This window comes from Jaculus jaculus, chromosome 13 (assembly GCF_020740685.1).
Source record: "Jaculus jaculus isolate mJacJac1 chromosome 13, mJacJac1.mat.Y.cur, whole genome shotgun sequence".
Classification (NCBI taxonomy): Eukaryota; Metazoa; Chordata; class Mammalia; order Rodentia; family Dipodidae; genus Jaculus; species Jaculus jaculus.
Window position 1 is genome coordinate 92656496 of NC_059114.1, and position 576716 is coordinate 93233211.

Here is a 576716-nt window from a genome sequence, read left to right on the forward strand (position 1 = left end):
GGTAGGGTTACAGAGAGAGATTTCTGGCTGGCCTATATCTTTATTGAAACATCCAACTTAACCACATGGTTTCTGGCAGCAAACAATTGAGAAATGAAAGAATTCTGAACCTCTATATTACAAAGTAGAGGTACTATTGACTTTTTATTACTAAAGCATCACAGGCTGTTCATACTTCCCAATATGTAATGCTTCAATATTATGGATAATTCTCATATTATCCAACAACAAATAAGGCACAAAGTCAAGAAAATTCATGAAAGTGACTTTTTGTCAGGCTTAGGACAGTGGTTTTGAAGGATAAGTTCCTTATTGGGCCCTCTGATCTATATTCTCTTTGCTATAATTATTTTCCTTGTCTGCTCAACTTTCTACTCCAATTTATTAGCAAACAAGTCATCTCTGTAAAAATTATATATATATATATCTCAACACCCTATAACCCACCTTGCTTCCAGCATACCACAATGTAACAACTATCAGGATTCTGACTGTTTTCCCTTTTAGTATGTCCCCTACACCACAAGGATTGATCCATTCTATGGATGTACCAGGACTGACACCTTCAACCCAGCTAGGACTATTACCCACTCCAGACCCTGGAAACCTGGCCCCTGTATAATCTATAGCCTTCACCCCTTTTACTTGTTTTCAGGGTCAGGAATAAAAGTCTGAATGACTCCCATTCTTATTTTTAACTTTTCGATTCTTCACCCTGATTCCATTTTCCCACCCCTTATCCCTATACAGCTGTGCCTGAGCTGCTGCAGTTTCAAAACATGTGAAGAGTCTATCAGCTCTTGATTCTTTAATAAAGAGCCATCTAGTGCCATAGAGGTCAGTTTCTCTTTCTTTTGATTTCATGTTGCCCCAGTTGGTCCTGGTCCCAGTTCTGGTCAAACAGTCTATATAGTAGGCAAGTAGGAAATGTTTCCATAAGGGGGGATTCTTTAACCAATATAAAGAATTAGGTGATTCTAAGAGGAACTAACAGCTTTCTTCATGAACTTCTGATCATTCTTCTCTTTATTTCAATCAATGCTCATAATAAGACTTTCTTTACATATTCTAATTCTCGAAGTTATTAGCAAATTGTCCTCTGAAATTAGCATTCCCATTTTTGTAACCAATAGCAAGAACTTCATTTTCTTTACAAATATATATATTTTTCTTTTTACCAACCCAAAAGGATAATGCTACCCCATTTGTCAAAGTTTGATTGCATTTATTCTTACCAAGATTGAACATATTTTCAAGTGTCTATTAGCCACTCCTAATTTCTTTCTTTTTTTAAATGTTTTTTGTTCATTTTAATTTATTTATTTGACAGTGACAGAGAGAGAAAGAGGCAGATAGGGAGAGAGAGTAAGAGAGAATGGGCACACCAGGGCTTCCAGCCACTACAAACAAACTCCAGACACGTGCGCCCCCTGGTGCATATGGCTAATGTGGATCCTAGAGAATCGAGCCTCGAACCAAGGTCCTTAGGCTTCACAGGCAAGCGCTTAACCAATAAGTCATCTTTCCAGCCCTCCTAATTTATTTCTTAAGATCAATTTCAAAGGCAGAAGTACAAACCAGCAAACATAAGGCAGATTTTCTTTTTTTTTTAAATTATAATTAGGTAATTTTATCTGTGACATGGTATTTTTGCTAATAGAGTAAAATGCCATAATTAACCCCAGAAACTGTACCAGAAAAATTCAGTATATAAATATTTAGTAATTATTATTAGCTATGTGTAATTAATTGAGGCTTGAAAAGAAAATTGTGCTAAAGCAATTTGATCTTCCTAGCTCAAATATGTAATTTTTATTTTCATAAGGAAATTAATAACAAAGACAACATCTTCAATCTCCTTTTTATTATTTTTCTTGAAACTCTAGGTTCAGGTTCTAACCCCTCTGAAGTGTGATATCACTGTGGGAGCATTAGCTACCTGATAAATCTTCTGTTTGCAATACAGAGGTAACCTTACTTCCTGTTTGTTATTACTGAAATTATGGAAGGCTCCAAGCATTGCCATAGGTAGAATTACATAAGCCAGATTTTGTCCACAGGAGTATAATGAATCACTACAGTTCAGGACATATTGAAAACCAAAATCTGCTGAAATCAAAAATAAAAACATAATTTTAATTTATCCTTCCTAATTCTAGGTGTTCACAGTCTCTAGAATAAACAGGAAAAATCCTGTGAATTTTTTTTTTCTTGGTCCCACCATGTAGCCCTAACTGACATGAAATTTGGAATGTAAGACAGACTGGCCTTGAATTTTCTCTGAGCCTTCCTTCCTCTGAATCACTGGGATTGGAAGTATGTACCATAGTAGCTACCATGAAAGATATGTTTTATAATGTAATGAAATATTACAGGGACAGATTGATTAATCATGTTAAAAATAAAACAAAAAAATTATTATATTTTACTTATGAATACATTTTATTTTAACCTGATTATTTTGTCCAAATATTTTCTTTAAAATCAACATGAATTCACTAATAATAACTTAAGTGTATTCAATTCTGTTATTTTAGATGAATTTATTGTTACATCATTCAGTGATTGCTTAAAATTACAATACTTATGGTCTTTGTCATCAGCAGAACAGGTTTGAAGTTCCCAGCAAAATTTAATTTGTCCCAGGTTTCTGATAATAACTCTAATATTCTCACCTTTAACCTAGTGACTTTTCCATACAAATAAGATCAGGAGTGATCTTAAGATGAGGAAATCACAAAGATGTGCAATAACCTACACCGCTTCACAGTTCATTCCAATCAGAAGTGACACCAGGTCTAAACAACCATACCCTGGGAACAGATGATTCATGGATGAATACCAATATTGCTCTGAGACATTTTGTACCTATCTTGCTAATCAAATTAATGGTATTAAAATCACTGGATGCTAGGAATTGTCATCTTTGAAAATATTTCATTATGAAGTAACATTTATGTGTTTAAACTGCTTATTAAAAGTGTGTGCATTTCTCAGTATTGTGATCAGTGGCAATCTGTATTTTTCAATGTATGATCTACCAAGTAGGTGTCAGCCCCACAGTAAAATTGTCAAATGCCATAAATAAGAACCTTCAACATTGGGGTCTGAATATGTTGGAACCTGTAATTGGAGCAATAGTTACTGGAGGCTGAATGGCAAATGGTTGATCAGTGCTGTTACACCCTACAGTCAGGCGTAAGAAGTTCTATGTGCGGTTACATAATACAGTGACTATAAAGGAAAATAACATGCTGTACATAAGAAAAAATTAGAAGAAAGGGGCTTATTTTTTAATATTTTTTTAAGATGAGACAGACAGCATGTGCAAGATATATGCCCCACATTGGGAAACTGGCTTTCCACGAACATTGGGGAACTGAACCTGGGGGCCGGCATGCTTTTCAATCAAGCACCTTTAACCACTGAGCCATCTCTCCAGCCCCAAAGAAGAGGTTTGTAATGTTTTACCATAAATAAATAGTACATTTTTTAGAAATGTGTTTATTCTAAACTTTACACAATGTGTACATGTATTTGCATGCTATCTTACTGAAATGTATAATTTTTATATTGCTCTGTAACCATTAAAACATAAACAAGAAAAGAGAGATTCTTCAATCTCCATCCCATGTCTTTCTCAAATGTTTTCCTTTAAAGTTATGAATCTTTAGTTAAAAGTATCAGTAGCATCTTAGGAAAAACTTATAAATCTGAACCTTTTTTGAGCAAAAACAGAAAATTTCTGAGTCACTTAATAAGCTTGTAGGATATTTTCAAATGTCATGTTGTTTCTCAGCTGTGCTAATAAAAGCTGTGCCTGATAAAGAAGAGCAGTCTACTGCAGTCAACTAGAGTTGACCATCATGGCTGAAGCATTTTCTTCCTAGAGAGTGTGTAAACGTTAAGAGAAACAAGAGGCACTGTTCACATGTTTGCTGCATATCCAAACTATTTCTTTTGGCCAATCACCTTTCTTGCACTTAAATATCAGAATATTTTTCAGCTCCAAACTATTGTGCTTGAAAGTTTTTAGTTCTTATCCAGTCCCCTAGAGTCCTACTGAAGGCTTGGAGATTGACTTGGACCCAGCTCCACTGAACCAGGGTCCTCAGGATCTTCCAGTGGAGAGTCTGGGCTAAGAAGAGCCAGCATGTTAAAAGCCCTGTGAAGAGCAGAGAAGATGGTAGGTGACCCACAATAGAGTCCAGTGTAGACCTAATTAAAAAGAGATAGACAACATCAAGTAAAAAACAAAACAAGCAAGCAAGCAAACAAAAAACAGCAACAAGACTTGAGGTATAAAGAGAACAAGTTTAAGTGAACTAAGAATTAGCTACATTTGGTTCAGGGCAATTTCCCCCAAACATTGATGGGGATCAGTGCTTCCTGATTTGGCCAGGCCCAAAGGGACTGATTCACATGTTCTAGAGACTTCCCATATTTCCCAAAAGGAAAATGCCAATGCATCTACAAGTCTTAATTATCATGACTGTTTCTTGCCAACTCTATCTTTCCTGGCATTGGCTCTAGCTTTGGAGGGATGGATCCAATTTGTCTGCCCTTGTTTCACCACGGGCGATCATTAGCATTTCAACACAGATGTGAAGACAGAAGTAAAGATGAAATCTTGCAGAGGATAGCAACAGTTTAATTCATCTCTTTGAAACAGATATTCACTATTTTTGCTGATGGAAGGTATGGTGCATTGGATGAAAATACAGCACATGCCTTTAATCTCAGTACTTGGGAGCAGAGGTAGGAGGATTGCTATGAGTTCCGTGCTAGCTTAGAACTAGAGTTACAGGTCATCCTGGGGTTAGAGTAAGACTTTACCTTGAAAAACCCAAGCAAACAAATTAAAAACAATAAAAAAGAAAATGCAAGCCGGGTGTGGTGGTGCACACCTTTAATCCCAGCACTCGGGGAGGCAGAGGAAGGAGGATCACCATAAGTTTGAGGCTACCTTGAGACTACATAGTGAATTCCAGGTCAGCCTGAGCTAGAGTGAGACCCTACCTCAAAAGAAAAGTTTTTTTAAAAAAAGGAAATTCAGGATCTACTGGGCCTGGACCTTCATAGTTTTTAATTTCTCCAACATATCCTATTACTTTTAAGTCTATCATTGCATAACATACAAAGTAGCACATGCTAACCATACAGAAACACATGTATAAACGAGCTTGATTAGGCATTCTACAACATATTCTTCAAAGTACCACATCATATATAACAATTATATTCAATTGTTTATTTATTTATTTATTTGAGAGAGAGAGAGAACATAGAAAAACCAGGGCCTCCAGCCACTATGAATAAATAAACAAATAAATAACTCCAGACGCATGTGCTATCTTATGTATCTGGATAACATGGGTCCTGGGGAACTGACCCTGGGTACTTTGGCTTTGCAGGCAAGTACCTTAACTGCTATGCCATATCTCCAAACCCAGTTACATTTAATTTTAACTGACAACTTAAAAATAAATAAATAGGCTACAGAAAAAAAAAAAAATAACAACACAGGATTTCCAGAGTGCACAAACACACTTTTCTCTCTGTATACATACATTTCCTTTGGAGATAAAGGTATGACAAATGATAGACATTACAGCATCACACAGACTTATTTACTTACCACTTGTTAAAAATAGACATGCTTTGGGATAGGGAAATCCTCTTACAGGCATTGATTTCACAGTGATACATTTTAAGAACTGTAGTGTAGGTTGGGGTTTCTGTTAATGAACTACAAATATTGTCAAGAAAAACCAACTGTATTATAAAAAGTCAAGTGGTATAGTATACAAATATACACAAGCTATCTAATGGTGCTTACTGCCTCACAGATCTCCATGACTCATCAGTATTCTGTCTTGGTTCCACTCTGCAAACAGGATCAATTACTGTGTCTGCCCCTGTTTAATGAAATGTTCTTTCAAAATTGTTTTTCTACTTTTCCTACATGACTGATTCTCTGCTGGATTTGTATTTTTCAGGCTATTGGGAAAGGGACTGGGTTTCTTATCTCCCACTTGCTATGTAGCTGAGGATGACCATGAGCTTCTGATCCTTCTGCCTTTACTTATCAACTGCTAGGGTTACATGTGACATGTGTCAGAATGGCTGATTTTATGTGCTCACTGCTGGAGATCAAACCCAGCGTGTTGCCATTACCTTCATGTTGCTGGGAAACACTGCACCAATGGCAGCTGGTGGGAGGGAAGGGCTTATTTCAGGATTAAAGTGTTCAGTGGAGGCTTCATCATGGCAGAGGAAGCTAGCTCACTTCAGTATATACCCATAATACAGAGGAAAAAGAAGAGCCAGGCTTGAAAAAATAACATGGGGATGAGAACTGTGGCTGCACAATGCTATCTTCTGCATGCGACCTTTCAGCTGCATTTAAGGACTCCCAGCAGATGGCATTTCCTGTCGACATCCCAGCACAGGTGAGGGAGGGGTCTGTGAGATCCACATCCCTCAGAGTGATCAGTGGGAACGATGGTTTCTAGGGAGGGGAAGTCATGCACAAGAGTGATGAGGCCCCTGGAGCACTGTCTGTTCTCTAGAAAGTGACTTCCTACTCACAATCATGCAAAGAACCCCGATTTAAATCAGTGAGCTCCAAAAAAGGGTGGCATGGCAAGATGGGAATCTAGTGGACAGAAGAAGGGTTTTAATTAAGGAAAAGGGGAAGAGAGAGTACATGTGAAGGGGCTAAAATACATTGTGTATGTGTATGCTGTTGTCAGGAACCCAGTGAAAATAGAGCTAAATTTCACTCTTTAGGTAAAGTACAATTTATAGATATTAGAAAATTATAAATTTTGTAAATAATAATTATTTTAAAGCATCCTGTATATTGTAAACTATTTTTTGTATTCCACTTTCTAAAGCATTAAAGTTTCAGTTGCTAATCCTGTGGGAAATAGAAGCAGTTTAAGGTTGACAGTTCCTATCTGTTTAGTGTCCCAGCCTGTCAAGAATAAGAAAAATATACGAGTATTAGAAGTAGAATATACCAAATAAAAAAAATACTTCATTATCCCTAAAGTTTCACTGGCACTTCTTCAGCAAGCTTTCTTGAAATTTGGTCATCATTTTTTGAGGAAAAACAAAACAATTCTTCATTTATCAATTGCATAGCTCAGTGCCTGAATCATTATGCATAATGATTCTTTTATAAAGAAAGTAGATGGTAAAAATCACATCTCAGGGGTTCAGTTAAATGTGTGCTTTTAAAAATTTATACAAATAGCCAGACATGGTGGCACACGCCTTTAATCCCAGCACTCGGGAGGCAGAGGTAGGAGAATCACCGTGAGTTCAAGGCCACCCTGAGACTACAGAGTTAATTCCAGGTCAGCCTGGACCAGAGTGAGACCCTACCTCGAAAAACCAATACTGACACAGAGAAATTCTATAGGCTTCTTTCAGTCAGAGAATGGTAAAGAATTTTTTTAGAAGTAATGAAGCATTCAGCTCAAAGTAAAGAAAGAACATTGTAAGTGCCCTTAGTTTCATACAGTTTAAAAAATGCACAGAGACTTCCAGTATTTAGATCTGCTGCTCCTATAAGCCGCACAGTATGTGTGACAGATTACACTGGCCAAAGCCTGCACCGTGAGAAGTGACTGGATTCAATACCATACATGTCAAGAATTAAGAACAGTAGTGTAAAGTAGTGGAACATCCCAATGGTGTCTTTTCCTGATTGAGCAGAGAAACATGGACACAGTTAACAAAACATGCACACAGAAACTGAAAATGTTCCCTTCTTATCCCCCACAATTCCATGAGTAATCACTGTATCAGTCCTGCGACCAATTCTTCAAGAGTAAGAAGGAGCACACCATCCCATGCTTCCTAACGATGCCTTCACTGTGTTCTTGCGCTGGCTATGTGCTGGTCTTCACTGTTTGTGAGGGAACGTTGCCTACATTAGGCAGACACTGACTGTGATACAAAAACCTGCCAGCTGTCAGACCGCTTATTCTTATGTTAATTTATGATGTTTATTTATCTATTTATTTATATTTCCACTGAACTCTACCTTAACACTAGGGATACAACTCTCCCTAAGACAACAGGTCCTTTCTAATTAATAATCAATGATCCACCTTTCCTATAAATGTGCTAGTTAATAATTCCATCAGCCACAGGCACTCACCCTCCCTCTTTCTCATGTGAACTAATCTCGGGCATTTTCCTCAGCTCCTTTGGGTGAAGACATAATTTCTTTTCCTCTCAGTACCCACTAAGCCCAGGTATATCTGTGGTTCTGCACAGTCCAGAATACTTAAATCATTCTTTGGCATGTTTGCCAAACTGATAAGCTTTAAATCTGTATTCTGAAGCACAATCTCATCTGAAGCAGATGAGGTCATGTTTTGAATTCATAGTAGTGTACCTGTCCTTTTTGAAAACACACATCAAATTACGTGGGTCTATTTAAGCTCAATATTCATGGGAAACATTACCTGTAAACGTAACAGGGGGAAAGCAGTTCCATGTAAAGAAGACAGACTCCCCCATCCCCTTAAGAGTTTTTGTTATTTGGGACTACGTAAAAGGCTAGCAGCCTGTACATATTATACCTCCTCTCTATACAGCTCACAGCAGGGGTGTCCCTTGGCAATCTCTAAACTTCACTGGAACCCCTAACATATTCTTACTTTCTTGAGTAATTACAGAAGAACAAAGCTGTGAGACAAATTTCACATATCATAGATGCTTGTATGAACCTCTATTTAACTAGGAATTCTGAGTGATTGACAAAAAGGAGCTCTCACAATCTGTGTTCAGGACTGTGAACACTCTCAGGCCTCTGTGCTCTGTCTCTACCCCTCTCCAGAGGCTTCAGGATCATCTGTTACCTAACAGTAAGAGAAGAAGGACTGGGCACTGAGCTCCATACAGCCTTCTGCTTCTGCTCTGAGGCATTGTGGAGCCTTGCTGACAGGTTCATAGAACTGCTGAGGGCTCAGGAATCGCCAGTGTTTCTTATACACTTTTAGTTCACTAGAGTCAACCAAATCCAAGAACTCATAAATCCCAGGATCAAGTGACACAGTTCATTTTTCTGAAAAGCCCTAGGGGCTTCTGACTTGCACATTTTCCTGACATGAGTTTATCAGGATACAGGCCACCTCCTTTCATTGTAGCCATGGGTATCTAATGACCCGCTTACTTGTGCTGTTTTTCAGTGAGCAGCTCTCTTCAGTAGGGTACTGTTAATACCTACGTTGACTTTTAATGTACCCATTCTTCAAGAAATCTTCTAATATTTTCATTTCCTTAAGGTAAATCATGAGGTAAACTACATCTCTGCTGTTTTATTCATTCACTTTCCTTAGTTCTACTTAAAGCTAGACCAGATATATTTTCTTATGCTATTTAGAAATATTTATAACAAACCATCTTAACATGTTTTTCAGTTGGTTTCCAAGAGGACAAACAACTTCTCTGTCAATGCTTATGAGAGAAAGTTTCACAGCAATAATCTAAACCAGTCCACCAGTTTCAAGAATTTCCTCCAAATCCTTTTATGTGTATATCAAGTCCCTTCCCTTGACAAAATAGCAAAAGTGTGGCCTGGTGCTTAAAAACAAGAAGCCATTTTTCTTTTCCTTAAGAATTATCCTTGGGGGCTGGAGAGATGGCTTAGTGGTTAAGCGCTTACCTGTGAAGCCTAAAGACCCTGGTTCGAGGCTCGATTCCCCAGGACCCACGTTACCAGATGCACAAGGGGACGCATGTGTCTGGAGTTCATCTGCAGTGGCTGGAAGCCCTGACACACCCATTCTCTCTCTCTCTGCCTCTTTCTCTCTCTGTCTGTCAGTCTCAAATAAATAAATAAAAATAAACAAAAAATTTAAAAAAAAAGAATTATCCTTGTTTTCAGAATGCCATGACTATATATTTTTTTAATTTTTTTTGTTTATTTATTTATTTGAGAGTGACAGAGAGGAGGAGGAGAGAGAGACAGAGAGAGAGAGAGAGAGAGAAATAATGGGCACGCCAGGGCTTCCAGCCACTGCAAACGAATTCCAGATGCGCGCGCCCCCTTGTGCATCTGGCTAACGTGGGACCTGGGGAACCGAGCCTTGAACCGGGGTCCTTAGGCTTCACAAGCAAGCGCTTAACCGCTAAGCCATCTCTCCAGCCCCCATGACTATATTAAAATGAATGAAAACTAGCTTTCACATGGGGCTCCTTATGACCAGCTATAGCCATGTGGAAGAGTATACAAATAATGTTACCTAGGTCTTAGATGGAAGACTATGTTCCCATATGACTGCATCCCATAATTATGTGTAACAATGATAGGAGGAGGAGATCTGTATCCCTATTCTTATGGTAGAAAACCATAGACAAATAGCCAATCTTAATTTAAATTGAACATGTTAATAAATGTATATATTTCCCATGAAGCAAACCCTCCCAATAAAATATTTTCAGCTTTTTAAAAAAAATTTTGTTCATTTTTATTTATTTGTTTGAGAGTGACAAACACAGAGAGAAAGGCAGAGAGAGAGAGAGAGAGGGAGGGAGAGAGAAAGAGAGAGAATGGGCATGCCATAGCCTCCAGCCACTGCAAACAAACTCCAGACACATACGCCCCCTTGTGCATCTGGCAAACATGGGTCCTGGAGAATCAAGCCTCGAACCAGGATCCTTAGGCTTCACAGGCAAGCGTTTAACCACTAAGCCATCTCTCCAGCCCTATTTTCAGCTTTTGAAAACCCTCTGTTCTCTATTCTGACAGCAAGAGCCACAAGAGTTACTGTGACACAACACATAATGCTTGGTTTATGGATCATTCTGTGATTCTGGGCACTGGGCCCCTGCCTAGGAAACCAAGCATTTTGCTCTGTTGTATTCCTTACACTTGTAGATTATAAAAATCAGCTTTTAATGTGCTAGACTGACCCTGACTCCCTATTATAACAGAAAAGAATATGGTTTTAAGTTATATCACTCTTCTAAGGTTGCTCTTACAAAGCCAGATAATACACATGCAGGGCCCTTTATAATAAACATAATCTTAGGGATGAATGAAATGGTCCTTGGCACAAGTGACTTTCCCCAATAGGTACAATAAAAGCAATAAAAATAAAAAGCACTTGCATTTTTTAAGTAACACTAAATTGAATTCTATTTGAAAATAAGCATTAAGGAAAGCCATGGGCATTGCAGAAAGGAGACATATTGAGAGGAAACGACTTTCAAATTATACTGGTGAAAGGAAGGCCTGAGCTAGTTAGAGCTTTCAAATAAGTTCATTACCAACTGATTCCAACTGGTACCATGCTTCCTCCAGGTCATGAGGGAGTAGTGGCATATTGTCCTTCAGATTTTGCAACCATATACTGATGTGGTGTGTGTGTGTGTGTGTGTGTGTGTGTGTGTGTAACATACTTTATGAACAGCCCTAGCAAAGATTCCATTTGCATGACAAGTGAATCTAAGATTCTTTTAAGAAATAAGGAGAGATGAAATATTTGAAGAAGGAAGTAAATTTTGGCATTAATTTTTGTTTTGTTTGAGGGTACTCTTATTTTTGTTTTCGCCATCTTAATTTTTACAATTTTTGTCTATCTTTATCTATCTATGTATCTATCTATATAACATCAATATGCCTATCACTTGTCTATGTACCTACTGGAACAAAGTTTCACTATGTAACACTTGCTAGCCTTGAATTCTTTTCTTGTTTCTTTTCTTTCTTTTTATTTTCCGAGGTAGAGTCTCACTCCAGCCCAGGCTGACCTGGAATTCACTATGTTATCTCAGGGTGTCCATGATCTCACAGAGGTCCACCTACCGCTGCCTCCAAATGCTGGGACTAAAGGTGTGCGCCACCTCGCCCAGCTAGCCTTGAATTCTTAATTCCCCCATCTCATTCAGTCTTTTGTCTGCTGGGATTACAAACACAAGTAAACAATACCTAACTAAAATTTACTTTTAACCAATTAAATCTATCTATCTATATATGCACACCCAAATTTACTTTTAACCAATTAAATCTATGCATACACACTCTCACACATGTATGTATTGTGTGTGTGTGTGTGTGTGTGTGTGTGTGTGTGTGTGTGTGTGTGGTTGTGCAATATGAAAAACACCATGGGGTGGAAAAATTGATCTGAATTCCATGTGTACTTTAATTCCACATGCTCATCACTTTCTGCACTGAAAATATTTAAAGTCTGACCTTGGGAATTTTCAAGAATATATTTTTATTCATTATGTTTCAACTCATGCCACCTACCTAACAGAAAATTTGTGTCATTTGTCCAACAGCTTCTTAGACCCATCAACTCCTCACTCTACCCAAACCATCCCAGCCTCTGATAATTCTACTCTCCACTTCCCTATTAGTTCCTTTTGCCATTTCTATGGCAAGTATCTGACAAGAAACAACTTAAGGTAGAAAGGTTTTATTGTGGATGATGTTCTGGGACACAACCTATCATGGCTAATAAGGCTTGGTGCCTGGAGCAGGAAGCAACTGATTTCATTGCATCCATTTAGAAATCAGAGAGAAGAAAAGGAAGTGATGTCAAGCTATAAAACCTCAAGGCCTGCACCTAGTGACACACATTCTGAAGAAAGGTTCCACTTTCTAAAACTTCCATCACTTTTTTTTTTGTAATTATTTTGTATGTGAGAGAGAATGAGGAGAGAGAGGAAATTGATGTACCAGGGCCTCTAGTCACTCAAATCTAACTCCAGACACATGTGCATATTATGTGGGTCATGGAGAATCAAACATGGGTCCTTAGGCTTTGCAGGCAAGTGCCTTAACCACTAAACCATCTCTCCAGCCCTCCATCACGTCCTTAATTAGCGCTGCCAGGTAAAGACTCAGTGTTCAAACATATAAGCCCACTAGAGACATTTCTCAATCAAACTACATCCTGCTCCTGACCCTCATAGGCCCATGGCCATTTCATGGTACAAAATACATACATTCCAACTTTAAGAATCAACATAGTTTGCAACAGTGCCTACACTGTTCAAAAGTCCACAGTCTTTCATGAAATTCAAAGTAATTGCTTACCCGACAGCCTCTGTAAAATCAATAAACAAGTTACCTTCCAAATACAATTGTACCAAATAAGCATTCTCATTTCAAAAGCAGAAATTGATACACAGAAAGGAAATATAAGATGAGAGCAAGACTGATGCACAGCAAGGCAAACACCAAATCTTATAACTCCATTGTTCACATCTGGACTCATGGTGGAATCATCCCAGCTCCAAAGGGCTTGGGCAGCCTCACCTTCACAACTCGGCTGCCTGGAGCATAAAGTTCAAAGTTTCCATTGTTAAATTCCAATATACCATTGTTTAATATTCTTGTTCATTTTTTTCATGTATTCATTCCTATTCAAAACTGTCCATATTTTATGGCTGAATTCCTAATACTTAATGAGGACCAGTAACAGCTTATTTCAATTAATCATATGAACTAAAGCAATTCACAAATTAATTCAAAAAAGTCAAGTTGGCTAAGGATATAACTTTAAAATCACATACATATAATCAACGCCAGGCTCCTTTGGTGGGAAATGTTCATAGCTCTTGCCCTTCTGTACCTTCTCCCACTGGTAGCCACAGAGATCTAGAAAACAACGACTGTATGTCCCCATGTAGTACTACATACTTAACATACTAAACATAAAATGATCATAGAATGGAAATGTCAGCATTCACGAAGGTTTATAATACTAAATTTTCTGTTTCTATACCCATATGGTATATATTCAAGGCATTTTTTTGGCAAAGTATCAATGACTTTTTCATAAAAATAGGAAAAGTATTGAAACCACAAAAACATTAGATAACCAAATGATACTAAACACAAAGAGCAAAGCTGCTCCAGAAGGTATTACAACATCACGGTTATCAAAACACCCTCATTCACCACTTCAGAAAATTCAAAATGGATAAAATACTTAAACATAAGACCTGGGTCTAGGGAAAATAGCTAAGTCAATAACGTGCTTGCCTTGTAAGCATGAGTTGGATAATCAGTATCCATGTAAAAATGTCATGAGTGATGGCCTGTACCTATAATCTCAGCACTGGAGAGGCAGAGACTCATAAGTTCTAGGCCAATGAGAGATCCTGTTTTTAAAAAAGGTGAGTGATGTTCCTAAGGAACAATGCCCTTGGCTGTCCTCTGATCTCCACATGTGCAGGTGCACATACACACACAACATACACACCACACACACATAAACATGCATCCATACACATGAATATGTACATATACACAAAGGTCTGAGAATAATAAAGTAAAAGAGGACATGAGAGAGATGTTTGTGACACTGGAATAGGGAGGTATTTTAAAAAATAAACTTCAAAGTATAGGCAACAAAAGGAAAAAATAGTCCACTTGGATTTTACCAAACTAATAAGCACTGAACAGCAAAGAAATGCATCAAGAAAGGGAAGATACAGGCTGGAGACATGGCTTAACAGTTAAGGTATTGCCTGCAACCTGAGGATTCATGTTCGACTCTTCAGATTCTGCCTAAACCAGATGTACAAAGGTGAGGCAAGCACAAAGTCGCATATGATCACTCGGTGTCACAAGTGTCTGGAGTTGGATTTCAGTGGCTGAAACCCTGGTGTACCAATTCTCTCTCTTTCTGTCTCTCTCGATAATGTAAAATAAATAAATAAATAAATACAGATAGATAGATAGATAGATAGATAGATAGATAGATAGATAGATAGATAGATAGATAGATAGATACAAAATAAAGAAGAGGAGATGCATTTTCAGACTGTCTGATAAGAAATTAACTTCCAGAATATATAAAGAATTCAAGTAATTAAATAACAACAAAATGTAACAAGATACTTAAGATAGGCAGAAGACCTGAAGCAACATTTCTCAGTAGAAGGCATGCAAATTATCAGCTGCTGTTTGAAAAATTTGAGTTCACTAATTATTAGAGAAAGATAATCAATGGAACAATGTCCTTGTATTTATGAGTTAGAAAAACTAATATTATTAAAATATCTACTCTCAGCTCATAACTATTCTGGAAGCTTTTAGACTGTGTTCAGCAGTCAGGCTGAGCAGAGTTCAAAAGGAAAATATTGCATTTTCATGAAAGGCTCAGCGTTTAAAATGTTTCCTGTGAGAGAAATACCCAGTATTAAAATGAGTGCTCTTTATAAGTTAGTATGATATTCACTTCTTGATGCAACTAAATACATCCTTGTAGCAGACAGCTTCAGGTTCACTGAAATGAACTTTCAGACCAGGCACAGTTATGGAGGAAGGGATTTATTGAAGCTTATAGATCCAGGGGAAGATCCATAAATGGCAGAAGAAGCTGGCCTGCCTTCACAGGTCCAAGCAGAGAGAGAAGTAAGCACAAGCTAAAAGCCACACAGCACAGCACACTTCAGGAACTCCAGCTAGGTACACTTTGCATATTTTTAGATTGAAATCTGAAACCCACCACCACAATTTAAGATCCACCCAGTGACACTGCCTCCAGTCAGGTGGCTACAGATGCACACTACAAACAATCAACTGAATATATTTGGGGGCATCTATTCTATCCAAACCACCACATTCCTCATCACAAAATGCCTCTGCTCTATGGAGAAGATAGCTTGCACTTGGCGAACAGGTGGAGAAAAGAAAGTCTAAACACAATCAACATTGAGTTGGAACACACAACATCAAAAGTAGCATGGAAGTTCCTAAAGTGTCAAAAATAGCACCAATTTGTAAAGAGATCTTTTAGTTTAGTTGTTTAGTTTGGTTAAGTTTGAGACAGGTCTAGCTATGTGGCTCAAACTGGGCTGGAAGTCACTATGTCACCCAGGCTGGCCTTCTTTAACTTATAATGCTCCTGTCTCAGTCACCCAAATTCTATGACTTGATGCATACCCCAACATAACCAGCATTTCTACCACTGATGTTAACATGGAAAAAGAAATGAAAACAATATTTCACATATATCTCCTATGTTTTTTGTCAAATTATTCATAATAGTCAAAATATGCCATCATTCCAACTGTCTATCATTGAATGAACCGGACAGCAATATGGTTAAGGTGGGCCATAGAATACTGTGTAGCCTCAAGAAAACTAAAACTTCCCCTCATTTGTGAAAATATGGGTAAATCTAAAAGGTAGTATGTTAAATGAAATCCTACAAACAGAAAGATGACCCAGAGTAACTTACTGAACCTCCTGTGTTCATCAGAGTATTTTTATTTACTAAGACTGTATAATCATTCATTACCTCTTAACACTGCAAGGTTCTCGTGAGTTTGAACATGAGCAACGCCTATTACGCCATGGGTGAAGCTATCCATGGTTGGTCTGATATAGTTATTTCAAGATCAAATAGCAGATATTAAGAAGATACTTGAATTACTCATATCTACTTGTAGTTTATTTAAATAAAATAAAATAAATTATATATCAATTCAAAAAGTTAACCATTAACACAATACTTAAAAATAGCACTTTGACTAATGTGACTTAAATGACATCATAATCTGAAAATTTTTATTTATGTAAAATTTATGGTAGATTTTTATGATAGCTGAGTAAATGTATAATCAAAGGAAATCCAAGATCTTAAACCATCTTTAACAGGTAAAACACGAATTACCTTTCATAAAAATAAAATTAAAATAAAGGGAATCTAATCTGTTGACTGATTAATACTGCTGAATTTTGATTATTCCAAAAATAGGCATATTATACTAGTAAATATATTTTCAGAATCTAGACTCAAAGTCAAAATGTGATTATTTATTAGTATGATTGATTTCACAGTAAGATTTCCCTAAATGTTCTTAGTTTAATAATCTTCGATTAAAAATTAAAGCAGTCTTCTATAGAAATAGCTGCTTTAAATTATCAGTATGCCCTGTATATTTAGATAATACATATTTTATTTCTAATAATAGAAAAAATGTATTTTTCATAATTGATGTTTTAACAATATACTTGGCTCTTGAAGTAAAGCTTACTGAATATATCTATATAAATCTTCATATACAGAGACACACTGCTTTCACATGTATTAGATAAAAGTAGAAACTGAAAGCCTTGGTTTTGGTTATGCAAGTCACCATGGCCAATATGAAGAACAAGCTAAACCTATCTTAGCTGTCCATGTCGACATTAAGCAGTGTAGAGCTGCACCATAACTCAATGTGCATAAACAGTCTAGTACACACATGCAGCTGCCAGGTTTTCATTTCCTACTGTCTAGACAGCCAGTCTAAACACTCTTCAGAGACTCCCATGCTGCATAATGCCCCCAAAGACTGCTTATGGCTTCTGGGAAAGCAAAATGCAATAGGCACTCCCATTTTATTACCTTCCCATGCTATATCTTATGTCCAGAAAAAACAGAATGTAGACTTCCCTGAGAAAGGAAAAACTAAAAAGAAGACACAGTCATTTTTTTAGCTTGTAAAATCAATAAGGTCTTAATAACCAACCACCCACTCTCAGTTCACAGTCCTCCTGGTGGGTTTTAAACTGTCTTCAGCAGTCAGGCTAAGCAGGGCTCAGAAAGAAAAAAAGAAAAATGCAGTTCATGAAATGTACAGCATGTAAAAGGTTTTCTGAAAAAGGAAGTCCTGGCATTGAAAGGAGTGCTCTTTATATGTTATTATAATATTCAATTTATTGGTACAAAAAATATTTTGTATATATTAATTTATTTGAGAGTGACAGAGAAAGAGGCAGAGAGAGAGAGAGAGACAGACAGAGACAGAGACAGAGAGAGAATGGTTCACCTCAGGGCCTCCAGCCACTACAAATGAACTCCATATGCATGCGCCACTTTGTGCACCTGGCTTACATGGGTACGGGAGAATCCAGCCTCGAACCGGGGTCCTAAGCTTCACAGGCAAGCACTTAATCACTAAGCCATCTCTCTACCCCCCCCCCCAAATATTTTAATAATAGAGTGAAATACCTTGTCTTTAGTTTTAACACCGTAGGTGGCATTGAGTCATGAGCAGTGAGTCCTGTGTTTGTGTGTGAGTATGTGCACACATGCATGTGTGTAATAACTGCATGGCACACATCCCACTGTGCACACATAGAGGTCAGAGGATAACATGGAGGGCTCAGGCTTTGTCGTCCACATTGTTTGAGTCACAGTTTCTCTTGTTTTGCTGCTGTGAGTGCCAGATTAGCCTTCCCACCTGTGGGGCTCTGCTAACTCTGCCTCCCATGGCTTTCTGCGGGCTGAGACCGCAGAACTAGCACTATGAGTCTGGCTTTACACGGGTTCTGAGGCTCCGAACTTCAGTCAGGTTCATGCAGGAAGCACTTTAAACAATGTGAGCCATCTCCCTGATCATGAGCAGTGAATTCTCATCAATTTGACGTCAAACTATTAGGCATAGGTCAAAATATGTAAATACCATTGATAACCCAAAGAAGCCAGCCAAATTCAAGCACAGGTTTAGATGAATATAATTTCAAAGATGCTTTAGAGCTGGAGAGCTGGCTTAGCAGTTAAGTGCCTGCCTGTGAAGCCTAAGGAGCCCGGTTCAAGGTTCAATTCTCCAGGACCCATGTTAGCCAGATGCACAAGGGGGTGCATGAATTTGGAGTTTCTTTGCAATGGCTGGAGGCTCTGGTGCACCTATTTCTCTCTCTCTCTCTCTCTCTCTCTCTCTCTCTCTCTCTCCCTCTCTCTCTTTCTCTCTCTCTCTCTCTCTCTCTCTCTCTCTCTCTCTCTCTCTCTCTCTCTCTGCCTCTTTCTCTCTCTCTGTCCATCACTTTCAAGTAAATAAATAATAATTTTTTAAAATGATACTTTAAATGAGAGTATAAATTAGCAATCAAGTGCAGACACTAGAATCTGAGGAGATAACTAGATGTCTAGGTAGCTAACGCAGACATAAAATATAATTGTAAACATCACTGGAAAATTTTGACAGTCTTCTTTATGTACAACTACAAGAAAGCACCTGCAGCTAACTTTACAAATCTACCATGTATCCTTTTGGGTAGTTTAACTCCTTACAAGCTCTTCCTATTGAAAAATGCACTAGTTTGATAATGCTTGCTTAATTTTACACTGAATTCACTATCTTTGTGAAATATAAGCACAACAACATGCTCTAGACATGAAATCACCTTATGTTTTCTAACAAATTATCTGCACCACACACTTTCATTTCTAGTGGGGAAAAAATGAGGAAAATCATTGCATTATAACTATAATGATGTTTAGAAATATTTCTAGCTTAATTTTCTTGAAATTTACTTCATTGTGGTAGAACTTAAATTTAATCAAAAATTTAGGTGCACAGTGAGAGCTAAATATGTTCAGTGGCCATTCAATTATGTAATTACATAAGCAATCAAAAACTTTTTGTAGTTTTCAGTATATGTCTTGAATATTTCATTTCAAACTTGTCCCAAAGTATTGTATGCAACAACTGGAAACTTTTCTTAATTTCATTTTGGATAATACTTTACAGGTTTGAAGTAATTTCTTATTTCAGTCTTTTGGATGTACAAAGACTTATATCTAATAGCCTGTTATGGGGAATGTTCCATGTATGCTATTGCTAAGTGGATGCCTTAAATATGTCTATTAAATTATGTTGGTTGACAGGATTATTCAAATAATGTATTCATTTTTGGATTATTTTTCTATCTGTTGAAAACATGAATGTTAATCCTGTAATTGTGTGTTTACTTCTCATTTTGCTTTTGTCAATAGTTGCATTATATGTTTTGAAAAACATATGTTAGGTACATATACATTGAGATAATAAATGAAGATTTCTGTCACTGTGCAATGCCTTTTTTAAATCTCTGGTAATACTTTCCCCCCAAATCTCCTTTGCAGATTCTCTAAAGGTTGCTGTCTGCACAGTATGTGAACTCCCACATCCTGTTTCTTAACTCTTGTGTGTTTTTCCATCTAAATATGCCATGAAGCAGTGATGGAGAGACAGACTTTGCAGAAAGATACCATAATCATGAAAAGGTCACACAACAGTTGCTTCAGAGGTAAATTTACACATTTGGTGTTTTCTTGAGTTTCTATACTTCGATTCTAAATATTTGCAACTTAGTTATCCTGGAAAGCAAGCAGTATTTTGTCCACAAAATAAGATATTTTATCTTAAATTTAAATATTGTATTTAGGTGCAGGGGATAGTGTGTCAGTTAGTAGACACATGCCACACAAGTCTGCAGATATGAATTCGAATCTGAGAACCTATGTAAATGCTGGGCATGGTGGTGGCTAACTAGTCTAACAGAATTGGTGAGCTCTGAGTTAAAGAAAATATTTTATTTGCATAGGCTTCTCATAGTTAAAATTCAATATTTCACAAATAAGTGTCAATATGCATACTGGACAACCTCTTTTTAAAAAACTACATGATTTTAAGATTTTACAGTAGGTAATATATATTTGGAAAGGTTGAAAAACATATAAAACATGTATTTCTATAGATCAAAAATATTCAAAAGTGTTGCATCTATTGTCATCTTTAGGGTAAATGTGATAACAATATTTTATGCACAGATGTTTTTGCTATATATTGTAACTACTTAGAAACCAATGCCATAAGAGGATCTATTTTTATGATAATTAACTGTGATGTAAAAGGGAAATAGATAAAATAGATATACTGTAAAAATTTTAAGAATTAAACAGTCAACTTTTGTAGGTAGTTTCTATAAAAGGGTAGTATTTAGTCATATAGCTAAGGTAGAAGAAAAGGCAATATATTAAAGACATGGGGAATGCATTCAAAATTGCAAAAGAATCAGTGAAAAGTTAATATAAGTTAATTATTTTTAAGTAGTAAACATGATCCAGGGACATAAAATATGCCCAGGGACATAATTGGCAATGTGTCACACTATTCCTTAGAGAAAAATGTAGGAGAGGAAAAATAGCAGATTAAGGAATGCATGTGTCTTCCTCATTCAGTAAAGAATCTAGGTGTTTCCTGGAGAGTGACGGCATTACCGGGAATAGGTTAGCAGTAAGGGGATGGACAGAGATGTGAGACAAAGGCGGGTTCCTGCCATCGTCTACTTGCGCGTCAGTGTGAATCATCCAGGAGAGCACGAAAGACAAGAAGAGGTAACCAAACATTCAAACGGTTTTAGAATTCAAGTTGTAATTATGGTAGGTATATTTATTTAAGTGCTAAAAATAAGATGTTAGTTGTTTAAAGTGGTGCAAAAATTTATCCAGATCATCATGTTTTAATTCATTAAAGCAAATATTTCCCACATTCCATGTTATGTGCTATCTGCTGAGAATGTAAATATAAAAATATGTAAATCTTGACATCTGTGAAATTATGTTTCAGTTACTACTTACCTTCTGTGAAAATATTGGATTATCTCATATTCTTTCTGTTTTATTTTAACAAAGAGAAGTAAGATGTTCAATTTAGCAACAATTCTGACTTTTCCTTGTCTTCTTCATCTTCTCCCCCTTCTGGAATAATTCACTTGCCAATCCACTAAGTGAAGTGGTGAAGAGTGTGTGTGTGTGTGTCGGGGTAGGACATCTACACAGGAGCATGGGTGGCCACACAGAAAAAATAACTGGCTCGTGCAAGAAAGGCTGATGTCCACACAGGCCAGCACAGCATAGAGTGTGTTGAAGCAAGGTGAGATAGGCTTGGGGAGGCACTCTGACCTGAAAGATCAAAACCTCCGAAGAATGAAGAAGAAACCACTGAGCCACAGCTGGAAAGATGGTCTGGACCTAATACAGTTTAGAGGAAATGGACATGAGAGAAGTGGGTGTGGCAGACTGGTTACTTGAAAACAAGCTGACTAAAAGTTTATCAAATGTTATGGGATATAGAACCCTCACTATCTGAAAAGAAATTGAAAAGAAAAATACTGGAGTAAACCATGCAGTATTAAAGTAGAATTTCAAAAATGATTGTTGGGCTAAAGAGATGGCTTAGCAGCTAATGTGCTTGCTGCAAAGCCAAAGGACCCAGGTTCAATTCCCCAGGATCCATGTAAAGCCAGGTTTTTAAGTTGGCACATGCTTCTGGAGATCTTTTGCAGTGTCTAGATGCACTGGCATGAAGATATTTTTCCTCTCTCTCTCTCTATTTCTCCCTCCCTTTCTTTCTTTCAAATATATGTATACACATGCACCACACCAATTTTATATGCACCACGTTTCTATCAACAATGATTATATATAGATTAACACTGATTTAAGTATATATATAATTTATTTATATATATTTATTATACATATATATAATTTATTATATATATATTTTTAATCAGTGCTGATTTATATATAATTGTTGTTGATAGAAATGTGGTGCATATAAAGTTGCTGCGTGCATTTGCATGCTGTGATTTCCTTTGTTCTCACTGCTAAGACAGCCCAAGATCTCCCCATGAAGGTGGGCACAGTTAGTACCTAGAAGCGGCTTCTGAGTACATCTTCCCACAAGAGAAGCTATGATTCACTGGAGAACACTAGTTCCACTGATGATAAGGCCAAAAACATACAAAGGAACTTAGAGCCCACTGCTGGGTTAGAAAGCAAAGAAAATATTAAGACAAAGGCATTGTAAAAGGACCCAAAGCCAGTTTCAAGCAGCTCTACTTTTCAGATTAGCAACCACCTGTGTATCAGGTAAAACAAAAGTGAAATGAGGGTGTGTTGAGTGGGGGACATAGTCTGAAGAGCTATGCTTGGAACAGGAAAGGAGGTTTATGCAGTTTGCAATTACCTCCTCACAAATATTCATATAATTTTAAAAGTAGAACAGAAATTCCGAAACAGAAGTCAGGCGGGTACTCCCTTAGTCAATGGTCAAATACTATTACATTAAAGTCTGGATATGAAATGCTTCTGACAGCCTTGTTTTGAATGTTGGCCCCAGCTACTAAAGCTATCTTGGTATATCATGGAAACTTTAGGAGGTGGGACTGGCCAGAGGGAGGAGGTTGTGTGAAATACAGTGATCGTTCCTTTCACTCTCTCTGCGCATCCTATGCACCGTGAGGTGATGAACCCCTGCTATATGTTCTTACTGTCCTAATATACTGCCTCACCATGAGCCCAGCATCCAGGCAGCCAAGGACTGAACCTACAGATAAAAGAGATGTCTATAGGGCTGGAGAGATGGCTTAGCGGTTCAGTGCTTGCCTGTGAAGCCTAAGGAATCCAGTTCAAGGCTAAATTCCCCAGGACACACGTAAGACAGATGTACAAGGTGGCACATGCATCTGGAATTCATTTGCAATGGCTGGAGGCCCTGGCGTGCCCATTTTCTCTATCTGCCTCTTTATTTCTCTGTCTGTTGCTCTCAAGTAAATAAATAAAAATTTAAAAAAATATTTTAAAGAGAGATGTCTCTAGACTGAAACATTTGAATCCATGAGCTACAGTGAATCCTCTTCTTCTGTTACATTTGTAAGATATTTTGTCCAGGTAACAAAAAGTAATCATATAAATGAAAATTATGTACCACCTATTAATGTATAATTCAATCTTCATTTAAGAACAAATCCTCTGTTTTATAACGTTCCAGGCAAAGGTACATACCCTGAATCTAATATTAAAAAAAAACATAAAAAATAAAATTGGAGGACATTCTAAAAAGAACAAATGCCAAACAATTAACAAACTGCTCAGCAATATTTTTTAAAACATAAAAATCATGTAAGTAAAATAAATGATGAAAAATGCTTCAAAACTGAATAAGAATAAAGGAAGAGTAGAACTAAAGGTCATGCTTTAGTCTGAATTGGAACCTTCCGTGGTAAGGTTTCCATAGAAACAACTGAAGAAAGTTGAATAGGGTCTGTGGATTAAATTGTAGTAATGTAAATTGTATTTATTTATAGAGTTGTATCTGGTTACATGGACATGTTCTGGAATGGTGAACCATCTGGTCAGCAGTTGCTTTCAAGTGCTTCAGAATCCAAGTGTTCTTGTAAATGATTTTATATATTTTCTGCACATTTGTAAACTGATTCAGAGTGTAAAAATAAAATAGTACCCAACAGGGAATACTAAAGTACTAAAGTGGTATGATGGTATAATGACCCTCAGCAATGAATTTGCACTATATTTTTGATTTTAAAATAAAAGTCTACTTCGGTTTAATAATATTGCTGTGGTCATTCATTGAGAGAGTTCATTTATTCATAGACTCATACTTACCCATGCATTAACATGTTAAAATTGCACAATGCATAATGTAGAGGATGGGACATTTTAAATACATTTTGAATTTAAACACTATGCATGCTCAATAAAATTATTAATTTTTATGGTACTATGTATATAAAAAATCAGCAAGTAGTTATTTAAAGTTATATCCAATACAGAGTAGTCTCATATGAAGTCAAAATGCTATCAACTCTACTTAGCAGATTATACTCGTTTAATCAAAGACATCTACAAGTCACTTATTCTTTTTCTTAGGCTGCAGTCCATTAACAACTATGGCATTATAACATTGCAAACCAAAGCATTTTAACTAGAGATAGTAGTTTCTCAACTTCTGATAGAGAAAGAGAGAGATCATCACTAGAATGAGGCATGGGGGAAACTTAAATGCATACTACTAAGTGGAAAGCAGTGATGAGTAAAGTTACCAACTGTATGATTGCAAATACAGAAAAAAAAAACTTTAATAGTAGCAAGATGAAATTAATGAATAAAAATATTTTACCATGGCAACCACTTGAACAAATAGTTATTTTGTTACAATTTGGCATTTCATATCAAGTACTATAAAAAAAACTCTGACTTAAAGAAGTTTTTATTTATATTTGTTGAGAAATAAATTAAAAAGAAGGAAGTAAAAGGAAAAGCAGAAGCCAGGCACGGTGGCACATGCCTTTAATCCCAGCAGTCGGGAGGCAGAGGTAGGAGGATTGCCATGAGTTCGAGGCCACTGGGAGACTCCATTGTGAATTCCAGGTCAGCCTGGGCTAGAGTGAGATCCTTCCTCAAAAAGACCAAAAAAAAAAAAAAAAAAAAAAAAAAAAAAAAAAAAAAAAAAACCAAACAGGAAAAGCAGAAAATAAACTAAGGCAAAGAAGTTCTATTTTTACACTAAATCAACACGATACCTCAAATCTGCAGTATAACATAAATTACCCTGGGCTACAAGGTCATGGAATGTTTCTTACTGAGGTAAAGTACAAGCTTTGTAGGCTCTGTGAGGCATTAGTAGAATTTAAATATCTGGAAGAGCAACACTGGAATGTTGAGATTACAGACAATGAGCCACGTAAGACTGCCTTCAGTATATGACTTCCGAATTGATAAAATTCATTGTGAAAACTGTGTGTGTGTGTGATACTGTACACATTCTGCAGTTTTGCTGATTGGAAAAATAGATCTTTGATTTCAAACTATAGAAATAAAAATCGTATTTTGTGACAGAAAACAGACTTAAAAATTGAAATGCTTTCTGAAATTCATTCCATTTAACTTTCCTTCTCCTGCAGATCCACAGAGCAATTATTTCCACAGCAGCTCCACTACTGATGCCTACTGTGGCAGCTAGTGACATTACAGGCACATAGAAATTCTCCTTAGCGCAGATGGACAGTCATCAAATCACTGCTGGGTCACATCTATGTTATGACCAGTAACTGTATATGAATCACTTGCTCTGATTCAGTAATTCATGGAAGTCAGCCCATCCTTATTTTTGTTTTTGTTTTTAAAGAGAACCACAAGGTGATCATCTGCAGCAAGCACACACACACAGGTACCATCTAATGTAAGTGGGCATCTCTCTAGATTTTCAGTGCCAAGCAAGATTGCTATGCAAAATAACTTAAGCCTCACCATGGTGGTTCAATTCAGATGTCCTCCATAAACTCAGGTGTTCTGAATGCTAGGTTCCCAGGTGATGGTGATTTGGGAATTAATGCCTTCTGGGGGAAGAGCCTTATTGGAGGTAGGCTTATGGGTGTTACGGCCAGTGTCCTCTTATCAGTTTTTGGCAAGTTCTCCTGCTGCTGCTGTCCACCTGATGTTGGCCAGGAAGTGATGTCCACCCTCTGCTCATGCCATCATGGAGCTTCCCCTCATGTCTATAAGCCAAAATAAATATTTTTTTCCTACAAGCTGCTCTTGGTTGGGTGATTTCTGCCAGCAATGAGAACCTGACTGCAACACTCATCCATTTCTGCTATGCCTTGAGTATCCCCCACTGTCTGCAATTTCTATAATGTTAGAGGTTTTACTCTTTTAATTTAGTTTCTCTTTTATTCATAACAAATATTGGTATTCATGAATCTCTTAGAAAGCATGTAGTGAATTTTGGTAAATTTTGCCAGCATTAGAAAAATACTGATAAATTGTCCATCTAAATTATAAATATTCCACTCTCATCTCTTATTCTTTACCTCTGGCACTCACTATTCAAAATAAAAACATTCATCACCCACAGAAATTTCATTTTCTATGTGATAGCCAATCTCTCATATCCATTTGATTGGGTTTAGACCATGGAAACAAATCTCTGGGCATGTCTGAGAGGAATTTTCTAGATTAGGTTAATTGAGAAGGGACAAAATAGCCTAACTGTGAACTGTACCATTCCATGGGCTGGGGATTACATAAAAGGAGAAAGTAAGGTGAGGAGAAATATTCCTATCTTTGTGCATCTTGATGTTGGACTGAATGTGACCACTTGCTTCAAATTCCTGTGGCCATGTCTTTAGTACCTTAATGAACTAGAGCTATAAACTTAAATAAACCCTCTTTCCTTAAATTTCTTCTTGTCAACTATTTGTCCCAGCAATGAGGAAATAACTAATGTACCTTAGATGTCAATATTATTTGACACAGGGTTATTTGATCTTTTATGAACTTACAAATAAATCACCCCCCAATACAGTACAAATTATAGAAAGAATTCACGTGAAAAGAGTGGTTCCAACCTCACCACCTGTGAAACATATAAATGAAAAATGCAGAATCTATATGAAAATACATACATAAGGTTTAACCACTTTATGGAAACTGAGGGGTGTGACAAGGGATTGAGATAAAGAAGATAAATTAGGTCTAGTGATGAAGCTCAGAAGTACAGCATTTGCCTAGTATTTGTGTAGCCCTGGGATAGATCTCTAGCACAGGGAAAGAGTAACTCATGTTTTCTTTCCCCAAAGACAGTTTACTGACATGTTGATAGAATTAGCCTCACTCTTGTTCCTCTGCTTTTCAAGATGGTAAAGGAAAGCTGATAATTACTATAATGTGCAGATCCTCACTTATATTTATGTCTGTGTACATTAAGCTTCTAAGCTGTCTTCTGGTTCAAGGACTGCCTCGAATGTAGTCATGACCACAAGATAGAATGGCTGTAATGACACTAGGCACACTTCCTTACCATGTCATCATTTGTGGTGGTTTGATATAGGTGTCCCCATAAAGTTAGGTGTTCTGAATGCTAGGTCCCCAGCTGATGGAAATTTGAGAATTGAATCCTCCTGGAGGCAGTGTATTGTTGGGCATCGGCATATGGTTATTATAGTCAGTTTCCCCTTGCCAGTGTGTGGCACATTCCCCTATTGCTATTATCCATCTGATGTTAACCAGCAGGTGATGACCACCCTCTGCTCATGCCATTGTTTTCCCATGACATCATCAAGCTTCCCTTCAAGTCTGTAAGCCAAAATAAACCTTTTTTCCCCATAATCTGCTCTTGGTCTGATTTCTCATAACAATGCAAACCTGACTGCAACATCATTCTTTTATTGAAATTTTTTCTGGAATCATACTACTTGCTTTTCATGTCTTACATTCTGTATTCTGCACAAGGTTTTTGTGGTCAGAGGAGAGAATTTAGTATAGGCTGAATGCAACTGACATCCCTAAGAAGCCATCATTTCAGACATTTTTTTTTTGGACTAACAGATGCTTTCAATTTTCTCTCACCTATATAGTATAAGTAGACTGATCATCACAGCACAGATTATATTATTCAGCCATGCTATTATTTGAATATTCTTAGAAAAATGGAGAACTTGCTACTACTGGACATCAAAAACTACACTTTACAACTAGCTTTGTGTGTATAAGGTGGAAAAATCTTACTTGTGTGTCTGCCTCATAATAATATATTCAAATCCCTTGATACAAAGGTAAAGTATAAACATATGTTAGTTACTGCTCTTTCCAATATTTCATCATGATGTAATGAAAGACATCTGACTAGCTATGAATACAAACTCATCAGTGAAATCATTATTATTTTGAAGCTGTTTTGAAGTTCCTAAGACCACAGATGTGTAAAACATCCTTTTATTACATTCTAGTTCTACATACGTTTCCATTTTAAACTCTTCATCTAAGAGTATAGTTGTTATGTTCTAGATAGTTCAAAACTGAATATAGCTGGGTATGGTGGCACACTCCTTTAATCCCAGAATTTGAGAGACAGAAGTAGGAGGATCACTGTGAGTTAAAGTCTACCCTAGAACAACATAGTGAATTCCAGGTTAGCCTGGGCTACAGAGACCCTATATCATAAAAAAAAAAAATGAGGCTGGAGAGATGGCTTAGAGGTTAAGCACTTGCCTGTGAAGCCTAAGGACCTGGGTTCAAGGCTTAATTTCCCCAGGACCTACATTAGCCAGATGCACAAGAGGGCGCACGCATCTGGAGTTCATTTGCAGTGGCTGGAGGCCCTGCACACCCATTCCCTCTCTTTCTATTTGCCTTTCTCTCTGTGTCTGTCACTCTCAAATAAATTAATAAAAATAAACAAAAAATACTTTTAAAAAAGAATGAAAATGATGTGTTTTCTCTTGAGAGAATTCTTTAATTTCTAACCTGGATTGCGAGGCTCTGCTGTGATGAACCCGTACTGCCAGCACCTGAGCCTGGCTCCTTAATCCTCTGGAAATTGTTTAATCTTATAATGCCCTTTGCATGTTTCTTGCTAGTTTCAGGGCAATGGATTCAATTAAATGCAGTTAAAACCTTCAAAAACTCCTCTGAACATCTTCTAGGAGAAGTTAACCAGAACCACTACTTTTATCCCTCACTCTTGCAGGTTAAATGACCTTTACTAACCTGTGGAATTTCTCCTTAGTAGGTCATTAAGTTCAAGAGATGAGACCTGAGCAAAAGTTTAATGTACATTAAGTGTACTTGTATATTTCAAATCTTGTATTTTTTCATACATTAAAAAACTTTCCCTAAATATAACATATAAATAAATATAAATATAAATAATCTTTCTTCTTTGAACACTGAAAATACAAACTGCCAAGACAATGAAATTGTGCTCCTAAATGGAATGCTTTTCAAGGGGACAGAAAGAACTAACCTTATTAACACGTATAATGGCCAATGAACTAAGATAAATGTGTTGCCTCCATTATGCCTTAACTTTTCTGTTCTGATGATAAAAGCAAGTTGAGTTTTCTATTTTTACATTACAAATGAAGAGTGCAAAGCTCACAGAAATTATGGAACTAGCTCAGAATCACAAATCCAGGACTCACATATGTCTAAATAATTCTAGTTCTTCTCTTTCACTACACTATGACACAGAGATATCATTTTAAGTTTGACTTGTAAAATATTTAAGGTCATGTCAGGTAGAATATGCTGTGTTTCAGCAAAATGTCTCAGGACATGGAAACATGAGACAGCAAAAGAAGAGAGATTAAAGCTAGAACGGGCTCACATCCTAGGGCAAGATGGATCTTGTTGGGAAGTCCTTAATGGATGGCTCCAAATGAACTATTCAGTGTGCTGTGGTCCCATTCAATAGCATGAAAGGGTTTACAGTATTTTAGAGATGACCAGTAGAGGAATTTCTGTAGTAGAAAGGAATAAGAAACCAAGATTGTAGTCATTGTTTAGCTATAAATGGACCAGCACTGTTAGTTTATTGAGCAATTTTTGAGTAACTATTCATATTAGTCATTACTAGGTATTGAGAACCTGAATAAAATTTGATACTATGAAAACCTGTCCAACAATACCAAGGCCTAGTGACTCATCCCTTTGATCATAAAATATGTGATATTCATAAAAGGATGGGGAATCTAAGGAATAGGAAAGAGAAACAAGTTATATTTTACAAGAAGGATCTAAGCCATTATAGAGGAGAGAAATAGAGATATGTGGAATGAGTCCTAGAAACACATCACTAAGAGCCAGTGGTTTCCATATAATTGCAGCTTTTAGGTGTAAATATGTCAATTTAAAATTTCAATAGTGGACACTCTTCACTTAGATTTATGTATTAGACATTTAAATTAACACTGAATTAGCTTAAAAAATAATAGGTTTCATTGAAGCATGTTGATATATGTATATCATTGGACATTGCTCATACCTTTTTTTTTAATTTTTATTAACATTTTCCATGATTATAAAATATATCCCATTTTTTTTTTTATTTCTGTAGTAGAAAAGAGTAAGAATCCAAGATTGTAGTCATTGGTGAGTTTATGAGATTTCAAAATCTCAAATTCAAGAGGAAGGATCTTAAATCTTGTCTGTCTTATAACTTTTCACTGACCTCATTATCATTGTAGAAACATACTATGAGCCATATTGCTGTTTTATCTTCCACTTAACTTTGTGTTTACATAAGATGAGGGTTTTTTTTTTTTTATTTTAGTTTTATTTGAGAGAGAGAGAGAGGCAGATAGAGAGAATGGGCATGCCAAGGCCTCTAGCCACTGAAACAAACTCCAGACTCATGCCCCACTTTGAGCATCTGGCTTATGTGGAACCTGGAGAATTGAACCTGTGTCCTTAGGCTTCACAGGCAAGCATCTTAACCACTCAGCCATCTCTCTAACCCTACATAAGCCAAGGATTTTATTAAGCTATGCGTTACAACCTTATTTTATGAAGGCCTTGTATCTGACCTGTTTGCTAGTGGGTATGATGGTTTATAGGGATTGTCAGCTGACCAGGGCCTAGAACTACCTTTGAGGGTTTCCAGAGATGAGGTTATATTCTTAGCATGCTTGTCAGAGATTATCTTGATGCAGAAACTGTAAGTGGAATGCTGACCTTAGCTGTCTTACTCCATGGGCTGGGGTCCTGGGTTACATAAGAGGGATGGATCTGCCTGACCCCCAGAGTCCATTGTTGCACCCTGTTTCCTCAACTCTGGACTGAGTGTTATCACTAGCCCCTGTGGCCATGCTTTCCCTGACATTTTGAACTGTAAGTTGAAATAAACCCTTCTTTCCTTAAACTGATTTTTGTCAGGTATTTTGTCTCAGCAGCAAGAAGGGAACTGATACAGAAAACTTGTATTAGTGAGGTCACTGCTGTGACAAACCTGAGCATATACTTACTAGTCTTTTGTAAGTGGTTTTAGGAGTATAATGGAAGGACATGGAACATTGGAATAGAAAGGCTTACAGTGCTGTAAACAAATCGTAATGGATCATTCTGTTGGGAGTTTAAAAGAACAGAAGACAGAGAAAAAAATGCAAACTGTGGTGACTTAACTCATGAGGTTGCATAGGCCTTTATGACATTATTAGAGACTGAGATAGTGGTATTTCATGTGACTCTTTGGCAAAAAGACTGGCTACATTTTTCCCATGTCCTGAGAAATTGAATGAAGGTAAACTTAAAACTAATGCACTAATGTATTTGACAGAGGAAATTTCAAGGCAGAATAGCATTGAGTCTGTATTATGTGTCTGCTTTTAGCATCTCTGACTGAAATCTATAGTGAAAGAGAAGAAAATGAAGAACAGAAATAAGTGAAAAATGTGAACGAGTTTAAAATCTCAGGCACAGAGAGGACAGCCACTTTGGCTGTAATTGTTAAAGAGATGACCACCAGTAATTACCAGATAAGCTAACTGCTCTACACTAGGAAATAAGAAAGATTCCTTGAGGATAAAATCCAACATACTGAAGGCTCAAAATAGGAAGAATACAGACTCTTGACAGAAAAAGACCTAAAGGAGGCCTGTGCTCTCCAAGATCAGTATTACACAGGCTGCTACGGTTTCATTCTAAGGATTCCAGTCTTTATCCCAATCTGATAGCACAATGTGGTGGCATCACCCATGTGGTACTAGTGTTGGAAAAAAGAGAAATACAAGATTAAGGAGGTCATGAAGTATTTCACCACGGTTCCAGAGAGCCACCGAGTGTAAGTAATGTGAGGCAGGGTCAAAGTTCCTACAAGAAAAAGCTGTGAATCTTCTGTGTGAGCTGTGAAAATGCACCATATGTTGTAATGGACACTCATGATGTTAGAAAATGCTAGGATCATGGAAAATCTGACCAGGTAAGTTTGGAGCCCTAGGATTTGGTTTTCCCCTGCAGGGAACCCATCTTGCTTTGCTTCTATCCTTCCTTTTTCTGGTCCCATTCCTCCCTTTTGGATTGGGAATATTTTACTCTGTGAATTAGGTGTTGGAAATACATAACTGTGTTTTGATTTTGCAGGGTTAAAAAATCTGCCTTGAATCTCAGATGAGACTTTAGTATTATTTATTTATTTGTGAGTTTTTGAGGTAGAGCCTTGCTTTGGCCCAGGTTGACCTGGAATTGACTACGTATTCTCAGGGTAGCCTTGAGTTTGCAGCAATACTCCTACCTCTGCCTCCTGAGTGTTGGGATTAAAGGCATGCACCACCACCACGCCTACCTTGAGAGTTCAGAATTTTAAATAGTGTTGGGACTTTTAAAAACTAAACCATTAAAGGTAGCTGATTCAGTGAGAAAGAATATTTCATTTTAAATGCTTTTGAATCTGAATTTCACATTTTAGTTTATTTCCTTACTGTCAGCATAATGATCAGCTGCCATAAAACTAGTAACCATTTTAAATAAAGACAATTTTATGTTCTAAAGCAATCACATACCTACGATATTGTTGTGTGTGTACTTGAAAGGCTTGCGGAACTCCTAACAGGTAAGTGTTTGAGTGCATTTTTCTGACCTTTACATTTTTTGAAGCATACATCAAATTTCCATGCAGCCATAATGTCAATTCCATTAGGAATTAAACTGAATGCTCCATAACAGACTATCAAATGACAGAGGTATAATGTAAAATAAGTATTTTTTTCCTATCTCATCCTCCTTGTGGCAGTTTGAATAGATGGTCCCCAATGTATTCATTGTGTTATTAGTTCATAGTCTGGATCTGTAGCTAGCTGGCTGAAGGAGGTTTCACTGGGGACAACTTAGCGTGCAGTCCCAAGGTGTGGGGGTAGATTTGCAATTCCAGTCTAAAAATATGCAAGGTTCCTGGAGTTCCTGAAGTGTATTTGTTTGTCGTGTGGCCTTTGGGTTTTGGCATGTGAAATACAACACCTGCAATGTCAGGTTGCATGTCTAATTAAAGCTAACTATTGAAAGGTTTCCTCAGTATTGGAAAGGAATTCTATAAAACTTAAAACTCATCCCAAAGAATCATACATATTGCCCACACCAAAATGTGCTGTCAGTGCTGGGTTCTATCAGCATAAGAAGGACTAAGGTTTGCTGTGCTTCCACATAACCAATGCAAGTTTATTTTATCTGCAACTGCAAGAGCAGACAGCTACAACTCTGTTAATAGCTAAAATCACTGTATATATCTTTATTATGATTGACCATGTGCTCATTGTTTAGTGAAATCAAAACTACAAACCAGCCTATAATGTGGAAGAGGAAGAGCTTACATTCAAATTTAGTGTGAGACTGAAGTTTAAAAATTTTGTCCATTTAATAATAATTGAAGGTGTGGATACTTGACAACATTTTTAAGAGATGTGAAAGCACTACTTTCCCATAGTACCTGAAAACCACAAAATTAAATATTTTCATATTTAGAATAAATATAAAAATCATTATATAGCCACTGTAATTATGGTCAGTTTACACAGAAAATTCAAACCAATGGTATGATAATTTAAGGAATGTTGTTTCATGAATAGGAAATAATCCATTGTTTTGTGGAAACTTGTATATATATTATACATATATGTATAAATTATATATATGTACATTCTACATAAGTCCATCAAAATTATTCTAATTATATCACCTTAGTATGTACCTTCAACAAAGAAAGAAAATGGTGGTTAAATTTCTATTATAACTGTTATGAATTTTAGAATAACCAGGAGAAAACCCTCTGAAATAATTCCTTAAGTAAGGGTCAAGGAGCAATCTTTGTCATCTGGGCTTGATGAAATTGGTATTTGCATTCTGAAGCATACTTTCAGTTTTATCTGTAGGCAAGTAATAAATGTTACTATTAGTAGCTACAAATAAGATTACTACATTAGAGCCAATCAGATATTCAGTCTGTGCTAATTTACAATGAAACCTTCCCTACTACTATGGAAGCAGTTATCAAATATGGAAAATTTCAGTGTTCTCTCTTTATTAAAAACTTTATCTCATAAAATTGTTTAACTTAGTGATATTAGTTTCACAAACAATACATTTACAAACACTGAAAGTCATCGCCCCTGAAAATGACATTCAAATTACATATTGTAAGGTTTCAAAATTTTTCTATTAGTCAAGAAGAGAATTTTACCAAAAAAGTGTTATTATGGGGGTATCTAGAGAAACAAATAAAGACTCAGAATTACATGGAAATAAAGATATCTTATTTTCCAACATAGCTATATATTGTACAATGCTAAGATAAAAATGAATATAATGGAGATTTCTGAGCAGATATATAAACAAGTTGCTAGTCCATGAGTACAAAACATTAATGTGTTCTGTGACAATAACTGTCTTCTGAATAATTATCACGGACATAACACAGAGCATGATAAAAGTACACAAGAAAACCTTTTCACTATAAATGTGCACACTGATATGTTCCTACACAACACTGACAATCACTAAGTAGACATGAGTGTATAGCAGTGTTACATACAAACACTGATAATTGATTATGATAAAATGATGATAGTTAAGTAGATACTAGTCATTAACAGGAGTCTTTCAATTAAATGTGACAGACTCAAAATATGCTATTTCTATTTTTCCCTAATAGTTCTAGAATATAAAGCAATATAAGTAAATACACTAGAAAAGAAGATAAGATGATAGCAATTTCATGACTACATCTATCAAAATATCAGACACCATCCCTGCTCTGAAGGATGCCCACACAGTGTAAGCAGGCCAGAGCTCCCTGTTCTCCACCCCCTCCTCCCAGCTCCCGGGTTCTGAATGCAGAGAGACCAGACAAGATAAACTCCCCTCCCACTTCAGCCAAGCCACTGCTGAAACCACAGAGGAATGGGGAAAAGAGCATGAGTGCTATTTCCATGCTGAACCTGATAGTCACCACTAGGGTGAAGGAGACAGACACTGAGAATACTCAACACCTTTTAAAGCAGAAATCCCGAGGTTCCTAAAAACTCATTACTGAAGTAGACTTAAAACTCACCCACACAGCTCAAGTAAAATTGTAAAGAGGGGGCAGAAATATTGTAAGACCCACAGGTTGAAACATCATACCCAGAGGCATTCCCTCCCCCCGCCCAAAAAAAATAATGGACTGCTATTCCCACAATGCATAAACCACAATCCCATGGGGAATACTTGCAACCCTACTGAGGAGGGTCCCCAGCAGAATGGGGGCGGGGTAAGGGAAAAGAGGATACAAATACATAATGCATACATACAAAATAAGTTCTTAATAATAAACATAAAAATCAGATATAATAATATTGTTATAAGAGAGGCAACTAAAGTTGAACTGCTTAAAGAAAAGTCACTTGATCAGAACCAAATTCTTGGCCACAGGATAAGTTAAGGATGAAGATCCAGGGCCTCTAAAGAAAATGATGCTGACTCTTTCAGGGAATGACAGAATTTTCTGAAAATATATACACATAAAAGTTTTATATGATCCTAATCCCAAATCTAACCAGCCAAGGGCTACTTCTTACCTATGCTGGAAGAATCTGAGAATTTTTCAGCTAGATTTAGAAATTGTGTGGATAGTGACACCAGTTACAACTGCTTAGGAGGCTCCTGCATAAAAACATGACAATTCTGTGTAATTCTAGACTGTAAGGACTGAAACTTCCTAGGAATGTACTCTTTTGGCTGGAAGAGAAAAGATGCATTTCTAAAACACTTGGTCCAAAACCAAATAGAAGTACAAAAGTCATGTGATCATAACTGAGACCTAGTGTCTCGAGTTGGAGTGGTATGTTAGGAGCATTACTCTTCAGTCTGGATGGTTTGTGGAAACTCTGGCTAGTAATTGCCAGAATTAGAATGCATTTCACTAGCTGGTGTTAAAGCACAGGGAATCAAGAAAACAGAATAGCCTCTAGAGGAGTAAAAGAAAATTGCAAGTGTGGTTGGTGAGGTAGTATCACAGTCTTCTAGAATTACACAGGAATGTTCAACATAAGCAATATAATGCAAAAAATAATATAAATGATAGCATATTTCTAATTGAGTTTTAGCCAGTAACCCTTCTTTATATACATTCATAGTTCTGTCATGAAATTAAGCATTAAAATTTCAAATTATAAAGAAATTAATAGTTATATGTACTGTTAGTAAGGTTTTAATACCACATTAGTGTTTTTTCATAAAAATTTTTTAAGATTTTGAAAATTTAGTTGTGAATCTTGATTTTGCTTCCTCTTTGAGACTTCTGTTTGGAAAAAAATATTTATATGTCATCATTTATTAGTAAATTATATCTATTTTTAAAAGGCAAGTAGAATGAAAGCTGGGTATGGTCACGCACACCTTTAATCTCAGTACTTGGGAGGCCGAGACAGGATGATCACCATGAGTTCAAGGCCACCCTGAGACTACATAGTGAATTCCAGGTCAGCCTGGGTTAGAGTGTCTCACTTACCTGGAAAACCAAAAAAAAAAAAAAAAAAAAAAAAAAGTCAAGTAGAATGAAACCATGGTGCAATTAGAAAAATTTGAAGGTGGCCTGACTGGTAATTTTCAGATAAACATGCTGGCAGGGTTTTATTTATTGCTGGTAAGCAAATGAAATTATAAAAAAGGTAAATGTTTGAGGTTCTGAAGCCTTAATGTTGAAAGATCCTGAAAATGAGTGCCTGGGGAGCTTTCCTGGTCAGCAATACTCCGCAGGTGCCACACACTATTCCTAAAACAAGTTTTTGCCATAACTCTGCATTGGCAAAACCATCCAGACCTCATCTTATGTGTTATTACCGCTAGACATATTCTATTTATGCAGGGTTTGGGTCTTCAGGATCAGGATCTCCCAAGTTATGAACCCCAATTTTGAGTCCTGTCCTGTTTTTAACAAAGAATTCATGAATTCGGACTCAAGAAGCACAAATTACAAATGATTGAGTTTATCTAGGGAAAAGTCACAAATTGTGGAGTTGACTTAAGGGAAATTGGCATGTGGGGAGAAGCCTAGAGCAGAGTCACAAGCACGTGGGAAGCAGGAAACATGCGCTCCTGTGGAAGGCACAGCCTAGTTCATGAGTGTCAGTTAAGAGAAATGGAGGTCTCCTTGGAAGGAGGGCGGAGCACAGCCACATGCACATGGGAGATGAGACCTATGTAGAGAGATTTAGAAGACAACACAGCATCTTCCACATCAATGAAAGTTAAGAGGGCAAATAGTGGTGGCTTATGAAAGGACAGCAGAGGGAAAATAATGTAGAGACCAAGAAATTCAGACATGAAATCAGTAGTAAAGAGAGTTACACCCATAATTATTCCAAGTTTAGAGAAATTACACAGCCAGTGAAGGAAAATAGGAGAAAACTAGTTTGTTTTAGGGAGTTTCAGTTAGAAATTGAGGCCCAGAGAGAGCCCGGAGATATCAGCCCACATGCCAACCCTTGCTGGCAGGAATGTAATGTGTGCCTGATCAAGACTCACCTACAACTGGCTGCAGTGCCCTGCTATGCACATGGTCTAGCATGCTACCTAGGTGGGCCTCATGAGTTCCATTTTCCAAATCTGCAAGCCAATAGAATCATCCCCTTACATACCTAAATCTGATGAAAGAATACATTTTCTTTCTTTCTTTCTTTCTTTCTTTCTTTCTTTCTTTCTTTTTTTTTTTTTTTTTTTTAAGGGAGAAGGCTTTATTTCAGTTTACGTTTCCAGATTACAGTCCATCCTGGTGGGAAGGAACCGCAGCAGGAGTTTGAGGCAACTGGTCACATTCAGTCCACAGGAACAGGCAGAGAGCCATGAATGCTGTATTTTAGCCAGCTCTCTCTTTGTATGCCCAGGATTCTTGAACATGAATGGGGTTGCCCACAGTAAAGGTGGGTCTGTCTTCCCATCTCACTTAACCTCATCAAGAAAATACCTCGCAGGCCCAGAAGTTCACCTGCTATAGGTAATGTCTCACAGACAATTCTAGGTAGGTTCTGTAAAGGTAATATCAATTCAAACCATCACAGGGACCAAGAATGTTCCCACCACAATCTCAAATATCTTCACAAACTTTATTTTTATTTATTTTAGAGAGAGACAGAGAGAGAATTGGCACACCAGGGCCTCAACCACTGCAATTGAACTCCAGACACTTGTTCCACCTAGGGCATGTACGACTTTGCACTTGCATCACCTTGTGCATCTGGCTTACATGGGATCTGGGGAGTCGAACATGGGTCTTAGGCTTCACAGGCAAGCACCTTAACTGCTAAGCCATCTCTCCAGCCCTCTTCACAAGCTGTTTAATCTCTCAGCAATCTAGGCAATAAAATAAGGACCCTGATGAGTAAAGACAGATTTTAGATAGTGAGAGAGAAGCCAAGCTTATTTACAACTGATACTAGTCTTTGAAATAAAAGGAGAGGTGCTGGGGAGATGACTCAGCAGCAAAAGCACTTCCTGCCAAGCCTGCTGGCCAGGGTTCAGTTCCCCAGACACCCACGCAAAGCCAGATGCACAAAGAGGCACAAGCATCTAGAGTTCCACTGCTGTAGCAGTTGTCTCCCCTACACATGTGTGCAGATAAATAAAATAAATAAATAAATTTAAAATAAATAAAAAGAGAAAAGTCTTTAAATTAAAATGTTTTCCAGAGAAACATAAGCTAAGAATCAACAGAACAAGTTACACAGATGTAAATGAAAGCAGTGTTCAGGCACTGGTCAGCCAGAAACAGGTCAGCCAGAAATAGGGGACAAAGAAAGGTAAAAGGAAACAAGGAAAACAAGTGTTAAGTAAAGTATTCATCTAATGATGGTGTCAAAGCTCTTGAACCACCTTGAGACACAGTAAGTTATTAGTATATAAATTATGATGTTTAATTAACAGCTTGTGTAACACAATAGTATATGTACTGACCAATGGGGAGTGTGTGCATAGAAGTCACTTATTAAGATGCAAACTCTGCTTTATAAGGAGATTTAACATTAGCATTAAGGAATGGAGGGATGGCTTGGCAGTGAAGGTGCTAGACTGCAAAGCTAAAGGACCCAGGTTCGATTCCCCAGGACCCATGTAAGCCAGATGCACAAGGTAGTGCATGCTTCTGGAGTTTGTTTGCAGCAGCCAAAGGCCCTGGCATGCCCATTCTCTCTCTCTCTCTCTCTCTCTCTCTCTCAGATAAATGTAAATATAAATATAAATATAAATATAAATATAAATATAAATAACCCAGTAGAATGAGACATATAAAGCAAGTCAGACTGCACAGGCATGAGTGGAACTCCACCTTCACAGAAGATGTTGAAGATGTAAACTATCAAGAAAAAGCCAAGACCATCCCCTCTCACCTAAGGAACACCCAAGAACATCAAAAACCTTTGTTGACCTTTCTCTTTTTTCTTTTTTTTTTTTCCCAAATTTTTTCTGACACTCTTACAACCTGCCTCTCCTCAATCTGGCCATAGGAATGCCTGTGAGTCTGGCCGCTCCCCCCAACCAACCTGGTTTGGTGGATGGGAGAGCACAACACTATTGTCTGGGAGAATTTTCTGCTTGCATCTGCTTTGTAGTTTGGGGTAATGTATCACTTGAATTACATGCATGGTTTTTCTCTGGCCTCTGAATCTACCACGCGTGTATTCCCTTACACTCCAGGTCACCATGTGGTTGCTTTCTCTGACTCTAGGCCTGTTACGTGTGTTCCTCTGGTCTCTGAATCTACCACGTGTGTATTCCCTTACACTCCAGGTCCACCGTGTGGTTGCTTTCTCTGACTCTAGGCCTGTTACGTGTGTTCCTCTGGTCTCTGAATCTACCACGTGTGTATTCCCTTACACTCCAGGTCACCATGTGGTTGCTTTCTCTGACTCTAGGCCTGTTACGTGTGTTCCTCTGGTCTCTGAATCTACCACGTATGCATTCCCTTACACTCCAGGTCACCATGTGGTTGCTTTCTCTGACTCTAGGCCTGTTACGTGTGTTCCTCTGGCCTCTGAATCTACCACGCGTGTATTCCCTTACACTCCAGGTCACCATGTGGTTGCTTTCTCTGACTCTAGGCCTGTTACGTGTGTTCCTCTGGTCTCTGAATCTACCACGTGTGTATTCCCTTACACTCCAGGTCCACCGTGTGGTTGCTTTCTCTGACTCTAGGCCTGTTACGTGTGTTCCTCTGGTCTCTGAATCTACCACGTATGCATTCCCTTACACTCCAGGTCACCATGTGGTTGCTTTCTCTGACTCTAGGCCTGTTACGTGTGTTCCTCTGGTCTCTCAATCTACCACGTATGTATTCCCTTACACTCCAGGTCACCATGTGGTTGCTTTCTCTGACTCTAGGCCTGTTACATGTGTAAGTTACCTAAACTTGGGGTAGTCATGGGCACAACTCTCTTTACTCTTCATTTCTCATCTGAGTTTCTTGGTCTCTGCTTGGATACTTTCCCTCTGTTATTCTTCCCTATGGTCCCATCCTTTGCCCTCTTAATTTCCTTCCTTAGAGAAGCACAAGGTGGATGCTATGTGTGTTTCTTCTAACCCTCCTTACATAGACACCTAAGTTCTTTCTTCCATGTTCTTGGGTTTTACTTCAGTCTTTCCTTGAAAGCCTCAATTTATCTTGAATGAGCTTAATGGTCTATCTTCCACATTCTCTGGCTCTACTCCAGCCTTTCCCTAAAAGTTGACTTCTCATAAATGAACCTTGTGAACTCTGCAGTGTTTCCACATGAGTGCATGTTTCCCACTTCCCATGTGCTTATGGCTCTTCTCTAGCCTGCTTCCTAGATCCCAGTTTCCCTTAAGTAAGTCCAAGAATTTGTGATTTTTTCACACAAACTTAATTTATAATTTATCCTTCTTGAGTTCATTTTTATGAATTTTTTGTTAAAATAGAACAGTACCCAATATTGGAATTTATAAACTTGGGAGACCCCTCTTGAACCCCAAAATCCTGCATCAGATAATTGGCCCAGGGTTTACATAAGGCACCCATGTGGTAAATCTAGAGTGTTAGAGAAGTATATATGTGTAGATTCAGAGACCAGAGGCAAATCATACATGTAATTAAAGTAGAGAAGATACCCCAAGCATAAAACAGAAACAAACAGAAAATAACCCAGGCCAAGAAACAGCATGTTGCCCTTCCCTTACCCAGCTAGGCTGGCATGGGGGGAGGCCAAACTCACTAGTATCCAGAGATCACAGGGCTGAGTGAGGAGAGACAGAGAGTGCAGAGAAAGAGGGCTGGAAACAGCAGACAAGCCTTTGCAGTTAATTGAAAATGGATTCTTTCACCAGAATCAGGTATGTAGGGGGGAAAACCAATTGGTTTGTAGATTTGAATGGCCGGCTCCAGGGCCAGTCCCCCGGGTGAAGGCAAGACTGTGGTCAGCAGGGTGCACCGCAGCTGTCATGGATAGTCTCAGTCAGACACAAATTCTATTCTTGCCAAGGTGGGGTGGAGTTTTGTTTGTTTATTCCTTCTTTGGGCTTTTGTCCCTAACTGAAACTGCCTAAAAGAAGCTGACTTTCTCCTGCGTCTCCTACACTTTCCCCATCATAAACTGCTACCTGCAGTATGAGCCTGCATCTTGTGCCCTTCCCCCCACAAAGAAATCATTGAGTCTGAGGGTGGTCTCACATTCCCTGCCCCTAAACTACTTATCTGTGCATGTGTTTCTGCTACCAGAACACTAGATTACTAGGGCTTCTGTTCTTTTTTATTAAAGATGCTGGCTGCTTGTTCCCTTATTTAATATAATTTTCCTTTAACTTTAGAGCCTACATGTACATAAAAAAATTGCACATTTTTTACTATTTGCCTAGTTTTTGTGTAAAGCTCTGTCACTGGGGCCTCAGTCAATGACAACTGCTTAATGCTCTGATACCTTTTGTACAGATCTATGGCTTCACCAGAGTTGAGATAAAATTTAATCCTGACTTTCATTTTGAGCACTAATAAGTAGCATGTATCATACAGGAAAAGCTATTAAGATTTTGGCTGCTTCCTGTTAGGTCAGGACAAAACAGAAAAAAAAAAAAAAAAACTTGCCGGGCATGGTGGCACACACCTTTAATCCCAGCACTCTGGAGGCAGAGGTAGGAGGATCACCCTGAGTTCAAGGCCACCCTGAGACTACATAGTGAATTCCAGGTCAGCCTGGACCAGAGTGAGACCCTACCTTAAAAAAAAAAAAAAATAAAATAAAAAATTGGAGTCACTGAGGACAGCCGGAGGGCAACAGAGACACAAGGAAGTGGGTCATCCACATTCCTCAAGGAACCACCCATCCAGTATCCCTTCCTTACTTAACAATGCCCCAGGTCTAGGTTTCCTGTCCCCTTATTACCTATCTCCCACCTGGTCACTTCTGGTCTCACACCCTATGGCTAATGTAAAGAACAAAGGAGTTCCATCCCTTCCTCACCTTCCCCCAACTGAAGAGCTCTATACTGCACACTATCTGTAATCCCAAATTGACTGCTGTGCTCCTGAAAGTCAGTCCTGGCAGCTCATGTTTTTCCCAGATAAAAGCTTCCATCTTTGCCTCAGAGTGGGCTCCGTAGTCTTGTCACTTCTGAACCTTACACCTCCAAGTGGCCAAACCAGCCAAATTCGTTTGTGTAACAAGCAATGCAAATTGCTGGTAAACCAGTACCCAAACAGTACTTCATCTAACTCCCAGTGCTTCCTAGGAGACTAACAGAGACAAGGCGCATGAGCAGGGCTTTCTGAGCTCTCAGGACGCTTGTTGTTGCCACTTTGATGCATTTGCAGACTAAGCAGTCACTAGCTTGCTCAATGGCGGGCTCCTTGAGAAGAAGAAATCTGCTGAGGTTGTTCGTATCTGGACGCATCTTAATGAGAGGGAAAGGTATTCCCTGCCTAACAAGACAACTGCGAACCTTTATCCAAGTCAGGTTCCATAAATTCCTCTTGAGCTGTGTGTTATAGATAACTGGAATCGACCACATTCCAAACTAGTTTTTAATTTGAAGAATAATTAGAGTAGTTTTTCTCTGATTAATGAACCTGTGTTTTCAAAGGTGAGCATACTGTTGGGAGACTGAAATTTTTGTGTAAACATAACTGCATCTTCTGAAATCATTAACTGAACCCTTTGGTCTAATCCATAATTGATGTTTTGTGTTTCCTGTCTTGAGGCTGTAGCCTCTGCCCAACATGGCCTGCCCCTTATTGTGCTGCCTGGTCCGCCTGCCTCTATTACAGAAACGAGAAGCCATCCTGCCAGCAGAGTATCAAGTCTGCTCTCTTGCTGTGCTTTCAAATGACAGTTTCTATGAAAATGTGTATCACCAAGGGCACCAAAATTCTACTGTCACCAATGGAAAAGAAACACCTTGAAAGTTATTTTCTAAGTGTGCATGTTTTATTTTCCTAATGAAAAGGAAACACTGTCTTGTATTTGTGAAGTTCTCTGCTTTCAACAGAGCTTCTACTCCTTTTCTTTAACTGTGTCACGCATCCAGAAGTTACCAGACAGAAAGAACGGACAGACCTCACCCCATGTCTCCCAGGAAGGTGTCTGAAGGCACCCCTTGTAAAGACAGTGAAGAAAGTACTGGAATACCTGGCATTATAGAAAGCACTAGATGATGAGTCCAATTTTCTTCCTAGGCCCTTTTTTATTTTCTCCTTATCCTTTTCAGCTACTTTTTATACCTCAGGATTTAATTTTTAAACATGAAGTTATGAATGTGAAAAGACATAGAGAATATTGCCAATGTAAATTAAGGGAATAAACATGATCATAGTCATCAAGAAAAATAGATTGAGACACACAAATTAAGCAAATTCAGCAAATTTTAATAGCATCACAGATAAGTAAAGGTCAATATTAGAAAAAAAAATCTTCATTGACTTATCCTATGCCAATACTCTGCATAATAAAATGTAAGGTCTCATTTTGCTTCCAAAATAAATGGCTTTTTCTTTGTATCATATGGGTATAGAGAACATTAACCAATCATCACATTGACTATGAACCAAACACTCTTGTAGGCACGAAGCATACAGCACAGAATAAAACTGATGACAGTATCATAACTTATATTCTAATGGCAGGGAACTTCATAATTTTCCTGAAAGTGATCAGTGTTTTGGAGAGAAAGAAAGCAGGTTTGTCCAGCTGGGCAGGACAAAACAAGGAGAAGAGCAGTGGGGTGTGGGGTGGGGGTATGTCAAGGAGGGGTAGCACTGGGCCGTGCAGGTCATTGAGTTGGCTGTAGTTTTTTGGCTGACAGAAATAGGAGGCTTTGGGTTGTTAGAAACATGTGTAACATTGTCTCCATTAAACATTCTTAAAAGATTATTATAGCATGAAGTCACAGAAACAAAGAAAGTCATTTGTAACCTCATTATTTTTTCTTCTGGAAGCCTGGGGAATTGCACGGCTTATGTTGTTAAATAGAAAATTATGGAGTGGGCTAGAAGACAGGATTTAAAATCAACAGAAACAAAGAATAGGTTCAAATATGAAAAGGTTGAGGCAAGTCAATCAGGCAGAAAAGGATCTAAGCTTGAGGACAGAAACCTTGGTGAAAAATTCTGTCACCTTTTATCCCTAAAGAGTTTGGTTATGCTGTTAACTCCTGGCCCCATTTCACTCATCACTTGAGGGACTATCATTCAGTCAGGCCTGAGATGAACACACTGTTCTTCAGGAACATTCTATGATGAGGCTATTTCACACATATTTCATCGTCTCCCCTCTGATTCAGTCCAACTCATTCATTTATTACAGTGATCATTACTGTAAAGTTTCTAAACTGGTTTCATAGGCTTTGCTCGCATTTAAACAAGTACTCTGAGGTTCATGGCATGCAGATGTTCTTCAAAGCAGAAAGGTCTTATGTGTCCCAATTAGGAGAAAATGAGAAGGTAATGTCCGCCAGCCAAGAAAAGAGGGCTGTGGAGAAATTAAACTTGCTAGCATCTTGACTTCAGATTTCTAGAATCTAGAAAAGCAGGGGAAAAGATCTTTGTTTTTCACCCCAGAAACAAGTGTGCAACAATTTATTATAGCAACCAAAACTGAGTACAGGCATATTGAACATGGCAAGGACTTCATTGAACACTGTATCACAGAATGTACAGAGGTCTGGAAATTGGACGTGGGCTGGTTCTAACTATGGAAAGACTGGCAATGGAAAGAGTCTGTAAGCATAAGCAGGCACCATAGAGAGGTTTCAACAGGTTTAGAAGACACCCAAGTTACTTTCAACATATGAACTTGTGTTTATGTATCCTCAAAAGTCTTATGTTGAACCAGACATATAAAAGGATGCAATGAGATGGTGGGAATTTGGGAGGTAATTCAGATTAATGGGATAATAAGTGGGAAATTCCACAATGCTTTTCTTTCCTACTAGGAAGAGAAAAAGGTCTATAATTTGTGCTGTGGCCATATAGGGAAAAGGAAAAGGAAACTGCCTCAGGGCACAGAAAGTGAATTTGGAGACCTTGGATTCGCTACAGCCTTGACCTTATACTTTGCCTCTCACAACTTAGTTGTTTAAGATGCCCAGTGTATGGTATTTCTGTAACAGCAGCCCAAAATAAGGCAGGACTATTTCCAAAAATTATCTATAAATTCATTTTTTAAGATGACAGTTTATCATGAGATGTGCTCCAGTATAGAAGACAGTAAATTCTAGTGAAAGTTTACCTTGTATGATATAGATTCTTTTCTGAATTATGAAATAAGAATAACTTCATATTATACAGACATAAAGAACATTCATATCAGAAAGGAACCTTGGCATCATTTGGTCCAGCTCTCTCAGTTTTACAAATAATAGAAGTAAGATCAATTAATGGAAAAGGAAAAGACTCATGGAGGTGGCATGGCAGGGCAGTGATTAGAACCCAGAGCTGCTGCTCCATGTTTCTGCTTACTAAAACACACACATCATCAATTCTTATGGCTAAATGCATCCTAGTCGTCTTTATTTTGAAGATAAGGGAATTCAGATCCAGATGCTTAAGTATTTCAGTAGTGAGATAAATATAAAAGATGATCCTGTATATGTGCTACAAATATCAGGAGAGAGAAGAGAGAGAGAGAGAGAGAGAGAGCACTGACATCTGTGATTCACTACTAGCTGACACACTGCCTTGTGTTAAACCAGTGTTGGCATGCCATGGGCAAGGCAGTCAGAGCAGGCAATAAGAGAATGCATTCTCTTAAGATAGAATGGACAACCACTTGGTCTGTTTTTGAATATCTTAGTGGTCCAATAATTTGAAACAATTTCAAAAAAACTCATCAAAATATGATGATGTTGTTTATAGGTTACTTTTCTTGTTACTTTGATTATACACCTGGCAAAACCAGTTTACGGAAGGAAGGACTTCTTGTGGCTCACAGTTTAAAGGCATGGTGGCCGGAGCATCTGGCACTGTGGTGGCAGGAACGTGTCCCTGCACAATTAGGAAGCAGGAAAGGAGTGCTGGTATTCAGTCCACCTTCTCCTTTTGTTCCCACAAGACTCCTCCCATGCTATGGTATTGTCCATGTTCCGGGTAGTCTTCCCTTTCACTGAAACAGCTCTGAAAATGCCATTAAAGACACCTTTCCAGAAGTGTGTCTCCTAGCTGATTTTTTGTTGTTTGCTTTATTTTATGTTATATGTGTGTTTGTGCATGTGGTATGTATGTGTGTGGTGAATGTGTGTACGTGTGCATATGTGTACACGTGCATGCATACATGTGGAGGCAAGAGTTCAACAGCAGGCATCTCTTCAATCCCTTTCCACCTTATTTTTTTAAGTATTTCATTTGTTTGAGAAAGAGAACCAATAGTTGTACACCAGGACCTTTTGAAGCTGTACATGAACTCTAGATGCATGGGTCACTTTGTGCATCTGGCTTTACCTGCGCTAGCATGCTTTTTCAAGCAAGTGTCTTAAACCACTGAGCAATATCCCCAGCCCTCCACTATATTTTTTGAGAGATGGTCTCTCTCTAAGACTGGAACTTACTGATTTGGCAAGACTAAATCAGCAAGTAAGCAAGCCCAGTGAGTTCTCTGTCTCTGCTTCCCCAGTGCCAGCATTAGAGGTGAAAGAGAATGGGCATGTCAGGGCCTCCAGCAACTGCAAACTCCACATGCATACACCACTACATCTTGCTCTACATACTTGGGAGTTGAATTTGGCTTGTTAGGCTTTGCAGGTATATGGTTTGAATGGCTGCCCCTCAATACATTCAGGAGTTTTATTCAAGTTCTTAACTTGGTTGGAAGAAGTGTTACTGGGGACTATCTAAAATTTCCAGTGAAAATAGACAAAGTGCCTGAGTTCTGCTTGGGGTCCCTGGAGTTTTTGATGTTGGTAGCAGTAGCTTTTGGTTATTCTTTTTGTTTAAATCTATCAAAGTGGGCCAGTTTCTTCTGCCATTATGGAACATTCCCTCTATCTGTAAGCTTCAATAACTCCCTTCCTCCATAACTGTGCCTAGTCTGGATACAGCTCTCTGAATGGGCAAAGGATATAAAGATACTTGTGTCCCATGTTAATGCTCATCAAAAGGTGACCTCATCAAAGGATGACTTTATAATCAAATAGATAAGCTAACCCATTATGTGGATAGTGGCTTTCCTCAGCCACCCCCATCATTGCCCAATCGGCCCAAGAACAAAGTGGCCATGGTGGCAGAGGTACAGGTTATGCATGGGCCCAACAACATGGACTTCCACAAACTGAGGCTTCCCTGGCTATGGCTGCTGCTGAGTGAAAATCTGTCAGCAGGAGAGACCAACTCTGAGTATGCAATATGGTAGCATTCCTCAGGATGAGAATCCAGCAACTTGGTGGCAAATTGACTATACTGGGCCACTTCCATCATGGAAAGGGCAGCATTTTGTTCTTACTGGAATAGACATTTATTCTAGGTATGCATTTGCTTTTCTTGCACATAATGATTCTGCCAAAACTACCATCTGTGGTCTTACAGAGTGCCTCCCATATGTGGTGCTGTTTCTCCTAGACCTGGATTCATGGGTCCAGGAATCAAGGAGCAAAAATGGGAATGATACACTTACCATCACCCCAAGTGATCTATCAGCCAAATTGTTGCTTCTTGCTCCTTACACTTTGCTTGCCTAGAGGTCTTGGTTTCAGAGTGGGGAGAGCTTTTGCCAGGAGGCATAAAGAACATTCCATTGAACTGGAAGCTAAGACTTCCCCCTGACCACTTTGGGCTCCTGTTGCCCTTGAGTGAATAGGCTAAGAAAGGAGTTACAGCGGTAACAGAAGTGATTGATCCTGACTACCAGGGGGAAATGAGACTGCTCCTCCACAATGGAGGTAAGGAAGAGTATGTCTGGAGTGCAAGAGATCCTTTAGGGTGCTTCTTGGTGTTACCATGCCCTGTTATCAAAGTTAATGGACAACTGCAACAACCCAATCAAGGTAGTGTGATAAACGGCCCAAATCTTTCAGGAATAAAGGTATGGGCCACCTCTCCAGGTAAAGAACCAAAATCTGCTGAGGTGCTTGCTGAAGGTGGAGGAAATATAGAATGGGTAGTAGAAGAAAGCAGTTATAAGTACCAGCTAAGGCCACATGACCAGTTACAAAAATGACTGTGATTTCCACGAGTGTTTCTGTCTGGCCTTTTTAAGAGTGTACATATGTATGCCAATACTGAGAAGCTTTTGTTCCTCCTTTATTTCTCTATTAGGTAAGTTATACTGATTAAGATCATAACGCTAGTTAACAACTGTTGAATTTATATTTGACTTATTATGTTAGAGACTGAGTATTCCTCAAAGAACCCTTCTTTGTATGGGGGAGGGAGGAAGATTGTGTGTTCCCGGTTGTATGAGGGATAGTTATATCATGTTAGGTGGAGTTATGACATTGTTACTGTCTTTATTTGGAAATTCAGTATGATTTAAGGAGATGTGGTCTGATGTCAAGTTGTCAAGGAATGGACTTATAATGGTTAAGTTTGTGTCAACTTGATCTGTTAAGGAATCCACAGACATTCCTCATAAGTGGGTCTCTGAGGTTGCTTCCAGGAAGGATTAACTAAATGAGGAATCCTTCCCCCAGAGTGGGCAGCCCCTCTCAGAGGGGCTTTATCTAAAGAAGATCCGGGAAGGAAAGGATCACCTCCTCCCACCTGGCAGCTGGTGCTGCTTGCAACTTGCTGCTTTCTGCTTTCTCACATGGACTGAAGACCAGCATGGACTGAAGAGCAGGGTCTCTCCAGGACACTTCCAGGCCTTCAGTGCTGGATTGGGACTGCTGAGGTATCTAGTCAAGTGAACTGAGCAGCTACCAGGTTCCTTGACTCTCAGGCTGCAGCCTGCTGTTATTGGATTGCTGTAAACTAATCCAATAAATCCCCTTTTAATACAATTCATTCTATTGGTTTTTTTCCTCTAGAGAACCTTGACTAATACAACTACATTGAACTGAATTGAAAGTGTGCTAATGACATAATGGCTGCCTGCATTCTGCTGTCATGTCCAGAGAGGTTGATCAAGGTTAAATTTCTAATAATCTGATGTTCTTAGCTAAAGATATGGGACTAAAGTTTGTTTTTTTCTTTTCTCTAGATTTAAATTTAAAAAACTCAAACAAGTTTAAAGTTATGGACAGAGACTGCTTTCTCAAGCTGCTGTTATTTAATCACTACCGTTTAAAAGAAAGATAGCCCGACTACTTTACATTAAAACAATAAAAAAGATAAAGTGGTGAAAATACAAACTCTTAAAAAGGAAATCTAACAAAAATAACCTTGCTGTCATAGTCAGCTTCATGTTGCTGGGATGAACTTCCAGACCAGACACAGTTTATGGGGGGTGCGGGGGAGTGAATTGTTTGAACCTTATAGAGCCAGAGGAAGTTCCATAATGGCAGAAGAAGCCAGCAGACCCCTTTCACAGGTCCATGCAGAGAGAAGTACTACCAACATCACCACAAGCAAGCACACTCTAGGAACCCCAGTGAGAACTCAAGCACTTTGCATATCTTTAGACTGGAATTCAAATCCACCTCCACACTTTAGGTCTGGATCATAGGATCACCCACAGTGACACCAAATTACAAGCAAGTTACAAACTTCTGAATCTATTAGGAGATATCCATTCAAACTACCACACCTACTCTTCAGTCATGATTTATTTCATTGCTGAATTAAAAATATGACTGTGTCCTACACACCTGGCATTGGTTTTAAAAGTATAAGACCGGGCATGGTGGTGCACATCTTTAATTCAAGCCCTTGGAAGGCAGAGGAGGAGGATTGCTCTGAGTTTGAGGCACCTTGAGATTACACAGTGAATTCTAGGTCACCCTGGAAAAAAAAAAAAAAAAGCATATAAAATACATGGAGCGGGTGACCCTGATAAAGAGCCTGATAAAGCCATTGAAAGATGGACTGTGGCTTACATGGAGATCCAAAAATATTTTGGATATAACAAGTCTGTATATGGAATACTGTTGGCTTGAGATAAATGTTTTTGTTCATTTTTATTTATTTATTTGAGAGTGACAGAGAGAGAGAGAAAGAGGCAGATAGAGAGGGAGAGAGAATGGGCGCATCAGGGCCTCCAGCCACTGCAAACAAACTCCAGATGTGTGAGACTCCTTGTGCATCTGGCTAATGTGGGTCCTTGGGAATCGAGCCTCGAATTGGGGACCTTAGGCTTCACAGGCAAGCGCTTAACCACTAAGCCATCTCTCCAGCCCTCAAGATAAATGTTTTTGCTAGCTAGGTAGCCTAAACGAAGGGGCAGAATTGGAAAATTCAGGAGACTTGTCACTGGTCACTGGTTATGGATACTGGACTTGAACTACAGATGTTTGCCTAATCATTATTGAGCTTACATTATTCCAATTTCTCCCTGTTATGATTTATAAGAGTTTGCTCTCTGCTTTATATGTTTCAGATATATACTTGTTTTGATCTTACAAAACTCATGTTATGGCCAGTTCTCGGCATCCCCAGTGACCACCAAGGAGAACCAAACACGTATGCAAGGACAAGGAGCTTTAATTCGGGCTTAAGCTCAGTCTCTTGACTTCACCAACGCAGTGGGTCCGTACAAGAGCCCCGAGTAGTGGGAGGGTAGGGTTTTTATAGGGATTTGAACATAGAAGAAAGGGATGGGTACATGATTCATTGATTTAAACAGTATACTCTTCTGGTTGGCTTAGGATTTTGGTGGGCAAAGTTGGTGGGCTGGAGCTAGGGGAATTGAGCTCATCCATGACTACAGGAATGTCTCATGGGTTCAGGACTGTATGGCATAATGTATGGCATAACTGGTTTAACTGTTAAGCCTACCCTATTGCAAGGTCGGCGGGCTGGAGCTAGGGGAATTGAACTTTATGACTTCAGGAATGTATGGAGTGATCAGTTTCCATTGTCTGTTAAGCCCATCCTTACCAGAAGATAAAAAATCTTAGATCTTGCTGGGAAACAGAAACTTAGGCCTACTGAGGACTCTGAAGCCTGTCATGGTGTCCATCTGGTTCCTGAGTCCATCACTCAAACTAACAAATAATCTTAAATCTCAGAGAAGACTTGGAACTTTAAAACTATCTTTAGTTGGTAAAGACTATTTAGACTAAAACAATATACAATATAAGATGTTATGAATATATTGGGTGCAAAGTGCAGAAAGTGGTAGTGAGAATAGGTGACCCTCAATACATTCAGGAATTTTATTCAAGCTTGCAATTTGGCAGGAGGAGGTGTTACTGGGGGGTGGATCGTAAACTTCCTGCCAAGATATGCAACATGTCTGAGTTCTGCTTTGGGTCCCTGGAGTGTGCTTGCTTGTGATGTTGGTGGCAGTAGCATTTGGTTTTTCTTTCTGCACAAACCTGCTAAAAGTGGGACAGTTTCTTCTGCCTTTATAACTCTTCTCTATCTGTAAGCTTCAATAAATCCCTTCTTCCTTAACTGTGCCTAGTTCAAAAGTTCATCCCAACAACATTGTGCCTGACTTGTACAGCAGGCCAGCATATTAACCAGTGAGCCATCTGTCTAGCCCTAAGTCTAGATTTTTCTTATTTAGCCAAGTCCCTTGTGTTGCTGCAGAGTTATTTGTTATCTTTTATGTATCTATGTCAGTGGAAACTATAGTCCATTCATAGTAGATAACACAGTTGTGTTTTCTGTTTACAGTAAAAATTCTTAACTTAAAGTTTGGAGATTTCATTGATTTTCTCACAGTGCACACATAACTCCGCACATTTGAAAATTGTTCAGGGTGAGAACATATAGCTTTCACAAATCTCTCAAAGAGACTGGTAATGGAGGTTAGATGAGGAAGTCAAGACATCTTCTATCATCAATGCCTAGATTCTGAGTAAAGAAAGTTCAACTTATTGACTCTAACTGATAGACCTATGAGCGCTTAAATGAGTATTTTCTCCAAATGTCTGACAGTTTATCATAGCTCATAGCCAAGGGTAACATATTTACACAAAGTGAATTTCTTAAAGCCAAAAGCAGCAAAAATAGTTGTAACTCAAAACATTCTGCCAGTGTTTCATTATTAAGAGGTATGAATATAGAGAGATAACTAGACTGATTGGCATGACTGTAAGTTAGTTCTAAAATAAGTCCAGATTTGTAGCTAACCCCTCACAGGATACTGCAGAGAAGTGAAGAAGCTTGAACTATTTTTGTCCTGCAAGAGCTGTCATTAAACCCCTGGGACGTTCACTTGTGACTGTTAGGAACTTGGTGAAGTCATCCTCCCACAACAGGGTAAGCTATGTGCGCCCCAAGAAAGGCTGGCTGAGAGACACTGCTGTGCTGTGGGAATTAAGGATGTCATTTCCACTATTTTTAAAATTTAAATTATTCTCCTTGTTTTGATAAGTATGCTATTAAACAGGCACATACAAGCTGCCTTTGCTTAACAAGGAGGGTAAAATCCTATAATCATCTTCTGAGAACTACCTCAAGCCATGCCTTCTTCAGAGCAGCTTGCCGAACTAGAGCTTAAACAATGGCAGGACGATAACTAGACCAGCAGCTTGCTATGCAGCCTCTTGCCCCAGTTAGTTCTTACGTTAGTACCCTAAGCATGAACCTGGATCCCCTTATTCCTTATATGTATGGCCACTCTGAGTACATCTCTGTCCTCCCCCTTACCATTTTTACCACACTGGCGACTTTGCCCAGCCTGATAGGGGCTTGCTAGAACCACAGCTTTGGTTAAAACCTCCACTTACATTACTCCCTTTTAGGCTGTGGACAACTTTGTTTAGTTTCTATCTTCCATTGGAAATCTTGAGTTGGGGAGAAGGAGGAAAGAGGAGGGAAGGGGCTGAGAAAGCTGAAGGAGAACAAGAGCACTATCACTTGCATTGTTAACTAAATCAGCAAAACTGAATAATAATAGTGATGCGTTTAAGATAACCAGCATACTTTATCAAACAGCAGATTCATTCCAGTGATAAAATCTTTAAAAGGTGTTCTAAATACCAATTTTACTTGGATTACATTATAATAAATCCTAATTCTAAAACTTAATCAGTGGAATATGGAGCTACAAACATCTGTTAATTTGCAAATCATTATGTTAAAGAAGGATAACAGGAAAAAATTAAGGTATCATCTATTCTGTCATAAATATAGCACGAGTGAAGAAAATAGCTAAGAAATTCATCATAATTTTAACAAAAATAAACTTAGAAATGGCAATTAAGTTTCATCGTCAGTAATTTAAAATATATTATATATTATGACTATCAGCCTCAATCTTTAATTCTTCCAATTCAACCATCCATTAACACCACCCTAAAATTGGCTATAACCTTCTATAAAACACAATGACAGCATTGCATTATGAACTTTAAAGATACTCAATTACAGGTATAATCCTACTTAAATTTTTAGAGAAAATAGTTTAGCTTATTTCTTCTATGACCATGTATCAATTGTTACTACTATAATCTTTGTTGTTTCCATTTGGAAACCAGTAAATCTTCATTATCTATGAATGTTATACATGAAAGATAATCCACATAAAATGAGTAAGAACCTACAAAGCTGGGCATGGTGGCTCATGCTTTAATCTCAGCATTCGGGAGGCAGAGCTATGAGGATTGCTGTGAGTTCAAGGCCACCCTGAGACTACACATTGAATTCTAGGACAGCCTGAGCTAAAGTGAGACCCTACCTAAAAAACAAACAAACAAAACAAAGCACAAAAAAGTATCCTATGAAATAATAAACAAAACATTGATTATGCCTTTAGTCTGAAAAACTCTGATCTAATAACAAAATACTCATGTAATACAAATAATATTTATAATTGTGTCATACTTTTATAAACTGCTTATGTTCAATTTTCTGTATCTGTATATTTTTTTCTGAAAGGTTATGTGACAACACAAATCAGTACTAATAATTTTTCATACATATGTAATACAAATGTATACACTTAAATATGCAGCTATTTGACATCTTATTTTCTTTGTATATTCAGATATTTAGTACACCTGGATATTGACAGAAGACATATTAAGGTAGAAGTGATGTGTGAAATCAGATACCCTTTGTGATTATTCACTCATTAGCAAAGAATTGTAAGAAATTTTATGCTACCAAGTAGCAAGATAATTGAATGTTTGAACCTTTCCTTTGAGTAAAGCCCACACAGGTTTCTCACTACCATGATGGCCACGATTTTAAGGTATTTACTTCAGAAAACTTGTTTTAAACTCTTAATCTGGTTTTTTGAAATGAATGACCTCTTTAACATCTCCATGCTATCTCTGAGACTCAGTCTTTCTCTCTGAAATCTAATTATCCAGGAAGATAGGGCTTTTGTATTCTACAGTCTTTGAGAGCATGAGAGTCTAACTTTGTGAGTACTTTATTCTTGCTATCATGAAGATTCCAGAAAGTTTATTTTCCTTTGGGTACAGCTGTTTAATAAACACCAGTGGTCAATGTTCCCTCTACTCAGCCAGAACTCAGAAACTTTCAGCCCTGTGTTTCAAGAGGTCCATTCATCTTCTTGCTGTGATAATCTTGAGTAAAGACTTCTATGATTAGCTTTGCCCAGTGTAAATTTTGATAATATTTTCTCTTATATATGCTCATAATTGCTAGAACACTCAGCTAATATTATTTTCTTGTATTTCAAAATTTGACAGCATGTAAGGGTATCTTTACTTTTTCTTTTATTTTTAAATTTTATTTTTATTTGACAGAGAAAGAGAGAGAGAGAGAGAATGGATGTTCCAGGGCCTCCAGCCACTGCAGATGAACTCCAGATGTGTGTGGCCCCTTGTGCATCTGGCAAACGTGGGTCCTGGAGAACTGAACCTGGGTCCTTTGGCTTTGCAGGCAAATGCCCTAACCATTAAGCAATCCCTCCAGCCCTATTTTTTCTTTTATTATAAGTAGGCAACCAACACTTAACATTTAAATTTACTTTTATATATGAATTATTTTGATGTAATCAAATCAACTTTGTCTATAAGAAAATATAGTAAAATTCCAAATAATGAATATAGAATGATGAAAATTTGTTAAATTCCTATTTAAAGGTTAGTGAAAAACATTGATTTAAGCAGCATTCATAAATAGATTAAACCATGAGATTAACTACTGGCTGATGAAACTGCAAGGAAGGAATGAGGTTGCCACCACCTGGACACAGTTGCATCTATCATTGTATGACAAGCAGAAATTCTAGACCATATGACCACAGGTTGTATAAAACTAAGACTCAGCCATGCAAAAGCAATATTTCTCCCAAATGCACTCAAGACTCTAGAACTAGACATTATTACAACAAATATAAAGTAAGAGTAAAAGACAACAGATACCACATGGAACAACAAACACAAATTGGCATATTCTGTAAGTCAACTGAATATGGATTTTCTAGGACCGGCATACCACATTAGAAAGATCTGACATGACTCACCCTGAGCTAAAACCAAGGTAGGAAAAGCACCGCATCTCTTTGGGATGTTCTGCTAGAAAACCTAAATCCTCCTCTGTGTTATCAATGGGATCCACACCTCTTGGTTCTCTGGGCCTCTTCTCCCTCAAAGTTAATCTTGTTGAGTCTCTGGGGTTTTTCCTCTGCAATCATATTCTCCACCTCTCTTCATCCTTTTCTTTCCACTTTTAAACTATGGTTATATTAAGTCCTTTTGAATCAGGCTGTACAATCTCCATGCCTCACAGACTTTGAATAATTCTTTTCTCCTTGTAATATGACACTCATGGGTTCTAGGTCTTAGCATATGAACTTCTTCAGGTGATTATTCTGCCTATATCAACAACTGACAAATGGTCTTAAAACTTGAGAGTACAGATTACTGAATTATAATTAAATATATGTAATACATATAACACATGTGGTCATTTTAGTAAGTAATTCAAAGTTTATTTAAAAGACAACTTTATTAGATGTGAGGATTTCCTGTGGACATAGAAAATACCTCTCTATTTTGGAGTTGCATACTGAGGCACATAGTAAATAGACTACATGATTTTTGGAATGCCCCTAGATTACTTCATCAAAAAGTAATATAAAAAGATGTAGGGAATAAATGAATCAAAATGTAGCTAAAACCTAAACAATAGCTACAGAAATATGAGTGTACATTATATTTATATTTATAAATACTTTGGATTTTATGAGGAATATTATTTATATACAACTTCACTGAAGATCAACTAAAATCCTACATGCAAGGAAAGTATATTCCTACTTTTTTTTTTTAAATTTTTTTGGTTTTTCGAGGTAGGGTCTTACTCTGGCTCAGGATGACCTGGAATTCACTATGGAGTCTCAGGGTGTCCTCGAACTCATGGTGATTTTCCTACCTCTGCCTCCCAAGTGCTGGGATTAAAGGCGTGCGCCACCATGCCCAGCTTTATTTCTGCTTTTTAATAGATATATGTGCCATTAGTATTTAGAAAAACTGTGGCTATCTCCTACTGAAGGAATTATGAGTATTTCTTCTGGTTATTCTCTTTACTTCTCTGTGATTTATAGTGACTCTAACATGAGAATGCATTATTAGAATGAATAGTTTATGAGGGATAAAATAGCATAGATTTATAACTTCAAATGACCAGAAGAAGATGAAATAAATAACACCCAGTAAGCACATATTTTTAACCAAGGTGGCCTTGGATACATTTCTTAGGTTCATTATGGAAATTTCTTTAAATTTGTATAATTCTTTTCTTTTCTTTCTTTCTTTTTTTTTTTTTTTTTTTTTTGAGGTAGGGTCTCACTCTAGCTCAGGCTGACCTGGAACTCACTATGTAGTCTCAGGGTGGCCTTGAACTCACTGTGATCCTCCTACCTCTGCCTCCCAAGGGCTGGGATTAAAGGCATGTGCCACCACGCCCGGCTTTGTACAATTATTTTCATAAGCTAAAATCTTCAGTGGTATGTGAATATGGCATGAAGAATTAATGAGTTGGGATTTTAATCCATATCTCTCATTGTTAAATCTGACTGATTCTGCAATATTGTAGGTAACCCTCCTCTTCTTGCCTTAGCATTAAAGTCTCATGAAGAAATTTAACAGAAAAAGCTCAAGTGACTGGCTTCAGCTACTTGTTGATCTGGAAAACTGGGTCACTTCCCCTCCCACCAGCTTGTGCTGTGGTTCTCAGAGAGAAAACTGTCACTCACCTAAATAAGATTTTAATAGCATTCCTATATTTGATTTCACTGTTCTAGAACATCTTGTTCTTGGGACTGTTTTTCTTTTTATTTTTTTCCCATGTAGCTCCAGGCTCCAAATGAGGTGATTTGTGAAAATCCCTGCCCTTCCCCCAAGATGCCACACCTTGTTCACGAATGCACTGTACACCAATCTTTTGGATTCAGGACACCTGGTTTGTTTCATTTATCATTGTGATGCTAAGGAGGTTAAGTCATATGTATTTCACCTAACCAAAAGAAGAGAGATGATTATTGAGCTAAATATTAATGGATTTTTGTAAAGAGAAGCACTGCTTCTGCTATTTTCAATGTAGCTGGCCACTGCCTAATAAGAACAGTATCCTTTCTCTGCTATTGCACCCTTTTCATGCTTTTGTAATCACATACATGACTCTAGTCTTCACCATAAGGGGAGCATCTTGAAGTCAGAGCCATTTTTATATCCAATACTGTGTAAGTAGTTTTTAATTACTCTGACAAAATACCAGAGAGAAACAATTTAAAAGAGGAAAGAACTATTTTGGTTTACAGGTTGCATACCTGTTCACTTGGCTCCATTATTTATAGACCATGATAAAGCACAAGGTCAAGGAGGGAAGAATGGACAAAAGGGAGGAAGAGAGGGAAGGAGGGAGGGAGGGCCAGGGCTAGGGCAAACACTAGTGACCTACTTCCTCCAAACAAGCTTATCTCCGACATTAACACACCTTTCAAAATAGCATTACCATCTGGGGTCCAAGCTTTGAATGCATGAGTATGTAGGGAACATTTCAAATATAAACCATATCATTCTGCCTCCCCCCACCACCACAAAAGCTCATCCTTTTATTGTAATCTAAAAATCTATTTAGCACATCTCCAAGAGTATCCAAATTCTCATCATTTCTAAAAGTATTCAAAAGTCCAACACCTTCTCTTAGATACAAGAAAACTCTTAGCTGGGCATTCCTGTAAAATCTAAAGCAAATATTACATACTCTCAACATATCTTGATCCATAGCAAACATTTTCATTTGCAAAGGGAGTAGTGGAGACATAGAAAGAAGAGGTGGGAGCAAAGAATGACCAAGACCAAACCTGACAAACATTAATTCATTTATCTCTGTACCCAGCATTAGGGAAACTTGGTGGCATGATGTACACTCCAGTGTTTGTTATCTCTGAGCCTTATCAATTAAAGCAGATCCTTTGTCAGGGGGAAAAAAAAAAAAAGCATTTAGGAAAAGAACTTGAAGGGCTAATGACTTTCCCTGAAAACCAGAGGGAACTAAAGAGTTAATGACTGTCCCTACCACTAGATCTCAAAGAAACATCAGAGGCATTCAGTCAGACAACCCTGACAACTCTCCTGATTGATAAACATCCTTAATTCAGAAAGCCTTGAAGGATCAGAAACCATCTGGGATATCCTCTTTAGACAATCTTGCTGACAATTTTATTCTGAGCAAGGAAAAAAAAAACAGCTACAGTTCCTTATCTACTCCCCTTGGACCAGCACCTAGTCCAGTCTGTTTTTCTTAGGATCCTCCTTAGAAGCTCGAACCCTAGTCTAGCTCAGAACTTCAGCCTCCATCCTGCAGGTTTTAGGTTTTAGCCCCTCACTGTGCTTCAATAACTGGTCTCTATTGAGATCAAGTCCAACGTTTTCCTTTGCTTTCTTCTTTTACTATCCTTACAGAAATATCAAAGGAGAACTCATCATAGAGGTGGAGAGTTTAGAGATACCAATGCCTCTATCACTACGTTGTTTGTAGTGTTTTGTATTCTACACAGAGCAATATAGACGTTATCTATATCCTGTAACGTAGTGGCTTACCTCAGGACTCCAATACTAGCGTTAGATTTAATATAACCAATGATTTCTGAATTACCAATAGCTAGACAACTTGGCTGAATTGTTTAAAAGTTTCCCATATGGGGCTGGAGAGATAGTTTAGCGGTTAAGTGCTTGCCTATGAAACCTAAGGACCCCAGTTCGATGCTCAGTTCCCCAGGTCCCACGTTAGCCAGATGCACAAGGGGGCACACGCGTCTGGAATTTGTTTGCAGAGGCTGGCGCGCCCATTCTCTCTCTCTCTCCCTCTATCTGTCTTTCTCTCTGTGTCTGTCGCTCTCAAATAAAAAAATTTTAAAAAAAAGTTTCCCATATGTTTGATGTCTCAACATTTATTATTTCTTCCTTTTTCTCTTTTGGTAAAAGCATAAAGTTGACTTTATAAATATACATGTGATAATGATCCAACTTAATATTTCTACTCAGTACTATATTCAAACTCACCCAGGCCTCTTTACCTCATTTCTTTTCATTATTATGCTGCTTGGGTATAGTTTAACACACATATTGGTCAGCAAACAATTTAAGAGCACAGGTATTTTCTCCTAGGACACCAGATAAAAATATATACATTCTCTTCCCCACTCACACACATAGTAAATTATGCAGGTTTTTAGTTTTGAAAATAAGTGCCAGGGACCAGAAAGAACAAACAATTCTAAATGAATAACTTATTTCAAACGTAGGTTTTATTTTTCATCATTTAAAAACAGGTCAATTATAAGCCAGGTGTGGTGGCACATGCCTTTAATCCCAGCACTTGGAAGGCAGAGATAGAAAAATCACTGAGTTCGGGGTTACCCTGAGACTACATAGTGAATTCCAGGTCAGCCTGGGGTAGAGTAAGACTCTACCTCGAAAAACAAACAAACAAACAAACAAAAAAATTCTATATAGACCTTGATTTTGTGTGTGGTTGTATTGAGGTTTAAGAGGTATACTGGGCTAGAGAGGTGGATTAGCCATTAAGGTGCTTGCCTGTAAAGCCCAAGGACCCAGGTTCAGTTCCTCAGTACCTATGTAAGGCACATGTGCAAGGTGGCACATTCATCTGGCATTTGTTTGTACTAACTGGAGGCCCTGGCATGACCATTCTCTCTCTTTCTCTATCTGCCCCCAACTCTCTCACTCTCTCCATCCCTCTCATCTCTCAAATAAACACATAAAATTTTTTTTTAAAAAGAAAAGAGGTATATTGTGTAGATTTTTACAATTTGTTCTAAAATTAGATGACTCAAAACCAAAATAATACTTTTTGTATGATTGTCTGGAAGAAAGAAATATTGGGCTGGAGAGATGGCTTAGCAGTTAAGTGCTTGCCTGTGAAGCCTAAGGACTCTGGTTCAAGGCTTGATTCCTTGAGACCCATGTTAGCCAGATGCAGAAGGGGGAGCACACATCTGGAATTCATTTGCAGTGGCTGGAGGCCCTGGCATGCCCATCGTCTCTCTCTCTTTGCATCTTTTTCTCTGTCACTTTCAAATAAATAAATAAATAAAAATAAACAAAAAATTTTAAAAAAGAAATATTGCTGCTGTATTTTAGAGGGCTTTCAAAAAACTGGCAGCTCAGTCTAATGTATAACAAAAATCATTTTTGATAGGCTACTTTGGAAATAGAAGTTATAAAGTATTTTCTGAGACACACTAGTATGTTGGTTAATAATTTTACTAAAAGCATACTTACTTATTTAATAATGCATCACGTTAGTTAAATAAATTTAAGTGTTTCTGTTAAAATAAGAATAGCTTATAGCAAAAATAATACCACCTGCAAATAGCTAGAAAATATTTTTAAGACCACTAGGACTGGAGAAGTAAGATCTAGAGTGTCCATTGACCTGAGTCTCACATAAATGCGAGGAATCATTTTCCCACAAGCCATGTGCTAATTCCAAAAGCACACATAATGAAGCAGCTAAAAAAAATCAAAGTAAAAAGCATGGTAATGAGAGATGAGACTGTGAGACTGGCTTCCTGCAATCAGATTTGGATTATCCAGCCAGAAGTGCAGAGTGTACAATTACTGAAAGAGAGACGCTAAAGGAACACACAGACTTTGTTTTCTCAAGAAGGCATCTAAGAATTTCTATATAATTTCATGTCAAAGATGCCAAGGAACTAAGTAGAATGCTTGTAAACACAGAACTTTTTAAAAATGATTTTATTTATTTATTTATTTATTTATTTATTTATTTATTTTTATTTATTTATTAGAGAAAAGAGGGAGAAAGAGAGAGAGAATGGGCACAACAGACTGTTTGCCTCCACACAGTGCAAACGAACTCCAGATGCATGTGCCCCATGGTGCATCTATCTGGCTTACATGGGACCTGGAGAATCAAACTGGGATCCTTCAGCTTTGCAGTCAAATACCTTAACCGCTAAGCCATCCCTCCAGCTCCTAATGCTTATTTAGCTTTAACAAAAGTTAGTCTTCAGAGTTTTCCAAGGAAGAATGCTCTTATTAAACACTCTTGATTTTCCAGACCCAGCACTCTGGAATCATTGCAATTTAGGAATAAGAGAGGTCTGACTTCACATCTCTCCTAGTCAAAATCTTTAATCCAACTTGGTGTGAATTCAGTTATCAGCCTGAGTTGAGGTCATTTGTCCCTAGATTGGCAACATGGAATTCCTTCCTATTAAAGTAAGGAATATCAATACTAACATTTTCTGGAGTTTTAAATGAGATGAGCAAGATTTCATAAGCAATCTATTGTAATCAATGGAAGAACAGCCACTAAAGTATTTTTAAAAAGTCAAAACTACAAACGGTTTTAAAATCAGGATAGGCATTAATTCCAGGTAGGATGGATTATTAGAAAAGATATCATTAAAAGTTTAGGTTAGTAATGTTTTATATTTTGATCTACATCTGACCTTGTAATATTTTATTGAAAATTTACTAAGTGATAGAGTCATGATTTGTGCTACTACACACGAATAAATAAATTCATTTGTTAAGGTAAATAGTTGTGATTTTTTTCAATAGAAAGTGATTCTTTTAGATATGGTGTTTTAGAAATCAAATTAATTAATTATAAAAGATTTTAGCTAATAAAAACTTTATTATTATGAAATAATATTTTCTTTCTTGTCATCAAAATAATAAAAAGCATTTTCAGTCTTATTTTTCAATATACCCTTCATCCAGCAAATGAATGTATAAGTAACTATTGTAATCTGTTCTTGTAGCAAATACTATCTGTTTTATATATTACTTAGGTGCTTCAGTGACTACAAAAATAAAAGGTCATAGTTACACACCAATTTAAGTGAAATATTCATGAGAGAAAATAATGTTTCTGGTTTAATGCTCTGCTCAAGCTAAAATTAGCCCCTTATCAAGCATTTCATCCAAGGATGACAAATTCTATTATTCTAGACAATGATGTACAAAGTTGTCAGCAAATTTTATGTCAGTTTTTATTCCGTTATAAAATCACTTTAGATGTACAAAATGTAAAATTACAATTTAATTTTTATAGTTTAAATGCAGTTTCTTGGAAACCATCAATCAAGAGTCATCATGTTAATAATATTTGTGAATAACAAATGAAACCTCAACCATGTTGTTACACCACAGCTCTCTGGAGAAATATTCTAGAAGGCTATTCTTGAATGGCTTTAATCAGATTTTTTCCTCAAACACTATGGGCTAATGTCCATTTAAGTTCAAGGTTCACATGTGTATGATTGTTTGATGACAGCCTGAATGCTCTCCTTAAATGAATTGGAAGAAGCAAGATTACACTTACACGTTCACAGCACATTTTAATTCAGAGCATGGAAATGTTGTTGCATGTTCCACCATTGACTAGTAAAGAGGAAAGGCATACATATTCCTTCTCTCTCTTTCTCTTTCTCTCTCTCTTTCTCACTTTTTTGAGATAGGGTCTCACTCTAGCTCAGGCTGACCTGGAATCCACTATGCAGTCTCAGGGTGGTCTCAAACTCATGGTAATCCTCCTACCTCTGGAGTGCTAGGATTAAAGATGTGAGCCACCATTCTGGGCTTCATGTTCCTTCTCTTAATGATATCCTTTCTATATTTTACGATCATCTTTTTGCCCTTTCTGAGTCTAAAACTGCTGCTATATCTGCTATGAAGCCCCCAGAGCGTATATGAGAAAGTGTGCTGTAAGGGCTGTTAGTACCTATCAGAAATGACTGAAGATTCTTGCTACATAGATCAATAAGAAATATCAAAGGGTTAGAAAGCAGAGAGAATACAAAAATCTTAATATAGGACTTTAATTGAGAGAAATTATTTTAAGAGATGCATTTCATATAACTAGTGAGAATATAAAATATCCTCCTAAAACAATAATACAGAAGAACAAGGAATATTTATGTGCCACTCATTGTGCTAAACATTTAAATAAGTCATTTTGTCATCACAAAATTTCTGTTATATAAAATCTGTAATTTTTTACTGTAGTATAGGTTATAAAATAGAGATGAAGAAAGATCATAAAGTCTGCCACTGTCATTAAGTTACTACACGGCAAACCCAGAAAGACAACCAGACCTGTCTATGGACGAAACTGTGCTATTAAGATACACACACTTCATAAAACAACCTTGCATAATCTCCACTTGGTGCTGTTGAAAGTTGAATGTTAGGATATCTGACTTTAAACTGGTTTGTCAATAACTGATTCTGTGACAATGAGCAAGTAAATCAATCAATAACCTATACAAGAAAATGAGTCCATTAGAGTATTCTGATGAAACAATACAATGATATTATTGACACTTACTATAAAACTAAGTCTACAGAGATGCAAACTGTATACTTTGGTATTCCTATTCATAGAAATAACTCCGTGTTTGTCTGTATAGTCATAGGTTTAAGAATGGTGGCTGCTTGCAATCTTAACTATTAATTATTGCAGCTTTGCAGTTGGTAGTAAATGCTTATTGTTTTTGAACTACATTATTTTTCCTGCTCTCTGTGCTTGCTTTATTTTATCCTAGATTATATTACATAGATGAGCTTTTTTTCTCTTGACTATACTATAAGTGTTATTTCTTTGAAAGAAATGCATATAAATGAACCCTAGTATTGGCAAGTAGACTTTATCCAATAGCTATTACTAAAGTGAGACATTAAATATACCACTATTCATCAATTCTAAATATAGTATCTTAAGGAAAAAGTTATAATAGTAGTATTATTATAATCATGGCACTGATACTTTTTTAGGTAACTGAAAATTTTAAGCTCTGTATGAAAAATGTATGTTGTAGGAACTTCATACAAATATAATTAAATGTATATATGTGTAAATATATATAAATCTTTTTTTTTTTAATTTATTAGTTTTCTTTTCAGTAAATACAGGCAGTTTGGTACCATTATTTAGGCTCATCTGTGATCTACCCCCTCCCATTAGACCCTCCTTGTTATTGAAAATGGGTCGTGCATTGTGGAGTTAGCCCCCAGTTATTAGTATGATAAATGTCTCTGAAAATCATGACCCAGAGGTTTGTCAATCTTATTTATTTTTTCAAAGAACCAGCTCTTTGTTTTGTCAATTGCCTTAATTGTTTCCTTGGTTTCCAATGCATTAATTTCTGCTCTAATTTTAATTATTTCTTTCCTTCTGGAGCTCTTTGGGTTGGATTTTTCTTGTTTTTCCAATGCCTTTAGGTGGATGGTTAAGCTATTGATTTGGGATTTTTCTGTCTTTTTTATGAAGGCATTGAGTGCTATGCATTTTCCCCTGAGGACTGCCTTCATTGTGTCCCACAAGTTTTGGTATGATGTGTTCTCATTGTCATTCAATTCCAGGAATTTTGCAATTTCATTTTTTATTTCATCCACTATCCATTTATTGTTTAAGAGTGTGCTATTCAGTTTCCAGTTGCCGTTGGGGCTCTTGTTGGTTTTTTTGTTGTTGATTTCTAGGAATATAGCGTTGTGATCTGATATCATGCAGGGAATTATGTCGATTTTCCTAAATATGTGGAGGCTATCTTTGTGACCCAGTATATGGTCTATTTTAGAGAATGTTCCATGGGCTGCTGAGAAGAATGTGTAGTCTGTGGATTTGGGGTGGAAAGTTCTGTAGATGTCTGTTAGGTCTAAGTGCTCTGTGGTTTTGTTGAGCTCTCTTACTTCCCTGTTGAGCTTCTGTTTGGATGATCTGTCTATTACTGATAATGGTGTGTTAAAGTCCCCAGCTATGATGGTGTTGGTGGTTATTTCTGTTTTATTGTCAAGTAGGTTTTGTTTTATGAACTGTGGTGCCCCTGTGTTTGGTGCATACAGATTTATGATTGTAATATCCTCTTGATGGATTGTTCCCTTTACAAGTAGGAAGTAGCCTTCTTTGTCTTTTTTGATTGTTTTTGGTTTGAAGTCAACTTTATCTGATATTAATATAGCTACACCTGCTTGTTTCTTATTCCCATTTGCTTGGAATATTGTTTTCCACCCTCTCACCCTGAGGAGGTTTCTGTCTTTCGTGGTAAGGTGGGTTTCTTGAAGGCAGCAGATTGAGGGGTCTAATTTTTTGATCCACCCTGTTAGCCTGTGTCTCTTGATGGGTGAATTAAGGCCATTAATGTTTAGGGTGATGACTGTGAGATTTAATTTGATCCCTGTCATTTTGTGGTGGTAGAGGTGTGTTGGCATTTCCATGGAATTTTTTTTTTTTTTTGTATCTACTCTGGGTTTGGTTGCTGTGATCTTCTTCTTGTAGGCATTTGTGTTTGGTTATTTGTTTCTTCTCTGTGGAGAATTTTCTGGAGTACTTTCTGTAGGTTTGGTTTTGTGTTCATATAATTGTAAAGCTGAGTTTTATCATGGAAAGTTTTCCTTTCACCATCTATTATAAGGGAGACTTTTGCTGGGTAGAGTAGTTTAGGTTGAAAGCCATAGTTTCTTAGAGTTTGGAGAGTATCATTCCAGGCCCTTCTAGCTTTCAGGGTTTCCATTGAGAAGTCTGAAGTAATTCTGATGGGGTTTCCTTTGAAAGTGGTGTGCTGTTTTTCCCTAGCTGCTTTTAGGATTTTTTCCTTGGTGTCAATGTTTAGAGTCTTAATGATAATATGCCTTGGGGAGTTTCTCCTTTGGTCTAGTCGGTTAGGAGTTCTGTTTGCTTCTTGAATCTTGATGGGCCTTTCTTTTAAGAGACGGGGGAAGTTTTCTTCAATTATTGTGTTAAATAAGTTCTCCATGCCTTTGGTCTGAAATTCTTCTCCTTCTGGTATTCCAATGATTCTGATATTAGGACGTTTAAGTGTATCCCACAATTCTCTCATGTTCTGTTCACAGGAACTTTTGAACTTACTGAAATTTTTGGACTCTCGAACTGTTTCTTCCATCCTGTCTTCCAGATCAGAATTTCTATCTTCCACTTCGCTGACTCTATTCTTGAGAGCCTCTAGTGAGTTTTGGACTTGTTCAATTAAGTTTGCATTTTCTACTACTTTCCTATGTATCACTTCCATCGCTTTGTCCAGCTCCCTTTTTGTCTCATTTTCTGATTTTCTTGATGATTCTTGGAAATCATCCTTGCATTTCTTTATGTTTTCATTTAGTGTGGCCAGCTGATTTTTAAGGTCCTCTTTTTTTTCATTCTCCCTCAACTCTCTTAGCTCTCTTTGAATTCCTTCCAGTGTCTTATCATATTGCTCTAGCTTAGTGATGGTAGCATCCATACGATTATCTATCCTTTGTAGCTTTCCTGTCAGATCTAGCAGTAGTTTGGTCAGGGTTGCATTGTTCATTTCTTCCACTTGATGTTCTGATCCTAAACACTCTTCTATGTTTTGGTTTGTTGTGATCCTTGTTGGACTGGGTGATCTGTCTGGATTTCCTTCCATTTTATTTTTCGTGTTATTTCTTTTGCGCTGTGGTCTACCCATGTCAGTGTATGGGCAGGTAGGTGGGTGGAGCAGCCTGGGATCTAGCTTAATGCAAATCCAAGGCAGCCTGGGGCAGTTGTAAGCAGCCTGGGTTTTTGCTCACTCTTGCCAAAGCCGCCTACCTATAGCCTGACAGGGGCACCAAAGTTGCCTGAATTCTCACCCAGTAATGCACCTAAGCTGCCTGCCTTTGAGCTTGAAAAGGGACTGAGGTAGCAAGCCTTGAAGGTGCCTAGATTCTGGCTGGGTACACTGGGGTCTGTAAACAGTCTGTGCTCTTCCGCCTCAGGGGAGTGGGGGATGGGTGGCGATGTACAGGTAGGGGATGGCACCTGCGCTGGCGCTAGTGACTCAGTGTGGACTTATGTGGCTCTTGCTGTGGGACTGGGCCCACTGCACGTGCAATTGTAGTGCAGAGGCAGATGATGTGGGTACGGAATCAGGACACAGCAGAAACTGACCTGCGGCAAGTGATGTGAGAACAGCAGGGCGTGAGGGGAGGGGGGGCAGCTAGGAGCGTGGGGCGCTGTGGGATACCTTGGGGTGCTCTGGACTCGCGGGGGGGGAGGGGGCGGATCGCGCGGGGGAGGGGGGGAGGGGGTCCAGGGGGTCGTGGGTAGCGCAGGGGGCGGGGAGCACGCTGAGGTAAGATGGAGTGCTGGATGCTGCGGGACACTGTGGGGCAGTCTGGACGCGCGGCGGGGGTGGGGTGCGCGGGGGGGGGCTCGAGGAGCGCGGGGGTGTGGTGCAGGGAGTCTCAGGGCACGCAGGGGGCGCGGGGCACACCTGGGCGCCCGGGCGCTGGATGCTGCAGGGCGCTTTGAGCGCCCCTGTCGCGAGTGGGTAGGGAGCGTTGGGCGCGCTGGGGGGGGAGGCGGGGGCGGGGTGCGCGGGGGGGGCTCGAGGCGCGTGGGGGTGGGGCGTGGGGTTCTCAGGGTGCTCGGGGGGCGCGGGGGTGCGGGGCACGCCTGGGCGCCCGGGGCGCGGGGCGCTTGGGGCGTGCCTGCTGTGTGTGGATAGAGAGCACGGAACGCGCGGGGGTTGGGGCGCGCGGGAGGGTGGGGCGGGCGTGGGGTGGTCTTGAGGCACGCAGGGGTGGGGCGCAGGGGTCTTGGGCACGCGGGGGCGCGGGGCAGGCCTGGGTGCCCGGGGCGCGGGAAGCCTTGGTTGGCTTGGGCCGCGTCTGCCGTGTGTGGATAGGGAGCGTGGGGCGCGCTGGGGGGGAGGGGCGTGCTGGGGGGGTGCGGGGGGTGCGGCGGGTGTGGGGCACGGGGGTTGTGGGGTGCACTGGGCCGCCGGGGCGCGTGGGGCTTGGTGTGCACGGGGCGCCGGGCCGCTGGGCGCGGGGACGCGCCCGATGCAGTTATTTGCGGCGGGCGGGGTGGCGGGGCGTGGGTCGCGGGGGTGTGTGCTTCCCTCTTTTATCCCAATCTGTGCCCTCCCTCTTCAGAAAGTTCCTAATTTCCCTTGAATACTTGCCTTTTTTTCCCTCGTTGTTTGTAGTGCAGCTAGGCGGTCGCCATCTTGACCGGAAGCCTCAATATATATAAATCTTAATATATAAATCAGTCTGTATAAATAAAGTAATATAGTCTATATAAGCAAAGTGATAAAAGTCCCTCTCTTTAAAATTAGAATAGGCCCATGATGAGTTTTTCAAATAAGACATAGATATATTATCCTCTGCACAGACTGTTTGACAGAGAAATTGCCTACAGTAAGTGTCCAGTGTACCAGTATCTCTTTCTACCACAGGGGGAAATATCTGAAGGAAGTATTAAATATTTTCAACACTCCTGGTCTTAAGGATTTTGAGTGAACAGTTTAGAGAGGAAAGAAATTCAAATTGATTTGGAAGAGAACACAATAATGAAAAAAAAACCCATATTTTGCATCTGCACTCATTTGCGAGCTAATGATCTAATGGCCCAGATTTAAAGTGGCAGAACATAAACATAAGTGTAGGGATCTGAGGCCTCACAAAGCTCTATTAAAACACAGGTACAACTCTATATGTTTGGCCATTAGTGCATGGCAAGTTTTCAGTTTTTCTCATAAACTTTAACTTTTCTTTTTAAAATAGTTTGGACAAACTGGAAGCCAGAACTGTTCTCTCTCTCTCTCTCTCTCTCTCTCTCTCTCTCTCTCTCTCTCTCTCTCTCTCTCTCTCTCAGACAGCACCCTTGAAAGAGCATGAGCTCAAGAGCACACAGCACCGGTTACACACTGAGCAACCACTTCAGTTGGTGTATATAGGAAAGTCTCTGCATTAGTTCTGTGTTTAAAGATGCTTTGGTAAGTCAAAAATGTCTACTCAACTTTGGGAGAAAGTGCTTTCTTGCAATACATGAAATTCTACAAAATGAAAATAACCAATTTATATCCTGTACAGCAAACAGTAAGAACTAAGTGAATAACATTGCACCCATGATGATTTCACCATTGTACCATTTGAAACCCATGTTTAAAACAGCAAAAAGCAACATGGAGTTCAACATGAGCTCCCAACATTTCTTGAGTACTTGAATCAAATGGATTTAATATTTAACATTTGATGTTTGTTCTCTTCCCCATTAGTTTCCTAAAGACTAAAGAAAAATGAGTGTGATGCTATGTAAATGCATATAGTCCATTCTCTCAGTACTAGTTTCATTCTTGTGTTCTTACAACTTATTGGCAATCTCTTAAATTTTTGTATGGTTTAGTTAAAGAATAACAGATAGCTAGAATTTCATGTTTGCTGTTGTTTCAGGCTAACATTGCTTCTGTAAAAGAGTAGACAATATACTTTGCACTCAGAAAAGAAGAATGCAAAAGTTTAAACACAAAATAAAACAATCTTGATTTTATTTTTTTATGTAACAGATATGAAATGGACAAATATTATAGACAAAGGACAGGACAGGCCTTCCTGAACAGAACTTCTGCCTGAGGACTGCCTTTAATGAGGCATGTTCAGCTATACAGGGAAAAGACTTTAGCACATAGATTAAGAACATATGAGAGATAGCCTGCCTGGCCCAGGAGCAGACTAACGCCAGAAACAGGACATCATAGTCAATGCTGCAAGAAGAAAATATCACAGAGAATTGCTGAAGTAATCCCCAAATAGGCAGCGATAAGAGAAGAGATAATTTGTAGAGAGGGTGAAGTACAGCTCAGAAATATCTTTATTATTTTACAATACTGTGTTCATGTTTGTGCATACATCTGTTTGCATGTATGCTTAATTTATGTGAGGTGTGTGTCAGGTATGTGTTAAGTATGTTTTCTCTGAAGTATATATCCTACTCTTGAAACATAATTGTAATATATGAATATAGGCTATGCTGTATTCTGTTACTATCAAATATACTTTATTACTTAAACATGTATGTTTGAGGTATTCCTGTGACAACATCACCTGGAAACATTTCTTTGAGTACATAGAGGCTACTCTCTGCTTCCTGTAGTCAATGCATGTGTTTGTTGACATTTTTTTCTTTCATAATCTGCATTATTTATATGATCACAAGTATCTGGGGTATTCTTCATTTTCTTTAATTTCTATTTAAAATAAACTTTTTGAATCTTTTCAAGGATGACATTCTCTCAGAGAAGATGTAAATATTGTTCACTTAAATTAAATTATGTTCAAATAACCCATGTTCCACTCTCCAGATCCCATGTTAGCCAAGGCAAGTGCAAGGTGGCACATACTCAGTAGGTGGTGCAAGCATTTGGAGTTCTATTTTAATGGCTGAGGCTCTGGCATGCCAATTATCTCTCTGTCTCTCTCTCTCTTCTATCTCTCTCTCAATCTTGCTAATAAATAAAAGAAGTATGCTCAAATAAGACAACTGATAGATATTATTTTAAAAAGTTGTTTTAATTATTTGAGAGAGGTGAAATAATAGCCAGGGGCAGAGAGAGAGAGAGAGAGAGAGAGAGAGAGAGAGAGAGAGAATGGGCATGCCAGGGCCTCCAACCACTACAAATGAACTCCAGATGCATGCACACTGGTACATCTGACTTCCCTGGGTCTGGGGACATAGAACCTTGGTCCTTTGGCTTTACAGACAAGTGCCTTAACTGCTAAGTCATCTCTCCTGCCCTCACAGATATCTTTTAATAAAGAAAAGAGAAATAGAATTTTATGTGCTTGTGTACTTTGGAAGGCAAGAATTGAATCAGAACTAAGACAAGAGAGGTGGTTTAGAGATGTCATTTGGAAAGATCTGGAAATAGAACAGTTACCTGGGCACTACATAGAAAAACAGCTAAGAAAATGAAATGCCTGGATTTGAAAGGACAAAAAGGGACTTAGCAAAGGTTAAAAAACAGGCTCATACTATCTTATGTTTATTTATATGTATGTGTATGTGTGTGTAATGTAAGACATTTCATGTCTGTGGCTCTCATGTGTAAATGTGTTTCTCCCTAGTTCCTCTGTGAAATCATCAATAAAACTGAACACAGCACTCCAATACTTTGAGGGCGACATTTATTGGGGAAAGTTTAACTGATCTTAGGTTAGGAATATGGCTTTATAGGGTATAGAAAGATAAGAAAAAAACTAAGGCAAGAGATACCCAGCATATACAAGTTTCACAATCATGTTTAGGACACTGTGTTCTAAATTAAACTGAATTTACTCTAGTAAACCAGATGGACTATAAAAATTGAGAGTGGATTACATTAAAGCCTTGTCAATGCTTCTCAGTAAATGTGTGTTTGGGGTCAGTTATGTGAGTGGGATGGCACAGACAATTTCCAGATTTGATCAAGTTGTTTCATTAACTTACACCTACCATTAATCATTATAAAACCCATGTAAGAAATGTGTATATTTAACCTAGGCTTTAAGGGAAAATAAGGCTCAAACTTTATGAGAATTCATTGCATTAAAATGTATACACCTAAAGAGCTAGGATTTGAAAAATGTGAAGAATGTTTTACAAGTATAAAAAGGTTTTTTCTATTGTGGCATAATTTGGATTTGGGGTTCTATTCACTGTTAAATGGTGGCCCATGTTAAGGAAGGCTTCTCTGTGCATTTTCAGATAGACACATGCTCATTCTCCACCTACTAGAAGTTAGTAACATTCCCAAGTCATGACAACCAGAATGCCTGCATGAGGGAGGTGCTACATTTCCTCTGCGTATGAACAAGATCAAGCCTTTGCATGTATATTTTAAAATAGTATTTTACCGCAAAAATACTATATTTTAAATATTTCCAATGCTTTCAAATTTCCAAGTGTACAATTATATTTGGGGCATTTTCATAACCTTTAATATAACATGTATACATGGATGCTCATGCAGTCCCTCTTGGGAGTAACTTAAAAACTGAGTAATGGTTATGTTGGATTCTGAGTTAGATGTGACCATCTGTTATCCATACTCTCAATATATTAATTTATATGTTCAAAATACATAGTGACAGTAAAGTAGAAAAATAATGAAAAACAAATGTAAGATTAAATATAAGATAAAATACATCTGTAATTTCCAAAGACAGAAGGTCAAAGCAGAGAGCAGAGCTGTTCTCATGGGGCTCTACTAGATATAACTTGTTGGAATCCAGGTGCTGGATATGGAAAGAGTAGCTGTAAGGTGAAAATGCTAAGGGAGATGGGGACTTGGCTCACACAAAGAAATCAACACTTACAATCCTTCCCTCCTGTTCAACAGAGGTTAAAAAAAAAATAGCTGTTTTGAAACTGCGCCGGGGGCTTTCATTTGTATATAGAAAGGAGTTGCTTCCCTTTGCAATCAGACATTCCTTATGACTATTTCAGTTTTTCATGAAGTTTGTTCCTTCTAAAAGTACCTCTTGTTAAGGTACCATGAATCACAGATGTATATCTGTAAGCCCTCAGCTCTTCAAGTGGCAGATGGAGACCAGAATGGCTAGTCTCTGAACTGATTTCTGGCCCACTGCACCTTCATTTACCCATGCCAGCACAGTAAAATGGTTTCATAGTCAAAGTATTAGTACTTTCCTTTATAAGAATATATACCAGTTTTCTAGGGATAGCACAACAAAATACCTCACAGTGGAGAAATAATGAAACAAAATAAGGCTGAAATTTCAAGAGCAGGTGTCAACAGGATTGACTCAGCTAAGGCTCCTGATGTGTAGCAATTTACTCTGAACTGAAACATGCCCTTCTGGAGGGAGGCTCCTGAGACTAGGGAAGTCAAAGCTGAAACTTATAAGATCACAAGGCTCACCTCAAAGGTTATAGCAGCAGTAAACAACTTGGGGGAGGGAAAGACCTCTGAAATGCTAAGCTGTTTGATTGTCTTACAATATGAGGTGTCACCAGAGCTGGTGTAGGCTTTAAGTCATCCATGCCCCTATAAATAACTCCTCACTTATCCTCTATAACTAACCCAAATAAAGTTGATGGTTCAACAAAAATGGACTGTGGTGCAATCATGATTTGGTCTCTTGTGTGTGCCCTTTCTAGGATGAATAGATGTGCTTATGTCCTCAGAGGGAAAGTTTCATGCAACACTTTCTTTCCTTGACACAGAGATGGTCACTTCTTCTGTGTCATCACATAGCTTTTAATGATGGTGCACAACCCTGGCATCTGTTCCTTTGTGTGTCCAAAGTTTCATTGCTTATAAGAAAACCAGTCAGACTACTGGGAGCATTCCATCAACCTGCTTTTAACCTAATCATATCTTTTAAAGCCCCATTTCCAAAGACAGCAGTCAGCATAAAAATTTTTGGGACAGCACATTCAGCTCTTACAGGACCAATTTTTTTTACGAGATCAATATTTTGCTTAAAAATATCTTCATTTAGGACTGGGTAGATGGCATAGTGGTTAAGATGCTTGCATGCAAAGCCAAAGGACCCACGTTCAATTCCCCAGGACCCACATAAGCCAGTTCTCACTGTAAAGATTTGATAATTCTAAAGGAAGGAGCAGAGATGAGCAATAGCCAATTGTTGGATCAAAAGACTTATAGGAAAGTGAGATGACAATTTAAACAGATGTTCATGTGATACAGCTTTTCTAGGGTTGAGTTAGAAACATACAGATGTAATTAAGATGTGGCCTTTGAAGGCCAATCAGATCATTTTCCTCCATTGTGAGGTTATAATAATCTGATTCATGACACAGGTACTTTGTTCAAGGAAATAACAAAATGACTACTAATAAAAATGTTAAATTTGCATATATTATACTCACAGATTAAAGTTCCCAATAAGGATTATTTTTAAAAAATTAAGAAAGATGAAAAAGAAATCTGATTGACCTGTAGAGAATGAATTAGAAAGAGCAGATCACAAAAGATGAATATGGGTCTTGCCAGCATCTAATCAAAGGACAATCTTGGCATTCAATGCCATCATAATTTTCTGATATTTATGGTTTGACCTTGAAAAGAATATGCATGTGTATGTATGGCTTGCTACATGTTCATGTTTTATAGTGACTTGGATTTCCTCAGCATTTTAAATGATGCTTGTAATGCAAAATAGTGTACTGTACTAAAAACAATTGTTCCTTATTTTCTCCAAAAGGCACATAGAACAAATGCTAATATGAATATACAAATCTAATTCCTAGGAGAGAGGGGAGAGAAAAGAGAGAATATGGGGGGGAAGAGAGAGGAGAAGAAGAGTAATGGGATTGAAGAAGGGGAAAGATTTTTTTTTTAATTTTTTTTTTGTTGTTTATTTAGTTGAGAGTGACAGAGAGAGAAAGAGTGAGAGAGAGAGAGAACGGGTGCGCCAGGGCCTCCAGCCACTGCAAACAAACTCCAGACACCTGCGTCCCCTTGTGGATCTGGCTAACGTGGGTCCTGGGGAATTGAGCCTCGAACCGGGGTCCTTACGCTTCATAGGCAAGTGCTTAACCACTACGCCATCTCTCCAGCCCGGAAAGATTTTTTTTTTTTTCAGGCAGTTTGTAATGGACAGAAATCCAAAGAGAGAGAGCCAGGAGTTGCCATCCTGTCCACCCTGGCAAATCCAGGCTCAGGTCTCACCCAGTCTCATCCACTATTCTTCAGCAACAGCAGCCCTTAGTACTTCTCCGGTTGAACACACCAGAGTCACTGGCTCCTCCTGAGCCCCTTGACTCCACCAACCAATCAGCTCTCTCTCTCTTGCCCACCTGAGTCTGACTATAAAGTCCATCCTAGTGAACTATCAAAAAGGCTTGCAATATGGGCAAGGAGCTGGGGTGCTAACATCATCTCTTCCTAACATCAGAAGCTCCTGGCTTCTGCTCTGATGAGCCGGCAGGGATGGGGGAAGGAGAATTGTTTCCCTTTATTTGCCTTTAGATTCTGCCACTTGCCTGAAAATCTCCATCTCACATCTTCTCTCCCCTCCCTAGATTCCCTATCCACCAAGCAAGAAGTTCCCTTCTGGCCTCAATCTTCTTAGCCATCCCTGAGTACCACTGTCCTCAATAAATGTCATAATCCATATTCAATTTTCTTGCAGTCGGTTTCCTTAGTTATTTGTTTAAATACACAAGAATCTAAAAGTTGGGAATCATAGGCTGGGAGTACAACCCCTGTACCCTCAGAATCTTGTAACAGGTTTCTGCTCCTAAGAGCTCAGTACAGAAGTACTGCAATTATTTCAGACGAGTAGAACTTCTCCCTTAAGAATGAACATATTACTCCCAAGTCACAAAATGTCTCTCTTAAGATAGGAAAGTGGAAAATGGATGTTACTTAGAAGCAAGAATGACTACAGTTGGATTTTTTTCTCCAGTGTTTTGAAAATGAAGAGTGATTTCAGACAGAATTTGTCTACATTATTGTGGACAAATCCATACCTTATGATATGGATTAAATAATGGGTTTGTTGGGACAAGAGAAACTTATGGAGACATCAGTTGCTAAAAAAAGAGAAGGTAAACATCATTCAACTCCTCAATATATGCTGTGGCCTTCAAAATTTTTCTGAAACACATTTCAGTTCAGGAGTTCCATTGTTCTCTTCCTCTCGGATCTTATACCTAGTTGATACAGAGAACAGAATCGATGGATAGCAGAATTTTGTTGCCCAATTATGAGAATAGGAGCTGGCAGTACATAAAATTATCAGACCTAATATGTTATAGTCTTGTCACCAAAAAGATGAGGCCACTGCTCCCATGGAGCTTGGTTTGGAAACAGACTTTGTGCTAAAATAAAGAGGGAAACTCTTTGATGTGATTCATTTCTCCTGCCAATAAAAAGCAAAACAAATAATCATTTTCAGATCATCATTCTTCAAGCTTAAGTTTTCCTTTTATTTTTCATAAAAAAGGTTCTTCTTACTCTGTTGTCCAAGCCTAGAACTCACTATGTAGCACAGGCTAGCCTCAAGATCTTGCAGGTCTATTTGCTTTAGGCTTCAAAGTGTAAGTACTACAGCTGTGACCCACCAAACACAAGTAGACATAATTGTTTTTCAACATGAGAACTGGCTTGTCCAGAAGAGAAGCCTAATCTCACATTCTGTTTGACTTTGAGATTTCATTTAAGATTAAGGTTATTTAAGTCAGTTCAGGCTACTATTGAGAGTACTCCATTGGTGACTTAAATAGAAAATATTTAACCTCACAGTCCTGCAGTCTAGAAAATTCAAGATCAAGTGCCAATCAAAGAGGTTTATGATTAAAGAAAAAAAGAGGTTTATGATGAGGGCCATGCATCCTGATTTACAGACAATTTGTCCTCACATGGAGAAAAGAGAACGCATTTGTTGTCTGTCTCCTTACAGCAGCGGTAATGCCATAAGTGACCCCTTACAGCAGTGGTGATGCCATAAGTGACCCATTACAGCAGCGATGCCATAAGTGACCCCTTACAGCAGTGATGATGCCATAAGTGACACCTTATAGCAGTGATGATGTCATAAGTGACCCCTTACAGCAGCAGTGATGCCATAAGTGACTCCTTACAGCAGTGATGATGCCATAAGTGACCCCTTACAGCAGTGATGATGCCATAAGTGACTCCTTATAGCAGTGATGATGCCATAAGTGACCCCTTACAGCAGCAGTGATGCCATAAGTGACTCCTTACAGCAGTGATGATGCCATAAGTGACTCCTTACAGCAGTGATGCCATAAGTGACTCCTTACAGCAGTGATGATGCCATAAGTGACTCCTTACAGCAGTGATGCCATAAGTGACTCCTTACAGCAGTGATGATGCCATAAGTGACTCCTTACAGCAGTGATGATGTCATAAGTGACCCCTTACAGCAGCAGTGATGCCATAAGTGACTCCTTACAGCAGTGATGATGCCATAAGTGACCCCTTACAGCAGTGATGATGCCATAAGTGACTCCTTACAGCAGTGATGATGCCATAAGTGACCCCTTACAGCAGTGATGATGCCATAAGTGACCCCTTACAGCAGTGATGCCATAAGTGACCCCTTACAGCAGTGATGATGCCATAAGTGACCCCTTACAGCAGTGATGCCATAAGTGACCCCTTACAGCAGTGATGATGCCATAAGTGACCCCTTACAGCAGTGATGCCATAAGTGACCCCTTACAGCAGCAGTGATGCCATAAGTGACCCCTTACAGCAGTGATGATGCCATAAGTGACTCCTTACAGCAGCAGTGATGCCATAAGTGACCCCTTACAGCAGTGATGCCATAAGTGACCCCTTACAGCAGTGATGCCATAAGTGACCCCTTACAGCAGTGATGCCATAAGTGACCCCTTACAGCAGTGATGCCATAAGTGACCCCTTACAGCAGCGATGATGCCATAAGTGACCCCTTACGGCAGTGATGATGCCATAAGTGACCCCTTACAGCAGTGATGATGCCATAAGTGACCCCTTACAGCAGTGATGATGCCATAAGTGACCCCTTACAGCAGCGATGATGCCATAAGTGACCCCTTACAGCAGTGATGCCATAAGTGACCCCTTACAGCAGTGATGCCATAAGTGACCCCTTACAGCAGTGATGCCATAAGTGACCCCTTACAGCAGTGATGATGCCATAAGTGACACCTTACAGCAGTGATGCCATAAGTGACCCCTTACAGCAGTGATGATGCCATAAGTGACCCCTTACAGCAGTGATGCCATAAGTGACCCCTTACAGCAGTGATGATGCCATAAGTGACCCCTTACAGCAGTGATGATGCCATAAGTGACTCCTTACAGCAGTGATGATGCCATAAGTGACCCCTTACAGCAGTGATGATGCCATAAGTGACCCCTTACAGCAGTGATGCCATAAGTGACCCCTTACAGCAGTGATGATGCCATAAGTGACACCTTACAGCAGTGATGCCATAAGTGACCCCTTACAGCAGTGATGCCATAAGTGACCCCTTACAGCAGCGGTGATGCTATAAGTGACCCCTTACAGCAGTGATGCCATAAGTGACCCCTACAGCAGCAGTGATGCCATAAGTGACCACTAGTTACTTTGGCTGCACAAACGTCCATCTCCTACTCACACTCCCTGAGGTAATAAGCCTTTAACATCTTGCAGATATTCAGCACATAGCAGGAGCCATCATTCTTCTTAAGGATGAGTTGGATTATCTACTTTTTTTGCTTTGTTTTATTGTTTTGTGGAGATAACAAAGCCTAAACAAGGGTAGGAAGTGAGCCAATCCAGTGTTTCTTTTCTCCCACAGCATTATCATTTGCCATTTTCCCACAAAGATCCAACCAGTGAAAGCTCCAAGACTTGCAGTTCCTTCCTACCCTTAGGAATTTCAAGGATCTAGAGATCTTTCTGCAACAGAGGGGCTCAGAGCCATAGCAGCCCCCTGGAACTCCTGCACTTCAGTGTGTTAACCAGGAGGAATAACTGCTTTCCTCCACCTAAAAGCAACAGCTGAGGTTAATCTCAGATCCCGCAGCTGCAAATGCAGAGAAGGTTTCTAAAGTCCTAGTTAGTGCTGGTGGTGTCAAGCATGGGTTACTCTTTTGGCTGTGAAGATCAATGCAATGCTCACCTCTTCTACACCCTAGGGCACTATTGATGCTCATGGGGACATTTCCTGTCCTCACATGGGATCTTAGACATATTTGTGTTGTGTTACAGAGTATCCTACATTGGTTAATGTAGAATGAAAAAAAAATATTTGTTTTTCAAACAAGTTGGATGTCTAGAAAGACCTGGGTTCACAGTACTTGGGTCAGGCTGCATCACACTGATGGGTGGTGGCACATGGTGAGCAAAAGAGGTAAGTGGCAATGTGGTAATGGAGAGAGCAGGAGAGGTAAGTGGCAGTATGGTAATGGAGAAAGCAGGAGAAGTAAGGGGCAGTATGGTCATGGAGAGAACAGGAGAAGTAAGGGGCAGTGTGGTCCTGGAGAGAGCAGGAGAAGTAAGGGGCAGTGTGGTAAAGAAACTGCAAGAGCCAACCTCATTTTACAACTCATACCTGTGCCCAAACTGGTCCTGGGAGACAATGCCTATGCCGAGATAGACCTTCATTTCTTCAGAACCAGAATGGAAGGCCCCCAGTCTAATTGCCTCTCTTCATACCCCACCGCTCCAATAGTACTTCAGGAGGAAGCCTCCAGCACGTGAAGCTTTGAGAAACAAACTATGTTCTGTAGCAGATACTGATGGCCACAGTACGATTATGAATATCAAAGTTCAAGGGCTTCTCTCTATACAACGGCCAATGACTCCATATGGATTTTGGATTTTGCAGACAAATTCAACACAGTCTTTTCTTTTCTTTTTACTTGATTTTTTGAGGTAGAGTCTCACTTTAGTCTAGGTTGACTTGAAATTCACTATGTAGTCTCTGGCTTGCCTCGAAATTACATCAATCCTCCTACCTCTACCAGAGTGCTTTTTAGCTCCTTTTACCCACAACAATTCCCCCATTTTAGGATTTTTTTAATATTGAGATAATTTATCACATAACTTTACCATGATTATAAAGTACTCTGCAACAATGATGTAACTATTTCAGTTAACTTGTTTTATAATTAATTCTTTTTTAAACATATTTATTTATTTGTTTAAGAGAGAGAGAGAAGCAGATAGAGGGAGAGATAATGGTGCTCTAGGGTATCTGACCATTGCTAATGAACTCCAGAGAGGAATGTACCACAATTTACATCAGGCTTCTGTGGGTATTGGGGCATCAAACCTGGATCATTAGACTTCACAGGCCATAACCATTGACCATTTCTCCAGCCCTATAATTATTCTTTATTATAAGTGCACTTAAGGTTTTATAAATAAGGAAGGCCCTTACCATAAATTAGCAGTTCATGGGATGAATATTGTGTAGGCTCAACCTGGTAAAGTCTTTCCCTCTACTGCTAGCATTAGTATCTGGAATTTTTATCCTTTTCCAGTATTTATTACATTAGTGTGATTTTTAATAGTATTTTTTTTAGCAAAAATGTTTCAAAATTACAAATCACCAGTGATAATTTTTTTAAAGTCAACTAAGAATGATAACTTTAATACTTTCTCATGCATTTTCTGCATTGCTTCTAGTTTTAAAGTGCTAAAGAACTCTTCCAGATTTTAGCCTATTTGAAGACAGCTACTGCAAGGAAACCAAGGAAGCTAACATCTATAACTAAACCTAGGGATTTTTGTGGGATTTTCAAAGAGATTTTTGACAAATTGGTAGACATTATGAGTCCCAAAGTTCTGTACACTGTGCATTCACCAGCAAATCCCTTCTACCTACCATGGCCGCTTCACTTAGATGACACACAGGTACCTACAAATATATATTTAGGCCTTTCATTCTTTTCCCTGTGTTCTGTCTCAACAGAGACTTGGGTCTGTCTGGACTCAGACTGTATTTACCATGAGAACATACTATCCCAACCACACTGTCATGTGACCTTCTGGAACAGTACATTCAAGGAGGGCAAGATGAACGCACATAATCACCACCAAATGGCAAACTGACCTGAGTTTTCTGTTCTCCTCTAAAACCTGGTTTGCCCCAGGCAATTTGAAAAGTATTAAGAAAGAAAATGAGGAAAAAAACCTGTGCCAGGAAAATGTAAATTGGATGAAAAATCACACTGGGGAGAGTGAAAAAGAATCTTAGCACTTTAAGTACACTCCATTAATATTCTGAACTCTTCTTCAAGATATTCTGCATTCTATGCCTTGAAGTTCCTTCTCCCATAAAGAAAACAAAAGATAATTGATTTTCCTTTCCTTCCAGGTTACTCAGCTTGGTTAAAAGGACTGTTGACCAAAGTGACATGATTAAGACATCGAGATCTTTTTCTATGGTGTGTACTGTTTTTCCAAATCTCAAAGAAGAGAAGAGATCAGAGTACCTGGGCTGGGCGAAGAGGGTACACAGAACATATGGAAGAACAGTGCACACAGAAAAGTCTCTTGGAGATGAATTGGAGGTGCTGAGCTACTCTGCACAGTGGAGAGCTGGGGACAGCCGTGTTACTATGTGCCACTGAGATGCGGTAGTAGATGAGCACACGCCTCTCCTTATGGACACAAATTAGATAAGGTGGAACCAACAACTTTCAAATATTTCAGAAGAAAGTTGGTCCTATAAAATGTTTATCTACCGATTAATAAGGGGGAATTGTTTCCTCAACAACAGATGATTATGAATGTGGGCAATCTGAGTCAGAGCCAGGCTCCAGATACATTTAAAGAATGAGCAAATTGAGGCTAAAGGAACTGAAGTAACTACTGAGGTAGCTGAACTCCACAGTGCTTGTCGTTTTAATAATCAGTAAGTAGCCTACTGATGATTGCTAAGGGCAATGGTTAACCATTGCTAAACAAACAAGTTTCTGCTATTGGTCACCTAGTAATACACCACAAAGTAATTCAGCATCAATTGCCTGGTTTAGATCTTTTTTTTTTTTTTTCTGTTTTTTTTAAAGTTTTTTTTAAATTATTTATTTATTTATTTGAGAGTGACAGACATAGAGAGAAAGACAGATAGAGGGAGAGAGAGAATGGGCGCGCCAGGGCTTCCAGCCTCTGCAAACAAACTCCAGACACGTGCGCCCCCTTGTGCATCTGGCTAACGTGGGACCTGGAGAACCGAGCCTCGAACCGGGGTCCTTAGGCTTCACAGGCAAGCGCTTAACCTCTAAGCAATCTCTCCAGCCCTAGATCTTGTTTTTATGTGTGTGTACACCTGTCTGTCTATATGGTACACATGTTCAAGTGTGTTGGAGTGTGGGTGTACAGGTGCTTGTGCACATGCGTGTGCATGAGCATGGAGGCAAGAGGACAGCACAGGGCGCCTTTCTTAATGCACTCCTCCTTACGTTATATTTTAGACATGAGCATTACATTTTACACATGAGTATTACATTTTACACATGAGCATTATATTTTACACGAGTATTACATTTTACACACGAGCATTATATTTTACACGAGCAGAGCATTGCATTTTACACACGAGCATTATATTTTACACGAGTATTACATTTTACACACGAGCATTGCATTTTACACATGAGTATTATATTTTAGACATGAGCATTACATTTTACACATGAGTATTATGTTTTACACACAAGTATTATATTTTACACACGAGCATTATATTTTACACACGAGCATTATATTTTACACATGAGCATTATATTTTAGACATGAGTATTATATTTTACACACGAGTATTACATTTTACACATGAGTGCTATATTTTACACATGAGCATTATATTTTAGACATAAGTATTACATTTTACACATGAGTATTACATTTTACACATGAGTATTATATTTTAGACATGAGTATTACATTTTACACATGAGTACTACATTTTACACATGAGTATTACATTTTACACATGAGCATGGAGGCAAGAGGACAACACAGGGAGGCTTCCTTAATGCACTCCTCCTTATACTTTAGACGAGGTCTCTCAAAAACCTAGAGCTCCTTTATCCAATTAGCTAGAACAGCTCTTCAGTAATACCCAGTGAGCCCCTGTCTATACATCCCAAGATTAGGATTATAGGCACACCTGGCACTAAAATTTTGGTCTTTATAGGAATTTCAGCTATCCAAGCTGTCATGCTTATGTGGCAAGTAAGCATTTCACTGAGTGACCCATCTCCCTAACCCACTTGATATCTTTTTATTTGAGGTTTTTATTAGAAATTTATTATCTAAGGTATATCAGTATGTACCCTATGCCACCTGTGATTAGCAGACACTAAGCCATCTTGCGCTGTATTTGCAAGTTCATTCTCCCAATTTTGAAAGGTGACTAGTTCTCTTAATTAAGTGTTCTCAAAGGTACAGCACAAATGTGCCATATCATCTGTATTTTGACTCAAACTAGCAAGCCTATCTTCTAAACTCATTAGAAATATATGTATTTAGGCTTCTCCAAATTAGTACTGCTTACTTTGTAAGTATTCCCATAAGACCTTTCAAAATAAAATGCATAATGGTATATATTACATGAAATGTTGGGGGAACCCATAAAGGTTTTTACTTTTTGAATGAGTATCACTTGAAAAAAACTGGGTCAGTTCTTCAAATTACAGTAAATGTTTATTTGCGATACAGAATCTTGGCTTGAATGAGTCTTAAGAGAAGACTACAAAACACTTGCAATTGTATCAGTGCACATCAGCTCTCATCTCACCTCAGCTTCTAGAATATTAAGTTAAATTGGAAATACTCCCTTGCCTCCTACTTGCTGTAGCTCTGTATATGAGAAGACTTATTTCTGAGATGAAATCTCATGCAATTTCTTTAGGTCTTCAGGCATTTTAGTTAATCCAGATTAAAGTAAATCAATCAGAATTTGATAAGGTTAAATAGTATACTTTTATTCTACTTCAAAATTTCTTTTTCCAAGAAAATACATTTGACAGATTCTATTAGAAGGTTTCAAAGTTTGTAATATTGCAAAGATGATGACAGCCAATGCTGGAGGGAGATACTGGTGTTCTGACAAATGTTGTAATGATTTGCTCCTCAGCTAGGTTTCACTCCAATTATTTGCCTTGGAGTGGGTTATAATTTTCAGGACAAAAGAAATGGAGAAGCAAGTTGTAAGGATTTTCTTTTCAACATAGTAAAGCACGGTAAGCCTTCACCATTTATTTTTAATAAAAAACTCTTAGCTATTAATTTATAAACAAAAATAAGACTTAAAAAAGAACTTAGCAAATGTTTCATCTTTTTCTTTTGTTAAAACTGTGTAATTCATGATTTGAACTGAAGCATGCATTTGGCGTTTCTTAGATTAACTGCTTGATGGTTTTGGTTAGCTGTCTTAAACATTAGCAAACTGCTTTAGAGTAAGCACACGAAGTGGTGGGATAACCGTCCATGGAGAAGGGAATACTAGCTTGAAGGCCTTGATTAACAAGCAATCATACAATATTTTTGGTAGAACAATGTTGATGTGTACTGTGGAAGGCAAACATTGTTTCTGAGTTTATCCTAACTATTCTATCTAAGGTCAGCCCTGAGGGAGGGCTTGTATGTCAACAATACTTAGCAGAACTTGGTCAGATTTATTTACTGTTTATGTGAGTGAATGCATGCATGTACAATGTGTGTATGGGCATGGTTATGTGTATGAGTGCACATTAACTATTCCCAGGGAGACACGGAGAAATGTCAGTTCGCTCTCAGATAGGGCACTGGCAACAGACCAAAGACATGACTCCAATGAAGTCTAGCTTAGTCAAAGTGAACAGTGAGTTTACAGGAGTATGGATGATTGGTTACTTATAGGATCCCAAGCAATTTAAAGCCATTCTGCCACTGGAAAGCTCATGGCAGCATGGTGACAACTCATGGGACATGCATCTTATGGAACTCACTGCCTGACTTTCAGCAGCTCGTCTGGAGAATCTCTTTTCCTAAACAGTTCTGACATTTTATACAACCTTGGGGAAGGGCTTTGTGCACACTGTAAGTTTCAGGAGCTTCTGGAAACTTGTGAGATACTGAGTGTTATGAGATTCCTGAGTAAATGGGCTTCCCTCCAGGAAGAAAAGTTTCAGGTGAGAAGAAATTGCTATCTAACAGTGTGTGTGAGTATGTTTGTGTGTGCAGGTAACATGCACATGTATGGACGTCAATGGACAACATTATAGTGTCAGTCTTTACCTTTCATGCTGTTTTAGTCAGGGTCTTCCACTGTTCATTGCTCCATTTTCCAGGCAAGCCGACCTTGGTGTATCTGGCATAGTCTCCTGTCTCTACCTCCCTCTCACCAGAGGCAGGCTGGGAATACACATATCCACTTGAGTTTAGCCTTATGTGGCTTCTTGGGCTCCAGACTAAGGTCCTCATGCTTACATGACAAACACTTATCCATGGAGCCATTTTCCCAGTTCCTGATATTATAATTAGGATTACACATACAAATGTTGTTGAAAAATTATTTCCAATAAAACTAAACCATATGTAATAAAGTAAAATCTCTGTTTAGTTTTGATCCCTACCCAAATCCATTTCATTTTTTATTTGAAAGAAAAATGGCTGAAGCATGGTTTTCTTATCTTCCAAGTAGGCTTCTGTATAAAAATAACAAAGAGGGCTGGAGAGATGGCTTAGCGGTTAAGCGCTTGCCTGTGAAGCTTAAGGACCCCAGTTCGAGGCTTGGTTCCCCAGGTCCCACATTAGCCAGATGCACAAGGGGGCACACGCGTCTGGAGTTCGTTTGCAGAGGCTGGAAGCCCTGGCGTGCCCATTCTCTCTCTCTCCCTCTATCTGTCTTTCTCTCTGTGTCTGTCGCTCTCAAATAAATAAATAAATAAATAAATAAATAAATAAATAAAAATTTAACAAAAAAATAAAAATAACAAAGAATACAATCTATACCAAAACATCTCCAGTAGACAAAGTGCTTATATTTATACATTGATATGATGTTTTGAAATATCAGCAGATGTTCTCTTAATTTTCCTGGAAGAATTTGCTTTTCCTTCTACTTAAACACCTGAACAGAAGGATATTTATTGCTTAAAGGAAATAATTTTGTAAATGCAATAGAAAAGAGCAATATCATATTCTAAAGAAAAAGTAATCCAGAGGTAGAGTGGATTTGAATGAATGCGAGCAAACCTTCTTAAATTCCCACCTTCTGTTCTGAGAGGTGAACATTCATGGGGTCTGACTCAAGGAGAAGGGCAGAGGAGAGGAGGAGGATAAGTAGAAGGATAAGAGTAGAAGTATGAGGATAAGGATAAGAGAGAGAGAATGGGCACATCAGGATCTCCAGCCACTGCAAACAAACTCCAGACTTGTGCACCACCTTGTGCATCTGGCTTATGAGGGTACTGGAGAATCAAGCCTTGAACTGGGGCCCTTAGGCTTCACAGGCAAGTGCTCAATGACTAAGCCATCTCTCCACCCAACAGGAATATTTCTTCTGGATCTTACAAATAACTTTTCTGAGATGTGAACTTTGTGAGGTGCTACATTCCTTACTGTAATTTTACTAAAGTTAACCTTACAACTATGTAACCCACCCACTTAAAGCAATGTGACTAGGTTTCCTCTGCTTCTGTGGACCTTTTGCCTGAATAGCATAGATGACAAAAATTGACCATCAATGTGTAGAGATGCTAACTGATCTGAAGCTGCATTCTTTGTCCAATTTCCATAGTAACCTGATTGGACTCTTTAGATTTAGATACATGCATAAGAAGTTTTGACCATAACAATGAAAATGAGGTCAGTAACTAAGGGCCCACAGATCTGTTGAATTTGTGATGATTGGAGAGTATGTGTGTTCTGGGTTAGCAGAGTCCAGCAAGTCATAGCCCTAAATACTGCCCTTTGACAAATGTTTAAGGGTTCTCCAAAGTTGAAATGTCCTTACCCTTTGCTCAGTGTACTCCTTGTTCAGGTATTGCTGGGGTTTGGCTATTCAATAAAAGGACCAACGAGTGAGTGTCTGTAAACAGAAGCCAGAGCTACAGTAACATCAGTGGTTGACTAATGGCTTAAACTAAACTTCCCTTCCATTTTTTCCTCCCTAGGCTGCTGCTTGAGATAGCTAGCCCACTTTTGGGCTGGGAATATCAGGATCTAGCTCTTCCACTTATTAGGCTCTGTTGCTAGAAGCAGTTTGCCCATTTCTGGATAGGAAAATCCCAGAAGTTTTCTCCAAATTTAGGGCTGTGAACCCCCAAATAGGGCAAAAATTAGCCTTCTGCAGCTCTGATCTGGCTTCCTGGGAACTGGTCTGCAATCCAAGGAGCTCTCTCTCCATCGCAGTGAAGAGATATTTAATGCAAAAGGAGAAGCAGTCATGAGTGTTCAAACATTAAAGGGAGATTTGCATTTTAATGTGATTGGCACACAGCTAAAATACCAGGAAGCAGTACTAGGCAGGTCTGTGTGATGCCTCCCTGGAGGGTGCTATGGAGGTATAACTGTGCCCTTCAACCAGGAATGCGCTTGTTTTAGTTATGTTAATTGTGGGCCAGAGCACTCGGTCGCTGCTCTAGAGAAGATCCTGGATCAATATGGTTGGTTGCCTCTCATAAAGCACAGCTGTGTGACTTGACCTGCAGAACTTAATAAAAGTTTGGAAAACTAAAAGAAACAACTTTCTACTCTTCTGTCTATAATTTGCACATATAGTTCTCTTCTTTATCTGCTTGGGATGGTTGCATGAATCCAAGAAGAATACCAAAATGTGAATATTACAATATAAGACAATACAGTGTCACAGTGGCCCTCTGAAGCCAGTCTTAAATGAAATCAGGGTAAGTAGTAAACAACTCCTGCCTCAGTCTGTTGAGTAGATTTGGTAGTCAAGATGCCTGCTAAGGAACTACTCACTGTTTCAGCTACTATCTGTGGTGTGGGTGTAGAGAAGGCATGGGTGTTTTACTTATGTCCAGGTGAGATGGAACAGAACAGCTGGGGTTTAATCACATTACTCAGGTTGACATGAAGTTTAAAACTTATGAAATGCGTATTTCAAGAGTTTTTCATTGAACATTTTTGACACTGATTGTGGAAAAGGGGGAATACTAAAGTGCTTTTGTATTTAAAAATGAAAGAATCCACATGACTAAGCATATTTTAATGGTCAAACTGACCCAGGATTTTCTAAATATTAGATGGCCTACCTTATTTCTATTATAGACACAAAGTAGAACAGGAGGTGTAGAAAATGGTCAAAGTTTAAAAGCTCAAAACAACCTTATTTAGGGATGATATTTGAAGCACACATTAAGAAGTGTTTGCCAATAGATTTTTTTGCCTAGAAGTTGGAAGCATGTTACTGTCAGAGAAAAACTGTATTGACTGAGGAATGAAAAAGTCTTTACCTGTGGCCACTGCAATAAATGGGAGAAGAAAGCTCATCTCTTCTTTATAAAAAGATAAAGAAATAAAACTTTGAAGAGTCTGGAATGAATTCGTAGAAGGGATCAGAGGGCCTTAGTGTCTGTGTGATTAAGTCACCAGTGTTTGCTAACGGGTGTTTGTGGAAGTTAAGATTCTTGATCTCTCTCTCTCTCTCTCTTTTTTTAAGGAAGGTCTTGCTCTAGCCCTGGACAACATGGAATTAACTATGCAGTCTCAGAGTGGCCTTGAACTCATGGTGATCCATATACCTTTGCCTCCTCAGTGCTGGGATTAAAGGTGTGTGCCACCACATCTGGCTAGGATTTTCTCTTTTTGACTGCTTTTCAAAGGGATACCATCTAAAGTCTGTGTTGTAGGACTTTCAAGAGAATGGGAAATTGATATCCCACAAAGGGGGAGAAAGTATCCCAGTGAGTCTCCTAAATTAAATGCGTTAGAAAAGGGAAAAGTGTGTGTGTGGGGAGGGGACGGCTCATAGTCAAAAACATACCTGTCTAGACTTTAGTGAGGCTGAAAATGACAATGAATCTGTGTGGGTCAGAGGATAGGTCTGGAAGAGTGTAAAGTATCCCAGTGAGTCTTCTGAAGAAGCTTTAGAAAATGGACAAGGTGTGTGTGTGTGTGTGTGTGTGTGTGTGTGTGTGTGTGTGTGTGTGTGTGGTGGGGGTGGCTTCATAGTCAGAAAAATACCTGTCTAGACGTTAGTGTGGCTGAAAGTGACATTCAGGGTCTGAGGATAGGTCTGGAAGACTGTAAAGATAGGCTGCCCTCCCAGCAAAAGGGCACAGCCAGAGGCTGCTGGAACTCGGAATCTACACTACTTGCTCACTCTGTTACTTGAGAATATTGGCAAGAGGCTTGTTTTAGTTCCTGCCTGGGACCTGTTCAGCCAGGTATACTCATAGAACTTGCACAGCTTTGCCTCCATGAAAACTCAAAGCCTTATTTTCTAAGGTTTACTGATTTCCACAGAGTAAAGACTACTACCATGCCTGATGTCAAGGTACCTAATGGATCACCCTGAAATATGAGGTATGGAAGGAACGTTCAGAATTGTCTCTTCCAGGGTGGAATCAGTCAAATCAAGCATACACCTACTATTTAGCTATGCATTTTAGCAAGAAGGTGAGAACAGTGGATTACCAGAACTAAAACAACTTTTAAATATTCAGCTCCTAATTATAGAGACATTAGAGACCTTCACAAACAGAAGTCTCAAGCATGAGTAGCTTAGGAATCATCACACAAGCACTTTTGTGTATGTGTGGTGAGGACTTGCTATGTAGTGTAAGCTGGTCTCCCAATCCTCTTGCTATAGCCTCTTAGGTGTTAGGGTTACTAACCTGCACTGCCACATATCTGCATACAGCAGCCTTAATGAGTTTTTTTTCTTAATGACTTTTAAAATTTACAAATTGTAGCTTGCTTAATTCTCATTATTATGGTCAAATGAGGAATCCCAGAGTCACAACTCCACATAGCTGGTAAATTTCATAATTGGCATAGCCCTTTTGCTGTGTTAGTCAGAGACCCATGTACTGTTAAGACCCACCTATTTGTCCACATGTGCCCAATTTAAAACAGCACTTGGTAATCCTTCCTAAGCCTTTAGTCCTAGAGAATATCCTTCATCGCAAGAGCTCACATCTCCTTCAGTTCCTTACTTTGTTAAGGGTAAACATTTGACTCAGCAAGTTGAAGATAGAACATTTGCCTGTGAGGGATATCATTAGTCCTTTTACAACCAACAAGTAGAATGTGTTTTGATATGAAGCAATGCTATAGGAACCAGTATACATATTTCTTAATTTGGAAGAGGTGAGGGACTGAAGTATGGCTCAGTGGTAGAATATGTTCTTAGCATGAGTGGTGTTGTGTACAACCTCCAAACACCCCAAAATTAATTAAAATAAGAAATTTGATTTGAAAGGTATAGGAAATTCAACAATTTTAGTCTGTTATAATAGGTAGAGGAAAATTTGAATGTAAAATAGGAAGAGAACCAACACAGTTCAGCATAGCTCTGAATTTATGGCAGGTTCTTGTTACTAGTTTGAAGGGGATTTAAGAGAAGGGAAATGACAAGAGGGAAAATGGGAACAAGGCAGGATGTGTTCCGGAAATACTGACGAGGGTCTGAAAGACAAATGCAAGGCCCATTGCAGTAAGGAGATGTGGCTTACTCTGACACTGACCTAACTGCTGGCTTCTACATACCCAAGGGCATTAAGTGAGCTTTCTTTACAACATCTACTATGTCCAAACATCAAATTTATGTGCCCATTCATTAGGCACCCTTGTTACTTAATGTATAGACAAAGTGAGGTCTAAAATGTCTATATTCTTTTACATTTAATAAAAATTACAATGGCATATTCATATATGTTTGTATTTTCAATTTCAAGCATATTGTATGTTAGATAACTGAATTCTCTTCCAAAGCATAGTGTTGAAAGCACTCTATTCACCCAATTAAGCCTACGAACTCCCCACCTGGAGGTGAAGTTCTGTTTGTCATCATATTTGTATACACATATATAGCATGCAACCGTTGACATGAGGATAATCATTTCTTTTTTTAATATTTTATTTATTTGAGAAAGAGAGAGAGAGTGAATGGGAGCACCAGGGCCTCCAGCCACTGCACACAATTTCCATATGTGTGTGCCACCTTGTACAACTGGCTTACGTGGGTCCTGGGGAATAGAACCAAGATCCTTTGGCTTTGCAGGCAAACACCTTCACCACTAAGCTATCTCTGCAATCCATTTCTTTTTTAAATTTTTTTTTAATAAAATGCTGTTTCATGAGTGATGCTATAATGTCCTCATTTAGTTCTTTTGTAGAATAGTTTGTTGTCTACCATTTGCACAACTTTATTATTCAGCAAATAATGCCCTTGTAAGTACTTAAAAGCACTAGTGAAAACAAGATCAGTAATGCACTGTTGTCATAGTTACTCTAAGGATTTTTTAGATTGCTAAGCATTCATTTAAAACTAAATCTTTATTTGTTAACGAACACTTATTGAACCGAGGTCTCCCAAATAATCTGTATAGCATAGTGTTACTAGTAGGCTGGTCCACTCAGTAAGCAAAGCTTGCTCAACTTCAGTTGGAATATAAGGTTCAGATGCTCATCAAATTTGAAAAAAATGTTTACAGAAGAAGATTCTGATTTTAATTCTCAACATGCTGTAATTGATTTCCTTGGTTTAAAATCAATAACACAATTTCTATTGTTATGTGGTTTTTTTTTTCCTTTCCTTTTTAGCTCTTTTTATCCATTTAGAAGGAAAATGATCATTGTCAGTAGGAATTAGTAATGAGAATATCTTGGCAAGAAGTGCTTTTCCAGACAAAGGAAGATGAGAGACAAAAGTCACTTTAGGGTGAAGTTTTAGACACATAATAGAGATAGATACCCAAGGTCTATTGGCTGAGGGAGTGTGAAGTCAGCCTGAGCTTTAGGAGAATGAAACCTTGTAGAAGCAGGCAGTAGAATTTAGTGATTGGCCTTGGAACCCCAAATATACTGATGCAATTTTTAACCATTTTCTGATTATCTTCACACGGAATGATAATTGTGAGGTCTCAGCTTCTCTGTACCTAACCCACTAGGTTCTGGATCATGGAGACCTGGGAGGTCCCTGGTAGAGGTATGTCTTCATCTATTTGGGTTCCTGTGAGGTCTCAGCTGCTCTGTATTTAACCTGCTAGGTTCTGGATCATGGAGACCTTGGAGGTCTCTGGTAGACATATGTCTTCATCTATTTGGGCTCCTAAGGTAAAGTACAATACACTGGGTGTCTCATAGGCAAAAGGAATTATTTCTCAGTGTTAGAGGCAGAAGAGTCTAGCTTTAATGTGCCAGAAGATTCCATTCCTGGTAAGAGCTTACCTCCTGGTTCAGATAACATGCCTTTTTGCTGTGTTCTCATGTGGAAGGGAATGCAAGTCAGCTTCCTGAGTCCTATTTCATGAGGTTATTAATCCCATTTTTGAGGACCAAAACACCCTCCAAAACTCTATATCTAAATAACATATTCACAATTGGACTTTGAAATAGGGGCGTCTAGGAAACACAAATTGTATAGCAATATCTACAAAATTCAGCATCATATTAGCAGTGCTGTAGTTGAACAGGAGCTCCTTGACATGTTTAATTATATGGGTATTTGCTCCTTCCAACAGATAGAGATTGGTCAGTCATTTAATTAACAGCTATTCCTCACTAGCCTCTAAATCCTGCACATTTTACCCTAGTAAGTATTTCCTTGTTTTTTAAATACCATTCCCTGTTTCCCTCTCATGTTATATTTTGTTAGTTCATTTCACCATGAACAGTATCATGTGATTAAAAAGTAGTCTTTTTGTATTTTTCCTAATTTCATGTTCTTAATTTAATAGGTATTTCTGCCTTTTCCAAATAATCATTACTATATTTCATAGTGCAGTCAGTCATGGATGGGTATAACCCAATATACAGTTGGGTCAGAAGTTTTAATAAAATTTAATTTTTTTTTTCCACTTACAGGTGCTTATTACATACATTCTAGTGATTCACTATTTTAACTCTTTCTCAAGGGATTGTAGAAGATATAGAAAGTTATAAGGAATGAAATATTACTGATGATGTGAATAACTAAAGATGTTTTATATAGATAAGTAGAAGAACAGATTAATGGGGGTGAAAAGGCCTAAATGAAGTCAGGGGAAGGGACTAAGTAAAGGAAAGGTGGAGGGAGGGCTGAACAAAGTCTAAGAGAATACAAATAAGTCATACAGACTTCTAATATTTTGGACAATGGAACACTCAGAAACAATAGATTGTTACTAGAAAACTTTCAGTGCCAGGAATAGGATACCATCCTGTGGGGTATTGGCCAGGGAGGTCCTCAATATCCTGAAAACATTACAGGCATTGCAAAGATCCTTAGTTTCCCACCAGGAATAGATGGTAAGACCCTATTGTTGCAGATTCCACATACTTGGGCTGCAAGGTCACTGAGGAATCCTGCTTGAGCTGAGCTGAAAACCTACTCATGTAGACCAGATGACAGGAAGCTGGAAAAAGCAACACTACATGCAATTCAATGGGAGAGAGAGAAATCACCAGTGAAGATACTCAGCAGTGGACATTGCAAGTCTTGCCAGCCAGGCCAAATGAGCCAATGGGTAAAATAGTGGCATGTCTGTTATGGGGGAGACCAACTACTCTTTAATTGAACTGAGGCCCACTCCATGGGAGGGAATACATCCCTGATACTACAAACCTAAACAGGGGTAGTCATGATCCCTAGAAGTGTAACATCTGCTGGTGCCTGGTTAAATGTATACACTATGCTCACCAAACTGCCCATGAAGCACTTCTCTAGATGTTCATGCCCATATATTAATGCTACTGTCACTTTTGCTTAGAGAAGCTCCTCTTTTAAGATGGCAGTGACCTTGGGATGACTCAGAAGGCACCATGGTGCTAAGAATTGACAGAGGAGTGCTCAGCACTGAAATGTCTCTATCACACCTTCCAAGGCTCAGGGTCCATTGCAGAAGAGGTGATGGAAAGAATGTAATAGCCAAAGGAAGAGTAGGACTCCTTACAACATGCTCCCCCATATACAAAATGGCCTTGATATCCATGACCTCACAGTGCTAACCCTAACCCTAACCTGCACAAGGCCATCATAATAGGAGGAAAAGACCATGACATCAAAATAAAAGACTGATTGAGAGGGGATATGATGGAGAGTGGAGTTTCAAAAGGAAAAGTGGGGGGAGGGAGGGAATTATCATGGAATATTGTTTACAATTATGGAAGTGGTCAATAATGATAAATAAATAAAAGATGTTTTGATACTTAGTATGTGCTAATATTATGTCTTAAGATTATTTTATCATATAAGAACATGAATACACCTTAAACATGCTCTAAATTTTAGAAATTTTCAGGACATTGAGAAAGCTAGGTAAGCAAACAAGCATATAATGTAATACTACATGTTGTGTTATGGACATGGTCATGTCTTAGTGATGCTTGCAGCATTAGCTGAATGATAAACTCAGATTATAGTCCACAGCTCCTCAAAGGTTGTCCAGGTTTTGACTGATTAGCATCTGAGGAAGGCAAAAGCTCTACAATGATACATGAATCAGCATGGTGTAATCTGAGCTCAATAGATTTATATCTGTAAATCCGAAGCACAAAGGTCTTGTAAGAACCTACTTATTTATAGTGTAGAATATGAGTTAATAAGAAAGTGCTTTGAAGGGCTGGAGAGATGGCTTAGTGGTTAAGCACTTGCCTGTGAAGCCTAAGGACCCCGGTTCGAGGCTCGGTTCCCCAGGTCCCACGTTAGCCAGATGCACAAGGGAGCGCACGCGTCTGGAGTTCGTTTGCAGAGGCTGGAAGCCCTGGCGCGCCCATTCTCTCTCTCTTCCTCTATCTGTCTTTCTCTCTGTGTCTGTTGCTCTCAAATAAATAAATTAATTAATTAAAAAAAAAAAAGAAAGTGCTTTGAAGTACCCAGTGGGAGTGGAAAATGCTGTGCTCAGAAGCTATACAATGTTACAGAAAAAATTCAGTGCCAGGGAAGGATACCTTTCAGTGAGTAGTTGGTCAGAGAGGCCTTTGATGCAACCAAAACAATATAGGCTATTACCAAGATTCTTGATTGTCCACCTGCACTATATAGATGGTAAGACCGTAGTGCTGAGGACACCATATGATTGGGTTTTAGAACAGGGAGAAATCACGAAGGAACTGATGCTTCCTTTCTCTTGACTAATAGTCATAGTGCTGGAAAATGCTATACAGCATCCTGGGGGAGAAAAGTCATCAATGGGGCTGGAGAGATGGCTTAGCGGTTAAACGCTTGCCTGTGAAGCCTAAGGACCCCCGTTCAAGGTTCGGTTCCCCAGGTCCCACATTAGCCAGATGCACAAGAGGGTGCATGCATCTGGAGTTCGTTTGCAGTGGCTGGAAGCCCTGGCGCGCCCATTCTATCTCTCTCCCTCTATCTGTCTTTCTCCCTGTGTCTGTTGCTCTCAAATAAATAAATAAATAATGAACAAAAAAATATTTTAAAAATAAAAAAAAGAAAAGAAAAGTCATCAATGGTGTTAAACAGCAGTGGACCCTGCAAGCTACACAGCTGGAAAACCAGGCAAAACGTGCTAACTGGCATAATAGTGACATGTCTGTTATAGGGTAAACCAGCTGCTCCACTCCATGGGAAGATATCCATGCCTAGTATTAAAAACCCAGTCAAAAGCCTACAGTTTGGGAGACCATGAGCCCTAGGGTGGGAGAAAGCTACTACTGATTTTTTGTTGTTGTTTTGTTTTTTGCTAAATGGGAATTTAATGCCTATTATGTTACCTTCTAAATATTTAAGTTTATGACCATATCTTTTGTTTAGAGAAGCTTCTCTTTTTAGATAGATGGTGGTGACTACTGGGAATAACCAAAACTCATCAAAGTGCTGAGAAGTAATATTGGAGTGCTGGAAACTGACAGTCTGTCAGAACTTCTAAGGCTCAGGCACCATTGTAGAGGAGGTGGCAGAAAGGATAGAAGAGCAAAGGATGGGAGGAGTGCTTGGAATGTTGTCTCCCAGACTCTGTGGTATCCTTGACCTCACAGTAGCTTTTGCTACTTACACAACACTTGCACAATGAAGGTAAAAATAATGATGACCTAAGAATAGATTAGTGACTAGAAGAAAAGGGCCTCAGTTTGTGGGGGGTACAAAGCAGGTAGTGATTGGCCATTATAATCAGAGTATATTATGTATATGTATGGTGGTTTTTCATATGTTTGAAAAAAGAGAAAGCACTTTGAAACATGTAGGGACTTAATAAATTGTATTTTCTCTATAAAATTATACTGCTACTCCCAGCGCAAGTTAGCTGTTTCTGTTTATGATAAAAAATTTAGTTAGGTGATGAATATTAAGGCTTAAAATAAATATCAGAATAATATAAATTTTTGTGAGAATTTCTGAAAACAAAACTAAATAGAAGAATAGAAAAGAGGACTACCTAGTAGAGATTACTATCTGGGGACGGAGAGATGGCTTAGTGGTTAAGGCACTTACCTGCAAAGCCTCAGGACCTAGGTCTGATTCCTCAGTAACCATATAAGCCAGATGCACAAGGTGGTGCATATGTCTGGAGTTCATTTGCAGTGGCTAAGGGCCCTGGTGTATCCATTCACTCTCTGTGTCTCTGTCCCTTGTTTTTTGTCTCTCTCAAATAAATAAATGAGTAGATAAAATAAAATTTTTAAAAAAATTATAAAAAGTGATTTCTGGGAGCAGACACACTGATTGTTATGTGAGTGGTTTATGTGGGGATCAAAGTCTGTTACACGGAACAGAATAAAGGATAGAATAAAACACTGGCCAGAGAGGCAGATGTGACAGAGCCTTAGCCTGTACTTACTACAGGAAGTACATCCTTACTGCATGCTCCAAAATGGCCTGTATGCTCTCATTCTCAAGATAGGGGCTGTCTCAAGAAAGTCATGACTTGGAACACGCAAGCCCCCCACAGCTGAGATGTACTGCTGGAATCTACTGGCCAACTCCAGGAAGCTGGGCAGAAGGGGTGATGAGATTCCTTGCATCACTTTGCATGTTCCACTAGGGTTTGTCCATAGAATGAGCTCATGTCCTTTGGCAGAAGACATATTTCTCAGCTCTCCTGCACTTCATCTAACCCATAACAACCATCTGAAAATACCTTAGTGACAATCTAGACAATGATAGTGTGAATTTTCCATGTTTTATAATGAGAAACGGTTATAAAGCAGGATATTAAGAAAGACAGGAAAAGACACAATTTAACTCTAGATGGATCAATTTTGCAAAATTATGTGAATTTTTTGAAAGCACATGAGTATGGAGATAGATTGTTAATTAATTGTATGTCAACAAGAAACACATAGTTTAGAAAGAAAGAAAGAAAAAGAGAGAGAGAGAAAGGAAAAGAAAGAGAAGAAAGGAAGGAAGGAAAGAAAGAAAGAGAACAAGAAGAAGCATGCTTACCCTGGTTTTGGAAACTACCTTTGAGGTCCCAGCAAGGAGCTCCTGTACATTATTTTCAAAATTTAAATTAGGTAATTATTGTAGTCAGGTTCGGATTCCTGGTAGAAATCGCACAACCAATAGCAGCTTGTGGGACAAAAAAGGTTAATTTTGGTTTACATGCTTGAGGGGAAGCTCCACTGTGACAGGGAAAATGATGGCATGAGCAAAGGGTGGGCATCATCCCCTGGCCCACATCAGGTAGACAATAGGAACAGGTGAGTGTGCCAAACACTAGCAAAGGGACACTGGCTATAATACCAACAAACTCACCCCACAATACACTGCTTCCTGTAGGTGTTAATTACCAAACCTTCATCAGCTGGGAACCTCACATTCAGAACACCTAAATTTATTTGGGACACCTGAATCAAACCACCACATTCCACTCCAGGGCCCCATATACTGATAACCATACATTATAACCAGCAACCAGTCTCTGGAGTTCCAATTCCACCCCTCCAGCTAGGCTACTCACAGTCCTGGCAAACTTCCTCAGGGCTGGCAGCTTTCTTTAGCAGCCTCCTAGTGGTCCTGGAATCTCCAATGGGTCTCCACTGCAATCCAGGGTCCATCCTCATTGCTCAATATGGTCTCCATGTGGGCATCCAGCAAACCTGCTTCACACTATCTATGGCCATTTCCAAAACACAAGACTGTGTTGCAAACTTAATTACCCTTTCTTTCCTGCATTTCTTATACTCCCCAATACCAGATGGGGTGCCAATTTGTTACTCCAGGGAGGAATAAAGCAGTCTTTGAAGAACAGTGCCCTCCTTGAGCACTCAGGCCCCTTCAAACGAGTCTACATTCTTCCTGTTGCCCCAGTGCAGGTTAGCTGACCCAATCTCAATGGTTGTAATCTCTCAAACCATTTTCAGGTGAATAGGCAGCAGTTTAGGCCCAAAGATTTCATTTTTTTTCTGTGCCATATCCCTGTGCTCGCACCAGTTCATTTCTATGCAGTGCAACCCTGAACAACTTCTCAGGACACAGTCGTAACAGCAAACCTCTCAAACTGCTTCTAGCCCAGTCCAAGCAAAGCTCTTTCTCACCCTCATAAGCCAAACCTCACAGTGCATAGTTCTTACTGCATTCAGTCCTTTCAACTCTGACCAGAATAGTCCATCAAGCTGTACTTACAGCACTGCAAGGAGTCTTTTAGGCCCAGGTTTCACTATTGAAGCCCAATTCAGTTCTTTTAGTTGCTTCAAGGTAAAAATATTCTCATATGGCTAACATTATGAGTTACCTGGGTGTGAAAGGTACAGAATAAGGACTAAGGGAGAATCTCGAGTACCCTTATACTCAGGGAATGTAGAAGTTCTTCTTAAAGAGTAGAAAGTCATGTCACTAGCTAGTAAGCCCTAGGTGACCTCCTTGCTAGCTGCACACACCCTGGGACTACAGTCGTATACCACCATGCCCAGCTTGTAAAACAGAATGAACCCAAACAAAATATAGAACAGTATTAGGAAAAAAAAAGATGGGAGTATTTTAAGAAGAAAGGTGATGAACTGCACTGGAGGAAATAGAAAGTCCTGTTGAAAATAAGGAAAAAAGAATGACACTGAACAAAGTACTTGGTAACTTGCAAGATTAGACTCAAAACCCCATGGAAGCCGGGTGTGGTGGTGCACACCTTTAATCCCAGCACTCGGGAGGTAGAGGTAGGAGGATCGCAGTGAGTTCAGGGCCACCCTGAGACTCCGTGGTGAATTCCAGGTCAGCCTGGGCTGGAGTGAGCCCCTAATTCAAAAAACCATAAAAGAAAAAAAAAGCCACTGAAATAAATACAGAATATGTGATGGGGTCTTAGGTTTGGTAAAAATGAAAACTATTAATTATTAGGGGAAACATGGGGCAATGGTGAGATGATAACGTAGAGGTCAAGGGAGCTTTAATTTGTTTTAGTATAAGAGAAAAAAAGCAGTATTTGTAGGCTGGTGGTAATATCCAATAAAGACTGGAAAAATTAATTATGTGGGAAAAAGAGGGAAGGTTGAGTAAATTCTTGGAGAAGGTAAGAAGACAAGGGATCCAAATCCCAAGTGAAGAAATTGGCATGTTCTCTATTCTATAGTGCTAGATACAGAAAGTAAGATTTGTTTAACATTTGTAACATTTTCAACATTTTCTGCTTCCCTTTAATAATACATGTATATATATTAGTATGCTACACAACACAAGATTTTTCTCATTTTATTTACCCATCAGGATCAGCTGGCCTTAATTAGACAACTACAGTAATATGTCATGGAAAATTAACTAATTGAAGATATATTTATAAAGGAGGAAAACATTTGAGAGGTTTGATCCTGATGAAGAGTTTCACCTGAGCCACTAATGAGACTGCAGGAACTCAAAGACAACATTTGAGAATCTGGTCTTAGAGTCTGATCAAAAGAATACAGTCATTGAAATGTCTGTAGCTACAAAAAGCCACCCCCAGTCCTTTGATCCACAGAGGAGAGGACCCTGTTGGATGTCATAAAATTGCATACCAGTCACTAATGAAAGGTTGAATTTCTTTCAATTATTTCACAAGCCAGTAACCACCATTCAGAACTAATGGTATTTTTCATTTACTGTGGTAATGGGGGCCAGAGGAATATGTAATGATTATAATGAGAGTGGTAAAATGCTACGATTCTGAAATCTCATGCACCAAAAAGATGTCTTGTATGGTAGAAGAAAACTTCAGATCAGTAAAGCCTAAGTTATATTTCACACTATGAAACACTGAAAAAATAGCAAACTATTTTTGTATATACTTGAGACATCATTGGTATAACAGTTATTGACATTTAAGATTTAAATATTTGATGTGATGTTCCATCTACTTGATTTAGAAATTTTAAATAAATATTATAGTCTACCCAATTATCATAGTTGTTTTTATGTTTACTGTTTGGCTATGTGGTTTCCTTTGTCCTATAGCTTTCTTGTTCTTTCTCCACTAAAATCCCAACTACTTAGGTTTCATCACTCAATTTTTCTCTACTTTGGAATTACTATCAATAACTCTTAAATTTTATGCCATAGGAATTATAGGATTTTCAACATGCAACTTTACTTATTCTATCTTCAAATAATATTGTGCTAGTTCATAAATAAGGTAGAAAACGTTCAGCCATACACCTCTGTATTATCCTTTGTACTATTATAATAACATAATCTGAATCATCTTTTGACAAACATACAATATCCATTTTCTATAAATTGTGATTATGCTTTAAAGAAACTGAAAAGTAAAGACATAGAACTTTTTATGCATCACATAGGTCATATAACAACATTCTTCAATCCTAACTGAAACACTGTTTGAATTTAAGCTTTTTTTTTTTTTTTTTTGCAAAGCAGAAGCATTTTGATAATAAATTTTCACAGTTTTGTTTTACAATTGATTTTACATCCTTCCCCTTTGAGTGAAATAGTTTTGCTAGATATGGAATTTTTGTGTGATAGACTTTTTTTTACTGTGCTTTAAAGATACCATTCTAATATGCTATGGTTTATTTTTATTTTCTGTTGACCTTTCTTATAGTTATAATAATGCCATTGTTAATAACAATTGTCATTCTTTACTCCCCTAGACTAAATATCTTCTTTTTTAAAAAATATTTTATTTACTTACTTATTTATTTATTATTATTATTTATTTACAGAAAGACAGAGAGAGAGGGAAAGAGAGAGAGAGAATGGGCATGCCATGGCCTCCAGCCACTGCAAACAAACTCCAGATGTATGCTCCCCCTTGTGCATCTGGCTTATGTGGGACCTGGAGAATTGAACCTGGGTCCTTAGGCTTTACAGGCATGTTCCTTAACTGCTAAGCCATCTCTCTAGCCCCTAAATATGTTCCTTACTTTTTCACTGCTTTTAAAATTCTCTCCATACCAAAAATGTTATAAAATTTGAATGTCATGCCTTAACTTCCCTTTACCCCCACAGTCCTGTTAAAGATTTGCTGAAATTCTAAATTGATGTGACCTACAACATGAGAGAAAGTTTAGAAAATGGTGGTCCTTAATTTTCTCAGAAATTTTTAACCCTTTTATAGTAACTCCAATAAAATTCATGTTTAGTGCTGGAAAGATTGCTTAGTGGTTAAGGCACTTGCCTGCGAAGCCTAAGGACCCATGTTCTACTCTGACATCAGCTAGATGCACAAGGTGATGCAAGCATGCAAGATTGTGCGTGTGCACAAGGTCTGGAGTTTAATTACAGTGGCTGGAGGCCCTGGTGGGACAATCCTCTCTCTTTTTCTCTGTCTCTTTCTTGCTCTCTTCAGTCTATTGGGCTTGCCTAAAAAGAAAAATCATGTTTAACATATTAGACTCACCCTATAATTCATCACATATATTTAAGAGAAAGATGTGCTTATTTTATTATATAATGTATTTAATAAATAATATATATATAATGTTATTTAGTACTAGAAGGTTAAATTATTTCTTTTCAAATAGTTTTAATTTTTCTACTTACAATATTCTATGGAAAAACCTAAATGTTTGACTTCTCCATTCTCCCAGTGTTCTAGTTTTCTTTAAAAAAAAAAAAAGAAAGAAAGAAAGAGAGAGAGAAAGAGAGAAAGAAAGAAAAAAAATCTTCAAGCAGGTGTGGTGGCTCACACCTTTAAGTCCAATACTTGGGAGGAAGAGGTAGGAGGATTGCCATGAGTTTGAGGCCACCCTGAGACTACACAGTGAATTCCAGGTCAGCCTGGGCTAGAGTGAGACCCTACCTCGAAAAAACAAAATCAGGGGGGAAAAAAAACACAACAAACTTTAGTCACTTTAAAGAAATACTGAATAACTAGTGTACTATTGTGTGGTCACCACAGCCTAGAGGAACCTAATGATGTTTTGTTACAGCAGCTCACACTGAGGCAGTTGGTGTACCCTGAGATCAAGGCTATGTGGGCTGGCTGCACATGAGAGTTTCAGACAAGCCTGTGCTAATATCAGACTTGTCTAAAAATAAATAAATAAAAACCTTTCCCCCAGAGTACATGTCTTATCATTTCTCAGAGTTTAAGCAGTGTCATTTCCCAGGTGGTTTAAATAACAAAAATTGATCCTTCACAGTTCTGAAGACCAGGAGTTATCGATCAGGGTACCAGCAAGATCAGATTATGGTGCGAGCACTTTTCCTGGACTGCAGACAGCCATGCTCTTCCTCCGAGCCCACTGGTAGACATATGCAGAGAAGTTCTCTGACTTCTTTTCCTGAGAAGGATCCAATTCTTTGACCATGTCACACACATGATCACATCCCATCTAACCTATTTATTTCCCAAAAGTCCCTCTGCAAGTAACCATAAAGTTGGGAGTTAAGGCTTGCATGTGTAAATTGGGAAGGAGTGTACAGTCTAGTCCAGGGCATACCTGACTTTGTGGAGACACTCAGTGCATTGAGTCAATGTAAGTAGTAAAGGTGAAACTTCTCTTTAACTATGAGGTTCTGGAAAGGAGCAACAATCTCATTTCATTTCCAGTGGCCAGTACAGACTGCTACAGTGATATGCCAACTGCTTATTTGCCAATTTTAAAAAAAATTTATTTTATTTATTTATTTGACAGAGGGAGAGAGAGAGGAAGAGAGAGAGCCAGAGAGAGAGAAAGGCAGATAGAGAGACAAAGAATGGGCATGCCTGGCCTGCAGCCACTGCAAACGAACTCCAAACGCATGTGCCAACTTGTACATCTGGCTTATGTGGGTACCAGGGAATTGAATCTGGGTCCTTAGGCTGTGCAGGCAAGCACCTTAACCATTAAACAATCTCTCCAGCCCTATTTGCTAAATTTGAAAGAGTAATTCTTATATAGTTCCTATATTTGAAATAAAATAGCAAGTTTTAATGTTCTAATACTATTTTTTAAATATATATATTTTTTATTTATTTGAAAGAGAAAGAGGGAGAGAGAGAGAACGGGCACACCAGGGTCTCCAGCAACTGCAAACGAACTCCAGATGCATGTGCCCCTTATGCATCTACATGGGTCCTAGAGAATCGAACTGGGATCTTTTGGCATTGCAGACAAGTGCCTTAATCACTAAGCCATCTCTCCAGACCCTAATCCTGTTTTCAGGATATTAATAAGTTTTTGATACCAAAATGGTAATGATGATCAATTGCTTTTGCATGGGCAATAGACTCTATTTCCCTCTAATAGAAGTACTTATTTACAACCAATAGCACTTTCCACAAACATGAGTTAGGTGTTTATTTTACTCCTTAGATGTCATTTTACTCTACTTCCACCAGGGCAGATTATGTATGTATTGCTTATGTACATATCTTATACCCAGAGCAAAGCATTACATTGAGAAGGCTCTTAAAAAGGAATCAAATTTGGTGGTGATTTTCTGGCCCAAACTGAATAAAAAGACAGACCCTGTGAGGAATAGCACAGAACACATATGTGGTTAATGTAATTCATGATATGCTTACTAACTAAAGAATGAATTAGGAAGATGTGAACTAGTCTGTGAGGAAGCACATGACATACATTATCACTTTTATTAATATGTTGTGATAAATATTTAACATATTTTCTGTTACATGCATTGAAAACTTCATTTTAAAATATTTATTTGAGAGAGATAGAGGGAAAGAGAGGGAGAGAGAGAGAAAGAGAATAGGCATGCTAGAGACTCTAGCTACTGTAAAAGAACTCCAGATACTTGCACCATCTTGTGCATCTGGCTCTATGTAGGTATTGGGGAATTGAACCTGCTTCCTTTGGCTTTGCAGGCAAATGCCTTATCCACTAAGCTATCTCTCTAACCCTGTTACATTCATTTAAATATAAATAATATATAGTTACATATTCATACATTTTATAATATGAATTTATTTAAAAAATAAAATACTAATAAATATCCAATACATATATAACTAACGTAGTAAAAATAAATTAGCATCGAGGACTTTCTTCTCAGTAGTAATAGTAACGTATTGAACAAAAAATTCCATCTCTGTTGGAATTTCTCTGAGTTGATTCCAACTCTATTAAAACTTCTTGACAGAACCTCTCCTTCTGTCATTATAATTCTGCTCCCTGTGAAGAGCACATTTGGTAGAAGAAATGGGGTCTTACAAATAAAAATTGATGTTTAGCTTAAACTATGCTATGAACCCAAATCTCTATTAGTCAAAAGACAGTGATAAATACAAGAAGCATATTAGAGCCCTTGAAAATGAATGACTCAATAGTACATTTAAGTCAGGATGACTCACACTCCAGTAAATCTTCATCATTCTTAACCATCAGGATGCAACCCTTCTGTAGTCTTGGAAGAAATTGCTTATTGATCACAAACAACATCATCAGGTTTGATACAAATGCATAAAATGAGAAACTGGAGGACATCTTTCATCTTAACGGCAGTTAACACTACTATGGACCCTATTTTGAAGTAGTTCAAATATACTTTAATGGGATTTTCTCCCACAAGAACTATTTTCCAACCCTTGTAATTTACTTTGTTCATTCCCAGTAATGTATGCAAGGATTTATTTTCCAGAGTGATGGCAGTAAGCCCACAGAGCTTTCTACAATTTTAGACTTATAACCTCATTGCTTAAATTTCTTTCTTAGTTTGTGATTAAATGAAATAGCACATATATAATTACACAATTAATCATTAATTCCTCGTAGTTATTTGTAGGGAAATTTACATGCACCATCTACTTTTCTTTTTAAAAAATCATAGAATAATATGTCCCATAAATTATCTCTAACCTTGTGGATTTGTTTCTTTTCCTCTTCTTATTCTATTCATTTTACATTAAATATTCTTTACTAATAATGGTAAATATTTCAGGATGACACAAAAAGTTTGAAGAGACATTGTATGCTAGTTTTAAAAATAATTGCTATATAAATGATTTAATTCAATTTGAGCTGTTGGTGGAATTCACTGTTTCACTAATTCAAAATACAGGGATTATGGATAAAAGAAAAGTTTAAAATGTAGTAGTTGGAAAGGTGTGAAGTCTATTGTTACAAAGATGTAAAGAACCATGAAATCAGAGCAGTTTTTTTTTTTTCTTTTGGTTTTAACTTCTCTAGACAAAGGAGTAAATCAGCAGGTTTAGTTCATTTTTATATATTCTAAAAAGCAGAGTTATACTTCCTAAGTGCCAAACTCACAAAACTATTCATAACTAAAGGCAAGATTTATTCCCATAGCTTTATGACTCACATATTTACTAAATGTTGAAAGAATAGGAACACATTGTACTGGTCTTAGTTGTATTCCATTTTTACATGTTAAAGCTCATCCAGAGAATGTTGAAATCCAGGATAATGAAATGAGAAGATAAAGTTCTATTTCAGTTCTTAGCCTTTGTACATTTATCATATTTTAAAATTTGTGAGGAAAAATATCTCTTTAAAGGATTAGATCAAATTTTATTTTATTATATTTTTATTTTTTTCTATTAATTAGTTTTGCACTCAGGGAATACAGTCAAACTGGATCCATTGTTAGCCTCCCCCCTGTCCTTGCCCCTCTCCCTGACCCCTCCTTGTTGAGGTATATGGGTCTTGCATTATGGAGTTAGCCCTCAGTTATGAGTAGGAGGAAATGTCTCTGTGTATCATGACCCAACGTGTGGTATTGATACTCTTTCAGGCCCCTCTTACACAAATTTCCCTGAGCCATGTTCGGTTCATTTTAGGTCTGCTGCAGTGAATGAGGTCTTGGGAGCCTCTGTGTCTCTGGATATCTAATTTGGTAGGAGTTGATTGTTCTCTGTGTCGATCTCATTCACCATTGTGCTGGTACCAGGTTCACCAAGAAAACAGCACCCTTGCTTGTTTTGCCAATTATTCTTAGTTTCAGCTGGGGCTTTTTTGAGGTGTGATGGGGTGGTTCTCGCCTTAGGATCTGCGTCTATCTGAAAAAGAGAAGATTATCTGATGGAGAGTAAAGTTAGCACCAGATAAATGGGATAACCCTTATTTTTTTAGAGATAATTTAATATGTGTAGGCCCTCTTTTAGTCCATGATTGGTGGTAGCTTGATAATGGAAAGCAGACTCATTTTTGAATATGGTTCTGACTTGTTTCCTAGCTTCAGCTATGGTTTCAGTTCCACTGAGCAGATCAGTGAGCCAACTCAAGAGCAATTGGTTTCCTACCCTGGCTGTGTGCCACTATCGCACTTGTGTGAGCATCACGACAGGTTATTTGCTGCTAAGTAGGTTAGACCATGAGTTGCTTGGACAGATATTGGTCATTTTCCCCCAGTTTCCCATGTAGCACCTTCTGGCACTCGATGTGCTGACTGTCTGGGGACTGACTCTCTTCCAGCTTCTAGCCATGTCACTCCATGTCATGTGTCAACTGCATATGGTGTCTTCAGCAATAGGGTCTTACCACTAACTTTTGGTGGGTCATCAAGTACTCTGACAGAAATCTGTCTTTCTTTTAGAAAACCTTGTGGGTCACTCTGATCAAAAGCTCATTGTTGATGAAAGCTACCTGCTGGTACTGGGAGTTACAGGTCAGTGCCCATGGAGAGAAGGAAGAAAAAGATAAGTAATATGAAAGAGTTAGAGAGGAGAGAGAGAGAGAGAGAGAGAGAGAGAGAGAGAGAGAGAGAGAGAGAGAGAGAGAAGCTGTAGAAGATTAAGATCACTCTTCATCATACCCTCTCCAGTGCCTTGTGACTCAGGTGTTCCCTCTAAGGGTCTGGTGAAGGTTCAACCATTTGGTCTGCATTTTAGGATATAGAATTTTATAATACCATTGCCATCTAGATTTGTGTTCCCCACCCCTCCCTTGCTCTCCCCTTCCTCCCCATCCCCCCTATTGTCCAGTCCTAGAGATGCTTGCTAGGTATGTTGGCATCTTGGGTAGATTCAGGTTAGGTGCTGTAGATGAGTGAGACCATGCAGTGATTATCTTTCTGTGATTGGGTAAGTTCACTGAGAATGATCTGTTCCAGGTTTAGCCATCTTTTTTCAAATTTCATTGTGTTGGTTTTTGTTACTGCTATGTAGAAAGATGCCCATCACTAGAAGAATGGATAACTAAGATGTCTAAGATGTGGTATATCTAGATCAAATAATTCACTCATTTTTAACTTTTACTTATAGTTAGTAGATGAAAATAGAGACTCAACTTCAAGAACAGATACATAATGAATATTTTTGACAATAGCAGTGTTACCTAAACCATCCCTTGTTTGTGTCTATAGCAAGTATACAAGCATAAATCTCACCAAAGTAACTCCATTAATGGCTCCTTATGGAGCAAGGACATAGAGAAGTCAATTACTTGGAAGGCCATTATTGGAAAAGAGCATGTTCTGATTCTCATACCTTCATCTTTGCCTTTGGAATATTAGGATGATGAGTGGATCAAACATTATTTTAAACAACAGCCAGATGGACACTCAAATTGTATGTTTTGGCACCAAGCTGTTGATTTTGTAATATTCCCCACACTTAGCAGATGTCTTATTGCCCCTCTATCAAATTCAAATTCATGAGCAGCAAATCTATGGTAATCAGACAAAGCACACTTTGCCCTAAAACCAATATTTCCTATCAATTAAATATTAGTTTGCAAATATAGTTAATTATGAAATTAATGTCTGATTTTGAAACTTTGAAATTTGATTAGGGTTTTTTTTTTTGGTCTTTTATCAGATTTTATTTCTCCTTGTGATGGCTTGTCATTAATTTCATTTCTCTGAGCAGGAATGGGCCATAAATGTCCAACATTCTATCAACCCTTTTAGGAAGAGATAAACCAGACCAAAGAAAAATCACTATGGTAATATTAATTACAGTACATGACACTGTCATGATTTTCTTCTTAAATTCATTTTTAAAATCAATGTAACAAGCCTTAATCATGTCAACTTTCTCTTTCATTTTGCTCTTATGTGAACTAACTATTCACACATTTGAAAAGTATTTCTCAATTTTCCCAAATAGTCACTTCTCCTGGTTAAATCATGTCCAGTTGTTTTTCTATTGCTTTTATTAATACTGCATGTTTTGCCATGTGATAGGCAAGATATATAATATCCTCAGTATGAGAGTATAACTGTAAAACTTAAAAATTTTAAATAAAAACTAAGTAGAATTTGAGAAATGCATAAACCTTTTCTAGTATCTGTTCTCTACGGATGCTCCCAGGATGATCTTCCAGCTCTTAAAATGAAATCGATGCCAGATGCTCTTTCCATATGGATATAGTTTGCTTGCAACTCAAAATTCAGAGTTTGCTTTGTGGTTTACCACTGCGGATGGAAAAGTTAAATAAAACTGTTACTTACTGTTTGCCTTGAGATCAGTAATATGTTGCTAAGAGAGATGGAAGAACACTGAAACCGTGGATACCTCCCTGGTGAAATGTCTTCTTCACCTCAGCTGACCTGCAGGTGTTCTGTTGTTCACTCACAGGTGCTTGGTCCTCTATAGAACTGAGAAGAGCAGGATGACGGAGTCCTTACAATCTCACTCAGAGCAGGAAGCCTGCATGAAGAATCACCACACCTGAGCCAGCTAAAGATGATGCAAATCAACCTGACACCTGGGAGCTTTGACATAAAAGTGGAACTAACGGAGGTTGAGAGCTATAATAATGGAAAATGACATTGTACAAGAAGCATGAAAGGATAAAGAACAACAAGTCAACATGGTTGAGTTCTTCAACCTCATTTTGACAAGAGGTCTTACTGTTTCTACGTTGGCATCATCCTTCCAAATGAATGCTAATCACCTATCCCATGCATGGAGCATTTCCAAATTTCAATGCAAGTCAATAATACTGCCTTTCATTAGGAACCCCAAGCAATAAACCTAACATTCCACACAACTTTATAAATGCTTCATTATATGCTTTGGCCACTTACAGCAAGCATCATACCTTAATCTATTAATGTAAGCAGAATAAAAGATAGGTCTATAAATATACAGATTTGTTTTCTGATGCAATACATAGTGAAAAAATACTCCCTTGTTTAATAATCAAGTTTGTCATTTTATAATAGGACATATGTTTACTCATAGAATTTTAGAATAACACTGAAATATTTGAAATAATACAAACATAAAGGGAAAAAAAGCACCCACAACAAATCATGACACAACTGTAATCCTCTGTATCTCACTTTAAAGATGGAAAATAAGTATTTCTATGATTATCCCACTGTTTTCCAAAAATGTAATTGATTCAATAACCATTTGCTAATTTCAAAGTTTTAGTGAAAGTCATAGTTGTCACAGGACATATCTCAAAGAGTTTCTTGGTTTTATAAAAGGAAGCCATCATGCCTAACTACTGTATATAAAAAGGGACAGTAATTGGGGATCTAAAGAGAAGGGAATGGCCTTATGATGGATTGTCTGAGTAGAAGGTTGCATGTTAGTTAGAGAAGAAGAAAGTAAGATATAGAATAAATAGGAAAATAACATAGTGCAACACAAAGTGAATTTTTAGCCACTAGCTTCTCATGAACAAATTAAAATTGGTGGTGGTACTTGAGCTGGGCTACGAGCCTCCCCTCCACTGAACTATATAGAGAAGCTTGTGCTACATGGGCTTTGGTGAAGGTATCCTAGGGGTGCTGTTCAGTCTGGGAGAGTCATAGAGGAGGAGAGTGGCTGAGGCTGAGATGCAGAGACGAGAGAACACTGGGAACTGGCAAGTGGGTCAACAGAGGATGGGCACAGGCAGTACTGCAACAATAGTGGAAAGGCAGCATTTGCTCTGGCTTGTGAATAGGACATAGTGAGTTCCCTTAGGTTAAAGCAATATGAAGAATTTTATGGGCTTCTAACCATGTGACAATAAGTGCTGGTGAGGATGTGGGGAAAGTGGAACCATTATGCATTACTCTTGGGACTGTAAACTGGCAGAGCTTCTATGGAAATGGGTATGGAGAGCTTTCAAAACCTAAAAAATAAAACAATCCTAATTTTCTTGGTAAAATTTCATTGTTTTATTCAAGAAAGCATGTTGGTTTTTACATTTATGTAAGACATCATGTTTTATTCTACAAAACAAATCTACTGAAAATGCACTGACAAAGGATGACAGATGATTAGTATGCCTCTCCACTCATTGTCTTCTTCACATAATTGTTAGGTTAGCTAAGTTGTCATTTCCAGTTGTCCTACGCTGTTATACACATTCTCCTGTTGTAATGACAAACCAGTGCTTACATGAGGAACACATCTCACATTTTATAACCATTGCTTGCTTTCAAAAGCATGATTTCATGCAGATAAGAGATGCAATGGCACCTTTACATACAAGCTTCATCATTTACATAACCACAGTAGTGTTATTTCAATGTGGTCCGGTGGTTTGTGAGCAGGTTTGGTTTTTTTAAAAATATGTTTAACATCACTCCTCTTATTTCCTAAACCAATGGCTATATCTCACTTTTGGTGAACTACAATTACTCTATCCATAGACACTTAGCCTTACCGGTGAAGCCTCATATTAACACTTAAATGCAGGTTTCTTTTATTTCCTAGTTCAGGGCAGAATTTTTCAAATGAGAAAAGAGATTATCACATACATTACCACTAAAATCAGGTAACCAAAAGAAAATTTCAAGATATGAAAATGGCCTTATGTGTTTTTAAAGAAAGAGTTTTCATACTGTAATGTGCACTAGCAGGGGTATTCTATACCAGTGGTCCTGTCAGCATTGACGGTAAGAGCTAAAAGTAACTTAAACTTTCTATAGCTGAGCTAAAATAATTAAATTCTGGAAAATATAATCATGAGATGCAGTTAACTACAGATGAGTGTTTATCTAATTCCCTGGCCATTTGAACCTTGACTAATACAGGGTCTTATTCAGAAAGTCTTTGTTACACTTGTGTCTCAGAGTGTTCTTTTCTTTTTTCTTCTAGTCATTTTAAGAGCTTCAGGTCTTTTATTGAGGTCCTAGATTCACTTGAAATTGTCTTTTGTGTAGGGTGAGAGAAGAAGTGAGAATACTGTGATTATTTCTGGAGAAAAGTTGTGAAAATGGGGATAAATGGAGGCTTTTATCTTATATGTATTAAGTTTATTTCATAACAATAAATATAAATATTTTGGAAAAGATTCAAGTAGAATTTAAAGAAATATAAGATACTTCATACCCGTTTTGTTTTCTGTCATTTTATTTATATTTTAACTCAAGGTTTTAGAATACTTCTTTGGGCTGTGGTAAAATATTACATTTTCCCTGCTGCTAATCTTCCAAAGGAAATGATGCTAATGCATTATTAATTTTATAGTCTGGCTCTTATGTCTTACAAAAAATATATTGCATTTATATCCAACTATATAAATGGAAATTATTTAGACAAACTATACCATGTCATAATATTGTAAATTCAGTCTGAACAGTGGATAACTTAAATACAAGTGAAATGTTTAGACATTTTCCTACATACACCATATAGCATCCAAAGAACCTCTAATATGGGGTTTCACCAAATTTGTTCATATGATTACAGAGCTTCCCATGGTCATAGTGACTTGTTAGGCTTTCATTCCTAAGCTTTAATTTGTATTTTAAGATGTCAGTGTTTTGATTTATGTGGACTTTCTTCTTTTTTGTAGACCACATGCAGTAATGTGTACTGTTTGTACCTATAAGTCTCAGATAATTTTATGTTCACATAGCTGCTATAGGCATCTGTTAACTGGCACAAGACTTAAGAGTATGGCTAGATAAATGCATATAATTCTGAGGAAGATAGTTTGTAATTCACAAATCTCATTGCTTTCATAGTTACCTTTAGTGTTGTGTGTATATTCATTAAAAATCTTTAACATACCTGAACAACAATACTCCCTGTAGTTGAGCATAATAGAAGTGTGACTGATGCATTCATAGACTACCATGAAATGTGTCCCAGCTTAAGTACTTACTTAATAAAAAGATGCTAAACAACTGCAATGGCTTTGTGTCTGAAAGGAGGTTATTTGTAAAGACTACATTCAAATGTAAAGAAGTAATTTATGAATGGCTATATTTATCAATATGTTAGAATATCATAGTAATGGAGTTTTAAAGACTATACAGTCACATTGACCCTAGATAACCCCTTTGATCATATGTAAAGTAGAGTGGTGTACATGACAAGAACCACAGTCACTGTGATATGAAGGCAGGAGACACAAAGTTGGCTTCAATCTACTCAAGTGCAGATGCCCAGACAGGAAGAGATAAGACCAGAAAGAATGCATTACCAGTTCATGTCTGTATGATCCCATTGCCTGGAACTATCTTACTTTTGAGGTTCTATTCCCTGATGTTTGCAGATAATTGAATATCTGAAATCCTCTATTTGCTCATAGAGCATTATGGGTCAGTGCTATATTTTCATACTCATATTGTTATGCACACCACCATTAACTCTCTAACTTCTTTATTATCAAAATGTCAAGTGTATCCACTATGGCCCTGTGTTCAAATACTACTTTTTCTGTTCATGGTATTGAACAAGAAGCTAGGCAATTGCCCTATGATTGAACTACAGCCCTAACCCCAAATGGATGTATCATAGTCCTCCTAATTAGACCAACCTAATTAATTTGAGAGTGAACCATGACAAATGTAACAAAACACTATCTGAATATGTTTAGTAATTTCGTTATAAAAGCAAAAATAATGCCTCTTTACACTATGTTGCTTTGAAAGTACATGTGGAATCTGAGGGTCTAGAAACCATTTTGCACCAAGAGAATACTTTGTATTCTAAGTATATTGGAGCAGAAAAATGGTATAAAACCTGACTGCTGATGAGTTTATGGATTTTCAGTGCCAGAGTTCTAGGGGTCATAGATTAGTACCTGCTATTTGGGATTTTCTGATCCACCTAGGAGAATGTAATTTAATATAAATTTGTTTAAATATTTTGTTTTGTTTTTCTCAGGCAAACCAAATAGACTGGACTTTTTTTTTTTTAATGTGAGAGAGCAAGAGAGAAAGAGAAGGACAGAGAGAGAAAGAGAGAGAGAGAACTGGCACATCAGAGCATCCAGCCACTGCTATCAAACTCCAAATGCATGTGCCCCCTTGTGTACATGTGTGACCTTGTGCACATGCATCACTTTGTGTGTCTGGCTTACATGGGACCTGTTGAGTTGAATGTGAGTCCTTAGGCTTTTCAGGCAAGTGCCTTAGCCACTAAACCATCTCTCCAGACCTAAATATGTTTTTATATATGTTTATTAGTAGTCAATCCATAGTTTTTCATGTCTGCAATTCATACCTACTGAATGACTTTGTATTTTTCATTAACAATTTTGTAATATAATATTCCAAAAGCCAGTATTAATTTTCAGTTGCTATCCTCCTTAATGTTCCTTTTGAGTCCCCTTTCTTGTGGCTTGCATTCAATAAGGTAATTTTAACTTGCTCTTTTATTGGATAATTTTCTGATTTAGTTTGCTTTGTGAATTGAGGTCAGGAGTTTTTTACCAGACAGACTTGATGTTGTTTATTCATTTGTCTTAGTTGCTGTTTGTTTTGTTATCTTTACTGACTTCATAAAAAGTAGGATTGAGCGTGTATCTAACCAGCTCTTTCTCTCTCTCTGCAACACAATTGCTTCCCTTTGCTGCAACCATTTATCATATTTCAGGTCTTAGAATACTACATTTTTGTTCTATTTTCTCTTCACTCCAGAAAGTTTCTGGTTTTGTGTTATTTTGCTTACAGCCAGTCATTCTTCAGATATCAGCTCAAAACTCACTTCTCTCAGTGGATATAGTCTCTGCCATGTGTACTTTTTTTCTGTAGAACTGAACATAGTTGTGATTTCTTTTGTTAACTAATGTAATTCCATGTTTAACATAGTTCTTTCCATCTAAATTTTAAATTCCATGAAAATAGGATTGATGTATTTTTTTTTCTTTTCCTTATATTTCTAAAGCTCAGCATACTTTCATATGGGCACTCAACAATAACAATAAAAGTATCAGGACTCAAAGAGCTAAAATCTGTATTTCACCAGAATAAAGGGAGTTGTGTTATATACATAGTGGAGTTGCATTGTCAGAGCCAGAGGGTGGGGCAGTGAGCAAAAATTAACTATTTTGGCATTTCACTTTGAAACAAATCTGTTATTAGTACTTCCCAATAGAAACTAAAGATTGTTCCATTTATCTTACAAAAGTTATCCGAATTTTGACACCAACAAATTTGCTTTATAAGTTTCCTGCCAGATTCACCCTATGAATGTGTAAAAATGACAAATTCAGATCTTTACAAAACATCTTAGGAACTCTCCTCTGAAAATAGTGGACACAATACTACTGATGACTGAGTATATCCACAAAATAGCTATAATTTTAATTATTTATGATGGGTGGAATTAATTGTTAAATGAGGAAAATTGACTTTCTGTCTGTAATTTCACATAATTTACAGTTTGAAATAATCACTATATATTTTAGAGGATTAGAAACATCCAGTATATACATATATATAAAATCAGTAGTTAAGGTTCCACAGGAACTAACAATTTGTCTTCTGGCTATATGATTTTCAGGTACTATGTCTTAATTTTTGAAGGTTAAGCCATGCATGGCCAACACAATTTCTTCATTACATTGCAGGATACTCTAAATATCAAGAGTAATTATAGAAAATAAACCAATTTATTTGCATAGAACAGAATGAAAGGAATTTTGTTTCAGATCATAGTTAATTTTTTAACTGTTTAAATAATATAATGCAACTTCATGCAATAGTCACAAATGTTGTGCCCAGTTCATGAGCCATAATGAAGATGAACATTTTCTGGGTAATAAATAATCTCTTGTTGATTGAAAGTTTCATTTATCTTCCATGCAGATTGCCAAGTCAACTTTAAGTATAATTATGGAGGTTGTAAACAGACCTCTTGTTGGGAATAATGAGGGCTCATTAGGTATGATTAACAGCCTAATTTTTCACCTAATTTTGTTCTTTTTCTGGAGAGAACTCCAGGAAGAAAACTCAAGGCAAATCCTTACTGTTATAATAATTAATCTTTCTGTTTTCCAGTAAACATTTCCCTATATGAATAAAAATTCCTGATACTTTAATATTAATATTAAAATATCCCTTGACAAGAAAATGATTATGAAAAATATATGATTTTTTTCAGAATTTAAAAAATAGAAAGCTTAATTTTACACCATAAAATTATTGTAAATCACAGCTTCCATATAGTTTTGAAGTAACAGAATAAAAGCTTCCCAGTAAACCATACAGGACAACTTCATATAATGAAGAACCAAACTGAATTAGCAACTACAACTAATACAAACCACACATTTATTTATAAAAATAAACTGAAAATGTTGTTTGTTTTTCTGGTACATTTTACATGAAACATACATAAATGGTTATAAAAAACTGTTATATGTCAAATACAAATTACAACTGAAATTTTGACACAAATGTTTAATGTACAGTTCATGGTACTTGACTTCTTGCTATTAGTGATATAAAATAATCTTCAATTAAAATTTTTTGAATGATCTTTCATTTATTCAACCAAACTGATGTCTTCTTTATTGTTCTTCAACTTAAAAAAATTTAAAACAAGTCCATTTCTTTAGATAATTGACTTTTTACCAGAGAAAGATAAAGCATTGTCATGAGAATTCTCAAGAGTTTGTGTTTTTTGGATGTCTACAAGAAATTGCTTGTTGTGGTCTCAAAGCTCATGGGACCATCTGTGCAAATAACAGAACACATCATTACCCTGAATGAAAGTGGCAGTGCGAACATCAGAAGTGCATTGAGAAGTGGCCAGTGTGAAATGACGTTCCCTCTCTCAACCAATGAGGAATGAAAGTGGCAGTGCAAACATCAGAAGTGCATTGAGAAGTGGCCAGTGTGAACTGACCTTCCCTCTCTCAACCAATGAAGGGGAAGCATTGAGGGTGGAAACTTTTCAAGCAAGTGGTGACCATGTGATTGATTCCATTATGGCTTTAGGGTGTTATGACACCACACATCTGTCTACAAATAGCAATGTGCTGTCTTAATTGTGATCATTGTTGCAGTGTTCCTGCTTTTCCAGTTTTGTTTTTGTCTACATGTTTTCAAATAATGAGCAATGCTGACAGAAGACACCTTCTATCTCTGTATTTCTACCTTCCCAAATGATGAATTAATTTATAACTTAATGACTTAACTGATGGATTTTAATTTTCCTGGGCAGGTTTACATCTGGGAACATTATTTTTCCATCGTGAAATCGATGAGCTATGTTTGGTTTCATTTGCTGGCTGTTTTACTTATTCCATTTCATCTGTGTATTTTATCTTCTTCATAGTTTCTGAGTGAAGAGATTTAAGGCTGTGGCTTTTTCGCCCTGTACTCTGCTCATGGCTGTCAGCCTTCAGGCAGATAAACTGATGGAGATCACCTCAGTGATCGTTTGTGCTACTGTTCGGGATTTTTCTCCGCTGAGAAGGTTATGTTTCTGGCTACATTAAAATTTGATCTGGACTCAAGAAGTCAAGGATGAAGTTGATGTAACAAAATAAATTAAATGCCTCCAAATAAAAGTATTTTGTCCAACCTAAAGGAAGAAAACAAAAGGAAAATATCAGTCTAAACTGTAAGTATAATTTTTAAAAATACATAATGCACATATTATAAATTGGAAAATAATTTAATAAAATGTATAACTTTGGAGTTTTTGAATTATCAAACATTTATATGGTTAAGCATATTTTGTGTACATATGACATTTGTATTTTATTTATAAAAGGATTAAATTAATAGTAGAATGCTTATCTTTCAAATAAAAGACTATTTTCCCTTTTAGAACCTTTAGAACTTTAGATAACTTTATCCATGTAAAAATGTATCCATTTCTTAAGATATTTCTGCAAGTCCCAGAATATAAACACTGGGCTTTTTTTTCAGTTTTTTGATTTTTCCAGGTAATGTCTCACTCTAGCTCAGGATGACTTGGAATATGTAGTCTCAGGGTGGCCTTGAACTAACAGTGAACCTCCTACCTCTGTCTCCCAAGTGCTGGGATTAAAGGTGTGCATCACCACACCTGGCTGAAGAGAATCATTTTTACATACATTTTTACATACATACATATAAAAACATTTTAAAAATCTATTTCTATTAAGATAAGTTCTCAATTTTAAATAATGTGTGTAAAATAAATACTTTAAAATACTTTATAACATAAGTAATGGAATCTTGCTGGTAGTGGTGGCACACTTCTCTAATCCCTGCACTTGGGAGGCAGAGGTAGGAAGAACACTATGAGTTTGAGGACACCCTGAGACTACATACTGAATTCCAGGTAGCCTGAGCGAGAGTGAGACCCTACTTCAAAAAAAATAATAATGATGGAGTCTTTCATTACAATCTATGTATTTTAAATAGATAGGTTTGGTTCCAGGATAGCTTTTTCATCATTTAAGCAGAGCTACTTAAGAACTAATTTTGTCTCTCTTCAAATATATACAGTATTTTCAAATTAACACTTTAAAAGTATTTATACTTACATTTCTAATTAATGAATATATATTTCAGGGAAAAAGAGAAAGTAAATTTAGCCATAACTCTATCTGCTCACCCACAAACACATTTCATACTACTTAATGTGGAAGTGTCTATGGTTTTTTGTAGTTATGTTGCAATAAAGACACTATATGCTGCCAACACAGAAGAGAGACCTGGATGGAATGTGGAAGAGAGCCAATCTCCCCACAGTTAGCTGGTCTAGTGCTGGAAAGAGCTATATGAGCTACTGGGGGAAAATGGCCAAAAAGATTATTTGCATCAGGGGCCTAAGCTACTCAGAAACAAACATCTTACAGGCCAGTGTAATGGTAGAACATAGCCATGGTGGTTATCCAAGTAGCTTTCTGATTGAGTAAGAGGTCCGCTCTGTGGAAAGGAACCCATACCTGGAACCAGGTATCGGATCAGAATTCTATGGAGTCAAAGATGATGCCCTTGAATAGCAAGCTCCCCTAATCTTTAGCTCAAAGAGGGGCTACATCCATGGAACAATTTCCAAATTTATATTGCTTATTCCATTTAACCTATGTTGATTTCACTCTCCATTGGAGAATCTGTTTTTCTTTTGAGAAGGTAGTGAGACCTGAGGATAAACCACCTGTTGCATGTCAGCCAAGACTCAGGTGAAACCACAGAGGAAATGGGGAGATGAGCAAGAATGCTGCTTCCATGGTGAGCCTGGCATTCAGTGCCAGAGTGAAGAAGACAGACCCTGAGGATGCTCAACACTTACCAAAGCACAGATACAGAAGCTCCTAAGAGCTCATCACTGAAGAAGGCTTAAAACATACCCACTATGGCTCAGAGCATTTAGCTATTTTATTTGGGATTAGGCCAATTTCCCCAAACCATGTTGCCCTCACTCACTTAGAAATATGCACCCCAAAACATAGTCATCTATAATTTGAAAAACATTTTATATCCTACACTGTGAGAATAATAAGACATCATTTTCCTGTTTCTACTATCTCTGTGGCCAGGATAAAAATCTGCCTATTAAAATTTGAATGAATAAGAAAATAAAAAGAAAAAATGCCGGGCGTGGTGGTGCATGGCTTTAATCCCGACACTTGGGAGGCAGAGGTATGAGGATTGCCCAGAGTTTGAGGCCAGCCTGAGACTACATAGTGAATTTCAGGTCAGCCTGAGCTAGAGTGAGAGAGATCCTACCTAAGCAAACAAACAACAACAATAGCAATAACAACACAACTGAATAACCTTTTCTTCCAACTTTAAGATTAAAACTTAAAAGTCATAAAACAATGTGAAAATATGTATTGTGCTCTAGGGTCATCGTTAAAGATATTCTAAAAAAGGTATAAAGTTGCTGAAAAAATTACCAGAGCATATCTCAGTAGAAGACTGGAGGATGCTCTTGAATATCATTTTAGTCTGTCTCTCTTGATCATTTTTATGTCACCTGGAAAGTTAAGCTTCAGTGTATCTAAAGCAAGCCAATAATCTGTTGAAAAGAGTAAACAGTCTTGCAACAATTAATATTTGATTATTGTGAAATTAGAAAAATATGAAACATACACAATGAAAATATTCTATTAAATATGGGTACATAATTCATTTAAAAAATTTATTTAAAAATGAAACAGATGCACCAGTTGTATGTTCATAGAACTATAATTATGATTATTTGGCCCCTGTTAAAATTATTCATTTATTTACTCATTCAAAATGTGGATCACATACCATATGACAGATGATGATTTAGAAATCATGGATATAGGAAAATAATTTCTCCTCAAAGCATATTACTATTTGGATGCAAACGATGCACAACATTTGCAGTATAAAAATATATGCCCTATGTTATATATAAATGTGAACTCAAATGTGAGAGTAAAATAAATATGTCTATGGAAGGCATTTGAGTTGAAATTTGACAGATGGATTAGAATTTATAAAAATAATAAGCTGTTACTAGCTATGAAAGAAAGATATTTCAAGCAGATGGAATATAATGTTCAAAGACACAGGAGTAAGGTAAGGTTTGGTTCTTTCAATATGTGCAATAAAACATTTATAGGAGAAAGGAACAAAGGTTTTGAAGACATTAGTGGAAGTGATCCTTTACATAGAAAGTTACACCTCTAGCAAGGGAAAATACTGATGAACCCCCATAAGAGAGTACCTAGAGGGAATGTAGAAAGTGATGACAGAGAGGGGAGTGTGCACAACAGACGTTTTATGTAAATAAATGGCAAAGACACCTGCTAAAAGCAAGAGATAATTATTAGAGTTGCAAATGTTTTTCATCTTGTTTTCTAGTGTATGTTATTTTGATTTGTTTTTGACATTTTCATATGCATGTCTTACATATTAATCAAATATATCCCATATTACCACGTCTTGCTACCCTTTATCTTCCTGAATTCATCATTTGTCTTATCTTTTACTGGGGGCTATGTCACAGAAGAGAATGATTCCCCCCACAATCTTTAACTGTCATTAGATCATTATGGAAGGGAGTGGTCTCCCAAACCTCTCCCATATCAATAGCAGAATGCTACATGACCTCATGCTTAGTCATCAGAGAAATGCAAATTAAAACTACTTTGAGAGTCTATCCCACTCCCGTCAGAATGGCTGAATGTCAAGAAACAAACAACAATGTTGGTCGGTATGTGAGGAAAAGGAAACCCTTATTCACTGCTGGTGGGAGTGTAAATTGGTGCATCCACTATGGAAATTAGTGGGGAAGTTACACCAAAAACTACAAGCGGAACTACCATATGACACAACTATACACTTCTCACCTTCTACCCTAAGAACTCAATAGCTCACTACAGAGATACTTACAAATCCACGTTTCTTGCTTCTCTATCCACAATAGCTAGGAAATTGTATCAGCTCAGTTGTCTATCAACTGATGAATGGAAAATAAAAATGCAGAACATACACACAATGAAATTTTATACAATTATAAAGAAAATAGAAATTATGAAATTTGTAGTGAAATGGATGGAACTGGACAAAAATCATCTTGAGTGAGGTATCTCAGTCTCAAAAAGACGCCACATAGTCTCGCTCCTAGCTGATCATAGCTTGCAATCTCCAAAACCATGTCTACCACTTGGAATGTATCCAGAGACTAAGGAGTTAAGAAAGGGCTAGGCAGATGGGGAAGAAGTGTTAAGAGGAAAAGATAGTGGAACACAAGTAATACATGAAAATAGTGAGGATGAGATTGGAAGTAGTTAAGCAGGAAAGAGAGTGGGGACTGGTGAGAAGGGGGAAGAGAGATAACTAAAGCCTAGGAGGTATAAAAATGCCATACAAAGAGCTACTATGTACTAAACAGAACTGAAATGACATATAAATAAGAAAAATAATCATAGAATGAACAAATATTTGCTTAATGCCAAGCTATAGAGAGCAAAATAGTTTATTCCTTCTCACTAAATTAAGATACTTCACTGAATTGTAGTCTATTTAAGAAAAAGCTTTAACTGCTAAGCCATCTCTCCAGCCCTAGCTAATAAACTTTTGTCTTAAAGGTTGTTAATTGCTGGATCAACTAAGCCAACAAAATTATTGTTTCTGCACAGTGAGAATTTCCTCATTTCTCAGAATTGGACCTTTTCACCTATGTCTTATTTCAATCTTTTGTGCCCATAATACATATTGAACCAAATCAATGATTTAAAAAGTGCCCTATAAAATTGCCTCATCATGATGACTTAAATTAGCGGGAAAGTTTTGACTAAATTTCATTTCATTGGTTTCATACTTGCAGTTTTTTTCTTAAAACAAAGAGAAAATTTTAATATTTTCATATTAACCAGTTTATCTACACTGAAATTCAGGGTCTATTCTATATTACCTTTTTCTGATTTCCAAAGTTATCCATTATGTTTGCAGTTATTTTCTTAATTTTCTATGTCAAAAAACTAAAAAAACTTTTCAAAATAAATTATTTTAGAAATTTAACTTCCATTTATAGATTTGTATTACACCAGTGGTTTTTCCTTTGCTAACATTTATTATCTATTTCCTTTAGGAACAACGTACTACTGTGTGTGTGTGTGTGTGTATGTGTGTGTGTGTGTGCTTGTCTCAGCTCAATAATACAGTGGTATTATTTTGAAATTATTTTATAAGTGAGGAAGTTTGGCATATTTTATAATATAATTTTCCATATTTTGTGTTTTCTAATGAAAATAAAGGCATAACAAAATATTTTTCTTTGAGAAAATAGAAATGACCTTCAGTTAATTTTCAAGATTTGTTTCCATGGAAGCATGATACTGTTACCAAGTCAGATAGACATATTCCTAAGTAACAATGCTTATGATAAAAAATATATATATACTGATTGGAGAGATGAGCTGCTCTGGGATTATAATGAATGATCATAAATTCTCATAAAAATTCTTGAGTATAGGGGTTCTTATAATTGGTAATACTCTTTGATCATGGGCTGTTGCAATGGAAATTTATTCTGACTCGATAGTAGAAAGTATAAGTCAGGGCAGCTCTCACAACTCCCCATTGTCTCCATCTCTCACAGCTTTTGTTTTGTGCTGAGTTAGGGAACATTATGAGTCATACACCCTTGTGTGGTCCTCTATGGGAGAGGAAGTCCCAGTACTTTTTTACCTGCATGCTTTGTTTACTGAGCTGTATGCTTTTAAAGAAGTCATTGCAAACTGTGGCAACTGTACTCATTTGCCTTCAGTCGTTCATTTCAGAATACATCTTACCAGAATGGGTGTCATATCTAAGGCATTTATTTTCCACGTACATATGTATTCAAATGTAGCTGGTTTTGTATTCTTTTCTTGTGCAAAGGATGGTTGAGGGACGTGCATGGAGCAGAATGTATACTACTTAAACTCAATAAGTAGCTTGAAATTACAGTTCACTCCTGTGTACCTCAAGATGCTAACCAGGGATTCAGCAATATGACCATGGTATGCTTGTGATATGGAGGTTTGATAAAAGAGAGAAATTTAAATAATTGTCCCAATACCACTTATTTAGAAAGAATTAATAACAATAAGCCAATACTTGATTTGGGGGAGTAGGACAGCATCTCCTTGATTTCTGGGCAAAATGTTTGAAAGGGCTTCCTGTGATGAAAAGTATGATAATCTGGAACTTAAATATTGGCAATTTGTTTGAAAAGCACTTTAGGTAGAGAGATGAAGATTCAGGTGCATTTTAATATATGGTATGCTATTTTTTCACACATTTAATGTATTCTATATTCAGTCCTTTCCATGAACTAATCCTAAACTGTAAAAATTTATGTATGTGTCTCTGTGTGTATGTATAAGTATATAAATTATCTAGCTGCTTTAGAAAAGCACTTCATACATGCTTCACAAACTATGCAGACAAGAACACCTTGAAATTGTTTACTGAAAAATGTGGGAAACTAGCTTGCTAATTCTAGCATCTTGTTACAAGTTGGCACAATCTCTTGTCAGTAATCAAGATTGTCATTTCAGTAAAATGAGTCTTTGACGGCTCCCTCTTGTACCCAGGAGCAATGCTTGTAGTGTCTAAGACTATATATCCAACAGCAAGTCTGAAGGACCTTTGAGTAAACACTTGATGTATTGAGGGTATTTCATAACTTGCAAAATAAAAATTTAGAGATATTTAAGGTCTAAGATGAGATCATCATCTTATAAAAAAAAGGAAACACTTAAAACTCTGAAATACCGTGTACCTCAAAATTGCCCTTTTCACTAGAATTGATGCATCAGACAGCAATACTGAAGAACATTAGTTACAAATTAGCAGGACCACCAACTGCAAGGTTTTCAAGACCCAGTGGAAAGTTAGGAAGCTTGTTGGATGACAGGAAGACACATTTCTCTTTTTTCATCTCAGTGCTCTGTTTTCCAGTTCCATCTAACGCTCTGCCCATTCCAGCACTGGGTATTTACAGCATGTATTCGGGCACCACAAGCCCTCGAGCCTGGCTTCATACAATGGGCCCCTAAGAGAGAGGGCAACAATGGTCTGTGTGTGGGAGGGAGTAGGAAGACAGAATCTCATCAAAAGTGGTAAAGGTGGAACCATGTCCCCAGGAGACACTACTCTCCCAGAGCACTGTTCATGATATCATTACAGAAATTAAAGGGGAAAACTAATAAATATATGAAACAGTGATGCAGTTTGTAAACCCAAGTGAAGGAGGCTGAGTATGGAGGGATTGTACTCCAAAGGACATAGTCCTATAAGACAGTGGACACATGCCTAGTGAGTTGATCCTGTAATTCTGGCCAATTTCATTATTTCATCTGTTCTACTCCAGATTGTTACATTGACATCCAAAGCAACACCTTACTGGGTTTGAGTTTCCATTCAAGCACAACTATAGAAAACAGCATAAAAGATGGGAAAAGGCATATATTAATACATTTGTTTTACAAGCCATTTCTCTCTTTCTCTCTCTCTCTCTCTCTCTCTCTCTCTCTCTCTCTCTCTCTCTATATATATATATATATATATATATATATATATATATATATATATATACACACACACACACACACACATACATATATACATGTACATATACATGTATATATGTATGTATATATATATACATGTATATATATAATGCCCAAATGCCCAAATAAAGTATGTATCCTTTACACTATACACTCTACAAGCAATAAGGTCATTACTGACTGTCTTTGACATAGAAATACCCAGGCAAAAAAAAAAATGGTAAAATCCTTAAGAAGAATAGATATAGACATAAGAGAAGTCATAGGAGTTCTTTTATTTTATGAAAAAATGCCCCCTACACTTTTATTTCTATCTGAAATTTTTTTTAAGCACATGTGTATTACTGGGGCACAACATGCTACTCCAAATCATGGTATCAGGGAATTTTGCAGAAGAGGGGCAGAAAGATTGTTAGAGCTACAAACTGAGATATTATGTACAGAGACATTGCCTCTCCCTATAACTGACCACTGCCCCCACAATCCAAATCAGGATGACCTGCATCCCCAGTGAGGAAGGGAAAGGGGCATGGATGAGGGAAAGGGCAGGGATAAGGAAAAGGATGGTACCAATATATGCTACTAACATACTAAATATGTCATAACTAATACAAATAAAATATAAAATATTGGATAATATTACATCTAAGCTATATCCCTAAGGAGTATATAAAATATAAATAAATTTTATGTTAAGACTTTAAAAAACTATGGTGCCATGGGCAACTGAGTATTTTAATATGAAGAAAGTTGAGAGAATTGAGAAATAGGAAATTACTACCATGTTCTCCTCTGATAGGCATGGAACATAAATCCTTACAGGCAGAGATTGCCCTCATGGACACATAAGAGAAGGACATTTATTTCTGAAGACAAAGATCCACAGAGACAAATCTGAAAACAGTGGGTCACGAATGGGCTTCCACGAGTTTATCACCATCATATGAAACCTGTTTATTCACACATATTTTGTAATTACAAATTCTTCATTGAACATAGCATAAATAGTAGTTTTACCAAGTATTAATTTCCTAATGAAAGATTCCATTACTAAGTAAATGTACTTTTCTTGTGTGGATTTGCTGTTTTGTGTTATTGTTGTTGTTTTACAGAAGCCACAGCCCTAAGCCATGAAAGGACAGACATTTTCCCTGTTCTGTAATGTGTCCTGTAGAGTATCAGTAGTTGCAAAAGGAATTTTAAAAAGCATTTGTCAGCTGGTTTGATTGTAAACTTAACTTAGTTGAAATTAATTTGATGTTTTAATAATCATAGAAAATTATATTTTCTGAATGTTTCCATTTGTAAAAGCTTTCAAGGTGTTAATTATTTCCCTATAATTGTTTCTATGTGTCTATTGTTTAAAAGAAGACAATTCAAAAGCACGTGTGAGGCTGGGATACAGCTCATCCACAGAGGAGTATTTGCCGAGCACCTGTGAGTCACTGGGATCGGCTGCAAGAAATACAAAAAACAAAATCTCTTTAAAGGCTATCTCTGACCTACTTGGAGATATGTTGTCAACCACTTGGAAACAATATGGTTGTTTACAAATTTTGATATAGTATTGCTTTGCATAATCTTCTCCCTCTCCTTTTTGATTTCTAGTGGAAAATGTCACTCTAAGTGACAGGTGATTAATTTCTTGTCTGTATTACTTACTATGAACACCAGATACCATTAAATAAGGCAATGACTTAATGACTTGTGATAATTAAGAACAAATGTCTTTCACATGATCCTCTTTCTGTGGGATATATGGAATGTTTGCTTGTTTGAATTTTGTACAATTCTGATGTATTTTGTTCGTTGGGGCTAATACTGAACAGATTATATGTATTGATTCACTAGCAAATACTTCATTTCTTTTTATATATATATATTTTTTGGTTTATTTTTATTTATTTATTTGAGAGCGACAGACAGAGAAAGAGGCAAAGAGAGAGAGAGAATGGGCGCGCCAGGGCTTCCAGCCACTGCAGACGAATTCCAGATGCGTGTGCCCCCTTGTGCATCTGGCTAATGTGGGTCCTGAGGAATCGAGCCTCAAACTGGGGTCCTTAGGCTTCACAGGCAAGAGCTTAACTGCTAAGCCATCTCTCCAGCCCAAATACTTCATTTCTAAATCCAGGACTTGGTGTTATATAATGGTGCTGGAGTCTAGGAATCAATTAAATTCCATCCCAAAGTAATGCTACGAGTCTACATAGTTCATTTGAGTTTCTATTTTCTCCTCTGGAAAACAAACAAACAAACCAAAAAGAAAAAAACAAAACATGTGACAGACACTGATTTCTACCTCCAAGACTTGATAGAGAAATTGAGAACATAGGTATAAATGAATTTGCAGTGTTCAAAACATTTCATTGATATCCAGGGACACAGAGGCTCCTAAGACTTCATCACTGAAGCAGAACTAAAATGAACCCAACATGGCCCACGGAAATTTGCAGAAGAGGGGGTGGAAAGAATGTCAGAGCCACATGTTGGCTCATGATACACAGAGATATTGCCTTCTACCCATAATTGATGGCTAACCCCACAATGCAAGCCCCTTATTCCCCAATGAGGAAGGTCCTTGCGGAGAGGGGAGGACAGGGAAGAGGCTAACAATGGTACCACTTGACTGTATACACTGAGTACAAAACTAATTTAAAAAAAAAAGAAAGAAATACTGAGCAAGCCACCTGAGAATTTGATTCTGCCACCAGCCCCGGATCCCCTGGTGCCTCCCACAGGTGCTGCAAGGCCCTGCATCCCACCGCTGCCACTGCAGGAGGCCACAGTAGCAGCTCTCCAAGGAGTCACTGGAATCAAAACTACCACCTGGCCAGCTTCCTCCTAAAGTTATCAAAAGGTATTGACATATGCCATGTTTTTGCAGCAAGCAATATAAACCTCCTAATGTTTAATTACTCTAGAAAAAAATAGTTTGAAAAGTACTGAAATGTGGGTGCTTAAGAACCTGACTGAGAAGTAGACCCCTCTGATGTTTTATGATTATCTCCACGAACACAGAAAAGCACATAGAACCAGGGACACTTCCTCATTGTTTCAGGAAGTAGAATTCTGCTCTGTAGCATCCAGTGCTCAGTCTTGCTTTTTCCCTGGGCTTCAGAAAGCATATTTTTCTGTGTGTTTCTTTTCTCCTAGAAAATTCATTTCAGAATGTTTGCATTGACATAGGTTAAGCAGGAATGTTACTCATACTGTGAATTTTTCTCAAATGCAACATTTTTGAAAATCCCTTCTTTCTAAATCTTCCCCTCTGTGACATTCCTTTTAAGCTCTTTTTTTTTTTTTTTTTAACTCAGCCCTGTCTTGCTTAAGAAAACAGTTGCAGCCAGATTAGTGCACTGTGAAATGAATGGCTGATAACTCTCCTTTTGGCAATACTTCTTTGTGTAACTCCATTAAGTCCTGGTGAATCTAATGTTTACATACTGTATTCAGCTCTCACCAGAATTAAGTGAAGCATGCTTTTAAAAGCCAGTATTTTCTTCTGGAGAGTAACATCAATCAGAACAAAATTAAAATGCTAACCATCTTGTTTAAACATTTATGCCAAATTATGTCCATTTCTGTTTTACTTTATTGCATAAAGTATGTAATAACTATACTCTAATATCCACTCATTTGCTAGCCATAAAATGTGTTTAGACAAGCAATACAAGCAATCATTTGATTGCTTTCATTTTTACAAAAGACATTTTCCCCAACCTTCAGGGAACCCTCTGGCTCTTCAGCACATGGAAGGATACTGGAGGTGAATCTTCAATCTGGATTTTCATGGGTTGAAAATACAGTCAGGTTAAGTAGTCTCCCTTCCCTGGATACACACGGGACAGAGGTCAAGAACAATAGGGTCATCTACTTTCAGCTGCTGAAGAAGGGTAGTCATTGAGTGGAGAAGGAATGGAACATTCCTGGGCTATTAGGGTATCTGATGCTGTTTGATATAGAAAAGCATCTAAATCTCTTTACCAGATAGATGTCTTATGTGTATTCCTTCTTGTCTTCTGAAAGCATGGTTGAAAAGGAATATGAATTGAAGGAGAATGGGATAAAGCTAGCTCTTTCTAGGCAGTTTCAGTTAGAGATCAAGGTTCAAAGAGGTGCCACCTCTCAAGTTACCTAGCCCTGGCACAAGAACAAAACTCTTAGCAAAAATGGAGCTCATGTCTGATTGAGATTGATGATCCAGAGCACAGTCAAGAATACTTTCTGGAGCTGGAGAGATGGCTTAGTGGTTAAGCGCTTGCCTGTGAAGCCTTATGATCCCGGTTAGCCAGATGTACAAGGGGGCGCACGCCTCTGGAGTTCGTTTGCGGTGGCTGGAGGCCCTGGTGCACCCATTCTCTCTCTCTCTCTGCCTCTTTCTATCTGTCTGACGCTCTCTAATAATAAAAATAATAAACTAAAAAAAGGTTTAAGGGCTGGAGATATGGCTTAGTGGTTAAGCACTTGCCTGTGAAGCCTAAGGACCCCAGTTCGATGCTCAGTTCCCCAGGTCCCATGTTAGCCAGATGCACAAGGGGGCGCACGCATCTGGAGTTCGTTTGCAGAGGCTGGAAGCCCTGGTGGGCTAATTCTCTCCCTCTATCTGTCTTTCTCTCTGTGTCTGTCGCTCTCAAATAAATAAATAAATAAATAAATTTTAAAAAAAGAAGGTTTAAAAAAGAAAGAATACTTTCTGAATAAAATGGTCCAGATGGGCTGGCTCTGAAAACCACCTACCAAATTTACTAGACAATCAGGACCTCCCCTTATATACCTAAATCTGATGCTATAAAGGTTGTGGCATTTTAGCTCCTCCCTCTCTTCTGATACAACCCAACAGTGTGTGTATGGGTGTCTCCAACTCTTTACCTGTACTGCTTGAACACATATAAGACTTGCCTCTTCTTCCACCCAGCCAGGGGAGTATAACATTGTTTCTTTTTTTTTTTTCTTCTTCTTCTTTTTCTTAATTTTTATTAACATTTTACATGATTATAAAAAAAATGCCATGGTAATTCCCTCCCTCCCCCCCCACACTTTCCCCTTTGAAATTCCATTCTCCATCATATTACCTCCCCAACTCAATCATTGTACTTACATATATACAATATCAACCTATTAAGTATCCTCGCTTTCGTTCTTTTCCCTTTATATCTCCTTTTTAGCTTTCTAGCCTCTGCTACTAAGTATTTTCTGTCTCACGCAGAAGCCCAATCTTCTGTAGCTAGGATCCACATATGAGAGAGAACATGCAACGCTTGGATTTCTGGGCCTGGGTTACCTCACTTAGTATAATCCTTTCCAGATCCATCCATTTTTCTGAAATTGCATAACTTCATTTTTCTTTACTGCTGAGTAGAACTCCATTGTATAAATGTGCCACATCTTCATTATCCATTCATCAGTTGAGGGACATCTAGGCTGGTTCCATTTCCAAGCTATTAGAAATTGAGCAGCAATAAACATGGCTGAGCACATACTTCTAAGGAAATGAGATGATTCCTTTGGATATATGCGTAGGAGTGCTACAGCTGGGTCATATGGTAGATCAGTGTTTAGCTGTTTTAGGAACCTCCACACTGACTTCCACAATGGCTGGACCAGATTACATTCCCACCAGCAGTGTAGACGGGTTCCTCTTTTTCCACACTGATGCCGGAGCTGCTGATGTTGCTACCGGACTCTGCTCCTGCTTTGGTCCCACTGTTCGCTCAAGTTGGCATGGCCAGTCCTGGGACCGCTGCTTTGTTTTCTGGAGCTAGGCTCAGGCAGTGGGGGAGGGGAGGGAGCCACAGCTGCTCTGGTTCTCTCGCTGTTCCATGTGTTCTTCTACCTCATGGTCTGCTCCTTCCTTGCTCACTGCCACTCTCCCTTCACGTTTCCCGAGTTGTGGAGAGTGCCTGTGTGAGTGGAAGCTCCCCGCACCTGGCTTTTCCTGCGGCTGTAGCCGTGCCTGGAAGCTTTCTGGTATGCCGCTGCCCCCAAGGTTGGCGGAGCTGCCGGGGCTGCTTTTCCAGCCTTTGCGGGCTCTGGATGCTCTGGATCTCTTCTACATCTTTGCTGCTGCTTCAATTTCCTATAAACCTCACTTTTTAGTAGAAGTGTGTATTTTGCTGAGTTTTTTTGGTCTTTTTCCCCCTAGGCTGCTTTGGCATGGTACCTATGCTGCCATCTTAACCAGAAGTTTTATAACATTGTTTCTTGATCTAAATTCTTCTGCTTGCCTCTACTTCATAGTTTGGAGTAACTTCTCACTTTGATCTGATAAATGATTTTCCTCTTGTCTCTGAATGTACCACGTGGGTGCTTTCACCAACTCTAGACTTGCTACCTGAATAGTTACTCTAAACTCAGTGCAAGCATGAGGGTGACCCTCTTTATCACTCATTTCTCCTCTGAATTTCTTTTTAAAATTTAATTTATTTATTTGTGTATTTATTTATGAGTGAGAGTGGTAAAGAAAGGTGGGTAAGGACAGGGGTGGGCGTGCCAGAGCCTCCAGCCACTGCAAGTGAACTCCAGAGGCATGTGCCACCTTGTGCATCTGGCTTACATGGGTCCTGGGGAATTGAACGGAGTCCTTTGCCTTTGTACACAAACACCTTAACCACAAAGACATATCTCCATCTCTCTCCTCTGAATTTCTTGGTGTCTGTCTGCTCTGATACTTTCCCTCTTCAGGAAAGCACGTGGTGGACACCATATTATAATTCACTAATGAATTTCACAACTAAGACAAGTTTAAGGTTTATTAAAAAAGTAAATGTAGTAAGTTTTTACCAGTTACTTTTTATAGCAAATAATGTCTGGAAAATGTTTTCTTAAATTAAAAAACAAGTGAAAGACAGAACTTTAAAACTCTATAAAATTCCCTAGAATTAGATTATTTTCTCAGTTTATATAATGCAGTCTTCATAGGCTGATCTGTTCCTAACAGCCTTTCACCACTATAACAGTCCAAAAGCAGCAAGTCTTATTTATCTACATAAATTCTCCAGGGGACATTTTAAGCATCAAAGGCAGATAGCATGCGGTCCCTTTGTTTAAGTCTCTGTGGTTACATTTTCACTCTAGGTGCATCTGTGGAGCTGAATGTGATATCTAAATGAAAACAGTCCACAGATTAATTGCTAAATCATACAAGAGTACACGGGCTATGCTTCTTTTTTTTTTTTGAAAGTACTGTCCTGGGAGTTTAAGGAGTGTTTTTTATTTTATGGAATCAAATATATTTTAGTTCAGAATATAGTCATGACTAGCCATAAAAATAAAAGCAGGATGAGAGACAGAGGAGAACAAAGTTACATACTTATAAAAGGAAATAAGAAGACGTTCAAAACAGGTTGCTCTGCTTGGTGTGGTGGTGCACACCTTTAATCCCAGCACTCTGGAGAAAGAGGTAGGAGGATCGTGGAGAGTTGGAGGCCAGCCTGAGACTATATAGTGAAGCCCAGGTCAGCCTGAGCTACAGCAAGATCGTATCTGGAAAAACAATAAATAAAAAGGTAGCTCTGGTTACCTGCTAACTCTGGTTACCTTGTAATGGAGAGTGCACCTTCTTTACTGGTATACACATATGTGACGAAACACCCACAACAATATCTACAAATAGTGAAAATTTAAAAAAATAAAAGGGCTAGAAAGATGGCCCAATATTTAAGGAGCTTGCCTGCAAAGTCTAAGGACCCAGGTTTGATTTCCCAGTAACCTTGTGACAGATGCACAAGTAAGCACATGCACCAGGATTTGTTTGCACGGGCTAGAGACCCTTGTGAGCCCTTTCTCTCTCTTTCTCTCTCTCTATATGTGTGTGTGTCTATCTATATTTATATCATCTATATCAATCTGCCCCTTTTTCTCACTCTCTCTCAAATAAATGATGTTTACAATATTCACAGAAGGCACTATGTGAATAGAATACCTCCAAATATTGAAAGTGATACCAAAAGGTAATCAATGAGTTAGTGTTAATGTATTTGAAAAGACACAGAAGACTGGAAAACAACTCTAAAATATATGAAAATTTGAAAATTACTTTGAAAAAAGGAAAATGAATGTACATATTCAAAAATATGTGGAAGGAATAGTAAGAAAAGTGAGATTGTTTAAATTTACCTTAATTTTAAAATGTACTTTGAACTTGGAATTATTGCAAAATGCTAAAATAAATATCATAGTAATTACTTAAGTTAATGATTAATAAGAATACATTTCAATTGCCTGTAGCATAATTGTTTTAGTGTGTTTATTGAAATATACTCCAAAGACAAAATCTGTTACACAATTTCAGTTTTGAGTATTTTTTTGTAGCAAAATATCCTAATATTTTCAGTCTTAAAAAATCTAAAATAATGCTAAACTGTAGAAAACATAAGGCAAACTTTTCTTTTCAAATACCATTTCTCACTAGAAGAAATCTGAGTTTCTTTGGAAATGGATGATCCAGATCTGAAATAGATAACATGTACCTGGGACATCTTGGTTGGTGGCATGTGCAGAGCGACACTTGAGGTTGTCCTCTGGTGTACACATCCCCCCCACATGTTTACACACACATGTATACACACATGCAAATTCAAACAAATTGATTTTAAGTAATTACATAATATATTCTAGTTTATGTTTTTTGAATATAATTAAGAGTTGAACAAGAAAATATGTGGGCTAGAGCCACAAGTTCAATATTTTTTTTTTCTCATGGACTAAGTAGAAAGATAAGATTCAGGAAAGTAAAACAATTATAAGTAATATTGAAATGAGTAAAAAAGTAAAATATTTAAATGGTCCTTTCTCATTTAATGTCTTGATATCCTTTCTCTGTTGTCTCTGAAGAAATACAAGGGACATTGCATGTATAAGCCACATGGGTTTTGCTTTATAGAAATTCATCCAAGCAAGTTATTCTTTGTTGTGCCCCTCCCGCCAGCAGGAAGAACAACAACAACAGGATTCTTCTCAAGCACACTTTATTGGGAGCTCCAGACTGAAAGAGAGAAGGACCCTGACCCTACAGAGCCCCAAGCTTATATACTAGTGGTCAGATGATTGTGCAGTGTCGTCTGATTGGCTTAAGTCTCAACAGCTGACTATGCATCACCCAATCGGGATAGGTGAGCAGCCATGTTAGGATAACATCATGTGCTCATGCACAGACAATTAGGATACAAAAGCAGTAAACAAGCTGACACAGCAAAGCCTGATAAAGCCAGCATGGCTTCCCACAATTCTTATACCATGTTAAACTGACAATAAATCACATACACAACCACAGTACTCTGGAAACCCCTTACCATCTCATTGGCTTCCAGAGATGAAATCTATTGGGTTCCAAGAACAGGATTATTGCGGTAATATACGAATAGAATTCCTGGAAGGACAGACTGCAAAACCCTGATCACCCTAGAGGCACTCTGGGGGAACATCTGTGATATTCTAGAACACAAGAGTTTTGACCTTAAATCATATAAGCCATCAAACTGTAGAAGACAGGGATTATTGAATAACACAGATCCAGTTTCTTCTTCGTGCATATAAATATTACTTAGTGCCTACTCAAACATAGCAGACAAACCCAAATTAAAGAATGAGCTTATTTATCCCCCCTGTGTAAAAATCAAGTTTTGAACCACTACAAGTTTAAGCATTTTCCCATGAAATGTCTTCTAAACCACAAAATATATTTTATGATGAATCTAAAAGCATTCCAAAGATCAGTAAACAGCATAAGTATGTCACACACAAAATTTTCAGCAGTATAAATATTTGTATATAAAGATTAGCATTTTAATATTGAATGATCTGAAAACTGAAATTCTATTTATCTGAACTTAATTCATTATCACAATCAGATATTCTTATGAATGTTAAACTATAACTAAAAGATGAAATGCATGAAGTAAGATCAAAATAAGATATATTTTATACAACTGGGGTGATTGAAGTAAAATCATAAATAAACATAATGAGCAACATGTGGCAGACATTTCAAATATCAGCATTTTAAAAATAGTTTTAAAATGATGATCTTTCTTAAAATATATGTTTGGACTTAATGTTTCCTCAAGCCAAAGTGTACCTACATGCTAACAGATTGGTCCACATATAAAATTCTCTAGTTGTTTGGAATTTCTGATATACTCAATATCTTTTCCTTGCAGCTGACATAAAAAATAATCAGTCCACATTCAAATATTATGCTCATAGATACAAGTTAATATCCACTGGCATTATATATAATCATATACAATTTGACAAAAAGAAATATCTTTTAATGATGTTTTATACATACATACATATATACATATACATATATACATATATATATATACATATATATATATATATATATATATTTTTTTTTTTTTTCCTGAGAGTGACAGACAGAGAGAGAAAGAGGCAGAGAGATAGAGAGAGAATGGGCGTGCCAGGACTTCCAGCCACTGCAAAGAAACTCCTGACGCATGCGCCCCCTTGTGCATCTGGCTAACATGGGTCCTGGGGAATCGAACCTTGAACTGGGGTCCTTAGGCTTCATAGGCAAGCGCTTAACCACTAAGCCATTTCTCCAGCCCTAATGATATTTTTTCCCTGCCATATTTTTCTTTATACACTAAGGTCAGCATATAAAAATAAAAATCATAGCTGGGTGTGGTGGCGCACGCCTTTAGTCCCAGCACTCAGGAGGCAGAGGCAGGAGGATCACCATGAGTTCAAGGCCACCCAGAGACTGCATAGTGAATTCCAGGCCAGCCTTTGCTAGAAAGAGACCCTACCTCAAAAAAACCAAAAAAAAAAAATCATAAAGCATCAAATTAGACTTTATATAATTATGGGTTTGGCTGAAGTCTTGAAGTAAATTGTCTGAGACAAAATTTTAAAAATGAGTATAAATGAGAAAGATATTTTCAATTAACAAGGATCTGCACATACTAAATTCTACTTTAATTTCTCTGTAAAGTGAACATGATACAGAAATGCTTTCATTGCATGAAACCCCAGGTGGAATGAGTACTTTTCTTCCTGTTGAGTAGTTTCAAAATTAGTCAGTAATTGGTTCTGGCTGTGATAAAGGAACACATAAGGATATTTCATTTTCACTCTAAAGAAGAAGCATGAAACATTTGCTTAAATGCCACATATCTTTATATTTCTAAGCTGTAGGTCATAAAAACAGCACTACTCATGGATCCCTGAAAAGAATGATATATACAATATGTCATACTGCAATAAATTTTCAACATTACATATACATTCTCTTCATAGACTATAAGTGGAAGAAAATTACCATCTGAAATTGTGTGCTTTTGAGGTCATTGCCTCTAGTAATGTCTTAAAGGGTTTGCTTATGTGATATCTTTTTCTAATAGTTTCAGAGTTTCAGTTCTTATTTTTAGTTATTTGATCTACTTTCAATTGAGTTTTGTATAGGGTGTGAGATCAAGATTGTTCCAATTTTCTGTATGTGGATATATCACTTTCCCAACACCAATTATATCAACAGAATGAAGAAATATAAGTTATATGATAGTCTCAATAAACACAGAAAAAGCATGTGATAAAACTCTTTTTTTTTTTTTTTAGTGTTTTTTTTTTAATTGAAACCTAACAAATTGTCTAGTTACATTTCTCCACAAAACCACAGACTGGGTAATAACTAAGTCTCTAGGCAACATATTCAAAGCTGTGATTAAAAATTAAAAAAAATCCACCCCCCAAAAAATAATAAGGAAAGAAAAACCAAACCCCAGTCCTCGGGTTCAACGAAGAGAACCCAGCTACACACGAGCTAATCAAGAACAGTGTTCTGCTTGGCTCAGGAGGCTGGAGACATCCTAACAACTCCAGTCAGAGCATTAACTTCAAGTTGCCTGCTTCCAGTTTCCAACTCTTGAATAAAGATCCTAGTTTTTCTATTACAAAACCCCTCTCATAAGTTGTTTTATTTACAATGGCAACTCTGAAAAGTTCACTGAAGTTAACTGGACAATAAACCAGGCAGAAATCGCTTTACAAAAAACAGAAAAAGCCCAAGATGCCACTCTCTCCAGAGAACCCATAGCTCAGTTTTATTGAGAGTAAAGAAAGAAAACTTTCGCTCACACTTGAAGGAACTCCGCCTTTAACTTGGAATCTGTACTCAGACTCCACATGCAAGGAGGACACTATTATGCTAATACAATTGATTTGCTGCTGCATTTCCCTACTTTTTGTCTAATATTAACATCATAAACAGAGCAGTGCAACTAGTATTTGGAACAATCCTTATAGTGTTACAGTGTCAGGCACAACCTTTTATTTCTCTTTGCACCACTGGTTCTCTTTGCGCACCTGGGCCTCTTCCTCTTCGGTAAAGTCATTTTTGATATTGAAGGTCTTGCGGATCTCCTCAGGAGTCTTCCCCTTAATCATATTGACAACAGTCTTGCATGTAAAGTCCAGCAAACCCTTGATGTCTAAGTAGTTTGCAGCCAGAATAAGTTCAAAAAGTGTTCCTTGGTCAACTTTCAGGAATTCTTGGTCCCACACAGGGATGTCATCCGTCCGCTTCTCTTTGTTCTCATCATCCTCAGGAGGAGGAGGGTCGTCCTTAGGGTGGGTGCACCACTGAACGACCTTTCTTAGTATTGCTGCATTAACATTTGGTAGGGGAACTGGGTCATCATCTCCTTCATCATCCATTCCCAAATCTTCCAACATGGTTTTGATGGTCACAGACTGCTTGGCAATTTCTACATCAACTTCAAATCTCTCTCCATCAGAACTTTGCAACTTAATTGAAGGCATCGTGTCGGTGGTCAGCACCGCGGGCCGGAGGCCGACGGGACAGCAAGTCGTCCGCGCACGGGAGGAAAAGACGGACAACAAGGCCCAAACTCAACATTCTTTAAGGACAATTAAAAAGTAACTTAACAAATTATTTAGGAAAATTGTACCTTTGCATGATATTTCTTAAGACACACCTACTGAATTGAATGAGAAAAGCTGAAAGTGCTTCTTCTAAGACCTGGAATAAGACAAGGGTGTTCTCTTGTGACACTCTTCTTAAAAATATTTCATGTTTATTTGTTTATTTAATTGACACACACAGAGAAAATGGGTGTGCTAGGGCTTCTAGCCACTGTAAACAAACTCTAGACATGTGTACCCCCTTGTGCATCTGGCTAACATCGGTCCTTTGGCTTTGCAGGCAAACAACTTAACCACTAAGCTATCCCTCCAACCCATGACAGGCCCTCTTATTCAGATAAAACTGGAAGCTTTAGAAAGCATAATTTGGCAAGAGACAAAATAAAAGGCATGCTATATGAAGGTGGAAAGTCAAATTATCCTTGTTTATAAATAATATTGTTAGGAGAAACCTTTTCCTTGGAGAGGTGTCTGCTCCCTCCAGATAGGGCATTTATGGAAGAACAAAGTATAATTCCATCCAAGTTTAAGTTGAGGAACCAAAAGGTTTAACTGGCCTACTGGCAGAACGTGAGGGAGGAGTTACTCACAGGAGCATGAGTGATTGCAAAGAAGCCACATTAGAAGAAAATCTCATCCCAGCCTGAGTAATGACTACCCCATTACAGCACAAAAGGTGACCTACAGTTAACTTTACAAACACTGTATATTCTAGCACCTCCCCAAATCACAAGACCATATGGAGCAAGGGCAGAATTACATATAGCTGGCAGGAAGGTTCAGAAGGGAGTGACCAAGATCTCAGGGAGGAGTGCAGTGTGTGTGCACAAACACTCCTTCGATGATGGAAAGTCCCTCGGTCCGCTCTCGGGGACCTCCTGCTAGCACCTGTCACAGACTTTAAGGATAAAGCAAGCGCTGGATGTGACCCTTGAAGGGCAGAGCTCTACGGTCCATGCAGACTTCCGTGTCTCATTCCTTAATGAAGCACCCTACTATAAAGCTGCCCTATGACGCTTAGTCATCGTGTCTCCTCATGCTGCTCTCGACTTGCCTCGGAGCTTTGACTTTCCTGGCTTTGTTTTATGCTTTGTGTTCAGTGTGACAACAGAACTATGAGTCTTGCACATGCTACACAACTGTTCCACTACTGAATGCCAGCCTTAGATTCCGTCTGTGCCAGCCCCAAAGTTGGGCATCATCATGGTCATGTATTCCTGGGATGGTCCACTGCCAGCATTTGTCATGCATTTTCTTCTCGAAACTGGACTGACTGCATTTATGAGATTTGGGGCGGAAAAGTAGCACTGTAATTTGTCAAAGAGGTTGCAAATGAAAGGTGATGAATATTAGATAATGAGCTAGTGAGCCTGTGGCACAAAACTCAGCTCTAGGAAGCATTGATAAATATTTATTATTATTATTATTATTATTCATTATTGAAACAAGTTATCTAAGTGAAAATAATCTGAAGATACAAAATTTAAAATTAGCATATTTTATAAACAGTGTGCATCACTCCCATTATGTTGCATCAAATTTATTTCCAAATAATGATTTACTCTTAGCATGTTCATTTGTATAAAATTTTCATTTGTATAAAAACATATTAGAGTAAAATGAAGCTAGAAAAAAGTGACTATTTTAAAATATGCTTTCATATTTTAGCCTTACATGTAATTATGCCTATTTTACTTAATAAACTTGAATATTAATTTTAAAATATTTTCATTTATTTTAAGACAGTGAGGCAGAGGGAGAGAGAGAGTGAGAATGAGAATGGTTACACCATGCCTCCAGCCACTGCAAGTGAACTCCAGACACATATGCCCCCTTGTGAATCTGGCTTATGTGGACCATGGAGAATCAAATGGGGGGGGGGGGGGGTTCCTTTGGCTTTGCAGGCAAATGTGTTAATGGCTAAGCTATCTTTCCAGCCCCTTGAATGCTAAACTTTCATTCTAAAAAAGTTCCCCAAAGCCTAATGGAATGGTTCTTAAGAAGACTGGAAATATTTCAATTTTGTATCTATGAGTTACCAAAATTTCTCAAAATTACAGCAGCTAGAGGCTTGTATTTGTTATTAGACATAATCAACTCATCAAACTTAATTTCCTAAAGATCATTCTACTATTAATACTATATTATTTAACCTTAAAGGAGAACTTCCATGGCTCCATTTTAAGAATATTTATGTAAAGCAGTTTGTGCCAGGATTCATGATCAAACCAACAGAATTAATTATTAAGTACACAATTCCAAATACAACTATTTCTTTTTTTTTTTTACTATGCAACAAAAGAATTAAAAATTAATTAAATTTCAATCAGAGCTATCATTTTTAAAATATTCATTTATTTATGTATAGTGAGCTGAAAGGAAACTGAACTTCTACAAGCATTACTAATGTCTTTTTATATTTTATATTACTTATTTTTTTATATTTTAATTATATTTATATTTTATATTACTAATGTCTATTTATAGAATTAATAACTTCTTTTAAGCTCATAATGAGACACAGTTCAGCAATACGTAGTTGACATAGATTAACTGCAAATTGTACTAGAAATGTAACAGAAATTAGATAAAAAGAGAAATTTTTCATTTTTGTTTCTTCTTGTTTCAAAGTAAAAATAACGCTGATGTAAATATAAATTAAAAAATTAAATTTCATGAAAAAAGTTATGATATTTTCTTTTATATCATCTCATTTAAGGTCTTAGAGAAAGCTTTCATCCCATTATGCAAAAACTTCTCCAGTCTTGAAACCAAATGTGGAAATAGGGACCATGGCCCATGGAACACACCTGGGAAATGAAAGCCTCAGAAATTCAACCTAAGCAACTTCTCTCCTGTTTGTGCTCCCTCATGTATTCAGTTTTTATTCACAATATTGCCAATTTTTTTTCTTCCTTATAATGCATGATAATAACAACTCGTAATATTTTTATGACTTGTTCTTGTCCATAAAACAAAAATGTAAGTTTTTTTTTGTTTTTTGTTTTTGTTTTGTTTTTTTTGATTTTCGAGGTAGGGTCTTACTCCAGCCCAGGCTGACCTGGAATTCACTCTGGAGTCTCAGGGTGGCCTCAAACTCACGGCAATCCTCCTACCTCTGCCTCCCGAGTGCTGGGATTAAAGGCGTGTGCTACCACGCCCGGCTCAAAAATGTAAATTGATTTCTTAAAATTCAAAAGTCATTCCTGCTGGGCGTGGTGGCGCACGCCTTTAATCCCAGCACTCGAGAAGCAGAGGTAGGAGCATCACCGTGAGTTCGAGGCCACCCTGTGACTACATAGTTAATTCCAGGTCAGCCTGAGCTAGAGTGAGACTCTACCTTGAAAAACCAAAAAAAAAAAAAAAAAAAAAAAGTCATTCCTAAAACTATTCTAATCAACATAAACCTCATAGTATGTACGTGTGGGTATGTGTGGGTGTATAACTATCATTTCTATTAAAATGTATAAATGTGAACAATGATGGAATACTGGAGGAAGTAACTGGAAAAGTTAAACAAAGAAATTCCTGTAAAAGTACTTGACATAAAGCACTAAGTATGTTTTACAATTCTTCATCATTACCGTCATCAGCCAGCCTTAGGGTAGTCTAGATTCTGAAGCAAATAATTTTTTTTATATCATTCACATGTTCAATATATCACTCACCAGCCTTTACTCATATTTATGACTCCACTATTTAACTAAAGAGATGTAAATTTTCTAAATAAAGCTGGTATCCTTCTGGTCTAACTCAGTACATGAGGATATTTTAGGGACTTAGTTAAAAATCTATGATTTCTCCTACTTTAATGTTAATGCTTCACCTTAGGTCTAAATGAGAAATTTTAACCTGTCAGAGATTTGTTTCCAACCATAGCTTTTCCGAAATTATAGCTTCACAGGCGAATGGCTGATTAATTGCCAAATTAAAGGTCATTTCTTATTCTCTACCAGTCTAAGCCTTAGAGATTTTATTCATTTGACTTACTTTTTCCAGAAGTTCTTGGTTTAAACTCTCTACAAACTCACCCTGAACACTAGACTGAAGCCTTAAAAATGCCCTTTTAACATATTATTTGTCTGCTGAAAACTGTTAGTACTTCCTCTTTTATTCATGGGAAAAATGTAGATGGGAGAAATTCGGTATTCAATTTTTTTCAGTGATCTTCTTTGCATTTATCTTTATGCCATTCTTTGAGAAGAGATTAAAAGTTTTACAGTATGATATGGACATTTTACTTACATTTTGCCTTTTCTCTCTGGAAAATGATTACCCATTATTCTAATTTGCACTTTATCTTTCTTTTCTTTTCCTTGAAGTTTGCCATTGACTTTTGAGCCGAGCTTGGTAAGTATATAACGGCTACTTCCCATACTCAAGAGGACTTCTACCTCTAAAATCACAAAAACAAAGACTGGAAACCAAATACTGATTTTTAGTCTTTTGAAGTTGATGTTCACGGTGTCACATATCTGACTCAGTTCTATCCTAGTTGGGAAACAGTGAGGGTCGATAGCTACAGGAATTTCTCAGTAATGATTTTTCTGTAAAGAGTTTACATATGTCTGTAGAAGAAAATTTGTTTGAAACTAGGCTTTAGAACATTTTGGCATAAACAGACTCTCTATTACTCTGTAACCATTCATTTAAAACAAGTTTAACATTCAGAAGAGAAATAGGGCATATACAGGTTTCTTCCCATGAACAATTTTTGGTAGTGTCATACAGAACCTTTTTTCTACTCTTACTGCTTAAAAATGAAATTTCATTGCAACATGTTTTTGTATTCAGTATTTTTCTGGTGAAATCAGTAGTAGTCCTAACTTCCAATGCTAAGGTATGTGTTTATAACCACACATGGCCATGTCATCCACTTTATCAATGAGTGTGGGGATCCCTCCTGGTCATTTCTTACATACTGGAGCTGCATAGATTTTGCCTGTTCTCTGAGAAACTAGAAAGGAATTACCCTATCACCAAGAGGAGTTCAAAAATTAAGAAAAGCCCCAGAACCAGAAGGTACACTTGGGAGGTTGGTTTGGAAAAATCACTGTCAGTCCTCTCAACTAGGGAATTCACAACCTTGGAATTGAGTGATGGTTCAACTGTGTGAGATGCTATGGTCCTAACTACTCCCTGAGAACCTTCAGGCTTAACACCAAGGCAGCCAATATTTCTTTACCTATAAGCAAGACAGACTCTCTAGGCCCCTGGACTCCTGCCCATCAGCCCAGTCCTAATGCTTATCAACATCTTAAGTACCCTGAACCCTCATTAATAGAAATGATAGCTTTAACTAACACTAGCCATGCATTCCACAAACAAGCTGATTCAGAATAAGGAAGTGACTGCTTGATCTGTCTTAGGGTGGGAAAAATTTCTTACTTAGGAATAGAATTCCCCAGCCTCACATTCCCTAACAACACCCACACAAAAAATAATGTTTGCCTAGGTGGGACCCCTGTTCCAGTCACTGGTGAACCACAATGCATCACCTCACACCCCCATCCCAATTGCATCCATTTATTCATTATTTCCCTGGCCCTAGGGGTCATATATTTTACCTGTCACAATGGGATCCACACCTGTTATCCAGGGAGCAAATGCAATATGATTATCCTTGCCCTAGATCTAGCCATTATTCACTCAGGAACAAAATAAACCTCATTTGACTCCCAGTACTACTGAAAATTGTTATTGTTGGGACCACAGCCAGGGGTCACAGGCATAGGCCTCCAACAAATTGAAAACGGCCAACTTACATACCATATCAAGAAGGACCTCTCCCTGATCCAACAGAGTATAGCCACCCTCCAAAACCAATCTGACTCCTGAGCTTAAATGGTATTACAGAACAGGAGGGAAACGTGTGCTTTTCTTAATGAGGAATGTTTTCTCTACACCAATCAATCAGGCATAATCAGAGAGAATGCTAGACAACTTTTACAAGAATATAAAATCCAAATATGACTCCAATGAAGAATCCCAACAGAAGGACACCTACACCTGGGTCTCCTGGAGCCTATGATTGGCTACCCTGTGGGACTATCATCATAATCCTGCTCATTGTTTCCTTCCATCCTTGTTTGTTCAGATATCTCTTCAGTTTTCTCCAGCAAAGAATTCATGGGTTCACCTCACAAAGAGTGACAGAATTCTTTATGGCTGGCCAACACCAGCACTTGGAAGACTTTAGCCCCCATTCCTCATCTGACCATACCTATCTCTCTCCCTAGGAGACCCCTCTCAGGAGGAAGTCACCTCCACGACCTTTACCCTTTTCTCTTTTGCTCTAGTTTCTTATATCCTTTCACAGTCTGAATATGAAGGACTCTATTCTGATCCCAAAGGAAAAACAGGGTCTCTTTAAATTCATGACCCATGAACTAACATTGACTTAAGTAACCCATAACAGAGAAACAATCAACCTATATCCTGACCCACAAACAACACCTAATTCCATTGAAATTTCTAGGGTGTTACAACCTCACAATCCATATTCAATGAACCACTTCTCAGAAAATAGCCTCAATAGCCCCTAGACTTCAAATGTTACCTGCTCATTTGATCTGTACGTTTATGCTTTGGTGACATGCAGACAACCTCTGGCCCATACAGAGGTCTTTGCCCCTCACCCTTTATCTTATTCTCAATAAATGGTTTCCTTCTGTTGCAGTTTGAGTCCACTGTCTTTCTCCTCAACTTTCTGGAAATTCTCCAGAGACAAAATACATTGCATGATCTAAAATAAAACTTATGCTTAGAAAATAAAATTGAACAAATCTTGATAAATATCATCCAAAGATAATACAAATATTTCAAAACTCAAACTTCTACTGCGTGTATGAGTATTTTAAAGCACAAGTTGAATACAAATGTAGCAAACTGTTAAGTCTTACATAGAAGACTGATTTATTTCCATTAATCCCTCACAGACTGATTTGAAGCAAGGAATAAAATGATTAGATAAATATACTTAATATTTCAAGCTAGCAACCATGGTTAGAAAGAGAATAATGGAAAATCATAAAGGCTAGATAAAGGTAACTTTTCAACTGTTCAAATAAAGGAAAATTTCAAAGACAAATGCCGAGTCTCTAAGGTTTTGCATTCAAATCAAATGTGATGTTTGAGACCTTGGTGTATTCTGGAAGGTGCATGCTGGCTTATTGAACATTTAGCAAGCAAAACACAATTTACACTTTCTATCAAGGTTTGTGCTTAGTCCCAGAATATTCCCATACCACCTTCATTAGCAATCACCTTCCTTTGAATATCGGAGATCAGACAAAGAGGGAGATTAAAGTTTTGGAGGGAAAAGTAATAAAAGTCAATATATGTGAAAAAGCAAGCATCTATACCAAAGTTAAACAAATAACAGTTATGCAAATAGAAAGTATGCTATGTCTTCTCTCTTAAAAATACTCACTTGGGGCACATATTATCAAAGATCTATTTTGAAAGAAAATGAATGTGCAATTGATATATAAAATGTGATTCTAATGTATCTAAAAACTACAGTCATAAAATAACAGGGAAAGGTTAATAAGGAAAATTTAGTAGTAAAAGCACAAATACAGAATAATGTGACACTATTATTAAATTAGTAAATACATAAGATATAGACAAGAGAAAAATTATTCCTGACAAGTAGGAAAAATAATATTCTTAGAAATGGAACAAAGAGTAATGGGGCACAGTGTCTAAAGTACATAAATACTATGGGAATGAATGTTAAGGCAAACTGAAAAACCTGAGGATAGTCAGAGTCCCTGAAGGTATAGAACCAATTAATTAGAATTAAATACCCTCAGAACATAGAGGAAATTCCTGAAATATAAAATTGATAATAAGCATGAAAGGTTTAAAGTACCAAAAACGTGATACATCTTGATTAAGTAATTAAAGCTCTATAATACAGTTTGCAAGGTCATTCACAACTGGAAAATGTCAGATTGTCTCCTGAGAGCTCAACTTCAATACTTAAACATAAAAGGCAATAAAGCAATGTCCCTGAGAATCTGGAGGAAAAGACTGTTAGACCCACTCTGTTCTACCAGCTAAGTTGACATTCACAAAAGTAGCTATAACTCATAGCCTCACATCTTAAAGTATAAACCCCAACTTCAAACAGACAAACAGACCCTGGAAAGATGGCAATGGGGAGTCATTCTTAGAAAAAAAAATGTAATCAAATGGAACTTCCCAAAGTTGAATTTTTCAAACTAAGGTTCACTAGAAATCTCAAATTAATTTAAATACATTTGCAATAATGGGAATAGGATTGTAAGAGATAAATATCTGAAAGTAAACCATATAAAATATATGATAAGAGAAGAAAAAGAGGAATGAGATATTATAGACAATAATGATCCCCAAAGACGGAGATGCTCTAATCTTAGGAAACTGTAAATTTGCTTCATGACAAGACAATCAATAGAACAGTGCCTTTTATCTGAGTTTCAGTCAAGGTTCCTGAGATGGGAGAATGTCTGAGATATCCAGATGGGTTTAATGTAATCACAAGGACACTTAGCAAATGAAGGACAGTTCAAAGGAGAAGTGCTGGGGGTGCAAGAATTCATGAGCTCAGGAATGTAAGCAACATCTATAAAGCAAAAAAAAAAAAAAAGAAAAAAGGAAAGAAGATAGTTTCCTCTAGTGTTAACAGGGAATTAGGCTTGTTGACATCTTGAGTTGAGCTCAAGGAAACTGTGGATATCTCCACCCACAAGCAGTAGAATTGTAAATTTATCTTGTTTTCAACCTCTATGCTTATGGTAAACTGGTGTCACTAATGCATACAGATGAAGAACAGTTTAGGTGCATTGTTTTTAAACTTTCTTTGAAAAAAAATATGGCATGAAGTACATTGTTTCAATCTACTTCATCAAATTAAAATTATTTTATTTAAGATCAAAAGTAATCTAAGTTATAAAGATAACTAACAAATTTAGAGATTAAGTGGCAGATGGCATTAAAATGTTTAATCAAGATTACTAGTCAAAGCCAGGACTGATGGTGCATACCTTTAATCCCAGAACTCAGCAGACAGAGGTAGGAGGATTGCCGTGAGTTCAAGGCCACCCTGAGTCTACATAGTGAATTCCAGGTCAACCTGGGCTACAGCGAGACCATACCTCAAAAAACCAATAAATAAATAAAGGTTACTAGTCAAGGATATCATATGCAATATTTTAAACCAAAAATTCAAATGTAAAAATTATATATATATATATATATATACACATATATGTATTTCATACAAATTTTCTAAATGAAATGTAAAACTGTAGACAAACAAATCTAAACTACAAAGGAAGGTGAGGAATAAGAAAAAAATATAACAACAGTAAGAAAATTCTGAAAATACAAGAACCAATAAAAGAAAGTAGATAATAGTTGCAAATTAATAAGTCCACTGTATCAATAAAAGTCCTTATCTTGGCGACTAAATTAAGAAAATACCAATGTTTCACATAAATGAACAACCAAACTTGATATAATGTATGAAAGAAATTTACTCAGAACACTTGACGGGCTGGGGATGTTCCTTTGAGGTGGAGAGGGCTTTATATTTAACAGTAAACACAGAGAAAAAATAAAGTAACTAAATTTTCAAGATAAATTGTAGCAATTAATGAAACTTAAGTAAAAATAAGTGGAGACAAATGCTAATATTAGGGATTTAAACATCAAAATAAATGCATTAGAAAAATCCTTAACACATATTCATGATCAAAAACAAAGACAGGCTCCCACAAAGAGAGATACCTTCTGTATTTGATAATTAGCCAGGAAAATTGCACAGAAAATGTTTCATATGATGGTTAATTATTGAATGTTCTTTCTGGGATTTGGAGAAAAACATCACTAGCTTTTATCACTGCTATTAACAGTGCCCTGAAGTGCCAACAATTTGTAACAACAGAAGAAGAAATAAAAGTTTTGAAGATGGAAAAGAAAAAAAATTGTTTTTCACAGACAATGCAATTTCATATATATAATATATGAAAAAATCTATGCATATGCTTTTAAAATAATTAAATTTAATCATGAAGTTTAAGGCCACTATACAAAACTGATTATATTTCTTCCATCCCAGTACTAATCAGGCCAGGTCATGAATAACTTCCCATATCTGATCAGATCAGGCACATTCAGTGTGGTATGAAAATAGACTGGTTGCATTTCTAAATATGATAAATATACATGAAAATATAGCATTATCTCATCACATAACAAAGACATGAAGAAATATAGCTAAAACAATGTCTTCAAAGTTTTTGTATAAAATATTACAAAACCTAATCAATGAAAATACCCACATTTTGTTTTAAATTAGAATACTTAGAATATTGCAAAACAAAAAAGTCACTATTCTAAATTGATCTATCTCTGAAAGAGTCTCTCAAAAATCTCAGTAATCTATGTTTTTATGAAATTAGTAAAAAAAAATTAAGTTTACAAAGAAATGGAAAAATTATGAAATCCAAGACAAAAGAACAAAAACTGAAGAAATGCATATTCAACATTCGTTTTACAGTGTGGCATCAGAACAGGGTTAAAAACACAGGCCAAAGGAGCAGAACAGAGAGGGAAGTGTGGCAGAAGAAATTTAACAAAGAAATCGGGCCCAGATGATACTGTAAAACAGTAACTTATTGTACAAGCTTTACCAGGGAGACACATGGCCCTGAGTCAACTCCCTGTCTGTGCAGCTGCAACCTGTTATATGTCATCTGCTTAGTGCAGCATCAGCACAAACACCCCTCAACAAACAGCTCTATGTTTTGAACTTTCTTATCACTGATTTATTGCTACGAAATTTTTTGTTTGTGCCCCCAAATCATGTAACCTTAGAAATTTGTAACCCAACCAATAGTGTAAAGAATTCAAGCTGATGTCAGACTGCCTTCCATACTGTCTATGAAAACTCTGACCTATCAGAGCTTGGAACTCAGGCTCTGGAAGTTACTCCCCGGGGTCCATGTTGACATGCATAAATTTTATGACTCTTCACTCTGTATCTGGTGTCATCTCTGTGTGTCTCAGTTTCCTGTAATATGAGTGCCGATGCTAGACTCTCAAAGTGAACTAACTTAGGAAAACAGTGGCAAGCAGTGCAAAAAGAAGACTTTGGTATTTTCCAGTACTTTATTGAAACCAAAAATTTAAATGACAAACTGCATAAAATGTCCAGAAGAAGGTCTATAAGACTATGTGACTTTATTTATGATTTTCATTTAGATAAAGTCTTTTTTAACCAAGAAACAAAATACAAAGGACCAAAATAAAAATTTAGGTAAATTTGGCTATAAAAGTTTTACAAAATTTCAAAGAGAAAAATTGTGACTTTACAATAGTAACCTGTCCGATGACACTGGGTCACTAAGACATGGAAAATAATCAAGTCCCAGTTTCTGCTACACCCAAATAACATCTCCATTGAAGATGCTGAGGCCCTAAGTGCTAGGTGACATTTTCATTATGTAAGGTTTAATAACTCCTGAACATGAGGCTAAGTTCAATAAACCACAGCATATTAAATAATATTCTAAAGCCCCTAAAGTAATAGTGTCTATTTAACAAGTGGTCATAGTTGTCATGAAGCATTTCATTACAATACTGGTCTGTCATTCTAAAATTAATTTTTACTGAAGAAATCATTTCTAGAGCTATATTCCAATTGACAAAGATTGCAAGATTTTCAGAAGACTAAAAAACATAAATAGTCAATATACCTTTGTGCATATTTAAGATACAAATGACTTATTAAACTTATAATTCCTTATAATGAATAACTTATTCTAATGAGAAGTAAATCAATAAAATGTTTATAGCCGAAAAAATACATAAATAACTTCACAGAAAGCAGTTCTACTTTCTGGTAAGCTTAAAATTATGGTAGAGCTCTCTGGTGAAATAGTCTAAGTTGATTCTCAATTACCTGTTAAGTGCTTTTGTCTCCAACTTTACCATTAAGTGTATTATTCATATAAAATGTTAATATTAATATATAATCACATATGGTGATTACCATTTTATAAAAAATAATTGACCCATATTAACTGTATATGTTTATAAGGTACCATTTGACAATCTTTAAGTTTGTTTGTATACTTTGTTTTGCATTGTTTTATTTTGTTACAAGATATCAGGATAGCATACTAAGCCTAGCTTTGAACTCATTATGTAGTTGATGATAATTTTCTATCTTCTACTTCCAAAATGTGGAGTTTATAAGCATGTACCTATGTCAAGTTTATTATTAGTTTGTTTGTTTTCCAAGGCTCACTCTAACTCAGTCTGATCTGGAATTCACTATGTAGTCTTAGGGTGGCCTCAAACTCACAGCAATCCTCTTACCTCTGACTCCATATGCTGGGATTAAAGACGTGTACCACCATGCCCAGCCAAAATGTGGAGTTTATAGGCACGTATCCCATCTCAAGTTTATGGGTTTGTTTTTTGTGACAATTTTATCATGAAGTTTGGACTAGTTTGGAACCTAATATGTAACTGAAGCAGACCCTAAGCTTATGATCCTCCTGTCTCTTCCTCTCAAGTTCTGAGGTTATAGACCTATGCCACCAGCCTAGCATGAATTTTTAATGAATATATTTAAAAATATTTAGTTATTTGCACATGTGTGTGTTAGTGTCAGCAGTGACAAGGTATCTGGCAATGCCAAACAAATACCCATGTAGCTTTACATGGAGGACTGGGGAATTGAACCCTGGGGTGGAAGGCCTTGCAAGCAAATAATTTTGACTGCTGAGCCATCTCCCCAGACCACTATACTTAAGTGATACATGCAAACATAAAAATTCTATCTACTTATCAATGATATGTATTTACATGTATGCAATTTAGTATATATATTTTTTTTAAAGTTTTTTAAAAAATTTTTATTTATTTATTTGAGAGCAGCAGACACAGAGAGAAAGACAGATAGAGGGAGAGAGAGGAATGGGCGCGCCAGGGCTTCCAGCCTCTGCAAACGAACTCCAGACGCGTGCACCCCCTTGTGCATCTGGCTAACGTGGGACCTGGGGAACCGAGCCTCGAACCGGGGTCTTTAGGCTTCACAGGCAAGCGCTTAACTGCTAAGCCCTCTCTCCAGCCCAATTTAGTATATTTTTATGCTCATTTCAATACTACAAGTTTATTTAGAGATAGCCAATGTAACATATAGAAAGTATATTTCACATAAGCATTCTAGTAAAGTATTGCTTTTGTCACATACTCCAAATAAAAATTTTAGTTTTCAGTGTGTCGTTAATTTCCTCATAAAGTGGCCTCCAGAACTATATTTGTCTACCTATATTGATTTATCGCTAACTTTTCATTTCCTTATTAGGCTTTCTATTTTTTGCCAATGTTAGTAGAGTGTTCTGTCTAGTACATAAACAACAGCATTAAGTGTACGAATTATTAAAATTGTAGAAAAATCCCAGGAACCAGTTCTCCTTGTAAAAAAGTAGTCTTTGAGTGGAGAGTGTCTTTTGCTTGATCTTGGATGGTCTCAGTGGGTGGGCCTGACTCTCAGCTCTCTACTTGCCAAATCTCCTAGCTTAAAAGCAGCATCTGTTAAAAGCTGTAATTACTGACACTGAACACAGATCAGTCACTCACCCTCTGATGAGGTCAAGACAAGTTGGTGCACATATGCAGCTACAAAAATAACAGCTTAACATTGCTATATGCTTAAGAAGTGAAGTCTAAAAATCAACTGTCGCTTTATGAATGTTTAAGGTGTTTTAGTTTACCTTCATATGCAAAAGGTCACTACTAACTTAAAAAAATTCTCTCTACTATGCTTAAAACCACCCCCTCACTTTTATTCATAAAACTAGCATGACTCTACTTTGTTTTATCTTGGGAAAATTTGACTTAAGTATGATTGAAAGGAATTGAATAAATTATTTCTAAATAAAATAAAATTCTGAAATGTGGTTAAGATATAACATATAGACTTTGGAAAGCATAGAAATTCAGTTGAACAGTTTGTCCTTATTTTTATATTCACCCTCTAACTTAATGGAAGTATTAAACTTTAGTGTATTTCTGGAAAATGCTATGCAAGCTGCTGGGATATAAAAGCCATCAGCAATATGAACAAGCAGTGGATCTTGCAAGATTAACCAACCTGGCAAGATGTACCCTCCTTTGCAATAGGGACACATAAGTTATGGAATAACCATGTTTTCTGATTGAATATGAGGTCTGTTCAGTGGAAGAGAATTGATACTTGGTACTGAGAACCAAGTTAAAGCCTATGGCATGGAAGGTCATACACCCATTCTTCTTTGCTCAAAGCCTCAACTCTACCTTAATATCCAATTATTGTATATTTTGTCCAAATGTGTATTTTCTTAGGCCTTCTATCATATAGTTCCTAAACCAATTTCTGATAATTTGTTTTCATTTTATTTCCCTCAAATCACACACCACTTTATATCAGCTTTGAGGCAGCATTCTAAGAATAATTAAGATGACAGAAGGTTATAAATTATCAAGATGAATATTGTGGATGAAATGGATAAATGTTAGTAGACATACACATGAATTAGCAAATAAAATTCCTGAACAGATACAGTAAATTAAGAATGGATGATTTCTTAATTGATAGCTTACAAATAAAGAATAGACCAGTGCCAGATGGCTGTGCAGATAATTCTACTACACTGTACGTTGGTATCAGCACCAATTTCCCCTCTCTCCACCACAGTCAAAAATCTTGATCAGAAAAGAGCATTTTAAAAACTAATTCTGTGTAGAGAGCATTATATTGATACCAAAATCAGATAAAGGCATGAGCAAAAGAAAAAAAAAAACTTGTAAGCAAGTATTTTTAGAAATTTTGGTACAAAATAACTCAACAAAGAAACTCATTAAAAAATTCAATAACACATGAAATTTTCTAAACCATGGCCAAATAGGTATTTTTCTGCAAGGACAGTTATGCCAGAGAATCTTCCAGGGATTGGTTCTAGGAAACTAGAAATAAAATCTGTGAATGCTGAAGTCCCATAGAGAACTGAGTATGAGTGTGCATTGGTGAGTATAGTGTAAGCAAACCTGCCTGCCATAAAAATGGCATATTATTTTCATAGAACGCATGCCTTCTCCAATATACTTGAAATCATCTTTGGATTACTTTCATACTTATGTGCCGTGTAACTACTTGGTACTCTTAATGACTTAGAAAATAATGTCAAGGATAAAATACTGCATATACTTAGTACTGGTACAGTTTTTAGAAATATATTCTGTCTGTGGTTGACTGAATATGCATATTGGAAACCATAAATACAGAGGATCAACTGTTTAATTTAACATATAAAAATCAATCAATCCAAGGTAAGGTGCTACCTTAACAATGACAGACAAACAATTTATCTCAACCAATGCAGAAATAACAACTAAATTCATCAATTTCATCATCATCATCATCATAATGATAATAAACAATCTAGGAACAGAAAGTATCTACCTCAACACAGTAGAGGCTACATACATGATAGTAATAGCAACCAGCAAAGAACAAGAGCAAATAATCTGAAAAATGGTCATAGACTAAATTAGATATTTTTTCCATGAAGACATGCAAATGGCCAACAAGTCTGAGAAGATATTTCTTATGATTGATGAATCAAGAAAAGAAATAAAACCATAGTGTGATTCTACTTTGTACCCAACAATATAGTAACTATATGAAATAAAAAATTTTAAAATCTCACTCACTCCAAAAACTCCTGTAAGAATGGGAAGGAACTATACTGTCTACTTAATATTGGTAAGAATATAAAATGGTGCATCTTTGATGGAAAACAGTATAAACTACTCCTGAAATAATTGAAGGTATCATTAGCATTGTCAAGTAAAACCTTTTCCTTGTGGTGACTGGAAAGTACCTTTACTCCTCAAATAGGGCACAGATGTCAGGACGATTATACAAAAATCAGTTTGGTAAAGCAACAAGTTGATTGTGGCTGCTTACAGAGAGCCGGGGGTGAGGCGTTATGCAGAGGAGTCCTGGAGAGCCCAGTGCAGCTACACGCCCGAGGAGAACCATCCCACCGCTGGTGACCACCTCGCGTTGCTGCTTTCACTTACCCACGCTGCACCTCTCGAGCTGCTGGTCAGTCTGGAGCCCCCTACAGGATTTACAGGCAAGTGCAGGCAGCTCTGCGGAAGTCTCCTCAAGCAGTTACTTCCCCTTTATACATCCTTAGGGTTGGGCCTTACAACTCCTTCCCAGACTTGTTGACATCCTGAGTCTCTGGAACTTCCTTGCTGTAGCTCCTAGGATGGAATATTTTATTTTCTAATTCACATAACCTTTGGGAGCGGTTGATTTAAGTTTCAGGTCTCAGGACTTGCTTTCATCCATTCTTCAGTTCAGAGCAATCTGCTACACAACAACCATATTCTGACAATTCGATCAGTGGAAATACTACTTTAGATGTTTTCAAGAGAACAAAGTCCCAGACATGCTGTTATTACTACATTTAATGTTCAACAACAGCTGCTGTAAAACAAAAACAAGAACAACAACAACAACAAAAAAAAAAACCCAAAATCAAAATTTTCCCTTAAATTCTGGGCATGATCATAATTATTGTGCTCCAGGACTTTCTCAGTGAAAGGAACAGCTTTTAAAAGTCTGAAACTATCAAAAAACTGGGAAAAAATATCCAGATACACATGCAAAAGAGTTCAAAAATGAGTCTCTCTCTCACTGTGTGTGTGTATTAAGCCCCCTTGCCCCTCTCTCACTTAAGACATAAGTGATGCTCTTACAGTCTAGGTCAGCACAAGAAGTTTGAAAAGCCTCATATAAGGAGGTAAGGAGCTTCTGATCTCTATTAATGCCTCTATTTCCGTTAGGACAGTTTAAAAAATAAAGGATAAATTTATATGTAGTTGAATACCTTGAACTCATTCGTTGTCCATAAAAAAGAACATATATCACTTTGTGCTAGCCATGATGTAATTAGTTTGTGTTTATTAGTCATAACATAAAAATGCACCAATAAATTGCTGAAAGATCACTTAGTATGGAGAGGAGTCATTAGGAGTCTATGCCTCACTTGATTTGTTAAGTAGAATTTTGGATAAAGAAGTAATACTAGTTAAAAATTCTACCATCTCTTGATCCTACCCTCTCCAGATCAAGATCTAGATCAAGACTGACCTAAATCTCCTACATCTTCCTTCCCTCCCTCTCCCCCTCTCCCCTCTATCTCTCTCCTCTCTAACTCTTGTATATTAGTTATCTTTTTCCTTAATTTCTTAGTGGACACTGACCTGTAACCCCCACTTCCAGCTTGGGCCTACAATCCACAATGAGCTTTTGATCAGAGAAACCTACAAGGTTTCCCAAAACAATGACAGACTTCTGTCAGAGTACTTGATGACCCACCAAAGGCCAGTGGTAAGACCCTATTGCTGAAGACTCCATACGCAGCTGACACGTAAAATGGAATGACATGGCTGGAAGCCAGGAGAGAGTCAGTCCCCAGACAGTCAGCGTGTCTAGTGCCAGAAGGCGCTACATAGGCGACTGGGGGAAGTGACCAAGATCTGTCCAAGCAACACATTGTTTAACCTAAGTAGCAACAATTAACCGGATGTGATACCCACACAAGTGCAATAGTGGTACACAGCCATGGTGAGGAATCAATTGCTCTTGATTTGGCTACTGATCCACTCAGTGGTACTAGACCCTTAGCTGGAGCTGGGAAACAAGTCAGAACCATACCCAAACACAAGCCCACTCTACAATATCAAGCTACCATCAATCACGGGGTATAAGAGGGCCTACACCTATCAAACTGTCTATCAAAAAAGTAAGTGTTATCTCAATTTTCTGGGTGCTAACTTACTCTCCGTTGGAGAATCTGCTTCTCTTTTCCAGATAGATGCAGATCCTAAGAAGAGATCTGCCCCAACATACCTCAGAAGGGGCCCAACTGAAACTAAGGACAACTGGCGAAATAAGCAAGGGTGATGTTTTCCTGTGAACTGGATACCAGCACAAAGGGGAAGGAGATCAATGCAGAGAAAAATCAAGTCTTACCAAATCAGAGAGCCAGAGCCTCAGAGGCCCCCAACACCTCAGCACTGAAGCAGACCAAAAATGAACCCAACATGGCTCAGGGAAATCTTGCGGAAGAGGGGGCGGAAAGAATGTCAGAGTTACATGTTGGGTCATGATTTTCAGAGACATTTATCATACTAATAACTGGGGGCTAACTCCACAATGCACGACCCATTTTCAATAACAAGGAGGGTCTAATGGGAGGTGGTAGATCACAGATGAGCCTAAATAATGGTACCAAAATGCCTGTATTTACTGAAAAGAAAACTAATAAATTAAATTTAAAAAAAAAAAAAGAAAAATTCTACCATCTCTGAAAATAGTGTAAAATGTACATGCAATTTGTCTTCTTACTAGAGTGTGGAGCAAAGAAATGCAAATACAGAACAAATTATTGAATAAAAACATAAAGCTGTCATGTGAACTTATACTTTGTTTAAATTTATTCTTACCACTTGGTTGAACCATGATCATTATTCTTGATATCCAGAATGACCACCACTAAGTTATTCATTATTAATTAACAACCCAATGAAGGGATTCTCATTTAATTTTATATTTGCATTATGCTGGCTTCATGTTGCCTACTCAGCTGCAAAAATTTTTTAAAGAATGTTTCCAGTTTGACAAAAAAAAACCAAAAAAAAAAAAACCCTTGGGTATGCATAGGTATAAAGACCTTTGCATGGTTTTTTGAACATAGATAAGGTTTGGAGATGTGATGTTTTAAGCATGATGACTTAAGGAAAGGTGGGCTTCTCATCTAGAATCAAAGATGAATACCTGTAGCTACACCAGCTTGAGGATAAGTAGTATGGGAGTTTAAGCCCAGGAATTCAAAGCCAGCCTTAGCCAGAGGGTGGCAGCCATCTTTAAAAAAATAAAAGAAGAAGCCCTCTAATGCCCCCCACCCCAAATAGCCATACCTTCATTTAACTTTATGTTTCTTTTGTGGTGCCAGGAATTGAACCCCAGACAATCATTTTAACAGGTACAACTCTTGTTCCTGTGCACCAATAGATTTAACTATTAAAATAATGCTTTTGAATTTTTTTTTTTTTGGTGGTGGTGGGGTTTTTGAGGTAGGGTCTGGCTCTAGCCCAGGCAGACCTGGAATTTACTATGTAGTCTCAGGATGGCCACAAACTCTTGGCAATCCTACTTCTGCTTCCCAAATGCTGGGATTAAAGGTGTGCACCACCATGCCTGATTTTTTTTTTTTTTTTTTTTTAGATAGAGTCTTATGAAGGAACTCTAGCATGCATGTGAAGCCACATTTCCATATGCTACTTATGCAGAATTGAGTCCTGAATCATTCTATGCTAGGCTTTTTCTGTAGCTCCAGAGCATTTAAGGAGCATGCATAAAAGCCACCAAACCACTTATCTTGGCCTTTGTATTACAGAATAGACAGTAGAGTCTAGTCTACTATAAATTTAGATACATATTTTAAACTTCTAAATACTTTTATTAGCATTTACTAAAACACCCATATACATCCATATATTTCTTTCATCTTTTTCTCCTTTCCTTCCTTCTCTTCTTCCTTCCTTCCTTCATCTTGCTATCTCTCATAATGTAATGAGTTTTAACTCAACTCACCTGCCTTTACTTCACCAAAACCCTATATGCTTAAGATAAATGCGCTAGAAGAGCCATTCCAATGTTTTTCATTAAGTTCCAAGATCTGTTAAATTATAAGGTACTTATTTTAGCTCAACTTTCTTGTAAATGGTGTGAAAGCTAAGTGCAACCCTTTAAGCATGCAGTTAAAGTACCATGATATGTGGTTTGGTATGCAATTTACACTTTAATCATAACCCTAAACACCCATAGAAAACATAAACATTAACTCTAATCCTCATATAAACAATTTTCACCATGAGTAAAGACATGCAGTGGTGAGTGTGGAAGCAATAGAAAGAGTGAAGTATTCTCAGATAAGCATGATGAGAAGTCAAGTTTAGATGATGAGTTAGTACTTAAAAGAATCTCCTTCCTTTGTGGACAGTGCCCTTTAGTCTCTCAAGTCAGTGTCTACCATTTGATGATGTACAAGGCTGGTTTACTATACTATACACACAATTCATTTGTTCTGACACTTGTGAATAAACAAAATAAATAAAATGCTTTCCTTCATGTTCTTTGGGGGAATCAGAGAGAAAATAAACAAATATTAAAAAATACCAGTAAAAAAAGAATTACCTAACTCATCTCTGAATGGCATGTTAACCATGAAATGGACACTCAAAAGTTATTAAGTAATCACATATGGCAACACCAGGTACAGTGTTAGGTGCTTCCATATATCTCCTCACTGATTACCCCCACATGATGACATTTTGATTCTCAAAGATATGGAAATTATTAAACATTGTTCTGCCACTATATACCTAAGTAAAAAAGGTTAAGGGAAACTGACAAGTTTAACTATAATCAAACTGGTGGAGAGCACCAGAATCTGAGTAAAAATCAAGTTATGTCCAATGTCATATGTCAGCCATGTTCATGAGAGTGCTGCATGTTTGGAGCTGAAACAAAATTTGCTCCTGAGCAGTGTGGGAAACACCAATAAATCCCAGCATCCTGGAGACAGAAGTAATAGGAAGACTAATCTGAAGGCCACACATATGGTTTAATTGGCTTTGTCTAAATAGATTCTACTAAGATCTAACAAACTTAAAGAAATCTTATAGTATAGGACTTCAGAAATTCAAAGGGATTACATGAAAAGTGAATCTGAAAAACACTCCATCCAATGCCCACTGGTTTTAGCAATGGGAAGGAATGGTCTCCTGCCACAGTTGTATGAGAAAGTGGTTTTATGAGTGGAGAGGGAGAGCATAGGTGGCATCTTAAGCAAGTGGAGGTGAAGGCATTCATTAAATTATAAGCACCAAATTAAATCGTGAGCTATTCATTTTAAAATTGATTACAGCTGTGTGATAAGAGTCTTTGGGATAAGAGTCTCAAATAGCAGATGTGACTTTCAAATATAATCACCACTAATATACACTTAGATAGAAATATGTTCTGACTACAGCAATATATGAGAATAGAGGTGAATAATGACAACAAAAAATTCTGGATATTTAAGATCCTAAATGGAAGGTTATTGCTGCCTAAATGTAAAGAAGCATTCCAGGGCTGGAGAGATGGCTTAGCAGTTAAGCGCTTACCTATGAAGCCTAAGGACTCCGGTTCAAGGCTCCATTCCCCAGAACCCACGTTAGCCAGATGCACAAGGGGGCACATGCATCTGGAGTTCATTCTCTCTCTCTCTCTCTCTCTCTCTCTCTCTCTCTCTATCTGCCTCTTTCTCTCTCTGTCTGTTGCTCTTAAATAAATAAATAAAAATGAACAACAATAAAAATAGCAGCATTCCATCCCTTTCTCAGATGGAAAGCCATTTCTCTAGACAGTCCAAATAAATGCTCTCCTTGAAGCTGCCAACATAAATTTCCAGGATAAGACAAAGGCATCAGAGCTCAGGCTTATATTTGATTCCCTATCATCTCCTTGAATTTATTACTAAACTACTAAAGACATATGGAGATTTACCATGATTTAGGCAGGAACAATTTTCTATCAAAAGGGAAATATCCCTTTAAGATCACTTGTGAGTCCATTAAAACTTAATTAAAAAGTGCCTCTTTGTTAAAAATAGAGGAAAAAATCACTTTGTGTCTCATATTTGATTTAAATGGCTTTTCATGTCTTAATTTTAATATGTAAAACGCTTTCAAGGTCCCATGTAAAGTTTTTACTTTGTAAAAATAAAGTTATTATTCTTTCTATAATAAGCTTATTCATAGTATGTTAGAAAAAAAAACTTAAAAAAAAAAACATAAGAGGGCTGGAGTGATGGCTTACTGGTTAAGATGTTTGCCAGCAAAGACAAAGGACCCAGGTTCAATTCCCCAGGACCTATGTTAGCCAGATGCAAAAGGGGGTACATGCATCTGGAGTTTGTTTGCAGTGGCTGGAGGCCTTTGCATGCCCATTCTCTCTCCCTCTATTTCTCTGTCAAATAAATAAATAAATAAGAGGAAAATATTTAAAAAGAACATACTAATACTGTTTCACCAGTTTAACTTAATTTTCTAAATTATAAGAGCAAATTACAAGAAACTATTTTATAAATACATTTTAAATTTTAATTTATTTATTTGCAAGCAGAGAGAGAGATAGAGAGATTAGAGACAGATGGAGAGAGGAATGGGCACACCTGGGTCTCTAACCGCTGCAAATGAACTCTAGACACATTTGCCCCTTGTGCATCTGGCTTACATGGATCCTGGGGAATTGAAACTGGGTCCTTTGGCTTCGCAGGCAAACACCTTAATTGCTAAATTATCTCTCCATTCCTATAATAAACTACTTTAAAAAATATACACAAAACTGCATATAAATTTTGAATATTTTTGAATGCATAGTTTAATGTAAAATACATATAATAATATAGCATAATTTTTCATGTGATATATTATTAATGTTACTTCATCATTGCAATAGCTAATACTCTTTTTAATAGATATTGTATAATTATATAAAGTAACTTTCAGATATTTAAAGTATCTTCAGGATTTCTTTTGTATTATATCATTTTTGCCTAATTTTAAGAGACATTAGCATGTTATGAGTTTTAAGTTTTCTTCATGATTTTTCACATAGAAAATTCTTACAATAACAAAACATACACTTCTCTCTCTTAAAGGTGTGGGCAACCATACCACCTTCTTCACTTTTATACCTCCATATTCTAAATTTCGTGAATTTGTGAACTCACAGTTTCATTTCATTCCATTAAACCATGATCACAGTTTTTCAAACAAGTAATTTTTTTTCACTTAATGTGCAATTTTGCAACAAAAATATTATTCTTGTATTGTAATCAGTGTTAAAATTGGTATATTAAGGATGGTATTGATCTAGATCTTTTAGCAGAAGGACAGGCTTGTGGGAGGAGACTGATCTCTGCCTGGAGGACATGGGTCTGATGTTGCTTGCAGGATACCCAGTAGGAAAAAAAAAAAAAAAAAAAAAATTGTCACTTGGAATTAAGGAGTCTGAAGTTACTGTCTGGAGAGTCTGGAGTTATATATGGATTTGAAGCAATGGAATTTAAAAAGATTACCTCAGTAAAATACACCACACGTGAGGCAAAAGCAGGCAAGGACAGAAACCTGGCGGGACAGATGCACTTGGCAGGAAGAAGAAAGCGTATTCAAAGAACAAAGAACAAAATGAAGACAATGTGGGTGGAAAGTTAGAACTCAAGGAAAGAGTCAGTTTGAAGGCCAGGTCATCAATCACTCAGCAATATGGTTGCCATTAGGATCTTGGCTAAGGGAGGTTTGGTCATGATCTGTGTTGAAGGGGGACTTCAGTGAGTTGACAGTGGATTTGACTTAAAGAAAGAACTGTCTGGGAGAACAAAGGTGGAAAACAGTAAGCACAAGTCTGCTGTTCTCTTATGAAGGATAGCAAACAACAGAGCTCCTGCATTGGTAGATAGATAGAGCCAGGTAGTCCTGTCAGATGCCCAAATGGACCTTTTCAGAAAGTGCAGCCCTAGAGTCAAACCAGGTGCATGGAATCCTGTTTCCTCCCCATCACAGGTCAGATTATGTTAAAAAAAAAAAAAAAAAAGATATGACCTGCCCATTATCCTACATCACAAATGCATAAAATCAAGAAGTTAACTTTGATGTCTAAAAACGAAAGCATAGTTCACACTGGCAATACACTAGATAATGAACTATTTAATAAATTAAACAAATACATTCTAAAATACAAGAATGAAAATTGTAAATTATAATGATTACGGCTGCCTTTCCTATACTGTCATGCCATTTCTGTTTGCCAAGACACTGGGGAAAGAAACAGACTCTGGGTCTTGATTAGTATGCAGTTTATTAGCATATTACTCTTTGTTAAAGCAAAAGAAAACAAAGTATAGGGGAAAGTCATGCAGATGTTACCATCTTCACACTTCCCACAGGTCTGACCTGTAAGAAGCTCAGCCCTGGTGTTCATCCCCAGCTGCATTACCGCAGAAGGCTTGCTGAGGAAAAGAGCGATGGTGCTCTCCCCACATCCACAGATAATTACTACTGCTGCTATTTGAATCTGAAGGAGATAATTCTTTATTCTGGCTTGCTTTCGTTTGGTATAAAAGGTCTCTTCACATCTCTACATTCCATATTTCACACTGTCAAAGTAGTATCAAAACTACCAAAGTCACACTAAACTCGTGACATTTTCTTATTAATTATACTTAATATTGAGCTCTGCAAAATATAGCAATAATTGCACATGTTGAAAAAATTTAGTGTCAAATACAAAGATGTGTTTAGCATAGTAATGTCTTTTTCTCAAGACATTTACAAAAAATAGCATTACTAAATCCTCCCCATAACTAGAGTCTCAGAAAAGATGAGTTCAGGGTAAGCTGTAGGTGGAGTTGGTTGACTTCAACCCCTGGATAATAAGGGTTTCTCTGTGGCTTAAATATGATATTCATTCAATTAAAATTAAAAAATGCTCAATATTTATTTTTTAAGTATATTGAGTATTTAGAAAAATATAAGTACCAAATAGGTTCGTAGTACTTCATGGAAAGTATGAAGACAGTCAGTAAGTACAGCCCGAGTGTCCCAGCAAGAAGAGGAAGTGTGAGCGACCAGGAGTCCTGGAGTTGCATGTGGGTAAACTGAGGCTCTCAAGAGGCAGCAGAGAGGCTGGTGCTATAGGCTGAGTAATAGCATGAAGATATAACTCTGGCTGTAGTGCACTTGGATATTTTTGAATGAACTGTGCATTTTTCTGCCATTAAGGCCTAAGTCTAGCCCAATAGGGAAAGATTTTAAAAAAGACATATACCCCAAGCCACAAAATGTCACTGGGTGGATCTTTAGGTGTGGTGGTGGATTTCAGATTTCAATCTAAAGATATGCAAAGTGTGCCTAGCAGGAGTTCCTGAAGTGTGGCTTTTGGCTTTTGGCTTGTGCTTCTGTCTCTGCCTGGTCCTGTGAAGGCAGGCCAGCTTCTTCTGCCATTTATGGAACTTCCCCTGGATCTGTAAGCTTCAATAAATATCCCTTTCTCCATAATTGTGCCTGGTCTGGTAGCTCATCTCAGTGAACCTGAAGCTGTCTGCTACAGTCACCTAATAGCCTATAGAAACCAATGAGGAGAAACAGTGCATATACCTATGTATAGACTTAGAACTATGTAAGGACATCAATGATATTAAAATAAAATGATCCTAAAATATTAATTGAAATATTACACATCTAAGTCACAGGAAAAGTTTTAAACTAATCTGAATCAGTCCTGTCTTAAAACTCATGGGCTTGGTGGAGTGAGTAGAAGTTTCAGTCAATAAAATGTTTTGCGTTTTGTATGCCAACAAACATCCAAAATACTGTATAATTGCTTTAATTAAAAGATGGAAGAGGCAGGCATGGTCGTGCAAGCCTTTAATCCCAGCACTTGGGAGGCAGAGATAGGTGGATTGCTGTGAGTTCGAGGCCACTCTGAGACTACATAGTGAGTTCCAGGTCAGCCTGGACTAGAGCAAGACCCTACCTTGAAAAGCACCCCCCACAAAATAAAAGATGGAAGAGAATTACCAAATACCTTGCCATTATTTTGAGCAATATAATATATGTACTCATTAGTTACATGATGTTATGAAACATAATTTTGGCTAGTTTAATTTAATTAACTACTTGTTTTGACTTGAGAGCAATGTGAGATAGGGCATAGTAATATCGTAACATTAGAGAGATGACCCAGAATTTAAGACAAATTTCCCAGAAGGGAGGCGTTTGGCACAAGCAGAAGGAATTTATTTAACAAAGTAGTCAGATAAGTGAAACAAAATGCTCATTAGATAATAAACTAGCATAGGGAATCAAGGGTGTTTTAACAGGAGTTATTGATTGTAAAGCACCCTCCATGGCAAAATAAAAATTTTGATCCATTCTACATACTTTAAAAGTTTATTTTTTAAGGATTATATATGTTGATACAACAAGATCATGATTGAACTTAGGCTTTTAAAAATATCTTGTTTCACAGACACTATGGCAAGCAATAGTTCATTTCATCTGAGATTTTGTGCAAAGATATTTCACTATTAACATGTGTTTAATCCCACAAAAAATCTAAGACAAAATTAGATATCATTTCAATCATATAAGGTTTTCCCCTGACTTTAAATTTACAACATTTTCCTAATAAAATGAGCTGATGTGTAAAATCCTAAAAATATTTTTAAATGAAGAATTGTATTTTTGAGTCATCTTTTAATACAACAGGCAACAGACAACAAAGTAAAAGTAAGGAACTACATAATCATTTTCCTATGTGGGAATGCAACTTATTCACCTTTTTAAAAACAGAATTACAAAAATTAATGCAAATAGTAAATGGTATTGTTCTAAACCCATAAAAATCAGATCTCTATGCTCTGATTTCCCTGCAAGGCAGTGGTCTCACTACCACCCAGTCATGATCAAAAACCTTGATAGTGCCATCAAAACTACTTTCTCTCTTTAGTCCCAGAATAGATTTCTAAAGAAATTCCTTAGGTCAATCTGTTCTAACAGGCTTCTTATTTCTGATTTCTCCTTTATTTATAGCCTAATTTTCACCTTTTGTTTTACTCACAGACTGATGTTTATCCTTCCAAATTAAACCCAACCCCATCATAAAGCCTGGTCTTGCTAACAGCTACATGTACCAAAAAGCATGAACTTCAGGCTATGTTATGAACAAATCTTATTTTTTTGGTACAACATCATTGTAAATAACTTGTAGTGATAGACACACTACAACATTTACTTTACTGAATATATAAGAAATCATTTGCAATCAGTACATAATTCCTTTGCTAATTATGCTGTTAAGGTTATTAAAATATTTATATTTGTAATTATACTATTAAAATCCTGTTGAACTATTAACTCACTTAAATTATTAATTCATAGAGAGTACATGACTTCTCAATTTTTTTACTTATTAGATTTACTAATAAGAGGGACATGATTTTGTGTTTCCTAAAATATTTCACTGATAAGTCATCATGCAATGCAACATGCAATGAGATGAGAAAGAATAATCAAGTACCTAGTATGCCACGGACTAAGTGGTTCCTAGGCACTATAGTCCAATTTTGGTTGTGAAATAAGCCAGTCCATTCAAAATTACAGATCACTTTCAGATTCTGTGCCCTTAGATATGATTGTGCAAGAACATTTACAGAATGCACTGTAATGTTGGAACTTGTATCAGCCAGCGTTTCTAAGAATAGAACCTATAGAAGCCACTTATAATATAAAGGGGACATATTGTAGTAGTTTATAGAATATAGACTGGCCAATCCTACATTAGCTGCCTGTAGGCTTGAGTGCCTAGGAACCCAGTGGCTGCTCAGTCCACAAGCTGGATGCTTCAGCAGTCCTATCTGGCACTGAAGGCCTGGAGGATTTCCAAGAGCCACTGTTCTTCAGTCTACATTGGAAGGCTGATGAAATTCAGTACAAATGTCTATGAAGGATAGTGAAAACAGGGTAGATACATGTAGGAGTGCCTAAGGAGGGCAGCCAGGTAAAAAGCATTCAACAGTGTATGGTATGGGCAATCAGGTGAAAAGGGTCTGTGTTTCTTCAAAGCTACTTCTTAGTATAGCCCACTACTGGAAGAGCAGCCCACTGTGGCGAAGGACTTCCTCTGTTAATCCTTCCATAAAATAACCTCACAGACCTGCCCAACAGGCAAGAGGCATGTCTCTTAACTCCTCATCTGATTAAGTTGACAACAGAATTTAGCCATCAAAGGACTGTTTCAAGACAATGACAATTTCAAATGTTTTACATAAAATGTTAACTAAATCCACCTTTTAAATTTGATAATATTATGCATTTGAGTGCAGTTTTAAATGTTGGTTAGTAAAACTTCATAGCTGGCAAGAACAATACCAGACATCAGGCCCTATTCTCAGTGGTACATTCATTATATACAACATAATATGCAGGCATTATCTTAGTGATACATGTGTGTCCATATATATTGATATGATCACATGTATCACTAAGGACAAATTTTAAAAATTTAGATAAAATATAGGTATACATATATAAACTTGTATATCACTAAGAATTTATGCATAGCTATGTATAAAGTGTAGTTATAGATATTCCTTGTTGGAAAGTCTATATTTAATATTAGGAAAAAAATTTCTACAACTGTTGATATCCTTAGTTTATAGATTAAAAATAATATAGTGAAAGTATGGTTGCACATGACACACATTCAGACAACTTGTACTTGGTAGAGACTAGAAGGGTGAGACCTGTTTGGCAATAGTGTGTATGATGTTAACCATCATGAAATGATGCATGGAGCAGTAAAACATTTGCATATCTAACTAGTCTAGATATCTGGACATTTCTTTCACTCACCAGAATTTTAAGTGATTTCATATTTCTTTGTGTTAGAATTCTCTGTTAGCTTCATTTAAGAAGAAACTGGATCCCTCAAATGTTTCAAGATACTGAAAGACATAATGTACACAAGAGTGTTTTCTATCAGGCTTGTACACTGGCAAACATTCAGTAAATGTTATTTATTTATTCATTATTATATAGTATTACTTGGGCCACTAATGTTTTACTTTGAAGATTTGTCACATTAAAACATGGGGTTATGGACATGGCTCACTGGATGCAATCTCTTGCTGTACAAGGTGAAAACCTGAGCTCAGATCCCCAGGACACACAGAAAAGCTATGAGAGGTCATGAGCATCTGTCATGCCAGCCTGCCAGAGGTGGAGACAAGAGGATACCCTGAAGGTCCCAGTCAAGCTAGGCTTGTATACATAGCAGTGGATAAAAACACTTACCTCAAATATGGTGGAATTCAAGGAATGACATCATGTGAGTTGTCTTCTGACACTGATTCCCCACAAGAGGATGCACACATGCATGCACACATACATACAAATTCTAACATGATATATCTTGTTAGACACTCCAGTTTAAATCCCTGTACAGACCAATAGTGTTAGTTCTCCCCCCCCCCCCACCGCCGTCTCTCTATCTCTCTCTCTCTTTCAACCTAGGAGTCCAGGCTCTATACGAATACTAAGACTTGACCTCATTTCTAAAGATGCTACTCTTTTTTTTTTTTTTGTCTGAGCGATTTTTAAATTTTTTATTTTATGTATATATTATAACAGGTTATAAATTTTTATCCCCTTGAGCCAACTACTGTTAGCCTGGGGGCCCTCCTTGGTGGAGTTATAGTAATCATTGTGGAGTTAATGAAGGCCTCAGTCAGTCCCTGTGGAGTAGTGAGGGACCATGCCTTAGGGTATTCCCACCCACTCTGTGGCTCTTATAATCTTTCTGCTCCCTCTTTTCTTACCACTAGCCTGGCAAATAGCTCCAGGGTGATGGTAATAGGTAAATTAATCAAATTCTTTAAGGCAGAAATCCAGAGGCTACAAAGAACTCCACACCAAATTAGTCTGCCAATAAGGCTGCCATGGCTCCAAGAACATTGTTTGAGCTATTTTAACAGTCATATAATTAATTGCCCCTCCATTTTGTGTTTTTACTCTGTACAGGATGTTCCAACACAGCAGCCAGAGAAAGCTTTACAGTGCAAGTCAGTCCATATCAGTCCTCTGCTCAAATAAGAGCCTAGAAAGTCTCACATCGCGGTGCTATGGACATGCCTTGAGCACTACTGCTTTCTGGAAACTTCTTCCTTCAGCTTAGCAGGTGCCTCTTCTTTAGGAAAGCTACACTGTGTTCTTTCTCCCTCTTACTCACAAGTCCTCAATACATCCATCGTACCTCAATTTCTTAGCTACATGCACACTTTGGCTTTAAAATATTATCTTTTCACTGAGGTGAAACATGGAAATCCTATTGAAAAATACAAACCAGATTCTCATTCTATATCTGTCATTCTAGGTTCCTCGTCACAATACCCATTTGCCATTTTTTGTTTGAGGCACTAGCAATTGAATCTAGAACTCCAATGCATGTTAGGCAAGCACAGAAACACTCAGCTATATCTTCAGCCCTTATATCATCTTATAACATGCATTTTAACTATATAATGTGTTTGTTATATGTTTATGTTTGTTTCCCCTCAGAAATATAAGCTACATTTATTAAAAATTCTGGAGAGGCTCTTAGTGGTTAAGGCTCTTGCCTGCAAAGCCAAAGGACCCAGAATCGATTCCCCAGGACCCATATAAGCCAAATGCACAGGGTGGCACATACATCTGGACTTTGTTTGCAGTGGCCCTGGTGTATCCATTATCTCTTATATATATGCCTCTCTCTCTCTCTCTCTCATAAATATAAATAAATAAATAAAATTTAAGATTTCTTTGTATTCCTTGATCTACCTTCAGATGTCTGCAAAACTCTGTAGTATATGTAGTTTCTCATTAGATCTCATTTAGTAAACAGACAGATCAGTTAATTCCCTAAATTTAAATCTTCTGCTTTCTGAAAATCTACTTTCATACATAATTATGAAAATAAATTAGGATTTTATGGAGAAACCCATATAGAACAACATGTTTCAATATGGTTATAATAATTACAAACATAAACTTTCTCAGTGAATTTTGGAATAATGAAATCAGTTACCACATAAATACTGCTATTTTCTGTGAGATATGGGAGATATACTTTCCATTTTGATGCAGTTAGAATACTAGAGTATTTGACTATCTCATTTCTTTAGGCTACCAAAGATCAATTACAATTGACTTAAATTAAAACAACATAATGGGGAAACTCTTTTTCAATCTATCACAATTGTTCAAAGTATTGTTTGAGAACAAATTTTCTTAATATACAAGAACAAATATAAAATATAATAAAATTGTGCAAAATGCAGGCATTATTGCCACTTGGACTCAATTATTTCAAAACTTTTGTTTTCATTTTAAAATTTGTATTACTTGATAACTACCTGATCAGAAACAAATAAGAATAGAAATAAGAAAAAATGTGGTGAAACCAAAAAAAAAAAAAAAATCCCTACCATAAGTTGTTAAATCCAGAGACAGACTGGCAGAGATTGAGACTCATGAGCAGTAGAACTATTGCCAATTGGCCCAGATGTGAGAACCAGATTACCCTTGCCTGAACCCCTGCAGAAATTTGGAGAGCATGGAGAATGTAATGTAATTTCTCATCAGTGCACAAGAATCAGGCATATGTTCTTCATATGGAACCAGTGAAAATGATGGCCAAATGGGTCAAGAAATATTTTAAAAAGCACATTGTTTTGCTCAGAAAGTACAGAAGAATTGTGAGAATCACAAGAGAAGATGTAGTTCACACAGGTAACCAGAGCATGCAGGATCCTGAGTTAAATGGGAAATATTAGAATCTAAAGCCCCCAGAATTAGACTGGGGAAAAGAAGACAAGAGTATTATTCTTAAAGCTATGTATGATTATTTTTGGCCCACTTGCCAAACATAATTACTGACAAGTAAAAGAAAATTTTAATAAATGTGTTTCCACATTTGTGCCTGTAGGATATGATTGATAAAAATTCATAACATAAACAGGACTTTGTGAAAGTCTTTTCTACTTTTTAGACAATGTATGACATAACTTTTACCAAATAAAAAGTAAATTTAGTGAATATTTCATTTTACAAGAATGTTATGCATGTAATTTAAAGTCAGAAAGCATGTATGGCATTCTCATTTAACATTAGAGAGATCATATTAAAGATGAAGTAAATTTGTAAGTGAGCTTAATTGAATCTAAAATATCCTGAAGACAAGGTTAATAAAATATGTATTATTAATCTCTTATTAGATCATTTCTAGAAACAAAATGAAGATATTTAAGCTTATTGTATTCTATCTAACATAATATGTTTTTAGACTCATCTGTAGCTGGGAACTTATATTTCATAAGATAATAACCTGATGTTTTGGTTGTTGCACCATGTTTCAAATCACAGTGCTACTTACAAGTGGATTGAAATATCATAAAAAAATCCCCATCAATCAGAAATCCAAAACTTCTGTCTTCTTCTGTGATTATAATTATAATAGAAAAATTGAAAATGACAACTTAATTTCTGCTATTTTTACAGTATAATTGAAAATTACCTTGATAGAATTAATTTATTGTATAATGTTTTAATAATATTTGCATACTGATAAAAAAGCTCCAAGTAAAATATATCCACCCCTCTGCTGGGCATCACTTGCACTAAAAGCATCAGTGCAGAATCAACAATCTGTGATGTGGAATCATATATTGTCATTGTCATCATAACTCTATTGTTCCACACTCACTAGGTATGCAAAAACAAATTCTCAAATTATAATGAGCCTTTAGAATAACTTACTTTAAATACCTTTCCTCAGATAAGTATATTCTAGTGATAAGTCACTTCAAACTTAAATTGTGATATACTAAGCAACAGCTCAAATTTTTAATTTACACAATTTTATCAAAACTAGCACTGAAAATTGATATGATATATTACTTACATTGTTATAATCCTACAACACTAATATATCTACCCTCTGATCTCATCTTCAGCTCCAGTGTCTCTGATTGATATGATATATTCCTTATGTTATAACCCTACAGCACTAATATCTGCCCTCTGGTCCATCTTCAGCTCCAGTGTCTCTAATTGCTACTTTTCTTTTAAAATTTTCTGCTTCTCTGTGCTTCTCTTCAGAAAATCATTATGACCTCAAACACATGTCCATTAGTGCTACACATTGTGGAATTATTTCCTATTCCTTATCATCTTACCAGTTTTCCATACTACATTAATAAAATCCTTCAGAGTTGGACTTAATTCATGAGGTAGAATGTACCATCAGAAAAAGATGAAATATAATAGCATAAAAGAAGGTTCTGATTATATTCTTTGTCCACCCTCCTCATATATTATGTAATTCATAGTAAGTGTCATTTTCCTTGGCCCAGTGAAAGATATAGATTCTAAGTAGACATCAAACTTCCCTTCTATTTATTTAATTGGATTAGATATAGGTGTTTGATATGATACTGCTCAAGGAGAAGTAAGGAGGCTTCCATGTGGTGGTGTCTAGAAATTTCTACTAAGTCTTGAAAAGTAGGACATGAGAACAAATGACGGATCTCCCCATTTGAAGACATTTGGACCTCCATGGAACATCTGTAATGATCACAAAAAAGAAGTAAGCAGGAGGTATGTTACCAGAGACAATAAGGATAGAAAAAGAAGCTGTACCTTCCTTATATTACTTAGCTGCTCAATTATGGAGAATAATCCATTATATTTAATCATAATTTGTTTGGGTTTTCTGATATTTGATATCCAAAGTATCTTGAATAGTAAATGACTTTCCACCATGTCAAGCATGCATTCAAATAGGCTAAATGAATTATAAAATTTGAGTTTTATAACAGAAAGTAAACATCAAACAGTAAAATTCTGCAAAAAATATTATTTTATGCATCAGAGAAGAAAATTATAGGATTTCAGAAATAGCACTGCCAGTGTGAATGCCCAAGAATCAAAGTTCTAGCATGTAAACTATCTTATAAAGACGATGGGGTTGACTCCACAAAGTGTTTACAAAGTTTTCTTATGAGGGATGAGTTTATAAATTGAGAGGGAAAGAACTCGAATATTCGGTGGCTATTTTTTTTAAATTTGCAGTGTTGAGTGGAAGACATATTCAATGCATTGGCAAACCTCGTGCAGTTATGTCTAGTCTATTTCATGTAATTTGAATATTAAATGATAAAAGCTTGAGTTGTTCATAAAGTTTCCTTTCTGACATTCAGATTTAATTAATAGGCTTGATTCTGACCAGTTTATTCCATTTTCCAAAACTTGTTCATGAAGAGCAGAATCATGGAAAGCACCAGGTGGATATTATTGAGTTTCTCACAAAGGAAATACAACACAGTGCTCATATCTGGTCTCTTTCCTTGTAAGTCAAATGTCATTCCCTCTCTTGATTATTACCAGGCTGCAAGAGAGAGCTGATATATGTGACAGACAGCCTTGAAATTTTGTTTGTAGGCAATAGCTAAGCAGAAAATTGAAAATACACAGGTGTAGGAACAACTTTGTAATTTCTATGCAAATTTTTTCCTGCATATTTATTAATACAATCATTATTTTCATCAGAATATTTATGAGATTCTGCAATAGTTTTCAAAATAAATAAAGATAACTAGTAAAAAAAACTCAGGAAAGTGACTTCCCCAGAAATAAAATATATACAACTATACTCCATTTCAGAAATATTTTTCCTCTGGCATATATATATATATATATTGCTGTCAACAGTTTCAGCTCCTAATACTACAAGAAAATTGGAGGATTTAAGTAAAGCCTCCAGTGTTCATACCTTTTGAATCATTGATTGTATGACTAGACTGGTGTTATTATTAGTCTTGAAAACTCAGTAACATGTTCATCACATTATAATAAAATATTTGAACATAAAAGTAATTGTCAGATAATGGGTAAATGGTCACAGTTAGTCGATTGCAAATCTGTGGACATAATATCTATTTCCATCTCCTTAACCTTTAGCTGTCAACGCACTGCCTAGTGCAAAGTTAATGCTCAGCATTTTTGAATCATCCATTAATTTGTGAAACTTTCTTATTCCTTGAACATCTGCTTAGTAAGTTCTACATCCACACTAATATTTATGGTAGCCACTGATGGGATAGGAAAAAGAAGATGCACTTCTGTCTTCAGGGGCTTTAATCTCATTATATAGTTTGTGATATAATTGGGTAGAGAAGCAAGAAAAACCTGTCCCTAGGAGGATGCAATACAAATGCTTTGCAGGTGTCTGATAATTACTATTGAATAGATAGTAGAAACCAGGATTAGTACCAGGGGAATGTACTGAAAAGTAAGGAGTAATAGAGAAATAAAATATAGAATTGACTCAATTACAAAAAAAGAGGAAATTGAGACACAGAAAAAATCAGTCACACAAATATGAAGATAGATTTTTGCTGGTCACAGTCAATGAAGAGGAGAGTTTGAAAAATAAACTAAATACAGAAGAAAATAAGGACCTGATAAGTGAATATATCAAGGACTTGGAAGAATATAATTAGGAAAAAGATGCTAGACTTCTGGTGATACATTTTTCTCATATGGTAACAATTTTGGAGATGTTTTTGACTGGGCTATGCTTTTTATTTTATTTTTTCTTTAATTAGAGACAAAGATCCAAGTGAGACATGTTGTAGGAGAGCTACCTCTCTCTGATACTAGCTCAAGAGCCAGGCTGATGTTTACAATCTCATGCTTGCCAGAGAGAGTGTCTTCTGGTGCCCAGCCAGCTGGAAGGCGCAAAAGAACTGGCTTCTGCTGCCACAACCTAGAGAAGACCTGTATGAATAAGGCATACAGTACCTCCCTGTACGTTTCCCACTTACTCTTCACCTGAGAAGAGATCTGAGGGAGGAATAAGAGCTAGGTGCAAAACAGGATAGGGCTGGAGAGATTGCTCAGTGGTTAAAGGAACTTGCTTACAAAGCCTAACAACCCAGGTTTGATTCCTCAACAATCATGTAAAGCCAGATTCACAAGGTGACTCATGAGGGTAGACATTTTTTGGAGTAGCACTATGCCCTGGCATGCTCATTCTTTTCCATTCTCTCTCTGATTGCAAACAAACAAATAAAAATAACTTTCTTTTTCTTTAAAAAGACAGGGCACAACAGTCTGTGGTATTTGAAGGGTTTGGAAGAGGGAAAAAATTAAAAGAAACAAAAAAAGAAAGGGCACCTCCTGAGATTTCCAAGCATAAGGATTAACAAAAGAAAACTAACAAGTAGTTAGTTATTCTGACTTTTACTTACAGTACTGCTTTAAAAAAAATTTTTGGTTTATTTTTATTTATTTGTTTGAGAGTGACAGAGAAAGAGGGAGAAAGAGAGAAAGAGAGGGAAAGAGAGAGAGAGAGAATGGGCGTGCCAGGGCTTCCAGCCACTGTAAATGAATTCCAGATGCATGCGCTCCCTTGTGCATCTGGCTAAGGTGGGTCCTGGGGAATCGAGCCTCGAACTGGGGTCCTTAGACTTCACAGACAAGCACTTAACCACTAAGCCAGCCCCAATACTGCTTTTATACTTGCGTTGGCTTGATTCTTTTTTATCATGCTAACTAGAATACTATAGGACAAAATGATGCAGAATTAACTTAGAAATTAAATTATATTAATGAGAGATTTGTTAACATATGGATCTCCTAAGAAGTAATATGTAAAAATTTACAATAAATAAAAATATTTTATTGCCTGGAGAGACGGCCTAGTGGTTAAAGGCTCTTGATTGCAAAGCCTGAAGGCCTAGGTTTGATTCCTCACTACCCATATGAAGCCAGATGTACAAATACACCTGAAGTTTGTTTGTAGTAACAGCAGGAGGCCCCGGTATGCCCATTCTTATATAGATATATATACACACACACACTCACATACATACATATACATACATACATATATATATATATACATATATATATATATATATATATATATATATATATATATATATATATAATTTAGTGAATAATAATCAAATTTAGTGTGAAACACAAACATAAAAAAACTTCCATGGACTTCTTCATATTCTTTTTGTTGTTGTTGTTTTTGTTTATTTGAGGTAGGGTCTTACTCTACCTCAGGCTGACCTGGAATTCACTCTGTATTCACTCAGGGTGGCCTCTCCCTTCCAAGTGCTAGGACTAAAGAGTGTGCCACCACACCTGGCCTTCTTCACACTCTTATGCCACTCATGGCCAAGCCTTATTCATTATAAAACATCACATGGAAAGCTCAAAATAACATGTACTGTGCCCTCCAATCTTATGTCCAGCCAAGCAAAAAGTAATTTCAATTGTAACACTTTCTTAGAACACAAGAATCTGTTTTACATTGTGTACTTCTATGCTTTATTTTAATAAAAATCAACATGTTACTCAATACTAATCTATGTATATTCAATATACTTCTATAGTCAATTACTTATTGCCTTTAAGAAAATTATTACTTCTATAGTCAATATACTACTATACTCAATATACTTCTATAGTCAATTATTTATTGTATTTAAGAAAATAAGGTAAGCAGAATTTTCCTTTATAATTCTTTTTCTATCTATAAACTACCAATAGTATAAATAAATCTAGTCTTACTAGGAAAATTCATGGATCTTGGAAATGCACCAAAACTCTGACCAAAGAGTTTGATCTTATCACGTAGGCTTTTGATTAGAAGGCATGTTGTCAAATGACTGCTTATTAAAGTGGAGTGTCTTAAAATTCTTCCATATCACTCTTTGCTCATTCATACTATATTAACAATAGCATTATAAGCTAAACTCCCAACTTTTTATAAAATTCACATTCTATCTATGCAAATGATTATTGATTTCAAAATCATATAACAAGAGAATATGACACACAAAAGAACAACAGCAATAGGCAGAAAAATGAAGATAAAAGCTCAAGAGATGACTTCATGGTTAAGAGCATTACCTGCAAATCCTAAGGACCAAGGTTTGATACCCTAGCACCCTCTTAAAGCCAGATGCCCAAAGTAGCACATGCAGTAAGCAGCTTATCCAGGTTCCCAGAGCTACTTGGCAGTTCAGTGGGTATGGTACCCAGGGCATTCTTTTTATTTTCATGTTTATTTATCTATTTATTTTATATATTCATGAGAGATAAAGGAAGGGAAGAAGAGAGGGAAAGAGTAAGGGAGGGAGAGAAGAAGAGACAGAGAGAGAGAGAGAAAAAGAAAGAGAGAGAGATTAGGCGTGCCAGGGCCTCAGATGGAGTTTCTCAGGAATCACCCACTTTTTTTGAGACAAGGGCTGGAATTTGCCAACTAAGCAATGAGAATTTTCCTACAATTTGCCTACAAAGCCCTAGGGATCCTCTTTCCTGAGCCCACTCCCTTCTAGGCACTGGGATTGCATGCTTTTCATTTTTTGGTTGTTTGTTTGTTTTGTTAACATGGTTTCTGGCAATAAACTCAAGTTCTCAAGGTTATAAGTCAAAAATTTTACCAACTTAGTGAGCTATTTGTCCAGCTCTAACAAAACAACTTCTAAACTGATGTCTACAAATTTATACCAGATTCTCTATCTAAGGTACTTTCTGCCTTTGATATAACTGGGAAAATTTGTTATAGTACAACAGGATACTGGGCTAGAATTAAGCATCCTGGATTCCTGAGACTTTAAATATCTGAACTCTGAGGGAAAATTCTCAATGTTTCTCAACTCTTCATGTTTAAGGAAGAATTTGGTCCAAATAATCTTTAATTTCCAAAACATCTACTTGTGTGCTTTACTAGAGTTGTAGCACTGAATCTTGCTTGAAATTTGAACCTAGCAAAAGATACTCATCTGTAAGACTTCCTATAATTGAAGTTGTTTGCCAGAACAAATCAACATTATCTTCATTTTAAGGAGGGATGGGCCAGTGAGCCTACACAAAGCTAGGAAGCCAGATAAGTGGTATTTTACTGTCTTGTCTTCCACAATTCATAAACATGTAGTGTATTTGCTTTTAATTTAAATTTCTTTATTTTGCAAGCAGAGAGATAGAAGAGAGGAAGAGAGAATGGGTGTTCCACATGGCCTCCAGCCACTACCACTGAACTTGAGATGCATGTGCCACATTGCACATCCAGCTTTATGTGGATACCGGGGAATCAAACCTGGGTCATTAGACTTTGAAAGCCACTACCTTAACAGCTGAGCCATCTCTCCAGCCCTGGTGTCCTTATTTTTATGAAGTTCATTTTCTTGAAAAATTTAAAAAAGTGCTATAATGTATTTGAAGAACATCATAAAAATGCTAAATCAGGAAATTGTATTGTAAGCATTCTTTTCAAAATATAAATTAGAAGAACCTCTTCACCAAGACCACATCATTTTGAGCCTGAGTCTGCAGGGACCTGCAATTCAGGCTCTATGGTTTTCTCTGATGAGTGTGTATAATACTGGAAACAGCTGTGCTGTTTCAAGTTGATAATGCTTCTAGAGGTCCAAAAATTTAATTTCATGTGTGAAACGTATTTTATATGGGGCAATGTGAATTTAAAGACAGACCATCACAAAAACTGAAGCTGTGTATATGAGGCTCATCTTGTTTAAGATACCATGCTAGGATTTAAGGTTTGTCTGGAGTTCATAAGACTGGCTCTTTGCAGTATATTTTCCTCAGAGTGAGTTTATCACTTATAAGATTATATATAATCATGTATAATAATAAGGATATTTTATAAAGTGCTAAGGATTGAAAATAAATTCAGAAGCTATTTTGAAAAGATAGCGAAAAGTTTCTGCCCTACCGAATCTCCCTCACAGCACGGGCATAATCAAAGATAATCAGGTATATAAACAGCCTTAAAATAACAATCTAACCACATGCCAATTTAAGTTAAATATGATTGATAATGCTCAGGTAACTTTTTAAATTCTACTATTTCCTCAAAATCTTGAAAACATGAAGCTTCTCATGTGCATTTACTTGAATTCTGGTCTCTTTTGTCTCTAGGCCTGGGTTCCAAAACACAGAGCCTTAATTTTCTACAAACTACAACAATCATTATAATAAAGCTGAAAAAGTATTAGAAAATCTCTCCTCCGACCCCATTAAAACATAGATGTCTCCTTTTCCCCTTTCTTTGTATTTCTCCAGTAATAGTAACAATTTTAGCTCTTTTGGCTGAAGTATGCTACAAAATTGGCTTATTCAAGTAATGACATTTTGAAATAATTTCATGTCAGGTATCCTAAGGACATCATTTACTGACAATTAAAATCCAACCAGGAGCTCATTATAGCTATTCTAAAATAGAGTTATCCCTTCAATAGGAGAAGCATCAGTAATCACCATTGCATTGAAAAGTTGAAATATATAACTGATAACCATGTCTAAAGCTTTTGATTACAAATTTCTAAGCTTTTGATAAACTCATTATCAAATGCAGGAGCTTTCTGCCTTTCATGCATCTCAAGGTTAAGATAATGAACACCACTTAATACCTCTTTTTTAAATAGTGAATGCATGACTAGGAAACAAAAAGCTATAAATCTTATGGTTACTAACTTCAAAAGGAGAGTTTATTGAGTTGTAAAGGCAGGTTTTATAACTGAAATTCTAAAACATTAAATAATTAACATTTCATAAATTTAAAGTCATGATTTTATTAAGGTGAAAAATATCAAACATGTTCACTATCACTGATTCTATACAGAGAAGATAAAATCTGAAAGGAGGCTAGTTAGGAAGGAGACCCCGTGGCCTAGGGCACAGGTTGAGAGCTTCCTGGAGGGACTTGAGTCAGGGAAGGCTTTCCCAGCTGCCTAGCCTGATTTCACGTTCAGCACAACTGCCTTTCTCATGTAGATTCAGGAGTAACTTTTTTTTTTAGCTTTATTTCTCTTATAGTTTAAATCAAATAAGTTGTTTTTATGAAATGTTGATTTCTTTATCTTTCTGACATTTGTTCCTCTTCTTATAAAAATAATACCTGGGCTGGAGAGATGGCTTAGCTGTTAAGGTGTTTGCCTACAAAGCCAAAGAATCTAGGTTCAATTCCCCAGTGCCAATATAAGCCAGATGCAGAGGGTGGTGCATGTTCCTGGAGTTCATTTGCAGTGGCTGGATGTCTGTCACACCCATTCTCTCTGTGTACCTGCCTCTTCTCTCTTTCTCTTTCTCAAATAGTACACACACACACGCACACACAAACACACACACACACACATAATTTACCTAACTCATGAGCCCTGCAAAACATATTTTCATTGTAAAGGGTAAGTGGAAATTTCCTAGCTCTACTTCACAATTCTTCTTTTTTTTTGTTCATTTTTATTTATTTATTTGAGAGTGACAGAGAGAAAGAGGCAGATAGAGAGAGAGAGAGAGAATGGGCACACCAGGGCTTCCAGCTACTGCAAATGAACTCCAGATGAGTGTGCCCCCTTGTGCATCTGGCTAACGTGGGTCCTGGAGAATCGAGCCTCGAACTGGGGTCTTTAGGTTTCATAGGCAAGTGCTTAACCACTAAACCATCTCTCCAGCCCACACAATTATTCTTAGAGAAATTTTATAGTCCTTAAAAATTGATGAGAAACAGAAAATAATAGGTAAGATAGATGGCTCTTCTCACCCTAAAATTTGTCCATTTTACTAGCTTCTCTTGGCATGAGAACCCTGCTTACCTTTTAAGCAGAGTTGAATTAAATTTATCTCCCTTATTGAAATAATCTTAACCTTTTAAGATATAACCTTGATTAAAGTCTTCTTTACCTGTTCTAAGAAAATTATTTAATAATGGTTGTCCTAAAAAATCTAAAGTAGGGAGCTGGAGAGATGGCTCAGTGATTAAGGCACTTGTTTGCAAAACCTAATGGCCAGAGTTCAATTCCCCAGTACCCATGTAAAGCTAGAAACACAAAGTGGCACATGTGTTTGGATTTCTTTTGCAGTAGAAGGAGGCCTTGGCATGCCCATACTAACTCTCCCTGTGTGCCCCATCTTTTATTCTATCTTTCTCAAATTAAAAAAAAAATGTTTAACTAAAGTAGCATATGTCAATTACAGCATACAATGGTTTCTTAGAAAAAAAATGCTAGTTTTTAAATTCCAGACTTATCTCTTTCAAAGCACCGATTTTCTGATGTTCCCTTATAAGTCCAAATTCATCTTTGCAAAAATTAGATACTGGGGTGGGGGGTGAAGAAATTATTCAACCATAAAGTTGCTTGTTTGCAAAGGCTGCTGGCCTTGGTTCAATTTCCCCATAACCACATTAAGCCAGATATACAAAGTGGTGCATGCATCTGAAGTTCATTTGCAGGGGCAAAGATACCCTGGCATGCCCATTCTTTCTGTCTCTCTCTCTCATTCTCTCTCCCACTCTATCACTCTCATTCTTTCTTTATCTCTGCTTGCAAATAAATAAGGAGAGAAATAAATAATATATATGAGGTATTGTGGTCTGATATAACAATATTTGAAAAAAATAAAAACCCTTGTGTTCTCTTTCTTCTTATCTTTTAGGTATTTTATGGATAAACAGAACCAAGGAACAGTCAGTTCTACTTTTAGCAGCCCCTGAGCTTGCCTGAATTGTTTGCCCATTCATACCAATAACTGGCCAGAAGGCTAATAAAGACTCTATTCTCAAATGTACTGCCATCAACCTAGATTCCAAAAACTATGTCTCCAAAGCTGAACTACAATTTTCCTTCTTGGAATGTATAAAGTTATGAAACAAGAATATCTGAGTTTCACCTCCTCAGTGGCAAAGGAACTGTAACAGTTCCAGGTATGAATATTAGTCCACGTATCCCTGCTGAGATTTTCAGGTTCTGTGTCCTGGAACAAAGAACTGGATAGTGATAGAAATAGACACAGTGTACTGTGAAAGAAAAAGGCACTCTTGAGGGTTGTAAGTGGGCCAGAGAACTGGAACTGCTCTCATGCTCAAAAACCTGACCCTTCAGAAGCCTGAGAGTCTTTCCATAATCTAGTATCCTCTTTGGTTGCTCTTCCAGTGTCTCAAAACTTCCATTGTAGAGGAGTTTCAAATCCTTGGTTAGGTTTATTCCTATGCACGTTTATCCTTTTGAGGTATCATGCATGGGAGTTTTTGTTTACTTGCTTGTTTTCTTTCTCTACGAGTTCATTATTGGTGTATATGAAAGCTACTAGGTTTTGTATGTTTGTTTTATAACTAGAAAAGTTATTTAAAACATTTAACAGATCCAGGTGTTTTCTAGTAGATTCTATAGGATATTTTAAGCATAAAATTATATCATCAGCAAACAGGGTTACTTATGTTTCTCACTTTCCTATCTGTGTCCCTTTTATGTTTCATTGCCTGCTTGCTCTAGCAGAACTTTGAGAAATACATAAATGGAAATAATATGAGTGGAAATCTTATCTTGTTCCCATTTCTAAAGAAGGTGGCAGATTTTCTTCATTTAGCACACTGTTGGCTATGGGTTTGACCTATATTATTTTTTGGCATGCTCCATCTATTCCTAATGTTCTCCAGGACTTTCATCACAAAGGCATGCTGAACCTTGTCAATTATTCCTTCTATATCAATTGATTTTGTTTGTTGTTCTTAGTCTTATTTACATGCCATGTCATACTTACTGATTTATGTATGTAGACAAAACTTGTATTCCTGGTATTAAGCCCCTTTTGTCATGATAGATGATCGTCCTAATTTATGATTGAGAATTTTTGGTCTGTGATATTTTCTGGTTGTGCTTGTATCCATTTTTGGACTCATGGTAATAATGGCCTCATATAATGAATTTGGTAGAACTCCTTTCTACTTTGTGGAACAATTTGGAATCTTTCTTAAAACTTGTATAAACTTTAGCAGTGAATCCATTTGATTCTAAGCTTTTCTTTGTGGGGAGACTTAACTACAATATCAATCTTGTTGCTGATAATGGGTTTTTACATTAGTGATATCTTCCCATTTATAAATTTGTATAAATTAAAGATATTTAGAAATATAATTATTTCTTCTAAGCTTTTGAGTATAGATATTCAAAGTATTCTCTGATAATATTCTGGATTTCACTTGGATCTGTCATCACAATTCCTTTTTCCTCTCCAGTTTTTTTTTTTTTTTTAATCTGAGTCTTCCCTCTCTTTTTGTTAGTTAATTTAGATAAAAGCGTTTGCCATTCTACGGACTTCTTCACCGAACCAACTCCACTTGATTGGTTCTATGTACTGTTATTTTATCATCTATTTCATCTGTCATAATCTTCAACATTTCTTGCTGTTATTAGCCTTGAAATTGGCTTCTTATTGTTTTTCTAGAACCTTGAAGTAGATCATTAGGTTAGTTATGGGAGATCACTCCAATTTGTTCATATTAGAACATGTAGCAATAAACTTTCCATGTAGGACTGCCTCATCTGGGTCCCAGAAAACCTGGTAAATTGTACTATTTTTTTCTAGGAATTTTTACATTTCCTTCCTAATTTTTTTGATGACCCATTGTTTATTCAAAAGTGTGCTGTGGGCTGAGAAGTGGCTTAGTGGATAAAGTCCTTGCTTACAAAGCCTGCTGACCTTCATTTGATTTCTCAGTTCCCACATAAAGCCAGATCCACAAAGTGGTGCATGAGTCTGCAGTTTGTTTGTAGTAATAGGAGGCCTTACAGCCTTGGAGAATCCATGCCCTTCTCTCACACATACATGCACATACACATAAAAACCTAAATAAATTATATATATAAACATTTTGTGTAGTTCCTCTATTGTCTCTTGGTAATTTCTACCTTTATCCCATTGTTTTCTGATAGGAAACAAAGATTTAGGTCATTTAAAAAAAATGGTAAAGTTTGATTTTTGGACAAATAAATGAATGATTTTGAAGAAAGTTTAGTGCACCACTGCGTAGCCCCTAGTTGTTAGGTAGGATAGTCTGTATATACCTGTTAAGCCTAGTTGATCTGTCATCTAATTTAGCTCTAAAATTATTTACTGAGTTTTAGTTTGGAGCACCTATCTAAATATGTTAGTGGGCATTCCAACTGGCTACTATTATTGTGTCGGGACTTGTGTGATTTTTTTTGTCTTTAAGTTTGTTTTATGAAATTTGAAAGAATTAACATAGTGAAAATGGACTTAATATGATTTCCATCAAAATTCTAATGGTGTTCCTCATCCAATGAAAAAGAAAATATCCAAGAATTCACATGAAACACATGCAAAAAAAAAAAATAGCCAAAGCTATCCTATGGAGAAAGAACTGGAGGTATCACCATACCTGATCTTATATTATAGGCTGATGGTTACAAAGACAGCAAGACACACACACACACATGCACACACACACACACACACACACACACACACACACACAGGCACAACACACTCAGGCACTCTCACACCATGCCATATGTATAGGACAACAGAACAGAGCAGAGGATGCAGAAATGAATCCATATAGCTTTGGCCAATTTATATATATGTATATATTGGTTTTTCAAGGTAGGGTCTCACTCTTGCCAAGGCTGGCCTGGAATTCACTATGGAGTCTCAGGGTGGCCTTGAACTCATGGCAATCCTCCTTCCTCTGCCTCCCGAGTGTTGAGATTAAAGGCATGTGCCACCACACCTAACTCTGGTCAACTAATTTTTGACTAAAAATCCAAAAATAGCCTTTTCAAAAAATAGTGTTGGCAAAACTGGATATCCACCTGCAAAAGAATGCAATTAGATACATAGTTTTCATATGTATATTATTAACCTAAATTCTGAAACTGAAGGAGAAAACTTAAAGAGCACATTTCAAGGTAGAGGAATAAGTATTAACTCTGAGAACTCCTATAGCAGAGGAATAGCTCCAGAACTAACAAATGTTCTATGTGAAGTTAAAACACTTCTGTATAGCAAAAGAAACCACCAAAAGTAAAAACAAATAGACAGCCTGAAGAATGGGCATAAGCTTTGCCATCTATATATCAGACAGGGCGCTAATAACCAAACTCACAAAGATCTGCAAGAATTAAACAACAACAAAAACAAAAAAACAACAATTAGCAAATGGACTGATAAAATGATTGGACATTTCACAAAAGAAGAAATACAAGGGACTACTAAGTATTTTAATAAAGAGTTCAATATCCCTTGTCATAGGGAAATGCAAATTAAAACCACCAGAGTGAGATAACATCTTATCCTAGTAGGAATGGCCATCATCATGAAAACTGACAACAAAAGCTGGTGAGGATAGGAAGAAAGAGGAGCTCTTATTCACAGCTGGTTGAAATTAAAACTAGTACAACCATTACCAAAATCAGTACAGAGGTTTTCAAAAGTCATAAATAGAACCGCCACATGATCCAACCATATGATACCTGGGCATACACCCAAAGGGCTCCCCACTCTATTGCATATATAGTGGTTTATTAATATTTATTATTACTGTATTAATGATAGCAAGGAAATATAACTAACCTAGATGTCTATCAACAGATGAATGGATACAGAACAAGATATATATATACACACAATGGAATTTTACTCAGCAGTAAAAAAATGAAATTTTGAAATTGACAGTAAAATTTAAGAACCTGCAAAAATTATATTAAGTGAGGTGACACAAACACAGGAAGCACAAAATTGTATATACTACATTATATGTAGATCCTGTTTATAATGTATGTATGCATGAATTTATAAGTTTCCAGGAGAAGGTAATAAAAGACAACTGTGAAGGGAAATTGGGGAAGAACAAAAATACACATGTGACAAATAAACAGAGAGGCACATGGAAGGATACAAATGGATTCAATTTCTGCTTCTTATAACTATTCAATATTTAATATTTAATTATTTTCATAATAAATAGCCAATTTATCTCTTTTGAGCTCAAGACCTCAGTAAATAAAAAAGAACTTAAAAACCACCTAAACCTTTTATTATAGAAAACTAAGTCACTTGTCCTTTTCAGGAGTACTTGTCCTTTTTACATAAAGGGAAATAAGGTGTCAACTATATTTCATGCCATTCCATTTAACATAAAGTTTTATCACATATTCCATTCTATGAGTAGTATTATTCTATGATTCTCAATCCTGTTCATACTAGATTCATATGATTAGTAATAAACCCACTGATAGCTAAGCCCACTCTTAAAGAGGTTATGATTTAATTGATCAAAAATGAGGCTCAGAGCACAGCTCCTTACATGATTCTGATGTTTAGGAAGACATAAGAACCATATTGGAGTCCACTGGGAAGGAAAGGAATATGAAATGTCTAATCTTCCTAAGTATGGTGAGATGCTATCGTTGACCAAAAATTTGAAGACCTTTTAGAACCTATTTCCTCAGATTTGCTCATCTCTCGATCTGGAAAATAAACTTATGTTCTCATTGGTGCAATGAGAAGCACACTTTTATAGAAACTCCACATTCTTACAGATTTTAACACATCTCTTACCATTGTACCAGTTCCCCACTCTCATAAAAACCCTGGCCCTTCTTTGACTTCCAAGGTGAAGAAGGCTTCACAGACGACTCCTCCCCATAATGCCACCTGCTCAGAATCAAAGTGTCCTAACCCTTTTCTACCACCTTCAAGTTCATTTTTGTCACACCCCTCCTTTAAGAAGCCATTTCTCTATGGAATATGGAATGGAATCTAAGAGCCTATATTCTCTTTAAGAGACAAGCTGTTCATATTAGCTTCTGTACTTGGGCCTTGAAAGCTGGAAAATAAAACCATATTTTCTTAACCTAAGGTTAAATGCATCATCTGGCCCTAAGCAGAAAAGCCCTAAAATATCTGTAGGAAATTTGGCCAAATCCAAATCCCTCTCCCTGCTCTTGGGATGATTCATGTTTATCAAGTAAGCAGAACTGTTTGTATCTATCTTGGGTTAGAAAAATCCAGAACAAACTTGCTTATTTTATGGATTAGGAAATGTATAAAGACTAACCTTTATAACAGCTGCTTGGTAAATGTCACAACTTTAAACTATTAATAAGAAAACTCTCATGCAGGAAACTACAGATATAAAAAGTCTTTTCAGATTAAACTCAAATCTCTCCAAACATTGCAAGGAACAATACATTCAAAGAACATCAATAGAAAAACCTCTGAGAGCAGGAGATGACAATCTGTAAGGCATTTTGCCCCTGACTGTTCATGCCATGGAGTCAGTCAGTGGGAATGTCACAGAGAGATGGCTTCCATCTCCTCACCAAGTGATTCCACTAAGAATAGTGGGAAAATGTCTGGACTTAGTCCACCCAAGAGCATGAGGGATAAAACAGGATTTGACATATAAATTTGGGAGTTGACATAAAGGTTTACTGTAAAATGTCAATAATTTTCTCAAAGGGTTGCAAACATAATTTTTAAAGTTTTTAATTATTTATTTTTAATGGGGGAGGGCAGAGAGAGAAAGAGAGAGAGAAAGAGAGGACAGAAGTGCCAGGGTCTCCAGCTACTACAAAGGAACTCCAGACGCGTGCGCCCACTTATGTGCATGGATCACATTATGTCCTCTATCACTGTGCATATGGTTATGTGAGACCTGGAGTTTCAAACCTTGAGTTCTTAGGCTTTGCAGGCAAGCACCTTAACTGCTAAGCCATCTCTCCAGCCCTGTTTTGTTTTTTTTTTTTCAATAAATGGAAAAATTCAATAAGGCTTAGGAATTCCAGTTGCAAATTTTACCAACCTGTTTATTTTTACATTTTAATCTTACACCAAGAATACTGACTGTTGGCCCCTCTAAATTACCACAGATATTTAAATAAAGGGGAGGATGAGATGGGTCTTAAAAACATTCAATATAAATTAATGAATAAAACCCTATCTAAAACTTCATTTTTTATAGCAGACCTATCTCTGAGACTGTGCTTATCAGCTAAGTTCATCCTTGGGAGGAACAAAGCTATTATTTTTAACACTATGTCAGTCAAAGTAGAGTGCATCTTCAATTTTTTTTAAAAAAGGTAAATTGAATGTTTTTATCAAAATCTAAATGGTAAAAGTATAACTAAACCTTCATACATTAACTTATGGGTATGACATTCATTTTACTACATTGTGTTCTAGATTATTTCAAGTAAATTAATTATTTATTTCTTTTTAAAAATACTTTGCCTTTTTAAAACTACTAAGATAAATGTTAAATGGTGGCACAAGCCTTTAAACCCAGATATCAGGAGGCTGAGATAGAAGAATCACAGTGAGTTCAAGGCCAGCCATAGAGTACATAGTGAATTCTAGGTAAGCGTGAGGTAGAGTGAGACCCTACCTGGAAAAACTAGAAGCAAAATATTTTTAATTATTTATTTTTAATTTGTAAATAAAATGGTATGTATTTTGGAATATGTGTAAGTTATGAAAGGCTAAGTAGAGCTAGGTAGCATATATATTAGCCAATGTGCTTTTCGAATCTTTGCTTAACATCTTAGTTTTAATTTTAGCTAATTTAATTTCTCTTACTGCTGCTAAGCACTTTTTGCATATAAGATCATATTTTCATCAGCTCAATTTTTCTCTCATTTCTTTTTAAAACATATTTATTTTTTATTGACACATGAACCACTTTATGCACCTCACTTTATGTGTGTACTGGGGAACTGAACCCTGGCTACAAGGCTTTGCAAGTAAGCACCTTTAGCCTCTGAGGCAACTTTACAGGCCTGCATGCTTATTTCTTATGTCAAGATTTTGTGCCTAACTCTTCAACATGTAGGAATCTGTCTTCTGTAGACAATTGCTTATGCTAGGCTAAAAGAATCATATTTTATGTTAAATGAGAAACCTAACATTTCAGGGCATAAATTTGCCCAAGTTTATTGAATCTTCAGGTATGGAAATTTACAACCTTTGAGATCAAGGGGCTAGATTTAATCACACTCAGTTCCTTCAACTCTCATACCTGATGATGGGCATTGCCATACTATCATCATTACATTAAGAGAATAAATGCATTTTATATTTATTTATTTGATTTTTCCATAGGCTTTTTCATTTTTTATGTTTGTCATACCTGTATCTACTCATTTTTATAGCTACGATTTTTTTAAGTTAGTAAGATATTCAGATAAATGTTAGAATGTACACAGTAAGATTTACAAAACAATAATAATACTTTATGTTAGGCTACGTTCAAGGCATGGAAGAGAAGGCAGAAATTACACTGTTCAGCAGCCCTATTGTCAGCAAAACCCAACTAGATAGCGTTTTCATTAGAACTGCCCATCTAGGTTAAGTAGTTTAAATAGCAGACATTCTTAAACCATTAAAAATTTATGGATTGTTGGCCTTTAATGCCAGCACTCAGGAGGTAAAGGTAGAAGGATCACCTTGAGTTTGAGGCCACCCCGAGACTCCATAGTGAATTCTCGGTTACCCTAGAATAGAGCTGCAGTAAGACCCTACCTGAAAAATCAAAAAGAAAAAAAATCCGAATCATGATTAAATGGCAAAATAAAACCTTCCCTATGTTTTCTTTCTCTTCTTCCATTCTCCAAGTGGACATGCAGCAAGAGGTCATATGACCAGGAAGCCCATGGTCATAAGGGACTAGATTGAAGCTTCTCCAAGAGTACAAATACACAACTTGGGAAAAGAGAGAAGCTAAATGCAGCTGGAATTTCAAATGCGTGATCAGAAGATGTACTGGAAAATGATGAAAGGCAATCTTCTAAAACAACAGATCTTCCTAGCACTGGGGAGGTAGAGGCAGGAGGACTGAAGATGGAGGCCAGCCTGGGCTTCATAGTGAGACTTTGTGTCAGCCCTCAGTCTCCATCATACAAAACACTTTGGTTTCATGTGGTAAATGCTAAACAAGTACAGTCATCATGTAATACAAGTATGAAGTTTTGTAAAAGAGACAGCATAGATTGCAGTGATCTTTTTGTTATGAAGGATGATTTGAAGTAGTAGAAAATGAGAAGAATAGATGATGCTTTGGGTCATTCCTGGCATTGTACAGTCACTCAAAAGACATCTCATAGAAACACAGGTTCACATCCATGAAAACCTAGGGTCAAAGCAAAACAATCCCTAGTGATTTATCAGATTTGTTTTATATACTATGAGAAATAGTGGTTTTTCTCTTAAACAAAAGCTGGATAGTTTCATCTCTTTGAAAAGTTTTAGAGCATATATAGATGCCTACTTATACTTTACTTAGTTTAACAAATTATATTCTAAATGAACTTACTTATGCTAGCATTGCATATTAGCATAAACAATTTAAATGTGCCAGTCTTGTGAAACCAGTTTAATAAATCCTGCTTCTTGTTGCAGTCACCTCAGATTTCTATCTGGCTCATTTTCTGACTTGCTAACTCATAAAAGTAATAAATTAAAATTAGACTTCTACACCTGATCTGGCAAGATTGAAAGACAATCATTAGGCTTACTTGATAATGGCAATTGCAAAAGCATGCAAAATATTTTACGCAAAATAAATTACTTCATAAATGAAATGAATAAAATATGATTAGCATCAATTTAGGTGAACACTAAAGTTCCATCACATTAACAAGAAACATCAGTAATTTGACAAGAAATATCATAAATCAACCTGAAGGTCTTGTGTTTGTTTGTTGTTTAATGCTAATAAAGTGCTTTTCCATTCACTGAGTAGTCAGGGTCTCATGAAGCCATGTTTGTAAGCGGTACCTTCAGAAGAAAAATATAGAGTCCTGGGTAGTAGTGAAGGAAGTGTGACTGTTTTTAACAGAAATGAAAGGTGTAGCACCAGGCAATTTGAGGAACATACACAGCATTAAGATCATATGCAGGAATAAATAAAGAATGATGAATATCTTTTATGTCACAGTGACCATGAGAGACAGGAGCTGAACACGAATGAGGTTTAAGTAAGGAAAACAGATCTGGTTGAGCTAAACTGTGTGTGTAACCCCTTGTCTCAACCATGAGCTTTCAATCCATTCACATAACCTGATGCCATTCTAGATGAAACATACATCATGTAAATATTAATTAGCTATGTTGCCCTATATACTTGAGTTATCTCTAATTGAGAAAATGCCGTAACCATTTGGGAGGGGTTGAGGGTATAGCTCAGTGGCAGAATCCTTGTGTAGCATGGTTGAGGCCTTGAGTTCCATCCCCAATGCCCTTCCCGAAGGGTTTGGGAGATGTTCCTGGTATAAGTATATCAAGAGTAGCATAATTTCGTGATTCTGTTTAGTTAATAACACTGAGCTTTTCATACCTTTGGAGTGTGAAGCTGCAAGTCCACGCTGCTTTATCCATCTTACATGTTAGCATTAGTGCCTACAGAAGAATTGAAGATTGCAGTCCTGGCACAAAAGCTGTTTGGGGTTTATGGGATTATGGCATCTTTGTACTTAAATGTTCTTCTTGCTGTACAATACAGGATTAGATGAGACCAAAATAGATACATAAAAACTTATTAGCACAAATAGGTAGTAAATCTCCCACTATTACCATTATTTAAATTTTACATTTATTTTTTAATTTTTTTCTGGGTGTCCAATGAAAGGCCCTGAGTATGTTAGGCAAACATTTTTCTTTTGTTTTTGTTGCAAAGCAATCCTCAGACCTAGTTAAATAATTTGATCAGGAACACCTAGCTTTTGAGAAAATTGTGTTAAACCTAGGATTTCTAGTTTTAAATTCATGTTTTAGGTTAATGTATTACTTTTCATATTAATATTATAGATATACATGTCATAATTTATACCATCAGTGATTCAGTGACCTAAATTACTATAGTCAGGCAACATTTTTAACTACTCTAGATGCATGATTATATATCTTCACATTGTATTTATACATCCATTGATGTAAAGTTATTCACATCTATTGAAAAATTCTTTACTTAAACATTGAAAGCAAGGCATGGTGGCACGTACATATAAACCTGACACTTGAGAAGCTGAGGCCTGAAAATTGCTGCAAATTTGCAGTCAGCTTGGGCTCTATAGTGAGTTTCAGGCCAGCCTGTGCTACTGAGAATCTTTAAATTAAAAAAGGAAAGAATAAATAAGAAAAATTAATTTGAAAAAGGAAAATTCAGTGTGCGATTCTGAAGAGTTCAACTAAGAGTTGCATGTTTGGCAATTAAAATTCAAATGTGTTTAGAAGCAAAATCAAATACAAGCCTCATTACAATAAATGTTAATCTCCCTTATGAGACTTTAACAGGACAGTTACTGGAGGTATTTCTCTCTTCTGTATCAGAAATGACATTTTAATTTATGCTGACATAAAAAAAGCAGGTACTATGGAAAGGAGGGAAGCCTATGAAAGTCCATAAAATATCACCAAACCATGATGTCTCCAGAAGTGGTGGTGGGGATGAAGGGCTCGCCCATGGGCTTGTCTCCTCCCCTGGGCATGGAAGGTTCTCAGGCAAGGCTCATGAATACTGTTGACTCAGGAAACATGCTGGGATGACATAATCTTCTCCAGTCACCCCTGCCATTATTGTTGTGGCCTGAGAGGAGAACTATGAATTCCTATTGTCAGCACAGCTTGTGTTTCTAAATGGCTGCTTGTGGTCTTTGGGTGAGCATGAGCTAACTTGGATGCTTTGCAGAGACTGGGGTTATTTGCTTCTGAAGCATGGAGATAGGCTACCTTGACTAACCTGGAAACAGTATTTTATTTTATTTCTACAGACTAGCTGTACATAATCAAGGCACTATTTTAGTTCTGGGAGGTGGTGAAGAATTTGGATCATGAAATGAATGCCTGCCTGGCAATTTTGGTCTTGTCACTTTCAGACTCTGAGATTTTGTGTATCCAGGTTCCAATGCCATACTTTTATTTTTTAAGTTTAGATATAACAGTATCTTAGACACTGATATGCTATGGAAGAAAATGGTGCTGCTATCAGGGAAAATTAACGCACACAAGAAATTTAAGAGAGTGTTTGACATAATAAAAGCATTATTCCTCATGTCGTACTGCCAGGAAACCAAATGTCAATTATGCTATCAACTTGTGAGAAATTATACCTATTGTCTCATAACAAAAAGAAAGAAAGAAAGAAAGAAAATACTATTTCACTAGAAAGCTCTATCTCACTAATACCTGTGTGTGCTGGAGTGAATTCATTACTATTTTAGTTCTACAGGTCAATGTTAAACAGATAAAATAAAATTCATAGATGAAATGTCAGCATATGATAGTGACACAGTTGGGGTCAATGAATGAATGATATGGAATCAGAATGGGTTATGAAAAACACTCAAAACAGTACTGTCTGAATTTAGAGGAAGAGCTGAGAATGGAAGCCTCTGGTACAATGTGAGGGAATAATGTTCACGTAATTCAGTGTCTCTTTCAATGTGCATGGTGGCTAAATCACTTGAAATCCCTTAGATATTCTGTAGTGATCAAACACATTAAGAATGTCAAAACAACATTAGCTAACCCTTTTTGATGCCAAAATTATTGTACAGAGTAAAGGAACATTTTTCAGGGTTCAGGTCTGTGTAGAACACAATTAACTGGTGATGTTTACAGTGGAAAATACATGGGGAATCATGCCAGCACAAAAGTGCCAGCCCACTAAAGGGCTGATTTTTGCACATTACTGAAACTTAGGAGCTCAAACTTTATACTTGTAAACAAGGTTAACAATATTTCTTTTATGTAAATGTTAGAAGTAGTAACATGAGCAATATTTCCTCATATTTCATTAATCTTTATAAAACTATCTAATGGGATTTAACTGCATTTTAATTTTCTTACATGATACAGAAAACAATTTGTATATATGTGTACTATGTGATTTTAAAAATGTTTATTTTATTTATTTGATAAAAATAGAAAGAGACAGAGAGAGAGAGACAGAGAAAGAATGGGTGTTCCAGGGCCTCTAGTTACTGCAAATGAACTCCAGACTCATGTGCCATCTTATGCATCTGGCATCTGGCTTTATGAAGATACTGAAGAATTAAACCCGGGTCCTTTGGCTTTGCTGGTAAGCACTTTAACTGCAAAGCCATCTCTCCAGCCCTAAATGTGAACTGTGCATTTTAATACTTGTAAGAACTGAATAATATTTAAATTGGAGTACATATCAATCTCCTCGATTATTTTTTAGTGTTACAAACATTGAGAAAGTCTTCCCACTTTGTAAAATGTCCAGCACACAACTGTTATCTATAATTATCACACCGTGTTATAGCACTCTGTTGCTTCATTATGTTTTAAAATAAGGGCTATGTCCAAAGCTCTTCTATGCTGTAAATTTTGTTTTAAATTCCCCACAAAAGATAACAAAATGTTTCAAATGAAATTTCACCTTCCATAATTACTGCTCCATGAAGATGTCACTAACTACCGCTAACTGTAGACCCTGCTGTGGGCCCAGGAACACCATCAGGCCTCACTGCATGTGTGACACTGCTGTGGGCCCAGGCAATATCATTGTGTCTCCCTGTGTGTGTGTGACACTGTTGAGTGACCCAGAAACATAATTGTGTCTCACTAAGTGTGTGACATTGCTGTGTGCTCCAGTGACAGCATTCTGCCTTTAGTTTTTCAGAATCATGCAACATTGATGCTTCTAAAACTCTGAAATGTTTACTCTAAAAATTTAATTGCAGTGGCATAGGTACACATTGACCCAGAAAATGTCCTGTGATTTCATAGTAATGTTTTATCATTGCCAGATTCTCCTGCAAATTACCTAACTATGTACTATAACTTTGTCTCACTTAGAATTAATTCATCAGTATTTTATCAAAATAAATTTTTGTGTAATATTTTGCTACAATTTTAACTGTGCATTACAGGAAAGTATGTTACTGACAAAATAATCTGGAGAAAGAAACTGAATTTGCAGAAAAATCATGATATTTAGCATGGCATTTACTCAGCTATTCCATGGGAAAAAAGGCAAGACAGTGATTATTGATGTGGGTACTCAATTCTCCATACAAATATATAAATATATTCATATTCCTCCAAGTCTTCTCATAGAACATCCAACATAGAGCCGTCATTGAACTTTACAAATAAACTATTGTGAATAGCTTTGGCCACTGTGGAGCAGATGCTGCAGTCATGTTCAAAACAAACACTCATCAGGTGGAAGGGAGCCATTAAATATTGCTTCTTCTTCTCCCTGTGTTCATTTGCTCTTACAAAGCAGGTATAATTCAAACTTAACAAAATTTAGGTCAGTTAAACTTCCTCTGCCAAATGACTCATTTCTTCCTAGAATATTATTAAATTAATAAAAAGTATGACCATATATCAAATGGGGGGGGCAAAGAATTTCTCATTTTGTATACATTGGCATTTTTAGAAGATATTTTTACATTTAACCACGATCTAAAAATATTATAACTACAAAACTGCTGTAAATATTGGGAGAAATCTTTGGTCAATTTTTATTTTACTCTGTAGTCATAAGGCAAAAACATTCAACAACTGGGAAAGCTTTGTCTGCAACAAAAAAGCAGAACTTTTCCAATTCAAATTTTTATTTATTTATGAGATAGAGGGAAAAAAAAGAGGCAGATAGAGAGATGGGCACTCCAGGGTCTCCAGCAACTGCAAACGAATGTTTGAGTCACCTTGTGCATTTGGCTTTCTGTGGGTAGTGGGGAATCAAATCTGGATCCTTTGGCTTTGCAGGCAAGCACCTTCACTACTAAGCCACCTCTCTAGCACCCAAGTCTAATTTAATTTAATTTACTTTAACTTAAAGGATACCATATCTATGGAAATATATTGTTCCTGCACTATAAATGGGTGTTATCATACGAGTGCTTTTAAATTTTATATTCTGTAGAACACCACCTTCAAAAGAGCATGTTCAGTGACCCTGTGAGTCACAATGTCTAGATGAGAGGAGACAGGTGCCCCCCATAAAGAGTGCTGCTCCTGAGAAATGGAGGGATGCATTTCTCTGTGGGCTTTCCCGAAAGGGGAATAACATGCACTGGATGCTCTCACATGCTCTGTTGGAGAGTGCATGCAGCTTGCAGCTCAACATCTAAAATTTTCAAGCAATGTTCGCTGATTACAAAACCTTGCACTACCATTTGTATAGTTTAATTATATGTTTCCCAGAAAATATTCTGATGCACTATGTTAATTGCTTTCCATAAGCTTTATATGTATTCAGATGTTCTAGTGAATGTGGCAACAGCATTAATCAGGTGAAAAACACATTGGCACAATATATTCTACACATTAATTAAAAATGAAAGAATCAAGAGTAAAAACACTTAAACTCCCAACATTGTTGTATTATTACATTTAATGCTTATAAATAAATAAATGATACAATTAAGTTGATAAATATTCCATTTGGAGCTGTAATTATCTCACCTTTCTAGGTCAATATTTAGATATCAATGTGATTAATGAAAAACAGGTGTAATTTTGGCATAGGTCACAATCAAAATAATAATAAAAAATAAATAAATAAAAATATAATAAAAAATGATTTTTTATGGGGGAGTTTTGTGTATGAAAATTTGGTTGCTGAGTTTTTCTATCAGCTGAGCCAATGTGCTTAATTCAACTAACTTGAATGATCCAAGTTAATTTGCTTTATTGAAATCAAATTATTTGCTATGCAGATTATTTGTGGTTGCAAGAACAGTATCCCTTGAGATCTGGCATGTATCCATCACCAAGAATGGTCAAAGTCCAAAACTCCCTGGAGACTGTTAGTTTACAATAACTGCTGAAGAAGGAGACTGGGCTCGAGGGAAAGAACATCATTTCTTCTATGTCTAAGTATGATCTTGGATGCTGTAACTCTTGATGGCCATATAAGAAACAGCAATTAATTAAATCTAGAAAGGTGATTAAATGATGGCATTATTGATTTCACAAAAAATTATCAAGTAAAATGTTAAGAACACATTACTTTGGTATTCAACAAGTAGTCATTTATTTATCTAGGTCATATCTCTCAAATACACTAATCATACAGTTAGAAAATGCCATGTTTGGCCTTTCTTGAATATTAATTTATAACTTTCCAAAATTCTTCTTACAGTACCCCCATGTACACACATAAAAAGAGGACACTTGAGTTAACTTTTAACATAACATTACATACTATTCACTCATTTGATCATTCATTGAAAACTATTTGAAAATTTGACCCCAAATACATTACCATCTTTGAATAGAAATCTGTTTAAAGCAGACTTATATAATGTAGCCAGAAAAGACAGCAAAGTAATGATTACAAACCTGCCTCCCTATGGCAGCTAAATTTAAAGTTTTGAAATCAAATATAAAATATTTGAAAAGGTCATTGCACTCAACATAATAAATTAATTTCCACCACAGATCATGGCCTGTACTCTTACTACTTAATGGTTCATTTTTTTCCAGGCATTTTTTTCGCACAGTGATTTCAGGGGAAATTAATTATATCAGTCAAAATCCGTTTTGTTGTAAACTGAGGTTGGCCCAAGAGTGGCTAAGTTTCACAAGTTGGTGAAGGCTAATTAAGAGACTTTTATTTGATGGTAAAAGAAAAAGATTCTCTCTCTTCTTTGAAACAGTGAAGAGCCATGGCATCACTTAAGTGCAAAGAAAAGAAATTTAAGGTTAATGCAATGCTGAACACAACTTGTTGCCAGAAACATTTATACTTTCTCCTACAAATGTGCTTTCTGTGAGGGAGGCCAAGAGCTTGCACACACAAGCAGGAGACAAAACATTCCAAAGTTTCAATGTACTCATTTACACTGTGTTCTGCAAGAGTATGGAGTATGATGACAGTCTACAAGGCTTGGCAATGTATGTTGCTTTCATCAGATCATTCTGTAAATACATAATGGTGGTGTATAATATGCAAATGTGTAAGGATGTATTTACTAATTGGAGTATGGAATTTAAGTTAGAAAGTTCTGACAAACACTCATTGTGATTTTTCCCAAACCATGGCAGAGTGCACTAAATGTTAACATGGGGTAAAATTAACCTCTATTTCATTTTTAATTCTCAGGAACATTTAGTTTTCTAATTATTTACTATTATTTATTTACATGCTATTTCCAAAGGTCAAAATATTTTAATACATATATAGCTGAACGTATGATTCATAACTTTATAGTATATAAAATAAACTTTTGGTATCATACTCATCATTTAATAATGCAAAACTAGTGTCAAACATCTTTAGAAAAATGTAACAAAATAATCCTTCAGTATTAAAATTTCTTATTAAAAATCATTAGATGAAAGATAAGATTTTATGACACGTTATTAATGCATAGATGAATTAGGCATAAATAAAACAAGTACCCTGGGTTTATTAACAAATATAAATAATTGAAATATCCTCCTTGGTAATAAACTGAAACATTTGAAACCTGAAGGTCACATGTTTCCTTAGGTCAATTGCAAAGACAATTCATTCACACTGTTCTGCATGTTGGATGGTGGAACATTGAATTACTGTACACCCAGGACATAAGCAATGTACTGCATACTTACCAGGTGATTTTTATACCCCTTTGTTGAATGCAGGATTAATATATTTGGGCTTTTTATTGCTTGAGTAAAAAGTGCTCATTACTTATTATTTTATCTTTATAATATAGAAAATAAAAAAATCAAAAAGTTCTTGAAAGCATACTTCACACTGTTGTAGTGGTGGACTTCCTCAAGATGGCCTTCTGTGGTTTGGGTGCAGTGGGAGGAGGCACAGCTGCAGGTCTGGCAGGGGGAAAGCTGCTACTGTGGCTAACTCCCAGTCCCCCATTTTCTAGTGGGAAAGAAGGGAGATGGGGCGGAGGAGGGAGGGGAGGGCCGTGGTGAGGAATCTTCCCTGGTGGGTGGACAGGTTCACTGTGTGAATGGACCTCTCTAGATTTAATGTTATACCGGTTATCACAGTCAGGACAATAGCCATGGTACTGTACTTTTTCACTGAACCGAACTCGCTCTCGAGGCCCTGCCTGTGGACACCTGTCCTTTCCAGGTCTGTGCGTCAAAGGCTGCACAGGAGCCGTGTCCAAGTGACTGTTAGGTATGCTGCAGATATCTCCATTTGGAATCTTGTTAGGTCGACCTTGGAAGCCTCCATGCCGTAGAAGAGTGCCATTGGTCTTGACAGGATTGGCAGTGGGAACTACCCTTTGAGGGTCTTCACCCCTCACGGGTGTTAATCGAGGAGGAGGTGGTGGAGGGTTTGGCTTTCTCAGGACAGTGAGGATGGCAGAGGGGTGGGCTGGAGGTTTAACGAGCTGGGCATTAGCCTGCACTGTGATCTTCTCTATGCTGGAGGCTGTGGTGCCGCTGGAGCTGCTATTCAGCGTGTCTGTTCTGGAGCTGTCAGTCATTTCATCCTCCAGCTGCAGGCCACAGGTCAGGGTGTCAATCTGGTCAACCACCTGGTGGAAAGCACAAGGCAATTGTGTTGAAGAGTGACCCAAAGCGAAATATACTACAAGAAGTTCAGTTTTTATGATTATATTTCACGTGCTATAGAAGCCTTTGCTGATACTGGGCTGTGTACACCATGTCCACTTAAAGTTAGTCACTATATTTATAGAATATATCCTATAATCAACCATTTGAATAAATAGTATTACCTTTTGCACATGACTTCTATTTGTGGTGACTTTAGCAGGGCCAGGAATAAAAGACAAACAAAGGTAACATTTCCTAATTATTTGATTTCTGAAGTAGGCATTGTTTTAAAATTTACATAGTTATAAAGAAAGAAATACTCTAGATTATTAACTTATCTATAAATGACCACATTTCTTTCTTTTTTTTTTTTTTTGGTTTTTCGAGGTAAGGTCTCACTCTGGCTCAGGCTGACCTGGAATTCACTCTGTAGTCTCAGGGTGGCCTCGAACTCTCAGCGATCCTCCTACCTCTGCCTCCCGAGTGCTGGGATTAAAGGCGTGCGCCACCACGCCCAGCAAATGACCACATTTCTAGGTCAGGCATATAGAAATTTCAAGTGAAGAACAACTGATGGATGAAAGAGGTTGAGGAATCATCTTAACTCATGGGTACTGTGTTTCATTTCATTTTGGCAGGTGTGATAGTTAATCTCCAGTTGTCAACTTGGCAGGATTTAGAATCACCATAAATACACATTTTTAGCACATCTATTAGGAAATTTTGTCCATATTGGTTTAACCGATATGGAAAGTCACATCCTAAGTGTGTGATGAACCACCATTCCATGGGTAGAGGACCCTAGACTGCATAGAAGGGATAGAGCTACCTGAGCACTAGAATTCATCACTGTTTCTCATAGTTAACTGCATGTGACAAGCTACCTCAAGCTCCTGCCACCATGTCTTCCACCACCAGTGATAGACTATAACCTTGAGTTATATCCACAACACCCCTTCCTCCCTACACTGACATTTGTAAGGTATTTTGTGTGAGCAATGCGGAAATAGTATAGCAGGTGACAGCCCCAAGCCTTTTATTATACTAAGTTTCCATAGTAAAGAAAGAAACATTATCTGCTCTGAGGGATGAAACTAGTTTTTAGGGATGTAAATTTGCTGTCTAGAGCCCAAAGGTTTGGTAGCTCATGAGTGCTTTCAGTCTGTACATGATGATTTCCTAAATGTCTATTAAATGCAAAGAGACTAAAATGCAAAATCCAAACACTGCATCTAGGCAAAGAGTCTAATTTTAGCAAGATCCTCTGACAAGGAACAGTGAAAGTGCCAGTACCAAATACTCTAAAGCATGTTAGAGGTTATAAGAGAATAGGACCCCATGAAAATGGAAATGAAGTCCTCCTGAGAGTTGAATCATATATAACTCCTGGAAGAGCACTGCTTCAAATATGCTTTCAGAAAATGCTCTATAAAGGTCCTTTGATAACAAGAGACCCCAAATGTGGGTTATTTAAAGAAGACCTTGTTGGTGAAGGGCACTATCAGAAAGGAGGTTTTAGAGTGAACTAGCAGCTAGATTGCGAGAGCCTTTCGAGTGCAGCAATAAAGTGCCACACATTTCAAAATGAGCTCCCAGAAGTGAGAGAAGTGGTTTTCAAAGACACAATGTATCAGTTTTGTTTTTTTTTTCAGAATCACATTCTAGCTAAAGTACACAGTTTCTAACATGGCCATTATAAATCCTTATGTGACACAACTCCAGGACACTGAAAAATAATGACAAAGCTTTGAAAACAGAAAAGGAACACAAAATACTTAAATATTAACAAATATTAGGAAGGAAGTGCAGATATTTTCAGACAGTAGCAGTCCATTGGGAGGGTAGAGTGGCAAAAGATGTTAATGGGAGGTGAATATGAACAAAAATACAATGACTGGTGTTGCAGTCAGGTTAGTATTACTGGTAGAAATCACCAACCAAGAGCGGTTTGTGGGGGAGGAAAAGGTCTATTTTGGCTTACAGGCTTGAGGGGGAAGCTCAATGATGGCAGGGAAAGTGATGGCATGAGCAGAGGGTGGGCATCACCCCCTGGCCAACATAAGGTAGAGAAAAGGAACAGGAGAGTGTGCCAAAAACTCGCATGGGGAAACTGTCTATAACACCCATAAGCTCACCCCCAACAATACACTGCCTCCAGGAGGTTTTAATTCCCAAATCTCCATCAGCTGGGAACCTAGATTTCAGAATACCTAAGTTTATGTGGTGCCACCACAATATACATGTAAGTAAATGTCAAAATCAAACCCATTATTTTGCATGCTAGCTAAAAATTAATAAATTTTAAAAGTAGGCAAATAGGAAATAAATACAGGAATTATAAATAACTAATGACAATTTAGAAATGCATTCATACTGATTGAAAACAATTGGAATTATTTCACAGCTTAATTTTATGTTAAAGTGAGAGAAATTGACTTCAATTTTCCTACAACTATAAAAATAAATAATCTTAATAGTAAATGAGAAACTACAACTAAAGTAAAAAAAAAAAAAATCTCAATTGGTAAAAATGGGGCAGTTTTATAAATCCCAGTTTGTGGTGATAAAATGATTAAGTAGGAAATTTATATATTGGCAATATAGGTATATATTCAATGAGTTTCCAAAATGTTTTTTAAGGAATCATTTACACATTGTATAATGCAAAGATCCATGGTACAGTATTTCTCTGAAAGCAACCAAACTTAACCTTGAGTAACTAACGAATGCCAACAAGGCTGGAAAAAATGCAAAAATGTTCTTGCAGGTGCCAAGAAATTTTAAGAAAAGATTGCCTTTCAAATAAATTGGTGCTGGGACAACTGATTATTCATGCATATAATACTAAAAGTGGACCCTCACATTGCAATCAACTCAAAATGAATAAACATCCTTAATATAAGAGGAAAAACTCTCTGTAATTATTAAAGAAAATGAAGGAAAAACACTTTGAAATGTTGGTATTAGCATGACTACCTCCATGAGATTCTTATGAAGATTCATGAAACTGAAGAAAAATAGATATATGCTATAATGAGGAGGTTAGCAAAACTCCTATACAGTCAAGTTGGTACCATTGTTAGGATCGTCCATGTTCTGCCCCCTCCCCCTGGCTCCTCCTGGTTGAGTTATATGGGTCATGCATTGTGGAGTTAGCCCACAGTTATGGGTAGGAGAAATGTCTCTGTGTATCATGACCCAACAAGAGGCTCTGACATTCTTTCTGCTGCTCTTCTGCAAAATTTCCCTGTATTTTAAGGGATTTTTAGAATCTCCTTAATAAAGTAGTTATTAATATTTTTATCCTTAGGGTGTTTTTTATTTTTCAGAGAAGTGAATTTTTGGAGGCAACAAATAGATAGGTGCTGCTCTGTTTAATCCAAATCTTAAAGTCTGTATCTTTTGATTGAGGATTGAAATTATTAACATTCAGAGTTATTAATTATGGTGAACATTACTTCTGTCATGTGGTATTCTTTGTATTACTTTTTTCTCCCATTTATATATTTACTGTCATAGTGTGGACTTGTTTTTGCTATAGCAGCATGGATATGTTTATTTTTATCTTCTCTGTGTATGAGCCCTTAAATTATCTCCTGTATTGTTGGTTTGATGGTCAAGAATTCCTTTCATTTGTACATTATAGTAAACTCATTTATCCTACAATTATGAAGGGTAGCCTTCATAACTTTATAGATACAGTAATCTAGACTGGCAGTTATTATCTTTTCAAGATTGAAATATATCATTCCATTCCCTTCTTAGCTTTTAGGAATTCTGTTGAGAAAACTGCTACTAACTTGATGTGTTTGCCTTTGTATGTGACTTGATGTTTTTCTCTTGTACCCTTCATTATGCTTTATTTGTTGTATATGGTGTTTCAGTTATGATGTGATGTGTGAAGGCCCTGTCAGTTGGGTATCTACAAGCCTGCTGTATTTGTATTTGTATTGCTTCCCTAATTTGGAAAATTTCTGGTATAATTTTATTGAATATATTTTCCACATATTTAACTTGAGCTCAGTGTACTTCTGTGATTATTACTGGAATACTTGGCTTTTTCATTCTATACCATAGATCTTGGGAATTTTGTTTGTACTTTCTTACTGTTTTATCCTTAACAGTTTACCTCAGTAGCCCATGGAAAAGCCTCTCAAATAGCAAACATATTTTGGAGCACATATTATAACCCATGAAGTACAATGAAAGTGGTTGTAAGAAGGAAGATTATAGCTTTCAAGTCTACAATTAAAAAAAATAATAAAGAAATGGCTACAGAGGTGGGTCAGTGACTAAAGGTGCTTGCTTGTACAACCTAATGGCCCAGGTTCTTTACTCAGTATCCATGTAAAGTTAGATGCAAAATATGGTGCAGCATCTGGAGTTTGTTTGCAGTGGCAGAGGCCTTGTTGTGCCCATCCTCTCTGTCACCCTCTCTCTCTTTATGCCACAAATAAATAAAAATACTTTTATAAAAAATTAAAATAGAGCTAGAGAGATGGCTTAGTGGCTAAGAACTTGACTGTGAAACCCAAGGATCCCAGTTCAAGGCTTGATTCCCTAGTACCCACATAAGCCAGATGCACAAGGTGGCAGATGAGTCTGGAGTTTGTTTGCAGTGGCTGGAGTCCCCGATGCACCCATTCTCTCTACCTCTTTCTCTATGTCTGTCACTCTCAAATAAATAAATTGAAAAAAAACTAAATTAACATAAAATTGCACTTCAAGCTCTTAGAAAAAACAAAAAAAAAATCAGTACTCCTAATCAGGAGGCAGGAATATATAAAACTGATCAGGGAAGAAATTAATAAAATGGAGACATAAAGAACAATGCTTAAAGGGTTGGTTGTTCAAAAAAGACAAACAAAACTGATAAAGTATTATCCAAGTAACCAAAGGAAAAAGAGAAGGTCCATATTAATAAAACATAAAGATGACATGGTGGGCATTACAACAGGTAACAATGAGATTTACAGGATCGCTGGAACATGCTTTGAAAAGGTGTACTACTCTAAATTGAAAAAAAAAAGTGACACATTTCTAGAAATGTATGATACGTCAAATTCAAACAAAGTGAATATAAACAATGTAAATAGACCTCTAACAAGCAGTGAGAGTAAACTAATAATAAATAGTAACTCATGCAACAGTAGAGATAAGTAATCTTGAACCACATGGATTCACTGTTGAATTCCTCCAGATCTTTAAAGTACTAACACCAATGTTCCTCAAATTATCTCACAAAATAAAAAGGAAAGGAATTTTACCATGCTCATTTTATAATACCAGAATTACCGTTATTAAAACCAGATAAGGTAGCCCCCCCCCCAAAAAAATAAATTATAGGTCAATCCACCTGTTGAACATAGGTACAAAAATCCTCACTAAAATCCTAGCAAATTGAATTCAACTATACATCAAAGCAACAATTTGCCATGACAAAGGTGGTTACATTTCAGGGGCAGAAGGATGGTTCAATATACACAAATCACTAAATCACATTGGTAGACCTCAGGCCACCAAATCCATGATCACTTCAATAGAAGATTACAAGGTATATAGCAAAGTTCAAGGGACTGGAGATATTTCTCAGAGGTTAAGGCGTTTGCCTGCAAAGTCCATCCACCTGGATTCAATTCCCCAGTGCTCACATAAAACTAGGTGCACAAGGTGGTACAAGCATCTGGAGTCCACTTTCAGTGGCTGAAGGCCCTAGTGTGCCCATTCTTTCTGTCCCTCTTCTCTCTGTCCCTCTCTCTCTGCTTGAAAGTAAGTAAATACATGTAAAAAATTACCTAATGCAAAATAATAATGTCTATATTTGATAAGCCAATAGACAACTTTATACTACTAAGGAAAAAAAATCATTTCAACTAAAACTATAATAAGACAAAGTTGTCCACTTTATCCATTCTTTACAAACACAACCATTGAAGTCTTAACTAGATAGTGTGGGAAAAGAAACTAAAAGAAGTGGATACAAACAGGAAAGGAAGAATTTAATTTAACCCTATTTTTAGATGATGATGCAAGAGAGCCTAAAGACTCCAACTGAAAACTCTTAGCACACTGTTAGTAAATTAGCATGCTATAAAAATCAATATACAAAATCAGTATTTTTTTCTACATACAAATAATGAATATTCAAAGAAAAATTAAGAAAATTATATTTACAGTTGTTTCCTTCTATAAAATAATATACCTAGATATAAACTCAACCCAATTCAGACTCATTGATCATTGGCATGAAAAAGAAGACACAGAAGTAAACCTACACAGATACAGCCACTTGATTATTGATAAAAATGACAAAAACATGCACAATAGAAATGACAGCTTCAGGGCCAGAGATATGGCTTAGCAGTTAAGGCACTCACCTACAAAGCCAAAGGACACAGGTTTGATTCCCAAGGACCCACCTAAGCCAGATGCACAAGGTAGCACATACATCTGCAGTTCATTTACAGTGGCTGGGGGCCATGGTGTGCCCATTCTCTCTCTCTCTCTCTCTCTCAAATAAATGAATAAATAAAAATAAATTATTTTAGAAATGAAAGCATCTTCAAAACAAGGATACTTTTAGAAATGCATATCATATAGAATGAATATAGAAGAATAAAGCTATGTCTAGCTCTCTGTACAAAATTACATTCAAAATGGATTAAAGATCTTAGTGAAACTCTGATATTGTTAAAGAAAAGCATAGGAAAAAATATTTCAATATAGGAAAATAAGGACTTGATGACTCAAATCACTTAGGAAATAATATCAAGAATGGACAAATGAAATTGCATGCAGTTAAGAAGCTTCTATATAGCAAATGAAACAATGAAGTGAAGAGATGGCATGTACAGCGAATCCATTTACTAGTTATACATATGTTAAATGATTAATTGTTAAAAAGTATGCAGATGATTTAAAAAAATTTGGTCCCTCAAGAAACAATTATTAATGGGCCCAGTGGAAAGAACAATGAAGTCTCAAAAGATGAAGGAAAAATGGCCAATAAACATGAAAGTGGTTCATCATATCCATGAGGGAAATAAATACAAATTAAAATTAGATTGAGATTACAATTCACCAAATTAGAATGACTATCATTAAGGAAACAAAATAAATATTAGTAAGGATGTGGGAATAAAGCAACCTTTATACAGTGTTCACAGGATGAAATTGGGTCCAGCTGATATAGTTTAGGAGCAAGTTAGTTTACTCCTGGTAAGGAGTTATCTGAATATTGGCCCACAGAAACATGGATGCCACCTTTTCTGCTCTGACAGGGCTAGATCTCCTGTGTGATTTAGTTTCACCTAAGATGTTAGAAAGCAACCACTTCTTACTCCATCCCCTCAGTAACACGAAAAACTTCCTGCTTCTTTATGAATGTTTCCTGGACTTGTCATCTGTGTGCTGGCACTTCTTAAATCAGCTTCATGGGCCTACCAACCAATCAGGTCCCTTTCTTACACATCTGAGCCTGATAATAAGGCTTACTCCAATTTGGGTATCTGCTTCATACAAATGAGCTTCAATCACGTTAGTGAGCTCCTCTTATTTTCTACACCCCCTTAGTCTTTGCTCTCTTTCCACATTCCAGGGGGATCTTCAGTCCTCCTTTCTGGCTGCAGGTGAATTTCTTTTGCTTGAGCATTTCTCTCCTTTGCTTGCCTTCTATTTTAACTCTTCCTAAAATAAACTCATGGTGTATCCTTCTCTTGAGGCTATGTTTTCAATTGTTCACTTAAGTGGATAAGAATCTGAGACTGAGAGCTGCTGGCGTGGAAGTTCTAATCCCACAGCTGTCTCTCCCCTGTCACATCCACTATGGAAATAAATGCATGCAAAGAAAAGCATTTCTTGCATCCTTGCTTTGCTTTGGGGGTTTACACCTCATATTTAAAGTCCTCAAATTTACAAGTCCCATATTATCCAGAAAGACAAAGGAGTGAAATATGTAGAGAAAAAAAAATGAAAACATGGGAGGCGTGTTGAACCCTTTTTCTATTACTTGGCTCTTAAAGATTTTCTTTTTTTCATAGCTTGGCCCAAAGATACTCCATCCCAATCCTGAACAATTAAGAGGATATGAGCAAACTTTTATCCTTAAAAATGTGTCTGTGTAACTTCAAACATACTTATATTTTTTCCTTTAAAAACCTGCTTGGACTGGAGAGATGGCTTAGCGGTTAAGCGCTTGCCTGTGAAGCCTAAGGACCCCGGTTTGAGGCTCGATTCCCCAGGTCCCACATTAGCCAGATGCACAAGGGGGCGCATGCGTCTGGAGTTCGTTTGCAGAGGCTGGAAGCCCTGGCGTGCCCATTCTCTCTCTCTCCCTCTATCTGTCTTTCTCTCTGTGTCTGTCGCTCTCAAATAAATAAAAAATTTTTAAAAACCTGCTTATTTCTTTTAATTAATATCACATAATATGTAATTAAATTACCTTAATAATAAACAAAACTATTCTTGACAATACCCCCATCAAGTATTCACCATCACAAGAATTACAGTTATAAAATTACTGGTGGTAAAGGAGACATTTAACTTCCACTGAAACCTTCACAAGAGGATTTATTAATACTTCAAAAATCTTGGGGTGGACAGATTGCTTAGTGGTTAAGGTACTTGCCTACAAAGCCAAAGGACCCAGGTTCAGTTTCCCAGGACCCATATAAGCCAGATGCATCTAGACTTCCTTTGTAGATGCTAGAGTCCCTGTCATGCCCATTCTCTCCTCTCACCCTCATCTCTAATAAATAAATAAAATAAATCTTTAGGATTGATTTATGAAAATAATTACCTTTTAAACAGGTGGTTCCAGTAGTTAAAAAAAAAAAAAACCCAAAAAAACTAAACTAAAAGCAGAAATGAATGTGAGAGGGTGTTTGATTAGGATAATAAAGAGTGGTAACAACACTACTTTCAGCACACTGCTTGACAATGCTCAGAAGCTGAACCCAAGCGCTGGTTGACATAATTACTTAGTTTAACCTGAAAGAGGCTGATTGTAAGCATATAGGAAAAGAAGCAGAGAGAACAGTCAGCCTTCAGGGTTTTCCAGCACCAAGATAGGACTGACAATCTTCCATGGGCTCATATTTATAATATGCATGCTTCCTTGCCACTTTTGACATCATATGTATATATATATATATATATATATATATATATATATATATATATATATATATATACACACACACACACACATTATCTACCCACTTACCTAAATGATTAGACAAGACTAAAAATAGTCCTCATTTCACAAAACACAACCTTGTATTCTGTTTCATTATGACAGAACTTGTTAGAAAGGGCATATGAGTTAGTATGCATAAATAAATACTGTAATTTAATGTGAATGGTCATAATATACTAAATTGCATTCATCTTAGAAAAATTGCAATTAATGGAAATGTAAATTATTCTACAACTTGGTGTTGCCATTACATTTATGTCTATGAAAAAATAAAATAAAATCTTTGACACATAAGGATGTCTTGGGCTCTAGTGATCACAGCAAGGGAAAGTGACTAGCATGGAAGAATTACTCCCATTCCACAGGATGACTACACGTGCCTTGGAACACATTAGTTGTCTTTGAACTTCTCGAGTAATCACATTTTCCTAATGAAAGTACTGTTAATTAGATATGAGATAATCCTCATTATGGAGGCCAATTAAGGCTGTTTCTGTTTGTGGTCTAAAACATCCCAAATATCATGACATAATGGAATTATCTTATCTTATTTGTTCATCTTTTACCCTGGTATATTTGTTAGCATGTAGGAAAGTCATGTGTAGCCATGCAGACTGTTATTTGTGACAAACGACTCTAGGCTTGGAAACAGGTACTGAACATAATACATTATGCTTGAATGACAGTCTGTAATCTGCTCACATCCAGATGTGTGCAATTACCTTCTGTGGTCTTAGAAGTGATTTTAGACCCCTTCCTCTTCTGAACCCTGTTTGTGCTCATTGCTAATAAAAGTTCAGGCACTCTTTAGCACAACACAGGGCCATAGTAATATTTCTACTGCTCCCCCAAGGGCTATGACAATTCTGGTTCACTCTGCATATGTGTACTATATAAATCCTTTCATTTCTCACTCTGAACAGATTGAAAACAAGACACTAGAGCACATAAAGTAAATAATGGAAACGCATCGGGGTGGTAAAGCAGTGAGTGACCTCACTTGTCCAGGATTCCGGCTCTTTCTAACTTTCTGTCTGCTAGACAGTGTGGTCCTCATTTCAAATCCAAGTTCATGGCTAGAGCTCTGCTTACATGTGTACATTTCAAGAGGAAGAACTGAAAGGGCAAGGAAGGTACATCTACTACTTCTTAATGGTATAGAAGTTCATGTGTTTATAACTAACTTCCATAAAACAAACCACATAAATGCAAGGAGGATTGAAAACATAGCTTTAAATTCAAGTGTGTCTTGAGAAAAGTGATGGCTCCCCCATAAAAGGAGGAGAAATGTATATTTTCAAGGAATGAGCAACCAATAGAAACGAAAAAGACACACATTCAAATACACAAACCTAAAGTATCCATGCTAGAAAGTAATTAAGTTTTACTGAAAACTTTGACAACAGTTTGATCTGAATTATGGAAGGTTATTGTGTGGTTTTGTGGTGGGTGTTTCTTTTTGCAAAATGTATATGAGTACAAATTAACCTGTGTTCTCTGAAAATGATCTATATTTAAATGTGAATTATCAACCATCATCAGTCATAGTCAAGTTTAAGAAGAAAGTTGTGGAAGGTTTATAAGGTAAAACCTTCCTGGCAAAAGTGGAATTTGGGTGTTTTATAACCCAGCATAAATTCCTATTCTTTCCCTGCTTCTTGATTGCAGGCATTCTGTGACCATTGCTCACAGTTCTGTCACCATAACTTTTCCCCTGCAATTAACAGCATCTTTTCTTAGTCTATGAGCCACAATCTACCCTCCCTGAACTGATTTTATCAGGTATTTTGCCACAGCAATTAAAAAGAAGCTAATACAAAGACAAAGCTGCCAACTTTAGTGAACAAACAAGAACTTTGCAGGAATATATTCAGAGTGGTGTGGAACTATATTGAGGCTATACAAAGAACAGTTATACAAAAATGTCAAGAGAAGATGAGTATTTGAAATGTAAAACATATATGCTAAAGCAAAACTTCGACAGAAAGGCAGAAAGGTAACAAATATCTAAGAAATGTTCTCAAAAATTGGGCAAAATAATTTTAACAGAAAAATAAAATAATAAAGAAGAAATGGAGAAAACACTTCCTACCTTGTCTTACTGATTAAGGAATTCTATAAATAAAGAAAAAGAAAATATGAGACTATAATAATCAAGGAAATAACAGAAGAAAAATTCCATAGTTGGCAATAGGAAAACAGCTTCATATGGAAATGCCCAATTGAATTGTGATCAGGATGATGGAAAAGGAAAGCAAAATGAACCACTTGCCAAATAAACACATGGCTTCCAGAAAAAAAAAAAATCAAATAAAATAATTTCAGAATACAAGTAAAAATATGTAATTAGTTTAAACTTAAATACTAAATCAGAGGTTCGATCATAAGATAGCCATGGGCTACACACAAAAGATGCTATAATTTAAAAGTTGTCACACCATAGTGATGGTGGAAGAAATGAACACTGCTTTCACTAATAACAGTATAACAAAAAATAATCCATTTGTTAATTTTGACCACCTTTTTCAGACAGGTCATGATTAGGGAAAACATTAGTTAAGAGGAATTATTTTCCTGGAAAGGCTTATGTTATAGAATGGGGATAAAAAATGAGGTGAACTGTACTTTCCCTAATATCTGCTTCCGGACATGATTTGAAGGTAAGAAGGCATATGGATACTACTAGACTGATAGTTCAAGGCGTATCCCCCAACCCAAGACAAAAGTGAAGAGGCAGAGATCTGCCTTCTGAAAGCGACCCTGCATGTTCCATGCAGTGCTGAGCAGTGCACACTCACAGAAAAGTGGAGAGGAGAAGACCCCGCTTGTGCTTTCCAGGCAGGCTAGTTGAAACACTGTTGGGGATAATTCCATAGTGCCTGAGTGCTCTCTTGAGTGATAAGATTAAATTTGAAGGAAAAAAGCATTGCTGTTTTGTGATTGCTTTGGTAGAAGCAAAGCAGCAACATGTAAAAACATGAAAGTATTCTGTTTTTTTGTTTTTGTTTTTGTTTTTGTTTTTGTTTTTCTTCCAGGCATTGATAGAGGATGACTTGTGAATGCATCAAGAAAAGGGTGGAAATGGAAATCCTCAACATTCAGTTAGTTAACTAGTACAGCTGTAGTTTTGTAGAACATCCCCTAAGGATTCTAGCATTTTTTTTTGTTTTTAATTCCAAGCAGCACAAACAGCTAGTGATCTAACACAGTATAAATGTATGGAGAAATTCAATGTTTTCACCTTTTATTAAGCCTAATCATTTCTCAGTCATGTCACATATACATGGAATAGCCAAACAACCTTCAATGTGAGTCATTCAAAAATGCTAATGGACCTCAGAAGACTGGGAAAATTGTACAAATTTCAGAAGACTTGGTTACTTTTAACATAAAATTAGCTAATAATATTCACTCTACATTTGTAAAACCAAGTGTTTAAGGTTTTTTAGACCCATAATTTAAAAGAAAAATGAATTTATTTCATTTAATTAATCTTAAAATGTGACCATAAACATTTTTGAGTTAATTCTAAAGATAGTAAGAAATCTCTGACAATCTTATTTATTTCCATTTGTCAGATGCTCAGCATCTTTTTGGTTAGCAAAAGGCAAAATAAAAGTAGTGCTAAGGTAGCCAGAGACATGAAATCACACAACTTAGTACTACAAGTTCTGATTACTTCGTAAATGTCTCATGCTTACTTTATCAGGTAAAATATTTACTTTTTTTCTTTTTCCTACATGAAACATTACCACCATTCATAATGGCTGATGTATTATTGCTACATTTAATTTGTGTTTTCATAACATTTCTTGTTATTTTAATAGGCAGTATAATTCTTCTGAGGCTTTATGTAAAATGTAGGAAAAGAGACATCCTTAATTAGAATTGCTTTAGCAGCCAAACACATGTGAAAGACTCATCTATGTGCATTTTGTGATTATATACTCAAAAGCACTCCATTATGTCACTCAGTTCAAGAACAGGTGGTCACTCAAAATAAAGGAAGTATAAACTTCAAACACTGCACTCCTCAGTCCTTTTTATCCTTACTGCATTTACACATGTGTAGATGAAGAAGCATCTAAGTCACTTAATATTCCCATATTCAACATAAAAGTAGCCAAGTAAAACAATTCTAGAAGCCTCACCTGTGTGCTATCAAGCACAAAGCTTCTCAGTTTCCAATTCCTTTCCATTCAACCTGATCTCCACACTGCACGTAGAGTAAGAGCTTTTTTAAACATGCATTTCTTACACATACTTTTACAATATGTATTCATAGGAAACTCTAAATATTTCTCCATTGATCTTAAAAGATAAAAGCCAAGAGCTTACACAGACTATTATGTCCTCAGTACAAAGTCCTTTCATCCCTAGCCAGACCAAGGACCTCTGGCCCACTAGTTCTCATTCTGTTCTTCCTGGTTATCAGGGTCTGAGATGATGTAATGCTCCTGCCTAAGGATCACTGTATGAAATGTTCGCCAACCAGGCCCACCACTTCTTACTCTCAAACCCTGCACTCTTCTGGTTCCTTCAGGATTTAGAAAAGCACCTCCCCAGCTCCTCTTCTAAACAGTCTTTCCAGTCAGCACCAATCCCATCGACTCCAGATATCCTGCATGTGTTTCTCACTAGGGACCATCTTGCGATTTGTCAAGACTCTAACCTCCTAGGAAGCAGACAATCCTGTCTTTATGGCAGGAATAGTTAGTATATTGCTTGAATAAGTAAGCATAAATATATTGCTAAAAATAATATAATAGCATATCTTTTCCATGTGATACCCATTGCTTACAATTCTGTGCATGTCCATAAATATTAGAAGTAATGAATTTGTGTATTTATCATATTAGGAATCTCTTCTTTTTCTTTTTCATACAGATAGACATGAAAAAAAACAGGTGCATTTTTAAAATGTATAATGCATTCAAAAATAGCCCTTTTGGCAGGGATAAGGGAAAGGATGGTACCATGTACTGTTTACACACTGAGTATGTCCATAACTAAAAATATATATATATATAATAAAAATTTTTAAAAGATGAAAGAAAACTAAAAACAGGAAAATTCCTTCCATTTCTAAAATATGTTAATTTATTTATTTTTCATTTTTTTTCTTTGCACTTGCTACCGTTGTGTCTGAATCACAGCTGGAATGAGATAAAATTTATTCCCCTGTTAAAAATACAGCTCTGTTGAAAGGAAGCTGCTGAAATTCTATATTAAAATAAACTGGGGCTGGAAATATGGCTTAGCTGTTAAGGCAGTTACCTGCAAAGCCTACGGACACAGGTTTGATTCTCCAGTACCCACGTAAGCCAGATGCACACAGTGGTGCATGTGTTTGGAGTTTGTTTACAATGGCTGGAGGCCCTGTTGTGCCTGGTCTCTCTCTCTCTCCCCCTCTTTCTCTCTCTCTCTTAAATAAGTAATAGAATAAAATAGTAAAAAGTAAATGAACTGTTATCATGATAAGTACAGTTCTTAATGTAAAACTATTTACATTTACATTTACATTAAAATTACATTTTGACATGTTTCAGTATGTACATGTTAGATGTTGAGATAAATGCTTAGTATAAGGAAAGAATTTTAGTAAACTACACAATTATGTGCTTGACTTATCCTAGAATCTTTGTGGAATATAAAATTCTTGTCAAAGAAATTGGAAAACTGTATTATTGATATCTTGCATACATAATTATACCATGGGAATAATAATATTTCTTAAAAATTCAAGAACTATTAGTAGAAATATTGTTGATACCATTATTTGATTTAAAGGTGACATAGGCATAGTAAAAATGTTGATTCTCAAATGTTGTGTGATGATTGAATACGTTCATTATCTAGAATTATTTTCTTATTGATTATTGATATGTGTAAAGAAGTAGAAAATATCTGTGGACTTCAAAGTCCACATCATGTAGGAAATAAAAGTGAAAGATCACTTCAGGTACAATAAAATGCAAAGTACAATTGTGCAGTTTGAAGGGGAAAATGAATAGCAGATATGGATCCAATCCAGCAAAGTACAAATTGTCTGGCCTGTGTACATGCGTACATTTTGGACTGCTAGTTAGTAAAAGGAACAGCTAAAAAAGAAGGGTTTCTGTAAAAATGGAAAGATAAAGAGATGCTGGAAAGAAAAAAATAGTAAAGAAAACTGCCTAGCAGTCTTCAACGCCATTCTAATGACTTTGGCCTTTTCTTGAAAGTTATAGGCAGCCACCAAAGGTTTAATCACTGATGTAAGCATGTAGGATTTTGCAGAGCCCTAAGGAAGTGAAATGGTATTGCCATATAGCAAGTCATTTAAAATTCTCACTCATAAGCACACCCACATTGTGGAAAATGATGCCAACAGAGAAGCTATACCATGTTCTATTTGCATTAATGAGAACATCGGCAAACCTGTAAAGATACTTTTTAGGACATTTTTTTCAACTTGAAAGTACCTGTTTTAATTCATTTCTGATGGGATGGTGCTTAGTAAAAAGACACATTCAGACATTATCCATAGTGTAATAAAGTGGTACAAGCATTAGAAAACACATTTCTGTGCTTTCATTCCAGGATTCTTAATGAAAGAAAAATATAAGTTTGTGTTAAACTTAATGAACCATAATATATGAACTGAAAGAAAAGAGGGAATTTAAAATTTGAGATATATAAAATAGGCTTTCCAAGTATCTGCCTTCACTATCTAGATAAAAATTAAGAAACGCTATTCAGGAAAAAAAACAAACAAACAATAAAATCATCACCGAAAGTCTAGAGCCATTTAAATCTGCTAAAATATAATGAAAAGTCAATGTTTCAGGACTCATATTCTTTACTAAGTCCTTTAAATACTTAAACATAGACTTTTTCCCCCTATGAGAACACAGTATACAGCAAAAGCTATCTTTCTTTTGTTTTAATGATATTATATTAGCAGTAAGTACAAATACTATCTGATGTTGATAGAAGCAAACATGTAAATATATTTCTAACACTTAATGTACTAAGTCTGTGAACACACAAAAGTTGAAAACATCTCCTATTTATAAAAGTGTATTTTTACTCATTTCTTTCCATATATTAAAACATGATATACTGTCATCAACATATAATACATTCATATTTCATACATTTGTACGTTTGCTGTATAATCTCAATAAAATTATTGTGCATATCCCATGTTATATTTCTATTGAAAATTTTGTTGTTTTACACTTAACCCTTTGATATAAGTGCCTCTGTTACACTCATAAATGTTTAGAAATATTAATGCCCCCTAGTGGCTAAAATTATACATAATTTGAATGAATTTTACCACATAGCCTTTGTGAATTATTTTTCAAAAGCAATAAGCACAATGGTTATTTTATATATATATATAACCCACATTTTTGCTTCTTTCTTACTAACAAAATTTTATCGTTTTAAACCAAGGTATAATTTGAATGAAAGGTAAAAGATATAGCACTTAATATATCATTAAGAAAGGAACTTAAAAATGCCACACAATGCAAAATTGTGAGGACAATGTTTTATTTTGTTTCTGTTTTGTTTTTGTTTTTCAAGGTAGGGACTCACTCTAGCCAAGGCTAACCTGGAATTCGCTATGTAATTTCAGGGTGGCCTCGAACTTGTAGCGATCCACTTACCTCTGCCTCCTGAATGCTGGGATTAAAGGCATGCACCATAATGCCCAGCTAAGGACAATGTTTTAAGTTTCAAAATTTCATATATGGAGGGCTGGGTATATGAATTTTGTGGATGCACAGGCAAACAAGAATATAAGAATCAGAACATTCTGAATAATTTCTAATGTTACATAATCAACATTTTTTCAGGAAGCACATGTTAGACACATAATAAATTTTATATGAAGTATTACTATAAAGCAGTAAAACATTCAAGCATATCACAAATGAGAGCTAGAAAACCTAAAAGAGAATAGTATTTGGATAATCTGGTATGAATTGAGTTGAAGAGTGGCCGATGCTGCTGAACTGAGAGAACTGGGACAAGGGTCAAGTCCTATGCTTTTGGAAAAGACTTCAAGACAAACTAGGAAAACATATTTTGAAATAGATATGTTTCACAAGTTTTCACATTTGAAAGAAATGTTTACACAAGTGCCCCAATTCTGCTTACAGGAGTGAGTCAGCCCTAGGTCACCATTCTGAAGTCTCTGGCATACTGGACCATAGCTGCATGATGATGTTGATACAAAACCTCCCCTTTTGCATATTTGAAAAGAACGCAAAATTAAAATATTCTCCTCACTGTAAGTCATTCCAATGTAATAAGTAAACACAGTATGTGCCACTTGACAGTGGGTCATTTTATTTCTTAAGACAACTTTTCTTTGTGTCATCACATGTAAAAAAAGAAATTGGGCAGTATGAGACAGATTGCATAAGGGAAGTCAGTGAAACAAATGTGAAAATGCAGATTAACAAACACAAATTCCCAGGCCACAAAGAATGGCAGGCAGAGGCAAGTCCTGCAGAGTGACAGTTGCCCACAGCCCCTCTAGTCCAAGGGCACAGTAGTGGAAAGAACTAGATGGTAAAATATACATGTTCCAAGGCCTTCATGCTTGTGAATGTAATAAGCTTAGTTTTATCCTGGGCTCACCTAAAGAGATATTAGATATGATAGGAATACATTCAGTAACAGTCACTCACAGCAGACATCACAATATACATTAAAAATGAACAAAGGGCCTGGAGAGATGTCTTAGTGGTTAAGCACTTGCCTGTGAAGCCTAAGGACCCTGGTTCGAGGCTTGAATTCCCAGGACCCACATTAGCCAGATGCACAAGGGGGCACACACATCTGGAAAATCGTTTTCAGTGGCTGGAGGCCCTGGCATGCCCATTCTCTCTCTCTCTTTCTCTGCCTCTTTCTCTCTGTCACTGTCAAATAAATACATTAAAAAAAGTGAACAAAGGATGATTTCCAGTCTTACTGGACTATGGTGAAATGACATTGTTTTAATTTGCATTTCCCTGATGTTAGGGATGTTGAACATTCTCTCAGGTGTAAGTTAGCCATTTGTTTTACTTCCTCCAAGTACTCCCTATTCAGTTCTCTGACCTATCTTAGGCATGGGTTATTTGATTTGATTTATTTTTAGTGTCTAGCTTTTTGAGTTCCATGTAAATTCTAGGTATTATTACTCTGTCAGTGAAATAGCTAGAAAATTTTTCTCCCATTCTGTGGGTGCTCTATTGGCTCTGATTATGGTATGTTTGTCAGTGTGAAAGCTTTTTAGCTTTTTTAGATCCCATTGGTTGAGTGATTATTTAATTTATTGGATTTTTGTTGAAGAAGTCCTTCCCCACTCCTACATCATAGAGTGTTCCTTCTATTTTTTTTTTTTTTAAATTCCAGTAGCAGAAAAGTTTCAGGTCTTATATTGAGTCTTCAATCTATTTGGACTTGATTTTTGTGTATAGTGAGATGTGTAGATCTAGTTTCATTTGTCTACATATGGTCATCCAGTTTGTCCTGTAACATTTGTTGAAGATGCTGTCTTTTCTCCTGTCTACTTTTTTAGCACTGTTGTTAAAGACCAAGTAGCTGTGGTAATTGACCTAAAGTCAGGGTATTGAGTTCTGTTCCATTGGCCTGTATTTCTACTTTTATGCTAGTACCGTGCTGTTTTTCTTACTATGGCTTTGTAATATAGCTTTAAATCAGGTATGATGATACCTCCAGAGGTATTTCTTGTGCTGAGGATATGTTTGTATTTCAGAAGCCTGCTTCCATTCCGTATAAAATTTGAGATAATTTTTTTCTATCTCTGTGAAGAATGATGTTGGAATTAAAAAAAAAAAAGGTGTTGGCAAAGATGTGGAGAAACTCATTCACTGTTTGTGGGACTGCAAGCTTATACAAACACTGTGGAAATCAATATGGAGATTCCTGGAAAGGATGAATATATAGCTGCTGACAGACTCAGCTATTCCCTTACTGGGCATTTACCCTAAATCCTCCATAATTCACTACACAGATATTATTTGCTTAATCATGTTTATAGCTGTTAACTCCTAATAGCTAAGAACTGTAATCAATCAGGTGTCCATCATTGGTCGAATGGCTAATGAAGTTGTAGTACGCTTACACAATGGAATTCCACTCAGCAGTAAGAAAAAAAGTCACAGAATGAAATTTGTAGAAAAATGCATGGACTTGGGACATATGATACTCAGTGAACACACACAACCACCGTATGACAAATGCCTCATGTTCTCACTCAACTGTGGTTCCTAATCTGGATCAACCAGAGTCGCTGTCATACCTGGCAGGAAACTCAAGGTTCAGACAATAGGGATGGAAGAATTTTAGGAGAGGGGAAGGCTGAGGGGGCTTGTGGTTACAAAATTAAACCCAAAATGAACTGTTAGTATAAAAACCTTTATCCCTGAAGACAGATCGAAGTATGGGGGAAGCCTCAAAAAGATGGGCCCTGGAGAGGGTGTGATGAAGCCTAATCTTAGAAAAATTTTTTTAGCTTGGGCCTGTAACTCTCACTTTCAGAATGTGGTTGTTAGCCACAATGAACTATTGATTGGAGAGACCCATGTGGTCCCCAAAACAAGACAGGCTTCTGTCAAAGCACTTGATTACTCACCTGAGGTAAAAGGCAAGACCCTATTGATATAAATGTCACACACTGTCAGCAAAGAACACGGAGTGACCTGGCTGGAATCCGGAAAGGAGTCAGTCCCCAGACAGCTCATACAGTGCAGGAAAGCCCTGCATGAGCTACTGGGGAAAGGTGCAAAACAACAGTCCAACCAACCAGGGATCTAAGCTATTCAGAAACAAACACAATGACAATATGTACACATAAGTGTAATAGTGGCACACAGCTTACAGAAAGAACCCACATCTGGAAGTAGGAACCAGGTCAAAATCCTATGGAGACAAATATTATGCTCTCCAATGTCAAGCTGTCACTTATCTCTTGCTAAAAGAGAGGCTACATCCATTACATTCTCCCTAAATTAACAAGGCTTATACCATTTTACCTGTGCTGACTTCACTCTCCATGGAGAATCTGTTTTTCTTTTTACAGAATGTAGCGAGACCCAAGGAGATAAACCACCCTTCATGCTCCAGCCAAGCCCCAGCTTAAACAACAGAGAAAAAGGGGAGATGAGCAAAGGGCTGCTTCCATGGTGAACAGTGCTGATAATCAGCACCAGGATGAAGGAGACAGACACTGAGGACACTCAACACATACCAAAAAAGAGATCCAGAGGCTCCTAAGAGCTTACCACTGAAGTAGACTTAAAACACACCCAACATGGCTCAGGGACTTCTACAGAAGAGGGGACAAAAGGATTGTAAGAGCTTCAGGTTAGGACATCATGCCCAGAGGCATTTCCTTACCCCAAAAACTGACTGCTGCTCCCACAACACATAACCCACATCCCCAAGGGGAATACCAGCAAACCCAATGAGGGTGCCCCCTAGCAGAGAAGGGCAGGGATGAGGGAAAAGATGGTACCAACTCATGATGTATCCACACTAAATATGTTCTTAATTAATTAAATTTTAAAAATGAACAAAGGAAAAGATCTGTTAAGATGATTTGATAGCCATTACTGGGGCACATGAAGAGGAAGAACAAAACAAAGAAATACATTCTACAAAGGATAGGTGAAGATTTCATTTTATTAGAAAAGAGAATATTAATTCCCTGAATGTTTTTTGCTATGGAAATATTGAGTAGGCATATGAAACAATAAAATAGAATAGGAATTGAAGAGCCAAAAAGAGGAACACAGATTTTTTTCAAAGTAGTATATCCAAACTAATTCATAAAATGACATCAGCAAGTAAATGAAGGAGTATGGTTTGAAATGCAATTGTGACCATAGAAGTGAAAAACCAAGGATTTCAGAAATGTCTGCCCGTAACATTTTCAGCCTTGGGTATGATCCAAATAAGTATGTAAGTATTAAAAGTGATTTCACAGTAACAAACTGCTTTAAAATGTTTATATTATCTATCCTGCTACTCTGAAAACCATACCTTGAGTAAATAAAAGGATCTGAAAAGTAAAGAACATTATCCAACCCCTGAGTGCCAAGATACAACCATGGCCTATCATTGCTTTCCCATACCTCTGCTCTGCCATGTCCTATGGGGGTTGGGGAGCAAGAATGCACACATGGGTATTCAGCCTATACTTCCAAGCTCCATTCACAGACTCTTCAGGAGCCAGTCATCAACCATTCCCAGGACCTAAGAGAAAAGAAGATATGATCCATCCTTGAAATCAATAGCTGGTGAATTCATCAACTCAGACACTACAGTGTGTTTAGTGTGATGTCCATGGGAAATCCCATTATGAGTGAACATGGCCCCAAATAGCAACTGGAGGCAGCAGGGGACACTCTAGAGTGTCCAAAACTGTCCTGCTTAGCTTGAAAGGTTATAGAAACAGAAGAGGAAAAGATGGTATAGAGGAAATACAAAACTGCTATATATTACTGAGTATATTGCTTTTTGTAAAACAGACCACATTGTTACATAACCAAAAAATATATTCAGGTGGTAAAGTTCTCTAAAAAGAGGATGAATCTGGCCATTTAAATTGCAGAATACATTTCAACAAAACTTTCAGTGAGCAATTGACACAAAAGACCACCTATACTCTTCAAGGGCAGGCGTACACATATGAGTTAAGCACAAGAGAGAAAAGTCAGGCTGATCTCAGACTTTCCTAGGGCAACGTCAAAGGACAAAAGATGGAACAACAGTGGACAAAAGTTCTGAGGGAAAGTGTGACCCAAGGGTGTAATGCCCAGAAGAGTTGCTGTGAAGTGGAAAAACAGCAGACTAATGGTTTCAAGATGCAAGAGTCCAAGCAGGACATCAGATTATAAATTTACCAACTGAAAAGATAAAAGAAAAAAGCTATGATAAAAAGATCAATAGACAATGCCTCATACTCCACATCCTGAAGTGCATTTTATTTTAGACAATTTTCAAATTTCCAAGTTGTCCTTCAAGTTTGGCAATGACTGATAGAAACTGACATGATCCTAGAATATTCAGACAACAAGATCTTTTGAACATTCCTTTAGAAACAGACACACAAATAAATAAAATCTGTAAGATATAGAAGAGGATTTTTGAATCCATTTTTCTCAAATCAATAAACAAAATCATAATTTACAATTAATTTAGAAATTATGCTAATTATTTGAATTTAGAAAGCAAGTTTTCATAACATATGTCTGTTTGGTAGAATTCAGGCAATAGGAAGAGCAATAACTCAAGGAGACAGAGAGATCAGATTGAGCTTTGGGGAAATATTATCTTTATGTGCATGGTTTTGAAGGAGGAAGTCTCTAGACTGACATGAAAAACAAGAATGTAGGTTAAATGTTGATCACTGGTTCAAAGTGAGTATCATATTTTCTATAGTCTCTTCTATGTTGTAAAATGTTAATAATTAAACACATTAACATATAAGGCCTGCAAATGGTCTTAGCTTGCTTTACAATATAGAAATTTTGAACATTTTAATTGGATATTATATGAAATTATTAGACGTTGGATTCTTGTTATGAAAACAAGTAGAAAGGGTAATATAACACAAATCCTTTACAGTAATGTCTGTCAATGAAAAAGTAAGAATTATAAATGTGTTGCTTATTAAAATGTATTAAAAACAACACAAACTGTTCATCAAAGTTTAGTATTACTTTAATTATAATGCTTGGTTGAGGATCAGAGACAGAAACTTTTTTAAATTTAATAAAAAGCTTGTTTGTTTATAGCTATGAATTTATGTATGTATCTATACTACCTTGTGTTAGCTTCATGACTTTAAAATGAGTTTAGTAGTAAAGCAATTGTGGTCAAAGCTCCACTTAATCTGAGGAAGCAACCTAAGACAGGAAGAGGAGAAACTTAAAACTTTGAGTGGGAGCATGTGTGCAGGGTGTTCTGAGGTGCTGGGCTGGAGGATATAGAATAAAATTCAGCAGCCAGGAGGGCGGTCAGCTGGGACATCTGCTAGCTCCAAATATGAAGTGAGTGGAGACTGTTGTCACCCATCTGTAATCCCAGCCCTTGGAAGACAGAGGTCAAATGATATCATGAATGTGAAGCTGACTTCCCTATACAGCAAGAACCTGTCTCCACACACTAAACAATGAAATATAAGGGATTTCTAACCTATCTTTTTTTTTTTTTTTTTTGGACTCAAGTATGGCAACACAATTGTCATTAGTCAATTAGTCATCAGTCAACAGAAAGGGTCTTTATAGGCTTTTATGTTTCAACACGTGGTCCCTAGCTGGTGGGCAATGCTGTCTTGGGAGGTTTTGGAAGTTTTGGAAGATGGGAACTAGCTGGACAAAGTGACTTTTAGTGAGTGGACCTTGTAGTTTATAGCTTGGGTCCATTTTTTGCCCCATTTCTGACTGTTGCACTCTGGGATATGAAGGAGCTTCTCTACCAGCTCCTGATGTTGGGGCCACCCTGGTTCCACCATGCTGGGCCATGTCTCCTGAATCGTAAGATGCAATAAAGCTTCCCTTCCTTAAGTTGCTTCTTGTCAGGCATTTGGTCATAGTGATAAGTAAAATAACCAACAAGCCAGTCAAGTCACTATTGTACAAGTACAATTGACAAGTCTGCTTCTTACCTAAGGACATAACTAACACCAGAAAATTTTACCACCCCATAATATGAACAAAAAGAAAATCTGTGTACAAATGTTTAAATAAATATTTATTGGAAAAGAACTTCTACATATTCTCTCAAAAAACATATATTACCATTTTCATATTTCAGATTACCCATCAAATATAAGACAAGCAATGAAATCCTTCAAAGATCTAAGAAAGATAGAAAATTATTTATGAAATATTCCTTTAAAAATCTACTTAATAGGAGTGTGACATACAAAGAAATAAAATCAAAATAAGGATTGGCTTTCAAAAACTCTATCATTAAGTCCTTGGATAAACTTGTTCATTTATGTGGTTTGATTTTGTGTTGCCAGTGCATCCAGTGAACTTTTTAGGTCTTTAAAAATATGACTAGGAGGGCTGGAGAGATGGCTTAGCGGTTAAGCACTTGCCTGTGAAGCCTAAGGACCCCGGTTGGAGGCTCGGTTCCCCAGGTCCCACGTTAGCCAGATGCACAAGGGGGCACACGCGTCTGGAGTTCGTTTGCAGAGGCTGGAAGCCCTGGCGCGCCCATTCTCTCTCTCTCCCTCTATCTGTCTTTCTCTCTGTGTCTGTCGCTCTCAAATAAATAAAAAGTAAAAAGTAAAAAAAAATTTAAAAAAATATGACTAAGAGTACTTAGGGAAATGAGCAATACTGCTGCTTTCTTGTTGAACCTGGTATCAGCACAAGGGTGAAGGAGATAGGCAGAAAGAACAATCAGCTCCTACCAAACCAGATATCCAGAGACACAGAGGTTCCTAAGACCTCATCACTGAAGTAGACCTAAAAGGAACATGGGTTTTATGATGACACGGTTCAGGGAAATTTGCAGAAGAGGGGGCAGAAAGATTGTTAGAGCCACATGTTGGGGCATTATGCACAGAGACATTGCCTTTTACCCATAACTTATGGCTGACCCCACAATGCATGACCCATCTTCCCCAACAAGGAGGGTCCCTGTGGAGGAGGAGGACAGGAAGGAGGGTAAGGATGGTACCAACATGGCTATTTACACACTGTATATAACTAATAAAAAAGAGAAATGATGAATACAATCAAAAAACAAAGAAATGTGACTTATGAAAAATTGTACATTAAACTAATATAACTCCTAAGACTTTAAGAAAAACTTTTCAGAAATTGATAGAGATGTGTGTGTGAGAGAGAGAAAGAGGGAGAGAGAGAGAAAGAAAAAGAGAACCTATGCTGAACATCCCAAATATACTTATTCTGAGCAGAGAAGTGTAAGAAATCAACAAGTACTATAATCTCTTCTGACTTTTAGATGGACATAGGGACATATTTTGATTTCACACTATGTATCTATATGATAATGTTCTTTTAAAAATAATTATTTTATCTTTAAATAATAAAAAACTGGAGGTTTATAAATAAATGTAGGGTATCACAAGTTGGCATTTCATCACTAGCTTTTGTACTAGGTATTTGGAGTTACATATGCATATTAGCGAAGTATCTTATTTTTGGCCAAATTGCCAAGCTTCCATGTGACAATGGATTAACAAATACAGGACAAGAAAGCTAGTAGAAAATAAATTTTCCCAATGGCATGCAGAGAGACCTTGGAATTGAGTTAATTAATGTACTGTTCTAAAAATGTTAGTGCTTTCTCATTACTTGGGATTATTGGACACAGGTATTTCCTATTTGCCTCATTTTCTCCTAGTAATGTCTCCAATTACAGGTGTGTTGATTCTGTGAAGAAATGGATTTGAGGAGATGTCTTTGATAACCCACGGTAACCTGTCCACAATTTCAGAAAGAAATTCTATGAGCCTACATGTGTCGTGAATCAATGTGAGCTGGTATATTTTTCTATATCATCTATATCTATATCATACTTACATGTTATATAGCAATGGCTTCTCAGAAAAAAATATAAGGAATGTTTTTCATTGTGGAACCATTTATCCTTATAGGAAAAAAAAAGTGCAAGAAAATTTTGGGGTTTAATCTATTGACGAATGAATGTGCTTTAATTTATAAATATTTTGTTTCCATATATGAGTCCAAGAGATAGAGCTCTCTTGGAATAAAAAGCTACTGTTTATCATTATGCACAAAGACATACCCGAAGAATACAGTTACTGGTAGGTAGCAGCCTCATGCAGGTGGGAAGAGACTGTCCTAATGGGATGTTAATATCCTTTCCATGGCGGGGAGGGGGGGTGGGCATCACACCTTTATTCGTGTCCATTGCTCACTGGCTAAATTGAATGGACAAAGGACACAAAGAAGAAAGCCGTAGCTCTTGACAAGACAAATTCATTCACACTATTAATGGTTGCTTCCAATGCAGTGTTCTATCTTACTGTTTCACACTCTTGCTCTGCCCTTGTGAAGGTGAATTATAGGAGAGTTTGAGAAGAGATACACAGAAATGCTTCTTTTTTCATCCTTCTGTGAGTAAACTACCTGCAGGAGAGAGACTTGCTTGGCTCAGGTACAGGGAGGGCTTCTTCCGGCATTCACTCTGTGGGGCTGAGTGAGGAATCCCAAGACCCAGTATTTAGACTAAAACAATGTGGTTCTGTTAAGTTTTCAACAACAAGCTCTCTAGGAGGGGAAGAACAGAGAAGTCTCTGACTTTTATTTACCAATTTCCATGGTGTGGCCCACCAAAATTTAGCTTAAGGCATCAACCAGATGATCTCACTGAACACACAGGGTTAGAATGATGCATGAAGAATTAACTCTCACAGCCCCAAAGAGCTGGCTGAGGGCCATAGGAGTCATTCCTAAAGTTTCTTGGTTTACAGAAATATAAGGTATTATTTTAGTCTCGGTATATTTATATTTTGATTGGTTTGAAACTGCATACTGGCAAGATGAGTGTTAATCATTTTTCTACATCAAGCATCAGAGTATGTGGGGACCATTTATATCACGTCCTTTATAACACTGTTACCAAAAGTCTAACAAAACCATACTACACACGCAGCAAACAAAAAATGACAAACTGTGGATTGGTAACAGTATGGGGCTAATCCAACATATGTAAAATAGTATAATGTAAAGCTACTGCTCATAAAATCTGGACACCATAATTACAGAAGTTATTTAGCTCCTTCAATTATAAATTCAGCCATTTGTTAACCAAAAGCTCCAAGGAAATATTAATATAAAATATTTCTACCCAAAATATTTTAACGAATTTCCCCCTTGAAGACGGCTTTAGCAAGAGGGACATTACTCCTCACATATAGATCGGCAATCTCATAATTATAGTTGATTAAATGAAGTAAATTCCTCCAAGGTCCTCCAAGATCCTCCAAGGTTTAATACAGCAAAATTATGAGCTATGTCTGGTATTAATTCAAAATTTGGCTATTTAAATTGTGCATATGTGTTTACAATGAAAACAAAAATATAGATATTAAATTTTAAAATTAGTAAAAAGCTGCCTTGTTATGGCATAGTTAAATAATATCAACTGAAAGGCATTTATCTTATAATTTATTCGCAGTTACACATAAATTCATTGTATTTTAGTTGTTGAAATTTTACCTGTAATGATATGCTATGATTCTTACATGTCTTGATAAGTACCTTGCAAAACTTTTCTTGAAATGTAATGGCTATCATTAGAAAGACTATGTTCTTTTAAGCTTGATTGTGACATGAGGGATTACTGGGAAGTTTTCACATGTTAGCTATTATCTTTTTGTTTCTCTATAGAACTTCATGTATGAGAAGTGAATGGACAGCTGATCAAGAGAAATCAAACATTAAATAAGAGACACAATAAAATTGCTTCAATGACTTTTTCTTCCATGATGCCTGGTAATATATTAACTGTAGAATTTTAGTTAGCAGAAAACAAAGTATTACAAAACCTCATTATAATGTATTAAGTAGGGTCTAAGAGAGCCATTTGTATAAAAGTGGTAATAACATTTTTCAGAATAAAATGACCTAAATAAGCCTCAGCAGATAGGAGATTGGAATTTATGGGTAGGTCTGGCATTGTGTTCCAAGTCACAGTACTAATGTTATATGATCTCTTGGTACCTGTTTGCTTAGTTTAAATGTAGAAGGCAAGGGCTGGAGAGATGGCTTAGCAGTTAAGGTGCTTGCCTGCAAAGCCAAAGGATCCACATTTGATTCCCCAGGACCCACGTAAGCCAGATGCACAAAGGGGCACGTGCATCTGGAGTTCGTTTGCAGCAGCTTGAGACCCTGGCATGCCCATTATCTCTCTCTTTCTCTTTCTCTCTCCCTGCCTATTCTCTCTCTCAAATAAATAAAGAAAAGTAAAATAAAATAATGTAGAGGGCAATAGTGATCCAGTCATCTGATTAGTAAGAACCCGACTTACCACTTCTATCCAGATCCAGAGATGGAAGGATCTAAACTATGACCACAAGAACCTGTTCTCCATCTTCCTGGCTTTGCAAGAAGAGGTCATTTTCTTCTCTCCACAACTACCCTTTTCATTCAACCACCTTCAGTTGAAAGTCTGAGATGAATTGAGAGTGAAAACTAGTGTTCAATCTCTGTCCTCTAAAGCTGCATATTCAAAGGCCAAGGAACTGCATAGTTGAATTCTATTTGGAACAAGGAGATTAAATGGTTCCATAAACTGTATCACAAGGCCTTGAGAAGATTAGTTAAAAGACGCTAAAGGAAATATGAAGCAGATTTGGTGCAGTGATACCTTCCTCAATTGTGGATATCCAGGCTGCTGATAAGGGAGGATTATGAGTTTGAGACTTCAGTGATGCCTTCTTCAATTGTGGATATCCAGGCAGCTGATAAGAAGGGATTATGAGTTTGAGACTTCCAGTGATGCCTTCCTCAATTGTGGATATCCAGGAAGCTGATAAGGGAGGATTATGAGTTTGAGACTTCCAGTGATGCCTTCCTCAGTTATGGATATCCAGGCAGTTTATAAGGAGGGATTATGAGTTTGAGACTTCCAGTGATGCCTTCCTCAATTGTGGATATCCAGGCAGCTGATAAGGAGGGATTATGAGTTTGAGACTTCCAGTAATGCCTTCCTCAATTGTGGCTATCCAGGCTGATGATAAGGGAGGATTATGAGTTTGAGACTTCCAGTGATGCCTTCCTCAATTGTGGATATCCAGGCGGCTGATATGGGAGGATTGAGTTTGAGACTTCCAGCAACAGTGACTCTGTTCAAACAACAGCCTAATCTTCTATCTCAAAACGTGACTCACGAAAGTGTCACGTCAAGTATCACTAAACTGTATACACTGCTGTTTATTCTGTTTCTTTTTGATTATTTACACAAATGCTTCTTCAAAACTCTGAAATGACAGACCCAGTCCCTTCCCTGCTTCCGTTCCCTTTTAGCCTGTGGTTCCAGGAAAACCTTTTTTGAGTGAACTGAAAAAGAAACATTTATTGAAAACATCTTTGAACATTACATTTTTTGTTTTGCTTTCAGAGACAGTTTAATGAGCCCAACCTAATCACAAACTCACTATGTAGCTCAGGATAGACTTGAACTTTTCCTGTCTCCACATCCAAAGTACACATAGGATCATATGTACCACCACAGCGTTTTTGTCTGCCAAGTTCTTTTGTGGCTATAAGCAAACACCCAATGCTCACACCACTTTATTTATTGATTGATCATTTATTTGATTGTGAAAGACAGAAAGAGGCAGATAGAGAGAGATTGGGCACTCCAGGACCTCTAACCACTACAAAGGAACTCCAGATGCGTGCGCCCCCTTGTGCATATGGTTTACATGGGTCCTGGAGAATCAAGCCTCAAACCACCGTCCTTAAGCTTCACAGGCAAGCACTTAACTGCAAAGCCATCTCTCCTGCTCCTTGCACCACTTTTTTGCATCAAGCATATGTCATTGGCATGGAAATTGAATCTGGTCTGGAAGACTGAAAACAAGCAGCTTTGACTACTGAAGCCCTGGCTCTGTAAATATTTAAAATGGACCTTATAGATTGAATGGCAGTGAGTCCATATACACATCCCCAAATCAGTAATATTATTAATCTGTTCATTATCATCACATTATTAAGTATTTATCATTACTCAATCTAGAGTTAATATAAGAAAAAGAAGTGAGCTTTTTTATAGGAGGAGAATGAAGTCAGAAATTTTATCTTATTTTCTTTGACACCCCAGTGACTAGCATATATTCTGGCAGGTAATTTGTAATCAATAATTATGATTGGCATTCATGAGATGAAGAATGAATATATGGGTGCTTTAAGAAATATATACTGCATGTCATTTACTTGTGCTTTGAGATTTATTCATACATTATTCTCTCCACTTCAATCTTTTTCTTTCTGATAATGTCCAAGAGTTGGGTGATGGATGTCCTGGGTTGATTCTACAGTGTTACTATCTTTGCATTTTCCTATTTTTATTTATTTTTTGCCTTTTGTTCTGCTGTCTATAGATTTATCTTCTAACCTTTTTATTGAAGTGTTAAATATGGTCATAAAATGCTTAATATATGAGGCCTCTTTTTTATTTTACTACTTATTTTCATTAGATCATATTCTCTTTTAATGGATTCAGTATATCTTCTATTGTAATCTTTCTGCCTCTGAACTTATTCATAATGTTTGAGTTACCTTTGCTCTCCACTGTATTTCTTCCTATTAATTTCTCTGTTTTTTTTTTTTCCCTTGCTGGTGACAACAGGTTGAAATTCTATTCTTAAGATCTAAAATATGATTTCTAACTTAATTTTTGCCTCAGGAAATATGTATATTCAATCAAATTCCATAATAACTTTTTTAAAACATTTTTTAAAAATTATTTATTTATTTATTTGAGAGTGACAGACACAGAGAGAAAGACCGATAGAGGGAAAGAGAGAGAATGGGCGGGCCAGGGCTAACAGCCTCTGCAAACAAACTCCAGACACGTGCGTCCCCTTGTGCATCTGGCTAACGTGGGACCTGGGGAACTGAGCCTCGAACCGGGGTCCTTAGGCTTCACAGGCAAGCACTTAACCGCTAAGCCATCTCTCCAGCCCACCATAATAACTTTTTGAGGATAAGTGATACATTGCAATAGTACATAAGAGTATGGCACAGGTAGACTATGGGATGGGTGGTGATTGGCCTAGGTAAAACCCAGGTGTTATTTCATTGAAGAGGGAAAAGAACCTTCTTAAGGAACATCACCAGATTCTCCCACATACTTGTTTAGTTTAGGTTTATTCAGGTAGTTTGGAGGGGCAAGTGAAGGCATTTAATCAAGATCATTTTCAACTCAGAAGAGACACAGTTGCAAAATGAAGGATACAGCACCCTGTGATTCAGTGTGGTCTGAGAAGGGACTCCTGAGATGTGTGCAGTTAGAACCAGACAGACAAAAAATCACCACCACGATGTAGAGGCATCTCATTCTACTCAGGCAAAGTACCTACATACAGGAGTGCACCATATATATTAATATATTTGCATAAAGATCAAGGATAGGTAAAACAAATCCATAATGGTAGAAATGTGGAAAACAATTTATTTTATGACTATAAAGAGTAAAATTGAAGTATTCTTAATATTTACATATTCAGTCCCTGTATTGATCACATGTGTGTTAACCTTGAAAAATCTAATTTTTATACTTGTGACTTATAATTATATGTATAGGCATTGGAAATATGTTGTTTTCTTAATGACGTACAAAAGAATACATTTTATGTTAAATGACTTCAATAGACGAAAGTAAGAGGCACTGTAGTACTGCCCCATAAATGTAACCCGTTAAGTATAATGTTGGTGGTATCTTTTTGTATAATTTAAATTATTGCTATGTTAATGTGTGATTATTATTATTATTATTGTTACTATTATTTTAATCATGATATCATTACAGAAATAAGACAAAAATTGAATCAGTTATAGGAAGATTTACATATAGTCAAGAGTTTTTCACATGATTTATTTGACTCATACCTAAGTTTAAGTTGGAAGTACTTCTATAAATAAAGTCAATTCTGCAACACTTCATATCAAACGCCAGATGCTTGCGCCAGCTAGTGGGCATGTGCGACCTTGTGCTTGCCTCACCTTTGTGCATCTGGCTAATGTGGGATCTGGAGAGTAGAGCATGGTCTTTAGTCTTTGAGGCAAGAACCTTAACCACTAAGCCATCTCTCTAGCCCTGCTATTCATATTTTGTATTAGGAGTCATAGTTATTGAATAACTATTGATATAGTTTTCTTTACTGAAGTTTCCTCAATTTTCCATTAATGTCTTTTTTCTATTCCAACATTATATCCACAATACCAGTTTCCATATTGTTATCATGTCTCCTGGATTTTCGTGGCTGTTGTTACAATTTCTAAGGCATTCCTAGTTTTTCATAACCTCAATATTTTTGATAAAAATTGATCAGGATATGTTATAAGGAAGACAAGTTCAGAGGCAAAATTGCAGTCTCTCTACATCGTATCAATAGGGCTTACTATCCATATGGCATTTCAAATGTTGATATTAATCTAGGCTTTAGGGGCAGACTAGTCACGTTTCTCCAATATAAAATGACTCTCTTCCCATCCTTTTGCATTCCATACTATCTAGAATAAAGTGATATATGCTGGAAAATAGGAAGCTAATATGACAACAAAATATATGCCTCTTCCTGTAGTATATAAATCCAGAAAATATATTTAGCACTGCAAATACCTTCTTTTACACAATAATAAAAATTTACTGAGTAAAGTATATTAGGATTTATGTCGACATTCATGTACAAAATAGTTTTTCACTGAATCTACACAAAGTGAAATAACTAAAAAGTATGAATGTAAATCAAGTGTGAAAATCATTGGAAAATTTGGATTAACCAGAATTTTGGTGGTTCTTTCCTCTTTACTTTACTTGTAGTGGTCTAGTTTCAGAGTGTCTAAAACAATTTACAAAAATATAAATGATATACATTTCAGGGCAGACATCAAAAATCCAGATTACTAACAGTTTATTTACAGATAATTAACATAATTAATACTAACTTATTATAGAGTAATAAACACACATGAAGACAAATGTTCAAATATATTTGAGGAGCTGGAGAGATGGCTTAGCAGTTAAGCTCTTGCCTGTGAAGCCTAAGGACCTGGGTTCAAGGGTCGATTCCCCAGAACCCATGTTAGCCAGATGCACAAGGGGACGCACATATCTGGAGTTTGTGTGCAGTGGCTGGAGGCCCTGGCTCACCCATTCTCCTGCTGTCTCTCTCTCTCTCTGCCTCTATCTCTCTGTGTCTGTTGCTTTCAGATAAATAAATAAAAATAAACAAAAAATTTTATATATATAAAATATATTTATATAAATATATAATATATATATTTGAGCACAGTAGGAAATATAACTGAAGAACATGCCTTAATTTTTTTCTCCAGTTTGACATTCAAATATTGTGTTAATATAGCAAGACCACTATAGTTTTATAGTACTCTTTTATCCCTTCACCCCTGCTCCTATTTTCATGGGGCCTTCCTCAGTAGGGTTATGGTACATGCTATGGGGTCATGAAGGCCACAGTCAGTCCCTGTTGGGTGGGGAGAGAAGAGGTGGGATCTTGCCTCAGGTTATTCCTACCCACTCTGTGGCTCTTACAATCTCCTCTCCAGTACTGTTGCCTGAACCATGGCAGGCTCCAGGGTTGTTTGGAAGAGGGGATGAGGTAACAACCACAAAGCTTCCATAGCCTCCACATCAACATTAACTGTTGCTCATCATGTGCAACTGGAGTCAGTGGTGGGGATGCTGCTGTGGGACAGAAGTGATGAGTCCACACTGTTAGTAAGTTCATGCTGATCAGGCTTTTGTAAGCTCCACTTGTATATTTTCATTGACTATTATCAGGTTAAAGCTCACTGAAGTTCCTCATAGAAGAAAACTAAATAAACATATTGAGCAGTTGTTCCTGTAACTCCTCATATTTCCTTTGATCTTCCAATTTCAATTCATTGATAACTTAGTCCCTTGAAAAATGCTAATATCTAGAGATTGGGGCAAAACTCAGTATGTAGCATGATCAAGACTCTCATTCAAGTCCTAGTATGTAAAATAAATAAGAAAAAAGAAATCGTACTTAACATACCATTAAGTACTCTCAGTTCTACTTTGTTTGTTTGTTTGCTTTTATTTTCCAGTGTAGGGTCCCACTCTAGCTCAGGCTGACCTGGAATTCACTATGTAGTCTCAGGGTGGCCTTGAACTCTCTGGAATCCTCCTACCTCTGCCTCCTGAGTGCTGAGATTAATGGTGTGTGCTGCCATGCCTGGCAGTTCTACCTTTTTTAAAAAATATATATTTCTCTATTTATTTGACAGAGAAAGAGGGAGGGAGAGGGAGAATAGGTGAGCTAGGGGTTCTGGCCACTGCAAACAAACTCCAGATGCGTGTGTCCTCTTGTGCATCTTGCTAACATGGGTCCTGGAGAATCTAACCTGGGTTCTTTGGCTTTGCAGGCAAATGCCTTAACAGCTAAGCCATCCCTCCAGCCTAGTTCTACCTTTCAAGGGTACCTAGGCATGAATTTATTGCTATTTCACTTCTCCAATAGCTCTAAATCAGGACTGAGATAACTATCCCTTCTATACCAAATCATGTAATCTGGTACATTATTCTTATGAGGTATAAAACAGTAAGGTTTTGTAAATTAGTTTAGGCAATCAAAATGAACATAATAGATGCTGTCATAGAATCATACAACATATTCCAGACTGTATGTATAGAAATATAAAACTATTATAAAACATTCAGGAGTTAGCCAAAACAATTAGATTTTAAAAAAAAAAAATTTATTTATTTATTTGAGAGCGACAGACATAGAGAGAAAGACAGATAGAGGAAGAGAGAGAATGGGCGCGCCAGGGCTTCCAGCCTCTGCAAACGAACTCCAGACACGTGCGGCCCCTACTTCCACAATGATCTCTGAGTCTTGGGAGAAATGTTAGAAATTTCTCATGTAAGCTGGTCATGGTGGTCCATGTCTTTAATTCGAGCATGTGGGAGGCACAGGAAGGAAGACTGTTGTCAGTTCAAGACCACCTGAGACTACATAGTGAATTCCAGTTCAGCCTAGCCTAGAGAGAGACCTTACCTCAAAATAAAAACTGAAAAAAATAGGTGTCATGTAGTGCTGAACTTCCAACAGGCTCTTATTTTCAGCACTTCAATAAGGTTTGAGTTTTCTCAATATCTCCAAAAAGAAGAAGTTTCCCTGGCGAGCTGTGACAAAGAAAATAAAAACGAGACAACAGAACAGAGGAGGAACTACTTGAGAAGAGCAAGGGTTTGGTAAAAGGGGATAAGAGGGCTAGATAGATGGATCAGCAGTTAATGCACTTGCCTGCAAAGTTCAACAATCAGGGTTCAGTTCCCCAGTACCAACATAAAGCCAGTTGCACAAAGTGATGCACACATCTGGAGTTCATTTGCAGTGGCATTGCCCTGGCATGCCCATTGTCTGTCTGTCTATCTGTCTCTATATTTCTCTGCTTGAAAATATATATTTACATACATACATACATACATACATACATACATACATACATACATATTATGTAAGAGAGGGAGGCAAGGGAGACTAAAGGGAGGGGTTTACAACCAACTATATTATGTTAATATATTAAATTTCTCAATACAAAATGAAACAAGGGCTGGGGACATGATTCAGTGGTTAAGGGTGCTTGTTTGCAAAGCTTGATAGGCTGGGTTCTATTCCCTAGTACCCATATAAAACGAGATGCACAAGTGGCGCTCTCTCTCTCTCTTTTCCTCTATCTTTCTCTCTTTCACTCTTTTTGTCTTGTCACAAATAAATAAATAGATTTTTTAAAATTTTTTTGTTCATTTTTATTTATATTTTAGAGTGACAGAGAGAGAAAGAGGCAGAGAGAGAGAGAGAGAATGGGCGTGCCAGGGCCTCCAGCCACTGCAAATGAACTCCAGATGCATACGCCTCCTTGTGCATCTGGCTAACGTGGGACCTGGAGAATCGGGCCTTGAACTGGGGTCCTTAGGCTTCACAGGCAAGCGCTTAACCACTAAGCCATCTCTCCAGCCCAATATTTTTAATTTTATTTTTGAGACAGAGACAGAAAGAGGGAGAGAGGGAGGGAGGGAGGGAGGGAGAGAGAGAGAGAGAGAATGGACTCACCAGGGCCTTTCAGCTACTGTGAATAAACTCCAGGCACATGTTCCCCCTTGTGTGCATGTACTACATTGTATACTCGTATCACTTTTGCATCTGGCTACATGGGACCTGGAGATTCAAACATGCACTCTTAGGATTTGCAGGAAAGTACCTTAACTAGTAAGCCATCTCTCCAGCCCTAAAAAAAAAAAAATTGTTTTTTAAAAAAATGGAACAATATACTTACTACTCCTGATTTCTACAACACCACTGTCACATTTCAGTTTGTTCTCAAATTGCTAATTCATTCTTATCATAATTATATTTAGCAGAATTCTCATCTATAATATTGATCAAAATGATTGTACTACAATTTTCTTTTTCTGCTAAACCCAAATCAGGTTCTTGATAGCTCTTCTCAAACTACTAACATAACCTTTAACCAGAAGCCTCATACCCATTCTTTTCTTATAGTCAATCTGACATAAGATTGGTAAAAGGGGATAAGAGGGCTGGAGAGATAGATCAGCAGTTAATGCATTTGCCAATTTTCAAGCAGAGCCAAATTTTTTTCTAACAAAATCAGTGTTCTCACTAGATTATCATCCAAACCTGAAGCATTCAAGTTCTCCTTAATAGCTTGCTCTAGCCCAGGCTAACCTAGAATTCGCTATATATTCTTAGGTTGGCCTTGGACTCACAACGATCCTCCATCTCTGCCTCCCAAGTGCTGGGATTAAAGGTGTGCACCATCATGCGGGCTTCAGAAGATCAATTTAATTATTCATGGTCCTCAAACAGAACAGTAAGACATAGAAGGGAGCCTGCTCTGGTTTTCCAGGACAAATGTTCTTTCATCATATGATAGGTAACAACATTATGTGCTATGCATATACTGTCTTTGTGGCACTGATATTCAACATGTACTATTTACAACTACTTTGAGTAATTATTCACTAGAGTAAATATAATAAACAACCAATAATGACATGCACATATGGGAACATAGAAATAACATATCAAATGGAGTAATAAGATACAATTAATAAGTAAATACATAAAAATAAATAATAAAACATAATAAATTAATTATAAATATATGAAGCAATAGATTCTGTGGATCCTGTATGCCTGCATATCTCTAAACTATTCATTAAATGACAATAACAATTCATGAGATGCTTGATGGGTGTGTAAGGTATCTTGGGTATTCAGGTTAGGTGCTGTAGATGAGTGAGACTATGTGGTGATTTTTTTTCTGTGATTGGGTAAGTTCACTGAGAATGATCTGTTCCAGGTTCAACCATTTTTCCTCAAATTTCTTTGTGTCATTTTTTCTTACTGCTATATAGAATTCCATTGTGTATATATACCACATCTTAGTTATCCATTCTTCTAGTAATGATTCCAGCTCTTAGCTATTATGAATTGAGCTGCTACAAACATGGTTGAGCAAATCTCTCTGGCCTGTGGTTTGAAGGTTTTAGGGTAGATGCCAAGTAAGGGAATAACTGGGTCTGTTTGTATCTCTATAGTCAGCTTTGTCAGGAATCTCCACATTGCTTTCCAAAGTGGTTGTACCGTCCTACATTCCCACCAACAGTGGATGAGTGTTCCTGCTTCTCCACATCCTCGCCAGCATTTATTTTCGTTTGATTTTTTGATGTTTGCTATCCTTATTGGGGTAAGGTGGAATCTCATAGTTGTTGTAATTTGCATTTCTCTGATGATTAGGGATGATGAACATTTTCTTAAGTGTGTGTTTGCCATTTCTATTTCTTCCTCTGTGAACTGCCTGTTCATCTCTTTGCCCCATTTTGTGAGTGGGGTGTTTGACAAGCATCTCATGGACTAGACACTAGGAGGGATGGGGAGGGAGGGAAGGGCATCGAAGGGGTGGGAAACACTAATCTAGACCCAAATGGCAATGGTACCATAAAATTCTACTTCCTAAAAGGCAGACCAAATGGCTGAACATTCACCAGGCCCTTACAGGAAACACCTGAACCACAAGACAATGGAGAGGGTAGGATCAAGTCTAACCTAAATCCTCTACATCTTCCCTCCCTCCCTCTCCCTCTCCCTCTCCTTCTCTCTCTCCTCTCTAACTTCTATATATTAGTTACCTTTTTTCCTCATTTTCTTAGGGGACACTGACCTGTAGCTCCCAGTAACAGCATGGGGCTATCACCCACAATGAGCTTTTGATCAGAGAAACCTACAAGGTTTCCTAAAAGAATGACAGATTTCTGTCAGAGTACTTGATGACCCACCAAAGGTCAGTGGTAAGACCCTATTGCTGAAGACACCATATGCAGCTGACAATAAAATGGAATGGCATGGCTGGAAGCCAGGAGAGAGTCAGTCCCCAGTCAGTGCGTCTAGTGCCAGAAGGTGCTAGATGGGCGACTGGAGGAAATGACCAATATCTGTCCAAGCAACTCATGGTTGAACCTACTTAGCAGCAAATAACCTGGTGTGATGCCCACACAATTGAAATAGTGGCACACAGCCATGGTGGGGAACCAACTGCTCTTGATTTGGCTAACTGACCCCCTCAGTGGTACGAGACCCATAGCTGGAGCTGGGAAACAATTCACAACCATATCCAAACATAAGCCCTCTCTCCAATATCAAGCTACCATCAATCATGGGCTACAAGAGGGCCTATACCTATTAAACTCTCTATAAAAAAAGTAAGGGCTATCTCATTTGTCCTGGTGCTAACTTACTCTTCATTGGAGAATCTGCTTCTCTTTTTCAGAGAGATGCAGATCCTAAGGAGAGAGCCACCCCATCATACCTCAAAAGGGCCCTGGCTGAAACTAAGGAAAATTGGTGAAACAAGCAAGGGTGCTGTTTTCTTGATGAACCAGATATCAGCACAAGGGGGAAGGAGACCAACACAGAGAAAAATCAACTCCTACCAAATCAGAGAGCCAGAGCCCCAGAGGCCCATAACACCTCATCACTGAAGCAGACCAAAAATGAACCCAACATGGCTCAGGGGAATTTTGTGGAAGAGGGGGCAGAAAGAATGTCAGAGCCACATGTTGGGTCATGATATACAGAGACATTTATTGTACCAGTAACTGTGGGCTAACTCCACAAGGCATGACCCACATACCTCAACAAGGGGGGGGGGGATTATGGGGAGGGGGTAGGCCACGGATGAGCCTAATAATGGTACCAAACTGCCTGTACTTGCAGAATAGAAAATTAATAAAAAAATAATAAAATTAAAAAAAAATTCACATTTTTTTTACAATTCACATTTTTAATTAATAGTTTTCAAAACATATCATACTACTTTATTTATGAACACTGTAAAGATGAAAGAGATCTCTATTACATCCCCATTATTTCCATTGTGTGTAGCATGAAGTTTACTTGTAGATGATTCCCAAGAAATAGTAGCTAAAAATTAATATTTCACTTGAAATTAAACAATATTTATTCTCATTCATTCTTTTTATTTACCTATCAATGTCTCCCTTCTTTCCTCCCCCTTCCTCACCTTCTTTCTCTTCTTCTATCCTTCTCTCTTCTGGCTTTTATTCATATGTAATTATAACGGGGCTGAAGGCTTCAGCTCTGTTAGACTGTGGACCTTATGAGGTTGTAGCAGAAAGGTTAAGCACTATAGATGACATAAGAAAGGAAAAAAGAAGGAGAGACTTGCTTCATTTTTCTAATTTTAATGGTTCAATACATAGAATTAAAGTCTTGTTTCCATAATACATTACAAACAAAATCAAGTAAACTACAACTTTAAGGAAAACAAAGAAGCTGAAAAATATCTATCCCTCTGCAGAAATGGAAAAACATACAAGCATCAGCAAAGTATATAATCAGAAGATAGTGACTGAGATGCCTATTAAATTTTCTCATCATCTGGCTTGCAAAGGTTAGTCTTTCTACAGCAAATAAATTTGGATTAGAAGACTTTCTATCAAAGTTCCCATTTCCAGTTTTTTTCTTAAAATTTTTTGTTCATTTTTATTTATTTATTTATTTGAGAGTGACAGAGAGCGAGCGAGAGAGAGAGAGAGAGAGAGAGAGAGAGAGAGAATGAGCATGCTAGGGCTTCCAGCTACTGCAAACGAACTCCAGACACATGCGCTCCCTTGTGCATTTGGCTAACGTGGGTCCTGGGGAATCGAGCCTCGAACCAGGGTCCTTAGGCTTCACAGGCAAGCGCTTAACCGCTAAGCCATCTCTCCAGCTCCCATTTCCAGTTTTTTTTAAATTCCAAAATAAACCATCTGAAGCACAGAAACCAACTGTCGTATTTCACTATATGAAATACCTTCAATGAAAGTGTCCTATCTAAGAAATGCATCACTGTAGAAAAGGAACTGAAATATTTTCACAAGGTTCAGGTCAAATGAAGATGACTCATGGCTATGCATTACATAAGATTAAGGTAGGCCCAGCCTTTTGCCTTCAAAAGTTTCTGAAATATTTTTTACTCCTAAGGTAAGATTAAGTGAACATAACAATATGGCTCAATTTTCTTTTGGTGCAAACATAAAGGCAATGTCTTGCTGTCAGATATGCTGGAAGCTCTGCGTTCACTCCCTGAGCACATTCAGGTGCACTATCTTTCTGTCAAATATACAGATTTAAATCCTATTGGGATTGTTTATTAAGAATATCAACAAAGCCAGCATGTTGATGCACACCTTTAATCCCAGCACTCGGGAGGCAAAGGTAAGAGGATCACTGTGAGTTCAAGGCCACCCTGAGACTACATAGTGAATTCCAGGTCATCCTGGACTAGTGTGAATCCCTACCTCAAAATAAAAATAAAAATAAAAAAAATAAAAGAATATCAACAAAATTAAACGTGTTTGTTATATCAACATCTGGCATGTCCCATGTTTCCTGTTCTTAGCATACTGGGCATTCCTTTTGCTTTTTTCTCCTTAGCAGTCAACTACAATGTCAAATTTTTAGAAGACTAATGTTCCACAAGTGGATTAAATGATAAAAATATTTCACAGTATTACCTGATTACTTGCCATATGCCTACAATTAAACTATTAACCTTAATCTTTATTATGAGGTATTTATTATCTTTCCCAATTCCCCAAAGTGGAAACTGGAGATTTGAGATGTTGAGCAACAAGCCTAAGTACAAAGTCAGCTGATTAAGATTATGAACAGGTTAGAACTGAATCTTCAGATCTATCCATGGAGTGCTACAGCCTCAGCTACAAAGCAGACATCTCCGGGCCTTCCCTGAGCCCCTTGTTCTCAGGTAGAAAAGAAACACGTGTTACTTGGTGGGGGGGGGGGATTAATTAGACGTTTTGCATGTTTAGGACACAGCATTTACCAGAAACTGAACACATATATCTACCATGTGTTTTATTATTAATATTTGGTGAACAAATGGCTGTAGACATACTTCATGAGGAACTTTAAAAAGATTTATTATTAAAAATATGAGGTTGACATTGTATATATGTAATTACAATGATTGTAATGGGGAGGTAATATGATGGAGAATGGAATTTCAAATGAGAAAGTGTGGGGGTGGGGAGGGAGGGAATTACCATGGGATATATTCTGTAATCATGGAAAATGTTAATAAAAATTTAAAAAAAAAACAGCAAAGGAATAAAAGAAAAAAAAATCTGACAAATTTCACCCAACCCAAACAAACAGTGAATCATTTTTAACCATATTTCCATTATTTTAGCACTACCTTGTCCAAATACTGGGTGACCTTATTGTCACCTGAATGCAACGCAGTTGTGGGGTGTGATTTGTATAGGGGAGCCCAGTACTCTTGTGTAGTGATCCGACAGCGAAGAGGCCAGAGAGCAAGTGTGCTCTTCTGAAATGTCTCAGATTCACTGACTATAAGCTAAAATGTGCAAAGGGAAACTCAACATCCAATGTAAGTTCCCACATCGTTTGTAGGTGCCAACTATTGACTTTAAATCACTTTATACTCTTCTTGTTTGCAGTCATTTCTTAATCAACATACTCAACATGTGAATTATAATCACATGATATAAAATACTTTGAATTAAATTTATAATTGAAACTATTTTTTTTCTAATTTTAAGAATTCTAATGTTAAACTATCCACAAATATTTGTTACCAATTACTATAGCCAGAATGACTATGCTTGGTACTGAGAAAAAAGAATGAAATCATAATATGGCTTCCACCAGCATCTCAGAGAAATAGATACGAAGACAGTTACAAAACAATATGTAAGATAGATTCAGGAAGAAATGAAGTGTGTAGAGAAGAATAGTTTCTGTGTACTGAGAGACAGAGTGAGACAGTATAACCAAGCACAGATGTGGGAATCTCTCCTGTGCAGGTAGGTGAAGCCTGGTTTAGACACAAGTAGGACATATGTCAGAATATCTGTAAAATAGTGACTGCTTAACTAGTTTGCAGTGTGATATGTAAATATACAGAGTGTATGAAATAAGCCTGCGTAGGTAAATATTAAGGATATCTATCTATCTATCTATCTATCTATCTATCTATCTATCTATCTATCATCTATCTATCTATCTATCTATCTATCTATATCTATCTATCACCCAAGAGAGTTTGTAATTCTTTGGCATAAATCAATGATTTTTCAAGCAACATTCTGTTCTAAGAGTCCACTGAACATTGATTTGATTTCAGCAAACTGATGAGTTAAAGCATACTACTCTCTTTATATTCCTATCATGTTGGACTTCACATCTAGTAAGCTATGGCTAGGTGGAGCATTTTATGTAGGAGGCTTTTTCTTATGTACAGAGAATTGGAAACCACAGTCCTATAATCCCAGCTCCATGGCAATTGAGGCAGAAAAGTTGCATGAAGGACCCTAGGCACTGTCTCAAAAATAAATTAAAAAGTTTGCTGACCACATAGCTCAGTGATAGAACATGTAGCTAACATGTATAAAACCCTACACACAGTCCACAGCACCACAAATCTAAAATAAATAAACAAGAACTAATGAATTGGTAGCCATCTAGTCATTTCTTAAGAGGGAAATGACAAAATCAAATTTACAGATAAAAATGTCAAGTGAATAAATAAGTTCTTAATGAGGTTGACATTGATAAGTAAGGACAGTGGCCCCAACATTCATGTGAGACATGGCAACAGCAAAAACAAAATATGGAATAAAGGGCTGCAGAAATAGCAGATGAGTTGGGGGTGGTGGGGCGGTGATAGGTCTTGTGTTCCTTAGATGCAGCCCATGTGGGTCAAGGGAGGTTACAGAGGCTCCTAGTAGGGCACACCTAAGGAGTGGTAGGCCTAAGGTGGCACCAAGGGTACAGAACCAACTGGACTTGATTGTTTTTTATTTTTTTAATATTTTTTATTGACAACTTTCATAATTGTAAACAATATCCCATGGTAATTTTCTCCCTCCCCCCACTGTCCCTTTTGACACTCCACTCTCCATCATGCTGGGATTAAGACCGTAGAACACTGAGATAAATATGGCCAGTTGAGAAAAGAAACCTTGAAGTCAGGGCTACAAACCCACCTTCAGGATAGGACAATGACCCTTCAGCTTAGAACTAGAGGATGCAGGTGGGTGATTCCTTCCAGCATAGCACTTTCCCTAAGAAAACAGTTTTCCTTTGAAGGGATGCAAGCCAGCTAGAACAAAAGAAAGCCCATGGTGTTCTACATAGCCCAAGCAGATGAAATGTTATCCTCTCTCCTCTCCTCAGACAGGCATAAGGCTCTCTCAAGAAGGTTGGTTTGAAAATCGCTCTTCAATCAGCCCTGCTGCAGAAAGAACACTGACAGTGTCACAGTACTACCTGGACCCTGGTTTCAATCTTCTCTAAAAAGTTGAGTACCTTGGCTATCTTTTCTTCCTTTTCCTCTACCCCTCAACTTCTTGTAAATTATGTGGTGTCCATGGGTTTGGCTGTTGCTGATGCTTATCTAACAGCATGATTGTCCCTTGTATTTATTGATTTGCCTTCATCAGCATCCTATGTGTTAGCTCCACCAAACCAGGTGTTATGATTTCTGATCTGTTGAGTCTCCAGGCCTTTTGTTTTCAGTAATATGTGCTGAAAAAGTGACCTGAGAATTGGCGGGGGGTGCGGAAAGCAGGTCATATTCTGCTCTTGGCTCAGCACAGTCTTGGAAGGAGGAGGCTAGGCTTGTTCCCTCCTCCTCAACATCCCTCTGAGCTGCTCCTCCTCCACCCCACTGGATCCCTACTCCCCTCTTCCGCTGGTGACATAGCTTAGGACTTACAATTGTGGGCTTTTCAAATCTTAGGCAGCGGCTACTCCTCTTACTTGCTGACTTGACATTCTGTGGGAAGCCATCCAAATCACTGAAACCAGTTCATAGATGGCCAATACAGAGAACTGGTAAGTGTAAACTGCCAGGTCCACAAGCCATTCAGCCTACAGGGTTAAATATTGGTTTGTGCCCAAGACGGATAAGGAGACAGGAGAGAAGTGGCTCTTCTTTTGTTCCTTTTCTTGTTTTTTGTCTCTTTGAAGTAATGAGTTCATTCATCTGCACTTAAAGATGAAAGAGGTATATAAATGATAACCTGTGAAGAAACTAGCAGCCAAATCCATGTTCCACTTTGACTCCATGTTTAAAACTCTACTCATTACCACATGCAGCCATCCAAATGTAATTCTAATTAAGGTGTAAACAAACACCATCTTTCCTAATATTGCAGCATCTTAAAGACGGCTGCTACATTAATGCTGAGTTACTGTGGGGCATCAGAATGAATGCCTTTGTAAATATAACTTTGAGGGGTGCCTATCTTAGGCTGGTCTTTTCATATTGTACCAAACATGTTATTGGTGTCAATATAAAAAATTTCTCATGAGTTTCAAATATTATAATTGAGTCATACTAACCTAAAATAAAAATAAAATTATGAATATTTTTAAAAAGTTATTTTATGGCTGATGAGATGGCTTAGCAGTTAAGGTTCTTGCCTGTGAAGCCTAAGGACCGAGGTTCCACTCTCCAGCACCCCAGTGAGCCAGATTCACAGGGTGACACAGGCACACAAGGCAGCCCATTCTTCTGGAGCTCGATTACAGTGGCTAAAGCCCTAGAGTGCCAATTCTCTCTCCCTCTCTCTCATAAAATAAATAAATAAGATGTTTTAAATTTATTTTTTATTAGCATAAAAAGTATTAGTTTTGGGGGCTGGGGAGATGGCTTAGAAGTTAAAGGCATTTGCTTGTAAAGTCTGGTGGCCCTGATTCAATTCCCCAGGACACACAAAAAGCCAGATGTACAAAGTGGCCCATGTGTCTAAAGTTCATTTGCAGAGGCAGCGGGCCTTAATGCACCCATACTCTCCTTTACTGTTTCCTTCTATGTCTCTTTCAAGTAATAAACAAATAAAAATATTTTAAAAGTATTATGTTTCATTATTTTCAGTTTCAAATCAACTTGTTTTGTTTTCCCTTCCTTTCTTCCCCTCTCTGGGCCCTCTCTCATCTCTTTTTCACTTGATTCTGTATGCTTGCTTTTCTCCTTCTGCTTTCTCATAGCCTCTCAGCTCCAGTTCCCCTGGACATGAAAGTATCTAATGACTGACAGAAGCAGAAAGACTACTTGTATTTGGAGGCATCAGATTTTAAGCAGATGAAAGTTCTTTCTAAAGAAGTTTACATATACTGATTTTAGTCAACTAAATTACCAGAAAAAAGTACCTGACTATATCATGAAAGTAAAACTAAGCTTTCCTAAAACTAATGGATTACATACATTATTTAGACAACTTTTAGATACGAGTGCATTTTAAAATATGACGGTACTAGTAACCCCATAAATGATCTTGGTAAGATGAACTGCCTATGAATCAAGTCTGATATTTGTAGAGGTTTCTATGATACCTGTCAACATGAGAATGTATAAGAAGAATTAATAGACAAGGATAAAATTTCTTAGTAGGAGGATGATATGGAATTCCTACAGTACCCCATGATTCCTCTGCTTCTGTGTGGCCATATGCAAACAGCCAAACAAAGACTTGTTCACACCATCCAAAACCACCCAGCACAGAGACTGCTGAGTCAGGCTCTGTTTTAGAGGTCTTTTCGAAAGTGTGTAGGAGAGTGAGTTGAACAGAAACAAAATATAGGAAGACACAGAAATAGAAGAAGTAGATTCATCAAAAAGAAAAAAAAAAGTATTCTAATGCTAAATTACTTTCTTTCCAATCTATTTCCTTTTATGCTCTGTAGAAAAGAAGTTTTCTAGCTTATATTGTATATTTACAATTATAATGAGGGCTCTTAATATGTCCTAGAATCATCAATTTTAAAACATCAACATATTTTACTGTGGTGATATAAAGATTTAATGTGTTTATTTTAAATTTAATAAATCCTCTCTGAAGAGTTATGTTTAAATATATCTTCCCTAGCAATTTATTTTATTGTCATGGGCTTCTTTATGGTAGGAATCAATTCCAAATGATTAAAAATGGTTTATTTGTAGGTAGGTGCTATATATTTAGAGAAAATGTATCTAAATGACTAAGGGACATGAGATACTTCTGCTTCTCAATATTTACAAGAGTGAAGTAGATAATCCAAAATTTCTCTCAAGATGTTTTCTAGGTGTGCTCAACCAGGAAACAGACTGTCCCATAGACAGTGAGGGGGTGGAGAATCCTGCAACCACACAGAGCTTGGAACATCTGTGTCTCTAAAAGCATAGGGAGAAAGCAGAATGTATCTATACCAATCTTCCTGAATTTAGGTTTTAAGGGAGAAAGTATCTCTTCCTCCATCACCCATTCTCTCTTGTAATCTTTAAAACAACTTTAAGTACTCAATATATAAAACTCAGCACCTTAGCATGCCCAACCCAGGTAATTACAAGGTTTGTGTAGTGATGGGCTGGGGATACAACAGGATAATCTGGCAAAGTGAGAGGAAATTAAAACAAAACAAAATATATATTTAAGGAATAAGATATTACATGTAAATATAAATACAGAAACAAGCAAGTTTAACAAATGAGGTACAATTGAAGAGGAAAACTGAACACAGACAAAACAAATATAGTAGGGAAATATGGAGATGGTGAAAATATTAAAAGTTGAGTATAATTGTGTGGGTCAGCTTTTTGTCACTGTAGTAAACAGCCTTAGGTCACTGAGATGAACTTCCAAACCAGGTGCAGTTATCAAGGAAGGGATATGTATTGAAGCTTACAGATCCAGGGGAAGTTCCATAATGGCAGAAGATGGTCTGCTTCCATGAGTCCAAGCAAAGAGAAAAGCCACCACCAAAAGCTAAAAGCTGAACCACACAGCACACTTCACAAACTCCAGGCAAAGCTCCAGAACCTTGCATATGTTTAGACTGGAATTTTAAATACACCCTACCCCTTAAGGTTGGACCATAGGATCCACACAGTGGCACCTCCTCCAGCCAAGTGGCTGCAGAGCTAAATTACAACTTTAACAAAATCCTGAAAATAATGGGGGCCATCCATTCAAACTACCACATATCACTATATTCAATATCAGATAAAGTCAGCTTAAAACAAGAAAAACTTCATTTTCGCCCATCATTTGGGGAGTTTCAGTCCATGGTAAATTGACCCATTGTTCTGGGCCTATGAGGTGGCAGAGCAAGCTGTTCACTTTGCGGCAGTAATGAGGGAAATAAAGGGTCAGGAAACATACATGCTGATCAAGGATGCTCTCCTGAGTGGCCTAACTTCCACCTAGAAGGGCTCATCTTTTAAAGATCCCACCACCCAGTGCTCACCAGGACTAAGAGTGATGACTAAATCTTTACACATGACCCTATCTGTTAGGGGAGACCACAGCAGAGATATAGATTGCAGAATAAGAAGCAATGACATCGAATAAAAATTGACATATATAAATAGAGAAAGAGATAATAAAAATAAGAAATGGGAATATATCAATAATTAAAGATAGTTGAAAATATTCCAGATTTAAATCTTCAATTCTTAGAAGAGGAAAAATTAAATTAAATCCATACTTGAATCATGCTACCCAATGACCAAATTAAATAAAAGTTCTTGAGGCTGGATGTGATGGTGCATGCCTTTAATACCAGCACTTGGTAGCTGAGGCAGGAGGGTGGCTGTGGCTGTGAGTTCAAGGCCAGCCTGACACTACATAGTGAATTCCAAAACAGCCTAGGATAGAATAACACCATACCTTGAAAAACCAAACGCAAAACAAAAACAAAAAAAGAAAGAAAGAGAGAAAAGAAAAAATGAATAGACAGGCTATAAATAAATCAAATGGAATCCTTCAGTTTTGGACAATGGAAGACTCAGGAGCCATAGATCCTTGCTAGGAAATTTTCAGTGCCAGGGATGGGATACCTTCCAGTGAGTTTTTGGCTAGGGAGGTCCCTGATGCCCCCAGAACATTATAGGCCATTGCCCAGGCCCTTGGTTTCCCACAAGGAGTAGATGGTAAGACCCTATTGCTGAAGACCCCACATACTTGGGCTGCAAGGCCACTGAGAAATCCTGCTAGAACTGAGCTGATAACCTCTTCCATGTAGACCAGCTGACAGAAAGATGGAAGAAGCCATTCTACATGCAGTTCAATGGGAGAAAGATACACCACAAGTGAAGATACTCAACAGTGGACACTGCAAGCCTTATAATTGGCCAACCAGGCCAAATGAGCCAATGGGTGCAATAGTGGCATGTCTGTCATGGTGGAAACCAATTGCCCTCCAATTGTACTGGAGGCCCACTCCAAGGGAGGGAATACATCCCTGATACTGTAAACTTAAAACAGGGGTAGTTATGAGCCCTAGGGTTGTAACATCTACTGATGTATGGATTAGTGTATATACTATGCTTATCAAACTGCCTAGTAAGCACTTCTCTTAATATTCATACCCTTGCATTAATGCTACTCTCACTTTGGATCTTCTTTCTTCAGATGGCAGTGACTTTGGGATGACTCAGAAGATATCATAGTGCTGGAAAGAAGTGACTGGAGTACTGAGTAAAATCTCGATCACACCTTCCAAGGCTCAGGGTCTAATGCGGAAGAGGTGGCGGAAAGAATATAAGAGCCAAAGGAAGGGTTGGACTCCTTACAACGTGCTCCCTCCAGACAAAAAATTGGCCTCGATATCCATGACCTCATAATGCCTGACACTACCTACATAAGACCATCATAAGAGGAGGGAAAGATCACGGCATCCAAATCGAGGAGAGACTTGTTGAGATTGGGAAGTGGATGTGATGGAGAAGGGAATTTCAAAAGGGAAAAGGGGGGAAGAGGGTATTACCATGGGATATTTTTTATAATCATGGAAAATTTTAATAAAATTGAGAGAAAAAAAGAATAGACAAATAAAAGATCTTGAAAATGACCAGAAAGAAAGGTTAGGTTAATTGCTAAAGAATGAAATTATCCTAGGAGCTATCTGAAAGTCACAGTAAAACTCAGAAGGTGGTGAACTAGTATTTTTAAGTGGCTGCATGTATATGTCTGATTGAAATCTTGCACTCATTCATATTCTATACTGAAAATAACATAAATATATTTGAGAAAAAAGCAAGGAGAATCTTTTTGTAGCTGATCTTTTTTTAAAAGTTTAAAGAAGTTTTATTTACTTATTTGAGAGAAAGAGGAAGAGAGAGAAAGAGAAAGAGAGAGAGAGAAAGAGAGAGAGGGAAGGAGGAAGGGAGAGAGAAAATGTGCATGCCATGGCCTTTAGCCAATACACTTTAAATCCAGACACATGTGCCACCTTGTGCATCTGGTTTATGTGGGTACTGGATTAACTAACCTAGGTTCTTAGGCTTCATAGGTGAACAGTTTAACCATTAAGCAATCTCTCCAGCCCTTCTAGCTGATCTTAACTGAGAATACTAAAGGTATAGATTAAGAAGTCCAAACTTGGGCTGGAGAAATGGCTTAGTGTTTAAAGTATTTGCTTGTGAAGCCAAAGGACCCAGGTTCAATCCCTCAGGACCCACATAAACCAGATGCTCAAGGGACACATGCATCTGGAGTTTATTTGCATTGACTAGTGGCCCTGGTGTGCTCTTTCTCTCTCTCTCTCTCTCCTTGCAAATAAATAAATATTTTTTTTTTAGTAAATAATTATTTTAAAAAAAAGAAGTCAAATCTGAGACACATAGCTGTGTAAAGTAATGATAAGCTCATCAACTGGAAACCATGTCACTAAATCTATATAAGAATTGTTAGTGTAAAACAATAATGTCATAATTTTTCTATGACATAAAATAATACAAGGATAAGACAATAGTAGCATAGTAGTGGGAATAATTAAGACTTACTAAGATTCTTTCACTATTCTACAGTCATTTAGAAATAATTAATTTGCATTTTAGAAATAGACATGTGCATAAATCAGATGAAAAATCTCTTCAGGTGGTTTGTTCATGAGGTGAATAAATTAAGGGAATTCATCAAAGAAAACTGAAAGTTTTTGCTTTTTGAATCCTTAATGTTGGATGAGCAGGACATACAACACCACTAACAACATAAAGGGTAAATAGTTGTATTCTAGAGAAATCTAGCATTTTATTGTTTCCCTTTTAATACTTTAGGAGAATAAAAATCCAAAAGAATTACATGCTTCCTATAATGCATTATATAGGGTTTTAACCCTCCCCCACATAAAATCACAAACAGAATTCATTATTTCACATATGCTAAAAGTTCTAACATGTGCCTGCAAGCTTGCCAATACATGTGCTTTACATGAATTCACCAGATCCATCTCTTAACTAAAAAACAACTGTCTTGAAAACAAAATAAATGCAACCAGAAAAATGTTTACATACTTCCCACGCATGTTGCTTTCTGAAAAAGATACCTATCTTTGTTCCCTTGCTGTTAGGACATTGATTTCTTAATACAGTAATAAAGAAAATCAAGTGAAAACAGGAGGAATGCAAGTAAAAACAAATCAAAGAATACAGGCTTGTGTTCAATGATCCAGGGAGTAATCCATCTTCACGTGTTAGGAACACAAATTTACAAGCTATCCAGAGCAATTGAAGAAGTGATTATAGGATCCGTGTTGCTGTTAACAGAAAAAATGCACATGGAAGAATAATGAAGGACAACAAAAAGGGAATGTGATCAAGAAGAATACTAATAGGCAAAATAAATTGCTTCAATTTAAACAAACACTAATATTTTTTACTATTTTCAAAACAGACTAAAATGGAGAGAAAATGAATTATAAACTTTTGATCATTAGTCTTTCTCTTTGTAAAAATTATTTATTTCAAAGAGAAAGAGAGGGAGAGAATGGGCACACTAGGGCTTCCAGCCGTTGCAAATGAACTCCAGATGCATGTGCCACTTTGTGCATCTGGCTCTATGTGGGTCCTGAGGAATGGATCCTGAGCCATTAGGCTTTGACGGCAAGTGCCTTACCTGCTGAGCCATCTCTCTAGCTCCATAGTCTTTCTTTTGCTAACAGAGTTGTTAAGTCTGTAAGAAGTGGACTGAGATCTCAAGCTTTGAAGCCATCTGTGCCATTCTGAATATTCCTGCAAAGAACTTGGAGGAACATCAGAGCCCAGTTACATCTTTGAAAATGCAACAGTGTGGCTCTTTACATCTGCTTTCATGCATGGCCAGTCCGCTCAATTGTTATGTAATCTGTCACACTTTCCTGTGTTTTTTTCATAAAGCTTGAAAGAAAGAAAGGAACAATGATTCATTGGAGAACATTATTTTCATGCAGGTATTATGTATGTGGGATCACTCTCCTCTCCAGCTGTCCACTGGTGGATGCATAATAATCACCAAAGACTATGAGAATTTATCAGTCTCAACTCATACCCGAAAACATTACTGCTGCAGTTCCTACATAATCTGTCACGGAAAAAATAGTCTCATAAGGACACAGCTCTGATAGCTATTATGGAGTTACAATATTAATAACTAGATTGGTAGATATCTCTTATTTGACTCATAAAAGCAGAATAGGCCCATATGTAAGAGTGTTCAGAAAAACTCAGTACTGGTCATGTCTCAGTATATACAAGCTACAAGATTTGGACTTTATTCCTATTTGTCTATGTTACCTAGTCTGTCTCATGAAGAAAATAATAAATTGATGTCCTGGATGCTCACAAACAGGAATTATGTGAAAAAAAAAAATCAAAGGGTAGAATGCAAGGAAACTAGGTTACTGCCTTTAAAGAGGTTTATTCATTTCCTTTGTGGGGCTCAGATGGAAATTCTTTTGTTCTACATCTTGAAGGCATTCTTGTAAAATGATGCTAATAACATAAGATCTATATAAGCAGTTTCCTTCAAGGAGACAGGCAGGCTGAATATTCTGAAAATTAATTTATTTTCAAAACAGTGTGTTCATACCCTTATGTGTAAGAGAAATAAAGATCAAATTTCAAACAAATACAATTTTCTATCACTAATTTATTTGCATATTAGGTATTAAAAACAATGTTTTATCTTTTATCAAATCATAGGAAATGCCAAATAGATTTAAATATTTGACGGAGTACAAATGTTTGAATTTGATTTTAAATCCGCTTTAGTCCCCCATAGTCTGGGTAACTTGATAGATGGGATTGTTCAGTTTCCTTGTATATTTCTTAACAGCTTTACTGAGGTATAACTTGTATAGGTAAAATCACCCATCTAAATAAAGGATTATATTCTAATAAGTAATTTCTAATACATTTGCAATAATATGTGAACATCACCACAGTCCAGTATAAGAATCTTGTCAAAATACATAGATTTCTCATGGTCATTTTTTTTTTAACTCCTATAGTACAGGCCACTGACAGTCTAATTTCTGACTCCATGGACTTACGTTTCTGGACAGTTACTATAGATAGAATTATATAGTCTGTGGATTTAATACCTGGCTTTATCTTATGATTTTATTATTATTCAGGATTGTTCATGCTTTAATATGTGTTAGCAGCTGGTTATTTTTTTTTTATATTTCCATTTTGTGGATATATCATATTTTAGCACAGATTCAGTGTTTTAATTTTTGGAAATGATGAATAAGGCTATGATAACATTATAATCCAATTTTTACTAGTATATACATGTTTATAGTCTTGGGAAAATTTGTTCAAGTTGAATACCTCTAATCTGAAAATATAAAATAAAAAAAGCTCCAAAAATCGAAAGTTTTTAGAAACAATTTATAATGTTCATATGTTTTAGTTTGTGGTAATTTTAAAATATTTTACATTTATCCATTTATTTATTTGATAGAAAAAGAGAAAGAGAGGGAGAATGGGTGCTCCAGTCACTGATAATGAACTCCAGATGCATGCACCCCCTTGTGCATCTGGCTAACATGGGTCCTGGAGAATCAGACCTGGGTCCTTTGGCTTTATGTGGGTACTGGGGAACTGAACCCAGGTGATCAGGCTTTGCAGATAAATGACTTAACTGCTGAGCCATCTTTCTAGCCTAACATTCTAAACTATGCAAACATTACATACACATTTGCAAAAATTAGAACTCCATAAGTAGATAGCACCTATCTTCACATTAATATAATTTCAGTCACAAAGTGGTGTCATATAATTGTATGCAATGTGTATGGTGATGAACTACAAAACAAATTGTGGGAATGAACTATGGGAAAGAACTGGAAATATTTCTTATGGGCATTAAAAACAGTTCTTGTGATATTATTGCTGGCAGATATTAAGTTCCTTACATGTAACTTGCTTGAAATTTAATCTTACAACTGTGTAATCCACTATGTTTTCTCTGCCTTGGTGTACCTTTGGCCTGAAAAGCATAGCTGAACAGTACTGACAAGCAATTTTTATAGATGCCACTGATCTTAAACTATGCTCCTTTCCTCAGAGGCGTACTTGGACTCTTGACTCAGAACAAACATACATGCATAAGAAGTGCTGACCATAGTGTTGAAGACAAGGTCAGTAACTATGGACCTACAGATATGTGGAATGCAACAGGTGAGCTGAATGTGATTGTATTTGTGATTCAGTGTGTGTGTGTGTTCTGGATCAGCAGAGTCCAGCAGGTCCCACCCCTAAATCCTCTCCTTTCACAAATGTTTAAGGATTATCCAAAATTGAAAGTTCCTCACCCTTTGCTTATGCAATGTGGCACTTGTTTCTACACCATTGGTTTTAAACTGTTCAATAAATGTGCCATTGAGTACCCGTTCACAGAAGAGGAAGTCACTGAGACAGCAACATCAGAGCATCAGGTAACAGCAGATACAAATAATGACTTAAACTAAACTTCTCTTCAGTCTCGTTTTTCCTCAGGTTGCTGCTAGAGGCAGCTACACCACTCCTAGATAAGAGTTATTTCTGTTTCTCAGGCACTTCTCCTAGCAGTTTGCCCAATTCTAGATAGAAAAGTTCCATAGGTTAGTCTTCCCTAAATTCAGGGTTGTGCCTACAGATAGGACATTTGGTGCCCCATGTATAGACACCATTGGTGCCCTTGTGCGATGAAAGCATTGGCACCCCCATGTAAGAACACCAAATACTGAGTTATTACATTACATTCAGTTAATTAACTTTTATTCACATTAATATAGTAAAGGCTCTGAGAATTCCTGAATTATAGAAAGCTCAGTACATGTTTTATACTCGTCTTCATCTTTTTGTTCATAACACTGTTTGCAATGCCCTGTGTGACATCTGCTTGTCAACTGTGGTGAAGACTATCCTGAATGCTTAACAGATACATACAGAATACCTCTCATTCCTCCACAATATATCATTCAGATATACTGCTCTGAGATCTATGATGTGGGAAAATACAAATATATAAAATAAAATAAAATTGTAAAAATAATAAAAATTGATTTTATATAATAGCATAGGTAAATGTAAAATATAATAAATATGGTAAAATTAACAGCAAATGTCTCAGGAAATTCTTAACACAGCAAAAAGCTTATATTTATTACAGAGAGAGAGAGAAAGAATGAGAGAGGCATGGAGAAAGAGAGACTGAACAACATGCCCAAAACATAAAGCTAATAAATACAAAGTTTAGTTTAAAAAACAAGCATTTTAGGACTGAGGAGATAGCTCAGTTGGTAAAATGCTTGCCTTGTAAATATGAGAATCTGAGTTTGATCCCCAGAACCCTTGTATCAAATCTGGTGGTAATTCCAGTTCTGGGGAGGCTAGGACAGGAGCTTTCCTGGGACTTCCTATCTAGCTATTCTCGACTGATAATCCTTAAACATTTGTTAAAGTAGAGACACATGCAGCATGTCTAATGTGAATGATGAAGAACATAGATCATAACTACATGAAACTAACAAGAATGATCTACTGGTGGCAGATATTATTTATTAGCCACATTTTCTCATGTTATAGTAATGCTTCTGCTATTCTGAGCTTCCCCAGCTTTATGTGCTGCTTTTTGTCTTCACTAAGGCATCTGATGGTTTGAATAGTTTTCTTCTTTTGCATTCTCCCAAAATGACTACAGTGACAGCACATATTCAGATGGTGTCATGTCTGTTGATAGGTGAAAACAGCAAGGTGCATCTGTAGTCAAATCACTATTTCATGGTCGCTCATTTTTGTTTAGAAAGATTGCTCATATGTTAATCCTTCATTCCAACCAATAAAGTGTGTTGTGCTCATGAGTGAACAGTACCTGTTTTATTGTTTTCTCAAAGCTGAGTACTTTTTTTAAGTGCCAACAATAAGTTTCTCCAAATCAAATTCTGTTCAGACACTTAGCTTTTGAAAGAACAAAAAAGAACTCATGAAAAAAGCACCACATTTAAATAGTGTGAGAAGTTTCTTAAATATGGAAGGCTGACTTTTAAAAATTTCCCTCTTGCAATGCTGGGCTCTCAGAAGACAATATCAGAATAATGAATGTGGCATTTCTTGTTACAGTAGATTTCTTATCTCTTGTCAACCTCTTTAAAATTTCTGTATGTGGAATAAAGAACAAACTGAGCTACAGAACCTCCTTCCTTCAATCCATGCACACTGTGTTCTTGAGAATGACAAGGACACAGGTGGTCCATGCTCTTAAGAGCGAACATTTGACAAAAGGAGACGGACAACACAGAAATAAACAGAAAAACAAACATAGCATCCCTTACCATGAAGAGAAGTGCTGTACATGGAGGGAGACAATGTGAGCAGCAAAAGCTTGGGTGAGGAGGTAGCCAAGCCACCTCTCATGCAGAAATAAAACAAATACTAGAAAGAACTACCCAATTACATACCAGGAGCAGAGGTTCCAAAGTGGAGAGAATCTGGGAAAGCTATCAACACCAACAACCAAAGAGAAAAAAAATAAAAGCCACACAATAGCTTTGCAGGGTAGTGTTGGGCATGGGCACAGAGGGCGATGCAAGATGGCTGCTGCAGCCAGATGAGCTCAGAGTGTTCTGTTCTCAATGTAGATATCAAACACAAGGAAAGTGACAGATCAATCCTGACAATGGGGAACCACAAACACTGTCCATTTAGTATGGAATGGATCCTTATATCACTCATAAACCAATTATATCTTTCTCTGAGGAAAATAAATTATAGAAAAGCTAAAGAAGGCTCAGAGTCTAGTTCAGAAGGCATCCAGCCACAATCTAATTGGAAAATGGGAAAGATTATAGTGAGGTAATGAATATGGTAAAAAGAAGGATACAGGACATATTTAAGAGGTAAAATTCACAAAAATAGATAAAGTAAGGTGTGGCAGTTTGAATATGATACTGTAAATGTATGGCCCCTTACTCGTGTGATTTATTAAAATTTAGTTTGCAACTTTAGCACATAAGGGCAGATTCCTGCTACAGGGGGTCTGTCACTGTGGGCAAATCTGAATTCCAGCACAAAGGTGTGAAGAGAGAAGTGTGAGCTCTAGTGTGTGTGTATGCTGCTTTTGCTGTTTTGTTTACAGTAGTTTCTTTTTTTACTGCTGGTTGATGGTTGGAAGTAAGCAGCTTTGCCTCGCTATTGATGGGACATCCCTTGAAATAAACTCCCTTTTCCTCCCATAAAGTGTGTCTGAAAGTACATACCAGTAACAGCATATAGGATATGAAGAATGAGGAAAAGTGAGGAAATAACAACAACAAAAACAAAAAGCCAAGTATAAGACAGTGGAGTGATTTACTGATATAGGAAAAATGAGAAGAGAAACAGGTTGTGGCTCTAGATAAGATCCTGAAGCTCGTCATTCATTCATCCACTCATATGTGTTTATGAAGGGTTGGAGTCTCACTTTTTTAGGCTGGTTTCAAACATCAGAGCCCAAGGGATTCTCCCATCTCAGCCTTTCAGTATTTAGTAGAAGCTCTTGTACTCACATAGACTTCTGATTTTGAAGTCTATTAAACAAAAATGGGGATGGTAAGTGGGTTCAAGGGAAAGGTTAAAGCTAAAGACATAAATTAAGGATTCACATATAGTTAGTATATAAAGCTAAGAGATCAAAAGATATCAGAAAGAACAGAGGAGGGAAGTGTGAAAGGAGACATCATACAGGGAGGGACTCTCAATATTTAAAGGTTAATAAAACAAAAGGGATTGGTTGAACACTGAACTCTAACTAGGGTGGCCAAGATATTAGGAGAAATGTAAATTTAACATAGTTATGTGCACAAAACCATGACAGACAGTATTCTAACAAGGACAACAACAAAGGGTAGCATTCTGGGTCTTTTTCACAGACAGGTCTGTGATGGGACAGCAGGTTCACAGAGCCTTGTTTGCTGATTAAAGTAGGGCATAAATGACACTTCTCTGATATAATTCTACTGTGGCTCTGACTTAATAACAAAGCCATGCTACTGTGCTTCACAAGCACAGTGTTTGTAGGTTATCAGTCACCCCTGCCTCTGGGGATGGCAGCATAATGGCAAAGTGGATGGGCCCCTTAACTGCTGGCCTCTCTGTCAGTAAGCTCCATCATTCTTCACTGTTATCATATTCAAGGTCACTCTGTGTGCCAAGTGATTGGAAGGTAAATTTCATCCAGTGTTTTATTGCTGGATTGGGCATTCTTGAAAATCTCTGTTATTTTCATATTCTTTGTATTTCAGTAAAGCAGCCAACAAAACCATGGTATACCAATTTTTGCCTTATTACTTTAGAAATTGGATAACTATTTAATAATGATTACTTCAGTTTTGAATCACAATAGTTTATCATCTATCTACTCTCATCATATATGTTCTTATTCCATAAAGCCAAATATATTACTTTGCATCTTCTCACTGATTCACTTCCAAATCAAACAGAAGAAAAGGTATCTTTATGTAAACATTTGTCCACTCTTCTTTGTGGTAAATTCTTCTTTTTTATTTTTACTTTATTTATTTATTTATTTACTTCTAAAGGAGAGAGAGAGAGAGAGAGAGGGACAGAGAGAGAGAGCACCAGGGCCTCTAGCCACTGCAAACAAACTCCAAATGCATGCACTTCCTTTGCACCTGGTTTATGAGTCCCAGGGAATCAAACCTGGGTTCTTTGGCTATGCAGGTAAGTGTCTTAACCACTAAGTCATCTCTCCAGCATTAAATTCTTCTTTTTACAGATATTTTCTTAATTGGTTTGCAAGCAGTGAGACAGAGAGGAGAGGGGAGAATGGGGGGATGGTGCTCCCAAGGCTCTTGCTGTTGAGAAGAAACTCTAGATGCATGCACCGTTTTGTGCATCTGACTTTATATGGGCACTGGGAAATCAAACTCAGGCCCTCAGCTTTGCAAGCAAGCAAGCACCTTTAAGCACTGAGCAGTCTCTCCAGCCCCTTTGTGGTAAAGTGTTCTACTAGACAGAGAAAATCAATTGAAGACATTTCTCCTTCAGGGTTACATCTAATTTCTATCCCAGTTTCTGGAATGAAAGTTCATGCTTAATAATATTATGTGAATTAGTAAATTCTAGAATCTTATTTGTTTAAACTATTAATTTTTATTTCACAAAATGGAAAAGGTATCAAAGGACTATTTTATTGTATTTTGAACTGGCCATTCAGGGCAACATCTATTTCTGAATTTCAAACAGTTCTTCAAATATTTTATTTTCATTTTATGCGGTTATATAATTTTCATTAGCATTCTAGCATATTTGAGTGATAACTGCTAATCAATTGAACTATGACTTTTAATACTCAGGAGCTACCAATGTGATTAAGATCAACAGGTACATTATGTGATGAGTTGCCTCCTTTGTTGCAAGCATTAAATACTTCATATGCTTAACATAATTTATATCCTCTGTAATCACTATTAAAAGACATTGAAAAAATTTTATTATTACAAATTCCTTACTGGTACAAAATGCATATTCAATATGTTTTATTAGCCAACTTCTAGTAGTGAATTTATCATTTTTATTTAGCTGAATTCAGTAGAAACAATTGAATATTTTGTTCTGGATCTTTTCTGTATAAAAGTATAATTGATTATGAGGGTTCTTTTATTATTTGATAAGTACATTAGCAACCAAGGCCATACCATATTAACTAGAGGCCATAATGTTTGTGACATCATGTCCTATCCACACCAATGTGGGTGTACCATGTTATTCTCAAAAACTGCCTTGGTGTAGACAATAAGACATCTTCCCTTAAAAAAGCTGTTCTTATACCATTTTTGCTCTGATTTTTCTATAAAAGTCATGTGAAACAGGATACATGAAAAGAGCGTCTTAAATTTTCAAGATTACTAAGTTGCCTGAACATCTTACACATTCAGTTTGAATAGTGACTTGCCAAATATTAATTGGCAAGTTAACTTCAGTGCTAAAATTTTAAATTCAGAAATCTAAATGTCTACTCATATTCTCATCAAAAGATAACATAATATTCACTATGTTTTATAACTTCACAGTGAAGTCACAATATGTATTTTAAAAGAGAAATGAAAAACAATGATTTTAAGTATTTATTCATGGGTCTTGCCTAGAAGTAACATATATGGATGGGTCTCCAAAGTAGAATTTGATTAAGAACCACAGGTAATTTCAAAGTAGTATTTCCTCTCCTTCAACAATAAACAGAAGATATTAAAATGAAATCTCTGCTCATAACATAGTACTTAATTGCCACAAGCATAAGATCTTACAAATGAACATCTGCATTATTAAAATTGTATTTATTAAATCAATAACCTCATATATTGCAAACTAATATAAGGATTTATTTAATATGAGAACAATTTAAATACTATTAATCATCAGAATTCTTCCAAGTAATGTTCTCTCAGGTATTACAAAATGGTACAACTCATTAGACAAAACTATTGATATTTTTTAGTGTATGTAGAGCATGTGTGGTGTGTTACATGGTGTGTGTGTGGTGTGTGTGTGTGTGTGTGTGTGTGTGTGTGTGTGTGTGTGTGTATAAAGATACTTGAATCCCTTAAGAATATGTACAGACAAAACCAGAGGAGAACACTGGGTGTCCTCTTCACAGCTCAGCCTATTATTTCTTTCCTTTCACCAGGTTCTCTCCCTTTACCTGAGCTGTTGTGTGTCTGTGAACCATAGCAATTCTCTGGTCATCACCTAACCCTGACCATATACTCTGTGGATTGGGGCCTGGGGTTAAAGGCATGCTTAAACAAACCACTTTTAAAAGGGCTCCAGTGAACATGCATTCTGGGTTACAAATAAACATGTATTGAGAAAATTAGCACTGATTTAATATATGATTTTTAAATGACCAAGATTTATGGAATTTTCATCATTTTAATGGAGAAATTAATTTATTTTATATAAATTATGAGAATTTGAAATAGCTTTATTCATCAAAAGTAAGAGACTTCTAAGTAAAGCAATTAATCATGGTACCTTGAAATTTAAATTCTGATATGTAATATTTATTATGCTTATTAAATATCATAATTTAAGTTTCAAGGTAGCATGATTAATCTAAGTTCCTTTAAATAAAATTTGGACTTCTGTAAACAAAATAAACAGTGAAGAAATTCATGATATTACTAGAATTATTTTACTCTGTGGAGCTCTAACATAAAATGATTAAAAATATGGCAATTTATATCATGATAATTGGTTGTGGTTATTAATCCTGTTATTCTTACTCATTACTTAGAAATTTTAATGTTCAAAGACATTTTTCTCAATTTTTATTAACATTTTCCATGATTATAAAAAATATCCCATGGTAATACCCTCTCTCCCCCACCACTTTCCCCTTTGAAAGACTTTTTTAATAGCAACTCTTGTGAATACTATGAGCAGGAAATGATATATGGTACTTGCATGTTCTTCAAATTGCTTGTGAGAAACGGTGAAATTCTTGAAACAACATTTGAAGGTGGGGCTGACCCGAAGCACTTCCTGCTGTCACTGTCTGTGTATAGCACTCTTTCCCCGATTCACCATATAGGGAGGTGATACTATGTTATGGAACTTCTGTTAAGAAAATTGGAGAGCCTTGAAAATATCAATATTACTGTAAACTTTCACAATCAAGAAGAAATGAAGAAGATGAGGTTGTGTGTGGAATAGTTGGGATACGAAGTATGAAGCACAGGGTGCATCAGAAGACTCTATGTGTGGGTGGACCACAGGAAGGGCCCACATTTGAACATATCTAAGAAGGAAGTGCATGAGAGTTGTCACATATTAAAGTGAAAACATAAGAATGATTTCATTCAACCAATCAAGTATTCAAGGACAGAGATCCTACTAGCATTCCTTCTGAGAGCTGAATACTCAGGCAAACATTGAAAAAGTTTTTATGATTAACAATGAGTTTTTATTCATTATGGTTTAAACATTTCCATTCAATGCATTATTCACATAGACAAATTAGGCTAGTAATGGGGATAATAACGAGGAAAAGGCAGAAAGGTCAGAAGGGGCTGTCATTAATGCCACAGTTGCAAATACCGCATACAGTGTCATGGTGTAGAGTAGCTTCAGGAAAGAAAAGATACCTATCCTCAAATATGTGAAGAAGTGCCTTGTCTCAAGAAACCTACACTCAGGCTCTAAATAAATTATCAATGGGTTGATCACATTCTGAGCTCATGTGAGCTGATGACTCCTTTACATCTGTGTCACAAAGTGATCACTTGGTGATGACACTTTAAGGATTTCAAGGTCTGAAGAGGAGCAGGACTCCAAGGCCTGTAATAGCCACTCAGAAGGGGGATGCTAATTGATGATCTGAAGGGCTCAGCCCCTCATTGTTATCTCATACCTTTGGTAACATGCTTCAAATACTGTTGCAGTTGCTACACTTAAGGATTATACAAGTATGAATGAAAGAATAAAAACTTAGATCACTATCATTCCTTTTTATCACGAAGTATGTTGGCAGCATTATGTAAGAAGGTAAACATGAATGAGATAGTCCATACCTCAAAGAGAAAAAGAAAACCAGCATGGAATGCTGAGAAATAACATAATTTTTTCAGATTCCTGCTGCTTCCTGTGTTGTGCTGATTTCATTTATGGAAAATATTCTAGAATACTTTGTAGAGAAAAGCAAATGTTTACATTTAAATATACACAAATGCTTTTAACTTTATTATTCATCCTTTGATGAATACTTTTAGCAAATACTAATTATAATGTGCTCTGAACTCTCATAGTTCAGAAGACCATAAGAAAAATTCCATTAATCCTTTTCAAATATTTATTATGTATATGCAGATTATAGGAAAAATTTCCGTTAATAATTCTCTCTAAAACTTAAATGTGAAGTCCTATTTGGAAATAATATCCTGGAGAATAACCTTATGCAGTTACTGTTTAATTACTCATTAATCTAATTACTCAGTATTAATTCTTTGGTATGACTGTAATAAAATCAAGAGTCAAAAATAAGAGCAATCAAGTTTTCAAATCATATTTCACATTGAATCTGGACAGTATTGATAGAAATAGATTTAGGTGCTGGAGAACTGGCTTAGCGGTTAAGGCATTTGCCTGCAAAGCCAAAGGACCCAGGTTCAATTCTCCAGGGCCCACGTTGGCCAGATGCACAAGGGGGCGCACGTATTTGGAGTTTGGAGGCCCTAGCGCGTCCATTCTCTCTCTCCCTTCCTCCCTCTTTCTCTGTCAAATTAATAAATAAAAGTTAAAAATAGAAAAAAAAAAGAAATAGATTTAAACAATTATTCTGGAGTGAAAAAGCAAAGAGGTAATTAAGTTATGCCCTGTTATTAACACTTCTGAGGGAATTTACATATGGCTGTCCTCCTCTTCCACCAACAAATATATTAATAAAAATCATCAAACATAAAGCCCTGAGTACTTACATAAAATAATATTTCTCTTGGACTCTAATGTCTCATTTGTCATAACATAACAATGGAAAATAGTAGTAGTAGAGCTATGCCTTCCCATGTTTAGATAAGTGCTAGCTTTGTAGGGTTAATATGAAAATGAAATGAGCTAATACAGGATTTAACATGTTTGAAGGCATAGTAACTGCTATTGTTTCTATTATGAATTTGGAAGAAAGATACAGTAGCAAAATGTGCCAGAATCTTACTTCCAAAGGTTCTCAAAACACTGAACAGAGAATTTTTGAACCCACCATGGAAGCCTGGCCATTCAGTTAGGGGGGGTCATATCTTCATCATGTAATACTGCATCAGATGAGAAGCGAGCCTTGGTGTCCATAAGGTCCTACTCAAGGCAAATTATAAGAGCCAAATTTTCAGTGTGCTGCCAAAATCCTCTCATTTCATAATTACCACTTTTTTTCCACTTTGACAGTATAGTTCTGTTCTGCTGCTTGGCTGAGATTGGTTTTGTACAGTGGAAAAAGTACCACCAAATCATTCCAACCATAACTTCTGACCATATTCAGTAATTAATAGGTCTTTCCTGCAAGCTGCAAGCTGAACAATTCTTTCCTTCATCCCCTCGCATCATTCAGATAAGTCTGACCAATCCAAGGCCAAAAACATTTGGAAATTATCTGCTAAATGTTTGCTGCAAATCATTAGATTATATTTCAGTTATTGAAGGATCAATATCCACTTTGGAAGTAAATCTTCTATATTATATATAGGTGTTGGCTATTAGGAAATAAAAGTGCATGATTTAAATTTGTTGGAGGGAAAAATACCAATGTAATTCTTGACAACTATGCATTTACATTTTTATTTTCTGCAGAATGAATAAACATCCTCAATCTGTTTTGATAACTCCACCCAGAGAATCTGCTTTTCTCTCCAAAACCAAGATGCCAATGAGCCAAAAGTATAATAGATTGTTGAATATACGTCTCAAGAATTATGGCAAGTTTTACACTGAGCTTGCCACATCATCTTGCTTCCTCTATGCTCAATGACACATATCAGTAAAATGTGTCACATGTACAGGGACACAAAATGATTTTAGAAGGAAAGTATGCCTCAATACTAAGCCATTAGATTTATCAAACAATGAAACATATATATCTATAACCATAAGCAATGAATAACCACCAATTGAAGCCATATGTGAAAAGATGCTTTGCTTAGGAAATCTCTTTTCTAATATTAATGATTATCCAACTGGCTATACCAAAATATCCTTCAGGGAAGAGATAACCTCTTACTCATCTTTGTAACACAGATCCCTAGAATAAAATTTCTGTTTACTGGCTAAGCTTGCTTAATGAAAGCTCAGTTCTAGGCTAACCAGAAAAGTATTACTGGAATTTCAATCTGGATGCCTCCCAATAAGCCCTGTGCCTGAACATAAGCATTAAAATACAGTGCAGTCCTATTTTTATTGGCCATCATACATTTTGTGATACTGCCTTAAAGAAGATGGATTTACCAAATATCAGTATATCACTATGTTATTGAAATGTACAAACTAGGAATTTAAACGTTAAATTTAATATGATAGAGGACATATGTAAATAAACAATATAAATTATTCTTTTATTATACATAAATTAAATAATATAACCATTAAAAACAAATTGTTTTATTTATTTTGTCCTAAATTAAAACCTAAATATTAATGATCTGATAATGTCTTTGTAGAGACTAAGCCATGAAATTTAGTAATAGGCTTAAAGAATGATTGAAAAAATGAAAAAAAACACAACATTGTAAGGAACAAAATAACATTCAAGATTTAAGAGAAGGAGGAAGGCAGAATTAAAAGGAAAATTAGAAGTTTACCATTTTAAACTAATTTCATTTAAGTACATCCAAAATTTATGATAAAGCAGGTCTGACTATAAAACAACATTCTTAATTTGTAAGGGACTATTATTAGTTTAATTGTGGATATCATGATTATTCAGAAATTCATCAATTAAACAAAAATATTTCTTGTTTAAAATGGTCAAGATCCATTATATCCACATATCCTATGGAAATTCATTGACAGATAATTGCATTGTATGTCTTGCAAATTTTAATGAATTATCAATTACATTATTTACCTGCATTCTGTATGTATGTATGGAGTACGTGTACTGTGGTATGTGATACAATGTGTATGGCATATATACACACGTAGGTGCATACCTGTGGATATGCATGTAAAGGCTGGCAGAGAACTTCAGGTGTCATTCTCTATGTCTCTTCTTTGTAGTCCTTCAGCCCAGAGTATCTGTTTTGGGTCAGCAAGCTCTAAGGATTGTTTTGTCTCTGCTTCCCACAGAGTTGGGTTGCAGATGTGTATGGCTGCACCCAACTTTTTGCATTACTGGGTAATTGAACTTGCATGATCTCAGGCCCTCATGATTAAACGAAAAGGATTCTTATATCCCCGTACCACCGCTTACTTGCACTCTTCATAAAGGATATGCAATGCTCATACATCCTTGTTCAATATAAGAGAATGACAGAAAACAGCATAGCCAGAATGCCTTCTTAACCATTCAATCACTTTAGGAAAATGTGTGTATGATTTTTTTTTTCAGGATCAATGTCTAATCATGACATTTCAGTAGTCAACTTCAAAGGAACATGTGTACTAACAGTCACTAAAGGTTATAATTTTAGTATGGGTAGAAGTAATGTTACATACATATTTCATTAAATAGTGCAATAAAAATAATTTGTTTTAGCATTTTAGAAGACAAAATGTCTTTAACAACAATAAATCAAATAATATTTATGTTCATAAGTATTTTTGCATGAAAGTATCTTTAACTTTAATATTACCTAAAAACTCACAACACATGTTGCAATATTTAGTCCACAGCATTTAGGTAGAATGTAGTTTTTACATAGATACTTCAAAGCAATACTTAATTTTCAACCACTTACTTTCATAGTGCCAGGGAAGTTATACATGTACTGCTATCAAAAAGCAATGCAGAAAACTCACCTCTGTCAAAACTGTTCATTAACTAGTGAGCAACTATTCGGCCACCTGCCTTCACCACACAGCGTTTCAAAGTGCTAAAATGGGCCTGTAAAGGGTGTGAACCTCGTTTGGGACTAGACTGGGCAGACGGGCCAAGGTAAAGTTCCTTGTGTATGTAATACAGACCAAGCAGAAGCGGCAGCCACAAGAACAAAGGGAGCCTTTCAAGAGGTCTGAGCGCTGCAAAGCTTCGTACAATGTAGGAAGTCACTCTGGAATTGTTGGAAGAGAAGTGAAACAGTGGAAGTGTCTCTCAAAGTTTAATTTATCATGATTCTAAGAACAGTCTAGGAAAATAAGTATGAAGATGAACTTAACCTTCTCAGATCATAAAAGGTATTTATATACATTACTGCCACATATCCAAATTTCACCAAAACACTTTTTAAAAAAATTATAATAGTTCATCTTGGAAAGGAAATAATTTGACATGTATTACTTTAAGCCTTCCATTTTTATCTTATTGTGTTTAAAAATATTATTTTATATTTTCTAAAATCTTACCTGAATTGGTCTACATTGTGAGGTTGTCATACTGATTTTATAATAATTCAGAAGATTTTTAGAATAATTTTGAAGAGTGAAGTCAGGTAAACTAACTAGAATAAGAATATCCATTCTAAATTATTTTTAAGAAAGTCAATTACAAGCTACCAAGTAATAGTAGGAGACATGATGAGGAATTGCTGTTTAATGATTACAGAGTTATAGCCACATTTAAAAATTTTATTCTTATTTATTTTTTTATCAGAAGGAGGGAGAGAGAATGGGTGCACCAGGGCTTCTACCTACTGCAAATGAACTCCAGACACATGAGCCACCATGTGCATTTGGCAATCATGGGTTGTATGGAATGGAACCTGGGTCCTTAGACTTCACAGGCAAGCACCATAACTGCTCAGCTATCCTTCTAGACCTATAGCCACAATTTTAGAAGGCATTATTTAATACACTAAAGCTACTAATTTGTGTAAATAAGTAAATTTTAGGATAAGAGAAGTATCCCTCAATAATGTTATTTTGAAGAGAAAATACATTCTTTTATGGGGGAAAAAAAGCCAATTTTATTAGAGAATCTTATATTTCCAGTAAAACAGACAACTCCATTTTGTATTTATTTGTTTGTGATAAGAGAAGGATAGAGACAGAGAAAGAATGGGCATACCAGGGCCTCTTGCCACTGCAAATAAACTACGAATATATAAAACACGTGGTGCATCAAGCTTTACATGGGAACTGAAGAATAAAACACAGGCTTTCAGGCTTTGCAGTTAAGCACCTTTAACCATTCATCCTTTGCCCCAGCCCAGAAACTCGTTTCTAATGTAAAGAATTTCCAGGATGAAATGTCTTTACAGGGACCTGAGACTAGCAGCAGAGGTGCTTTTGTGGTGACGCTGGAAAAAGTATAACAGAAATGAAGACCCCAGCTTACATTTTAGAAAGATACAGTAAACCTTGCTTTCTACCAGTTACACAGAAAATAAGACCTTCACCCTAGAATAAAAAATAAAAAATGAAATACTCTCTAGGGCTCTCTATAGCTATATAAGTCCTGTCATCATCAATTATGTAGATAGATAGATTAGATAAATGGATAGATAGATGATAGATAGATAGATAGATGATAGATAGATAGATAGATAGATAGATAGAGAATGAGAATAAGGGTACCAATGACATTTTCCCTGCATACAAGATCCACACACATGCATGATATTTTGCATCTAGCTTTGCATGGATCCTATGCAAGAGAAATGAACCTGAGCTGACAGGTTTTGCAAAAAAGTGTCCTTAACCACTGAAATATCTCGTCAGCCCCACAGTACATATTTAAAGAACCCTAGTTTATAATTGAAAAACTGATAATAAAGTCTGCCCAACAAATACTTCTATAACTAATAGTTTTAGTGCTAGAGTGATGGCTTAGTGGTTAAGGCATTTGCCTGCAAAGCCAAAGGACCCAGGTTCGATTCTCCAGGACCCACGTTAGCCAGATGCACAAGGTGGCACATGTGTCTAGAGTTTGTTTGCAGTGGCTAGAGGCTCTGACATTCCCATTCTCTCTCTCTCTCTCTCTCTCTCTCTCTCTCTCTGTCAAATATATAAATAAATAAAAATAAAAATAATTTTTTTAAAGGAGGAGCCACTGGGAGTGGTGGAACAAACCTAAAAAAATAGTTTTAAAGTATTTTATTAACAGTATTAAATCACCTAGCACTCTATTGTTATAAAGCTGCTTAAATGATTGAAAAATTTGGACTGTTATACAATAAAGTCACTTTGATAGCAGGTCTTTATCTTTCCTTTGTTTTTGCATTAGAGAGATATTTTTGTAATAACTATTCACCTCTTCTGTCTCACATTTTGCATATTAATGTAATCATCACACTTTCCAAGTACCAGTGCTTCAACATTACACGGCATGGCATATAGGCATCTGTCTAGCTGGAAAGGCAGGCTAGGGACCCAGACAAACCCTGCTTTGCATACTAACCTCACTGCATTTCTCAAGCAGATATTATTTGGAGCCACTAAGAGTAAGAAAACAATGATGACTATGCAAGAATATTGAATCTTACTGTACTCTTTGGTTTCCCAAGCTCTCTGCATTTTATTTCTTCACATAACTTAAATAAAAATATACCTTGGACATATTTCAAGGTAACATAAGAGGAAAAACTCAAGACATTAGGGAAAGATAAGGATAGATCAGAATATTGAAATATAAATTACTCTTTATAGTATTTAGGGAGTTTAGCTGAGTATTCATATATGTTCATAGTTAATAACCTCCAGGCAAATAGAACAGCAGTTACTGCAACAAAAAAAAAAAAACCCTAATGATGTAATTGATCTTCCTTAATATACATAGGAAGTGGGTAAGATCTGGGAAGAAATTGCTCTTTTTATAAAGAAGACTATTTAAAAAAGACTTAAACATCAAGATTGACGATAAGTACTGCTATACTGAGAGAATGTGGAAGAAGACTACATCACTCCAGTACACAGCACAGCCCCACACCAATCCCACTTACATCACACATGTACTGAGGGAATGTGGGAAAAGACTACATCACTCCGGTACACAGCACAGCCCCACACCAATTCCACTCACATCATACATCTATGCAAGTCCCACCCAGAGCTACCATTTTGTAATAAATTACCTCAGGGAAGGTAAATATTCATATCCTAAAGTTAAACACATAAGAATTGATTTTTTTTTTGCTTTCTTCCATTGTGGCTGACAAGATATAAATCATTATTAGATTCATATTTTATCACTGAACATGAATTGCAATGTAATGTGGAATTAAACACTGTGAGTGCTTCACAACTCACACAAAGATATAGAGAGTTGTTTCTCAAAATATGAATAGACTAATACACACATATATATGGTTACATACAATATATAAATGCAGTTATATATTTGTCACCATTGCCTATATTAACAATATTCTTATAAGTAATGATAGCATTTTATGGCTTCCAATGTCCTCTTGACAATTAAACCAATGACCAGTATTTGAAGCTTCTAGTGAAAAGGTAAAAACAAGAATGATTTGGTTTTGATGTGCCCTGTAATAGTCAAATAGAATAAAAGGATGCTGCTTACAAATTAGAATGTCAGGATTTCCTATGTCATGGGACTTGTTTAATTACCTTCTGGTTTGCATGGCTAAGAACCTACAAACAATAATTTATTCTCTTTTTAAAATATTTTTATTGTTATTATTTATTTATTTATTTTTATTTACTGGAGAAAGAATGGGAGAGAAACAGAGAGAGAGAGAGAATTGGCATAACAGGGTCTTCCACCGCTGCAAACAAACTGCAGACGTGTGTGCCCTTCGTGTGTGTGTGCAGCATTGCATTCATTATCTTAATTAAAAGAAATGACACAACTTGGTACAGTTTGTTCTAAGATTATTAGATTGATAATTAATGTGACTTTAGCTGAAAAATAAAAAATTAATACTTATTTGTTTTAATATTTAAAAAATCATACGTAGTTTGTGAAACCTGTCATAGGAAGGTTTTGAAGAAATATACTTAAATTTGTTAGTGACCATAAAAAGAAAGGGTTTTTAAAAGCTGGTGATAAGTTAATGTGACAAAAATACATTGAACATATAAATGACCAAAACATGACAACTATTCTAAAATCACATAATTTGCTATTAGTTTCAGCCCTGCTACATGTAACATGCTACATTTCATTACTTCACTTATTCTATATTCAATTTCAAAGCTGTAATTCTAAAGCTGTAAATATAATCCTTTTTCCTACTATAACTTGATTGGGAGAAAATGAAAACTTGGAAAAAAAGTCAAAACTTTGAGAAAAATGTATTAAATATATAGAGGTTGAGGCAGAAAGAGGGTTGTTATAAAGACAAGCTACCTCTGACTATAGTGTGATACTCTGTCTTAAGCAAAAGCCAACATAGAAAAAGAGATGTGGGGAGAAACATCATTCTAATCTGAAGCTATCTAGACCAGGATCCAGGTATCAGGCATCACTAACCACTAGTAACCACTAACCACCTGATGAGAGAAGAAAGCACCAATGAGAACAAGACAAGCAAAAATCAATCACAAAAATAATAATGTAAATTATGACTAAGTTTATCAGCCTTGAATACCCACTGGGAGTCACCACAGGCCACTACAGAAAATGAGTTGTTGCATCCCAATGAGTAAATACATTTCAAAATGAAAAGAAAAAAAATCCAGTGCTAATATAGACACCAAAATGAACTGAAATATTTAGAAGCCACACCACTACAAGTAAAGTCATGTTTGCACATTATGATACAAGTTTCAAAATGCATGTGTGGGTTTTAAAAGAGTCTAGGAAAGCTAACTTTCAGAAAAGAATAAGGAATCGCTCAACAAAAGAAAGTTTTGAATGCCAATATTTTCCATATCACAGTGAATTGCAGGGTAACTTTCAGCTTCACTAAAAGTTGCTATTTCACTTATTGTGCTTTGGATTTGAATAAATGTAGTAATATAAATAGAATCTAGAATGTTATTTGTGAGAGATGGAGGATTTTGAAGTTTAGACTCAAATATATTTTATGTACAACTTTTTAAGTGGTTTTGAATTTCCAGTAAGGGGAAAAAAGAATCTATGTTTTACAATGTAAAAGGGGGAATCACAGTAAATAAAACCTTATCTGTCTACAAGAAGGCAAAAGAAAAAAACAGCAAAAAATGCCAAGTGTATAAAACAGGACTATAGCAGTGAATCTAAGCTTCCTGTATGCAGCTACACATGTCAGCGGCTTGAAAACGTGAACTGATTATGAATCAAAAGTACTTTTGAACATTATAGCTAAAATATAAGGAGATCAAAAAACAAATATAAAGAAGTTCTAAAAGAAGAACAAATAGGGCTGGAGGGATGGTTTAGCAGTTAAAGTGTTTGTCTGCAAAGCCAAAAGACCCAGGTTCAATTCCCCAGGGCCTACGTAACCCAGATGCAAAAGGAGGTGCATGTATCTGGAGTTCATTTGCAGTGGCTGGAGCCCTTGCATGGTCATTCCCTCTCTCTCTCCCTCTCTTTCCCCCTCTTTCTTTGTGTCAAATAAATGAATAAATAAATAAATAACATTAAAGAAAAAAAGAACAAAGAAATTTCTAAACAAAAGTTAGTTGGCATAGATACATTAAAACTACTTTGATTTTAGGTCAAAAGCACTAGAAATGCTATAAAAATACTAAAAAAATAATTCCACTACTAATATATAAAGAACTCTGGGAGATATATTTTCCTTTCTGGTAGGTTTAGATATATGTGAAGATTCTGTAGTAATTTTCAGATTGTTTTTTATAGTTCTGTGGCAACAGTCATTGTTATTCTAATGGCAATAGTTATAATAAACACTAAGTTCAGCATTATGTTTCTATCCATGAGCAGAAGAAAGAGATAAAAGAAGGATATTAAGCAAAGTAGGGAATGTAAATTGTATTTTTATATTGGTCATAAATATTCTAAATCAAATATAAATATGAATAATATTGTTCTATTAAACTGGTCAATGTATATACAAATATATTGGTTACTTCCTGCTCTATTGTTTTTTATATTATGAAAATATTTCATTGTTCCACAGAGAAGAATAAATTTTTAAAAATCCTAAAAACAAAATAAATAGAATAAAGAAAAAATGCAGGCAAATATGGGCTAACATTTAAACTTTTCAGACTGGAGAGATGGTTTAGCAGTTAAGTGCTTGCCTGTGAAGCCTAAGGACCCCAGTTCGATGCTCGATTACCCAGGTCCCACATTAGCCAGATGCACAAGGGGATGCACGTGTCTGATGTTCGTTTGCAATGGCTAGAGGCCCTTGCATGCCCATTCTCTCTCTCTCTCTCTCTCTCTCTCTCTCTCTCTCTCTCTCTCTCTCTCCTTCTTTCACTGTCTGTCGCTCTTACATAAATAAATAAATAAATAAATAAATAAATAAATAAATAAATAATAAGTAAATAAATAAAATTTAAAACTTTCAATTGTAAGGCATACTGCAGGAAGAATTTCATCTCTTTTTGATAAAACCTGGCCATGTTTTATTTCTTTTTAAATTTATCCTTTGCTTTCTACCAAGTTATCAACATGGACAGGTGTTTTAGAATATTATCTTTCCTCTTCTTTTTTAATTATTAACAATATACTTTGTATGGACACATCATGCTCCCTCTTTTCTCTTGTCTTTTCTGCTGGGGACCCTCATTGGTGGGGTTGCAGGTATTCCTTATGGGGTTGTTTGTTAGGCATTGTGGGAGTAGCAGTCAATTATTTTGCCGGGGAGGGGTGGGAGGAGGAAATGCCTCTGGGCATGATGTGTCAACCTGTGGCTCTTACAATCTTTCCACTCCCACTCTTCTGCAAAATTCCCCTGATCCGTGGTGGGTGAGTTTTAAGTCTGCTTCAGTGATGAGCTCTCAGGAACATCTAGATCTCTACTTTGCAAATTAATAGATAAAATAATTTTAAAATATATTAATAAAAAAGGTTGGTGTGAATTTTTTCATTTCTGTCTAGAAAATAGAGTAACATGTTTCTAGATACAGGCATTAACATTTGAATTATATAATCACGGGAATGTCATAATATTTCCACAATATAACAAAATATAGCGACATATCCTATGGAAAATAAAATTCTATGAAAATTCAAGTTTAGGAGAGATAAAGAAGCAAAATGTCTTCATTTAACCACTGAAGTATGGCCCACCTAAGGATAGGACATAGCCATGGTCATACCAAAGAAAAAGTGTAAATAATGTGAATAACTGTTGTGTCAACTATATGTGGAAGAAAACTAGTGCAAAATATTGTGGTTCCACACTTGACAAAAGCCTGTTATTTCATTTTTGCTATTATTATATATTAATTGTACAGGATAATGAGTGCAATCATTGCACTTTCATGCATATACATAAGGCATTTCCATCTCGTGTCCCTCTTTTCCACTCCTGTGTTCTCCTTCCTGTTCTCAAATTATCACCCTTTTAGTTTCATGTATTAAAAAAAACCAAAAAACTACACACTAGGGCTGGAGAGATGGCTTAGCAGTTAAGGTGTTTGTCTGCAAAGACAAAGAATTACAATTTGATTCCCCAGGATCTATGTAAGCCAGATGTACAAGGCAGTGACTGCATCCGGAGTTCATTTGCAGTGGCTGGAGGACCTGGCACATCCATTTTCTCTCTCTCTCACTCCCTTTCTCTGTCTGTCTCTCTCTTAAATAAATAAATAAAATATATTTTAAAAACTACACACTACATATGAAAGAAATGCTATAATTCTCTTTCTAAATCTGTGTTCTTAAAATCAAAATATACAAACTTTAATTGACTATTATTCATATACATCATAAAATGTGGTTTATCACATGATGCATTCTCTACCAGAATACTTGAATTAGTATGATGTAGAGCATCTACAATATTTCAATATTTTCTAGTATTGAGCAATATTTTGATTTTATAACCATCAATGCTGGAAGCTTTGCTTTACATAAATATGTACAAAATGGCAGAAGTGTGTTCAGAACCATTAAAAAGTGGTTGGCAATTCTGTCTGAATTTTAAAATTCATTGAACAATTTATATAACTCAAGGCAGCAATTCAAACAGCAATGTTTTTTGTTGTTTTTTTGTTTTTGTTTTTGTTTTCTCGAGGTAGGGTCTCACTTGAGTCCAGGCTGACCTGGAACTTACTATGTAATCTCAGGGTGGCCTTTAACTCACAGTGATCCAGCTACCTCTGCCTCCTAAGTGCTGGGATTAAAGGTGTGCACCACCATGCCCTGCTCAAACAACAATTTTTAAAATTTATTTTTATTAGATATGGACATACTTAGTATGTAAACGACATACATTGGTACAATCGTTTCCCTCATCCCTGCCCCTTTTCTGAAGAAACCTCCTCATTGGGGATGCAAGTCCACCCCATGGGGACTGTGGGTCATGCATTGTGGGAACAGCAGTCAGTTATGGGGGAGAGGCAATGTTTCTGTGCATAATGTCCAAACTTGTGGCTCTAACAATCTTTCTGCCCCCTCTTCCACAAAATTCCCTGAGCCATTCAAAGGGCGATTTTTAAAACTCAAACATTCTAACAGGACAATACAAAGATGGATTTCTTATTACATACTGAGCAATGGTGGTGAGAAAATACCAAGACTTTTTTCCCATAACTAAATCATAATTTTTTGGTAAAACAGAAATATTTCTATTTATAGTAAAAACATTGCAACTCATTATCTCTGAAGTCTCCAGTCTGATGCGTAGTCTTTCAGACAGTGTTTTTTGGTGGCACATGGTGTGTGCAATGAGCATATGTGCACTCAAAGGCACACAGTGTGACGGTGTGCGCAATGAGCGTACTGTGTACTCAAAAGCAGGGCTGCAGTGAAGCAGTGTAATACAACACCCATAAAGGAGCCCAGAATAAATGATGGACTTTACATAAATTTTGGTATTTACATGTTCAGAAATATTTTACTATTTCTAAATTTTTCATGACATTATAAGGCCCTTATGAGATGATACCCTAGAGCTTAAAGCTGGGCTCTAGGGAACCTCCTAGTCAAAGAAGACTATTTGATAAGAGAATTCCTTGATCTTAAATGAGATTTGAATTCATAAGCTACAAGAATTAATTCTGGTTTTGCAAATTGCTAAGTGATTCATCATGGGATATCTAAAGCCCAACCAAAATACATCTTAGTACATTATAAAACGGAGACAATCTACTCTGTGCCTATTTTAAAAAAATTGCATTAGCATCAATTAGATGCTGCATGTTGAGTAAAAAGACAATAAATGAAGTATAGCAAATTTCATGCAGCATTTATAAAACACTTTTTAAAATACAAGAATAAGGGCAAGAAAAATTAGCAATTAACTTTTCAGTCTATTAATCAAGTGTGATGTACTTTCCTCCATAGGCCAATTTATTATCATGTACTTAACTACAGCTGTACAATGATGACATGACCTCTAATATTCCTTCTCACTCCTAAGATGTAGAATGTTGGATGTTCTCTTCCAAAGCCTGCTTTTTCAGATTCTAAATCAGAACTCAGGAAAATGAAGGCCTTGTCTCCGTTCAGTCCAGGCAACTTTCTTTAAGAATAAATCATCAGGGGAAGAGGAGTGGTGGTGGGGGTTATTACCATGGTATATGGTTTATATGTATGCAATTCAGCAATAAAAGAATAAATTTTCATCTATGCCTGAATTCTATTATCCCTCCAAACCCATATCTTTAGGTCATAACTTCTGACCCCAAATGAGTCCATGACACCACTGAGTCTCAAGCCTTGGAACTATGTGCCTCCTTCGTGGCTGCCACGTACTGCAGTGGAAACTTCCCCAGCTTGAGGGTAATAGGAAAGGCAGCACGAATATAGCCTTCCTTCTTTCCAATGTCACGCATACGACTTGCATGATATATGCATGTTTTAACAATTACAATGTTTAACTTACCTTTTATTAAATTGAAAATCTTTCTCTGTTCACTTAAGGGAAGTAGTTTATGGTTTCTCTTTGGCATATCGAAATTATCAACATCATTGATCCTGTGTTTTGAAGCCATTATTAAGTAAACTTAAGGGGAAAATAATAGTGAAATATCATAATGATGAAACTGATAAATACAAATGCCACTAAGTGATCATTGGATTGATAGCATATACAAGGCAGATATGCTGGACAAAGACATGATTCAGATGTAGTATGGGAAAAAAGTGAAATAACTGATGTGTAACTAAGAACCTCAAACAATTGAAAACTGTTGATTTTTTCATTTGTGAAATATTCTGCCATGGTTTGTACATGAAGTAATCACTAAAAAGTCTCATGTTAAAGGCCTGGCTGAGAGCTGAGGGACTTTGAGAAGTCATTGGATGAAATCTGTGGATTATATATTTGATGAATTCATAATATGATGGAATTTTGGGGAAGTGATGAGAAGTATTCTCTTTTTTGAACTTCCTATCCTGTTATAAAGTGGCTTATTTGCATATGAATCTGGCACATGTTTCTGGAAAGAGAGGACTACATTCAGCATTTCATTTTCATCATAACATATAGTGTCTGACATATAACATGTATATAATAACTTTTTACTCAAAGATTAATAAAAATTGATACAATCTGAAATATCTAAAATATATATAAATACTTGTGATAGCCTGGTCAACTGGCTAATTGACAATAGCTGTTGTGTTGGGCCAGGGCACTGAATCCCCCTCATAACACCAGAAAACAGGACTTAAATAAAAGCATCACTGTTAACTAAAGCATCTAGCAACACATGCCACTATTCCTGCACCAGCAAACTAAGTGTAGCCTTGGCAATGCAAAATGCCCACATGGCATGAGCTTCTGCAGTACAAATATCCACCAGTATAAGAAAAACATAATTGTCTCCCCTTGTGAGTTGGCCTAACCCCTGACATGCTTAATGAAATACCTACAGGAAATTAATGTGACTCATTGCTTCCTATCTAGATTGCCAAACACTGGTAATTTTTAGAAGTCTCAGATGGAATGGCAGATTGTATTTACCAAGCATGGAGACATATGTCACACACACATTTGCACACTCATCCCTATTCAATATTCTTATTAAAATATAATCTTGGAAATAGACCAATAAAATGTAAGGCATATGTAGATACCTTTATCTTCAATATGGGGTAGAAATTTGTAACTATCTTTCTCAAGAAAATGCAGAGAAAGTAATACTGAATGACTTCTGACATTGGATCATTGTGGTGGTTTGATTGTACAATGTCCCTGAGTAAGTTTTTACATTTGTGATTAGGCCTCATTTGGGATGTAGAGCCTTGCTGGAAAAGGTATGTCACTTGGGACAGGCCTAAGGTGGTATAGCTCATTTATTTTAACCACACATAGCTCACTCTCTCCTTCCCATGTGCTGCTGTGGTGATGTGTATCTGTTCCAGCCATGCCTTCCAGATCATGATTGAAATCCCTCTTTTTTGTTTTGTGTTTGTTTGTTTTTGTTTTTTCCAGGTAGGATTTCACTCTAGTCCAGCCTGACCTGGAACTCACTCTGTATACTCAGGGTGGCCTCAAACTCACTGTGATCCTCCTACTACTGCCCCAAGTGCTACAATTAAAGGTGTGAGCTACCATGCTCAACTCCAAACTTCCTCTTAGAACTGCAAGCCAGAAATCAACCCTTTCTTTCCATGAGCTGCTTTTGGTTATCACAGCCACAATTTCACTCTCAGAACCAATTTTCTTTGGCAATTGCCTTTTCATTGCTAAATAAATTATCATGAAGAAACTTACCATGTGAATTTTGGTCCTTTTGAACTGTTTTTGGCAGGAATGTTGATAAGAGTTGTAACTAATAAAACCCTCACAATGTTGCACACTGATTCTGGAAAGAAGTTTGAGGACTGGAATGCAGATAGAAATGTTGACAATGGAAGTTTGGCTTGTGAAGTTTAAGAGGGGAAAAGTGACAGCACTGGGAGCTGGATTATAGGCAGTTCATGTGATATTCTGAAAGAGGCTGCACAAAAACAGGGTAGACAGGGAGCCTGGTGGCTGATAGTCTGTGAGGCTGACTATATTCTGCCCATGCCCAGGAGAACTTAAGCAAAGGTAAATTTTCATGTAATGAACTAATGTGCTTAGCAAAGTAAACCTAAAATGGAAAACTTGATCCCATGGTTTTGTTTCACTATGCTGCTTGAATTCAGATCTACGATGAAACAGAACAAAATACGGAGCAGAAAGAAACTAAAGAAAATTGAAATTCTTTGGATCCAGAGACTGAAGCCACTTCAGCTATAATTTTCAAAAAGATTATCATCATTGAGGATGGGCCAGCTGCTTTGCATTGTAACAATGGCCAAAACACCTTGAGATCAAGGCCCAAGCCATTAGAAGCTCAAGCTGGTGGGAATGCTGTTTTTTTGAAAGGAGTAGCCTGAAAATAGAATGGTGAAGAAGTTTCCTGCTCTTCAAGGTCAGGCTACCTCCCTATGGGGAAAAATATCATGTGATATTTATTTAGGGAGTACAAAAAAATCAGTAACTATATGGTCATGGCTTATACTATAGTTGCAGAGAGCCATTGAGGCTGAGCACAGAGCATCACTCAGTGTCAGGAAGTGCTGATGAACTTTCAGTGAGTCCTTGTGAGGGACTGCATGAAGTTGTGACAGTTAGGCATGGGTTGAGGTGGAGAGCCCATGGCTTCTGGTGGACTCTGACCAAGCAAGCAGCACAAGTGAAGGAACAGAATGGCCCAGGTCCTTTGGAGCCCAGAGGACACCATCATCAGTACCAGGTGCTAGTCATGGAACTGCAGGGTTTGACATGCTATGCTATTTTTCAATCTTGCAGTGATCCAATCTTTCCTTACAATGCCAAAGTCCCTCATTTTTGAAATAAGAATATTTGCTCTGTGCCATTATGTGTTGGAACAATGAAACTTATGTTTCGATTTTGCAGGGTTCACAATTTTAAGAGACTGTCTTTGTTCTTTAATGATATTTTAGGTTTTAGATTTTGAACAGTGTTGGGATTGATAAAGGTGATAGGAACTTTTAAAGTTGAACTAAATGTATTTTTCTCTATGAAATAGCATTAAATCTATGGGGGACAGAGGAGAAATGTGGGACTTTGAATATAAAATGTCTTCAATAGCCTCATGTGTTCTTGATTAAACCTCATACTTGCTCCTCAGTTGGTGAAGCCTTTTGGAGGTGGAGCCTGTTTGGAGATGTGTTTCTGGAGGATGGCCTTGAGTTGTTATAGCACAGCCTCATTTGCCTCACTTAGCTTATTCCCATATTTTCCTCACTGCTAATGTGGACATGTGATGTCTGGTTATGTGCTCCTGCATGCTTTCCCTGCCATAATGAAACTCCTCATCAAAATTGTAATCTGGAAATAAACTCTTTTTTTTCTTCACCTGCTTCTGGTCAACTATTTTATCCAGCAACAACAGACTAACTTATTTAAACATAAAAAGCCAAGTAACTTGTGGTTTACTCTCACTAAATCCACTTACTGGTTATAAACCATCATGTAAGAAAGCCTAGATAAGATGCCCCAGGTAGGCATTCAAGCCAACAGCCACGTGAGGCCTCCACTTCCCAGTCTGTGATGGAATAAGACTGAATAATTCTAACCACCAATTTTTGAGTTTGCAAAAAAATAGAAGTGATGATAAATTATTATTGTTGTTATTATTCCATGAAATTTTATAATTTTTGTTAGAAAGTGATAAATAAGCAATGTAAAATATGAAAGGCTGCCAAGCCTCTGGATTATCAATTTGTAAGTAAAATTAAGGCAAACTGAGATGTCTCATATCCTCTGGGCAATGTTTGATGAACAGAAATTATCAATTCTGACCTTTATATTCCCAGAGCTAATTTTATTATCATGAAAAAAATAAAGGATTGTTCAAATATATCATTCCATTCCAAATCCCTGCTGAGTAAAGCCTCTAGATGGTTTATGAGGCCTCTATATATTTCTTCTTCTGTTTCCACTATATTTCTCTAACAAGGTTTGAAGAGTATACTTTTTCTAATTCTTCATATTTTTGTTTGTTTTGTTTTGCAAGGTAGGATCTTGTGCTATGCCAGGTTGACCTGGAATACTCTAAGGCAGCCTGAAACTCATGGCAAACCTTCTACCTCTGCCTCATGAGTGCTGGGATTAAAAGTGTATGCCACTATCCCCAGTAATATTTATATTTTGGTGTATTATGATGTGTGTATGGTGTGTGTGTGTGCGCATGTGTGTGTGTGTGTGCATGTAGAGACACCAAGGTACCATGGCATGCATATGCATGTGGAGGTCAGAAGAAAATATTATTTATTCTTCACCAACTGCCTTATTTGAAGCAGAATCTCTCATTGTTAACTGTTCCATTTGCTAGGCTAGTAAAGATGTGAGCTTCTGGAAAAATTCAACTATCTTGCTTTAGGCATAGGCTTCTGTAATCAAGAAGCCCACCATGACTTCCTGTCTTTTATGTGGATTCTGGGAATCTAAGCTTAGGAATTCACATGCATGTGAAGGAGTTTAGGGATAACAGGACTCCAAAAATATAGCTGAGGAATGTCCTTTAGACTATCCTTGCAGTCTCCGCTATGCTAGAAAGATCTAGTGTGTTCTCCTAGATCTGTTTTTCCTAAAACTGAACCTGAGTCCATCCCTTTTCCTGGAGGTTTAAGATTCCTGGGAGGATTGGACTTGGTCAACTACATAGGCATAGGGGTTAATTAGTTCCACTTTCATCCAGACCATAAAATACCCCAGTCTCTGGTCTTTTGGTGGATTTTACATTTTCTGAAACCCTCTCTTGCCAGCTCTTGGGCAAGAGCTTTGTATTCCTTCCTTCTCTTATGTTCTGGGCTTTTCCATTTCTTTCATTCACTATGAGTTCAAGGTCAGCCTAAGAATACAAAGTGAATTCCAGTTCAGCCTGGGCTAGATTGAGACCCTACCCCCAGAGAGAGAGAGAGAGAGAGAGAGAGAGAGAGAGAGAGAGAGAGAATAGTGAAATTTAAAGGATGAATACAAGTTTACCATCCAGTTTAGATTTCAGATTTGTGTTTGAGTGATGAAATGATGGAAAGTAACCTGAAGGTGCAGGGAAATTACATAAAATGAAAGGTTTATAAACATAGTGCTTACGTTGGTTGTGAAAAGTAAATCTCCATTTGAATAGTTCTAATCAGACTCATTATAAGGCTTACTTGCAAAAGATAAGGAAGAATGGGGAAAAAAATGCATGCATTATAGTTAAAGAAAAGAACCTCAAGGACATCCATGAAGGGTGAAAGATGAACTGGAATAAAAAAGGTGATGTAGACAGCTACATGCTGCTGGGATGAACTTCCAAACTCGACACATTTATGGAGTAAAAGAATTTCTTTGATGCTTACAGATCCAGGGAAAGTTCCATTGATGGCAAAGGAAGCTGACTTCCTTTCACAGATGCAAGAAGAGAGACACACCCACACAGCGAGCACCCAAAGGAAGAAAACATGAACCTGAAGGAGCAGGACCCCCAGGGCTCACATTTCTTTATAAACCTTCTGCTGGAATTCAGGTCTACACCAAGTGACAGAGCCCCATGTAGCAGGAAACTGCAGACCACTTTTTAACACCTAAGTCTATCAGAAGATATACATTCAAACTACCACAGATAAATTTAGATGTTTCTACTTTTTGTTCTGGTTTTGTGTCTGATGCTAGAGATTGAGCCCCAGGACTTGAATGTGCCAAGAAAAGTGCTGTACCACTGAACCACATCCCTAGCCCAATTTTTTACTTCTATTCATTTATACATTGATACACCATTACACCATAGAATAAAATAAAATAAAACAAAATAAAATTCTTCTAGGAAACAGCAAAGTTTCATATGACCTGGGTACTAAAAGTGCAGATGATTAATCACAGACTTACAAAGTAAATTTCTACTGATATTCATTCTTGCTTCATGTATTGCAGGATTTTACTAAATGACATCAGTGGATGTGTGACTGAGAAATTGTAGCTCATTTAACCAGGGAAATGTTGTACAATAGCAAAGCATTTACAAAGACTTATAGCACCAGGAATTTCCTAAGTATAATGTTTAGTAAAACAATAAATTGGCAACTGCAGAGGACAGAAAGACCACAATCAAACAAATATCTTAACATTAAAATAAATGGAGAAAATAAAGGATTCCTTGGAGTTGGGGCTTATAGATGACACTTTTCCTTTCACCTTCTTGCTATTCTTCCAAACGTTATTAATGGGAAGTGTATACGTATGCATGCATATATATGTGTGTGTGTGTGTGTGTGTGTGTGTGTATATATATATATATATACACACACTATATATATGTGTGTGTGTGTGTGTGTGTGTGTGTATACACACACACACACACACACACACACATATATATAGTGTCTTTACTTTCCCATTCAGAAACCATCAGAACACGTGTGAGTCATGTCTGTTCTAATTATTGTATGGTATATATTTTATAATGGCTGTTTATCACCTTTTTTCTCCTCTTTCCCATTTCTCTTCATTCTATTTTTTCAACATTTATAAGTAATTATACTAATTGAGAGTTTGAAATATCTATGATAAAAGTACTTGGGTTGGCTCACAGTTCAGACAATTTCCAACAGGATGAATTTGCATAAATAACTCATCAGTTTCTGTTATATGAAATTAGCATAATTATAATAGCGGCTTTAACTCTGATTTCTGGTAAAACTTAATGAGTAAATAGAAATGTAGCTCTTGACATTATGTCTGATGCATAATCATCACTCAATAAGTGAAATCAGCCACTGTGTACTTTCCTGTCCATCATCTGGCCCATCGTGCCTTTTAAAAATTCTTTGGGAATTGAGTATTGTACATAGAGGAAAAGGCACATCAAACATTACAAAACTATAGCAAATATTTGTGTATCCTTTCATCTTGCCCTGAATTTTACAAACTGATTTATGTGAGTGTTCCAGGAAGCAGTATTCATGAAATGTTTTCCCTTAAAGCATCCATTTTCAAAAAAAAAAAAAAAAAAAAGCAGTGAAGGAGATGAGAAAAGAGCAGAGAAGAAAGGATGCCAAGTTAGATGAGGGAAGGGAATAGATCTACTACTAGTTAACCTTAAGAAAACACTAAAACTATTTCTTCGCTGCTATTGCATTAAAACTGAACTAGACTTCCCTACAAAAAGTTGCACTCTGTAGGGATGATGTTGAGCCAAATCACCTACTACACCTCAGTGGACATTCTACTTCCTTTATTTTCTCAGCGTTTACTGCACTTACTGTCTGAAGTTTCAGCTGCTGGTGACTTCTTCATATGCACATTTCAAGGTTTTATAAGCAAGGACATTTGGAAAAAAATAGAAAACCTTCTTGCTTATATTTTTGGTAAAATTTCAAAGAATATCTTGCAACAGATTTTCCTTTTGTCTGTACACTTAGCTACATGCAGTTATGTATGAATGCTGTTTCTGTGAACTTGCATGATGATGAAATTATTCACTCATATTTCACAATTTCCTGGAAATAATTCACTCATGTTTTATTTTAAAAATGTCTCTCAGCACTCAGCACATTAAAACCTTATTTAATTACATGCTCATATATATTATGTATTTTGATAGGCAGGGTCTTCCAGAAAAACAGCACACACCCACTACAGTGTGTGCATCCATCTAAACATGATATAAGTATGGTTCCATAAAGGAATTCAACAATCGCTTTCATAACTGTGCCATTTGAATCTAAAGGCAGGAAAAGAATCCATATCAGGGAAGGTAAGACTTCCTTTTATTCACCTAAGGTTAGTCTTTATATTCTATTCAGTATTTCAGTATATAGGATGAAGGTCTTCCAAATTACAGGCAATATGCTATGCTCAGTTTACATGTTTACATATTAATCTCATCTAAAAGCACCTTCATGTACTCATGCAGGACCATGTATGTATTTGAAAATCCCATAGTTCAAAGACACATTAAAGTCTGTATCACAGTGCTATGTTCAGGTCCTAAAACAAGAGCAAATTGGGGTGATTTTTCTCTAATATATTCTTATGGCAAGTGAAAAGCATATTAATTTATGACAAAAATAAAAAAATATGCATATGTAAATGAACAATATTATGTTGTGCACATGGCAAAATGGAAGGCAAGTGTCAGTGTTTATCAACTGATTAGTGGGTAAAGTTGATACATATATACATTAAATATTATTAAACTATAAAAACAGAATGGACTTTTATAATTTACAATAATACAGATATAACTATAAGCCATTTGTTTAATGAAACAATTCAGGCACAGAAAAATAAATGCTACATGATCTTACTCATATGTAAAATCCAAAAAAGAGTTTATCTCCCAGAATTTGAGAGTGGACTAGTGGTTAGAGAAAATAGAGACAGTAGCTGGGGAAAAATTGGGAAAGAGTTGCTCATTGGGTACTATAGTAAAATTACATCATAATTCTGGGTTATTACTGTAAGATATTGTGAGCATAAAAAATCATAAAGTACATTTCAAAATGCTAGAAGAAAAAATTTACAAAGTTTCCCCAAGGACAGATGTTTGAGGAGATTAAAAGATGTTTTTGATATTGTAGAGTGGGCTTGTGTTTGGGTATGGTTCTGACTTGTTTCCCACCTCCAGCTAAGGGTCTAGTACCACTGAGTGGATCAGTTAGCCAAATCAAGAGCAATTGATTCCTCACCATGGCTGTGTACCACTATTGCACTTGTGTGGGTATCACATCCAGTTAATTGTTGCTACTTAGGTTAAACAATGTGTTGCTTGGACAGATCTTGGTCACTTCCCCCAGTCGCCTATGTAGCGCCTTCTGGCACTAGACACGCTGACTGTCTGGGGACTGACTCTCTCCTGGCTTCCAGCCATGTCATTCCATTTTACGTGCCAGCTGCGTATGGAGTCTTCAGCAATAGGGTCTTACCACTGGCCTTTGGTGGGTCATCAATTACTCTGACAGAAGTCTGTCATTGTTTTGGGAAACCTTGTAGGTTTCTCTGATCAAAAGCTCATTGTGGATTGTAGGCCCAAGCTGGAAGTGGGGGTTACAGGTCAGTGTCCACTAAGAAATTGAGGAAAAAGATAACTAATATACCAGAGTTAGAGAGGAGAGAGGGGGAGAGGGAGGGAAGGAAGATGTAGGAGATTTAGGTCAGTCTTGATCCTACCCTCTCCAGTGTCTTGTGGTTCAGGTGTTTCCTGTAAGGGACTAGTGAAGGTTCAGTCATTTGGTCTGTCTTTTAGGAAGTAGAATTTTATGGTACCATTGCCGTTTGGGTCCGGATTACTATTTTCCACCCTTTGATTCCCTCCCCGCCCACCCATCCATCTTATTGTCTAGTCCATGAGGTGCTTGCTGGGTATGTAAGGAAAATATTTTTATTTACTTATTTATTTGAGAGAAATAATGAGGCAGAGAGGGAGATAGAAAGGGTGCTCCAGGGCCTCTAGTCACTGAAAACAAACTCCAGACGTATACGCCACTTTGTGCATCTGGTTTACATGGCTACTGGGGAATCAAACCAAGGTCCTTTGGATTTGCAGACAAATGTGTCAACCACTAAGCCATCTCTCCAGCCCTAAAACATGTTTTAATTGGTTTAAATATTGCACAGTATATGAAAGTATTGAATTCTATATGACACTTAAATAACATGTACGAATTACATTCTTATGAATAAAATTTAAAAAGAGAATAAGAAGAAACATTCTCTTGATTGCATGATATTTAGTAGCATAGAAAGAAAAATCATAGCCAATAAATATTCAAATTTAATAAATAATGCTCTTGCTCTTGTAAACTAAGGTATATTTCAAAGCATTACCTTTATGGGAAACTTGGAGCAAAGTGCAATGAACATCATGCAATTATTTGTTTTTATAGTTAAAATGGAAAAGTAATATTGTTGACTACAAAAAATATATAGCAAAAAATACTTTAAAATGTGTAGAACAGAATAAAGAAAGACAGAAGCTTGATGAAAATTATGGAACACAGTAATATTATTTTGTTTTTGGTATGTTTGACCCTTCCTGTCATGCACACTTTGTACAGCTCCATCTGTTTAGCTATCATCTCAAATGAGTTCATCCAAGTAGACATAACTCCACCTGTGGAAAGACCTACTTATTTAAGTAGTTCACCTTTATTCTTCCCCTTGACTTATGAATGAATGTAGAAGGCTGTGCATTTTTAAATTTGTAAAGTTCAAAATCTAGCCATCTAAATACAGCAGCTCAATTATTATATATTAACTCACTATGTCTTAAGTATTAACAAAGCATATCACCTTTATGAGATGAAGCATTATGCTTATGGTATAGCTAAAAATAATTAGTAACAAATGAAAATGAAGAAAAGGATGTCTCCTGTGGAAAAGGCAAGGATTTTATTACAATCAGTAAATCCATAGAGCACTATGCTAAATTAATACAGATATCCCAAGAAGGCACTGTAGGGTTACCCAAATATGCTACCCCCAAAATATCTTTATTATTAAAAAATATTTTAAATTTTATTTTAGTCACTATTTTAAAATAATAATCTTCTGAAAATGTAAGGCACAAATGTAAGAATAATATAGTTCTGTGATTAAAGATTGTAGCTTGATGTAGTTTAATAACTGACAAAGGGCAGTGTATATGAGTGCATTTTCTTCTGATCATGAAGGACTTTTTAGTTAAAATGCTTTTGCCTCTTGGGAAAGTCAATCTGTGCAATATACTAACTGCACATATTTCCCCTTACTTTTTTAACCTTTAATGACATTGTGATATACTACACTTACAGAAAAAGTGGGCAAAACCACTGAATTTTTACAAAGTGAACACACCTATTGACTCTATTTCAAAGCTTTCTTAAGAGCTCTCTATTACTACTTACCTAGAAAAATTACTAGTATTTCCAATTCTTTAGAGTAGTTAACATGTTTTAAATTTTATATAAATGAATTTATATTTTGTACCTGAATATTTTTGCTCAATAACTTAGTAAAATATTATAACTTCTTAAGATTTTTCACATTTGACTATTTCTAATAATTCTACTATAAAATGTTATTTTACATAGTGTTACGTAATTATTTCTTACATATTATAACACCCTTCTGAAATGAGGAGAAAGTTAAAAAAGACGCAGGAAACTGGTGAAATCCACAAAGTAGAAGCAGGTCAGAGAGTGACAAGATTTGTAAGGCCCTTCTGTGAGCTTGTCCAGGCAGCAAAATTGGTGAGAAAGCCTTTTGACTCTCTGATGGAAATGCCTGCAAGTTGGGCAGGCGTTCAAATAATGTGGCTTTCCTGAATTATCACCCATGCTGGGGTGGGCTTTATGGTAATGGGGTTGTCTTTGAGTTACCTGTACTCCTGGAAGTCATCTCAGACTCATAACTCAATAAACAAAATGGGTAAACTCATGTGTTTAGCAAGTTGATGGGAAGCATTTGCTCACATTTCTCCATGAGAGTCACCGACACACTGTAACTGAATAAAGAAGATCTTTTGGCATTGACTCAGAAGTGGGGATTAATGGATGCATTATTTTCAAGTTTAGTAACCTCTGAAACACACTTTGCAAATCAACTATAACAATTTGAATTTGTACCAAAACTTCTTGGGTCCTACTTGTGCCACGTCTTTCCTAATATTCCCTATTTCCCATTTAAATACTGTAGAAGCTGGGAACAGTGGCTCACACCTATAATTCCATCCATTAGGAGGCTGAGGAAGGATTTCTCATATATTCAAGGCTAGCCAGGGCTAAGCAGTAAGTTTCAAGCCAACCTGTGTGACAGAGACCCTTTTTCAGAAGAGGAGAAACTAGAAGGAGAAGGAACAGGAGGAAGAAGAGAAGAAGAGGAGAGAAAAAAGCAAAGATAAAAAAAAAAGAAATTCTATAAAGTGCTTTTTATTTTCTTTTTTTTTCATGTCTTTGGCTACTGAAATTGAATAACTTCCTATATGTCTTGTTAGTGAAATAGGCATCCTCTACTTTGAAGTGGATATGGTATTGTTTGCACATTTTGGATATGGTGTTATCTTTACATGCTTTTATTTTTTATTTATTTGTTACAAATATTATATTAGAAAAAAAGTCCTTTCCCAAATATACCATGTATATTTTCTCTACCTATACCTTGCAGTTTCACTCTCTTTATTACTTTATTAAGCAGTATTTACTTTTCATTTATTCCATATGTTAACACATTTCTAGAATAAGATCTTACTAAATTTTCAAATTAGAGTCCATATACTATGAAGTTCTGAAAATGTTCTATTTTTTCCAGATAGGTTTAATTTTACCTATCACTTTTAGAATTATAATCATTCTGATGCTCGTTTTACAATAATATGAACAAAGGTTTGGGGTAGTTTGACTCTATGGCCCCCACAACCTCCTGTGTTTTCCTGAAGCTTGTCTCTTGGGTCTCTGGCCCAACGGTATATTTGAGGGTATATATGAAGGGCTGGAGCCCAGAGATGTGCAGAGAACGTGGAGCTCTGGTGTCCTGCTCACTGCAGGGTTGTGATTGCTATATATTGGTGTTCACTAGCTGGTGATGGTTTCTCTCGGTTTGGGTTCAGGATTGGGATCCAGCTTCTTCTGCCATTAGTGGAATGTCCCCTGGATCTGTAAGCTTGAAATAAATCCCTTCCTCCCTAAACTATATTTTGTTAGATCCTCATCCCAGCCACATGAAGCCATCTACAAGATGCAAAATGTACTATTTCTACTCTATATCCACTTGTAGTAGAGTACAAACTGTAGCTTGGTAATTGCATAAATGTATTACAGGAAATATTAAAGATAATTCTCCTTTAAAAAGTACTTTTGGGGCTGGAGAGATGGCTTAGCGGTTAAGTGCTTGCCTGTGAAGCCTAAGGACCCTGGTTCGAGGCTTGGTTCCCCAGGTCCCACGTTAGCCAGATGCACAAGGGGATGCATGCATCTGGAGTTCGTTTGCAGTGGCTGGAAGCCCTGGTGCGCCCATTCTCTCTCTCTCCCTCTATCTGTCTTTCTCTCTATGTCTGTCGCTCTCAAATAAATAAAAAATGAACAAAAAAAAATTTAAAAAGTACTTTTGGAGAGCTGGAGAAATGGCTTAGCAGTTAAGGCACATGCCTGTGAAGCCTAAGGACCCAGGTTCGATTTTCCAGGTCCCACATAAATCAGATGCACACAGTAGTGCATGTGTCTGGAGTTCGTTTGGAGTGGCTAGAGGGTCTGGTGTGCCCATTCTCTCTCTCTCTCTCTCTCGGACTCTAATAAATAAGAATAAGATCTTTTAATAAAAAAGTACTTTTATATGAATGGAGGGAGGGAAGGAGCATAAAGAAGAAAAAATTTTAAAAAAAATTAAAAAGTACTTTTATAGCCAAGTTGACTATATACAAATTAATATTATACTACAATTATATTCTTAATCTCAAAATTTCATTGTTTATTGATAAAATAAATAGTTTGAAATCTTGGTATTTATTATAGGTTGAACATAGTGGAGATAGTCAATCAATGTTTCTTTTTGTTCTTTTTTAATAAGGTAGGGTCTCTCTCTAGCTCAGGCTGACCTCGAATTCACAGTGATCCTTTTACCTCTTTCTACAGAGTGTGGTATTAGAGGTGTGCTCCAACACACCTGGCTCAATTAATGTTTCTTAAATGGAGTTTATTTTCAATTTTTTTCAACTAAAAATACTGAGTTATTTGTTTATGAAATTATTAAAAATAAGTTTTTGTTATTCAATATTTATATACAAATAATTATGCATGTGAAAGTGTATTGATTTGAAATGATACACATATTCTTTCAGGCACTATTTTTTTTTAATCAGAAAAGGTTTTTAAAAGTAGCAATTTCATTTTTGGAATAGTATTTATATGTATATATTAATTATACAAAATAATGTGCTGCATGATGACATTTAATACTTGAATATACATATTATCTTCTCTTTATTTGTTGGATTATTTAATTTTTAAAAATTTTATTTATTTAGCCAGGCATGATGGTGCACACCTTTAATCCCAGCACTCAGGAGGCAGAGGTAGGAGGATCACCCAGAGTTCAAGGCCACCCTGAGACTACATAGTAAATTCTAGGTCAGCCTGGACCAGAGTGAGACCCTACCTCAAAAAAAAAAAAAATTATTTATAAGTGTGTGTGTGTATTTGTATGAGCACACCAAGGTCCCTTGCCACTGGGAGTCAATGCCAAATGCAAGTGCAGCTTTTCTTCTGTCATGGGTGCTTGAAAATCTAAGCCAGGCCACAAGGCTTTGCAAGCAAACAACTTTAACCACTGAGTCATCTCCCTATTCCTTGATAACTCATTTACAAACTCCTTTTGCTATGGTTCTCTCTGGGATAGAGTTGATAAAAGCAGAAAGGTTACTTTCACCACAGTAATAGCATCAACATTTTAGAACAGCTCCATTTAGAAAATCACTACTTTGGAAATTCATGGATTTCCACTTGTAAGCATTCATCCTTGTCCTGAGATGAGGTCAGGTATATTGTATATCTGACCTATAGCTTGCTGCTTCTCATCACAAACAAACATAATTAAAAAGAATCACATAAAAAAACTAGGCAAATCAATTTTATTTACAAACTCCAACACCATTATTAGCTAATAATACATGACTTCTTTGGTAGAAAATGGAATTCATATATCATCTGGCCTTCAGTCTGAAGCTCTGAAAGACAATTCACTAAACTTCCTACTGTATTCCATTAAAATTAAACAACCAGGAACTTTAAGAACAGATCAAGGTAAAACTGAGAGAAAAGATTACATTTAAAAAGTTAATCAGAGAGCTAAACTAACATATTTCAAACTTCATTTTATATATATCGCAAATTTACACAGTGTATTGTGTGTTTAAAAGTGTGTTTATGGGGCTGGAGAGATGGCTTAGCGGTTAAGTGCTTGCCTGTGAAGCCTAAGGACCCCGGTTCGAGGCTCAGTTCCCCAGGTCCCACGTTAGCCAGATGCACAAGGGGGCGCACACATCTGGAATTCGTCTGCAGTGGCTGGAGGCCCTGGCACGCCCATTTTCTCTCTCTCTCTCTGCCTCTTTCTCTGTCTGTCGATCTCAAATAAGTAAATAAAAAAAAATTAAAAAGTGTGTTTATGGTTCTTTCTGATTGTTTCTCAAAATGTCATAAGCAGGTAAATTACTGTGAACTTTATTTCACTAAGACACAATAAAAAATAAGAGAGCTAGTATTCCCAGCTCACAAGACCTACTTCCTGCTAGCTTTTTGAACTGACTGAACACATTAGCCACGAGACACTATGCAGTCATTTTACCTGATTAAGCCCCAGCTCCTCCTCTGGATAACAACAAACCATGTTTATGTGAGTTCACAGGAAGTGTGCTGTTAACTTGTATGTGACATCACAGAGCTCCTTCTCCAAGCTGATGCCACGTTCTGCCAGCACAACCAGGGCTGGAACTTCGGTATCTCATCTGCCGGTTTAATATTCTTAAAGTTTATTGAGCTCTCTGGAAAGTGTTACTAAATTAATCCAAGAGAAGATTGGGTCATTGCAGTGATAAAATTAGCCCTGCAAATGATCAAATGCAAATGCCTTCGGAATCAAGGCAGAACATGTTAAGAGACAGAAAAATGTTGCAAATTGTGCTTAGCTGAGAAACACAAGAACAAAGGCTTTCAAATTCAATTTTCCTCTCAGGTTTAAAATTGGATCTTTTTTTTTTTTTTTTCCATTTTGCCATAACTGTAAGGGATATCCAACTAAGAATTTAGATTCAAAGTGATGGAAGCTCCTGGAGGAGGAAGGAACAAACAAAAATATATTCCAAAACCAGAAACAATTACAGTCAGCATGCTTTAATTCATAGAGATTCATGTTAGCAATGGCCCTGATGCAAGAGCAAAGACTGAGGGCTTCTTTGTGAACTTTTAGAGATGAAGCCAAGGCAGATGATGGGCCCACTGAAAGTGTATAATAAATGTTGTCCTTACTAACTTTGTGTCTTCTCTTCAAGTTTTGTTTCAGATTATTCCTCTTTTTTATGTTTTACTCTGAATCATAAAAAATAGCACTTATAAAGTCATCAATAGATTCCATGTTTCAAAATGATATTTAATTTTCAGCTTTTATCTAATGCAATCAGCAAGTATATAACCAACTTGATTTTCCCTATTCTCATATTTTCACCAGATTCCTAGATGTCATTTTCCCTTGCTCTTCAACTTCATGGCCTATGTTTTTCTTACTCTGTATTAGTTCCTGCTTGTTTCTGTAGTAACTAACACTGGAACTTCTCTTTAGGCTCAGTAATTAATTATACCTGTCATTTCATCTATAAATGGAATTTATCCAGTGTCATTGATTTAAATACAATCATCAATAAGTAACTCTCTGCTCCGACAACTTTCCTGAAATCCCATCGTGATAACCTGTGTCTCTGTCTGCTTGTGTAACAACAGGCAAATAAAACTTCACATGGAACAGGGGAATGTCTGATTTTCCTTCCTCCAGTCTTCCCTATTCTTGCAAATAAAAATAGTTTATCTAGTCATTTTGGTAGAAATATTAGACCATCCTTGAATCTTCTTCATAAAAATGCCACATAAATTGACAAAAATTATTCAAAACATATTAAGATGTTAACCACTTTCCATAGCTGGAGCAGGTTATATAGAAGCACAAGAAGAATTATATCAAGTGTGAGGCTTACCAGCTCAAAAGAATGATAAATAAAGAGATAAATTGCCTTGATATGATCATTAAACATTATATAATATTTTGACATATGATATTTGTACTTACAGTAAATATGTACAAATATCATATGTCAAAATAAAACTACACAATCAACTATTAATAATAGCAACATATATATTGCCTCATAATAATGGTTTTCTAAAATTAAACATGAAAAACACAACTATGACACAAGTGAATCCAAACTTTATACTGCACACATCATATCCCAGCCCCTTTCCTGAAGAAACATGTGTTTTGATAGAATCTTCTTTATTCTCTTCTTTTTATCTATTTTAGATATGTGTATGCTTATAATGTAGAAAACAGAAGAAAGTGACATGCTGTTGCTAAGTGGACACCCTACAGATTTAAAACAAAAAGAAAAGCTTTAAAATGGTCTGTAATTTTGCAAAACATTGTAATTTTGCTTATCTGAAGTAAAATTTAGAGGCATGAAAATGGAGATAAAAAGGTGAAAGAAGTAAAAAGTGACAAAATGGAGAACAAGGGAGTCGGTCAGAGATAGCTACATAATACAACAACAATAATAAACTATGAAACCAGTAATTTATTCCAAAAGCAGCTAACAGAACTGATTCATACGTATGTCAGACCCAGACAAATAATTTTCTATTCACTAACTCATTTAAACAGACAAAAGCCCATTAAAAATGTAGCATTTCTCAATATTTCAGGTAAGGAAAGAAATGTGTTAAAGTGCGTTCCAACAGAAAGCAAGCTGGGAGAAAGAGGAAGAGAGAGAAGAGAGTAAATGAGGGAGGGAGGGAGAGAGAGAGAAGAAAATGGGTGGGAAAATGCACTGAAGTCTCCTACCCTGAAATCTGGATGGCCTCTGATAATGAACTCACCAAAAGAACATGTTATAAGTGATGTGCCAGTTTTCAAATCCAGGCCTCAAGAGCGTGGTAGCTGCACTGTGGCTCTATTGCCCTTGGAGTTAGAAACATCCATTTATACAGAACACCATGTTGGAAAGACCTTTAGAGAGGCTCTGATACTGTTTAGAGGAAAAGAGGGTCTCATCTAAGTCATGGCTTCTGTCATTCTGACCATGTATGTATGGGAAGTGACCTGAGATACTCTGGACAAATCATCAACTGAATCCCTCAAAAGCACCTTATACTCTAACACCCTATGTGGCAGAACAGTCCAGCTAAGGGCATTGCCCATGTCCTTGAATCAAAAAGCAGAAAACATCAAAAAATAACTGTAATAATTCACCAAGTTTGGGGTAATGTTTTCTAATAGATCGTAGATCATATTCCCTCAAGGTACCATAATCCATGCTTTATATTACTGTAATGCCATGAAGTGACCTTTTAACTCCTTGATTCCACATTTAACCTTTCAATTCTTTTTATTACAAGGTCCAAAACAATCCTTTGGTCCTCTGCTCAAAACTTTCCCATAGATTTTTACATCATTGAAGTTAATAGGCAGGTCCTTATCAGAGACTCAGTGGCGGCTATACAGTGTGAACTGTCTCTAACATTATGAACTCATGTCTTATTCTTAACCATTCTTTCATGTACCCACTTCCCTGAGGAAGCAGTGGCTTAACTACAGGTCAGACCCTGGAACACACCAAGCACCACCTCCCCAGCATTTACCTCAGTGCTGATTACTCCTTCTGTTTAGAAGACATCCTTTTTTGTCATGTGCGTAGCTCACTTTTTCATGTCCATCCATTCTGTGCTTAAGCACAACTTTCAAGAGAAGGCTGTAGCGGCTATTCTACCTAAATATTTCTATTTCAGTATGTTCTGTCATCTTAAATTATTTAGTTTTCCCCAAACCATATAACATTGCCATCTAAATTCTGTTGGCTTATTACTTTTGACTCATTCCTTTTGTAAAATTATGTTGTAGTTATATTCTTATTAAAAAGCTATGCATATTTACAAATAGTTGCTTTTAAATTAATTAAAATCTATTATGATTAAAATATTTGGTTATCTATATTTTTAAGTCATTTTAATTTATTTATTTGAGATAGAAAAAGAGGTACAGTGTGAGAGAGAATTGGCATGCCAAGGCCTCCAGCCACTACCAAAGAACTCCAGACACATGTGCCACCTTATGCATCTGGCTTATGTGGGTCCTGGGAATCGAACCTGGGTTCTTTGACTTTGCAGGAAAGCACCTTAACTACTAAGCCATCCCTTCAGGAGGCCATGACACTGTGTTTTTTGTTTTCATAAGTTCAAGGACAGACTGGACTACTGGTTTACAGGGTGAGTTCAGGGCATGACTGAGTGACTTACTGAAACTTTGTTACAAAATAAAATGTAAAAATATCTGGGAACATGGCTCACTGGTACAACATCCCCTAAGATGTGAAGCCATAGGTTAAATCCGGAGTATCAGAAAATCTAAAAACAGAAAAAGAAAAGGAAAGAAACATGGAGTAAGGAAGGAAAGTAAAGAACATTAGAAAGAAAAGATTCACCCATGTTGTTGTTGTTCTACTCACAGTTCTGAGATTTTATTTGATAAGTCTACTTCATTCCCATGTTTAGTAGTTAAAGTGGTTTATAAGGATGGAAACAAGTGGCAGAGCCTCTTCATAAATCCCAGCCTCTTTGCTCACTGGGACTGATTCAGAAACAAACAATAACATCAAGATACAAGATCCCATGTTGAACAGAAACCCCCATGTGCTCACAACTGTTAAAACTTAGCCAATGACCCATTCAGCAGTTGTAGCAGACAGCTGCAGGTCCACTGAGATGAACTTCCAGACCAGGCACAGTGATGGAGGAAGAGATTTATTGAAGCTTACAGATGCAAGGGAAGTTCCATATTGGCAGAAGAAGCTGGCCTGCTTTCACAGGTCCAAACACACAGAGAGAAGCAAAGCCTAAAAGCCAAAAGCCACACAGCACAGCACACTTCAGGAACTCCAGCTAGGTACACTTTGCATATCTTTAGATTGAAATCTCAAACCCATCACTACACCTTAAGTTCTGCCCACTGACACCACCTCAGGCCAGGTGGCTGCAGATGCAAACTACAAACTAATAAAACACTAACATAGCAGTGTTCTCTATGTGGAGTATCTCTCCAGACTTTCTCAGGGTGTCCACCATTCTTGAGCTCTTAGGCAGACCTGACATGTGTCAAATTACAAAAGAACATATTTAAATAATAAAGTGTCTAAAGGCCTAGATAAGATAAGGTAAACTGACAAAAATAGTCTGTGAGTAGCCAGGCACACAGCAATTCCTGCCCCAGGAGTGAGAGTTTGATACCAGCCTGGACAACTTAGACATGTTTGCCTCAGGGAAAAAAATTTTTTTTTTTTTTTTTTTTTTTTTTTTTTTTTTTTTTTGGTTTTTCGAGGTAGGGTCTCACTCTGGTCCAGGCTGACCTGGAATTAACTCTGTCATCTCAGGGTGGCCTTGAACTCATGGCAATCCTCCTACCTCTGCCTCCCGAGTGCTGGGAGGCGTGCGCCACCATGCCTGGCGAAAACAAATATTTTATAAGTATGCAATAAATAAAGAAATAAACAACCAAATTATTATAAATGTTAATATTTATAAACAAATAAGCAAAATAACACTTAAAAGAGTTGTGATGAAAGGGAAAGGTACAATGAGGTGCATTGAATGAGTCTCGTATGACCAAGGAATAGAAAATACACAAGTTAAGATTTCAAAATGTGGACCTAATACTGAGATTTTTCAAAGACAGTTTGTTAGTTTCACATGTTTATCAGGAACTGCAATGATAGCATTCCAAAAATACTTTATGGACTTGCTAAAATGAGTTAGATTCACTTCACAAAAATTCTACTCAGACAGTTCTGAAAAGTTAATCTAGTATACCAGACAGTTAATGTCTAAGCCCTTCTGCCACAAAACAACAGAATAACAGTGTTTTTTAATCTAAATTATTCCCATTGTATATGACCTATCATTGCCAAAGGATGTATAATCCTTAAATTTATATTATCATGCTCACTACACAAGCTGAAACATGCAATAGCATATGTGTTATGGTAGATAACACTTTAAGTAGTATTTTTTGTTTAGAATTAAATTCATGGATTAAGTGGTGGAGAATGTGTGGAGGTCGAGGGTAAAGAATGAGCTTTTTACATTCTTTTCTATATGCAGAATTAAAAAGCCAATTTTCCAGATAAGTTTTATATGGTTTCCTTCAGGAAAAATATTTCCCATGATATCTCACCTCCCTTACCATAACCAATGACAGAAAGCTTATTCTTTCCCTGTGGGAGAAATTATTCAGTAATTCCCTACTAACTGTGCAACCCTGTTACCTAGGGAGATTTAAAATACATATTCTTTGGGGTTTGTTCAGCCCTCTTGATCTGGAATCTATCTGAGCGTAAACTGGAGATACATATTTCTCAAAATCAGAGTAGTAGCTTCGAGTATTAGCATTTTAGTCCATGCTGTTGCTGCAGAACTCCTATTCCATCTGCCTTTGTTTTTTCGAGTTGTAGAGACTTCCTAAATAATTGGTGATGTGCAGACAAGGAATTGCATTCTGGGAGGTGTTGGTAATTCATTAGCAAAAACTGAAACAAACAAGGGTCCCAATGTATTCAATGATGCATATGAAAACTTTTATCATCCCATATCCAAAATGCACCTGGAAACTGTAGCCTCATCTAACAGGCATGCCGGCCTCAGAATGGGTGGCAAGTAGAGTGTATCTGTATGAAATGGGGCCTTTTCTAAACTGAAAGTTCATTTTTTTTTTTTTACACAAGACTGCCTGCTAAAAGGTAATGACTTGTATTTCTTACCTCCTGTCCCCTTATGGATTCTATCCACCCCAAACAAGAATTCTGATTAAAGAAGTCAACTATGATAGCTAAAAACCAATGGCAAGATGGCAAACTGAGGAGCCAAAACAAGATCTGATACCTCAGATAAGAGGGCCTGAGAATTTAGCATGTGGAAGGACCTGAGCAAGCTGATCTTGCTTCAGGATAAAGAAGCAAAGCCACAAACTGGGCAGCATAGGCTAATCATGCCCTTTCCATGAAGGTCCCAAACTGTCCATCAATACACATGCAAGTTTACAACAGTACAGGTTTAATTGACATATGCAAGATACTGAGCTATGACAATGAATTTATTCCTCTATGCCAATGTATAAGATATGATAATAAAAGATGGGTGGGGGGGGCACACCCTTAATCCTAACACTTGGGAAGCAGAGGTAGGAGGATTGCCATGAGTTTGAGGCCACCCTGAGACATCATAGTGAATTCCAGGTCAGCCTGGGCCAGAGTGAGACACTACCTCAAAAACTAAAACAACAACAACAAAAAAAGATATGGATATATGTGTAACACAATGTATTTAGTGAAAAGGAAAGGCAAAACATGAACTACAGAGTAGCTGTTTACCCAAAACGCAGCAGCAGAGTATGCCTTGGGACCAGAAAGAGCTCAATTGAGAAAATTTCGGTAGTATTTAAGAAAATAACTTTTTTTTTTGTCAATTTATGAGCATGATAGCAAAGATCAGAGCAAAACCTAAAGTAGTACACTACTAGGTATGTTAAAGAAAAGTGTTTTCAGACTGAATTTATAGAAAATTATTTCTATAATATTTAGAAACCATCAAGTCTCTACTTCCCAGAGGAGAAGAGTCATGAACATAAAGATAGAAGAGTTATACTAAAATATTCACTTCTGGGCTGGAGAGATGGCTTAGTGGTTAAGCGCTTACCTGTGAAGCCTAAGGACCCCGGTTCGAGGCTTGATTCCCCAGGACCCATGTTAGCCAGCTGCAGAAGGGGCTGCATGCATCTGGAATTTGTTTGCAGTGGCTTGGAAGCCCTGGCACGCCCATTCTCTCTCTCTCTCTCTGCTTCGTTCTCTGTCTGTTGCTCTCAAATAAATAAATAAAAATTTAAAAAAAATTTAAAAATATAATAAAATATTCACTTCTGCCTGGCATGGTGGCACACACCTTTAATCCCAGCACCTAGGAGGTAGTAGTAGGCGGACCACCATGAGGTCAAGGCCACCCTGAGACTACACCGTGAATTCCAGGTCAGGCTAGGCTAGAGTGAGACCCTACCTTGAAAAAAAAATGCACTTCTTTTAAAATTTATAATTTGAAACATGCATGTATACACTATTTAAAATGAATCAGCTTTAAGAAATGAACGCTTAATATTTTACATAAATATGCATATGAACAACTATATTCTAACCTTGTACAGAAGACATTACAAAACACTGTAAAATCAAAAGTTCTAGAATTTTTGAAAACAAACACCAAACTAATATAAGTAAAGCTCAGCACAACATGGCACTTGAGTTGTTTTGATAGCATCCTGGACTAAGCAAGAGGCAATGCACCCTAGTCAACCATGCTGTGTTTTAATGATAAAATATATCATAGTCTATATGTGATTTGCAAAATCAGTTCAGTGAAAATTTGGGAGGAGAACTATTTGAAATAAATTGAGATGTTAAAATACTGTGAAATAAATCCATACATGATATAATTGTAAAGATAATTTCACTTATCACAAGTCTAATGCTCAAATCATTGAAATAGAATGAGATTTTACCAGTTTTGAAAATGTTATAGTTATTATAATGTACTTTAGGATTAACCAAGATATTTTATAGAAAATATTTTTCCATTCTGCATCTGATAATTCCTTGAACATTAAGCATTACTTTTAGTTATTTTTCAAAAAAGATATGGATTAGTTATTATTGAAGATAGAAAGGGAAAAAGTGCAGGCATAGGCACACAAGGGACTTTTGCCACTGCACATGAACTCCAGATGTATGTGCCACTTCATGCCACTTCACATCTTACCATGGTGACCTAGCCTTCATACTCTTAAAAATAATTTTGTTCCCATTAACTTTTAATATGAAGTTCCTGAAAAAAGTCACAAAATTTGTCATTATTAGTGTAAAACACACACAAAATAATGGATCATCAGTGTATGCGCTCAAGGTCTTGTACATGTTTGATATTCATTTCTATCCTATAATTGCATAATCCTAAATTTTCCAAAATAATAATACAAAATGAAGTTATGGGCTGGAGAGATGGCTTAGCAGTTAAATGCTTGCCTGTGAAGCCTAAGGACCCCGGTTGGAGGCTCAATTCCCCAGGACCCACATTAGCCAGATGCATAAGGGGGCACATGTGTATGGAGTTCATTTGCAGTGGCTGGAAGCCCTGGCATGCCCATTCTCTCTATCTGTCTCTCTCTCTGTCTCTCCCTCTTTCTCTGTCACTCTCAAATAAATAAATAAAAAATAAACAAAAAAACTTTTAAATGAACTTACACATTATATTATGATATGAGTATATTAATATAAAGTCAAAAGTTCCTTATAAACATTGGCAACATAGAAAAATTGGAAGATATGATATTTAATATTTGTAAGGAGTTGTGGTATACAATTAAATAATAATTACCCAATTATTTCTGCATGAAAATAATTAATCTTTACTTATTTTTTAGAAATCATATTCAAAGTTACATATACACAGCATTAGTATTGATGATAAGAATTCAAATTTTATTTCAAATTCTTCTACATCAAAAACAAAGTAGAGTGTGAATTCTACTTGTTATACTTCCAAGGGTGATTTACTCTCCATGACTACAAAGCGTTCAAAAATAAATATTTTTTTACTAACAGTCTTTATTTTGAACACTTTGGTTTGTTAGGGACAGGGTCCTACTTCATAGCATCAAATTCATGATCCCCCTGCCCCAGTCCCCCATGTGCTGGAGTTTTAGACCCTAGTCACCACACTGGGCCATAAACAAGACTTAAATGGAGAACACCTTAGTAACATTAGTATTATTTTTTGAAAAATTAGATTATTCAAGCAACAGTTCCTTAATATTATGGATTATATACTTATAAAAATAGAAAAATATGATTTATATAAATTTAAGGTCATATATGTATTTATATTTCTATCTGCATGTATACATGTTTGTATATGCACAAAATGAACAATTTCTAATGAAATGAAGCTATTATTTGTGATAAGAACTCTAAATCTCTATCCAACACTTGCATTCTCTCCTCCATAAGTCTGAAAACATTTCTAGATTCTAAATATTTTCAGGTTCCAAGTAGAATAAATTCTGAAATGATTATATAGATTTATCAATATACAAAGAAAAAACTTGAAAAGATACATTATAGCAAAAGATGCAAGCCCAGCATGTGGCACAACTGTAATCTCTGCATTCAAGAGGAGGCATAGGAGGATCACCATAAGCTCAAGGCTACTCTGAAACTGCATCATTAATTTCAGGTCAGTGTGGGCTAAATAAAGACTGTACCTTGAAAAAAGATGCTAAATAATGGCAAATAATCATAAATTCATTTTTAAGTATTAGTAATATTTCTTATGTTAAGTATTCAGAGAATTCAGATATAATGAAAAAATTTAAACCATATTTAAGAATGAAAATAAATCCCAAGAATTATAATTATATAAATTTAATTTTTCATTTTGTGCAAGGAAATGAATATCTGGAAGTACCAGGGGTGTTTCCAAAGACACAAAGCTGACAGTCAGTTATTTAAACTTGACTCTTGTGGTGGTTTGAATAGATGGCCCCAAATATATTCAGTTGTTTGTTTGTAGTTTGCATCTGCAGCCACCTTGCTTGAGGCAGTGTCACTGGGTGGATCTTAAGGTGTGGTGGTAGGTTTCAGATTTCAATCTAAAGATATGCAAAGTGTGCCTAGCTGGAGTTCCTGAAGTGTGCTGGGTGGCTTTTGGCTTGTGCTTCTTTCTTTCTCTGCTTGGTCCTGGGAAGGCAGGCCAGTTTCTTCTGCCATAATGGAACTTCCCCTGGATCTGTAAGCTTCAATAAATATCCCTTCCTCCATATCTGTGTCTGGTCTGAAAGTTCATCTCAGCGACCTGAAGCTGTCTGCTACATCTCTCTTGAAATCTACCACATATATATTTGCAGCTCATTTAATTGTATCAGTAGAGATAATTTGAAATAGTTGCAAAGAGAACAGAGATATTATTGAAGCAAAATAAAAATATCTGGAGAGAAAGGGGGATGAAATATGGCTCAGAGGTTTTAGGTTCTTACTTGCAAAACCTGCCAGACTGAGTTTAATTACCCTGTGCTCTGATACATTCATTCTCATGAAAGAGAGAGAGAGAGAGAGAGAGAGAGAGGGAGAGAGAGAGGTTTATTTTGGCTCACAGACTTGAGGGGGAGCTCCATCTTGGCAGGGGCAAATGATGGCATGAGCAGACTGTGTACATCATCCCTGGCCAACATAAGGTGGACAATAGGAACAGGAAGGTGTGCCAAACACTGGCATGTGGAAACTAGCTATAATACCCATAGACCTAGCCAGGAGACATTAATTCCCAAATCTCCATCACCTTTGAACCTAGCATCATAACACCTAAGTTTATGGGGGGCATCTGAATCAAACCACCACATTCTGCCCCTAGCCCCCATTAACTGACAACCATACATGATAGGAAATGTAATGTATTCCATCCAACTTTCAAAGTACTCACATATTTCTCAATTCCACTTATGTTCAAACAGCCCCATAATTCAAGGTCTTTTAACTAAACCATAATACCAAAAAATCCCCCCTCAAAAAACCCATAATGTCTCAGAATAAACATCTACACTGCAAAAGATGGCATCAGGCAAAGCAAAGAACTATTCAACCAATATAAGATTTAAACAGGGCAGACATGAAATTTTGTAACTACAAGTCCAACAACTCTAATCAGTGACAAATCTCCAAGTCTGATAATTCTAACCAGCAACAAGTCTCTGAAACTCCAATTCCGCCCTCCAGTTAGGCTTCTCACAGTCCTGCAAACTTCATCAGGTGCTGGAAGCTCTCTCTGGCAGCCATCTTGTGGTCCCAGCATCTTCACTGGGTCTCCACTGAAAGCCTGGTTCATCCTCAGGGCTCCATTTGGGTCTCCATGCAGGCATCCATTAATCCTGCTTCACACTGCCCATGGCCATTTCCAAAACACAACACTGCATTGAAACTCAATGACTCCCTCTTTCCTGCATTTCTTATATTCCATAATACCAGGTAGGGTGGCAATTTGTTAAACAGGGGGCTGGGGGACGGGGGAGGGAGTGTAAAGCAGACTGAAGAGCAGGACACTCCTTCAGTATTCAGGCCCCTTCAAAAGAGTCTACATTCTTTCTGTTGTCCCAGTGCAGGTCAGCTAGCCAAATCTCAAAGGTTGCAATCTCTCAATTGCAGCTGAACAGGCAGCCCTGAACAACTACTCAGGATGTGGGCATAACGGCAAGCCTCACACACAAACTGCTTGAAGCCCAGTCCAGACAAAGCTCCTTTTCACCCTCATAAGGCAAACCTCATAGTCCATAGATCTTAGTGCATTCAGGTCTTGCAACTCTGACCAGTATAATCCATGAAGATGTACTTATAGCACTGCAAGTCTTCTCTAAGGCTGAGATTTCAAACCCTTCCACATTCCTCTTGAAAATCAGCTCCAAAAGGCCAAAAGCCATACAATCAGGTGTCTAGCAGCAATCTTACTCCTCCATAACACTTTTTTGTTGCAGTCAGGTTTGCATTGCTGGGAGAAATCACCTGACCAAGAGCCAGTTGTAGGAAAAAAAAAAAAAAAAAGAGGTTTATTTTGGCTTACAGACTTGAGGGGAAGCTCCATCATTCAGAACACCTAAGTTTGTGGGGACACCTAAATCAAACCACCACATTCCCTTTCTGTATCTTAAGTAAATAATAAAATATTTTTAAACTAAACAGTGAAAGTTTAAAATTCTATATTCTCTATATAATATGTGTACAATTAGGCACACATATATGTATACATCTAGAACTATAAATACACAGACTGGCTGAACAAACTAGAACAACAAACTAAACAAAACATTGGGATTCTGAACATTCTTGCATGTGTTACTTCACTTACCCCTGTGATCAAACACTTGATGGAAGGAATGTAAGGGAAGAGGGATTTATTTTGACTAACAATATGAAGGGCATGGGACTACTTGCTACATTGCATCTGCAGTCAAGAAGCAGAGGGAATCCTTGCTCAAACCCTGACAGAGTTATAGTCCAGAAGCCCTGCCCCAAGCAACAGATTCCCTCCTGCCCAGCCCTACCTCCTAAAGTTTCAAGAGCTTTGCAAAACCTCACCAAAAACTGGTGACCAATTCATCAAACAAATAAGCCTAAGGGGAAGGGCGTGAAGGGTGGGCATTTCAAATCAAAAACATAACCCCTGCCAAATAAAAAGAAGGGCAAACGTACTAATATACAGAATTCAATTGTAGAATACAGAAGTACTTCTTTCTAATTGACTTTTTTTTATTTAAACAAGGCATATCAATATCTCAAAAAAAAAAATCCCAGCTATTTCTTGGTTCTAAGAGCTAATAGGATAATATGTTTTATTTTATTTATTTTATTTTTAAGTTTTGGAAAGATTTTAGTAGAATATAGATATGATTTAACATTCTTAAGAAGGAAAGAGAAGAATGTTCCTCCCCAAAAGAAGGTAGGACCAGGGTAAAAGCCCAACAGGTGTGCAGTAAAACTCTCTTATTTAAAAAAAAAATATCATTATGAACATCATTTATAAAATTATTCATGTATATATACATACACATATATCACATACATTACTATAGACTATAATAATAGTCAGTAAGTAATCAGGGTCATGGGTAATTGTGGCCTACAAAGATAATTCTAATTATAAAAGAAGGTTGCAAAAACTTTTAAAAGACGTATGCTATAAGACTTTTGTTTATGTAGGAATTGAGTCTATGAGCTATCAGACAACAATCAACTACAACTTAATGTTTTTCCTACAAGGAACCAAGTGTATAGGCATTACATATGCATGGGATTGCATGGATTCTCCTGCAAAAAGGATCAACTAATGAAGGAATGGGGAAATCTAGCCAGCTCCTCCATTTCCAAGATGTACAATTAACTGATTGGTAGGGAAGAAGAGAGGTTTTACAATTCACCTACTCCAAGGTACTTCTTTTCCCTAAATTTAACAACAGCAACAAAACATAGAACTCATAATAGCTTCTGATTGTGACAGTCAATGGTGAAATTTTAGTTTAAAATCAAGGCTATCACCTTTGTTCCCAGCTTGGTGGATGATAGCAGCTATGAGTATCTAAGCTATCCCACAACCTTTCTTGAAAAATTACTATAAACTTAATCTAAAAAGCAGCTTCAGTTAGTTCAAGGGCCATCAATGAAAGAGATCTCATTACAGAAATAGCCAGTACAAGAGTTTTCATCGGTTAACAGAATAAAATTGATTACAGCCCACTTAGCATTAAATTTTCTATTTGTACTTAGCATGGAGGTAAATTATTTACTAAAGTTTCCCTTTCAACACTTACTTTCTACATTCCAGCAAGACCTGGAAAACATGGAGTTAACATAGAGCTCCATTTTATGCCACTTATCCCGAAAACAGTCCTTTTCATCTGCGATTGGCATTGAAGAAAATCTGATGAATATATCCAAGAAACATAATTTGATTGATATACCATTTCTATACATGGTAACAAGGTCCACCAGTTCTAAAATATTACTTTTATTGCTACATGGGAAAACAAATATGACAATGATTTAAAACTTTTTTTTCAAACCAAAACTTTGCTAACATTCATACAAAAAATAACTGAGAAACTCCAACCAATAAAACTTTAGAAGATCATCTAGCAGTTTCCATCTGAGATAAAGAAAAACAAAGTGGTATGAGCCCTGTTCTAGATGGGTAGTTCTATCCCCCCATATTCTTTTCTAAATTTTATTTTTATTTATTTATTTGACAGAGGCAAAAAGAGAGAGAGAGAGAGAATGGGTATGCCAAGACTCCAGCCACTGCAAACAAACTCCAGATGTGTGCATCCCCTTGTGTGTATGGCTTACATGGGTCCTGGTGAATAGAACCTGGGTCCTTCGGCTTTACAGGCAAACACCTTCACTGCTAAGCAATCCCTCCATCCCCTCTCCCCCATTTTCTTATGTTGGAGCTTTAGCTAAAAATGTAATGCTTTTGTAAATGTGGCTTGGGAGAATTCATTAGGCTCAGATAAAATAATGACAGTAGAACACTGAGAATGGAACATTTATCCTTTTATTGAAGAAGAAGAGACCTGAGCTCCATTACTGTATCATGCAATATTCAACAAGGTGGTAGTCTTCTATAAGCCAAGAAGCAGGCATGCACTGGGAGCAGAATTGGCAAGCACATTTATTTTGAACTTTCATGTTCCAGAAGTGTGAGAAATAAATGCCTGTGGTTTAAACCACCAGTTTATAGAACTTTGCCATGGAGCCTTAGCTGACTAATAGTGTTTTTCAAAGCTGACTTATTTTAAACAGCCATCAGCCAAATGTTTAAATCTTATGCAACTGTAACACTTCTAAGACAAAGGCCTATTAGAAGTGGGGACATTGTGAAGTGAGAACTCATTTTATGTGAGTGAACATACTCTGCTATCTCCAGAAATGAAGATGCTATTCTCAATCAACACTGTCTGTTTTAAAGATTCTCTAGTAAGAATGCACAGAAAGGACTTCCAGTTAAGATGGTGGCATGGGTACCACGCCAAAGTAGCCTAGGGGGGAAAAAGACCAAAATCCTCAGCAAAATACAACCTTTTACTAAAAAGTGAGGTGTATAGGAAATTGAAAAGGCAGCAGAGAAGTAGGAGAGATCCCGAGCATCCAGAGCCTGCACAGGTTGGCAAAAGTGGCCCTGGCAGGTCCGCTGACCATGGAGGTGGCAGCGCACCAGTAAGCCACCAGGATCAGCTCGAGCCGCAGGAAAAGCCATGTGAGGGGAGTTGCCACTCAAACAGGAGCTCTCCACAACACAAGAAATACAAAGTGAGAGCAGCAGTGAGCAACGGAGGAGTAGACCACAAGGTAGAAGAACACGTGGAACAGCGAGAGAACCAGAGCAGCTGCAGCTCCCTCCCCTCCCCCATCGCCTGTACCCAGCTCCAGTGAACAGAACAGTTGTCCTAGGCCCCTCTATGCCAACTTGAGCCGACATCAGGACCCAAGCAGGAGCAGAGTCCCACAGCAACATCAGCAACTCCGGCACTGGCAACAGTGGCCCCAGCAGCAGCAGATCCAGTAGTGGCAGCTTCAGCAGCAGCTTCAGCGGCAGCAGCGGCAACTCCAGCAGTGGCAGCTACAAAGTAGCAGCAGTGGCAGAAGCAGCGGTACATTCAGTGGAAGCAGCTTGAGCAGCAGCGGCAACAGACCCAGCAGTGACAGGTTCAGCAGTAGCAGTAGTGGTTCCAGCAGTGGGGGTGCCAATCTGCAGGGCCAGAGTTACCAGGCTTGGTTTACCCTGCAGGAAAAGCCAGAGCCCAACTCCAGAAATCAGAACAGCAGCCCAACAACCCAGCTAGCAACTTGACTGAGACCAAAATCATCCAAGGTAACTGGGATTGCATTAGGGAAGGGTCTCACTTGGTCACAAGCTGACCTGGATTCCTAAACAAACCAGAAATCTTAACCTCTTTGTTGACAGAGGATCTGGTTGTTATAATAACTACTCTTGCATAAATACTTGGTGCTGTTGTTGGTTGAATGTGTACAGTGTTTAGTTAAATTTTGGAATCTACCTGTATTTTATTCCACTGAGCCTACTTGAATACTCCCATAGCAGGGAAACTTGATCCCTAGGAATACCTTTATAGATACTCTGAGAGCCTTAAGAGCCACACCTAACACCTTACGCTCCAACCCTGAAGATATATAACATCAAATCAATTGATACAGCTAAGAATACCCAACTAGCTAGAAAATCCAAGCATTAACATAATCCAAGACACAAAAATATATACATTATAACACAAGAAACACTAAAAAGCAAGACAATATAAATCCACTTAAATGTATTAATGCATCGGAAATGACTGCCAGTGAGAACATGTTAGAAGAAATGCCTGAGAAAGATTTCAAAAGAATGATTGTAAATATGTTCAAAGAAGTCAAAGAACAAATCAAAGGAATCAAAGAATAAATCAAAGAGGAAATCAAAAAAGATGCAGGATAACAATCTAATGAAAGAAACAAGGCAATAAAAGACATAAATAAGGAAATAGAAATAATAAAGAAAAGACAGTCAGAATTAATAGCAATGAAGAACACAGTTAATGAAATAAAAAACTGTGTAGAAAATCTAACCAGTAGAATGGATGAAAGAGAGGACAGAATATCTAAGCTAGAAGACCAGGTGGTAAATCTAATACAGTCCAACAATGAGAAAGACAAAATTATAGAAAGGTATGAGTGGGAATTTCAAGATATTCGGGACACTATGAAAAGATCAAATATAAGAATTCAGGGCATAATAGAAGGAGAAGAATTCCACTCCAAAGGCATAATAGGCATCTTCAACAAAATCATAGAAGAAAACTCCCAAATTGGGAAAGAGGTGCCAATGCAGATACAGGAAGCCTTTAGAACCCCAGCCAGACTAAACATGGAAAGAACCTCTCCTCGCCATATTATAATCAAACTTCCAAACACACAAACCAAAGAAAAAATACTGAAAGCAGTTAGAGAGAAAAATCAAGTTATATACGAAGCCAAACCCATCAGTATTACAACAGATTATTCAACACAAACTTTAAAAGCCGGAAGAGCTTGGAGTGATATATTCCAAGCTCTGAAAGATATCAACTGTCAACCAAGGTTACTTTATCCTGCAAAGCTATCCATTCAAATAGACGGAGAAATAAGGACATTCCATGACAAAAGCAGGTTAAAGAAGTATTTGAAGACAAAACCAGCTCTACAGAAAATACTTGATAGAATCCTCCATGCTGAAGAAAAAGAAAAGCACACATATAAGGAACCTGGAAAAAACAAGGAATATTCAAATACTACTTAACACAAGAGAGCAAAGGTAGAACTGGAACCACACACACACAAAAAAAAGGCAAACATAAATACACACCCTTCAATAATATCTCTTACTATCAACGGCCTCAATGCCCCAACCAAAAGACATAGGTTTGCAGACTGAGTTAAAAAGCAGGATCCTACAATTTGTTGTCTCCAAGAAACTCATCTTTCTACAAAGGATACACGTTATCTTAGGGTGAAATGTTGGAAAACGGTGTTTCAAGCAATGGGGCCTAGAAAACAAGCAGTGTTTGCTATCCTAATATCTGCCAAAGTAGACTTAAGTCCAATGTTAGTCAAGAAAGATAAGGAAGGTCACTTTATATTGATTAAGGGCATACTTCAACAGGAGGACATTATAATCCTAAACATATGTGCACCTAAAATGGGGGCGCCCAAATTTGACAAACAAACATTATTAGAACTAAGGTCACAGATAACACCAAACACAGTGGTAGTGGGTGACTTTAACACCTCACTCTCATCAATTGACAGGTCATCCTGGGAAAAAATAAAGAGGCATCTGCACTAAATGAGGTCATAGAAGGGGGGATCTAACAGATATATACAGGACATTTCATCCAAATGCTGCAGAATATACATTCTATTCAGCAGCACATGGAACAGTCTCTAAAATAGACCATATATTAGGACACAAAACAAGTCTTAACAAATTCAGAAAGATCGAAATAATTCCTTGCATTCTATCTGACCACAATGGAATTAAACTACAAATCAGTAGCAAGAAAGCCTATAGAACATACACAAAATCATGAAAACTAAACAATACACTACTAAATGATGAATGGATCATTGAAGAAATCAAGAAGGAAATCAAAAAATTTATAGAGTCAAATGATAATAAGAACACAACATACCAAAATCTCTGGGACACAATGAAGGCAGTTCTTAGAGTTAAATTTAGAGCCTTAAGTGGAACTTACCCAAGCACAGAAAAAAAATCGACACATAGTCTCACTCATCTGCAACACCTAACCTGAATCTGCCCAAGATGCCTTACATACCCAGCAAGCAACTCATGTACTAGACAATAAGATGGATGGGAGGGTGGGGAGGGAATCAAAGGGTGGAAAACAGTAATGCAGACACAAACGACAATGATACCATAAAATTCTACTTCCTAAAAGACAGACCAAATGGCTGAACATTCACTAGACCCTTACAGGAAACACCTGAACTACAAGGCACTGGAGAGGGTAGGATCAAGACTGACCTAAATCTCCTACATCTTCCCTCCCTTCCTCTCCCCCTCTCCCCCTCTCCCCTCTATCTCTAATCTCTATAACCCTTGTATATTAGTTATCTTTTTCCTCAATTTCTTAGTGGACACTGACCTGTAACCCCCACTTCCAGCTTGGGCCTACAATCCACAATGAGCTTTTGATCAGAGAAACCTACAAGGTTTCCCAAAACAATGACAGACTTCTGTCAGAGTACTTGATGACCCACCAAAGGCCAGTTATAAGACCCTATTGCTGAAGACTCCATACACAGCTGACGCATAAAATGGAATGACATGGCTGGAAGCCAGGAGAGAGTCAGTCCCCAGACAGTCAGCGTGTCTAGTGCCAGAAGGCGCTACATAGGCGACTGGGGGAAATGACCAAGATCTGTCCAAGCAACACATTGTTTAACCTAATTAGCAACAAATAACTGGATGTGATGCCCACACAAGTGCAATAGTGGTACACAGCCATGGTGAGGAATCAATTGCTCTTGATTTGACTAACTGATCCACTCAGTGGTACCAGACCCATAGCTGGAGCTGGGAAACAAGTCAGAACCATACCCAAACACAAGCCCACTCTACAATATTAAGCTACCATCAATCACGGGGTATAAGAGGGCCTAAACCTACCATACTGTCTATCAAAAAAGTAAGTCTTATCTCAATTTTCCAGTTGCTAACTTACTCTCCATTGGAGAATCTGCTTCTCTTTTCCAGATAGATGCAGATCCTAAGAAGAGAGCTTCCCCAACATACCTCAAAAGGGGCCCAACTGAAACTAAAGACAACTGGTGAAATAAGCAAGGGTGATGTTTTCCTGTGAACCGGATACCAGCACAAAGGGGAAGGAGATCAACGCAGAGAAAAATCAACTCCTACCAAATCAGAGAGCCAGAGCCTCAGAGGCCCCCAACACCTCAGCACTGAAGCAGACCAAAAATGAACCCAACATGGCTCAGGGAAATTTTGCGGAAGAGGGGGCGGAAAGAATGTCAGAGTCACATGTTGGGTCATGATTTGCAGAGACATTTATCGTACCAATAACTGGGGGCTAACGCCACAATGCACGACCCATTTTCATTAACAAGGAGGGTCTAATGGGAAGGGGTAGATCACAGATGAGCCTAAATAATGGTACCAAACTGCCTGTATTTACTGAAAAGAAAACTAATAAATTAATTTAAAAAAAAAAAAAAGAAAATAGAAAGGTCACACTTAAACGACCTACTGCTTCACCTTAAAGCCTTGGAAAAAGAAGAACAAGGTAAACCAAAAATCAGTAGACGAGAAGAAATAATAAAGATTAGGGCAGAAATTAATGAAATAGAAACAAAAAAAAATAATCCAAAGAATTAATGAAACAAAGAGTTGGTTCTTTGAAAGGATAAACAAGATTGATAAGCCCCTAGCAAATCTGACCAAAAGAAAGAGAGAAGAGACACAAATTAATAAAATCAGAGATGAAAAAGGTAACATCACAACAGATTCCAGAGAATTCAAAAAATCGTAGGGACATACTATAAAAGCATATACAAACCCAAAGTATGAAAATCTGAAAGAAATGGATGATTTCCTTGATTTATATGACCTACCTAAATTAAATCAAGATGAGATTAATCACTTAAATAGACCTATAAATAGCATGAAGATCCGAACAGGCACAGATGGATTCACTGCTGAATTTTACCAGACCTTCAAGGAAGAGCTAACACCATTGCTTCTTAAGCTTTTCCAGGAAATAGAAAAAGAAGGAATTCTACCAAACTCCTTCTATGAAGCCAGCATCACCCTGATACCAAAACCAGGCAACAATAGAACAAAAAAAGAAAATTACAGACCAATCTCCCACATAAACATACATGCAAAAATTCTCAACAAAATATTGGCAAACAGAATACAAAAATATATCAGAAAGATCATTCACAATGACCAAGTAGGCTTTATCCCAGAGAAGCAGGGATGGTTCAATATATGCAAATCTATAAATGTAATACATTATATAAATGGGTTGAAGGACAAAAATCACATGATCATCTCATTAGACACAGAAAAAACGTACAACCAAATCCAATATCCATTCATGATAAAAGTCCTACAGAGACTGGGAATAGAAGGAACATATCTCAATATAATAAAAGGGATATCAGCAGCCTTCATATATGCTAACAACAAACACACAGAGGAGGAAATCAGAGAATCACTCCCATTCACAAATGCATCAAAAAAAAATAATAAAGTACCTTGGAGTAATCCTAACCAAGGAAGTAAAGAATCTCTACAATGAGAACTTTAAAACACTCAAGCGAGAAATTGCACTAGACACTAGACAGTGGAGAAACATCCCTTGTTCATGGATTGGAAGAATCAATATTGTGAAAATGACAATCTTACCAAAAGCAATCTACACCTTTAATGCAATCCCTATCAAAATTCCAAAGGCATTCTTCATGGAAATAGAAAAAAAAATCCAAAAATTCATTTGGAATCACAAACAAACCTCGAATATCTAAAATAATACTGAGCAACAAAAATAAGGCTGGTGGTATCACCATACCTGATTTTAACCTATACTACAGAGCCATAGTAACAAAAACAGTGTGGTACTGGCACAAAAACAGACATGTAGATCAGTGCAACAGAATAAAGGACCTGGATGTAAGTCCAAGTAGCTATAGCCACCTGAAATTTGATAAAAATGCCAAAAATACTCATTGGAGGAAAGACAGCCTCTTCAGCAAATAGTTTTGGGAAAACTGGATATATATCTTTAGAAGGATGAAAATAGATTCTCTCTCTCTCCATGCACAAGAATTAAGTCCAAATGGATTAAAGACCTTAACATCAGACCTGAAACTCTGAAACTGCTAGAGGAAAAAGTAGGGGAAACCCTTCAACATATTGGTCTTGGCAAAGACTTTCTGACAACCCCAATTGCTCAGGCAATAAAACCACAGATTAATCACTGGGACCTCATGAAATTATAAAGATTTTGCACTGTAAAGGACACTGTGAAAAAACCAAAGTGGCAACCTACAGAATGGGAAAAAATCTTCACCAGCTATATATCTGATAGAGTTTTAATATCTAGGATATACAAAGAACTCAAAAAGTTAAATAATAAGGAATCAAACAAGCCAATCAAAAAATGGGCTATGGTGCTAACTAGAGCATTCTCAAAGGAAGAAATACGAATGGCATATAAGCATCTAAAAAATGTTCTACGTCACTAGTCATCAGGGAAATGCAGATTAAAACTACATTGAGATTTCTTCTCACTCCTATCAGATTGGCCACCATCATGAAAAAAACATGATCATAAATGTTGGGGGGATGTGGAAAAAGAGGAACCCTTCTACACTGCTGGTGGGAATGCAATCTAGTCCATCCATTGTGGAAATCAGTGTGGAGGTTCCTAAAACAGCTAAAGATTAATCTACCATATTACCCAGCGATAGCACTCCTAAGCATATATCCTAAGGACTCATCTCATTTCCTTAGAAGTATGTGCTCAACCATGTTTATTGCTGCTCAATTTATAATAGCTTGGAAATGGAACCAGCCTAGATGTCCCTCAACTGATGAGCGGATAATGACGATGTGGCACATTTATACAGTGGAGTTCTACTCAGCGTTAAAGAAAAATGAAGTTATGAAATTTGCAGAAAAATGGATGGATCTGGAAAGGATTATACTAAGTGAGGTAACTCAGGCCCAGGAAGCCAAGCACCACATGTTCTCCTTCATATGTAGATCCTAGCTACAGATGATTGGGCTTCTGCGTGAGAAGGAAAATACTTAGTAGCAGAAGCCAGTAAATTAAAAAGGAGATATAAAGGGAAGAGAAAGGAAGGGAGGGAGAGTACTTAATAGGTTGGTATTGTATATATGTAAGTACAATGATTGAGATGTGGAGGTAATATTATGGAGAATGGAATTTCAAAGGGGAAAGTGAGGGGGGTAGAGGGAGGGTATTACCATGGGATGATTTTTTTATAATCATGGAAAATGTTAATAATAATTGTGAAAAATAAAGAATGCACAGAAAGCATTAGTATAAATCCTCTCAGACTGACATTATGCAATTGCATAATAAAATAATAAATGGACGGTGATATAGCAAGCATGTGGCTTCCTCCTCAATGGAAGACGCCTTCTGACATGGAGTATCAGTGTTATGCCTTCCTTTTGGCACAATGTGAAGGTCAGGGACTAAAGGAAGATGTCTTCAAGGTTCTTGGCCATGGTTCCTATGTTCAGTCATATCCGGAAGTAGATGATAAGTACCTGTGGTAAACTCTTTCCCTGTGATCCCAACCTAACTTCCAATGCCTCAGAATATCTCTTGTCAAACATACCAGATACTGCTCCACTGAGGAGATCAGAGAAGACTGCCATCTGGGAAGATGTGAGGCTTAAAAGATGAAGCATATGGAAAAAGAATTAATAAGTAACTGAGACCATCAACTGAGATAAGAGCCAAATTTCAATTTCAATTTTATTATCAACTTTTTTTTCCTATCCTTGAATTTGTATATTCTATAACAGTAGCTCATGTTCAACTATTAATGAAGCAATCCAAAATGTATGTATATCCTATTTTTATTTTTCACTACACATAAAAACTGATAACCTTCTTGGTATTCTGTAATTTTTTTCAAATGTTGTAGAATCTGAAGGATATGAAAATAAGACTCAAACCAAGGTCAGACAATCTGGATTATATTTTCAGGTCTATTTCCTGGACAATTTTTTGTTTTGAACAAGCTAGTTAAAATCTCTATAACATCTATTTAATGGCAGAAATAGTCAGGGTTCAGAGCTTCTGGTGTGTTCTTTGAACTGTGACAGCAGGAAGATAAAAGCAGTCAGTCAGTCAGTCAGGCTGAAGAAACTAGCTCTGTAGGATAGGCTCAGGCCTCGGGTCTCCTCATTTGTATTCTAACCTTTATTACAGTATCAATATGTCTTGAATAATTTTACAAATCAGTAAGAAATGAAGGCTAAAGAAGTTACTAAGGAGTGACATGCTATCAATATATAAAAAAAGGTCCATGATGTTTTTAAAGATTTTCAACTGCAAGTTTACACTGCTACAAATATAGTATGTCTAAGCTTAGAACATTACAGAAGACAGCTGCACATTATATATCCAAAATCAGTAAACATAGCTTATGTTATATAAAATAAATATTCATTTTTAAATGACAAAAATTTTACAAAATTACTTTTGGCTAAAACAAACCACAGACTGAATTCACTTTTAGAACAAGCAAAGAAATTTCATATGTAATCCAAAAACATATTGCTTATTGGTAAGATGATCAATATAAATGGAATAAATGTGGATGGTGAAAAGGATGAATACAGTGACTCACTAAGAGCCTCACAATATTTGATTCTATTACATGTCAACACTATAGCCCCCAATACATGGCTTATTCTATTGTTTTACTCTATTTATAGTGACTTTCAGGATTACATCATATTAATATAAGTCCATATTAATATAAGTTCAATAAGAAAAATAAACAGTGCATAGTTCCTAATGGAATGACCTAAAGTGATAAAAAGGGACTAATAAAAGGAATGTTTACTAAAAAAAGAAAAAAAATACTATTAACAATACTGCTAGTATTGGAACCAGATTTTAAGAGTCACAAATTGAATTTTGATTTAGTATTAACTTCAGTGGTTCACTAAGGCTTATCAAACAAGTATATGTGAATTTTCACAATGCTGTACACTTCTACAATTCCAGCACTTAGGGGACTAAGGCAGGAGGACCCCTAATTGGATGTCTAGGCTACATTGTGAGTTCTACACAAGCCTGGACTTAACAGAAAGACCTTTTGCTACACAAACAATCCCATAATCTCCTTTGAGGCAGATTTGTTAATACACACTTGCAATCCCAGCACTGGAGATGGAAGAGAATCAAGGCCAAGTTTGGCCATATAGTAAGATTTTTGTCTCACAAAACCCAAGCAAATTAGGCAAACACAAATAGTCTGTAGCTTTTTGCTACTGTGGAAATTACATTTCACTTTTATTTATTGTCAAATAGTTTAGGAGATTGTGAACTGAGATATAAAAGAGTCCAAGACTCACTTTCATTTAAGGTTCCAACAGTAAAGAGGGTCACCTCTGGTGCTAAATGAAATTGTGAATTCACAAGATGTTTTGCACATCCTGGGATGAACTCCTGGGGAAATACTCATACAAGCAAATAGCGACAGTTGTTAAGTGCATACAACACAATGCTAGCCAAATAAGTGAATCTATTCTACCAAGTCAGAGAAGACAGCTGTACCTTTGAGGCAGATGTGGTAACACACACTTGCAATCCCAGCACTGGAGATGGAAGAGAATCAAGGCCAACTTCGGCCATATAGTAAGATTTTTGTCTCATAAAACCCAAGCAAAGGAAACCAACATGTATTTATCATGCACTAGTTATATGTCAGGTACAATGCTAGAAGAACCGCTACATGAGGAAGCTCTTGCTATACATATTTAACAAATAATCTAAAACTAACATTCAATATGTGGTTAACAGGTTCACAGCTAGTTGATGAAGTAGATTATTTTTGAACTCACATGTGGAATATTTAAAAGTCAAACTCAAAGAAACAGAGAGTAGATGAATAATTACTGTGTGTTGAAGGGAGGGGTGAAATGAGACTTTGGCCAAGATATCTGAAAGATCAATGACTTAACTAACATTCAGCAAAGCCACTAGAGTTAACTAAAAATGCTATGTATATTTGAAAAATTTTTAACAGAGTATATTTTAGATACTTGAATCAAACTAAAAAAAAAATGACCTGTGGTGGGGATATAGTCAGTGGTAGAGTGCCTACTGAGCACACATGACATTTGGGTGCCACCTCCAGCCAAGGAGAAACAAGATAGCCATGCAAGGGTGACGGCTAAGTTAGTTATCTTAATTGTGGTGATCATTTCACAGTGTTCACATATGTAATGCCATTACATTTTATACCTTCAATATATACAATTTGAATTTTCTCATCATCCTAATAGACCTACAGGAAAGAAAAAGAAGAGTATTGAGGAGTGCTAAAAAAAAATCAATATTGAAATTATCAAGGCATTTCCTTAGCTCTGTATTTGCCAATACTGTATTTTCAAAACATGTCAACAACAAAGAACAAAGGAATAAAGGTAAAAATGGATAAATATCTTGTGGTAGTTTGAATGTTGTGTCCTCCAATACACTCAGGTATTTTTATTAAAACGTGGATTTCCAGCTCCCTGGCTGGAAGAGGTGTCACTGGGGGAAGATCCTGAGCTCCAGCCCAAAGTTGTTAACTGGGGCTAGATTTGTTTCTAGCCTACGATATGCAGAGGGTGCTCTGCCTGGGCCTCGTGCTGTTTGCTCCCAGTTTTAGTACTTGCCTTTGGTGGTACTGCTGGCGGCCATTTTTTCATTGTGTGGATCTGTGTAAAGGGGGCCAGCTTCTCCTGCCATTACGGAACTGCCCTTGAACTTGTACGCTTGAAACAAATCCCATTCCTCCATTAAACTGTGTCTGGCTGGGAGGTTCACTGCAGCAGCGTGGAGCTCACCTTGACATATCTATTTTCTAAATATAATGCCTAGTATTTGCATAAATATGAATTCACACATTAATATGGCTTCTATTTTTATAGACAGTGAAGTCATCCCCTGAATAGCACCAAGAGTCAAAGGCTATCTGACCAAGAGTACATATTTTCAAACACATTTCTTTGCAACGTGCTGAAGTCCACTCATGCCTCCAGAGGAAGCTTAGCTATTCTTCCTTCCATGGGAGTGGAAGTACGTACTTTATCAAGATATATTTCACTTATTTCACCACCAAACTCAAGAACTCCCTATACCCTGTGCCTCTACATTTGCCTAACTCAAAAAAGTCTTATATTCCTCAATTCTATTGATTTTCTCTTATTTTTGTTGAAGTCAAACAATTTCTCCTCTACCCAAAACTAAGTCAGGGTATTCAAGCTCAAGGACCAAGCTCATTATTTCTCAGAAACATTGCAAAATTCTGAAGTCATATTTGGAATTATTGTGCAGAAATAGAGGACCATGTGCTTTGGGATGTTTCTAGTAATAATAACAAACAGTTGGCATGAAACATGCTGGGTCAAGCTTCCTCAGCCTGATCACATATTCACTGATTAACATTCTTTCTGCCTTCCTCCTGTGGTCTATGCTTTTTTTTTTTTTTTTTTTTGCCTAGCAAAGTTTGCTCAGACTAAAATTTTCCTGACTAGGTAAATCCTCCTAGGCACCCTTCATAGCAAATGTGAGAGCTATATTTATATATTTCTGAGTAATTATGTAATTTTAGTCCCTTGGAGTAGATTATAAACTCCAAGAGGCAGGGACCCTATTGGTTTTTAGACACTATTGCATCTCTAAGTACCTAGCAATAATCTTGCATAACTAATAATCAATGAATTAATTAATTTGCAAATTATTCACCTAGTTAGTGGCAAACAAGTGCATAGCTGTGAAACATAAAATAATATTTACTAGATCTTATTCATTTGTTTGTTTGTAAAAATATTTTATTTATTTAATTGAGAGAAAGAGGCAGATAGACAGAGAGAGATAGAGAGAGACAGTGGGCACTCCAGATCCTCTATCCACTGCAGACAAACTCCAGAAGCATGTGCCCCCTGGGCAATTGAACCTGGGTCCTTAGGCTTCAAAGGCAAGTGCCTTAAACACTAAGCTATCTCTCCAGCCCTGTTTGTTTATTTTTGAGACAGGATCGTATTATGTAACTTAGGCTGGCCAATTTATGATTATCCTGCAGCAGCCTGCCAAATGCTGGGATTATAGACACTTGTCACTAGCACATACATAGCTGGATTTGAAACTACTTGAATTGAAACAATATCCTACCTTATCTACTTTATGCCTGATATGCTCAGGTCATAAAACACTACAAGCATATATCACTTTCTGAATACTAGCAATGCAGTGACACATTTTAAAAGAACCAACAAGTACATGCTCAGCACCTCCACACATATGAGAGTTTACCAAAGTACAAAGAAATATAAACTATGTTTCCTTCTCTGAGAAAGTGAATAATGTAATGTATACATTAAAATACTTAGAGCAAAATAAAACAGTTATGATATGGCAGAACTAGACTCCAAGTAATAAAGAGAAAGCTCATTGAAAGCTGTTGATCAGGCAACTTTAGATTCTAGAGTAATGAACACAGAAGTCACCCAGGATCAGATGGGCAGATAATATTAGATTGGAGAGTAGTAAGAGAGAGATCAACCAGGGATGAATGGACAACACTAGATTCTGTAATAATAAAGATAGAGAGCTTACATTAGGATTAGGATGTAAACACAAGCATACAGAGTGGGAGATTGCCACCCAGCGCTGGAAGAGAACACTAGATGTGGATGAATGCAGAAGAGGAGATAGTTTCAGAAACCTTAGAAACCAGGAAGATAGAAAATGAAGGCAAGGAAGCCTTTCTGTATCCTGCAGAGGTGAAGGCCAGTGGGGACAGGTGGAGGTCACTGTGGAAAAGTTTCCATACATAGAAACATCAGAGAATTAAGAAGGGTTTTACAGGTCAGCCAGAGCTCTCATTTTACGGGTTGGACCACAGAGCCACTTCTAGTTCTTAACAATGGAACATGTTAGAGTGTATTATTTAAGAGTATTCTAAGAAATTTCTCCTTTGAAAAATAAAGGCAGAGTTGGTAGCAGAAATTAATTTGCCAAGTGCTTGCCTCACAACCATGTAGACTTGAGATAGATCCCTAAAAATTATATTAAAAATCCAGGTATTGCCTATATCAGTCATACTATTATTTGCACCAATGGGCACATCTTGCCTGTGAGTTGTGTAGCACATAGGTTGCACCACTGGGAGGATCACTGATGACTTTTCTCTCCATCAGCCTAGTATTGAAAATCTATCAAAAGCTTTACTTGTGTGTGTGCATGTATGTATATATGCATGTGATTCAGAACATGGGGAGGTAAAAAGACTATTCCAAGATGTCTGTCTTCTCCTTGCACCATCTTTGAGCCTGTCTCTCTTTTGTTGTAATTTTGTCTCTGTCTGAACCACAACAACTGGCCCTTGAGCTTCTAGGGTACTTCTTACACACCCTCCCACTATTAGAAGCATATTGGGATCATAAAGGAATGTGTCACACTGTACCTAGGCTTACGGGGATAAACCTGAATGCTGTGGTGGATCTAACTCACGCTAGCAGGCTTGCAAGCAAGCACCTCTCGTTGCTGAGCCATTTCCACTTTCCCTACCCTCTAAATACCTGTGTTTTCATAGTGAAATCACAGGAAAATCAAGTGCTGAGTGCCACTGAGAGATCAGTGAGACTCTATATCAACCCTGCTAGAGCTTAGGGGATACTGCAGAAAAGGAGTCAGAAAGAAATGAGAGTCAGAGCACTGCAAGGAGGGTTGTGGGATGCTTTTTTCCAGACCTAACATAGCCATTGCATGCATGAGCTCACAGTGCGTGCTGTCACCTGCATAAGACCTGCAAAATATTTGGCCCATCAACTTTTCATCATGGTTTGCAGACGAGCTTATCAGTCCCCTCCACCCCCACTTCTCCAAGGCGCAACTGTTAGTTAATATTGCTTAGGTAGGGTAAAACATTTTCTCCTGTGATGTAACCACTGGTAAACTGCCCATGATTAGTAAATATCATCCCACCCAAGCTCATGCAAGTAATCCTAATTTAGCTTAGTAGGTCTCTCTCTCTCTCTCTCTCACACACACACACCCATACAAACACACACATCATCATTATCATCATCATCACCATCCAAGGAGAAGTGAATCAACTTGGGAAGAAAAAGAGTTTCAGGTGATTGTGATCAAAATAATTACACAGAGCTGAAGAGACTGCTTAGTGGTTAAGACACCTACCTCTGAAGCCCAAGGACTCAGGCTGGACTCCCCAGTATCCATGTAATCCAAATGCACAAGGTGGCACATACATCTGAAGTTCCTTTGCAGTGGCTAGATGCCCTGGTGTACCCATTCTCTCTCCCTCCTCTCTCTCAAAAAATGTTTACATAATATCAAACATGGTAGTAAATATGTATAGAAAGGGTTAATTTTCATCAAAAAATCATGGTGACTGGCACTTACAATTCCAATGCTATCAAGACAGGGGTAGACTCATGGGGATCACTGGCCAGTCTGTCTGGCCTTCTTGGTGAGTTTCAAGTCATTGAGAGATTCTGCCTCAACAAATGTTGGATAATATCTGAGGAACAGCACAGAGGTTGTCTTCTGGCCTCTGCATGTTTGTCCATGTGTGTATTTGCATACATGTGAATATGCATACTTGTGACATACACAGAAAAATACAAGCACATATGAATGCAAATTAGGTAATTTGTAAATAGGAAATTATAAGTCAATATAATTTTATAGAATTAAAAGCTAACTTAATTATTATGGTAGTTTGAATGTATCCCCTCTGCCATAAACTCAGATGTTTTATTAAAGCTTGTAACTTGGATTTTCAGCCTGTAGGCTGATCCTTCATCCAACCCTAAGATGTCATTGGGGTGAATCTGAATTCCAAGCCAAAAGTGTATAGGATAGTCTGAACTCTGCTGGGCCCCTGCTTCTTATTGTTTTGGTGTGAGCTGGCTGGCCAGGGGCTCTTTCTGCTTGGATCTGTTAAAGGGAGCTAGTCTATTCAGGCCATTATACAACTACCCCTGGATCTGTAAGCCTGAAATAAATTTCATTACTCCTATAAGCTGTTTGGAAGTTTATCCCAGCAATGTGGAGCTGACTACACAATTATAGAAAAAGAAAGAAGCAATAACTGGGACAAGTATTTCTAACACCAAATCTGTACATTTGCAGCACTCAGGCCTCAGTGCACTTAAATCAGTTCAGTTCATCAAAATAGCCCAAAGCAGAAAGCGTGGCAGTCACGCTCTGTTCACATCACTGTCAGTTCCATGAGTCCTTAGTCACCTTTTGGCCAATAGCAAGTAGATGCCATCACAATGTCACATTTCAGGCAATCAATGGAAAGATAGTGTATGTCAAGCCCTTGCCTATTTACAGCTCTACTGTTACAAGATAATTCTGGGACAACAGCAAAAGCAAAACCACAAGACTTGAGGGTTAATTATTATATCTGACCCTTAAAACTAAAGTCACTATGTCACTCAAGGAAAGCACAAATAGTTCAAAATGACTGACCTGATATTTTTCTATACACAGCTCTATTTTCTTTGAAATAATAACAATCTTCATTCAATCAAAGCATGACATTTCCTTTAACCAGTAATAAGAAGTGTACAACCCTCTATGTCTTTTCTTTTATTCTTTTGAAATACTTAACAAACTGTCATTAAAGGTAGGATAAGACTTTTAAGAAATGATTATGAAGGAATAGTAACTTCATTTCAACAGATAACTAGAAAATATTGATATATCTATGTCTATGTGTGCCCGGGTAAGCAAAACAGAATTTTAAGAAAGTTAATTTATCTACAATTGTTCACTAATAAGAAGGTCTATCTTTGTAATAAAGTTAAAAGCAACTTTAATCATGTATAGTTTTTTTTGTAATACCTGAAAACAGTCATACTTTTTTGAATTTTCTTAGAAATTGAGGCTGTCAACAGGAAAAGCGGTCCTTTCCATCCTTTATCTCTCTTAGATTTCACTTCAGTGCAGAGGTTGAGGAGAACCACTCAAAATCTGCCAATGTTTGCATGCCTCACAGCAAGATGGGATGGACAAGTTGGTGTAGGAATCACTGAGTAATTTCATTTAAGTGCTATGTTTGCTCAATGTGGTGATGAGTATTCTGCTCTGTAAACATCTGTGACAAATGACAATGCCTTTGACTTTTATCACTTATGTTCTTACAGATAATGGTTTTGGATAATTAGTATTGTAGGAAATGAAAGTCACATGGTAATGAGAATAGCTTCCCTTCCCAGAGAAACACAGTCCAGCACTATTGATCAAGGATTCAGGAGATACTGTTCAACCGAGCAACACCAACCAATCTTGGCAGCAGTCCCCCAGGTAGGTCATGACAAGATGGGATCAGAGAGGTATTTTTGATTCTTGCCTCACTTCCATACCAAGATGCATATTGCTTCTCTTCTTTCTGTCACTCACGTAGGAAGAACAAAGGATCTAAACATCTGAAAACATTTTATCTGCTTTGCAAACAGAAATGGTTTGCACTCTGTAGAATTTGTCACAGCTGCTTCATTGACATGACTATATCTGGGTTACCCCTCCTACATGTTTTCAGCTCTTCACATGAGGTGTGTGAGGTGATCATTTTGTCTCCCATAGGAACTCTGTATCTAGGGATGATATCACACTACTTAGCCATCAGTGGGTACCTGCTATCCGATCAGAAATAGCCTGGACAGTAGCACTGCTCCTGCAGGACCAGACCAAAACCTTTTAGCCTCTGAATCATAAAAGACATGTTGAGGATCTAAGGAGAAACTATAGCTTATGATGGGATGGTATGACCAACAATAACTCTCAGTACACAAAAATATTTCCTTATTTTCATAACCTAACAGATAACATCTTTGCCATTTTGCAGTAACTGAATATTATCCATATTTTTTAAAATATGTTTTATTGATTTAGTTGAGAGAAAGAAAGAGAGAGGGAGAGAATGAGTATGCCAGGGCATTCAGCCATTGCAACTTAACTCCAGATTCATGTGGCCCCTTGTGCATCTGGCTTAGGTGGGTACTGGAGAATCGAACTGGGATCCTTTGGCATCGCAGGCAAGTGCCTTAACTGCTAAGCCATCTCTCCAGGCCCAATCCATGTTTTTTATGTATAAGTCATCCTCTATATTTTAGGAGTTCTGGTGATTTTATTATTAGCTTGCATGTAACTGTCTGTGAAACACAATATGAAGACAGAATGTCTCAGTGGTTTAAAACAGGGACTTTGTCACCAACCATGCAAGTCTGTTATAACATCAGCATCCACACCACACCCTTCCACTTTAAATGGAAATGATAAAACATTCCCATAGAAGTTCCCTGAGAATTAATAAGGTCACATATGAAAAGCATTTTACAAGATGAATGTTCAATATTATGGAACTTACCTAACCTTATTAGTAGATTCCCATACCTTTATCTTATTATGTTGTCAAAATTAAAGGGACATGAAGCCTACATGTGTATTCTAATTTATTGAAGAATAAGTAGGAATGACTACACCTTAATTTAACGTATTCCTTCAATGTATGCTTGTACTTGAGGAACAAGTATGGCTGTAAGCATGTCTGAAAATGTTATCTGTAGGTACCTAGTGCCTGTAAATTTTATTTTTAATGATACAAATGATGTACTAGGAATAAAATAACATAGTGTTTCTATTCAATATCTGCTCTACAAAGTACACATTTTAGCATATAATCTTACCTATATCAATAAAACTAAAAGTATGTCACTTTGTAAATCATTTAATTTATTAAGTATTAATACCATCTTTATTTTTATGTTTGAGGATTTTCCTTTGCTGATATTTTCTCCTAAAAAGCTTCATTCAAATGAAAGATAAAAGTATAATGTGAGAATTTTTAGCCTTTTGTGACATCTTGAAAATTACCATTATTTATGAACTTGCCAATTATAAGATATGAAATGTTAGATTGTAAAGAAAACTTACAAATGAGTTGAACATTATGCAGAGAATACTAATTAATTCTAAGTTAAAATTTCATTAAAATACAAATAATTTGGGCAGAATCCAATGTATAATGACACCTTTACTTATGCTATGATTAAAATATAATTATATTTCAGGAAGCACCTATAATCTCTTGAAGTAACCACAGTGCTCAGTAATAGGCTCCTGTCACTTCTTGTCTACATCTGTCATCCAGTTTTACATTATTTTTCTGGACACTATTATAAGTGAATTTAATAATTACCTGGATTATATGACAGTTTCAATTCCTTGGGTTATATTCCATTTCCTGAGGAGATCAATAAATGTCCACTCAACCCAGATATGATATCAATGACAGATAAATGAAATAAATGAAATAGACTCTATCCACGCCCAGTGGATTTACTGGGCATGTTTATGGGAGAATTACTTACAGGAGTATATATGACCCCAAAACAGCTGCATCACCAGGGAGGTCCCCAATGTCTCCAAAACCTTACAGTCCATTGCTGAGGCTCTTGGTTTCTTACCAGGCATAGATAAAGACCCTATTGCTGAAGACTCCACATACTTGGGCTGCAAGTACTCCCATGACCAGAAAATAAACCTGAGTCAAAACACAAATATTTCCAGGTACTATAGAAAGTTGCAGCTTTATGGAAGGAAAAAGGATAGTAAAATAGAGAAAAGATAATCCAAAAATCAAGGGAGGAGGAAGTATTTGGGGAAAAAACAAAACTGCCCATTGTACTCCAGCTGATTTATATGGTAATTATGTTCATTTAACTTGAAAGTGTGTAGAAAAAATGTGAAATGCTTGATATTTCCAAGCTTATTATTTTGTCTGAGTGTGTACATTGTCACATGCTAAACTAGAAGTTCTAGGAATGGAGATAATAATAAACTGCTTGAGTTGGAACTTGAAAGTAAGAAAAAAATTCATAATATTGCTAATTGACAAGAAATTAGAGAGTTTTGGAAAGCCTCAAAATTTAAAAAGAGGAAGGTATGTTATAAATAAGTAAACTAGCCAGGCGTGGTGGTGCACACCTTTAAACCCAGCACTCAGGAGGTAGAGGGAAGAGGATCGCCATGGTTGCAAGGCTACCCTGAGACTACATAGTGAATTCCAGGCTAGCTTGAGCTAGAATGAGACCCTACCTCGAAAAACCAAATAATAATGATAATAATATAAATTAAAAATAAATAACTAAATAAAATAAGCAAATTCTGGGGTTGTGGAGATGGTTCATTAGTTAAAGTTACTTGCCTGAAAAGCTTACTATACCAAGTCCCCTGGCACCCAGGTAAAGGCAGATACATAAAGTGGAAAAGGTATCTGGAGGAGTTCACTTGCTGTGGTAAGAGACACTGGCACACACTTACATGTTTTCTCTCTCTCCTGAATGAATACTAATTTTTATGTGTGTGTGTGGGTGCATGTTTGTGTGTATGTCAGAGAGAGAGAGAGTGAGTGAGAGGGAGAGAGAGGGAGAGAGAAAGAGAGAAAGAAACAGAGAGAGGTGGTGTGCCAGGGCCACCAGCAATGCAAACAAACTCAAGATGAATGTACCACCTTATGCACCTGGCTTACATGGGATCTGGGGAGTCGAACATGAGTCCTTAGGCATTGCAAGCATGTGCCTTAACCACTGAGCAGCTCTCCAGCCCCCATTCATCTTTTTTAAAATAAGGAATCTAATAAATTTTTAGTTGTGTCAGAACTAAGGTGAATTAGGAAGAGTCTAACTTTTTTCATACACCCTTATTTTACCTTGCCTCTTCCATCATCTTTACCATCCTTTGCTTCTACTCCCTTCTTCAGGAACCCCAAGACTATCTTTATGGTGGCAACATGGCCTTTAAATTTACATAGAGAAAAATCTGAACACACAGAAGGAGGTATATTCATGTAAGCATTCCACATTCAGATGTAGTCTCACTTATCATTGAATTCTGCTTCTCCGGATGGTCTTAAGGAAGTCCTTATTTTTTGTGGGGACAAGCTAGTTCTCAGGAAATAATTCCTTGTGCTTCCTCGTAACTAGCCATCACCTAGGGATTTATACTTTGCTGGTTTACATTATCTGTGTGCTTCACTTATCTCTGTGCTTTCAGCTTTAAAGGAATAAATTACTTAATAGACCCTCCTTGAGTAATTAACATGCTAATGGGAAGAGGTAAACATGTACCCAAAGCATAGGAGACAAATATAAATAAAGGCAGCAGAGATATGCTTTATGTTTTCATTGTAGGCCCAAATCAAAGCCAAAGCTCTTAGCAAAATGAGTTTCTAAGTGCCTGTTACATTAGAACTTAAATATTAATGAACAACTAAAATAAATTTGCCAGTAAAAGGAAATAGAAATTTCTCAAGAATGGTTAATGTGTTTTGACTGGGTTTAAGATAGAGTTTCCTGGGTTTTCATTAAATATAAAGTTATTTTATATTGTTAAGAATGTATTTTATTTCAATTAAGAAATTTGTAAAGAAAAATAATACAAAATAAAACTTTCAAGTATGAAAAAGAGATATAAAAAGTTAAAGATGAGAACCATATTTTTGATAAAGAAAATCAAAAGACATAGGGAATGCTTTTAATAAACACAAATCTTAGTTTGCATATTAGTTTTGTCCTAAAACTAAGGATTGTCCTATCATAAAAATAAGAGAAAACCTGGAAAATTAAATCACTATGAAAGATAAAACTTAAAGAATATTTATACATACATACATATATACATGATTAAATTTGCTATGAAATGTTATTAAAAATTGTATAGTACATTTAATCCCATCACTGGGATTCAAGATGCTGAGGTAGGAGGACTGCTGTGAGAGGCAAATGTGATCTACAGATTAAGTTCCTTGTCTGCCTGGTCTAGAAAGAGACCCTGCTTCAAAAACAAAACAAGAGGAAAATGACCAACATTTGTCCAAGAATCTTGTGGTCTAAGCTACTCAGCAACAAGCAACCTGATATGATACTCACACAAGTGCAATAGTGGTGCACAGTCATGGTGGGTAACCAAATGCTCTTGATTTTGCTAACTGATCTGCTCAGTGGAACAGAACCCATAGCTGGAGCTGGGATGCAAGTCAGAATTGTATCCAAAAATGAGCCCACTATCCATATTCAAGCTCCCAGCAATTGTGGGATACAAGAGGGCCAACAACTATTAAATTCTGTCAAAATAATAATGGTTATCCCATTTATCTGGTGATGACTTTACTCTCTGTTGGAGAACTTGCTTCTCTTTTTCAGAAGGACACAGATCCTCAGGAGAGAATCATCCCATTGCACCTCAACAGGGCCCCAACTAAAACCAAGAGTAATTGGGGAAATAAGCAAAAGTGCTTCTTTCTTGGTGAACCTGGTACCAGCACAAGGGTGAAGGAGATAGACATAGAGAACATTATGCACAGAGACATTGCCTTTTACCCGTAACTGATGGTTAATCCCACAATGCATGACCCACAATACCCAATGACGAGAGTCTCAGGAGGAGGGAGGACAGGAAGAAGGCTCCCTTTGCTTCTTTAAGGAATACCATATTCTTTATTATTTTTAAAAATATTTTATTATTGATTTATTTATTTGATAGTGAAAGAGGGAGAGAGAGAGAGGGAGAGAGAGAAAATGGGCATGCCAGGGTCTCTAGTCACTGCAAATGAACTCCAGACACATGTGCCCCCTTGTGCATATGGCTAACATGGGTCCTGCAGAATCAAACCTGGGTCCTTTGGCTTTGCAGGTAAATACCTTAACTGCTAAGCCATCCCTCCAGTCCTTAAAGTACAGTAGTTTTATTTATGTTACTCACACATTCTGTATGTTATGTCTGATTCAGAGAAAGAAAAACAAAGATAGATGATGATGGCTGGTAACAATGACGTGATCCAGGTATGGCTTCCTTTATGGCTTTAAAACATCTTCCTCTCCTAGATGACTCCCCAGCTTACTCAGTATCATGGTTATCAGCCCTTAGGAGTGAGCTTTTCCAACAACATGGGCCATGTAATATTTGGCCTCTGCACATGCAAAAACAATGTGATTCTTGGCTAACAGAGGAAATCAGAAATTGAAATTCCCAGAAAAACCCACATTTATTTTTCAAATTATATGTTTGATTAACTGATTATAAATGTGTGATATAGAGAGTTAGAATGTTACAGATCCAAAGCCACATTATCTTGGGATAGCCTTAGTCCCCATGGTCATTCATTGCTTTAGAATGTTACAGATCCAGAGCCAAGTGATCGTGGGATAGCCTAGTCCCAATGGCCATTCATTGCTTGTGTGTCCATGCCTGAGCAAGCATTGTTTTGACTATCAGATAAAACTGTTGTAATGTATTCTTACAGGACCACTGGCTTCTAACAATCCTGATAGGCTCTGAGGCACATTGCTGTTCTCCACCAATATTCCTGGTAAATGTTATGATTCATGAATTTCTTTTTTTTTTTTAATTTTTATTTATTTATTTGAGAGCGACAGACACAGAGAGAAAGACAGATAGAGGAAGAGAGAGAATGGGCGCGCCAGGGCTTCCAGCCTCTGCAAACGAACTCCAGACGCGTGCGCCCCCTTGTGCATCTGGCTAACATGGGACCTGGGGAACCAAGCCTCGAACCGGGGTCCTTAGGCTTCACAGGCAAGCGCTTAACCACTAAGCCATCTCTCCAGCCCTCATGAATTTCCTTTGTTCTGTTACTGTGAAATGTTTACCAGGGGATGAGAGGAACTTGGACTGAAGAGACTGGGGATAGGAGAGAGAATAAGAATCACCGAAAATGATTGTATTTAAAAATGCCATAAAGAATGCTATATAAATTTCTCTATGCCAACTTAACAGTTTTTTTTTAAAGTTCAGGAAACCACTTTTATATTAGAATAAGTTATTTGGTACAAACTAAATTGGTGTTCCTAGGCTATGGTTATTCATACTTGTCTTAGAATTAGCAGTCTTTTATGATCTATATGCTATGTAGAATAAGTTAGAAATACAATTATATTTCATGTACTGATTTAGAGAATATTTCTTTTTCATACAAAATATACATAAATGTGTACATATTAGTTTATAATGAGAAAAGCACTATTACTGTTATAATGGGCATTAAGTATTTAAGAACAGAAATCATGAAGGGCACTTGAAGCGATAGGTTCCAACTGACTGAATATTTAAAAAAAAATATTTTTATTTACCTATTTGCAATCAGGGAGAGAAAGAGACAAAGAGAATAAGGGTGCACCAGGGCCTCCAGCCACTGGAAACGAGGTACAGATGCATACAATACTGCATCTGGCTTGATGTGGGTACTAGGGAATCAAACCCAGGTCATTTGGCTTTTCAGGCAAGTGCCTTAACCACTAAGCCATCTCCCCAGCCCATCCTTGAACATTTAATTAATTCCCTGGTGGATGTTTCTTTATATTAAATTATCTTCTTTGTTTAAAAATTAGAAATATCAGCCAAGCATGGTAGCGCATACCTTTTAATCCCAGCACTCAGGAGGCAGAGATAGGAGGATCTCTGTGAGTTCAAGGCCAACCTGGGCTAGCGTGAGACCTTATCTCAGAAAAAAAAAAAATTGAAGAGATACTATGAAAAACTGTTTACATAGCTTCCTTTGAAAGGTCAGAAGATTGGACATCATCTGAGTAGCACGTGTAGGGAGAGGTCTCTGGTCGTCAGTCTCACTATCTTCATATTTTTCACTCACATTTACACCTGGCACATGACTTCAGACATCTAAACATCTAAACCTGTCCCCGCTGGTTTAGTTCTCTTTCCCTACAGCAATCCAAGACTACTACAGAAACCCATGGTATGCTCCAGTTTGTCCCACATGCTGACAGAAATGGAACAGAAATTGTGCATGATTGTGACAAAAAGGATTGCAGATTATCCATCTGTAAAGCTTGCACACTTTGCAACAGCTCTCATTTGAGGTTTATAGTCTTAACTTTTCATGTTATATGCAAGGATATGAGACCCAAAGACAGCAGGAATGATGACAAATGTCTGAGTTAACATGACAGATCCATCATCAGAAATAAGCTTTGCTCACTCACATGAAGAAGTCCTCTCAATCCTATCACACATGACTGCTATTGCCCATAGAATCTTATCAAATATACTCAGCACTTCAGAAGCACTAAACCCAATGGGTTGTGCATTACATGTTAATGACCTATCAGGAATGTAGATATTGCTCATAAAAATAAACTACTAACAATCACTATTCTATTCTTATCAGTATCAGCATCCCACTTTATTCACATTGCTTTCCTTACTTTCTAAGCTGTCATATGTACATCCAAATGGATGAAACTATAATGTAAATTATTTGTATTTTATTCTTTTAATATTTTATTGTTATGACAGAGAGAAAAAGAAAGAATTGGCACACTAGGGATTCTAACCACTGCAAACAAACTCCAGATACATGCACCACCATGTGCACCTGGCTTACACGGGCTCTGGGGAGTCAAACTAGGTCCTTCACAGGCAAGCACTTTAACCACTAGGCCTTCTCTCCAGCTGGAATACACTCATATATCTGAAAATTGTTCTTGAACTCATGCTAAATAAATTCAAACAGATTTTAATGTTTTTGCACATATCTGATATAAACAAATAGTATTTTTGCAATATAGGAAATTGTCAATTATGTCTTTAAGAGTTTTTAAAATCAGAGGTAAATCCTTGTAGTTAAACTATCAGGCTGGTTCTATGTTACTACACAATTATTTTAATACAAATAAGTATAACACATAGTGGAATAAAATGAATATTGCTAATGTATAGAGAATGCAATAACCCCATGAAATAGTCTACACTTACATTAAGGAATGAGTACATATTTTAAAACATAGCAAAATATGCCACAGAATGCATAATTATTCTTAATGATTGGCTTAGCTATTTCTAATCTTGATTCCATAAATGATAAATGCCAATAATATAAACTGTTATAGTCCATGACACTTTGGGTCAGTAATTTTGTTATCTCTTCCATTTTTTATCCAATTTTGATTTTATATAGAAAAAAGGAAGACTAAATGAATGACATTTCTTGAATTTGATATTAGAAGAGAGACTTTATTGAAGAAATAGGCATAAGTCAAGCAAAATGTTGATTATAGTTATGATTAATTGATGTCTATTGCTAACTAAATAGGAATATCAGTCTTTAATATTTACCAATATGTCATCATGTCATGTAATAATATGCTAACATGAATGAAAAGTGAATGAAGATTATACAGGCATGTTTTTCTGTGCTATCTTTGTAAATTTTCTATCTATCTAATACCATCTCCATAAGAAAACATATATTAAAATTATTAAGACACCATTGATATAGATGTCATGAGAATGCCATGTAGGTTATCAGTATAAACCAAAAAAATTAAAATTAATCTTCAGTATATTTTCCCAAAAATCTACTCTAAATTAAATATTGCTACTCCACAACTTACAACAGGTTAACCTGAGGTCATTACCATACAAAGGGTTTGCTCCAAAAATGAACTATAGCACTTCCTTAAAAGTATAATATACAAAAACTTTTAAGTAATAAAAATATTATTCCCACCAGAGGTTCTTTGTAACAAAATAGAGGGAAGAAATCATGATATTAGCAAAATGATAGGTCAGTTAAAAAATGTAAAACCACTCTGTGTGCAGTTATGTTCCTCTCATTGGCTTCTAAGATAGTCTTTTTCCTTAACACCAGTTTTCTCTCTGTATTTCACTTCCCCAATTTTTCACAATCTTATTCTTGTAAAAAACTTGCCATATTCTTCCTGCAGTGGCTCCTAAGCAGGCTATACACATCCATCCCATGCCAAGCCTGGCCAGCAACTTGAAAAGCTAACAGGATATGTTCAAGTGACTGGTACCTCAAGGGTGGATGATTTGGGGAAGTAAGGCAGGTATGAAGCACGAGCAGCTGCCTCTTACCTGCAGCCGCAGCACTTGAACATAGAAGCCCATGACACAGTTTTCAAAAGACTCAAGCTGTTTTCTAAGAAACTCAAAATATCAAGTAGTTATCAGATTTTCTTGGCAGTGGGCAGCTTTCTTCAATCCCCTAAATCTCCGCTGAAAGTGGCATATCATAGGGTGGGAAGATGGTTCAGGGATTTCATGCACTTGCTTGCAAAGCCTTCCAGCCCACCAGAATCAACTTTCCAATCACACAGTCTGGATGGGTATTCATTTGAAATGTAAAGAGACTCTGGAGCACACACACACATACACAATGAAAAATGAAATATATCTTAATGTCTATAAGCTCAAAGTCCTGTATTCCAATAAATTTGAATTGATGTACATTTTAGTAACACAAAATTTTGCACTTGAGGTTCCATGACTCCTTGACAAATTACTTGTTAATTCCATTTTGGTTGTGGAGTATTAACAAAATTCTGACTCATGTAGAAAGTAACTGAAAATATCACATTTTCTCAGGAGCTTCTTAAAAATCTCGAAATTAAAATAAGGCAATAGCTTAAAAGATTTTTTTTTTTGGAATTACTTGTTTAAATTAGAAACAGAAACATTAAAAAATTATATGTTTGCATTTCTTAAATAGCAATATTTAACATGAGTGCAACCAATGAATAGAGACCTGTCAGTCCTATCTTCTTGGTTGAGCAGAAAGTATGTATTAAAGTATCTTTTAATGAACGCTTATATTTAAATGAACAGAAACAAAAGTTCAAGATATATTCAAAATTTAACCTTTGAAAATCAATTTATTTCATGCTGCCTTTAAATTTTATTTGAGTTACATTAGTAGCCCTTTAACTTCCCTCACTTACATGGTAATTCTGTGATTTGCTGGGCCAAACTGAACTAATTTTGTTTAATTTGATGGGAAGATCAGAAAAAGGTGGGAGCTATGGTAAGAAATGCTTCTAATCCTTTAATAATCACCAATACTGTGGATAAGGTGTTGTATTTTTTTTTTTTTTTTACTGATGGGATGGGAAATATCTGTGTAATTATTAGAATATTCACTGACAATCACCATGTTTCATGGTTTAAATCTAATTAAATATAACACTGCCCTTTCTACTCAATAATGGTGCTTTCAAAAGTGATAAATACATGTCTCAAAATAGTAAGAATGGCCTTATTTTAAGAACTTACTTTATTTTAAAAAGTTAAATGCAGTTTTTTCTAAATATAGTAACTGAACATACTCTCACTTCTTTAAAGCCAGTGTTCAAATGTCAACTTCTCCATCATAATCATCCTACTTAAAATAGCAATTCATCTCCACTGCTGTCCTGGAACTCATAGCCCCTTCATACTGATTAGTTTTAGTTTTTCCATACTACTTGCCACTTCCAAAACTTTTATTATAGCTATTCTTTAATATCCATCACCCCAATTAAAATTTAAGCTCCCAATACAGTCACATACTTGAAAGTCACATGCTTGAAAGAATTTGTCTATATGAATCCCAACCCTATGTGCAATGAGTGTAATAAACATATTAAGCTCCAAAAAAGTAGGAAACTGTGTTTATTCACTTGCTGTAATATCTTCACATTCCCAGAACAGTGCCTAGTGCAAAATAATAAGTAAACATTTCTCGTGTGGACCACTATATTTGTTTGAAAATTATAAAGGTGATACCTAGAAGTTGTGTTCTGGTGAGTAATGGGAAGACATCTGATGACTTTTACTCAGAAATCCAGATGACTTCAAAAGTGAAATAGGCCCTGGGATAAATGAAAATGAGAAAATGGTCTTAAACAAACTGCTTGTTATTTATATTCTGCTCTGAACCAGAATTACCCAGAATCCTACAAAAAAAAAAAACTCTGGACAGATAATATCCTTGTTCATTCTTCCTGACAGCACTCATTTGCACATAGAAAAAATATTCTGGAATCATGTAAAAAATAAAAATAGGATCTTATACTTTTAAAAGCATTGTATATAATTATTTAAATTTATTTATTTATTTATTTATTTTAAATTTATTTATTTGAGAGCGACAGACACAGAGAGAAAGACAGATAGAGGGAGAGAGAGAGAATGGGCGCGCCAGGGCTTCCAGCCTCTGCAAACGAACTCCAGACGCGTGCGCTCCCTTGTGCATCTGGCTAACGTGGGACCTGGGGAACCGAGCCTCGAACTGGGGTCCTTAGGCTTCACAGGCAAGCGCTTAACCGCTAAGCCATCTCTCCAGCCCCTTAAATTTATTTTTAATCTTCTCTGTTGATAGAAAATTAACCCATAGCTTTTTTCAAAAATATGGGAGCAACAACTCCAACTATAACACAGAAGGAAATTTCAAATGTAGTTTACTTGATAATTAGCTCTTCACTTATGTCATTTCTACCAAATTGACTATGGCTATCCTCAAGTCATTGATTGTCAGTGAAAAACAGCTCTATAACTTTCTCATGAACTTACTGGATGACTCAGTAAACTCAAAAAAATTAGCTATGGTTTGTGACATATTTGAATATTTATATAAATGTCCATGCATTAATTAAATGAATATGACTTAGTATTACATTTTGGTGATATTACTCAGCTTGTTTCCTCTTATGTTCTTCTGTACCAAGCTGTCATTTTAGAGAGTTTGAAGTGTCACTGAGACAGTAATAGGGTATCACAAGCATATTAAGAAGAGGCTATTCAAAAGTTAGAGATTAATATATTTATAAAACTTCATATTGGAGAAAAATTTAACATTTTATGTGAATAGCCTTCTACAAAAGCAGGTGTCTGCTAATTGGTTCATGTTTTGGGTAATGGTTAGTCTTATGGATAACTCTTTTCACTAGACATGCTCTTTCTCAAACTGTAAGCCAACCTTCATTTTAGTCATAATGATTCCTCAACTGTCCAGGGCACAAGGAGTGTTCAAGATGACAGATTTCCCCAACAAAATTATTATGGATATAAATTAATCCACCTCACAAACTCTATTCATGTTGAAACTTGCATCAAGCATGACCAACAAACTACATCCATAAAAACAGACAGAAAACCAAAAACAAAAACAAAACTAAGCCAGGGCCAGGTGTAGGGCACATATCTTTAATTACAACACTCAGGTAGCTGAGGATTGTCAGCCTGGGCTAGAGTGAGACCCTACCTGGAAAAGCTAAAAAACAAAAAAACAAAAAACAAAAACAACAACAACAAAAAAAAACTTTTTTTTTTTTTTTTTTTTTTTTTTAGCCAGGCATGGTATTGCATGCTTTTAATTCTAGAATTCAGGAAGAGGAGGAAGGAGGTTCACTGAATTTCAGGCCAGCCTGAGACTGCACAGTGAATAGTGAATTGAAAATCAGCCTGGTCTACAGCAGGACCCTATTCCAACAAACAAACAATAGGACAGTGTGCAGTGCTCAATGTGCAGGCAGGCTGGAGGTATGGAGTGAGTAGGCCAGACCATTGTTTCCTGGATCCTCCCAGCTCCCTGGTCTGTGATCCCTGCACTGGTCTGTGTACAGGAAGGCTTAGTGCTGAGTGATAGGCCAGATCCCTGTTCCTTGGCTCCTCCTAGTCCCCTTGTGGTCCTTGTAGGTCCCATTGTGCCTTGCTTGGGGAGGCCTGGTCCTTATATGGGCTGTGGAATCAGGCCTTTTGCTCTAATATCCTGACTGGCCACTGGTACCAACATCCCTGTTCACCTGAGTCAGAAAGTACATGGGCCAAATGACAAAAACTTGCTTCCTCCTCAATAAAATAATCTTCTTAAAATCGTAGAGAACAACACACAAAAGCCAATGAAAGTCAGAAAACTGAGAGATCTCCACCAAGGATGCTTAGTCAACTCTACAATGGAAATCTCCAATGAATTCATACAGAAATCAACAGATTCATTCCCAAATTGAAAACACAACAACCAAGGATACCCTGATCAAAAAAATCACTGAAATGGAATCAAATCATCAAAGAACCAATAATCAAATCAATGAAATTGAACAGGATCATCTCCTAGCACATTCAGCTTTTGACAGTAGGCTTAACTTGAGTGAAGAAAATGTTACAATGCTCCAAAGAGATATGAATAAATTGGAGGTGAGTCAAGAACTGGAAGATCTCAACAACTGGTTGATTAAGCTTAATAAGGGGCTGATCAAATGCAAGAATGAGTTCCAGGAAGCATCAAGAAAATTAGAACTCGAATTGAAATTGTACCTCTAAAAAAGAGATAGACATGATGCAAAAAAAATCACAACTGAAAACAAAAATCAAATAGAAATTATAAAAACATCTCTAGAAACTCTCACCAACAAGGGTGCTCATGTGGAAGACTGAACCTCTAACCTGGAAGACAAGACAGAAGAAATTGATTGGGAGACCAAAACCTTTGTTAAGATCAAAACATCAAGTGAACAGAATATGAGGGAACTGTGGGATACCCCAAAACAACCAAACATCTGGATCATGGGTATACCAGAAGGTGAGAAAATCCAGGTCAGAGGCATAGAGAACATATTCAACAAACTTATTGGAGAAAATTTTCCAAATCTCTCAAAAGAGATATATCCAGATACAAGAAACTATTCCTGGATTGGCTAACGGATCTGCTCAGTGGAAAGGAAACCATATCTGGAACTGGAAAACAAGTCAGGATCATATCCAGACAACAATTTTGCTTCTCAATGTCAAGTTCCCACTAATTGGCATAGAAGAGGGTCTACACCCTTTAAATTCTCTCTAAATGAATAATGGTTATCCCATCTAACTGGTGCTGACTTCACTCTCTGTTGGAGATTCTGCTTCTCTTTTTCAGATAGGAGCAGGATCTGAGGAGATAAACGACCCAGCGTACTTCACCCCCAGCCCCATCTGAACCTATAGAGGAATTGGGGAAATGAGTGCTGCTTTCTCAGTAAGCCTGATATCAGCACAAGGGTGAAGGAGAGAGACACTGAGGACACTCAGCACCTACAAAGCAGAGATCCAGAGGCTTCTAAGAGCCCATCACTGAAGTAGACAAAAAAATGCACCCAATATGACTCAGGAAATTTGGTGGAATAGCGGGTAGATTGTTAGAGGAACAAGTTGGGACATTTTGCATAGAGACATCGCCTCTTCACCATAACTGACTTCTGACCCCATAATGCATGACCCATAATCCTCATGGTTGATCTGCATCCCCAATGAGGAAGGACTCTTCAGAAAAGGGTAAGAATGAGAGAAATGATGGTACCAACATGTGTTGTTTACATATTGAATGTGTCTATATCTAATAAAAATAAATTAAAAACAACAACAACAAAAAAGCAAGGGTGGTGGCAGAAGATCATGGAATACTGTTTATATTTGTGGAAGTTGCAAATGAAAGTTAAAAAATAAATAAAAGGACAAAAGGTTTTATACATAAGGCAAAGTTCTTGCTCAATAGCCTTTCCTTCATTTACACAGGAATAAATTGTAGTCTAACTTTTAAGTGCTTGATTGGTCTAGACAACTTAATTACAATGCCTAAAAACTGTAGCTTAGCACTGAGAATGTTAGATATGATATTGGGTGAAATCTATTTGTACAAATTTCAATTCCTTTTCACCCCTACCTATTTTTGTTTCTAACTTCTGTTGTACATCGGTATTAACTGCATGGAAAGAAGTGGGTGTATTTCTATAAAACAGCCATATAATGTTCTACTAAAGCCTCTAGCTGAAGCATCTTTCTTTTTTGGCAGCAGGGATTACATTGAGCTCCCTGCCTTAGAAGAAAACAAACAGTAGCTTCCACCAAGCGCTACCAGGTGGACTCTTCATGGTATCACCCTTCAACTTCCTCCTGCAGCCAAAATTCTGCCTGTCACCCCCACATTTCCTATTCCTCACCCCACCCAGAATCCAGTGCTATCCAATATTCTGCTTGTACCATAGGTTACTTCACCAAATTGACTGATCTGAGCACTAATGTTATCCCATTTTCTCACACGTCACTGTATTTTTGATGAAGTAAGAAACATGGACAGTAAAGCAAAGAAGGGAATTAAAATCCAATATAAAGCTTTCCAAACAGAAAGTGCCTAAGAATGTGCTCAGGGAAAGCAAAGGAGGAACAAAAGCTGGTAACTCAGGATAGAAGAGGCAGGAAGCCAAGAATTATTAGTCATCCACACACACAGGGTTTATTCTGAGGAAAGCATGGTGCTAAAGGTTTTGCATACAGTTGAGAGAGAGACAGAGAGGGAGAGAGAGAGACAGCACATATTTACAGAGATAACCTGTTTTGTTTTCCATGAGAACTGGGTTACTAAGTTTTTATATGGTCAGATTGTGTTAGCTTGACATATGACGGGAAAATAATATCCATTAAAGAAACATATGCTTCTTGAAAACTGAAATGGATGTGTCATATTGAAATCTTTAATCTCATTTCATTCTAATACATAAAATTCAACTTTAATGTTACTTTTATATAGTAAAAGAGGTTAATGTTAAAAAAGGGGAAAACAAATGTTAGATTGTATTCAATATTTTCTGATATTGTAATTGAGTGATTTTAGTTATGTGTTCTTAAAAGATGTATCACCATAGTAACTAAATCTTTTGACAATTATCCTATTTTAGTATAATTCAACACAAATGGGTTAAAAATACCTTATTCTGAAATCCTAAGATTCAGTCCGTACTATAGTTTATCCTTACCTAATATAATCCTTTGCCACATTTTTCACAAGTATGTTCAAGATTTTCACTGTCCTATTTTCTGGTTCATCTCTTTGAACAAGAGCTTTTCTTAAAGGTACAAGCTGATCCATTCTGTGGTGGTGAGCACACAGCAGAAATGCTGCATGTACTGCAGATAGGTAAGATTCAACAGTGTTTCTACATAATCCAGATGGTTGTTGACTTTGGTTGTGGTCTTAAAGCAAAATCATATTTTGTTTTGTAGATAGATAGTTTTCCAAAGATAAATCCCTGGTATACATTTTTAGTAGATGTGTATTCTAAGAAATAAATCAGGTAGCTAATTCATCATTGTTAAAACACCCAGAAAGAGAAACAAAAGGTTAGTTACTGGCTTCTATATGTTCCTATAGCAATTTTATATCTCTCTTCATTATCAATAATCATTATATACTATTTAATACAGTCTATTTTCTCAAGAAATAATGTCAAGACTTTTTTTGTATGCTACACAATGCTTAGTTGGCAACGTTATTAAAGCTCATCAGTTTCTTAACTCTGATGAATAAAGTATCTGGAAATCACCATTGAACTCTACTTCAAAGAAGGCTAATTTAAGGCAAAGTCTACTCTACTACACTTCAATGGACTATTCAGAAGTTGTATTTTGTTTATATCCCCTTTGCACTTTCTGAAGTTGACCACTTACTTCAAAAAGATTAAATTAATTAAAGTATTTTAGACCAAATTAAGACTCACTTCCTTTCCTGGCTTCAACTATTCATTCTACCAAACATGTAGATTTTTTTTTTTTTTTTGCCACAGGTAATAAACACTTTCTCTTCATAATCTAGGCTCACAGGGTGTTCATGACAGCTTTTGTAGCATGGTAGAAGTGAGGCATCCTATAACTAGTAAGGATTCTGCACAAATATCCTCTCCTGACATCTACAGTAACAATACTTACTAAGTAACGCAACTTTTAACAATTAAATATTATCTATAAAAAGGTCTGGGTGTCATCTGTGGAACCCCCTTCACCTGTCCATATTGTCTACCCTTCAAATTGCTGATTTCATTTTCAGACTACCATACTTTTCCAAGAGAAGAAACTGGATAAGAATCCTTCTGTTCTACCTTTGATGTTGTAGAAGTTTCCTTCTCAATTTTAGAACAAAATATCAGACCAGAAGCAGCTTATGGGAGGGAAATATTGATGTCAGACTCAGAATTTCCAGAAGAAGCTTCAACACAATAGAGAAACCATGGCAAAGAGCTCACATCATATATCAGCAGCAGAGGAAGGAATGAACAAGAGGAAAGTAGCTTTGAATACCCAGTGGGTAGACTAATCAGCAGTAATGTTTGCCCCCAGTAATATATCTCCTGTACCAAGGCTCCATCTCCTAAGGCTTGACAAGCTGATGGCTACATAGAGAACTTAATCACAAGTATTTGAGCTATGGGGGATATTTTACACACAATATACCATAGATGTATTCTGTCCTTCATGCTAAAATGTCTAAGATATATGGATATGTGTCCACAGGAAGGCATTTCTCAATCCTACTTTGTAAAATATGTGAGTACAAAAAGGGAAAGGAGGGTTAGTTGTAGATTCTAGGGCTTTGCGCAAGGGAGCAAGAAAGAAAAAGAAAGAAGAAAAAGGAGGGAGGGAAAGAAAAAATAAAGGAAGAGAGAAAATAACGAGGCTTATATCTCAGCCTCAAATTATATTTTTAAGTATTCTCTACATTCACATATGTTCATATACTACTATATTCTTTGCACTATATGAATCAAATTAACCTGAGGTTATTTAAATGATTGCTTGTTATCATGCTAATATCATCAGAATCATGCATGGCTCTTCTGCCCTCAAACTCTTCTGTTAGAACACCACAGCCCTGTACAAACCAGTCTTCAAACTGCTTCAAGCTGCAAGTAAGAGTAGGTTTTAGAGATGAACACTTACAGTCAATTTGAAGAGAGGCAACTCTAACTGGAACCACAAGCTAGGAAAAAATTTTTCTGTCCTTCCCTCCATCCTTCCTAAAATACTGCCAATTTAATTATTCTTAACTGTAGATTTATTTTCTAAGAAGCTTGAAATGTTTTTAATTCATAGAAAAAAATTGTTGAAACATGTTTGCTATATACATATCTGCATTTTATCCTTGATTTTCCTCCAGCCCATAAAGCCTAAAAATAGTTACCATTGGTCCTCACTGTCTCTGTTTTTCAGGAACATTCACACAACTCCTTTATACAAAGTATCTGACATTATGCAATTATAGAATCAAAGGTGAAATTGTAGCATACAGGGAGTAGAGGAAAGAGAAATAGGAAGTTAGTGATCATCACACAGAAGGCTTCAATTAAGCAAGAGGAATAAATTCCAGATATCTCTGTATAATATTGCACTTACAGCCAATGACAATGTATTGTACATTTAATTTGTTTAAAAGGTAGATGTCATTTTAAGGGCTCTCACATAGGAAAAGAAAGCAAACACAAGCACAAATAGATTACTTAGGTAGAGATGGGACAAGAAAAGTAAGGGAACATCTCCACAGCAATTTAGCTAAGGCCAGATCCTTGACAGATTCACATTCTATTTTTCATGGTATCCCATGTACTATCTACCTACATGCTATAATTCATATTAATTATATGCATAAAGTTATAATTGTATACCTTTTCTTACTAAGGATTACTATTTTAAAATCTGTACTCATTGCCAGTGTTGAGCACATATCAGGTGTTACAGTTGAAACATTTCATAAATTCCATGCAGTAGGCATCTCTCCTTGGTAAAACTGATGCTGAAATGGAAGCTCAGGAAAGATGACCAGCTCATCTAAGACACAGAAATTGTGCAAGGTTCTATTCATAACAGTGCACTGTCCCTGCTGTGTTTATGTCCTCCTACCAAATTCTTCATCTCCACTTGTGTTTCATCTCTCAATTCCTCACCAGAAATATACACAAACAGCCCTGATTCTTTGGGAATTTGAAAACGTAGCAATAGCTGTGTTTTAAATGTTTATTTGAATTTCTGGTACTCAGACCTTGTTTGAATTTCAAAGTCCAGTTTGGAACTCTTCACAAAGGTGCAGATGCACACCATCATTGCAAAGTCCAGACAGTGCTGTCACTGTTATATCTCACCAGCTTCAAACAGAAAAATTAGACCAGAGGAGCCTAAAGCAGTTGACAAGTTAAGTCAGCTACAACTGGGGAGTCATTATCTACCAAGGTGTCATAGATACTGAGTTATAGGAAATTAGTGAATCAAGAAAGGTTAGGTTCTAGCAATAGGTAAACATAAATACCTATTTTTAAAATAAATACCTGTTATCTAGTTACCCCAGCTATTTGACATAAGTATCACTGTTTGCCATAGGTACCATTTCTTATAAAAAGTACTTTTTCATATCTATACTGTCTCTTAGTTTTATGGTGTAAGGTTTCTTATACCTTTATCTTTCCAAGATGTTAAAGTCATGAAACTCACCTACACAGTGATACAATATAGATAACAATGCTGTCTGAGCAATGGCCACAGATGCCCAGTCAGATCACAATTAACTGATTTACTTCAAGGAATCACCTGGAATAGGTAGTGTAGCTGTTCTGCCATAGACTCACTGAAAACCTTGAAAGTTAGCAAAAATAATTAGCATATAATATTTCATCTTTTACAGAACCGATTTTACTAATTGCTAAGATATTTTTTTTTTATTGTTTGGCTTTTGTGAGGTAGGGTCTCACTTTAGCCAAGGCTGACTTTGAATTCACTATGTAGTCTCAGGGTGGCCTCAAACTCATGATGATCCTCCTACCACTGACTCCCAAGTGCTGGGATTAAAGGCATGCAATACCACACATGACAAGAAATCTTAATAAATGTGAGTTAACCAACTATTTCACGTGCAGATGATGTCCTATGATAACCAATCTGTAGTAGAGAACAAGATTGTTACAGGTCGCAATGAGTCTATTGCTAAAATGTGCCCTACTCAGTCATGGACACATCATGGAGTTCAGTAATTACACTACTATGAGCAAGCAAAGAAGGAATTGAAATAGCTCACATTACTGATAGAATTTGTTTTATGTCTAAAATTAAGACATAAAAAAGCATATAAAGGGGAGAAAGAGCACACATTTGTTAAATAACACAACTGCTTCTGTAAAATATCCAGTTTTGAAAGTAAAAGGGTAAAATAGATTTATGAATATCAACAAGGGGTACAGGAAACCTAATTATATTCTCCATGGTTAAAAAGATGGGTCAGCTGGTTTGAGGCTCGATTCTCCAGGACCCACATTAGCCAGGTGCACAAGGGGGCACACGCATCTGGAGTTAATTTGCAGTGGCCGGAGGCCCTGGCACGCCCATTCTCTCTGTCTCCATCCGCCTCTTTCAATCTCTGTGACCATCACTTTCAAATAAATAAATAAAAGTATACAAAATTTTTTTTTTAAAAAAATGATGGGTTGAGGGGACAAGTGACAACTGCTGAATGAATTAGGAAATAGAGGCTCATTGGATAAGACTTTGTTAACCTGAACGAAAAACTCCCCAGAGGCTTTAGAATACAGCTCATTCCTCCACATCACAATGGGGATTACTTTCCTTCTCCAAACAAAAAGAGCAATTTTGAGATTTTAGGTCTTGTTGGTCAGTTTCTTTTCCCAAACTGAACTAAACCAGATTTCACTTCAGATCCGGCTTCACTGAATAGGTTTTTGCACAGGGAAATGAGTCCCCAATAATGTTCCTTCTCTTGAACACTTGAAATTGTTTAACCATAGGTCAAAGATGGTCATGGCCCAACAGTCCATTTATTGCTTCATTAGGAAGGCATGTGTGTTCAACATCCACAACACCGAAGTGACCTCTGACCTGCATTCTGGGTAATCATGGAGGTTTATATTTTTACCATGCAGCAGGAGTGACTCCTAAGTACTGGCACGTTCTGTAACTGCTGTTTTGTGTGCACTCATCTGCATTAATTACTTATAAGGGAGAAGTTGCCAAGACAATGGTTCTAACAACAAGCAGAAGAATTTCCTTAGTATTTTTTTTTTTTTTTCTTCAAGCTAGGGTCTCACTCTAGCCCAAGCTGACCCGGAATTCACTCTGTCATAGCTAGAACTCACAGCAATCCTCCTACCTCTGCTCCCAAGTGCTGGAACTAAAGGGGTGTGCAACCATATCCAACTTACTTAGTATTTTTTAAAAGAGCAATTTTAATATTTAAAGTAAAGGAAAAACACATGTTCTTAAATTGGGTCAATATTTTATATCCACAGTTGTCCATATAACTGAATGTCTTGAATTAAAACTTATAATTAATAGACACTTGTTTATAATCAGCGATCTTCCAGACAGAATTTAACGTGACTTGAAAAATTCTCAAAACTTAACAAAAGAACACAAAGAAGGAGAAAGAAAACCAACAGTGGAATTGTGATTTGTTTTTAGTTTATTAACTTCATTCCAATAGGTGGAAAACCTGGCAGAAGTAAGGAACTGAAAAAGGTCCATGCAATAGATCTTAAGCATAAAAGTGTTGATGTTTTTAGATTGATTTAATACATTGAAATAGGTAACAGGGTCCTTTTTTATTTTGATCACTTTTTTTTTTTAATTGAGAGTGACAGAGAGAGAGAGGGAGAGAGGTAGATAGGTAGAGAGAGAGAGAGAATGGGCACGCCAGGGCTTCTAGCCACTGCAAATGAACTCCAGATGTGTGCACCCCCTTGTGCATCTGGCTAACGTGGGTCCTGGGGAGTCGAGCCTCGAACCGGGGTCCTTAGGCTTCACAGGCAAGTGCTTAACCGCTAAGCCATCTCTCCAGCCCTATTTTGATCACTTTTATATCTTGTAAATATTAGTACTCTTTCCCTAGGTTTATTAGTATTTCCTTATATTTATCTACTTGTGTATTCTTCTTTTATTAGACAAAATACTTCTCATATGACAAGCACTTTGTAGCACAAATTATGTAAAAAATAATATGATTGTACATATATAATGCACTCTTAAAATGCTAATAGGTGACATTCACTAGGAACCTAATGTTATGTTACATTAATTTGAACACATATAAGGACTATAGAAAAAACATTCTAGAAAAAAATGGATTTTTTTATTAAGAACTAGGTGGAGTTACTGGTCTACATGGTGAGGTCATGAACGTACAGTTAGTCTCTGTGGTGGTGAGGGCATGCTTCAGAATCCACCTTCCCACCCTGTGGCTCTTACATTTTTCTCACTCCCTCTTCGACAATGTTTTCTGAGCCTTTGAATGTTTACTATAAATCTCCCTTAGTCTTGAACTCATAGCAATCTCTGATTTTCTGCTTTGATGTGTTGAGTCTCTGCAGTGTCTCCTGCCATCCCTCTTGATGAGGTTATCAGGCTGGCAGTGAGAACAACACTCATATTTAATCTTCTGCCAATAACCCCTCACCTGATGTCCACTTATGGGGACATGTCTACTATTGCTATATATGTGATATGTTGTGATAATGAAGGAGCACGAGCTATTTGAAAATCCTCCTTCTGAGTAAAGTAGGTGGACATGGAAGGAACCTTTGTGGCATTACTGAGTTTGAATCCCAAAAGAAAGTGTTGAAAAATAAGGAACAAAACAATAGAATTTATTATTTTCAGCTAAGGATCTTACTTCTGCTGATTATCTACAAGTTTAAGAATCCAGCAAGATATTTGGCATATTTTTCTTTTAAAATATGTGAGAGCTTTGGGCTGGAGAGATGGCTTAGCGGTTAAGCGCTTGCCTGTGAAGCCTAAGGACCCCGGTTCGAGGCTCGGTTCCCCATGTCCCACGTTAGCCAGATGCACAAGGGGGCGCACGCGTCTGGAGTTCGTTTGCAGAGGCTGGAAGCTCTGGCGCGCCCATTCTCTCTCTCTCCCTCTATCTGTCTTTCTCTGTGTCTGTCACTCTCAAATAAATAAATAAATAAATAAAAAAAATTAAAAAAAAAAATATGTGAGAGCTTAAAAAGTAGCTGCTGTTTTACTGTTGTTTGTGTTGCAAGAGATGTTTAAGGTGAGAAATGCAAATTAGTGTCTAAGAGAGTCAGGTAAAACACTAGAACAACATAATTAACTTTAGCTAAATTTAATATCTAGAGAGACATCTAGCATCTCTCATGTGGAGTCTAACAAAATGACAAGCTTTAGTTTTGGCTATGAATGCTTATAATAAAACCAAATTCACATGTTAAAAAAACTGTTATTTTTATACAATGTCTATGATATAAAACTTCATGACACAAACTTCAATCAGTCTATTGCTAATAAACTGACATCAGTTACTTTATCATGCAATTATGACTATATAGCATATCATTTTCCATATTTTTCTCTAGCACAAGAAAAAACTTTATCCAAATACATAAAAATTTAATACTGTATTAAAGCACCATGGATCTTTCTCCTTAGAGGCACCTTACACCTAATTGTCTTTCATGAACTGGGATCAAGTTCATGATCCAACTGTTGTGCAAGTCAAAATTGTTCTAGGAAGAAGGTAGCTAATTTTCCCTTTTTTCACTTGTTTGGTAATAGAGAAATTATATATAATCTCATAGTTGTTTTAATTTGCATTTCCCTGATGATTAGGGATGATGAACATTTTCTTAAATGTGTGTTTGCCATTTGTTTTTCTTCCTCTGTGAACTGCCTGTTCAACTCTTTGCTCCATTTTGTGAGTGGGGTGTTTGACCTTTTACTGTTTAGGTTTTTCATTTCTTTGTAGAATCTATAGATTAGGCCTCTGTCAGGTGGGTAACCAGCAAATATTCTCTCCCATACTGGGGGTAATCTATTGTCTTTGCTTATTGTATGCTTGTCTTTAAGAAACTCTGTTTGGGGGCTGGAGAGATGGCTTAGTGGTTAAGCACTTGCCTGTGAATCCTAAGGATACCAGTTCAAGGCTCAATTCTCCAGGACCCATGTAAGCCAGATGCACAAGGTGGCACATGCGTCTGGAGTTTGTTTGCAGTGGCTGGAGGCCCTGGCGTGCCCATTCTCTCTCTGTGTATCTGCCTTTCTCTGTCTGTCTGTCATTCTCAAATAAGTAAACAAAAAAAATTAAAAAAATAAAAAAAAGAAACTCTGTTTGTAGCAGCTTGATTTGTATCAGCTAAGAGCTGGAATCAACCAAGATGTCCATTACTAGAAGAATGGATAACTAAGATGTGGTATATCTACACAATGGAATTCAATACAGTTGTAAGAAAAAAAATGACACAATGAAATTTGAGGAAAAATGGTTGAACCTGGAATAGATCATTCTCAATGAACTTAGCCAATAACAGAAAGAAAATCACCACATAGTCTCCCTCATCTACAGCACCTAACCTGAATCTACCCAAGATATCTTACATACCCAGCAAGCATCTCATGGACTAGACAATAGGATGGGTGGGGAGGGAGAGGAGGTCAAGGAAGGGGTAGAAAACACAAATCTAGACCCAAACGGCAATGATAGTGCAAAATTCTACATCCTAAAAGGCAGACCAAATGGCTGAACTTTCACCAGACCCTTAGAGAGAACATCTGACCCATAAGACACTGGAAAGGGTATGATGAAGACTGACCTTAATCTTCGACAGCTTCTCTCTCTCCCTTCTCTCTTTTATATTAGTTATCTTTTTCTTCCTTTTCTTAGAGGGCACTGACCTGTAACTCCAAGTACCAGCATATGGCTATCATCCATAGTGAGCTTTTGATCAGAGAGACCTACAAGGTTTCCTAAAAAAAAGACAGATTTCTGTCAGAGTACTTGATGACCTACCAAAAGTTAGTGGTAAGACCCTACTGCTGAAGACACCTTTTGTGGTTGACATGTAAAATGGAATGGCATGGCTGGAATCTGGAAGCTGGGAGTTGGAAGGGAGTCAGCCCCCAGACAGTCAGTGTGTCTAGTGCCAGAAGGTGCTACATGGGCGACTGGGGGAAAATGACCAATATCTGTCCAAGCAACGCATGGTCTAACCTACTTAGCAGCAAATAATATGTCATGATGCTCACATAAGTACAATATTGGCGCACAGCCATGGTGGGAAACCAGCTGCTCTTGGTTTGGCTAACTGATCCCCTCAGTGACATAGGACCCATAGCTGGAGCTGGGAAATGAGTCAGAACCATATTCAAACATGAGCCTGCTCTTCATTATCAAGCTACCACCAATCGTGGGCTACAAGAGGGCCTACACCTGTAAAATTCTCTATAAAAAAATAAGTTATCTCATTTGTCTGGTGATAACTTACTCTCAGTTGGAGAATCTGCTTCTTTTTCAGATAAATGTAGATCCTAAGGAGAGAGCAACGCCATCATACCTCAAAAGAGCCCAGGCTGAAACTAAGAACAAGTGGCGAAACAAAAAAGGGTACTGTTTTCTTGGTGAACCGGGTACTAGCACAAAGGTGAAGGAGATCAACACAGAGAAAATCACCTCCTACCAAATAAGATATCCAGAGACCCAGAGGCCCCCAACACCTCATCACTGAAGCAGACCATAAACGAGCCCAACATGGCTCAGGGACATTTTGTGGAAGAGGGGCGTAAAGAATGTCAGAGCCACATATTGGGTTATGACATGCAGAGACATTTATCCTACTCATAACTGTAGGCTAACTCCAGAATGCATGACCCATATACCTCAACAAGGAGGGGCCAGGTGGAGGGGCTAGGACATGGATGAGCCTTACAATGGTACCAAAATGACTGTGTTCGCTGAGTACAAAACTAATTAATAAAAAAAAGAGTAAAAAAAAATGATAGCATCTTGAACCAAGACAGAAGTTCATTTCTCCCTTATGAAAGTGTTGGGTACAATCAGTTCATACTACTGATTGTTTTCAGAGATGCTGGCTCCTTCTACTTCATTATAAACTTCATTATGTATTATACTATTTGATTTCTGATTCTTAGGCCATGATGGCTCCTCTAGCCTTAGCAATTGTCTTTGTAATCCAGCCATCATGACAGGTATAAAAGTAACTGGAAGTCACTTACATATCATTTGACAATATATATATATATATATGACACCCATCACCTTCATTCATATCTACTAGATAAAATATAATCACTGACCAAAGTACCAGGAAAAGTTGTATTCTTTATTATAGAAGGCTAAATGTCCAAAAAAAGTATTTTTTATAAGATGTTTCAGGTACTAAGAACTATGCAGAAAAGAATAGTGAGGAGGCAGTTTTGGTTTACAAAGTTCTCTTACAAACATCTTCTCTGAAGGTGATGGGTCAATATGTTCTTGACTCCCCATTCAACAGCACAATTTAATCCCTATGTAAGCCCCATACCTGATGTCCTTTTCATACAAATAATTCCTTCTCAAGGCTAACAGACGACTAATTCCACCATCAAAACTTATATACCGATGTTTATATGGTCTGTGATCAAACCAAGTTATTAAAGCTAAGCATTCCATTGTTTTAGAAAGTTCCTTGAAGGTTATGAGAATCAAGCACATAAATAGATATTTTAATAGAATAATGAAATTGACATTTAATAATCACTTGAGAATATGAATATTTTGTAAATATTATTTCATGTAAACTGCTTCTGAAATAGATATTATTCTCAGTTTTACTAGAGAAAAAGTTAAAAAGTGTGACTAAAAACAGAACATGTAACTTCTTGTTGTTCATACAAACCATAAGCAGAGAAGGCTCAAACCCAGGAAATTGAGCTGTAAAGTATTTATCTTGGAAGTTTCTTCAGTTATCTTGGTAGTTTCCTGCTATTCACTATATTGCCACACAACTTTTCTTCAACCAAGGAAAATTATCCAACTTGAAAATATAATAACATATTGCCCTGAATTGTAGAATTTTAGTGATGAATTCCTTGCAGACTTCTTATAAGCTGGAAGTAGAAAAGTCATACAAAGCTGTGGTGGTTTGATTCTGGTGTCCCCCATAAACTTAGGTGTCCTGGGTGCTAGGTTCCCAGCTATGGAGATTTGACAACTGGCGCCTCTTGGAGGCAGTGTGTTGCTGGGGCGGGTTTATGGGTGTTACAGCCAGTTTCCCCCTTGGTAGTGTTTGGCACACTCTCCTGTTGCTATTGTCCACCTATGTGCACCAGCACATGATGTCCACACTCTGCTCATGCCATCGTTTTGCCCTGACATTATGGAGCTTCCCCCTCAAGACTATAAGTCAAAATAAACCTCTTTTACTCCAGAAGCTGCTTTTGGTTAGATGATTTCTACCAGCAATGTGAAACTGACTGCAACAATAAAAGTGGCACCAAGGACTGGGTTGCTGCTAGACACCTGACTGTGTGGCTTTGGCCTTTTGGAGCTGATTTTCAAGAAGAATGTGGAAGGATTTGAAACCTTGGCCTAAGAGACACCTTGCAGTGCTGTAAGTACAGCTTGATGGACTATTCTGGCCAGAGTTGAAAGACCTGAATACAGTAAGAACTATGGACTGTGAGATTTGGCTTATGGGGGTCAGAAAGAGCTTTGCTTGGACTGAGCTAGCAGTTTGTGTGAGAAGCTTGCTGTTATGCCTGTGCCCTGAGAAGTTGTGCAGGGTTGCTTTGCACAGAAATGAAATGGTGTGAGCAAGGGATATGGCACAGAAAAAAAAAAAAATCTTTGGTGAACTGCTGCCCGTTCAGTTGCAATTGAGAGATTTCAACTGTTGAGATTGAGCCAGCTGACCCGCACTGGGGCAACAGGAAGAATGTAGACTCTTTGGAAGGAGCCTGTGTTCTCAAGTAGTTTCCTGTTCTTCAAAGTTTTCTTTACCCTCCCCATGCTTTATCCTCTCCCCCAAGTTAACAAATTAGCACCCTACTTGGTATTGTGGAGTATAAGAAATTCAGGAAAGAAAGGGTCATTGAGTTTGCAACACAGTATATATATACATATTACATAATTTTTATTTATTTATTTGACAGAGAAACGGGGGAGAGAAAGAGAGAGAATGGGTGCACCACAACTTCCAACCATTGCAAATGAACTCCAGATGCTTGCATCCCCTTGTGCATCTAGCTAACATAGGTTCTGGGGAATCAAACCTAGATCCTTTGGCTTTGCAGGCAAACACCTTAACCACTAAACCATCCCTCCAGCCTGCAACAGTCTTGTGTTTTGGAAATGGCCATGAGCAGTGTGAAGCAGGTTTGCAGGGAGATGACATGGGGCCATGAGGATGAACCGTGGGTTGCAGTGGAGAGCCAGTGGAGCTGCCAGGATCATGAGATGGCTGCCAAGGAGACCAGCCAGTCCCATGAAGTTTTCCAGGACTGTGAGTAACTTAGCTGGAGGGGAGGAATTGAAACTCCAGAGACTTGTTACTGGTTAGAAATATCAGAGTTGGAGATTTGTCATTGACTAGAGTTGTTGGACTTGGAGCTACAGAGTTTGACATTTGCCCTGTTTAAATCTTGTGTTGTTTGAATATTTCTTTGCTATGCCCAATGCCATCTTTTGTGGTGTGAATGTTTATTATATGCCATTATAGGCTTTATGAGGTTACTTTTTGGTATTTACGGCTCAGTTAAAAAAAAAAAATACCATGGACTATGGGGATGTCTGACCATCACTGGGATCGATAAAAACTATAGGGACTCTTAAATTTGGAGGAATGCCTTGCATTCTACATCATGTATGGTTATTAGTTTTGGGGACCACAAGTGGAACGTTGTGCTTTGATTCAGGTATTCCTCATAAACTTAGATGTTCTGGGTTTAAGTTTCCCAGCTGATGGAGATTTGGGAATTAGAGTCTCCTGGAGACAGTGTGTTGTTGGGGACAGGGTTATGGGTGTCAGTTTCTCCCTTGTCAGTGTTTGGCACACTCTCTTGTTGCTATTGTCCACCTTATGTAGGCCAGGGGGTGATGTCCACCCTCTGTTCATGCCGTTTTCCTGTGCCACGGTGAAGCTTTCCCATAGAGCCTGTAAGCCAAAATAACCCTCTTTTCCCACAAGCTGCTCTTGGTTGGGTGACTTCTACCAGCAGTGTGAGCCTGACTGCCGCAGAAGTGCATACGAGGCGGAACTGAACCCGCCGCCTGCTTCACAGCACAGGGCGCTGAGCCAGGTCTCCAAAGAAGCCCTGTCCCTAAGAAATCGTGCAGACTGACACGGGCCAAGCAGCTCACCTGGAAACACTGCGCTACCACCTATCCAGTGTTGCCCAGGGAAACTCTAGAATATTTCTTAAAATAGCCCAGTCTCTAAATATCTTAGCTAATTTTTTTTTCTTTTTAAACTTATTATTATTTTTTAATTTATTTGAGAGAGAGAGAAATAGGCAAGGAGAGAGAGAGAGAGACAGAATGGGTGTGCCAGAGCCTCCAGCCACTGCTAATGAACTCCAGATGTGTGCGGCCCCTTAGGATTCTGGCTTACGTGTACCCTGAAGAATTGAATCTGGGTACTTTGGCTTTACAGGCATGAGCCTTAGCCACTAAGCCATCTCTCTAGCCCACTCTAGCTAATTTTTGATAGAAACACAGCCTATAAATTTTTTTTTGTAGACCTTAGAAAATTTGAAAAAGAAATTTACCAGCATCAAAACACTGTTTTCTTTCTGTTTATATGTCTTTCAAATAAAATTGTGTCTACTCCATGGAAACATTCGAGGAATGTCAGAAAGATAAAAAGGAAAGCCTTTTGAATAGTTGCAGCACATTTTGGGAGTGGGCTAGGGGCAGGGGATAGTAAAGCAGAGAGCCCCACTGTTTGGTGGACAGGCAGAGCAGGTTTGTTTCAATTACAATGCCACGGCCTATTTTACAGGATACATGTTGCATTTATATAGATAGAAGACAGAAAGATAGATGATAGATAGATAGATAGATAGATAGATAGATAGATAGATAGATAGATGATAGATTGACTGTGTAACTCTAGTCATGGAAACAAAGCATTAAAATGAATGTGGTATCATGAGGAAGAATTGGCTTCACAAAGGACTCATGTCAAGCAAATCCACCTCAGTAGGTTCTCAGTCATGACATTTTCTCCCAGACTATTCTGGCATAGGCCAAGTAATTTTTTCCATCGATTTTTAACAGTGACTCAGGGAAATCCCAGAGCATCCTTCTCTTTGGCTTGCATTTACCCCGTGAGGATTTCTCATGGATCTTGCTAACAATAGAAATTATTCTTGGTTTTGATACAGACACAGCAGGATGTTCAAAATGCCAGAGGCAACTCAGCGGTCCTACCTGGCAAAACCTGCTGGTAGATACCACATGAGCCATATGGAAATTGCTAAAAGAGGAAATAAAGCAGCAGGTTCAGAAGCCACCAGCCTCCCTTGCCATGGTAGGATTAGCAACAGCGTATGGTACAAAACATACCTGCCTTTGAAATTCCCACTATCCTTAAAATATCACTGGTTAATAACAATACAGTCATTGAAATAGTCAGCTTGTTTCCCTTTTACCTTTTTATTACTTCTTGCAAGAACCATAATGTGAAAGCATCACAATGTGAAAAATAGTATCAAAAGAAGTGCACTCATGCAGGCCAGAGTTTGCTTGGCATTATTAATCTCCACATTAAGTTGTGGAAGAATGTTTTTAAATAAATTATAAATGTCTTGTAATTACTCCTGAGAATAATATAAAGGGCTTTCCTTTAGATTCTTGTGGAAAATTTCCCATTTTAAAACTGCAATATCAGGACAATCTAGTAGAGCAGCTGTCCTAATGACGGAACACCAGGAAAATGAATTTTTTTCAGCCAAATTCTCTATATACAGAAAAATAACACATATATTAATTTTAGAGACATTTTAGGGTAAGCTTTCATGGACAAGAGATCGTGGCAGGAATAAACATTGTCAATATAATACACATGAAAATGCTTTCTACAGGAATAAAATCCATCCAGTCTCAGAATATATATGTTACAAGCAGTGAAAGTCAATCCACACAACACACATTCCACTTATCTTTCCATGACATATTGTTCAAAATAAACAATAAGAAACATCCCATGGTTATTATTTGAATTCCTATCATGTCATTGCATGAATTGTATCAAAGGCTCATATAATATGCTATTTTTTTTTTAAGTAGGGAATAAGAAGTTTAAAAAGAAAATGAAGCGAGAGGAGGGAAACTGAGGATGTTTAAGTCGAAGTGTCCAAGCACTGGAAATATAATGTGCAATGTTCCTTGTTATTATCAATTTAGATTACATTATAATTACATATCAATGTTTTAGTAATTTACAAAATACATTATTTTGGAAAGGAACCCCTTTGAAAATGAGACAGGATATATAACTTGTTCCCTTTATTTAAGAAGAGAAAAAAGTCAAGTAAACATGAATATTAATATGTTCTAGAGAATATATTACATTTACACATTCTGAGCAAGTAAACAAAGTGGTTAACATTTCTTCACCACATACTTAAAAAGAACTTCACTTCTGATTGGGACGGACATTCCACATGCCATGTTCTTGTCACAGGATGAAAAGAATATGGTTTTGATGTCAGTTATTTTATTTATGCTTTGTTATTGGTGTCCATTTGACCCTTGGCGTCTGCTGACAGATACCAACCACCTGTAACCTGAAATTTATCCTTAGCTTGCTAATATCCCTGGGGAAAGAGCAAAAGTGCTTCCCACAGCAAAAGATTTCCATCTTGGACTGGAGAGATGGCTCAGCAGGTAAGTACTTGCCTGTGAAGCCTAAGGACCCTGGTTCGAGGCTCAATTCCCCAAGACCCACGTTAGCCAGATGCACAAGGGAGCGCACAAATCTGGAGTTCGTTTGCAGTGGCTGGAAGTCCTGGCGTGCCCATTCTCTCTGCCTCTTTCTCTCTCTCTGTCTGTTGCTCTCAAATAAATAAATAAAATAAACAACAACAACAAAGATTTCCATCTATAGGTTTTATAAAAATATTACAGTCTGAGCCGCCTTTACTCCCAGCCAGAAGTAGGAGGATCGCCATGAGTTCAAGGCCACCCTGCGACTACATAGTTAATTCCAATTCAGCCTGGGCCAGAGTGACACCATACCTCGAAAAAAATAAAAATTACTATAGTCTGCCGGGCATAGTGGTGCATGCCTTTAATACCAGCACTCAGGAGGCAGAGGTAGGAGGATCACTATGAATTTGAGGTCACCCTGAGACTACATAGAGAATTCTAGGTCAGCCTGGGCTAGAGTAAGACCCTACCTCACAAAAACAAAATGAAACAAAGCTATAGTCTAACTGGCAATGTGGCTCTTTCCCTTGAGATTTGGTGACACTTTAAGCATGGAGATGCACTCCTGCCAGGGCATTGTATATTGGATCAGCAGAAGGCAGCACTAAAAACTTCTTGATCAAAGTTACAGGGAAATGGAAAGTTGTGCTTCATAGGCAATTTAGGGGCAGTGCATGCAGAATTGATGGTATCCATGTATCTAGAAGAAAATGTGGTCCAGGGAAGGGTTTCCTTGACCTGAAAGGAAGCCAGCAAAACTGGTCATCAGATGCCTGAATGAGAGGAAGTGCCAAAACTCAACATAGGGGTAGTGAGAATATTTGTGAAACTCCATTAACTCCTTTCAAAGGTCCTTAACTACCCTAATAAAACATTACTTAATTGCTGAGGAGACAGCTAACACCACTACATTAACAGTGAAGTATAGAGGCTTCAAACAGATTTCTTTTACACCACACACACACGGAATTTTACTGGCATATATTAGATTGACATCATTTGACTTTTACTGTTCCAATGCAATGTGTACAGGCCTTTAGGGAGAGACTCAAGGAAACTCAAGCTAATGCCTTTCTTGGTAGTGTGGTAGTGTTAGTTCTTCATCTACTCCTCTTTTATGCCTATGTTTCTGAGAACTTGTATATGATCTCCTGCAAGACAAACCTACATTCAGTGTACAATACATCAAGTTTTGAGACAGTAAAAAAGCATTCCACAAAAAGTTACCTGCTCCATCATCCACTTGATATTTGTTTTCTACAACAGTTATGGGAGACAATTCACCAGTTTCATAGGTGAGAACACCAAAGACACATAACCCATATGTAGCAGACCTGAACCAAAATAAGAAAGAGCCTGTGTATTCTTCATTCACATTTCCTGAAATTCCAACCCTATGGCATCAGAGTTATAAGTAACACACTCACATCCCTTCACTTGGTCTCAATTTAAGCATTGAGCTAAGGATGAATAATTTTAGGATTTCAGCCCAGAGACATGCTCAGTAGAACTCATTCATCTAAGTATATTATTTCCAACCATTCCCATGCCACCATCACCCACTGCATTTTATTTGTTTCATCTGCTGTGTGCAAAGCTGCTTCTGATAGCTTCTTAAAAAATTGCAATATCACATCTTGTCTAACATCCAATATGTGGATACAGATGGCATTTTATGGGATATCATCCTTTTCTACAAATGACAGGAAGTGCAAAATAAACCTTCCCAGATAGCAGCTTCTGTTGTACAATGATAAGCATTCCAGACAGTAATTTTTCATTTTAGTAATTCCAATTGAGAAGCAGTTTCAACTGTCAAGACATATCCATTTATCATATTTCCATTGTGAAAAGTATTCTAACATACATTAAAAAGCTCCTATGTAGCACACCGGATGTTATTATTTAGTATTTAAATGGTTTTCTAAGAACACAAAGTGTTCTGCCAGTCATAAATACTTTGCTCATAAATACTGCCTCTTCAAAAGAAAATCATTCTTGCACTTTCGTATGTCATTAATTAACATTAAGTCAGTGTAGGTTAATGACAAAAGTTAGTCCACTGTTTTTTGTTTAATTTTTAAAAATATTTTATTTATTTACTTTAGGGACAGAAAAAGAGACAGAGAGAGATGCAGATAGAGAGAGAATGGGCACGCCAGGACCTCTAGCCACTGCATACAAACTCCAGATACATGTGCCATCTTATGCATCTGGCTTACATAGGTACAAGGGAATTGAACCTGTGTCCTTAAGATTCACAGTCAAGCACCTTACCCACTAGGCAATCTCTCTAGCCCTAGTCCACTCATTAGTAACAAGCTTAGCTACAATAAAATTATATTTTCAATAATTTGGCATTTTGTTGACTAATTCAGTTACAAAATGCTCTTTTGAGATAGAAGAAGCAATACTGATGCATTACTCCAAAAACAAACACCTAGAACATCATACATAGAATAGGTTATCAGTGGTCCTGTATGCCACATACCCAGCATGTCCCATTGTAAAAATTTGACTGTCAAATAATTTTAAATCCGGGAAGTTCTCTGTGAATTAAATATTAATGTAATTGTGTCACCACAAAATCCAAATTTAAAAGGTTATTTATTCTGTATTAGTGTAATTTTCTGACTAATACATAAAAATAGTACCACTTTGATATATACTTGACAACTTGAGCCAACATTCATTTCCTCCTGCTCTAACTCAAAAAATACAAGGATAAAACTCTATTCTATACAAAAGGTTGTGACAATTCATCAGCCATCAGTAACCTAACCTGGATAATGTTCTCTTCTACAATTTCATCCTCAGTAAAGAAGTCTTTGTACCCAGTGTTTATATGTCTCACTTAAGAGAAACACTCTTACCAACCTGACAGACTTTCCAGCATGTGACTGTAAAAACTGAACTATTCCAGTAGCCCAGAGTAACTAGGCCTCGTTCTAGTGGGCTCATATTCTTCTTACATTCTTACATAAAACCAAAGGCATGTGGCTGTAACAGCCCTACAGGTGGATAAAGATAACTCATCAGAAGCTAGGGGGAAAACCTAGGGGGCAGATGAATAATTTCATCACTGTGAGCTGGTGGTGCTTACCAAGTGCATAAGTAAAATTATTTAAAAGATGATGCCAAGAAACACAAAACACATGTGAATGATGTACAACACAAGGATGCATTGTGCTACCGCATCTTATCAGCTAATTAGCGATTCACTAGTGTCACAGAGACTATATACATCAGGCAGGCTGTGTACTCCAAATTAGTTTGTTTTAGAGAAAGATAGCTCTAGTTCTATATAGTTTCAATTTTAAACTACATTTAAATAGAAAGATTATCATTTCTAGCCTTACAACTCAAATAAAAACAGAAATGGCAATAATAATACACATATTCATACAATGATAATCCTACATAGCATTGCAATTAATTTATGGCATTATGTACATGGTATTCAGTAGTTGACAAACAGCCCATAATCATATCCTTTTCCTTTAAATAAAGATCTAACTCCTAAATTGACCCAATGAATGGGATAAGGGACTGTATACTGCAAAAACACAGTATTTGTGGAAGGAAATTATCTAAAAAAGGCTATGAGGCAGATATATTTTATAGGTACCTTCAAGGCATATTGGCAATGTGTACACTCTACAAATTAGGAAACCTAACTTTATGGAAAGAGTGAGTGTCACTGTTCTGGAGTCTTTCTACTCAACTGTAATTTCCAAAGAAACTGAGGTGTCCTGGTAAAGAAAGCTTCAAACACCTTGGCTGACTTATGTTACAGTGAACTGGTATGAATAGGAGGAAATATCACGAGGATCTCCACTTTCTCCTTTATGTCATTGTAGCAGTCAGAACTTAGAACATGAGTTCAATTTCACATAAATGAAAGCTCAACACTGTTGTTAGCACAGAGCATTTCATGTAGCCAAAAGTCAGGATTTAAGCACTCCAGAGATGATGCAAGCACTATGAGAAGTCTGGAATGAATATTCCAATGCCACTCCACTCAGTGTATGACTTTCACCATCTGACTTTAAGATGGAGAGGGAAGCATTGTTGGGAAGTCTGTCTCTCCTTCAGGAAAAAGAAGAGGAGGGAAAATGAGAAAATGTGGGTGCAGACATATCTGCTACTTTAAGCTATTCTGGAACCTCCACCAATGACTTTGATTGACAGTACCACCTTGATTGGGCTATAATGTAGCATGAAAGGCTGAAAAGTGTAGCTATTTTGTAGGAACATTAAAACTTAAAAGTGGTATTTTGATCTGAAGAGAGAGGGAAGGATAAAAATGATGACTAGACAATCAGCAGTATCTATCACTGTTACAACACTTTGCTTTGGTGTCCAGCTGTTTCTGCATACAAACAAAAACATCAGGCTTGAAAGTCTCCAAGACAGCTATCTTCTACTGATTATTTTATCCTACCATTGCTGTGCCAATGATATTCAAGATTAAACTACTTTTTTAACAGACTAATAATTATTATTGACAACATCCTTAATTATAAAAAATATCGCATGGTAATTCCCTCCCTCCCCCCACTTTTCCCTCTGAAACTCCACTCTCCATCCCCCTCTCAATCAGTCTTTCTTTTATTTTGGTGTCATGATCTTTTCTTCCTATTATAATGGTCTTGTAGTGTCAGGCACTGTGAGGTCATGGATATCCGGGCCATTTTGTATCTGGAGGAGCACATTGTAAGGAGTCCTATCCTTCCTTTGGCTCTGACATTTTTTCCACCACCACTTACACAATGGTACCTTAGCCATGGAAGGTGTGATTGAGATATTTCAGTGCTGAGCACTCCTGTCACTTCTTTTCAGTACCATGGTGCCTCCTGAGTAATCCCAAGGTCACTTTCATATGAAAAGAGAAGGTTCTCTAGCCAAAAGTGAGAATAGCATTAATATATGTGTATAGATGTTAACAGAAGTGCTTACTGGGCAGTTTGATAAGCATAGTATATACATTTATCCCAACAGCAGCAGATGTTACACTCCTAGGGCTCATGACTACCACTGTTCTAGGTTTTCAGTATCAGGACTATATTCCCTCCCAGGGAGCAGGCCTCCAGTCAAATTAGAGGCAGTTGGCTTCCCCCATAACAGACATGCCACTATTGCACCATTGGCTCATTTGGCCTAGCAAGCCAAATATAAGGCTTATAGTGTCCACTGTTGGTAGCATAGACCAGCAAGTTAGAAAGGAGATACAAAGAGAATAGAAAGGGAAAGAGGGGGCACATAATAGGATGGTATTGTATATATGTCTGTAGAAGAACAGATTGGGGGTGAGAAGACCTAAGTGAGGTTAGGGGAAGAGACTGAGTAAGGAAAGATGGAGGGAGGGATAATCAAAATATAAGAGGATATAAATAACTCATATGGAAACCTACTTTTTGGGGCAATGGAACACACAGGAGACAGATGATTACTAGAAAATTTCAGTGCCAGGGATGGAATACCTTCCAATGAGTTGTTAGCCAGGGAGGTCTCTGATGGCCCCCAAACATTACAGGCCATTGGTTTCCCACAAGGAATAAGTAGTAAAATTGTTGCTGAAGACTCCGCATACTTGGGCTACAAGGTCACTGAGAAATCCTGCTGGAGATGAGCTGAAAACCTCCTCCATGTAGACCAGCTGACAGAAAGCTGGAAGAAGCCATTTTGCATGCAGTTCAGTGGGAGAGAGAGAGAAATGACCAGTGAAGGTAAATTATACTTTTTTTTAACACTTCAGATAGAGGTTAATTGACAGACATGCCTTTCCTTTAGTAGGAATGAATAGAAAACAAGAACATTTTTAATTAAAATGTAGGAAAAAATAATATTAACAATCACAGAACACTGAATTTTACTTTTTAAGCTTTGGTTTTTATAGATGATTACTAGAACATGTCAGTCACACATTTTACCATTGTATCTCCAAACCAGTAAACAATGCTCATAATAATCATTATGAAATTCCTCCTTTTTGTAAGGTGTACAAACTGAATTGTTTAAGTATGATATTTGTCCTGCATGAAGTCACATATTCATCAGTTTAGCTAACTAAAAAGTGTACTATACTAGTAAGTATTCCTCGTGAATGAAGAATGAAGACCAGTGAAAATGCTTGTTTGTAATTTAAGTAAAAGTTTTCTGAACACAGCTACTCAAATTCTCTGCCTTTGGTTGGTGGGATCCAATGGAACTTATTTAGGAAGTCCTCATTTTATCAAACATGAAATTTAGGCACTATGGTTTCAAAATGATACACTATTTTTATATTTTAGTAACATGCTTTGTTCAATATTCATAATTCATTATTATTTAGTTGTTTGCTTATTTAATGTTTCTGTGTATGTGATATGCATATTTGTATGTGAATGGGTGCACCTGTGTATAGACACACATGTACATGTGAAGGCATGCTTTTGGAGGCCAGAGGTCGATTTAGGATGTCTTCCTCAGTTGTTCACCACCTGATTCTTTGTTGAGATAGTATCTCTTACAGAAACCAGAGTTCACCCATTTGGCTAGTCTAGCTAGCCAGTGCACCCCAGAGATTCCCGGTTTCCACTTCCCCAGTGAAGTGTTCACAGATATGAACCAGAGCACGGGGCATTTGATGTGGGGGTCTTGTCTGAGGTCCCCACGCTCATGTGGCAAGCACTTCACATGCTTAGCCTCTTACCAGTTTCATATTTACTAATTTATTGCCAAACTGTCTTAGATTTACTGGAAGACTATGATGTTTTACTAATATTAAATAGATGTGTAATTTTATTTTAAAAATATTTATTTTACTTAAAATTATTTATTTATTTATTTATTGGCCTTTAATCCCAGCCTTCAGGAGTTAGAGGTAAGAGGATTGCCATGAGTTCAAGGCTACCCTGAGACCACATAGTTAATTCCAGGTCACCCTGGGCCAGAGTGAGACCCTACCTTGAAAAAAAAAAGTAGATGGTTCGAATTAAGGAATAAAAAAACCTACTTATTCTTTTAACACAACAATATTAATTTAAGTCTATTACCTAATTTGTTATTGAACCTGAATCTGCTTGTACAGAAGTGGTTTTGACCTAAACAAATAGTAACATCATGTAATTAAACTCTTAAAAACTTGTCTAGAGACTTGGCAGCTATTAATATCAGAGCTGCACTCTAAGGTAGTTTTCTGGATTCCCATACCAGGATGCCTTGTGCTTAATGAACAGGACTTTTTCCTGTATCATTTGTACTTGTATTACACACAGCTTCTATCATCTACTATTGAAAACTTTTCTGTCACTGGCATAGAAGGAATTAAAGAAATTTCAGTTCTCGAGGATAATAAAAATATTTATCCTTTGACTATTATATGCAATTTAAGTGAATTAAATATACCATTTTAAATAAATCCTTTTGAAATAACATGCATTAAAGTTTTTTAACAACTAGTAATTGATACTTGTGGTTTAAAAAAAATTAAAATAGGCCAGGCATGGTGACACATGCCTTTAAGCCCAGCACTCAAGAGGCAGAGGTAGGAGGATCACCGTGAGTTCAAGGCCACCCTGAAAATACATAGTGAATTCCAGGTCAGCCTGTGCTAGAGTGAGACCCTACCTTGAAAAAAAAAATTAAAATAGGAAATTAAACAAAGAAAACTTATGAAAGGTAATTATTTTTGTTTTTCTAACTTGTTAGAATAATTCTCTGGAATTGTAATTACTAACACAAGGTTTTTAGAAGGCTTGTGATGAATCATGACAAATGTCTTTCCAGAACCATTGTTCCAGTTCACAATAAATCATGAAGACATTTCATTCTGGGAGTAGCTGAGTCTCTCCTTCCCTTGCCAGTAAGATCTCTATGTATGTCAAACATTCCCTTGGCTCCTTTGATAAGGCAGTGGAGCACCTTCTCAGTTATGTTTTCAATTTGGTTAGTCCCAGTAATTTCTGAAAATGAACTGTGCCAAAACAATTTTTACTGAAAAATCCTTTAGGTAACAGAGGATATTAATCATAAGTATGACTATGGCCATAGTACCCTGAACACACCTGATCTTACCTGGTAGTAAAAGATAATACCTTAGTAGAATGAGCTCAAGAAAATATGAAAATGGCTTCTTCATGATGCCTTCATGAGCTACAGCTTGTCTCTATCAGATGAATAACAGAGATTTAGTGGAGAGAGAGAAACAAAGATAGAGCATTTTAACATTACCAAGTTGTCATATCTTAATGATCATGCAAAAAGAATGCCTAAAATCTGAACTTCTGATGATACATGAGCCCTTTTCCAAAACTATTACTGTGGGTATTTTAAACATATCACCTTTTTCTACTAATGGTGAAATTCAGAAGCAAAATTCAATTTTTTCATATTATTAAATTGTTACCCACAAAAAGTAAATTCAATTATGATGACTTCTTTCTTAGTTTTTTCATCTTCCTAACCCCTTTCACATACTCACTATATATTCCTGGAAAACATTTTATGCTATTTAAAATTAATAACTTTTGTTCCCATGTCTTTAAAAGTTAAATGTTTTCTTCCTGAATTATCTACAAGAAAGTATAAAATATTTTTGTCTTGTACTTTCCATGTCTTTATTTTTTTAGTTACTTCATTTAAACATTATTAATTATTATTCAGGAATAAAATAATAAAATAAAAGAGATATTATCCAAGAAGTAAAGGTATCCCATTCATAAGCTAAACAAAGAAAATAAGACAAAATTTATAGAATTCCAAGCTAAGAAAATTTTAAGAGGGCAAATGAAGAAAGACAAGCCAGAAACATTTACTTGCACTCCCCCAAATATAGTTAGTTCCTTGGGGTTTCTTTTTGCTTCATGTACCCTACAATACTTGGAGCTGAAAAAGCCAGTAACCTGGAAATGTCAAAGAGAGCTGTCAAAAACATCCAACAAAACATTTGTCTGTTGCCAAATCAGTAGGACAATGATGATCTACCAAAAGCAGGAAACATTTTAATGATAACAGCCTAATTCAAAGACACACTGTAGGAAGAATATGGGAGCCTAGACTTCTACCCTCAGAAAGCTATAAAGAAAGAGAATGGTATCAAGGCATGTTAAGAAAAAGGATTGAGCAAGGAAGAAGTTTGTACTTTATATTTAAAGAGCAGTAATGAGTAGCCACCAACAGCACACAGTCTGAACAGAGACAAACTAAGAAGAACACAGAGACTTCTGGATTGGGACCATTACCAAAGAGCTAGCATTCATGCATTTGGAGTTTCAGAATGGGAAAAGAAAGTTAACAGGGCTAAAATAGTGCTAAAGAAACAATGGCTTAAAATGTCCACATTTGGTATAAGATGTAAGTTTACAGATTTAGTAAACAGATCAAACCCAAACAGGGCATATTTGAAGAAACATAGTCAAGCCTTCATAATCAACCTCCTGAAAATCAAAGACAAAGGAAAAATGTTATTGTTTTGTGCTATACAATGAGGGTATGTGGCAAAAAAGATGTATCGCTTCTTAATTAGACCATAGAGCTTTCAGAGATAATATATACACTTATACTTTTTATTTTTATTTATTTATTTGAGAACAACAGACAGGGAAAGAGGCAGAAGGAGACAGAATGGGCTCATCAGGTTCTCCAGCCACTGAAAAAGAACTCCAGATGCATGCACTACCTTGTGCATCTGGCTCATGTTGGTACTGGGGAATCAAGCCTCGAACAGTGGTCATTAGACTTCACGGGCAAGTGCTTAACTGCTAAGCCATTTCTCAAGCACTACCTTTATACTTTTAATCAAAAATAATTCTGTTATATACTGAACCTTTCTCTGATCAAAACACTAGGTAAGGGTGGAGAGATGGCTTAGCAATTAAGGTGCTTGTCTGTGAAGCCTAAGGAGCTAGGTTCTATTCCCTAGAACCCATGTAAGCCAGATGCACATGGTGGAGCATGTGTCAGGAGTTCATTGTCATTAGCTAGAGGCTCTGGTGTGCCCATTCTCTTTCTCTCTCTCTGCTTTTCTCTCTCTCATAAATAAATAAAAACAAAATTGAACTTTTTATAAAAATAAAAGGATCAAGTCACCAAGAATATGTTGGAATCTCAATATTTATACATCAAAAACACAGCAATGGGGCTGGGGAGATGACTTGGTGGATAAAGTGCTTGTCACACAAGGTTCAGGAAGGAGTTTGGCTCCCTACCTCCACATTAAAGCCAAGTTCATAGGCATAACCTTATAATCCCAGAACTGGGGAGTTAGAGATAGGAGGATCCCTATGACTTGCTGGCTAGCTATTCTAGCTGAATCGGTGAGCTCTAGATTCAGTAAGAGACTCTTGTCTCAAATGATAAGGTGGAGATTAAACACATCCAACATTTCCCTCTGGCCTACACACACATCACACTCATGTATCCATACACACATCAACTTGAACCCACACAAACAACAAAAACAGTATGCACATACAACACACGCTCACCTAAAAACAACAAAAAATAAAAACAGGGCTGGAGAGATGGCTAAGTAGTTAAGGTGCTTGCCTGCAAATACTAATGAACTGGGTTCAATTCCTTAGTACCCACATAAAGCTAGATATACAAAGTGGCGTCTCATCTCTCTATTTCCCTCTTGTTGCAAATAACTAAATAAAATACTTAAAAATGAAATAAAAAACAAAGCAGCAAACTTGGTGGAACAAAATTTGATTGAACCAAACAGGAAAATGGGCAGCATATCACCACAACTATAGGTAGAGAATATACTTCTCAAATGTGAAAAGACAATTAAAAGTCCCAAATATGTAAAAGAACTCAGCATAAAATGAACAAGAACTAACCAATATCTGTGAACAGTTCATACAACTGCAGAATACATGCTCTAGTATGTGTGAAACATGGACCAAGAGATAACTTTCCTGAACCATAAAAGATACCTCAACTAATTTGTCAATGGAAATTATAAAACACTGTGTTCTCTGACCTCAGTATTTATTTCTAGAATTTTTATGTCTTGTTTATTTTTAAGATTTTGTAAGATTTCAGGATCAGAAAATGGATGCCCAAGCCCAGTTTCCTTTCTTAACTATCAGTGGAATTACTGACATATATGTCAATGGAATAACAGAGAAAACATAAACAACCCAATAGAAACATGCCGAAATAGTACTTTTTGAAAGGGTCAACAACAAGTCAATTAAAGAAACCTGGTTGTTGGTTTGTTGTTTGTTTTTCACTCAATAGTGCTCAACGGGGCAGGTAAATATCCATAGCCAAACAACAACCATAATCTGTTCTATAGAACATATAAAAAAGAAAATAAGCTCAAATGGAAGCCAGCTCACTGCTGGCTATTTCTCATACTGCTGGCAAGTGCTAACCATGTTTCTGGAGGACAAAGTTCAACAACAGTGTGAAAAAGCAGTGGATCCTGCAAACTACAAAATCAACCAGCCAAGCAAGATGTACACAACATTAAATTATGACACATAAGTTATGGTGATAATCAACTGATCTCTGGATCTGAGGCCTGCCCAGTGGCAATGGATTTGTACCTGATACTGAGAACCAAATTAGAAACCTAAGGCTTAGAAGGTTGTAGGCCTTAAAGGTAAGCTCCCACTGTTCTCTGACTAAAAGAAGAGGTTATGACTGTCAAGAAGTCTTCTAAATGTCTGTGTTTTCCCCTTTGATCCATGCTTCTCTCTATCTCTCTTGACTAGAGAATCTGTTTTTTACAGATGGCAGCAGACATGGTGAGACCCAAGATCCATTAGCCCAATAAGAAAACAAAGCTGCCTAGCATGAGAAGAGTCATCTCTACCACATCTTCCAGGACCTAGGAAACAGTGCAGAAGTGGCAGATTAAATATGAATGCTGCTAGCTCAAGAACCTCCTCGAGGGAGATGGTGGTAGCCGCTGAGGAGACTCAAAACTCATCAAATACTAATGCATACTTTTAACATACCCTCCAAAGCACAGTGAACATTGCAGAAGAGGGAGTAGGAAAAGATGTAAATGACAAAGGGTGGTAAGATAAAATACCAGGCATTCTTCCCCCTCACAGAGACAGATTTATGCATTCATGACCCCTTGCTGATTATGATTAACCCCACTGAGGAGGGCCATCAGTGGAATGGGCTGGGGACAGAGAAAATAAGAGTACAACCTGATGTAAATATGACCAATATGTAATATGTTCATACAATAAAATTCTCAATAAAACATAAGCTCAAATGGATCAGTGACTTAAATCTAAAATGAAAAAAATATCTGAAAAATATGAAGAAACTTTTAGAGCAGAAGATATGCCTCAGTGGTAGATTGCTTGCATAGAATGCACAAAGTCCTGGGTTTTTATCTCTAACACTGTAAAACTAAGGCAAATCTTCCATAATATAGGGCCAAGCAAGTGTTCTTACCCTTGACACCAACACTGTTATCCACACAACAACACAGTCATATTTAGCTTCATAAAATTGCAAAGCTTTTCCTTTTCTAAACGTTCTGTAAAATAATGAAAAAATAACCCTCAGGCTAAGAAAATATATTAAAAATTCTATTTCATGAAGAACCAGTATGTAGAATACGTAAAGAACCATGCAGTTTCAGCAGTGAAATGCTGATAAGCAATTAAAGAATAGACAGAAGTGATAAGCAGACATTCCATCAAAGACAATTCCTATATAGGAGATAAGCAAATAAAAAAGATGTAACAATATCAAATTCTTAGGAGGAAATAGAAAAATTAAGATACTACATGATATTAAGAACTGGGAACTGAAAAATAATAGGGCCTCTCTGGAAACCTACTGGACAATTTCCTATGAAACTGCTACATGATCCAGAAATTGTATGCTTGGGCAGTTCTTCCAGAGAAAGAAAAAATTATGCTCACATGAAAACGTGTCCATAAATGTTTACAACAGCTTTGGTTTCAATCACTCCAAACTACAAACAATCCGTATGTCTTTAGCATGTGAACCATGAAACAACCTACCATGCACCTGGGTCATGGAAGTCTACTCAGCAGGAAAAAAAATTACAGTTGCACATAAAAAGTTGAATGAACCCCAGATAACAATGTGCAGTGAAGAAAAGCTCAAAAGATTACAGATAATTTTATTTCATTGATACAACATTTTTACAAAGAAAAATTATACAAAAAGAGAACAGGTAAATGATTGTCAGTGGCCATGAAGTGGGTGGACATTGTAGAGAAGTTGGGGCAGCTATAAACGCATCAGGAGAGATTCCGGTAGTAACAGACAGCTCAATAGATTGACTACAACAATGTCAATATTGTGATCATCATATTAAGTTGCACTTGATCAAGACATGCCATAGTGAGTGTTGGGAGACAGGGAAAAGGTAAATTAGAACTTCAGGTATTGTTCCTTAAACTTGCATGTAAATCTACAATTATTTCATAATAAAAATCAGATGGTGTCAACTTGCTAAAATCCACTTAAATAACATAAGTATTGGCATAGTCACAATAAATAAAGTTTTTTGTTATCTAAAACTCACACACAAGAAAAATAAATATTACAAAACATACCATCTTAAAAATGAGCATTATATGTCTTTTGCATGTGAATTAGAAAGTAAATGTAAGAAAAAATACTGAACACTATAATTCTTTAACCTCACTTATATTTTTGTAATATTTTCTGTACTTTTAAGAATATTATCCTAAATTCATTAATTAATCAAATACACCTAATAAAATTTGCTAGCAAAATTTTATTACCTAAAAATTAATGTTATTTCCTAAAGATGGTTTTAAAAATAAGATAAATATAATAAAAGTGTGAGACAGTATGTGTGTAAACACATTTGGCATTGATCTAAGTTAATACAGAGCAAGAAGTGATAATGATAAATGTATAGTATTTGTAATGCATTTTCAATGTGAGCCTAACAGATTTCTAAGAAAATTAATCACAGAATCTTATCATTTTCACACTTTTCAAGACAGTTCACTGTATTCAAAAGTGTCAGTAGGGAAAGATTAGAAAGGAAATCTAGACGCAATTTACAGCAACATTTGCATGTCTCACTAGTAACTCATAATGAGAAATTTCAGTACAGCTTGTACACTATATCAGTGCCTTGTCTCAAAGAACTTCAGCAGATCTAACACAAGTGCAAACATGGCATTAAGCAAGATAATCATGTCCATACCTGCTTAATGTTGCTATTTTCCATGAAATAAAGTATACCCAATTACCCTATTCTAAAACATACACCTGATTGTATGTATAGTCCTTTGATACATTTTCAGTAATACCATTCATAAAACTAAAAAAAATCAATATTTTACCTACTTTTTATGGTACTACAGAAAACAATTTAGAGAAAGAATGTATCATAGATTCTTTTAAAAAGTCTTAATCATCATAGAAAAAATAGACAAATATTTTTAAATCTACCTTACTAGATGGGCTATGACTAAATAATATATTAAGTCACAAAATGATATTTAAATTATATACCAATCAGTTTAAATCTTATAAAGTCAATAAAATGTATCAACTCAACACTCTTTACATGACCTGGCAGAAACTCGCTTATTACTGCATTATCCATTGCAGGCAAGGCAGAGACAAAAGTGTTTCCTAGCTTTGCTGGCTAGAAGACAGTTAGGTCTTGGTTCAGTGTCACTCTGTCTCAAAATAACATGGGGAGCAATTGAGGAAGACATCAAGCATTGAGCTCTGGCCAACACACACACACACACAGAGGTACACACAAGTATGAACATGAATATACACAAACACATAACACAATATGTTGAAATGGCAATACTGAAGTGACCCATGGGCTATCCTCACCAACTGGTTTTGGAAAATGTTTTGCACTAGGCAAAATAAACCATTCTTGAATTACCTAATTGAAGTAGTGGAATTGAATTATTACAGCACAATGTAACATGCCTTAACAAACACAGCAGTTGAATTCTGAAATAGTCAAAGCAACATAGTAACAAATAAGGAATAGATATAGCTCTTAAAATACTGATTTCAGATATTTACATTTTCTTATATTTTTATAAATATACTTGCTAGAAACCAAATTTTGAATTTTATATGTAAGGACCTTCATTACCTGCATTTTACAATGTTGCTAGATGATATGTACTGTTATAAGATTCCACAGTGATGTAATAGAAGGCACATTAAGTTTTGACTATTCTAGAGTTTCAGTAGGATTATAATGAAGAAAATGGTCGGTGTAAGCATACATTTAAAAATTGCCAATTTTAAATGGCACCTGTACTCTCTCATCTGTGGTTCCTTACTGGTATCAACTGGAGATGAGTGAAAATGGTGGTAACCACAAGGACTATGGGCATCAAGCCAGAACGAGTCTTGCACAGATAGGAAGTAGGGAGAGGGGCAAGGAGGAGTTACCTGACTGTGATGGGAGGCACACAATATGGGGTAAGGGATAGGAAGGGAAAGGAGGGAATTACACAAAAGTTAAGGCAACATGAATCAGTGCCTTAGAAACCCTCATTCTGGATAGCATTATATAATATTATTCATCAATAAAGGGAGAGGTAGAAAGTCTGTATAAAATGGAAAAGGCTTAACCTTAAGGCCATGGACTCACACGCATGGCTCAGGGAAATTTTGCAGAAGAGGGGACAGAAAAATTGTAAGAACCACAGGTTGAGACATCATGCCCAGAGGCATTCTCTACCCCCCAAAATAACTGACTGCTGCTCCCACAACACGTAAACCACAAGCCCATAGGGAATACCTGCAACTCCACTGACCATTCTTGTTCTCCACCTTATGTTGGCCAGGGGGTGATGTCTACCCTCTGCTCATGCCATCATTTTCCCCTGCCATCATGGAGCTTTCTACTCGAGCCTGTAAACCAAAATAAACCTCTTTTTTTCCCACAAGCTGCTCTTGGTTGGGTGATTTCTACCAGCAATGCGAACCTGACTGCAACAGTAATAGCTGGTACCGAGGAGTGGGAGTGTTGCGAGACATCTGACTGTGTGGCTTTGGCATTTTGGAGCTAATTTTCAAGAGGAATATGGAAAGATTTGAAACCTTGGTCTAAGAGATGCCTTGCAGTGCTGTAAGGACAGCTTAATGGATTATTCTGGTCAGAGTTGAAAGACCTGAATGTAGTAAGAACTATGGACTGTGAAGTTTGGTTTGTGAGGGCAAGAAAAAGCTTTGCCAGGACTGAGTAAGAGGCAGTTTCTGTGAAAGGTTTGATGTTAGGGCCACGTCCTAAGAAGTTGTGCAGGGTTTTGTTGCACAGAAACAGACTGGTGTATACCGAGAGAGATGGCACAGAAATGAAATATTTGGTTGAAACATCTACCCACTCTTCTGCAAATATGAGATTACAATCTTTGAGATTGGTTCAGCTGACCTGCACTGGGGCAACAGGAAGAATGTAGACTCTTTTGAAGTGGCCTGAGTGCTCAAGGAAAGCCCTGTTCTTAAAAGTCTGCTTTATTTACACCGCCCCACACCAAGATTAACAAATTGTCACATGACCTAGTATTGTGAAGTATGAGAAGTGCAGGAAAGAGAGGATCATTGAGTTTGCAACACAGTCTTGTGGAAATGGCCATGGGCAGTTTGAAGCAGGTTTTCTGGATGCCTTCATGGAGACCCGATGGAGCCGTGAGGATGGAGCCCAGATTGCAGTGGAGACCCAGTGGAGATGCCAGAACCATGAGATGGCTGCTAAGCAAATCTTCCAGCCCTGATGAAGATTTCCAGGACTGTGAGTAGCCTAGCTAGAGGGGCAGAATTGAAACCCCAGAGGCTTGTTGCTCGTTAGAATTATTGGACTTGATTTGTCACTGACTAGAACCACTGGACTTGAAACTACAGAGTTTGATGTTTTCCCTGGTTGTTTGAAATCATGTATTGGCTGAATATTTCTTTGCTATGCCCAATGCCATCTTTTGCAGTGTGAATATTTATTCTGTGCCATTATGGGTTATTTGGGGATTTTTTTTGGTATTACAGCTCAGTTAAAAGACTGGACTATGGGGATGTATGAACATCATTGGAATTCATAAAAACTGTGGGGACTTTTAAAGTAGGATGAATGCATTGCATTGTACCTCATGCATGGTTATCAGAATATGGGGGTCAGGAGTGGGATGTGGTGGTTTGAATTAGGGTTCCCCCATAAACTTAGGTGTCTGGATGCTAGGTTCCCAACTGATGGAGATTTGGGAATTAATACCTCCTGGAGGAAATGTATTGTTGGGGGTGGGCTTATGGGTGTTATAGTCAGTTTCCTCATGCCAGTGTTCAGCACACTCTTCTCTTCCTGTTGCCATCTGATGTTGGCCAGGAGCTGATGTCCACCCTCTGCTCATGCCATCATTTCCTTGTCAGCATGGAGCTTCCTTGTAGAGCCTATTAGCCAAAATAAACCTCTTTTTCCCCATAAGCTGGTCTTGGTTGGGTGATTTCTACCAGGAATGAGAACTTGACTGCAACACTAACCCTTGGTCTCTTTTCCTTTACCCTATGAAATTCTGCTCACTGATTTCTCATTAAATAACATCTTCACCAGTTTTCTGACAAAAGATGACACATTGTCATGCATTAAGAAAAACATCAAAATTGCTAGAAAAAAGTACAAGGCCTAAGAAAACACCAAACCCCATAATGTACCCCAGCATGGCAGAGATAAAATCAAACCTCACAGTTATATTCTTAAATATTACTGGTCTTAATTCACCCATCAAAAAATAAGTTAACAGGTTGGATCAGAAAAATAGACCCTTCTATCTGCTACCTTCAAGAAACCTACCTAATCACTAAAGACAGATACTTCTTCAGTGTGAAAGGATGGAAAATGATATTCCAAGCAAATGGAAATAAGAATTAAGCTGTTGTTGCTATATTAATATCTGATAAAAATAGACTTCAAACCAAAAGTAATCAACAAGGACAAAGAAAGTCATGTCTAACTTATCAAGGGAATGATCCAACATGACATCACAATCATAAATATGTATGCATCAAACACATGTGTACCACAAGTTATAAAATAAAATGTACTTGACAACAAAACAGAAATAAGCACCAACACCACCATCATAGTTGGGGACTTCAATATTCTACTATCATCAATAGATAGATCATCCAAGCAGAAAATCAACAGGGAAGTAAGAGAATTCAACATTTCAGAGCTTGGAAAGCTAAGCTGTAGTCTATTGGAACTAACTACACTTAATAACACTCATTTGTCAACACATGCATAAGACTGTCCTTGTTGTGGTGTGGCTAAACAAAAATATATTAAATATCAATTCCCCTGGACAGTTTATTGATCATTCAACCCTATGCACTAAAATCCTAAAGGTGCTACTTGCTAACACAGTCTACAGTGACTTACAGAGCTCAGGCAGTTTAGCAGGCTGTTGGTAATTTATTATCTCCTGAGCATTTGTGACTTCAGGAGACAGATGTTAAATTTTGGGGCATTTCGTGATTAATGAAATAGTCACAAAATTTTATGCTATACCATATAATCATATTAAAAATGTGAGTTTCCCCAAGGGTATAAAATGAAACTTATTACAAATAAAGATGAAATATCAAATATAAATCTCTGAGAAAAAATGTTACAGAGTAAATATTAGTTTTGAATTCTATTTTAAAATGTATTAATTATAATAACAATATACTTCTAGGTAGTGACTATAATTAGAAAATAATGTCTCAAAAAATCTTTAAAATAATTCTTTGTTTTTTAACTTCATTTAACTATAAACAACTGAAATAGCAGTCATCAAAATGGCTAAAAATTAGAGGTCAATTTGTTACATTATTATAAATAAGTTTAAAAAAAATTTTTAAAGTAAATTTAAACATTAGCCCCTTATTTAACAATAGTATAGCATAATTTCATTTCATAATTGAAATGAACCCATCTATATGTGCTAAAATTATTAAAGCACTAAGCTGAATAACAACAGCAAATGTTTTTTTTTTTTTTTCATTCTGATTTACTTTCAGTCTCATAGAGATTTCATAGTTATTACTTAAGAAAATCTGTAAGGCATGCCATATATATATATATATATATATATATATATATATATATATATACACATATATATATATATTATATAATATAATATATAATAAAAACACCAAGTAAGGGAATATAACATGTAAAAAAATGCACCAAAATTTAACTGAAGACCTCCTTGAGAAGGAATAATTAAAGGTTCAGGAGAATAAAAAATAAGAAAAGTAAAAAAAGAATTAAATTCTTCAAGCCAACTGAAGGAAGATTACTAGAGATTGCCAAATGCTCCTAATATATATAAAACTGGGAACAAGTATGTTACATAATACTAGTAACTATATCTTACATAATACCAGGAATCAATGTATTTCATAACACTAGGACTGAGAATTGACTGTTATTAAATAACAGTCACAGATATCCCTGGCAGAGGCAGTTCTGTTCTAGTGGTGAAAGTAGACATTGAAGCAGGTTGAGAATAAGTCAGAGGATGTAGGTATTAGAAAGTAAAGTCAATTTGTTCAACTTTATGATAAGAAATGCTATGATGATTTTTAGGTAAGTGAATCAAGATGGAGTTTTCTTGTATTTTAATTAGTTTGTATTTCAGTAGGAATCAGCTAGTGGATAGTGAGAAATTAAGAAATTTAAGAGAATTAAGAAAGACAGGGGAAGATTGTTAATGACTTCCTTGAGAAGTTTAGAAAGAACAGCTGCTAGCACATGATAGAGTGATTGTCTTTTAATAATGAAAACCTATCCTAAGTATTATGTGGAATTAGATCAAATTCAAGTTCCTCAAGTAAGAAAGGGACTTTGGAAAGGCTGGAGGTGGTGACCCACATCAAGTGACCACATTGTTCAGGAGGAAGATGCAACAGGATAGTGTTTAAGGCCAAAGGTGAAATGCTTAGTGACACTCAGTCTCAAAAAGTAAATAAGGGCTGGAGTGCTGACTTAGCTGTTAAGGCATTCACTGATAAAGCCTAAGGACCCATGTTCAATTTCCCAGTACCCATGTAAAGCAGGATGCACAAGGTGGCACATGTGTCTAGAGGCCTTGGTACATCCATTCTCTCTATATATATCTGTCTCATTCTTTCTTTCTCTTTCTCTCTCTCTCTCAAACAAATTAATAAATAAAATTTTTTTAAAAATCAAAAAGTAAGTAACTTTTATTGAATGTAGTAGAGAATGGTTACTATGTTCCTAAGAAGAAAAATAACTCAGAGAATGATAGTGATGTTGTGTAAGACAATATGAGATGTTAATATAAAGATTATCAATATGAGATGTGCAGACAGGAAAGGTGGCCACAAGGGTGCAATGGTGTAAGCACTATCTGAGGAGGTCTTCATTTGTTCATAAAGGGAAGACACAAATAAAGTCAACAGAAAAGATCTGGCCTCCAAACATAAGTTATAAGGTAAAATTAGAACATATAAATTTAAAAGAAAGGAGGTATTTTTCTTTTATATTGGAAGGGATAGTACAAATTAAACAACAGGTGGGTATATTGATACAGATTATAGAAAAGTAAAGGTAACTCCCTAAAATATGTGTGTACTTGTCATAATGACCAGCAAAGTCACCCATGGCTATGGGAAGTCACTAAGGCTTGTTACAGATGATTGCTTTCTTTTGGGGGTGCTATCACACATCACTGGAAAATATGGGACTACTGCCTTGGTCTATGGGTGTCTACTTATTTGCCGGATTTCATCTGCACATTCAGGTAATAATGGAGGGTATTTTGTCTGTAACCCATGTGAACAGCTCCAGTAATGACTGGTTTGTGCTTTTTCCCTAAGAAGTTGTGCATATATGTGAACAGCTCCAGTAATGAGTGGTTCATGCTTTTCCCAAGTTGTGCATATACAGCTTCATATTCAAAAAGGATCCTGTCCATTGAAGTCCTGAAAAAGCAATGTCATAATCATAAACATAATAAGAAAATAGTTAACTATTACTTTTCCTATAATTTTGTCACAATTATTTGGTTGTGTTATGTAAATTATCTTAAAATGTAGAAATAATATAAAAGATTCATTATAATGTGTATAAACATGAATAATTTTACAAAATTAAAAATGAATAATAATTGCTGATTATTTTTAATTAAGTACCCACTTTGGCAGCAGAAATCTCCTAATTTCATTGAGAGAGAATTATTTTATAAAGGAAAGTTTTGGAGTTATTGGTAGAAACTTTTGAATTTACTTATATTATTCCTTCTTTTAGAAGAACAAAGTAATGAATATATGAATTTCAAGATTACCCTCATATCTGAAGATACTATTTTATTACAGGCATTTTTGTATTATCTTTTAAAGTAACCTTTTGGATTCATTAATAGTTTTTGTGCTGCTTTAACTATAAAGCACCCTCCCAGATCAGAAGGTCACCCAACCAAAGGTGGCATTCTCCAAGAGCAGTTCCTTATGATCATTCATATACACCTTCTAGCATCTTCAGCATATCAAGAATTTGACATAGCTTTCATAATTCATGAATTAGTGCTATAAAGGGATATAATAAAGCAAAAAAATGTTGTTTGGGGATAAATTTTAAGAATATATTTAACAATGAGCTCTGGGAATATTTTTTTTTTCCTTTTAGGTAGTGACATGCTCTGGTAAAGGTGATCTAAAAACTAAGCTATCACCTACACACATGTGCATTCTGCACACACACATACACACACACACACACACACACACAGAGAGAGAGAGAGAGAGAGAGAGAGAGAGAGAGAGAGAGAGAGAGAGAGAGATTATCTCCACCAAGGACCTTCTAAGTCAAGTAAACTGCTGATACGGCAGTCAACTTTCCCTAAAAGAAAAGAACAGATAACAGCTATGTGTATTTACTTCTGTTTCAAAATATATTTCATTTATTTTCATGTGACAGAGACAAAGGTGGGGGGGAGAGAGAGTGAAAGAATGGGTGCCAGGGCCTCCAGCCACTGCAAATGAACTCAAGATGCATGTGCCCCTTTGTGCATCTAGCTTATGTGGGTCCTGGGGAATCGAACTGGGATCTTTTAGCTTTGCAGGCAAACACCCTAACCACTAAGCCATTTCTCCAGCTCTGTATTTACTTCTGTTTGTGTCATTGTTTTCATTTTACATAGAGCCAGACATTAATCTTGAAAATTTTGTTCATAGACCTCAAAAAAGTAGCTGTTTTTAAGGTGAACAGTTACTTATTCTATCCTTTTTCCTGAATTCTTTTTAGGTATGCAGGATACATGTGTAGAAACTACAATTGCATGAAATTGGTTATAGAAGAAACCTTCCTACTTTTAAAATTTATTCGAAGTGTATAGGGTGAAGGTAAGTCTTAAAAAGGACTGAATTTAAAAGGTATTGTGTTTGGCCAATATTATTTAACCTATTTTGACTATTATATATCATGTAATTTGAAAGATTTGGATAATATTAGATATTATGGAAAGGGTAAGTTACATACCAATCTATCAGCTAACTTTCATCATGATACTATAAAAAATAACCTGCTACACATCATCAAATTTGTTTTATTCTAGATAAATATGGCATATGCTATCTGTAGTTGAAATCTGTTTATAATATTCCACACACCATTATGAAAGGGATTGAACTTAAGTTATTTCAATTGTTCGACAAGTACAAATTTACCTCAAACAGCATATGAAGTAGTGTTTGCACAGTATAAGGAAAAATAATAAAGATCCTAAATAAAAGCTCCATACTTTATTATTAATACTTCTTGCCTGAAAATGGGATCTATTGGCATAATTACTTTAGAAACCTCATAATTTTCTATCTTTACACAATACATAAATAGCAAAGTAGATTATAAGGTAATATTTATCAAAGTTAACAGGCCATCTTGTGAGTGTACACTGATTTTGTACATTAGCTATGATTTTGCTTTTTTTTTTTTTGTCCTCTGAGTTAATGATACTTTCTGGCTCTTGCTTGGAGGTGAAGTACTGCTTATCTGGAGTTTCTAAATCCTACAGAAAACCCTACTTAGAGCAGTTCTTACTAATATCCTTTTAACCTAATGAAAACATCTCATTCTTATCTCGTTAGGAAAAAAAAAATCAGGATTATAAAATAAGGTTATTTAATCTCTACTTCTTATGTGATGGAAAGGTAATAGTTTATAATTAATAGCACAACAATTATGAAAATAAATATGTTCATAAAGTTCAAATGATGTCATTAACTAATTCAATAATATTTTGCCTGATAAACAATTCATCAACACTATCTAAATCATCACTTACAGCAGAAATCCATTTCAAAAGACTTCTCAGAAAGCAATATGACAAAATGGGGAAACATCCCCAGTTTTCTTCATTGCAAACACCTCTAAAGGACAGCAGCTGGAGCTTAATGGCAGAGTGTTTGCCAAGTACTAACCCTAGTACTGAAAAAAAGTCCTGTACACAATTCAAGGCATCAATATCACCCATACTTGTCATTCCTTTATTTTTTTAAGCCAGATCATTAAAAATAAATTCACTTCAGCACTTATAAGTGAGCTTCAGATTCGAATTTATTCACTAATAATTTTGCCTCAATTTTGGTACCTAAATATAAGTGTAACTCTTATCCCCAACACTTGCCTGGTCACTATAACCAGGAAGATAGCCATCTACACAGCAAGTCCTGAATTAAAAAGTGTTAGCTTCACTTTGTAGCTAAGAACATTGTCTACATAGGTACCACTGCTGGAAGTAAAAATCTGTGAAAATTCTCTGGAAGACAAAATAACAACAGGATTTGAAGAATAAAACATTCACCTGTTTTCACAAATGCATGAACCCTCCCACAAAAATAACTGATATTTAACTTTCACTTGCGTACTTTCCAGCCACTTCATCTTGGGACAGTTATTTGGTAACTTAACCTATCTCACCTCATTTTGCTTAACTTAAAATGGTGAAAAATCAATACCATCCTCTTCTGTCTTAAGGATTAGATGATTTAATATTTAATAATGTACTTAGGTGAATGCCTGGCAGAATGTAATACTTTTCTGATAGCTATGTTCATTGCAAAACCCATTCTTTATAGAGATATTTAAAAACTACAAAATTTAATACCTAACATTATTGAAAGTATGAAATATCTAACTGTTACTATAATCATTGTAAGTCAAAGTTACACAAGAAAATACAAAATACCATTGCATATAATCCATAATTTTACATAACTTTGTCTGTGTTAAAATTTGCATGTCAGTCAAAAATGCTAAAAGGAAATATAACAAAATGCTATTTCTGGATAAGAGAATATTTTTGGTTGGGGGAGAGGTGAAGTCAAATTTCACTCTAGCCCAGGCTGACCTGGAATTCACCATACAGTCTCAGGCTAGCCACAAACTTATAGCAATCCTCCTACCTTTGCCTCCAGAGCGCTGGTATTTTAATACCAGGTATGTCCCACCATACCTGACCTAATAATTTTTTTTCTAATACTTTAAACCATTTTTTACAGAGTGTGGTGCTTTGAATCAGACGTCCCCCATAGACTCATATGTTTTGAATACTTGATCCTAAGCTGCTGGTAATTTAGAAGGTAAAGTCTTGATGGAGGCTGTGTAATGTTGGGAGTGAACTTAAGGGTATAAAAGAGCTCAGCTACTCTTGCTTCTCTCTGCCAGCTGCTGTGGCAAGAAGTGATGCTCAACCTTTCTTGGTCACATGCTTTTCCCTGACTTGAGAATTCTCATCAAAACTGTGAACTGAAATAAAATCTTTCCTGTTTAGGTGTTTTGTCCTAGCATCATGAAGGCAACTATAAAACAAAGTGTCTATAAGATTCATAAATTTCAAACTTCTGAAGTGAGTATAATAGTAAAATGATAAGTTAATAAAATGAGTAAAATTAAAATAATCATAAAATATTCCTTAAAAAGTAGCATACTTTGTTGTACATTATCTTGTATTGGCAGCTTGATGTCAGTTATATATATTTCAGTGGGAACAGAATCGACAATTTATTACATATTTGTCACTTAATTTTCAAAAATTTGCCTTGAATTTTATTAGTGAACTGACTCTACAGCTGATTCTATAGTTTTCATTGTTTGGGTAAACATATTTAGCTCAGACTTGCTTTCCTTTCTTATCCTAATATTAAAATTGAAATATTTGAGAGCCTCAGAGCAGTAAGATGGAAATAACATAATCCAGGTAACAATTAAATCTATATACATTGATTTTATTATCTGTTACTTCACTACTGCCCAAAGCATACTGTCTATTAGTTTAAGAATGCCTAAGTTTCTTACCAGCTAATTATCTAAATGTTGAATGGTGTAATTCATTGGAAAGAAAGAGACAGTGAGGAATGCTTATTGGCTATCTCTAATCTCTACCAACCATTCTCTTCCCTTAGTAACATTCTAGGCAAGCATGTTTAAGCAAAAAGATTGTAGTAGTTTAGCATTTGGTAAATATACGTTGGTTTCGGCAAATAGATGGTCGTATAGTGCAGTAAAATTCTAACTATGCCCACTATTAAATGTGCTGTTACATTTCATTCATTCATAGATTTAGAAATTAGGAAATATTCTAGAGGTATTCTTTATAATTTTTCTACTAGTGAGTTTTATATGCATGTATTCAGTAGCCATACACTCTGTAGGGTTTCCTAGAACCATAAACTACAGAACTTGAAGTGTGTAAGCCAGTAAGAAAGAAAGAAAACTTAAAAGCAAAAATAATATAGCAATATTTTTTACATCAATTTGAGGGGGACTTTCAAAGTTTTCAAATTAAATTTAATTTAAATTTTCTTTGCTTTATGACATTATGAAAAAAATCATGGGTGTTTTTCTAGTGCACAGACACAATAATGCCACACCTACCCACCTACAGAGTGCACTCACTGAGTCATTGTAGCTAACTAGCAGAACAGCACTTGTGACTCACGCCTTTGAGTCAGGTCAATTCACAATCCCCAAGTAAATTTATAGACACGTGTGTTCAGGTGCATTCAGTTCATAATGTGACACAGTATCACTGACACGTGAAAATCTCTATGTTAAAAAGCAGTAAAAACTAAAGAGAATTGAGTCAAAGCAGCTAAGGATAGAGATTCCAATGAACCAACAATTAACATATGCTATTTGAAAATGATCACACACTACCAAAGGTTTTGGATCATTTGAGAGCTATTAAAAATAGGTTTGTTCTTATGTTCCTTAGTGAAAAAGAGGATCACTAACACCCTAATACCTGGCATGCCAGGTCAGTTTTATTCCATATATGCTGGAGCTTCACCAAAAGTTTTTTTCTTCAATGTGTGGAAAAACAACATTGAATTTCAAAGTTTTCTGTTAATCCATCCCTTCTACTTTCTGAACTCTTCAAATGTTACCCATATTACAACGTGAGACCCAATTTCTTTGTATCAGTGAATATGCAACTTTTTATAGGTGAGTTTGATCCATTCATGTTCACATTAAATATGAATAAATTTTAAGTTTCTTAAACTTCATATCTTATAAGATATAATAATCAGTAATAGCATATTACTGAGCACATAGCCATGGCAAGCTTCTGAATGAACATAAACTACTTATTTTCAGTTATGATTTCTTTTCCTAAGCTAACAGTGTAGACTAAAGGCAGAAATAACTTTTTATATTACTGATGTTTAACAACAGAAGAAATAATTCTCATATTTCTAAACTTTTAAATACATTTATATATATTTGCAAGCAAAGTGTGTGTGGGAGAGAGAGAGAATATGAATGAGAGCATGGGTGTACCAGGGCCTTGTGACAAAGTTAACTCCAGATGCACATGCCACTTTGTGTATCTGGTTTTATATGGGTATGAGAAAACTGAAATCCGGTTGGTAGGCTTTGCACAAACAAGCACCTTTAACAGTTGAGCCAAGTCCCAGGCCCTAAATCCATTTTAAAATACATTCTGAGCTCATCAAGACCATAAACAGCATATTTGTCTTAGTAACAATAAAAGCTAGCATAGCACTTGGAAATTAGTAGTTGCTAAAGACACACATATATTGAATTATAGCTAAGTGTTTTTCACTATAGCACAGAAATCCAAATGACTCATATATTTCTGAAAACTAAAGTTATTTCAGGTTTTACTCAATTATGACAGAAGAATAAAACTGACTAGGTTTTCTAGAAATCCTGTTTCTCTTTTTCCAACGTCCAGTGCAATTAGAGCTGATTAAATAATTATACTTAAATGGAGAACCATGAAAAGACATAACAACTCTTACTACTGATCAGATTGGAGTTTTGTTAGTAATTAAAGTGATCTTTAAAGCACTACTGCAATGCCTAATTGTGCCCTTTCTCTCTGAATTTATAAAAGTGATGTTAAAATAACTTCAAGCAAATGTCCAGTACTGTTAATGCAATTTATGCAAAACTCAGAATGCTTAAAAATTACATTTCAACTTCAATAAAAGATATAAAAGTAAAACAAATACCATATAGTGACCAGAAAAGATTCAGTCATAATCACTTTTTTTTTTCTTTTCGTTTTTCCAGGTAGGGTTTCACTCTAGCCCAGGCTGATCTGGAATTCACTATGTCCCAGGGTGGCCTCAAACTCAAGGTGATCCTCCTACCTCTGCCTCCCTAGTGCTAGGATTAAAGGCGTGTGCCACCACGCCCTTTTATAATAACTTTTTATTTTAATTTCAATCCCAAGTTATCATTAAAAATTTACTTTTCACTTAATTTCTAGAAGCATATATAACATATAGAAACAGTATTAACAATAAAAGAATTTAAATTCTAAACACAATAGTTTATATTACACATAAATATATAACATTATAAATTGCCAGAATAAGAAATGTGACAGCTGATAGAAATAGCATGTATATGTACAGGTCTTGGGTGTAGGAGATAACAACCTTTGCAGAGTTCACAAAGTCTTCAGTTAGTTCTCTTTTTAAAGCACATGAAAGACATTCTCAGTCATGTATGCAATATTTTCCAGAAAAGATCAATGCTCGACAACTGCAAGACAGCATAGGTTAAACATGCCCTATAAGTAGTGTGTTCTGGAAATAACTCCCATTCTTGTTATATAAATAGCCAATATTTTGAGACTCAGTAATAGTATGTAAATTCTCATGCCCCAACCTATCATGATGAGGCCCACAGGAAAGTCAGTGGACAATTACATCACCTCATTTTTTTTTAATTTTTTTTTAAATATTTTTTGTTCATTTTTTATTTATTTATTTGAGAGCGGCAGACACAGGGAGAAAGACAGATAGAGGGAGAGAGAAAGAACGGGTGCACCAGGGCTTCCAGCCACTGCAAAGGAACTCCAGACGTGTGCGCTCCCTTGTGCATCTGGCTAACATGGGACCTGGGGAACTGAGCCTTGAACCGGGGTCCTTAGGCTTCACAGGCAAGCACTTAACCGCTAAGCCATGTCTCCAGCCCTATGGCCTAGCGGTTAAGGTACATCACCTCATTTAACACTCATAAACTATTCTGGCCCTGGAAGTAAATCAAAGTTGTCAAAACATCAGATGCAAGTTTTATCTGTCCGATCACCTGCTCCATTGTGCACCACTTACATTTTTCTATCCCTTGACACACTATTGTGTTGTTGTTGTTTTTTTTTTCCCCCTTAAAGATCTTCAAGTAAATAAAGACAGAGATCAACAGACTCTCTGATTTACATCTTTGCGTCTATCCAAGAACCAGATGGGGATTAAACACGTCCCTGGAGATGACCTGGCCTCCAAAGGCCCATGGAATAGTGACATCAAGGAGCATGACCACCTGTAGGGGCTTGTAAAAGCTGGCGGATGACATAGCTTTGCATGCGGAAGTGTGGCCCATGGAGATCGATTTTTGTAAGTTTTACTTGAGACACAGACAGAAAAAGAGAAAGAGGAAGACAGAGAGAGTATGGGCATGACAGAGCCTTCTGTCGCTGCAAACAAATGCCAGACATGTGCTTCTTTGTGGATCTGGCTTTATGTGGGTACTGAGTAATCAAATCCCCACCATGAGGTTTTGCAAGCAGTGCCTTTAGCCCCTGAGCCCTCTCTCTAGCCCTAGGTGCCAATTTTTGATTGGCTACATTTTTCTTGGTGAAAACATATGTCTTTAGGCCACTTTAGGTTTTCCACATCCATCTAAGACACTCCAAAAACTATGCCAAAGGGAACATGTTGCATTTGTTCATTTTTCAAAGCCACCACAACGTTGCAAATGTAAACACAACCTGCCAAGCATGTCAAATAAAAGGAAGGCAAAGGAATGCATCTTGAGACTTGAATTTCAATGCATGACCCCCCATCTGTCACCCAGGTGTTAAACAGCAGTCCTGGCACAGCCAAGCAAACACCAACAAGTTTTATGCCTTAATCTACGTTAACCACCACTCTGGGCACGTTAGTAGTAATTGAGTTCTGTTTGCGGAGCATTCTACAGGAATGAATTCGCCGCAAAAATGAACCCTGACAAGGATCGTTTTTAATAGACCTTACATTTGGTAACAATGGTGGGATTCGGTTCATTGAAGACAGGGAGACTCCTCAACATTGTGCTGAAAAGAGAGGAGGGTAATCTCTAGAGGCCATCCACAGGAACCACGGCGGGTCCCCTCCCTCGCTCAGCCCCGCCCCGGCTCGCGGGACAGGATTACAATTTCAGATTTAGGAGATGAAGGCTGCTCCTTTTGCTCCCTGCCTCAGCCACCACCACCGCCTTCGAAGTTTGCCCCAGCCCAGCCCGAGCTGCGGACCAAACCACAACCTCACCCGAGGCCCTCTGGCAGGGGAGCCGCGCCGGGCACTAGCCGGCGGCCACACCACGCGCAGACCGGACCCGCTGGCACAGTGGCCCCGGCCGAGCAGCTGCGCGTCACCAGCCTCCGCCCCGACACCTCACCTCTTTCGGTCCAGTTCACGGCGACCGGGAGCCGTGCAGCGGGGAAGGAGGGGGCCGCAAGGAGGTGGGGGAGGGGCACAGCACTCCAGGTTCCAAAGAGCCACGACGAGAGCGGAGACCCCCGGAGTGCGCGACACACACGCACACACACACGCACACGCACACACACCCACCATCCCCACAGCGCCCTCCTCCTCAGGTGCAAGGCCAAGCGGCGGCAGGATAAAAGGAAGGAAGTGAGAAGGAGACCAGGGGTGGCGCAAAGGCCCGAGTTCCCGCGAACGACGTTCAGAAAAGAGCAGCGGGTGTGCCGGGCTCTCCGAAAGTGACAAAGTCCCGACCCCTCTCCATGCCCACAGCTGCACTCTTTTGCCAACACCCATGCCGCCTTCTCTCCCAGTGGGGAAGAGAGGGGAGCCAGAGCCCAGAGTTCCTCACAGTGCCCTTCCTGGCCTGGCCCAGGGCCCAGACCCTGCCCACCCCCTTCAGCTGGCCTTGCCCAAGCTGCCCGGCAGCAGGCCAACTTGCCAAGGACTCGAGGGAGGGAGCGGGCGGGCGGGGAGCATCCTGCACGCCAGGCCTGCAGGGCAGCTCGGGCTTCCTCGGCCGACACACCCCCAATTAACCCCTTCCCCTGACTTCATTCCCAGAAACCAGAAACCGGCTCGCTCGCCGGCACCCTGTCCACCTTCTCATCACGCCCACGGATCAAAACCCTAGTTGATGTCTTCCTGATTAAGAAAGGAAAAGTAGTACACAACTCTTTTCCTGAGTAGCCCGAGCAAAGAAAGTCGGTCTGCGGGCATCGCTCCGTACTTTCCCCAGAGTTTGGAAACCTGCAGTCCCAAGCGAAAACGCGCCCGGCAAGCCCGCCCCTCACCTCCTTGAGTTCCTTGGCCACGTCCTTCAGGTCGCCCAGGACCAGCTCCAGGTCCTCCACGATGATCTTGATCTGCTCCTTCACCTTGGCTTTGGAGGCTGCCGGCGGTCCCTCGGCAGCGCAGGACGAGCAGGGGGTCTCCTGGGGCTTGGCTGACATTCTTTGGGGGGCTAGCGAGGCAGGTCAGGAGCGGCGGGCGAGCGGACGCTGCAGCTCCGGGGGCTCCGGCCGAGTCGCCGCCGCTCCGCGCACATCCCGGGCGCTGGACCGGCGGCCGCACCGCCGCGCTGCCCTGCAGCCCGAGCCGCGGCGGAGCGCGGGCTGCGCACGGGCGGGCGCACGGGCGGGCGCACGGGCGGGCAGCGCGCCTGCGCCTCCCTCCGCGGCCGCCGCCGCCGCCGCCGCGGGCGCACACGCGGGGAGGAAGACGCTAGCGCGGCGCCCCGGGCCGCCGGTCAGCCGCAGCCCCCCACCCCCCGAGCAACCCCCCCCGGGCGCTCCCGGACCACCTGGGCAGCGTGGGGGCCCGGCCGCGAGTTCGCGTCCGCCGTGCACCACCGCAGTCTGCGGCGGGTCTTGTCACCTCGAGCTAGCACTCTTTCTGTTGCGCCCGCCTACAGACGGGATCAATCTTGGAACAGGCACGGTGAGATGAGGAGTAGGAGTGAGGGTCATGGACGTGACCTTAAATATTTATCCTGGACCAAGTAGGACATCCTCCAGAAGCCTCCAACCACCGTCCCGGAGACCCGACAGTTAAAGGGACTTCTGCAGGCGAGAGTGGGGAATGGGAAACCCAGGCGAGAACACTGGGCTCCTGGAACCGCGAACATGAACCAGGGTTCTGGAAAGCGGAACCGCTGCTGCTGATTCTACAAACCCAATAGCAAATCCCACTGGAGATTGTGTCATTTGGATGTGCATCTTACCTGGGCCAACTCCCTTGTAAATTCGTCTTCCTTTAGTGACCTGTGTTGCTGCATTAGGGGTTGGGGAGACAGAAATGCTCTACTGGAACCTCCCAGATTGTTAACAGTTTGCCTCTGACTCTCTGACTTCTATCAGTGATTTTGCTACTATTTTCAGACTTGTGCTACTAAACCAATAGAAAATAAATTTCTGATGATTTTGGCAAAGGGACTCTGGGAGGGGAGTTAATAGCAAGCCTTCAGCTCGTTCTCGGGAGGTGGCTACAATTCTCATTAGCTAGAGTTTTAATTTCCTTAGCAGCAAGCTCATGGGCGATTAGCTACCGACCTGGCAGGCTGGCCCTACTTTGTTTCCGTGAGCTCGCACTCCTTCAGATCTTTCTTTTTAATAGACTTCTCATTTAGGTCCAGCCTTAGCACCACACACTCCAGGAAGCTACAATGAGCGTGTGACCAGGTGGAGAATCTGGACTATCTTCCTCTTCTCAGACCCTCAGATTCCTCAGAGTCAATCTCTCTCCTCAACTGAACAACTCATAACGACAAAGTCATTGGAGATTAGACGTAGAATGTGGAAGAAAAAAGTACACAAGAGAACATAGAAATTTTGAAATGGTGTCAAAAGAATGAAATAAAACAGTGGAAAATGCATTGAAAACTTAGAGGATAAAAGGTGGAAAGCAGATAATGTTATAAGACCCTTCAATTGGAAATTCTTAGCCATAGCCTTCTGATTTCATATAAAAAGAAGGTAAATTGGCAGAAAACTTAAAAACTAAAGTGAGAAAAGGAGAAATAACATTATTCTTCTAGATTCGGACTTTTGACTCTAGAAAGGAAGCCAGGAGAACTCAAAATATGTAATTTTGGAGAAGGACATTAGAGAAAAGTAAAGAAAGTGATATTTTCTTTCTCATAGTAAAATAATCATCTCAAATCTTAAAATGGAATTAGGGGAGCTAGCTCAGTGGATAACGTTGAGGACCAGACTTCAGACACAGGTTCAATTCTTCAGCCACCAACTTAAACCTGGGCATGTATTCTTTTGCAACTGCAAGAGACCCTGGCATGCCCCCCCACACACACACACCAATAAATAAAAATTTTTAAAGTTTTAAGAAAATGGATATCCTTCTCTTGATCTTCTTTACCAAAGGCTATGTACTCAACAACAAAAACCTCCGACTCCTGTGATACCTATTGCTAGACGTGATCTAAGCTATACCAGCTAAACATGTAAGCATCATTATTATTCTGAAACATGCCACCCACTCCCACATCTCAGGTTATGTTTGAATAATGGTTCTGTCTATATCTGTGTACAATACCCAGTCAACTGAAAAAGCCAAAGTATAAATTGGCTTCCAGGCCCGAGTGCCCAAGAATGGTATCTACGTTTCCCACAATCTCCCATTTGCTAAGGATTGCTTAAAACAAGACCTTTGAAAACCTTCCTCAAGTAAATCTTCTTCTAAGAAAAAATAGCTTAAATATTATGAGGGGAAGGGAACAGAGTGTAAAGGACATGTGATAATAAATAAAACCTGTCTTTGCCCTCTTTTAGTATCAGCTATGGAAAAATATGTTTTATATTTTAACTCATTGTAGACTCTCTCAGACATCAGCAAACACGATGTTTTAGAGTCAAAACTTGGGGACTACATAGCAAAAGTCACACCAAGTAAAATTTCTGATGAATCTCTCTATAAATGAGTTTATTAGTTAGTGCTAGGTTCAAATGAACACACACCCAGCCCACATTAGAAACTCAGTCAGGATAACAAATGTAGAGATAGAAAAGTCTTGCTAATTTGATGAACTGATTGTATACCCAAATTTTATATGTTCTGACTGTGTATTCATCATCGCCTAAGTTTTGCAGCAGAAAGAACTGGGTAAGTTTTCCAGTGATGGTTTCTAAAATTACACACCCTTGTTAGCATTCTGAAGCATGTGTGTGTTTAATCCATTGCAATAGATTCTTAGGAATCAACTTTCAGAGAGAAATCCTGTTACACTGGCTTAAATTTTACATCACAATAGTCACAAAATGTTCCAAAATACTCTCACCCATTTTATTGGATATGAACTCATTTACATCTTGGGCACACTATCATACATCCTACATGGTTTATCAACAAAGAACAATGTGGAAAATAAGGATTAGTCACAATGGAGAATTTTTCTCTTGCATTCGTTTATTTTTGTTTGTAATATCAAAAAAGCCAGGAAACATGAAATGTAAAGAAAGTTTTATTTTGAACAAAATTGTATTCATTGGGAGATGAGAGTGTGAGGGTCTGAAGAAAGATGTGTGGAAGTTAAGAGGAGAAGACATTGCTAGTGATATATCTCAGAAAAATCAAGAAAGGCCTGCATATGTACACTAGTCATGAAAATCATCCAGTATGTCAAGGCACTCATTCTCCAAGTCTAGCATGAGTAAGAACTTGTGAAATACATAGATAAATGGACCTCATTCCCAAGGTGTCACTTGGGTCTGGAGTTGGGCTTTAAATTTTAAGATTAACAGATTTTTAGTCTGACAGAAGACCACAATTTGAAAACCACTGTTTTAAGACATTAAAATTTAGACTTCTTGCTGAAATAGTCCTTATAGATCATGTCACTTCCTGTCATTATAAGTGAGTACACTAGGCCATGAGTGTTGTTAAATGACATATCTTTGACATCTAGAGAAAACCAAATTATCAATTAAAACCTCGTGTTGGTTCACATATATTGATAAACTATTTCCATTATTAAACAGATGGTCTTTTATATATCAATTGCATTGGTATAGTCAATACAGAGTACTGGTGTATACTGGAAAAATAACAAATGAAATATGTAAATTTAAAATTAAATATTTTGCCAGGCATGGTGGTGCGTGCCTCTAATACCAGCAGAGGGGGGCAGAGGTAGGAGGATCACCATGAGTTTGAGACTACCCTGAGACTACAAAGTAAATTTCAGGACAGCCTGGACTAGAGTTAAACTTTACCTCGAAAAATCAAAAATAAAATAATGTTAATCAATTAATTAAATATTTTTGTGGTATTCTTCATATATAGAACTGTACCTATGGCAAAGTAGCTTCATACTAAATATCTGGGAATGAAATGTGTAAATGATGATTTATGTATCTTGAAATTAAATTCAATTCAACAAGTTTTTTTTTTTTTTTTTTAATTTGAGGCAAGCCCAAAAGACTGGCCTTTTTTTGATAGTGTAAGAGAATGAGAGAGAGAGAATTGGTGTGCCAGGGCCTCCAGCCACTCAAATCAAACTCCAGACATATACAACCTTGTATGCTTCCATCACCTTGTACGTCTGGCTTATGTGGGACCCGGAGAGTCAAACATGGTTCCATAGGCTTCGCAGGCAAGCTCCTCAACCACTAAGCCATATCTCCAGTCCTAAACAAATATATTTACATGTTTTGGGTAATAATTTATTATGTGGAGTAGGTATACCACTAGGATTAGCAAGACATTGTCTCGATAGCAACAAGTAGAAAATTCCATGCTTGAATCTAGTATGAAGTATCTAAACTCTCCCAGCTAAAAACGCAATCACGCAGTGGTTAATTCATTTCACTGGATCTTTGTTGTATGAATGATTGAACCCTCCTTAATCCATGATTTGAGATCCTCACCACTCAATCAAAAAGTGGTTATTCATTTCACTGGACCTCTGGTGTATGGATGATTGAATCCTTCGTAATCCATGATTTGAGATCCTCACCACACAATTACACAGTGGTTAATTCATTTCACTGGACCTCTGGTGTATGGATGATTGAACCCTCCCTAACCCATGATTTGAGATCCTCACCACAGAGGAGAAGATACTAGAAAATGGGGCTTTAAAGCCAGGCATGGTAGCACACACCTTTAATCCCAGCACTCAGGAGGCAGAGGTAGAATGATCGCTGTAAGTTTGAGGCTACCCTGAGACTCAATAGTGAATTCCAGGTCAGCGTGGGCTAGAGTGAGACCCAATCAAAAAAAAAAAAAAAAGAAAAAAGAAAGAAAGAAAGAAAGAAAGAAAGAAAGAAAGAAAGAAAGAAAGAAAGGAGAGAAAATGGGCTTTATAAAGTGTAGAAACCAGGCCATGATGGACTAAGAAAAAAATCTCTTGTTGTTTCGTTCATTTTTTAAAGACATTACTTACTTATTTGCCTGAAACTGAGCTTGTAGTCAGCTAAAAGGTATACATCTTTAGGTAGGATTGGAGCCATAAATTATAGGACACTGTGACTATCTCTTTATCTCTTCACCTCATTCCCCTCTTATTTGTGAACCTACTTCTATTACAGCAATACCTTAACAAAACTGAACCTTGAGTCTCTCTGGTAGACACAAAGGTTTGTCTTCACAATGTTCCGACTTCCCAAGGAAGGAATGATCATGGCAAACTCTGAGCAATGGATTTAGATAAGCCCAGCTTAATGCACAGACACACGTCAGCCAATCACTGTGCTTGGGATGGGATAGTGGTATACCAAACTGCTATTTTGGTTGTGCTATTCATGATAAATGTCATGCATTTGTGTAACACTTTCCAGTAGATGGCAGTAAAAAGAGTTTTTCTGCCAAAGATAGATAATGTTCTGATAGTTGAAAGTAAAGTTCTTCAAGCAAACAACACTATTTTCTAAATTCTGGCAGAGAAGAATATCACATGAACTAGCAGTGGTTCTATTTAGATTACGAGCCAATATCTAGGAAGCATAGTGATTCACCATGTAGTTGCAGCCAATAACTCTCCTACATGACATGTACCAATGAGAATATGTGCTATATATCTATGAAATAGACTGTAGGTCAGTTGTATACACCAATTGGCATTGTTTACTTGAATTGCTTCACCATGATAGCATCATTCCAGCATTAGGCTTAACATGCAATTCACTCATGCTTCCAAAGCCATCATCCATTTTAATCTCAGGGTCAGCTCACAGTTATCAGGACCCCATCACATGTACATGATAGGCTCAATCTCAATTTCTCTCTAACTCTCAAATTTTCAGTAATTTTCACTGATCCTGAAAGCCAGAGAAAAGTACTTGACTTGTTAACATCTGTCTCATTTTACCTGAACCTTAAAACTTCACTACTCCTGGACTCTCCTCTCGTGGTCACAGTGGTGTTCCTGAAACATGCAACTCCGCCCAGCTAATATGCCATTTCCCTGAGAAGTAATTTAGCTAGGAGTAAGGAAACCTAAATTATTTAGTGGAACTCAGTAAACCTTTCCTATACCAAAGTCCTGCTCAATCTTTTATGTGTGCAGATGACATTAGTAGACAATTCGAAACTCCTGTTCTGCCTAAATTCCAGAGTAACTCATACTTAAAATCAAAACTGATAGTGGGTCAGGATAAAATGAGAGAGGACACGGTATTTGAAGAAGGTTATGTTTCTTTCTCTGGGTAATGAAACACTAGTTTTTCAGATGTAGTCATTTTACTGATAAATATTAGGTTCAAGAAATTATCATCTACATGGAGTCAGAGGCAGTATGAAGTTTAGTTCCTCTTTCACGACTTAGAATGAAGTGACTGGCCCAACTCTTCAGTATAATAAAAGTATTCAAGGGTATTCCATATGAGGATGAAGAGTAAGAAATCCTACCAGACTGAGTTGATAGGTCCTGATACAAGCATGAGGTTCCATGGTGAGGTAACTGTTCTATTTAATTGGCATTTTGCTTTCTCACCAAAAGAACATAGCTATGGCATATGTGTCAACCCAGTCTTCAAATATATAAAAAGCTATAGCTATGATTGTATTGCTGTGTTTTCCCACCTAAATTTTTGCTGAAACCCTGATCTGCAATGTTGTGTTATTTGAATAAGATAGTGCCTTGTACAACATAGATGGGCTTTTGAGAAGGGGAGCTGTTATGGTAATATATTTTTTATAAGAATCTCTCTCCCTCTATCCTTCCATCACTCCTTCCCTCCATTCCCCCTCTCTCTCCTTTCTTCCCTCCTTCCTCCTCATCTTGTCTATATAAAGGTATCACAGAAGAGTCCTAGAAGGGCCAGTTAGAAGTAATCTCTCTATAAGCTAAGTTACAAAACAAGTTGGTTTACATCCTGATCTTGAATGTTCAATTTTCTCTAGAATTATGACAAAATAATCTGCTGTTTAAACCATATATGTGATAGAGTTCTGTGATTTTCCTATTTGTAATGGGAACTGAAACTACCTAAAACAAGGATTGTTCATGTTAGAGAAATTTTAGAATTAGATGGTAGTATCATTTAGAGACTGAAATAAGGGGTGAAGAGCTGTTCACCTAGAGTGTTTAAGTCAATCAGAATACATGAAGTTTTCTACAGCTGGGTGACTGATTGTTAAAGTTCTATGTTAAGGTCATAGAAGAGAAAGAAGCTTGCCTGATGAAGATGGTAACTATGGATGTGCAATAAAGAGAGCCTCAGGACCAAAACCAGGGAATAATCAATCTTGATGCTAGATTAAAAATAGGTCTGGAGAATGAGAAGATTATTATCTACATGTTCAGATTAAATGTGTCAGTAAGGTCATTAAGAAGGAAGTCAATAGTTAGAATTTGTCAGTTGCACATTTTAACTGGTTTTGAAATGTAATATACACCATGCATAATCTGTTAGTGATATTTATTGGTAGCTCAAAGATAGATACACACACCACATAGTGTTAAATTACATGAAAATAAAATATCCTGGGAGTTGAATCATATATACAAAGTATAAATCATCCAAAGATTAAATATCCCCTAAAGGTTCTGTAAAGAGTAATCTAAACCATAAAATTGTCAGACACTTTTATCCTAGGGAACACCAATAGTTACTAGACACTAAAAGTTTTTTTTTTAATGTTTTTAAGTTTTATTTATTTGAAAGAGAGAGAGAATGGGTGGGCCAGGACCTCCAGCTACTGCAAACAAACTCCAGACGCGTGTGCCACTTTGTGCATGTGACTTATGTGGGTCCTGGGGAATTGAACCAGGGTCCTTTGGCTTTGCAGGAAAACACCTTAACAGCTAAGCCATCTCTCCAGCCCATAAGTTTTTTTTAATCATATAATTTCAGGACTAGAAATGACCTTTAATTTCATACAATTCAAACTGTTACTTCTTATTAACAAATGACACCAATTTCAAAGCAATCTGTGGTTAATTCAAAATCACAGAATATATAACTGACCACAATCAGAGCTGCTGATGATAGGTCACACGATGTACTCTCCAATGTTGCAAATAGGTCATTAGCTCTTCACTATCTATATCCTGTAAAAACACTGTATCACAGGGCTAGAGAGATGGCTCAATGGCTAAGGTGCTATAAGATCTACTGACTGGGGTTTCATTCTCCAGTTCCCAGGTGCACAAAGTGGCATACGTATCTGGAATTCATTTACAGTGGCTAGAGGCTCTAGCAAGCCCATTCTTTCTCTGTCTCTCAAAACCTCTCTGACTGTTTGAAAATAAGCATATATATATATGCATATATAATTTTGCATCATAATGAGTCATCAAAAAAGCCATCTCTCTATCTTTAATGCTTCCTACATCTTGAGTCATTCAACCTCTAGAATTTTAAATATCTAATGTAAACACAACTTCTAGAGGCCCTAGAAGAGCTGCATAGAAGATCTTCAATGACAATATAGTAATAAGGCAGGAAAAACTGACATCTTGGCAATATATATTTTGCAACTTTTCCAGGTATAGATTTTTCATCTATATCGTTATCTTTATTTATATCATTTATGTCTATCTATTTATATGATAGCAACTTATAAAATATTTTAATATGCATCATTAACTAAATTTTTCAAATCTTTGATAGTTCTACAATTTTTACAGTATTTTATTTGAATTCATTCAAATTGCTCAAAAATATCCTTTGCACATATAAAGGATGGGTTATTTTTAACTATTGTTATTAAAATTATTTTCCTATCAACTTGTATTTGTAAAGGGTATAAGAGAGAGGACCAAAACTGCTGATAAATTTCAAGGTAATGTCTTTTTACATAGTAGTATGCCATCATAATGAACATCACCTATTTTAGTTAACATTTCATTAAGATTTCATAAAAAATTTTAAGTATTAACAGGCACAAAATCCAGTCAGGCTGCATTTTCAGTGTTGCTAGGAATCATTAAATAAGCAGTTTAATAGTAAATTTGAACATTTTTAAAGCCTTTCTTCCACATGACAATGTTAAGCGTTCCTGGTCTTATAAGTATCAATTTATGCATTAGCTGACAATGTAGAAACAATGCTTATTTTTCAATAGTATGTTGAAAATCAAAGGCAAATGGATGTGGAAATGGTTTGGATACTGTGACTTACTGACAAAAGGCTAGCCACTGCTGATTTTTGTATTTGCTTTGATTGATATTCTCTGTGCTTCAGGGAGCCTGCTTCTACTAGTCAGCCCTCTCAACTGATTGAAGCTTTGGCTGTTTTCCAGGGTTGCTTGATTAAGCAATTCTCTCTGCAGAAGCATGTTTCAAAATATTTTTCAGGCATTTCAATTGTCAAAAATGTTTGCAATTATGTTTACTATATATCCCTCTTACATAATCAAAAGATCAAATATCAGGATTTAAGATAACTAAATTTGGGCCTGGAGAGATGGCTAAGTAGTTAAGGTGCTTGCATGCAAAGCCAAACGTCCCAGGATCCATTCCCCAGGACCCATGTAAGCCAGAAGCATAAAGTGATACATGCATCTGGAGTTCGTTTACAATGGCTGGAGGCTCTAGCCTGCCTCTTTCTATCTTTTTCTATTTCTCTCTCTCAAATATATAAAAATAAAAACAAGATTTGAAATATCTAAATAATTATCTACTTATTTCATTTGACCTTGATAACTTCTTGTTTTCTGTCATTTTCCTCTCCCTTTTTCCTTCTCTCCTCTCCTCCTCATTCCCTACCTGCTTCCCTCCCTGCCTTCATTCCTTTCTTCTCCCTGCTTCCCCTTTCTTTTATAATATCAAACACCTGAAAAGCTCCTCAAAGAATTCTCATGGGTCACACCTTGGTAAATACCATTCTGACATTACTAGTGTCTATGCTTGACCACATCTTGATTTTTCAAAGGATGGATTCAGTAAACTAGGTGGTTCTGCATAGGGTGCTTTATCAGAGAGGTGGACTATGTTAGGAGGATTTCTTTCAGTAGTATTTTTGTTCATGTATTTTTCCTTTGCTTTGTCATTCATATCAACTTTACTACTTATCCAGTATTTTTAATACCAAATTAACATCACTTTTGATGCTCAGTACAATCACCTAGATTCTTGGCTATCTTTAGGTGCCGAAAATAGTGTATCTTCTTCAGATCACAGATATGAAGGATATAAATATTTTGGTTATTTTCAGCTAGCTGACAACTGACCATATGTCTATCTGATACAGGATATTTGTGAGTTGAAAAGTGCATATCTAGTTTGAATTATTGAAAGAATGGTCTTCAATTATCAATTTCAGAATGAGAAGTATTGAACAAGTTTCAGACTATTTCAATTTTGTGAAGCACATGGCCGACTCCTCAAGGGTTTGGTATAATAGCTCTGTACAGTATGTACTAAGACAGTGATCTCTCTGTGATAAGGGCAAAGCAGTGTTTTATGAAAAAAGAGCAATCATTCAATAGTGCCTATCTGGAGAAGTAAAAGAGCTCCAAATCCAATATTGCAATCACAAAAGAAAACAAAGTTATTTTCCATGTACTTTGTACCTGTATTTAACATACTGGCAGCTGAGTAACATTCCTGACATTTTTGAGAAGCACATGGACAGGAAGCATGGTTCATACTACAGTGCAGTACCATCAAAACCACATATTCATTCACTCAGCATTCCTTGATAGGCTAGATGCCAAGTGGCAGACAGCCAAATTTTCTGACAGGGAACACTGTGAAGATAACATTATGTACCAAAATCTTTAGTAACATGACCAATGGATTCAATTTGCTCCTAACTTTACATTGATTGCACAGCTGTTTAGGCACATCAATAACTTACGCAATATCAAATTCCAGTGAGCAGAAAAACTGTTTCTTATTTACCTGATAACATGGATGCCATTAAACTTAAAAATGTGGTAATGAATATTATTTTACTAGTGATAAGCAGTATTATACAATTGATTCAATTGTACCATTTTGATATTAAAACAGCACATAATTGAAATAGCTCAATACTTTTACAATAAAAATAAAGATATGAAAATAAAATAGAGGTGCTACATCACTTTCTACTACAATTAATCTGCTGTTACATATAGTACACTGAAGGCAGAACACGAGTAAAAGGATTGAGGTTTGGAGCCTGTGGGTGATATGAGTTGTAATCTGCAAACAAATGTTTCATTTGCAAACTCCAGAGACTTTTCTTGGTTTCCTAGCTTCCAAAGTGGATTATGTAATTAAGAATAGAGGGAGTCATAATGCAATTTGTTGATCATATTTCCTTTAGGAAGGAACTGATTGTGACATGAGACATTTGCCAAAATATTGAATTCTAACTTTGAACATTAACTTCTGAGTCATGCAAGTAATTTCTTGAATCTACTTTATCACATAGTTTGACATTGCTTTAAGTCAGTGGTTAACTTATGCATCCATTTATTTTCTTTCTACAGTGAATTAATGGCATGAAGGAGTTGCCACCAAATGTGAAATCCCCATTTACAGCTAAAATGGAGATAGTCCAGAACCCAGCTGTCTTTTGGATTTTATCTCTTCCTGCTCACTAACATTGCCCCATCATGCTCTCCAGCTTATTTTTTCTCAAGGGCTCTGATGGAAGTGAATTTTTCCTGTCATCTGCAAGACTCACGGACCCAGCATTTTGTAGCCATTCAAATAACACCTTCCTCATAAGGAGGTACGTCCCTACTTCTGTTTAGACTTACTAGTGATTATTGTCTTATGTATTATATACATATATAATATATAGACTGTACATATACATATATATGTGTATATATATACATCTGTGTGCAAAGTATTTGAAAAGTCCTTGATGTGTTTAACATGACTTTTAGATATATTTGGCACATATTCAAATTATATAAATTTTAATAAACTGTATCATAACAGAAATTAATTATCACCAATGGTTAATTGCATGCAAAATATTTAACTAAACACTAGACACAACCTTCCCTTCTTTGTGATCTACACTTATCAACACTTCAACAGAGAAGCCATCTTGGCCAGGGAGCATCGTCCTTCCAGTGACTTTAAAATCCACACATTTTTTTTTGTCATTTTCATTTTTTTATTGAATACTTTAATATATGAACATACTGTAATTTAATCACATTCCTGTCCCATTCTTTTTAGTCCAGGCTGGCTTAAACACACAATAATTCTCCTGCCACAGCCTTTTTTAAATTTTTATTAACATTTTCCATGATTATAAAAAAATATACCATGGTAATTCCCTCCCTCCCCACCCCCATACTTTCCCCCTTGAAATTCCATTCTCCATCATATTACTTCCCATTACATTCATTGTACTTATATATATACAATATCAACCTATTAAGTATCTTCCTCCCATCCTTTCTCTTCCCTTTATGTCTCCTTTTTAACTTACTGGCCTCTGCTACCAAGTATTTTCCATCTCACGCAGAAGCCCAATCATCTGTAGCTAGGAGCCACATATGAGAGAGAATATGTGGCGCTTGGCTTTCTGGGCCTGGGTTACCTCAGTTAGTATAATCCTTTCCAGGTCCATCCATTTTTCTGCAAATTTCATAACTTCATTTTTCTTTACTGCTGAGCAGAACTCCATTATATAAATGTGCCACATTTTCATTATCCACTCATCAGTTGAGGGACATCTAGGCTGGTTCCATTTCCCAGCTATTATATATTGAGCAGTAATAAACATGTTTGAGCACGTACTTCTGAGGAAATGAGATGAGTTCTTTGGATATATGCCTAGGAGTGCTATAGCTGGGTCATATGGTAGATCAATCTTTAACTGTTTTAGGAACCTCCACACTGTTTTCCACAATGGCTGGACCAGATTGCATTCCCACCAGCAGTGTAGAAGGGTTCCTCTTTATCCACATCCCCGCCAACATTTATGATCACTTGTTTTCATGATGGTGGCCAATCTGACAGGAGTGGGATGGAATCTCAATGTAGTTTTAATCTGCATTTCCCTGATGACTAGTGATGTAGGACATTTTTTTTAGATGCTATATGCCATTCGTATTTCTTCCTTTGAGAATGCTCTATTTAGCTCCATAGCCCATTTTTTGATTGGCTTGTTTGATTCCTTATTATTTAACTTTTTGAGTTCTTTGTATATCCTAGATATTAATCCTCTATCAGATATATAGCTGGTGAAGATTTTTTCCCATTCTGTAGGTTGCCTCTTTGCTTTTCTCACTGTATCCTTTGCAGTGCAAAATCTTTGTAATTTCATGAAGTCCCAGTGATTAATCTGTGGTTTTATTGCCTGAGCAATTGGGGTTGTATTCAGAAAGTCTTTGCCAAGACCAAGATGTTGAAGGGTTTCCCCTACTTTTTCCTCTAGCAGTTTCAGAGTTTCAGGTCTGATGTTAAGGTCTTTAATCCATTTGGACTTAATTCTTGTGCATGGCGAGAGAGAAGATTCTATTTTCATCCTTCTGCAGATATATATCCAGTTTTCAAAACACCATTTGCTGAAGAGGCTGTCTCTTCTCCAATGAGTATTTTTGGCATTTTTATTGAATATCAGGTGGTTATAGCTACTTGGGCTTACATCTGGGTCCTCTCTTCTGTTCCACTGATCTACATGTCTGTTTCTGTGCCAGTACCATGCTGTTTTTGTTACTATGGCTCTGTAGTATAGGTTAAAATCAGGTATGGTGACACCACCAGCCTCATTTTTGTTGCTCAGTATTTTATTTTAGATATTCGAGGTTTTTTGTGGTTCCAAATGAATTTTTCGATTGTTTTTTCTATTTCCATGAAGAAAGCCTTTGGAATTTTGATAGGGATTGCATTAAATGTGTAGATTGCTTTAGGTAAGATTGCCATTTTCACAATATTGATTCTTCCAATCCAGGAACAAGGGATGTTTCTCCACTTTATAGTGTCTTCTGCAATTTCTCACATGAGTGTTTTAAAGTTCTCATTGTAGAGATTCTTTACTTCCTTGGTTAGGTTTATTCCAAGGTAATTATTATTTTTTTTTGATGCAATTGTGAATGGGAGTGATTCTCTGATTTCCTTCTCTGTGTGCTTGTTGTTAGCATATATGAAGGCTACTGATTTCTGTGTATTTATTTTATATCCTGCTACATTGCTGTAGGTTTTGATCAGCTCTAACAGTTTGCTAGTAGAGTCTTTAGGGTCCTTTATGTATAGAATCATGTCATCTGTAAATAATGATAACTTGATCTCTTCCTTTCCAATTTATATCCCTTTTATGTGTGTCTCTTGCCTTATTGCTATGGCTAAGACTTCCAAAACTATATTAAATAAAAGTGGGGACAGTGGACATCCTTGTCTTGTTCCTGATTTTAATGGAAAAGCTTCCAGTTTTTCCCCATTTAGTAATATGTTGGCTGTAGGCTTGTCATAAATAGCTTTTATTATATTGAGATATGTTCCTTCTATTCCCAGTCTCTGTAGTACTTTTATCATGAAGGGATGTTGGATTTTATCAAATGCTTTCTCTGCATCTAATGAGATGATCATGTGATTTTTGTCCTTCAACCCGTTTATGTAATGTATTACATTTATAGATTTGTGTATATTGAACCATCCCTGCATCTCTGGGATAAAGCCTACTTGGTCAGGGTGAATGATCTTTTTGATATACTCTTGTATTCTGTTTGCCAATATTTTGTTGAGAATTTTTGCATCTATGTTCAAGAGGGAGATGGGTCTGTAATTTTCTTTTTTTGTTCTATCTTTGCCTGGTTTTGGTATCAGGGTGATGCTGGCCTCATAGAAGGAGTTTGGTAGAATTCCTTCTTTTTCTATTTCCTGGAAAAGCTTAAGAAGCAATGGTGTTAGCTCTTCCTTAAAGGTCTGGTAAAATTCAGCAGTGAATCCATCCGGGCCTGGGCTTTTTTTAGTTGGGAGATTATTGATAACTGTTCAGATCTCCATGTTTGTTATAGGTCTTTTTAAGTGATTAATCTCATTTTGATTTAATTTAGGTAGGTCATATAAATCAAGGAAATCATCCATTTCTTTGAGATTTTCATATTTTGTGGAGTATATGCTTTTATAGTATGTCCCTATGATTTTTTGAATTTCTCTGGAATCTGTTGTGATGTTTCCTTGTTCATCTCTGATTTTATTAATTTGTGTCTTTTCTCCCTTTCTTTTGGTCAGATTTGCTAAGGGTTTATCAATCTTGTTTATCCTTTCAAAGAACCAACTCTTTGTTTCATTAATTCTTTGGATTGTATTTTTTTGTTGTTTGTTTCTATTTCAATAATTTCTGCCCTAATCTTTATTATTTCTTCCCGTCTACTGATTTTTGGTTTGCCTTGCTCTTCTTTTTCCAAGGCTTTAAGGTGAAGCATTAGGTCGTTTACTTGCGACCTTTCCAATATCTTAATATAGGCACTTAAGGCGATAAATTTACCTCTTAGAGCTGCCTTCATTGTGTCCCAGAGATTTTGGTATGTTGTGTTCTCATTATTGTTTGACTCTATAAATTTTTTGATTTCCTTCTTGATTTCTTCATTGACCCATTCATCATTTAGTAGTGTGTTGTTTAGTTTCCATGATTTTGTGTATGCTCTATAGCCTTTCTTGCTACTGATTTGTAGTTTAATTCCATTGTGGTCAGATAGAATGCAAGGAATTATTTCAATTTTCCTGAATTTTTAAAGATTTGCTTGTGTCCTAATATATGGTCCATTTTAGAGAATGTTCCATGTGCTGCTGAAAAGAATGTATATTCTGCAGCCTTTGGAGATAATGTCCTGTATATATCTATTAGGTCCATTACTTCTATGACCTCATTTAGTCCAGATGCCTCTCTGTTTATTTTTTCCCGGGATGACCTGCCAGTTGATAAGAGTGGGGTGTTAAAGTCACCCACCACCACTGTGTTTGGTGTTATCTGTGACATTAGTTCTAATAGTGTTTGTTTGATGAATTTGGGAGCCCCCATGTTAGCTGCATATATGTTTAGGATTGTAATGTCCTCCTGTTGCAGTGTGCCCTTAATCAATATAAAGTGACCTTCCTTATCTTTCTTGACTAACATTGGATTAAAGTCCAGCTTTTCCGATATTAGGATAGCAACCCCTGCTTGTTTTCTAGGCCCATTTGCTTGAAACACTGTCTTCCAACCTTTCACCCTAAGATAATGTCTACCCTTTGTAGAAAGGTGAGCTTCTTGGAGACAACAAATTGTAGGATCCTGCTTTTTAACCCAGTCTGCAAACCTATGCTTTTTGGTTGGGGCATTGAGGCCGTTGATATTAAGAGATATTATTGAAAGGTGTGTATTTATATTTGCCATTTTTTTGTGTGTGTGTTTCCGGTTCTATCTGGGCTCTCTTGTGTTAACTAGTATTTGAATATTGCTTGTTTTTTCTAGGTTCCTTATATGTGTGCTTTTCCTTTTCTTCAGCATGGAGGATTCTATCAAGTATTTTCTGTAGAGCTGGTTTTGCCTTCAAATACTCCTTTAACCTGCTTTTGTCATGGAACGTCCTTATTTCTCCATCTATTTGAATGGATAGCTTTGCAGGATAAAGTAACCTTGGTTGACAGTTGTTATCTTTCAGAACTTGGAATATATCACTCCAAGCCCTTCTGGCTTTTAAAGTTTGTGTTGAATAATCTGCTGTAATCCTGATGGGCTTGCTTTTGTAGGTAACTTGATTTTTCTCTCTAACTGCTTTCAATATTTTTTCTTTGGTGTGTGTGTTTGGAAGTTTGATTATAATATGGCAAGGAGAGGTTCTTTCCAGGAATTGTCTGGCTGGGCTTCTAAAGGCTTCCTGTATCTGTATTGGCACCACTTTCCCAATTTGGGGGAAATTTTCTTCTATGATTTTGTTGAAGATGCCTACTGTGCCTTTGGAATGGAATTCTTCTCCTTCTACAATGCCCTGAATTCTTATATTAGTTCTTTTCATAGTGTCCCGAATATCTTGAAATTCCCACTCATATTTTTCTATAAGTTTGTCTTTCTCTTTGTTGGACTGTTTTAGATATGCCACCTGGTCTTCTAGCTTATATATTCTGTCCTCTCCCTCATCCATCCTACTGGTGAGATTTTCTACAGAGTTTTTTATTTCATTAACTGTGTTCTTCATTGCTAGTAATTCTGACTGGTTTTTCTCTATTATTTATATTTCCTTATTTATGTCTTGTATTGCGTTCTTTATTCCATTAAATTGGTATCCTGCATCTTCTTTGATTCCTTTGATTTCCTCTTTGATTTCTTCTTTGATTCATTTGCTTTGTTCTTTGACCTCTTTGAACATATTTATAATCATTCTTTTGAACTCTTTCTCAGGCATTTCCTCTAACTTGTTCTCACTGGAGGACATTTCTGATGCATTAATACTTTTAAGTGGATTTATATCATCTTGCTTTTTAGTGTTTCTTGTGTTAGAATGTATATATTTTTGCAACTTGGATTAAGCTAATGCTTGGATTTTCTAGCTAGCTGGGTATTCCTAGCTGTATCAATTGATTTGATGTTATATATTTTCAGGGTAGGAGATTAAGGTGTTAGGTGTGGCTCTTAAGCCTCTCAGAGTATCTACAAAGGTGCTCCTAGGGGTTGAGATTCCCTGCTATGGGAGTATTCAAGCAGGCTGAGTGGAATAAAATACAGGTAGATTCTAAAAGTTAACTAAACACTGTACCTATTCAATCAAAAGCAGCCCCAAGTATGTATGCCAGAGTAGTTATTATAACAACCAGATCCTCTATCAACATAGAGGTTAAGATTTCTGGTCTGTTGAGGGATCCAAGTCAGCTTGTGACCAAGTGAGACCCTTCCCTGGTGCAATCCCAGTTACCTTGGGTGATTTTGGTCTCAGTCAAGTTGCTGCCTGGGTCGTCGGGCTGCTGTTCTGATTTCTGGAGCTCGGCACTGGCTTTTCCTGCAGGGCAAACCGAGCCTGGCAAGTGTGGCCCTGCAGATCAGCACCCCTGCTGCTAGAACTGTTGCTGCTAAAGCTGCCACTGCTGGATCTGTAGCCACTGCTGCCGAAGCTGCTGCTGCTGGGCCCACCACTGCTGTTGAAGCTGCTGCTGCTGTGTCTACTGCCGCTGCTGCCACTGAAGCTGCTGCTGCTGGGTCTGCCACTGCTGCCACTCCTGGGTCTGCCGCTGCTGCTGTGACTGGAGCTGCTACTGCTTGGGCTGCTGTTACTGGTGCCGGAGCCACTAATGTTGCTGCCCAACTCTGCTCCTGCTTGGGTCCCGCTGTTGACTCTAGTTAGCGTGGCCAAGTCCCGGGACCACTGCTCTGTTCACTGGAGCTGGGCTCAGGCGGTGGGGGAGGGGAGGGAACTGCAGCTGCTCTGGTTCTCTCGCTGATCCACATGTGCTTCTACCCCGCAGTCTGCTCCTCTGTTGCTCACTGCCGCTCTCCCTTCACGTTTCCTGAGTTGCGGAGACTGCCGGTGTGAGGGGAAGCTCCCGCACCTGGCTTTTCCTGCAGCTGGAGCCGAGCCTGGCAGCTTTCTGGTGCGCCCCGCTGCCGTGGTTGGCGGAGCTGCTGGAGCCACTTTTGTCAGCCTTTGTGGGCTCTGGATGCTCTGGATCTCTTCTACTTCTCCGCTGCTGCTTCAATTTCCTATACACCTCACTTTTTAGTAAAAGTGTGTATTTTGCTGAGGTTTTTTTTGGTCTTTTTTCCCCCTAGGCTGCTTTGGTGTGGTACCTACGCCACCATCTCATCCAAAGGCTGCAGAAGACATATTCCAAATATTCAATTAGTCATTTCCTTAGTGATCTTTTTAATGATCTTGTTTCAGGTATCCAGAAATTTTAAACTATACCACTAAGTTATTTGAATATTAGTTCAGTTCTTTCACTTTTTTTGTATTAGATTTTTCATAGGAGTTTGCAACAGGATAGAAAAATAAGCCATTGTCAATGTTTTGTTTTTGTTTTGCCCTAGATATTCCCACCTTGATTTTTTTTTAATTAGGTATGTACATACTTAGCATATAAACAACCCATGATGGTACCATCTTTTCCCTCATTTCCACCCTTTTTCTGAAGAAACCCTCCTCCTTGGGGATGCAAATCAACCCCATGGAGATTGTGGGTAATTGCATTATGGAGACAGCAATCAGTTATGGAGGAAAGTAAATGTCTCTGTCCATAATGTCTCAACTTGTGGCTCTAAAAATCTTTCTGCCCTCCTTTCTGCAAAATTTCTTGAGCCATGTTGGGCTCAAACACATTTTCAACATTTTCTGTACTGTTAATAACTCTACTCAGCATTTTTTAATTCTGAAAACAGAGTATACTTGTGAGAACTCTCCTATTTATGGATTTTTTTTCTTTTCTTTTCCTATTTAGCTCATTAATAATGAAAAAAATGAAATTAAATGTGGAATGTTTTCTCTGATGGTTAAAACCTATTACTTGAACCATAAAGTTTATATCAGAAAAGTACAAGATCTTTTATGATCTCATGTTTTGAATATTCCAGAAAAAGAAATGTTTCTTACTTAAATAAAGCAAACACATTGACATTTTTTACTTTGTGTTTATAGCAGCCTTACATACTCTATATGATATAAACAATTAGTCACCATGTTTCTGTTATGTCTATGGATATAACTCATATTACACTTCACCAAAGATATGCTTGCCCATGTACTACATCATCAACAATTTTGAATATGCATAGATTATATACCTACTTTTAGAAATAAAAATATTTTGATCTAACTTCATGTACTGGTCAAAGAATATACAAAACAACAGTTAATTTCCATGCTTTTTTCTTTAAATGAATATTTATTTAAATAAGAAAAATAATTCACCTAGTTCTATGTTAGAAACTTTAGGATATTTATGAAATTTGAAATGATTCTTTTGATCAAGGAAAGCATGTATTAGATACATTATTCAAATATTAGAAAAGAATTTGCATAATCTTTCTACGTGGCCCATAAAGCTCTAAGTGCTTGAGACAAGTGCTTATTTTAGGAAGAATATGTTTCTAAAATAAGTTCTCTTCCCCACATGCTTTTCATATTTCTAAGGTTATTTTATGTTTTTCTCCTCATTTCATGCCCCCTCACTGTGATTCTACTTTATTCTGCTATCTGGTCTCATTATATTAACTTATATTTTATAGAATAATAATCAGAATTCTTTATATAACATATATGAATTATATTTGTAGATGATTTTCATGAAGTGTAAGGAAAATATGTATGCTTTTCACAATTATACCCTTAACCTCACACAATGCCCTGCACAAAGTTTATATGCAAATTAAGCCTACTAAATTAATTGAACTAGATAAATGAGAATTATGTGTATGAATGGTCCAAAATCCAACTATATTAGAACATCAGAGAGATGTATTAAAATTCAGGCGCTTGTTTATGTGAATGAGTGGATGAGATATAATGAGATAAATCAGCTGGAAGGTTGACTAGTGTGTGCAAAGAGATTAAAGAATTATGACAGATGTAGAAGTCAGGCTTCCTCAAGGATGTATTCACACATAAGCCCCCAATAGAGAGACTGTTCTGTCAGAGCTGAGCAGACACAACCATGGCCAATGATATTCTATTTTTTGTAGTTGTTGTTGTTCATTTTTATTTTTTATTTGAGAGTGACTGAGAGAATGGGTGTGCCAGGGCCTCCAACCACTGCAAACCACCTCCAGATGTGTGCGCCCCTTGTGCATCTGGAGAATGTGGGTTCTGGGGAATCGAGCCTCGAACCAGTGTCCTTAGGCTTCACAGGCAAGCGATTAACCTCTAAGCCATCTCTCCAGCCCCCCAATGGTATTCTTTATGGCTCCTAGTTCCTCTGCAATTCATGTGTAGAGAATCAAGAGAAGAATTATTCTCATCTCTTCTTTCTCTTATTCCCATGGCCAAGTTTTCACCATTGGCAAAGCTGCACAGACTACAACTGGAAAGAGGAAGTAGCTTACAGGAAATTATAGTACAGAATACAGGAAATGATAGAAGAATTGTGAGAGAACAAATTAAGGGAGGGGGCTAATAATAATTGGTGGGGTGAAAAATATGCAATACAATTGCAGACATTTCTCCATAAGACAGCCTATAATTAATGGAGCATAAAAATTATTCAGTAAAGAGAAACAAATTCTCTGACAGAGAGTAAAGTTAGCACCAGATCAATGGTATAACAATTTATTCTTTTTATTTTTGAGAGAATGTAATATGTATAGGCCCTCCTGTAGCCCATGATTGGTAGGAGCTTGATAATGGAGAGTGGACTCATTTTTGGATATGATTCTGACTTGTTTCACAGCTCCAGCTATGGGTTCCATTCCACTGAGCAGATCAGTTAGCCAAATCAAGAGCAGTTGGTTTCCCACCATGGCTATGCGGCACTATTGCACTTGTGGTACCAGCATAAACGAGAAGAAGATCGACACAGAGAACAATCAACTCCTACCAAACCAGATGTCCAGAGACACAGAGGCTCCCAAGACCTCATCACTGAAGCAGACCTAAAATGAACCCAACATGGCTCAGGAAATATTGCAGAAGAGGGGACTGAAAGAATGTTAGAGCCACATGTTGCATTATGATACACAGAGATATTTCTTCTTAAGAATAATTGATGGCTAACCCCACAGTACATGCCCCATATTCCTCAAAGAGGAGGGTCCCTGTAGAGGGGGGCAGTCAGGGAGGAGGCTAACAATGGTACCAACTTGACTGTATTCACTGAGTACAAAAGTAATTTAAAAAATTAGCCAGTAAAGATAAATTCACTATAGATGATGTGCCCTTTTTTAAATTTGAAATATTATCTTAAATTAAACCTATTTATTATGTTTATTACTTGTGTGTATATACTTAATTTCATCAAAATATTTACTAATTATTTTGCATTTTTCACAACTTGAGCTTTAAGTTTTCATGGTTTCATGGATGGTTCATCTCTTAGGTTAACATTTTAAAAAATTATCATACATATATGCTAAATTTGGGGTTGTTTAATCCATCTACTTCCAGATACAGTGAAATTTGTTACTGTGAACAATTAGTGCAATATTTTTTGAGATTCTGCTTTCAATTTTCAGAAATGTAACTTTATCATATGATAATTATGTTTCTTTTTGCAAAGTTTTGATTGATAATTTTTATACATCAACATAATACAATTTGATATTTCCGAATATCTTCTCTTGGCCCCCATCTCCTTTCCACTTAACTCCTTCTTACCAGGTAGTACCTATTCCAGTTAATGACTAATTTAATTAATTTGATTATTAATTTTGCCTTAATTAATCATCCACATCAGTGCTGGAGAGATGTCACAGTGGTCAAGGTGCTTGCTTACAAAGCCAAAGGACCCTGGTTCAATTCCCCAGTACCCACATACAAAGTGGCACATGCATCTGGACTTTGTTTTCAGTGGCTGGAGGCCCTGGTACATCCATTCTCTCTCTCTCTCTCTGCTTCTTTCTCTCCTTCTGTCAAAGAAGTAAATAAATAAAATGTATTATAAAAACACAATCCACATCAGAATGTTTTTGACCTGAATATTGTGCATGTCTTGTGCAGGTAACATTTTCCTTTTTTTATTTGGATATATTGCTTATATAGAATGATGGTATTTGTTATGGTAATTGATTTCATGTAGTTTACTCATATTATTACTCCACTGCATTCTTTTGTCCTTCCCTTTCTTACCATTCCTCTCCCTCTCACTACATATCCTGCCTTTTGCTTCCATATATCAGTGGTATCTATTTTTTGAGGTAGGGTCTTGCTCTAGCCCAGACTAACCTGGATTTACGCTTAGGCTGGCCTCAAACTCACAGCAACCTTCCTATCTCAGTGTCATGAATTCTGGGATTAAAGATGTGTGCCACCATGTTTGGGTATCATAGGTATATTTTAACCTAGACACTGCATATGATAGAAAACATGATATCCATATTTGAGTCTGGCTCACATTACTTAACAAGATGTTTTCAAGTTTATCCATTAATAAAATAATTTCATCCATTCTTATGTCTGCATAAAATTATACTGTGTATATATTCCATGTTTTCATTATCCATTCATCTGTTGATGATCATCTGTGCTGATTCTACAACTTGGCTGTGTGATTAGTGCTTCAGTAAACATGAATGTGCAGATATGTGAATATATTTTATGGTGACTTTGAATCCTTTGGGCTAACAATATTTGGGGTATGAAGATCAAATCCAAGCATTGATTACCTTTTAAAAAAAACAAAAAAATTAATAAATTTAGGAGGTACAGTTTATACCATTAAAACTTGTAATTTAAATTAACTGCTCTTCTCTTGTCTATGGCATTAGAGTTTTGATAGCTAATCTTCATTGTCAACTTCATTGGGTATGGAATAGCCTAAGAGACATAACTTTGGCCCTATCCTTGAGGAAATTCCAGACATGTTTACTTGAAGATTAAAGATGTATTCTGAAGGAGGAAGGTGCTATCTATTGAGCCCAGTACACATGTGGATAAAGTGGAAAAAAGGAGATAGGATCTTCCTGCTTCTGCTTCCTGAATGGCACAACGTCCTAAACCACGTCAGTCCCCATACTTTCCCCACCATGTTGGTTTGTACATTCTCCAGTCATGAGACACAATAAAGCTTTCCTTCCTTAAGTTACTTTTGTTAAGTAATTAATAGCAGTGTAACTACTTATGAAAGCAATACTATAATTCCAAATGTGAAGATTTCTTTCTATAGTTAAGATCTTAAGTCTCTTCTTCTTCATAAAAAGAATAGTAATCATGCTCATTCTAAATTTGTTTAGTTAATTTGGACACTTTGCTAGACATCAGAGATTATAACATGCACCAATTATTTGCCAGAGTAAGTTATAAGTGCAATTGGCTCTAATACTATATAATTGGATGTGCCAAGTAACACAAACAAATAAATCCCTCTTTTCAACACCCTCATAAAAGGGTGCTGAGTCTATCAAATCTTCTCACTTGCTTTTCATGATGATTGTGTCTCTACTAGTTCTGAACTTTACTTATATCCTTAGCATTTTCCTCTCTTCTGAATTATACAGAAAGTTAGACAAGGGTCCAAGAAGTTCTAATGAAGTTCAGAACTAGCTAATCATGATCAAACCTCTGATGCTCAGCAAGTCCTTTAATTTGTCTCCATCTACATTGTAGCAGAACCTCATGATCACAATGACCATGATTCCAACCTACCTCTTGTTCTGCCCATACTACACAGGGCTCTCTCTTTTGTGGAGGAGCATGGCATCATCTAACAAGGAATTGCTCATTATCTTAGGGTACTTAGGCTGACATAATAACACTGTAAGTCAGATGCCCTATAATCAGCACAAATTTATTTCTTACATTCCTGAAGGCTAAGAAGTCAATGATCAAGGTGCTGACAAATTTGGTCTCCAGTAAAAGTATACTTCCTGATTCATAAATTAAGCACTCCAGCCATGTTTCTACATGGGAGAATGGTCCAAGACTGTTCATCCCATTTTACAAGGACACACATCTCATTCACAAGGCAGAAGATTTATGACCTAATCACCTGCTATGATGGTTAATCTTTATGGCCAATTTGATTGAATCTCGTATCACCCAGGAAGCAAATCTCTGGGCATTTCTCTAAGGAAGTTTTTTTTTTTTTTAATTTTTTTATTTATTTATTTGAGAGTGACAGACACACAGAGAAAGACAGATAGAGGGAGAGAGAGAGAATGGGCGCACCAGGGCTTCCAGCCTCTGCAAACAAACTCCAGACGCGTGCGCCCCCTTGTGCATCTGGCTAATGTGGGTCCTGAGGAATCAAGCCTCAAACCTGGGTCCTTAGGCTTCACAGGCAAGCACTTAACTGCTAAGCCATCTCTCCAGCCCAGGAAGTTTTTATTATAGGTCAATTAAGACAAGAAGACTCACCCTACCTGTGGACAGCACCATCTCATGGCCTGGAGGCCCAAAATAAACAATAAGAGAAATAAATTTGAGCAGGTACATTGATCTTTCTCTGCTTCTTGACTGTAGATTGAATTTAACCAGTGTCCTCACCCTCTGGCTAGCATGACTTCCTTAACATGGTGTACTATACTCCGAAACTCTGATTCAAAATAAGCCCTTCCACAATGAGCTTTTGATCAGAGAAACCTACAAGGTTTCCCAAAACAATGACAGACTTCTGTCAGAGTACTTGATAACCCACCAAAGGCCAGTGATAAGACCCTATTGCTGAAGACTCCATACACAGCTGACTCATAAAATGGAATGACATGGCTGGAAGCCAGGAGAGAGTCGGTCCCAGACAGTCAGCGTGTCTAGTGCCAGAAGGCGCTACATAGGCGACTGGGGGAAATGACCAAGATCTGTCCAAGCAACACATTGTTTAACCTAATTAGCAACAAATAACCGGATGTGATGCCCACACAAGTGCAATAGTGGTACACAGCCATGGTGAGGAATCAATTGCTCTTGATTTGGCTAACTGATCCACTCAGTGGTACTAGACCCTTAGCTGGAGCTGGGAAACAAGTCAGAACCATACCCAAACACAAGCCCACTCTACAATATCAAGCTACCATCAATCACGGGGTATAAGAGGGCCTACACCTATCAAACTGTCTATCAAAAAAGTGTTATCTCAATTTTCCGGGTGCTAACTTACTCTCCGTTGGAGAATCTGCTTCTCTTTTCCAGATAGATGCAGATCCTAAGAAGAGAGCTGCCCCAACATGCCTCAAAAGGGGCCCAACTGAAACTAAAGACAACTGGTGAAATAAGCAAGGGTGATGTTTTCCTGTGAACTGGATACCAGCACAAAGGGGAAGGAGATCAACGCAGAGAAAAATCAACTCCTACCAAATCAGAGAGCCAAAGCCTCAGAGGTCCTCAAAACCTCAGCACTGAAGCAGACCAAAAATGAACCCAACATGGCTCAGGGAAATCTTGCGGAAGAGGGGGCGGAAAGAATGTCAGAGTTACATGTTGGGTCATGATTTGCAGAGACATTTATCATACTAATAACTGGGGGCTATCTCCACAATGCACGACCCATTTTCATTAACAAGGAGGGTCTAATGGGAGGGGGTAGATCACAGATGAGCCTAAATAATGGTACCAAACTGCCTGTATTCACTGAAATGAAAACTAATAAATTAAATTAAAAAAAAAAAAGCCCTTCCTTCTTAAGTTGCTTCTGTAAGATATTCAGACACAACAGTGAGAAATATAACTAATCAAAAGTTTGGTAAGGAAAAGTAGGATTACTGGTGTGGTAAGTCTGATCATGTGGCTCCTAAGCCTTTGGTAAGTGGCAAGAATGTGGAAGAGTATGATTGGCACTTGAGACTAGAAAAACCCTAGAAGATTCTAACAAGAGCTTATGTGCCTTTGGTAGTAGTTTGGAAGACCTTAATGCTAAGAAAATTGTGGTTAATGGAAGCCTGCCTCATGCGATTTCAGAGGTGTGGTGCTCTGAATGTGAAATAGCCTCATGTGTTTGGGATTAAGCCTCATACTTAATACTTAGTTGTGGAGCCTTTCTGCGGAAAAAGCGTCATAGGAGCCAGACCCCGAGTTTTATTAGACCAGCCCTACTGGATGCTCACTAATTAGTCATACTGACTACTACCTTCCAGCTGCTATTACAAGATATTATGCTCAGCCACCTGCTCTGCCATGCTTTTCCTGCCATGATCAAACTTCCCTGAGACTGTAAGTGGAACTGTTCTCTCACTAGTTGTTTTTGGTCATTGTTTTATCCCAGAAATGTGATGGCAATTTCAATAATAGCATAACAAGGGATCTACTGGGAACTGGGCTAGAGGTAGTTTGGGTTATATTCTGGCAAAGAATTTGCCTACACTCTGTCCATGCTCTGACAACTTGAATGAGGATAGATTAAAAAGTAATGGATTAGTTTCTTTGACAGAGGAAAGATCAATACAGCACAACATTCAGGTAGTGCAGTGGTTACTGCTAACTGCTCTGATCCAGGTCTGCAGCGTAAGAGAACAACAAGTGAGCTGAAAGATACGAAAGAAATATGTCATTTGATGGAGAAAAGGGGGAATTCAAAGATTCAAACAAGGCTGGTGCTGAGAAAGCAGATATAAATGCTAAAGAGATCAACAACACTAAAAAAGAAACCTGCCTCTCATCTTTTATAGTATAACAGAATTTAAGGAGGTTTTATTTATGTGAACTATCTTGTTCTATAAGTAAATTTTATAAATTAAAACCAATTTAAAACATTTTATTAGTTCATTTATAAATAATAAAACCCACTTCATGTTAATAAAATGTTTGTTTTGGGCTGGAGGACTGGCTTGGCAGTTAAGGCATTTGGCTGCAAAGCCAAAGGGACCCTGGTTTGATTACTTGGGACCCATGTTAACCAGGTGCACAAGGGGGTGCACATGTTTAGAGTTCATATGCAGTAGGTAGAGGCCCTAGTGCATCCATTCTCTCTCTCCCTCTTTTACTGTGAAATAAATAAATAAACAAAAATAAATAAATTATTTTTTAAATGTTTGTTTTTACAGATATGTAGTCATTTTAAAAGTCAGTTAGAAAAAAATTGAAACTAATACTTTATAATTCTAAGAATTCTTTAATGCATTACTTATTATAACGCTTCTAGTTTCATGCACCCATTGTGCAGCACACCTGTTGCATAATGTGGCCCTATTAGCATGTAGACTGAAACTTCTACCTCACAGAGAGAAATCACAGAAGGAGTTATCTCATTAATTCAAAATGCTATTTTATGATAAATTAAAATTTGATAAGTTGTAAATTCAAAGTAGTTTTAATGTTTATTATAAAATTGATTTTGGATCATTTCATGGAATCTCATTAAGTTTCATGGGTCTGATTTGCACTTTGATATTCTATCTATAAGGCAATGTACATTGGTTGCTTGGTAAACATTTTTTTTCCTTGAGTATGCAGATATTTCAAATTTTGATATGTTTTTATAATATAAAATTATTACTCTTGTTATTTGTACTGCTACCAATAGTTTCTCAGTGAAAGATGAACGTCTCAAAGTTTAACCTACTAAAAGCTAAAGTTTTTGTTTCCATATATATGTAACTGATATTTAATAAAATTATTTTCTTATATATTAGGTTTTTCATTTTAAACCTAGATTTACATTCATTTTTTTATATTTTAAATTTAACAAATAAATTAAAAACATTTAAAATGTTTCATTTTTGCATTTGCAATCAGAGAAATAGAGAGAGAGAGAGAGAGAATATATGAGTGCACCAGGATCTCTGGCCACTGAAAACAAAGTCAAGACACATGTGGCACTTTATGCATCTGGCTTGATGTGGGTACTGGGAACCAAATCCCAGAGTTTTCAGAAAAATGCCTTAACCACTGAGCAATCTCTCCAGCCCAGATCACTAATTTTATTGCCTCATTGAAGATATTCTCTAATAAAATTGCCTGTTTTGTGAAGTGCAAGTTTTAATAATGAAGGGAACAATTACAGATCCTATAATTTGTGGTCATTGGCTACATGGGTACCATTTTATCTCTCAATGTTTCTGTAAATTTAATGCAATTATCAGCAGAGTGAAAATATCAAACACACTCATTATAGATTGTGAAAATATATGTTCTTTAACATAGTAACCCTACAGGAATCCTGGAAACCTGTGGGGTGCCATAGACCAAACTCTGTGAACTTGCACTCTGTTTTGAAGGCTTTAGAAAGGGCATGTATGAAAATGAAAACAGTACTTATTGATAAAGCATATGCAGTTCACAAGAGTATAAAACTTTCTATAGCATGCCTACTCTTGTTCCTTAAATATAACTAGTTATTTTCAGCCTTTGGGTTATGATGCCCTCAGAGACATGGTTTAGATAGTAAGAAGTTGGGATTTGGGGAAGTTCATAAGTACCCTACAGTGCATTTTAGTGGTAGGTCAGCAGCCTACTTCCTAGCCCTCAGTGATTTCCTCTGATGTCTTCACAAACTGATAGAACAACATTGTTTAAAATGATAGCCATTAGCTAAATGTGACTAAATTAGAATTAGGTAAAATAGAATGAGTTTCAAAGTTTGGTTGTTCAGTTCAACTGATGATATTTCAAGCACTCATGATCATCCATGACCAGTAGCTATGATTTCTGACAGTATGCAAGTATGCACATAGGTGATGGCCATCATTGCTGAAAGCAGATCATTTAGTGAAACTGTTCAGAGCTGTACTCTTTTCCTCATGACACTTGATTGTATCCCCTTTATCTACCGACAATCAAAGAAGAAACTGTTTCCTGATATACTCGTGAATATTTGTTTCTATTTATTGTTTAATATAACCCCAATGGAAATGCCTTGCCCAACATACTAGACTCTCATCTCTTTCACTTGAATGCCACTCATTAAGTAAACTAGAATTTTTCCATTTCTGAAATTACTAGACAATCTTTTCAGGCTAATTTTACATATCTTTGGGTTTCTACTTTCTTATTTCTATCTTACCTGGTATTTGAACTCATTAAGAGCATTTGTGAAGCCACAGAACAATTATATATGACCACAGGGCACGTATCCACCTAGACTCAGGCCTTTTGAAGGAACTCTAATTTGTAGGCGTGTTCTAAAACTGTCATTCAAGAAAGTTTCATTATTAAGATCCTGAATTTTATTTCTGAGCACACCACACATGTTTTACACTGTACATTCATCCTAATCTTTTAAAGCTGAACATCCTCCAGAAACAACCTCTAAGGTAATCAAAGCCTACTATACACTTTAACTCACCTTCTTGATTTACTATCATATCTCTATCCCTAAAGCCAAGAAGTTGACTTAATGCCTTCCTTTTGATCCTGCCATCCCCTCATTGAATAGGTCATTAATTTCTGCCCTTTATCCCTTCTATGCCTTTCATATCAATTCTTTCAAATATCCCAGTGTAAAACTTATAGTGGAATGAAGAGGTAATATGCTTGTAATAGTACGCCACTTCTGGGAGAATTATACTACAAAAGTATAATTTGGATTCTCAATAGTTGAAACTAGGGAGTAAGAATATTAAAGTTTTACATCAGTAATTTTCAGCAGTTTAGGGAACAAGAGTGAATGTTTTCTTTAAAAAAGCTTCTAATAGAAGTAGGTTTGGACACCATAGTCCTCAGTTTCTTAAAAGTGTATAGACAGAATAAAATAAGATACTATAAGCATGAAAAACAACCTACTTCAAACACATTTCACAAAGAAGTGTCCATGCATGCTGCAAGCCAACTGGGAATGACACTGGTGGTTTATGGAAGCAGCAGGTGTCTCAGAAAGAGCTAGGTCCTTGGCAGGAGATTGCCTGCTCTCTGCCCAGTGGACAAAACTTTGCCAACTTTATAAGTACAATCTCTCTCCACCCAATTTCCTGCTTAAAACAAAGGGATACTTTGTATGGTATGACATTCCTTCTCCATCACCTTAGTTTACTGCTTCAGAGGAAAATTCATATGCTCTGGGCTTTTCTCAGCAGCACTTTGTTCTCTCAGAGGTGGTAGAAGCATCCAGGACAAAGATGAGGTAGTAGCAGATATCCAAAAATAACCTTTACCTTTAAGCCCTCGTCATTTCTGTTGAGACTGAAGGGAATGGGTAAAGCACCTACAGTGTAATTTCACATTGAAAGCCACCCCATGCTGATGGCCTGGGGAACAACACTATATGGTTATTCCTACAGTTTTATTGTTTCTACCCCAATACAAACCATATGATGACTGCATGTAGATCTTAATAATATCTACAAAATACAGATAATGTTGGGCAATTTACAGAATCTTGGTTTTGTGATTTACAGTGGATAGTCAAGTATTCCACTTCAGAGAACACTAATGCATAAAACCAATTTAGTAATTAGTTCTCCTATGTAATTTACACCAGATTTATATTTCCTCTCTGTTTTAAAGTTACTAGCAGGATAATAAATTCTGACATCTATGTTTTAATTCCTGTAAGACTTATAAGATCTTTATCCTAATCTATTCCTCACTTTCTTTGAATTATCATTCCAATATGGAGAGTACATATTTATATTATAGAAGTATAGAAGTACAAGTGACCTGTCTACTAGACTAATACTTCAAGACAGGCTTCAGCTTATTAAAGCAGCAGTAAAGTCAGAAGGTTATTAGATGTAAGCATTACCATGGAATCTTAGCTTCTGTCCCAGCTCATATACATAAATACACATACATATTTCAAGGTGCACATGAGTTGAAAAAAAAGTTCTACTTTTGAATTCAAAGTTATTTCAATGACAAATTTTAACCCTGTGGATAGTGTGCTATTTTAATGAAAAGTATGGACTTTCTATAATCTCCCTGTGGCAGAACCTATGACTTTCCAGCCTTTAAACTGTATTCTGGCCCTTTCATCTATTTTAACTTTCTGAATCATACTTATTATCTCCTGACATTATTTTAATTTATGCTGTCTTATTTCTATTTTGACCACTAAAAAATAAGTCATGTGAAAGGCAGGCCTTTTGTATGCTTGCAATTCCCACAATTTGGAATAGTATGCAAAACTCATGCTCAAAAATATGTCATGGGGGTTGGAGTTGTGGTTTAGCAGTTAAATGCTTGCCTGTGAAGCCTAAAGACCCTGGTTCGAGGCTTGATTCTCTAGGACCCAGGTAAGCCTGATGCACAAGGGTGCATGCATCTGGAGTTTGTTTGCAGTGACTAGAGGCTCTGGTGCACCCATTCTATCTCTCTCTCTCTCTCTCTCTCTCTCTCTCTCTCTCTCTTTCTCTATTTGCCTCTTTGTCTGTCATTCTCAAATAAATAAATAAACAAAAATAATTTAAAAATTATCTCATGGATGAATGAGTATAAGGCATTTGTCATTATACTTTATTAAAGATGATAACAGTAGCCCTTAAGAAACATGTCCTTTCTGGGCATGGTGGCACCCTCCTTTAATCCCAGTACTCAGGAAGCAGAGATAAGAGGATAGCCATGAGTTCAAGGACACCCTGAGAATGCATAGTGAATTCCAGGTGTGTCTGGGTTAGAGCAAGACCCTACCTAAAAAAAAAAAAAAAAAAAAAAAAAAAAAACAAGAAACATAAGAAACATGTCCTCTTTGTGAAAGAGACAGGCTAATCATTTTATATGCATATTTTATTTAGTAGTAATAAAACGTGAAAACTAGGCAGCATTATCTTCACTTTATAGAAAAGTTACATTACTATGGCACAGTATTGTTGATACAAGCGTGTGTGCATTTTATGTGTGTTCACATATGTGTATATTTGCATTTTTATATGTGTGTTTGTGCATATGTGAGAGTGCCAGCACAAGCATGACAGGCTATGACATGTGAATGAAGTACAGAGGATTACTTAGTGTCAGTCCGCACCTTACCTCCTACTGAAGCAACATTCCTTTCTAGATTTTCCCCACTGTTAGGTTTCTCTGTACTATTGTTCTTTAATGCTGTCACTGTCATAAGCTTTCTAGAGAATCCTGTCTCTTTCTCCTATCTTGCTATCTCTTTTATGTAGAATCTGTGAGGGATCAAACTTGAATACTCTGGTTTGAGGAGCAGGAACTTTATTCTATCTTTCCCTTCATTATTTCTGAAATTAAAAAATAACTGATTTTTGAGTCAATCAGTTTTTGCTTTTAATATCCAATAATTTCCTAATCCATAAAACTTCTCACCACATGTACTGTCACGTTCTATATGCTCAAGCATATTACTTGAATCCAACCCTTTTGTAGTTCTTTTTGAGAAGTATTGTTGGTATTAATGTCTTAAATTGGCTCTTACTCACTAAGCCTTTCTCACTAACCCTTTCACTTTGCTGAAGAATGGGCAATGCATGCAAGCTACTGGATTTCTAGGAATAAAACAATGGCATGCTCTGAGGTTCAATAGGAGTCTGATTTGAATCTCTGCTTTTTGCATATGTTGGACCTCTGGGTTTTGCTTTTCAAATGTTCTTCAGGCAAATTAACTCATTTGTTCTTAAATGTCTTTCCAGAAGCACTTTGGATTTAACTTTCTCCACTTGGTTATATCTTACATGTGTTTTCTTTTAGTGTATTCCTTATTCTTCAGCTCTTTTCCATCAATGTAATAAAGCCACTGGAAAAAAAACATCATTTACTTTCAGTAACTTTAGTATTTGAAGAGAGAAGACATATATACTACCATCAGTGAGGGAAATGTTGAGGCAGCAGAGAGGTGGATATTGAATAAGATACAGAGAAAAACCAAAATAGTGAAAAAGATAAGATGAGCCACCTGCTTTTCTGTTAGTATGCTTTGACCCCAATGCTGTGTTAATCTTTGCATCAAGGAAAATCTATTTTAGCATCAAAGAGAGGGGAAGATAGGGAAGAGTTTGGGTAATTGTAAATCATCTTGTCCCATGCCACTAATTATTTAAGTAGATCTCATCAGTGTTGTCCTGACAGTGTATCTTAAATTTCCCTTGTTCTTATTTTTTTCCTAAGAAGATTACTGTAACCTTCTTTAATTGCAAAACACTGAAGTGCTCACATTAGTGCCACAGATATTCCAGACATTGTCAGAAGCTTAGAAGCAGAAAAAATGTTACAGTATCCTTTGAGGAGCAAAAAGACAGATGTGGTAAATGAGATTTAGAATGGCAGGTCTATGAGTGTGGTCCATGCACCATTACCCCAGTAGATGCTCCTGGAAAGAGTCATGGATGGATTCCAGCAAAGGCATTTAGTACTGAAGAAAAGAAGCTTATACCTACTGTGATGCAAAATAAGCACATTTGACTATAGAATATGAAAAGTCTAATATATTGTTGTTTTCTTCTGTTATTATCTTCCTTGGTACATTTTTTATCTTAATTTTTATTCTTTTAGTTGGAATACAAAGATGTAGGCATCATTCTTTCTGTCATTTTGAAATAGAGTATATTTTAGTTGATTCTTATCACCCTCTTCTTGCAAAATTCCTTCTCTCCCTCCAGTGTTCTTCCCTCTCTTATTTATATTTCACGTGCACCTTATTGTCCATCCTTTCTTGCTGCTCATCTCTTTAGACTTGCTCTTGCTTGCCATGGAACTTTTATAGGTTTTACACACATTTTCTCTCTGTTAAATTAATACTTGTAAGTATTGCAAGCTAGGATCTGAATATCAGAGAAAACACATGGTTTGATCTTTCTGAGCTTAATATAAATTTTTGTTAAGCTCACTTAACATAATTCTTCCTCAGTTCATCCATTTTCCTGCAAACTTCATAAGTTCATTTTTCATACTGTTGAATAGAATTCCATTGTGTATATGAAGTATATTTTCTTTATACATTTATCTTTTGATGGGCATATAGACTGAAACAATTCTTAGATTTTATAAATAGGGCCTCAATAAACATGAATGCACAAGTATCTTCTAGCAGAGTGTGGAGTCACTCGAATATATAGTATTTTGAGATGCCTCCATAATGATCCCGTTAATGGTTGCACTAATCTACATTCTCAGCTGCATGAATGAGTTCCTTTTTCTTTTCACTGTTGCTAGCATTTGTTGTCACTTTTCGTGATACTAGTCATTCTGACTGGGGTAGGATGGTATTTAAGAGTGGTCTTAATTTGCATTTTTCTGAGGCTATGGATATTGAATATTTTAAAGAACTTATTGGCCACTTACGTTTCTTCTTCTGTAAACTGTCCGTTGCATTCTCCCATTTGATGATTGGCAGGAGTTTGGGTGTTTAATTTTTTCAGGTATTTGTAAATTCTTGTTATTAGCACAATGTCTATTGATTTGACTATGTGTGGTCTTCTGTGCCTCCATTTGAATTCTTGGTTTATTTTCCAAGCTCAATGTGTAATGCCATTGGAATTTTTATGGGGACTGCAATGAATCTACAAATTACTTCTGGTAATATTGCCATTTTCACAATGTTAATTCAGTCTCTACAGAGCATGGAAGGTTTTCCCATCATATAGTATCCTCTTTGATTTCATTTATTTATTTTTTTTAGTGTCATGAAGTTTCCATTATATAGGTCTTTCACATTTGTGTTTATCTTTTGGAGTTATTGTGAATTGGATGTTATTCCTTTTTTCTTTCTGTAAGAGTTGATTATTGGTGTAAATGAAAGGTATTTATTTTTGTATGTTGATTTTATACCTGGAATATTTACAGAAACTATTTATTAGTTCTAGGACTTTCTTGTTTATTCTTTTGAGTCTTCTAAATATAAAATCTTAACATCTGAGAATAGTGGTAGTCTGACTTCTCACTTCCTTTTTATTTCTTTTATGTTTCCTTCCTGTCTTAGTACTCTAAGACTTCAAACACCATATTGAATAGAATCCACAAGAGTTTGACATCCTTTTCTCATTTCTTCTTTTAGAGAAAATGGCCTGAGTATGTCTCCATTTAACATAATGTTGGCTATGGATTTTTGTTATATGGTCTTTATTCCTTTTAAGTATGTTTCATCAATTCCTACTTTTCAGGACTTTTATCTTGAAAGCATGTTGGACTTTGTAAAATGTCTTCTTTCTGCATTGATTGAGATGATCATGTGAAGATGGTGTATTACATTTTGATTTATGTCTGTTGAACTAACCTTTCAATCCTGGCATGAAACCCCCCTGGTCATGATGGATACTCTTTATGTGTTCTTGGATTTTGTTTGTAAGAATCTTGCTGAGAATTTTTGCATCTGCGTTCATCAGGGAAATTGGTCTATAGTTTTATTTTTTTGTTGTATCTTCAGCTGGTCTAGGAATCAGGGTAATACTGGCTTCATAGAATGTGTTTTGTAGTATTCCTTTCTTTTCTGTTTTGTGGCACAGTTTGAAAGGTGTTGGTATTAGATCTTCTATAATGCTTTAATATAATTTGTCAGTAAATCCATCTTGTCCTGGGTTTTTCTTTGTGGGGAAGTTTTGAGTACATCTTCCATCCCATTGACTGTAATGGGTCTGCTTAAGTTATTTATATCTGTGAGATTTAACTTTGGGAGGCTACCTGTCTTCAGAAATGTGTCTATTTCCTCTAGTTTTTCAGCTTTTTGCAGTATAAGTTTGCAAGTATTCTCTAATGATATTTTAGATTTTACTGGGGTATGTTATAATAATTACATTTTTTCTCTGGTTTTATTAATTTGCATCTTCTCTCTCCTTTTGGTTAGATAGGCTAAGGATTCATAAGTATTAATTAGTTTCTCATAGAATTAAGTCTTTTTCTGATTGAATGTATTTTTAGTGTCTATTTCAATAATTTCCACCAGAATCTTTATTTCCTGTCATCTACTGGGTTTAGGGTTAGCTTCTTGTTTATCTAGAGCCTTTATGTTCATCATTAAGTTGTTTATTTAAAATATATCTAATTTCTTGGTGTATGTGCTTGTAGCTATTAAATTTCCTCTTAGGAATGCAATAGTTATAGCCCAGAGAACCTGGTAGGTTGTATTGTCATTTTTGTTTGTTTTCAAGAAGTTTTAAATTTCCTCCTTGATATCTTCAATAACCCATTGATCATTTAAAAGTGTATTATTCAGGCTTTATGAATTTGTGCAGTTTCTGTATTCTTTTATTGCTACTGATTTCTACTTTTATTCTGTTGTATTCAGGTAGGCTACAAGGAATTATCTCAATTTTTTTCTATTTGTTAAGGTTTGTTTTGTGACCCAGTATGTGGTCAATTTTAGAAAAGTTCCATGTGCCCCTGAAAAGAATGTATGCATATCTGTTAGATCCAGTTAATCTATGGTACAGTTTAATTCTGAAGTTTCTTTGATGATTTTTATATTGGATGATCTAAGTTTGAGAGTGGACTACTATTATGTCTAACTATGCATGATCTTTTTTTAGTTTTAGTGTTTTTTATGTAATTGGGAGCCTCAGTGTTTGACACATAAATGTTAACAATTGTTATAATCTTCTTTATGAACTGTTCCCTTTATTAATATGGTGTGCCCATTTTTGTCTTTTCTGGTAAATTTTGGCCTGCAGACTACTTTGTGTGACAGGATAGCCACTTCTGGTTTTTTTTTGTTTGTTTGTTTGTTTGTTTGTTTGCTTGTTTACAGCTTCCCTCATTTTAAAAGATGTATCTTATTTATTTGAGAGAAAGAAAGAATGAGTGAGAATGGGTGCAACATTGCCTCCAGCCACTACAAACAAAAACCAGACACATGTCCCACCTTGTCCATCTGGATTTAAGTGGGTACTGGAGAACCTGAGTCCTTAGGCTTTGCAGACAAAGGCCTTAACCATTAAGCCACCTCTCCAGTCCTGCAACTTTTCTTTGTTTAGTACCTTGATTTCCACTGTTGATACTCAATTTCTTTCTTTTTTTTTTTATTTATTTATTTGAGAGCGACAGACACAGAGAGAAAGACAGATAGAGGGAGAGAGAGAGGCTGGGCGCTCCAGGGCTTCCGGCCTCTGCAAACGAACTCCAGACGCGTGCGCCCCCTTGTGCATCTGGCTAACGTGGGACCTGGGAAACCGAGCCTCGAACCGGGGTCCTTAGGCTTCACAGGCAAGCGCTTAACCGCTAAGCCATCTCTCCAGCCCAATACTCAATTTCTTAATGGAGTTGATGGATATATGTTATTCTTGGAGATAGCAGATAGTTGGATCTCATTGTTTAAGAGATTTATTTAGTCTGTGTCTTTTTATTAGTGAAAAAAAGTCAATATGTATCTTGGGTTATCAGAGAAAGAGGGTGGCTATTCCTTAGTATTTTGATGATGTTCTGATTGACATGATTATTGACATTTTTTCTCTGTTGTATCCTCTATTGTTTAATTATTTGTTTGGGGACATAATTGGTTCTTCTATATTTCTTCTTTATTCATCTGTTTCTTTCTTGAAGTGAATCTCATCATGTGTTCTCACAGATGGTGCTATCTTCCTTAGTCTTATATATTATTTTGTTCAGACTTTTCTGAAGTTTGTTAAATTGGCATAGATTACCTTAGTTTGTGTTTAGGAAGTGGAGGAATATGAAAGTCTTACCACCTTAGTTTTATTACATTGTCTGGGGTGTTGGTCTACTATGCCTTTGGAGATAGCATAGAGTGGAAAGTTTCCAAATTATAATAACACAGTCCAGCTCAGGAACTCCAATTTCAGACCCAATTACTCCCCAAACAAGAGTTTACCCCATGACTTGGTTTTCACTGGACAGTGTCTTTTCATATGTCCCTTGAGCTACTTCCTCATGAGCTGGCCCCTCGAGCCCATGGATGGTGTGGTGGCTGCAGCTCAGTGTTTGCCAAGAAATAGCTAAGAACCTCAGGAGATGGTGGTGGGCAGTTAGAGGAGTGGCCACCGGGGATCACAGACCTCGGAGTTGGAAGTTCACTGTAGTCGTTTCTTGCCAAACCTCTGGAGTGGGTCTTTAGACCATCTTTTGCCAAATTTCTGTGAATCATCTAGGCCCATGGACGCTGCTGTCTGTTGCCAGCAGGGAAACATGGTCCTCAGTTCTGTGGAGCTTCTAGTCAGATGGCCAGAAATGATGCTCTGCCACAGCAACAGCCCAGGGGCTCATCCTCAGCGGCCAGGCCTCGAGGCTCAGGCAGTAAGTGATCATCTAGCAGGAGTGGGCAGGGTGGAACTGTGATTGGCAGGTGAGCAGGCTGCAGCATGGCCTGAACCTCTGGCTGGTGGCCCAATAAAGACTTGATCTTTGAGTCAGAAAGGATCCAGCAGATAGCTCAGTCATCTCTGAGTTTCAAATACAACCCCTCACCTGGCCCTTGCATGCTCTTTTGGGGACCTTCCAACTTCAGATGTGTTCTGAGTTGTGAGTGCAGTCACAGGATCACTGAGGATCTGCCCAGCATGATGCACATGGCAGACCTGGGTCCCTGAGGTCTGTTTGCACTTTCATCTTGTTTGGTATTACTTCTTCATGTTTTTTTGGGATTCATCTTCATTTCCGTCACTGAGAAACTCTCTTTTAGTTCTTATTTTGATTGTTATTTGATTATTTTGACCCTTCATTGGCTCACACAGGCTGTTGCTAACCTGTCATTCTACCCAGAAGCCCAGGCTCCTTTTCTGCAGAATGCTATTGGAATGAATCCTGTCCAGCCCTTCCAATATGCTTTTGTTCTGCTGGAACTGCAGAGAGTGCCCCTTCCACGAAGACCTGGAGTGCCCATAGCCCAAGCAGAGGAGCTGCTGTGCACCATTACTGCAGCTTTTAAGCCTCACTGGAGCCAGACACTCTTCCTTGTTGCTTCAAACAAATATTAAGGACATATGAAACGTTTCTTATTTTTTCTCATTACAAACCTGCATTTTATCATTCTAATGGTTAATGGTGTTCTGGCACAACTTCTATAGTTAAATAACTTGGGAGCAATGCATTTCCCCTAGAAGATACATAATGTATGTGAGTATATTAAAGGGTCTGACATTTTGTTGGAGAGAAAAATGTACAGATTTAACATAATTTTTCAAGCTTTATTTAACCACAGAAAGAACCCAGTTTTGATAGAAAGTATTAGCATTCTTTGAACTACTAGTCTTCAAATGAAACTTGGGTACTACTATTAATGGAGTGAGATTGCTCAAGGAAGGTATGTGGTGCAAACACACCATAATGCCCAACCTTATGCACAGATAGACATGGAGGCACCACAGACTAATATTTCAAAACATCTGTTCTTTTAATGTGGAACATAAATGTTAACAATCTAAATATAATTCTTGCTTTTACCACATAAAATATTTTCTGTACCTCCCTGTGGCGTAACATTACTGGTGCTATTTTAAGTGCCACTTGATATCATCTAAGAAGCAGCTGGCTGTTTTGGGGCTGTGACAGAATTGTCAAAAGTTGTATATGTGTAATGTAATCTTTCATTTTCTGAAATTTTGACTTATTTTTAGTAAAGTGCCTTAATAAGTGATGAATCATTGAAGAGATTTGAAATTCTCAAAATCAACTATTGATTACATAAAAATGCATGTTTAAATGAAACAAAATTAAGGTAAACAAAAAACTCAAAACAATTTTCTTTTGTTTGATAATATTCTGTGACATACTAATTTGTCTTCATGAATTATAATTTTAGAATAAGCACATGAAGATACATGGTGAAAACTAGATGTCTTAAAATATAAATCTCAAAGACACACGATAAATATATGAATCAAATAGAGCAATGCCAGTTTAAGGAAAACATTTGACTGCAAGGTGTAGTAATCATATGGTAATAACAGAATCTCAAGGTGACAGCTCTGAATTGCTCTTCTGGACATAGATCTTGAGCTATATTCTCTAGTGTGATTTATGGATCTGTGTTGACTCATCTCACATTCTATTACTCCTTGGTACCAACTGTCTGAATAAAAATAAGGCTTATTGAGATTCAGGGTGTGAGTTATGACTATAAAAACCACCCACACAGCTAACTTGCCCAAGTGAGCATTTTAATGTCATTAATTACCATAAGTCTTTATGCAAATGAGCTAGTGAACTTGAATATGTGGCTTCATGGTACATATGGTACATTTTGTATCTCATATTTTCACTTTAACAGTGCTAAATGGATATTTGGAAAGCAAATTAACTACACATTCTATAGTTAGTAGAAGACTACATTATTACTTATAAAATGTTGTTTGTATGAATAATAGCTTGCTGTAATATCTGATAATATGTGGCAAACTATTTACAGCAATTTGGAGTATAGCAGTATTGTATAGAATGTGTAAGGTTCTTTAAGTACTCCTGCTTCCTTAGTTGCTTAGCCTCCCCTATTGTCAATAAGCCTATACAGTTAATTCATTTGCTGCAGTGGACTAACTTAACACTGACCCATCACTATCATGGCTTACCTTGAGGCTCACTGTTGGTGTGCATCCTGTAGAACAGGGCACATGCATTAGTCGTGTGTCCACTGTATATTCAGAGTAGTGTCACTGCCTGAACCTCCTGTATGCTGTGCCAGCTTTCCCTTCTCCTGAATATTCCCTGGTAGCTGCTAACCTTTAAAAAAGTCCTATTTATTTATTTAAATTGATTGGACTTTATGTTGTTTCCAAAACTTATCCTTCCCATGGTGTTACACAATTATAATTATAGTTTTCACTTAGTAATATGCCAAAGTGACCATGTCTCTTTACATTCCCAGTAGGACTGAGTGAGAAGTCCTTTCATGCCCCATCTAACTAGCAGTTGGTATTGTCAGTATTCTGAATTTTGTCCATTCCAATGGATGTCTATACTATTGCTATTTCAAGATGCATTCCCCAAATGAAAACTTCTTTGGCAACTTGCCATTTATATGTCTTCTTTGGAGACATATATGCTTAAGTTTCTAAAGGCCTATTTTCTTTTCCTTTGGCTATGTAGAAATTCTTTGTGTGCCTAGAATTTTAGGCATAAAAACTATCCAATTATGCCTGCATTATATGGTTTATCTTTTATCTAGTGAAGCATAATCTCATAATATTGTCTTAATGCTTTTAAAAGTATGGTCTAATCAGTTTTTAAAAGCATTTTAAAACACATACAAAAGGTTTTCCTCTTAAGAAAATATCTGCTAGCAGCAAGCCCTCAGAGTATCCCAGGACTATGGCAGTTTATTGGAACGGATCGCGTTTCAATAATATTCATTTAATTTTCTTCCAATGCTACATTACACCTATTAATTTAAGTATTATATAAGCCATGTTTAGGGTGACAGACATGCATTACAATAGAGAAAAATAGTAATCATACATGCAAGGGAAAATGTTGATTTTACATTATGCAGTATTTCTAACCAAAACTCTGTTTTTCTTTAAAAAACATTCTATATATTATGATAGCATTGCTACTTTTGAAAATAACAATCCTCATGCACACCAGAGTATATAACACAAGGTATGACACCAGGTAGATCTTAAAGACTTAACTCCATTTCTCAGAAAATATAAAAGAAAGTTCTGAGTTCTCTTAAATTTTGTCTTACTAAAGATGATTATTTATATATACTTAAACAAAACATCAATTTCTCTCAATGAATTTCCACTTGTGATCTTTATACCATTTTATTATTCTGACTATAATCAGATCATTCTCAAATTTTGTTCTTCACAAATCTTTCTTATTTGGCACATCCTACTGCCTCTGGGACTACCATAACAGTGTCTCCCTGAAGAAATGTTCACACCCAACCTTGGTTCTTTTAGGCCTTATATATAATTGTCTCCACTTGGCAGACTTCTTTTTAAATTCTTTTATTGACAACTTCTATACTTACAGACAATAAAACATGATCCCCCACGTTCCCCTTCAGAACTCTGCTCTCCATCATACCTCTCCCTCTCTCTATTAATCTGTCTTTTATTTTGATGTCATCATCTTTTTCTCCTATTATGACGGTCTTGTGAAAGTATTGCTAGGCACTGTGAGGTCATGAATATCAAGGACAGTTTTCTGTCTGGACAGTTGCATTGTACAGAGTGGTACCCTTTGGTTCTTACACTCTTTCCTCCACCTCTTCCACAATGAATCCTTTAGCTTGGAGGGTGTGATAGAGATGTTTCAGTGCTGGACACTACTCTGTCACTTCTTCTCAGCACTATGTTACATTTTGGGTCATCCCAGTGGTCACTTCCATCTGAGAAGTTTCTCTAACCAAAAGTGATAGTAGCATTAATATGTGAGTATTCATATTAAGTGTAATGGTTTCAGGGCAGTTTGGTGAGAATAATATATACATTTAACCAGATAAGAGCAGGCTTTATAGCCCTAAGGCTCATGACCTCCCCTTCCATAGACTTTTGATTAGGTCTTCAGAACCAGGCAAGTATTCTTTCCTATAGAGAGGGCCTCCAGTCCTATTAGAGAGAAATTGGTTTCCTCCAGAGCAGACATGCCACTATTGCATCCATTCAGTCATTTGGCCTGTCTGGCCAAACTTGAGGCTTCCAGTGTCCACTGTTTTCACAGCTGATGACTTCTGTCTCCCATAGAGCTGCATGCAGTGTATTTTTTTCCAGTTTTCAGTTGGCTGGTCTATAGGGAGAAGGTTTTCATTGCAGCACCAGCTTGATTTCTCAGTGACCTTGCAGCCCAGGCATGTGAAGTCTTCAGCAACAGGATCTTATTATTTGTTACATGTGGGAAGCCAAGGGCCTTGACAGTAGCCTGCAATGTTTTGGAGGCAACAGGGACCTCCCTGGCAAACAACTCACTGGAAGGTACCCCATCCATGGCACTGAAAATTTGCTAGTAGCAATTTATGGCTTCTGGATGTGCCATTATCCACAAAACTAGGCTTTAATATGTTTTATTCATAATATCTTGAATTTGGATTGATCCTCCCCCACCCTTCTCTTATTCAATGTCTTACCCTGGTCTCACTTAGGCCCTTCCACTCCCTGTAATCTGTTTTTCTACATATATATCACCATCCTGTAAAGTCTTTCCCTCTCCTCTCTCCCCTATAGCCTTTTTCTAGCTTACTAGCTTCTGCTACTGATTTTTGGTTCCAGTTCAAAAGCAAGTCCATTTCCTAGTGTTTTCTGGAATTTCTCACTTGAGTGATTTAAAGTTCTCATTGTAGGCCTTCTTTCCTTGGTTAGGTTTATTACAAGGTCATTTATTTATTTATTTATTTATTTATTTATTGAGGCAATTGTGAATGGGAAAGATTTTCTTATTTTATCTTCCACATGTCTGTTGTTAGTATGTAGGAAAGCTACAGAGTTTTAGGTGTTTATCTTGTATCTTGCTATGTTGCTAAAATTGTCTATCAGCTCTAAAAGTTTCCTATTAGAGTCTTTAGGGTCCTTCACATACAGAATCATTTCATCTGCAAATAATGATAATTTGATCTCCTTCTTTCCAATTTGTATCCCTTTTATGTGTGTCTCTTACAATATTGCTGTATCTAGGAATTTTAGTACAGGATTAAATAAAAGTGGGGACAGTGGAGACACCCTTGTCTTGTTCCTGAATTTAGTGAAAAAGTTTCAAGTTTTTCCCCATTTAAAATATTGTTGGTTATAGGTTTGTCATAAATAGTTTTATTATGCTGTGATATATTCCCTCTATTCCCAGTTGCCATAGGACTTGTACCATGAAGGAATGTTGATTTCGTTCAATGTCTTTTCTGCATCTTTTGAGATGTTCATGTGATTTTTGTCCTTCAGTCTATTTATATAGTATATTACATTTATTGACTTGCATATGTTGAATCATCCCTGCATTTCTGGTATAAGGCCTACTTGGTCTGAGTGAATAATATTTCTCATATACTCTTATATTCTGTTTGCCAAATTTTTGTTCAGAACTTTTGTTTGTTTGTTTGTTTTTCTTTGAGGTAGGGTCTCATTCTAGCCCAGGCTGACCTGGAATTCACTATGGAGTCTCAGGGTGGCCTCAAACTAACGGCAATTCTCCTACCTCTGCCTCCCTAGTGCTGGGATTAAAGGCGTGAACCACCATGCCTGGCTTGTTCAGAATTTTTGCATCTATGCTCATGAGGGAGAGTGGTCTGTAATTTTCTTTCCTTTGTTTTTTTTTTTTTTTTTGGTCCGTCTTTGTCTGGTTTTGGTATTCAAGGTGATGCTGGCTTCATAGAACAGTTCAGTAGAATTCCTTACTTTTATATTTTACGGAAAAGTTTGAGAAGCAGTGGTGTCAGTTCTTCCATGAAGCTCTGGTGAAATTCATCAGTGAATCCATCTGGGGCTGGACTTTTTATAGTTGGGAGACTTTTTATAACTGCTTGGATCTCCATACTTATTATAAGTCTATTTAAATGGTTTATCTTATTTTGATTTAATTTTGGTAAGTCATATGAATCAAGAAAACTCATCCATTTCTTTCAGATTTTCAAACATAGAGGCATATGTATTCTTAAAGTATGTCATTATTTTCTGAAATTCTTTAGTACCTGTTGTAATGGTTTCATTTTCATCTCTAATTTTATTAATATTTTACTCTTCTTTCTTTTTCTCAGGTCATATTTGCTAAGAATTTATCAGTCTTGTTTTTACTTTCAAAGAACCAACTCTTTGTTTCATTGATTCTTTGGATTTTTGTTTGTTTGTTTTGGTTTCTATTTCATTAATTTCTGCCTTAATCTTTATTATTTTTCCCATCTATATGATTTTTTGTTGTGCTGTTCCTTTACCAAGGTGAAGCATTAAAGGTGCCTTAAGGTGAAGCATTAAACTGATTACTTGTGAACTCTCTACTTTCTTTCTTTCTTTCTTTCTTTCTTTCTTTTTTTTTTTTTTTTTGAGGTAGGGTCTCGCTCCAGCCCAGGCTGACCTGGAATTCACTATGAAGTCTCAGGGTGGCCTGGAACTCGTGGCAATCCTCCTACCTCTGCCTCCCAAGTGCTGGGATTAAAGGCATGCGCCACCACACCCAGCTAACTCTCTACTTTCTTAATAGAGGCACTTAGAGCTATAAATTTCCCTCTTAGGACTGCCTTTTTTGTGTGCCAAACATTTTCATATATTGTATTCTCATCATCAGTTGATTCTATGAATTTGTTTATATCCTTTTTGATTTGTTCAATGACCCACTCATCATTCAATAGTGTATTGTTTAGTCTTCATGAATTTCTGTATGCTCTGTAGTTTTTCCTGTTGCTGATTTGCAGTTTAATCCCATTATGGTCAGTTAGAGTACAAGGGTTTATTTCAATTTTCCTGTATTTGTTAAGATTTGCTTTGTGTCCTAATATATTGTTCTATTTTGGAGAATGTTCCATGTACTGCTGAGAAAAATGTACATTCTGCAACATTTGGACGGAATGTTCTGTAGATATCTATTAGGTCCATTTGTTCCCTGACATCATTTAATCCTGATGTCTCTCTATTTATTTTTGCCAAATGACCTGTCAATTGATGAGAGTGTAGTATTGAAGTCACCCACTGCAATTGTGTTTGGTGTTATCTGTGACCTTAGGTATAATAGTGTTTGATGAAATTGGGAGCCCCTATGTTAGGTGCATATACGTTTACGCTTATAATGTCCTCCAGTTGGAGTGTCTTTTCAATGACTTTAAAGTAACCTTTATCTTTATCTTTATCTTTCCTCACTAATGTTAGTTTGAAGTCTCTCCTGTCAGATATTAGGATAGCAACCCCCACATGTTTCCTAGTTCCATTGACTTGAAATAATGTTTTCCATCCTTTCACACTAAGACACTGTGCATCTTTTATTGAGAGACCAGTTTCCTGAAGGCACAAATCCTGCCTTTTAATCCAGTCTGCAAGCTTCTGTCTTTTGGTTGGGGCATTGAGGCCATTGTTATTAAGAGTTATTATTGAAGGGCTGGAGAGATGGCTTAGCAATTAAGGTGCATGTCTATGAAGCCTAGGAACCCAGGTTCGATTCTTCAGGTTCCGTGTAAGCCAAATGCACATGGTGGGGCACGCATCTGGAGTTCATTTGCAATGGCTGTAGGCCCTGGTGTACCCATTCTTCCCCCCCATCAATAAATAAAATAAATCTTAAAAAATAAACAAGAGTGATTATTGAAACTTTGTGATTATTCTCAAGATTCTTGTTTTGTAGGGCTTCCTGTTTCCTTTGCTCTTTTGTTTCAACTGTTATTTGAGTGTGGTTTATTTTTCCTGTTTCCTCATGTGTGCTTTGCTTTCTCTTCAGCATGAAGGATTCCTTAAACTATTTTCTATAGATCTGGCTTAGTTGCCATAAATTCCTTTAACCTGTTTTTGTTGTGAAATATCCTTACTTCTCCATCAATTTGGAGAGATAGCTTTGCAGTAAGAGTCATCTTGGTTGACAGTTTTTATCTTTCAGAACTTGGAATACATCATTTCAAGTCCTGTTGGCTTTTAAAGTTTGTGTTGAGTAATCTACTGTGATCCTGATGGCCTTCCCTTTATAGGTGACTTTTTTTTTCCCCCCTGTAACTGCTTTCAATATGTTTTCTTTGGTTTGCACTTTTAGTAGTTTAATTATAACATGGAGAGGAGAAGTTCTTTCCAGATTTTGTCCATTTGGTGGTCTAAAAGCTTCCTGTATCTGCATTGGCATTTCTTTCCTAATTTGGGGGAAAATTCCTTCTATGATTTTGTTGAAAATGCCTACTATGCCTCTGGATTGAAATTCACCTTCTATTATACTTTGAATTCTTATGTTTGATCTTTTCATAGTGTACTGGATATCTTAAAATTTCCATTCCTACCTTCCTATTAGCTTGTCTTTTTCTTTGTTAGGCTGTATTAGGTCTGCCACCTGGTCTTTGAGTTTAGATATTATGTTTTCTCCTTCATCTATTCTACTGTTGAAACTTTCCACAGAGTCCTTTTGCTTAACTGACTGTGTTTTTCAGTATTTCTGCCTGGTTTTTATTCAGTATTTCTATTTCCTTACTCATATCTTATACTGACCTCCTTATTTCATTAAGTTGATTTCTTGTGTTCTCTTGGAATTCCTTCAAGAATTTTTTTAATTCATTTGTTTTATTCTTGATTCTGTTTGATTCCTTTGATTTCTTTGTGTACACATAAAATCTCTTTTTTAAAATCTTTGTCAGGCATTTCATCTAAAACAATCTCATTGGGGGCCATTTCTGATGGATTTAAAGTTTTCGGTGGGATTGCATTGTTTTGATTCTTTGTGTTTCTTGCATTATAATGTACTGATTTTTGAATCCTGAGTTTATTTGATGCTTGGGCTTTCTAATTGTGGTGGTTTTAGATTTGGAAATCAAAATTTTTATACCTTCAGAGTAGGAGTTTAGGGTGCCAAGTCTATCTAGCTCTTGTACTCCAATCCACTTGCAGACGTTATCCTCGGTGTTGAGGTTGCCTGCTATTGAAGTATTCTAGTGGGCTGGGTGGAGCAATTTACTGACAAATTCTAAAATTCAACTGAGTAATGTACATGTAATAAAAACCAGCACAGAGTATGCAAGTGTGGGGACTGAAACAAGCAAATAACCTTATGAAGCTCAAATCCCTAAGGGTGTGTGTTGCTGTATATCCTTAATCTTGTCAGCTGGGAGGCTGATATTTCTGTTCTGAAACAGGTTCCAGGTCAGCCTGGGTCTGAATGAGACCCTGCCCCTAATAATGACAGAAGAAAAAGACAAAGGCTGTATGAATCTGAAAGCATCAAAGGCAACAAAAGTCAACCCCCAAATCTTAATTGAGCTTAATTGAGAATGGTAAAGTCAACCAAGAATATGTAACCCATAACCTTCCCTGACATGGACAGAGAGATTAGCACTTTCAGTGCAGGTCTATGTACCTGCCTTTGTGTAAGTAGGCCCTGCCACCTTTGGGATGGCTTCAAATCTCATCAATGCTAAGTGCCCACTTCTATCCCTCCATATTGTGCTGTGAATCTGGTGTTCTCATCAGCTGTGCTGGATTCCTTGCTGCTGGGGCTGAATGCATTTTCTGGAGGGTCTTGGGGCTGTTGGTTGGGAGATAGGAGAGTGCAGGAGGACTGGAGTTGTACTAGAACTGACGAGCCTGTGCCTCCTTCAGCAGCTCCTCAGCTAATCTCTGCTATCTCCCTTTCAGGTTTCTTGACTTTGCAAGAAGGCTGATGAGGCTGGAAAATCCACTTGTTTGGTCTCTGCTCCTGCAGCTGGGCACCGGGCAGGCATGTGATCTGCATGGATCGGATCCAAGTCCGCAAGTGCCTAGGTGGGCATCTGGACGGTTTCCTCCTTTCTTATAAATCTTATGCTCTCCTGTTTCTCTGCTGTGCCCAATAAATCTATACACCTTCACTTTTTGGACAAAGAGTGTATTTTGCTGTGGTTTTGCTAAATTCCCTCCCTAGGCTGGATTGGTGTGACTCCTATGCAGCCAACTTACCCAGAAGTCTTACTTTGCAGACTTCTATCAATGTCTTACTCTCTAACTTAACACTCTGCCTCACCCCCATGCCTTCTTCATTAGACCACTTAAAAACAGGAAAGCAAAACAAAACAACTACTGATTTCTTTTACCATTATTCTTATAATAAAGTGTCTATCCTAATTTGTAATGTTTTATAAGACTTTTGTATTCTTACCTTTTTTCACTAATGCCCTACATCAAGCAAACAATATGAGACTCTCCACACCACTCATTCTTTGATGCTGTTTGCAAACATAGTGGACAATTCTTTCCCATAAAATGGACTGCTTCTTCAGGCTGAATCCTGCTAATTATTTTATTTGTGCCCACTGCATATATTTAATTTATGGAGAAAGTAATATATGATAAATTATACTATGTCCATACAAATATTATCTGCGCTTGTTTAAAAACTATTATTAGCCACTAATATCTGTTATTGACATACCAAAATTTATTTAATAAATTAAATTTAATTGTAAATATTTGGTATTAAAATAATGTAGTAACAATACATGACAATATAAATAACAGTTCTAGACATTTTGTATAGGTTAGCATTGTGCTTTATAATCCACTTCCATTCATTGACAACATAATATTAGTTTTGTTCAGTTTGTATTGTGTCATGTCTTAGTAAATGAAAATGAATCAAGATATAATGTCTGGGGCTGAAGACATGGCTATACAGTTATAGTACTTGCTTGTAAAGCCTAACAACCTGGGTTCTACTCACCAATATTTACATAAAATTGTATGCATATAGTGGTGTATGCATCTAGTGTTATTTGGGGTGCCTAGGGGTCCTGATACATCCATTCTCTCTCTCTCCTTGCAAATAAACCAATAAACAAATAAATAATTTTAAAATGTAAAGTTATCCCCTTCAAACACCTTTTATTCCCTTGATGCATGTACCTTCTGAGACATTTGATGTATGAATTTGTATTCAAGTCCTTGACTTCATAACAAAGTTTTCTAATCTCATACCTTCTTTGTTAATGTAACTTGAAAACTATTTCCTGTTAAAAAGCAATAGCTATTGTTAAAATTTATGCCAGCCAAACATTATTGCAAACATCTAGAATAAAATAGAACATGCTTGGATTCTTTCCCCCAGATATCTTCATGTACAAGTGACTGTATTATGAAGCCAAATGAACACTATGAAGATACAATGAAGAGAGGTATAAAGCCAGGAAGTTATATAAAGATGTGGATGTGAAATCAAATATTTCCTTTCATATACATAGGCATAGAAATTAACCATTCTACTTTCAATTAGTATTCACAATACATTTTCTTCTGAAAATAATTTAATGAGGGCTTTTTAGGCTTACACAATCTTAAAGAGTTTTCAAAAGTTTACCATCTAACTCAAATGACCATGGCAGAAGCAAAAGTTATCTGACAACAGAACAGCATAAAATGGAATTGGAAGCCATCATTATGGAATTCTTGTCTTTTTGGATGTTTGTATATTTGCATGAACTTTTTGCTTAATAATTTCTATTTTTATCTTAATCTACTGAAACCTTTCCTATATAAATTCAGTGACAATATTACTAAGTAGTTACCTCAGACTCTTGAGTATTATTCTTTGCTCTTAGAACATGTGTGATAAATTTTTAAATTAAAATAAAAGTTAGCTTTGAACAAGTGAAATAAAATTTTAATCTAAAAATACACATCTCATTTATTTTCATACTGAAATATGAAACAGATAGTAACTTAGCTGAAATCAGTAGCACGACCCTAGCAGAAAGGACCCAGGGGCTAGAAACATATCTCAGGTGGCAAATAGCTTATCTATCATGTTCAAGATCCTAGGCTCAATCTCCTTCAAATGGGGTAGAGGCAGGAGGATTTAAATGACCTACTGAGTCATGGTTTTAGCACAGGTACAAATAAAGAATATATTTGGTAGAGTAGGAAAAATTAATATGTCAACCTAACATAGTAGAAAAAAAAAAGAATTTCATATTCTACTGCATAGGGAAACTAGATAGGACATGTACTCTGGTTAGAAAAGAATGGTTGGTTACAATGTGCTAAGCCTGACATGATCCTGCCATTGATCCTCTGTCCTGTCCTACTAGTCTAGAGGAGCAGAATGCACACAGATGACTCTCATTGCTATAGTCCCTCTGACCTGGAAACCTTCTTAGATGGATAGTTCTTGCAGGAAGACCCATGTGTTCCTCTTTCTGAAGTCTCCAGTAATTATAATTGATTTTTTTCTGCAGTCTTGCTTCTTTAAATATGCCACTGATTCCTGATCTCTGGCGCAGATGTTTCCAAATAAATGTGTTCATGGTGGTGGTGGTGCTGCTGCTGTTATTTGCCAAGAAATTATTTTCTTTGCTTGCCAATAGAGTAGAGCCTTAACCTTCTTAAATACTAGCACCAGTGGGTGATTTGTAGGCGATTAAGCTTCAGCCAGATGTGAAAATTTCTGGCCAATAAAATATAAAATGTATTGAATATTTTTTCTTATTTTAGGATGAAAAGTAGCCAATAATTTGGTTATTGCTATGACCTACATTAATGTTGGAGTTCAGAGAAACTGAACAAATGATAGTGTAGAAATATTAATGGGACATAAAATGAGCTAGCACAAAAATAGTTAGATAAAACAAAATGAAAAAAATAAACTCAAAGATGGATCTCAAATTATGGACTGGGTCTGGGTAGATGGCTCAGAGATTAAAGGCACTTACAATCAAATTTATAATGCTGATAATAAAATGGAATCAAATTTAAGGTTGTTAATGTTATTAAATATAGGTATACTCTATCTTAAAATAGTATCTTATTGTTGTACAATATCTATCATTCTGTCTAGGAAGGATAGTGGAAAGAATTTTGAGCAGAATATTTTATCTCTTTTATGGAGAGGAAAATTGAGTGTCTAGTAACGTAAAATGGTCAGGGCTTGATGTGAAGGTTAGAGGCTCACTATGTGGAGAAAAAGTCTGTGAATAGACATTAAGAATGATTCCTTAGCCGGGCATGGTGGTGCATGCCTTTAATCCCAGCATTCAGGAGGCAGAGGTAGGAGGATTGCCATGAGTTTGAGGCCACCTGAGATTACCTAGTGAATTCCAGATCAGCCTGGGCTAGAGTGAGACCCTACCTTGAAAAAACAAAAACAACAAAACAAAAACAAAAAATAAATAAGTAAAAGATTCCTTAATTTGAACACATCTCTGTGAATACTCAGCCAAGAAACCCGTGAAAAAGACAGTATTGCCAATTGAAAGGAATTAGATTATCTACTGTTCAATGTCAGGCATTCTTCTTTGCCATCACATCATGTTTGAGTATTTTTCTTTTTAAAATTCCAAAGGAAACCACCATAATAACCTCAAAATAAAGTACACATGTATATGGTGGTAAACTTATTTCCAAAAAATCAACTATACTGTCATTACTCCCCATTACTACAGGAGCCCCACTGGGCAGCAGACTTGTACACATATATACTGTTATGGAATTCTACACAATTATATTTGGCATAAATAAAAGTCAATGGAAAAATGAGCAATTTAATGTATGTAGTTTGCATTTGCCACCATTTTCACACATTGCAACAACCAGAAATTCTGAAAGAATGAAAATACCCGGTGTAGGCTTCTCCAGGAGTTTAAGTATAGGGAGAAAAGTTATGAAGTTGGAGTTACCTTGAAGGGTATTTTCTTCATTCCAACTCTGGATCCCATTTAACTAGAAGTTTACTTATTAATAAAATGAACATTTTTTTGTTTTTTAAAAAATGTTATTTATTTGAGTGAGAGAGAGGGAAGGGGGACAGGGAAGAATGGGCTCACCAGGCCTCTAGCCACTGTACACTGTAGGCTTAAATGAGCTACTCAATATTCACTGAAAAAACACTTCTTATAGCAGGATATAGAAAACTAAAAACTTCTGGATCCAGACTCCCCAACAGAAAATGCTCAGTACATGATGTCTGTCCAACCAATAGTATATATTGATGCAAAACATATTCAGTTCAATTTTGTAAAAATGGGATGTACATTTTGCTGATTGCAAAGTGGCAGAGTCAGAGTTATCTTTGATCAGCACTCTTATTGTCTTATACTATGGTGGTCTGACTAGACAGAAGAAGAAACATAATTAAAAATCCCATGCCTTAAGTGAAAACCAGGATTATGTATTAAACATGACCAATAATTTGGGAAATCTGTCTATACATCTTGATATGTACTTTTTATTAAACCTAGAATAAATGAATTCTCTTCTAATGACCATGGATGAAAGTGATTGGGAACTAAAACAATCATTTGATCATCTCATGCCATTATGATACAACATTATGAGTGCAGGCAAAAAGTAAGGCCTCATTAGGTAAAGTCTGTGGAATGTCAAAGAAAATATGTTTGATAATATATATGTTAGAATTGTTATCACAGCTCTTATCAGGAAGGACTATGAAATGTTTATATGCTTCAATAGTAAAAGTTTAAGCCAATCTATTAGAACAAGTATCTAATGGCGGTGTAAAGAAGTTGAGTAAAGTCACAGAAAATGGTTGATGGCATAACAGGTGCATTGCTCATGCAGAGAGTCTCATAAATGAGGGTTGCATTTTTACCAATATTTTCCTTATTCAAGGAAAATAATTATTGCTTTGTGTTTCTCTTTTTGTCATTGCTCAATGTAGCATTTTCTAATGATGCTCTATGTGTTTGTATTACACATGTTAACCAGGCTACCATTTTTAGCATTAAATTTCTGAAATATTAAATTAACAAAATTTATAAGTAAATAAGAATAGTCATGGAAATAAGTGTTACTAATCACAGATTATTCTAATGGTGATGGTGCAAGTCTTGGAATGGGGGACATATAAATTTCTATGTAATTCTTTAGGAAGAGGCTCTAACTAACAGGAAGTTTATAGTGACATTTGCAAGATATTCAATGAGTGAGTGGAGTCTCCTTTGATTTGAAAGGATGTTTCTATACTTGCATAATCCAAGTAAACCTGACCTTTAAACATTTCTGTGGTGGTTTGATTCAGGGGCCCCCCATAAACTTAGGTGTTCTGAATGCTAGGTCCCAAGCTGATGGCAATTTGGAAATTAAAACCTCCTGAAGGCAATGTATTATTGGGTGCAGAATTATTGGTAGTTGTGGTAGTTTGAATAGGTGGCCCCAATATATTCAGATTTTTATTGTTTGTAGTTTGCATTCTGCAGCCATCTGGCTGGAGGCAATGTCACTGGGTGGATCTTTAGGTGTAGTGGTGGGTTTCAGATTTCAATCGAAAGATATTCAAAGTGTGCCTAGTTGGAGTTCCTGAAATGTGCTGTGGCTTTTGACTTTTAGGCTTGTGCTTCTCTCTCTCTGCTTGGTCCTGTGAAAGCAGGCCAGTTTCTTCTGCCATTATGGAACTTCCCCTGGATCTGTAAGCTTCAATAAATATCCCTTCCTCCATAACTATGCCTGGTCTGAAAATTCATCTCAGTGAACCTGAAGTTTTCTGCTACAGTAGTATAACCAGTTACCCCTTGCCAGTGTTTGGCACACTGTCCTGTTGCTATTGTCCACTTTATGTTGACCAGGGGGTGATGTCCACCTTCTGCTAATGCCATCATTTTCCCCTACCATCATGGCACTTCCCCTGGAACCTGTAAGCCAAAAATATTTGGTCAGAGTTGAAAGCTCTGAATACAGTAAGAACTGTGGACTGTGCGATTTGGCTTATGAGGGTGAGAAAGAGCTTTTCCTGGACTAGGATAGAAGCAATTTGTGTGAGAGGCTTGCTGTTATGCCTGTACCCTGAGAACTTGTGCAGGGCTGCTTTGTGTAGCAATGGATTCATGTGAACAGAGTTATACGGGACAGAAAATAAATCTTTTGTCCAATACAATTCAGCTGCAATTGTCTGAGAGATTATAACCATTGAGATTGGGCCAGCTGACCTGCACTGAGACAACAGAAAGATTGAAGTCTTTTGAAGGGGCCTGGATTCTGAAGGAGTACCCCTGCTCTTCAAAGTCTGCTTTATCCCCCCGCCCCCAGATTAACAAGTTGGCACCTCACCCAGTATTATGGACTATTAGAAATGCAGGATAGAATCATTGAATTTGCAACATGTTTTTGTGTTTTGGAACTGGCCATGTGCAGTGTGAAGCAGGTTTGGTGGATGCCTGCATGGAGATCTGATGGAACCATGATGATGAACAATGGGTAGCAGTGGAGACCCAGTGGAGATGCCAGGACCATGAGAAGGCTGCTAAGGAGAGCTGGTGTCCTGATGAAGTTTTCCAGGACTGTGAGTAGACTAGCTGGTGGTGTGGAATTAGAACTCCAGAGATTGTTGCTGGTTAGAATTATAGAACTTGGAGATGTGTCACTGACTAGAGTTGTTGGACTTGGAGTTACAGAGTTTGATGTTTGCCTTGTTTAAATCTTGATATTTCTTTGCTATGCTCAATGCCATCTTTTGTAGTATGAGTGTTTATTCTGTGCTATTATGGTTTTGGGGGGGCATTTTTTGGTATTGTGGCTCAGTTAAAAGACCTTGAACTATGGGGATGTTTGATCATGATTAGGATTGATAAAAACTATGGGGACTTTTAAAGTTGAACTGAATGCATTGCATTTTATATCATAGATCATTATCAGTTTATGGGAAATAGGGTCAGAATGTGGTGATTTGATTCATGTGTCCTCCATAAATTTAGGTTTTCTGAATGCTAGGTACCCAGCTGATTGCAATTTTGAAGTTAAAATCTGCTGGAGGCACTGTATTGTTGGAGACTGACTTAGGGGAGTTAGAGTCAGTTTCCCCTTGCAGGTGTTTGATACACTCTCTTGTGGTTGTCCACCTAATGTTGACCAAGAGGTGATGTCCACCCTCTGCTCATGCCATCGTTTTCCCCTGCCATCATGGAGCTTTCATCAGCCTGTAAGCCACAATAAGCCCTTTTTGCTGGCAAGCTGCTTTTGGATCGGCAATGTGAACCTGACTGCAACAATTTCACTGTAATAGAAAGGAATAAAACCAGTTTCCTGTACTAGCACTACTGCTGGAAGTCCTTTACGTAGCCATTGCTTTATCGTTTTTTTCCTACCAATTTAACTCACTGTGGAAAGTAAATGCTCTGATGGTAATTTTTTTAGTTTATGTCTTTATCATCTCCTTTCACTTTTACTTCTACTCTTTAACAGAAATAAAAAAAATATGAGAGGAAAATAGTAGGGTATATGTTAGAATTCAAGGCTGGAATAATACTTCTTTGTAAAAATTCTTATTTAAATGAACTCCAGATGCATATGCTATCTTGTGTATCTGGTTTACATAGTTACAGGGGAATCAAACCTGGGTCCTTAGTCTTCACAGGAAACACCTTAACCAGTATGCCCTTTCTCCAGCCCCTTAATCAAGTTTTTAGTGATAAACATATCCAACATATACAACTTGTCTTTGTTTTCAAAGATCTCTAGCTTACAATGTTTAAATACAGGTGAAATATTGTCAAATAAATACTGGTTTGCTATGAATATGAATGCCTCACGCAGGTTTATGTGTTGACCTCTTGGATGCAGGTATTGGTGCTACTTTGCAAGGCTATAGAGACATTTGGTTGTGGGGCCTGGATGGAGGAAGCAGACTTAAGGATAATGACTTTGAAGTTTATTGTGGGCCCTCAGTTTTGTCCTCTCTGCTTCCTGTCTTCCTTCATACATGTTTCTGCCACTATAATGCTCTCCCCAAGCTTGTGGAGCCAAGCATCCATAGACTCTGAGCCCGCTGGCTTTCAAGCAACAGCTTCTCCTTCCTTGAAGCCACTCTCTCAGATAGTTTGCCACAACTGTAAGATGCAACTAATACAAATAAAAATGTGATCAACTATTTTCATAAGTGTAATACAATGTCTCATTCCAATATGCTAGTTTATCTTCTTCCTGTTAGCTTTTCTGTGCTATGAAAAGCAAGCTTATTGCTTGAAAAGTTGACACTGAATTTCATTAGGAGATAATGACTGGCTTTTCCAAGAAACCATGACATCATCCTCAGACTGAAACTTCGAAGCTGATTGAAATTAGCCAACTATAGATTAAAACATTTTAAACTCTGAGAACATTGAAAGATTGTGAAGGATGTGTGCTTTGAGTGTTTAAAGGACTATCAGAGTGTGTGTGTATATTTAAGTCAACATGCATGGGTGCTAGCAGGAATAGTCAGTTAGCCTAATGGAAAATTTTAAGTGAAATGAGAAGCTGACAATATCAGTGATGAGCTCTTAGGAGCCTCTGGATCCCTACTTTAGTAGGTGTTGAGTGTCCTCAGGATCTGTCTCCTATACTGGCTCTGATTATCAGGAACAAAATGGAAGCAGCATTCTTGTTCATCTCCCCATTCCTCTCTGTATTCAGCTGTGGCTTGGCTGATGGGTATTTTATCTCCTCTGGTATTGCTACCTTCTGAAAAAGAACAGATTGTCCAACAGAGTGAAGTTAGCATAATTTAAATGGGATAAACATTATTAATTTAGGGAGAATTTGGCATATGTAACCTTTCTTTTAGCCAAAGACTAGTGAGAGTTTGACACTGGAGAACATAATCTTCATTTACATAGGATTTTAATCTAGTTCCCAATTCCAGATGCAGGTTTCTTTGCACTGAGGGCATCTCTTAGCCAATCAAAAATCTATTGGTTACCCACTGAGGCTGTGTGCCACTACTGCACTGGCATTTACATCCTGTCAGGATGTTTGCTTCTGAGTAGCCTAGACCTCTGGTTGCTCTGACCATTGTTGGTCTTTTTCCCCCAGTAGCTCATGTAGTGCTTTCTATCACTAGACAGGATAACTGTCCAGGGACTGGCTTTCTTCTGCAGATTCCAACCATGTCTCTCCATCCTCTGTGTTGGCAGGATATGGTGACGAGACGATGAAGCACCCTGGGGCTATGGTACTGAATGTGGGGTTTATGGCAGTTCTACATTGGGCTGTTTTAGGGTCCAGAGAAGGTGGTTTGACTTGAGCTTCTCTGTCTACTCTAAGAAGATTGAACCAAGAGTGATCTACAGGTTGCCAAAGGCTCAGGAAACATGGCTGTAGTTGACAGTTAAATGCTGTGGATAGATAGCATCCTGGCCTTGGAGAAAATACAACTTATCAAAGAGCATGCTGAATTAAAATATCTGCACACTGAACAAGTCACTGATTTCAAATATTCTCCTTAAGCTTATTTGAATGTTCAAATAATTAATTCATCATGACTCTTGCCTCTATACTTCAAAAAGGGTGTCACATATTTGGATTTGTAACATTTAAAATCAAATGCAAATCAGCAGAACTCCAGCAAACCTCCTGTATAGACAGCATAATGAAGTCCTGGTTGAGATAAAATTATAATTGTGTGCTGAAGAGTTCTTCAAATCAGCAATGCTAATGCTTATACAATTGATGCATCATTTCTATATCTATGACTACTTAGAAGGTTATATAGGGAAGAAATGTATTTATAACTCTTAAAACTGAAACTTAATCCACCTTATTACTATTAAGAGCTTTTGAATTGTAGCTATTTCATGATACAGAAGAAGTGTTAAAGTTGGCAGTGTATTCAAAGCTTATGAAAGTTAATGGCCAAAGCAAATTCTATGGGTGAAACTCATGTTTCTTTCTTTCTTTTTTTTTTTTTTTTTTTTTAGTTTTATTGAGAGTGAGAAAGAAAAGTAATAGGTGCACCAGGGCCTCTTGCCACTGCAAATGAATTCCAGACATGTGCACCACTTTGCACAGACAACTTTATGTGAGTGGCTAGGGAATAGAACCTAGGCAGGCATGTTTTGCAAGTAAGCACCTTTTACTACCTTGCCATCTTCCTAACCCTCTTATCTTTTAATTCTTATCATCATGCATAAGTTGTGAACTATGGATTCTTATGGATTCTTATTGAAGAAGTAAGAGCAAGCATCCTTCTCTTAATTCTAATTCTAAAAGAAACTAACATTTTATCATAATATTTTTCTGAAGATTTTCATAAACTAGCATAAGTTTAATTATTTCTATTTCTATTTATAGTTTTATTATTTAAATTGTTTACTTATTTGAGAGAGGGAAAGAGAAAGAGAGAGAGAGAAAGAGAATAGGCAAACCAGGACTCCTTGTCACTGCAAAGTCCAGATGCATGTACAACCTTGTGCATCTGGCTTACATGGGTACTGGGGAATCAAATCCAGGTCCGTAGGCTTCATGGGCAAGCAACTTAACCATGGAACCATCTCTTTAGTCCTAATTATGATTTTAATCAGGACTAGTGAATTTATGTTGTGATGATTTTTAATTTATTGAAGTGACCATATGACTTAGCTATCCTATAATCTCTCAGGATTAAATTATTACCTCTCTGTTAAATCATACTATTTTAAAAATGCTTCTTTTTGTACTCTATTGGATTCAATTTGATGAAATTTTATTTAAGATACCTTGAATTTTGTGACTCACGTGATATTGGTATGCAGTTTCCTCCTCTTTCTGATTGGATGTGGGGTTTGTGTTAAGAATGTACTAGTTTCAGGAGATGCATTGGAGGGTTTCTGTTGCTACCATAACAAATTAGCATAAATAGTGGTTTAAAATCTGTTCTGTTGTCAAATCTCTTTCCCTGGCAATTTCCTTCTGTCTCTCCTTTCCATTCTTTTTTATTTTATTTTTATTTTTTTTATTATAGACATACTTAGTATGGATACATCATGTGTTGGTATTATATAATAATATAACATAGTATCTAATATTCTGTAATAAAATTAATATAATCAGGCATGATTATTACACTTTTAAAAATTTGTTTTAATTTTGAAACTGGCACATGACAAATTGATAAAATCTTGTGTATGTGTTTTGCTAGAATATGGAGTAATTAAATTATAAGATAAAGTTACAAACATGTATACAAATGCCAGATTTGTATAAATATACCAAGAAACACACTTTTGACATCATTTATGCTTACATTTCTCACTTACAGTTCTTTTTTTCTTCTAAATTTTTATTAACATTTTCCATGATTATAAAAATGTCCCATGGTAATACCCTCTCCCTCTCCCACCCACTTTCCCCTTGGAAATTCCATTCAGTACTAACATCTCGATCACACCTTCCAAGGCTCAGGGTCTAATGCGGAAGAGGTAGCGGAAAGAATTTAAGAGCCAAAGGAAGGGTAGGACTCCTTACATCTTACTTACATTTCTTTATAAAGCTTTGTGTATGCTTAATAGAGCTTTTCTAGTATTGCATTTGTCCATTATTATTGGTAGGTCTGTATGTGTGTCTTTCAGTAACTCACATCTGGAATTGGTATATGTATGTAGTTTATGAACTAATTAAAGCCTTTTATCATATATATATATATATATATATATATATATATATATATATATAAATTATATTTTCTATATATAAATGATGTATATGATTTTATTATGTCTTAACATTTGGACATTTTTTATTTTATATATTATAATTAAAATACGTTTGGAAATATTTTGATTATTTTTTTCCCTTTTGTCTTATTCTGCCTATATTTGTTTTTCTTTACTTTTTTGTATTTACTTATTTCAAAATTTAATGGTTGCATCTCACTTTTATCATATACTTGTAAAATTCAAAATTTAATATTATTTTTTTGTTCTACAAAATTAAAGTAATAGAACCATTCAGTTGTAATAATTTCTTTCTTTTGGATCACATAGTTTCCAGTAACTATTTCACATGTTCCAGTAACAAATAGCTATTGTTAGTTTTTGCAACTATTTTATTTACGTAAGAAAGGGAGAAAGACAGAGAGAAAGTATGGGTATGCCAGAGCCTCCAGCCACTGCAAATTAACTTCAGGTGCATGCACCACTTTGTGCATCTTGCTTTACATAGGTACTAGGGAATGAAACCCAGGTCACTATTAGGTTGTTCAGGCAAGCATCTTAACCACTTGAACCATCACTCCTACTCCAATTACTATTATTTTTAACTTTACAAGTTAGACAGTAATATTTCTGTTACATATATTCAAACCTATCTTCTCATTTCTTTGTTATATCTAACACCTTTTTTACTGAATAGTTCTTCATGTTTCTGAAGTATATTCTTCATTGTTTCATATATTATGATCTTTGTTTTTAAGCTAATTCAGTTTCTGTTTGAAAAGTCTTATTTGCAACACTATCTGCACTGAACAAGGTAACTTCATTTTCCATTACATAATAATATGGATAGCATAGTGGTTTGAACTGGTTGAGTCTCCTAAACTCATGTGTTTTGAATACTTGGTTTCTAGGTGATGACAATGTTGGAGGTGGCACCTTCTTTGAGGAAGCATGTTGCTGTGGTGAGCTTAGAGGTGATACAGCCAACTCTACTTTGTGAGAATTTGCCTTACCCCCTTGATGTTTTTCACCTGCTGTCACAGAGGTGATGTCCATCCTTTGCTTATACCATCCTTTCCCCTGCCATCATGGAGCTTCCTTTTGAGACTGTAAGCCAAAAATAAATCCTTTCCTCCCATTAACTGCATGAGTTTGGGTGCTTTATTCAGCAACAAGAAGGTAACCTCAACATATTGTGCTATCATTTGGATATATGATTAGGCACACTGAGTTTTCGAGCATCTAAATGAGTGGGATAATAGATTACTAAGAAGTTAAGTTGCAAATGGCTTTTCAAGATGTAGCTATATTTATTGAAAGAATATTGGTGTCTTACAAACCAACCTTGACTTGACCATGGAGAAAATTTCTTTGTGGTCAAGCATTACTTTTTGTTTGAATTAAGTATATTCTAAATTACAATTCCTATGAAAATGTAAGAGAACCAACCAAACAATGGCTAGTCAAGATGGTAAGGTATCTGGAAGATATAAGAATAGAGAACTGGTAAAAGTTTAAGAAGTTGATCCCTTGGAATATATTCAGAGTTAAGGAGTAATTATGTCCTACACAGTGCTCACCCAGCTCCTGACATTCATCCAGTAATTAAATTGATAAACTACTACAAGGACATTCGTCAGCTATTTCCTTCAATGAGCTCAGATTGCTTAATGAGATCATTAACCATGTGGGATGGTAGAGGAATGGAGATGATGTGTGGGCACAGGGACACAAAGCTGGTAATCACTGAAGCTAACTTTTTGCACCATTTTTTGCTTGATTTACTATCACCAGTATCTGGCTCCTAGTCCTCTGTGTAGAAATATAATTGAGTCACAAATCTTTTCATGACAGCTAGAGCACTTGCTAATAAAGAGAAATGTGTTCTTCCTGAAATAAATACATATTATGTATATAGTTTTGATTTTCTTTCCCATCATACTTCAGAGTAATAACTGTACTCATATCTTCTGAGATATCTTTCTAGCAGTGTGCCAGCCTTCCTGATATTTCTTCTCACCAAGAAATTAACATTTCTGAATGATGTTAAGATGTGTAGCCAAAGATTCTAAGGCTTCACCAATGACTTCATCCCTGAGAGATTACCTGAATTATAAACCAGTGCAAAGAAGTACTGCAAGCAGGTGCAACACCAGCTGTTAGACATACCCTGAGATGCTTCAGAACAGTCCTTCAATTCCAAATTCAAGGCAAAAGGGCTAGAGACATGGGCCAGAGGTGAAGTGCACTTTCTGAACAAGCATGAAGGCCTGAAGGTAATCTGAGACTGAGAGTTCAAATCCCTAGATTCCACATAAAGCATCTGGGCATGATCACATGAGACTGTAATTCCAGTCTCATAAGGCAGCAGAGAACCGAGAACATTACAAGATCTGCAGGCTCAGGAATCATTAAAAAAGCAGACTTAGGCTCAAAACAACACCAGAGAGAGAGAGTAATATAATGGAACAACTTGTGTTCTACTCCAGCTACCACATCTGAGCAACCCTACTGCAGCTCAGTGTGTGGGACACCACAGAGCATCTGTGCATGCGTATACCACACACGTGTGCCTGTACTTCACATCCCACACATACAAGTATACACAAGCAAAAACTGACTACATATTTATGGCCTTTCTAATTTTTGGACACCAAAAAAATTTATTTACAATGTCAATATCTCTATCACTATATAATAAATCATTTTCTGCTTCAATTACCAACAGTAGCTTCTATTTATGTAATAAGAACACTGAGAGATAAAACACCAGTTCTACTATAAAACCATAAAAAAAAATTCTTGTAGGCTAAATATCCAGGGCTGTGGGCCAGTTAGCACTTAAGAGGAGCAAACTTTTGACAAGCCCAAGAATTTGTGTATAAGCAAGGAACAAGGAAAAATAATAATAAACAAACTTGACACAGTGGAAAGTATGAGTAACAGGTAAAATATTAATTTGTGAGATGAATGAAACATTTATCTTTCCCCATGAATCTGATCCACATTTTTAAATCCATAGAGCCCACTCATGGTTTAGCAATGAGTTTAAATTCAGAGTACTATGCTGAAAAACCTAGTCTTGCCTCCAGACTGGACAAACAGAAGCCACTTAGCAGTGACAGAGTGAGGTTACATATTCAACCTGTTGATAATGAGTGGCACACTGAAAAATAGTATAGAAATGTGTGAAGGTTTTTATTAAAATGAAATTAATTCATAACAGTAACTCATATTTCATATTTGTTGAAAATTCAAAAAGTTCTTAACTTTTAATAATTTCTTTTAATATACTTTCACTGTTACAATTATTTGTATAGTAACATTTTATCTATTCTTTTTTGATCGTTTTGTACATAATCTATGCACTATATTATTCACTCACGTAAGCACACAATTCAATATCCATTACTTCTTTCTACAGTATTCCTACCTATACTAACCTCTAGGATAATTTCTACCTCTACAGATTTGGCTATTCAGGACATTTTACACCAAATCTTTTACTGTGAAAGCATCTGTCTTGGGGTCCTATCACTGAGTTAAAGGTTTCAGTGATCATCCAGCTGTGCTCTATCAGTGCTTCACCCCTATAAAGTTAAATAATATTACAGTTTTGGGATATTTCATTTTTCCTACAACTTATAGGTGTTTGTGTACTTTCTATGTGTGCTTTACTTGTTGGCAGTTTTATGTATGCACGTTAGTCATAACCCCCTTCCACTACCTTTCCTTGACACTCCCTCATCCTCCTTTGACTGAATCTCTTCTACTTGCAAAATGTCCCTCTTCTGCTTTAAGGTCTGTTTCTTTTGTATAGGTGTAACCCACTGAGTTTAACTAGGGTTGTCTGCATGGGTGGGCACAGATAGAAACTTGTGAGAAGCGGCAGGGTGGGGGATAGGTAACCAAAACTAAAGATATGCTAAACAGCCATATGGAAATCTACTTTGTAGTTTTTGCTAATCATTATGCTGTTGCTATGTAATTTTATGTATTAATTTCATGCAGATAACTGTTTTCCAATCTTTCTTGAGCTAAAATTCTGATTAATATGAGTTCTCTATATTTAATATTATTTCTAGACATCCTTTACTGTATACAGAAAAGAGCTTCCCTCAGCTTTTTATAGGTATTTAAGATCATGAATATTTGGGGGATGTGTGCTTTATATGATGATTAGATTGTTTGCCTCTTAGATATTAAACCAACTTTGAATTCCTACAATTAATCTTTCTCTAGAATACTTTTTATACTTTGCTGGATTTAGTCTACCCATTCTCTTTACTTTTAAGACACTTATTAAGTTTAGTAATGAATGAAAAATATTCTGTAATATGCTAGAGAAAACTTACACATAAAATTATGCATACTCTTTTATTTCATGAACACCAAGTTTAGTTGAGGATATATATTTTATTTAGGTAGTGAAACACAAATTATTTCTAATCACTAAGTAAAGAAGTGATCTCAATGTGAAGAAGAGTAGCTCTTCCTATAACAAGATCTCTGAGGATCAAATGTGGTGTTGTTTTCTATGTAATTTGAACATATTTTTAATTCACAAACTAGAAAAATTAGGACAGGAAAATCTATTGTACAAAGAGGAATGCCATAATTGAAATACTGAAAGGAAAAATAAATCTACCACACATCATTTGTACAGAGATCTTGTTTGAGGCTAGAGAATTAGACAAGGTCCACATTACCCAAGTTGCCCCAGACCACATTAATATTTATTTATTTAATTAACTAATTCATTTTGTACTCAGTGAATACAGTCAAGTTGGTACCATTGTTAGGCTCGTCCATGTCCTGTCCCCTCCCCTTGGCTCCTCCTTGTTGAGGTATATGCGTCATGCATTGTGGAGTTAGCCCACAGTTATGGGTAGGAGAAATGTCTCTGTATATCATGACCCAATGTGTTTTTAACAGCTCTTTTGTGGAAAAGAGAATTATGGGAATATACAATGATTTCAGGTAGATATTTCAGAAAATCAAGAGTGTCTTAGCATAGACTGACAGGAAGGGAATTCTGGGCATAAAGTAATGATGAAATACAGATGGAATTCGATCTCTGTTTTCTCTTTACATTACTAAAAATTATTAAATATTGTAATTCAATGCCATCAAACTTTATTCTTTATGCTATTGAGAAATTCATCATCTTTACAAACTATATGAATCAAATGATTCAGATTTTAGACCTTTATAGCATATGGAGATATTATAAGACAGAAATATGCACCATTTACATTTCCAATCACCATTGTATAACCTCAGAACAAATGGACTTTTAAACGGTATGAGGAGGGGCTGGCTGGAAAGATAGGTGGATCAGTGGCTAAAGGCACTTACTTTCAAAGCCTCATAAACAAGTTTCTATCCTCCAGTACCCACATAAAGCCAGATGCAGAAAAGTGGAGTATGTATCTAGAATTTGTTTGCAGTGGGAAGCCCTGGCATGCCCATTCTCTCTTTCTCTCCATCTGTCTCTCTCTCTCTCTCTCTCTCTCTCTCTCTCTCTCTCTCTCTCTCTCTCTCTGTGTGTGTGTGTGTGTGTGTGTGTGTGTGTGTCTCTCTCTCTCTCTCTTTTTCTGTCATACATAAAAATATTTTTGAAAAACTGTGTGATGAGGAAATGGAGACTGAAAGATATCCTTCAACTATATCTGAAGGATGAAAATGCTCATAATCACTACATACTTTCTCAAGTAAATATATGAAATTAAAACAAATTTTGTTCTTTTCCATACATAATATTTTGGCTTTATTCTCTTAACGTTTATAAAACAGTCAAGATTTTTATTGTTCTTAAAGTTAGGCCTGCTTTTTTGTCATCTACTATAGTATAGAATAAATGTTAATAGACAAGGATTCTGTTTTGTCAGATATTGTTCCTTCTGATAATTTACAATTCGCATTTACAATTATGAAAATTCTAGTTTGTAGAAAAGAGCAATGGAAAATTAATTTTAAAAACATATTTGGTTGCACATGTTTGAAATAGAACTTTTAATGGCTTAATCAAAACAATTTGTCATCCTTACCAGAAATTAGTACAATAGCATTATTTTCACCACTGTGTTCTGGCAGAAGTCCAAGAAAGAGAGGGTTACAGACATTCATAAAGCTGTATTCATTTGTGCTTTTCATAAGTTTTATCAGGCTTATTGTCTCCAAAGTTCCAGTCACTATGAATCTGAGGTATTCAGAAAGATGTCATACTAGAGGTTAAAGATCAATTTCTCAGGATAGTAAAATAACAACTACTTAACTTTTAGAATATGCAGACTCTTTATGAACTCTGACTGTGAAGTAGATAGATGCAAATATGAATTCTAATGGCATATAATCGAGAGAGAGAGAGAGAGAGGGAGGTTAAATTTCAATAGGATGCCCACATATTGACACTTCTCTTAACAAGAAAAGATACAGTTATATACTCACTTAAGTCATGTTTTCTCTTTGGGGATTATGCATGCTTTTAAAGGTCCTCTCAACCAGGAGACCATTCACAGGCTATGTTTCCTATGTCTCTATGCTTTATTCACACTAATTCTAAAATTTAGGCTATGTTCTCTTTATCCCTCTTACACAAAATTTCCTATTTTCTCATTCAGTTCCATGGGTTGCCCTTAACTCAACATGTTCAAGTCATTCTGAACTTTTAGTAGCGGCTTTCATATGTCCCATATTTCTGCCAAACTACTGGAGATCAATTTTACTCTTACAATGCAGTTGTTTATATACTTATTTATATACTTGTCTAGTTTGTTATCCCTTGAGTCCAATTCCTTCTTACCTTTTTTCAATTTTTATGTCTTCCTTTGCTCAAATGGTTTTGGTCACAGTGTAGCATTGCCAAAGTGAATTGCTTCATAGGCTCAGCCTCATGACATAACAAGCAAATGAATGAGTGTCTCAAAGATTGAACACAGAGAACCTGCTGCTCCTGGATTTAATAGTTCCCTAGGGGTGCATTTGGAGAGATTTCTTATGTCAAATTTTCTTACCCATAAAAGGAAGAAAAGTGAGTTAAAATCAAAAGGGTTTTGAACCAGAAAAATTAATAAGTACACAGAAAACTTAAAGGTATCTCTAAGGTTAGATGAAAAATGAAATAATTTCCATACCTAGTCACCATCTTGGAGTATTCTAGATTTAACCACCTACCAATAGCCCTTTTTCTTTATTTGTTTTCCTACCCAAGGAAATTGTCTAGTTACTATAGGGTCTGACTTATAGAATCATTTTCCACAATTTTGTGCATTTTGATAGCATTGGCAGAATTTTCTTCTGAAGTAGCAAAAACTCTTTACAGCTGGGTTACAAGCAAACACCACCTTGGTTTTTCAAGTTGGATAAAGTGCCCCAAAGGTGGACGTTTCTGAAAACAATTAACTAAATAAGCTTTCTGTCCAAGGGGAAAAGTACATCAGGACTAAGTATGTAGAGCAGCCACCACACGGCTGACTGGAGTGCAGGGCACAACTCTCCACTGCATAGGAGTTGGCTCTTAGCTCGTCACAAAACACACACAGCAGATGAGCCTGAGAAATTATTCTAGAATACTTAACTCTAGAGTCTGAGATTTTTGACATCTGCAGATTCCATCAATAAACAAAAAAATTATTTAAAAGATTTTTAAAATATTTTATTTATGTATTTCAAGGAGAGAGAGAGAGAGAGAGTGGGCACACCCACCACTTTGTGTATATGGCTTTACATGGGTACTGAGCAGTTCAACCCAGGTCATCAGGCTTTGCAAGTGAGGGTACCTACAACCCTCTTATAGTAACTATATATAGTCACACTAGTGCTAGACATAGGGACATTCCTTTTCTTTTCTTTTTTACCATTCCCTTAATCAATATCTATTTTCTTATATGAACAATAATTGAACAAAATCAAAAAAGCCAAAGTAAATGTAGTTTGGGTGATGTACCTAACAGAAGAATACACTTAAAACCTTGATAGAACATTTCTATCAAGGTAGCAACTTTCTTCCTATGAGTAAGATATTTTTATTAAGTATAAATCCCTACCAAACAAAAGTGACCTTACACAAAGCACATGCCCCAGAACAGTTACAGATCACTCACAAGCTCTTTCTGAGCCCACAACTTTATGACAGCCAGCATTTTGCTCCTTCTTACATATTTAACACACAGTTATCACACATCCTTGTTGCCCCAAATATTTCCCCTGACATCACCTTCCCCAGAGCTGCTTTGGATCTTCCTTTCCATTTTAGTTTCCTTATCTATATCTATTCTAATTTCATCTTGAAGTTTGGACAGCTAGTCTAAATAATCTGACAAAGAAACAGCAGACCAAAAGCTTTTCTAAATACTATTTGCATTTTTATTTGGGATTCATAACCTCTAAGTGATACACATAGGACCATTAAGCAAGGAAACAGAAGATTTAAGGGAAATAAATTTGAACACGAGCATGGATTTCATATTTTTCAAATTCTCACCTACAAATTGACTGTTTATTCTACCAAAATATAAGAGTGGCTCTATGACTTTTAGGTCGTAATAAATCTAATTCCTCAAAATTTTAGCAATTATCAGTTGTCATTCTGACAATACTTAATATACTTTGACTTTAGAAAAGAATGACTTCTTTTTTTCTCAAACACCTGTTAAATATTACTATGTCTACAGTATCATTATGTAAAATATGTTATAAAATCCCTATGTTCTAGAAGCTTGAGTATCTGTTTTAGTAAGGTAGTTTGTTGTACCAAGTTACCATCAGCTGAATAGCTTACATAAAAATGAAATTGTGTTTTCACACTCTGGAGGAGATTCTTGACCAGGGTATCAGAATTCTGGTTCCATTAAGGATCTTTTCCTTATTACAAACCATCAAATTCTTGTAGCATCTTCATTGGCAAAGATAAAACAGAAACCAGCCTCCTCAGGATTTCTGTAAGTGCACTAATACTATTTGTGAGGGTTTTGTCCAATTACCTAATCACCTCCTGAAGACTCTATTTCCTAATATAATACTATTGTGAGTAGGATTTCAATAATGAAGTATGAAGATACAAACAGTCAGTCTATATAACACTATTATAGCAGCAACATCAATGAATATATGCATGACCATGCTATGTGTAAATTGAAGACTGTATTTGATGTAATGTTCAAATGAATTTATATGCACAATGCATTCTATTATAATTCTAGAAATTTAAGATAAATATGTGTTAAGAGTAATTAAGAAAGGCTGTACTGAGTGCCTGAAAATTAGGTCAACCTCTAGAGGGGAACATTTAAATATGAGAATGGGATAGACATGAGTATTTCAGCTGGGAAGAAAAAGAGAGGCTTAGAATAGAGTTCAAAAATAGCTGTGCTGAAGAGAAAAGTGGCTCAACTGGCTGAAGAAGGGTTCTAATAGAGGAATGATGAGCCTGACTCTGGAAGATGCACCAAGGTTAGTTTGTATGTGTTCATAGCAGGCAGAGGCTTTGGGTTAAAGTGTATGCGAAGAGTTTTGCTAATATTTAATGGAAACATGACTGAAATCATCATGAAATGTCCTCCTGAGAGCAGGGTGTAAGATTCCAGTGAAGATCAAAAGAAAGACCTGCACTGAAAATATGGATTTAAGCTGTGCACGTATCGTATTAGTAGCTAAGGACCAGTGAATATGATTGTCCTAGACAGTGTTGAATGTATGGATCCTGCACAAAACTGAGCTTTGTATGGAGGATGTAGAAACATAATGGAAACCATTATATTAAAAAGAAATGTGTCTGGTCCAATAGTTCATAGAATTCAAATGAGAAAAAGATTCACACGTATCCTTTCGTTTTCAATCTTATGAAGTGCTTTATCATGGATTTCTAGGACAATGTAAGCTGGGGGATTCTGATCCATTTAGAAAGTCACGGTGATAATCAAAGCATTTTCTTCACTCCCAGGAAGTGGCTCATCTTTAAGTCACAGCTTCCCTCTGTGGCTCATTATAAGGGTCTTTGGACCTCCTTCTCAACCACCCTAGCAATTTACATACCCCTGTGAGCTGCTCAAGTCCACTTCACATTAAACTAGGGAGGAGATGCTCAGGACTGGTCCTGGGGTGAGAAAAACAGCATGGGAAGCATATTGTACAATTCCAAGGACACAACTCTACACAAAATTTGTCATGCAGTGATAAGTACATCTTCAAAGAAAAATGGGGAAAATAGCCTCTTGGGAATGGTTATAAAGACAAAAGAAAAGTTACTTTCTGAAGCAGAAAGAAGAAGCATTATTGAAATAATGGCAAATATGTAATGAAAGTATTGATATTTGTAAGTGTGGGAAAGCAACATTCTTGATCATGTTCAATCCTTTTCTCTGTGTGACATTCTGAATATTTTGTTCATTACCAAGCTTCATATGGTGAAATTCTAAACTCCAATGCAATGGTTTCAGAAAGTGGATCTTCACTACCCAAAAGTCCATGGAACCTTAACCTTATTATTTCGAGTTTTCATAAGAAAGAAAAATGTAAATGATAGCTTCTAAGCTATCTGTTTTAAAGTATTTTAGTATAACAGTTAAACGGGTCAAAGTCACTGTATTTTTATCTTATTAAGTAGAAACTTTGTATGGGCACATCATGATGTTAGTATCATCATTTCCCTCCTCCATGTCCCCACTCCACTGAGGGTCCTCCTTAGTGGGATTGCTGGTGTTCACCAAAAGTTTATGGATTATGAGTTGTGAAAGCAGCAATCCATCATTAGATGAGGGGAATGTCTCTGGATATTTCCTCCCACCTTATGGCTTTTACATTCTTTTTGATCCCACTTCCACAAAATTCCCTGAGCCTTGGGGAGTATGCTTTAGGTCTACATTAGTGTTGAGCCCTCAGCAACTTCTGGATTTCTGCCTTGATGTGTTTTGAGTATTCTCCATGTCTGTCTCCACCACCCTACCCCAAATTGTCAAGTTCTCTGTGGCAGCAACACTCTTGTCCAACTCACCAATTCCTCTGTGGTTTCACATGGGCCCTGGCTACTGTGCAAGGGGTGGTTCATCTCCTGCCAGGGATTCAGCTATCCTTGTCTCATCAATAGATTTTGTTTCCTTGACTTTCACTGCTTTCTGAAAAAGAAAAAAAAATGGTTTCTCCAACAAAGAGTGAGATTAGGATAGGTTAAAGGGGAAAACATTATTAATTTTGGAAGATAATTTTAGGTGTAGTCTCACATTTGGACAAAGATTAGTGGGACCTGCTCATTGGAGTCCATAAGCTTGGTCTCCATGAGATTCCAACTTGGTTTCCAGCTGCAGTTATGGCTCCTTTCCACAAAGCAGATCTCATAACCAACCAGAGAGACATGGGTTATCCACCCAGGCCATGTGCTCCTCATTGCACATGTGTGCATACCTTGTCTGGATGGTCACCTTCGTAGAGCAATGTTCCCTGCTTGTTTACAACATTGTTGGCCATTTCTCCCAGTAGTTTATGTAATGCTTTTCAGCACTATATGGTCTATTAATCTGGGCACTGGCTTCCTTACAGATTCAGCTGGATCTCTTTATATTTTGTGTCAGCTGTATGTTGTGTCTTCAGCAACAGGGTCTTACCATTTACCTCAGGTGGATAATGAAGTGCTTTGACAGAATCCTGTCTTGTTTTGGGGACTTCATAGGTCTTGCCCATCTACAACTCAATATGGATTCATTCCCAAAACAGATCAGTCACTGAAAATCCTATGAGGGTAAATTCTTGCTTCCTTCTTGAAAGAAAATAATAAGAATTTTATCCCAAATATTTGTAGGCCATGGTGCAAAAACAAACAAAAACAGCAAGGCAACAAACTGGAGATCTCCAATGATGGCCTAATATCACTTTAATTTTTTAGATAACTTTAAAATCTTAATTTTCTATAATATAGTTAAATTTAGAATCTAAAAATGTTTAACATTCACTTCATTAGCTAAATGAGAAAATATTTCCATTTAAATATAACTGTAATATCACTTCTTAAATATACCCATAAGGATTATATAGTTCTAATGATCTTATTGTTAATGTAAAACATCATTCAACCAAAACATATTAATAAATCATTTAACATTGAAGTGTTCATTATATGTTTCCTCAATGAAATCCTATTTCTTTTTTTTTTTTTTTTTTTTTCTCATGGCAATCTTCCTACCTCGGCTTCTTGAGTGCTGGGATTAAAGGCATGTGCCACAAAATATGGCTTTCTCTCCCTTCCTTTTTTTTTTTAATTTAATTTATTAGTTTTCTTTTCAGTAAGTACAGGCAGTTTGGTACCATTATTTAGGCTCATCTGTGATCTACCCCCTCCCATTAGACCCTCCCTGTTAATGAAAATGGGTCGTGCATTGTGGAGTTAGCCCACAGTTATTGATATGATAAATGTCTCTGCAAACCATGACCCAACATGTGACTCTGACATTCTTTCCGCCCCCTCTTCCGCAAAATTTCCCTGAGCCATGTTGGGTTCATTTTTGGTCTGCTTCAGTGCTGAGGTGTTGGGGGCCTCTGAGGCTCTGGCTCTCTGATTTGGTAGGAGTTGATTTTTCTCTGCGTTGATCTCCTTCCCCTTTGTGCTGGTATCCAGTTCACAGGAAAACATGACCCTTGCTTATTTCGCCAGTTGTCCTTAATTTCAGTTGGGCCCCTTTTGAGGTATGTTGGGGCAGCTCTCTTCTTAGGATCTGCATCTATCTGGAAAAGAGAAGCAGATTCTCCAACGGAGAGTAAGTTAGCATCCAGGAAATTGAGATAACACTTACTTTTTTGATAGACAGTATGATAGGTTTAGGCCCTCTTATACCCCGTGATTGATGGTAGCTTGATATTGTAGAGTGGGCTTGTGTTTGGGTATGGTTCTGACTTGTTTCCCAGCTCCAGTTATGGGTCTAGTACCATTGAGTGGATCAGGTAGCCAAATCAAGAGCAATTGATTCCTCACCATGGCTGTGTACCACTATTGCACTTGTGTGGGCATCACATCCGGTTATTTGTTGCTAATTAGGTTAAACAATGTGTTGCTTGGACACATCTTGGTCATTTCCCCCAGTCGCCTATGTAGCGCCTTCTGACACTAGACATGCTGACTGTCTGGGGTCTGACTCTTTCCTGTCTTCCAGCCATGTCATTCCATTTTACGCGTCAGCTGCGTATGGAGTCTTCAGCAATAGGGTATTACCACTGGCCTTCGGTGGGTCATCAAGTACTCTGACAGAAGTCTGTCATTGTTTTGGGAAACCTTGTAGGTTTCTCTGATCAAAAGCTCATTGTGAATGGTAGGCCCAAGCTGGAAGTGGGGGTTACAGGTCAGTGTCCACTAAGAAATTGAGGGAAAAGATAACTAATATACAAGAGTTAGAGAGGAGAGAGATAGAGGGGAAAGAAGGAGAGGGAGGGAGGGAAGATGTAGGAGATTTAAGTCAGTCTTGATCTTACCCTCTCTAGTGCCTTGTGGTTCAGGTGTTTCCTGTAAGGGTCTAGTGAAGGTTCAGCCAATTTGGTCTGTCTTTTAGGAAGTAGAATTTTACAGTACCATTGCTGTTTGGGTCCGGATTACTGTTTTCCACCCTTTGATTCCCTCCCCGCCCTCCCATCCATCTTATTGTCTAGTCCATGAGGTGCTTGTTGGGTATGTAAGGCATCTTGGGCAGATTCAGGTTAAGTGTTGCAGATGAGTGAGACTACGTGTCAATTTTTTTTCTGTGATTGGGTAAGTTCGCTGAGAATGATCTGTTCCAGGTTCAACCATTTTTCCTCAAATTTCTTTATGTCGTTTTTCCTTACTGCTGTATAGAATTCCATTGTGTAGATATACCACATCTTTGTTATCCATTCTTCTAATGATGGACATCTGGGTTGATTCCAGCTTTTAGCTATTACGAATTGAGCTGCTACAAACATGGTTGAGCAAATCTCTCTGGCTTTTGGTTTGAAGGTTTTAGGGTAGATGCCCAGTATTGGTACAACTGGGTCTGTTGGTATTTCTATAGTCAGCTTTTTCAGGAGTCTCCATATTGCTTTCCAAAGTGGTTGTACCATCCTGCATTCCCACCAACAGTGAATGAGTGTCCCTGCTTCTCCACATCCTCGCCAGCATTTATTTTCATTTGACCTTTTGATGTTGGCTATCCTTATTGGGGTAAGGTGGAATCTCATAGTTGTTTTCATTTGCATTTCTCTGATGATTAGGGATGATGAACATTTTCTTAGGTGTGTGTGTGCCATTTGTATCTCTTCCTCTGTGAATTGCCTGTTTAACTCTGTGCCCCATTTTGTGAGTGGGTTATTTGTCTTCTTATTGTTTTGACTTTTGAGTTCTTTGTAAATTCTAGAGATAAGGCCTCTATGAATTGGATAACCTGCAAATATTTCCTCCCATTCTGTGGGTATGCTATTGGCTTTGCTTATTATATGCTTGTCTGTAAAGAAACTCTTCAGCTTCATATGATCCCAATGGTTGAGTGACTGTTTAAGAACTTGAGCCACTGGGGTTTTATTCAGGAAGTCTTTTTCCATTCCTATATCATGGAAAGTACTTCCTAAATTTTCTTCCAGTAATTTTCGAGTTTCTGGTCTTATGTTGAAGTCTTTGATCCATTTGGATTTGAGTGTTGTGCATGGTGAAATGTGTGGATCAAGTTTTAGTTTCCTACATGTGGTTATCCAGTTTGTCCAGCTCCATTTGTTGAAGATGCTATCTTTTTTCCAATCTATAGTGTTTGGGCCTTTGTCGAATATCAAGTAGCTATAGTTGCTTGGCCCAAAATCCGGGTCCTCAAGTCTATTCCATTGGTCTATACTCCTGTTTTTATCCCAGTACCATGCTGTTTTTATTACAATGGCTTTGTAATATAGCTTTATATCAGGTATGGTGATGCCACCAGAGGTATTTCTTTTGCTGAGGATATGTTTGGATATGCGAGGCCTTCTGCCTTTCCATATGAAATTTGAGATCATTTTTTCTATCTCTGTGAAGAACACTGTAGGGATTTTAATTGGAATTGCGTTAAATCTATATATTGCCTTTGGTAGGATTGTCATCTTCACAATGTTAATTCTGCCTATCCAGGAGCATGGGAGGTCTTTCCATCTTTTCAAGTCCTCCTCAATTTCTTTTTTGAGAGTTTTTATATTTTCATTGTATAGATCTTTTACTTCCTTGGTTAACATTATTCCAAGGTATTTTTTTGTTTGTTTGTTTCTATTGAAAATGGGACTATGTCCTTTATTTCTTTTTCTGTGTCTTTGTCATTTGCATACAGAAATGCTACCGATTTTTGTGCATTGATTTTGTATCCTGCTACTTTGCTATAGGAGTTAATCACCTTCAGGAGTTTTGGGATGGAGTCTCTCAGGTCTCTTACATATACAATCATGCCATCAGCAAATAGAGCTAACTTAACTTCTTCCTTTCCAAATTGTATCCCTTTTATTTCCTTCTCCTGCCTTATTGCTTGGGCTAGGACTTCCAGAACTACATTGAAAAGCAGAGGTGAGAGAGGACATCCCTGTCTTGTTCCTGATCTCAATGGGAATTCCTCCAGTCTCTCCCCATTAAGTATTATTTGGGCCTATGGAGCTTTGTATATTGCCTTTATTATGGTAAGATGAGAAGCAGCCATGCCGATTCTCTCCATTGTTTTGATCATGAAGTGATGTTGTATCTTGTTAAAGGCCTTCTCTGCATCTATCGAAATGATCATGTGATTTTTATGTTTAAGCTTGTTTATGTGTTGTATTACATTGACAGATTTTCATATGTTGAACCACCCTTGTGTTCCTGGGATAAATCCCACTTGGTCAACGTGGATAATGCTTTTGATGTGTTGTTGGATTCGGTTTGCGAGTATTTTGTTGAGGATCTTTGTGTCTATGTTCATTAGGGAAATAGGCCGATAGTTTTCTTTTCTTGTGGTATCTCTACCTGGTTTTGGGATTAGGGTGATACTGGCTTCATAGAAGGAGTTGGGTGGCTTTCCCTGTTCTTCAATGGTGTGGCACAGTTTTAGGAAGATTGGTTTGAGTTCTTCCATGAAGGTTTGATAAAATTCGGCTGGGAATCCATCTGGTCCTGGACTCTTCTTTTTTGGGAGGTTTTTTATTACTTTTTCAATCTCCATGAGCGTGATGGGTTCATTGAGGTGGTTGATCTGCTCTGAATTTAGCTCTGGTAGATGATATGCATCCAGGAATTTATCCATCTCCTCCACATTTTCCAGTTTTGTGGAGTAGAGGTTTTTGAAATAAGTCCTGATGATTCTGCCGATTTCACTGATGTCTGTTGTGATCTCTCCTTTTTCATTTTGAATTTTGTTAATTTGGAGTCTCTCCTTTTTTTGCTTGATCAAATTGGCCAGAGGTTTGTCAATCTTATTTATTTTTTCAAAGAACCAGCTCTTTGTTTTGTCAATTGCCTTAATTGTTTCCTTGGTTTCCAATGCATTAATTTCTGCTCTAATTTTAATTATTTCTTTCCTTCTGGAGCTCTTTGGGTTGGATTTTTCTTGTTTTTCCAATGCCTTTAGGTGGATGGTTAGGCTATTGATTTGGGATCTTTCTGTCTTTTTTTATGAAGGCATTGAATGCTATGAATTTTCCCCTGAGGACTGCTTTCATTGTGTCCCATAAGTTTTGATATGATGTGTTCTCATTGTCATTCAATTCCAGAAATTTTGCAATTTCATTTTTTATTTCATCCACTATCCATTTATTGTTTAAGAGTGTGCTATTCAGTTTCCAGCTGCCGTTGGGGTTCTTGATGGGTTTTTTTGTTGTTGATTTCTAGGAATATAGCATTATGATCTCATATCATGCAGGGAATTATGTCGATTTTCCTAAATATGTGGAGGCTATCTTTGTGACCCAGTATATGGTCTATTTTAGAGAATGTTCCATGGGCTGCTGAGAAGAATGTGTAGTCTGTGGATTTGGGATGGAAAGTTCTGTAGATGTCTGTTAGGTCTAAGTCCTCTATGGTTTTGTTGAGCTCTCTTACTTCCCTGTTGAGCTTCTGTTTGGATGATCTGTGTATTACTGATAATGGTGTGTTAATGTCCCCAGCTATGATGGTGTTGGTGGTTATTTCTGTTTTATTGTCAATTAGGTTTTGTTTTATGAACTGTGGTGCACCTCTGTTTGGTGCATACAGATATATGATTGTAATATCCTCTTGATGGATTGTTCCCTTTATAAGTAGGAAGTAGCCTTCTTTGTCTTTTTTGATTGTTTTTGGTTTGAAGTCAACTTTATCTGATACTAATATAGCTACACCTGCTTGTTTCTTATTCCCATTTGCTTGGAATATTGTTTTCCACCCTTTCACCCTGAGGAGATTTCTGTCTTTAGTGGTAAGGTGGGTTTCTTGAAGGCAGCAGATTGAGGGGTCTAATTTTTTGATCTACCCTGTTAGCCTGTGTCTCTTGGTGGGTGAATTAAGGCCATTAATGTTTAGGGTGATGACTGTGAGATTTGATTTGATCCCTATCATGTTGTGGTGGTAGAGGTGTGTTGGCATTTCCATGGAATTTAATTTTTTTTTTTTCTATCTACTCTGGGTTTGGTTGCTGTGATCTGCTTCTTGTAGGCATTTGTGTTTGGTTATTTGTTTCTTCTCTGTGGAGAATTTCCTAGAGTACTTTCTGTAGCTTTGGTTTTGTGTTCATATAATTGTAAAGCTGAGTTTTGTCATGGAAATTTTCCTTTTACCATCTATTATAAGGGACACTTTTGCCGGGTAGAGTAGTTTGGGTTGGAAGCCATAGTTTCTTACAGACTGGAGAGTTTCATTCCAGGCCCTTTTAGATTTCAGGGTTTCCATTGAGAAGTCTGAAGTAATTCTGATGGGGTTTCCTTTGAAAGTGGTGTGATGTTTTTCCCTAGCTGCTTTTAGGATTTTTTCCTTGGTGTCAATGTTTAGTCTTAATGATAATATGTCTTGGGGAGTTTCTCCTTTGGTCTAGTTGGTTAGGAGTTCTGTTTGCTTCTTGAATCTTGATGGGCCTTCCTTTTAAGAGACGGGGGAAGTTTTCTTCAATTATTGTGTTAAATAAGTTCTCCATGCCTTTGGTCTGAAATTCTTCTCCTTCTGCTATTCCAATGATTCTGATATTAGGACGTTTAAGTGTATCCCACAATTCTCTCATGTTCTGTTCACAGGAACTTTTGAACTTACTGAAATTTTTGGACTCTTGAACTGTTTCTTCCATCCTGTCTTCCAGATCAGAATTTCTATCTTCCACTTCGCTGACTCTATTCTTCAGAGCCTCTAGTAAGTTTTGGACTTGTTCAATTAAGTTTGCATTTTCTTCTACTTTCCTATGTATCGCTTCCATCGCTTTGTCCAGCTCCCTTTTTGTCTCATTTTCTGATTTTCTTAATGATTCTTGGAAATCATCTTTGCATTTCTTTATGTTTTCATTTAGTGTGGCCAGCTGATTTTTAAGGTCCTCTTTTTTTTCACTCTCCCTCAACTCTCTTAGCTCTCTTTGAATTCCTTCCAGTGTCTTATCATATTGTTCTAGCTTAGTGATGGTAGCATCCATACGATTATCTATCCTTTGTAGCTTTCTGTCAGTTCTAGCAGTAGTTTGGTCAGGGTTGCATTGTTCATTGCTTCCACTTGATGTTCTAATCCCAAACACTCTTCTATGTTTTGGTTAGTTGTGATCCTTGTTGGACTGGGTGATCTGTCTGGATTTTCTTCCATTTTATTTTTCGTGTTATTTCTTTTGTGCTGTGGTATACCCATGTCAGTGTATGGGCAGGTAGGTGGGTGGAGCAGCCTGGGATCTAGCTTAATGCAAGTCCAAGGCAGCCTGGGGCAGTTGCAAGCAGCCTGGGTTTTTGCTCACTCTTGCCAAAGCCACCTATCTATAGCCTGACAGGGGCACCAAAGTTGCCTGAATTCTCACCCAGTAACGCACCTAAGCTGCCTGCCTTTGAGCTTGAAAGGAGACTGAGGTAGTAAGCCCTGAAGGTGCCCAGACTCTCGCTGGGTACACTGGGATCTGTAAAGAGTCTGTGCTCTCCCAACTCAGGGGAGTGGGAGATGGGTGGCGATGTACAGGTAGGGGATGGCACCTGCACTGGCGCTAGTGACTCAGTGTGGGCTTGTGTGGCTCTTGCTGTGGGAGTGGGCCCACTGCACGTGCAATTGTATTGCAGAGGCAGATGACGTGGGTACAGAATCAGGACACAGCAGAGGCTGACCGGCGGCAAGTGATGTGAGCACAGCAGCAGGGGATCTGGCAGCCACCTATTCATGGCAGGGATGGCCTCCACAGGCCTGCGAACCGAGCACCACATGGCTGATCTTTTTTTTTTCCTTGTTGTCTGTAGTGCAGCTAGGCGGTCGCCATCTTGACCGGCTCTCTGAAATCCTATTTCTATATGATTTTCTCAACAGATTGATATTCTAATATATTTTTATATTTGATGCATTAAGATAACAGATTATCCTAATTTATATTATTCTATATTTTGTTTTTCTTTTAAGTAGTCTATCATGTGTAATAATTATATATAGAAAGAGATTAATACAAGCCTTTAGAAATTTTAGGAAGATGGCCTTGCTGTCATTTACACATGAGTCCATTACTAGAAAAATTATTAGTAACAAATTGATGAAAATAATATAAATTATCCTCAATAAGAGTTAAAGATTAATGACAACAGATACTTCACTGAGATGGATAGAAAGAAGGGTCAGTGTTTCTTCATTTAGTGAGCATCCCTCACAGCACCTAGAATCTTTGTAATATGTCAACTCTGGAATATGGAGGGATAAATTTAAAAGACAACTGTAGAAGCAAAATCAGGGGAGGAGAATGGCTTTGCTCCTTCACAGATATCTTCTCAGAGGTAATACATACAAGTACAGGATCAAGGAATCCTTAAGCATCCCCACAGCCAGTGCATGGACCCTGTAGGTTCATGCACTATGGTTGATCTACAGCTAAAATACTATTGCAAGTTAAAATGTGAAGCTCTTCTAAGAAGACACCTTCAGATCCAAAACTCCTTTTCTAATCTTGCCTATTAAATCTAGGAAAGAAGCTAATTCTTTTATGCAATAAATTATCTGGCATAAAAGTTATACATAGGAGAACAATTGAAGGAATGTTTTTAATTAAGGAAAATAATTATCAAAGGGATTCTACTCTTCTTTTTTGTAACTTGGATGCTTTTCTTTATTTTCTTTACCTGAATGATTAAAAGGATTCCATTGACAAAATCATCAAGTGTTATGCAAAAATTCAGATGCACTCTAAATAAACCAGTGTAAATATTTGGCTGGAGAATGCTGTTACAGCATTGTAGCAGGACTATTTTAAAGCAGGGATAGCAACAGAGGCAAGAAGAAGAGACATGGGTTTGAGCAACAGGAAGTCTTTAGGACACAGAGATTTGTTTTAGAGATGGGCAGTAGGATTGTATCTAAGTATGAATCCACTAGAGGCAGAAAACACTGGAGGAAAATTTGTTCCTTTTAAACAAATAAGAAGTAGAGGTAGGGAAATGGACCAGCAGTAAAAGGCACTTAATTGCAAAGCTTGCTTGCCTGCCCAAGGCTCCCCATGACCCACATTCTCACATGAAGGGAGACGACAAAGTGGCACATAGATGTGGAGTTCAGTTTCAGTGGTAAGAGGTCCTGGCATATCCATTCTCTCGCTCTCTTTCTCACACATGCATGCACACACAATGCACAAATAAATAACTTTTTAAAAATACATTATTTAAAAAAAAAACTATGGGGCTGAAGCAACTGCTTAGTGGTTAAGACATTTGCCTGCAAAGCCAAAGAACCAAGTTTCAATTCCTCAGGACCCACGTAAGCAAGATGCACAAAAGGCACATCTAGAGTTCATTTGCAGTGGCTGAAGGCCCTGGTGCACCCATTTTTGTCTCTGTCTCTCAAATAAATAAAATAAAATATTTAAAATATGTAAAATTATAAATGATATGATAGCTAAGAATTATATTAAGGCTTAGAGGAAAAATGCTCTCAAGTTGTAGGAATAGCCTCTTCTGAGTTAGAATCCATTGTCACAACCTGAATTTCAGATTTGTCCATAGTAACAATTTCAGTGCCAGGGCTGATAAACAGACACATAAAATATAAAGCACTGCTGCTGACATTGAAGCTAATACATGGGGCACTGGCAAAATGAATGAAACATAGATGAAGCCATTGGGCAGGGTATGAATCATATCTTGTTCCTGTAGAATTGTGTGGTTATATTGGATTTTCAAAATTTGGTTATGGGAGTCAGTCCACAGAAGTCTGTATAAATGTTTTTGTTCTGAACCAAAAAGGACAAACAGTTTCAAATGGAGGAAATTGCTACATCTTCAGAGTAAAACTTTGGCATTTACTTAAAGTTGTATTCCAAATGTTAAGTCAACGCTAGACAAAGTTTAGTTCTATTTATGGTCGAATGCTTCAGAGTCACATTCAGCTCAGAGCCTGGAGACAAGAATACACAGGATTTATGAATAAATGAACTAGTGAATGAATCTTCAGCAGTCCTGCCAAAAAAGGGAGGACTTGACTTAAGAACAAAGATATGAAACTTTACTTCTGTAAAAATATGTTACTATCAAAATAATTTAGAAAATAGACCTATGAAACCCCTGAAAGCAGTAATGTTAAAAATTGTTTGAATTGTATTCCCTTTCCTCTTTCACTTCATTTTCCATCACAAACATTCTTAATGTATGACACTTGCATATAGTTTTACCACCAAAACTACACAAGTTCACAACATCTAACTTTATACTCTGAATGGGACTCTGAAACCAAAGAATTGAAACTGAATGATGAGTACATATTCATCAATATGGTGAGATATTTGAACAACAGAATGAAAATGGGAATGAAAAAGAACTGTTACTACCCATTTATGTATGTCAGATTGAATAAATCAAGACTATGCAAAACAAATGACAGAATGGGATTAAATAGACATTTACTGGAATAAATATGCTAAGGATAAAGTAAAGGTTGCTGAAAATGAAGAGAACTTTTATGAAAATAATTCTTCACTTATTTGAGAAAGACAGAGAGAAAGAGGCATATGGAGAAAGAGAGACAGTATGGGCATAGCAAGACCTCCTGCCAGCACAATGAACTCCAGATGCATGTGCCACTCTGTGAATCTGGCTTTGTGTGGGTACTGGGGAATCAAACCCAGGCCATCAGGCTTTGTCAGCAATCACCTTTAACCACTGAACTATCTCTCCAGTTTATTAATTTTTTTGAGGCAAGCCAAACAGACTGGTTGTTTTTATATGAGAGAAAGAGAGGAAGCTAATTGGTATGCCAGGGCCTTGAGCCACTGCAATTGAACTCCAGACATGTGTGCCACCTTGTGCACATGTGCAACCTTGGCTCATGTGTCAACTTGTGTGACTAGCTTGCATGGGATCTAGGGAGTTGAGCATGGGTCCTTAGGTTCCATAGGCAAGTGCCGTAACTGCTAAGATTCTATCTCTCCGAAACCCAGTTTATTTTTTTTAAGTTGTAATTCCAAACCTGAGAAAATTGGAAAAGGAATATGGTCAGTGTAAGAAGAGGTTCAAACTGCAGAGGTGTTCTGAGACCATTTGGTCCAGGTCAGTAAAGAGGAAGTGACCTTACGAATATATCTAATAAATGTGTATAACCAAAGTTCATATATTTAAATTGATACTTCCCTAAATCAATTTCCTAAGTCCACTGCCTGAGGGTTGAATAATATACACAATAGTAAATTACTTACCTGTAAAGAAGAATGAAGTTTGAAATTTTTAGGAATTAAATGGAATTGGAAAAATATATACTAAACATATAAGCCTAGAAAAACAAAACAAAAAATGCCTGTTGTTCCTCAGATGTGGATTCTAAATTTTAAGGCTTGTGTATATGTAATTAGATATGAGACTAAGTTATGTTGTAAACAGGACACTATGAGAGAGGAACAATAAGGGGCTACAGGACTTACAGTGAGGTTCTGGGGAAGTGGAGAGCTGAAGAAACAGAATTTTCCATAACCACCATGCAAGAACAGAGCAAGAAGGTGATAACTACAAACTAGAAAGTGACAGTCATCAGAAAGTAAATCTGACAGGGTCCTACCTTGCACTTCCTATTTTAGGTAACTGTGAGGAATGCATTTCTATTGCTGATAAGATACTTAATTGATGGAATTTTGTTTCAACTGCCAGACCCCTTAAGATACCCTCTCACCATGATCACTGTTCAGCCTACATGAGGATCCTCAGTGGGAAGGACCTCTCTGGGAATTTCATGTGGTCTACTGAGATAACATCATCAACTGTCACTTACTCCTGTGCCTAAAGCAGAAATCAGCCAGCATGTTGGAGGCAACAAATAGGAATTAATACACTCTTACTATTTTTAATTTCTTATGATAATGTATAACAGTCAATAGAATCCTTCTCTATTCATGTTGGGAATTATTTTGATATGTTGCTCTTTCAAAGGATATTGTTAAAAATAAGCATTAATGGGCTGGAGAGATGGCTTAGCAGTTAAATGCTCGCCTGTGAAGCCCAAGGACCCTGGTTTGAGGCTCGATTCCCCAGGACCCACGTTAGCCAGATGCACAAGGGGGCACACCCATCTGGAGTTCGTTTGCAGTGGCTGGAGGCCCTGGCATGCCCATTCTCTCTCTCTATCTGTCTCTTTTTCTCTCTTTGTGTCTGTTGCTATCAAATAAATAAACAAAAAATTAAAAGAATAAGCCTTAATAAACCATCAAGATATATACTCAACAAATTAAAATCATATAGGAAACTATTGAGCAATGAGATTTAATATGAGCATATTTTAGAGTACAGAATGGATCCCACATAATACCTATGGTATTTATTTCTGTTCTTTCTTTTCCCTTTCTACTGACTCAGAAATTATCTATTTAATTATTGTCTCTCTCCTAATTTTTGGGAAGAGCTGAACTCTTTAATATTTAATACATAGAACAGTTACCATGTCTAGCACCTATAAGATTTCCCACAAATATTTGCTGAAACTAAAATGAAACTAAAAATGAAAAGAAAATCCAAGGATGTCAAGTAATAATTACTGACTCAGAGCAAATTTCCATACTAATCCATATAAGACAGGAATTTGATGTCCAACCATGCCACCCTGAGTGGGTGACCTGAACTGATCAAACTCCCCAGACTGGGCATTGAGTAGGCTGTCCAGGGTTCAGGTGAGTGATGCCCCACTCTACTCAGTACCACTAGTATACTTCTGGCCTGGATTGTGGCAAGGCACATTTGACAGTAACCTCCATTCTCAGCATGCCTGCCTACACCGCTGTGAGTAGGAACCACTGGAGTTGACCACACTCCCAAGACCAGGTCTTTGGAAAGATATCAGGAATGGGGAGGAACCTGTTCAGCTTCCTGCATGCCCAGACCAGATAGATCTTCAGTTAGACCAACATCAAACACTCACCTATGTCAAGACTGAGCAAGTCACTCAACACAGGCTCCACAAAACCCACCATTGCTGAATTCTCAGCAAGGCAGTAGGACTATCTCCATGCTAACAAGCCTCAATGCAAGACAAATGACACAAGATAATATGGAAAGATATCCCCATCAATAATGCATAGAGCTATAGTGGAAAGCTCCAATGGACACATCTTAGAGGAAACTCCAGGCTTAGAATTCCAAAATACAATTCTATGAGAAGCATATTCATCAACAAAATGCATTCATGAACAAACAGCATAAAGTTGACAAGAATCAACAAGGACTTAATACATGGCAAAATCAAATGGAGAAGAATAATAGGGTGAAAAAAGCAGTCACTGGACAGTGGAATAAGCTCAAAGAGGACATGATCAAACACAGCAATTAAATTCCAAGACACAATAATAAACACAAATCATGAATTGAAAATGTAATTTAATAAAGATATACTAAGAAAAACGTAAAAGAAAACAAAATTGAAACAATTCATCTAAAATGCTCCCAAGGAAGTTTTATTAGCAGGATATATCATGTGGGGAATGTATTGTCAAAGCTTGAAGAGATGACAGAAGAAATAGCAAAATCAATGGCAAGTTCATAAAATCGTATGAAAAGTATACAAGGGAAATAAAGGACACCTTCAAATGACCAAACCTTTGAAACATGGGCATACAAAAAATTAAACTATACGCCAAGGAATAGAAAATAATTTCAGGGGCTGGATAGATGGCTTAGTGATTAAGTGATTAAGTGCTTGCCTGTGAAGCCAAAGGACCCCTGCTCGAGGCTCCTAGGACCCACATTAGCCAGATGCACAAGGGGATGCACGCATCTGGAGATGTTTGAAGTGGCTGGAAACCCTGGTGAGCCCATTCTTTCTTCTCTGTCTCTCTCTCTCTCTCTCTCTCTCTCTTTCTGTCTCTCCCTCCCTCCCTCCTTTTCTCTGTCACTCTCAAATAAATAAATAAAAATAAAAAACAATTTTTTTTTAGAAAACTTAAAAAGAAAATAATTTCAGTAAATTTGTAGAAGAAAATTTCCTGAATCTTACAAGAGAGAGGTCCATCCATGTACTAGAGGCAGAGAGACACCAAATAGACAGGATCAAGGAAGAAATTCCTCACATAACATTATAGGCAAGCCACTGAATGCAGAAAACAAAGAGGTAGTATTAAAATCTGAAAAAGAAAAACAGCTCATCACATACAAAGGTAAGCCTATATGAATTACATTAGATTTTTTAAATGATAAAACTATATTAAAATTATCAATAAAATTCTTGCAAATCAAATGTAATAGCACAAAAAAGTAACACCTTGATCCAGTAGTTTTTTCCCCAGGTACAAAGGGATGGTTTAAAATATGGAAATCAATAAACATAATCATCACAAAAATAGTTGTTGAATAGAGATTACATGATAATTTCAATAAATGCAGAAAATGCCTTCTACAAAATACAATATCCCTTCATGTATAAAATAATGATAGAGTGATTATATCTCAAAATAATAAAGGGCTATAAATTACAGATTTAATATCTATATCATATTAAATGGGGAAAAATCTTGAAGCATTTCCACTAATTTCTGGAAGGAGAAGGGTTCACTCTCCCATTGATCTTTAGTGAAGTACTTGAAGTGTTAGCTCAAGCATTGAGACAAGAGAAAGAATTAAAAGGAACACAAATTGGAAAGGAAGAAGTCAAATTAGTGTTACTGGCAGATAGTATGTTTATATACATAAATGACCTGAAAGAGTTCACCAATAAATCTCTAAATCTGATAACTTCTATCAGCAAAATTACCAGGATATTAAATCTACACACACACAAACAAAATCACTTTTCCTCATATATACCAAGGAAGACATTTGAGGGAAAAAATCATGGAAGCAGTCCCATTTATAACCACAAAATTTAATATCTTGAGATATCCCTTACCTGTGAATTATTTAAAAAGTCAAAAAAGGAATTCAGGAAGACACATAAAGGTAGAAAGCTTTTTATGCTCATGGACCATAATAATCAATAGTTTTCAAATTGCCATTTTAGGGCTGAAGAGATGGTTTAGCTGTAAGGCACTTGCCAGAAAAACTAAGGGATCCTGATTAAATTCCCCAGTACCCACATAAAGCCAGGTGCACATTAAGGATTAAAATAAGGCCTGAAACTCTAAAAGCATCCAGAAGAAAAAGAAAAAGAAAATAAACTGGGCATAGGGAAAAAACTTTCTGAATAAGACACTAGTAGCCCAGCAAATTAGATAAAGCACTTAACAATTTGGATCTCATGAAACTAAAAGGCTACTGTAGAAGTAAGAAGACTATCAATTGAGCCAAAAGACAGCCTACAGAATGGTTGAAAATTATTTCCAGCTATATATATCCAACAGAGGTTTAATATCTAGAATATACAAAATTTCAACAAGTAAGCAATTATAAAATCAACCAATTTACTCAAAAACTCACTGAAGCAGACCAAAAATGAACCCAACATAGCTCAGGGAAATTTTGCAGAAGAGGGGGAGGAAGGTATGTCAGAGCCACATGTTGGGTCATTATATGCAGAGACATTTATCATACCAATAACTGTGGGCTAACTCCACAATGCACGACCCATATACATCAACAAGGAGGGGCCGTTGGGGAGGGGGTAGGTCACGGATGAGCCTAATAATGGTACTAAACTGCCTGTATTTGCTGAATAGAAAACTAATTTTAAAAAATTTTTAAAAAATGGTACAGGGAAATAAACAGTTCTCAAAGGAAGAAACACGAATGGCCAAATAGACATCATAGGAGATGTTCAATATCATTAGTCATCAAGGGAACTCAAATTAAAACTACTCTTGGATTCCACCTCACTCCAGTCAGAATGGCTATCATCAAAAAGAAATCTAAGAGCATCAAATGATGGTGAGGGTGTAGGGAAAGAGGAACCTTTTTCTACTGCTGATGGGAGAGCAAACTTTTATAGGCATCTTAGAAGTCAGTTTGGAGGTTTCTCAAATATCTAAAACTAGATACACCATTTGATCCAGCTATACCACTCCCTGTATACCCTAAAATATCTCTATTATAGACATTCTTACTCAGCCATCTTTATTACTGCTGTATTCACAATAGCTAAAAAATGGGCTCACCCAGATGCCCATCAACTGATGAATGAATAATGAAGATGTGGTACATTCTACTCAGTGGCAGGGAATAATAAAATTGTAAAATTTTTAGAAAAATGGATACACCTAGAAAAAAATACTAAATGAGGTTACACAGGTTCATAAAAACAAACACCACATGCTCTCTCTCTCTCCTTCTCTCTCTCTCTCTATCTCTGTATGTTTATGAGGAGCAGATGAAATATATGATGATCAAAATGCTGCATTTTCCCAATTTTTTTCTCCAGTCCATGCATAGGTCAAAAACAGCTCCATCAAAAGTTCAGTGTTGTATTTAATACAGCTTTATATTTAAATTTTCTCTTGAAATTTACACAAGTGAAAGTGAAACTGTCTTTAAGAAAAATGAGGTCTTACTTTAAAGACTAAAACACATGACTTTGTACAGATAACAAATGCTAATTTTTTGAAAAAGATATAAATATAATTTAAAATTTTTAAATATAAAAACAATGTACTTTTAAAGTGTGAAAAATATATCGTAGAACAAACTGTATAAATAAAATGTGTAACTCACAGAAAAAAAATGGCTATGTATGGACTACTGGATGTGCTTAAACATTATTCATTTATATAAAAATAAAGTTCAGGGCTGGAGAAATCACTTAGCAGTTAAGCTCTTGCCTGTGAAACCTAAGGACTCTGGTTTAAGGCTTGATTCCCCAGGACCCACATTAGCCAGATGCACAAGGGGGTGCATGCATCTGGAGTTCGTTTGCAGTGGCTGGAGGCCCTTGCACACCCATTCTCTTTCTGTTTCTCTCGTTCTCTTTCTCTCTCTCTCACCTCTTTCTCTCTCTGTCTGTCACTCTCAAATAAATAAACAAAAATAAACAAAAATTTTTAAAAATAAAATTCAATCTCAAATCAAGTATAAACTCTCCCAAATGTGTTCAATGCTGCATTAGGTATAGTTTTATTTCACAGTTAATTTGTCTGTGTAGTTTCCTTAACTTTGTTGATCCTTCATTTAATTTGTTCATAAAGAAATTGTCACTCAGAGACAATCCAGAGAAAATTCAGAAATTCTTCGGTTCAGATGGCTTACAAAATCTCCTTAAAGAAATGCATTATTGTCAAAGTGAAATATTTTCCAAAGAACAAGAAAGTCTAAGAGTGTCTGCTTTGTCTTAAGAAATACTTGGCCTTGTGAATATTCAAGCAAGTATTTGTCCATAAGAAATAACACCATAACTTAGTGCCTATTGCTCATAGATCTGAAGTGTATTTACGAAGTCATAAAGCAAAGTGTACATTTTTAAAATGGAAGAATGATAGTGCTATTAATGATTTGTTTGGGATGAATAAAGTTAAAAAGATGTGATTGAAGAAGGTTACATAATATAAAATAATGATCTAGTTTAAGCAAATCCACTTGAGTGAGTTTCCCATCATTGCTTTAATGTAATGTTCATTTTGGTTGCTACTTATTGTGGAATGGAGCAGTCAAAGAAGGTTAGTGCCCTATGTTGTACGTATTACATAAAATAGTAATTGTTTTAATTATTTTCCTCAACTCTGTGATTTACATATCTGGACAGATCAACTTAAGGGGAACAAGACTCACAGGGTAAGCATATTAGTACATCAAAGCTGGGGAGGATGATGCCAGGGGGTTTCATGGTGGCGTAAGGATACAATTGAAATGCCTCACCTCCTCACACTTAAGCTGAACAGGAAAGAGAAGTAGTGGAATGCTGACCTTCATATGACTTTTTTTTTTTCCTTTTATTTGTTTTATTCTCTCAGGGCTCTCACCAGATGGTTATAGCATCACCCTTTCTGGGTGGATCTTGCCTCCTCAGTTAATCTTTGGAAATACCCTCACAGAAACTCCTATGGGTATCCTGGTTATCCTAAACCCAGTCAAGTGGGCAATAAAGATTCATTATTATAATAATCTAGGAGTGAAGGTTCAAAGAACAAGTAAGTGAATTTCGCAGGCTTCCATAGTTATTATAATCATGTTTGAAACATAGAAACAAAAATTAACATGTACACAGTAGATGGATACAATGCCTATTTCATCATTTCATGTTTAGAAACATTTGTAGCTCTGTTTCCACAAATCATACAGGGAAATCTTGTACCTCAGAATATCATCTGATATTTTTTATCTTTTATGTTCCCATGTTAAATCCACCAAGAAAATAACAATACTCACAAAGGAAAAATATATTAATCTCAATATCCACAGACCACCTGATTAGTAATAGACAGCCATTTCTAGAATGATTCCAATTTTAATTTGAAACATCATTATAAGAGTAAGGCTGATGTTTGGAATTCACTTTCTGATATGGGTTACCAAACTTATTTCTGTGCCATCTAACAGAAAAGCAGGGAGAGTCTCTCCAGTTCAGAGAAGCCCAAAAGAAGTATGTGAAATCAAGACATGATCATGCTTATTAGATAAATCCAAAACAGATTTCAGAATATATCCAAAACCTTTTCAGCAAACTGTGATTATGCACCTTCCCTTAGCTAAACTCCAGTGTAGTTTATCAGTCAATGAAAATATAGGATGTCCAATTAAATTTGAATTTCAGATAAAAATAATAATTTCTATTATAAATATATCCTATGTAACATCTGGGACATACTCCTTATTTAAATGTATTTCTTATTTCTCTGACATTTGAATTTAACTAGCTATCTGGGTTATTGTATCAACTTTAATCAGAAATGGAGGATCATTAGGAGCAGATACAAGAACTCTAGAAATTGCCCTGAGAACCCTCACCTTGTATTTTTTTTTTTGCCATGAATTAGTAAGTAGTAGCCTTTTACTGCAAAGAATAGACTATTAGGAAATATACCCTTAATTCTAGATGATTTTTCTATCTGTCATTTTCTCTGTCTTCTTTTTTAAAGAGCTGTTTATTTTTTCCAAGCCTCATAGCTCATCATAAAGCACTTGAAAATTCATTAGGCAAAACAAAAACAAGATGAATCTTAAAAGAATGAAGGGGACCTCCTGATGTTTACTAAAAAAGTACTAGGAAGGTTGAAAAGAACTAAATTTAATAAGCAAATCTCTGCATGGATATTTTCATAGCTTGATGTCCTCCCACACTATGGAAAATATGATTGCATCATGAATGTAGAATGCTAACTAAATTTAAGGCTTCCTTATGACTCTGCCAAATTGAAGACACTGGTGTACCAAGAAGTAAGGCAAGTGAATCTCTCTGGGATATGAGCAACACAGGCAGTTTGCCCCAAGGCAGGAATGGAATCAACACAAGACTTCCTATGTCCCTTTGTCCCAGCAATGCTATGCTCTGGGTGATGACAAACTTTAAGTGCTTTTCTATAGGCATTCATTATCCTGTACTGTTTGGACTATCTCCTAGACTTGACATTACATAAAATCTAGTATGGTTTCAAAAGGATTTAGTGGAAAAACTGAGTTATCTTGATGGGGCAATATAGCAAAATAATTAAATGTATTTTTTTCTTTAAGCCATTCTCTCTCAGACAAGTGACATGGTCTCCATGTATTTTTCTGTCATTATATCAAATGGTTTAATAAGCTATTTTGTTTATATGTTCTACAAATGACCTGTGATGATTACACATAAATCAGCAGAGTCCCTGACTTACAGAAAAACTCAGCAGATTCTATTAGCTTTAAGAAAAACTTCCGAGTAGAAAAGGCTGCTTCATCCATAGATGACTCAATGGGAGAGAGTGACTCAGACAACTACCACATTCCTGAGGTGACCTAGTTCATGCTCTACATGAAAAAATAAAGTGTTGTAGAAAAATGTCTGAAAGTTTTCATGGCCAATAGCTATGCTAACTTTAATCATTTCAATAAATTGAGAAAGAAAGATGGGAAAATTGATTTGTTCAATTTCCAAATCATTTGAGTTTTTACAGGAAAACTTAATGAACATGTGTGATTTCTAAAAATGTATGTCAGGATAAATGTTTTGCAGGTTTCCAATGTACATGCATCATTACTTTTTAATAACTACTATTGCTGTCTTGGGATCTATTCACATTGAGTTAGTAGGTCACTGTTCAGAAGACAGATTATTTAGAAAAATGAAGTCAAAGAAGTGGAGGCTGGAAGATGGGAACAATCAATACTGACCATATTTTGGTAAAAGGAATGATGAAGGAAAACGTCATACACTTGTGATGCAAAGATAGGATAAAATGGAGGAGTGTATGATGTGTTAGAAGAATTGAGCAGATTATATCCTGAATGCATCTCTAAGAACCAGTAATTCATCTATGATATGCATCAGGAGTGGTGCCCAGAGGTGCTCAACTAGTTTATGCTGGGAGGACACCCACAAACTCCTATGTAGTGGATATTCTAAACACCTATAGGGGTGGTTGTGATTTAATGAAAAAACCCTAGTATCTACATTTTCTGGAAATGAACAGAAGAAGTTTAGCATCCCCCAAAGTCAGTTTTATGAACATAATGCTGTCCATATTGGGCTATATATACTCTAATGGTCTTAAAATTCCTCAGTACTTGATATGACAGCAGTGACAGTAGCCTTAGGCATTAAGATTCTATATACAGGCTAGAGAGATGGCTGAGTGGATAAAGTGCTTGACTATAAACTCTAATGACCTAGGTTTGATTCCCAATACCAAAATAAAGCCAGATGCACAAAGTTATGCATGCATCTGGAGCTCGTTTGTAGAGGCTAAGAGCCCTAATGTGCCCTTTCTTTCTTTCTTTCTTTCTTTCTTTCTTTCTTTCTTTCTTTCTTTCTTTCTTTCTTTCTTTCTTCTTTCTTTCTTTCTTTCTTTCTTTCTTTCTTTCTTTCTTTCCTTCTTCCTTCCTTCCTTCCTTCCTTTCTTTCTTTCTTTCTTTCTTTCTTTCTTTCTTTCTTTCTTTCTTTCCTTCCTTCCTTCCTTCTTTCTTTCTTTCTTTATTTATTTATTTCTCTCTCTCTCCTTGGAAATAAGCAATTAAAATATTGATTTGAGAGAGAGAGAGAGAGAGCGAGAGAGAGAGATAATTGGCATGCCAGGGCCTCAGCCACTGAAATCCAACTCCAGATGATTTTACCACCTAGTAGGCATGCGCGACCTTGTGCTTGCCTCACCTTTTGTGCCTCTAGCTTACCTTTGATCTGGAGAGTCAATAGGCAAGAGAGCCTTAACTGCTAACCCATCTCTCCAGCCCCTAAAATATACTTTAAAAAATTGTACAATCATTTTCTCATATTCTCCAAAGTAGAATGGTATATTACCAGCTGAACTCAATGTTAAGCAGGCAAGGTGGAGGGGGAATGGGGGGAGAGAAAACATGTCCGCAGAAGTTTCATGACTTTTTCCATGTTCTCTAGAACAAATAGGGCTTACCTTATGATATAACAGTGTCATCTATTTTAAAGGGTCGTTTTGAAGATTAACTTAATTATTCATACAAATGTTTGAACAGTGTTTGACTATGAATGCATTTTCAGTAATAGTTTCTTTTTTATCATATTTCCCTCTATTAGAAAAGTTTTAAACATTGAACTCTCATCAACCTCAAGAAAACGTAAACCACTTTTTAAAGTCCATCATGATTCTGGCTTTACAATGAATCAGCCATTAAAATCTGTGCTTGAGGAATAAGAATGACATAGAGAAGGAGGAGCTCAGCTGAGACACTAGAACAAACATTCCCCAGTAATCAAAGAAGGAAGGCTGAGGAATCTGAGCTGCAGGGATTTAGCTCAGATTTTTGGCAGCATTGTGATGAGGCCAGGAAATCTCAGAATGAATGTTAATCGTGAATCTGAGGAAGGGAAGTCTAGTCCTGTTGTGTTTCTTTGAATGTGAAATACTCCTTCATGTCTCATATGCTTGTGTTAAGCCTCATACTCAATCACCAGTAAGTGGCTATTAAGAGGGTGGGGCCTTGCTGAGGAGATGTGTCACTTGGGGTGTGCCTCTGGATGTTGTGTCCCAGCTCTCCCTGGCCAGAGCTAGCTACTCTTGCTGCTATCTGGACTCTGTCATGTTATCCTCTGCCATAATGAGTCAGTCCTTTCTAGAGATTATGAAGTGAGAAAACCTCTCTTCTACATGTGGCTTTGGTTGGGTTCTTTGTCCTAGTAACAATAGAGTAATTTACCTGTGCACTGTAGGGTTCATCCAAGATCATGTTAAAAATAATGAGAAGAATAGAGAGATGGCTTAGAATTTAAGGCACTTACCTGCAAAGCCTCAGACTGATGACCCAGGTTTGATTCACCAGTACCTATGCGAAGCAAGAAGCAAAATTGACACATGCATTTTTCTATGGACTGATACCACTTAATAAAATGGGACAATCATGTCCCTGATGACTTACATAGTTGTGTGGCTCAGTGGAGTACCAAGGCAGGGACCCAGAAATGGGAAACAAGGGTGTTGGAGCAGCTATCAGTGGCCCTATATGTTCCTGGCCCCACTTTATTTGTGAACATACTTGGGAGAGAAGCTCACAGGAGACAGGACCTCACCTTAGGGATGTTTAATGATTCAAAATAGACTTACAGGCCTCAAGAGCAGCTTAATCCCTAGCAACTCAGTCTGTCTCCTGACAGTCTATGGATCCTCCATTTTTTCACATTTCTTTGGAGGATAAGAAAAGAAGGAGCCCCTTCAACTGAGGCTCGCTTAGGAGTCTAAAGCTGAAACTAACCTCTTACCTTCTGCACAGTTGCTCAGATAACCTCATTGAGGGGAACTGTTGTGTCATCTGTGCTTTAAACTGGTATGGCCTGAAAATGGTAGCAAACTGAAGACAGCATGACATTTCTTTTTATTTATTTATTTATATTAGTTATGTATATAGTGTGTATACAGCCATGATGGAACCATCATTAGCCTTCTCTCTGTCTTCCCCCCATGAGGACTGTGGGTGTTGCATTGTGGGGGTGGCCATCAGTTATGGGGGAGAGGAAATGTCTCTGTGCATAATGAACCAACTTATAACTTTAATCTTTCTGCCCCCTCTTCTGCAAATTTCCTCTTGATTCTAAGAAGTCTATAGAACTGTCCATAAACTCATGTTTGTTCTATGGAAGAATGTGAAAAAAATATACAACTGTTCAGGGATACATGAGTGAAAAATACCTGATGCAGCATACCCAAAATGGAATAATTTGAAGCAGTTAAAATAATCTATATTTATATGAGTTGTCATGGATAGATCTTGAAAATATAATCCTGAATATATAGAAATAAATAAAATTGGAGAATATTACATTAATAAGTATGCAAATATTTAAATATTCAGATCAATTCTACATTTTTTCTATGGATTCATAATTGTAAGAAAATAATTAAGATATGGATTGGATACAAGTAAATTTTTGATGTTGATACTTCAAACATTTTTATGTTTATGTTTTATGAAATATATGGAAAATTCAATAAGATGAACTATGGTTATCCATCAACTATATTATTTGGACTTGATATCTTTTAGCTTTTATCTTTTGCTGCTGTAATCTCTTAGGAGTTTAAAGTAGAAGAATTGCTAGGAGTTTGAGATCATTTTTAAACTACAGTGTAAGACTTTGCCTCAGAAAATCAATTAATCAACAGCAAAAATAAAAAGCATAAAAAGGATTTGATATATTCATTGATCTAGAAAGCACAGAAGAAATCACAGATAAAAGGCTAGGAGTATGATCCTGTATCACTGTGTGCGTGTAATCCCTCACACTCTGTAGCTTTTCTGTTCATGAAGATTATAGCTAAGTACAGTGGCTCTGTAATATATCCCTATCAGGCAATTCTGAATCTGTGAACTCAACACAAGGTAGGTTAATTACTTGAAAATACTAGAAAAATACTGTAGTAGAAAAAAAAAATGGAAATGGGGCTAGAGAGCCAGCTTATGGTTAAAGTCACTTTCTTACAAAGTGTGTTAGTACAGGGTCCATTTCCTAGTTCCCATGTATGCCAGATGCACAAAGGGGCACATGTTCCTGGAGTTTCTTTGCAGTGGCAAGAGGTACTAGTGCACCAATATTTATTTCTATTCTCGCTCTCTCTTTCCCCCTCCTTCATAATAAATAAATAATTAGGAAAAAAGAAACCACTGAAAAAATAAAAACTAGTAAAATAGTTCAACAAGGCAGATATAATCTCAACTAATTTAAAAGGTCTATCATGTTTCCTTACACTAACAATAATGAATTAGGTAAGTAAATAAGATGCTCTCCATTATAGAATAAGAGCTTTGTAAATATTCAAAACCAAGTATATTTAAAGTATCATGTAGCTCACAGTATAAGGATTAAATTCTGTTCAACCCAAAGCTAATGTTAATTGCAATGAGTTGTTTATTTATGAAGAAGAAAACCCTCTTTCCAAGTTAGCATATATCTAAGTAAAGGTCAGTGGAAGATAGACTACATTGAAAAGCCAGCTACTGCTCCCCTTTTCAATATACGTAAAGAACTTGAGGGCAGAGATGTTATGCTAACTGGTCAAAAACTAAATATGTTCATTAGAATACAAGAATTATTAATTAATTCATAGTATGCAAACAAAATTAAAAACTTGAACATAGAAGGAAAAACAGAAATCAATTATCTATTTACTCAAGTTTAAGAGAAGAATTACCCATGAAAAAAATTTAAATGACAAAGAAAAATAGAAATACAAAGTTTAAAATGTCACTAATCCTGAGAGAAACTGGAGACCATATAAAGTTTTTATGCATAGAGTGCTTAGGAAAAATGTGGTCAGCTTGGCAGGAAGTCATGAGATAATTGCAGGAGAAAGTGACATCTTTCTAAAACTACTTACTAATAATATAATAAAAGAATAGTTGGGAGCTGGAAAGATGGCTTACAAAGCCTGATGCCCTAGGTTCAATTCCCCAGTATGCATGTAAAGCCAGAGGCAGTAAGTGCTGCATGCATTTGGAGTTAGCAGTGGAAAGAGACCCTGTTATACGCATTATCTCTTTCTCTACCCCCTTCTTAGGAATATAACTAAATAAACAAGTAAGCAATAAATACAAATGAATGGTTGGTTATGATTTGACACTACATGTAAAGAAATATACCCTTCTACACTGCTGGTGGGAATGCAATCTGGTCCAGCCATTGTGGAAAACAGTGTGGAGGTTCCTAAAACTGCTAAAGATTGATCTACCATATGACCCAGCTATAGCACTCCTAGGCATATATCCAAAGGACTCATCTCATTTCCTTAGAAGTACATGCTCAACCATGTTTGTTGCTGCTCAATTTATAATAGCTGTGAAATGGAACCAGCCTAGATGTCCCTCAGCTGATGAGTGGATAATGAAGATGTGGCACATTTATACAATGGAGTTCTACTCAGCAGTAAAGAAAAATGAAGTTATGAAATTTGCAGAAAAATGGATGGACCTGGAAAGGATTATACTAAGTGAGGTAACCCAGGCCCAGAAAGCCAAGCGCCACATGTTCTCTCTCATATGTGGATCCTAGCTACAGATGATTGGGCTTCTGCGTGAGAATGAAAATACTTAGTAGCAGAGGCCAGTAAGGTAAAAAGGAGACATAAAGGGTAGAGAAAGGAAGGGAGGAGGATACTTAATAGGTTGATATTGTATATATGTAATTACAATGATTGTAATGGGGAGGTAATATGATGGAGAATGGAATTTCAAATGGGAAAGTGTGGGGGTGGGGAGGGAGGGAATTACCATGGGATATATTTTATAATCATGGAAAATGTTAATAAAAATTTAAAAATTAAAAAAAAAGAAATATACTCTTCTTAATAATAGAATGAAGCTGGATATGGTAGCATATGCCTTTGATCTGAGCACTTGGTTTAGCAAAGGTAGGAGGATCGCTGTGAATTTGATGTCAGCCTGGATTAGAACAAGACCCTACATCAAAAAACAAAACAAAACAAAAAATTAAAATGAGTCATTCCTAATGATATTAAATGTCTAAATTAAAAACTTTGAAGGACTAGAATGATGACTCAGTGGTTTAAGATACTTGGTTGCAAAGCCTGAAAACCCAGATTCAATTCCTCAGTATCCACATAAAGCCAGATGCACAAAATGAGACACATATCTAAGCTTTGTTTACAGTAACAAGAGGCCCTACTGTGTGTGTGTGTGTTTTCTCTCTCTCTCCTTCAATTCCTTATTCATATTTCTTGCTGTCTCTGAAATAAACAAACAGTAAATATATTTTTAAAATATATGTCATTGATATGCTAAATTATCCAATGAATATGCACTTTAAAAATTTTGAAAATATTCCAAAAATATTAATTTGAAAGGAGATACAGTATGATAAAATTTGTTAACCAAATCTATACATATGATTATCCAGGCATAAACTAAATGTCTTAAAAGTGAACAACAAGTAATAAAATATATATGAAAGAAAATAGGCTGGGAAGTTGAAGGGAAGTATTCCAAAAGGGGACCATAATTTTTCTTGAAGTGGTAATATATGAGTTTTTACAACAACATTCCTCCTAAAATTTTAAATTATGTAGCTGAATATAACTTTTAAAATAACTGAAACAAAATACATGATTTCTCATTGCTACTAGAATTTTTGTCATCCTGTTATTTACATATATTCATTGCTTTAAGAGGTAAAAGCCCAGAAGAAACAAGAGTGAAAGGATAACCATTGGCTTTAGGATGTCACATACAGAAACCACAGTAAAAATAAGATTTCTGTGAATGAACAGTACATTTCCCTGCACTAAGAGGTGGACAGATACTTGAAAACTCTTTTGAGGATTATATGCCCAACAACAAAATGAGCATGTAGAGGCTTCATTGACCATCCACTTAGCATTACTTCGATCCTGGTCAGCAGAGTAAGTTGAAGAGCAGGAGAATCCCTGCCTGCAGTTATGTGAGTGAGAACACTATTACACCTCTCATGAGTGTATAAGCAGAGACTAAACTAGTACTCTTACTATTTAAAGCCGAATCTCAAAACCCAGAAGTCAGGCTTCCATGTGGCCTTTGCATCTACATATCAAAAAGGAGAGAGGAGATTAGGAGAGTCATATGGAAGAGTTTAGAAGCCAAACCTAGAAGTGCAGCAAAGACCATTTCCAGAAAATTCTACTGGGGAACTGTCACATAGCCCCGGTTCACCGTACGTTAAACCATAAAGCCATTTTTGTTTCATAATGCTCAAAATTGATAGACAGGTGATGGATGGTGGCACCCCCTGAGTGAGATTTCCTTTTTTAAAAAATTTTTTTGAGGTCGGGTCTCAACTCTAGCCCAGGCTGACCTGGAATTCACTATGTAATCTCAGGGTAGCCTTGAACTCACAGCTATCCTCTTACTTTAGCTGGGATTAAAGGTGTATGCCCCCACACCCGGCTCTGAGTGAGATTTTCTGTAATTCTTGTGGGTGCCTCCTCATATTTGAAGGATGGTTTCCAGGGCTGTAAGCATCACACATCCCAATACTGGTACTCACAAGGGGGAAAACTCTGTGTCTCTCATAAGTCTCTTCTTTTCTAGCACAGAGGAAAATATCTGTGTTTGTCAGCAAATTTCCCTTTACTATTATTTTGTCTAAGGCAAAACCAAAAAGCAAAAAAGAATTGGAATGCTGTAACTGGATTAAAGAAATGAAGTTTTCCCTCCCTAGGCTGGGCCCAATAAAACTCAAACCTGTACAAAATCAGGGTTCTGCTATGGAAAGGCAGGAAATATGGAGCGCTAGCATGGTCTGCCATTGGTTGACAACAAAAAATACAAACTGAAAAGTGGAATCATTCCAAACCTATCAGTCTTTATACTGAATACAAGGGTCTGAACTGTTGACCTTTATCCCCAATGAGGAAGGCTTTTTCAGAAAGGGGGCAGGGAGGAGGAAAAAGATGGGACCAGCATGTGTTGTTTACATACTAAATATATATATGTACATACATATATGTATATATATATATATTACATATATATGTATAAACTACATATATATAATGTGTTATATATAATTCATTTTCTTTTTCTTTATTTATCAGTGATTAAGTGGGTTATGCCTATTTCTGGGCTATTGTGGACAGTATCAATGATCATGGGAGTGCAGACTAAATTAATTTCTTTTGTATACATGCCCAGAAATAGGATTGCTGGATCATGTTGTGTTTCTAGTTTTAGTGGTTTGCGGTAGCTCCATGTGGTTTTAATAATAGCTGTATAAGTTTGAATTTTCATCAAAAATAGTAAGTGTTTTCTTCTCACCCAATCCCCACCAGTACTTAGTTTGTTAAGACTTTCTGATTTTAGGCATTTTTTACTGGTGAGTTTTGTCATAAAGGAGGCTGCACTTAATCAAATTCATTGATTGTATGGATTAACATGCTCCATACCAGGCTTGTTCGCACATGCCTTTAATCCCAGCACTTGGCAGGCAGAGATAAGAGGACTCACATGAGTTCAAGGCCACCCTGAGACTACACAGTGAATTCCAGGTCAATCTGGGCTAGAGTGAAACTCTACCTTCAAAAAACAACGACAACAAAAAAACAACCAAACAAACAAAAAAACAACAAAGATCTTCCTGTTGGTTGATGTGAACTGCCATGTTTGTTTATTGCATTGCATTTATTGAATCATCCCAGTACCTCTAGGATAAATTCCATGCAATTATATTATGATTAACAGTCTTTTTATAATGTGCTGGCGAAGTCAGATTATGGTACTTGCTTGTGGATATTTGTGAATAAGTTTATTAAGAATTTTGCCTCTAATTTTCTTTTTCAATGTTCTTATCTGATTTTAAAATCTTTTTTATATCTTATTTATTCATTTGAAAGAGCAAGAGAGGGAAAGATACACACAGAGACAAACAGAGAGAATGGGTATGCAGGGCCTCCAGCCAAGGCAAACAAATTTCAGACACATGCTCCCCCTTGTGCTTTTGGCTTACATGGGTCCTGCGGAATTGAACTTATGTCCTTTGGCCTTTTAGGCAAACACCTTAACTGCTAAACCATTTATCCAACCCTCTTATCTGATTTTAGTGTGAGGATGATACTACCCTTATAGAATATGGTATCAAAAGTTGTAATCTTATTTTTCTTTTTGGAATCTCTAAGGGAAAATTTTTATTTGTTGTTTTTTTAAATGCTTAGTAAAACTCAACAGTGAAGCATTTTGGTCCTGGGCTTTTAAAAATAAAGGTTTAATTCCATTCCTTGTTATCATCTTTCCTAAAAGTTGTTTTAGGTGCCAGTGAAGAAAGAAGACATATTCAACAGCCTTTGGATCAAATCACCTGTATGGTAGGTGTCCATGATCCATGTGGCCTGGGGTGATGTTTAACCCTGCTGTTGAATTTCTGTCTGCATGATTTGTCCACTGTTGAAAATGGGGTAACAAAGTCCCCAGTCATGTTACAATTTGTTTTTCCATTCACATCTACTAACACATTTGTTACATACTTGGGTGTTCCAAATATATGAATGTATCTAAAAATGACTCAGGCTAATTTGTCTTTACACTGCTTTTGATTTGCAGTCTGACACAAGTGTGACTACACCTCCTATCTTACATAAAATGGGATATTTTATTCCACATCTTCCCTTGAAGTCTATGTGTCCTTAGAAGTGAATTTCTTCTAAGGATCATTTACTCATTTACTTTTATTTTATTTTACTTTGTTTAGTTACTCTGTCTTCTAATTGGGGTATTTAATCTGCTTGTTTTCAAAGAAAATACCAAAAGACAGGGTCTCCCTATAAGCATTCTTTAACTTGTTTTATACTTCTGGTCCTTTCTTTTTCCCACTCCTGCAGTCTTCTGTTGGAGTTAAGTGAATCACTATAGTAATGTGTTTAAATTCCTGGAATTTTGGTTTTGTTTTGTGTGTTGCAAATTTTTGCTTTGTGGTTACCAAGAGGCTTACATAAGGACTCATTTGATTGTACAGGATGTTTAGAAACAATAAAACCATAAAGATATGGCTAAAACCAACTAAAGAACAAGAAAACATGCACTACTCTGAACATTCTACAGTTTTATTGCATTTCTTTTCATGTTTAGGTAACATTTTATTTTTAAGGTCAGGATATAGTGAAACACATAATAAACTGAGGTATTCTAGTCTTAAATTCCAACTTTTATACATACTATAATGCTATAAGTATTAATCATAGTAAACTAAGAAAAAGATGTCAGAGATGGGAAATATGGAAAGTCATTTTGTATTGCCTGTGAAGCTTCTGCCAGCAGTTAGTGAGATAAAAAAAATAAATGATATCAGGGCATAATGGAAAATGGAAGACTAAGATGAAGCTCTGATTCTGACAAAGGGAGGAACTGCTGGTCCAGTGTGTATCACAAGGGAAGGGATGGCTTTACATGCTCACCATTCATCCTATCTTTCCCACTCAAAGTGAGTGCCTGAAAGTCTTTTGTTTTGACCTTAATTTGATTACCTGTATTCAGAGGCAAGTAGAAATAGAACTAATACCCAACCACTGTGTTAGTACAGTGTAATCTGTGTATGTAATAAGAAGGGAGTTGCACTTTTAACACTCAATTCCACCTACTTCTGAGTGATGGCCAACTCTCTGATATACCTTGGACTTTATTTATCTTCTGTTCTCCCCTCTCTGAAATCAAATAATGTTGGCTGGTCAAGGACATAGATAGGGCTACAAGAGAGTCTACACTCATCTATGTCCTTGACCAGCCAACATTATTTGATTTTAGAGAGGGAAAAACAGAAGATAAATAAAGTCCAAGGCATATGGCTCCCAACATCTCATCACTGAAGCAGACCCAAAATGAACCCAACATGGCTCAGGGAAATTTTGTGGAAGAGGGAGCAGAAACAATGTCAGAGTCACACATGGGGTCATGATATGGAGACATTTCCTCCTGCTCATAACTGTGGGCTAACTCCACAATGCATGACCAATACACCTCAACAAGGAGGGGCTAGGGGGAAGGGGTAGGACATGGAAGAGGCTAACAATGGTACCAACTTGACTGTATTCACTGGGTACAACACTAATTTTTAAAAAAAGGACATAGATAGACTAAGAGAGATAGTATGTTCATGGAAAGTAGGCCATGAAGAGCAGGGAATTGTTTTCATTCTCTTTATAAACTAAATTGTTCTATATAACTTGAAATGCTTTTTAAGCTAATTTGGCTAATATAAAATAGTTACCTTACTCCAGTGGTTTCCCAATTTTGCTACTCATTGGAAAGTACCACCTGGGTGTCCTAAAAAATATTGATGCTAAGTTCCAACCCCAGACATTCTGGCTTAATTGGTATTAGCTGTTATCTGGGCACTGTGATGTTGAAATGCTCCCCAGGTGATTCTAATGTGCAGCAAGGTTTTGGAACCACTGATTTATCTATCCTCCAACATTGAGATATGCTTTTATTCTGGCTTTATAGGAACCAAATATCCCTTTGGAGGTAACTTTTGTCAACATATTTCAGTTTTCCAGTGTAGAAAATAGTTTGATGTTTATTTAGAACTTTCCACAGGTTCAATGTAACATCTAAACAGTTACTTGCAATTATGTAAGCATTTATTCTACATTTTTCAAAGTAGGAAATCTGAACAAATTGCTGACATCTTTCCCCTTCTGTGATTGTTCAAATAAACTTAGGAATATGGCCATTGTTCCCTCTTTAAGTTATTCTTAGAAGTAACTTGAACAATACAAGTAATGAATTTTAAAATTTTTAGTTGCAATATTTTTGTAATTACTGTTTGCTTAGCTTCTGGAATAAAGATAATAATTTGCCATTATAGCCCTGGCATTATAGTAAATGTCATATTTGAATTTAACTTCATAAAATTTTACTATGTTCATTTCCAATGAGAAAGATTAAAGTAAAAAAAAAAAAAACTCATTCTCATGAATAAATTAGCTTTTAAAGAAAGTAGAGAGAAGAAAGTTTTAGGCATAGAATGGATCTCTAATAAGGAAATGTCCAGCATCAGGAACACAGATGTGATTAGTAGGAGTGGTTTTATGTCCTGTCTTAGCGCCATTGTCTCTTGGCACCCTTTTCCTGCCTTTATTCAAAGCCAACTAATCCATTTTTTTCCCTAAGTTTTGAGTGGAATCAATTCCATGTTTAATGTCAAAAGGTTATTAGGAAACCTTTCCCAACTCCTTTCCTCACACTTTTGATAAATCAGATTATAGGTGGCTCTGAAGATGCCTTGGATAGAGTTGCAATGTGATAAGGTCAAGCCAGACGACTCTAGGATTGCCTAAGCATTCTGTGCATATCTTTCCATAGTAAGTTGGACTTCTGGTGAGGTTCCTAGAAAATTTCAGATTTACAGCTGGCAAGAAAGAAAGACCTTAAGCAAATGTTAATTGTGCTGGGATTCTTTGTTCTTAGCTGGTGAGAGGCTTTAATCTGATTCCTGGGTAAAAGGCTCTGTTCCTTCCTCATGCTTCCATAATATTCCCTGTCTTTCCATCCTGCCTCAGTTCAGATTTACTGATAACTTTCTTCAGGTATGAGAACATCTCATTCCCCAACTCTCATCTTTTGTATCACTCTGTCTATCCAAATTCCACAGGACTAATAAATTGTAGATAGCTCTTTACTTCCATTGATGCCCAGCAGTGCAGGAGCACCTAAGAAAGGTACAAAGAGTAGAATTCTCTAAACTTTTTCATAGGACAGAATATTTTGCTTGTAAAACTCTCAGGAGTGAATGAGCCTGCTCATTACTTCTACGTACTCTGTGGAGGCAGACCTGTTACTTTTCCTGTTGTTTATTTCACACTAATAAACAAGGTAAACTTTTTTCCTCACTCTAGTGCAAGAAACATGCAAACAACTTTCATGTCTCTGTAAATGAAAATAATTCTAGGACAGGTTGGAGAAGATTGCTTAGTGGTTAAGGTTCTTGCCTGCAAAGCCAAAGGACCCTGGTTCAATTCCCCAGGACCCATATATGCCAGATGCACAAGGTGGTACTTGAATATTTTTCTTTGTGTGGAAAATGCAATTTACTGCCAATCATACCTTAGTGTGTTTGTACCTGATCATAAAAGGTGTACATCTCAAGAAAACTCACCATTATTATACTGAAACACAAACTAAAAGCAATGCTGTTACATGATCAAGGTCTTTTATCCATGAATTTAAAATGTGAAGTGATAACACATGACCCTTGAGAAAGCTGCATAGTGTCCATGCACTCCAGCTAATGAACAACTGTGCAACAGGTTTTAAATAACATCTGACTCTTGTTTCTTTGGTACCATAGAAACAATGAAAAATAAGTGTATAGCCTTAAAATACAATAATATTTTTATTTTATTTTATTTTATTTTAATTCATATTATTGTTATTTTATCCCATCTATTCCCTATTTTTGTTGTTAAAGATAAGCTCAGAAAATAAGCTTTACAAATAAAAGCATTCTGTCACGTATTGTTTCTAAGATTGTATATAAAAATACAGCATGCTATCTTTTATATTCCAAGGAATTCATAATTTGCTTAATTAATTAATGCTTACAAAATGCTTGATACAGGCACTATGGAAACCACAGAAATACTAAGACAGTAAGACCTAGGTCTTGCTGCCAAGGAGCTTATACCTTTTAATTAAGACATATATAAATAAACAAAAGTTAGGGGACATCCAGCCAAGAAGGTGACTGCCTTGCTGCCCTGAAAATCCTGGGGAAAGAAAGGCAAGACATTAAGGGTTTTCTGGGACTTCTTATCAGTGGGAGGGCACAGGGAGGGAAAAAACAGTGAGTCGTGGATTCCCTCACAGGTGGGTAGACCACCCCAACACCAAATAGCCATAGCGCCCCACCACTGTGGCCCCACGATGCCCCTCTGAGGCCCCGCAACCCGCTGCCTCAGCCCATGATGCCCCTCTGCGCCCACCGCGGGACCCACTCCCGCCTCAGCAGTCCTGCAACCTGCTGTTGAAGTCCCGCACCCCACTACCCCCGCACCCGCTTCTGCGCCCAGATCTTATGCACAGATCTATCCCTGCGTGCGGAAGCTTAAACCGCTCTGCACACTTGCCCACACTACTTGTCAGCAAGCCCAGTCCTACAGCAATTGAGACACAAGCCCAGAGTGTCTCTCGCTTGTGCCAGCTCAGGTGCCCTCTGCTACCTGTCTGCCACGCCTGCCATCCTACATTCTCCTGTGGCGGGGAGCGCAGACTGTTCCCAGGTCCCAGTGTTCACAGCCAGAGTTTGGGCTCCTTCAGGGCTTTGTACCTCAGTCCCCCTCCAAGCTCAAACACAGGCAGCTTTGGTGCATTACTGCTTCAGAATTCAGGCAACTTTGGCGCCCCTGTCAGGCAGTAGATAAGCAGCTTTGACAAGTGGGAGTTAAAGCCCAGGCTGCCTGACAACTGCCCCAGGCTACCTCAGGTTCCCATGTGCTAGAGCCCAGGCTGATCCACCCACCTACCTGCCCATACACTGTCATGGACAGACCACAGCGCAAAAGAAATAACATGAAAAATTAAATGCAAGAAAACCCAGTTAGAGCACCCAGTCCTACAATGAATGCATCTAACCAAAACATAGAAGATTTATTAGGATCAGAACATCCAATTGAAGTTATGAGCAATCGAACCTTGACCAACCTACTGCTAGAACTTGCAGGAAAGCAACAAAAGACCAATAATTGTGTTGATGCTACCATCACTAAGCTAGATTAATTTGATAAGAGATTAGAAGGAGTCCAAAGAGAGTTAATAGTTTTAGGGACAGTGAAAAAAAAGAGGACCTTAAAAATCAGCTGGCGGGCTGGAGAGATGGCTTAGCAGTTAAGCGCTTGCCTGTGAAGCCTAAGGACCCCAGTTCAAGGCTCAGTTCCCCAGGTACCACGTTAGCCAGATGCACAAGGGGGCGCACGCATCTGGAGTTCGTTTGCAGAGGCTGGAAGCCCTGGCACACCCATTCTCTCTCTCCCTCTAACTGTCTTTCTCTCTGTGTCTGTCGCTCTTAAATAAATAAATAAATAAATAGCAGCTGGCCATACCAAATGAAGGCATAAAGAAATGCAGGGATGAATTCCAAGAATCATCAAGAAAATCAAAAAATGATGTGAAAAGGGAGCTTGACAGAGTGATGGAAATGATACATAGAAAAGTAGTAGAAAATGCAAACTTAGTTGAACAAGCCCAAAACTGTCTAGAGGCCCTCAAGAACAGAGTCAGTGAAGTGGAGGAGAGAAACTCTGATCTGGAAGACAAGATGGAAGAAACAGTTCGAGAGTTCAAAAACTTTTTTAAGTACAAAAGTTCCTGCAAACAGAACATGAAGGAATTGTGGGATACACTTAAACGTCCTAATATCAGAATCATTGGAATACCAGAAGGAGAAGAATTTCAGACCAAAGGCATGGAGAACTTATTTAACACAATAATTGAAGAAAACTTCCCCAGTCTCTTAAAAGAAAGGCCCATCAAGATACAAGAAGCCAACAGAACTCGAAACAGACTGGACCAAAAAAGAAACTCTGCAAGACATATTATCATTAAGACTCTAAACATTGACACCAAAGAGAAAATACTAAAAACAGCTAGGGAAAAACAGCACACCACTTTCAAAGGTAACCCCATCAGAATTACTTCAGACTTCTCAATGGAAACCCTGAAAGCTAGAAGGGCCTGGAGTGAAACTCTCCAAAGTCTAAGAACCTATGGATTCCAACCCAAACTACTCTACCCGGCAAAAGCATTCCTCACAATAGATGGTGAAAGAAAAACTTTCCATGATAAAACTCAGCTTTACAATTATATGAACACAAAACCAAACCTACAGAGAGTATTTCAGGAAATTCTCCACAAAGAAGAAACAAATAACCAAACTCAAATGCCTACAAAAAGCAGAACACAACAACCAAACCCAGAGTAGGCACAAAAAAATTCAAAGCCCATGAAAACACCAACACACATCTACCATCACAATATGGCAGGGATCAAATCAAATCTCACAGTCATTGCCCTAAATATTAATGGCATTAATTCACCAATCAAGAGACACAAGCTAGCAGGATGGTCAAAAAATTAAACCCCTCATTCTGTTGCCTTCAATAAATCCACCTCACCACTAAAGACAGACACCTCCTCAAGGTAAAGGGATGGAAGACAATATTCCAAGCAAATGGGAATAAGAAACAAGCAGGTGTAGCTATATTAATATCGGATAAAATAGACTTCAAACCAAATATAATCAAAAAAGACAAAGAAGGCTATTTCCTACTCATCAAGGGAACGATCCATCAAGAGGATATTACAATCATAAATTTGTATGCACGAAACACAGGGGCACCACAATTCATAAAACAAAACCTACTTGACAATAAAACAGAAATAACTGCCAACACCAGCATAGCTGGGGACTTCAATACACCATTATCAATAATAGACAGATCATCCAAGCAGAAACTCAACAGGGAAGTAAGAGCTAAACAAAACCATAGAGCACTTAGACCTAACGGACATCTACAGAACTTTCCATCCCAAAGCCATAGACTACACATTCTTCTCAGCAGCCCATGAATATTCTCTAAAATAGACCATATACTGGGTCACAAAGACTGCCTCCACATATTTTATTTAGAAAAATTGACATAATTCCCTGCATGATATCACGTCACAATGCTATATTGCTAGAAATGAACAACAAAAGATCCACCAAGAATCCCAATTGCACCTGGAAACTGAACAGCACACTTTTAAACCATAAATGGATAGTGGATGAAATAAAAACAGAAATTGCAAAATTCCTGGAATTGAATGACAATGAGGACACATCATACCAAAACTTATGGGACACAATGAAGGTGGTCCTCAGGGGAAAATTCATAGCACTCAATGCCTTCATAAAAAAGACAGAAAGATTCCAAATCAATAACCCAACCATCCATCTAAAGGCACAGGAAAAACAAGAAAATCCAACCCAAAGAGCTCCAGAAGGAAAGAAATAATTAAAATTAGAGCAGAAATTAATGAATTGGAAACCAAGGAAACAATTATGACAATTGACAAAACAGAGAGCTGGTTCTTTGAAAAAATAAACAAGATTGACAAATCCCTGGCCAATTTGATCAAGCCAAAAAAGGAGAAGCATCAAATTAACAAAATTCAAAATGAAAAAGTCACAACAGACATAAGTGAAATTGGGAGAATCATCAGGACTTATTTAAAACCTCTACTCCACAAAACTGGATAATGTGGAGGAGATGGATAAATTCCTTGACGCATACCATCTATCAAAGCTAAACTCAGAGCAGATTAATCACGTCAGTGAACCCATCACACTAATGGAGATTGAAAAAGTAATTAAAAAAACCTCCCCAAAAAGAAGAGTCCAGGACCAGATTGCTTCTTAGCTGAATTCTATCAAACCTTCATGGAAGAAATCAAACCAATCTTCCTAAAACTGTGCCACACAATTAAGAACAGGGAAAGCTACCCAACTCCTTCTATGAAGCTAGTATCACCCTAATTCCAAAACCAGGCAGAGATGCCATAAGAAAAGAAAACTACTGGCCTATTTCCCTAATAAACTTAGATGCAAAAATCCTGAACAAAATACTCGCAAACTGAATCCAACAACACATCAAAAGCATTATCCACCTTGACCAAGTGGGATTTATCCCAGGAACACAAGGGTGGTTCAACATATGGAAATCTGTTAATGTAATACACCACATAAACAAGGTTAAACATAAAAACCACATGATCATTTCGATAGATGCGGAAAAGGCCTTTGACAAGATACAACATCACTTCATTATCAAAACATTGTAGAGAATTGGCATGGTTGGTTCATATCTTAACATAATAAAGGCAATATACAAAGCTCCAAAGGCCCCAATAACACTTAATGGAGAGAGACTGGAGGATTTCCCATTGAGATCAGGAACAAGACAGTGTTGTCCTCTTTCACCTCTGCTTTTCAATATAGTACTCAAAGTGCAAGCTCAAGCAATAAGACAGCAGAAGGAAATAAAAGGGATACAATTTGGAAAGGAAGAAGTTAAGTTAGCTCTATGCACTAATGATTATTGTATATGTAAGAGACCCGAGAGACACCATCCCCAAACTCAGGAAGGTGATTAACTCCTATAGCAAAGTAGCAGTATACAAAATCAATGCACAAAAATCAGTAGCATTACTATATGCAAATAACAAAGATACAGAGAAAGAAATAAGGGACATAGTCCCATTTTCAATAGCAACAACAAAAAAATAAAATACCTTGGAATAACATTAACCAAGGAAGCGAAAGATCTATACAAAGAAAACATAAAAACCCTCAAAAAAAAACTGAGGAGGACTTGAGAAAATGGAAAGACTGCCTATGCTCCTGTATAGGCAGAATTAACATTATGAAGATGACAACCCTACCAAAGGCAATATATAGATTTAGTGCAATTCCAATTATAATCCCTACAGTGTTCTTCACAGAGATAGAAAAAATTATCTCAAATTTCATATGGAAAAACAGAAGGCCTCGCATATCCAAACATATCCTCAGCAAAAGAAATACCTCTGATGGCATCACCATCCCTGATCTAAAGCTATACTACAATGCCATAGTAATAAAAACAGCATGGCACTGGCATAAAAACAGGAGTATAGACCAATGGAATAGACTTGAGGTCCCGGATTTTGGGTCAAGCAACTATAGCTACAAACACCTGAACAATATAGGCTGGAAAAAAGATAGCATCTTCAACAAATGGTGCTGGAAAAACTGGATAGCCACTTTCAAGAAACTGAAACTTGATCCACACATTTCACCATGCACTACACTCAAATCCACATGGTTCAAAGACCTCAATATAAGACCAGAAACTCAAATACTACTGGAAGAAAATTTAGGAAGTCCTTTCCATGATATAGGAATGGAAAAAGACTTCCTGAACAATACCCCAGTAGCTCACAATCTTAAACAGTCAGTCAACCAATGGGATCACATGAAGCTGAAGAGTTTCTTTACAGACAAGCATACAATAAGCAAAGCCAATAGATTAGCCACAGAATGGGAGAAAATACTTGTGAGTTATTCAACAGACAGAAGCCTAATCTCTAGAATCTACCAAGAACTCAAATATCTAAAACAGTAAGAAGTCAAACACCCCACTCACAAAATGGGGCAAAGAGCTGAAAAGGCAGTTCACAGAGGAAGAAACACAAATGGCAAACACACACTTAAGAAAATGTTCATCATCCCTAATCATCAGAGAAATGCAAATTGAAACAACTATGAGATTCCACCTTACCCCAATAAGGATAGCAAACATCAAAAAATCAAACAAAAATAAATGCTGGTGAGAATGTGGAGAAGCAGGAACACTCATCCACTGTTGGTGGGAATGTAGGATGGTACAACCACTTTGGAAAGCAATATGGAGGCTCCTCAAGAAGCTGACTATAGAGTTACCAACACATCCAGTTATTCCCTTACTTGGCATCTACCCTAAAACCTTCAAACCACAGGCCAGAGAGATTTGCTCAACCATGCTTGTAGTGGCTCAATTCGTAACAGCTAAGAGCTGGAATCAATCCAGATGTCCATCACTAGAAGAATGGATAACTAAGATGTGGTATATCTACACAATGGAATTCTATACAGCGGTAAGAAAAAATGACATAAAGAAATTTGAGGAAAAATTATTGAACCTGGAACAGATCATCCTCAGTGAACTTACCCAATCACAGGAAAAAAAAAAAAAATCACCTCATAGTCTCATTCATCTACAGCACCTAACCTGAATCTACCAAAGATACCTTACATACCCACCAAGCATCTCATGGACTAGACACTAGGATGGATGGGGAGGGAGGGAAGGGCATAGAAGAGGTGGGAAACAGTAATATAGACACCAATGGCAATGGTACCATAGAATTCTACTTCCTAAAAGGCAGATCAAATGGTTGAAACCTCACCAGGCCCTTATAGGAAACACCTGAACCACAAGACACTGGAGAGGGTAGGATCAATCTAACCTAAACCTTCTACATCTTCCCTTGGTCAATCTCCCTCTCCCTCCCTCTCTCTCTCTCTCTCTGTCTCTCTCTCCTCCCTAACTCTTGTATCTTAGGTATATTCTTCCTCATTTTCTTAGTGGGCACTGACCTGAGACTCCCAGTACCAGCATGGGGCTATCATCCACAGTGAGCTTTTGATCACAGAAACTTACAAGGTTTCCTAAAAGAATGATAGATTTCTGTCAGAGTATTTGATGACCCACCAAATGTTAGTGGTAAGACCCTATTGCTGAAGACACCATATGCAGCTGACACGAAAAATAAAATGGCATGGCTGGAAGCCAGGAGAGAGTCAGTGCCCAGACAGTCAGCGTGTCTAGTGCCAGAAGGTGCTACATGGGCAACTGGGGGAAATAACCAATATCTCTCCAAGCAACTCATGGTCTAACCTACTTAGCAACAATAACCAATTGTGATGTCCACACAAGTGCAATAGTGGCACACAGCCATAGTGGGGAACCAACTGCTCTTGATTCGGCTAACTGATCCCCTCCGTGGTACAGGACCCATAGCTAGAGCTGGGAAACAAGTCAGAATCATATCCAAACATAAACCCTCTCTCCAATATCAAGCTACCATCAATCATGGGCTACAAGAGAGCCTATACCTATTAAACTCTCTATTAAAAAAAAAAAAAGTAAGGGTTATTTCATTTGTCCGGGAACTAACTTACTCTCCATTGGAGAAACTGCTTATCTTTTTCAGATAGATGCAGATTCTAAGGAGAGAGCCACCCCATCATACCTCAGAAAAGCCCTGGCTGAAACTAAGGAAAATTAGTGAAACAAGCAAGGGTGCTGTTTCTTGATGAACCGAATACCAGCACAAGGGGGAAGGAGACCAACACAGAAAAATCAACTCCTACCAAATCAGAGAGCCAGAGCCTCAGAGGCCCCCAACACCTCATCACTGAAGTAGACCAAAAATGAACCCAACATGGCTCAGGGATATTTTGCAGAAGAGGGGGCGGAAAGAATGTCAGAGCCACATGTTGGGTCAGGATATGCAGAGACATTAGCATATCAATAACTGTGGGCTAACTCCACAAGGCATGACCCATATACCTCAACAAGGAGGGGCCAATGGGGAGGGGGTAGGTCATGGATGAGCCTAATAATGCTACCAAACTGCCTGTATTTGCTGAATAGAAAACTAAAAAAAAAAAAAAAAAAAATTAAAAAAATATAAATAAACAAAAGTTAGTATGTAAAACAACACACATGTCAACAACATAAATTACCTTATAGTTAGCCTGAAAAATCTTGACTATATTTGGTTAATAATTACAGTAATCAAATGATACTCCCCTTCATATAACACTTCTGCTGTTATGATTATTTATCATTTTTTGTGGTGGCAAGAGATAGCAAGAATATTTAGGGTACATTTTTAATTATTACTGCCAGGAATTTGTTATTCATTGAAATAGTTTGCAAGAGCTGATAAAGGAAGGAACTACCAGCTGGTTAATTTAAACAACCAACATTTCTTTTTCTACAATCCCAGAGAGTATAAATTAGAGATCTAAGTATTTGAAGAATTGTTTCTTCTTAGGTGTTTCTCCTTTCCTTGCAAATGGCCATTGCTTTCTCAGCCTTTTCTTGGTCTTCACTTCTGCCTGTCTGATTTCTGAGAGCCCTGGTTTGAGAGGAGGCCAGTAATCTTGAAGTGTGATCTAGTGAATTCCACTCTTAGTTACCTTTTTTTTTTTTTAACAAGACATTTCTAAATATATTCAGCTCCTGGTGTTGTTTTTTTTTAATGTTTATTTTTTATTTTATTTTATCTAAAAAAATTTTAAACATTTTCTGTGATTATAAATATTGTGAAAAGAAAAAAGAAAAAAAAATTCCATGGTAATTCCTACCATTCCTCCTTTTCCCCTTTGAAATTCCATTCTCCATCATATCCCCTCCCCATCTCTCTTTTATTTTGATGTCATGATCTTTCCCTCCTGTTATGATGGTCTTGTGTAGGTAGTGTCAGGCACTATGAGGTCATGGATATCGAGGCCATTTTATGTCTGGAGGGAGCACATTGTAAGGAGTCCTACACTTCTTTTAGCTCTAACGTTCTTTCCGCCACCTTTTCCGTATTAGACCCTGAGCCTTGGAAGGTGTGATCAAGATGTTACTTGGTACTCTAGTCACTTCTTTCTAACAATATGATACCTTCTGAGTCATCCCAAGGTCACATCCATCTGAAAAGAGAAAATTATCTACCCAAAGTGAGAGTAGCAGTAATATAAGGGTATGAATATTAAGAGAAGTGCTTCCTGGGCAGTTTGATAAGCATAGTATATACAATTATCCAGACATCAACAGATGTTACACCCCTAGGGCTCATGACTAACCCTGTTTTAAGTTTCAGTATCAGGGATGTATTCCCTCCCATGGAGTGGGCCTCCAGTCCAATTGGGGGGCAGTTGGTTTCCACCATGATAGACGTGCCACTATTGCACCTGTTGGCACATTTGGGCTGGCCAGCCAATTATAAGGCTTGCCATGTCCACTTTTGAGTATCTTCACTGGTGGTATCCTTTTCTCCCATTGAACTGCATGTAGAATGGCTTCTTCCAGTTTTCTGTCAGCTGGTCTACATGGAGGAGGTTATCATCTCAGTTCCAGCAGGATTTCTCAGTGGCCTTGCAGCCCATGTATGTGGAGTCTTCAGCAATAGTGTCTTACCATAGATTTCTAGTGGGAAACCAAGAGCTTTGTCAATGGCCTATAATGTTTTGGCGGCATCAGGGACCTCCCTAGCCAAAAACTCACTGGAAGGTATCCCATCTTAAAATTTTTTTAGCAATGATCTATGGTTCCTGAGTGTCCCATTGTCCAAAACTGGAGGATTCCATATGATTTATTTATATCCTCTTAGGTTTTGATTAGACCACCCTCCACCTTTCCTTTACTCAATCTCCTCCCCTGACCTCACTTTTGGCCTTTTCACCCCCATTAATCTATTCTTCTACTTACATACATACAATACCAACATATTAAGTGTCCTCCTCCCTTCATTTCTCTTCCCTTTGTATCTCTTTTTTAGCTTACTGGCCTCTGCTACTGAGTTTTTTTCCTTCTCACACAGAATCCCCATCATCTGTAGCTAGGATCCATATGTGAGAGAGAACATGTGGCACTTGGATTTCTGGGCCTGGGTTACCTCACTTAGTGTAATCCTTTGCAGATCCATCCATTTTTCTGTAAATTTCATAACTTCATTTTTCTTTACTGCTGAGTAGAACTCCATTGTATAAATATGCCATATCTTCATTGTCAGTTGAGGGACATCTAGGCTGGTTCCATTTCCCAGCTTTTGTGAACTGAGCAGCAATAAACATGATAGAGCATGTACTTCTAAGGAAATGAGATGAGTCCTTAGTATATATGCCTAGGAGTTCTATAGCTGGGTCATATGGTAGAACAATCTTTAGCTGTTTTAGGAACCTCCACACTGATTTCCACAATGGCTGTACTAGATTGCATTCCCACAAACAGTGTAGAAGGGTTCCTCTTTTTCCACATCCCAGCCAGCATTTATGATCTTTTTTTTTTTTTTTTTTTTTTTTTCATGATGGTAGCCAATCTGACAGGAGTGAGATGGAATCTCAATGTAGTTTTAATCTGCATTTCCCTAATGACTAGGGACGTAGAACATTTTTTTTTAGGTACTTATACACCATCTGTATTTCTTCTTTTGAGAACTCTCTATTGAGCTCCATAGCCCATTTTTTAATTGGCTTGTTTGATTTCTTATTATTTAACTTTTTGAGTTCTTTGTATATCCTAGATATTAATCTTCTATCAGATATATAGCTGGCACAGATTTTTTCCCATTCTGTAGGTTGCCTCTTTGCTTTATTCACAGTGTCCTTTGCAGTACAAAATCTTTGTAATTTCATGAGGTCCCAGTGGTTAATCTGTGGTTTTGTTGCCAGAGCAGTGGGGCTTATATTCAGAAAGTCTTTGCCAAGACCAATATGTTGAAAGGTTTCCCCTACTTTTTCCTCTAGCAGTTTCAGAGTTTCAGCTCTGATGTTAAGGTCTTAAATCCATTTGGACTTAATTCTTGTGCAGGGAGAGAGAGAAGCATCTATTTTCATCCTTCTACAGATACATATCCAGTTTTACCAGCTCCCTTTGCTGAACAGGCTGTCTTTTTTCCAATGAGTATTTTTGGCATTTTTATTGAATGTCAGGTGGCTATAGCTACCAGAACTTATATCTGGGTCCTCTATTCTGTTCCATTGATCTGAATGTCTGATTTTGTGCCAGTACCTTGTTGTTTTTGTTACTATGGCTCTGGAGCATAGGTTAAAATCAGGTATGGTGATACCACCAGCCTTATTTTTTTGCTCAGTATTATTTTTAATATTTGAGTTTTTTTGTGATTCCCAATGAATTTTTGGATTATTTTTCTAGTCTCATGAAGAATGCCTTTGGAATTTTGCTGGGGATTGCATTAAATGTGTAGATTGCTTTTGGTAAGATTGCCATTTTCACAATATTGATTCTTCCAATCCAGGAACAAGGGATGTTTTTCCACTTCCTATTGTCTTTGGTAATTTCTTGCTTGAGTGTTTTAAAGTTTTCATTGTAGAGATCCTTTACTTCCTTAGTTAGGTTTATTACAAGGTACTTTATTTTCTTTGATGCAATTGTGAATGGGAATGATTCTCTGATTTCATCCTCTGTGTGTTTGTTGTTAGCATATATGAAGGCTACTGATTTCTGTGTATTTATTTTGTATCTTGCTACATGGCTCTAGGTTTTGATCAGCTCTAACAGTTTGCTGGGATTCTTTAGGGTCCTTTGAATATAGAATCATGATAACTTGATCTCTTCCTTTCAAACTTGTATCCCCTTTATGTATATCTCTTGCCTTAGTGCTATGGCTAAGACTTAGTACTATATTAAATAAAAGTGGGGACAGTGGATATCTTTATCCTGTTCCTGATTTTAGTGGAAAAGCTTCCAGTTTTCCCCCATTTAGTAATATGTTGGCTGTAGGCTTGTCATGAATAGCCTTTATTATTTTGAGATATCTTCCATCTATTCCCAGTCTCTGTAGGACTTTTATCATGAAGGATTTTGTCAAATGCTTTGTCTGCATCTAATGAGATGATCATGTGATTTTTGTCCTTCAATCCATTTATAAATGTTTTACTGTTACCGATTTGCTTATAAGGAAACATCCCTGCTTCTTTGAGATAAAGCCTACTTGGTCAGGGTGAATGATCTTTCTGATATGTTCTTGTATTCTGTTTGCCAATATTTTGTTGAGAATTTTTCCATGTATGTTCATGAGGGAGATTGGTCTGTAATTTTCTTTTTTTGTTCTATCTTTGCCTGGTTTTGGTATCAGGGTGATGCTGGCTTCATATAAGGAGTTTGGTAGAATTCCTTCTTTTTCTATTTCCTGGAAAAGCTTAAGACACAATGGTGTTAATTCTTCCCTGAAGGTCTGGTAAAATTCAGCAGTGAATCCATCAGGGCCTGGGCTTTTTTTAGTTGGGAGTTTTTTTTTTTTTTTATAAATATTCAGATCACCATGCTTGTTAGAGGTCTATTTACGTGATTTATCTCATCTTGATTTAATTCAGGTAGTTCATATAAATCAAGGAAATCATCCATTTCTTTCAGATTTTCATACTTTGTGGAGTATAAGCTTTTATAGTGTGTCCCTAAGATGGTTTTGAATTTCTCTGGCATTTGTTGTGATGTTACCTTTTCATCTCTAATTTTATTAATTTGAGTCTCTTCTCCCTTTCTTTAGGTCAGATTTGCTAAGGGTTTATCAATCTTGTTTATCCTTTCAAAGAACCAACTCTTTGTTTCATTGATTCTTTGGTTTGTTTGGTTTCTATTTCATTAATTTCTGCCTTAATCTTTATTATTTCTTCCCGTCTGCTGATTTTGGGTTTGCCTTGTTCTTCTTTTTCCAAGGCTTTAAGGTGAAGCATTAGGTCATTTACTTGCGACCTTTCTAATTTCTTAGTATAGGCACTTTTAGCTATAAATGTACCTCCAAGGACTGCCTTTATTGTGTCCCAGAGATTTTGGTATGTTGTGTTTGCATTATCGTTTGACTGTATAAATTTTTTTGATTTACTTCTTGATTTCTTCATTGACTCATTCATCATTTAGTAATGTGTTGTTTAATTTCCATGATTTTGTATATGCTCTATGGCCTTTCTTGCTATTGATTTGTAGTTTGATTCCATTGTGGTCAGATAGAATGCAATGAATTATTTCAATTTTCCTAAATCTGTTAAGATTTGCTTTATGTCCTCATATATGGTCTATTTTAGAGAATGTTCCATGTGCTGCTGAAAAGAATGTATATTCTGAAGCATTTGGATGAAATGTCCTGTAGATATCTGTTAGGTCCACTCCTTCTATTAGTCATTTAGTCCAGATGCCTCTTTGTTTATTTTTTCCCACAATGACCTGTCAGTTGATGAGAATGGGATGTTGATGTCACTCATTACCACTGTGTTTGGCATTATCTGTGGCCTTAGTTCTAATAGTGTGTGTTTGATGAATTTGGTGGTCCGCATGTTAGGTACATATATGCTTAGGATTGTAATGTTCTCCTGTTGGAGGGTCCCTTTAATAAATATAAAGTTGCCTTCCTTATCTTTCCTAACTAATGTTGGACTGAAGTCTACATGGTCAGATATTAGGATAGCAACCCCTGCTTGTTTTCTAAGTCCATTTCCTTGAAACATCGTTTTCCCACCTTTCACCCTAAGATAGTGTCCATCCTTTGTAGAGAGGTGGGTTTCTTGGAGGCAACAAATTGAAGGATCCTGCTTTTTAATGCTGTCTGCAAACCTATGTCTTTTGGTTGGGGCATTGAGACCATTGATATTAAGAGATATTATTGAAAGTTGTGCATTCATTTTTGCCATTTTTTTTGTAGATTTTCCAGTTTTACCTTTGCTCTCTTGTGTTAACTAGTATTTGAGTATTGTTTGTTTATTCCCATTTCCTTATATGTGTGCTTTTCTTTTTCTTCAGCATAGAGGATTCTTTCAAGTATTTTCTCTAGAGCTGGTTTTGTCTTCAAATACTCCTTTAGCCTGCTTTTGTCATGGAATGTCCTTATTTCTCCAGTTATTTGAATGGATAGCTTTGCAGGATAAAGTAAACTTGGTTGATAGTTGTTATCTTTCAGAACTTGGAATACATCACTCCATGCCCTTCTGGCTTTTAATGTTTGTGTTGAATAATCTGCTGTAATCCTGATAGTCTTGCCTTTGTAGGTAATTTGAGTTTTCTCTCTGACTGCTTTCAATATTTCTTCTTTGGTTTGTATGTTTGTTAGTTTGATTATAATATGGCGAGGACAGGTTCTTTCCATGTTTTGTCTGGCTGGTGATCTAAAGGATTCCTGTACTTGCATTGGCACCTCCTTCACAATTTGAGGGAAGTTTTCTTCTATGATTTTGTTGAAGACTCCAACTATGCCTTGGGAGTGAAATTCTTCTCTTTCTACTATGCCCTGAATTCTTATATTTTATCTTTTCATAGTGTCCTGAATATCTTGAAATTCCCACTCATACTTTTCTATTAGTTTGTCTTTTTCTTTGTTGGACTGTATTAGATTTGCCACCTGGTCTTCTAGCTTAGATATTCTGTTCTCTCCTTCATCTATTCTACTAGTGAGATTTTCTACAGACTTTTTTATTTCATTAACTGGGTTCTTTATTGGTAGTAATTCTAACTGGTTTTTCTTTATTATTTCTATTTCCTTATTTATGTCTAGTATTGACCTCTTTATTTCATTAAATTGGCATCCTGTGTCTTCTTTGCTTCCTTTGATTTCTTCTTTGAATTCTTTGAACATATTTATAATCATTCTTTTGAAACTTTTCTCAGGCATTTTCTCTAACTTGTTGTCACTGGAGGTCATTTGTGATGCATTAATACTTTTTGGCGGATTTATATTATCTTGATTTTTGGTGTTTCCTGTGTTATAATGTATATATTTTTGCATCTAGGATTATTTAATGATTGGATTTTCCAGTTAGTTGTTGTAATCCCAGTTACCTTTTAGGATGATTTTGGTATCAGCTGTGCTCTTGATTGGATCCCTCTTTGGTGCTCTGTCAGTTGAAGTAGGCATGGCCAGGTCCCTGAACCACTGCTCTGTTCCTAAGGGCTGGGCACTGGCAGTGGGGGAGGGGAGGGAGCCTATGCTACTCTAGTTTGCCCACTGTTCCATTTGTTCTACCTTGTGATCCGCTCCTCCATTGTTCACTGCCATTTTCCCTTCACGTTTCTTGAGTTTGCGGAGAGTTCCAGTGTGAGTGGAAAATCCCCTTATTTGGCTTTTCCTGTGACTCAAGCCAAGCCTTGTGGCTGGCTGGTGTGCTGCTGCTGAGGTTTCGCATGTGGACCTGCCCCGCTGGAGCAGCTTCTGCCGGCCCATGTGGGCTCTGAATGCTCTGGATCTCTCCTACTTCTCAGCTGCTGTTTCAATTTCCTATACACCTCACTTTTTAGTAAAAGTGTGTATTTCCTGGGTTCTTTTTGTTTTGTTTTGTTTTTGTGGAGTTTTTTGGCTTTTTCTCCCTTAGGCTGCTTTGGTGTGGTACCTATGCTGCTATCTTAACCGGAAGTCTCAGCTCCCGGTATTAAAGTGAAGTATCTGGGAGAACAAAATTCAATTCATATTATATTCATAGCTCTATCACTTACCTATAAAATATCTTCCAATAAATTAAACTCTTACCATATGCTAATTCTTCACTTCTATTACTAAATTCATCAAGATCTCCAGGGCAAGACATCTTGTTTTTCAGAGCCTTCCTTTCTTCTCTGCATTACATATTTCTGACCTACTCAAGTTTCCAGTGTGGCATAAACATTAAAATGTCAAAAGTCTTAACCTTTTTTTCTAACCATTTATCTATGAATCACCCACAGAGCCATAAATCGATTTGCAGAAATTACTAAGTACAAAAGTTATGACCCAAGTGAGCTTTTTATTTACAACATCAGCTGACCTGAGTCGCTAGATATAGTTGGCAATCTTTATTCATCAGGTCCCTTAGCCATACCTCATCACCATCCTCCTTAATCATGACATCTCAGAAGATAAAGAACTATTGAGTTCTTCAACTCTCTTTCTCCATGATCATATTTCATTGTTATAAACATTTTAGTAAATATATTTTAATGTATTTACATTTCTCCAAGTCCTTGAATTCTCAAGTCTTAAAAAACTTGACCTTTTTTTAAACAAAAGTAAATTACTTAAATCTTTTGAAAATATCAATAACTTCAGTTAAGGACTTCTTTTCCATTCCTTTTTCTTTTGTACTGGTATTTCATTATCCATCTCTACATACCAAAATATTATGTTAAGAAACAATCAAAATCATATCATCCTTCCATTATCATCTATTTTATACATTTTTTTTCCAAAGAGTCTTTATTTTTTATCTTCTTTTTGTTTTACTCTCCATTTTCCAGTCATGCCATTCTGCTTCCTCCTTGTTTTATGCCATGAATGTGGCATTAACTTTAACTAATTGCCATACGTAATTCTAAGGCTAAGGACAGTGGAGAGGACTACAGTTGCCATTGCCAATGTCCTTCCCAAACCTAGTTGCCCAACTCCTACTCAAACTTTTAATGTTTGTGCTAAGTTCTGTGGAAGGTATTTCTTACTACCTTGAATAAGTTAATTCACAATCTACTCCCCAAATACCCTGTGTTCACTGATTATGATTATGTCAGTGTCCCATATCTTCAACTTTGTAACTTTTTTTCTTGGAGCTCAGAATAATGCTGGGCAATTGGTAAGAATTAAGAGACCTTGGGATAGTAAGCAAAATCTCAAACTTTCTTGACTAAGCTTGATTGATTTGAATACATATATGTATAAATGTTTATTTATTAATGTTAATATATGTTAATATATTCACACATATCACCACATATATAATCCTATGATTATTAAACAATATAATATGTATTAGATATGTATATAATTTTTGTCATTTTTGCTCTTGTAGAAACATACATGTAGCATGATATCTCAAAAGTTTTCAAAATAGAATCAACTGGTCATTTTAAATTTCATAATTTTGTTCTATGCTATAATAAATGGATAATAGCACTTATAAATGATTGTGTCTATATAAAGCTTTTAGGTAGAGTTTACATGGGACACAGTTAACAGTAAAATGTGGCAAAGGTGGCAGAAGACTAACAACTTGAGTAAACAGTAGTGATCCTCCTCAACACAGATTATCACAAAAATGAGAATGACTAAGCAAGCATAAAAGAAGTGGTAATATCAGTTTATTTATCATGAAAGTCAATCCTTATGATTGCTTTTCTTAATATAATGTGCTCTAACATAATGAAATATGCCTAAATACAAAATAAGTGCTTAAGTTCAAAGCATGTCTATAGGACTTATGGGAGTTATTTAACAGACAGACCTAATTAATGCGATAGCTCTTGCATAACTTAAACTTGGATGTAGTAGGTAATTGTTGGTAAAGGTATTAGCTCAGTCGTGGTTCAAGTTTCAAATAGAGCTTGGCAAAATGAATATTTAACAGTAGAATGAGGGAAAAAATTTTCTGACCTTGATTAATTAGGTATAAAAGTGAGTAAGTTCAGTTCATCTTCTTCACATATTTTTATAATGGTACAAAAGAGACATATTTAGTTAAACTTTTTAATGATCTTATTAATTCATAGATATTGTAGCCAGTTTCTTAATGTGCTGTACTTAATTAACCACAACACCTGCAATTTTTACTTTTGTTAAAATTAATTTGGATCCACCCTTACAGAACCAGAAAATGCACACTTATTTTAAACATAATTTTTTATCTATTAAAAAGGAACATTAAAATATATATAAGCTCATTAGAACCAGTGAAACAGAAGATTGTAGGGCAACTAGGATCTAGAACAATGTCACAATTATTCTGAAGTCAGTTAGGCAATGGAAAGACAATATTCAGGAATTCTCAGTAGCAAATAAGCTTCACAATGAGTGCTTAATGTCTTTGCACTGATGACATGAGAAGGTTTTAATCATTTGGGTTAAACTACATGGCTTCCTTAATGGTGCATTAATCCTGTGGCAAGGTGGCAGCCTCTGATGTATCCTCTTATTTACTGTCCTGGAAGCTGGAGAAAATCATAAGGGAACTGGACCTCCTCACCCCTTCTTCCGGCTGCTTTCTGTTCAAACTCGTGCACAGTAAGCGCTGTTCTGAAAATGAGTTCAGGATTAGTGAGGAATTTTCATTATTTGCCAAAGACTAAAGTATATAAAATAACTTCAATTTTTATAAAACCAGGCAAAATAAATGTACTCCTTACTGTAGCTTTAAAATATATGTTTTCAGTTTCTTCTGTTTTCATCCTGTTTCCATCAATCTACTTATTAATCTTGACTAAACATTATACTTTGGTTTAGGAAGTGATAAAGAGATTATGAGGTGGGAATTGGTAAGAAAAAAAAAAAGAAATACTCTTCTCCCATAATTTTCTTATGGATATCAGTCCTAGAAAATCCCTCATAAAGATCACTGCTTACCACACCAATTTCTTATTTGGAAATTTATAACAGGATGGTCTAATGTCAAGGACATGAGCTTAGTTTTACATGGATGATGTTATACTGGTGTTTTTTGCTCATCTTGCTGGTATTTAACGCCCTACACAAATTACTGAGTGCATGGTACTAGTAAAGCTTTGTCAGTCTTGGATATATAAAATTTCTAAGGATTTTAGTTCCTAAGTTCCAGTTTTTGTTTTGACAGCAAACAGTTTGAGTTTGAATCCAGATTCTGGCTAGAGACTTCAGATGCTGTCCAAAAGCTAAGTCCACTCTAAATTGCCACCTTAGTTCTTTGTACCCCACTGAGTCCAGGGTCCAGGAATTCAGAGCTGGGAACTCCTTTCTGATAGCCTGGCACTGTCTGGCAGTGACATTAAGGTGTGAGTCTGTGTCAGAGATTCTTGTCAATTTCAGTATGGCTACTTTTGTATTCTGTAGGATTCAGAAAAGATATGAGCTTCCCTAGCAGGAACTTCTTAACCAGTTCCATGGTGTCTCATCATAGTACTCAATCTGTATGCTTGATTGAGATAGTGTGCCCATGGCAGAGGAGAATCCATAGACTTTTGTTCCATCACTCTGTTAATGTCATGCTCATGCCTGTTTTTAATTGCTATGCTATAGCACACATTGGCTTTTACTAGGATGATTCACACTAGAACTCCTTTGACAGGGATATCAGATTCACCACTGGGTAAACAAATCAAATTATTCTTTCAAATTCAATTTTCAAGTTTGGAAAATGTCTATGATGGAATTGAATATATTGTGTTGATTTTATGTTTAACATTGGAACTAGATATGGAATAACATTCTCTAGCACAAAATTCATGTACAAACTACTAATTCTCTTCTTACCACTGTTCCTTCTGGAATACACAAATTTTAGGCAACTAAAATGAGATAAATCAGTAACTGTCATGACTAGTCTTTATGCTTCCCATTTGAAAAGGTTAAGAAAAAAAATTGAGGCTATTCTGTGTAATGTAATCCTTGGTGTGACTGATGACCTCTGGGATCAAAGAGTTGTGGTCCATAAAGAAGGGAATGAGCTTTCATGCTTAGAGTCTGAGGCTAGGAAAGATATTTTGAAAATTTTATTTCAAACCAAGCCTTAACAAACAACTAATGAAATAATAAGTTGCTGAAAGAAGTAACAGGATTTTATGCAATGGAGACTGCATGAGAAGCAGCACACGGTACCAGGGAATAGGTGGATCAGAGGAGTAGCTCATGTGGGAGGTGAAAGTTGAGCCCCAGGTTAGGGCCAGAAAGGAAAGTCGTGCAGATGGCGCTGTTATGGCAGAAAGAACCTGATTTCTGAGCATTTGAGCTCTTGAGCTCTTTGAAAATTGTCTTTCTTTTCTAATTTATTTATTTGAGAGAGAGAGAGAGTGAGAGGCAGAGAGAAAGACAGAATGGGTGTGCCAGGGCCTCCAGCCACAGAAAATGAATTCCAGATGCCTGTGCTCCCTTGTGCATCTGGCTTACATGGGGTCTGAGGAACTGAACATGGGTCCTTAGGCTTCACAGGCAAATGCCTTAACTGCTAAGCCATTTCACCAGCCCTTGTCTTTCTTTTCTATTTAAATTATAGATCTGGCACAGTGGTGCATTACCTTTAATCCCATAATTTGGGAGGCAGAGGTAAGAGGGTCACTGTGAGTTCAAGGCCAGCCTAAGATGACATAGCAAATTCCAGGTCAGCCTGGGCTAGTGTGAGACTCTACTTCAAAAAAAAAAAAAAAAATCTTCTATTTTAATTATAGTTCACAATAAAGTTTAGGTAGTTACAGAGAAATAAAGAGATAGACAAATGATAGATGATAACTACATAGATTACTTTTGAGTAGCAAAAGAACTACTCTTATTTTGACACTAAACTTACCAATTACTATGAAATTAGTACTTTCTCTAGATGTAACAAATCCCAAATTTGATATATAAATACAAACACAATAGACAAATCTAATCTGTATTGAATATAATAAATAATGCTATTAGTGCAATTTACATATCACAATTGCTATGAGTAAGTTTAAATTGTTCTCACCACCAAAGAACTATTTGAAGTGATGTGTATGCCGTATAAATCCTCATCTCCCACAGTCTGCCAAAATCAGCTAACACTGGGAAACACTGTAGTCATAAACCATACGATCACTTTGTAGTCCATTAATACATTCAACTATAATTTGTTATTTTACATTTAAGTATAATTTAAAATATAAAGACTAATGGATAAATAGAAATTTATGTAAATTTTCACTCCTCTTTTTGAGGCAAGCCCAAAAGATTGGTATTTTTTAATGAGAGAGAGAGCAAGAGAAAGTGTATGCACATGAAAGAGAAAAAAATTGGTGTGACAGAACCTTGAACCACTGTAATTGGACTCCTGGAGGATGTACCACCTTGTGCACACCTCCAACCTTGCTCATGTATCACCTTGTGTATGTAGCTTTTGTGGGATCTGGAGAGTCAAACATCGTTCCTTCGGCTTTATAGGCAGGAGTCTTAACCATTAAGCTATCTCTCCAGCCCTAAATTTATGGTAATTTTCTTTAAGGCCAGATTTATTAACTTAGTATTTTTACAAAACATGGATGATAAATATCCAACATGGACATTCTTAGTGTATAGCATAGTGTTAATGAAAATGTTTATAGCTTGTTAATTTATAAAACTCATCCTGCATCTGCTTATATTTATTATCCATTTCTGAAAGTAGACTATTATTTCTTTTCCTATCTAAGGAAATTGCTTCAAAGAGAAGTTGTCATCTTACTAAATTTTCACAGGTACTAAGCAGTGGTTCAGACTTTGAATGGAGGTGGTCAGATCCCAAAATACAAACTATGAATTGCTACTCTGTTCCTGGTAGTAAAGATTGTCCAGGAATATCCTTCTGTCTTCTTCAGTGTTTGTGGTAAAAAGTTTCTGCAAGATGAACTAACATTTGTGCCTTAGTTTTCTGAATGTAACTTATTTTCTTGCCTCTGAAGAGTTTTCCTTGTGGAAAATTCACATCTACACATCTTTTCTTACCCCCAAAGACCACACGCATGGATTTGATTGAATTTTTACTTGTACCAGCTAGCTATCTTAGGAAAATTAACATTTGAGGATGATATTAACAGGTTCTTCCAAGCATATATTTAATACAATGCAAATTTAAACTGTATTTTTTAATTTTTTATATATTTATTTGAGAGAAAGGGAGATAGAGAGAGAAAGATCATGCCAGAGCCTCCAGCCACTGCAAACAAACACATGTGCTACCTGGTTTACATGGGTCCTGGGGAATCTAACCTGGGTCTTTTGGCTTTGCAGACAAGCACTCTAAGAGCCAATTCATCTCTCTAGCCATAGACTATATTTTAATTCAGTGTTTTGTGCTCTCCATTCTTAAAGAAACTCAGAAAACCAACAATAATATATATTTGGTGATTTTGTACAGTGTAAACATACTACAATGAAAATTTCCAGATTATCAGGCTTCAGAGAGAACTGAGGACAACCATACTCTATCAACAAGACAAGGGTAGATACCTGACTCACTGGCAAGAGATGAACCACCCTTTGCAGAGCAGCTAGGGCCCAGTAAAACCAGAGAGGAACTGGCAAAATGAACAAGTGTGCTGCTTCCACAACGATCATATACATTTTTAAAACCTGAAAATAGCATACATTTGCAGACAGCACTTAAGAAGTTGGGACTTTTGAAAACATTCAGTGGGTTTTATAATAGTTGTCTTAATATTTCTAGTTTTAACTCATCTCACAATGGGCTTCAGTAATGTTTCTTACTGAGTTTGTGCCTGCATAGATTTATGAGCTCCTATCTCTCCTCAATTGCTACATAGCTAAGTGATACCAATTACATTCCTTTAATCTAATAAATGCACACTATGGAAATCAGCAATGGTGTGAGCACTCTTGACTTGATGTTCAGTTGTTTAAGTTTCCAACATTCACATTTTCATTGTACTTACTAGGCATCATAAAAGTGTCTCTGACAAGTTCATTACATATGCATTTTGATTGCATTTAGAGCCTTTGGAAATACTCTTAGGCACAGTGGAAATACTTAAGACCAAGGTACATAAAGACTTTAGAACAAGTAACAGTAGATTCTTCAGTAACTTAAATATCATGAATCAAAGTAGCACTATATATTCTGAAGCCATGTGGTGGGAGGGCAACAACCATCCACATGGCATATATATTCTGTTTTTAAGACTGAATAAATCTATGCCTTTTATAATTCAAGAATATTGAAGATATTTGAGGAAAATATTAAAGTAAATTATCAAAATTCATTTGTGGCTATTAAAAATTCTGGGTACTAGCCAGGCTTGGTGGCACATGCCTTTAATCCCAGCACTCAGGAGGCAAAGGTAGGAGGATCGCAGTGAGTTCGAGGCAACCCTAAGACTCCATAGTGAATTCCAGGTCAGCCTGAGCTAGAGTGAGACCCTACCTCAGAAAAAAAATAAAATAAATAAATAAATAAATAAATCTGGGTACTATAGGGACACTTAAAGGGAGAAACAGATTACTGTGCTTAGGAGAATTAAAGTAACAACGAACTCTCTTTTCATCTCCACCAGGTTGCCTGAGAGTTGAATTGGCAATAATTGCTTCTACTGGCATGGATGGTCTAGGAAAAAATATACCACTAACAATTGTAGTAAAAATATAAAGTTAAATAACTTGTGTTGGGGATTTTAATTTTTAAATTTGATTGATTGATTGATTGATTGATTATTGTTTATTTAGAAAGAGAGTATGTATAGGCATGCCAGAGCCTCCTGCTACACAGCAAATGAACTCCAGATGCGTGCAGCATTTTGTGCATCTGGTTTTTTACATAAGTATTGGAGAACCACACTTGGGCAATCAGGCTTTTTAAGCAAGCAAATTAACCACTGAACTATGTGTTGGGGATTTTAAAATTTGAATATTTACCTAGTATTTGACCCAGCAATACAACTTTTGATTATCTATCCTAAATAACTTATATCATTATCATTACATCAATATGTATATGTAGAGGAAACACGGAAATAAAGTGTTTTTTTTTTGAGGTAGGATCTCACTCTAGTCCAGGCTGACCTGGAATTCACTATGTTGTCTCAAGGTGGTCTTGAACTCACGGTGATTCTCCTACCTCTGTCTCCCGTGTCCTGGGATTAAAGGTATGCGCTACCACAACTGGCTTGGAAATAAATAGTTTTATTAGCCTTGGATATCCAGTGTGTGATGGTCAAGTGAAGCAAAGAGAAGTCACAAAATTTCTCTGAGTACTTTGAAACTCACTTATTAAAGGCATAGATTTAGGAAATTTCCTACATAGAACCCCAAGGGTCTTTGTCATTCTCAAACCTTTAACATAATAATCACTGCTCCATGTCCTAGCTAAAGTCTGCCTTCACAGAACTGTTCAAAGTACTTGAGCACTCCAGTTCTGGAGGCTGAAGGCCAAAGTTAAGGCTTCAGCAGGGCTACTTTCACTCTTTGGCTTGCAGAGAGCCACTCTACACAGGAAACCTTGATAAATAATCCTAGCCCTCCATCAACCATTGATGGGTTTCCTTTGCTTCTGGGGTGAGGAACTGCAGGTGATGAATTTTCTTATATTTTATAAATGCCTTTCTTTAACCCTCCCTGTTGAAAAATTTAGTTGTGTATTCACAAGGTTTTATTCCTTTTGTCAGTTGAAAAATAATATTTTAGGGGACTGGGGAAATGGCTTAGTGATTACGGCATTTGCCTGCGAAGCCTAAGGACCCAGGTTCGATTCCCCAGGACCCACATAAACCAGATACACAAGGGGGCACATGTGCCTGGAGTTCGTATGCAGTGGCCAGAGGCCCTGTAGTGCCCATTCTCTCTTTCTATTTCTCTCTCATAAATTTATAAAATATTTTAAAAATATTTTATTGCATTAATTGTTTTTCATTGTAAATGAGTCATCTTTCAAATCACTGATTCCTTGTTAATGAGTGTTTAGTTTCTGTCTTTTTGATTGTTGGTTCTTATCCACATTTTATCTGTTTTCTTTGAGCATAATATGTCTAAGCATGTATTGCCTATATTTTTCCCTTTTGATAGGAATTTTGTGCTTTTATGCTTATGCTTTTTATCTAAATGTGGAAATGATCAGTCCATTTTCTTCAAATTCTTCCTCCTATATCTGTCTCATTTCTTCTTAGCACCTCAATTTTTTTTCTTTGATGGGCTTTTCAATATTCTTCTAAAATTCATTGAATTCAGTTCATTTAAATTATTTGAATCCATTTTTTTCTCCTTTCTTGAAACTGCATTGTCTCAATGGTCTAAAATGTGAAAATGTTGGTCTTTTCCATTTCCATATATAGTCTTCCACAACCTTATGTGATTAAAAAATTCATTATTAATTATTGTACTTTTCATTTCCATATCTTCCATTTGGTTTGTTTTTATAATTTTAATTCCTCTGTTGAAATTTCTTAATATGTTTAGTCTTTATGACCACATATTTCTTTAAAACTCTTGGAAATGCAATTGCTTTGATGTTTAAATTTGCATTTTTAATCTCATGATCTAAGCTATTTCAAATTTAACTGATATTAACTTTATAAAGTGTTCAGCAAGCACCTCTAATTTGGGAAACTGTAAACACATCTGCCCTGAGGTGAGTGCCAGATATTTTCTATGGAATTCTATCAGTTAGTCAGTTTCTATTCACCTTCCTTTTAGAGATTCTCCTCTACATTTCAGGGGTAAGCCAATTTTCCTTTGCAGATATTAGAGTTCCATGCCTTGCTTTTCTCCTTTCTATTTTTTTTTTTTTCTTGTCTGGGATGCAGTCTCAGCCAGCTCAAGTTTCATCCAGCACCTCCCTCCTCAGGCCTTGCGTACTTTAGGGGTCATATGTGCCTGAGATCTCAGCTTTTAACTGTTATTAAGTGCCTTTAAATTGTTGATTTTTTTCTCTTTAATTTTATAGTTTACAGTTGATTTCTGAGAGGGAATTGAAGGAAAACTAAATGCTGACTCTCACAATGACACTTACTTTATATTAGTTTGAGTGTCACTAACATACTAAAATAGTTCTTGCATATTAATTTTAATTCTAACAATGTTGCTACATATTCTAGTAGTTTATCCATAGATTCTTTAGGTTTTGGATAGAAAATAGTATCATTTTATATGAACACTATACTTTTTTCTTCCCTTATATCTTCACATATTTTAATGATAATGACTTAAATATTTTTCCTAGTATCAATTCATCTATTAAATCAATACAGAATTATTAAAATGTTCTTCCTATTCCAGTAGACAGGTATCAAATACTCAATGTCCACACCTAGCTAGTGGGTATTGTGTGGGAAAGCACAACCCTGGGATCTGTCCTGGTAATTGGGGTTTCTTGAACTGGACATGCACATCTTGAATAGGCACTTTTCACTTTTTCTTCTCTGCTATCTTACAATATAGACCACCAACAGTTAAATTCAAAACCACCCATGCAAAGCATATGGCTTTCTAGAGTATGTCTATTCACAAACCTCTTTGCACTCACATTAAGGCTTGACTTTGTCTTTCAACTTCTTTTTTTTAAATTAACTTATTTATGTTATAAAACAGAGGGGGTGGCTAATAGAAATAAAGAGAAAAAGAGAATGGGCCTACCAGGGCCTCTAGCCACTGTAAACAAACTCCTGGCTTCATGTGCATACTGGATAATTGAAACAGGATCTTTCAGCTTTGCAGGCAAGTAAGTGCCTTAACCACTGAGCAATCTCTCCAACCATTTTATATAGATAGATAGATATAGATATATGAGTGTGTGCATTCATTTGCATATTTTATATTTTATAACATTATATACATGTACATATATACATATATCTATATCTATATGTATGTATGTGTATATGTGTGTATATATATATATATCAGTAAGAGAGTCAGATGTATACTTAAGTCTTTAGTTACCCTGAAGAGGAAGTCCATTTGAGTTATTTTATCTTAAGGAGGAAAACAAATCGTCTTCCACAAAACTGTCACTTTTCAAAATCTTTAACTGCATGGAAAAAGAAAGAATTGATTTAAATAATAAAAATGAAAAAGTACAAACAATTTAAATGGATGATTTCATATCAAAGTTTATTGTTAGCAAAATATACTCCTGTTATTATTAAGGTTAATAATGTGTCTCCTATTTCATGCTCTTGAAGTAACACACTTAAGAGACTGCAAATGCTTTAAAATAAATATAGCATCCACCATGAAAAGTTTATTTATGTTCTTGAAGAAATAATACAGAGACTGTCTTGAGGGAAATTTTGGTAGGCTTTACATTTTGGGAAAGCAATAAATTAGATTGAGGGTAAATTTCTTAGACTTTCTTACTGCGCTTGAACTTACTGCTACCACATTTTATGTTTTAATGCAAACATTCTTTTCCTCCCAATCCTTACAGCTCTGCCTGTTCTACATGGGCACACAGTTGCATGGGTGTGTGTTGTACAATGAAGTTAGTTGTCTTTTGACCCATATAGAACAAAGGTAGGCAATTTCCTTATATGACACTGTGCATAATAAGAAGTATAATAGCCTGAGCTATTGAGCATTGAGTTTTCTTATAAAACAAGAAATTTGTATATATCATTGAGAAATTAGGAATACAGTATATTAAAGCACTTAGCAACTAGTTTATTTTCCTCTCATATAAGTTCAGAAAGTATATAAACCTATATCTGCAAAAGAAGGAAAGGGTATCTTGGTAATCTTATGCTATTTGCACCATAAATAAATGTCCAGTGAAGTATGTTTACATTAGATGATTTATTAAATTTACAGTTTTTTTGTTGAACAACTGCTCTACACAGTATGCAGCTTTTTAAAGTGATACAAACATGATATAAGTGGGGAGCCATTTTTACTCTTTACAGAGAAAAGTAAAAATATGCATTAGATAATGATTTCCTAAACACCAGAAAGGCCACTATCATTGTGCATGTTTGTGTGTGTGTGTGTGTGTGTGTGTGTGTGTGTGTGTGTAGGTATGCACGTGCCATAGTGTGGTGTGGAAATCAGATAACAGCCTTGGGTAATAGACCTTACCTTCTGTTTTGTAAGGCAAGGTCTCTCGTGGTTCACCACTGCAATCACCAGACAAGCTGGCCATGAACTTTGAGGGATTCTCCTGTCTATGTGTCTCAAAGGCACACTGGGATTACACACATGTCTTTATGTGTTCTGTTTTTGACGGATAAATGGCTTTTGCTATGAAATCTGGGGGCGCAAGTTCAGATACTCATGCTGACATAGCAAATGCCTTTCCACCAAGCCATTTTGCAGCCCAATATTTTTGAAATGATATATACATATATATATATGTGTATATATATATACAAATATATGCATATATATATAGATATATATATACTTTTAAGCATATGTGTTTCCTTATTTTTCAGTACTTACAAGCTTTTAAACTTAAAATCCACATTATTCTTGTCAATTAAGGTCATATGCAAAATGATTTTTTAAAAAAAATTTTTATTTATTTATTTATTTGAGAGCGACAGACACAGAGAGAAAGACAGATGGAGGGAGAGAGAGAGAATGGGCGCGCCAGGGCTTCCGGCCTCTGCAAACGAACTCCAGACGCGTGCGCCCCCTTGTGCATCTGGCTAACATGGGATCTGGGGAACCGAGCCTCGAACCGGGGTCCTTAGGCTTCACAGGCAAGCGCTTAACCACTAAACCATCTCTCCAGCCCGCAAAATGATTTTTAATGTATACATCTTTAGATTGTTCTTTCCTGCCCCTTATCCAAACCATCTTCCTTTTCTTCTCTAATCCTCAGCATATGCTCATAGTTTTTCAAAAGCCATAATTTTATTTCACTTCATATTCCTTTTGCTTGTTTATTTTCTTACTTTTCTTAGTAGCTCCTTATTATTGTAAAATGAATTACAGCAAACATATTGGCATAGAGCTTTATCTCTAACAAATTTTATACAATAGAAACATGAAACAAACTCTTATTTGTATATTTTCTCTTGCATATGGGAAATCATGCTGCATTTAAAGCTACCTTTATTTATAATTTTTAATCAGTAGAAAAATTCTAGGAGCTGAAATTTTGGTAAGACCCAGTACTAATTTTCAATTTAATAATAAATAAGCTTGTGGTAGTTAGTAGAGATTAAAGTTACTCTCACTGGCAAAGTATCACTTGCTGTAACAGGTCTTGAGTAAAATTTTTAGACATTTACCTGCAGATATTTCAGAAATAATTGCAACGTATCTCTCTGTAACACTTTCCTTTTATCCACTAGATGTTAAGATGTAGTAAAAAGACAATTATTTAGAGAGGAAAAACCATTTGAGATTTTTTTAAAAAGATAAATATTTGGGCTAGAATGTTGGTTCAGTGTTCAAAGGTGCTTGCTTGCAATTCGTGGCAGGCTGGGTTTGATTCCCTGGTGCCCACATAAAGCATATACACAAAGTGGCACATGCATCTGGAGTTAGATTACAGCAACAGAAGTCTCAGATGCTCCCATTCCCACTCTCTCTCTCAAATAAATAAATTCTAAAAAAAAAAAGCAGTAAGAAACTAATACCAATATTTGATTTGATGGCATGTTTTTAAAAACATTTAACCTTTTAATTGATTTGCACTTTACTAAAAGTTCTACTTTTGTTGAGAGAGTGGTTTAAAGACACTAACAATCAATAATTGCATAATAATTAAATGTTTAATATGTCTGGGTAGATTATAAATAAAATAAAATTTAAATGTTTTGTTTAAATTGGAGTATCTTCAACATGTAAAAAGCTGTGAATTAATTTCATATAAATAACGTGCAATTGTATTTTCAGAACTGACATTTAAAAATGCCTGTTCTAAAATTTAGACTGGATAAATTATAATTTTCATTTATATACTGACATTATTTCATCTATTTTTTGCTTCTAACCATAATATATTACCTAAAATCATAAGATGTACCTTATATCTGCATATTAAAATTTACTAATATTTGTCAGGCTTAAGAAATGTATGCACACTTTAGTTTTCCTTTAAGCAATTTGTCATTGCTGAAACCATTTCTCTCTGATTATTACAAGGTGCTTCTATTAGTGTGATGTCTGAGCTTTTCCAAAAATTCACTGTGAGGGCAAAACATTTACATGTTGCTGGTAATGGATTTATTCTTCAAAATGCCAGAATAAGTTCTGCTATCTAATGAACATTTTATTAAAAAGTAGAGTGGAATGGTACTATGTGTGGGATTTTTTTCCTGCTTCTATTAGTCTATGTAAAATTGGGAGGAAGTGCTTAGTATGGACAAGCCTTATTTGTCTATTTTCTTTGCACTGAAAATTGCATTATCTAACTTTGCACATGGTGGTAAAATATTTTCCCAAGAATTTTCAAAATTTACCTATTACAACTCCATATAGTGATAACTTAAGCGGAATGAAGACATTTGGAGCATATATTACACATACTGGTAGCAGAGGTTCTAGATGCTATGTCCTGATTGAAATACAAAGCTCTAATGTTTCCAGTCACTGGAGAAGTAAATAACTTGCAAAGAATGGCTTTTTGTTTTTGTTTGAGTCAGATCTCTGTTAGTTTTTGTTTATCTAGATAATTATCCCATTTTTTAAATTTACTATGGCACATACATAAACTAAAAAGTTAATTGGAAATATTTCAACAGGAAATGCATTAATTATAGGAGTAAATTTATTTCATCAAAATTGAAACTATTGCTCACTATGATCGTGTGTGTGTGCTTGTGTTTGTGTGTGTGTCTAATATGACACTCAGAGCTATAAATGTCTTATATGAGTGAGAGACTATAAAAAGTATAAAACTAAAAATCTTTCAAAATCATATTTGTTATCAATATATCATTCCTTCTTTTTAGTCAGTGACAAAGAACATAAAAATGAAGGTTCTTTGTTCTTTTGCTTTAAATTTTTTAATATTATTTACTTATGTATTTCCAAGAGAAAGAGAGAGAGGCAGATATATATAGAGAGATAATAGGCAAACCAGGACCTCCAACCACTGCAAAGGAGCTCCAGATGCATGCACTACCTTGTGCATCTGGCTTATGTGGCTCCTGGAGAATCTAATTTGGGTCCTTTGGCTTTTCACACAAGTGTTTAACTGCTAAGCCATCTCTCCAACCCAAATTTTTATATTTATTATTTATTTGGAAGCAGAGAGAGAGACAGAGAGAAGAGGGACAGAGAGTGAGAATGTGCATGCCAGAGCTTCTACCAACTGAAAACAATCTCCATATTCATGAGCCACATTGTGCATCTGTCTTTTATGTGGGCACTGGGCCATCAAACCTGGGTCATTAGGCTTTGCAGGTAAGTGCCTTAACTGCTGAGCCATCTCTTCAGCCCCAAGAATGAGTTTTAATGTCTTTTTAAGTTATTTTTGTTTATTTTTATTTATTTATTATTTTGAGAGCAATACAGAGAGAAAGGCAGAGAAACAGAGAGAGAGAGAGAGAGAGAGAGAGAGAGAGAGAGAGAGAGAGAGAGAGAGAATGGGCACAGCATGGTGTCCAGCCACTGCAAAAAAACTCCAGATGTATGCACCCCCTTGTGCATCTGGCTTACATGGTTACTAGGGGATGGAGCCTCTAACCAGGGTCCTTAGGCTTCCAGGCAAGATCTAAGCAATCTCTCCATCCTGAGTTTTAATGTCTTGTTAGTGGTAACATTTTCAGTAACAATTGCACATACATTTAAAATATAGTTTATTTTAATTAGCTTATTTTAAATATAATTATTGTTTATTTTATGTGGAAATACTCACTGAATTCACACGTTTAAAATAGAAGATAAACAATTTGAAGAAAACTAAGCAAATAATATTTTTAATATTTTTATTTATTAGAGAGAGAGATACAAAAATAGGTGTGTGGGGGAGAGAGAGAATGACATGCCAGGGTCTCCAGTCACTGCCAACGAGTTCCAGATGTATGTACCCTCTGATGAATCTGGCTTACTTGGGTCCTGGGGAATCCAACCTGGGTCTTTTGGGCTTTGCAGGCAAATGCCTTAACTACTAAACCATCTCTCCAGCACAAATAATATTTTAACATAGTGTAATTTCTCTGTTTTTCTGAAAATGATGACTTACCATAAATATGGAATTAAAAGTACATGAAGACAACTTTAAACTTGGAAATTGGGTCAAAACTATTCTGCATTAATACCACTTAACCTTGAAAGAATCTAGGAACTTCCAAACTCCCTGTTTTTGACCTTGCCCTAAAATCAAGTTCTGCAGGTGGAAACAGTTTATTGCTTAGCCAATATACACAAAGGACTCATTTAAATAACATAAAATCTCTGACTTTTCTTTGACATTACTATTATCTTAAAGTTTAATTTTGTTCATTTAAAAGATAGTTGAGGGTAGTAAATGAACTCATTAGCTGTAAAAGCTTAATCTCTCCATTATTCAACTCCATATTCTCTTTTCTGTAGGTTAAAATATTATGTAACATTTTTTGTTTCATTTTTTCAAGGTAATTTCTCGCTGTAGCTCAGGCTGACCTGGAATTCACTATGTAGTCTCAGGGTTGGCCTCAAACTCTCAGCGATCCTCCTACCTCTACCTCCTGAGTGTCATTTAACTTTTTGCAATGTTATCTATATTTCTAATCATGTGCCACTTTCTATATTGTATTATGAAGTACAGCCTTTAAAACAGAGCCACAAGCTGAAGACTAAGTGCTTAAAACATGAGCCTATTGTCTAGTCCTTGAGATGCTTACTGGGTATGTCGGCATCTTGGGTAGATTCAGGTTAGGTGCTATAGATTAGTGATACTATGCTGTGATGATCTTTCTGTGATTGGGTAATTTCACTGAGAATGATCTGTTCCAGGTTCAACCATTTTTCCTCAAATTTCATTGTGTCATTTTTTCTTACTGTTGTGTACAATTCCACTGTGTAGATATACCACATCTTAGTTATCCATTCTTCTAGTGATGGACATCTGGGTTGATTCCAGCTTTTAGCTATTATAAATTGAGCTGCTATAAAGGTGGGTGGGGAGGAAGGGGAGGGCAAGGGAGGAAGTGGGAGACACAAATGTAGATCCAAATGGCAATGGCACCATAAAATTCTACATCGTAAAAGGCAGACCAAATGGTTGAACCTTCACCAGGCCCTTGAGGGAACACCTGAGCCACAAGACACTGGAGAGGCTATGATGAAGACTGACCTTAATCTTCTTCAGCTCACAAAATGGCATAGTTTAAGTCTCACAAAATGGCATAGTGTTTGTGTGCAACTTGCTATCCTCTCCTTTCTCTTTTACATCATTCCTGGATTACTTATAATTCTAAGTACAAAGTAATTCTGAGTAAATCATTCTTATATTCTACTGTTTACAGGATAATAGCAAGAAAAGGCCTGCACATGTTAAGTTCAGATGTCATTTTATAAAGCTATTTTCAGCATGAAGTTTGTGACTCTATGGATGTAGTCTGTGCAAACACAGGGGTCAACTAGGACTGCATAAGAATAAAACAATGAAAAGATTATGTGGATGGTGAATTATTATAGGTACATTCTGTAAACAAATGTTGCTTATGTGTACAGAAATTTCCTTTTAGTTGAAACATTTCCTCCCGGAGAGAGGAGAAAGCTCCTATGACATAGGGAGTAAACAAAGCTGGCACTTAGAAGAGTCACAAGAATTCTCTTCATGGTTACTCAAGTAGTAAACAATTAGTGGGGAACAACCCTCTGACCAGAGCAGTGGAGCTGCCTGCAGATCTTGCTGAGAGCTCCAGAGATGTAACTTTCTTGAGTTTTCACCAGTCACAGGGTGGGCTTGCTGGTGATGACACATTGTCTTTGAGTTATCCATACTCCAGTAGTAACCCACAAATAGGCTTGGTAGGTAACCCTGGTATTCTTAATGGTTTATTACTTAGTACCTTGGTGTGGCATACATCAGTGTTCCATTTGGGGTTAACAGTTATCTGTTCATCTCACCTCAAGTGTTGTTGACACAGCGCCTTGATAAAAGGACAGAAACAGATTTAACTACTGTGGACAATTAGGAAACTACAGAAATTATTATCAGAATTATGGATAACAGGCAGTGAACAAAATCCTATCCCCTAAATAAAAGAACAATGAGCCAAAGCCTTCAAGTTTTCTTCCTGACAGCAATGTTGACACAGTAGCCACCTATGGAAAATTCACAGCCTGGAAGCCTTTTGGAGTTGAGAAGTCTGAGACTGGAGTTCCACAATCAAAAGCAGCTTAAGGTTGTTGCAGAATGGAGCTGTGCAGAAAAATAGTTCAAGATGCCCTTGAATATTGCTCATTCTTAAGTTGTATGTGCACTGGATGAACCACATCAGGGAAGCCAGAATCCACACCAAGAGAGGAGGCTGAGTGGAAACCAGCCAGAGTGGGCACATTTCTGTGTTCATCAGTTATGGCTACAAGCAGAGAAGAATCAACAGAGCACTGACCAAGTCTGGCAGGAGTAGTAGCTCAGAGGGATCTCTAATAAGACCTACTTTTGAGGTTGGGCATGATGGTGCATGACTCTAACCCAGCACCGGGGAAGCTGAGGCAGGATTGCTTCAAGTTTGAGGCCAGCCTGGTCTAATAGTGAGAAGGTTGAAGAAGAATTGCTTCAGACCAAATGTTTGGGGCCAAACTGGGTAATTTAGTGATATCTTGACTGAAACTAAATACATTGATAAAGCACAACACTACTTTAAAAAGACAATAAAACCAGACATATAACAACCTAGCAGCCTTGTCATCCTTAAATCACGCATTATCATTGGAGGGAAGTGGAGCAGGGTGAGTGCTAAGATCCCCTTGTGACCTCCACTCACAGACACACCAAATGGAACAGTTATTCATTCAATAATTACATTCACAGGACATAAGGAAATCGGGTGAGAGATCACAGTGGGACTTTAATTGTAAAAACTGAAAAGGCAAATTGGAAGAAATCTGGATATGGAGATGCCTCCTGCTTAGAGGAGAGAAGCAAGCCCGTACTTTCAACTTAAAACCTAGTACCGGTATTGCCATGGAGGAAGCTAGTGCTGAGCAAAGCCCAACAACCCCTATGGCCACTCTAGTAGACATGAACTTAGTAGGACTGCATTAGGCCAGAGGACTTCTCTCATTCTTCCTGAACCTCAAAATAAATGAATGACAAAGAGATGAGGACTCCACCCACTGTGAGTCAAGATAGTAAATTTAGCACAGAAGCCCAAAGCCAGGCCTACACATTGGAGAGACCCAGCACAACTAGAAAATAAAAACCCATAGGTAGAACAGAGCTCACACATGCAGCTCCTACTCCAGCCTTCCCTGTGCATCGTCAGACACATTCAACCTTTGGCCTACATAGTTGCCAACCTTGTAGTGTACTTTAAATAGGTTGAAATGCTATATGCCTTTATGTAGATGCTTTTAGCAAGAAGACTCTCTCTAAGAATTCTTGTAGTTTATAATTGTAGCTCTACTGGTGATAAAGTTTTCAAGTTTTATATGCCTTAAAGTAATTTTGATTCTTATTTACATAATTCACATATAAAATTAGTACATAATTATGTGAGGTTATGCAATATTTCATTCAGTGTATTCACACTGTAAAATATTCAAATTATAGTAAACACATGCATCTCCTTGAATATTGAACACTTCTTCATGGTAAAAACATTCTAAGTTCTTTTTCCTAGCATTTTTGAAATGTATAGTACATAATTTATGTTTGCTCTGCTGTTACAATAGACCCCAAAACCTTTTCTCCTATTACATAGTAACTGATGGTCCATGCCTTCCCTGCTAACCCCAACTTTTCACAACAAGACCAACATTTTATATTATACATTTGAGTGGCCTGATGCAATATTTGTTTTATGTTCTGGATTATTTCACTTAAAAATTGATATTCAGGTCCATACATTTTATATACATCAGTATTTTGTGTTTTATGACTAAATACTTTCCCAATATGTAATTTATACAAAATTTTCTATATCCACTCCTCAGCTGATTAACCCTTAAGACTTTATTTTTCTTCAAAGAACTTTTAGTTGTGAATAAATTCTGTGTTTTTCCTTATTTTCAAATACCACTGCAGTATTGCAGAGGAAAACACTGAGGAGACAAAGCTTCCCTGACCCTGCTTCCTAAGCATTGAGATTACAGGTAGGAATCATGATGCCCTGTGTTTTATGTGGGTTTTGGTGATCCAAGCTCAGGTTCTCATGCTTGTGCAGCAAGGAATTACAGGCTAAACCATCTCCCCAGCTTCCAAATTTCCATTTTTCTTATTTGAGATATCCTAGCCTTGTCTAGTGAAACGTGCAATGAATAGTACCATAAACATTTGAAGAGTTTAATATTAAGCTGCCCAGCATATAAGTCATAATGTATATAAGGTACTTGACTTTTAAATATCTAATTTGCAAGAGATTATTGATATGATGGGTTAACCCAATGATAGGGGGAACTGCAGGAACTAAGGTATGCTGCAGAGTAAACTGTTATAGAAACATGAGAATGAAGCTTTGTGGTCAAGTTAGTATGTTCTGTTATCAGTCGCTCTCTCTCTCTCCTTGTTCTTTCTTTTTTTTTTTTTTTTTTTTTTTTTTTTTTTGTTAAGTAGGGTCTCTCTCTAGCTCAGGCTAACCTGGAATTTGCTATGCAATCTCAGGGTGGCCGTGAACTCATGGCAATCCTCCTACCTCTGCCGCCCGAGTGCTGGGATAAAGGCATGCGCCACCATGCCCAGCTATCAGTCTCTTGAAAATGCACATTTGCTTTGATTGTAATAAGTGTGATATTTAACCTAGTCATCCATCATCTACTAAAAATACAGTGTTTAAGGATCAAACACTATAATTTTAAAAATGATTCGGTTCAGACTATCATTCTTATAACCTGTAGGACTTTAATATGACATATTTCTAAGAATTTTCAAGATGCAGTTTGTATTTTATTTACTTGTTTTGGACCTAATACAGAAAATGGTTCTCAGGAAAGTCCACATAATCCCTATGACAATGGCCACTATAAGTTTCTGATCCAAACAAGGATTCTTTCCTCCTAGATAGTAAAATCATTTATTCCAAGTATATGAGCAGGAGATTAATACATGAATTACAAGGCAACTCCTCAGCAATGCTGCACCTAATGTGAGACAGAACAGCACAAAACTTTATTTATACATGCTCTCTGTAGACCAACTACATGAAATGAATCCTAATGGAATTCTGAGTGCCTTGATTTTACTTCCAGATGAGTACAATAATTAGCAATTACCAGAAAATAGTTTATAATAAACTAGCACATATTTTATGGAGAGCTAGTAGTGTGTTAATGCTCCAAAAAATTACAAATCTATATAGGAGATGGATTTAATCTATTACATATTGATCACTACAGATTTTTATAGATATCAAAATATTTAAAATCATTATATCAGTTGAAAAGAGGACATAACAATTAAAAATATTTTAAAATTTATGTTTCTCACTTGTTTCAGTGCAGTCACTTTAGAAAGACTGTGAGTTTCTAAGGGGAAACACACACACACATATGATCCTTTCTTTTTTTTTTTTTTTTTTTCATTAAACTGTTTTAATGGGTCTCAAAATTCTGTGACAGGTTTTTGGTCAAGTTGTTTCCATTAAAAATTACTGATTTTAAAAACTAATAACTTAAAACTGCCACACACACAAAAAAAAAAGGTCCACAAACATTTTCCTTTCCTTCTGAAGGTTTTACGATGCATTGTTATCATTAACCAGTCTTTTACTATTAAACTTAAATGGCCAATTGCAACAAACAGTTCTGAGACCGTTCTTCCACCACTGATTAAGATAGGGGTGGCAGGTGTTAGGGGTAATATTCATTTAGCCTTCTGAGCTTTCTGGGCAGACTTGGTGACCTTGCCAGCTCCAGCAGCCTTCTTGTCCACAGCTTTGATGACACCCACAGCAACTGTCTGCCTCATATCACGAACAGCAAAACGACCCAGAGGAGGGTAGTCAGAGAAGCTCTCCACACACATGGGCTTGCCTGGAACCATGTCAACAATGGCAGCATCGCCAGACTTTAGGAACTTGGGTCCATCTTCCAGCTTCTTACCAGAACGACGATCAATCTTTTCTTTCAGCTCAGCAAACTTGCAAGCTATGTGAGCTGTGTGACAATCCAGCACAGGGGCATAGCCAGCACTGATTTGGCCTGGGTGGTTCAGGATAATCACCTGAGCAGTAAAGCCTGCTGCCTCCATTGGTGGATCGTTTTTGCTGTCACCAGCAACATTACCACGGTGAACATCTTTGACAGACACATTCTTCACATTGAAGCCTACATTGTCTCCAGGGAGAGCTTCACTCAGGGCCTCATGGTGCATTTCAACTGACTTGACTTCAGTTGTGACATTGACTGGAGCAAAGGTAACCACCATGCCAGGTTTGAGAACACCAGTCTCCACACGACCCACAGGAACAGTTCCAATACCTCCAATTTTATAGACATCCTGAAGGGGCAGACGCAGAGGCTTGTCAGTTGGACGAGTGGGTGGTAGGATGCAATCCAGAGCTTCCAGCAGTGTGGTTCCACTGGCACTGCCATCCTTGCGGGTGACTTTCCAGCCCTTGAACCACGGCATATTTGCACTTGGCTCCAACATGTTGTTACCATTCCAACCAGAAATTGGCACAAATGCTACTGTGTCAGGGTTGTAGCCAATTTTCTTAATGTAGGTACTGACTTCCTTAACAATTTCCTCGTATCTCTTCTGGCTGTAGGGTGGCTCGGTGGAATCCATTTTGTTGACCCCAACAATTAGTTGTTTCACACCCAGTGTGTAAGCCAGGAGAGCATGCTCTCGGGTCTGCCCATTCTTGGATATACCAGCTTCAAATTCACCAACACCAGCAGCAACAATCAGGACAGCACAGTCAGCCTGAGAAGTGCCTGTAATCATGTTCTTGATAAAGTCTCTGTGTCCTGGAGCATCAATTATAGTCACATAATATTTGCTGGTCTCAAATTTCCACAGGGAGATGTCAATAGTGATACCACGCTCACGCTCTGCTTTCAGTTTGTCCAAAACCCAGGCATATTTGAAGGAGCCTTTTCCCATCTCAGCAGCCTCCTTCTCAAATTTCTCAATGGTTCTTTTGTCGATCCCACCGCATTTGTAGATCAGATGGCCAGTAGTGGTGGACTTGCCCGAATCTACGTGTCCTATGACAACGATGTTGATATGAGTCTTTTCCTTTCCCATTTTGGCTTCGGTTTAGCGGTGGTTTTCACGACACCTGCGTTCTGACGGCAAACCCGTTGCGAAAAAGTGATTCTTTCTTAAGGGGACTGTTGCAGTTACCTCCTGATGATGGAACAAGACACCCAACCAAAAGCAGCTTATGGGAGCAACAAGTTTATTTCAGCTTACATTTTTGGGGGAAAGCTTCACTGTGGCAGGAAAAGCACAGCATGAGCAGGGAACAGGGGAGAAGTTTGAATGGAATACCTCGGGCAAACTGGGCTAATGAACCTCAGGGTCTGCCCCCAGTGACACACCTCCTCAAGCAAGGATCCATCTTCCAAATTGCCACTAGCTGGGGACCAAGTATTCAAACCACATGAGGCTATGGGGACATCTCATTCAAGCCACCACAAGGCCACAACATGCCCTCCAATAAATGGATCCTAAGGATAAGCAGTAACTTTACTCTGAAAACTGAAAAGAAGGAGTCTTATCATTGGCATTTGTTCATGCACAGCATGACTATATTTTTATTATAAAATTTAAACAAAACCTCTCTCTAACATCATGGTATAATGTTCATATCACCAGGATCTAGCAGACTACCACAGACCTTTCCAGGCCCAGGAAAGCAGCCTAAGTGCCCATTATCACAGAAGCATCCAGCTTGTACTATACCTGGCTTTGGGCATTTGAATTTCACTATTCTCATAAAGATTAAGAAATTTAATTTCATAGAAACAGTTTTGTTTTACAGTTATATGGTTTATAAATTTCAGAGGTTTTGTTTTTGCAGATTTTAGGATACACAGCTGAGGAAGGTACAATTACTCTCCCACTGCCTCCACTTCAGATAGCATCTCTGCTATCTGTGGTCACCATAATGCCATTTGGTGTTCATTCGTCCCTACTGCTGTAGGTCTGTGTCATCTCATTGTTTATTTGGTTTTCATGAACATAACAGATGTAAAGTTATAAGATTAAGAGTCTCATAGAAGATTCCCAAGTCTTGGATTTTCTGCTATTTATCTTATTAAGCTGAATTTAGAAAGCACACCACAGTGGTGAAATGCCTCCTCATCACATATCAGGTACACAGCATCACTATGATCAATGATAATATTATATGTAATCATCTAGGAAAATTACTGCTCACTATGTTTCTTCTCTTCAAATTACTCTTTTCTATTCCCCTTTTCCAAATATCTTTTTAACAAGCCTACACAAAGTAGAGGAATAAAACTACTTAAAGTGGGGTTATCTAGATTTATTTGGGGTTTGAAGACATATGTATTTCTATTTATATACCAATAATTTACTTATATCAGCTTCAAAGCATACATATATATGTTTGGTACTTTGACTGATAATACTACAAATACCTTTTACAAAACATTCTGTCACTTGTATTATAACATATATGAATCTTTCAGTTATTTCTAGATAGTGTCAAATTGTACATGGACTTTGGAAATTATATATTTTACTTAATATTCCCTGGGCCTCAAATTCTTTGATGTGGCCAGGAATGTAGTTCTGTGCCTGGAAGTCTGTCTCTATACACACGATGAAGACGCTACCCAGAAAATTTCAAGAATGAAAGACCAAGATTGCAATTATTTGTGAAATCTGGAGAACCTCATTTCCTACCTAAAGTTACAAAACCTCCCTTAGCCCATGATGTTCCTAATCGCACCTGGTGATCTGGAGCTCTTGCTGTCTTTCTGGGTATTAGTAATAATGAACTTACCAAGCAAATGTCCTTTAGCATTTAGTTACTTCACCATGTCCTTCTACTTATGTGAGCTTGAAGTTGTTTTGTCCAGGCTATACCAGCAATGAATGTTGGGTTATTAAGAATAACTTATTATTTATTCAAGCACATACTGAAGTTAAGAAGTGATACCTTGAACTTATGAATATAAAACTAAAAACAATTTATGAAGGTACCTAAACAATGCCTTTGTTTGCTGGTCATAGTTCTAAATTAAAAAAAAAAATATAGGGCTGGAGAGATGGCTTAGCGGTTAAGCACTTGCCTGTGAAGCCTATGGACCCCGGTTCAAGGCTTGGTTCCCCAGGTCCCACGTTAGCCAGATGCACAAGAGGGCGCACGCGTCTGGAGTTCGTTTGCAGAGGCTGGAAGCTCTGGAGCGCCCATTCTCTCTCTCTCTCCCTCTATCTGTCTTTCTCTCTGTGTCTGTCACTCTCAAATAAATAAATAAAAAATTAAAAAAAATTATAGACCGAGAGAAATTCAAAACTTTCAGTTTTTATATTCTTCCATACAAGCTTTCATCTCTTTGTATTATAGGTTTTCTGCCTCTACAAACAAAAATCTCTCTGGCACCTGCTAAATTTTGCTGCACTTGAGCTAAAAATACCATTTAGTTTGTCTGTCGGAGTGGCATTCTTTTCAATTCATTTCTTAGCAAGGTCACCCTTCCAATAAATGGATGTGGAAATGAATAGAACTCAGACTACTTGGCTTTAGTCAATTCATTTTCCTGTTCTTTAATTTTCATGTCAGTAACCTCTTCACTTTGGTGGCATCAGCTAGAGATGTGGAAAGTAGTAAAAAGCTTTAGTGTTGAAATTAACCTTATACTTTTCCCCCAAGATCAATTTCAATATTATTCTCTTATTTTATGATGTTGCTATGTCACTAATCTCCCTTTATATGTATTCATACACAGTATTGGTTTAGGGCTTATAAAATTTCACTGCATGTAAAATTCATACATTATTATAATGCTTAATTAAAAGACAATAACTTATTTTCAAAATATATTATGTGAGGTCATGTGATGTGGGTATGTCTCTCCATACCCTACACATACATCTGTAAATATCCTTGTCTCAAACATCAGCTGGAATAGCACAGTTTGGATGTGCCAACTTTTACTCGGATATTTTTTCCAAATGTATTCCATGCTGCATATTTCATTGTTTTCAATATAATTGATTTGGGGCTGGGAAGATGGCTCAGGGATTAAAGGCACTAACTTACAATGCCTGGTGGTCCAGGTTCAATTTCCAAAAGCAAGGTCCTAGAAGATTTGTTTTGGACTTGGTTCTGGCATGCTTAATCTTTGTAAGATGTCCTTTTGTGTACTTTCTCTCTCTCTCTCTCTCTCTCTCTCTCTCTCTCTCTCTCTCTCTCTCTCTCTCCCTCTCTCTCTCTCTCTCTTTCTCTCTCTCTCTCCCTCCCTCCCTCCCTCTCTCTCTCTCTCTCTCTCTCTCACTCGCTGTCCCATTCTTAAACATCCTTAGCAGTTTACATTTTATTTGCTTATGCAGATCAATTCTCTGCCCTTCTTAAGCTACTGTTTGGTACTAACTAGCATAAGGTATAGAGATCAAGAAGGATAGTGAACTAAAAAATGTATTTTTCCTGAACCATGTTGGGTTCATTTTAGGTCTACTTCAGTGATGAGGTCTTGGGAACCTGTGTCTCTGGATCTGGTTTGGTAGGAGCAGAGTGTCCTCTGTATCTGTCTCTTCACCCTGTGCTGATACCAGGTTCACCAAGAAAGCAGCACTCTTGCTTATTTCTCCAATTACTCTGTGGTTTCAGCTGAGGCTTTGGTGAGGTGCAATGGGCTGATTCTATCTTCAGGTTCTGCATCCATCTGAAAAAGAGAAGTAGATTTTCCAACAGAGAGTGAAGTCAGCACCAGATAAATGGGATAACCATTGTTAGTTTACAAAGACTTTAATAGGTATAGGCTCTCTTATATCCCAAGATTGGTGGAGCTTAATATTGGAGAGTAAACTCATTTTTTGGATATTATTATGACTTGTTTCCCAGTTCCACCTAAGGGTTCCTTTCCATTGATTGGATCTGTTAGCCAATCCAAGAGCAGTTGGAAATTCCTGGAAGACAGGACAGAAAGATTGTTAAACCCACAAGCTGGGACATTACTCACAGAGATATCGCCTCTTCAACATAACTGATGGCTACGGCCACAATGCACACCCACAATCCCCATGGAAATAACTGGAATCCTTGAGGAGGGTCCATTCAGAGGGGGGAGGACAGGGATGAGGGTAAGCATGGTACCAACATGTGCTGTTTACACACTGAGTATGTATATAAGAAATAAAGAAAAAATAAAATAAAAATATACTTTTCACTGGGCATGGTGTTTCATGCCTTTAATCCTAGCACTTAGGAGGCCAAGGTAGGAGGATCGCCTTGAGTTTGAGGCAACACTCAGTCTACATGGCGAATTCCAGGTCAGCATGAGCTACAGTGAGATATACACTTTATGGGTTCATGCTACATAGTTCTTGGTCTGGTCTTCTCCAGTATTCCACACAATCATATCCACTCTAGATTCAATTAAAATACAGATTTTGAGTCTCATTTTTTCTCTATTTTTATGCCAGTCTCTATAATTGCCCATTATGTCTTCAACTGTCAAGTTGAATTGTCTTACGCACAGCTATATGGTAAAACTCCAAGGATAAGAACAAAGTCCCTTTGGTCATTCTCACTAGCTCAATATTGGAAACAGTAGAAGTTCAACAAATATTAGCTTAGTTATTTTCTTTCAATCACTTAATTTTAATTAAGGTAGATAGATAAGTGTTATAATGCAAGAGTTTTTAATTAATGTAGTTAAGCCAACTGCACAATGGAAAGCTTCATAGTGGACATTTTTTTAAAAATTTTTATTAACATTTTCCATGATTACAAAATATATCCCATGGTAATTCCCTCCCTCCCCACCCCCACACTTTCTCATTTGAAATTCCATTCTCCATCATATTACCTCCCCATTACAATCATTGTAATTACATATATACAATATCAACCTATTAAGTATCCTCCTCCCTTCCTTTCTCTTCCCTTTATGTCTCCTTTTCAACTTACTGGCCTCTGTTAATATAGTGGACATTTTTATTGCAATGACTACTTTATGATCAGTACTCATTGCTTATTTGATGATTTTTTTGTAATATTATGGAGACAAATTATCTGTATTATCTGTAATAACATCTAAGCACCTCACTGATTGCTATGCAGCCATAGCTATAAATGTTATGAGAAACTTTATATTAACCATTAAAGGTTAATCATCTAATGATGTTCAAAACTACAAAAAAGATATGATATCAATATTCTTACTAATCTAATAGTATTCTAATACATTTATGTATCAAATAAACCACATTTTTAATTACTGAAATACTAAAGGATAGAAAGATCCATTCAGTCTTCTAATATTAGGCCTTTTGGTCTATGTTTTATTTTGTACTGTGTTCCTGGTCAGAACATACCAACATCTAAAATTAAATTAGAGAAAAACTTAAATATAAGAATAGAATCACCTTTAATTTCTGGTGAGCACAGCACCCCACCTCCATGGGTTAAATATAACCTTTAAATTTTTTGATCTTAAACAAATCAGCAGAGTTCAACTTCTTTTTCAGTTTCACACCAGATGAAAACAAATGCTTTAAGCAAATTCATTATCCATTTCCTTCTCATGTCTCACCTATACACATATGCGTGCTACTGGAATGTACATTGTCACTCAAGCATTAGAGAGAAGTAGTTCACTAAAGTCCTCACGTTTCTCCTATTATTTTTTTTTAAATTTTATTTATTTATTTATTTGAGAGTGACAGACACAGAGAGAAAGACAGATAGAGGGAGAGAGAGAGAATGGGCGCGCCAGGGCTTCCAGCCTCTGCAAACGAACTCCAGACGCGTGCGCCCCCTTGTGCATCTGGCTAACGTGGGACCTGGAGAACCGAGCCTTGAACCGGGGTCCTTAGGCTTCACAGGCAAGCGCTTAACCGCTAAGCCATCTCTCCAGCCCCGTTTCTCCTATTATTGATGTTAGTATATTTGTTCAAGCACAAAACAGCAATGAACTTTTTCTATTTGTTTGAATTTTCTCTTCTGCCTAATAAATTGTTAAATGAACCATACTGAATGTTATCTTTGAATGAACTGAGTGAAGAAATTAGTATTTTATTTCTTAAATACCTATTATGACAGTTGAAAACAGTTATTTAGAATCTATTTAAAAGAAATGTAGTCTCATGTTAATCTATAGTTTATACAATTGGTTTCTTTTTAGAAATGAATTTATGTTGCACATGTACTCATGACAATGTAACATTTATGACACACAATGTCACCTTTTGGTGCAAGTATGCAATGCAAAATAACATGTCAGGATGCCTGTCTGCTGTGTTGGGACAGCAAGAACTCCTATCTACCAGAAATTTCTGTGGGCTAAACTTGCCAAGTCCTACCTAGAGACAAGGAATTATGGCTAGTACCACCTCATTAGGTTAAATAAAAAATTATTCTATTTTCTGAAGTCAGCTTCCAAGCCAATTCCCAAGACTCTGGATTGGTCATGTTTCAAAATGACACCAAGAAGCAAGTGTCTGGTGGGCTATATTCTTTCTCCACAGTGTTTTTTATGGTAACCTGTCAGTGTCTCAATCTTGCCACCGAGTCTATGAAGCCAACAGCTTCTTAGTAGCAAATAATTAGTGTGTTTATGGTGTGGCAACTAAGCTGCCTGCTTACCCTGTCACTCATGAGCTAAGCACCTTTTAGCTCAGCTGATCTTAAGAGATGGGCTATAAGATGCTGTGTGCTTAGTTCCTAACTTCATGAGGCCATCATATTCATTCAGATATCATTATGAAGCCATCATAGACATTTGAATATCTTTATGAGACCGTCATATGGACTCAGATATCTGTCTTGTTTTGTTTTGTAGGGTCTCACTGTAGCTCAGGATGACCTGGAATTCACTATGTAGTCTCAGGATGGCCTTGAGCACAGTGATCCTCTTACCTCTGTCTCCAGAGTGAGAGTGCTGGAATTAAAATCATGTGCTACCACACCCAGCAATTCAGATTCTTTATGAAGGAATCATATGCATTCAGATATCTCTATATTCCATATGTTTCTGCCACATCCTCATGGCACTGCATTTTATTTATATCTTTGTGTAGAAGCCTCCAAAAAGCTGTATTCTGTCCATGCCACCCAGTATTATCTAGTTTTGTGTACTTTATAGGAATTGCATGACAGTTAACTGATAAGCCTATAAAAATTTTAATGTATACATGGATTTTTTAAATTTCAGATGACAAGGAGAATTGAAATGCTTGTTAAAGATTTCAATTCAAAATCAAAGTACTGAAGATATACTTACAGGCAATTACTGAGCAGACTAGAAAGAAAGTTAAATATTAAGAGGCAAGACACAAAATATTAGCAGGAATCCAAAAGTTCCAGCAGTCATGGAGTTTTGGGCATTCCGGGAAAATTATCAGTTGATAATAACCCAGATTAAAAAAAAAAACACTGAAAAATCTTACCAAGATTATGGGAATGATAAATATCTCACCTACACAAGTTGGAAAATCTGAGAGATTTCTGTACAAAGTTGGAACGCCAAATATCTTTACCTTCAAGAAAAGGAAATATTCGGCCTGAGATGGAGGCCAGAAAGGAAAGTACTTTAATCTAGCCATGACAGCATGTGAAGGAGAACATTAGTGATCCAACTCCTGGCTGCTTTTTGTTATAAGTGCAAGCTCCACACGACCCTTCTAGGAATAAGACACTATGCTTAAAAGGTCTTTTTAGATGCCTCTGAGCTTCTGACAGAAAAAAGAACATATTTTTTTCTTAATGAACACTTAAAAGCCAGATTCAATGATTTCCTCTAGATGAAAGTTTAGGTCAATTTTAAACACAATATACATACACACGAACACACACTTCACAAAACCTCAAGAAAGTCAAAAGTGAAAGCCAGTAAAAATATCAGGAAGGAGACCCTCAAAGATTCAGTTGCTGAAATTAATAGGCAACAAATAGAAAACATTTATTCAGTGTGTTAAAATAATAGTATGTGAGATGGAGGTAAATAGTATGTGAAAATGGAGGTAAAATCATTAGCAGATTAAAAACAATCCAATATTTAGATATGAAATGTATCAAGTAAATCTCAAAGGAATGGTTAAACTTTGAGCCATATCTCATTCTACTACAATCCATGTAAAAATTAATTTGGCACAGTTCATACAGGTAAATTTAAAGTTAGAATCATCAAGCTTTCAGAAAAAAGAAAGAAAAACATTCTCTTGGAGTAGTTGAAGATATTTTGACAGAATGGTGAAACACTAAAATATAAAAATGCAATTACAGTTTCTCAAAATAAAGCATTTTGTTTACTAAAATATATCCTTCAGAAAACAAACTTACAAACCAGATATTATACTTGCATCTAGAAACATGAAAATTCTTTACAACCATCGTTAAAGCAATAAATTCAGTATTTTACTGGCCATGATGGCATGAGCATGTAATCACAGCTTTGGAGGCTGAAACAGGATGTTAAGAATTCCAAGGCCAGCCTTGGCTACATAAACTCTGTCTTACACAATAAAAAATTAATAATCCAATTTTTAAAATGGACAACAGCAATGAAACATTAGATACTGTATTATGTATAGGAAGCCAGCATAGCGAACAACCTCACTATTTATCATTGGAAAAAAAAAGTAGGGGCCTACAGAGATGGCTCAGTGGTTAAGGTGTGAAGTTCATACTCCCAGCACCCACATAAATTCCAAATAGACATGTTTTTATTTCCATGGTTAATAAATGTTAGGGTCTTATTGAGTATAGCAAATATCACAATATGAGGCATTATTAGAAATTTTATCATTTTTGAAAGTGAAAAATATTTATTGCTCCATTATAGACTATAAAAGAGCAAAATATATATTTTTTATTTTCAAAAGCTGGTGAAAATTATATTCAGCCTTGAATATCATCATATTGTTATATTCTTTGGCGTCGGTTCAAAGTGAACAAGAACGGCTGTGCCTGTAACAAAACAAGAGACAGGTTGTTTATGTTTCTTGTAATTTAGCGTGTCACCTACAACTATAGCCTAATGTTCTCTTTGAATCAGATATTCCCCACAAACTGCGTTTTGAGTGCAGGGTCCCCAGCTGCTGCAAGGCAGGAGGTGGAGCCTTGTTGGAGGAAGTGTCCTGTTGGGGGTGGGTTTCCCCTTGCCTCAGCTCAGCTCAGCTCAACCTTGCTGCCTGCTACCAGCTTCTGTGACAGAAGTGATATCCATTCTCCTCTCCACCATCTTTTCCCTGACATGCTGAAACTTCCTCTAGACACCATAAGTCAAAACAAACCCTTTCCTCCCATCAGGTACTTTCAGTTCAGCAGCAGGAAGGCAAACGACAATACCTCTGAGCTTGAACTAAGCAAGGATGGTCCTGGGTGCGCTTTGATCAGCCAGCAGCAAGTAGCTTTCCAGTTCCATACCTCCCGACTTTAGTGTGGGCCCCAGGGTAAGCAGCCCTCTTTTGGAGAGCTAAGCCTTTGAGCCATAAAAACATTGGTCTGTCCAGGCTGGGGATCTACATCATTCCTCTAAAGAAACCTCCTACAGAGAGTGGGCACTGTGAAGGGATTGTTCCAGCCCAGGCTACACAGGGAGATTTGTGTTGTACCAGAGCCAATTAAAGAACATTTCCAAAAGACATTTTTCCAAGCCTTTGAATAGCTTCGCCAGAAAACAAAAAATGCCCTAATATTATCCAGCTACAGAGAAAAAAACTGACATTAACAGGGGAAAACATGAAGACGGCTTACACTTTCTGTTAACGTATTTTTTTCATTTAAAATTATTAATTTGCTTGACCATTTGCAAGTATTTTCTCTGATGCAATCCTTCTTTGGCCCTTTGAGTATTGCTTGCTATATAATAGAGAACTCCACTCCAAAGAGTCCAAACTAATCTCACTTGGGATTAATACTAAGTAACGTTAAAAGAGAATTTATCAGGCTGGAGAGATGTCTTAATGGTTAAGGGACTTCTCTGGGAACCCTATGGGTCCAGATTTGACTCTCCAGGTCCCACTTAAGCCAGATGCACATGGTGGCACACATGTCTGGTTAGTTTGCAGTGGCAGGGGCCCTGGAGTAACCATTCTTTTTCTCTTTCTTTCCCTCTGTCTGTCTCTAATAAATAAATAAAAATAAAAACGTTAAAAAATTGAATTTATTTGGTGAGATTTAAATTGAATTGATGTCTGTGAATAAATTCATGTATGCTTACACAGTATGTTAAACATATTGAGTATGTTTTTCATTTTAATTTTCCCCATTCTGATGCTATTTAGTAATTATGCATTTAAATTGTATGGCAGCTTATATAAGCAATTTACCTATATTTTCTACAGGTTATACAAAATGTTTACCTATTTTTTCTACAAATTTGCGATAACTGGTAAAGAACATATAATAGTGACAGAAAAACTAAAATGGAATTAGGAAATAATATTAGCATTTTTTTTTCCCACTGAAACTCGAGCAAGTAGTCCCTTCTTTTCAAAGGATTAAACATCTTTGCACATGGATCACAGGGCATCCCTAATCCTTATGGACATGCATTGCACACCTTTTCTTAATTATTATGAGGATTATGATAATATCTAAATTATTTAGAATATCCTTTGCTTTCTGTCTCACCCCTTGAACACAAGTCTACAATTTATTGTCATGAATGTATGACAATTAAAAAAGAAAAGGAACAATTTTGCAGTAGCCCAGGGCACTCTTGGTTTAGGGAAATCTTAAATGTCTTTGGAGCTCCATGATGTTCCATCCTGTGGCTTCTCTCATTTCTGACTTGTAGCCTTAACCATCCCAGTTTGAAATTGAGGATAGAGTAACAAAATAATAAGCATTTTATTCTCAGAAACACAAATTATGTACTTTGATTAATGCTTCAAGAACTGAAAACAATGGGACCTTAAACTCTGGGTGAGACTTTCCCAAAAGCACACAGATAGATACAATGTAAAAGTAACTCTAAAGCTAGGCATGATGTGAATACCTGTAACCAGAGCGCTTAAGAAGTTGAGGCAGATGGATTTCAAGTTCTAGTCTACCCTAAGATAATTAATGAGACACTTCCTTAATAAATAAGTAAATATAAAAAAACCCTAAGAGCTGAAGATACGGCTCAGAAGTTAAAGGCACTTACTTGCATGGCCTGTAGGCCTGGTTCTATACCAACATACCCACATAAAGCCAGATGTACCAATTGGCACATGTGTCTGGAATTCATTTGCCAAAGCAGGAAGCCCTGGAGCCACCATTTTCTCTTTCTTTTTCCTTCTAGATCTGTTAAATAAATAAAAAAGAAAAAGAAATATTTTTAAAATGAAAAACAAGAAAAATGGTAACTCTATAATGCATTTATATATTTATCTCTATTAATGAATTTGTGCAGTACCACTTTTCTATGTTATTGAAAATTGTTTCACTTTGAATTTATTTGAGGGCTGGAGAAATAGCTTAACATTTAAGGTGTTTGTTTGTAAAATCTAACATTTGACTTCCCAGAGCACATGTAAGCCAGATGCTCATAGTGGAGCATGCATGCATCTGGAGTTCATCTGCAGTGGCTAGAGGCCCTGGTATGCCAATTCTGTCAATCTCTCTCTCTCTCTATAAAACAAACAAAAAAATTCACTAATTATGAAGTTACCTGCTTGAGACCTCTCCTGTTTAATAGGACATTTGCCTTCTTTTCTTCTCCTAAATTCTATAATACTCTATAATAAAATCTTTCTAAATTAAAAACATCAAAATACTTGTAGAGCTCTTACTCCTCTGGTCATTCAACCTTAGATATTAGACTCATTATGGGATCAAGTAATTATAGTCAATTATTAATATCATAAAAGTATGAGTTTTATTCAAAGTTCTACAGGATACAAATATAGAGATCCATTTAGTCTTTGTAGGAATAAAGGACTCAGGGTAAGTTGTAGAAACCTAAAGTGCTAAGTGTGCTTTAAAAGGTTATAGGACATTGAGCAGGATGAGATAGGCAGTTACGTAGGAATGATTTTCTTTCTTTTTTTTTTTTCTTTCAAATACAAATGGACAAACCTGGACTCCAAGAATAGAATGGAGGAACAGAAGCTCCTAGAGGTTTTGCTGAAATTTTAATTTAGAGGTATTGTTAATAACTAATAAAGACATTATGGATGTTTCTCATAGCTGAACACAGTTTCCATTTCTATTATCTTTTGGAGCCTTGTGGCTTGGAACTGGTAAGGACTCTTCATTTATCTTATCACCATGTTCACCATAGTAGAATATGCTAAATTTTATGTGACCTAAAAGAGAAAAGTAAATCATTTCTCATGAGTTAGATAGATATCATTAAAACATGAAGTCATTTGGAAAACATTTGTAACTAAACATGATTATACATTTCATATTTAATATATCACCTACAGAAAAATATGCACAGAATAGGTGAGAAAAATGACAAAATCATAAAATCTTACCACAGGAGAGGTAATAATATAATTTATTTTTCTTATACTTCCTGAACTTTGTACTTTTTCTACTAAAATACTATTTTAGCATAGTAAAAACTATACTTTAAACATATATCCTGTTGAAGTCATGATATGATCTAATTGTTTCTTAAAAGTGAGAGAGGATTATTTTATGTCTGCACTTGATAGTAGGGGTAGAATTTCACGTTGTCATAGTCAGTATTATTTTAGTTTATTTTTGTGTTTTGTGTAAAACAAGATCACCATTAATAGTAACTCATTTGCTGTTTTTGTTTTCTTTCTTCCTTTGTGCATGCGAAGCTCAAGTCAATTGTCTTATGTGACTCTAAAACTTTATGCCCAAGTTTTCCTGAGCTTTGTCTCAAAGGAGGAGAGCAGGGTTAGGAAGCTGCTTATCAAGGCTATGTGTCATAGACATCACCCAGCAAGCTTTCTGCCAGATTCAGGTGCCATCCTTTCTCCCCCTGAGTTACTTTTTGGTGCTTATCAGCAATCTTGGTGGTCTGTTGCACTCTAGCTTTGCCCTTACTTCACTTATTAAGGCCACTTCAGAAAGGCTGAGATGAGAGCTAGAGAGATTTCTCAGTGCTTAACAGCCCTTGTTTGCAAAACCTGATGGCCAGGGTTTGATTTCCCAGGGGCCACATAAAGCCTGATGCACAAAGGGGTGCATGCATCTCTAGAGTTCATTTATAGTGGGAGGAAGCCCAGGCTTGCCCACTCTCTCATAAATAAAAAAAAAAAAAGTTTAAAAAAGGAAAGGCTGAGCTGATATGTTGGTAAGTCTTAGTTCCAAAAGTTGATATTGAAGGACACCTTGTGGAAGCAGCTAGTTAATAGGTGTCCATTGCAGCACAGAGGAGGAAGAAACACTGCTATGAGAGCCCTGAGTGTTGGCATGCATCTTGATGACATTGGTCATGATGTAGCTAAGTAATGCCTACCCATCTCCTTATAGAAATGCTGGTTCCTGGTTTTAATTTTACTTCTATGACTCCAGTATATAGTCTTGGGAGATGACTTCAGTAGCATCTTTCCTTATATGCTGGGGATAAAATCTTTGGTTACATATAGGTTTGCTTGAATGTGGACTACCATAGGCTAATTGTGTTGACCCCTTAAAATGGGGCTTATTTAATTAAAGAAATAAATTTACTTATTTTTGTTTTTTAAAATTAATTAATTAATTAATTTAGTTAGTTAGTTAGTTATTTGACAGAGAAAGAAGGAGACAGAGAGAATGAGAGCAACAGGGCTTCCAGACACTGCAAACGAACTCCAGACACGTGCACCCCCCCTTGTGCATCTAGCTAATGTGGGTCCTGGGGAATTTAACATGGGCCTTTTGGCTTTGCAGGCTAACTCCTTAACCACTAAGCCATCCCTCTGGCCTATTTTTGGCTTTTTAACAGGCTCACTATGTATCTCAGGCTGGTCTTGAACTCATTGCATAGGCAAGGCTGGCCTCAATCTCACAGCAATCCTTTTGCCCCAGTATCAAGAGTACTGGGATCATAGGACTATACCATGAAGCCCAGCTAATGAGGGTGATGATAAGGATGAGATCTGGGACAGTGGAGGAACAGTACCTGCCACTGGTGAGTTGTGTAATAATTGCTGTGGGAATCTTGCTTTATAAAAGTGTTTCAAGGGAAATAGGGCAGAAGCAATTTATGCTGCTGAGGAAGATATGTTATTTCCATTGCCATACAGTCCATGCTTCATGCAATCCCATGGTGTGTGAAGCTGGAAGTTATATTTTTGTTCATCTGACTAGAGATCTTTTGCTATAGGTGGATTGAAATTAGGAAGTGCAAAGGGCCACTTCTTTAGTATTAGTGATTGCAGGCAAGGGCCTGCTGTTGGGACCAACAAATACAGAAGCCAGTATGGCTTCAAATTCTAAAAGCCAGAGACTTATAGCTGTATACAATGTTCAGACCAGAGGTGTCTTGTTCTGGGCCCTGATTCAAAGTGGCCTTGCATTTAGTGACCAGCAATCTATGACTCATAGCAACCAGTAACTCTAGCATCGGCAGGTGATTGCAAATGCTAGGGCTCTAAAGTTTCTCACTATCAGAACCTGAGGCTCCTAGTAGTGGATGGTGTTGCAGATCTCAGAACCCTGGGCTCATAGGCCTTGGCAGCTTACTGGAGGGCTTCTAGCAACCAGAGCTTTTAATCTCTCGCCTTTGAAACCTCAATTTTTCACCTTCTAAAGAGGAGTTGTATGCCTTGAAAGTGGCATCTCCAAAACTCCAGGGTCTCCCTCCAGAACCCTTCACCTGCATTCTTCACCAAGACTAACATCCCCTCACCATCTCCTCTGCATGTTAGCAGCTGAGCCCATGCTACTCATGTTGAGCAAATAGTTAAATACATTGAAAGCTGACTGTGCAAGAGACTCATTTTGTCCCCATTGCATAGTGTTGTCTCATCCTTCTGTGAAAACTTCAGCTCTGAATAACTTGCCCACTGTCACAGATGTACCCAAGAGAATTCCTAGGTTCCCATACATCCCTTCTGAGTGTATCTTATTCTTAAGGATGCTGCTGTTCCTCTTCTTCCACTCTTTTTTTTCTCTTTTGATTTCTTTTTGATTATGCATGAAAATAAACAAAGTGGCTTATAGTATCTGCTAATCCAATAAAATAATAGGGAAAATAAAGAGTACTTGAGACCTCTTAAATTCAAACTGAAATGAATCACTCATATTGTATGGCTAAATTTGAATAATGCTAATGTATTTATGCTATCCTGGGCCAGTCTTATTGTCTTATTACCATATAGTGACTATGTTGAAGTGTCATTAGTAATAATATTCTCTAACTATCTAATCAGTAGTGATGATTATTTCATCAAGATTTTTTTTAAAAATTATTTATTTATGTATTTATTTGAGAGCATCAGACACAAAGAGAAAGACAGATAGAGGGAGAGAGAGAGAATGGGCGCGCCAGGGCTTCCAGCCTCTGCAAACAAACTCCAGACGCGTGTGCCCCCTTGTGTATCTGGCTGATGTGGGACCTGGGGAACCGAGCCTCGAACTGGGGTCCTTAGGCTTCGCAAGCACTTAACCGCTAAGCCATCTCTCCAGCCCCCATTTCATCAAGATTTTATGTTACATGTGGTCCAATGTTCTGTTAAGTGCTCTAGTACATAAATCACATGTAGTTTTGTTAACATGAATAACATTTTAACACATGGGAAAAGAATGCACAATTACTTCAATTATAAGTTAGGATTTGCAGCGATGCTCAGTGGGCTAGTTATCCAACTTTTCTAAGCCCAAGTTTCTCTACCTATAAGCTTGGAAGTTATTTTAATAGCTGTAAAAGAACACTTTTATTTTTGTAAGATAAAGGTCCTTTAGAAATACAAAATGAGCACTATGAAAAATGTTATTAATTGTTGAGGATCATATGAAGATGCTACAATTAATTCAAAAGAGAATCTAAAGTACCACAGAGATGTAGGGACTAGGACTGTTGAAAGGAATTTACCATAAGTTTCAGCATTTGTTTTGTTTGTTTGTTTGTTTGTGGGTGGCAGGGGAAGCAGTTGCCCATCTATAGGACTACTTCACTTGCTTGTCTAGGAAAAGAACCATTTTTTATTTCATTCAATTTTCTACAGCTCACAGAGGTGAAAAATCTCAGATCAATAAAAGTGCATATCTAATGTAATTAGATAAGTAAGAGATAAGCAAGAAGGATATAGAGTCAAAATTCTTAGACTACAACTGCTTTGTCCACTTCAAAGTCTTACACAGTTCTTTTTCAAAACAGGTAATTCGAGAGATAATTGAGAAGTTTATAGAAAAAGTGGGTAATGCTTTTAATTTTCCTCTCATATATAGAGTAGATGAGTAAATTTGCGATCCTTAAAGTACCACTTTTTATTATTGTTAATACTTGAAATAAAAATTAACATAAAGATTCAGTCTGTTTTCTGAATGAATGTAAAAGCTTTGGAGAAAACTGAGTTTGCAATCATGAATCCCATTATGCAGCATAGGCTAGCAAGTGAGCAAAAACACTGAGCTATTGCTCTATGTGCTAAACAGTCACAACAAATCTTAACAAGCTCATTGATTTTGATACCACTGCCCTTTCATAATTGGACAACCTAAATTTATCAGCCTATTCACATTTTTAATCACTAATAACTTTATGAAAGTTGACTATGAGTTGTAATAATAAAGGAGAAGTAGAAACGTCTCAAAAACAAAACCTCATACTTCAGTGATCAAAACTCTATAACATATCAGATGTAGCACAGCTGTCACATGAAGTCTCTCATCTAAAAATAAAACATAGACTTGGCAAGGATGAGGAACTCAAGAAGGAATGCAGTGAGCAAAATAAAGGCTCTGGGCTAAGACTGACTATGAGGAAAAAATGATTTGATTTGACCATTCAATTATAATTCAATCTGGGTAGCTTTTGCTTAAACTTTCACATATCCTACCCTGCATCCAATCTTTGACCTTCTCTGTCTAATCTGGAATACCACGTACATTAGCTATCATCAAGTTTCTTGCAATATCATTTTCTGTTGGGTGTGGTCACTTGTGTTTCTCCCCTCCTCGTCATGTGCTGTGATCTGTGTCCTCTTTTATTACCAGATATGATAATACAGACTTCCCTTGTTGGTCTCAATATATCCATTTGAAATGATGTATGCAGATTATTGACAATCTCTTGTTCTCTCAGTGACCTTTACTATTCTCCATACCTCTGAAAATAGTTCCAATATTAAATTTGCTCCATAACCTCTGCTGAGTTTTATTTTGGGGGGGGGAGAAATAAAAAAATAAGAAAGTATCAAAAAAAGAACTATTCTTAAAAGTTATATAATACCTCCATTGCAGAATCTGCTTCTCTTTTTGAGATAGACACAGATCCTAAGGAAAGAACAACCCCATTGTATCTCAAAAGGGCTCCAGCTGAAACAAAGAATAATTGGGGAAATAAGCAAGAGTGCTATTTTCTTGGTGAACCTGGTACAAGCACAAGGGTGAGGGAGAAAGACACAGAGAACAATCAACTCCTACCAAACCAGATATCCAGAGACACAGAGGCTCCCAAGACCTCATGACTGAAGCAGACCTAAAATGAACCCAACCTGGCTCATGGAAATTTGCTGAAGAGGGGCCTGAAAGAATGTCAGAGCCACACGTTGGGTCATGATACAGAGACATTTCCTCCTGCCCACAACTGATGGCTAACCCCACAATCCATAACCCATATCCCAACTTGGAGTGTCCATGTGGAGGGGGTAGGACAGACAGGAGGCTAGAGGCTAACAATGGTACCAACTTGACTGTATACACTGAGTACAAAACTATATATATATATATATATATATATATATATATATATATATATGCTAATTACTTAATCCTTAAGATCCTGGGGGTTGCAGTATAGTTAATTCATAACAGACAAGGTAACAGAGATCCAGAGAACTTTGATGACTCATCTGACACCTATCTGACTTTGAAAGCTAGGCTGTTAATGAGAGTGGTGTGTATCATCATCAATGTAAGGCTCAGACTACCTTTTAAAAATGTAGTGCCTTTTCTTGTACATAATGTATTTGTCTCTCAAAAATAGCCCTCATGATAATCATGAATTATTTCAGGTTTCTTGAAAGAGGGTCAAGTTTGTATTGTCATACTTATCTTTGATTGCATAAATCATCTCATTCTGTCCCATTTATATTGGTTTAAGTTGCAGAATTCATAACATTATCACATTTATTACTAGCTAAGAATGCATTAATCATAGGTGGCCATAAAGCTAGAGAAATTAACAATACAGCTTGCTGGAAAGTGCATTAAACATGTGGAATCTTGAAAATGTCAGATTATAAAAATGTTGCTTCCTTGCTACTACTACAAGTGAATAGAATTGTGACAGAGAAAGGTGATTAAACATAATTACATGTTATTCTTTAAGACTAGTTCCGCTCATTCACATGGTGCTTATACCAGTTGCTGTTCTAAGCCATACATATAATCATAATCTTCTTAATGACCCTTCAAGCTATGTACAGCCATTGACTTCTCATTTGTGTAAACTGAGATCTCCTAATACTCTCAAGGCCACCCAGAGCCAGAACTTGGTGGTGCTTGCGACATCAAATCCTATTGTGATCTTAAACTCTCATTGCAGGTTGGTTGGATTACATGTTGTTTGATGCTGATGCTTAGATTTGACTTTTTTGACTTCTTTGCGTCTCAGACATAGCTTAATTCTCTTCTCCATATCCTTTTGTAGCCTTTGAAGTTGAGGGATCTTCCTCAGAGGTGGTTTGTAATACTGAGTACCAATGAGGGGTGTGTAGGATTATGATGTTGGGTTTATACACTATTGGTTGACTCAATGTTAATGGTAAGGAAGAGACCTCAAAAGAGCTTTAAATGCTTGCCTATATTTAATTTTTAAACCCTCATCTGTTCCTTTATTACAAGTTCAGTGTAAAGCTTGCTGGAGGTGGTTTACTACAGTGTGGCTATAGCCACATCAGCTGGAGAAAATCCATGACTCTACATTTGCTCAGTATTACATAACTGCATTATAGTGTGCTTCATCACATGTCTTCCCATGTTGTCATTTCATAATTAAAAGCCTTCCCTTGTGCATGCTAAAGATTCCCTGCTTCATATTTTGAAATGAAGTTTTAAAAGCCATACTGCATTTCTATGACCACTATCACATAAATTAATAAATTGCTCTTAGAGAAGAAATTTTCCATGTAGAGGAGGATTATAGTCTATGTTTCAGAGCAATGCACAACAGGACTGAATTTCTGCTTCTAAATCACATGGTGCTTCTTTTCTTAATTTTTAGGATGCTCCCTTGTTCTTAACTTGTGCTCACCAGAGTCTGTTGACTTCAAGTGTGGACAAATCCTTTTTCCCCTTGGGCTTCTGTTCTTTTTGCACCCCTTCCTTAATGTTCTTATTATGTCCCCCATTCTATACCTAATGGCACTCTATTTCTCACTTTTAAATTCTTGTTGTTAGTAAAAGCACCTCTTATTAGCTGATCTCAAATGCCACACGTCCTTCTACTCCAGCCCTCTTTCTATTTTTTGTCACTGAAACCTGATGTCTCCTGGGACACTCAGACTCAAGAACATGAAATATAGGCAATTCTTTCTATTACTCTCAGTTTGTGGTTCGTCACAGAGTCCTTATAGTTTAACTATGTAGCTTATTCCCTTTCCCTCTTCTCTGGTTCTGCTTTAAATATAATAAATAATAAAGCTGCAATCTTCTAAACAGGGATATCTTTGTTCTTATTTTTGAATAGCATTCAGTACAACAGATATTAGTTGACTAGTAAGAATAATGAATAAATGGCCTAGCCTTGGACTACTGAATAATCCATGATTCATTCTCTCCACTTTTAATTTTAATCATTTTCCTCATTTGTACTCTCATGATATTTTTGTATAGCCCTGTCTAGAAACTGCCCTGTGCTTTGGTATGGCACAGGTGAAAACTCGGGTAGGATGTCTCTGAAACTCTTACAGGAGAGTGCGCTCTTCATATATGGTAGATACTATGTTATTCGCGCATGAGGTTCTCTACTGTTAAGCGCGGTGCCTGGCATACAGCACACCACAGAGTGTGCTTGTGTAACTGAACTCTAAAACACTAAATTAGATTGAGTCCCTGTATAGGAAATACTATCCTTGGGAAAACTGACCTGGCTTTCCCGGCCGTTTCTCTGTTTGCAATGCATAGGAAAATTCCAACAATAGGAAAATAGTAGAGCTCATGTTAGAGGAGAGACTCTGGTGCCAGACTGAGTAATTAAGCTTTGATGTATTTAGAGATAGCATTTTAGAGCGATTAATTAGATAGAGCTCCATTAAGGACCCTAGGTGAAACAAAACAGTAATATAATACAGTAGCATTAGAGACTGGAGTTTGACAATGGAATAGGAATTAGAGATGTATTAAAATCAGGGGAAACTGAGTCAAATGAAGGGAAAAAAAGTAGGAGAAATGATGTATGACTCTTAAGACTGAAAGTAGAAGAAATCAGAAGTTAAAGGTGTCTTTTGGATGATTCTGGGGTTGAACTGCACATGAGTTACAGCCTTTGGGAGAGGTTTGGACTGAAATTGCTTTTCTTCAGAATTAGCTTCCTTCAGCCATTGTCTCTGCACTGGGAGAGTTTAATAACTGTTAATTTAGCACTTACATTTCCAAAGTGATTACAGAACAGAATTTTTATATAATTCCTAGCCTCAGAACAGCTATGCAATAGCATTTTGTGACACTCATCAATTGTTAAGTTTGAAATTTTGTTTGTGATCATATTCAAAATACTTTATGTGAGAAAAATACTATTCTTCAAAAAAGAATCCTTTCAAACAATCATTTTTTAATGGAGTTTCCACGGTTGAAAAGATCCTAAAAGGATGATTGAATGCAGTTCCATAAAGTGTGTTGAGAGGACTCATTCTTCAAAGTGTTACGTAACTTGAAAGAAGTTACTTAAATAACAGTTCAAATTCTGTGATATGAACAAAAAAGGGTTATAATATGTTATTAACACTACACTTTTATCTCAAAGAAAAGAAATTTTGTTTATAACATATCTGATATTTATTTTTGGGCTCATTTGTTGGGGTTGGGTAATAGAAAGTAGGGAAGTGATTAAGTATAAAATTACTGTAAATCAAATATCGTATTGCAATTTGTATTGTTCTTTTGGGGCACACCTGGCAACCAGATTGCTACTCTAATTGTTCAAAATTTTCCCAAATACATTGTTGCTTTTATAGGAGAATGAAGTAAGAGTATGTGACATAAAATATTTTATCACATGGGAAATGGAATGCCCTTGAGGACAGGACCAGCTCCATGAATTTACATGGGGACTTTGATCAGAAGGCTTCATGTTTGACAAAATACTCCACTGCTGCCAATTTGAATTTCTTTTTATTTTATTTTTTATTTATTTATTTGAGAGCGACAGACAGAGAGAAAGACAGATAGAGGGAGAGAGAATGGGCGCACCAGGGCTTCCAGCCTCTGCCAACGAACTCCAGACACGTGCGCCCCCTTGTGCATCTGGCTAACGTGAGACCTGGGGAACTGAACCTCGAACCAGGATCCTTAGGCTTCACAGGCAAGCGCTTAACCGCTAAGCCATCTCTCCAATTTGAATTTCTTAATACTTGTACTGTAGACTGGTGTTCTGTAAGCAAGTGCTGATAATGGCACAGGTTTGAGCAAAGAAAACATAGGTACAAGTTCACTGCTCTTAGCAAGCTTATTCACATGTAGCATCTGCAGTCCTCTGTCCTACAGAACTCCAGTGGCTTGTTATATTAGTTTTGTACACTGTGCATGATTTTCTGCAAGTGTGACAGTTTTAACCAACACACAAATACCATCTAACAGCTCCTCTAGGACAAACCGCTCATTGCTTACAAGGACCCTCTGCTTGAGGCTCACAGGCTGGTATCCATGTTGGCTGGGCTGCATTCCTACTCAGCAGCTTAACGAGGAAAAAGTCCTCTTCCAAATCCTCAAAGGTTGTTGACAGAATGTATTTTCTTATGCCAGTAATGTTCATTGCTTCAAAGCTTAAAAACAACGAGGGCAGAGAGGAGTGGAAGGGAGGGAAATAGAAACCGAGTCTCTGCTGTTGTCTAGCATTTATGACTACTACAACTTCCATTAAAAGTTTCATCTGGACTTCCGGTTAAGATGGCGGCGTAGGTACCACGCCAAAGCAGCCTGGGGGGGGAAAGACCAAAAAAAAACTCAGCAAAATACACACTTTTACTAAAAAGTGAGGTGTATAGGAAGTTGAGGCGGCAGCGGAGAAGTGGAAGAGTTATAGAGCATCCAGAGCCTGCACAGGCGGGAACAGCGGCTCCGGGGCGGCTCGGCTACCCGCCGCAACCGTGGAGAGGCAGAAAACCGCCGGACTCTCGGCTCGAGCCGCAGGACAAGCCAGGTGCGGGATTTTCCCCTCACACCACGCTCTCCGCAACTCGGGAAACTTGAGGGGAGAGCGGCAGCGAGCAACGGAGGGAGGAGCAGACCGCGAGGTAAAAGCACACGTGGAGAAGTGATACAACCAGAGCAGCCGCGGCTCCCTCCCCTCCCCCGCCGCCTGAACCCAGCTCCAGCGAACACAGCAGCGGCCCGGGACCCGGCCACGCCAACTTGGGCTGACGGCGGGACCCAAGCAGGAGCAGAATTCGGCAGCAACTTCAGCGGCTCCAGCACCGGTACCAGTGGCCCCAGCAGCAGCGGACCCAGGAGCGGCAGCGGTGGCAGATCCCGCAGCAGCGGCTTCGGGGTGAGCAGCAGCGGTGGACACGGCAACAGCAGCTTCAGCAGCGGTGGGGGCTCCGGGGGTGGCAGCTACAACAGCTGCAGAGGCGGCAGCAGCGGCTCAGTTTGCCCCGTAGGAAAAGCAAGTGCCCAGCTCCAGAAATCAGAACAGCAGCCCGACGACTCAGGCAGCAACTTGACTGAGACCACAATCACCCAAGGTAACTGGGATTGCACCAGGGAAGGGTCTCACTTGGTCACAAGCTGACTTGGATACCTCAACAGACCAGAAATCTAAACCTCTTTGTTGATAGAGGATCTGGTCATTATAATAACTACTCTTGCATACATACTCGGGGCTGTTTTTGATGGAATGGGTACAGTGTTTAGTTAAATTTTAGAATCTACCAGTATATTATTCCACTCAGCCTGCTTGAATACTCCTATAGCAGGGAAACTCAACCCCTAAGAACATCTTTGTAGATACTCTGAGAGTCTTAAGAGCCACACCTAATACCTTAAGGTCCTACCCTGAAAATATATTACATCAAATCAATTGATACAGCTAAGAATACACAGCTAGCAAGAAAATCCAAGCATTAACTTAATCCAAGATGCAAAAATATATACATTATAACACAAGAAACACTAAAAAGCAAGACGATATAAATCCACCTAAAAGTATTAATGCATCAGAAATGTCCTCCAGTGAGAAAGAGTTAGAGGAAATGCCTGAGAAAGAGTTCAAAAGAATAATTATAAATATGTTCAAAGAGGTCAAAGAACACATGAAAACAATCAAAGAAGAAATCAAAGAGGAAATCAAAGAGGAAATCAAAGGAATCAAAGAAGAGGCAGGACACCAATTTAATGAAATAAAGAAGGCAATACAAGACATAAATAGAGAAATAGAAATAATAAAGAAAAACCAGTCAGAATTACTAGCAATGAAGAACACAGTTAATGAAATAAAAAACTCTATAGAAAATCTCACCAGTAGGATGGATGAGGGAGAGGACAGAATATCTAAGCTAGAAGATCAGGTGGCAGACCTAATGCAGTCCAACAAAGAGAAAGACAAACTTATAGAAAAGTATGAGTGGGAATTTCAAGATATTCGGGACACTATGAAAAGATCCAATATAAGAATTCAGGGCATAGTAGAAGGAGAAGAATTCCACTCCAGAGGCATAGTAGGCATCTTCAACAAAATCATAGAGGAAAATTTTCCCCAAATTGGGAAAGAGGAGCCAATACAGATACAGGAAGCCTTTAGAACCCCAGCCAGACAAAACCCAGAAAGAAACTCTCCTCGCCACATTATACTCAAACTTCCAAACACACAAACCAAAGAAAAAATATTGAAAGCAGTTAGAGAGAAAAATCAAGTTACCTACAAAAGCAAGCCCATCAGGATTACAGCAGATTATTCAACACAAACTTTTAAAGCCAGAAGGGCCTGGAGTGATATATTCCAAGTTCTGAAAGATAACAACTGTCAACCAAGGTTACTTTATCCTGCAAAATTATCCATCCAAATAGATGGAGAAATAAAGACATTCCATGACAAAAGCAGGTTAAAGGAATATCTGAAGACAAAACCAGCTCTACAGAAAATACTTGATAGAATCCTCCATGCTGAACAAAAGGAAAAGCACACATATAAGGAACCTAGAAAAAACCAGCCATACTCAAATACCAGTTAACAGAAGAGAGCACAGGTAGAACAAGTAACACACACACACACACACAAATGGCAAACATAAATACACACCTTTCAATAATATCTCTTAATATCAACGGTCTCAATGTCGCAACGAAAAGACATAGATTTGCAGACTGGGTTAAAAAGCAGGATCCTACAATTTGTTGTCTTCAAGAAACTCACCTTTCTACAAAGGATAGACATTATCTTAGGGTGAAAGGTTGGAAGACGGTGTTTCAAGCAAATAGGCCTAGAAAACAAGCAGGGGTTGCTATCCTAATATCAGACAGGGTGGACTTTAGTCCGAAGTTAGTCAAAAAAGATAAGGAAGGTCACTTTATATTGATTAAGGGCACACTACAACAGGAGGACATTACAATCCTAAACATATATGCACCTAACATGGGGGCTCCCAAATTCGTCAAACAAACACTATTAGAACTAAGGTCACAGATAACACCAAACACGGTGGTGGTGGGTGACTTTAACACCCCACTCTCATCAATTGACAGGTCATCCAGGGAAAGAATAAACAGAGAGGCATCTGGACTAAATGAGGTCATAGAAGGAATGGACCTAACAGATATATACAGGACATTTCATCCAAAGGCTGCAGAATATACATTCTTTTCAGCAGCACATGGAACATTCTCTAAAATAGACCATATATTAGGACACAAAGCAAATCTTAACAAATTCAGGAAAATTGAAATAATTCCTTGCATTCTATCTGACCACAATGGAATTAAACTACAAATCAGTAGCAAGAAAGGCTATAGAGCATACACAAAATCATGGAAACTAAACAATACACTACTAAATGATGAGTGGGTCAATGAAGAAATCAAAAAGGAAATCAAAAAATTTATAGAGTCAAATGATAATGAGAACACAACATACCAAAATCTCTGGGACACAATAAAGGCAGTTCTAAGAGGTAAATTTATAGCCTTAAGTGCCTATATTAAGAAATTAGAAAGGTCACAAGTAAACGACCTAATGCTTCGCCTTAAAGCCTTGGAAAAAGAAGAACAAGGCAAACCAAAAAGTAGTAGACGGGAAGAAATAATAAAGATTAGGGCAGAAATTAATGAAATAGAAACAAAAAGAACAATCCAAAGAATTAATGAAACAAAGAGTTGGTTCTTTGAAAGGATAAACAAGATTGATAAACCCTTAGCAAATCTGACCAAAAGAAAGAGAGAAGAGACACAAATTAATAAAATCAGAGATGAACAAGGTAACATCACAACAGATTCCAGAGAAATTCAAAAAATTATAGGGACATACTATAAAAGCATATACTCCACAAAGTATGAAAATCTGAAAGAAATGGATGATTTCCTTGATCTATATGACCTACCTAAATTAAATCAAAATGAGATTAATCACTTAAATAGACCTATAACAAACATGGAGATCCGAGCAGTTATCAATAATCTCCCAACTAAAAAAAGCCCAGGCCCGGATGGATTCACTGCTGAATTTTACCAGACTTTTAAGGAAGAGCTAACACCATTGCTTCTTAAGCTTTTCCAGGAAATAGAAAAAGAAGGAATCCTACCAAACTCCTTCTATGAGGCCAGCATCACCCTGATACCAAAACCAGGCAAAGATAGAACAAAAAAAGAAAATTACAGACCAATCTCCCTCATGAACATAGATGCAAAAATTCTCAACAAAATATTGGCAAACAGAATACAAGAGTATATCAAAAAGATCATTCACCCTGACCAAGTAGGCTTTATCCCAGAGATGCAGGGATGGTTCAACATACGCAAATCTATAAATGTAACACATTACATAAATGGGTTGAAGGACAAAAACCACATGATCATCTCATTAGATGCAGAGAAAGCATTTGACAAAATCCAACATCCCTTCATGATAAAAGTCCTACAGAGACTGGGAATAGAAGGAACATATCTCAATATAATAAAGGCTATTTATGACAAGCCTACAGCCAACATATTACTAAATGGGGAAAAACTGGAAGCTTTTCCACTAAAATCAGGAACAAGACAAGGGTGTCCACTGTCTCCACTTCTATTTAATATAGTTTTGGAAGTCTTAGCCATAGCAATAAGGCAAGAGACACACATAAAAGGGATATAAATTGGAAAGGAAGAAATCAAGTTATCATTATTTGCAGATGACATGATTCTATACATAAAGGACCCTAAAGACTCTACTAGCAAGCTGTTAGAGCTGATCAAAACCTACAGCAATGTAGCAGGATACAAAATAAATACACAGAAATCAGTAGCCTTCGTATATGCTAACAACAAACACACAGAGGATGAAATCAGAGAATCACTCCCATTCACAATTGCATCAAAAAAAATAAAATACCTTGGAATAAACCTAACTAAGGAAGTAAAGAATCTATACAATGAGAACTTTAAGACACTCAAGCGAGAAATTGCAGAAGACACTAGAAAGTGGAGAAACATCCCTTGTTCCTGGCTTGGAAGAATCAATATCGTGAAAGTGGCAATCTTACCTAAAGCAATCTACACATTTAATGCAATCCCTATCAAAATTCCAAAGGCTTTTCTTCATGGAAATAGAAAAAACAATCCAAAAATTCATTTGGAATCATAAAAAACCTCGAATATCTAAAATAATACTGAGCAACAAAAAAGAGGCTGGTGGTATCACCATACCTGATTTTAACCTATACTACAGAGCCATAGTAACAAAAACAGCATGGTACTGGCACAAAAACAGACATGTAGATCAGTGGAACAGAATAGAGGACCCAGATGTAAGCACAAGTAGCTATAGCCACCTGATATTCGATAAAAATGCCAAAAATACTCATTGGAGAAGAGACAGCCTCTTCAGCAAATGGTGTTTTGAAAACTGGATAAATATCTGCAGAAGGATGAAAATAGATTCTTCTCTCTCGCCATGCACAAAAATTAAGTCCAAATGGATTAAAGACCTTAACATCAGACCGGAAACTTTGAAACTGCTAGAGGAAAAAGTAGGGGAAACCCTTCAACATATTGGTCTTGGCAAAGACTTTCTGAATACAACCCCAATTGCTCAGGCAATAAAACCACAGATTAACCACTGGGACCTAATGAAATTACAAAGATTTTGCACCGCAAAGGACACAGTGAAAAAAGCAAAGAGGCAACCTACAGAATGGGAAAAAATCTTCGCCAGCTATATATCTGATAGAGGATTAATATCTAGGATATACAAAGAACTCAAAAAGTTAACTAATAAGGAATCAAACAAGCCAATCAAAAAATGGGCTAAGGAGCTAAATAGAGAGTTCTCAAAGGAAGAAATACGAATGGCATATAAGCACCTAAAAAAATGTTCTACGTCACTAGTCATCAGGGAAATGCAGATTAAAACTACATTGAGATTCCATCTCACTCCTGTCAGATTGGCCACCATCATGAAAACAAATGATCATAAATGTTGGCGGGGATGTGGAAAAAAAGGAACCCTTCTGCACTGCTGGTGGGAATGCAATCTGGTCCAGCCATTGTGGAAAACAGTGTGGAGGTTCCTAAAGCAGCTAGAGATTGATCTACCATATGACCCAGCTATAGCACTCCTAGGCATATATCCAAAGGACTCATCTCATTTCCTTAGAAGTACATGCTCAACCATGTTTATTGCTGCTCAATTTATAATAGCTGGGAAATGGAACCAGCCTAGATGTCCCTCAACAGATGAGTGGATAATGAAGATGTGGTACATTTATACAATGGAGTTCTACTCAGCGGTAAAGAAAAATGAAGTTATGAAATTTGCAGAAAAATGGATGGACCTGGAAAGTATTATACTAAGTCAGGTAACCCAGGCCCAGAAAGCCAAGCACCACATGTTCTCCCTCATAGGGGGATCCTAGCTACAGATGACTGGGCTTCTGTGTGAGAATGAAAATACTTAGTAGCAGAGGCCAGTAAGTTGAAAAGGAGACATAAAGGGTGGAGAAAGGAAGGGAGGAGGATACTTAATAGGTTGATATTGTATATATGTAATTACAATGATTGTAATGGGGAGATAATATGATTGAGAATGGAATTTCAAACAGGAAAGTGTGGGGGTGGGGAGGGAGGGAATTACCATGGGATATATTTTATAATCATGGAAAATGTTAATAAAAATTTAAAAAAAAAAAAAAAGTTTCATCTGTACTAAAATATACTCAACTTGTATCAACCTGTTGATTAATTTCGATTAATTTAAGTTGATAGAGTCTAATATTAATACCTGAAACCTGAAACATTCCTTCACCTTTCTAATATAACATAACAATAAATGGAGTAACATTCCACCATATCTCAAATAAGAGATTCTATAGGATATGTGTGTATATATATATACATTATTATATATATTATATATATATATAATATATTATATATATATACATATATATGTGTGTGTATACATACATACATATATATATATATATATACGCCACCATGCTCAGCTCATGTCCTTTCTTATATCTCAGAATGTAAGATTACCTAAAATGAAAATGGTGAGATTGAAGGAAAGAGAAAGATCTCAATCCATAGTTCTTTTTTTTTCTTTCAAATCCTTCTTTGTTCCTTGATCAACCAGAGTTAAAGAACATTAGTAATGCACACATATCATAAAGGGAAGTAAAGTTACTTTTTTCATTCTGTGTGGATTTTATACTGTTCTGATAAGAAAATAATACATTTTTATATATGAGCTCCAAAATTTTCTGTAATTCGGGTATGATGTGAAAGCAATGACAAACTAAAGATGGATAGTAAAATCTGAATAAATTAAATTTTATTTGATGTAGAATAACATTACATAAGAAAAAACACTATAGTAACTTGAGAGAGAGACTGTGGAAGGAAAGTATAAGCTCTACACCTTAGTACTTTTATTTCTGTACCAGCATTTCAACACCCAGATTTTGATTGTTCAATATGCCCTACAAATTATATAGCCAGCTCTGTACATGGTATTGATTGCTGGGAGCTCTGCTAACTTCCAGAGATGTCTGTGACTGGTATATTATTTTTCTCTTTTTTTTTGTTTGTTTGTTTTCACCTGAATGGTACTCTGCCTAATTTGATTTTATTTCTTGTTATTGTAGATTTAGAGACTTTTCGGGAATTGTGCTATGATTCCTTCTACATTCAAGATCTGTCTGCATTTTGTAGTTGTTATGATGCATCCAACATCTCCTCGACCTAGTTCCATTTTCAGTAGGAAAGCTCTAGAGCCCTTTATTATGACTTTGTAGGTCTTGAACACATAGTGATAATAATGATGACATTGATAATACTCTTTCTAAATCCAAGTATATTTTCTCATTGTAGTTCAATCAAATGGCACATTAATTTAGAAGTAATTGAGTCTTTGAAAGAAATGATGAGGCAATGAGATTTATTCTTATTTATTCCAGTCATTTTACATGAACATTGTTACTGCATGTGTAAGGTGAGATTTGGTAAGGATAATTAAATCTATCTTGGAGACCTGTTGAAATTTTAATTTCTGTTTGTTAGTAACCTTTATGTAAAAATTGTTTCCAATGTCTGATTCTTTTCTATTTTCTAAATCTTTCATTTACTCAATGTATATACCTCAAGATAAATTAAACAGAGCTGTCAACAAAATCAATACTTAAAGTTTCATGCTATTATTCAGCTGAAATAGATGTTAAAGGATCATATTCTTGATGCCTATGAATTAAGAATGCATATAATTATTTCATCTTAATTATCATCTATTGACATGAGAAAAACTTAATCTGAAAAATTACTTCTGTGAAGACAGACATTCATACCTATTCATGACAAGATAAGACTTCTAAATAGTATCTAATATTTCTGGGGAAAAATGTATTCATATTTATAGTGAGCACCTCTAGCTAAAGTTTTTTTTTTTATTGCAGGAATTATTAATGAATTAAGTTGCTCTTATATCAAAGTTGGTAGGCATGTAAGAGTTGAAAGTTGCCCTTAACCTTAACTATATCTGGCATTTTTATCCTTAGGGAATGAATAATCAAGGGAAGGTTGGAAAACTGTAGTGTGATTTTGAAAATCAGCTGATTTGAAAAGCTGGTTAATGTTGCCATTACAAATTCTATATAAGAAACATTTTCAGATATCATTTTATATTAAACTGGGAAATTCTAGTCATTAATTTATTACTATATATATAATGTTTATATTATACATCATATATATATATATATATATATATATATATATATATATATATATATATATATCTGCTGTAGCAGGAGAAAAACAGAACTGTCATCAGTGTGACATACCAGTAGTATACATTTTTTCCATTTTTTCAGCATAAGTTTCATAGTGTAAATTAAAAGTATTAGATAGTGTATCTTTTAATTCTGTACCATCAAGCATCACAAAATGTACTTGTGGTTGATTTTTTTTTTTTTTGTATGAAGTCAGTATCCTTAATTGCTGTTGCTTGGAGTACTTCCTATTAGTGTCTTCAATTTATTTTATTTATTTGTCCAGTGACTTTGGGAGTTAGTCATCACCGAATATTTATTAAATGACCAAGCATGAATATTATAGTTTGTTCAAATCATCTTCCCTTCCTTTCCATCTATTCATCCTACTCAATTTTCTCAAATATCTGAATTGATTTTTAGCTACAAAAGTAGAGATTTTAAGTTTGTAATGCACAAAGCAGAACACTTAGGATTAGACAAAGAAGTTACAAGGCTTTAGGTTTTGTAATGTGTAATGGAGACTTATGAAGCCCATGGGTACTGTATTCAGATCTGGCATACTCTCCTTAATTGTTTCTTTATCCTTTATAATCTAAAATAAAATAAACAGGGAGATTTTGTTTGTTTTGTATTTTCCACTTTCTTAAATGAATGCTTCCTCCTTTATGGTATGATGGCTTGCCTGTCATAAGAAACACAGCCTGTATCTGAGACAGTTGGTTACAATGGCAGTTGGTTACAGCATTTGATAATGCTTATTGAACATCAGCATTGCTTTTGAGTGTGAACTTGAGATAAAGTATGTTGTAGTTACATATCTGGACTTGAATCTTTACTTGGAGAACATGCTCCCCTTTTGTAATTCCTTGTGTGTCCATTAGTATTCACAGCTTTCTCCACTTATACAGAAAATATCTATGAAAATTGCAGAATTATGTAGTGTAGATATTTCTACTTGGCAGTTATTTGTAACAGGCTAGTTTTAAAGAAAATGAAAAGTGAAGAGCAAGCAATGTTGTCCAAAGCTAATGTTCAATCACGTGTCAGTCTGACTGTATCAGCAGGTTTTTTCATATTTATTTGATATTACATTCATCCTAATGACTGGTCCATGATTTACTAGGTGTTATATATTTTAAATGTCATTATCCACAACATGATAATATGTGTCTGTGATTTTATGTGTGATGTATTTAACTTCTACCCCTTATACTTATCAAATACAAAATGCTTTATGTAAGATAGCCCTTTAACATCAGTTGGCTCCTCATTTAACATGGACTGCTTCTTCCTATACTAACAAATGACTTTTAGTTCAGGGATGACAAGAGATCAATTAAGAGAAAAAAAGAACCATAATCCAAGATGGAAAAGACTTGCCCTAATTGAAGGATTGTGAGCAAGATTCTGTTCCATGAATTATAACCTCATTTTAAAAGTCATTCATCCATGTGATAATTAATTTCAATAAAATCTTATGTAATCATTGGAGGCTTTCTCTGCAAAGTACATGAAGGTAAATAAACCTTGACTTAAAGCTTGACATCTATCTCTGCCTCATGTTTGAACATATTATCGTGAAAGTCACACACAGGTTGCTGGATTGCTCACATTGGGTTAAAAAAAGAAAACATCAAGCAAGAATAATAATGCTACTGTATAATGAAATATTTTTTAAAACACCAAATACTATGTCCTCTACCACTCAAAGAGCTCTTTACTCTTTTAGATTTATAAATACTTCATTTTAACTTTTGATTTTAAAAAATTACTAAGTTCTCGGTTGAATATGATTACTAACTAGTAAAAGTAAAAAGGATTAGTTTTTTTTTTTTTTCTCTGAAGAGATTAGCTCGTTAGAGTTGCTACCTTTACCGTGTTGGACTGTGTGAGTACAGTGTGAAAACTGAGGACTTCATTCTTAGAACATAAAATTGACCCAAAACATGAGTCAGAAACTACCCAGGAAGGCTGTCTAATATATACCTCTATATTTTCATACAGAGGAATAATTATTGCATACTTGTTTAGTTTCCATTGCTTCCAAGCTTCAGGCAGTTGTGGGTGTGTGCTGTTGAGAATAGGGCCTTCCTGTGGTCATTTGTCATTAGTTAAATTCAAGGAACTAACCTCTCTAGTGTAAACTATCAAAAATTGAGCCAGAGTCCAGATAAGCCATTTGAGGATAGCTCTAAATACTCCAGTATAAAGGCCTCTTTACCTTTGGCCTTCCTAAAGTGAGACACTCAGGCAATTCAAGTTTTCACTTTTCTCATAATTTGAGTAAGATCCTTTATTCTAGAGAATGGATGTAATGTACAGAACTCAAAATGACATCTGGTTCAATACTTACCTTGAAGGCATGAATCTGAGGTCATTGTCTGCATCCCCACAGCACAATGATGGACATTATGGGCAATAATTCCATTTAGTGTATACATTTCAAAGGTCAGGATCCTAGTTCATTCTAACTCTCATCCCCCACAAGCTCCAGGCCAATACAATGGGACCAGTACTTCTTTTCTTCCACTTTTTGGTCTTCTATAGATTATCTTCCTAGAATTTATCATAGTTGAGGATTATTTGTTATCAGTTCATTAAGAGCTGAAATTTTAAGAAGAGAAAACATAGCTACAGTAGAAATGAATATACATTTGTTGTTAGCAGTTTCTAGCACATACAAGCTTTGCTAGTTTTCTTAAAGCAATTCATTTAAAACAGAAATCAGTTTGATGACTAAAACCTCATCTCTCCTTAAGCACAATACTAACAAACCAACACTTGCTAAATAAACAAATTTGACAACTGGCAAATCTCACTTCCACTGTTCTAAAGGCAAAGTATTTATGAACCAAAATTGTGAAGAAAATCCTTATACATTCATCTGAGGTCTAAGCATTGGCTGGCATAGTAGAGACAGATAATAGATTGGATCAGCAAACATGGAAAAGTGGAAATTATTGCAAATGGATGGCATATGTTCTGTTCTTTTACATTAAAAATTCTCGTTAGAAACCAGAATTTTTCTTTGATTACTTATTTTTTTCTACCTAGTTCTTGGCTGATAACATTATTTATCTTGGTTTTTGTCTTTTAAGTGTGGTAATTCTTTTATAGAGATAGCTTCAAACATTGGCTATAAAATCACAGTGATATTACAATGAATATGACTCAACCCAACATGAAATATATAATGAATATATAATGAAAACCAATTAATATTTGCCAGTGGCTTTTATTGAAAACTAAAATGACTTAGTTTAATTCTTTTTTTTTAGTTTGGTTTACTTTATTTTTATTTGTGAGAAACACAGAGACACACCAGAGAGAGAAAGAGAGAGAATGAATAGGCCTCTAGTCACTGCAAATGCACTCCAGATGCTTGTGACACCCTGGGTACCTGTCTTACATAGGTCCTGGAGAATTGAACCCGGGTCCTCTGGCTTTGCAGGCAAGTGTCTTAACCCCTAAACCATCCCTCTGGCCTGACTAAGTGAATTTATATACAAAACTTTATGACCTGAAAATTTCCTGTGAAACAATATGCTTGTAGTTCCTCTTGAAATATCAAAAGATTTGTCAACACATGGAATATGTCTTTCCAGAGTAACAATCATGTGGAGTGGCCCAGAGCCTATTTTCTCCAGATGTGAACAGCAAATGCTCTCATTCCTGTTCTCTTCCACCCATGTTAAGTGAACATTATTTAAGTCTCTACAATAGCTTCCACTTTGGTCTTACTTATGCTGGGAAAAAATACAGTTTTATTTTTTTCTTTCCACAAAGGTAATTTTCAGAGAGTAAAGGAAGGCACCAGAAGGAAAAAAAAAAAAAAAATCATTTGTGTCTGCATTGTGGGTCCTCTGAAGTTCATCTTGGGCTTTTTAGGCTGAGCACGTGTGCTCTGTCACCCATCCCCTCCAGGTATTATACTTTTGTGGCCTTAGTGGATGTATAAATAATGACTTCCAAACTGTAGTTTCTGTTGTTGTTTTTTTGCGGTAGGTTCTCATTTTAGCTCAGGCTGACCTGGAATTCTATATGTAGTCTCAGGGTGGCCTCTAACTCACGGTGATCCTCCTACCTCTGCCTCCTGAGTGCCGGGATTAAAGTCATGTGACACCACGCCAGGTTCAGCTGATTTTTACACTCATGGGCCAACTACTTAGCAGAGATCACATCAAATGCATCCTACAAATGACATTTTTATCTTGCTCCCTAACCATCGATCCTCGTCTCTATTCCCCTTCCCCCTATCAAAATTCTATTTCCTTTCCTAGGATTATAATTGATGGCATCACAAGATACCAAGTATCTTGGGCCAGACTTCTAGCTTATTTCTAGAATTGCTTTCCTTTTCCCTCATACCCCGGATGGTTTTCATTCACCAGTCCTATAAATTTTATCTTCTACATACTTCTTATTGTCTCTCAACAATAGTGTTTTACTTTCTTGGACTTTTCTAATAATATGTTAAGTGAACTGGCCTTGAATTTCCTCTACTGTATCCAAATCTATCTTGCTAAGATTACTATTTTTTTTAATTTAATTTATTAGTTTTCTTTTCAGTAAATACAGGCAGTTTGGTACCATTGTTTAGGCTCATCTGTGATCTACCCCCTCCCATTGGACCCTCCTTGTTGATGAAAATGGGTCATGCATTGTGGAGTTAGCCCCCAGTTATTGGTATGATAAATGTCTCTGCAAATCATGACCCAACATGTGACTCTGACATTCTTTCTGCCCCCTCTTCCACAAAATTTCCCTGAGTCATGTTGGGTTCATTTTTGGTCTGCTTCAGTGCTGAGGTGTTTGATTCTTACTTAAAAGAATATAATTATTAAAAATAGTGACATAGATCTATATTTATGATAGCTGTTTATGAACTATATATATATAATATATATATACAAATATATAATTATATAATCACATAGAGAAGTACAAGTTTAAAAAGAAAATGTGCCTTCTATAGCATATTAAGATGCTAGTTCATGTATTCCGACTTTTCTGCTATTACCTCTGGATCGAGCAACTGAATGCAGACCTCAATGTAATAGAAGTCATTTCATTATCAAGCTCATTATTTTTTCATGTCAAATAACACTCATATCAGTTATAATAATTATATATAATTGTATATATATATATATATATATATATAAAATACATACTAAAAAATTAAATAATGTGAAATGAAATTTGAATATATGATATCTGAAGACCAGTGGATGGTCATTTTTCCTTTTAATTTTAAGGAAAGCTCATTTATTTTTAAAATTTTTATTTATTTATTTGATACAGAGACAGAGAAAAAGAGAGAGGAAATGGACACTTCAGGGTCTCCATCCACTGCAAACAAACTCCAGATGTGTGCACTACCCTGTGCATCTGGCTTACTTGAGTACTAGGGGCTTGAACCTGGGTCCTTAGGCTTTGCAGGCAAGTGCCTTAAACGCTAAGCCATCTCTCCAGTCTTACCATCAGATCTTAAATATCCTTCTGAGAATTTAATATTTTTTAGACAAATAATCTAAAATTTGAAACTGTGTGATAGTAATTACATGTAAATAAACTTCATTTTGCATCATTTTGCTTGGTATTGTCCAAATTCAGAGTTTTACATATCTGTTCCTGGCATTTCAGACATTATCACTCGTTGTCCATACTTACTTTCATCTAAACAATTTTAGCTATGGTGATAGCAGCAGAAGTAACTGGCTACAATCATACTCTAGCTATATTCATAGGGTAGAGCCATATAATTAGAAAGTATCTGGAATGTATAGAGTTAAAATGAATAAATTAAAGATAATTCCAAGAACTTTGGTCTGACTGTTTATGAGTATATGAATACTTTTAACTGAGAAAAGAAAATTAGGAGACAGAGAAAATTTATAAGGTAAAATTAGTACTTCAATTTTGGGCATGATAACTATGAGGTCTTTAATAGATAACCAAGCAAAGCAGTTGAAAGAATTACAAAACATACTAGAACCTGTAAATCAGAGAGATTTCTGAGCTGTATATACACACATGTAGATTTTACATGTATGTGAATATATGCATATAATTCATAATCTTGAAATTAATTGACATAGCCAAAGCCACGAGTGTTGATTAAGAAGCATACTTCTATACTCATGGAAACAATGAAAATATATTGACAGGCTGGGCTGAGCTCAGAGATTATGCACCGGGGCTAGACGGCTGGTTGCCAAGGAGGACAAACTATGGGAAGGTCACCAGCAAGCCTTCAACCAACTTGGATTCTACTTTTCACACTTCTCTTTCAAGTCCTCCACTTCCAAAAACATTATCTGAAGAAGGGCTAAAAAAGAGGGTAATGGTTTACCAGACCCAGGCCCAAGGAGAAGCTTGGAGCTAATCTCATTCCAAAAAGCCAGACAGTGAATAAGACCAGAATATAATCACACAATTTGGACACCAAGAAAAACAGGCCTTGCACAGTCTTTCCTAGATTTGTCAGTCAGTGGCATAGATAAAGTAGATCCTGCTCAGGTGGAAGTGCACCCACCCTAGCCCAGCACATAGTCTTCAATCCAAAACCCACCTTGATCCATTCACACGAGACACCCAACACAGGCTATACAGGAACTAATATTTCTGCATCCTCAGTGAGTCAACTGAACTTGAGAGTGCAGACCCTAGTGAAAAGCAAATTAGACATGACATCCAGCAAAGAGATCCCCACCAAGATTACCAAGTTTCACAATGGAAGCTTCCAATGAAAGCTTAGGGGAAACTCAAGACAAAACCCAAAATGAAATCTCAACAAGCATTTTAAATGAACTTCATGAGACCATGAACATCTGGATAAGAGGGAACTGGACAAAGAGTTATCAAACAAGAGTTCCAAGAATGGCTAGAATAAATGGAAGAAAATTGGCATAAAAAAATAAATAAGTTTATAAATCAAAGGTCAGCTCAGTAAATTGGAAGAAAGGCAACAAAAAGAACTAAAAGGATGGATGAAAGAAATGGAAGATAATCAATAAGAACAACTCAATCAATGGCTGAAGGCAAACAAAGAGAATCATGAAACACACCATGGACAGCTTAATGCAGTTGAAATCAGAAATGAATATCCACAATGAGCTGTTGACCATAGAGACCTACAAGGTATCCTAAAAGAAGACAGATTTCTGTCAGAGAATTGATTACCCATGAGAGTTTAATGGTAAGGCCCTACCACCAAAGACACCATGTGCTGTTGGTACAGAACATGGAGAGACCTGACTGGAAACTAGAAGTTAGTCCCCAGTTACACATCTAGTCCCAGAAGGTGCTACATGAGCAACTGAGGAAAAATGACCAACATCTGTCCAAGCAACTCATGGTCTAAGCTACTCAGTAGCAAACAACCTGATGTGATACTCACCCAAGTGCAATAGTGGCACACAGCCCTGGTGGGTAAACAACTGCTCTTGGATTGGCTAACAGATCTACTCAGTGGAATATAACTCATAACTGGAACTGGGAAACAAGTCAGAATTATATCCAAAAAATGAGTTTGCTCTCAAATATCAAGCTCCCACCAATCTTGGGCTACAAGAGGCCTATACCTATTAAATTCCTTCTAAAATTAAAATGGTTATTCCATTTATCCAGTACTGACTTCACTCTCCATTGGAGAATCTGCTTCTCTTTTTCTTTTTCTTTTTCTTTTTTAAATATATTTTTATTTGTTAGAGACAGTGGGAAAGAAAGAGAGCAAGAAGGGATGTGCTAGGACCTCTAGCCACTGCAAATGAACTTAACACATGTACCACTGTGGCTTATGTGGGACCTGGAGAATTGAACCTGAGTCCTTAGGCTTTGCAGGCAAGAGCCTTAACTACTAAGCCATCTCTCCAGCCCCGCTTCTCTTTTTCAGATGGACATAGAACCTAAGGAGAGACTCAGCCCATCAGGGCCCCATCTGAAACCATAGAGTAATTGGGGAAATAAGCAAGAGTGCTGCTTTCTTGGTGAACCTGATACCAGCACAAGGGTGAAGAACATAGACACAGTGAACATTCAAGTCCTACCAAACCAGATATCTGGAGGCAAAGAGGTTCCCAAGACCTTATCACTGAAGAAGACCTAAAATGAACCCAACATGGCTCAGGGGAATGTGAAAGAGGGGTGGAAAGATTGTTAGAACTACAAGTTAAGACATTATGCACAGAGACATTGCCTCTTTCCAATAATTGATGGCTACCCCACAATGCAAGACCCACAATCCACAGCGAGGATGGTCCCTGTGGAGGGGGAGGATAGGGAGGAGACTGACAATGATATCAACATGGCTATTTGCACACTGAGTATGTACCTATCCAATAGAGAAAAAAGAAATAAATGAACAGAAGTCTAAAGGAATTTGAATAGGGTCAACAAGTTAATGGAACAAGCCCCTTGCCAGTGTTTGGCCCACTCTCCTGCTATTTTTGTCCACCTGATGTTGTCTAGGAGGCAATGTACTACCACCTCTGTTCATGCCACATTTTCCCCTGCCATCATGGAATTTCGACTTGAATCTGTAAGCCAAAATAAACCCTTTCCTCCACTCGTTTCTCTTGGTCAGGAGTTTTCTGCCAGCAATGTGAAGCTGACTGCAACAGTTAATTTGTATCAAGAAGTGGGTCATTGCTGCTAGAAATTGAACTGCTTGGCTTTTGAATCTTTGGAACTGATTTGAGAGAGGAATGCGGAAGGTTTAGCACCTTTGGTCTAAGAGACACCTTGCAGTGCTGTAAGTACATCTTGATGAACTATTCTGGTCAGTGTTGAAAAACCTGAATGCAGTAAGAAGTATAGACTGTGAGGTTTAGCTTATTATGGTGAGAACATGCTTTGCTTGGATTGGGCTAGAAGCATTTTGTGTGATAGGCTTGCTGTGTCCTACCTGCCCATACTCTAAGAACTTGTCCAGGATTGCATGGCAATAGACTAGTGTGAACAGGATATGTCACAGAAAGAAATAAAGCCTTTGGGTGAAAACTGCTGCCCATTCAGCTACTTTTGTTTGAGAGATTACAGCCATTGAAATTGGGCCATATGATCTGCATTGGGACAAAAGGAAGAATATAGACTCTTTTGAAGGGGCCTAAATGCTAAAGAAGTATCCTGTTCTTCTAAGTCTGCTTTTTCCTCACCTAGATTAACAACTTGGTAGCCCACCTAGTATTATGGAGTATAAGTGCAGGAAAGAAAAGGTCATTGAATTGTCAGCTTGACCTGTTTATTGGAAATGGCCATGGGCAACGTGAAGCAGGCTTATTGGATTACCTGCATGGAGGCCTGATGGAGCCACGAAAATGAACTATGGGATGCAGTGGAGACCGGATGGAGAAGTCAGGCTATGGGATGGCTACCAAGGAGAGTTGCCAGAACCATATGAAGTTTTCCCAAACAATGAGTAGCATAGCTGGAGGGGTAGAATATAAACTCCAGAGACTTATCACTGGTTAGAATTTCCAGACTTGGAGACTTGTCACTGGTAAGATTTGTCAGACTTAGAGTTATAGAATTTGATGTTTGTCCTGTTTGTTTTAATTATTGCATTGGTTAAATATTTCTTTTCTATGCCCAGTGTCATCTTTTGCAGTGTGAATACTTATTCTGTGCCATTATGGCTGATTTTTCAAAATTTACTTTTGGTAATATGGCTCAGTTAAAAGACCTTTGGCTATAGGAATGTTTGAGCAGCATAAGGATTGATAAAAACTATGGGGACTTTTAAAGTTGGACTCAATGCATCGTATTTTACATCAGGAATGATTATCAGTTTATAGGGGTGATGGGCAGAATGTGGTATGACTCAGGTTTTCCCCATAAAATTATGTATTCTGAATGCTAGGTCTCCAGCGTGTGGCAATTTGGGAAATGGAGCTTCCTGGAGGCAGTATAATGTTGCTGGAGGGTTTATGGTCAGCTTCCCCTTGCCAATGTTTGGCACATTCTCCTGCTGTAGTTTTCTGCCTAATATTGGCCAGGAGGTGACGTCCAGCCTCTGCTCATGCCACACCCCCCCCCCACCCTGCCATCATGGAGCTTCATCTTGAGTCTGTAAGCCAAAATAAACCCTTTCCTCCTACAAGCTGCTCTTGGTCAGGTGTGTTTTTATTGCCAGCAACACAAAGCTGACTGCAACAGGGAATAAATATCTTTGGATTTGTGAAGGATCCATCAAGGTAGCATACATTGCTATCTTAAGTGGTGTTCTCTCTTTTTCTCTCATATATATTTGGACCCACATATGAAAGAGAGAATGATTAATATACCTACAGGATTCATGACTTTAGTACTTTAGTCCTTTCTTGGGAATAAGGCTTGTCTCATCTAGAGGCTCTTTTTAATCAGTTTGATTATATTGGTAACTGTAGAAGGAAGAGACACTCGGCATTGTTGTCCTATTACCTCCTGGTGACAGCTACAAAATGTCTAGGCACGTATGATCACAGGGAAGAGTGTCAAGCTCTAGGTATTTACTATTGATTTCTCCTCATGCAGAGGTCCTCACGTAGAAAGGAGATAGGAAATCAGGTTTATGTTCTTGGAATTCACAGCCACCATCACAGATTCAACAGTCATTTTCCTCTCAAATAAGATGGTCATGGAAGAAATATCAAACAAATTATTTCAGATATGCTCTGATTCTTGTTTCATTTCTTAAACAGCATGTTCCAATTTAACAAGATAAAGTTATGATCATGAGGTTAGTGGTAGTTAAATTTTAACAGACCAGATAAAAATGTTATATTTCCCCAAGAGTTTCATTCTGGAAGTCTACACACAGTGACCAAACTAAGAAGGTATATATAAGTAGAGTACCTTCTTAATTTTAACAAAGTAACAAAATACATATGTGTCGCGTCCGTCTCGACCAGCAAGGAAGACACAACCACCAGTTCTTCTTACAGCAGTTTATTCAGGCAACTTCAAGCTTCATCTCCCCCAACCTCAGGCGGGGCTTCCTTATAAGCGCACTCACTCCGCCCAATTACCCCAGGCAATGCAACCTCTCCAGTCAACAACCTCTCCAGACAAGCATCAGAAGCCAATGAGCAGCAGTGAGGGTGAGCTCCTCCAAATATGGACTTGTTTGTCCCAAGCATAGAACTTTCCATCAGGCGCCATCTTTAGGGCTTGGCCCAAGGGGCTTTCCACACATATGGATGAGGAGAATAAAAGGCTAAGGGTCTTCCACTTAGCATTATAAATTTGAAGAAAAATGAAGGGAGAAACAGTATAAATATGGTAAGGAAGAATCAAGAAAGTAGAGCCTCTACATTGACATAAATTTACCTTTCTTAAGGGCCTACTTTGACCACTCTATCCATACCTGTCCCCATTTTATTTCCTACTAACTAAAACAATAGCCTTGTGTTTTCATTTATTTGTGTCTTTCACCGAATGGGAATCTTTACAAGGGCAAAACCCATTATCATGGTGTCCTTACTATAGAACACAGAACCTGGTACACAGGAAACACAGGCGGTAGCTCCATTCTGCATCAGTACCTAGATATACCACATGGGTAATTTGTTCAAGTAGTCTCTGTTATGAATAAATTTCAATGGTTTTGACATAACCCAAGAATTTCTAATAAATTGTTAGAGGGGAAATTCTATTTACTTATAGCACTCTGAGTATGAGAGATAATCTGACACCTTGGTAGATATATCAGACAGAAAAATAACCTTTGGTATATGAATAAGGATAATGCCAAAGTTCTGGTGACATAAAAGATTTGATAGTATAATAGAAAATTCTATTTAAAGTAAACAAGTGATAAACTATAGTAGTCTAAATTCCTCCAAATGCCTCCTTAATGTAGGATTTTCTAAATAAATGAGCTGGCAAAGCTCACTCCTGTAGGGTGTTATTTTTCCAGTCTGGTTTGATTGTTCTGGTTGTGGGATTGCATGGTTCATGAGTCAGTGTCATCCCCTGCACATTCTAGTAATTCGCTAAGAGCTCCCATGAGGCACCCACATGAATCTGGAGTAGGAAGTAAGGTGTCAGATCACCTTTTCTCTTTTCTTCAGTTGCTATGAGTTAGCAATGAAAGCCACTGAGACTGTACACAGTTCCACAAGTATCGTGGGTGTCCTCACACGGTGATGTCTCTCTTCTTTTGGAAGAGTTACATTTCTGTTTTATAAGTAAAGAGAAGCAAATATTCCAAACTCCTCAACCTGGTAGTTTTCTTGGAAAACTCAACCAACCACAGTAATCACAAATAGCTGCTTGTTCACTAATAATCTGGTTTTGGATTTTTTGTTAAATTTTTGAATTTAATTTTATTTTAGCCGGCATCCATACAGAGATTTAGGTATTATTGATTCTGACATTTTCAAAAACAAGTCGTTTGTGATTATTCCTGTCCCTTTGTTCTATCCCCTCTCCTCCAGCATCTTCCGCTTTCTGTTTAGATAGCACATATCTTTTGGCTCTTCCCTCACCCCTCTTCCAGCTCATCTCATTATATTTGCTTTTGGTTATGGTTCTACCTTTATAGGCTTTACCTATATTTGCCACCCTATATATACTTACTTAAAATATTGCAAGCTAACACTGTTGTAGTTATTTTCTCATAGCTGGGGAAAAGTATCCTGACCAAAAGTAATATTTTGCCTTACAGTTGCAAGTAGAAGCTTCATGATGTCAGGGCATGAACAAAGGCTTAACATTACCTCTGCCACACCAGGTAGAAAACAGCAGCAAGAGAATAAGCCAAAGGTCTAATAGGGACACCTGTCTATAACACTTATAATCTTGCCCCAACAACAAATCTCCTCCAGCAAGACTCCACCTCTCAAATTGCCATCAGCTTGGGACCAAGCATTCAGGAGACATGAGTTGACTAGAACGTCTCATTCAAACAATCATATATCAGAGAGAATGTGGTTTTGGTGTTTGTGAGTTCAGGTCATTTCATTTAATGATTCTTTTCACTATCCATTTTCCTGCAAATTTCATAACTTCATATCTAGTCATCTGTTGATGGGCAACTGGGCTCATTCCAATTCTCAGCTATTGTAAATAGAACCAAAATAAATACAGGAATGCAAGTATCACTGCAGTAGACTGTGGGATAATCTATGTTGCAGTCTGATTCGCATTGCTGGTAGAAATCACCCAACCAAGAGCAGCTTCCGGGAAAAAGAGGTTTATTTTGGCTTACAGCCTCGAGGGGAAGCTCCACGATGGCAGGAGAAAATGATGGCATGAGCAGAAGGTGGACATCACCCCCTGGCCAACATAAGGTGGGACCCAGCAAAAGAAGGGTGTGCCAAACACTGGCAAGGGGAAACTGGCTATAATACCCATAAGCCCACCCCCAACAATACACTCCCTCCAGGAGGCATTAATTCCCAAATCTCCATCAGCTGGGAAACTAGCATTCAGAACACTTAAGTTTATGAGGGACACCTGAATCAAACCACCACAGTATAGCTGGGCTTATTTCTGATTTTTTGAGATTCCTCCACATTGATTCCTATAATGGCTATACTAATTTGCATTCCACTCAGCAATGAATATACATTTCTTTGCTTACATCCTTGCCAGCTCTTGAAGGGAATTCTGTCAATTACAATGCCTCAACAAGAATTACCAGGATTGATGATATTACATCTTTGAAAAAATACATGTAAATGATCCAGAAATGTCACTTCAGGTCATCAGAAATGATTTTCATAAAGCTATTGAAGGTATGCTTCTCAATATTATTTATTTATTTATTTATTTATTTATTTATTTATTGTATTTATTTATTTGATAAAGAGAGAGAGGTAGATAGAGAGATTGTGTAGACCACAGCCTCCAGCCACTGCAAACAAACACATGCATCTGGCTTACATGGATACCCAGGAATCATCAAACCTGGATCCTTGGGCTTTGCAGTCAAGTGCTTTAACTCCTAAGCCATCTATTTAGCCCCTGAAACTATTTTTCTATATATTCATTACATAGAGTTTGCTCTATACATGTTCCTAGATAACAAAACAAGTGGCAGCCACCAGTTCCTGGCCACATGTACAGACAAGAGTTACATGGATTTAGCATTTTTTTGACAATAGGGATAATTGATCAGACTACCCAAATTTGTAGATCTAGTCAGGGGCATGTGTGTGTGCACATATGTAGAAAAAATAAAATATAAAGGAACTAGAGATTAATTAAGTTATGAAGTTTTAAATATTTTTTTGCTAGTAAAATAAACCCTACAGTGTCTAACATTTCATCACTATTGTAATATTAACTTTAAATTCCCTTCAATTCATATGAGAAAAACAGCTGAGGAAAAGGAAGGCTTTCACCTGCAGTGTGTATGTCAGGTTGAAAAGATAATTTTCTCCAATGCACCTAAACACATGACCTGGGCCACAACCTTCATGTTCCAACAATTTTCTCCAATGGAAAAAAAATAATTTTCTGCTTTTTATTTTAACTTATTTTTACTTACAACTAAAATATTTCCTTTATTTCTTTTAGCCTTATGATAAAAGTCAGTTAATTTATGTTTATCTCATGAAAAAGAAGTGCTATGTTGGCATCTGGCTTTCTAAGTATTCACATTCTTACCTAAGGGCACATATTGTGCATAAAGGATGGACTCTATAGGAAACACAAACTTGTCAGAACCATTCATAATTCTGGCCAGGAGAACCTCAAACTGGACTTGACTATTCTAAACTGAGTTTTATAGCCGGGCATGGTGGTGCACACCTTTAATCCTAGCACTCGGGAGGCAGAGGTAGGATGATTGCCATGAGTTCAAGGCCACCCTGAGATGACAGTTAATTCCAGGTCAGCCTGGACCAGGGTGAGACCCTACCTCGAAAAACCAAAAATAAATAAATAAATAAATATAAATAAAATGAGTTTTATGTGAAATGTTTTACTTGGAATATAAGGGTTGCAGGTGACTGGGCTACCAGAAAGTGTGTGACTTGTCATATTGCTGCAATTATATACCATGAGACCAGCATGAGGTGAGTTCCACAATGGCTCCGATGAGGCAAGGTTATCTTGTATATTTGTCACTCAGAGGGGACCACTAAGAATAGTGACATATGCTGGCCAGGTAAAGACCTGTGAATGCAAAGAGTTGCAGGATAAAAGCCACTAGAATAATTCTGAGAACTCAAGTATTGACAGTTTATTTGAGATTTAAAATATACTCTGCTTTGTACCTTTGAGAGCTTAAAATATTAATGTATATATGGTGTTTTCTGTGTTTTATATAGTTCATTCTGCTAATTAAACATTTGAAGAGAATTTCTTGGAAATTCTGCAAAATGACAGATACCAACCAACAATTATCTATGAATTTGCACAAGCCTGTACAGATCAGAATTTCTAAGAAGTAGTATTGAGAAAGACAGAAAGATAGCTAGATAGATGATAAATAATTGATAGACACATGGTTGATAGGTGATAGATGATAGATAGTAGATAGATAGATGATAGATTATAGATAGACAGACAAACAGATAAATGACAGAAGATAGATAGATGGAGAATCTCTGAATACACATGAGTCTTACCCTACTTAAAGTTGCAAAAGACCTAAAAAGATCAGATGCAAAAATCTCCTGACTTCAAATATTGCCAATAATTAATTATTCCTCGTCTCATCAGCCATATAGAAAATGGAGGAAGATACTTATGAGGATGATTACTGCCATATTATTAAGACAATATTAGTTCTAGACTAGGGTTGCTGTGGTATCTCCTAACATAATTTAGAATAAATCCTTACAAAGGTCAAACTGTTTCAAATTAGCTATTTCAGATCTCCTGCTACAAATGTATGTGTCCTTCTTTTACCCACTTCTTTCTTTTCTTTCTTTAGTGCATTCATGCTTCCTCTGTCTTTTCTTCTTTCTCTCTCTTCTACCTCTCTATCTCCTTTTCTATTCCCCACTGCAATAAGTTTAAAAAATGCTATTTCAAAATAGTTTTGTTTTTCTCAAGAAAGAGTACAAAAATATTCAATTCCCAATAAAGTAAAATTCACTAGTCCACCTTGCCACTCATTGTGACAAACAGCACACCTTGCTTCTAATTATTGCATCTTATTGGTGACTTAATGTCTAAACACAACATCTCCTATACTTATCTCTATCCTGCAAAGAATGCCCATGAATATTTTGCCCATTCCTGGTGCTTCCTGCACTAATGCATTTTGTATTGCCTCAGGAAACAGAGGCTGCACTGTATGCTCATCTCTGGATTACAGATGGCTAGTGAGTGATCATTTCTGTTGTTTTATTTGCAGTGCTTGGGACTGATCCTAGGACCACAAACATGCTAGGCAAACACTCTACTACTTAGCTACATCTTAAGCTCTAAGAATTTCCTTTTCTTTTTTTTTCTTTTCAATATTTTTTCATTAACAACTTCCATGATTATAAAAATATCCCATGGTAATGTCCTTCCCTCCACTTTCCCCTTTGAAACTCCATTCTCCATCATATCCCCTCCCCGTCTCAATCGGTCTCTCTGTTATTTTGGTGTCATGATCTTTTCCTCCTATAATGATGGTCTTGTGAGAGTAGTGTCAGGCACTGTCCATTTTGTGTCTGGGGGGACAACGTTGTAAGGAGTCCTACCCTTTCTTTGGCTCTTACATTCTTTCCACCACATCTTCCACAATAGACCCAGAGCCTTGGAAGGTGTGATAGAGATATTGCAGTACTGCATACTCCTGTCACTTTTTCCCAGCACCATGATGCCTTCTGAGTCATCCCAAGGTCACTGCCATCTGAAAAGAGAAGATTCTCTACCAAAAGTTAGAGTAGCATTAATATAAGGGTATGAACATTAAGAGAAGTGCTTACTGGGCAGTTTGATAAGCATAGTATATACATTTAGCCAAACAGCAGCAGATGTTACACCCCTATGGCTCATTACTACCCCCATTTTAAGTTTTCAGTATCAAGGATGTATTCCCTCCCATGGAGCTGGCCTCCTGTTCAATTAGAGGGCAGTTGGTCTCCACCATGACACAAGTGCCACTATTGCACCTGTTGGCTCATTTGGCATGGCTGGCCAAACATAAAGCTTGCAGTGTCCTTTTCTATATGTTAGCATATCCTTCTTTACATTTTTAACTTATTGAACATTTTAGACTCCTTTCCACTCTCTCAGCCATTTGGAGTACTGCTTTTCTTAAGATAGGCCACTGTTTTTTCAAGGCTCCCAAGAGCCATGCCAGTAGCATCAGCATCTTCTCTTGGGTTTCTTACCAGAGTTTCAAATATTGTGAATCTATTTAGAGAAAACCCCATAGTGAGAATGTATAACTTATCTAATTTCATGTACCTCATTCCTGGATCTAGCACCCTCAGGATCTAGTCTGTACATACTCTATTGGCTCCTGTTAAATCAATTCTATTGTGCTGGGAAAAACTCCTGCATGTCTCTTCTTCTCTAGATTCCTCAACACATCCTTGGTTGGATCATGCTGTGATTTACCCCTGGTATCATCTTGCAGCAAGCAGTGGAGCTGACATATAACCTGGGAAAACTATTTGTTCTCTGTCAGGGTCCTGTAGCCTTTAGCAGGAGTAGAGCACTAAGCTATAATGGCAGAGCTATGGAATCCAAA

General features: G+C 36.9%; 3 protein-coding genes across 6 annotated transcripts; all 3 read right to left on the reverse strand.

The window, feature by feature from the left end:
- Nucleotides 1-116604: 116604 nt before the first annotated feature.
- Nucleotides 116605-384700, reverse strand: Prr16 (proline rich 16). Of its 4 annotated transcripts, none has more exons than XR_006633225.1 (4): nucleotides 384500-384700; nucleotides 197407-198163; nucleotides 166674-166765; nucleotides 116605-117733 (listed from the first exon to the last, which is right to left on the reverse strand). XR_006633225.1 is itself a non-coding variant. In XM_004652541.3 (3 exons), exons 1-2 carry the CDS (start codon nucleotides 384656-384658, stop codon nucleotides 197408-197410), a joined length of 915 nt encoding a protein of 304 aa, XP_004652598.1. In that variant the 5' UTR covers nucleotides 384659-384700; the 3' UTR covers nucleotides 190031-190178; nucleotide 197407. The 4 variants fall into 4 exon arrangements, 2 of the variants coding, with proteins under 2 accessions (XP_004652598.1, XP_044988926.1); XR_006633224.1 differs by having other exon boundaries at nucleotides 197265-198163; XM_004652541.3 differs by lacking the exons at nucleotides 116605-117733; nucleotides 166674-166765 and adding an exon at nucleotides 190031-190178.
- LOC123454225 (S-phase kinase-associated protein 1-like) lies at nucleotides 137226-137968 on the reverse strand. The gene has a single exon (XM_045132992.1). The coding sequence runs from the start codon at nucleotides 137964-137966 to the stop codon at nucleotides 137475-137477; it is 492 nt and encodes a 163-aa protein (XP_044988927.1). The 5' UTR covers nucleotides 137967-137968; the 3' UTR covers nucleotides 137226-137474.
- A 142224-nt stretch (nucleotides 384701-526924) lies between the features above and the next one.
- Nucleotides 526925-528524, reverse strand: LOC101611654 (elongation factor 1-alpha 1-like). The gene has a single exon (XM_045132988.1). The coding sequence runs from the start codon at nucleotides 528461-528463 to the stop codon at nucleotides 527075-527077; it is 1389 nt and encodes a 462-aa protein (XP_044988923.1). The 5' UTR covers nucleotides 528464-528524; the 3' UTR covers nucleotides 526925-527074.
- Between the last annotated feature and the right edge of the window lie 48192 nt (nucleotides 528525-576716).

Coding starts and splice junctions, on each gene's coding strand:
- LOC123454225 (XM_045132992.1), bottom strand. CDS start 137,966: ATGCCTTCAATTAAGTTGCAAAGTTCTGATGGAGAGAGATTTGAAGTT.
- Prr16 (XM_004652541.3), bottom strand. CDS start 384,658: ATGTCAGCCAAGCCCCAGGAGACCCCCTGCTCGTCCTGCGCTGCCGAG. Junction 198,164..384,499: donor TGGCCAAGGAACTCAAGGAG/GTGAGGGGCGGG, acceptor GCTTTCCACCAG/GTGGTTGACCAGATTGACAC.
- LOC101611654 (XM_045132988.1), bottom strand. CDS start 528,463: ATGGGAAAGGAAAAGACTCATATCAACATCGTTGTCATAGGACACGTA.